The sequence below is a fragment of the Tachypleus tridentatus genome, chromosome 11 (assembly GCF_004210375.1).
Source record: "Tachypleus tridentatus isolate NWPU-2018 chromosome 11, ASM421037v1, whole genome shotgun sequence".
Classification (NCBI taxonomy): Eukaryota; Metazoa; Arthropoda; class Merostomata; order Xiphosura; family Limulidae; genus Tachypleus; species Tachypleus tridentatus.
The window spans coordinates 100,244,339-100,821,054 of record NC_134835.1 but is presented as its reverse complement, the minus strand read 5'-3'; the positions used below and the strand labels follow the sequence as shown (position 1 = coordinate 100,821,054).

At 34.2% G+C, this 576,716-nt stretch overlaps 2 protein-coding genes and 1 long non-coding RNA gene across 13 annotated transcripts; 1 reads left to right on the top strand and 2 right to left on the bottom strand.

Moving 5' to 3' along the window:
- The first annotated feature begins 134,941 nt into the window (after positions 1–134,941).
- Positions 134,942–322,440, top strand: LOC143232891 (plexin-B-like). 11 transcript variants are annotated; one of them, XM_076468912.1, is made up of 38 exons: positions 134,942–135,272; positions 174,056–174,129; positions 232,711–232,767; positions 235,725–235,831; positions 278,175–279,524; positions 283,670–283,846; positions 289,050–289,178; positions 290,791–290,891; positions 292,310–292,451; positions 292,801–292,960; positions 293,780–293,876; positions 295,146–295,257; positions 295,918–296,046; positions 296,443–296,535; positions 297,071–297,155; positions 297,800–297,975; positions 302,844–302,989; positions 303,915–304,014; positions 304,233–304,369; positions 304,831–305,007; positions 305,340–305,436; positions 306,258–306,539; positions 307,346–307,516; positions 307,895–308,138; positions 308,491–308,630; positions 309,688–309,821; positions 310,613–310,672; positions 311,762–311,836; positions 312,051–312,117; positions 312,447–312,593; positions 313,512–313,665; positions 314,044–314,205; positions 314,864–315,042; positions 316,036–316,196; positions 317,931–318,078; positions 319,373–319,513; positions 320,582–320,656; positions 321,036–322,440. In XM_076468912.1, the coding sequence occupies exons 5-38, from the start codon at positions 278,238–278,240 to the stop codon at positions 321,141–321,143; spliced, it is 5,793 nt and encodes a 1,930-aa protein (XP_076325027.1). In that variant the 5' UTR covers positions 134,942–135,272; positions 174,056–174,129; positions 232,711–232,767; positions 235,725–235,831; positions 278,175–278,237; the 3' UTR covers positions 321,144–322,440. The 11 variants fall into 11 exon arrangements, with proteins under 11 accessions (XP_076325027.1, XP_076325030.1, XP_076325025.1 ...); XM_076468915.1 differs by lacking the exon at positions 232,711–232,767; XM_076468910.1 differs by lacking the exons at positions 232,711–232,767; positions 235,725–235,831 and adding an exon at positions 154,013–154,124.
- LOC143232893 (uncharacterized) lies at positions 234,134–245,277 on the bottom strand. The gene is made up of 3 exons (XR_013017845.1): positions 244,768–245,277; positions 242,362–242,497; positions 234,134–234,475 (listed from the first exon to the last, which is right to left on the bottom strand). It is a non-coding gene; the product is annotated as an uncharacterized LOC143232893 (long non-coding RNA).
- Positions 322,441–326,517: 4,077 nt separating the features above from the next.
- LOC143232890 (plexin-B-like) lies at positions 326,518–554,033 on the bottom strand. The gene is made up of 37 exons (XM_076468909.1): positions 553,386–554,033; positions 526,511–526,620; positions 515,098–515,162; positions 414,305–415,619; positions 411,802–411,978; positions 407,885–408,013; positions 400,886–400,986; positions 400,630–400,774; positions 399,971–400,130; positions 396,111–396,207; positions 393,453–393,561; positions 392,514–392,642; positions 386,000–386,092; positions 385,125–385,209; positions 383,640–383,812; positions 381,918–382,063; positions 377,346–377,448; positions 376,796–376,932; positions 376,110–376,286; positions 375,799–375,895; positions 372,286–372,564; positions 369,185–369,361; positions 364,977–365,220; positions 362,596–362,738; positions 361,382–361,512; positions 360,178–360,237; positions 356,558–356,632; positions 354,647–354,713; positions 352,822–352,968; positions 348,174–348,327; positions 347,071–347,235; positions 346,320–346,498; positions 345,600–345,760; positions 342,497–342,644; positions 338,479–338,619; positions 335,097–335,171; positions 326,518–334,597 (listed from the first exon to the last, which is right to left on the bottom strand). Exons 4-37 carry the CDS (start codon positions 415,568–415,570, stop codon positions 334,490–334,492), a joined length of 5,778 nt encoding a protein of 1,925 aa, XP_076325024.1. The 5' UTR covers positions 415,571–415,619; positions 515,098–515,162; positions 526,511–526,620; positions 553,386–554,033; the 3' UTR covers positions 326,518–334,489.
- Positions 554,034–576,716: the final 22,683 nt, after the last annotated feature.

The following is a 576,716-nucleotide window of genomic DNA, read 5'->3' as shown; positions in this document are numbered from 1 at the left end:
ACAAAATATAATACAGTTGAACATACCATCTCAACACCTTAGAACAAAATATAATACAGTTGAACATACTATTTCAACACCTTGGAACAAAGTGGCATGTGTACAATAGGCCATACCATCTCAACACCTTAGAACAAAATATAATACAGTTGAACATACTATTTCAACACCTTGGAACAAAGTGGCATGTGTACAATAGGCCATACCATCTCAACAGTTTGAAACAAAATATAATACAGTTGAACATACTATTTCAACACCTTGGAACAAAGTGGCATGTGTACAATAGGCCATACCATCTCAACACCTTAGAACAAAATATAATACAGTTGAACATACTAGTTCAACACCTTGGAACAAAGTGGCATGTGTACAATAGGCCATACCATCTCAACACCTTAGAACAAAATATAATACAGTTGAACATACTATTTCAACACCTTGGAACAAAGTGGCATGTGTACAATAGGCCATACCATCTCAACACCTTAGAACAAAATATAATACAGTTGAACATACTATTTCAACACCTTGGAACAAAGTGGCATGTGTACAATAGGCCATACCATCTCAACACCTTAGAACAAAATATAATACAGTTGAACATACTAGTTCAACACCTTGGAACAAAGTGGCATGTGTACGGTATACCGTATTATTTCAACAACTTGGAACAAACAGAACATAGTATTTCAATATTTGGGAGCTAAGTGGCATGTGTACACTGTGCCGTAACATCTCAACACGTGGGCACAAAGTGGAATACAGTAGACCAAAGTGTTTGAACACATGAAAATAAACAATAATATAGCTGTACATAGCAAATAACAGAAGAATATTAAAGGTTAGAAACGGGTTACAGTTTGTTTGTTTGAAAATATACAGGGGATACTTAAATACGATAACGTTTTGTCAGAAAACTGGTTCATTTTGCCTGTTTAGAATTAGGCACAAAGCTACCATTTTTTAGAGGTGTGAGTCCACAGACACATCGCTGCGCCAATGGGGGCAAAATGATCAAAATCCGTAGCACAATACCATCACAGTAACGACCCAATGGAGAGTAAAAACAACATTTACGCAGTCTTTGTGAATTTGGGCCCTAATGCTTTGATAAAGAAAACCCACAGACCAACAATATGATAATTTAGAAATATAATATACGCACAATACCAATCTATATCATGATATTAATCACAAATTTGCATAAAGGGTCATCTGTGTTGTTCTTATTACAGGGATTAAACTCTGAATTTTAGCATTAAGAACAGTTGAAACATCAGAGGGGGGTTGTTTCTGAAAGGGTAATTAGTGGATGTTACAACTCTAGAGTATGCATTAAGGTTAAAAATTGTATAAAAACCAAAACAAATATACTGAATGCTTAGTGTGCAAATGCTTTCGGGCATTTTCTGTAATTACACGACAAGTTTTGTTGTGATAGTACTTCAGTTTAAATTACTTTCTTTCTTTACTAATGGACTTCTTTTTTCTATAATAGACTGTACTCAAATTACAGCAATTTGCCATTTTTTTCCATTTCAGGTTTCAGAATAGATAGATTTCGCAATCAACTTGAGACTGTTTAGGTACAATTAGAATACAGTGTAAGAGTGTATTGCGCTATTACGTATATATAGCAGATTTAATTACCTAGAAGAAAATGTACTTAGGGCGAATTATACTTAGATGTGACAAAGCCCCTACACAATGTAATATTAATTGGTTCAAGACCAGGTTCTTTCACAAATATGTAAAGACTAATCACCCTAGTCTTTTAAAGACTGGAGAATAAAAAAATAATTTTATATTAAAAAAACTAGACAATAAACCTCAAATGAACGAAATCTATCTATTTATATAAGTGGTTTTGTTCCCTTTAACTTGTTTAACTCCACAATAATTCATGTATTTAGTTATCTAAAAATTTTAGATAAAAGAAGCAATTGCCTTATCTGCTAAACTATATTCTTCTGTTGTAAGATTAAGTTAAACTCTTGCAGTAAAGAACTAAAGCTAAGAATATATCAGTAGATAACTCTACTTAAGAAACAGGTTAGTAAGTAAAATAAACTTTTGTTATAAGAGAACTGGGCACCGTAAGTTGCTGAGATGAACGAACTCTTACAAGGCGACGTATTTAAGGCCGTTAAAAATCTAGGTGTTTTTTCAGAACACGTGATGCCAGCCTCTCGCTTATTTGAGCAGTTTCAGGTATATCTTTCATCCCCGTTTAAGGGCGATGGAACTAATTGAAACAAGATATTAGAATGAGTGTTAATAGTATAGGTTTTTTTTTTAACATAAACCAGAAGCTTTGATTCCAATCAAAGTTGTTATTTTCGACTTATAACTTGTAATGTTATTTGTTTGTTTTGATTTTGAATTTCGCGCAAAGCTACACGAGGGCTATCTACGCTAGCCATCCCTAATTTAGCAGTGTAAGACTAGAGGCAAGGTAGCTAGTCATCACTACCCGCAGCCAACTCTTGGGCTATTCTTTTAACAACGAATAGTGGGATTTATCGTCATATTATAACACCCTCACGGCTGAAAGGGCGAGCATGTTTGGTGTGACGGGAATTCGAACCTGCAACCCTCAGATTACGTGTCGAGTGCCTTAATCACCTGACCATGCCGGGCCCAACATTAATAAGGAGCTCAGCGTAATGCGAGTATACAACAGAATGATCCAGAAATTCATTATATTAATCTCTTTTACAAATTAATTTAGAGCATAACGAAGATATTGAAACAAGTGCGTGTAATGATTCAAATGACAATTATGACTTAAAACCTGTTGATACAGAAAGTGACGATGAGATATTTGAAGAGTTGTTATTAGATAATTTTTTTTATTTTAAAACGAAAGATACAGAATAGTGAAAGAGTTAGAAAGTGGTTTTCGAACTTGCTGATAACTTCGCAGGTTTTCTACACCAAATGAAGAATGTGTTGTTAAGAAAAAAACAATAAAATTATGTAAATAGAAGGAAAATATTGTACTATTTATCTAAAGTAGAAATTGAACATACTTTGTTTCTATTAATGGCTTCAAAATGGTATTTTTATCTTTTAGGTGTTTAAGTTTTTGAATTAAGCAAAAAGCTACATAAAGTGCTATTCGCGCTATGCTTACCACAGGTATTGAAACCCGATTTCTAGGGATGTAAGTCTGTATACAGGCCGTTGTACCAGTGAGAGCGTCTTTTACGTGAGTTATTTCCATATAAAAAATTAGATTTTTCTACATACATTAGTAAGTGGTTGGTTAGAAATGACATTACGCCTTATAATGCAGGAATTATCGCTTTAAAACAGCCTATTGCTCGTGAAAGGACCAGATCTTTATTATAGACTAGTTGGACTTGTAATACACTTCATTTGTATGCTGCACAGCAGCAAGTATCTGACGTATTGTTAGGTTTACATAAGTTCTCTGGAAAGGAAATTATACTTAAATCTGAGAATAACGAATAATATTTCTAATACTCTCTACTTACTGATGAAGTTGAATATTATTTGTTTGTTTCTTTGTTTATTTACAATTAAGCACAAAGCTACACAATGGACTATCTGTGCTCTGTTCATCACAGATATCGAAACTCGGATTCTAGCGTTTTAAGTCAGCAGACACCGTGGGCGGTAGGGTGTAAAATCAAAAAAATCAAATTTACAATTATTGAAGTGTGTGTACTGCAATGTGACAAAAAAGAATGTTAATAGTTTTGTGAAGTATCAGATAATTAGTAATTGTGCTTTACACAGTGTGACAGAAAGAATGTGAATGGTTGTGTGAAGTATCAGATAATTAGTAATTGTGCTTTACACAGTATGACAGAAAGAATGTGAATAGTTGTGTGAAGTATCAAATAATTAGTATTTGTGCTTTACACAGTATGACAGAAAGAATGTGAATAGTTGTGTGAAGTATCAAATAATTAGTAATTGTGCTTTACACAGTGTGACAGAAAGAATGTGAATGGTTGTGTGAAGTATCAGATAATTAGTAATTGTGCTTTACACAGTATGACAGAAAGAATGTGAATAGTTGTGTGAAGTATCAAATAATTAGTAATTGTGCTTTACACAGTGTGACAGAAAGAATGTGAATGGTTGTGTGAAGTATCAGATAATTAGTAATTGTGCTTTACACAGTGTGACAGAAAGAATGTTAATAGTTGTGTGAAGTATCAAATAATTAGTAATTGTGCTTTACACAGTATGACAGAAAGAATGTGAATAGTTGTGTGAAGTATCAAATAATTAGTAATTGTGCTTTACACAGTGTGACAGAAAGAACGTGAATGGTTGTGTGAAGTATCAGATAATTAGTAATTGTGCTTTACACAGTGTGACAGAAAGAATGTGAATGGTTGTGTGAAGTATCAGATAATTAGTAATTGTGCTTTACACAGTATGACAGAAAGAATGTGAATAGTTGTGTGAAGTATCAAATAATTAGTAATTGTGCTTTACACAGTGTGACAGAAAGAATGTGAATGGTTGTGTGAAGTATCAGATAATTAGTAATTGTGCTTTACACAGTATGACAGAAAGAATGTGAATAGTTGTGTGAAGTATCAAATAATTAGTAATTGTGCTTTACACAGTGTGACAGAAAGAATGTGAATGGTTGTGTGAAGTATCAGATAATTAGTAATTGTGCTTTACACAGTGTGACAGAAAGAATGTTAATAGTTGTGTGAAGTATCAGATAATTAGTAATTGTGCTTTACACAGTGTGACAGAAAGAATGTTAATAGTTGTGTGAAGTATCAGATAATTAGTAATTGTGCTTTACACAGTGTGACAGAAAGAATGTGAATAGTTGTGTGAAGTATCAGATAATTAGTAATTGTGCTTTACACAGTGTGACAGAAAGAATGTGAATAGTTGTGTGAAGTATCAGATAATTAGTAATTGTGCTTTACACAGTGTGACAGAAAGAATGTGAATAGTTATGTGAAGTATCAGATAATTAGTAATTGTGCTTTACACAGTGTGACAGAAAGAATGTGAATGGTTGAATTATTATTAAAAAAATACTTAGGTGAACTACCAAATAATTAGTTAGTGTGCTTAACTATAGATTATAACTCAGCACTGGATACAGAATTAAATATTTTAACTTCGGGTGACCACAGATTTTATATAATTAAAAAGTTAAACAATTAGTTAAATCTGTTTGATTTATTAGATGTTTTTCTACATCTTTATCTAAATAAGAAGAAATATATGCCGACTGGTTTAAGAGGAGTCATTATATTAAAGGCCGAATATGATAAGTTAATTCTCTTATGTTGAGAAGAAGGTTCGAACTGTCTCTGGTAGTTTCACGCTGAACAAAAATTTTGAAGTAACGATAACAGTTGGGCTTATTGAACTTTTAATCATAAATCATTCGTAAATAGCACATATGTAAATGAATTAGATCATATTGTAATAGACTTCTTCGAACATGTCCAATAAGGTAAAAAATTTAAATAATTAGATCCTGGTGGAAACTTATGATAAACGAGTGACAAAAACACATACCCACTTATTTTAAGAGAAAAATGATTCCAAAAGCCCTTGGAAATTTGAACACTTTGAAATCAAGTTCTGGTAATTATCTCTTACTAAAGTATTTGTCGATCACTGAGAAACTGGTTATAAATGTTGTGAAACAGGAAAGAAATATAAACTAGAGAAACGTAGAACTCGTACACCTCATTTTTTACAGATTAGGACAAACATCTAGTACACAAAAGCTGATTAAGACAAACATCTAGTACACAAAAGCTGATTAGGACAAACATCTAGTACACAAAAGCTGATTAAGACAAACATCTGATAAACAAAAGCTGATTAGAACAAACATTTAGTACACAAAAGCTGATTAGGACAAACATCTAGTACACAAAAGCTGATTAAGACAAACATCTAGTACACAAAAGCTGATTAGGACAAACATCTAATAAACAAAAGCTGATTAGAACAAACATTTAGTACACAAAAGCTGATTAGGACAAACATCTAGTACACAAAAGTTGATTAAGACAAACATCTAGTACACAAAAGCTGATTAGAACAGACATCTAGTACGAAAAAGCTATATTAAGAGTTTTTGAATTAATAAAAGAAATGTAGCTGAAAGTTCAAATTAGGTAAATTATATAATTATAAATTTTTCCAATAAATTATATTCAGAAGAAATGACAAATCAAACTAATGACTTTCTTTGAAGGTTTATCGGTTGTACCAAAAAGTGTGGAAGAAGTGCTCCATTAAAGCTTTCAAAAATAACTAAAAATAACTATTGTTTTTCAGTCATTAGCAAGAAACAAGTCGTATAAAACTGATGGCCTAATGGTTAAGTGGCTAGTTACATTTTGGCCTCTCATTGGTAATTCTGTACTAGACGTTTCTTGAAGATTTTCTGGAGACAAGTGGTGAATGTTGCAGAAGAATGAAGAAAGTTAATACCCAGAAAGAGAGATTTAAAAAATTGTCAGCCATATTTAATTTCTTTTCAAATTGATGTGTTTATAATAATATACATCTTAAGCGTGATATAATAAAGCTCGCAAACTGGAATAACGAATATTCAATCATTATAAGTTCGGGTCTTTTTGTTCGTTTTTTTTAATTTCGCGCAAAGCTACACGAGAGTTATTTGCGTTAGCAGTCCCTAATTTAGCAGTGTAAGACTATAGGGAGGGGACTTAGTCATCACTACTCACCGCCAACTCTTGGGCTACTCTTTTACCAATAAATAGGAGGATCGCATTATAACACCCTCATGGCTGGAAGGGCGAGCATGTTTGGTGTGACGGGGATTCGAACCTTCAACCTTCAGATAACGAGTCGAGCTCCTTAACCACTTGGCCATGCTGGCTCTCGGATATTTTAAAAGCATTCGACCTAAAAATCCACAGTTATTTAAGGAATGTATTCATAACATTTGATTTTGGCAGAAGAAATATAGAACGGTTGACGCAATGTGTAAAACACGCCATATTTTCTGTAGTTCATGGATAGATTTCAACTACAACTATTCCTTTTCAAAGTGATGAAGGAGATAAAGTTTCATTAAATATCTATTATCATTTATGATATAACAGTTTTCCTCATAATTTAAAAAAATAAATTAATTTTTGAAGATCAGTATGAAGTGTTAGTGATTATCAAAGGTTAATTTTCAATTGTTATGCTTTAATGCTTATTTACATTAAACAAGAGGCATAATTAATGTAATTGAAAATACAGTAAAGTATGTGTGTATGTTTTCTTACAGCAAAGCCACATCGAGCTATCTGCTGAGCCCACCAAGGGGAATCGATTCCCTAAGTTTAGCGTTGTAAATCCATAGACTTACCGTTGTACTAGCGGGGGGGGCAAAGTAAGGCCATGTAAATTATATTCTGGGCTTAAACTTAATAAATAAATGTCCCTTGGCTTATGGTCCAATGGTCTGGTGTTTGGAAAACACGTATGACAAATAAATCGAGCTATGCATATTCGAATCTCGGAAGAAAAATATTTAGAGTTTATTTATGAAAGTCTCTAATATGGATTTAAAAAAGTGAGATGAACCTGAAAGAGGAATGCTGTAAACTTATCACATAATTCTTTATAAGGCACAATGTGTTAATATATTAAAATTAACAATTACAAAAAACGGTGTTTTTCAGCACAATAACAAGTAATAATTTTAGCCACCCGTTGACACAGCGGTAAGTCTACGAATTTACAGCGCTAAAATCAGGGGTTTGGTTCCTCCCGGTGGATTCAGCCTATTGTGACTTTGCTATAAGAAAAAACAAACATAAAAATTATTAAATCATTTTGCTTATTGTTGTGTAAAACAAAAATAAACATTTTTTGGTAAATATTGCTCTTAAAGTTTGTTTGTTTGTTTTGGAATTTCGCACAAAGCTACTCGAAGGCTATCTGTGCTAGCCGTCCTTAATTTAGCAGTGTAAGACTAAAGGGAATGCAGCTAGTCATCACCACCCATCGCCAACTCTTGAGCTACTCTTTTACCAACGAATAGTGGGATTGACCGTCACATTATAACGCCCCCACGGCTGAAAGTGCGAGCATGTTTGGCGCGACGGGGATGCAAACCCGCGACCCTCAGATTACGAGTCGCACGCCTTAACACGCTTGGCCATGCTGGGCCTGCTCTTAAAGCTTATTATAGTTTGGAAGAGTTTCCAGATATTAATTCTTAGTCAAATCATCAGTAGTAGTATATGAAATACACTTTAGGTGTTAGAACCTTCCAATGCCTTTCACAGATAATTTCTGAAGTGTCTATACAGTTTGTTTGGAGAAACGTTATTTGGGTTAATATAAAGGCCCTATATTTTCCTTTCAAAGAAGGTGGTTCAAATCTGAATGACAAATTAACAATTTTGGGGTTCACTAACGGAACCACAAGAAAAATTAGGATGTTTTATAGCTTTTCGTTAAAAGGACGTTACGACGTCGATATAAGAAGATATACTGTAAAGAAGTCTGTTAAAACAATTGTTAAGGTACCGCTTTTCGTGAATTATTGTTAACTGGATACTACAGGAAATCGGTTTTGTTATTTTTCATGGTTCATAAATACTGTGATATGTAATGTCAGGTATTGTAAACAAGTAACGATATAAATGTGAAAATATTAGGTTATTTTTGCCGCTAGATATACAGAATGATGTGTGAGTGTGTTTGTGTTGTCTTATAGAAAACTGCAATTTATTTTCCTTACAGTGGATAAGACGAATAAACGTAACTGACAAGAAACTGTGTCTGCAGTGACTGGTAATGAATGATGCACTGAATAAGACGATTTGTTTGTTTTTCTTTGAATTTCGCACAAAGCTACTCGAGACCCTCAGATTACGAATCGCACACCTTAACACATTGGCCATGCCGGGCCATTTACCACTAGACAAAGATCAAAGGTTATATTTGAATGTATGTGGACTAAACAAAATAATAAAATAGAACTCTCAAAACTGGAACCAACAATGTCGATGTTTTGTTATATAACAAAATGTTGTGTTTGAATTTCGAACAAAGTCGTCCTTAATTTGGCATTTTAAGACTGGAGGGAAGACAGCTAGTCATCACCACTGAGCGCCTACTCTTAGGCTACTCTTTTACCCACTAATAATGAGATTAGTTGTAACATTATGATGTCCACAAGACTGAAAGGACGAACATGTTTGGTGTGGCGGGTATTCGAACCTGCGATCCTCAGATTATCAGTCAAGCGCCCTTACCACCTGGCCATGTCCGTGTTTTGAATAGTCTTTTTGTAAAGTTATATGTTGTATTTTAAATGTCATTTGTTCTTTATTGAATATCAAATGTTGTATAGTGAATGTTATATGTTGTATAGTGAATGCCATTTGTTGTTTATTGAATGTCAAATGTTGCACAGTGAATAATCCGTGATGACGAGAAAAAACCCACTTGTAGAGAAAATTATATGTCGTATATTGAATATCATTTGTTGTTTATTGAATGTTAAAAGTTCTGTAATTGAATGTAAAATGTTTTGTGAAGTTTATCTGTTGTATATTTGATGCTATATTATGTATGTTGAATGTTATATGTTGTTAAGTGAATTATTATTGATTTTGTCAAACTGTAAATATAAAGATACTTATCTATTTTGAAAATAAACGTATTGAAATGCTATCGATCATGTTAAATAATCGCTGATTTTCAAAATGTTAAAGACGTGTTCTGAGGTTGATTCTTTTTCTTACATTTAATCTCGGGAACCTCAGCAAATTACGGAACTTTAAGGACATTATTACATTAATTAGAATTAGTTACCCACTTAGATTAAAACTAAAAATCAACACAGTAATGGGTATAGATATTTGGATATAATTTTCTAATGTCCTTAGTTTAAAAAATTAGATTACATTGTTTAATTAGTATGTTTTTAAAGCTTTTGCTGGTTGAGCACAAAAAAAAACAGTAATTAGTTTTTCCCCCATCAAGCTTTCGTATATTTGAATAAGTATGTCGTGGTAACATTTCTTTCTAAGTATAAAATTATGGTTTTTAACTGTTCAGTTACAACTTTATACCTCTTACGTATTCATCGAGAAATTGATAAATCCAATGGAACAATATTAAAATAAAAATTATACCTTATAAAACACTTGTCTCCTAGTAGTCGAGTGGAAACTTTGAGGGTTTATTAGGATTTCGATTCCCTTCGGTAGGCTCAGCAGATAGCTCGAAGTGGCTTTGCTACAAACAAACACACACACACACATACATTGCTTTATGTGCTGAACAACAAACAAACCATGAAACAGTTCTTTTTCCACTATATTAACATAAGGATATTGGTTTTATTTTTCTTCTATATTATGACTTACCTTAATACTAGTAGTTACAAAGGGCTTTTGGTATCATCTTATTTTTGTTTGTCATATAATGCTATTTAACCTTCTATTGTGCGTTGTAACAAACAGGTAAACAAATCTACTTTTGTTACGTAATACGCGTACAAATGTTTCATTTTTGGTGTCGAATACTTTTACTTCCAGGTAACAGTCTAAATAAATCATGGGATTATTTTTATTTCTTTATTGAAAAATATTACTTTTAGGTAACGTACTCTTTTATTTTTACAGAAATACGTTGTTTCGTGAAATATACACCAACTTAAATAAGAAATTTCAAATAAAAATATTTCCTTCTCTTATTTTAATCACTCGTGCAGTAGAGTCTTTACGTATTTTTTTCTATTCATATAAACAACATCATTGATAATATAATGAGAAATATTCCTAAACGAATCAAACTGGGTCGGGGCCCGGCATGACCAGGTGGTTAAGGCGCACAACTCGTAAACTGAGCATTGTGGGTTCATATCCCCGTCACACCAATCTTGCTCGCCCTTTGATTGTTACGGACAATCACATATTCGTTAAGTAAAAAAGTAGCTCAAGAGTTGGCGATGGGTGGTGATGACTAGCTGCCTTCCCTCTAGTCTTACACTACTAAATTAAGGACGGCTAGCGCAGATAACCCTCGGGTAGCTTTGCGCAAAATTCAAAAAACAAACAAACAACACTTCCTCAGAATTTTAGTCTCCTTTATCAAAAAAAAAGAAAGTATTATTTATATCACCATCTAATCCATGTTGTAATACTGAGACATTCTGATTCATCCTGTTACGTGATACATTGCATGTATTGTTTAGTAATTAAGACGAGCCTTCAAAATATTCGCATGAACTTATTGTGAATAGTCATTTTTGTTTGTTTGAGCGCAGATAGCCCTCGTATAGCTTTGCGCGAAATTCTAAAAACAAACAAAATAAAACAAACTAGGTTGAAGTAAAAGCATTTACCAAGTGGTGAAGGCGCTCGACTCGTAATCTGAGGGTCGTGGGCTCGAATCCCCGTCATACCAAACATAATAATCCATTTACACTATAATATTTTGAAACAAAAGTTGCTACGTCTTTTTACTAGATTAATATAACACAGTGGGTAAATCTACTCTAACCCTAATAACTCTAAGAGTTATTTAATTTTGAATTGAGACACTAGAGGGAGAAATCTTGCTTGATCGAATAGTGGAATTAGACCATCACCCTTGTAACACACTCAAGGGGCCCCAACTGTCGTGCCCGATTTTAGCTTTTCTCGACAACAAAACGAGAACACGAGCCCCGCAGATTCACAAGAGGCATACTATCCACTGGGCCAGGTTCTGCCCTCTGAAGAATTGGGAACATGCATCTGTTGTTTTAATTTTGAGTCGCAGGCAACACATGTTAAACAGATAAAAAATTTTGCTCTGTTCTGAAGTACATCATTGGTTTACTCAGACCAACATGGCTTGAATCCTATTTGCGAGAGTTTTTTGTTGTTGTTTCTTGTGATCAGAAAAACGTTTCTCGATGAAAGGCATTCGCAATAATGAAAACGGAAACTTATTGAATCATGAAAAGGAACACGAACAGAAAAACTCTGATATATTGACCAGATGGCTCAGATTATAACGGTCATAGCAAAATCACTTTCTTTCATTGACATGTATCAGATAAAGGATAAATGTTTGTTGAAGCCGTCTGTTTCAGAAGAGTGGCCGTCCCCCTCTTCTCTGTGTGTAATGGACATTCGCGGACACGGTAGACTAGTGAGTATCCTCCCCTCAAGACCGCCTCTCCATCTGTGGTTTGCCACAACGATATACACTTGTATATTCTCTAGCACGCCTCTTAAAATGCAGGCACACGAGGTTTTCATTAGTTGAGTGTGTCAGTAGTAACTGCTAATGGTGATACTCAACTACATTCTGTGGAGCAAAGGTTTCAACCTGCCTTAGTGAACCAAGTGGGATGATTTATATGTAATACAGCATCAATGAAATAAGAGGATATACAGTAAGAGAAAATAATTCTTACTTTCTATATAGGAAAAAAATATTTCCTACTTTCTATATAAGAGAAAATAACCTTTACTTTTCATATAAGGGAAAATAACTCCTATTTTCTATATAAGAGAAAATAATCTTTACTTTTCATATGAGAGAAAATAATTCATACTTGCTATGTAATTGAAAATAATTCCCAAGTTCGATATAAAGGAAAATAACTCCTACTTTCTGTATAAGATAAAATAACTCCTACTTTCTATATAAGAGAAAATAACCCTTACTTTTCATATAAGGGAAGATAATTCTTACTTGCTATATAAGTGAAAATAAATCCTAATTTCGATATATGGGAAAATAATTTCTACTTTTCATATAGAATCACCAGAGGCTTGGTAACGTAATATTATTTCTGATTGAAGTGAACATTGCTGGATATCTTGCATGTGATTTCTATAATTAATTCAGGCTATCATCGATAGTCCAGAAGCGTAGATCTTGCTATCCTGTATCTCGTTGTACCTTTGTCGGGTTTTCATGAAAATGTGAAGTTCCTTTAAGTTTATTAGATTTCAGCTGAAGTAGTAATAAGCTGGTTAATTACTTGTAATTTACATTTATAATACACTGTATGAGAAACGGATGTGATTCCATTACTCCTGGTTGTTGATAAAGTGACAATTCGGAAATCAAAGCTTTAAAGGTGGACATTTAGAACAAACAAATTTGCTACGCATTTAAATGTGAGAATTTATTAACCGAATGGAATGCTATGTAGATGGTATATTTTAAAATACATTTAACATTTAAGTGATTTTATAATTAATATAAATTTTTGGAAGTTTATTTTCCTGAGAAGACAATAACTCTTCAAAATGTGTGGAATAACTTTTTCTGGAATGTGAAAAGTGTCTCGATTGTAACATCAATTCATGGAAAATTAAGACAAATTAAAATGATACATGATTGTAAACATCAATTCATGGAAAATTAAGACAAATTAAAATGATACATGATTGCAAAATCAGTTCATGTGCAACGAAGACAAATTAAAATTATACATGGTTGCAAAATCAGTTCATGTGCAACGAAGACAAATTAAAATTATGCATGGTTGTAAAATCAGTTCATGGGATATTAAGACAAATTAAAGTGATACATGATTCAAAGACCAGTTTACAGGCAATGCATTTAAGATAATACAAATTACAATAAAAATAAAAACTTTGCTAATGTAAGCTGCAATTAAATTTAACTGCTTGAGACTGATAAACCTTTCAAGACATGGATTGGTAGTGAATGTCTGTCAGTTGGGGGGCACTTCATTTTAATCAGCGATTTCATGCTGCAATGATACAGTATGACCCATCTATGTTGTTTGTGTTTTGTTATTTTTATAGAACAAAGCTACACAACAGGCTATCAGTGCTCCGCCCATCACAGGTATCGAAACCCGGTTTATAGCGTTGTAATTCCGGAGACATTCCGCTGTGCTCTCTAACTTGCGGCTAAGCCACTGAAAGATGTTTGGATTTTTTATACTCAAAGCTGCACAATGATTTATAAGTGTTGTACTCACCACTGGGATTGAACCTAAACTTTAAGCCTTACAGGTTTTGAAGCTTTCAGGTGAGCCACTTGGGGAGTGGACGACCCCCATTTCAATTAATGTTATCTTTTATATTTGAAAATTTACTGAATTGTTTATGTTGCATTTTAGAATTATGAAGTAGTTGAAATGGTCTTATTGTTCACAATACCATATATTAGTAAAGTAAATAACATCATTTTATTAGTTAAATATTTCTGTTTGAGAGTCCAGACCCGCGATTTCCTCACATCATGAAAGATATTCAAAATTAATATGGTGACAGTGAGACATATTTTGAACTACTTGTGTAGTACATATTTCTTTCGTTTCTCAATTTATTACAAGGTTAAGGATCGAGATATCTACGTTTTTGATTTTATGCTCTGTGTTAAGTCTATTTGTTCAGACTTAAATAACATCTTATGCACACAGTGGTTTAAACTACTAAGTTTCAACTTCCCTTATGGCTCAGTCCTAACCCTTTCTAATTATTATGAACTGTAGAGTAAAGATAAATAAACTAGTCGTTAATACCCACCCCTAAAGCAGCTTCTCTTAGCCAAATAGAAGATTTATTGTCAATTTGATAACACACCCATTGTTGAAAGTGCAAATTATGCTTGGCATTATCACGTCTTGACCCCGAGATCATTATTCCATTGAACTAACCAGTAGCTCACATTTGGGTCACTTTGTCTTAAACTTAGCGTATAACGTCTAACCAGATCCTCCTGCTATCATCTGCCGTTTTACATCATACTTAGAGCGACATTGGCAGAAGTCGCAAAACCAGTTTGTCACATGTTGTTTCACTAAATAAATAATTATATTGTTTAATTTGAAGTGGGTTGAACATTTTAAGGCCAGTTTTATTCTAGTTTTCAATACAATTATTACAATCGCATGCATCAGTGGAAAACAAAATTCTAGAACAATTAATTACTTCACATATTATATATATATATTCATAAAGTTGTTAAACAGCATTTTCTAGGTAATTTTCATATTATTTTGTTTATATTTTTTCAAGCGTTACATATATTTTGAATATCCGTTGCGATAAATAATATGATTTTATTATTTACAAGGAATACACTAAAATTAAAAATATAATACCAATTCACAAAACTAATTGAAAAATACTCAATTACAAGCCCTCGAACTAAAGTTGACAAAAACACACACAAAAAATGTATTTAACATAGATTGTATCTATTGCAGATGGTTGAACCACAGATTAGGCCTACATCTAGCAGAAAAACGTAGGTTAGCTTTAACAGGAAGTCCCGAAACTTTAAAGATACTGGCTTTAAGTTAGTAAACTTTTAAAGTGCGTCACAGCTGTAATATGAAACTAACTTTAGTGTCCAATCATACGCATGCATAAGTTGATACTGCTTAATAAACATCTCTAATTATAGCAGTTTTTGCAAGTTTGTGTACATAGAAGTAGAACTTTACTGCTAACAAAGTACGAGTTAATTTTGCGATAAATCTAAACCAGTTTTACTAACATATAGTTGCAGACAGCTCACAAGTATTATAAACCTTAGTGAGACACGAATGTCAACTTAGATCATGCTAACTTACATATACCTATTAAGATAATGGATAAACAGAACTGACAGGAACTAGACATGAAGGCAAGAAATACACTAAGATGTATGTCACAAACACCAATAGCTAAGGCTATATCATATAATTCTATATGACACTCTAATTAATTTACTGACACGCTGTCTGTCTGTACCTTTCGAAGTATCAATCACTTTGAAATGATTTACGATACATCCGTCAAAGTCTTTCCCAGATTGGACATACCAATTTATACGTAGAAAACTTTGTAATTAATTCGCTGCCGCATGTATCGTAGAGTTTTTTTTTTTTCTGCAGTTAAACAACTATGACAAGTGACCTGATAACAAACATCAAATAAATTCGATGAGTTTTTAGTTAAAGTCAGTCCAACCCTGCGTTCAGTACAACGAAACGAGAATATTAACAGGTTAAATTATGCGTTTATGTAAGATGTCAACAAAATGATGTATTCTTTATTACAAATAAAAAACGCACACCCATTGTGAAAGGTTTAAAAAGATATTGTTTAGCATTTATATACGATAATTATTGTGTTAATACACGTTTCATATTTTTTGCATATGTAATACAATATTCTCGGAAATGTTTTACACAAAACTATCTCACTTCGCTTAATTACTCGTAGAATGGAAATATAATATTATTCTGTTCTTAATGATTTGGGGCAATAACGTATTTCAGTTTAAATAGCTCAATCACTGCGCTGTGTTTTTTATGAACGATTTCTATTTTGAGTTAAAGTTATGATACAGATAAAATTTAGGGAAACATGATAAGTTGAGGGAAGATTTTCCCTCATATAGTACATCTGTTGTCGTGGGCTTGCTAGTACAAAAATAAAACTTGGAGAAAAATGTTAAGTTGAAGGGAAAATTTTCAGTATATTTTTTAAGTACATCTGTTGTCGTAGGCTTGCTATTACACAGATAAAATTTGGGGAAAACATGATAAGTTGAAGAGAAAATTTTCATTATTATTTTCAAAGTATATCTTTTATAATGCGCTTGTTGAATCTCCCGTTTATTGAAACATAGCTCATAAGTTACTAGGAACATAAATCGATCCCTATGAACGAGTTCATGAAACAGAACTCCGAATCTCTGAAGCAAACACACTTTCATTGAAATCAGAATGTATACATTATCGCTTCTCCTATTATTGCTTATCTTTTCATATATAATTGTGGGGAGTCTTGCGTTACTGTCTTGTTCTGTTATGTTATGACTTCCTAGAAACGTGTAATTACTTTCGTTTGTTACTACGTCTGGCTAACTTATATATTCTTACTACTTTGTTTCTCCACATGTTTTTATGGCTGACTTCTGCTATTTGAATAACGTTTTGTAGCTCTGAACAGCCTCTTTAATCTCTCACATAACGATAGCAATACATAGATTAGCACGTTCGTTTGTTGCATAAATATTAAGACATTTAGAATAATTATTTTCTTTGTCGGTATCCTTTGAACGATCAGCGATAGTTTAAGCAATTACAGTCCTGAAATCTGGAATTCACTTTCGCGCGGGGGAAAAATTCATATAGCAAACCGTTTGGCTTTATGGTAAAACACTAAAAGTTTGAGAGATTTTTTTTAAATCTCCTATTCTTATATTTATTTTCTATTACATTGTTACATAACTTTATGAAATCTATATCATTACTTTAGGGCAAAGCTTTGCTTTACACCAGTGGTCTCCCATAATTCTCCACACTGGGCCACCTTAAATGATGGTCATACAGGACACAGACCGAGTCTGTATTTGTTATGGACTAAATCGTCTCTCTGATACGATTTTGCTTACTTTTGTAGGTCTAATCAGAGTGCGACCACAAATCAGACTTTGGAGGTCTGATGAAGTCCTTGGGCCACTGCTTTATGAATGTTTAAACAACACTTAGTGCACTCAAATGTTTGCACTGAAGTTAACAGTTCTCGTTTTTACATGTTATGTCTATGTATGAGTAATAGCTATTTATTTCAGTACCTTCTGTAACATATCAATATTTTTATAATTAGAAACAGATAACTTACTCACATGCTGTGGGTAAAAGGCCCTAATATGAGGACGTCGAAATGCATTCATAAAACTGGAATTCTTTGCCTAAGTCAAAACGCACGATCACCAACAATTCAATGGGAAGTCTATGAGACATTTTTGTAGGTATTTTTACTATGTTTGTTATATTTTTGACACGTCAACAGTTTAGTCTCTTTATGTTTTGTATATGATGTGGATGAGGTAAAAATCAGAGATGAATATATTATGTTTAGACAATTAAACACGTTGCAATGAAACGAAAAATTATCCACATTAGCCTATATATACACGAATGTAAGCCAATCTATTTATCTATCAAACAGCGTGTCCTTCCCTGTAAATAACCAGGTCATTCGACAAATATCGTTGTGGTAGATGGAAATTGACCATCCGTGTTCCAGCTCGGCGCCTCTTCCTAATGCAAACAACAACGAGACCATTTGTCTGAAACTCGAGTCCATTCTTTGTCCAAGTAAACACGTGGTTTGTTAGAGAATCTTATCCAATCTGCAGTTTGGATGATTTTCATTTATATATATATTCTGGATGGCATTCAGTTTCCACGAAGATTTTAGGGACATTTTCTTTATTATTAACCTTACATTTTGGAACGTTCTAGAGAGTGCAGGAAAAGAAATCTCCAGTTTGACCTGGAAAGATGACAAGTAGTCACGTCACATAAAACTCAATTAAAATACAACCAAGGATTTTAAGTTTTACTGTGGAATACACAATGAGTTAAATACTATAACTGATAATAATAGAATCCCAAGAAAGCATAGTGTGTAAAGAAAGAAAGTAAAACATTTATATAAAAGTAACAAGTTTTTTTCTTTTTCTTTAACATGCAAACCGAATGTTTAGTTCGAGAAAACTATAGTAATTAGAAAATTTAGAACTTAATGTATTTAATGATTGGTTCAAGTAACATAAGTTAATATATAACATAGACAAATGCGAAACGAGAAACTCTATTTTTTACAATAAGAAAGGTAAACGATTTTTTTTGTGTTTGAGTGCATATTAATCCTCTCCTTATAGAAGGTACTTCAAAACCTCTTTCTTATCGGAAAGTTCTCCTAATCTATTCCTTACGGAAGGTATTTCTAAGCCTCTTTCCTATCAGAAAGTTCTCCTAATCTATTCCTTATAGAAGGTACTTCTAAACCTCTTTCTTTTAGGAAAGTTCTCCTAATCCATTCCTTATAGAAGGTACTTCTAAACCTCTTTCTTATAGGAAAGTTCTTCTAATCCATTCTTTATAGAAGGTACTTTTAATCCATTCTTTATAGAAGGTACTTCTAAACCTCTTTCTTATCGGAAAGTTATCCTAATCCATTTCTTATAGAAGGTAATTCTAAGCCTTTTTCTTATCAGAAAGTTCTCCTAATCTATTCCTTACGGAAGGTATTTCTAAACCTCTTTCTTATCGGAAAGTTCTCCTAATCTATTCCTTATAGAAAGTACTTCTAAACCTCTTTCTTACTGGAAAGTTCTCCTAATTAATTTCTTATAGAAGGTATATATATGTGCATGTAGATATTATAGTTTGAAATTTATTACTGAAGGTTATTGATATACATAAACAGTTGTACTGAAATGTGCATAAGAATTTATTAATTAAGTTATACATCATATTAGAGTTAAGCCCGGCATAACAAGATAGTTAGAGCACTTGATACGTAATCTGGGGGTTATGAGTTTAAATCCTTCTTACACTACACATGCTCGATCTTTTAGCCTTGGGGGCGTTATAATGTAACGGTTAATCCCACTATACATTGGTAAACAAGTAACCCAAAACTTGGCGATGGATGGTTATGACTAGCTGCCTTCCCTATAATCTTACACTGCTAAATGAGGGACGGCTAGCGCAGAAAGTGCCCTCTTGTGGCTTTGCGCAAAATTCAAAACAAACTTATTTGAACTTTAAGGCATCATTGCAAATACCTTTACCACGGTATTATTATTATTAGAGTTATTAATATAACTTCTATTACAGATTATCAACTATGTTAGAAAGTTGTTAATAAAAGATCAGTGCTCTCCTGTTACTGTAACTATTTCTTGGGCTACTCTCTTACCAACGAATAGTGAGATCAACCATCACTTTGTAACGCCCCTACGGGGGAGATGGTTAACATGTGTAACCCTCAGATTACGAGTCGAACGCCCTAACTACCTGGCCATGTTAGACCTAGACGAGAATGACAGAGAATGTTCTTTGCGTTGTCGTATAAAAACTCGCACAAAGATGTTTCCTCTGAGTATCTACGACTGTAGTTGACAAAAAATTAACCATCTGCTCTAAAATATAAAGTTTTGAAAGAGTTTTCCAGTTTGAGAAAAAAAAGGTATGTCCACTCGCAAGTACATATACCGGTGGTAATATATCCATAAAAATGTAGTCACTCTTTCACAGTAGTAGATGCTTGATTGATGTTGTGGAGATTGCGACTTGTTTATCACCCCTTACCTTCTCTCTCTCTACATGATTAATGGCGTGTCTTACACCCTCTCTGCAAGCGTTCTTTTATTCTTTAGAAAGTCTAATATATATTAGAATTTTGTCGATTTTTAACAGAAGCAGACAAAGGCGTTATAATAAGTGATTTATCTATGTGTTCTTTCTCTCTCAATCATACTATCCGATCCTTTCTCTTTTCTGTCTATCAGCTCCCCCTCTATATGTATATTGGTAAAAGGTGTACGAAAGAGTTGATAGAAATCCTTCGAAAGCTTTGTTGAACACGTGTTATATGAATTAATGGGTGAGAAAGCGTCTAGTCAAAGACCCGTCAGTTGCGTGTATATCTACTTCACTTTACTTGATTAGAAACGTCAAGAGGCAAGGGGAAGGGAATATATGGTGGGTGGGACCGTGTACAAGAAAGAATGAATAGACAGTAAAGCATAACCAAAGAGATATATGGAAGCTTAAAATTATTTGAAAGGACGAAGTAAAGCTTTAAAACGCACGAACTTTACCACTTAGAAGCTAAGCCTAAAAGGAGTTTACAATTAAATGTTCAATCCGGTACATATTTCTTTATCAATTTACCCTTTAGTCCGAGTGACATTGCTAGTATATGAACTTAATGTTGTTGTCATATGAAAGTAAAGTTATTACTTTATATTGTACGTCTTTAGTATACGAACCTGGTGTTAATAGTACATGAAACTAACTTTATAACAAAACAAAGGGCTATCTGTGCTAGCCGTCCCTAATTTAGCAGTGCAAGACTAGAGGGAAGGCAGCTAGTCATCACCACCCACCGCCAACTCTTGGGCTACTCTTTTACCAACGAATAGTGGGATTGACCGTCACATTATAACGCTCCCACGGCTGGGAGGGCGAGCATGTTTGGCGCGACTCGGGCGCGAACCCGCGACCCTTGGATTACGAAGCGCATGCCTTAACGCGCTAGGCCATGCCAGGCCCACCACTATAAGAAAATCCTTTTTTTGCAAAATATTAACTGCGGATGTTTCTTCAACGTCGGCATTCGAGAAAGAAAGTTAATTAGTAAAAACCTAATTTTTTCTGTACTTTAAGTGCGATCCTGTGACAAACAACAACAACGAGCATTTAAAGTGAGAAAGGCTTTTGTTACATCAATACATACTCGAAATTCCGAAAAAGCATTTTAAAATTTCCCATAATACGAGAGATTCAGTTTTCTCCATGGGTTTAAGATAATAATTAGAAAAATAGACATTGGATATATTGGTAAATTTAAAGTTTTTTTAACAATAGCTTTTGAACTGAATTATTTACTCCTGACTTAGAATTATTTTTCATAGTTTCGTTTGTTTTGAACTTCGCGCTAGCCGTCCCTAATTTTGCAGTATAGCCTAGAGGGAAAGTAGCTAGTCACTACCACACACCGCCAACTCTTGGGTTACTCTTTTACCAATAAATAATGGTATTGACTGTTACATTAAAACGCCTCCACGGTTGAAAGGGCGAGCATGCTTGGTACGACAGGGAATCGAACTCACGACTCTCAGACTACGAGTCGAGTAACTTAACCACCTGGCCATTCCGGTTCGTATTTTTCGTAGAAAGACAAGTTTGTTTTTGTCTGGAATTATGCACAAAGCTACACAATGGGTTATCTAAGCTTTATCCACCACAAGTATCGTTTGTTTGTTTGTTTGTTTGTTTGTTTTGGAATTTTGCACAAAGCTACTCGAAAGGGCTATCTGTGCTAGCCGTCCAAAATTTAGCAGTGTGAGACTAGAGGAAAAGCAGCTAGTCATCACCACCCACCGCCAATTCTTGGGCTGCTCTTTTACCAACGAATAGTGGGATTGACTGTCACATTATAACGCCCCCACGGCTGAAAGGGCGAGCATGTTTACTTAAAATAGTAACTCACAGTTTCTAGCAGTGTGAGTTCGCAGACATACCACTGTGCCACTGAGGGCGTAGAAAGACAATAATAATGTTGTTGAAAATTTTGGGGAAAGCTGATTATTTAAAATGAATCAGAAATAAGGCAGGCGGGATCCCACAGATACTGACTATGTTCAAGATACACTTGGCCCAGTATAGCCAGGTGGTTAAGGCGCTCGTCTAATAATATGAGAGGCGCATGTTCGAATCCCCGTGACACCAAACCTTTTAGCCGTGAGGGCGCGATAATGGAACGGTTAATCCTACTATTCGTTGGTAAAAGAGCAGCCCAAAAGTTGGCGGTGGGTGGTGTTGATTGGCTACCTTCCTCTTGTCATACACTACTAAATTAGGGACGGCTAGCGCAGGTAGCCCTTTTCGTGAAATTTAAAATAAACATCAAGATCCACCTAGTTACTGTTTCACATCTATGAGTAGAACCACAATTTTGCAAATGATAAACAACTAAAACTAAAATTTGCCTCAAAGACATTAAAAAAAAATATTATGTACGCAGACTTAAAGGATATCCGTTATGGATAGGAACTTTTTAGTGTACTTTCTTTTGTAATCTAGAGGGCAGAAGGACCACTTTGAGAACTCTATTACTTCTCTTTCTAACAAATAGCTCAGGAACAAGCAGAGATGTCAGGCTTGTCATCGTGTCCACAATTGATGACTGTGATGTGCCAAAGAGATACTAAGCCAATGGAAGTGCCGGATGACATTTCACGTCGCTGCTTCCCTTAAATATTTCTTCAGGTCTAAGAAATGCTTGACTTTGTTTGGTGACACTTGGCTTTAGGGCGCTACACATGTATCAAAACTGTCATCACTTCGGTAGGACACTTAATCGTCGCAGATGTGTTTTTGTCATCAAGTACTTGATATTACAACATTTTACCTTCCTTATAACCAGCTGTTTGGTCAGAAATAAATACAAGATGAAAACATTAACGAAATTAGACGCATTTCGTGTTTTAAAATATTTTACACGTCCACTTAAATGGGCTTTTCCTGTTTTAAAATCTCGTACACGTCCACTTAAATGGGATATACGGTTTCTCATTTGAGGAACTTATCATCATCTAATTTCACTTATGTCAAACTTGTCTTTTTATTCTTGTGCACAAAAGTCTTATGATTTAATGCGTTACATGCGAGTTTTTGAGTACTTAGAAAGTCATTAAACATTTAACTTCCGCTGTGTGACTGGCTATAGAAGACCGGAAGTAATTGTCTGCTATGCAATTGAAAATTACACTGCACAACAAAGTTTTTGCTTCTTGAACACTGTTGGGTATTCCTTATAGATTTTTGGCTGCTGATCACGAAACTTGAATCCGAATTTGCCCATCACGTACCGTTTCATCGAAATCTTCAGTTTTATCATGTTCACCAAGATATTGCTACAAACGGAAAAACGATATCAGGGCAACTGGAATCAGTCAATGCTTGTTGACTACTGTTGGACACTGCAACGTGTTGCATCGGACATTGAATATAAACGAAAATCAGGAGCAAAACACTTTTAATTATGTTGAACATAATAGCGTATTAGAAACATAAACGCAATTAAATACGTTATTGCCGGTAAACAGTTAACTGTCTATTTCTCAGAGTTCCTACGTGATGAAGCAAAACCAAAACCATATTTGTTCATACCCACCAGATACCTGTCAAAATCAGTAAAAGCTTTTCAGGAAGCAAACCTCTTCAAAAAAATTGTTGTGCAGTGTTTATCATTGAAATTAAAACCATTGACACCGAGTATGCATGCTACCCAACTAAGTTTACAAAGCAAATACAGCTGCAGTTTAACACAGCTTTTCAAAAGAACACTAGTTACATTGAATACTTATATGAATAAATAGCCTACTTCTATTGTAAGTAAATAATTAACGGCTTTAGGTTATCTTTTTTTCCTGACAAGTAAAAATAACTTGTGTCCCAAAAGAGTGAACACTGCTTGAAAATATGTTATTTTTTAACTTTTTATACATTGTATAAACACAACCGACAAAAAAGTTTTAATGTTAGTACTAACTGTAATTTGACCAGACATAACCCAACAATTAACACCTCAAGGTTGGATCGAAACGTCCTAGGTTAGAGCCGCGAAATGTAAACGAATATGCTTTACATTTTCAGCTATAACTCTGACTAGCAAGCCTATATTTAGTTAAGAGTAGTCACATAGGTTGCGAATGCTATTGGTTGATTGTCTTACCTGTGGTAAGCAGTTAAAGGTTACCTGGGGCCTGGCATGGCCAAGCGTGTTAAGGCGTGCGACTCGTAATCTGAGGGTCGCGGGTTTGCATCCCCGTCGCGCCAAACATACTCGCCCTTTCAGCCGTGGGGGCGTTATAATGTAACGGTCAATCCCACTATTCGTTGGTAAAAGAGTAGCCCAAGATTTGGCGGTGGGTGGTGATGACTAGCTGCCTTCCCTCTGGTCTTACACTACTAAATTAGGGTCGGCTGGCACAGATAGCCCTCGAGTAGCTTTGTGCGAAATTCAAAAAACAAACAAACAAACAAAGGTTACCTGAAGCTGTGTCGTACAGACAATAATCCAATATAAATATATACCTTTAAATGTGGTTTCTTTAAATTTTCTCCTCGGGTGGTTCAGCAGAGCACAGATAACCTATTGTTTATCTTAGCGTTTAGAAACAAATAAACAAACAACACTTCTGTAAATAAAAAAAAAATTGGGTAACAAGTAGAAATAAATATAAGAACCACCTACAGAGGTTTCTGTACTCAGTATTGAAGTATGGATTCAACTGTTCATGAAGAAAAAAATTTACCCAATAGAAAGTTAGTTTCTTAATATCTTATTATCCGATATTTTATTAGTTTTTGCCTTACTTCAAGAGCTAACAACTGATGTTTTACGGCGAAACTGATTCAAAAATTAAAGATATTCATTTAAGGAAATTAATTAAATACACTACACCATTCATTAAATTAATGTGGAATTAGCCTGCCGTAAGAACTGAACTTAACCGACAGTTGTGGTCTGTCTCATATTTATGCTTTTATTAGGCTTGCAGATTAAAATATTAGTAATATCTATGAATATTATATTCGAAAATTGCTCTTTGAAAGCGCGCATACATTACATGTTTGTCATAGAAAGCCAAGTTGAGGCCGCGTGCAGCTTGGAAACAAAGACACTTTCTAATGTATCAAACTTAGATTTGTTGTTGAGATTAATTGTCTGTCCAAAAACACGAACTTTCGCTGATACGCTACAAAACCACTGTAGTAATAAATTAATTCTCCACTGACAAATGTATTCCACTGAGAATTAATAATTTATAAAAGTAATGCCAGTGTGTCTTGTACTGGAAACCATTATCAGACTTTTTACTATTCCTCGAAATACCCCAATGAATTAAGAAAACGAAAAGGCTAGAAACCTAAACATTTATATAATGTGAAGTGCGATCTTTCAAAGTTGAATATTAAGTTATACGCAGCGTTCACCACACCTTACCTCAAGCTCAGCGGAAAACAATTAAACAGTTGAGACAAGAAGTTAGACAGCGTTACGGAAACGACGACAATGATGAATCGTCGTTGTCAGGATTTAATGCTGAAGGGCAGTGGAAATAAAATTCATCTTTGGAAGTAATTAATAACGACTCAAATGAAATACTCTTAGATCCTTGTAATGAATCAAGAACTCTGTCGAATTAATTACAACTCATGACAGAAAATTCATTTGTCTTAGCATATAGACCACGTATTCTACAGTTTTCCCTTTTAACCCCCCCCCCACTCTGTCTTTAGCACATCTGTGGTTCTGATTTCTCATTCTTTCTCTCTCTCTTTTCCAGTAGGTGTATCATAACTAATTTTTTATCCGTCCTTCTATAATTTTCCTTTTTAACTTTCTAACCAAGTCTTTCTTTTCTTTTTTATACTTTTGCATTCTCGACTTTTCAAATAGTTATCGCTTTCGTTTCTATTTTTCATTTATTAAGGTAAAAGGAGCTGTTTCTTTTTGTTATTTCAATACTTTAATAGTTGTATTTCTGGTAAATATCACACTGTTTGATTTTCTTTTCGATGTTACAGTGTTTTAAGAAATTTGTCTTCTTCATTGGCTCGGAAGAATGAATCATGTAAACATGTTTTATACAGTAATTTACTGTATTAAGGACGATTTGTGAGTTTGGTTTCTTTTTCCAATCATTCTATACTAATCATACCCTATAGGTTTTGTTTTTGTCCCTACCAAATAATCGTACAACACTCTCATCTTATTCAATTTAATCGTCTCTTTGTTACAAAAGTTCTGTTACTCTGCCAGGTATGGAGCCTCCAATATCTATAGTGCTCTCTAGCAGCGCAGGTATTTTGTGATGACGGGCCACATTTACCGTGTAAACTTGTTTGATAGAGCTAACACGTTTCTCTTCGGCACATTTCCACTACATATGCAATATTCATTTGGATTCCGTAGTTTAAGTGTGGTTAGCCGAGGTACTGAGGAAGTTTAACAAATGTAAGTGATTGCGCATCAAACTTTTGGCTCAGTTTATAGGCAGCTTTGTAACATCACTTCTGATCAGCAGTTTGAGTCATCCATTTGAAAACAAGCAATAAGTAAACAAAAAATCTCTATTTATTTGTCAGTTTAAAAATAAAAGTGATTACACAGAAAAATATTTTCATTTCCTCAGTTTCTTGTTTTTGAATTTCGCGCAAAGCTACTCGAGGACTGTCTGCGCTAGCCGTCCCTATTTTAGCAGTGTAAGACTAGAGGGAAGGCAGCTAATCATCACCACCCACCGCCAACTCTTGGGCTACTCTTTTACCAACAAATTGTGGGATTGACCGTAACATTATAACGCCCCTATGGCTGAAAGGGCGAGCATGTTTGGTGCGAGTGGAATTCGAACCCGCGACCCTCAAATTAGGAGTCAAACGCCTTAACCAATCTGGCCATGCCGGCTCCTGTGTGATAACGCATCATCCGCGTGTTAACATTTTAAATAAAATTATGGTTACGTAGCATCTATGTTTGTTCACTCTTCAAAATCCTGTGGTAACATATTACCCAAGCATATTGAGAATTTTTCAAGACCTGTAGTTGCGTTGAAACAGCTTTTATTGCTGTTTGATGACACTTGATAGTGCCAAGTGTTTTATGAGGGAATTACTTTCGTTTAAAACATAATCTGGTTGCCTAAGGTTATATAGCAGTTAACTGTTTCCAACTTTCTGGAGGTTACATACTGACCATGATCGTTGACTTGTTACAACTTTCTTGACCTAACATAGTGTCATGATTACGGATACATTATTACATGATATGGTTATAAAAGGCCTAAATTAATTATGAGTTACTCTTCAATGGCACAGCTTAATATCTGTGGATTTCCAACGCTATAAACCTGGTTTCGATACCCGTGATGGACAGAGCACGGGTCGCACTTTTTGTAAGTTTGTGCTCAACTACAAAAAAACATACAATTATATAAGAGTTTAAAAGTTTCCTTCCGTTAACATTTTTGAAACTTTATGTGAGTCATGTATCCTCTTGTTCACTTGATCTGTAAAGTCTTGCCCTGATGTAATTACTCTTTGAAAGACAAAAAATTTGACTTTACTTTAAAAGACTCGTGCGTTTGCATGCTCTTTAAAGTCCCAATGTAAAAGATGTATATTTTGAGAACCTCGCGATCATTAAGTATATCTCGATTGCTATAATTAAATATCAGTATTTGGCTGTAACATCATCCTTTAGAACCACATTCATTGCGTAGGATATTTTAATGAGGTTTAACGCTAAGCCTACTTTGGCAAATTTCCTAGGTTTCTGTCACCCAGAGGAGCTTTACGTTCTCTCTATAGTATTATGACGTAAATAAACAAGATAATTCTTCTTCAAACTTGAAACCATTGTTTAAAGTCTAGTTCTATCGAGTATAAAGGCAAATGACGTGTATTTAGTGTCTTAAAGTTGCCATTCGGGATCGACTGTTTCTGAGTAAGGCACTCTGATTAGCGTGTTATTCTGTTTCTAGAAAATCAATAACCCTTAATTATTCCGTGACAGAGACTGATGTTCCTTTAATTACCACTTTTTCACCATGCTGGAAGGCGACAACATTAGTGGCAAATAGAGGGTTTCTTGGACGGTACTAAAGTCGAACTGTATTCCAGCAACCAGGCATTAATCAAATAAAAAGGATGCAGTCATTTGACTCTGTCAGATCGTATTTGTCTTCATGTAGGAGTAGGGCTTTTAGCGCCCAAACTGAATCCACATATCTAACTCTCTGTCTCGTCTTTGGAGTGGATCTAGTGGCATGATGTAAACAGGTCTGGGCTTCTATATGAAAAAGAAGAAAACACACACGCGTACGTACAACCGTCAGATGTTTGCTCAAGACATTTCAATTAATGTTAGGTCTAAATATCGACCTGTTCTAATGTTCCATCACTTTTTAGGAGAGCTCTTTCTCTTATATTTTAACCTCGTTAATCACTGACGGAAGAAAATTTTCTAGAATGATCGGATAAGATTACTGGCCTTTGTTAAGCAAACTAAAATTTTTGCTTGAGGATTGTCAATATTTCACACTTCTTTCCTGCCAACCTGGTAATGTAACCCTAAAAAAAGGGATCAGATACTCAGAATGTTTCGTTAGCTTTTCATGTGATTATCATAAAACCAGCACATCAGTGCAGACGAAACTTAATTTTCACTGTTAGGTTCTCCTGATGGATATTGATAGAACTAGTACTCGCAGTGGATTAAAATTTATATATATTTATAAATCTACCTGATAGTGTTTGCTTTGACCTGCGAAAAAAACACGTTCCTTACTTATTTCGTTTTTTAGTTTTTGTTGTTATTTGACGACAAATCTACACGCTGGGCTATCTGCGCTCTATTTGCCGCGAAGAATCAAACCCCAGATTTTAGAGTTGTGAGTCTGCAAACATATCGCTGATCTCCAGGGGACTCCTTAATTATACTTACTTCACTAATAGATTTTTAAAGTTATTTCTTGCTGTCTGATTTCTAGTAATTTTATCACGTGTTTTTTCTTGTTTTATACTAACATTTACCCATAGCCCGACATAGCCAAGCGTGTTAAGGCGTGCGACTCATAATCCGAGAGTTGCGGGTTCGCATCCCCGTCGCGCCAAACATGCTCGCCCTTTCAGCCGTGGAGGCATTGTAATGTGACGGTCAATCCCACTATTTGTTGGTAAAAGAGTAGCCCAAGAGCTAGCGGTGGATGGTGATGACTAGCTGCCTTCTCTCTAGTCTTACACTGCTAAATTAGGGACGGCTAGCGCAAATAGCCCTCGAGTAGCTTTGCGCAAAATTAAAAAACAAAACAAAAAACATTTACCCATGATCCTTCCCCTAGTAGGTCAGCAGAACGTTAACGGAATTACAATGATACAATTTGTAGTTCGATTCCTCACACTAGACATAGCGCAGATAGCCTGTTGTGCAGCTTTGTTTCAGAAAAATAACTACAACATTCCCTTACTACATTCTTGCCCCCACCCCAATGTCAGAGCAGAATGTCTGTGAACTTATTTATAATACTAGAAACCGGGTTTCGATACTCTTTGTAGACAGAACACATATAGTCCATTGCATGGCTTTGTGCTTAATTAAAACAAGAAAACAAACTAAATCCTCCCATAGCTTTACTCGGTGTTTTCCACACAAAATCTGTTTTACAATAGGTATGAAAAATTATCAGGTACCAGATAATTACAGCTAGAATAGTTTTTATAAATGAGGGGAAAAAAGAAGGTGGGAAGTAAAAATTTATTTATTCAAAATTCTAGATATCCTGATACACACTTAGCGTTCCCTCATCTGTAATTTCGACCATCACAGTCTTCCACAGCCTGTTTGAACTGATTAACGTTAGCATGAACAGAGCGCGACCAGCAGTTTAGAGTATTTGACTGTGTAGCTGATGTAGCGTGGTTCGCGTTCCGTTATCACTAAAATTAGTTCTTTAAAATCATGCACTATATTTTGGGGCGACAGTTGTGTTTTATGAGTGACGGTCAGAAGTCACTATAAAGTAACCCCAAAGTTGGCGGTGCGCGGCATTGACTAGTTGTCTTCTTTTTTAATCTATTACCTTAAAATTAGGACGGTAAGCGTAGACAGTCCTCGTTTAGCTTTGCCTGAAATTTAGCAACGAAAAACATCCTATGCATCTACATTAATTACATCATGTGAACAAATGTTTACTTTTTTCTTATTCCTGGGCAGAAAGTGTTATTTCCCAGTTGCTTATGCCTAAAGTAAATGGAAAATACCTATTTTTCTCTTCAAACATTATTTTTGTGACCTGGGAGCGTATAACGAAAACATGATGGGAGACTATATTTGGGAGTTGATACGCGAAAGTGATTTATATTACAGTCGCAAATATCAAAAAACTACTAACTTCTAAACATTTTTGTATACCTTTAGCATAAATACACGTAAATCATATGTTGTTTTATTTTGTAAATTTGCTCGTTTTTACATAGAAAATAGGTTAATTTCTAAATTTCATTATCCAGGTCACAAAAGCAAAGTTTGAAGGGAATAATGGCCATTTTCTATACTTTTACAACATAAGCAATTAGAAATAACACATACTATCCAGGAACAAAGTTTGTGTTACATAGTGTTATGAATGATTGCAATGGTCTCTACATAGTACTACCACTACTTCAATAGCTGAGGTACTTTCGTGCTAGTGTTATTTAATAAAATGGACGTTCGTGTTGTTACTTCTTTTCGGTAAGGATTACATTGTTAGTAATTGTAACTGCATGGTTAGCGTACCTCTCTACTTTAAGGTAAGTTGGATCTTAAACCATCTGTGTCAAATGAAAAGATGTTTCACTTCGATATTTTGGTTGTTGTGTTGCTCGATCAAATAAGATATTGCTTTATTCACTGTGTGAGTTATTAAATTGCCAATACTCGCAAACTGAAAGGCTATTATAAACAATCTATTGCATATGTTGCAACTGAAATAACTCATAATTTCACTCTTTTGAACTAATTTGGAACTCCTATGTTTTAAGATGTATTCAGGCCAATGTTCTAAAATGTTCTGTTTTCTGCATGCTGTCAAGGTATCCTTGTAAACTGGATGATGAAACGTTGTATACATATGTTATAATTCTTTTGTTTGGATAAAAGTTACATACGGCAATAATGTTCTCATAGAAGCTTCTACCAGTTTGTTACCATGTCTGTACCCACCCTCCGGAGCAAAACAAATTCGTCTCAACGTTCTACAGGTTGTTAATAGTTGGATTATCTTACTGGAATACGTTATTTGAAATATTTTCTGATAAAGATAACTTATGAATCATGGGATACTGCCAAAAACTGGACCTTTTCTCTGAGTAAAATATTCTTTCCTTATCTCTCACAAACTTTTAGAAAGGCTTGCCATCCATAGCAGACACTTTGATTGTAAATAATCAGAATCCAGTCAGTTGATAAAGAACGATGTTATATTGAATAAACATTATCTTTGTTTGTACACTTGTTTTTGCTCGAATTTTCATTGCTGGTAGTTTTCAGCTTTACTCTCAAATGCTAAAGTATTGTTATAAAGTTATTGTTTTTGATGAATGATTTTAGCACCAATACTCCTTTAACTGAAGTATTGTCCTACCGTTGTTGTTCTTGGTATCTAAGTAATGGCGTTCGTTACTCACTCCACTGGCTGACTACCATGTTAGAATAAATATAACTTTCAACTGGAGTGTAGCCTGTTTTTATGGGTTGTTGTTTTTTCAAATCTTGCACTTCTATCTCGTCGTTATATTATTTCAAGAATACTTCCCAAAGAAAACAGATGCCCTTATCGTATCTACCCTCAGATAATATTGTAAGTTTTAATAAGAGCACTTGTTAATCTTTTTTTCTCTAGTACTTTAGTATCTGTTTTTAGGTACAGGACCCAAAACTGTAAACATTATCCAGGCGAAGCATCATTAGTAATTTGAATAGAGAGCTAATTACCTCTCCTGACTCTGTAATCAATAGGCCTATAAATACACCAGGAGATTCTAGTTGCTTTACAACTAGCAACAGAGCACTTCTTCGCTGGCATGAGTTATTTACACAGTGCGAAACAAATTTTCTTTTCTACGGCCATGTTCTTCAGCGGGTTCCCACCTACATTTACTTTTTTTTTGTCGAAAGTATAATAATCAAGTATACATTACCTTGCATTTGTCATAATTAAGTATCACTTGTCAGCTATTAATATAACTTACCAACTGACCCAATTCATTCTATAACACCTCAACATCATCCTCAGTGTTGTTAGAAGGTTTTAGCATCATCCGCAAACTTTACTAGTTTAATAACCAGTGAGGTACTTCACTGGTCCAGCTTGACTGTGATCTATTCACAATAGTATTTTTCTTACCCTTTCACCATACAATCACCACCCATCCAATTATAACCAATTTTTACTTAACTCCTAAACTTCAAATGATGTGAATTGCTTAGTAACGTCCTAGTGAAATAAAATAAATAACAGATTAGTAAGGCAAGATTCATGTTTGTCATTTATAATGTCGTATTTCACTGAACTGTTTTGTTGTTGTTGTTGTTAGACTTTCTAGAGCTTTTACAACTATAGACGTAACACTAACTGATCTATACTTTCCAAGGCAGCTGTTATCACTTTCTTTAGAAACAGGAGTAATGTACGAATCTTTCCTGTCTTAACTACATTAATAAAACAATATGCAGCAGCCATTTTTGTGACGCTCTACACCTCTGTCGTTTCCATTACTGTGCAGGATATTACGACTATTTTACAAAAATAACTTCCGTAAGTGATGCATTGTTATATAGTTACTTTTCTTGGATGAAGTATTATTGTAACATTAGTGTTCAGGATATTATGATTGTTGTATTATTGTTTCTATAGCTAAAGTAGTATCATACCGTTTCTGTTTAGGGTTAATTACTGTTGTTTATCTAGATTCTCATGTGATACTATGGTAATGATATGACAAATCAAATATCAGCATATTGCTATTCTGTTAAGTAAATTATTGGTGAACCATTTCTCCCCTTTTTAAAGCAACTTCATAAATATTGTGGCCTTCTCTGATAAAGGGCTGTATTTATGTTTAATAATCACCGAAGTAAAGTAAAGATACATTAATATGCAGAAGTTGTTACGTTTGCCCTGATGTGCAACTTTGAAATTCCTGTTCGAATACATGTTATCCGTAGTGGTTTATGATTTAATGTCGGATGTCATATCAATATATTAAAACATGTTATCATTATTCGAGCCGGGGAGGTTTATCTTTAATTTTCTAAATAGTAACGTAACTATGGGATCAAGTAAGCAGATCTTGAAATATATGTAAATATGTAAAACGACTTCGCAATATTGAGTCTATAAATTGAGAGATATGTCAAGACAAATGGTGCAAGTCTAACCTCAACTATCATTATTATTCCGTTTATGATCCACTATATATAATTCCACCTTTTCACACTTATCTTGTGTTGGATGGAGCCGTTAGTTTTAATATCTGTCTATCTTTATACATATATGTGTGAGAATAATTCACTCTTCAGCCAGAGTCTAGTGGCACAAAAAGCCATTTGGGTGATATATCTGCCCCCAGTAAACTCGAGTGTCTGTCGGATCCACTAAAATGGAGGCATACGCGACCAGACGAAAGGCTGAATTTTTCAACGCTCCAGTTCGCATGTCACAGATAACGAGTGCCGTTCATCACGGATCTTGTTTAAATACTAGAACGCACCTTTAATCACAACAATTCTGTTGACGACCTTTCGGGGACATTACCCTAATGCGACATCAATTTCCGGTGACATTTTGAGGTAGTGTTAAAACTTCACGTTCATCTGAAACCGGGAAAATATCTTATTGGATAAAACTGTTAATCACAAGGTTTCCCTCCTACCACTTCACTTTTTGTTGTCATAACGACCTATGCTTTTTATCTACTGAATGTATAAATACAGTTACAGGGAACACCGAGCGAGAGAAGACGAAGTAATCGTAAATTAAGCTCGGTAGCAACTGACAAACTGTAAATTATGAAAGTATCCAAGTGGAGTTACACTTCAGAACAAAAATAACTCCAGGAAAGACTCCAAAATGAAGTGATAAATCTGGTATTCCATTAACATGATAATATGTTTACGGTGTTGTTCCTACTTAGCAAAACTTTGAAAGAAAAACTCTGAAGCTTAAAAGTATGAAAATTAAATACATTTGCTTTCATCAAAAATAAATTATATAAATATTTACACTTTTGCCCTGAAGGCTCCTTAGTAGTTAGTCGACAAAAACGTTTATTTACACTTTTGCCCTGAAGGCTCAGTAGTAATCAGTCGACAAAAACGCTTATTTACACTTTTGCCCTGAAGGCTCCTTAGTAGTCAGTCGACAAAAACGTTTATTTACATATTTGCTCTGAAGGCTCCTTAGTAGTTAGTCGACAAAAACTTTTATTTACACTTTGGCCCTGAAGGCTCCTTAGTAGTCAGCCGACAAAAACGTTTATTTACACTTTTGCCCTAAAGGCTCCTTAGTAATCAGTCGACAAAAACGTTTATTTACACTTTTGCCCTGAAGTCTTCTTAATAGTTAGTCGACAGAAACGTTTATTTACACTTTGGCTTTGAAGGCTTCTTAGTAGTTAGTCGACAAAAACGTTTATTTACACTTTTGCCCTGAAGGCTCAGTAGTAGTCAGCCGACAAAAACGTTTATTTACACTTTTGCCCTAAAGGCTCCTTAGTAATCAGTCGACAAAAACGGTTATTTACACTTTTGCCCTGAAGGACAAAACGTTTATTTCTTTTGCCCTGAAGGCTTCTTAGTAGTTATCCAAAAAACCTTTTTTTGGACTTTAGCCCTGAAGGCTTCTTAGTAGTTAGTCGACAAAAACGTTTATTTACACTTTTGCCCTGAAGGCTCAGTAGTAGTCAGCCGACAAAAACGTTTATTTACACTTTTGCTCTAAAGGCTCCTTAGTAATCAATCGACAAAAACGTTTATTTACACTTTTGCCCTAAAGGCTCCTTATTAATCAGTCGACAAAAACGTTTATTTACACTTTTGCCCTGAAGTCTCCTTAGTAGTTAGTTGACAAAAACGTTTATTTACATATTTGCCCTAAAGGCTCCGTAGTAGTCAGTCGACAAAAACGTTTATTTACACTTTTGCCCTGAAGGCTTCTTTGTAGTTAGTCCACAAAATCGTTTATTTTTCTAGGAATGATCTAAACCAGAAAACAAATATATTACTTCATTATAATAAAAATATTAGTATATGTTGTTTTTTTCGGCCTTCCAGTGGCTCAACGATATCTCTGAAGGCTTATAACGTTAATCATTGGGCATTGGTACCTGTCGTAGGCACAGCAAAGATAGCTCATTGTGTAGCTGTGTACTTAAAAAAATTATCTTCGATCCCTTAAATATGAACCAAAATGCTACCATAATATGTGGTAAAATTCTATGAAAGACAGGGAGATTTAAAGATAAACGTTGTGCAGTTTTGCACTAAAACAAAAAGAGATAATAACAAATAAACATAAGAATATTAGATAAAATATTTTAATTATTTCATTTTATCCTCCTAGAAGAGATTATTTGAATTAAAATATAGTTGAGGGAACTCAGGTATGACTGTTTGTTTGTAATTAAGCACAAAGCTACACAATTGGCTATCTGTGCTCTCCCCACCACGATATCAAAACGCGGTTTCTAGCGGTATGAGTCCACAGACATACTGCTGTTTCGTTTGTTTGGAATCTCGCGCAAAGCGACACGAGGGCTATCTGCGCTAGTGAGATTGACCGTAACATTATAACGCCCCCACGGCTGAGAAGGCGAGCATGTTTGGTGTGACGGGGATTCGAACCCGCAACCATCAAATTACGAGTCGAGTGCTTTAACCACCTGGAAATGCTTAGATGTGACATGTATGCAATTTTTATGTTATTGGAAACTTTGATGAGTACATCACACAAGCAAAATTATAGCAAATATATTGTAGGTTTATAAAATATCTTAAATTTACCAAATTGTAGAACAAAAATTTCATACCAAAAATGACAAACGATAAACATTAGATTGCTCAATTTTAAAACAAAAGATAAACAAATATTTTTAAAATTTGCTTATTCAACTCCTTCAGAGAAATTCGAATTTCTTACACGTGGTTTTGTGAAACAACCAATAAAATTCACAAATGCACGCGATGTTCAAACTTGAGTATGTGTAATTATTTTATCAAATATTCACTTTGAGAAGTTCAATTGCTGAAAGAAAGAAAAACTGAAAACATTAAAGTGTTTTTCTTTTCTTCTGAAATACAGAAACTTAGTAAATGTTTTACAAATTTATTATTTTAAATGAATCTAATATATTTTTATGGTCTCAGTTTATAGATTAATCTACTCTCATTTTTGGTTTGTTATTTAATTTTATCTTCATTTTCGGGGAGTTTGGTGTATGTTAATTCGATTGTTGGAGAGAGAATCTTCATTCTCTACCTTTCATTACTTTGTTTACTGTGTTTTGGTTTGGGTTTTTTTATTTATTGAATAATGAATTATAGTTGTTGATACCGCTTCTCAACACTGTTGTTGCTACATAGTGTTTAGTTGTTTTTAACTGATTAAAATGCGTATCAAATATCTTTATCGTATTCTCAATGCTTTCATTATTCTATAATGTTTGGTGTCCCCCATCAAACTTATTCAGATAAGAATCATAGTTTTCGGTCGAATTTCTCAGGTTTCCATTGTTGTTTAGTGTTTAATGTCTTTTTTTTTCTTACTTACTAATATATAATTGTTTGTTTTTGAATTTCGCGTAAAGTTAAACGAGGGCTATCTGCGCTAGCCGTCCCCAATTTTGCAGTGTAAGACTAGAGGGAAGGCAGATATTCATCACCATCCACCGCCAACTCTTGGACTACTCTTCTACCAACGAATAGTGGGATTAACCGTCATATTGTAACGCCCCCACGGCTGAAAGGGCGAGCATGTTTGGTGCAATAGGTTTTTGAACCCGTGACCCTTAGATTACGAGTCGAGTGCTTTAACCATCTGGCCGCGCTAGGCCTCCGTTGGAAGTGGTTTTGCACTAAAGAATCAAACCTCAGTTCGAATTCCCGTCGCACCAAACATGCTCGCCCTTTCAGCCGTAGGGGCGTTATAATGTGACGATTAATCCCACTATTCGTTGGTAAAAGAGCAGCCTAGGAGTTGGCGATGGGTGGTGATAACTAGCTGTCTTCCGTCTAGGTTTACACTGCTAAAATTAGGAACAGCTAGCGCAGATAGCCCTCGAGTAGCTTTGTGCGAATTTCAAACCAAACCGAGAAGAGAATTCTGGAAAAAAGGATATATAGAACATATTTTATATATTTATCAAGAAGATGGTTACTGCAAATGAACTCGTCAGAATATATTTTAAAGACTTTAAATACAAACAAACACGTGCTGTTTGTAACAAGTTTCATAGCTACAAAGTACAGTTATAAATAGAACACCCGTCACTTAGAATATGGGAGCTGGAGCTGTAAGATCTTGCTCCGTAATTTTTATTTTCTAATTTTCTTAAAGTTTAGATATCGGTCGATCGTTTGAGTGAAGAAAATTTGTTAACATTTTGCGGTAAACCATTTTTTCATACTTTTTACCATCATATCTGATATTCTTTAGTATTTCAAACTTTAACTTCTGAAGGCGCATATTGGAGAAGGGTTATGAAATGTAATGCCATTTTTGACCGACAGAGGGAAGAGCCACTACAATTACAGATAAATCTTAATCAAAATACATGCCATGTTAATAAAAACAATATATAAATTGGAAGTCGTAGTCTTTACTCTCTGAAATGATGATTTTGTTTGTTAGTGTCCCAGGTAAGCTAATTCCTCTGTGAAAACGCGGAACTCATTGCTCTGATATAGCATAAAAGTAAAATAACGAGAACCGAAGTAAAATCGCAATATCTTACCGGCAGGTGGCAGTAGTAACAAACACATGTTCGTAAATATTTCGTTCACTAACTAGCAAGCAGAAGGGATTGTTCGTCCAGAATGCTCGTATACAAGCCACAGTAACAGAAGGAACACTTGGTAATATATTTTAATAACATCATTTTAACTCTTCCAAACCTAGCTAAAACAGCTGATGTGTTTCTAATGCCTGACTTTGAGAATAAAATATACTGCCTGTTCGTATAGTATTGTATGTAAATCGCATTGCCTAATACTCTCTCCACTGGCTTGTGGCATTGACAGTGTGTAAGACTGATATTTATTTCAAGTGTCATCTTCTCACTTAAGTCCTTTATTGATGGAGGGATGTTGTATACAGTTTCTGTATTTGACATTCTCACAACGAGACTAGCACTTATCAACATTTCATGTATTTCACGCTTTCTCTGGCCCCCTATATTGTTTTACTTTGTTGCTTCCTTTTTCTTTTAAATAATTTTCGTGTTCATAACACTACTAAAAAACTCAAATATTTAATTCAAGTAGGACTTTACCATCGCATTTATATGGAATGAGAATAAATAGGAAATAACTGTTTTATGGTGTTTTTTCGTAGGGTTGCATATGAACAACGAGAATAAATAGGAAGTAACTGTTTTATTATATTGTGTTTTTACGTAGGTTGCACGTGAACAACGAGAATAAATAGGAAATAACTATTTTATTATATGATGTTTTTTGTAGGTTGCATATGAACAACGAGAATAAATAGGAAATAACTGTTTTATTATATGGTGTTTTTTTGAAGGTTGCATATGAACAATGTTTGCGTTTCAAATGCAAAGTATGCTTTCGCATATAACCAAACTATCGTGTAAATACCAACATCAACTTGTAAATTCTCTAAAATATTCTTCAGCTGAAAACAAATAAGGAAAAAATAATACACGTAAAAACGTCTAGTTTGATTTGTTAAAGTATATTTCATAGAAATGTAACCAAACACTACACGAGAAAACGTACAACACTCACCTGTAAAATATTAATATAGTTGTTTCAGTAGAATACTTCGAGTAATTAAATACGAATAGCTTGAACGTTAGCTTAAGTTTTAGTTAGAGTGTATTATACTTACATACTACGTATGTGAATGTTAAGTCATGACAATAAAATATTTATTCAGCAAAAGCACTTGATGGTTATGTTTGTGTCAGCAAAACTAATTATAAAACACATAAACTCAATTACTATGATTTAATAAATATAACTCGTACCGATAAAATTTAACAACTGTGTATGTGTAACAGTAATGCTTAATACTTGAACATTTCTTATATAAAAACACTGCATTTAGAAACGAATACTACAGGCACTTGATAAGAAAACATGTAGGTCATGTCGGTAAAACATCTGTTAAATAACACTATTCACGCTCTACGGATTTAAAAGCGTAAGCTATGTCAGCAAAGCATTGTTCACGCAAATTCTAACAAATACTTGATATGTTAGTCGAACATAAAACGTTTAAAAAATATTCGTCTGCTTTATATTTAGCGAAACACAAGTGTAAAGAGAACAGCATACGTCATAATGCGTGTATGCTCTCTGCCACTTAAACTTTCATATTTCGTTGTGTATTTGAGTGTGTAAAATTGTGAACTAAATAACAACACTGCTACTGAGGAAAAACAATGTTACTGTATACTCGAATGCATGCTTTGTGTTAATAAACTAATTCCCTAGTTGAAGCAGTGTAATAGGGACTAAAAATCAAAAGAAGAAAAAATATATTGGAAAAGGTTGATGTTAATTACTGGAAGGTCTCAACTGAAAGATATTAACAGTTGCTTTGATTTTTTCGTTGTTTAGACTGGAAAGAAAGATCCAAATATATTATGAATGGCTAAGGTAATAATTTGTTTGTTTTCAGATATTCGCACAAAGCTACTCAAAAGTTAGCTGTGCTGGCTCTCTCTAACTGTTGAACTAAATAAAGACAGCTAGTTGAACGTTCTCGCCGCCAACTCTTGTTTGGACTGCAAACGGGATATGAAAGTCACTCTTATAGCGCACCCACAGCACCAAACTATGGATTCAACTTTTGTGTGCTTGTGTGGACTTAGGAAGTGAACTATGAACTCGCACTTCTGTATTTTGCCACATTAAATACTGTGTCACGCTTAGGTCATCAATAAAAGCTCTTGATAGATTGTTTTATAAGCAAAGTTATAGTCGTTAGCAATTAGGGTCAAGTATACTGTTCTAACTCGTGATTTGTCTTTAGACAAAATAAAATTCTGATCATTAGTTTAAAACTAAAAATCTGATTTACATTATATTTTTAAACATGAATTGGTGTCTTTAAATAGATTGTTTCAAGTTAAGCAGAAATTGGTCATCTATCCTCTGCTCACCACTTCTCTCGAAGCCTCGTTTCCAGTGTCGTAAGTTCGCAGATGTACATACCACTGTTCCACTGAGGGTGTCCTCAACTGGACGTTTGTGTGATGTATGTTGTAATTACCTCAGTAATAGTTATAAAAATATGATAAAACACAAATTTTATTTGCTGTGGTGGTGGGTATGATTCTGAAGAGCAATATTATTATATTATATAGGCGTATTCCATTTAACATTAAATAGCTGCTGTTTCTCTAAGCACACAGACAGACAAACGAATGTTTTTGCACTTTCTTATATACGAATTAATTAAATTAATTGCTTTTTCCGTCTTTTCACTCCATATGTACGAACATGAGCATGAGAAGGCTTAAGTAGACGAGAATTCCTCAAACATAAAGAAAATATTTCTTTGCTCATAAACATTTGAGAAAAGTATAAGAACAACGATAACAACATATTCCTGAGAGTAGTTTTGTTTTGAATTTAGGGCGAAGCTACACGAAGGCTACCTGCCATAATTTAGCAGTGTAAAACCAGAGAAAAGGCAGCTAATCAGTACCACTCTCTACCAAATCTTGGGCTACTCTTTTTACCAACGAATAATGGGATTGATCTAGCCATTATAACGCCCCCACGGCTGAAAGAGTAAACATGTTTGGTGTGACAGGGATTTGAATTCGTGACTGTCAGGATGCGAACCTAGCGCCCTAACCATCTTGCCATACTGGACTGGGAGCTAGTTACAAAGTGAACATTAAAAGAAATCAGGAACACTGAGATTAGAATAACATACGATTATACAAAAGTGTTATCGTGCAAAACTGGGATGTTCTGATTTATATTAAGCAGATTGGACTATTCCATCACGTGGTATTTGTATGAGTTCCTTCAACTTTATCGAATTTTTTTCGGTCGCTGTCGTAATCATCAACTGAAAATATTAGTTTGTGACTTGTAATTGCATTCCTGCTCTTAAAAATTGTCTTCTTGTTTGTCATCACAAAACGTTTCTAACTGCTTGTTTACAGCATCCTGTGAAACAATGGCTGGTTGTTGTTTCATTTTGTTGTTTTCTTCTCTTTCAGGAGGTGCCTTCTTAATTATCGAACAAAGGAACAAAGATTTTAAACAGCTATTTGTGTGATAATACCAATAGATTTATTTTAGTACGACGTTTCGTCTCAGAAAACGATACATGACCATGTACAATATTCAAAGTACAAATAATGTTTGTGTGTTATAGACGAAATGTTGCGCTGAATCGAATCTTTTAATATAATTTCATACATTTCTGTTTCAGAACTTTATATAATAATGAGTTCTACTACTACGTTTGCACGTTTGTGTTTAAAACATTACTCAGAACTTTTTGTATGTGTTCACAGCAAAAGTTCAAACGTGCTAACCGCTGTATGGTATCCTGATTAAACTGTATACACGCACACGATTTTAAGGCAGCCCGTCAACTTGTAAGTTCACGCACCATCGTAAGGCAATCTGATTAGACTCTCAACACACATTCCACTGTTTTACTGTTTGTTGTCAAGCGAAAAGCTACACAATGGACGACTATCTGCGCTGTGTCAGCCGCTAGAATCAAAACCCGATTTTAAGCGTTTTAAGCTCTCAGACTAATGACTAAGCTACAGAGTGCCATACCACTTCACTCTAAAACAAATTAAATTGTGAATACGCGCACCACTGCAGAGAATCTGATTATACTGCAAATATACATTGCAGAGCAGCCTGATTAAACTATTAGCACGGATATTGTTCCTCATGAGCGTTGAAAGGAGTTTTTTATAACAATTATTAAATAGAAGTTTTCAGTAAAACGTCAAACTTTATATAAAAATAATAAATTAGCAATCTTCGTGTCCATCTGAGGTGTAGCAGAATACGATTTATTACTTCTCTTCATTTCGATATAAGCTAGTAAATTTATGTGTTTATACCTTCCAGGGTAACATGCTAAAACAAGTTATGAAGAACACTAGTAAGGCTAAATTAACCACCAACTATGAAAGAACATAAACGAGATTTAAGATATAGCAAAAACACAAACATATACACATAATTTTGGAAGCTATTATCGTGGATTAAAGTCTTATGAAACATCTAGATACCAAGGAAGACGAATAATCTTTAATAAACAAGCTAAACAAGTGTTAAAACTTGATAATGGCCCTATAAAATATTCACATAGTCCTGGATATTTATATATATATATAACTAAGTAAGAACATACACGTGAACCTTGACGTTCACACATAATTGGTCCAGCATGGGTAGGTGGTTAAAACACTCGACTCGTAATCTCAGGGTCACAGGTTTGAATCCCCGTCACACCACACATGCTCCCCCTTTCGTGTTATAATGTGCGGTCACTCCAACTGGTAAAAGGGTAGCCCAAGAATTGCCGGTGGGTGGTGATGACTATCTGCCTTTTTTCTAGTCTTACACTGCTAAATTAGGGACTGCTAGCCTAGAGAGCTCTCGTATAGCTTTGCATAAAATTCAAACTAAACCACATATAACTAAGTAAAAACATATTGTAAAACATTAACAGAAAACCACAATGTATTCATGTTCTCATTAAAGACAACGAATCACCATAGAACGTAGAGTCACGAAACAGGTTTTTTTTTTTTTTAAGTTGTTATGAATAGCGATTGAAATTCGTAGGGAGTTCACTCTATAAACTGAGTCCCTTTGTGTCTCAGTGGGAAGTCTGAGGACATATCAATTTACAAATCTAGTTGTGAATAGATAACTCATTGTGTAGCTTCGTAATTAACAGAAGAAAAACAAACTACGAATTTAAAAGTGTGTTTACGAGTATAAGCTTCCTAGTTAAAATATTCATTCAATAAATACCAATTTAATGTCAATACATTGAATATATCTTTGTCACTGAACAAAAAGAATATTTAAACACTATTGCATTTAAGAAAGTTAGGTATGTCATTCAGGCTGAGGACTTGAGTCTCCATAAAAAAATTTTGAAAACAGTCGAAAAGAATTTTTTTTCTTTGTTAGATGAAAATATTTGGTTAGGCATAACTACAAATACGAAAAATAAATAGATATTACTTTTTTTAAACTGTTAGTTAAACAAATGTGCAACGAAATTGTCCCTAATTTAGCAGTGAAAGGAAGTCAGCTTGTCATCACCGTCCACCGCCAACTCTTGAGCTACTTTTTTTACCAAAAAAAATAGTAATACTGGCTGAAAAGGAAGGCATATTTGGTTTGGTTTGTTTTCAATTTCACGTAAAGCTATACGAAGACTATCTGCACTAGCCGTCCCTAATTTAGCATTGAGAGACTATATGGTAGGCAGTTGGTCATCATCACCCTCCATCAGCACTTAGGTTACTCTTTTAACAATGAAAAGGGGGATTCAATGTCACATTATAACGTTCACATGGCTGAAATGTCAAGCATGTTCGGTGAAGGAGATTCGAACTGGTGACCCTCAGATTGCAAATCGTTCGTCTTAACCACGTGGTTTACACTTTAAATTTTACTGGTTGTTTCTAAGTTATTTTTCTAAAGCTACTCGTGAATAAAGAAGTAGCTAACTAATAGCGCCCACCGACAACTCTTGTCTTACTCATTTCTGAATGAAGAGTGGAATTTGTCATCCTTTAAACGTGAAATCCGATTACTTTTTCTTTGTTTGTTTATTACGGTAATGGAACACGGATTTTAGACCCACAGATCTATATTTTGACACGGTAATCACTAGATCACGTTTGGGTTTCGTATTTTAATATAAAAAAAACAATTCAGTGCTTTGGTTTTATGTAGATTAAAACTAAAGCTTAGTTATAAAGTAATAAATTCAATTATGTTTTAAAATAAACAAATCAAAAGAGCATATCATGTCATAAATTTATAGTTAATGAACCCTAATTTTTCACAACGTTTACGGCCGTCATCCCAAAGACACCTGAAATGTTTCGGCTATCTTAGGATATTGATGTTATTCATAAATCAAATGCAAGACTAGCATGAAATAAATTTCAAAAAAATCAGAATATTACTACTAATAAAACAATATTAATGGTGAAAGCCATTTTGATCATCACAATCAGCAACATTAATGATGTTAAATAAATCAGTTTTGTTTGGTTGTTCTAACAAATTCAAATTCTATTGGAAATAATATTAATACGACGATGTTAATTAATAGTAAAAACTGCGAAACCATGAACTTCTTAGACAGACAGAAGGCATAAAACCACTTTAAAATGATGAATAAAAATAAACAAGCTATGAGTTCTGGATGGATTATAAGAGTGACAGTCAATCCCTTAGCATAGATGGTAAATGGAAGGGAATTGGTGATGTAACAGATTTACTGTTATGAATTTATTCTAATACTACTTTTGTTTCGGTTTGGTGCATGTGGTGTATATTGTTGGATGTGTATTGGTTAATTCTCGCCTTTCTCTAAATATATAGACGATTCTAGAGAGTAAGAATCAACAATATTTGTTTTACGAAAATGCTAGCGTGTTTTCGAACATTGTTGAACATTCGAGTATCTCGCCCTAAACAATATAAACCGACGCGCCAAGAGATAGAATATATTGTTGGTCGCTACAATGAGTATACTACAAACCTCAGAAGCTATTATTGTGTAAAAACATTTATTAATCGGAAAACTACAGATATTTGACCAAGAAGGTTTATAGCTTTCGAACATCACAAACCGTTCAATCTCATTGAATTAACTTAGGACGTTAGCATTTCTATGAGGACATTAAATATGATCGTTGGTGAAAAAGCCAGCTTATCAGCAGCGTGAAGCCAGCAAAATTAACTAGCATTCCTGTGAAATGAAGTGTATATGCATATGAACATAAAAGTAATTTGCGTTTCGTGAACCTGGAATGTTGATAAAACATCTAGTTCCAGACCAGATAGAAGACTGAACATTATTTATGAGTTTGTAAACCTTTTGTATATAAATAATATTTGTAATAACCGTTGTTATAAATTGTATTGTTTATTGTTGTTTGTATATTAAAATATATTTGTGTTAAGAAAGTATGTGTGTGTGAGTTTTCTTATCGCAAAGCCATATCGGGCTATCTGCTGAGTCCACCGAACGAAATCGAACCCCTGGTGTTAAGAAAGAAAGTTGTGTGTATCAATATTGTTGGCAAATATCGTACATTTGATACATATGAAAATTCAGTTAACTTCTAAATTAAAATTAAAATTTCCCTATACTCGAAATCGTAATACTTAACGTACGTAACATAAAGATCGAAGACTCTTCTGAGATTAAATTACAATGCGCAACACTGACTAAATGACTTTATTCTAATCAATGGTTGAGAATCAAGAGACAGAAGGTAACCGTAGTAACTTTACCATCAATACAAAATACAGAGGTAATATTTTTTTTATAAGGTAATGTTTTGATTATGAATGTGGTATTGTTGCTTGATGAGTGATGCGAAGCTTTGCACCTTTTAAAAGATTTAGTGGTTTCCGTAAACTGAATAATTTAACCTGCACAGCAGACGCACAGGGCACATATAAGTAGTTACGTTTATTTGATGTAGCTGAGGTCTTTATTGTAACTTGTACTACGTGGAATAATTAAAATAATTCAATATTATTTTACACGAAAATCGTCAAAATAAAAAAGATATTCAAATTATTTCAAGTGAAACTATTTAATATAACTCAAAGTAGTGAAAACCAACTCATATTTTACAAATGAAAGTAGTGAAAACAGTTTAAACATTCAAAATAGTCCAAACTAGTTGAAATTAGTGTTAAAATCTCTTCAAAGTATTTAAAATAAGTCAGCGTTGTTTTAAAAATAGGTTAGTAATTGGAAGAGATGTTTAAGTGTTTGTAGTTGTTGTTTGAAGTGAAGCACAAACCTACACAGTGGGTTGGTCATCTGTGTTCTACTCACCATGGATATCGAAATATGATTTCTAGCGTTGTAATTCCATAGACATATCGTTGTGCCACTGAGAAGCATAAATATAACAAATATAACATTTCAAGGTTCCATAATCTCAACAAAAATTTCATATTCGAAATGACAAATCTGCACTTTTATTGTAGTGTTGTGTTATTCGTTCATGAAACGATAGTCCTCCCCTCTGTGGCTTAGCGGTAAGTCTAATAGCTTATAACGTTAACAATTAGGTTTCGATACCTGTGATTGGTAAATCACACAGTTAACTCATCGTAGCTGGCTCAACAGTGAGCCTAAGAGGTTATAATGCTAAAAAAACTGGTTTCGATATGAAAAGTTTAAATAAAACAGTGGACGATATAACCATTTTAGGTGCTTCATTAGAAATAACGTAATATTTGCAAGCCACAAAAAACAAAAAGTATATTAAAAAAGAACAGATCGTTAGTTAACACCTTTACTAATTTTGGGTTTCACACAATTTATTCAGTCACTTGATGTAATAGTAACGTTCAGTTTTCACTGAAAATTAGATTACTTTGTTGTTCGTTGTGCTTAAGTTATGAAGAACTCGGGGGAAAGTTATGCGTTTTCAAATAAAGACGTAACATGCAAACTACAATGAGTTTTCTATTTTGCTTTTTTGTAGTTCATTTTCCCAAATTAAGCTTCATTAACATTCATCTAGCTTCTTCATGATCTGCACGACACTTCCTTCAGAACATTTTGTTTTATAACTCGTATTTTAGTATTTATCATTTAATGTCAACGATGTCATCATACGAGAAGAATATCTCTTCGACATATGTAATAAACTTGAATATCGGCATTTCTCATTAGGTCCTAAAGGCTTCAGTGCTAGAGGTTTTCCAAGTGTTCAGTGCTACAAACATACTGTTTTTGATAAGTAGCTTTTTTTAGTCAAACAGTTTATTTGTTCTTAAACACAAATTTACACAATGGGCTACCTGTGATATGTCCAATGCTAGTATCGAAACCAGTTTTTTTAGCGTTATAGGCCTTCATACTTTTTGCTAAAGCACTGGAGAGCTCGTCAAACAAACGTTTGTTATTGTTACTGTTTATTTTCTTACTAAGAAATTTCTTTAATTAAAAACAATTTCGTTCACAGTACATACTTTAAAGTGCCTGGGATTTCACATTCTTTTTTTCCAAAGTTTTGGTACTTGTAACTAGGTTTAAGTGGTTTTATGAATCTTATGAAAGAAATTTTTAGGGCATGTTATTATATGGGTTGAAGAAATATATAAAGTGCTCCATAAACGTGGACCTCCGATGCTTCGACAGTTAGTTTACAAACTAACAACGCCAAAGGAGTTGGAGTTCAATTTCTCACGCTGGAAAGAGCGCAGATAGAACACTGAGAAGCTTTGCGCTAAAACAACAACAAATGTGAATGTTTATGTGCACAAGGTCGAAAACAAGATGTGAATGTGTTTGTTCTTGTAATTCTTTCGTTTTTTGAATTTCGAGGAAAGCTACTCGAGGACTATCTGTGTTGACCGTCCATAATTTATTAGTGACAAACAAGAGGGAGGGCAGCTAGTCAACGCCACCCGCCGCCAACTCTTAGGCTATTCTTTTACCAACGAATAGTTGGATTAACCGTAATATTATAACACCTCTACAGCTGAAAGAGCGAGAATTTTCAGTGATGGAGATTCGAGTCCACGACTCGCAGATTGAGAGTCGAGCGCCTTAACCACTAACCCATGTAAGGTCCAATATGAAGGTGGACCACAACGTCTTAATGTCAATCTTTGTTAAAAATAAACATTGTGTTTTGTATTTTCTCACTACTGTAGTTTAAAAAAAAATCTGTAATTCAGTCGTAAATGATGTTGTTCCCGACATTTTTATATTTCGGTCAAGCTTTTAGAGTGTCATATGTACTCTCAATATGTACACTGCTGGCCAAAATGTTAAGGCCAATGAACATAAAGAAAAAATATGCATTTTACGTTGTTAGACTCAACCACTTATTTGAGTAGAGCTTCAAAATGAAAATAAGAAAAGGTAAAATAAAAAAAAACTTTTTAGCATTTAATGGGGAAAATGTAAACACTATGGAATTACCCTAAATACTAGCTGGTCAAAAGTTTAAGATCATACCAAAAAGAAGTCCTAAACAGGGTAGGAAATGCCCAACAAGAGGTCTCAGTAATAAGTTGCACGGTTATCATTGCGACTAACTGCAAACATTCGCTTAGGCATGGTCGATATAAGCGTTTGCAGAAGGCTGGCTGGAATGTTATTCCAAGTGGTGAAGATGGCTTCACGAAGATCATGCACTGTTTGGAATTGACGTTCTTTTCTATAGACTTCTCTCGCCATCCACCCCCAAACATTTTCAATGGAGTTCAGTTCGGGCGAACACGCTGGATGGTCCAAAAGAATCACATTATTCCCCATGAAAAAGTCCTTTGTCCTGCGGGAATTGTAGATTGCAGCGTTTTTTTGCTGAAAGATCCAGTCATTTCTACACAACCGAGGGCCTTCAGTCAATAAGGATGCTCTCTTCAACATGCCAATGTAGCCAGCTGCTGTTTGACGCCCCTGTATAACCTGAAGTTCCATTATTCCATGCACGGAGAAAGCACCCCAGATCATGATAGAACCTTCTCCACTGTGTCATGTAGAAAATGTCTCCGGTGGGATATCCTTACCGTGCTAGTAACGTTGGAAGCCATCTGGACAATCTAGGTTAAATTTTTTCTCATCAGAGAACAAAACCTTCGTCCACTTTTCTACGTCCCATGTTTGGTGCTTCTCATCAAAGTTTAACCGAGCTGTTTCGAGGTGAGGAAGGAGGCGTGGCATTTGAAGACGTTTACGGTTTTTAAAGCCTTTCTTTCGTATATTGCGTCTTATTGTTCTTGAGCTGCATTCTGCGTTCTTGAGAGCGTTAATCTGGTTCGACGATCGGCTGCTGTCTTCTGCCGGACAACCCGTCGAATCCTCCTGCTCAACGCCAGCGAAATATTCTTGGGCCGACCACTTTAAATTCTCGTTCCATATCCCTCAGGGTCTTTTTTAAAAATTTGCAACAGCAGTTTTACTACACCCAATCTCACCAGCGATGGCACGTTGAGAGATACCTAGCTTTTGCAGCTCGACAATTCTGCCACGTTCAAACTCTGTCAACTTTTTAGCCTTTGCCATGTTTTTATCTAATGTAACATAAGAGATGTCAGTGAGAGATGTTGACAACGTTAATGCTTGAACACAAATGACTAAATTTCATTACGTGTTTACCGATTAACGCTTCGTTTCAGTATGGTCTTAAACTTTTGACCAGCTAGTGTTTAAGCTAATTTTATAGTGTTCACATTTTCCCTCTTAAAAGCTAAAAAGTTTTTATTCTTGTTTTCCCTTTTCTTATTTTCATCTTTCGAAGCTCTACTCAAGTAAGTGGTTGAGTCTAACAACGCAAAATGCATATTTTTTTCTTTATGTTCATTGGCCTTAAGATTTTGGCCAGCACTGTATATATATATAAATCCTTACCTTGGAGACTGCAAATTATATTAGTAGCAATACATATAAACATTAATAACAGCGTAAAACAGGAACAGCCGTTTGTACGATTTACCAAGTAATTTCCATGATGCTTCATAAGAGAGTTTATCTGACAGCAGCGACATCTCGTAACGGCGAGGCGCTGTACATTGTTTTCAACGTTTTTAACGACTGGCTCTTTTATAGTAAATAAGTCCTGATTGCAGATGAGGAGCCATTTATGCTGTAGCTCTAATTTCATAGTGAATTTACACAAATATGCACATTTTTATTTTGAAAAAAAATACTAATATATCTTTTATTTACTAACGCTAAAATATACGTTGAGAAATGAGAGGTAAAGTAAAATGTTTTTTTACTAAGTAAATGTTACAGCAAGCACTACTTCAGTTCTTAAGTGATCACTGCTCTAATAAGTAGTATGTATTAGTTGTTTGTTTTCGAATTTTGCGTAAAGCTACGCAAACTAGTCGTCCCTAATTTAGCAGTGAAAACTGCAGGGAAACCAGCTGGTCATCACAACCTACCGTCAACTCTTTGGCTACTCTTTTACCAAAGAATAGTGGGGTTAACCGTCACATTATAACGTTCCATCAGTTGAAAGGGCAAGCATGTTTGGTGGGACGGGGATTCGAACCCACAATCCACAGATTACGAGTCAAGTTCCCTAATCCCCCTGGCCATGCCGGGTCTGTATTGTACTTAAAATGTGTATAATGCTAAAACCGTTTTATTAAGCAACTTTCGTGTTTTAATAAAAAAAGTAAATAAATGTTCTAACCTTTTATTTATAATTTTCATTATTTTTAATTAAAATTTAACAAGTTGTTTAGCTTGAAATACATCCTGCATAGTTAATAGTTTTGATAATACTAAATGTTCATAATCTAAATTTTATTCAAATTCCAAAATACCCTTTTTAGGTGAGATTCATATTTTAGTTTTAATGTACGATCTTTCTAACCATTATTGAAATTTACTACGAAACGTGATTGCAGAATAATTTTAACTCCTCCCCATTCTGCATTTTTCACATTCTTTGGGCTTGGTAAAGAGCGCCGCTCGCGTAGCTGACGGCCAAACTCAAAGAACATTGTGGTTGATAAATGGATAAAATTTTGTCTCGTTTGAACAGTTACGGTTTTCTTAATGCGAGATCCCCTATTTAATTCATCCAGCCCTGGCTTTGTCATGTATATTCTAATAATGAACACAGTTATAAAAGCTTTATATATCAATATGTCATATAATGCTACAAATAGATCAAAGCAGTCATTTTCGGAACCTTTCCAAGCTTCGCAGATGTTTTACAGCGAAATCATGGAATATTGTTTAACTTATGGGTTTCAACGTAAAACGGAATGATTTATTATAGTTTGAATGTCAAGAATATCAATTTAAACATTAACCAATAAATATACCTACTCTAATCGATTCTATCCATGTATTTCTCCGACTATTATGTTCGTTTCTTATCTGAATATGAGTTGTTGTTTTTTAACACAGTTTCACACCATGCAGAGGATACTTTTTAAACACTTGCCTAGGGTTCTTGTTCTTTTTTTTAACTGTAACGTAGCTGTTAGAGGAATAAAAGACTTATTATTTGCATGTTCTAGTTTGCTTGCTATATGATATTGTTCTGCTGAGCTCAACAGATGTGCTAGTAAGAAACTGTTTGTAATTAAGTACAAAACTATACATTAAGCTATCTGTGCTCTGCTCGCCACGGGTATCGACTCCTGGTTTCTAGCGTTGTAAGTCCGTAGACATTCTGTTGTTCTGTTGAAGGGGGGTGACCAGAAATTGTAAGTAGTACATTATTCTGACATCGGACAAACAAATAAGAAACATCTGGTACAGAATTCTTTAACAAGCTACTTCACTTAATCTACAATGTTTCTAAATCAAACAAAACGAAACCTTAAAAACTTGATACACGTCATAGGGAGTCAGTGCCGGAAAAGAATTACTATATTTTAAAGAAATAATAAAGACTTGGACTTCTTTAGATATGTTGGGGTAAATCTTTTACCAGAAAAGGGAATTGTAACTCGTATGAACAGTTCGAAAAATGTTATTGACAATTTAGTTAGGAAATAACAAGGATTCAAATTACGAAAATATTGTCGCTAACGTACTCGACAAATTCAAAAAGTTGGGTTGTATTATGATCTTGAAAGTTTATCTCTTACACTCCCATATTTACTATTTCCCTGAAAATCTCAATGCTGTCAGCAAAGAAGAAAGAGAAAGGTGTCATTGTTTTTTTGTTTTTGAAATTCGCGCAAAGCTAGCTGCGCTAGTCGTCCCCCACTTAGCAGTGTAAGACTAGAGAAAGGCAACTAATCATCACCACCCACCGCCAATTCTTGGGTTACTCTTTTAGCAACAAATAGTTGGATTGCCCTCACGTTATAACGCCTCCACAGCTGACAGGGCGAGCATGGTTGGTGCGAAGAGGATTCGAACCCACGACCTTCAAATTACAAGTTGAACGCCTTAACGCGCTTGGACATGGCGGGTCACTACTGAAAGAAACCGAGAATACATTTTTGTAAGATGTCACGTCGAAATATCACTTAATCGAAAAATATATATCACAATTTGTGAGAAGAAACGTTAAATGCAAAAAAAGATAATTCAGTTTATAAGATTCTTGTAAATAGAAGATCTATTTTTTAAAACTCAGAATTAGTAAAATTCTATGAAACGTGATATAATTATATCTTTTTTACCTGGAACACAAACAAACAAAAAGTCTGAAATTCTTACTTCAGGAAAAGACATAATTAGTTGTTATAGTTAATTAGTTTAATTAAGCTTCGTTAATGCTCATTGTCAGTACATACGAAGATAATGCCTCTAGAAGCATAAAACTAAGCAGGACCTTGTTTTGTTTAGTTGTTGTTAAACATGTTCCCTGGAAACAAAAGTACACGAACTATAATAAACGTACATTTGCACGAAATGTAGCGATTAAAAGTGTTTTGATGGAAAATATGTAAGCATAAAAATGAAAAATGGGGAAAGAAGAAACGAGTAATAAGAAAAGAAAAGGCACGAGCGCCCACACAACATGCACCTGAGTGAGAGGGCGAGTTCTTACTTCTTATTATACCACCATATATCTGTTTATGTGAAATGACTTAGGTATCTCTACCAGAGGTGGCCATCTCCTGGTTACCAATGCCGAAAGAATCAATAATTTAGCTACTGTCTGTAATAACCTATAACTTGTTCTGATGCTTGACGATGTAAATCAAGCAATGTATGGTGGTAACGTCAATATACGTGGGCTTAATTCGGTCGTTAATATAGGCCAGAAGAGGGTATTAACGCAATTTATTGATAATACAACCGTGCAAAATAACTTCTCATGGTATTTGTTAGTTTGTTTAGCAAGTTTAAACATTGTAGTTATAACGATTATGTTGATAAAAATAGCATTAGTGTAAACAAGTAGAAAAAAAGAGTGAAATATGAATTCGTAATAATTCCATTTCGCAAAACTTTTATATTTCGATATTTTTAAACTGCTACCATTACGATGTTACAGATCGTTTTGGAGTTGGTAACACCACTAATACATTAAAGTTTCTCGAACTTATTAAAAGAAAACCGCATTATTCGAATGTCTTTTCTATTAATGCCAATCCCTGTCACACCAAACGTACTCGCCCTTTCAGCTGTGGAGGCGTTATAATGTGACAATCAATCCCACTATTCGTTGGTAAAAGAGTAGCTCAAACGTTGGCGGTGGGTGGTGATGACTAGCTGCTTTCCATCTAGTCTTATACTACAAAATTAGGGACGGCTAGCGCAGATGGCCCTCGTGTAGCTTTACGCGAAATTCAAAACAAACAAACCTATTAATGCCCTGCAATTTCTGACGGGATTCGTTAACAAGCTTAAAAAAGAAAATAATAACGATTAATAGTTTGTTTCTTTTTCTAATGAGCATAATAAGTCCTATAAGATGTTACTCTTGTTAATTTAAGAACTATAACATTGGAGCCTAAGGGAGCTGTTCGCATCAGAGTTACGATATAGCTTTAAAGGTATCGAGGAAAGTTAACCCTGTTTTACAATAAATAAGTAAAAATTATTATGCTAGAGCAGTGTTATGCCTTCGCAGATGTAACTCATGATGTCACAGACGATCAGGGCGAATGTTTTCAGAGAGACGTGTCTGTGTTTAGCAACCATGTACTTGGCTTACAACAATTTCGTGAATATCAAACGGTACAATGCAGTCATAAGTAAATCTATAGTTGGAGGAAACATATCGCAGCCCAAAGAATGTTATATAAATGACGAAGTAGTAAAGAAGTGGAAACTACAGGACGCGCCGATTTGAAGGACGACAATTTGTTATGCAGTGAATATCACTGACAGAAAATGGTCTGCACACCAATGTTAGATGTAAAAGCATATAAATTGCATTCTGTCATAGCACTAATGCTGCTATTAACAATTACAAAGTTCGCAATTTTGTCCTCATACACCTGGGAGTGAGTGTCTCACAGTCAACTGTGTTTAAGATAATTCTCATTTTACGGAAACAAAACTATCAGTATAAGTACACTATGGAATGAAAGGAAGACAAATTGCACAGGAGGTTGGAAATTGTTGCAACGTTGGGCCAAGGTCTGGATGTACTTGAATGATTGTGTGAAGTAACGTGTGGTTTGCTTCTGGTCACGAGATTATAAAGACCTTCCCAACATGTAAAACGAGTGTAAAGAAAAAAATCTTTCGTTATGCTAAATATGGTTACTACAAGTTTCTCTTACATTAGTAGGTTTAAACCCCACGGAGTGTAGTGGTTAAGACAAAGATAACTTTTTGTTACTATCAGTAGGGTATATCAAGGTTAATTATAATTAATTAATGTCTAATTCATTTAAACATGGTATTGGAACTGACGTCCACACACACTGGTTTAAATATGGTATTAGAACTGACGTCCACACACAAAGGTTTAAACATGGTATTGGAACTAACGTTCACATACACTGGTCTAAACATGGTATTAGAACTGACGTCCACATACACTGTTCTAAACATGGTATTGGAACTGACATCCACATAGACTGGTTTAAACATGGTATTTGAACTGACCTCCACATACACCGGAAAATGTATGGAAAGTTTACCAAAACGTGTGATCTAAGATTATCCTCACCCTTTTATTACAGAGTCTTGTTACGATGAAAATTATTGTGCCGGGTAATAGTGCACAATTGTGAAGTTTAATCTATCTGGGAAGAGTAGGTACCAAAGGTGGCACGAGACCTTGAAAACCATTCGCGTAAAAGGTGACGATTACCCTTTCCTATTTCACTGTCCAATACCAATATTCAACACAATTTAAAAACAGCAATTTTTTATGGACTTGCGAAAAACATAATTATTTCTTTCTGTAAAGCATGCATTCTGTTACGGAGTTATCAATACAAAATATCAGATTTTGCTCATTGATCAACATTCGTTTTGTTTCCTTTTCTCAACAAACGGTTTCAAATCTAATCTTGTTTTGGATTACACACAGACATATATATTTATATGAGTGAGTGAGTGTACGTGTTTATAAATGAACGAAAGAAACAAACCAACTTCTGATAAATTTTTTTAAATTTTTATTTCTGTTGTTATTAACTTACGTCAAATATTTATTAGTTTACTGTTATAATGGATTCTATGCACTTTCAATCCTAAAATCTGGAGTTCGATTCTCTATTATGGACAGAGAGCATACGGCGTATTTTGTAGCTTTGGGCTAAACCAACAAAATAAATTGAGCATTGAATGTTGTTGTTTTTCGATTATTCCATAAAAATACGAAATAAGTGCAATTCACTTGATGTTAACGAAATCGTTTTATACTTTCAACTGCAAGTTTCACAAGTTATAGATAGGTGTAACTTTCCAAATAACAAAAAAACATACAATCACTTGTTAATTGTCTCGTACTTTCAGTACCACAAAATGAAAATTTACGGTACTGACCTGGTTAATAAATTTGCCAGTTCAGTAATCAACACAATCACCGTAACAAACTCAACAGACATTCTTGTCTTGCCTTACTTGTATTTTATATCGTTTAGTTCTTTGTTAAATTTTCGAAAAAATTCTAGTCATTAATTCACGTCGTCATCACTTGGCGTCAAAACCTCGATACAGAGGGAATAGTACAAATGTCTAAATAGAAATAAAAAAAACCATAACAATAATAGCACTTTAAGAGCAATGAGCACAAGTTCTTTCTATGACTCACAAGTGTTTACTTTGATAACATTATACTCCATCTACTTATATTCCTGTATTAACCCGTTTTATTAGACAAGAAATGTGTATATATATAAAGAAAACATCATAAAATAATTTCATACAGGTTCTCGCAGAAGTTCTACGTCTTCTCTAAACACTTCAATCTCTTATCCCTGATCGTGTACTTACATAAGTAAAACGCAAGTAATTTCGACAAGATCGTGGACAGACATGCTGAGAAGGTGCTTATTCGGCTTTCGGGTTGTTTATGTTAGAATAGCATCCCTCTAGAGTTGTGGATTAATAAGCAAAATTAGCTGTATGAGTCACACTTTAGGTTGAAATATCGGATCCATTTTATTCTTTCCCCTCTTGAGGTGTGAGGCTCAAGTAGAAATTGTATTTTTGTAAAGTATGCGGTATGCTTGAAACGTTAGAGGAACATCTTCGTAATTATGATACATTTTTTTTTCTAAAACTCTGCTTTATATTCTGAGGAAATGAAAATCATTCATGAAAAATTATTTAATATAAAACTTATTTTTGTAAGAAGAGTTTGAGAAATAGCAGAGTAAGAGAGGAAAACGTTGTCTTTCTTTCTTTTCTTCTGCAAAATAATATTGGAAAAATGTTTCATCGTAGTCGTGGTTACAGCTAAGTTGTCTCGTGGTGTTTTAGTAACAATGTTTGATTTTAGTCGTGGTTACAGCTGAGTTGTCTCGTGGTGTTTTAGTAATAATGTTTGATTTTAGTCGTGGTTACAGCTGAGTTGTCTCGTGGTGTTTTAATAAAAATGTTTCACTTTAGTCCAGGTTACATTTGAGTAAAATTACACAATGTGATGTGTCCACTACGAGTATCAAAACGCGGTTTTTAGCCACACTCTTACCGTTGACCAGTGAGGAACTTTAATATTTTTTTAGTAAAAAGACGTCTCTCATACATTTAAGCTATTTCATCTGCTTTTAGTCAAAAGTATTTTATGTTCATCTACATTACAGCTAACCTATTTCATCCTGTTTCAGTAAAATTGTTTGATAAACTTGTGATATTATGACTAAGTTGTCCACTCGGTTTCAATAAAAAAAAAAAATTAGATGTTAGTGAGGGTTACATTAAAGTTCTTTGATTAATTTTTCAGTAAAAATGTTTCTCTATTTTTATATTAGTCGGTATTACAACAAAGTAATTTGGTTCATTTTTCGATTAAAATGTTCTTTGTCAGTCGGTGCTACAACAAAGTTATTTGATTCATTTTTCAGATAAAATGCTCATTGTTAGTCGGTATTACAACAAAGTTATTTGACTCATTTTTCAGTTAATATGTTTTTTCAGTCGGTATTACAACAAAGTTATTTTATTAATTTTTCAGTTAAAATGTTCATTGTTAGTCGGTATTACAACAAAGTAATTTGATTCATTTTTCTTTCAGTTAAAATGTTTTTTTCAGTCGGTATTACAACAAAGTTATTTTATTCATTTTTCAATTAAAATGTTCTTTGTTAGTCTGTGTTACAACAAAGTAATTTGGTACATTTTTCAGTAAAGATTGTTTTTTTGTTTTTTACTTTAGTCGCTATTACAACAAAGTTGTTTAATCCTGTTTGAGAAGAACAACGTTTTACACACGTTTCTCAAGGGACTTAATATGTCGTTTTATGTTGTTTTGACAGGAAATTGGGAGGAGAGTTGTGTGTTCAATTACTTTGATTCAAGATTTTCCTCATTACTTTGACATAATCAACTATATTATCATCCCATGTTATTCTTATGCACGCATTTATATAACAGCTTCACACTGTAGAATACAGTAAAACCGCAGGGTAAAAAGAACTTTATTTTTTCACTGTATACTGCCATCGGCAAAGACTGTCCTGCGACTGACCTCCTCTCCCTTCCCTTCAATTGCACGGTTGTTGTGTCCAATATGAATGGGATATATGAAACAACTATAGCAGAAGGGCGGCGAATACAATTATTCCCTGACGAAATTTTTCTTTTCTCATATTTCGACCGCGGGTATTGTGTTAAGTGTGTATGGGTGAGAGAGAATTAGCAATAACTCCCATTAGGCATGCTACAGTTTGGCTCAAACACACCTCCTACGTCATCGGTCGTGGCTCAGCAACAACAATGAAAATATAAGGCGGTGTGAAAATTGTGGGGACTTCCAGTGAAACTGGTGTCGAGAATTTAGCAATCCGACAAGATCGTTATAAAAATCCCAGTCTATAACTTTCTGTAACGTAACAATGAGATGAATAAAAATGTTCATGGCGACGTTCGTGGCCTTGTTTTCCTACTTGTTATATGGAAGGTTAAGACTACATCTAGGTATACAATGCTTATTATATAGGATAATAAAACTAATACTGGCGAATTTAACAAATTAATAAGAAAAAGAAAGAAGCTAACTTTAAAATAATCGTTTGTGATGTTTACATGTACACAGTTTTCTTTGTAGACATAAAATGATATTGAATTATTCACTTAAGTTGTTACCATACCTTCAATAACAGCATTAAGTGGGTTAATCTAAGAAATAAACAACCTTGTAGCATCTAAAGGTTGTTTGTATTCAAAGTTTTGCTCACAGTTTCTTCAGGAGTATTTACCCAAAGATAAAAAGACATTGAGAGTGCAACCCTTCAACCGGCATAGCCTGGTGATTACAATACTTATTTCCTACTCTGAAGGACGGGGGTTCAAACCCCCTCCCCCAATTATGTTCGTCATTTTAGCCGTTGGGGTGTTATAATATGACGGTCAATCCCACTCTTCAATGATAAAAAGGATTGGGTGGTGGGTGTTGATTACTATTTACCATCTCTCTAGTTTTTCACTGCTAACTTAGGGATGTCTAGCGTAGATAGCCCTTGTTTAGCTTTGTGCGAAATTCAAGACAAGCAATTAATATGTCTTATATGCACTACAAGAAATTAAATAATGAACATTTAACCATCCCCATAAATTAATTAAAATAAATGAACGTATATATATATATATATATTTTGTTTTTTTGCGAATAACAATGACCCATATTAGTTAATTATGAAAATGATAAAAATCACAAAGTTTCCATTTTCTTTAGCTAGATTACTTTGAGGTATATGTCGTACAAGTGATATCGTATATCTAAACAAAAACAAAACAGCTAAACGCAGTATAATTATATAAATTTACGCTTCTTATTTTGCTGAAAGCCAATAGATAGATCTTACGTCAACCATCTTAATATATAAGTTTAAAATGTCGGTGTTTGTCCAAGAAAATGTAATGCTAGGCTTTTCAATATACTAATCTGAAGAGAAAAAAGTATAATATATGTTTGTTGAATACTCTGGCCTGTGAAATCATAAAACTAGACTATCTTAACCATCTGAAAGTTGCAACTGACAGTATTGTTGACGTACCACGCGCTATTTTATCATCATCGTTTTAAATGTTGTCTTTGTATTCTGAAACACGCGAGGAAATGGCACTTTCACGATAAATTGTTTCCGTATATCTGGAGTTTTATCGTCTGGAACATTAACGGGCCATTTGTTTTGTAATCAGGTCTCTTACTCCAGGTCTGAATAATTGTACTCTACGTAAGGATGACCCCAGTTTGATATACATATATCATCAGGACAATGTTAGACGTTTCAAAGTTGAGAATGCTCCCGTACATGACTTGGTAAACTTTCAATTCTGGCTAATGAAGATACGAGAGATTTTAATTGAAAAATCGACAAATTATTTAACAAAAAGAAATTAAAAGATGAAATACGTTTTTACTTGTTAAATGTATTATTCTATATATAGCACTGCCGAAGCTATAGAAGTGCTTGAATATTTCACTGCATATTCTACAGGCCTCTGAACGTTTACTATATTGTTTTATTTCAAAATGCCGTTTCACAGTGGCTCAGTGGTATGTCTGCGGACTAACACTGCTAAAAGCCGAGTTTCAATACCCGTGATGGGCAGATAACACATAGCCCATTGTCAAACTTTGTATTTAATTCTAAACAAACAAACGTTTCAAAATAAATTAACACGGTTTAAAAGGAGACAAAGTAATTACGACACAATAAAAAAATGAATGAAGTTCTAAACGATAGTTATTCTAGAGTAAACCGAGAGGGGAAGTAGAACCACTTTTTATTTTAAATTCGTTATTTTGAATTTTTAATAAATGATTGGAAGTTGTTCCCCCTGGTGACTCAACAGTAAATATGAGAGCTTATAACGCCAAGGATTTGGTTTAGATATCTGTTGTAGGCACAGATCAATAGCTTATTGTACAGTTTTGCGCTTAAAATCAAACAAGTGAACTTTATGTTATAATTATCCCAACTTAGTTTATTCAGAACTCAGAAAGTACTTGTTTGTTTGTTTTTGAATTTCAAGCAAAACTACACGAGGGAAATCTGTCATAGCTGTCCCTAATTCAGCAATGTAAGATTAGAGGGAAAGCAACTAGTCATTACCACACAACTTTTGGACTACTCTTTTACCAACGAATAGTGGGATTGACCAAACCTTTATAACATCATCACGGCGGAAGGAACAAGTATGTGTGTGGTACGACGGGGATTGCTCTAACCACCCGGCCATGCAGGGCACCTCTGAAACAAAAAACCTTTTTTTGCACTTAGAACATTTCCTTCATCTAGTATTTGAAGCTAATCTAACTACAAATCTCGAAAGCAAAAGTTATTGACAATTGGAAGTAACAGGTGATTCCAGTATCATTTTTGTTTTCTTATCGTGTCAACTCTGTGTGTCGATAGAAACAAAGTTGTACGAAAAACAGTTTATCGAACAATGAATATCACGTTTTATTAAAACCTGAAGATATTTAACTCTTTACTTTTGATGTTGTAAATATGATGAATGCATGAGTAACACAATAACAGAAGTTTTGTCATGATCTTTATTTGGAAAGTTCTATCATTTATAAGAGTTCTATCTAGAGGTACACTTGTGAGCCAAAATAGAAAGACTCCCCAGTGGCTGAGAGGTAAAAACCTAATGCTTCTAACGTTAAAAATCAGGCTTAGATATCCATGGTATGTAGCTTTGTGATCAACAACAAACATGCACAAATTAGAAGAATGGAATAACACCTTGTGACTCAACCTATATATTTTACAAGGTTCTTGTGTTCCTGGACAGATTTAAAAATTCTTACGTCATATTACAAACCTCACCTTCGTGTCTATTTTATATTTTAAAAAATGACAAATTAAATAGTGCTAGTTTTATTGCTTTCATTCTACTTGTTGAGGATACAAAAGAAACAGTGAATAAAGAGCCGCCAACATAAAACTTAAATCTGCAGGTAGAGATTTGATTAACCAGAAGAGGTTTACAACTGTGGCTCACATTGTTATGTCTTTTATGAATATTTAATGACGCAGAGCTCTAAAACGTCTTATATAATAGAATCCTGTTATAGCTGTAGGTTCTTATCCTATCTCAAGTTAAATGTTATTTTAATTTATTAAAATAAATTATATCTGTTATAAATTTAGAGAAATAAACATTAAAAAATTATGAAAATATATTTCGGGTTTTATCATTTCCCGTCTTATTAAATTCGGATATCAATCAAGTTCAACAAACAGCATGAAAATAAAAATAAATTTAACCAATAAAAATATCTAACGAAACTGTACGAAAAGCATTACTGTGCAGTTTGCATAATATAACTCATGAATAGACAGAGCTATTAGTTTCTGAGTTTCTATGTGTCGTATAATACATGTGTATATATAAAGTACTGTTTTTGGAAGTGCCAACCTTGAATCTCCCTAACAGATATAAAGCAACAGTAGGAAGTGATATTACTTCACAAAACAAAACAGTAGAGACATGCTTAATAATAAAGACGGGTGAGAAACAAAACAAATGAGTTTCGTTTGCAAGGTTCAAACGTTTCGGAATATCTTACTCCCTCTTCAGAGAGATCAGAAAGTCGTGTTTTATTACTAAAAATATAATAGGATAATATAACAATGAGTTTACGTAGTTATTGAATAACGTGGTAAATATGCGTGTGGTCAGTGTAAGGTTACGTACATTGGCAAAATGAAATGTCACTTAAAAAACTGGAGTCTGTTTTTGAGTATCTAACAGAACCAACCATCCACTATTTAAAGCCAGCCATTCATTCATTCGTTCATATTCTGACACCGTAGGTCACAAAATTTCATTTAACGATTTCTCTGTCATCACCACAGGCTTTCTACACCTTGACCTCCAACATCAACACATAGCTAAAGATCACTCGACCCTTAACTATACACTGGGGTCTTTATATTTAAAATTGTTCTAAATTTTCACACTTAGCTATTGTGTAACATCAGTATAAATATATAAGAAATGTTTTATTTATACCCGTACGGCCTTCCTTAATAACTAAGTAAACTGACGATTATGTTATTATATTATAATTTTACTAATATTCATCTTTGTAACACGATTTTTATATGTTATTCAATATTAGATAAGTTATTCCGAAACGTTCGAACCTTGTAAATAAAATGTTTTATCAACTGTTTTCATCTTCGTTATTAAACTTCGGTTTACCCATCATGACTACATCATTAGTATTTTTCTTGTACAAAAAAACAGCCGAAAAGGGTTTTTGAATTTCGCGCCAAACAACACGAGGGCTATCTGCGCCAGTTGTTCCTAACTTAGTAGTTTAAGATTAGAGGGAAGGCAGCTAATCATCATCACCCACCGTCAAGTCTTGGGCTACTCTTTTACCAACGAATAGTGAGATTGACCGCCATATTATAACACCCTCACGGCTGAAAGGGCGAGCATGTTTGGTGTGATGAGCATTTGAACCCACGACCGTTAGAGTACGAATCAAGCGCCTTAATTACCTGGCCATGTTGGGCCTAAATAAAAGGGCAAAATATAAACTTGTTAGTTTATGAATTTCGCGAAAAGCCTCTCGAGAGTTACCTTCGCTAACCATCTCTTATTTATAAGTGGTAGACTAGAAAGGAGGCAGATAATCTGCATCAACCTCCACCGTCATTTGTGCTACTATTTATTAACGAAATCACTACTTACCAGTCAACATGTTCGACGATGGTACTTAGATTCATAATCCGCAGGTTGCGAACCGAGCGTCTTACCCGCCAGACTGTGCGAGGTCTGTAACACAAAAGTTTTTAGTTTAAACAATAATTACTTAGGGAAATTACACTTTCATTTTTACAAATATATATTAATGTTACAATAAAAACAGGAGCAAGCAATTCTATTTTTTTCTTCTTTAACTTATCCACCTTTTTGTACCATATTTTTACATGCGTAATCCATGTAGTCTTCATTAGCTGTCCCATACAGTTCGAATGATCAGATTACAAACGAAATTGTTACAATTAAAGCGCTTATTTGTAAAATCGTGTGTTGTACACTTTTATATTGCAGGTAATGATATTAAACATGACATTCACACATTCAGTAATGATATTAAACATGACATTCACATAGTCAGTAATGATATTAAACGTGAAATTCATACAGTCAGTAATGATATTAAACGTGACATTCACATAGTCAGTAATGATATTAAACGTGAAATTCATACAGTCAGTAATGATATTAAACGTGACATTCACATAGTCAGTAATGATATTAAACACGACATTCACACAGTCAGTAATGATATTAAACGTGACATTCACGCAGTCAGTAATGATATTAAACGTGACATTCACATAGTCAATAATGATATTAAACGTGACATTAATACAAACAGTAAGATATCTTACTAAATTAATATCATCGATACAAATCTATTACACTGGTCTTCTTACATGACTACCAGTTCTGAACTTGGTGCAGCATCGGTGGGTTGTCTGATACACTGAATTAGAACTAATATTCACAAATGTATTCTCGTATTGTGTTTCGTTTACTGAGGATCACTCTGCAATTAGAGAACGAACTTAATGTGTTATGGGGTTTTGACGTTTTAAAGTGTTTACCAAAGCATTTAATAATATTTTAATCATAAACGCATGAATTATAAAAACAATTGCATATTCCTGGTATGTTGAAACAAATTAATAAAAAATAAATACAATGGAGTAGCATTTAGAAAAGCACCAATACAAAAATAAGAGGCGTAAAGCGGCGGGATTAGAAATGAAGAAAAATACCAATCTGATGTAATAAATAGTTGAAACACGTGTCTTTTATTATCTTACACTATAAGGTTTCATGTTATCTGAGTATCGTAATGAGCGGCTCTGTCATATTCACCCTGTACTTGCGTTTTAGTTCGGGAAACAGACGCGCTCATGTTCAAGCAATGAAACTGACATAATGAAGCGTTTTAGACGTGATCGATGGGGGTTCTAGAATATGTTTCTGAATGTTTCACCTGTCCGAAGCCTTTCTGTCGTGAGCCCAGTATCCTCAAGGTCACTCTGCTATATAATTAGAGGCTGTAAAAGTTTAGACCGGTTCAGAAGTACCTAAAGATGATGTTCAGGAGCCGTCCATCTAGTGCAACATCCAACAGAATATGTGTTACACATGAAGCTAAACCTAGTAGAGCATCCAACAGAATGTGTGCTACACACAAAACTAAGCCTAGTAGAATATCCAATAGAATGTGTTGCACAAGAAATTAAATTTAGCAGAACTTCCAACAGGATGTGTATTGCTCACAAGACTAAATTTAGTACAATACCTATCGGAACGTGAGTCACAGACGAGAATAAACCTAGTACAACATCAAACAGAATGTATGTTACACACGAGACTAAACCTAGTACATCCAACAAAACGTATGTTACACACGAGACAAAATCTACTGCAACATCCAACAGAAAGTGTGTTACACACGAGACTAAATCTAGTACATCCAACAGAACGTATATTACACACGAGACTAAATCTACTGCACCATCCAACAGAAAGTGTGTTACACACGAGACTAAACCAGGTACAACGCCCAGCAGAATGTGTTGTACACGTGATTAAATCTATCCCAACATGCAACAAAATGTGTGTTCTATTCGAGATTAAACCCAGTATAACATCCAAAAGAATGTGTGTTCTATACGTGATAAACCTAGTATAACGTCCAGCAGAAGGTATCTTTATACAAAACTAAATGTAAGAAAATGTAATATCTGTTAAAGAAACAAACATTAATAACTAGTCTATGTACATGATAGTTCATAAATGAAATAATAAAAATAATGTTTATTATATGAAAATAACAACATGTACAGTTTATTTAACACGTAAAATACGTTGCACTTTTCTGTTACTTTAATATCTCCGTTTCCCATTTAAATTAATTAATTTTAGGCTTACCTAGAAAATCGGATTATTTGTATACAGTAAGTCGTTCCAGAATGGATTTAGTTTGTTTGAAGTTGAGCACAAAATTGCACAATGAGCTATCAGTATTTTGCCCACCAAGGGTATCGAAACCAAATTTCTAGCATTGTAAGTCCTCAGACATACCGCTGTACCACTGGGGCGGGGAGCTCCAGTTAGGGATATTTTGTCATTCATTTGCGGTAGTTTAATTTTTCTAACTAGATTTGTAATAAGCGAATTCCTGGTATATTTTGGTATATCTTTCCTAAAATTTTTAATCATTTTTTTCTAGTTTCATTACATGTTAAGTTTAACTTTGGCTCACCTTGCCTTTGACATATTCAGTTTGCTAACGTTTAGAGATATATTTGCTACCAGCTCTTGATTGGATATTCTTGTGTGTGTGATTTTCTCTTCACTTATTTTTTCTTTTCTTTGTAAATTGGACTTTGTTAGTTGTAATTAATTTTTAGTTTTTAATCAACAACCCAGTTAACCTTATAATCTATTCAGCTTGATTTCCATAGCAGTTGTTTAAAAATTAAACTATTGTTTTTTTTTCTGTATCTAAAATATTGATCTTTATCGTCACTATAGGTCTGTCCCTTACGTTCTTTTATCAGTTTCCAGTCATGTTTCATTTTCCTGACTCCATTGTGAGTGAGTAACGTAGTGTTTTCAGTTTCTCATACTTAACTTCATTATTCGCTAATCTGTCGAGAGCTAGGTGAAATTCCATAGAACTAGTGCTCGTGTTTCTTTTTGGAACTACATTAACTCCAGACGAGGTATTTCTTTTTTATTTATTTATTCGCTCAACATTTAGGCTTATTATATTACTTCTTTCTTCAAGTTTTGATAACAATATATTGTGAGATCTTACTTTCTCTGGAAACCTACAGTCATCTAGCATGTGATCTGCCATTATCGATTTTTCAAAAATAAAAAATAATCAGTTTTTAGCACCATCTGTAGTTTGTTTCCATGATCTAGTTGTTCAAAACTTGAAACACGTTTTATTCTTATTTCTTAAGTTACTTATCAAATTATGCGTTATTGGTTAATGCTAGTATATCTTTAGAGCCTAGTTTTTTGTGTTTTTTTCACGTCTACAACCTATTGTATAAAGTTTCATTTTTGCCCAAAAATTATTTATTAAGTTTAAATTTCAGTTCCTAGATGGTCATTATATCAGAATTTTTGTTTAGTCAAGTTAGTTTAGGCGTTCTTCTGTTAAAGTTTTAAGTTTGATATTCCCTTTGAAATGCTCTCCAGTGGCACAGCAGTATGTCTCAGGAGTTACAACGCTAGAAACCGAATTTCGAAACCCGTGGTGGGCAGAGCACAGGCAGCCCATTATGTAGCTTTGTGCTTAACTTTAAACAAATAAAACCTTTTGAACAACCAAAACATTAGTCTACACCTCATGTAAATAATTTCACTCGTGTATTTATTAACCGCTTGTGAATTTTATAAATAGTCCCTGAGCTGACGAACAGCCTTAACAATTAAAAACTGTACACAAGTTCTTCACAAGTGTTTAAAGCGTTGCCAGGCCCGAGTCTCGGTTCCTCCCCTGTGTTACATTATCTCGTTGTGAAAGTTCAGGTAATGATAGCTAATTCTCCTGTAACGCACAAGACAAAACTGACAGTTACAACCATGAAATGAAGATGGCAAACTCTTCAACTTTATAAATCTAACAGTAGAAAGAAAGGATTCATCCTCTTCATCCAATAATTCAGCGGAAAGTCTGAAGGGTTATAACCCTAAAACCGGGTTTTGATACCTATACAGATATCCCATTGTACAGATTTATGCTTAACAGCAAACAAATCTTTCATATAATAAAACGAAATGTTAAGTATAATGTATACTTAACATTATTTATATTAAATCGTTTTATAATGATATTGGCAAGTCTACATACAGCAAGTGTCTACAGTAAAGTCAGAGTGAACACTTTCTGTTTGTAGTTCAATCAAGAAAACCTGAAAAGTTACTGAACAACGGATTAACCCATAGCTGCAACGTAAGAAGATAAACATCTTGTTACGTCAAAACAGCAACACATGGTAAGTTCATACATTGAAATTTTTTTTTTTTTTTGCTGTTTCAGTGTATTGACGTTGCTACTGAATAAATGATTTTGCCCTTCTGATGATTGCGAAGCAATCATTGACCAGAACTATGTTATGAGAGCCTCGGAAAGGGTTGGGCAGTACATTTAACGCACCAATCAGCGTCTTTTAATGTAACCAAGTAAATGGGCTAGCCGCACCTGTAACATGCAATATTCAAGTTATTGAGCTGAGTACCTATCTACGTATGCAAGAATATTTAAATTATAAACTTGTATTGAAACAAATACATATAGTATATGTTTGCTGTTTAATTTACAGTCATATCTTTTTAACCCGCTGAATACATACAACTTATCAAAAATAGTGTCAAATATATGACTAACATGGAATTATCTTAAATTACAGAAACAACTCAGGTATGTAACTTTAGTTGTTTTTTTCCCACAAGAAGTGACTAAGTAAGTTGATAAAAGTGTCATTTCAGGGCGAAGCTTTATACTATAAACACTTGTATCTCGAGAAATTATCGGATGAGAAATATTTCATGTAATAGCAATGTGTATGAAAATGTAACATACAATAATGTATAATAATCGTTTTACTGGTGTGATGTTTATTACTATTAATCAGTAATGTTTTGTTTGTACTGAAAAAGGAAAGAAATTTTCTCGTAAATCAAATGGAAGAAAAATGCCTCATTTACTTACATGCAATTACAAACTATGCTCTTTGGTATTTCTAGCTTACTTGTCTGTATGCATGAAGTATGTCATGTTTGAGTAATGTTGAATTCGAGAATAAAAATAAAGTTTCTGGGTTTATTTTGCTTGACAATAAATAATATTGAGAAATCAAAAGCATTTTTATTGTGATTTTACGTCTCAGTTGGCCGTGATAGGATTATACTGAAAAATAACTTAGAAAGTACAGCTCAAATTCAGGATTTCGTTTTTGGAATGAGGACCTCGTACTGAAATGCAGAACTTCTAGCAAGATATTTAAATTTTTCCATTATTATTTAACTTCAGAATGATTAGTATTTTCTGTATCGAAGAATATTAAGCCTTGAACGTTGTCTATCAATTTTACTAATTCATCTTTGATAGATTCGCATCATTTTATCAACTAAAATGAACGTAAGTATAATGATTTTTTTACTTGTTAATTTATGGGTGACGCACAATGGAATTAATGTGACAACAGTTTAATTATTCTTATCATATACGTTAAGGAAATTGTGGTATACTTAATTAATTATTTGAAAGCTGGCTCCAAATTTTTATTTACGGCGTATTAAGTTTGTTTGAAATTCAGCACAAAGCTTTACAAAGGGCAAGCTGTACTCTGTCCACCACGGGTATTGAAACCCGGTATCTAGCGTTGTGAGTTCACAGACATACAGCTGTGCTATTGGTGGGCGGATGTATTACTAAAACTATCAGTTACTTGTTGTTTTCGTTGCTTGTTTTCTCATTGGAAGAGATCTATCATTTGCAGAAGTGGAAACCAGCCGATATTTTAGGTCGGTGATATCTGAAGGAAAATTACTAAATTTTAAAGTTTACTCTTACCTTGACAAAACCATCCATAAAGAAAAATTCTGGATTTCTGCTCACTATAAACTACCTCAAGCAATAATTTATCATCTTAAATACAGCAGTATCAGAAAGTAATATAGCTTCTATTCCAAGATATTGTAGTATTGGTAAGTAGTATAACGTATCATATAAAATATAGCAGTATTGTTAAGTGGTATAACGTATAATATAAAATATAGCAGTATTGGTAAGTGGTATACATAATAAGATATAGCAGTATTGGCAAGTGGTATACATAATAAGATATAGCAGTATTGGTAACTGATATAGCAGTTCTATTCAGTGGCATTGCTTTTCATCGAAACTACAGTAGCATCAGTAATTGGTTAAGCTTACTACATACGATATCGAACAATTAATCACGTGGGATACGTTATCAAGAAGAGCGGCAGCGGTTCCACAATGGCTTATCTGTGCTCTTCCCACCACGGGTAACGAACCTCAGCTTTAAGCGCTGGAGTTCCGCCGACACACCGCTGTTGCACCGGTAGAGGGGGGCATTCATGCTAAGTCTATGGTGAATTATTGCCAGATCTTAGGTGTTACTAAAGGTGTTCCATATACTGTAATACCAGTAATTTTATGTTTATGAACAGATACCAATATTTTTACACAACATTGATAAAAGTGGCGTTGTTTGTGTTTTAACTTACGAGAAATAAGCAACCGAATATTTTTTTAGAATTACTGTTTTCCTACTTGTAGAAGAAGCAAACTTGTAGTAAAGAAGGTGAACCGGAACGAAACGTAACTCCACCTGTAGTTATAAATTTAGAACTAGGGTTTAACAAGTATAGCACATTTATTAATTTCATATTAAGAATATTGTTTGGATAATGATAATAGTGAATTACTCCTCATAGCCACGAGGTTAAAGATTAATCACTGATAGATCCAGAGGTAAATGGAAATTCTGAAGAGAATGAATGGTTTAGTGGTTTAAGACGCTGAATCTGACATCATGGCTTCTACTGACAGATAGGATATCAATATACTTCGTAGGTATTGCTGATTTGAATTACGTTTAAACCAATAAGCAAAACAAAAGATAGTGTTATCTGATCAAAACATTTTACCTGTAAAGAAACAATCAGGCTAGGATACAAGGGTCTGTCTGCTGTATAAATATGTGATATAATAAAACGGAACCAAGGTATATAAAAGGAGCATTGTTTGTTTGTTTGTTTGTTTTGGAATTTCGCACAAAGCTACTCGAGGGCTATTTGTGCTAACCGTCCCTAATTTAGCAGTGTAAGACTATAAGGAAGGCAGCTAGTCATCACCACCCACCGCCAACTCTTGGGCTACTCTTTTAGCAACGAATAGTGGGATTGACCGTCACATTATACGCCCCCACGGCTGGGAGGGCGAGCATGTTTAGCGCGACGCGGGCTCGAACCCGCGACCCTCGGATTACGAGTCGCACGCCTTACGCGCTTGGCCATGCCAGGCCAAAAAATGAGCAAACCGTATAAGATAAAATGTAAAAATGAGTGACTTAAACAAATAAAATTTGGAAAACTTGGTCACCTTTCGATATACTTGTTGCTGTTTGTTCCAGTTGCATTAAAAATGGGGCGAAATTTCCCCAGTTTTCTACTTCTTAAAGTTACTCAAATTTATTATCGTTGAATGTTTATTCAACTTGGTCCTCATGCTGGTATCACGTCTTTAAATGTTGACCACATTGTTCTAACATGGCTCTTTAGGCACATGTAAAATGGTTTGCTCACAACCTAAGATGCAGTAATACCTATAAAAATGGTTTATATTATCACCTCAGACCAAAAATTAAAACAAAACTATGAATGTTAAGTTATTTTGTAATATATATGACAAAAATAGGTATACTGTACTTGGTAAAAATCATCTGATTGTGTTGGAAATACCAAGAAATGCTATTACCTTGTAGGGAATTATATATAGAAACATAAACAGAAATGCATGAATAATTTAGTTATTTGTTAATGGAAGAGAACAGTTGGCGTAAAACATAATTAATCAGAAAGATAATAAATGTAGATTGATAGCCGAAAAGATAGTTTAATACGTTTGCTTGTGAAAACACTAATCATAATTTAAATAAATGGTTTTGCATGCACATTAAAGAATACCAAGCCAGTTGGATAGCAGTGACGAACATTTATTGAGTCTATTACTGTTACGTTCTAATACATATTTAACTTATTATTGAAAAAATAAATATTTGCAGCTTCTCTGCAAAAAAAAAAAAAAAAAAAAATTGTTCGAACTGGACTTTTCAGGCAGAGAACTACACAATTGAAGTGATTATACATACTCACCGCTAGTATGTAACTCCGTTTTTTTAACGTTATTGTTTGTTTGTTTTTTTAAATTTCCGTAAAGCTACTCGAAGGCTATCTGCGCCCGCCGTCCCTAATTTAGCAGCGCAAGACTAGAGGGAAGGCTGTTAGTCATCACCACCAACCTCCAACTCTTGAACTATTCTTTTACCAACGAATAGTGGGATTGATCGTTACATTATAACGCCCCCACTCGGTGATGACTACCTGCCTTCCCTCTAGTCTTACACTGTTAAATTAGGGACGGCTAGCGCAGAAAACAAAGAAACCTACTGAAAATAACTAAAATATTTAAAAAGGGGAGATAAAAAGTAATATATGGTTTAAACTATCGAGATACTGTGTATCAATTATTTCATACAAACGAAATATTAAATATTTGTTACATACAGTATTATTTAGTAGATAATGGCATGTTTACGACAAAACATAAATAAACTGAACTCAGTTTCTGACACTTTTCTGAAATAACAAATACACTCATAATCATTGTGCATTAATAAGCATGATTTCCACGTACCATGTTATTAGTAAAAACATAAATAAGTCAATATTCAATCATTTTTGTTTGATTTGAATTAAGCACATAGCTATACAATAGGGTATTTGTGCTCTGCCTCCCAGGGGTATCGAAACCCGAATTCTAGTGATATAAGTCCGCAGACATACCACTGTGCCATTGGAATGTTAATTTCCAATAATCCATATAAGAGCAAGATTTTAAAATGCAATACCAAAATAGTACCAGATGTTGTGTTCCAAGTGTATATAAAATCAAAATTAAGAATAACAATTATTTGTATTTCTTACTTATTTCTGTTGTTTCCTACAGAGTGCATAATTCTTCTCGTTATTCATGACTTGCGCGGGTTTTATGGACGTTTTATTGCAACGTTAAGTGCCCCTTATGTGACGCCATTTTAGTGTCTACTAACTGACCGACAGAAACACACGTCACTATATAGTGGTTAGATTGGTTGAAGCAGACGACCCTTCCAGACGGTCTTTGTTCCCCCATTTGCGTAAATAAGAAAAATGATGTACTGGTTTATATTTTTATATTTACTGAAAATAAAATAAGTTCATAATCAGCATAGAATTTAAAGCTAAATGGTGTATATAACAGGTTGAGATATAAATGACAGAACTCGTAATTAGTTCATCAAAGAAATGTTGAGAGGTAATTTTAAAATTAGATTAAACTTTACTTCTGTATGGCCTTTAAATGGTGTTCTTTCTTTGAAAACTGTATTGGCCCAAATCCTGCAGAATAACATGGACATGCTTAATGAATTCTAATTTAACATCTCAATACATAAACCTAAATGTTACTTATTCAACGAAAAAATTGCGTGTTGTGTTTTTCGTATAGCAGAGCCACATCAGATTATCTGCTGAGTCTAGCGAGAGGAATCGAACCCCTGATTTTAGCATTCTAAATGCGTAGACTTACCGCTGCACCAGCGGGTGACTGAAAAAGTGGGTATCTCTCATATAACATAATTTCTTCAAAGTTAAGAAAAATTAATTTTAAATGCTATGCCTAAGATGATTTCAATTTTAAGAATCTTCCAGCACAACCCGTTGTTAGTCAGGTTCGGAAATATTTTTCCACAGTAAACAGGTGTTCATTTAATTTGAAGTCTTGCAAAAAAATCTTGAATTAACAATAGTTTGAACACGCTAAGATAAAATAATTTTAGGATATTTCTAGTTAATTCTAAAATCAGCGACTGAACTCTTTTAATGAATATGATATACTCTATTTTTTAAACATATTCCTTAGTAGAGGTTCGAAACTTAGTGATGAACAAATCACACAACGTTTGTTGCTGTTTTCGATGTGCTTTTAAATTGTATTATTTTTTAAGCATTAATAGGCATTGGTTAGAATGTATACTATATCTAGTTTTATTAATTTTAATTCTTATTGTTATTATGTTTTTATTGTAAAGATTATATTTCATTGTTACTTTTGCATATAGATTTAAGACTGGCTTGAAGCTCCTAAGCTGGTTGAACCTTGTGAGTTATTTTTGGATTTTTGGCCGAAAATATCGCCACTTAACTGCGATGAAATTAAACATTTCATTCTTTACAAATAAGAACTTAAGAAAAGTATATTTAATTAGCTATATCCTTTACCGGGTTGTATTTTATTTGTATATTTGATCTAATTAGATAGGTTTGTTTGATCAGAAGTTAATTTTAATATATCACAAGCAAACATGTTTAAATATAATATCAGAAACCTAGCTGTTTAATTAGCATGCAGGGAAGGCCCGGCATGGCCAGATAGGCTAAGGCGTTTGATTCGTAATCTGAGGGTCGCGGGTTCAAATCCCCGTGGCACCAAACATGCTCGCCCTTTCAGACGTGAGGCGTTATAATGTGACGATCAAACCCAAAAGATTAGTCCAAGAGTTGGCGGTGGGTGGTGGCGCTAGCTGCCTTCCCTCTAGTCTTGCACTGCAAAATTAGGGACGAATAGCGCAAATAGCCCTCGTGTAGCTTTGCAAGAAATTTAAAAACAAGCAAACAAGCATGTAGGATTACACGCATTGTTCTAAACAGGATAACAACTTGTTTATTGTTAAACTAGCTAGTTGTGCAATGATATTCCAATTTTACAGGGAAATCCTGAATGATTCCGCAATTAAAAAAACAAACAAACACCAATATATATATATTTTACGAAACTTTACTACAAGTAGATATCTTGTATAATGGATCACGCCGAAATGCTTATATTACGATCTGTCAGAAATGTGTTATTCATATGGTGAAGTGATAACGGTATCCGTTGTACCCCTATGTCGTATAATATGATGAAGTGACAACGGTATCCGTCGGCCATCAATGTCATTCATATGATAAAGTGACAACAGTATCCGTTGTACCCCTATGTCGTATAATATGATGAAGTGACAACGGTATCCGTCGGCCATCAATGTCATTCATATGATAAAGTGACAACAGTAGCTGTCGAGAGGCCTGGCATGGCCTAGCGCGTTAAGGCGTGCGCTTCGTAATCTGAAAGTAGCGGGTTCGCGCCCGAGTCGCGCCAAACATGCTCGCCCTCCCAGACGTTGGGACGTTATAATGTGACGGTCAATCCCACTTTTCGTTAGCAAAAGAGTAGCCCAAGAGTTGGAGGTGGGTGGTGATGACTAGCTGCCTTCCCTCTAGTCTTACACTGCTAAATTAGGGAGGGCTAGCACAGATAGCTCTCGAGTAGCTTTGTGCGAAATTCCAAAACAAACAAACAAAAAAGTATCCGTCGATTCTCATTCACATAACGAACTAACACACTTTTCTGGTCCTCTGAGTTTTTAATTTATTTAATGTAGCATAGAAGTCGCTAATTAACTGCGTATGAAATTACATTTTTATCTGTCATCGTATAAACATCACAATAGAATAATTGTCTAATTATAAGAGACAAGACTGAAGCTTCACTTCAAGAAATATGGAAGGAAAATTGTAATCACTATATGCTTCCTGCCTATTGATATCATCAATAATAAATAAGTAAAAAATTAGTTATTACGTAATCATTCTGTTTTTAATCCATTACATTTTGCGTGGATAAGGTAAATGTCATCATTGATATTACACTGCATTAAGTGAGAAGATAATTTTATATAATAAATTAGGAGAAACATGTCTTTTATAAGTAAGACTGTAGAATTTTACATATAAGGTATAAAATGAATGTTAATGAATTACGTTGTGTAGTGACTGAAAATTCATATAATTTTTGTAGTCTCTGTTGTTGCAGCTTTAAGGTGTTGAGACACTTACAGACGAAAGTTTGTTTGATTTTTTAATTTCGCGCAAAGCTACTCACGGGCTATCTGCGCTAACTCTCCCTAATTTAGCAGCGTAAGACTAGAGGGAAGGCAGCTAGTCATCACCACCCACCGCTAACTCTTGGGCTACTCTTTTACAAATGAATAGTGGGATTAACCGTCACATTATAACGCCCCCACGGCTGAAAGGGCGAGCATGTTTAATGCGATCGGGATTCGAACCCGCGACCCTCAGATTACAAGTCGAACGCCTTAACCCACCTGGCCATGCCGGGCCACAGACGAAAGTGACGAAACGTTTGAAATGATGTGATGTGATCAAACAGGACATGGCACGAGCTCTTACGTTTACCATCTTGTGTCTCTGAATTCGTGGTAGTTAAAAATAAATAAATGACATTTTCTTAACGAAATTAAATGCCGTGAATAAACACGGAAAAATATTGACGTTTCGCTTAAATGCAACTTGAGTATTTGTGGTTTGGAAGAGTTTTGTTTGTTTTAGATTTCGGGCAAAGCTACAAGAGAGTGACGTGCGCTAGCCCTCTCGTTATTATCACCCACTGTCAACTCCTGGGCTTTTTGTAACCAGCGAATAGTTGGATTGATCGTCACATATTAATGGTCCCACAGCTGAAAGGACTAGCATGTTCGTTGGGACGGGGATTCGAACCCCCATGTTGGGAATCTGGCTCCCTAACCACCTGGCCACTCCAGGCCTGAAGAGTGTAGAAAGGACTGTTATTAGTCGTAGTGTAAAGAAGGGTGGCAACTTCAAAAAAAATAACAACCGTCTTTGTCACGATTTGTAGTTTAAAGCAGATAGGGGTGCTGTAGTTCAACATACAGATAACTTACGTACCCATAAGTGATAAAAAACCTCACCCATTACTATCAGTAAAGCATATGAATAAACAAAAAAAAAAGAGATTGGTTTATTTATGGTGTTATGAAAATATATTCTCAACAAGAACTCGGCGTAATGTTACAAAAAATGATGATATATTCCAAGTAAAACAGCAGTAATTTGTCTTACTCTCGTACTAGACTCATCTATATACATACACAACAGTTCTGTATTCCTCCGCGTGTACGGCACACGCAGGTGCAATTCTTTTCTATTCTGCATTCTATACGTGACCCACCATTTTTTTCCTCTATATTGTACGTTCTTAGTTGGCTTGGTTATAATTATTATGAAATAATATCATTAAAGACTACGTTACCCTCCAGATTAAAAAAAAAAACAAGCAAGATAATTAGTATCTCCCCTTTCACCCTGCCCAATAACCTTAGTTCTTCGACCACCTGCTTTTCATATATTTGATATAATCAAAAAAATAAGACAAATATTATTTTGTGTGCGTGTTTCTGATACACATATATAAATATATATTATCAATTTGATAGCCTAACAAAAAAAAAATTTAGATGTGATTAGCACATGGCACTGAATTTTATATTAATGCAGATACTAATTAGTGTAAAAGCGACTTTAGTCAGTTCTCATTATTAAGAATGTTAATAATTTATAATACTACATAGAAAGTATAACACTAAAAAAATACATAAAATTAGTTTTAGAAATTCCAAATAATTAAGTTATCTTTAAGAAATGTTCACATTCTTAAACTAAGCTAAAAACTATAGTTTGTTTCCTTTAGGCTTTTCACACAAAGCTAAACAAGGGCTATCTACACACGCCGTGTCTTATTTCTAACTGACAGACCAGAAAGGTAACTAACCAACAACATCAACCGATAACTTCTCTAGTCGAACACTAGAACTTGAACGTCACTCTTATTACGCACTCATAACTGAAATTGGAGGGCACAGTTTTGCGGAAGCTATGAATTCTCGATTTCATTGTCCGAGCATGTTAACCACTAAGCCATAACCAGCCCAAAACCTGTACGAGCATTTTAATAACTAGGTCATACCCAACTCCAAACACCTATAGAGTAAACAAACGAACAATAAAGGGATCACTGACAAGGATCTTAAGCAGTGTTCAGAGAAAAGACCAATGTTCATTAAATAATTGTATTAATTTATGTCACAGATAATGTTTTATGTTTCTGTTTTTTCTATCAATTACCGAACTTTAATCTACAAAATATAAATACTTTCATCTAAATTGGAAACAATAAATGCTTGTTTTATGTCATTATTTTAGCTTTTCCTCACCGTTTTTATTTCTTGGTATTACTTGAAACATTTATTTTCTTTAATTGGGAAAAGAACCCAACTGATTATAAGATTTAAATTTTCCTATAATATAGAAAAAGAAAATCACTACCACAAACGCCCCTAGTGGCACAGCTGTATGTTTACGTATTTACAATGCTAGAAATCGGGTTTCAATACCTGTGGTAAGTAGAGCACAGATAGCCCATTGTGCCTAACTACAAACTAAAGATAAAATTACGATAAACAGTCAAATTGAGTGAATATATCTTCAGTATGAAAGATTAAAGGCACTTTTAATGAATGACTTGAATACGTTAATGTTGTGGAAACATGTCCCAACCATGACACCAAGAGCGACTTATTTGGCACCAATATATTTGATTTACGGTAAATTTCCGGCCACTTCTAATTGTAGTTCTAATTGACTTTGGTGTCTCCAGTTTACTTAAACGCAGTCCTGGAGAACAGTTCCACGTGCAATGGAAATTCTGTAGAAGAACTGGATCACCCATGGCCTGCGATTGACCTAATCACTCTTTGCAGAAGCCTGTTGTAGTGGAAAATGTGATTCTGGTTCTTCAATTTCGGTCAATAGTATGAAATCATAGTCACGAGATATAGCAAAGTCAATGATGGAAGTAGTAGTTTTATGAACCGAAAGTTATACCTGTTTTATATGATTAATGGCATACATATTTATACTGATATTTCGCTCTTACCACTTGATCGTTTTATTGTACCAAACACCAGCTTGTCTACAGACGCGACAGTTAGATAGGTAGTCGTACAGCAGGTTGTTTGTTATTAAACGAAAGCTATACAATGAGCCATCTGTGCTCTGCCTACCACTGGTATAGAAACCCGAGTTTTAGCGTCGTCGTACCTACAGCTGACTCACTGGGAGCGTAGATCAGGTTGTCTTATGAATGTTTCCTGACACACTACTGATCCTTCTTCAAATTGTAAGAACTTCTTTGTTACTCGTATCAATACATCAAGTAGATATTTATACACATTAGGTTGTTTTACTAACCCGTTAAAAGTGTTACTGACACATCATCAGTTATACTGAAACATTAAGAAGCAGTCCTGACGCACCATCAGTTATATTGAAACATTATGAAGTAGTCCTGGCACACCATCAACTATACTGAACGTTATTAAATAGTCCTGACACATCAAGTAGTTGTGTTGCTAAACATGTTAGGTAAATAATATTCATTTCGAGAGAATGAGTCAACTGGGTTACTTGTTCAAGTATAAGTGATTATCCACTTGTTGAAAGAGTAAATCCATACACCTTAAAGTATTACTGGGCATTCACTAGCTGATTAGGTAAACATATTGTGGATATTGGTGAATACTTGTGTTTATTTTAGAATTGTCGTACAAAGTTTCATAAAGTCTGATTGCGTATAACAGTCCCTAACTTCGAACTTGTAGATAAGGGGGAAGAGAGCTGAGGTAGACAAAAACAACCATTACTAATTCTTTAGGTGCTATTGTCTGCTCGAATAATCGGACTTGGTCGTTGCTACCAGTATCATGCATTCGCGTCTTCAAAATGTAAATGGTGTTTTTTGTGGCAATATTATGCAAGTCATAAATCCTCAGATCCATAGCCTAAGCATGCTAACCACTAGGCCACATATACATAATCAATCATACATTGACACTTAAGAAGTTCGTGTGTAAGATGAGACCATTACGTTAGCTAGAATGATTACATATGAAGTCATCTTCAGACATTCAGTTGGTGGACATATGAATGATCAAATTAAAACGTTTTCTTACACAAGCAATTTTCGCAGGTGAATATGAATACGTTATGCGAGTAATTGCTTACATTTTTGGACATTCATCAAGTAAGACAAATGGTTAGTGGTCTTTATAGACGTAAATACAAAACTTTCTGTCTTCTTTTTTTAATACCTTTTTCGTGTTTCATGCGAAACAATAAAACAAAAAAAAAGGAGACAGAAAGTTTTGTATTTAAATTTATAAAGACTACTAACCATTTTCCTTACTTGATGTAGTGTGATTGAGGTCTTCAATCTTTGTAAAGAATGAAACAGATGCAAACAGTAGTCAGAGAGAGTGTCAGACAAGGACACTCGTTAATAAAATAAGCCACTAATTCAACTCTACCATCTGCCATTGCAGTGAAACAAGACAATTAACTACTTATCAGTGTCCTTTCGGGTGTCATAACCGATACTTATATGGTTTACCATCCGCCCGTGGTCGCAATAAGCAAGAGGTCACGCAATAGTTCAATTGCTACTGAGAGGACAAAGTCGAATTCAATTTTGCCAACAGTAGCAATCGGTGAATGTTTATTCCCATCACCTGCCCTTTGAAAGGTTTTACGGATTTTTTTCTCTGTTCCGCTGTATCTTTATCTAAATGGAAAACCAAGCACGCAATCAACCTAATTATAGGAGGTTCATTTGAACCGACTCAACGATGGCCAAGGTAAGCGGTTAATCCTTGAGGCATGTTACTAACTGTCACAGCTGTAATAGAGGAACATTTGCTATAACCTGGGGTGCGGTTGAAGATATCGCGATTCTAATGGATTCTATTGTGTTTAGCTAAGATCTAAATGAGCGTTGCTGCAACTAACGACCACAGGACTTAGCTAAACTACACCTAAGGTTTTCAAGGCAAAGTAAGTGATACAACTGTTTCACAATTCCTATTTTCTATCAAAGCCTTACTGCACATTGGTTATATAGCTAGTATAGCTGAAAGAACGAACTGAGTCTTGTTATCTCTTTATGGGAATCACTTAAAACAATACTAACCACCCAGAAACTGGAGGAATGCGTGTCAACTGCCCCGTGGCTCAGTATTAATGTTAAATTGTTTTTGGGGTTATCGTGTAGCTAATGACGCCATTTCCGGTAGTTAAAGACACGCAATCCCAATAAAAATCTATCCACTCGCACTTTTTAATAATTTCTTTCATTGCTTTAAGCAACCTATACCAATGTGTTCACAACTATTAAATTATCGTAATTGGCGTTAATAATAATAATAATGACAAAAAAACACGACCAAGAACAATTCTTTAGAATTATGAAGAAACTTACTTGTTTCTCCTGTGTGTGGCCACATGGCGCTTATCTTTTATTGCGTGGAATTATTGTTGGATGCATTACATCCAATATTTTAAACTTCATAGGTTGTTACTGCTTGCACATGCTGACAACACATCTTTAAAACCATTCAAATTACTTTAAATAAAACAAAAAACTCTGAATGTAAGGGAAGTCTTTCTTTGATAAACATAAAATCAATATTTTTATCCACGGAACAACACCTACTTTATACGGATGTTTTTTGACATCATGTGTCCTTTTCAGGTAAACGTCTGTTTTAAGCGTAAAGATAAATCGCGGTATCAAACCCGGATTTTTAGCGTTATGATACCTTAAAGTTACGTTTGAGTGACCTGCTGTTAAACTTTCACCGTTCCGTGATCGTGTTAAAGGTAAACCCATAACTCTAGTCTTTGTTTGTGTAAGGACAAAGTTATACAATGGGCTATCTGTGCTCTGCCCACCACGGGTATCGAAACCCAGTTTCGTTTCTATTGTTGGAAGTTCGCAATCATACCGCTGTACCACTGAGGGTGACTCCGGTAAATTATATATTAAAAATATATTGTCATTAATAGGAAAAAAATAAATAGTTAATATAACTATGCTGAATTACGTACTTGACGTAAATGAACAACAAAAACAATGTCTGTATTTTATTTTTTGAAAATTCTTATTTTCATTTCCCCGTGTTTTTCTTCTTTCGTTAATTTTTGACACTTTATATGCAAGAATTGCTTCTCGTTTTTGTATTCATATTTGGGTTTCGCTTTCAAGAAACGTGTGAATATAAAAATATTTTCATATTCTGATTTGACAGAACGGTCGACGAACTATACGTTTCACGCAAAATCCAACTAACCTAAGTAGTTACGTCATTGGCACGTGATTCATTTTAATATGTCTATTTGAAAAATTTGAAACATGATTTCGCACTTCAATAAATTATTTTTATATCCGAAAATAAATATTTTCTTTTCGTTTCTTATAAACGAGTGCTTGGGAAACAGTCTTCTGCGTTTTTGCCACTTTAGCTATTGTTAACACGTTAAATTTTCCAACAGTTATTTGTTAAAGAAGATTTTCGTAACTTGTCCAATAAATTGCATAATAGTTTGATGTATGCATGAAACATAAACAGTTATCATAATAAAGGCTATGTATATCAGATATATAACTACAACTTCACAGTTCTACCCAAACATGTATCTTCTAAACCGAATAAAGCATAATACGCCCAAAATTTATCACACAGTGTTAAAACTAGCTGGCAAATATACCCTAAATCCACCATAAAATGTTAAATTTTGCAGGTAAATCCACCCAAATTGTGGCATATTATGTTTAATCAAGCAGTCTGTATAACTGAAGAGCTGTGAAATTCAACGTTAGTTTTTTCGATTGAGAAAGAACAAATGTAAATTAGGGAGGCAATCTGAGTTGTTACGGTAAAACTTGAATCTATAAATCCTTTTAACTGTTCCAAAATAATATTGTTCATAATACTTTCAGCTTCTAGAGCATAAAACACATAACTCGATTTATTTATTATAATGAAGGCGTGGCATGGCCTGGTGGTTAAAGAGCGGGATTCGCAATATGAGAGTCGTGGGTTCGAATTACCGTCCTACCAAACATGCTGGCCCGATATGGCCAGGTGGTAAACGCACTTGGCTCGTAACCCGAGGGTCATGAGTTCGAATTCCTGTCGCACTAAACATTCTCACCCTTTCAGCTGTTGGAGCGTTATAATGTGACAGTAAATCCCACTATTTGGTAAAAGAGTATCCCATGAGTTGGCGATGGGTGGTGATGACTAACTGCCTACTCTCTAATCTTACACTGCTAAATTAGGGACGTCTAGCGCAGATAGCCCTCGAGTAGCTTTGCTAGAAATTCAAAACAAACCAAACCAAATATGCCTGCTCTCTCAGCCATGGTGGCGCTCGTGACAGCCAGTCTCACGATGTTTTTAGTAAAAGAGTAGCTCAAGGGTTGGCGGTGGATGGTGACGACTAGCTGCCTTCCATTTCACTGCTAAATTAGGAACGGCTAGCGCAGACAGCCATCGTGTAGCTTTGCGCGAAGCTTAAACAAACATTCATTGTGATGATCTAATGCATTCAAATTTAGATTTCCTGCTCACGTTTTTGTTTGATAGAACTACTTTAACGTCTATAACGTGGTATTATTATAAAAGAAAATCCTCGTATGAAAGAGGATTATTTCTCAAACAAAAAACATTTGTCCTACGGGAACAGCATTTTACGAGCAGCACATTGAGAATAATAATTATTTTATTACGAAAGTTTGGACACGGTACAGAGTGTATTAAAACCGTATCATATTACGTATCTAAATCACTTTTCTCTCAGACAAACATTGTTTTATTTCTTCTATTTCTCTCTTTTTCAACAATACAAAATTGGAGATTTGAATAAGATCGCATTTCAGCATGTGGGATATTCCAAGGCTTAAGGAAGAGAGTCCAGACCAGCTGGTGCTTGTGGTATGTTCAGTTAGGGAAAAAACACAACAAAAAACGTGGCTTGCTGACTGAAAATAACGGAAAAGGTATCGAAAATGTTCTGTGACAGTTTTTTTAAACACCCTGTACGATATACAAACTTTACTAAATAAAATATACGGCCCTTACTGTGCTTTTGATGAAATTAGTTTTCCTGAAGATAACTGGTTCTTTAAATATGATCATCTTAAATATGGGTTTTCTTTGTAATCACCATGTATTCAGTCATAATATTTGCACACGTTACCTTATTAGGTTAGACAGTAGAGACTATTAGTTTGAAGGGAAAAACAGCAAACATTTTCCTTTACCCATTAAATAATTAAAATTTATGATAAAATTATCTTAAAGAGTAACTAATTGCTTTGGGAACTGATTTTAATAAGTTTTATGAAACTCTTAAGTTGTACAGTCACTGTAACAGGCATTAGTTAAATGTATAATTACTTCACTAAATATCGAGTAAGATGGTAAGTAGAATGAGTGTAATTAGGTTCAGCGTTCCCCACGTCTTCACAACAATGTTGAGCTCGTATGCAATATATCATAAGAAACAACAGCCATGTTCGTTTTTTTGTTTGTGTTTTAATATCGTGCAAAACTACACGAAGGCTATCTGCATTAGTAATTTAGCAGCTAGCCATCACCAACCACCACCAACTCTGGAGCTACTCTTTTACCAACGAATGGAAAAATTAATCGTCTATTATAACGCCTCCACGGCTAAAATGGCGAGCATGTTTGCTGGGATGGAGATTCAAATCCGCAACCCTCGGATTAAGGGTTAAGCGCCTTAACCACCTGGCCATGTCGGGCTCCACAGCCATATTTCACATTATCTATTTCTTTACACTTTTCCAGAATTTACAAAAAAATCCATACAAATATATGTGTATATATAGTAATAACTGGTAGCGTAACTCATAGGTTATTCATAAAAATATCAAATAATGGTTGTCGTGCCATGTTACGCGTCTCAGAATCGTAAATTGTTACACAATTAATACATGTATGTTTCTTCGCTTTAGAAATATTTTCTTGAATATTACAAATTACAATTTTAAAAATGTTATTATTATTCCTTTAAGTGTAACCGCTCATGCACGGAAACAAGCTCCCCTGGTGAGGAATGGGTGTAACTCAGCATTTATGTTTAGAAAGCATAGCATGCTTGTGTTTGATTCAAGTATTCACAAGATTACATTTATGGCCATGGTTGTAATTATTTACACTGATATATAAAAGAAGCTTACTAGTGTAAGAACAGCTGGAGGTACTGATATAGAAAATGAGCTTACTAGTGTAAGAAAAGCTAGATATATTGAGATAGAAAGGAAGCTTACTAGTGAAAGAACAGCTAGGTATGCTGATACAGAAAAGGAACTTACTAGTGTAAGAAAAGCTAGATATATTGAGATAGAAAGGAAGCTTACTAGTGAAAGAACAGCTAGGTATGCTGATACAGAAAAGGAACTTACTAGTGTAAGAAAAGCTAGATATATTGAGATAGAAAGGAAGCTTACTAGTGAAAGAACAGCTAGGTATGCTGATACAGAAAAGGAACTTACTAGTAAAAGAACAGCTAGGTATGCTGATACAGAAAAGGAACTTACTAGTGAAAGAACAGCTAGATGTACTGATATAGAAAATGAGCTTACTAGTTGTGGGGGCGTTATAATGTGACGATGAATCCCACTGTTCGTTAGTAAAAGAGAAGCCTATGAGTTGGCTGTGGATGGTGATGACTAGCTGCCTTCACTCTAGTCTTACATTGCTAAATTAGGGACGACTAGCGCAGATAGCCCTCGTGTAGCTTTGTCCGAAATTCAAAAACAAACAAACAAACTAGTAGAAGAACAACTAGATATAGTGTTACAAAGCAGAACCACTTTAATGAAAAAAAAAAGGATTAATGGTATACTTGTAAGAGTATTAACGTTATTTTGTGTTCCACACTTACTATTATGCCGTGAATTAAGAACACTTGACCTAAACTAAATAATGTTGGTTAAAACTAATCCTGGTGTTCATAAAACAAAAGTAATAAATACAGACTATGGGTAGTCAGTGTAAAAATAGAATTAGTACCTTCGTGAAATAAGAATATTAGATAAAATCCTAATACGGGTTTGGCCAAAATGTTATTGAGTTAATTAAATTTTAAAACGTCATAGATAAAAGTACATAACTTTGTTTATCTGGGAATACGTTTCAATACCTTATTACCTAAGTTGTATCTATGAAATATGTTGTGTTAAAATCAATTGGATGCGACGATTCACAAACTTGGTCGAGTACAAAGCAACACAATGACTCATCTGTGCTCTGCTTATCACTTGTATTGAAACCCGGTTTATAGCACTGTAACTCCGCAGACATGCCACTATGCCATCGGAGGACATTTCATTATTAACAAGTCTGGTAATGGTGTAGTTGAGCATAGGGAAAAAATATTGAAGTTGAATAAAGAATAGATTTTACATTCACATACGATGCGCATATAAAGGACACGTAAAGAAAGACAACTAGATAGACAAATAGGCACGAAGAAGGGTGACGCTCTTAAAAGCGATAATTGTTGTTAAGTGTTATAGAAAAAAACATACACTAGAATATATGACGAGTTTCCGGCTAGTCTTTGATTGGTGAACTCAGAATTCAGTTTATAAAGTCATAAAGAGCATTAGTCCGCCTATTTCCATATCGTTTACTTTAAAATGGTTTGAACCAATCAGAAATCTGTAAAACAGAACAACTGCGCAATGCAATCACAGAGACAATGCACATTCTAGGAAGGTATTTTGCATATTAATAGACCTTAATTATAGATAATGTTCTACGGAGAAGAATTCTATGAGATAAGCATTGTTTCAATAACATTTTATCTGCCTTTAAAAAGTTTTAACTCTTCACGAACATACGTACCTTCTTCCTGGATATTCCTCTGATGTGAAAGTAATTGCTCTGTACTAGTATATTTCGGGTTCGAGAACATGGCCACGCCCATTACATCTGATATAAAAGCTTCAATATACATCAGGGAAATTACTGTAGACTAAGCAAACGTATGCATGCATACATATATGTATGTAAATCATTGAATTATACAATGCTACGTAATCCAAACATATTACTGTCAAGACATTCAGAGAGATGTAGTGGAATGGAGAAAGGCGGAGAAATGGCGCTCATTGCATTTCTTTCAAAAAATATATTATATATGTATGTCCTAGCCATGTAGGTGTATATCTTAGATTAATAGTTATTATCAATGTTTTCTTTGAATTTAACGAATTAGTGCTTTGCTGTATAAGCGTTGTCCAGTTCAGAGAAGCAAGGTGTCATGGTCATTATATATGTTGTGAAATTCCTCTTAAGCAAGTGACCACCACAGAAATCACGCTAATTTCACGTGTTTCCAGGTTTATTAATCTGATGTTCGGGTATTGCGGCGTGAGATGCATTTTCGCAGATTTAAGATGGTTTGTCATTTTATGAAGGTAGAGTTAAGCCTAAAAGTAATTAGTACGAGCATTCTAAACAATAAGGTAATAATGTGAATTCTAAACCTCATTCTAAACCGATAAGATAAACTTCTTCAACTCTAGTCTACTTTATCTTAAGGTTATGGTTATTGTTTGTTTGTTTGCTTGCTCTAGAACAAAGCCACAATGAACCATCTGCTGTGTCCACTGCAGAGAAGCTAACCTTGGATTTTAGCTTTGTAAGTCTGTAAACCTACCTCTGACATATGGAGAGACGCTTTGGTTATTATTATGTATATATATGAAAGTATGTCTTACAAAATATTTGTGATCAAGATATATTATCCCTGATGTCGTGATGCCAATTGTTGAACTATAAAACGTATAAATAAATCCAATAAAGAAAACGGGATTTTTTTTCTCGTTCTTTCTTTATGTATGTTATTATTTATTCAATCAGTTATATGATTTCATGTAACAAATGCAAATTAATTAGTTATTCGTATTTTTGATTATTTATTTCCAGTACTGTCACAAAACTAAACACGGGACACCTATCCTAGCCTAGTAACTAGTAAACGGTACTCACTGCAGCCTCCTGGGCTATTCTAACAGAAAGGTGGGATTTAGTCATCACCATTGTATCGCACCCACTACTACAGGATGTGATTCAAAATCCCTCAATTCCACAATGTGACAAGCTAATCACTAGGCAACATCTAGATTACCTAGAAAAGATATATATATTATAAAATTTCTTTTGTGTTTGTTTTGCTTATAGGAAAGTCACATTGGGCAATTTGCTGTATTCACCGTGGGGAAATGAGTCCCTAGTTTTAGCATTGTAAATCCTTAAACTTACCGCTGTTCCAGAGGGGTACAAAAATTTGTGTTCCAGTTCAACACAAATACAATTCTAAAGGTAAATACTCTGACTTCCTAGCTAGTGAGCTAAACCTTTAACTCAGATCACTCGTCTGGTGTATAAAAAGGCTCCGGTTAGTTACCAAGTCAAGGAGCATTAAAATGCGAGTACTACAACCAAATAATTAAACCCCAGCAAAATCTGACGTGTTCTGAACCTTGTCCGTCCGTATGTGAGTTTTTGCCAAGTAGACAAAACGTAGTAGAGAAAATAATGTTTCGTTTGTTTTGTTAAGAGAAAAGCAACATTATGGATTACTTGCGCTGCACCCATCCCAGGAATCGAAGTCCGAATTTTAGCGTTATACACTCTTGTGCAAATTAATTGAAACAAATAGTCATTTTACAATATTTACAGCATGGAAGCCGGTGCAGGCTCGCTGGACCCGCTGATTTCTTTTAATAGTCATTTTTTTCACACAGACGGTGTCATTAGTTGCGTTTTGCAGTACGGTAGATTTATTTTTGGGATATATGACGAAATTTTGAGGAATATTACGTCATTTGAAATTGCGTCAGAAGGGCAAGGAGACCAGTCAAAAAACAACTTACCAACTCAATGAAGAGAAAATGGTATCAATGGGACCTGAAATATAAGAACTGGATGCAAGAACAATGGAGGAAGGTGCTATTCAGTGACAAGACTCATTTCTTCGTACAGGGTCAAAGAAGTCTGCATGTTTGCAGATCTCCAGGTGAAAAACTTCGAGAATCTCACATCAATCAGTTCGTAAAACATCCCTTGAAGAAGATGTTTTGGGGCTTTTTCAGCTACTATGGCGTCGGAGGCTTACTTATCGTAGAAGGTATGATGCTAGGACCACAGTACATCGAAGTTTCAGAGAAAAGTGTCGTTCCAGAATTGAAAAAGAGATTTCCAGATGGATCTGGAATTTTTCAGCAAGATCTGGCTCCGTGCCACACATCGAAACTTGTGAAGAATTTTATGACTACAACGCGAATAAAGGTGCTGGACTAGCCTGGAAACTCTCCGCACTTAAATCCTATTGAAAATCTGTATGCGATTTGTAAAGAAAGACTTCGGGGAAAAGACTGTACTACGAAAGATAAGCTAATTGAGGTGTGGTACCGCGATCCAAAAATTAGTAAAGATTGCAGTCAAGTCGTGGACTCGATGCCAAAGCGGATTAATGATCTTTTGAAAAATAAAGGCCGTCATATCATGTACTAATTTGTGAGTAATTTTTGGATTCTCAGAAATAAAACGCAAAAAATTGAAAAAAAATCGTAATTTTCCGTCTTGTTTTAATTAATTTGCACAAGGGTGTAGAATCACATGGTACCAAAAATAGAACCAAGAATTAGCGTTAAATGGAATTACGAGAAACCTGAAATAAATGGAAACGTTGTTACACAGACTCTCGTGGTACCGGAAGCACACATTGCTATGTGGAGTCCAGGAGTTATAGGATGTCTTCAAGCTTACCGCTGATACAAGGAGGATGAACAAAACTATTTTATAAGTGATTGAAATAAATTTTGCGACAGCTAAGACCTGCTAAATATAAGTGTTATGATGGAGTGAAAAATGCCCCTTCCAGTGACTCAGCGGTAAGTCCGACGGTTTTTACACTAAAACGATTTTCAATATCAGAGTTGAACAGAGCACAGAAAGATCATAGTGTAGCACTGTGCTTCTAAAATAAAAAACAGCAACAAATAAATGTTAATTTTAAGCAATTTTTTTTCTGAAAGCTGCTAAGATTATAAACTTTTTTTTTTAATATTATTGGTATGAATGATATAAACTTGTTACTTGTGAAATTCGCAACTTCCAACCGTAAAGTTACATTAACGAGCCATACAAAAGTATAAATCGCACAATTTAAGTACTTTATTTTAAATAAAAAGTATTTTCAAAGCGTTAGCTATTAATTTCATTTATCCTATTATAATTTGATGTCATGAGTAGAACTCACGCTATATATCTCGTGGGTACATCATTATGTACCATTACATACAACAACTGTCAAAGTTTTAAAATTACTAAAAAAAATATCATGCCATGCGATTATCTAATAATTTCTCACCAACAACGAAAGGTTTTGACAGATTAACAGGCTTCGATATGTAAGAAAATATGCGTATGTTATTTCCAGATTTTTCTGGCAGCACATCAACATGTCTTTCTTTTTTTTCTTCTTCTTCTTCTAGAACTTCAAAATTTCGAATTCTCTGTGGTGTTGAAAACGTATCGTTGACATCAAAATAACCACCGAATTTTTGATGCAGACTCTGAACTGATGGACATTTCTCAACATCACACAAAAAATCAATCACTGGGTTTAAAGTACATCTTTCTCACCGCCAGATGTCTCTATTAGACCTGCCTTTCAATCTTCCTACTTAACAAGCAAATATAGGTGTGTGTGTTTTTTTTTGTGGGGTTGATTTTAAATATGTAGAACTATTATGATTTTCATCTAGCCGAAGCTTCGCAAGAACTTGACCTAAAGGCTATTTCACGACACTGGCACATTTAATTTTTTTCTAATTATAGACTTAATCGATCAAACCTTTTATTTTGTGAACAATTTGTGTGCTACAAAAATATTTCATTGTGCAAACTCGTTTAACATTTGAGGATCAGTGTTCCTAAATTTTTGGGTTTCTACTTAGTTGGAAAGCCCTGTTGGTACTCCATTAATTAACCCATTACCTGTCTTTTCAGCCTTAAGAACTATATAAACTATTGACAACAAAAATACAAATTTCTTTGATAATTATTCGAGAGAACACGGTTTTACTTTGTAAATATAAGGAGAGACCAAGATATGAGAAGTTTTAAAGTTCATATATTTCTTTCTTCCTTCTTGTTTTTTTCAAATCAGGCTCCGAATTTAAGAGTAAATTTACCAATAGGCATTGCATGTTATAATCGATTATCAGTAACATTACATAAGTCATTACATTTCATAAGGAACTAAGCACAAGTCACAGATCGAAATCTACCAGTCATAATAGAGACTAGTTACACTACTCCCATCTACCGGTCTCTTTGGAAAATTGCAACTGAATGTGTGTTTTCTTATAGCCACATCGGGTTATCTGCTGAGCCCACCGAGGGGAATCGAACCCCCTGAGTTTAGCGTTGTAAATCCGGAGACATACCGCTGTACTAGTGGGGAGCAATTGCAACTGATAGCAGAGTAGATGAAATTTGTATGTTGAGCAAATCATATGTAACATTGAAACTTGTTTACTACATATAATAAAAATCAGCGTTTATATTTTAACATGGTTGAATTTGTTTTTCGCCGTATATGTAAACACAAGCATTTGTGTTTGAACACAATAAGTGTTAATGTGTAAACACAGGCACTTCTGTGTTTGTACATGATAAATGTCAATATGTAAATACAAGAACTTCTGTGTTTTAACATGATAAGCGTTTATATATAAACACAAGCACTTCTATGTTTGAACACGGCAAACGTCGATATTTTAACACAAGGTAAGCAATTCTGTGTTTGAACACAATAAATGTTAATGTGTAAACACAGGCACTTCTGTGTTTGTACATGATAAATGTTAATATGTAAATACAAGAACTTCTGTGTTTTAACATGATAAGTGTTTATATATAAACACAAGCACTTCTATGTTTGAACACGGCAAACGTCGATATGTTAACACAAGGTAAGCACTTCTGTGTTTGAACACAATAAATGTTAATGTGTAAACACAAACACTTCTATCTTTAAACACAGTAAATGTCAATATCTCTAGTTTATATCTTTACTATATCTTTCAGTCCCACCTAGTAAATCTACGAATTTACAACGCTAAAATCAGGGATTCGATTCCCCTCGGTAAGCTCACGACATAGCCCGATGTGACTTTGCTATAAGAAAAACACGCACATATTATTATTTTTACAACAAACTGATTATTTGGGGGAAATGCTTCAGTTTATTAAGTTTATAAAAAGCTGTTCAGCTATTGTTTGTGATATTACTCATGTTTTTCATACGAATTTCAAAAAAATCATTGTTTCCAGTCATAGGAGTGTAGACTTAGTACAATTTATAGACTTGTTCAATAGACAAAGTTTTCTAGCTTTCATTATCACAACATTTAACCTCAATTTTCAGTTTTAGTATAACTCTTCTTTATTTATTAATTCCATGTAAACATGCCTGAAGTGGAAATTAATTAGTTTACAGTTATTATGTACTCAACTATTTTGTTCACAAAGTTAACAAGTACAGATTCAGTACTCGTGAAAACATTGATTTGGAGAAGCAAGAAGCTAAAGAAATCATATGATATATATATATATATATATATGTAAGAAGGATATTCATAAATTGAGCACTTACAGTTACGAAAGCATTGAGTGCTAAATTTTACGTGTTGTGACACATAACACTATAAAATTGATACAGAATCAATACAACCTGAGATCCAACTTTTTATCTAGGCATTTGCACTAAGCCTAATTCACGATACCTATTGTATCAACATAAAGACTAAATTTAACATCTAAAGTAGTTTTACCTTTTCAGCAAATAAAACCTCTCTGAACACAATCCACCCAGGTACAAATTGTATATTTTACTACATAGTTATCATATACATATATATATATTTTGGAGCTCATCCATCAAAAAGGTGAAGTTTGTTACCGTCAGGTTGACTACAAAATATCTAAAGACCTAAGGTTGAATAGTTCATTTAATCATAAAAATAATGAACTATAGAAAGACAGCTCCAGAAATGGTTAGTGTTAAGTTATAAAGTCTAAGATTCTATATGGATGAAGTTAATTAAATACGGGTTAACTTTTTTTATCAGTTTCACTTAAATCTTTATTGTTGTCGTCCAAAGAACCCGAATATTATTTTGATAAGTGATGAATTAAAAGTGGGTTAACAAAAATTAAAATAAAAAAATAATATAGAAAGAGTGTCGTAGAGATATAACAACAATACTTGAAGTATAGAAGAATATTTAGGGCTGATTAGCTAATAAAAACAATATTTTCAGTCTCATGCTTTGGGAAAATAATTAGTTAAGAGTAGCGGAAAAAACTAAAAGTGCCCAAATCTCTAGCTACCACGTAAGTGCTCTAACACAAAACCACGTACCATTATACTAGACCCAAGTGTCATCTATGTCGTACTGAAGAACCTTGTTGTCTAGTAACGATTTGAGTATTAGAATAGACATGCCAACAAGATAGGCCTAGGTGAAAAACCTTATTTTACTACAGTATCTAATTATCTGGTTACAACATAACTACTTAAATAAAAACTCAACTGTAAGCTGAAATCAGATTTGTGGCTTGTCATACCGACCTCGTCTGGTTACGATGTAACTGTTAAAAGAAACATGCCAGTCGGCTAGAATCGCGTTTAAAACTTGTTCAACTGTACTACTTAAACGTGACAATTAAGTTATATTGATAAATAGCTTAAGTTTCAAACTTAAGACGAGATTGTAACTATGTGAAGTATAAAACACAAGTATTCCTACTTGTTTTGTGTAAACATCTAACCAATAAATCTAACAGTATAAAATTAACCTTACACTAATGATAATAACAATCACGTAGAAGTTTCAGGTAACGCCTGCGGTTGAGACTGCACGTGGTTAGGTCATTTCTTTGGTGTTGTCCTTTTGATTCAAAGCATTCCGTAATGTGAACATTAAGCACGTTCTGGCTGAGCACCTAAACATATGTCACACTTCATTTTACAACTTTCTTCTTTGATATTTATAATCGACAACGTTTAATAACTGTGCTCAACGATACCTCTTTATAGATAGGGTTACCATGTATTCAATGATAAACGCAAATTGTTTAGGCGGTTACTGACATAAGCTTCCTTCGATTTTGGTGGCGCAATAAGAAGGGCGGCTAGCATACCTTATTTGTAATCAGCAGCAGGCATTTATTTACTGGTACATGTTTCACTAGTTGTCAGGAAGAACCGCTTACCTGTGAATGTAATAATTTTACTTCAATGGCAGAGGAAGGATAGGGGGGCCAGGTTAACAGCGCAACTATTCGCCGCCTCTTCCTTTTTTTTTCATGACGCATGGGCGTTGTGTTGAAGCTTCCACGCCGTTGTCGAACTTATCGCTTAATTGGAGTGATTAGGCTAAATCTCCTGATACTCACGACTTGGTGATTTGGTTTTATCTCCAGGAATCACCGCAATTTTAATTCCCCTCTATTAAAGCGAAGCGAAACATGGTAGACAATAAGACTTTGAGCTCCATATCTCATTCTCTACTTGTTAGGCTGACCAAAAAGTAATATATACTCAAAATATCCAAAGTTCTAAGGATAAATAGTAGTTTATTTAGTAAGAAAATAAACGAATTACCTGGGGCAATTCTAGAGAGAGTTACTCTGGTGTTATAAAGTCTAAACTTGTAAATGGATGAAGTTAAATATCATTTGTCTTACCAACTTCACTTAAATTATTCCTTTTGACACCTATAAATCATTAAAAATCATTAAATTTTTAAATGTAATTACATTTTTCCTTCATTTTCAACATTTCGGATCATATTTCAAAAACTGAATTTGAAAAGTTTAAAAATCACTTGAGAATTATATAGCAAGCTGAGTGAATTAGATGAAAACGATTTTAAATAAGCGAATCAGAAAATGACATGGTAGTCATAGCCGGTATAACGTCACGGTGGAAAGGGATGCATCAGAACTACATTTTAACATAATTTGGCATTACGTGGATAGTGTTATGCCATCGAAAATACGTCGATTTTGCGAAGGGTTATGTAACACTCTTTTTCAACGCAAAACAATAATAAATTTCCATAATAAAGGTTTGTTTGTTTTTGAATTTCGCACAAAGCTACTCGAGGGCTATCTGCGCTAGCCGTCCCTAATTTAGCAGTGTAAGACTAGAGGGAAGGCAGCTAGTTATCACCACCCACCGCCAACTCTTGGGCGACTCTTTTATCAACGAATAGTGGGATTGACCGTCACATTATAACGTCCCCATAATAAAGTATTAAAATATTAAGCAACGGTTTCCAACAGACGAAGCCCAAGCTTTAGCTTCATCTAAAATCTTATGTCTGTTTTAATGAGAAACAAGTTCCAAGAAACTGGATTCACGTTCAACTACATACCACTAAAGTTTCCTGTCGTCGACACAATGGACTTTTTTAAAATCCTAAGACCGTTAAAGGCGATCTTGGAAGATATCATCCATGTACAATGGAGTATCAGGGGGACATTTTGGACATGTGTTCTCACCATTCTCCTCAGAAGCTTCTTACAATGAAAATTGCGATGTCTGGCAATAGCACACCTGATCATAGCCATCAGACTGAACAGAATCTACTCCCAAGGAAGAAGTCGCAAAGGCAGCACGGTGTCTGGAGAATCGTTTCTATAGTATGTGTTTAACCCTTAGTCTATTGATGTGGTTGTTGGCAGGGGAATGACTTGCGCCAGTAGCTTGCGTGAAACATGAAACAACACAAACATTAAGAGACAAATATCGTTAAGGGATTTCATAACGTGTAATATATACATAACTTACACTTTATGAGGTCTAACACATCAGAACTAAAACACTTTATTATGATAAAAATAATACAATCTACTGGGTAATAGTGCACTTGGAAAACTTCATTATTAAATCATGCACATATTAAAGATCTTTAATAGATAGATGGGTAGTTATACAATCAGAAAACTATTGTTACTTTATACACAATGGAGTATCTACATTATGTCCGCTGTAAGGAATCGAACCTTGGATCTTAAATTTACACATTCGTAAATTTACTGCTAACCAACGGAAGGGAACAGAAGGCAAACTAACCATTTGTTCCATTTAGAGATAATATATTTATAGATAATACGACAGATTAACGAATATATAAGTAAATTATCTTCCATATTCAGATTTATGGGTTTGTAATGGCTCCTGTTTCTAAACCTGATAATTTAGATTTTACTTTTCTTCACCATAAAACCATAGAGTTAACTTAGAAAGGCCTGGTGTAATCACAAGCTTGATAGACAAAGTGACGAATGTCGCGTTACAAGCGTTAAGTGCAACGTTGGAAAAGTGTTCCGCATCAGTGCTAACTAGAGCAGCTCTCGCTTTCTGACACGTGAAAGACGAAAGGCTTTATTTGCATGTGAAAAGTCGTTTCTGGCGCGTGCCTGGACGCGTTCAGTAGAATCGAACGCTGGTGCGTTCACTAATGGTGAACATTTTTACAAAAATAGCAGGAAATTTGGCTGTTGAGTAATGACTAGTCAAAAAGTCGTCTTCTTTGATGAGAACCGGCTTTAAGCCAGACGAGATGACGGATGTGAGTCTCTACTATGCAAAACGCAGACTAAGTTGCACTTGACGTCATTGCACGAGAAAGTCCGCGTGGCGCGTGTCTGGTGATACCAGCTCAGTGTTGGTCTTTTGCTCGCAACATCTTTCTCAATATGATTTACTCGTGGCATCACATTTAGTATAATATAAAGGAACGGAATAGAGAAGAGTTCCCACTAAGCAACTCTAATACATCAGTCGATTCTGCTTCCTATTCTCTGTTTGTTCACACGATATTCTGTAGATTTTTATATAATATTTTAGAGAAAATTAGCTGGAGGTTTTTAAATGACAGCTTCTAAAGTTTACAAGAGTCCAGTGGCGTAGTTGTTGGGTATGCAACGCACAACAGAAGTAATAAATGTTTTAGAATTTGGTTTAAAGTTTCTAGTCTCTGTTTTCTACTACAGCGGTAAGTCTACGGATTTACAATGTTAAAATCAGAGGTTCGAGTCCCCTCGCTGGGCTCAGTAGATGCCCCGACGTAGCTTTGCTATGAGAAAACACACACACACTTTCTACTACAGAAAAAAAATAATTTAAAAACATTCTTTTAGTCAAATATGGTTATGTTAATAGTAGATTATGAAAAGCCTTCTTCAATCTGTAATTAAACAAATTGTTGATGAAAAAATTTATATAAAAGAAGAAAAGAATATATATAAGAGGAAAATAATATATACATATAAATAAAAAAGAAAAAGGCAACTCAAGACAATAAATGGGCATTGCCTTGAAAAGGGCCGGAGTACTGTGGGTTACTCTGACTCTAAAACACTACAACTACAACATAGTAGTAGCTGAAATGTAAGTTAGAGATGAAGGAAGAGGTTTTTTAACCTGACCCTCCTGGGTATATGAAATTTCCAACATTCCCAATTACGAAGCGAGGCCGAGAAGCAAATAGCGACATTAAGTATTGTCAAGTTTTACACAATCTTCTTTTCTTCGCTTTTATCAAGAACAAAGACACTTTACTTAGTTTAAAGAGTTAGAAAATTGATTATCATTCATGACTATAACTGACTCACTTTAGCGGTACGTGAATACATACAAAGACAGCATGCATGATAACATATTAGATCTCACAAAGTTCTTCAAAGTGCTTCTTTTGTATGTAAACAAACACCTTAAACTAAGAATAGTCAAAATCTTCTCTTTACAGGTAGTATTAAACAATTGAAATAGTTCTTACCTTATTGTACTGAGGGTGTTTATAACCAAGAATAGTCAATATCTCACTTTACTGGGGGTGTTTTTTAAATGTAATTATGCTCGACGTTACTTCAGTAGGAGTTGACAGTGAGCCTAGCAATTCCAGTAGAGACAGAAGAGAGTATCATTAATAGATGCGGCACTTGAAATTCTTTTAGGTAGAATTAGAGTAAATAAATGTGAGACTTTGAGCGTAGTCAATTACATTAAACGAAAGGGTTTGACCTTCTGAGTTAACAACTGTAATTAGATCTTAAATTGGGCAAGAGATGACGGAGCTATGATCTAAAACTTTGTACTCGAAAAACCAACAAACTCAGAGTTATCTATGAGCCGTTATGCCGCGACTGAAAATTCTGAATTTGAGTTCTCGCTGAAAGTCACCCCCCAGTGGCTAAGCGGTATGTCTGAGGACTTACAACGCTAAAAACCGGGTTTCGATACCCGTGGTGGGCAGAGCATAGATAGCCCATCGTGTAGCTTTGTGCTTAATTCAAAACAACAACAACACTGAAAGTCTATCACTCGTAATTGAGAAGTTAAACAAGTTTACTTTTACGCTTAACCAAAAAAATTATTTGTACACTGTAAATATTTAACGTAGTTTTATTGTATAGAAAGGAAACGGTTGGCGTGTATGTTAGCATATCATCACATTTCATATACTCTTTGCCGAGAATAAACTTAAGTAATTTGTTAACATATAAGTGCTTTAAGTAACTTTAACGTTTCAGTTTGTTTTTGTTTCATGCTACAAAGAAAGAAATATTGAGATCAGTTATATTATTTAACTTCTCCTATTTTTTAACATTCTTAAAGTAAATTTTACTTACATCAAGAACTAACGGACAGATTCAATAAGTCTGTAATACTAAATAGTAGCTTAACATATATTAAAGTGCTTCACTATTTACGTATGTTTTAGGAATAAATGTTGTTGTTTTTTTACAAGACTACAGTACTATTTAAAACCAAGATAACCTATTTTTTTTCACAAGTGCTTCATAATCATTTCATGTTTGTAAAGGAGAGCCAAAGTTCATATTTGTTAGTATGTATAAAGAAGTTTAGATTATAAAGGTAACCCTACAGGGTAGAGATAGCAATAACGTAAAACAGAAATGTGAGACATCAAAATAATGCAGGCTTAACCAACGGGTTTTACAGTGTACTCTACAAATGTACTGCATTATGCTATATGCTAGTCAACGCAAACATGTTTATAACTGATCTGATCAGTTGCTCAATGTTTACCAATAAATAACTGAGTAGTAAAGAAAACTGTCGAAAAACGGCTGTTTACTAGGGTAATAAAATTTAATGGTTCCGAGAGTATAAACACGAGATGAAACTGCTGCTTTTCGGGCCAGGATTTGTTAAGCAAAACTTATAAAAAATGTAGTATTTCTACCATAAAACCAAATTACCTCACCGTCAGAAAATATTATTTAAACTAAAGTTTAGAATTTTCTACAGTAAACAACAAATATGCAAGATATTTCGCTGGAGTTCTTGAGGCAGTTTTCGCACCATTTAACATACACTTTCATGAACATTCGTGCACCTGAAATCGTTGTCTGAACGAAAGATACCGTGTGTTTTTTGTTTTTTTTGTAATTTATTCGTGATGTGAAACATCATGACACGCTACAGTCGTTGTGCATTGGTTACCTATTTAAACGTTTGGTTTTCAAATTATAGTAGTACGTACGATAACATATCTGACTTTAACCATTAAACTGCAAAGCTACATATGAAGTTTCAAGTATTACTTATTAAGGTTTAATGATAAACTAGTAAACTACATTTGAATAAAGTATTACATCAATTTAAAGACAAATCATGAACTTTGGTTTCAGTCTATGGAGGTCGTAGGTCGTAAGAAATATTAATGTGTTAAATAGAGATACTTAACACAAGAATACAAGCGTTATTAATGATTCAAGAACAGTTGCCTTAAACATGAACATAGTTTTGTAAATAGAAAAGCTGAGTCTATCAGAAGACAAGCCGGAATCTATTAAACAAGGCTTAATTTAGTTCAAGAAATACTTGGTTCTGTTGTGTTTGTTTTCGATTAAAGTTGAAGCACTAAACAAACCTACCAGCATTTCAAAAAGCAAACTGTATCCTGCTTCTGAGTAAACTTAGGATAAGCTTACTAGCCCATAGGCGCTCAAACTATCAACACACTTCATTATAAAGAGAATTGTCTATCCCGGGTGTTCAAAGTTTAAACTAGCTTACTAAAAACACTGTCTATACTTTCGTGTTTACAAAATTTAATCAACTTACTAAAACTAAAGCTACAGTCACACTGTTTAATTACCCAAAGTTATAGTCACTTAGCTAAAACAGCTTCTTTTCAAATCTAATAAAAAAGGCACAACCACACTGCTGAACAAAAGGTTTTATTTTGCTTTTTGCACATTAGCAAACATTACGCTTAATATAGTCAGTTCAAAGTAGAGAAAAAATGTATTACAAAACTGACTTATTGGTTTTAAACAACTCAATGTTGGTTAACTTAATAAAACAACTTGTGTGATAATAGTCACATAAAGGTTAGATTGGATCACAATATACAAAACTGTTAATATCAGTATACACTAAAAATAAATTATATTTCACTATAAGATGACCCTAATTTTGCTCAAATTTTCAACTTATCTTACACCTCCAAACAATTTGTTCAAACGTGCAATGAGATTAGTTGCTGTGGAGTGCAAGTGTGACTAAACCACGTCAGCTACAATGGAGTAATTCCATAACGACGCCTGACATAAAATGTAAAACAAATTGTGACTGAAATTTCATGATAGATCCTTTGTAATAGGTGGTGCCGCATCTGAAAAATATGACTACAAGATGTTTATCCAGCGGGTTCGTTAAGTTCATTAACAGGATTGATATGTTTTCAAATAGGTGATGGTACAGTTGAAATATGAAAATAATATATATTGTAGGGGGTTGGGATTATGAAGGATACAGGCGAAAAATTTCTTTTAACAAATGCTGTTGGCCATTTCGTGGAACACATAACGGTACTTAAAAAACAAGTCATTGCACAACTTGAGCGCTTTCTACGAATTTACACTTTGCCCTACAACTATGATCGGCGATAATGTCTGTATTTTCGCTTGCATTACCCTCAATTCCCAGACAAACTTTAAGTAATTTCATTGTGTTTTGAACTACTATCTTAACTTTCACGGCAGTCAATCACACAGCTCTGGAGGTAAACCATTTTGATTCAAGTAAACTAACTGTATGAAAACCCTGTCAAAACAAAAAAACAACCTTGAAGAACATTCTTTTCCCAGACACAGCACTTGCCAGAATTTTTTCCAAGGCTGTGAGTGAAGAAGCACTTGCTCATAATCACGGAATTACTAGAGGATAAAGATTTTGCCTTGAAACTACGTAAATTAGCAGAAATCAGGCGAAAATGACAGAGTTCTCTGTAAACACTTGTCACAAACGGTATGATCCAAATTGTGGCTGACGAAAAATCGCTAATACAGACATGTGGGAATTAGATTTGAGAGCTCAAAGCCCCAATAAAAGTAGAACTTCGTAGTTGTTTGACTTTCTGGCTGTCACAACCACAGCTGGCTGATGCTTATTGCGTGTGGAAAAGTTGGCGCTTTTTTAAAGGGAATTTACGAGCACGCGGTAGTTTTGGTGCACAAGAATTAACTTTCCGTTTGACTAGCTATGTAGATAGGACGACTCGAGTCACTTCCATTAAATTCCTAACTGCACTGGACACTGAGGCTTTCCACAACATTGCTCTTGTAGCAGAAGTGTTCGTGACATAACAAACACACGCAGGGTGATTCGTAAGTCTCCAAGAAACGTCCATCTCAAACCCCTGCTGCTGTTAGAAACACTTGAACGGAAATAGCTCGAATATATTCTGAATTACTCAAGCTTACTAGTCGATGGTTTTCCACAAAGGAAAAGAAGCAGTCAAGTTCTTAGTTAGCTGTAGTTCGAGAGAGAGAGACATAAAAACTTACAACCAATGAAAGTTTGTTTTTAAACACTCGTTGTTTTGTTAAGTAACTTTCGCATTTTTCTTAAAAACTAGTCAATAAACACAAGTTTATTTACAAACATTCATTGCTGAAAATAGATTTACTTATTAAGAAAACATAATCAGTGAAGTTTGAGCTACAGAATGATATTAATACTGAGAAAACAGAGAGGTAGTATTTACCTTACGATCATAAAACAATTACTACTTCATAGTGAGACAGTGGTAAGTTTCTTAACTTACAAAACTACCATATGTGGACGCAGCATATGGTCTAAAACAAAGAAACAAGCGGATACTAAATTGTTATTTTTATTTTCCTATTTTTCCCCTTTCTCCATAAAAACAAAGAATACAAACAGCCAAATAAAGGGATGCGTTAATATAATAGTTTGGCCGTAATTTAAGATAATAGAATCTCATACGTTAATAAAACAGCACACTTCGGTCACAATGTTAAGAACAAAATAAAATAAGAAACAAAATTAGAAAAATATTCGTAATGAGTAACGCATTATGTCATAGTCGTCCTCCTCAATTCACATTACATTCTACATTTCTGTCACCCACGTGACACTGTAGAACAAAGTATCGCATTATGTCATAGTCGTCCTCCTCAATTCACATTACATTCTACATTTCTGTCGCCCACGTGACACTGCAGAACGAAGTATTGCATTATCATAGTCGTCCTCCTCAATTCACATTACATTCTACATTTCTGTCGCCCACGTGACACTGCAGAACGAAGTATCGCATTATCATAGTCGTCCTCCTCAATTCACATTACATTCTACATTTCTGTCGCCCACGTGACACTGCAGAACGAAGTATTGCATTATGTCATAGTCGTCCTCCTCAATTCACATTACATTCTACATTTCTGTAACCCACGTGACACTGTAGAACGAAGTATCTCATTTTGTCATAGTCGTCCTCTCAATTCACATTACATTCTACATTTCTGTCGCCCACGTGACACTGCAGAACGAAGTATTGCATTATCATAGTCGTCCTCCTCAATTCACATTACATTCTACATTTCTGTCACCCATGTGACACTGTAGAACGAAGTATCTCAAGTCATATCGCATTATCATAGTCGTCCATGTGACACTGTAGAACGAAGTATCGCATTATCATAGTCGTCCTCCTCATTCTCATTACATTCTACATTTCTGTCGCCCACGTGACACTGTAGAACGAAGTATCGCATTATGTCATAGTCGTCCTCCTCAATTCACATTACATTCTACATTTCTGTCGCCCACGTGACACTGTAGAACCAAGTATTGCATTATCATAGTCGTCCTCCTCAATTCACATTACATTCTACATTTCTGTCACCCATGTGACACTGTAGAACGAAGTATCGCATTATCATAGTCGTCCTCCTCAATTCACATTACATTCTACATTTCTGTCGCCCACGTGACACTGTAGAACGAAGTATCGCATTATGTCATAGTCGTCCTCCTCAATTCACATTACATTCTACATTTCTGTCGCCCACGTGACACTGTAGAACGAAGTGTCGCATTATGTCATAGTCGTCCTCCTCAATTCACATTACATTCTACATTTCTGTCACCAACGTGACACTGTAGAACGATATAGGTTAATAAATTTGTTTCCATTATATTCAGACGTGAATATAATGTTCATTTTCTTAAAAACATCATTTTTTCATATATAGTAATATATTTATGTCTGAGTTCCTTGGGGAGGGGCTGCGTCACCGCTCCTGTCGGTCGGTGCGTACGTTTACTTTCCACGTTATATGGACTGAGTCAGGCATTGATTATTTCATGGAGTTTAAAAGGGCGATGTTTCTTTCGTCCATCTCTTAACTCCAGGCAGATAGAAGATTTAACTTCAATAAAAAGTGCTTTGCTTCAGTTATCTTTAAAATCGAACCATTAAGCCATGTTGTCAGAAAAAGAGAAATTTGGACTTTTTTTTTTTATTCCAAAGTTACACAATGGGCTCTTTGCGTTTTGGCCAGTCAGAAAAGTTGAAATTTGTACATTAGCGCTGTATACTCGTAATCTTACCACGTGTGTGTCACGAGACTGTGAGGTAAGCAATGAAAAAGTTTAAATTAATAATGTTAATAAGAACTCATTAAATGACTCAAGTTCTAACTAAAGAAAATGCATATGATCTGAAAACCTATGATGAACTACATAAAGTGAAATATTTAACCGATATTATGAATACAACTTATTGTTAACTCACGTTTCCAAACTGAATGGTGTTGAACTAACGTTGTATAGAATGTTATTAACTCCAAAATATCCCATTTGTGGTAAGTTTACAAAGGACGCACTGTTTAATTAACTTTATAACAGAAAAATGTGGTACTTGCATTTTCTAGTTACATAGTATTCTGAACAGTACGTTATTTATATTACACGGTTGTATTCTTCCAGACAATATATACTGATCTTAAACAATACCTAATAATTTGGACAATATATTACTGACATTATACAATATATAGTTTTCTGAACAATGTATTATTCATATTAAACAATACCTAATCTTCTTCTTTATTGATATTATAGAATATCTAGTTTTCTGAAGGCTATATTATTGAAATTATACAACATGTAGTCGTCTGAAGGAATATCTTAATATTACTATATTAAATATGCTATTCTGGACAATGTGTTGTGGATGTTACGTATTGTACGCTACTTGAACGTTGTGTGGTTAATAATGCACATTGTTTGATACTGTAAACAGCATGCTATTGATAACACACATCGTGTACTTTGTGAATAACATACAGTTTAAATACACACTGTAAACATAGTGTTCTAAACAACACACTGCTCGTACTGCATCCTGTATAATGTTCTTAACACAATGCGTTTAATATTGCACGTTGTATACTGTTAAGAACAATGTGATATTGATATGACTTAGTGCATATTGTTTTAATAGCATTTTTGTTTGTTTTTGGATTTCGCGCAAAGATGCACGAGGTCTATCTGTGCTAGTCGTCCCTAATTTAGCAGTGTAAGACTAGAAAGAAGTCATTTCGTCATTACCACCCACCGCCGACTCTTGGGCTACTCTTTTACCATTGAATAATGGGATTGACCATCATATAATAATGTCCTCACAGCCAAAAGAGCGAGTTTTTTCAGTATGATAGGGATTCGAACCCGCAACCTTCAAATTACGTGTCGAGCGCTCCAACCATCTGGTCATGCCGGTCCATACAAATTAGTAAAAAAAAAAAACACACGAAAGAACATTGAAACGAGTTTACCAAAAAAGTCTAAATAAAACTATTATATCTGTAATATTAACGGGCATGGAACAAGTACTTTGCTTTAACTCAGATATGTATATTTGCCCTGTAAGAAGAAATCACTGCTATTTTTTTAGTGTTCTTGTCCTCCCCGTATTGACGCACATTCGTACGCCATCCCTACTCTATGTGATTGTATACATTTCACATACTTTTCTAATGGATACGTGTCGTTTTATTTTAGGCTGAAAATAAGGTTTTTAACACCTGTCACTGATACATTCGATATGTTAGCTCCAAGAGCGGATCAACCCAGAGCGTCACACGAATATCTTTTTCTTATAAACAAATCCCTACCCTTGTCGAAAGATCTTCACCCGACAGACTAAGCAAATATCTATTTCGGGATCATTTTTATATCAGTTCAATAAACAACATTTAGGTTTGACTTCAAAGTGTTAATGGAAATCTGACAACATATCTCAAATGTTATTGATTACAGTATCACTGATATCTCTACCGATTTCCTACAATATCAGTTAGTTTCAACTGCTCTTCTGAAAGAACTGGGAAATATGTTGAGTTCAACGGCCATTTGTGTCGTGCGCCAGCGCATAAATCGGATATATATATATTTATAAATTATTATTTTAGGTTTTAGATTTCAAAGCGTCCTGATTCGCTAATAGTAAGCGAGAGAATAACAAATACAATTTATGGTGTCTTGAATGGTTTGTTCGAAGTTTATGAAATCCGACTCATCCAGATTTTATAATCACGTAATTAAAACAAAAACTAAAAACACTTGCCACAAGAAATTTTCATGACAACCTAAGCGGTAAATATGGAACGCCCTCCCAGTGCCCTGGTTCCACTTCATTAGTGTAGCTAAACCACACGCGTGGTAGTCACTTTCAATTACAACTGTTGTTTCTTCATCAAATAACATTTACTCTTCAAGAAATAAATGAATACATATATATATATATATATTGAGAATTATGACTGAGACCAAATGTCAACAAAATACCGTTATTTTCCTTATGTTTTGTTAGGTTTTAATCAGTTCATGATGGCAAATGTTCATTTTTATTTTAACAAACGTATGAGAGGAACATGTAAACGTACTTTTTCTCATGGTTAATGAAATAATTTGTTTATCATTTGGAGGAATATCACATTCAGTTATTAGTTCGAAAACTGTATCTACAGTTGTTTATTAAATATTAAACCTTATCTGATCCTACCAATTTATAGATGTAAATATACTGAAACTTTTTAACGTTGAGTTTTAAAATTACATCTGCCATCGTTCCAGATCAACGCTATGTTCCACACATAAATTACAGAAAAGAGTGAACTGTATAGACGTTGAAATAATGTACTCGTTAAAACCTTTTCACCGTTTATTTATCAAGTGAAGTAGTCTGAAATAAAAAAGAAAACGAACAACTGACATTATCAAGGAAAAGGAAAAGTAGATTTTCGTCCCCAAACTGTTGCTTACTTAAAAGCAGAAGACTTTAACAGTGGTTCCAATCTCTCAAAGATTCGCTGAGCTCTTTTATATCAACTCATTTTCTAGAAGACTCCCCATTCATGCCCGTCATGAAGCTGAACATTCGGTAATGGTTATTCCAATAGTGATTGAAAAGTCACTTAAACATGGCAAATTATGATCTTACTTATTCAAATGTTATGTCACAACGTCATCTGCTTTTATAATGGATTAATCGTTTAATAGATTATTGATCATTTAGTCCGTATTAAGTCTGATTATTATTTTCGTTTGTCAAGAGGAAGAAGAAGAAAAAATATATCATGACATCAAGAACCCATCGCTCGTTAATTGTTATGGTTCTACAGACATTTAATGATTTCAAAATGTAACCACGTAACTCTTTTAATATAGCTTTACTATGGACTTTGTACGTTTTAAAAAGTCATTTCAAACTGCGTAACTTGTAATGCAGGTTTAGTATGGATTGGAGCATTTTTAGAAGTCATTTCAAACTACTTAACTAATAATGCAGATTTAATTTAGACTTGTGTATTTTAAGAAGTCATTTCAAACTGCGTAACTTGTGTATAACAAGTTTAACGAGGAATTTGAACGTTTTTAGAAGTCATTTAAGTAAACTTTTGTTCCAAACATTATCCTAATCACTCGCTTTTGTTTTTAATATCAATCGAAAAATAAAATCTGTAATTATTCTTATCCGAAATATTATCGACAGAATGAATCACAAAGAATTTTATGAATAACGTACGCAATTATTATAGCGAGACAAAACACACTTGATTAATGGACTGTAACTTAAAGACAGTGTACAGAATAGGTGAGAAATATAATTCCAGAGCTAGATTTTGACAAGGTCATGAGTGAAAAGTTACTTTAAGACCTCGGACCATTTATAATAAAAATTTCCTGACCTTTATAATGCTGGTCTTATCCTAAATCTATTGCTTGAAGACCTTGAGCTAAAGATATACATTTACGTTTATTCTCATATTCTCTATAACTGACTATTAATTCTGGAAGATGATAGTTTTACCTGCTTTTAAGTACTTCTCGATTTGTCAACGTTTGTGTACTAATTCTGACATTCTAGTAAAAACGAACGTCCGTAACAATCCACTTGATCTCCCTTTACTAGAGTTTATTCTTCAATATCACCTTTCTTTTTGAGGTATAAACTAATAAAATATGTTGGTATTGAGTGATGTCGTTCGCTTCAGCGGTTATCCGATGACGTAGTTGGAGATCCTACATTGAACAGATAAACCTGTTTTAATATTTTTGCAAATATTAAATCGTAGAGTAACTTATTTAGAGTTCATTTGTATTTTTTTATAAGTTAAAACTTATCATAAATTATGTTGTTTGTTTTCTGAACTCGTAAAACAACTACATTTTGTTATGAAGTGAAACCTTTTTGAGATCTGAACTGACATAAAACCCTGAAGTTTTAGTTCAGATTTAAGTATCGAGTTTCTCCTCTCTACCACGTGTACACTTCGCGTGTATCACTGTGGCGTGTTTATGTGTTTATGGTTGATATCACTAGTGTATTCAGATGTACCTTATATACTTGTTAATGGTTGTTATTCATGCTGAACAAAGGAATGTTTCTAGAGTTTCTAACTTTCTTGTCTTTGAAGAAGCATTAATAATGTTGTATTATGTCGAAGTAACGTGTGGCTACCGAGAAAAAGTTCCTGTTAGCTACTATTTACTATGCAATGTTTTATATCATCTTGACTCTTAAACGGCTGTATTATTAAGGAGTACCAAGTAATAAAAGCTGCTTATTAAATCAACGTTCCTCTAATATGTTTTGAAATTACATCTTATTGGTTATTTGTAACAACACACTCCATTTATCTGCTTTTCAGATTTAAAGTAACAGTTGATTTATTCACTTTAAATATACCCTAAATGTAATAAACTCATCAGACCAGAACCAAAAATTCGCTATAAAATTTTAAACTTTCATAAATGAACTATTTTAAGTTTCAACACATTAACATGAACCGAGTGGGGAAGAAATGCTCGATTACGAACAAATAAAAGGTTGAAATCTGAATAAGGCTTACAATGGATTGGTCTCGAACCAACTTGATAATAAAACAAAACTAACTCAGTTTGGCCATCAACCTGTGGTTCTATTCTTTTAGTCTGGCCATCAACCTGTGGTTATATTCTCTTAGCCTTGCCATCCAGTTGTGGTTGTAGCCTCTTAGCCTGGCTATCAAACTGTAGTTATATTTTATTAGCCTTGCCCTCAACCCGTGGTTCTATTCTCCTAGTCTAGCCATCAACCTATGCTTGTAGCCCCTTAGCCTGGTTATAAAACTATTGTTTTAGCTTTCTTAACTAGTTCAATTTACCACTGGTCCTTCAAACCAGTTTGATCTTCTCTGTGTCTAAGTTATAACACACGGATTCTTTGGTGAAAAGTTCAATTATATTTGTTTTATAGACGTGTATGTAATAACAGCTATAACTTTTAAACATGTAGAATCAAGCCTAAAATCTCTAATCTACTCTGTAGCAAGAACACAGCATATTAGCATATACTGTTGAAAACTCTTCGAATAACTGGTATAAGCCAGTACTTGATACATATATCTTGCTTGCACCAATAAACTTTCGGAGATAAAGTCTCTGGAAGAAATTTTCTTTGAGAAAAATAAAATTAGATTAGTTCGCCAACAGTCATGATTCCCCAAATGGTGCCAGAAACAGAGGGGTGAGACAAAAGACACCAAGGTAAGCTGTTTCCAGCAATTATTTATGAATCAGAATACGCTGAGTAAACGTATTTTACTAAAGTAACAAGTTGGTTCATGATTTTAAAACCCTGATAAACACGCGAGACAAATAGTTATTTACTGGCAACGATTGTTCATGGTTGACAAAACTTTACGGATATAATTCATGAAAGGAAATAACGTCAAGTTAGTGATTTTTAACACACCTTTACAATCCAATAAAAAAACTGTAATAAATTCTTCAGGAAAAACTTATCCATTTTCAACAGGATTTAAAATAGATAAACAATGTCAAACTAGCTTTTTTCAACAGTTGCTTGTAATTCGAAAAACAGTAAGGATACGGTACAAGTGAGTCAAGTAGCATCGTCAGCTATTTTAAACAAACATTTATAAGGCATAGATTTTGAAAGGCCTGTTGTGAAGCCGTACATGGGCAATCTGCGCTCTGTCAACCGAGTGGAATCGAATCCCGAACTTTAGCATTTTAAGCTGATTCGCTATGGAACAGGTTTGGAAAATTTTGTTTGTTTCTTTTGAATTTCATGCAAAGCTACACAGGGTCTATCTGCGTTAGCCGTCCCTAATTTAGCAGTACAAAGCAAGGGGAAAAGCACCTAATCATTATCACCCACCGCCAACTCTTGGATTACTCTTTTACTAACGAATAGTGTGATTGGCAATAACATAATAACGCTCCCACGCCCGAAAGGGAGAGCATGTTTGGTGTGACTCAGATTCAAACCCGCGACATTCAGATAATGAGTCTAGCGCTCTGACCACCTGGCCATGCCTGGCCATTTTAGAAGAAAGATAAGTGGTAATTAAGAAGTAAATAAATTGTTATTTGTTTGTTTTCTTAGATAATTTTTATAGTAATAAAATACAGTAACTATTAATAAGAACTATTGAATAAATTTGTTTGTTTTTGAATTTCGCACAAAGCTACTCGAGGGCTATCTGTGCTAGCCGTCCCTAATTTAGCAGTGTAAGACAAGAGGGAAGGCAGCTAGTCATCACCACCCACCGCCAACTCTTGGGCTACTCTTTTACTACCAAATAGTGGGATTGACCGTAACATTATAACGCCCCCACGGCTGAAAGGGCGAGCATGTTGACCGGGATGCGAAACCGCGACCCTCATATTACGAGGCGCACGTCTTAACACGCTTGGCCATGCCGGGCCTATACTAAATAAAAGTAAAGAAAATTATATAACAATATTTTAACCATTTAGCAATCTTTTGTGCGCTTTTAATCTATACGCCTGTTCTTATCAGCATTGATAAACCACCCATACATTTATTTACGTTATTACATTTATAAACGTGCTGTTCTGTGTAGTTTACACGTTTATTTAAATTAACAATGTCACTCATCCGATATGAAAAATAGTTCCAAGTGTCAGTTAGCAAAAGAAATTATTGTTAAGTTACGCATATCACATGCTAGTTTTACGAGCTTCATACCTAAATAAATTCTATATATAAACTATACTATTCACATATAAAGTATTTGTGATCTAAGTAGACCTATGTATTAGCAAATTGATTTTCTTAGAAAGGGGAAGTATGACGACATATCAAGATTATACGTGATTTTAAATGTGCAGTAAGAGAAGAAAATAGACCTATTAGCAAACTGTTCTTATAATGAGAGGAAGCATGACAACATCTAAGATTAGACACGATTTTCAATGTGTAAAAGAATGTGAGTAGATGGAAATTCTCAAAAATCCTTTGAAACATCTACATTTGTTTAAAAGAAGAAAATACACTAAGTCTATATGTGTGTATTATTTTGCACTTCTGGATTGCTCGTTAAATGCCGTTTAGCTATGGAGTACAATAGGAACCTGATTACCAAGGTTCTCAAATTGACAATAATGTTATTTAGGCGTGTGCAGTAAAGAGCCCTTTTCGTTTAGCTGACCTGACTTATAGGCGGTGCACTTACTTGAATACAACTTAAACGCTAAGATTTGTCTGGCCTAACCCACCGTTTAGCCAAGGATGGGGTTCTAAACAGACATTCAGTCTCAAGGCATCCTTAAGGCCTTTGGGGTTAAACTGCCGTTTGTTAGGTGGGTATTCAGGAACTTACTGCGTCACCCTAGACAACAGGAAATCCCGCCAATTCTTTGTCAGTTTACATATAGTTAACTGTTTTGAACAACCCAAGCAATTAATCTCAACTTACGTGACGATCCCCGTGTTTATCTTGCCCCTTGTCTGTGAATTTGAAGGAGTAGTTTCACCTCTAACTACCCCAAATGAAGTTTTTAAAAAAACAATTACCTATACTATCTCAATGTAAATTGCCGAATTATGAACTTATATTCAATTAATGATGTATCATTTGTTAAGCAAACAAATGTATTTTCAAACATTTTCAGGATTTATATAAAGCATACAAAGGGATCTTAGAGTTTTAAATATTAGCGTGTAACGAACCAGTATACATACAGGTAAACTCCACGTTAGGAACTTCTGCGCTTCAGATAATCATGTTAATAAGAATTACAGCTATCAGCAGAATCGCTGTGAAGTGGTGGTAACCAGGCAGATAGTCCACAGATTATATGTTTTATGCTATTGAATGGAATATTTTATTTAATGTGCAACTATTTGTTTTCGAACAGAATTTATAGAGAAGAGATTGTATCATATAAATTTTTTTTTCCCATTTTTGAGAATGTTTTACAAATTACGTAAGATAGGTTAATTGTTTGTTTGTTGAATTTCGCTCAAAGCTACTCGAGGGCTATTTGCGATAGACATCCCTAATTATAAAATGATAGACTAGAGCAAAGGCAGCCAGTCAACAGTACCCACCGCCAATCCAGAATACTCACCAAATAGGGTATTTTACCATCACTTTTATAGCACATTTACGGCCTCAAAGTGCGGAGCACATTTTAATGGCAACACAACGCAAACCATGAACCATCTAATTCACAAGCCGAGCAAAATAACTACTACCCACTTAGTTACTTTCCCCTCTCTTAGTCTGCGGACTTCTAACGCTAGAAACCAGGTTTTCAATACCCGTAGTGGGCATAACTAATAGTGTAGCACTGTGCTTAACTACTAACAAAGCAAGTTACGATAATTATATTGGCTTTTAAACATTTTTTTTTCAAAGCTACTTATTTGGTATTTAATCTATGACTTTCATTGAAGTTCGTAAAGAAGTTTTATTTACAACTAAATTATATGTGGAAGAATTTTGCGCTTATCTTATTTATTCAATCAAAATTATTTTTATAATATTATTTAAGTTTTGATTTACTGTGGTATGATTTTAATGCAGACCCAAATAAGCATTCTTGCACTGGAATAAATAAAAGCAAAAACAAACGTGATCTCGTGTTTCAACACCAGCATTGTAAATTTAAAAACAAAAAAAAAAAAAACGTGAAATGCAGTCTATCATTCGATTTGCTACCTTTCATTAAGATAGACCGGTTTCAAGAAATATCTCCTAACATCAGCGACTAAGGCAAATCAGAGAAAGTACCAAGAGTATTTATTGTAGCTGTACGCTAGGAATTATATGAAAAGTGTTTAAGCTTACTTTGCACAGTAAATCATTATCTATACAGGTATTTGAAGAGTATGTAACATTAATATTTATAGTTTATAGAATTATTCAGGCTTGGTTTGGTTTGTTTTGAATTTCGCGCAAAGCTACACGAGGACTATCTGCGCTAGCTCTCTCTGATTTAGTAGTGCAAGACTAAAGTGAGGGTAGCTAGTAATTACCACCTACCACCAACTCTTGAGCTACTCTTTTGCCAACGAATAATGGGAATAACCGTTACCTTATAACGTTCTACGGCTGAAAGAGCGACCATGTTTGGTGTGACGGGGACTCAAACCCGCGACCCTCGGGTCTCCACCAGTGTCTTAAACCAAAACTTAAAACTCCAATTTATCTCTAGTTAAGATCAGTGTTTGAAACTAAAACATGAATTGGTGTTCATTTGAGATTAGTTTTTCAAACCAAATCACGAATTTGTCTTCAGTTGAGATTAGTGTCTCAACATGAAAACCCGAATTTGTCTTTAGTTAATATTAGTGTCTCAAACAAAAACGGAAATGCTGTTCAGTTAAGATTAATGTCTCGAACCAAATCACAAATTTATTTTCAGTTGAGACATAAAGTTTTATTCTGCCAATTACAATGAATTATAAAAAGGAAACTTCAAAATTAAACAGGACATGAGTAAGTTTCAGTTCCTCACTTTTAGTCGTGTTTTATGAGTGGCACATACTTTTTAAACAACGTTTTTACTTTAGGCACATTTCATGTCCCAGTTGTGTTGTACCTTTTGAGATTGAGTTTGTTGTTGTAGGTTACCCCAGTGGCTCAGCAGTATGTCTGCGGACTCACAACACTAAAAACCGGGTTTCGATACCCGTGGTGGGCAGAGCACAGGATAGCTTTATGCTTAATTCAAAACAACAACTTTCTTGTAGAACCAGAATATAACGAAAAATATATACAATTCTCTGTTACTAGTGTATTTTGAAATTCGTGTAACCACCACTTTTATGCAGCGAAAAGTTTTAATAGTGAATATTCGATTTTAACTTATATTAAAATTATGTTAAAGATTGTGTAGTAACTCTACTTATGTATACCAGAATTTTGATTAAATTATTTGTGATTTTTATGACATTCCTAATTTTTCGTAAACTGCTCTAACATACTTGACATTAAAGGAATAAAGTATTTTTGATTGACTTTTTAATACATTTATCATTTCTTTTTTGGATAATAAATTATTTTCTTCTGTATTATTTTCAATTATAGCGTAGATTTAAAGTTATAATTTTCCATAATTACATCCTTTGTCAATTGTAAGTAGCTGTTTTTATTTTCATGGTGGTAATAACTCTTTTTTTTTTTTATCAGCTCACACTCTCAGGAATTACTAAACTAGAGACGTGAATACACTTTCACCTTAATTCATGAGGTTAATTGCAGTGCTACATTATGTAAAGACGGTTTTAATGTCATTGGATATCTTCTCCGTGGGAGTGGCGACAGTATCTCGTTAAGATGTCTACTCTTCTTTTTTATCTTTGCATCCATGGAATATTCTTCTTTGTTGCACGTACGTTGGTAGGAGTAGGACTTCTAAAAATCTGGTGGTGAACTAAAATAAAAAATAGTAGGTTTAAAATCCGACAGGAAACCCCCATGTGTAAGTATGACATATAAAGAAACATATTTCTTTTTTTTTAGAAACCGGAAATGAAAAAAACACACATGTAGTATAGAGCAAGACTAATACTTTTAGCGGACACATTGTAAACAATCAGCTACATGTGAAAAAACTGACATAGATAAGTGATCTTCCACACTCGATTATTTGGAATTTTTAAAGTATATGCAAATGTAGTGAAACCAAAAGTTTAGCCAAGCTGGGATTAAAACAGTAAATGAACGAGGCCTAGCCGATGCAACAATAATGAAATAGTAGTGGCAGCACTGATATCTAGATATCAAATGGAAAATTACTTGGGACTCATGTAAAAAAGAATTATTCGTAAATTTTATGCTAATTTTTGAGAAATCTAATTCTTGTTTTTTAAGTTCATGCTTTAGTAAACTGACAAAATAAAAATCATCGTTTTCTGTGATCTGTTATTACAGCAATCATCTTCTTCCAATAGATCTACAGTAATCTTCATAACAGTTCTGCTTGTTAGTTTGAATTTCGCGCAAACCTACTTGAGGACTATCTGCGCTAGCGGTCCCAAATTTAGCAGTGTGAGACTAGAGGGAAGGGCAGCTAGTCATCACCACTTACCGTCAACTCTTGGGCTACTCTTTTTCCAACGAATAGTTTGGTACGACTGAGATTCGAACCCCCGCCCCTTGGATTAGGAGTCGAACGCCTTAACACGCTTGACCATGCCGGACCTAAGAGTTCTGTCATGAACCTGAAAACTTAGTCTGAAATGATTGCTTTTTTTTAAGGCTTCTTACAGAAAATTCTAAATTTAAAGAAATCTCTGGTACATGGGTAAAAAAGCAATATTAAGAAAAACAGTTTAAGAGAGAGAAGAAACTGGTATAAGTAAATACATTAAAACAGTATTGACAATGAACGATTTTAAAAGATAAAGCACGAAAATAAGCATCTAATTTTACGAAACATTTTGACAAAATAAGGATAAAACATCAACTCTTGTCACCTTGATAATGTGGAGCTTCATATTAATATGAATACATAAATTAAATATCCGTACCTGAAGAAAACCAACTACCTATGCTAACAGTTCTGCAGGGGCTGAACAGATCGTGAAGTTTCTGTTTTCAAAATATTTAGACAAAAAAAGAAGCTTTTAACACTAAGTTGTTACGTAAACTAAACGTGAAACAGGCAGAATTTGCAGTATTCAGTATAATATTCTGTATAGTCATTATATTTCAAATAACGCACGAGCTTAACTTTAGAAAGCATTTAACCACCAAATTCTTGTGAGTTGTAACTTCCGTTTAAACATGTTGTTCCTTTTCCACCGAAACAAACAGGTCAAACCTACTCAATGTATCTCACTTATTCTGTAAGAATTATATATGCATTATGACCCAGCAAATAAACTTTGTGTCATCTAGTTATAAAGCTTGGATCGCTTCATAATCAAGTGAGAAGGATATAAGCAGTTAAGTTAGTAATAGTGTTTCCCCCCTTTCCTTGAGTGTTCTACACTCAAAGGAGGGATTCGTGAATAATAAGACTATGGTTTCCAAGATAGGATCGTCAGATACTTTCCAGATTGCGATGGAATACGAAATTCAAAACAAACAAAAAATATAATTGTTTTGCAGGTAATCACCGTTCGTTTGGAGGAGCCTCAAAAAGGGATATATGCATGCATTCCGCTCATTAATCAAAGACCAGAGCTCCTCAACCTGTTCTGTCTCAGCTCCTCCCGGGTCGGGATGATTACTATGCAAGGGGGTTTTCATTTCCTCGAAGAAGAAAGAAAATGATTTTCATAAGAATGAATCTAACAACATAAGCAGTCTAGTCCTCTAATTACTCGAGTTGAGTATATTTTATTGGAGTTTTTAAACCTTTAATGTCTAGGTACTTGTTGTGTTCTTAGCAGGGATAAATATGCAGCTTCCAAGTATCGTTCATTGTACAGTTCACTACGAAACTCGGTGATTTCAAGATTTCTGGGCAACAGAATATTACAAATATTGACCAATCACTTAAGTTGTAACTGCTCCATCATCTGTCACAATTCTGTGAAATTCTACCAAAGGTAGAAGAACAAAGATATTTTCATCACATTCACATCAATCTAAAGCACTATTAAGATCCTTTTAATACCATATGCTACCAAGTAAACTAATTACGTTATCTTAAGTCTACGCTTTGAATGTCGTGTAACAATGGATTAGTTTTAGAACAACAAAGTGGAAAGGAAAAAAAAACGAAAATAAACCGCAGAATAAAAACAATTTCTTTGAGCACCTATCGCATTTATACTTTTCTTAGTAATGGGATAAAAGATAAACAAACTAGCTAGCTGGCCACTTAAACACGTGATGGCCACGTTTTCTCGGCAATAAATGACTATGTGCGCTTCTCGCATCTCCATATAATTTCCTTTTGAATGCAAAAGACAGGCGTTATTTCCTTACATAGTATTACACGAACCGTAGGCTCACCACCCATCATAAAGAGATAAATTTCCTTCCTACAGTGATCCATAATATCGCATTCTAGGCTGCAGAACCGATTTTATCTGCGATCAGCTACAGAGGTGAGAAATGTAGAGATTAGTCACGAAATATCGTTTGACCGCCATAACCAACACCAGCCCCCTCTGGTGTTAGGATTGGATACGTGGATATGAGAGGAACTCATACGTTTATTAAGCAAACAAAGCGAGTGGTCTATAGCATGGTGGAAGGCGGGCCTCTTTAGTCACGTATGGAATTCATGAACCTTTTTAACACGTAGATATTTGCGTGTTTTTAGATTTCATGATTATTCACCGGTTGCCTACACTGACTACTCTTCCTTGTAGGATGGCGTGAAGAACTAAACTGTTCATCCCAGAAAAATAGGAGGGACCAAACTGAAGCTTATATAATATACAGAAAAGTATTTACTCGTATAAAATTATGTTTCTTTTTCCTTTTCGTTCCTCTTTCGGAAATGATCTTCTAATATCTTAGTTTATGTAAAAAGTTTTCTCATTGCCATACATTGCAAAGAAAATTACCAAGAATTTTTTTCTCATTTTTCGTAATGAAATTTAAAAGATACAAACATTCATACTTGCATTAGGTTCACGCAACTATTAAATATGGACTTTTTTTATGATAAGTTTTATGACCAATCGAGGGCGCTTTTAGCTGCAGTGTAATGTGTGCGTCTTGTGGGTTTTTCTCATAGCAAAGCCACATCGGGCTATCTGCTCAGCCCACCGAGGAGAATCGAACCCCTGGTTTTAGCGTTGTAAATCCTGAGACATACCGCTGTACTAGCGGGGGGCGTAAGGTGTATCAAAATAATATATATGTGTGTGTGGTAAAAAAATAAGCAGGAACTCACAATATTAACAAAGTTCTATATGCCAGAATGTTATAACACGAGTATGGGTCTAGTAAAGGTGACCTTGTCTGAATTATGCAATACCGTACATATTTGTGAACTGATAGCCTAGAAGGAAGGCAGCTAGTTAATGGCGCCTACTGGTAACTCCTAGCGCCTAGTGATAACTCCTGAGCTTTTTTTTTTTACCGTATTATGAACTGTATGTGACACTAACTCTTATAGAACACCCACAATCCCGAAGTGCGAACTACGGTATACGAACCTAGATCCTTTGGACTCACAGTTCGATCACAATGACTACTAGGCCACGCCCAGTCAGTCTTTACTGGTGTAATGCGAATATGAAATTTGCAGTGCCATAAATATTTATGATTCGAATAATAAATAATGTGAAGCTGACCCTTGCTTTAAATGCTGCCCTAATCACAGTTTTTATTCAATCTTTGTGTATAGCACTATACAGCTAGCTTACGGGAGAAGTTAAAGTACGATAACTTATCTACAATGGAAGCAATGTTGTCCTTATAACATTATAAATCGCTGACTGATTATGCTGTTAATATGTTAACAATATAATTATATATATGTACTTCTACATGTCTCGGATTAGTTTGATGATGCTTACACAGATAGCTCTCGTGTAACTTTGTATAAAATTCACAAGCAAACGAACACAACACATACACGTTTCTCTATATCAAAAGATATCTGAAAATTAAGTTATACATACGATATTGTAACTTTTATATAGGTCCCAGAAAAAATAAGTTACTACGAAAATATAATTATTGTGTAAAGTTTTTCTCATACTAAACACAATCACTGAAATTAATTTTAAAGAGTGGGTTATTTTAACCACATTATAATCTACAAACAGTAACTTTTTCTTGTTTCAGTACTTGATGAACTGTTTCTTTTTCATTTTAGTCTGAAAAGATAAAATATTATGTCTTGATCATTTGAAGCTTTTGATATCAACCGAGATTCAGCTTTTAAAATCACTGATTAACCCACAAAAATCGTGTTATAATTAGCTCAAGACACCTTAAACATTTAATTATTGGTTAACCCACAAACCTCGTGTTATAATTAGCTCAAAACACCTTAAACATTTAATTATTGGTTAACCCACAAACCTCGGGTTAAAATTAGCTCAAGACACCTTAAACATTTAATTATTGGTTAACCCACAAACCTCGGGTTATAATTAGCTCAAGACACCTTAAACATTTAATTATTGGTTAACCCACAAACCTCGGGTTATAATTAGCTCAAGACACCTTAAACATTTAATTATTGGTTAACCCACAAACCTCGGGTTATAATTAGCTCAAGTCACCTTAAACATTTATTTCTTGGCTTACTTACAAAACTCTTGTTATAACTAGATGAACACTAAGTTCTCTTTCAGTACCGGTCAATCTACAAAACTCGTGGAAGAAATGTTTCGTCAACTTACATGTTTGTTACGTTAAGATAAACCTCCAAAAGAACTAAGATTCATATGACAATGAAATGTGATATTCAGATTTACAATTAATTTTAATATTCATTTTCCTAGTCATTTTTTTCTTTCAGATTAGTATAGTATATTTTACAACTAACTTATAACATGTAAGAGACATTTCAGACTATTTTACTTCATCTAAACGCTTGTGCAACCTTTATCATCATACGTTAGTGAAATATGTCAAGGTTTTTGTCATTAAATGTACTTAATGTGTTGAGTCGTTTCCTTCTAAACAGCGTAACGGAAACTTCTGGTTCAAAAGAAAAACAACTATTGTGTGTGAACAATAATATTAAGCTTTGGTAAAAGTTAAGCCTTTTTTATAATGTTAAGAATATAAACTTGTGGAGCTGCCGTTGATGAAGTACTCGATACTGTGCATTTCATGGTTTGTTATTGTTAGTGTATAATGAACGCGTTTAATCTGACAAGGCTATCAGTCTTAATACCGAATTAGAGCAATTTGTCTAAGGTAGTTCAGACTTAAGTACTGAGGATTACAACCCTTATATAAATAACACTTTTCTTGTAATACTCCAGTGTTCTGACGGAGAAATTCCTTCTCTTTCTAATCAATGCTGTTAAAGAGCAGACATGAAACATAGAGTTGAACTCAATTTAAAATACTGAAAGAAGTAATGTAATCTAAAAATACTGTTGAAAGACACGAAAAGAATATAGCAACATCACACTAAGACATCTTTATACCTTTTAAACGTTTGATTTGGTGGGTTTGCAATAACATTCAGACAAGGTTCTTTTTCCACAGTCTTGCCTACTAAAAAGAACTTTCTTGATTGTCAAGAGTAAACTTAATCAGTAGTAAGTACAATTAAGTTTCTCAGAAAAAAATATACAGTGTCGATAAGATTAATTGTTTGTCTTCTTGTCCGTATCGCACATCAAGCTATGTGAGCTGTTACTCACTTTCAATCAAATTGGTTTTTCTTCAGTTTTGTTTTTCAATGCTTGTCTGCCACCATGAACGAAAGGCCATTGTACAGGATAGGTCTGGGCAAAATTTGATAAAAGATTTTAAGTTTTACTTAGAGAGAAATCAATTATTCCAAGATATAAATAAAATTATAATTTATCAGTAAGAAAAACTTTAAAAAACAACAACAACAGCTAACTAGCTACGTTTTAAGTTCATATATAAATGTAGTTTTCAAAATATTTGCTTGAGTTGCTGGTACAGCGAGATGAAAATGTTTCGAGCGCGTCTGTTATACTTAATAATGTAATTTATGTTTTCTTACCAACCTTCACACAATACTAATGGCACATAAACGTTTTTCATAAACAAACAACCATGGCAACCTTATCCGTTCACACACATAAATAATTAATTGTGTCCTCTAAACCCAGCAACAAAATAACGTGAAATGTGTTGTTTCTTTGAATCACGTTACATCGCAGGGCTTGTTCAACACGTGTCAAATGAGATGAGTTTTGAGATCCGCTTGGAGTTCACTGTGTCGTCAAATAACGAGCATTTTAAGTCGTCTATCTGGTAGCTTTCATAAGTTTAAGATACTAAAATTGGATGAGTTTTAAAAGTTTTCCTAAAACAAGGATTCCGAATATTTATTAAATTCTAAAAATTTTATCTTGAGAACGTTTTGAAGGCTTGTATTTCTTTCTGTAACTGGCGAAAAGCCAGTTAAATTATAACTTTCCAATTTAAATGTCGGCTTTGCCTTTTTTCTCTAATTTAGTTCGTGATCATAATGAGCTGACATTGCGCTTTTTGCATGGCAAGCTTTATAAAACGTTATATTTTCGTCTCTTCCGTTGCTCTGGTAAAGAAAAAAAGAACAGCATAGTATATGAGCTTTTAACTGAATCACAAGAATATTCATTACTTGAGAAAGTCACAGTGTGACCTACAACACTTGCACCCAAACGTAGAATAAAATATTTTTATTCTTATCTCAAGTGTTAAAGGCAGGAGGGGCAGAGGACTGGTCTGTGTATCTCAAAAATAGTAGTGTTCGTATATATTTAAAATTCATATACCACTCTGTACACAACGGAAACAGTGACTGTAGCTTAGACCGATTACATATAACATATTGAAAGAGATTTTAAAGTGATTAAAAATGTGGTGGTAGAAGATATCCTCGTTTCCCGGTTCTTGACATTAACCAGCCGCTTCTTGTATGATAAGACGATTCTGGAATATTTTATTGTGTTGAATACGTTTGAGATTGCTATCTAATTAAATTATAATTGTCTTATAAAATCCTAAACAATATATATATATAGGTGAACTAATTATATCTTCGTGATATATAGCAAGAAAAAATAGGAGCACTTATGGTCTTGTGTCACTATTTATTACGCTATCAAACTTAAGTAATAACTTTGATGGATTCATCCTTTTTTTAGGTTTAATGCAAGTCTGAGTGCCTGACCGACAAGAGAAATACGATAAGATAATCTTCAAAATTGCGCCTAATCTTCTAGTTTTAATTATTCTTAAGAGTTTTATAGCATATATTACATTTAGGTATCAATTTGTAACTCGCTGAAGGTTATGTTACTGCAGAAACTAAAAAAAAGAAGTACTACTTATCTCGAACCTTTGTAGCTATGAAAGAACTTAATTAAACACCCGTTTAACGATAATATTCAGCGACCTTGTATCCAAAACTAGTTAATTATTGAGTTCAATTTAAAATTAAATTCGGATGTTTTAACTTGATTTTAACAAGGATTTTTTAAAGCCAATGTTGGAGTTAGTAGAGAAATTTGATTCATTAAAACATACTACAAGTGTGGATCGATATACAAAAGATGTAAATTAAGATTTGAATGGCTGGAAATGTTATAACTAGAAAGTGTCGTGTGGTAGTTGTATATAACCTGATTATCATGCTTTACTTAACATACGGAGAACTGATGAACATGCATCATTCTTTGGATCGACAAATAGAGTCAGCTCATTTATTCGAAGTAAAGTATTTTAATTTGTTTTATTTTCACTGAGAAGATTTGTGGTAAATTTTTGTTCCAGAATTTTCTCGCAAATCTATACAGAGAGCAATCTCCCATAGCCACTAATAACTTTGATTTGATAAACTAGAGGAAAAGCAACCGCTCTCTACTCTTAAGTCACTCCTGCCTGATCAAAAAGTAGAATTTGATCTGCACTCTGATGGCGCAGCCATGGCCTTCAGAGTGAGGTATATGTTTCTGCAGCAACGGAGCGCGAACCATAAATCCTCGAATTTGCAGTCTGGGATCGCTAACCATATGCTGCGTCCAATCTATTCCAAATGGCCTGGCATGGCCAAGCGCGTAAGGCGTGCGACTTGTAATCCGAGGGTCGCGGGTTCGCGCCCGCGTCGCGCTAAACATGCTCGCCCTCCCAGCCCTGGGGGCGTATAAAGTGACGGTCAATCCCACTATTCGTTGGTAAAAGAGTAGCCCAAGCGTGGGGGCGTATAATGTGACGATCAATCCCACTATTCGTTTGTAAAAGAGTAGCCCAAGAGTTGGCGGTGGGTGGTGATGACTAGCTGCCTTCCCTCTAGTCTTACACCGTTAAATTAGAGACGGCTTGGTGCAGCGGGCTAACAACCTACTCACTTAAATACCTGTTGAAGAATCCGCAAGCGATTGCGGCCCTATGTTCCTTGATGGAATCTAATGGTGATAACTAACTAACTAACTAATCTATTCCAAGGTACTGCCGGGATAAGATTTAAACAATATTAATGACATATTTCAAAGCTTTTAGCCATGTTGTCATTATTTACCTGGCAGTAACGAAAAAGTCGAAAATTTTAACAATGAACTACATGACTGAAAGTCAAATAAACATCAATAGGTTACTTAGTAATAACATTATTATCCGAAATTTTCTAAGGAAGGGCGTAGTATAAACCGTATCTTACATGAATATACATATTTATTTTAACAAATTAAAATACATGTTCTCATAAAGACTGCTATTCGTTTCCAAACAACACTTTTATCAAATTTTATAATTAAATCCTAAGCAAAATCAATGTATGTTCGGCCGTACATGTGGGTTGATTTTAGAGGGTTTTGTTACGTCACTGATTTACATTGTTCGAATACTTTTGTTTCGTTCTTAAGGTAAATCACCCAGATCACCATGCTATTTTTGTTATCTTTAAACAGTAATCCATGTCATGAAAAATCTGAACGTTTATGAGAATTCATGTAACATATATAATAGGCTTAACCGTTGTTTGTTTTCTGTTTGACTTTAGGTTGAAAATGCTCACAGTAGCTATAAACTTCAATAAATTGAGCTTTCAAGGAAAATAAATGCGCGTTTTTTCGTTTAGAGCTTCAAATGGTGGTTTTTCTCTTCAACGTTTGTGGAAGTAACAATGCTCCATTCAGAGGTTGAAAACTGTCAATAACAATATCCTAGTTCTGATGTCGGTCAGTAGTAGAAAATTATTTCAGCTTCATTATCGATATTTTTAAAGAGTAACAGTAATGATATTTCAAATTTTAAAAAACAATAAAAACTAAAGATTTTTCTATTAAAAATTTTATTAATACATATTTTTTTACAACTTTATATTTAACAATGAAGGTCGAGTTTTTATCTTTATTTAAGTTGTGACAACGCTTTTTATTAAGCTATTCTACAACGAATATTATAAGCAAAGAAAATATTTCATATAAAGTCAGACGACCGGAATTTTGCTTATTTTTATAAGGGTCTTTTACCATAATTTGAGGTAAATAATTCTTTATTTAACTAGATAATAAAGTGTTTAGGTATTTATCCGCTAGATGGCCTATTATTCTAAATTTTAGGATCGTATTTTGATAACTGGATTTGATTTACGATAACCTAATTTTCTAAATCAGCAAGAAGGTTAAATAATTAGCAGCTTGCGCATACTTCATATTTAATGAAATGATAAGAGCTTGATATACCCTGGATGCAAAATATTCATTAATATCCTGAAGGCTAGGCCAGCGTACGTACGTGATTGTACTTCATAAGGAACCTAGCTGATTTCTACGATTTGTGTATTCTTAGTAAATGCAGTTTCAGAGATGTGAACCACGTGACCTCTTCATCAGCATTTCCATGAACATCCATGATTAGAAATGAAAAACGCGTGACGTCAGTTAACCAGTCGGGATCCAAACATTTCTCAGTTCTTTTTTACTGAACGCTGAGTGATATTTCCCCTTCCCTTTAATGTAGGAGGAAGGGATGTGTTTTTGTTGGTGGGACGTGCTAGTGCTAAATATATCCTTGTTAATATATTCAAAAAAGAAAGACACTCTTCATCTAATATCTAGACACTCAAAAAACAGAAATATCAAACACGGCGAGGGGAAACTGAGTTCAAAGAAACGCTCTGAAATGAAAAATTAGGCTTTATTTGTTATTTGCAAGAGCAATGTTAAATAGATTGCGGTGAGGATGGTACGTTTTCGTTAAAAGAACCTTGACGTTCAGTTGTACCCGGGATAATAACAGTTAATTTGGTCAGATACCTTTTAAAACACTCCAGATCACATCTCGTAATATTTGACCTTGATTTATTTGTCATGTTAATTAAACGTAAATGTAAATTATATACGTTTTATGGCTTCCCATAGATAAGATTAAGAAACAAAATATTGCTAATTCAGTGGATTTGAAATAACTGTATTTGTTCTTTTGGCCAATAATGAACTTTTATGCTATTATATCATAACTGTTACTGCCTAACAATAGCAAGTAATATTTGATATTTTAAACAAAGGTTTAAATAAATTTGAGAAGTGAACTTTTAGCGAGTGGAGTGAGATAGGTTTTGTAGAAATAAAACCCTTGGTTATTTGAAATTAAAATTAAATATGGACGTGATCGAAAGTTTCCGACATTGTGATTTCTTTTAGAATAAAATAACATGATACATTAACGTAAAAGCTACTTAATAACCGATTTTCCGAGCCAGCTTTGGTAGGTCTGAACGTTTGGCGGGTGGAAATGAATGGAATTCTATAGAAAGTCATTCAGTTTCACCCTTCAAAGAACATCCCTTAGATATTCATAGGTTATGGCCTGCATTAACACACTGGATACAAAGTAGCTCAGAATTTCAAAACATCATGTTTTGGGAAAGCAAAACGAACACAACAAAGTATGAAAGTAGATCGACCGGGAATATCTGGGTGTGAAAGGTAATCCCACCACCACCTTTCAAGTTCCGGTGTTAAATTCCTAAATTATTCACACCGGCAATAATAGGTAACAATTTACACCTATTACATTAAAACGTTCATAACTAAACAGTCTCAGCTTTCATAATAAGAATAGAATATTTTGCATCATGAATGTCACTGTTTTCTTGTTATACGTTTTGTAAATCATAGTAAAGTTCACAAAACGACTTAGTCTTCAGAAGGAAAATATTTTCAGTTAGTCACTCTTCAGGGTAGAGCGTTGAACAAACAACTGCATAATCAACTGAAATTATGCTAACAGTAAATAACAACATTTTTCGTGACTAATTTATATTCGAAGTGAGAAAAAAAAGCAAAAAAAAATTATTTTTATCGTTGGTCAGGCATGGCGCACGACTCAGGGGACGTTATAATGTGACAGTAATTCCCACTATTAGTTGGTAAAAGAGTTGGCGGCGGGTGGTGATGATTAGCTACCTTCCCTCTAGGCTTACACTACTAAATTAGGAACAGCTAGTGTGAATAGTTATATATGTGAAATATTCCTGGAAAAGTGTTAATAATATTTTAACAGCTCCCCGTCGCTCGAAACATGCTCGCTCTTTCAGCCGTGGGGGCGTTATAATGTGACGGTCAATCCACTGTTCGTTGGTAAAAGAGTAGCCCAAGAGTTGGCGGTGGGTGGTGATGACTAGCTGCCTTCCCTCTTGTCTTACACTGCTAAATTAGGGAGGGCTAGTACAGATAGCCCTCGTGTAGCTTTGCGCGAAATTCAAAAACAAACAAAACATACATTTTAACAGTTTTTAATGGTATGCGGTTTCAAAAACATAAAATTAAAGATATAATACTTTTGTTACTTGAGTTCGATGTTGTTGGGTTTTGTTTTTTTTTGAAAAATCTCAAAAGATTTTAAGTTTAACCAAATTGGCAGTAAAGTTACGAAGGAATACATTTTGTTTTTATGTCTTTTATGTTTTTATTACTCTTTATATATTGTTTCTACACTGAATAAAAGGGGTTTCTGTTTTCTCATCAGTTTTGAAACGAATTTAAATGACAGACCATAAACCTACACAAATGAACTAAGTGGTTTCACGGACAGCATTTATTATCAGTACGTTTCAGTGGAATGTCAGTAACACGATAGATTAAAAGTGCCTCTAATAAATGAGCCTGATTTTTAAATGGAATGTTTGCAAATGCTATAAATATTTCAGATTAATGGTAACCATCTAGAGCAATATCTAGCTTTTCAGGAAAGACAAACTGGATGATCAAGATAAAGGAAAGCAACAAATGTAAACAGATCATTAGATTTTGTTATTTGTTTGTTTTAGGGCAAACTACTCGGTAATCTAGCTCACTGCTCTGTGTCCGCTGCTGGGATCAAATCGAGAAATTTAACTTCATAAGACATCAAGCTTACATCTAAGCCTCTGGAGTGATATTTACATTTTCTGTTACCCTTGATAATCTGTCAAATGATAGCAAGTGTTTTGTTTTTTACAAAGTTTTTTTAGAAAAAAAATAATGAATTTGTTTTATTTACTAAAGTGTACACTTCATCTCTTTTGATTTTCATACACTAACGACCCACGCTAGTACAGCGGTATGTCTCCCGATTTACAACGCTAAAATCAGGGTTCGATTCCTCTCGGTGGGCTGAGCAGATAGCCCTTTGTGGCTTTGCAATACGAAGAACGCTCGTATAATAATTTTGGTAAAAATTGACAGTTATGATTCATTAAGAGATCAGCAGTTCCTTTACTGAGTATGCAATCCGTATATATATTATCTTCTACGACTCAGAAAACTTTGTCTGATAATATTGTAATTTAAATCGCACACAGTAATGCTAAACTCAACGTTTTACATCAGTTTCTAATTTCAGTTTAACCTAAAACAACTTGATCTTGTTGAAATAAATTTTCAGTTTTCTTGCAAAATAAAATTTTCTTTAAACGAACAAATGGTACTTTCCAAATTCGACAGAGTACAGGTGATGCAAAGACTAGGAAATTAGAAAAAATAAAATAGAATATTGTAATATTTGAGCGAGATCGATTTAAACATCAAAATTACATTATTGTAACTAACATTCGCAAAATGATATCCTCAGACAGTTAAAAAAAATCCTTGCAAGTAAATCACGTAAAGTGGAATCAACAATTAAAATATTGTGCAAAGAAATTACTGGCCTATTGTTGTCTATTTCTTGAACAATAAAAATAACGAAAATAAGTTCGAGTTTTTATTAGTTTTATGACCAGTCTTTACAAATTTTTTAAAGAACATTTATTGCATTTTCATATACTATTCCCTTTAACCAAGCCATAGAAGAAGGAGATGAAGCGAGATGTGTCTTAACTTTGTTGGCTGTGAATAACAGCTTTCTTTCTCAATTTGGTTACAAACCTTAAAAACTATAAATCAAAGAGGAAGACAGAGAATCACCTACATCGACTGTGATAGCGACCGATGCCCACATCCACGTGGTTCACTTCACTTTCCCTCGCGTACGTTTATGTAGCAGAGCATCGAACAAAGGCCTGTCCAATTTTTTTTATCGTTTCTATCCCTAAGGGATTCAGCCAGTGACTAAAGCGACAAGACCAACTGTAGGTTTTACTTACGGTTCACCAACGGACAGAAGAGGTATTTTGATACGCAGTTGTGTTATTTGTGATTTTTTGTGCATTGTTACAAGAAAAAAAGTGTTGTTTTTATCGATTAGACACTCAACGTTTCGGTTTACAACTTCTTCAGGAGGTTCACTAAAATAGTTTAAGTGAACCTTCTGAACGTTTTTTTGTTCGTGTTGAATTTCGCGCAAAGCTACTCGAGGACTATCTGTGCTAGCCGTCCCGAATTTAGCAGTGAAAGACTAGAGGGAAAACAGTTGGTCATTATCGCCAACTCTTGGACTACTCTTTTACCAACGAATAGTGAGATTAACTGTTTTATTATAACGACCCTACGGCTGAAAGGGCGAGCATGTTTGGTGGGAGACGGATATTCGAATCTCTTAAATGAGTTTTAAAGCAAACCTTTGAGGTACTTTTTGTTTCTTTCTGGTGGTAGTATGTCTTGTATATACCAATATGTACAAAATAAATTAAATAATTAATTTTTGTGTTATTTCGCGACAACTTATATTCCACATTGTGCTTGTGATTTAATAATCACAATAAGCCTTTAATAAGAAACACCTGAATATGAAACAGTTCTCGAAAATACTTGGTTCATCGATTAATTTCATCTTCCTTCTTTAACAAGGTAAAGATAAAAACAAATGTAAACATGGTTAAAAAGACGGATCAGTGTGAAAGTAATGTAATTTCAAAATCTGAGTGATATTGTCTGTAACGGCTGCTTTTGTGAAAGATTTCACAGGACAGAAATTCAGAATTACTAAAGCAATCATTGGTCGTTTAAAATAAATTAAAAATAATGTTTTTTATTAACTGGTGCCAACAATTGAAGCACATTTACGAAAAAAACAAGTGTAATCAAATCCTTTTAAATTTCATATTCGCTTATCTTTAATGATTTCCAAAGATACCAACTAATATTCAAATTTTTATCCATCTTTTTTTCTTCTAATCGAATGTAAGCTAATCCAATACAACATTCTTTGTTTCCCATCTGAGACAATGGTAAGTCTACCTACTTGGAACGTTAAAAAAAAACAGCCTTTGATTATCTGCATTATTTAGTAATATTTATATAAAACACCATTTTATTTTTGAAAAAAAATCTTTACTTTATCAAGCTAAACACTAAAATCTTTACCTTACCAACCTAAATATTTAGCGGTGTATTTATGTGTCATATTAGCGTGCAATGCAATTACCAACAGACTTTTTTTTTTCTAAAGTGTAAATCTATTTTAGGCCTAACCTACAATTTTTCGAAATATCCAATTGTTGCAAGACTTACATAAAGATAATTATTTTACTCTTGAGTTAACCAGGAATGATAAAACGTTGTCTTGAATTAAGTCCGCTAATGTTCGTTGTCAACAATGTCATTATGCATTTGTTTAATAAGAATTTGTATGTTCTTTTAAAAAATCGTCTATCATCTAATACGTCTTCGTGCGATACATTACCAGTGAGTGTCTTACTATTCTTTGTTATTAAAGTATCTATTTCGATAAATGTGGTATCCTTTTATTGCCTTAACCGCGACTATAATTGGTTATACTGGATAAACGGATCTTACCAGAGCAAAAGATGCTTTAGATAGCTTGAGATGTTTGCCTTGGCAAAAGTGTGTGTGCTGACTTGACATCAGTCAGGTTTTTAAAAAATCAACAACAACACGTTGCTCTTGATTCTCGTGGGACAATTTCGCTGTCTTGGATGTTTTCATTTCTTATTTTAAGGTATCATTTCTGTACTACGTCTGTTGGATCGATAGAGCTGACGAAATCTTGCCAAAGTAAAATTTGTTTGCGTTGGAAGAGTGTGGAAGAACAACGTAAAGTTACCCAGAATATCGGTACCTTCTTGGATAATTGTTCAATAACAAATAAAGTATAACGGCTTTGAAAGTGATTCAAGCCAAGCTTTTGATATCCACAAATATCACTTTACTCGGTACAGGACAACAAATAAAGTATAACGGCTTTGAAACTGATTCAAGGCAAGCTTTTGATATCCACAAATATCACTTTACTCGGTACAGGACAACAAATAAAATATAACGGCTTTGAAACTGATTCAAGCCAAGCTTTTGATATCCACAAATATCACTTTACTCGGTACAGGACAACAAATAAAGTATAACGGCTTTGAAACTGATTCAAGCCAAGCTTTTGATATCCACAAATATCACTTTACTCGGTACAGGACAACAAATAAAGTATAACGGCTTTGAAACTGATTCAAGCCAAGCTTTTGATATCCACAAATATCACTTTACTCGGTACAGGACAACAAATAAAGGATAATGGCTTTGAAACTGATTCAAGCCAAGCTTCTGATATCCACAGATATCACTTTACTCGGTACAGGACAACAAATAAAGTATAACGGCTTTGAAACTGATTCAAGCCAAGCTTTTGATGTCCACAGATATGTCTTTACTAGGTACAGGAAAAACTCTAAACTCCTATAAAACGTAGTTTAGTCGTCTTACAGACAACGTCGATAAATTAAACTTTTGTCGCTGTGTCGCCAACACAGTAAGTTCTAACTGGTAAAAGTTTACCAGTTCACAATAAAAAGTTTTAGGATTTGCTAGTTTGGTTTGGTTTGTTTTGAATCTAGATTCTAGCACAAAGCTACACAAGGGCTATCTGCACTAGCCTTTCCTAATTTAGCAGTGTAAGACTAGAAGGAAGGCAGCTAGTCATTACCACCCACCGCCAACTCGTGGGCTACTCTTTTACCAACAAATAGTGGGATTGACCATCACATTATAACGCCCCCACAGCTGAAAGGGCGAGAATGTTTGGTGTGACGGGGATTCTAACCCGCGACCCTCGGATTACGAGTCGAGTACTTTCACCACCTGGCCATGCCGGATCTAGGATTTGCTAGATGAATCGTTGTGTGGCAAAATTATCAGGAGAGACAGCTATCAGGAGGTTTTACGCCATACATAGAAATCTTATTTTTGGCTCCAAGAAGAACGACGAAAGACACGTTCAAAGAAATTGATGAAATAAAGAAAATAAAAACTGTGAAGTAAAACAAACTAAAGATTAAACTGAACATCACGGTCAAGATTACGCAGCATGAGTGAAGAGCTATTTTTAAATAACTTTATAGTTTCCTTCAATGCTAAACTGGAACTTTATACTGACAGCCAAATCTCATCTGAAAACGGTCTCACTTCTGATAACTGGCCAATAACAAGTAGGCTAACTATGTATTGGATACATTTAATATATTTTGGAGTTTATGCAGGTAGGCTCATGGAGTTAAAGGTGGGCCAGAAATGTCTGTTCAACCAATGAGATGGCAGAGGCTGTCTAGAATGGCAGTAACTATAGAGGCAACACATCTAATAACATGTTTAAACGTTAACAATATATAACATTCTAGTTCACAACGCTAAAATCAGGGTTCGATTCCCCTCGGTTTGCTCAGCGGATAGCCCTATGTGGCTTTGCTAGAAGAAAAACACACACACTAGTTCTCAAGTAAAACGTAAAATAACTTCTAAGCTTGATATTTCTACTTTAATTAATAGGAAATTATAACCCATGAAACCACAATACTAAAGTATGTTGTTTTAATACTTAAAGAGATTCACTCTGTAGAAAGACAACTAACGGTGAGACGATTTTATTATACTGGGTTGGAACCTGGATCAAGCACAAATTAAACTGTCAATTGTTTGTAAGATGAAAATAATCTGTTAGCCACATAATGTGGGTTGCCAATAATTCTCTTTTCTTCCACTTATATTGCAGAAAGTTCGAGATATAAAAAATGATATCCTGATACGTGAAAAATAGAAATTACTAAAGAACACTAGCGTCGTACGAGCAAATCACTAATTCCATTCCAAATCAACCATTTTATGAGAGAAAGAGCATTTTGACTGAATAACAGTCAAACAATTGACTCACCGAAAAGAAGCAACGATTTGTTTGTTTGTTTGTTTTTAAATTTCGCATAAAGCTACTCGAGGGCTATCCGTGCTAGCCGTCCCTAATTTAGCAGTGTAAGACTAGAGGGAAGGCAGCTAGTCATCACCACCCACCGCCAACTCTTGGGCTACTCTTTTACCAACGAATAGTGGGATTGACCGTTACATTATAACGCCCCCACGGCTGAAAGGGCGAGCATGTTTAGCGCGACGGGGATGCGAACCCGCGACCTTCAGATTACGAGTCGCACGCCTTAACACGCTTGGCCATGCCAGGCCGAGAAGCAACGAAACTCAGAACTTACTCCGATGTTCAGCTTATACTTTGAAATTACTTATTTAATTTAAAGCAATCTTAACTGAAATGGTTAAAGTGTGATCTGGACAGGATAAAGGATGACCCGGACAATAATATTACAGATCAATGTCAATTTTAAGTCTGACTTATAGGAAGGCTGATTGAGAAGTTACGCTTAATGTCAAAGAGTGTCAAATCATGCGTATCAATTAACGGAAAATTAATTTAAAGAATCTCATTTGTCGTGTGGTTCATGTTTTTAGATAAAGGGGAAGGATTACGGTTATTACTACATACTAACAAAATAAATTTTTCTACTGAAAAAAAACATGCCACTAAAATCTTTGTCTGTAAGCTTTAAATTTAGGCCTCATTAAAAAAAAAAAAACTATGTTTGGTTTTGGAGTGTTTATTATGAAAGATATAAGCATCTTAGAAAGAGTGTGGATAATCGCAATGTCTGGTTTATAAAAGCGTGAGCTAACATTGATGTATTGAAGCATCCGAACTAGTTTCACAACGTAGAATATTTAGGAGAATATTTAAAGGTTAAAACAGGTTGGCTGTATTTCTCTTTTTTTTGGTAATGCCAAAGTACCGGGTGTCCTTGACATGTAAATATCTCTCTTTTTTTTTACTTCAGTGTTTATCATTGTTTCTCTGGCTATACATTGAACAAAACGTTCTCTCAAAGAAGAATTATGGCATGATGACTACTTGTGGTTCTATAATTTATATCTTTCGGTGTTGTGTGTGTGTTTATGTAACAGTATTAATTTGTTATGCACTGAATGGCTTCTGCGCGAATAAGAAAATAGTGTATCACAATTCACAAGTGTTTAAACGTATAAACAGTTTATTGAAATGTTACATCTGGAATACAAAATGCTTATTTTCTATACAATTTCTGCCTTCAGAAAGCTGCATTACACCTTTTTTATCCTTTCTTTTGTTAGTGTGTATTTCACCTTTTTTTTCAATCTGCCTGCTGTTATTTCTTCCTCCTATACGTGTTTGTTAAGCTTTGACTCCTTTAAGCTGCCTTTGTCCGTTTTATTACGCTTTGCGAGTGGAGCAAGTTGAGAGTTAATTTCTCGCTAAACAAGCTCCGTGTATAATTACTTCTCGCCCTAATTAGCCTTCACTAGCTCGTATAAAGCTTTTGTAAAGATTGTAGACTGAAGATGAAGGTGTGTGAAAACATTGCTCTTAATAGCTTGACCTCGTTGAAGGCTACGCCTATACTTTACCAATCATTACGCTTGGTTGTAACTCGTATTTATATTCATTATTCTGCGACGTTGTTAGTATCTGATGCATAAGTGCAGGTGTTACAGATTCTTGCTTTAAGGACGTTTATTCATTGGCATAACTGGTATCTTTGTACTGGGCCGCGCTATAGTTAATATTTATTGCAAATTCGTTTTTAGAAGCGCATTGTTAAAGATATAGAAATGTCAATGCAGCTAGGTAGATAGGAATATCATAGACAAAAGGAAAATAACTCCACGCTGTCGAATTGTCTGTGACAAGTTTCAAGATCTAAATACGTTTCCTTGGTTATTAAACTTTCTAGGATTCACTAAATATTATTCTCTGTAAGCCTTTATAGGATAAGTCATTAAATTTATCTTTTATTCAATTTATGCTACGCTGTTACTAGTTGAACGTAAAATGGTGAGAACGTTATCTTCTCACTTAATTCATCACATTCATTACAAACAAAATTTTAATAATGTTTTACTGTGGAAATTATTATAAGTTCATGTCTTTCCATATGATTAATTTGTTTACAGTCATAGAAAGTGGCCTAGTTAAAAATAGACCAGTTTTCTGTGATTCATATTCAACACAACAATGACCTTGTTTTCAATGGGCCGCCCTGTATGGTTGAAAACCGGTAACTTAGGAGATAAAAGCAAATATCTCTGTACAAGTAGATTCATTTTTTGGATATTTTACATTAAATTACAAATACATTTTGCAAGTTGGTAATATACTGAATTGCAGGTTTATTTCGATATAATTTTTAGTTTCCCCACTTTATTCTATATCGTGAATCGTGCAGCGTCACAACCTGCAAGAATAATTTTTTTTTTTTTAAATTAGCCAACAAAATGACAACTCGTCTGCGAAAGTTATAAGGTTAACACAATGAAAAATGTGATTTTTGGACTAAGTGTTTATTTGGACTAAGTAACAGGATAATTAACGTTTCCGTTGCTTGATATTTACCTCAAATAAATTGAGGTATTTTTTCTTAAAGTTTCGATACCAGATCATAAAAATGTTATAATATTTTTCCATAAATATCAAATATTTTAGAAAAAGGTTTACTGACAATAAACGAATGGAAGGGTTTTAATTTGTAATAAAAATAAGATTATTTTATAGCAATATGTTTAAAAACCTTCTCACCAATCACAGAACTGGACTTTTAGGAACATCCAGCTTTGAAAGTTTGTGCGTTTTGGAATTGTCAAGTTTCAGTCATAAGTCCAGGACTCGAAATATTTTTACAGAGCTTCTTGTGTTTTGATTATTTTATGCAATGTAATGTTGAAATTACGTTTATAAAAAGAGAGGTTATGATATCCCATTTCAAATGCTAATATGTCAACAGTTTCTTCGTTGCTGTAATAAGTATTCAAATCAGTGCGCGAAAAGTAATTTAGAGATGACTCGGCAATGCCCTAGTTTTATTGAACAAAGTAAAGATAAAATAGAATTGTAAATCATTTAATTTTATAAGATATTTAAAAGCAGATATTCTTTATTTGTGTTAAGATATTGCTTTTACTGATTATATGTGTTCACTTCATAGCCGTATGCTCCAAAAGCATATGTTTGAATTCATGCCTCTAGCGGCAATAGTCTACCCAAGTGTTCAGTGTCGTCTGCTCGTGGTTCGTCTATTCTCTAAAAGTAAAATCGGTTAGGTGCGCATGCGCCAAAACGGTTCAGCTCTCATAGTCGAAACTCGTAAAGCGAACATTCGATGCGTAACAGTGGCAGAAATTGTCGTACGGTTCTTGTCGTCAAGTCACTTGGCGAAACGCAGTGACCTTTCAGCTCAGAAGATCGACTAACGCACAGTAAGATATGCCGAGTTGACTAAATCTGGTCATAACTCGCAATAAGTGTTTACTTTTAGAAAAATCAGTACAGACAGAGACTAGGCCACAAAGTTGGCTGACGATGCGACAAGGAAAAAGAAAATATTTTAGATGATTTCGTAAGCTGAACCTTGTGTAGGAGACTAATTATCATTGGAAGTCGGAACTAGACCTCGGTGTTTTAACATTTGACAGATCGTCTTCAAGATATTAGGTAAACGTTGAATGTATAATATTTTCCTTAGTTTTTCAAACGTTATAAAAGTCTATTTTTATTATACTGCTGTTTAAAGAGAAAACAAACAATGAAATTTGATATGCCAACTTCATGTTGTCACAGCTTCACTGTTGATTATTTACAATTCTCAGACATCAAAGTAATCAGTTATCAGTACTTTATAGTAGGGTAGTATCCTTGACTTATCGTTGATTGGTTTATTTCCCCATCCTTCTTCTCCATCAGCTCGTGTTGGAGCTAGGAAGACTGTTCAAATAGCATATTGTTATACTGTAAGAATTTGTAGTTTGAAGCTCTACACAGCCTTCCAAACTTTGGCTTGGGTATACGGAAAAAATAAGAAGGTTGAATTTATTATTTTGATGTCAAAAGTGTAACTAAAATCGGTAAAACATTTTTTTCAAACATTCGCGCAAATAAATATGAAAGTTATGCGTCCCTAATTTTATACCGATAGGTTAAATGGAAGGCAGCTAATCAACAGCACACTCCGCCAAGAATTGAGTTACTATATTTGAAAAGTGTTATTTAACCGTTACTCCTGTAACGCACCCATGACCCCAAACTTATGCAATATGGCGGCAGTGAGACCTATGGATTAACAAACTAGCACGTCAGCCACAAGGTCACGCTCAGCCTATATCTGTAAAGAAATGGAAGTTATAAATAGAGAAATACATGGTTGTGTGAAAGTGATTAGTTACTTTAGTTGATAAATAATAAAACTGTAATCCAGTTTGAATTACTCGTATTAAAAAGGTACATTTTGTTGTTTGTTAAGCACAAAACTACACAACGGGCTATCTCTGCTGTGGTCACCACGTGGGTATCGAAACTGGTTTCTTGCAGAATAAGTACACAGAGATCTCGATGTGCCACTAGAGGGAGAGGGGAGGGCTGTAAATGTAGAGTTATTATAGATAAGGAGAAATCAAATTTTCCTAGCAGTCATATACCAATATCTGTTATTCTGAAGTATTTTATAGACAAAAAAAAGTGTACATGCAATAGGTAAAAATTGACAGACGTTCATTTTTTGTTAAAATAAGGCAAGCAACCATGATGCTTTAGTTGTACATGCCATGTGGTTAAAGGTGAACAGCTTATGTGCTGTTATTGCGGACACTTATCTGTAGTCAGTTCTTTATGCAGTTTCATTTGTATCTTTTATAACTGGAACCACCAGGTAATTACACCAGCAAGCTTCTTAGGCTTAACCTTCATCGCAGTCTTCTGTCTCTGACCCAGAAACTGTACCAGCTATGTTCATGTCTGGTGGAGCAGAGATGAAAATGCCACTCTTGGTAAATGTTTAAGTTTCTGAATCGTTTACTTCTCAAACATTTTTCCGGTTCTCTGTTCTATCTTTCTCATTATTTATATTTTGTATTTCGTGTGTAGACGATTAATCTAATGGTATCTTTGTTTATTTAGCATATAGCACTACGGTATTTAAAGGCAATCATTTGCTACGTAACATTTCGAAGTGTTTATTTGAAGCCCATCATATACACGTGACAATAATGCTGGCCACTAAATAAGGAACCCCACAGTTTCCTTATCGTAAACTGTCAGTATTATATGGACTACTCCAGTTATATTACGATACCAGCTCTTTATCTTCATGAAACTTAAATATCCGCCAGCAGCCCAAGAATGAATGGAATGTATCCCCTTGATTATATTATCTTGAAAACGTTTTGAACTAGAAACCGAACACAGATGTTTCTGTTGGAAGACGTAATTAGAAAAATGATGGAATTAAATTGCTGGCCCGCAACACTTACATTAGTGCACAAAGAATATGTGTTATGAAGAAACAGGCGTTTATTTTTGTAGGAATATCTTTTTGGTGTTTTTGTGTTTCTTGATTGTGTGCTCTATATTTTTTGTTTTTGTTATGTATTATTTAAACGTTATTCTTAGTTAAAATGTATACTTGTGTTTTATAAACAGTCCTTGGAGCTAGCATTTAAACAACTGTTTAGTTTGGGTTATATACGATCATCAACAACTATTTAAACAAACTTTGGGGATATTTTATGACGAGAGACAAAATTTTGAAAGAGGACTATTGTATTCTGCAATCAAAGATGAACGGTTGATCAACAGGGCTATATCATTCTTTGATCAGTGACTTGTGTTTGTTCAGGGAGGCTATTTTCTACGAAGAGACAAGGATGTGGAAAATGTGGATATCATATTTTACGATAGGAGACAAATGTTTAAGGAGTGTTGCTGCTTTATACGATCAGGAGACAAACTTTTGAACAATGAGATTATGCTATTCTACGATCAGATACAAGACAAGTCTTCCAATAATCGTATTCTCAGATGGCTGGTATGAGTATTAAAACTTTGATTAAAATAAAGTACAGAATAACGTTTCGACCTTCTTAGGTCATCTTCAGGCTAATACGAATTACTTCCAATAATCAGGTTTCCTGCTTGTTCGATTGCCCTATGGGATCTGAAGTGACTGTGCCACGACAAATATATTGTTGTCTTATAATATACTTTGATTCACGTTGTTCTTCCATAATTAGTTTCTCAATTCACCGAAATACACGAGCAACAAGCACGTGCTGGAAATCACGCTAACTACATACACTAGCTTGCACTGCCTTACCAGTGCTCTCTCTGGTTGGTCTGTCCTGCTCGTATCACATCTTTACAGTCTTATTTAATTTGTACATGTATTGCCGAGGAAATATATAGTGTGTACATAATTAAGAAGGACAAATACATTTCCTGAAGTCATTGTTTACTTTCGCAACATCTTTAAACAAAGTGTCCGAATTGTTTCAAAATCCGTGAAATAGACAAATCCCTTCCCAGTTCTTGACATTTCTACGACAAAAATAGGCTAGTTGAGGAAGATATGAAATTGTATGTACATGGGTTGTTACTTTATGATATTTACAGCGCTTTAAGGCCCGGCACGGCTAGGTTAACCGATTAGGGGGCTCGACTCGTAATCTGAGGGTCGCGGGTTCGAGTCCCCGTCACACCAAACGTGCTCGCCCTTTCAGCCGTGGTAGCGTTATAAGGTGACAGCTAATCCCATTATTCGTTGGTAAAATAATAGCCCAAGAGTTAGTGGTAGGTAGTGATTATTAGCTGCCTTTACTCTAATCTTACAGTGCAAAATTAGGGAGGGCTAGTGCAGATAGCCCTCGTGTAGCTTTGCGCGGAATTAAAAAAAACAAACAGCACTTTAATGCTTTATATATATATATTACTGCTGCTGTGCACTGCACTAAAGTAGCTATTTTTCTGCAATGATACGAAATATACCTATCGTCAGTTAACTGTTATATATATCTATTAGTATTTGTGAGCCGCAAAATAATTTTGAGATCCAGTTTCTTACAAAATGAAAGTTGCGGATCAGGACCGACGCTTCTCAGCTGACAGCTGAGAGAGACTACCAACTATACACTACGTCACTTTGTTCACAGGACCGTGACACAAATACAAAGAGAATAGATGGAACTGAAGAACATGTAAGGGCACCGTTGCGCACTCACTTTATCGAGGAAAGATGAAGATAAAATGGAACAAAGAAATAATAAAACTTTGGCGAAGTAAGATCTATATACAAATGTGTGCGTGTTGTTTAAATACCGAATTCACTCTGTAAGCTTGTATCTTATCTCATCTGTACATTATAATATTGTATTTATCGAAACACGAGAATTCTATATAGTTTGTGATAGGCAATAATCAGGCGTTAAGAAACTCGAGGAAAGACGTCACAATCGAGTATAATATTATTCCAGTTACTTTTACTTTCCTTCGCCCTAATGTAAATAAAATTCTTATCGTTTTGAGAAGTTCGTCGTCAGCCTGTTTCATGTAAATGTAAACTACTCGATGTGAAATTGCAAAACCGGAATAACATTTTTTTTTATGTTAGTGAAACAGTTTTGTCTGTTTATCACTATAAGCTCAGCGAGCAGTGTGTTGATCACTATGTTTTTCGTTAAGTGCAAAAATAGGCAATAGGTTTTTTTGTGCTGTGCCCACCACGGATATCAAAACTCGGTTTTAAACTTTATAAGCCTACGGGCTTATAGCTGCGCCACTAAGAGCCTGTTTAACAATAAAACCAAAATAAAAGTATTTTTTCTATAAATTTTCGTAAAGAAACACAGTTATATACATTCCTATCGATGTTAGTGTTAAAACAAATGGAAGAGAAAAAATACTTAAAAATGTATTTCTTCAAAATGTGAAAATTTGTCAACCTAAAAGAAATGCATGGTGCATCTGTAACGGTGGGAATACGTTTCATGAAGTATTTCAAAATAGATTTCCCTATTGATACATTATGTATGATGAGTTTGTATATGTAACTGTTTCGTGCAAGTTTTTACATCTGGCAGTGTACCTATTAAGTGGGGTAGGTAACTGAAGCGTTCCATGTTGCCCACGTTCGTCTTTTTTGTAATTGCAGGCTGGGCCTAGTAGTTACGATTCACGATTCGCAATCCCAAGGCCAAGGGTTCGAATCCCCGTCGCCGAAAATGCTCGTTCTTCTAGCAATGAGAGCGTTAGAATATTACGGTCATTCTTACTGTTTTGTTGTTTGTATAAGAGTAAGCCAAGAGCTGGCGTTTGTTAGTGTTGACCAGTTGCTAAATTACGGACTGCTCGTGCAAATATTTCTCGCGTGGCTTTGCGTGAAACTCAAAAACAACCAAACATAAATACTGTTCCGTTGATTTGTCTATAACGACTTGTGTGTATCTCAAGTGAAAATGTTTTATTTTCACGCTGTTTGTTTGAACTTGTATAAAAGTCTAGCTTTTATCTACACGTTTATAGACGTTCGTGAAACTAAATATTAAGCCTATTTCTGTCTTTCTTTCTATGTCGGCGTTTGTGTATAATACCGTTACTAATGTGAAAAATAAGTTTTAGTTTCAAAATATCTAAATATTAACATAATTTATTTTGCAATGGCGCGGTCCGGTACATATTACACTGCTCGATGTTAGGTTTAAATATACACACACATATATATATATATATATATATTTAAACCGGCAGAGGTCCAAACAGACTTAGCGCTGCTTCAAGTTTACGAATAGGGCTTCTCGGGTGCGATTTCTCATATGAATATGGAAATGGAGAATAAATAGTTGTTGGTCTGACAAAGGTAAAGATAGGTGACGTGCCTTATTCAGGTAACCCAATACCTTGCTTAGCTGTACAACGAGTATAAGCTTACCCAAATGTATTATCCACTGCTCTATAATAGGGTCTTCAGGCCATAGAAATTCCCATGTGTAAGGTTTCAAATTTTATCCACGTTCAGTCTTGGAAATTCTACACAATGAAATAGTGATCTTTAGTTTGTATTACCGGAAGAGATAAGTTCTATCCCAAGCTTAAGTTATACAATTCGATACCCATTATAAGCACAAAATATTAAATATATAACAATAATAGAGTTTGACTAATAGAACATTGATTGTTAAGTAAAAATTTAGAGAGCAAATACAAGAAAAAACGATATTCGACTTCTCCTTACTGATTTAAAATTACAGTCAATAATTTCTTTGTGTTTTTTTTCTCAACTAAATTTTTGATTTAAAGACATTGTTTTGTATCTCACAAAGGATTCGGTTCATATATACATTCAGTAACCAAAGTTCTAAACTCATGTAAACTTGTTTCACTCTTTTCTGAAAGGTTCTTTACCGTAGGCGTAACAAGAAAAGGTGTACTTTGGTTCTAAACTTTGCTGTAACATTATCGCAAAAGGTGAGGGGTGGAAGGTTTGCAGATGTGCCACACCGTCGTTTGACACATGAATTATGTTTTATCTTGAAAGTACATTTTGAGTGTTGCTTAAAAGAAATATATATATATATATAATATGTGATAGGATTATAAAAACACAAATTTAGTCAGATATACCGTAGAAATGGTGAACAAAATAATAGATGTGAGAAAAATATTTGTTTTATCACAAAATATTTAAAGTATATACACAGAATGTGTTAATAGAAACATATATTAACCATGATAAGTTGTGATGTTTTCGTAAGACCGTGTGTATCAGTGTTTGAAGCACGTGAAACTCGTTGTTTTTACCGATGCTTTCATTTTACTCTTCTTTAATAAGATTATTGTATTGAAAATCGTTATTGATTTAAGCTTGTAGTATTGAATAGTACAGTTAAGAAGTAGTATTATATATATCAATTTTACTTCGAATACAGAAACTGGTTATTAAAACAAGTTCCTGGCTAGCTGTGCTGTACACCCAAGTTAAATAAAACCCTCATTTTTTCATTTGATGGTGACCGATTTTCGTAGCTTGTAGATTCCAGTATATATTGACAAGCCGTCAACATAACTTTTGCGAAAAACATCTTATCGTAAGTACGTAACAATGGCTATCCGCATTGCTGTTTTTGTTCACAGTGGTTCTTCATAAAAGTAGGTTTCACTTGTTTGACAGAAACGAAACAGATGTTGTCTGATACGAATGGATGAAGTGGGCGGAAATAAGGACTAATAAATTGATTCCATTATTTGATTTAATGGTGAGTAAAAAGTTTATTTGACTCTTATTTAAACAGATTTCATGTGCTCCCATTAAAACAATATTATCTTATCTTACTTTAAAAATCGCAAAGTAAGTTTTCGAGGGTCTGATGATGGTTGAAAGTATTTTTATGTAATATTTTACTTTGAATGAAAGTGAGTTGCTGACTAATTTTTATGCGAGCTTCAAAACGTTTACTGAATTGACTCACTTGGAATTTATCATGCATAAATATACTACTATTTCTTCTAGTACCTCTCCAGCCCAAGAACAACCTAAACAACCGCTGGTTCAAAAGATTATCGGGTACTCTGGTTGAAAAAAAACAAGAAGTAGTACATGATCTAATACAGTGAACTAATGAAGACAAAAGTTTACAAAAAAGTAGTGAAATGCATATTATTGAAAAAATAAAAAATATGGTAGACTAATGTATTGATTTTGGAAAATATTCTAACTTTCCTTGAACCTTAATTGAGGTTCAAATTAACTATAATATGTCATATTATTAAAAAAAAGGGAATATTTATTGAAGAAATATGAATAGAAGAGGTGAGGGGAACTTTTGTCTAAAAATTACCCATAACTTACTACTAAGAGAGCGCAAGCCCGGCACGACCAGGTGATTAAGGCACTCGACTTGTAACCTGAGGGTCACGGGTTCGAATCCCCGTCACACCAGACATGCTCGCCCTTTCGGCCGTGTGGGCGTTATAATGTGACGGTGAATCCCACTATTCCTTGATAAAAGAGTAGCCCAAGAGTTGGTGGTGGGTAGTGATTACTAGCTGCCTATCCTCTAGCCTTACACTTCTAAATTAGGGACGGCTAGCGCAGATAGCCCTCGTATAACTTCGCGCGAAATTAAGAAAAAGCAACAAGCAAAACAAAGAGCGTTGTGTACCAATTATGGTAGCGCAAGGAGAGACGATTAATGAGCAACAGTTGTAGACGTTACAAGCTATTCTTTGTTAACAAAACTAGCTTTATTCAAAGATCTCTGAAATACTTGTATCTGTATGATAACATTGTTTCCATTATGTGCACGTTAAAACAGAAACCCAACGAGATGAGCACTCAGCAGGGTACATACCTCCATGACGCTGGGTTTATCATATTTGACCCTCAAAAAAAAGTATGAAAACGTGTCCGTATGTCTTTCGTTTTTCAACACACACTGATTATTTTTAGACTAAACAACGATGAGTACTATTCTACATATTTCCGTCAAGTTTCATCAAAATCCATTCATTTTTGACGGAATTATAGAGGAAAATAGATAGATGTTAATAGACAGGGATGTCAGTTACCTTGCTATGACTTTGACCTTCCATAAGCTAATTAATTCCAAGTTAGATCATAGTCCATCTGTATATACCAAATTTCGTTTAACTCCATTCAGTCATTTTTGAGAAATCTTGTTGACATATGGATGAAAACATAATAACGTTTAGCACCCAATGAATCAATGACATATCCACTGTTCACGACTACGTGTGGAATTCCGCATTCAGGAAGAAGTGTCCAAAATGAAGATAGTGTTGGTCATATCCAGCGATTAGATTCATTACAAGAGTAATTCTTGCCTATGTTATTTAGCTACTGCGCTAAAGAGAATTATGGTTAAAATAAAATAAAAAAAAAGATAAAATACCCCATTTTCCATGCCTTGAAGGCTCAGTTATTTTGCAAGAATTACTTTGAAGAGTGTCAAACGAGAGAAAATTACGTAGGGTACCGAGCTTCTAATTCTATAAGATGTGATTCATGCAAAAAGAAACAACGTTCGTTTTTTGTGTTTGTTTGTTTGTTTTTTGGAATTTCGCACAGAGCTACTCGAGGGCTATCTGTGCTAGCCGTCCCTAATTTTGCAGTGTAAGACTAGAGGGAAGGCAGCTAGTCATCACCACCCACCGCCAACTCTTGGGCTACTCTTTTACCAACGAATAGTGGGATTGACCGTCACATTATACGCCCCCACGGCTGGGAGGGCGAGCATGTTTAGCGCGACGCGGGCGCGAACCCGCGACCCTCGGATTACGAGTCGCACGCCTTACACGCTTGGCCATGCCAGGCCCGTTTTTTGTGTTTCTTTTGTTTTCATTTTCGCACATCTTAAATCGAATATGGCTTTACGGTTGACCAAATGTAACAAAACAATTTAATAAGTCACTTATAAATGATCCACCCCCTATCGAGCATGTTTTCAACTTTCTCCCCAGCTCAGGTGACATGAAACGGTCATACAAAGAAAACATAGACAAGCAAATATAATCCGTTCTCCAAGCATATACTTATATAGTCTTTCTGCATACTTACACGTCACAGTTAGAAGGGACCATTTGTCTTCATGTTTCCAACATTGTTGTGCATGAATAAACAGGGTGGTAATTTTTTATATATGGTCGTTTTGTTCTAAGTTTGTCACCCTTCTTTTCTTTTATTAGTCTTTCGTATTTTAGTTTTTGTTTCTCGAACTCTTGTTCTGTTGTGCTTTTCTTTTACCCTGCATTTACTCTGCTTTCATTTGTCTTTCTAAAATCATTTTATCTTGTCTACTCTCGCTAACAGACTGTATTTTCCAGATGTTATAGGGCGGTGAAGAATACATATCTACTTATCTAATAATCTGTGAAAAAATAGAGCTAAGTACATTGCATAAAATAGCTGCCCATATTAAGAAAAAAAAACTTTAAAACACTTAATAGCCGATAAAATAAGAAGTACGATTGTTTTTTAGTAACATCAAGGCTTAAAAACTTTCTTCTATAGAGTACTTTCGATTGGTAAAAAAATGAATACAAAAATAGAGGACTTGCGCTTCGTCACGAACCTTTGATCACACAAAAATATATTGTTATAAATCAATAGAAATGGAAGTATATTCATCTTCAAATCGTGTAGCAAATCTATACCCAATAAGCAGACATGCGCATTACAAGTTTCTTTTTCCACATTAACGTTTTCAGAAAGTAATATGAAATCGTTCTTGTAAAATTATAGTGAAATATAAGATGTTAGTAGCAAGAAGTTGACGATTTAGATTATCTTAAAAAAGAGCTTCCAATCTGCTACACGTATGATGATAAAAAATCCACCATCAAAGCGCTTATACGAGCATTGTATGTAAAGTTAAGTACTGTCTCACTCACTTGTTGTTTTAAATATCTCTGGTTTTAGATGTTGAGACGCAGTTTTTCCAGTAAATAAGTGTATAATTAGCAAAAACGAAACGCCGCGACTCTCTTGTTAGATGTTTCGATAAGAAATAACTTAGCAGATGTAGTCTGACGTATAATGACATCGCATGTAACATTCACTTACTAAACGTTCACTGATTGGCATTGTATATGTATATTTATGCACATATATATATATAGAATTCTGGATATTTTGCAACCGCAAATAGGAATATCCAATTAACAACATTATCACTGAACTGTTCAAGAAATCTATAAAAATGACAGTGAATGTTTTGATACTTTTTTATTTTGTTCGTTTTTTAATTTTGCGCAAAGCAACTCGAGGACTATCTGCGCTAGTAGTCCTTAATTTAGCATTGTAAGACTAGAGGGAAGGCAGTTAGTCATCACTACCCACCACCAACTCTTGGGCAACTCTTTTACCAACGAATAGTGGGATTGACCGTCATATTATAACGCCCCCACGGCTAAAAGGAGAAGCATGTTTGGTGCGGCCGGGATTCGAACCCGCGACCCTGAGATTACGAGTCGAACGCCTTAACCCACATGGTTATGCCGGACCCTGCGCAATTTAAGACATTTATGAGAATGTGTGGTCTTAAATATCGTAGTGTTGTTTAAGCTGACAAATTACAATTAAATATTTTTATATTTAGGTTATGTTTATGTTCGTATTATTTCTTTGTATTTAAGCACAAAGCTAGAAAATGGGTTATCTGGGTTGTGCCTATCACAGGTATCGAAACCAGGATTTTAGACTTACCGTTGTGTGTGTGTGTGGAGGATATGTGTCTTTACATGGTGAAGAAATATAGCGATAGATCATGTTTGTAATTTCAATGGCTTTATGTTTTTAGAATAAATAAAATATTGGTTCCTCTATTCGAAAGTACTTCACGAGGTGTCCACTAGCACAATTACACCGCTAGAAACCGAATTTCGATACCTATGGTGGGCGAAGCACAAATAGCCTGTTGTGTAGGTTTGCGCTTAATTCCAAATAAATGAAAGAACAAACTTGAATAGTTTGTAGCTTGTATATAAAACGTTTTACGGGAGGCTTAAGTGTGATAAGTTGACTTTATTATGAACGTATAGTTTTTCATCCAATTAATACAAAATTTATAAACCTGTGATACGTAAAATCATGCTAGGAGAAACTTGTTCGTCCAATCAGTGCAAAAATCACAGATCCATGATGTGTAAAATCACTCGAAAGCAAAAATTTGATCGTCCAGCTGGTGTGAAAAGGAAATGACGAAGTTGTCTCGTTAATGTAAAAACAACAAACCATGGAAAGTGTAAAACAGTCTATGTGCAGGTTAACGATGTCACCAATTAATGGAAGATTCGCTGACCCATGACTTATGGTATAATTAATCTACGTTACAGTAGCATACCCAACAAATCAGGAAGTCCAACATTTGTAAAATAGCAGAGCTAGATAAAGTGTTCATTAAATTATTGAATTATTTCAGCTTGCCCAAAACCCAAAGAAACGTGAAACCTTATAACTGATTCAAATGATTGAAAACACCCTAGTGGTCATCCATTTAACCCGAAACTCAGTAAGCCGTAAACTATTTAAGCTAAATGAAACACTCATAGAGAAATAACATTGAAAATACAAATTTTGAGAGTTCTAAGAAATGTTTGTTTGTTGTTTTTTTTAATTTTTCGAAAAACTACAAAAGTGTACCTCTGTTAACCGTCCATAATTTTTAACCGATAGACTAGAGGGAAAATAGCTAGTCAGTACCACCCACCGCCAATTCTTGGGCTACTCTTTTAACAACAAAAACCACAATTAAAAGTAGGAGCGTGTTCGGTAAAGGGATGCAAGCCTGCGACCTATAGGTTTGGAGTATAGTACCTAGACCATCAAGTCATCTTGTGCTTGTTCTGGGAAATAAGTGACAGAAAACATCTAGTAAAGTATTTTTGAGATGAATTAGTTCTTCAGTTGAACCTAAACTCGCGACAGAACTAAGTGGTTAAAAACCTGCGACAGAACCAAGTGATTAAACCTACAACAGAATCAAGTGACTAAACGTATGACGGAACCAATTGGCTAAACCTGCGACAGGACCCAGTGGTTAAACCTACAATAGAACTAAATGGTAAAATATACGACAGAACCAAGTGATAAACCTATAACAGAACAAAATGATCAAACCTACGACAGAACCACGTAGTTAAACCTACAACAGAACTAAGTGACTTGTTCACTGACACATCTTCTGATGTTAACGTTTACAGTGTAACCATGCTTTCACATATCTGTGTTTCTGTTATCTGAAAATGATTCTGACCAATATTCTTATGCCTCGAAACAAAGTGCTGAATATTGGTATATGTGAAACCTCTTTATAAAAACAATGACTCTTTGGTTAAAAGTTGTAATTATCTCGTTTAATAATTGTTTTTAATTCAATGCCATTAAATATGTCTCAAGTGTAGGTGAATTATTCTCGTTCATTAACACAGAATTAAATTACTATGAAATAACATGTTTTTAAAAGGCTACAAAGTAATTATTTATTTCCTTAACCTGTATGTACGTGTTTCCTTATAGCAAAGCCACATCGGACTATTTACTGATTCCACCGAGAGGAATCAAACCCCTGATTTTAGCTTTGTAAATACGTGTATTTACCGCTGTATCAGCGAGGGGACTTCATTAACCTAACCCAACAGTCTTGTATTTATTATTAAACATCTGATGTGTAAACGACTTAAATGAAAATTGATAATAATTAAAGTTCACTTGCTTAATCTGATTCAAACCCTAGCGGTTGTTGTCCATGAAAACTGGTAACACATATTTAGTCTAATCCACTACTCTGTCTGCCTTATTCCAGCAGGCCTCATGAGACTAAGTACATCAGCACTGGATATGGTGAGTGTGGTACGGTTGACATATTATAACATACTTTGGGTTTACTCGTGAGCTATTAGAACCTGAATTCATAGATATGTATGTATACACACATTCTTCAGTCAAGTGTGGGCACCAAAATCTCCCTTATCAGGAATGGGAATTATTATATTTCATTATCACTGATTACAACCATACACATCAAAATAAATAAATATATTAATCATCTACTGAAATATCAGTTATGAACTAGTTTGTTCTTTGATAAGCATGCTTATTGAAATGTAGCTACTTTGCGTTAAAATTACTGCCTTCTTTAAGAGAAATTGGGCCTAGCATGGCCAGTTGGGTTAAGGCGTTCGACTCGTAATCTGAGGGTTGCGGGTTTGAGTCCCTGTCACACCGAACATGCTTCCCCTTTTAGCCGTGGGGGCGTTATAATGTGACGGTCAATCCAACTATTCGTTGGTAAAAGAGTAGCCCAAGAGTTGGCGGTGGGTGGTGAAGACTAACTGCCTTCCCTCTAGTCTTACACTGCTAAATTAGGGACGGCTAGCGCAGATAGCAACTCCTGTAGCTTTGCGCAAAATTCAGAAAACAAACAATAAGAGAAATTGATCTAATTAGCAGCTCACCTTTGGCACTCGCGCCCTTCTGAAACAACATACTGAAGAATCATCATGAGGATCTAACAACCCCACCCCATTACCCCACAGCTGAAAAAGTGCGCATGTTCGGTGGGGTGGAGTTTAGAACCCGCGACTTTCAAATTGCGAGTTAAGCGCTCTAATCACCTGGCTCTGCCGAATCTAGGAGTTTTGTATTTTAAAGTTTGTGTGTTTTGAATCATGTTATTATTAGGGTTTACATGTTTTGTAAATTAAGTGCTGCAATGAAACTGTATGCGATTATTCGATTGGTTTTCAAACTAATCTTATTAGATATGATTGAAGAGTATACTATCTGTTTATAAAAATAATCTTGTAGACAGACAAAAAAGAATCATTGATGTTATGTAAAGTATTATCTTGACACTTAGAGGCTTCGCAGCACTGTCGATCTGTGGGGCTTGCATGTAGTTCCTGTACTTGCCGTTTCGCATAACACAACCAATGCATATTCTTCTTAGTACAATACCGCCATATTTGTTTTTCCTCAGTCTTTTGAAATTCTACGCTGTCTTCTGACATATTATTCTTTCTAACGAGGCAAACACACATTTCTTTAGTAAAATATGTTGTGAATTTGTCAGGCCACACTTTGCATCATAATATAATTTCCTTCCAGTGGCTCGATCTCTGTAATAACAGCACATATAGAGAGAGCGTTGTGTTTGTTTATCCTTAATAAACATACAAACATTTTTTGCATTTTCTACGATATGAGTACGCCATGATATTCATTGTATTACGTTATTGTGTGTATACACCCTGTTGTTGTTTTTTTCTCTTTGCTATAATACTTTCAAAATATGAACCGTCTTTACCAACAGGTATTCAAATAAGATAAATAATTCCAAAAATTTAATAGGGTTCTTCTACACAAAGCAGTGTCAGCTAAAAATTCAATTTCAATACCGAGCTGGTCCAAGCCATTGGAGTTGTCTCATTTCATACAAACCATTGCTACAAAGTAACTAAACTCTAGTTTAGCCTTCCTTTATTGTTCGAACAGAACAATCAATGTGACTGCTAATACATGATTTGGTGCACGCAAATAACTTTCTCTTAAATTTTCAACAGTTGTTCACTCTTGTTACATATTATTGTCGTCTACAACAATATATTACATTGAATCCCTCCCTGGTGAATTAAACAACAACAATGTTCTGTTATTAAACGTTATTATTAAATTTGTCATTTACTGATGGATATTTAGCTAGTATCATGTGTTCACGAAAGAAAATGCAAGTAAGCTAATACTTATGGATATATAAGATACGAAATATTTCACCACACATAACCTCAACTTTTTAGAAAGTCGTATGTGATAAGTTTACCTGAGGTTTTGTAAATCGTGCAGAAAATTGTATATATACATATAAGCAGTTTTAAATGTTTTCCTAGACTAAATACTTTTAAGGAAAGAGTAGTCGCTGAGATAAATAACACAGTCTTTGGTATTACACTTCAAAAACAAATAACACAGTTCTTGTATATCACACTTTAAAAACATATAACGTATTTCTTGTATATCACATTTTAAAACTAATAACACTGTTCTTGTATATCACATTTTAAAAGCAAATAACTCATTTCTTAGATATCGCATTTTAAAGCAAATAACATGGTTCTTGGGTATCACACTTTAAAAGCAAATAACTCATTTCTTGGATATCACATTTTAAAGCAAATAACACAGTTCTTGGGTATCACACTTTAAAAGCAAATATCTTGTTTCTTGGATATCACATTTTAAATGCAAATGGCAGATTATTTGGATATCATAATAAAAAAATAATACAGATATTGGCCATCATACTTTTAAAACAAATAATACATTTCTGGGTATTAAACTTGGATATTAATCGTGGATATCCAAAACATCATTGTGTGTTGGAAGAAAACAGGGGTATTATAACTAAGTTTGCTGATTATTCGTAAGTAACTTTTGAAATATAATAAAGGATAGTTAATTGTGGCATTTGAGAAGTTATTTCGTTTATCTGTGTTTGTCATCACTTTCCTAGCAATTTTCCTGTTAGACGAACAAGGTTTCAGTTGGCAGTTGGTGTGTGTTAGACGTGACTCCCGTGTTGCAGTTGATGTGTTAGACGTGGCTCCCGTGTTGTGAATGACGACTGCTGCTTATTTTCTTTACACTTGAGTGCTTACCTAAGCAAGAGCTATCACTCAAGACTTGAATAGCTTAAAACTCAGTGTTATTCTCCATAAGTTATGGGATTCAGTTTTCTATAGCTGGTAACGGATGGCGAAGTTCAGTTCTTAACGGGAATTTTCTTCATTGAAACGCTTCTGAAGATTGGGCTCAGCAGGCCATAGCGAGAGAAACTGTGCGGGTTTATGGGATATTGTCAAAGAGCAGCGCTCAGAATGACCTTCTGCCCTAGGACAGTCAAGATACTCTGCTGCATTCAGTTAGAAACAGATGACCGACCACTCCAGCTCTATACAACCTCGCTCGTCAGGAACGCCCCCTTGTGACGAATCTTTGTGAAGGCTGCTTTGTTTGGTCACCTTAGCAAATGACACCTGGCCGACTATTTTACTACATGTTCATTGAGCGCGCGCCCAGTGTTTAGCACGATCAGACATTTGTTCCTTCTGTCCCACCGAAAATGGTATAAATGTAGCCTTCAAGCATACTGCTGCTACGAAGGTGTATAGATCAGTCACGCTGTTACACTGTCAATGAACCCTGTTGTTAAGTCCTGACTGAACAAGTCTATTGCCTGACTGACTGACTTTGACATAAAAGATGAAATAGACACTGTTAGTAGTAAAATATATACCCTGAGAAATGTGATGTGTTACTTAACCGGCAATAGCGAGAATTGGTCGACAAACACATATTAGAATAGTCTTACACTGAATAAAATCTCAAAATGGAGGGCAAAACAACAAGTTAGCAAAGGAGTAAACTAGACTTCACTTCAATATTTAGTTACCCTAATAATCATTCTATAAAAATTCGGTATCGGCTTAAATGGAAATCGTATAACATTTCGTTTCAACAAAATTTTTTCATCAGCAGGTACCATCATTCTGTTAAATTATGTACATTTATAACAATGTTGCTCATTCGAACCGTCTCTAATTTTTTATATTTTCCTCGTCGTAAAAAATAATATCAAAGTTGATAATCTTGATAAACAACAGTTAGAGTAAGAAACCAATATAACATGTATGATGTACAACATCAAACAGTAGAAAGAAATCTAGAATCACAATACAGAACACAAAACAATGCGAGGCCCGGCATGGCCAGGTGGTTGAGGCACTCGACTCCTAATCTGAGGGTCGCGGGTTAGAATCCCCGTTACACCAAACATCCTCGCCCTTTCAGTCGTAGGGGCGTTATAATGTTACGATCAGTCCCTCTATTCGTTGGTAAAAGTGTAGCCCAAGAGTTGGAGGTGGGTGGTGATGACTAGTTGCCTTCCATCTAGTCTTACACTGCTAAATTAGGGACAGCTAGCGCAGATAGCCCTCGAGCAGCTTTGCGCGAAATTCAAACCAAACCAAACCAGCAGTGCGAAATTAATTAAAGTGTGCGATGAACGACAGTAAGAATAAAAACTATAATCACAACATACGAAACAAATAGTTTGTTAAATAATTTAAAAAATATATATTCACAATGTGCGATGAATACGAACGGAAGTAAACTAATTAACACTAAAAAATATAAAACAACAAAAAGAAACAAAAATCACAGTGTTAGGTGTAAAAACCAAAACAGACAACAGTCATAGTATTTGGTGTAAAAGAACGAAAACATGAAACAATCACAATACTGGACGAGAAACAACACAAACGCAACAATTATAGTATTAAACATAAAAAACAGACGTCAATCACAGTGTTAGACGTAAAAACTAAAACAAACAACAATCACAGCATTAGACACAAAACAATAAAAATAGACAATAATCACAGTATTAGGTGTAAAAGAACAAAAACAGACAACAATCACAGCATTAGGTATAAAAGAACAAAAAAAATGAATTACAGTATTAGATGTAAAACAACAAAGCAGATATCAGTCATTGCATCAGACGTAAAACAAGAAAAACACAATAATTATTCTATTAGATGTAAAACAACAACATTACTATTTTTTGAGTAGAATATCTTAATATTTAGGGTTAATAATAAATTGTATGAATGATTCACTAGTGCCCATGCTGCTTTTGAGATTAATTTATTGTCGACCATGCTCAAACCTGTGGCTATTATTACACACTATATATTATCAGATATCACAATTTTCTTTGTAATAAACTTGTGCGAAATACGAGGAAGCAAACCTTAAACAACGCATTTTCATAAACTTTCCAGCTCTCAAACATAATTAGCCATAAGAGGACTTCGGTTTCTAATACCACATTTAGCAAATCACAAATATGGAAATCTACAAATACTGCATGGGTGAGGAGGTAGGACTGACATAATTTAATGTAATTTCCATGTCCCATCTTTCTCATTAAAAGTGTTGATGTGACAAGTAGCTTGTGAGTCTTTTTTTACTTTAAATTCTTGTTTATTGTATTGTTAAATGTACAAGCAAGATGTGTCAAACTTCATTCCAGTGGGTTTTTTGGGTTAGAAGGGTCTCTTTCATAACCACAACTTTATATTTAGTAGATTAGAACCTATTCTGGATTTGTGTATTCAGAAGCAGTTATCATCTTAAATGCAATAATGTTCGAGTTTTTCCTGTTCCGTTGTATTGAAAACATTCAACCCTACCCTTTTTAAATAGTGTGTTTTTGGGTCCACGTCATTTAACAATCTTGTATGAATATACCTGCAGTCATGAATCCAGTTGTGGGGGTGCTACACATCGAACCTTCAGTAACTTGCTGCGAGCCAAATATATAGATGCTCTGAAGAAGTCGACCAGAGCGATCACTGCTCCCGTCTATGCTAAACTACATTCTATTTACATATGAAAGTCGTTCTTAAACGGTGCAATAAATCCTTTGTGCGTTCTTTAAGTATTAGAAGTAATAGTTGCTCGCTATCGACAAAACGTCTTAATCGTTTGAGAGGAGCTCTAAATTCCATTATATATTAAGAATACATTTATGGCATACATCACAATTTCATAAGTATTAAAAATCCCATACAATAATACCACTGTATTCATAAGTTCAATTCCTCATAATTTGAAGTTGTAGAATTGTCTTTGAGTAAGTTTCCCTCATGGTTCAGCAGGCCTTATAGCGCTAAAAATTGGGTTTCGGTAGTCAAGATGGGAAGTGTACATGGAGCCAGTTATGTAGCTTTGTGCTTAAAAAAACTTTGAGTAATATAAAATTGTAAATGCACTGCAAAATTTAGAATTACACAGATTTTATCTGTTTGTTTGTTTTGTTTTATTTTTTCAGAATTTCTCACAAAGCTATACAAAGGATAACTGTACACAGCCTTTTTGGCTTAGAGTCTACAAGGAAATCCGTGCCACCGCCAAATCTAGGGCTACTCTTTACTAAATGAATAGTAAGATTTGTCTGTCATTCTTATAGCTCGCCCTTCATCCCAAAATGCAGAATGTTTTTACAGTAGAAGTACGCGAACCGTGAATCGTCAGATTCACAGTACACGGACATGTTAACCGCTAGGCCACGCTCGTCCCAGCTTAAATAACAAAGTTGATACGTAGGATTGTTTCCTATTCTGTGTGTATATGTGTAAATAAAAGACGGCATGATTTATCTGTTTTGTAAAACTGCTCTTTCCAAGCTTCAAAATAAATTTGATTGTTTGAAACTCCAGTCTTGTTATTTGTGTGTTCCTGTATAAATTTTTACGGGATCGTATTACTTTGTGAAATTTGTTTCTGTATTAAAAAAAACAAATACAAAACAACAATGAAGCACTTCTATCTCCAAACTTACCTTTATTTTTTGTTAGAAAAAAACTAAGGTCCTTGACAGGATAAAGTTGAGGTAGGTAGGACGTTCTAGCAACTATAAGCTTGAAAATATATACTTATGTTAAGGACTAATGACTCTTTGTGGTGCTTTCACAGTTATCAGTATGTAATTCTTTATTGCGCATGCACTGTATACAAACAGCACATCAGCTATTAGTACATATCTATTCATCACTGTTAGTACAGGAATTTTGCAAATAAATTTTTTGTGGAAGACTCCACACAGATAACTCGTTTTGCTTGATTGTTTGGTTTTGGAATGTTGCGCAAAGCTACAAGAGGACTATCTGCGCTGGCCTTCCCTAATTTAGCAATGTAAGACTAAAGGGAAGTCGGCTAGTCATCACCACCCACTGCCATCTCTTAGATTACTCTTTTACCAACGAATAGTAGGCTTGATCGTCACATTATAATGCCCCACGGCTAAAAGGGTGAGAACTTATTTGGTGTGACAGAGATTTGGACCCCACAACGTTCATATTACGAGTCGAGTGCTCTCTCCACCTTGGCATGCTGAACACTCGTTTGGCAACTTCGAGCTTAACAACTAACAAACATACAATGAGTGTTTTTCTCTAAATATCTTAGGTCTTAAAATTCCCATGTGGCAAACAAAGGAAGCACTCCTTTCTTTCCTATTTCTAATCTTAACAATTTCAGCACGATATTTGTACTAAATAATGTGAAAATAAAATGTGGTAATGAAGAGAGCCTCTCATTTGAATAACCACATTTTGGGGATTTCATCACACATGGCCGAGGCTCCTGTCAATATCAGTTAAGCTGCTGTGCGCAATGTTTCACAAGTTTAAATGTTTAAGTGAAACATTTCTGTATTTTTAAGAGATTGACCTCTTGTTTTATTGTCGTCATGCCTATGATGAGTAATCTTAATCAGTTTAGGAACATCGTTGCAGTATCTGCTCCATTCTCTCGTGTTTCGCAATATATCTACGCAAAATGGATAACATTATGTAACACAAATTTTGTTCCTGGATAGTATGTGTTATTTCTTAGTTGCTTATTTTGTAAAAAGTACAGAAAATGGTCATTATTCCCTTCAAACTTTGCTTTTGTGACCTGGATAATAAAATTTGGAATTTAACCTATTTTCTATGTAAAAACGGGCAAATTTGTACATTGTCGTGTACATAAGGTCTGAATAAAGCAACATATGAATCAAGATTTACATGTATTTATACTAAGTTATACAAAAATGAGCAAAATTGTTTAGAAGTGATTAGTTTTTCGAAATTTTGCGACTCTAATGTAAATTACTTTCACGTATCGGTCCCCAAATATAGTTTACCATCATGTTTTCGTTATACGCTCCTTGGTAGTGGCGTTCAAAGTCCAGTATATCTTGGTGGAAGCGCTCGCCTTGCTCCTCTGAGTATGCTCCCATGTTTTCCTTGAAGTTATCAAGATGAGTGCCAAGGATATGGATTTTCAGGGACATCCTGCAGCTCATTTTACCGTAGTTCTTCACCAGAGCCTCAACCAGTTCCACATAATTTTCGACCTTGTGATTGCCCAAGAAGTCCCGAATCACTGCGACAAAGCTGTCCCGAGCTTTTTTTCCCCCTTCCTACTGAGCTTCTTTGGGAATTCTGTGCACTCCAGGATCTTCTTTATTTGTGGTCCAATGAAGACACCAGCTTTGACCTTTGCCTCAGACAGCTTAGGGAAGAAGTCTTGAAGGTACTTGAAGGTTGCAGACTCTTTATCAAGAGCTGTGACAAATTGTTTCATAAGACCCAATTTTATGTACAATGGTGGGAACAACAACTTCTGGAGGTCCACTAGTGGCCCACACTTGACATTGTGCCTCCCACAGAGAACTCGGTTCGTTATGGCCAGTGCTTCCTGTTGTAATGCGCTGCGGTGTCCCTGCTGTCCCAAAGGAAAAGATAATAGGAAAACTTGGTAAAGCCTCCTTGGAGACCCATCAGGAATGCCACCAGTTTTAAGTCTCCGATAACCTCCCAGCCATAATCATCATACTTCAAGGCTTCTAGCAAGGTCTTGACGCTGTTGTATTTTTCTTAGAGATGCACAGAAAGATATTTAAATTTTAAAATGTCTAAAATTTGTATAGTATAAAAACTTACTATTCAAGCAAGCAAAAACTGTCCGTCTCACCTTCTAGAATTTTTTTTCAGTGCTTGCAGGTAAAATGAGGTGCCAAGAGTTTGTATTGATACTAGACTGGCATGCCAAAATATGCCTTGTAGGCTTCACACATTTTAGCAGATGCTGTCACAGAGTACTTTCTCGCTCTTGTCTTGATAAATTGGCCACATACATAGCAGAATGTGTGTGGAGAATGCTTGCAGCTTCTTGATGCCATCTCTAATAAAATTAGATAGGCCTATGTGTTCACTTAGGCAGCTAGAACTAAACTGAAGTTGTAAGTGGTAAGCCCCTGTATATATATTACTATGGAAAGTTCTAGAAAATTCTAAAAGGTTCTTGAAAACTCTCATAAGTTCTACAACATTCTAGAAAGTTCTTGAAAATTCTTGTAAGATTGAGAAGATTTTCTATCAGCTACTCAGCACTGAATCTACCTGGAATGTTCTGAAAAATGGGTAAATTTGAAATTTTCATTACCCAGTCAACAAAAGCAAATTTTGAAAAGAAAAATTAGTTTTTTTTTCAATCTACTTTAGGCATAAGCAATTGGGAAATAACTCTTTCTCGCCAGGAACAAAAAAAAATGTACAAATTTTGTTACCTAATGTAATGAAAGTCAAATGAACGTTTTATTCAAGGCTAATATTTCACAAAATTGGGATAAAAGTTTTCTCTATTAAACAAGCGATTTTTTGTTCAGTAGTATTTGTTTGTTTGTTGTTAAACACAAAGTTAGACAATGGGTTATTTGTACTGTGCCCACTACGAGTAGTTAAAGTCCGAGTTTTAGCATTATAAGCCTTTAGACACATCATTGAGCTACTGGGAGGGAGTAACTAGTAGTTACGATAATAGTTATTAATCGTTGTAAGCTATTTGATTCTGTAAGTCCTGTTCTGGAAGGAAGATCTTGGGATTGGTTAAAGATACATAAAGTAGTAAGTATGTATTATATTGTGGACAAACGGACTAACCTGTATATGTTCTGTTGGATTAGTATATCGATGTTAATGATATATAAAGTAGTGAGGATTGTGGACGGACGGACTAATGAATTTTCTTGATACAAAACCTGTATAAACTGCTTTCTTGAAGACAGAGTGGATGAAGCAGATTGGGATAACGTGTCTTCTGTGGTTATACCTCAATCTGTTAACCCATTTGTTTCCTCTCTTTCCATAACATACTGTATATTGCTTTGTATTTATTAACTCCGTATTGGCTGGAATGAGGAACTGATAAACTTCCATGACCAGTGTGTATGATATCGAAAATTTCAATACAGAGTTAAAAAAAAAATCATTAAATAAAAATGACGCTAAGTACAGTGAGAAACTATTTGACTTGCTTATAGTTTTTAGCCGTCTGTTGACATTATGTGCTATATAAGATTATCTAAGATATAAAAACAACCGTTCCTGGAGCTCGTTTCACCTATAGGAAGTTGTCGTTTAGGAGGAATGAATCTTCTGTGGAACCTTTCGTAGCTAAATGTTCTATACATCATCCATAAAAAGAGGCAAAGTTATTTCTAGCTATGTGCGGGAGCAGGTGGCACGTTTCATCCCAGAGCTTGTACTTTGATAAAAGAGGAAAGAAAGAAAAGAAATGGAAAAATAGCAGAGAGAAACACATTTAAAAATACTAACCTATATATTGTTGTACTGATATCACGGTTTAGAATATGTGTGGTCGGTGGCTTGTAAACTTTTACGACATTACGTGGTACTTTCATTTCTGTAACATTTCATACATGGCCTACGTTAGAACATTGGAACAGACACAAACCAAATGCACATCAAGTAAATCGTTTTGAAACTGAAAAAATTGTGCCTAACGTTCGGTGTCGTTCAGGAGAAACTAGGATAAAAGTATTTTGAAAATTATATTTCTTTGCTATCATTGTTTAATGTCTTGTTTAGTTCCCACCACTGTTTATACAATTTTTTTTCACCATTATTGTTTAAATTAGCTTTTATTTGATTATTACTATCATTCAAGAACATTTCTTGTTTGTTTGCTGCCATTACAACGCAGTCACGTGAGTAAAATAACAGAACAAAGGATTTTTAAATTTACGTTTTATTTTATGAAGTTAGACTCTTGGCCTATTTTAGTTTTATACTATTTTCTATAGTTATCATTGCTATTGTAGACAGCATTAAGTTTGATACTTTACTTGCCAAACTCAGAACAGTAGTAGCATATGTTAACTGTCTAACAGCTGACGCCAGCTTTTGTGCTACCTCTTTAAAAATATATCAACTTCGATTTGAAGCATTATATATAGTATGTGTTCCGGCATGGCCAAGTTGTTAGGACGCTCGACTCGTAATCTGAGGGTCGCGGGTTCAAATTCCCGTTGCACCAAACAATCTTGCCCTTTCAGCCGTGGGGGCGCTATTATGTGATGGTCAATCCCGTTATTCGTTGGTAAAAAGAGTAGCTCAAGAGTTGGCGGTGGGTGGTGATGAATAGCTGCCTTCCCTCTAGTCTTACACTGCTAAATAGGGACGGCTAGCGCAGATACCCCTCGTGTAGCTTTGTGCAAAATGCAAACCAAACCAATATAGTACGAAGTATTTTTTATTAAAATTTATTTTATCACGTTCCTACAGGTAGCGGTGGTTGAGAGGTTAAACATGACCCCAAAATTACTCATTTATTTCGCAGTTTTCAACCCCACGTTTTTAAATTTGCACAGAGGCCCACACCTATACTAAGGTCGCCCCTGTACCACTATTTTGATTATGTGGGACCGAATCTTGGGTTTTGAGTAGCAGCGTTATATTTTCTTCATACATGGTGTCATTATGCAAACAATCACTTTTAGCTGCATGTAACAGTGGATGCATCTTACTCATTCATTACAAGTGACGCCGTTGGTGGCGCTTCGCCAGACAATAGAGACAGACGGTCTCTAGTATCTAATTTCAACCCATTGGGGGCGCTGTTTATTTCCTTCTAACACTATTTAATTACATTCTAGTGGTACACGTAGTGAAAATGGTGTTTCTAGCTGCCGGCTTCTTCATTAAAAAGTCTTTGACGCTCCCTCTGGCGACAGTTGCCTTCGGACTAACATTGAAGTAGGCTAGAAAAGAAATAAAAATAATTTTCTGAGAGCTTTCTACTGCGCGTCACACTATTTATTATTATTATTTTACTGAAGCATATTGTTAGCACACATTTTAAAGTATCACCTTTCTGAGATAATGAATTCTGATAAATCTCTTCGTCACATAAAATATTCAGACCTGTACGAGAGAGAGCACATCACTGGACGTAAAATATTCACTGCTCCATACCATTTAACATAGCCCCTGGATTAAATAAAAAGCGACTTATGCTATAAAGAACCTCTAGCAGCTAGAAAATAGAGGGATATGCATGACTAGGAAATGGTACCAAGAAATACTTAATGTGCTTGTCTCTATCCTTATATACTTAATGTGCTTGTCTCTATTCTTATACTTTTAAGGTTTTTACATGAATATATTAAAGAATGTCATTAGGAACATTTTCTTTTGTGATATTTCATTTATAATTAACAGAACAAATACCGAAATTTCTAAGAGTATAAGTTATCTGTATTGTTAAACGACTTTACGTTTTATGTATGGTTAATGGCTCATTATTTATTTAAAGTTCTGGAAAATAAATACTACGTAACATCACTGACGTAAAGAATACTTAACTCAGTAAGTAATGGCCATTACGTATAAGAACATGTTTACTGTGTTGATTTAAACGGACATGATTGTACTTGTGGTTCGAGATGTATTTTTTTTAAGTTCCTTACAAACGAGAATGCTTTCCTTCATGAAAAACGTAACTGAGTAGAAAATAATTGAGTCTTAGTTCTTAGTTCGATAGAAAATGGTGCTTAATTTTTCGTTAGTGTAAAAAATTTGAAAATTTATCGTTTTTTTCGTTTCGTTTTTTTTATTTCTCGCATGAACAAGTGGTTTAGGGCGCACGATTTTCAGTCTGAGAGTTGTGTGGTTGAGTTGTCATCTCTCAAAACATTCTTGCTCTTTCAGCTGTGAAATAGGTATAATGTGATGATCAATCCCATTATTCGTTGGTGAAAACTAATCCAAGAGTTGGCGTTGGGTGGTTGATGACTAGCTGCCTTCTTCCTAATCTGTCACTGCTAAATTAGGGTCACCCAGCGCAGAGAAGTTTTGAGTAGTGGCTTTACACGAAAATTAAACCAATCGTTTGTTGACAAAATTCACGAATTTGCAGATTAGAGCTAAAGATAATATATTAAATAGTATGTTACTTAAACAATAGGCACAAATTTATCAGTAGAAGTAATTAAGCCATTTACTGATTATACTTCTATGAATGTAGGTTATCTGTAGTGGTTTGGTTTGCTTTGAATTTCGCGCAAAGGGATTGTAAAGGGTTATCTACGCTAGCCGACCCTAATTTTGCAGTGTAAGACTATAAGTCAAATGACTTAACCCACTTGGTCATATCGAGCCGTCTGTAGCGACTAGGGAAAAGACTTATATTGGTTTTGATTTGGATAAAAGATGTTCACTTTTTTTCTGAAATGATGTGTGTTCGCTATTTCTTTTATTTGTAACAGAATGGCTCCTCGCTAGTACAGCGGTATGTCTTCGGATTTACAACGCTAAAATCAGGGGTTCGATCCACCTCGGTGGGCTCAGCAAATAGCCCGATGTAGCTTTGCTATAAGAAAAACACACGAAAAAAACACGTAACAGAATGATGTTGCCCTGACGAAAAATGAAACGTTAATCGGTAATTAACTGAAGTGTTAATCACTGAAAACGAAAACACGTTTTGTTTATTACTGCTTAATATTTTTCGTGACATAAGAATAATGTTTACAAATTAAAGTTGGTGCACATGTTTCGATATATTTGAAGATGGTTTAGTCTAAGTATTTTAACGTATCATTTTATGTGCCAAGTACATTATTATATGACGCCATTTTTCATACGTTATTTACAGTGAGGTTAAACACGTAGACAGTTAAACGGTAAAAGAAAAGTGTAAAATAATTTAACAACCTCTGACACGCCTCAGAACATGTATTACAATGGATCGTTCGTATGTAAAAACGCCGTAATTTTATAACATGCGTCACTCCCCAAGTATTTACCATTTCTGTTCTATCGCACCGTATTCCACTCCTTCCATGAGAATGTGCGTTGAATTTAAGAAGTGTTGCAAGTGGCCTTAAAGTGAACTTCCGGTTGATTTGAGGATATCCTATTTCAAGTTATTAACTTTTTAAAATTTTGTCCGTTCGGGGGACTATGCTGACGTTTCGTGTTATTACTTTTATGGATTGTTTGTTTTTGAATTTTCGCAATGTCACACGAGGGTTATCTGCGCTAGCCGCCCTAATTTAGTAGTGAAAGACTAGAGGGAAGGCAATTGACCATCAATACCCACGACCAACTCTTGGGCTACTCTTTTAACAACGAATAGTGAAATTGACCGTCACATCATGACGCTCCCATGGCTGAAAAGGCGAGCATATTTGTTGTGACGGGGATACGAACCTGCGACCATTAGATTACGAGTGGAGTGTTCTAAACACCTGGCCCTGCAGGGCCGTTACTTCAATGAAAGTTATCGTATTTACATTTGTTACTGTTTCTCTATATGGTCTATTTCATCTTTTACGTTTTCATTAATATTTTTAGATAAATCGTTAAATAAACAAACTTGCCCCCGTTAGTTCAGCGGTATGTCTATGGATTTACAACGCTAAAATCAGACGTTCGATTCCCCTCGGTAGGTTCAGCAGATAGCCCGATGTAGCTTTGCTCGAAGAAAACAAACACACACACACACATACATAAACAAACTAAAATACGAGCGAAGTATTAAAATGAAATAGGCTTAATATTTGTGTTAAAAACGTTTAGGCTGTAGTGTTGTTTTTTCACATTTGACTTAATTTGTCCACTTTTAATTTCAAACAAGTATTATATTGTTTTAAAGATCTGTCTTGTGGCTTTCACGAGCGACTGTTTTCAACATTTAAACGGTAACTTTGATATTTGTTTACTGCACGTACATAAATATCGTTTTAGATAAATTTTATCTTTCTTCATTTAGCCCAGCTGGAAGGCAGTGACTTATGAAAGGCTGAAGATAAATCTGAAATTGTGTTTTTACACATATCTAATTATTAGTATTAATTGTTATGCAAGCTGAAGATATATTTGTTAATGTTAATGATAATATTAGTGTTTGTTAGAAGTGATAATTTGTTGATACGTGATTTGAAACCTAACGTTTGTTGAATGAAACGAAAATCCTGATATTTGTTGAATAGGCTGAAGATATTGATGCTTTAAGGACGAAATTGAGATATTAATATTTGTTGGATGAATTGAATAATTTTGTTTGTTAAAGAAAGGTGGCGAGATTTGTGTAATTGTTTGTAAGTACGCACAAAGCTTCGCAGTGGACTATCTGTGTTCTGCCCACCAAAGGTATCGAAAGCTGTTTTTTAGCGATGAAAGTCTGCAGACATACCGCTGTATCACTGTGGGCGAGGGGAGGAGAATAATTTGTTTAAAGTAAAAGAGTAAAATGTTCATGCTTAAAATAAGATGAAAATACGTGTATTGGTTGGGTGAAGTAAAATATTGATGTTGTAATCCACACCTGTTGAAAATGGTGAGCGGAAAGTAAAGTCTCGTGCAATCAATTGCATTCAGTTTGAAATAATATTATACGTTGTTCTAAATCAGTGGTATATTAATTAAAATTGAAATAATTATCAGTTTTATTTCATGTTTTAACGAAAGGCGTAGTAGTCAAACTGGAAGTATATATGTATATAAATTATGTTTTTCTAATTATCTAAATAACAGATAAATGAAGAATTAAAATACTGAATAACGTATTCTACATTACATTTAAGGAATGATTCTCTGTTATCTCAATATTGTGAGATTGTTCTAGTGCACAATGTTGTCAAATAATGCGACCTAGCGATAGGAAAGACAATTAATTTACTATTCTTGACAATTATATATATGCCTCCCAGTAGTACAGCCTTATTATGTCTGCGGACTTATAGCACTAGAAAACGGTTTTCGATACCCGTTGTGGACAGACCACAGATAGAATAATGTGTAGCCTTGCGTTTAAAATAAACAAAAAAACAGACATTTGTATATGTATCATGATGTTAAATTTCGGCATATCGTGCGTTTGTCAGAGAAAAGAATATTTCGTCCCTATGAATAAACTAACATCTATATATATATGCACGTGTGTGTTTGTGTATTCTTATGTGTCTGTGCTTTCTCCCCCGAGTGGCTCAGCAGCAAGTATGCAAAGTTTACGATACTAAAAATCGTGTTTGGGTAACCGTGACGGGTAGAGCACAAATTGCCTATTGTGTAGAACTCTGCTTATCAATAATTAATATATATAACTCGAACACAGTCAGAAACTGCCTAACCTTGTTTACTCGTAGTACTGATGCTCGTGAAAAGTTAAGAGTAGATTTAATACCTGCTTTAAGGGTCTGTTATTAGTAACTAGTTGTGGTGCAATATGTTAGACATAGGGTAGATTTAATACCTGCTTTGAAGGTCTGTTATTACAGTTGTTAGATGTACCAGAATAGATAAAATACCTTCTTTAAGGGTCTTTTATTAGAGTTCTGGTGTAACATGTTAGACGTATCATAGTAGATTTAATACCTGCTTTAAGGGTCTTTTATTACAGTTTTGGTGTAACATGTTAGATGTATCATAGTAGATTTAATAACTACTTTAAGGATCTGTTATTACAATTGTTAGATGTACCAGAATAGATAAAATACCTGCTTTAAGGGTCTCTTATTGCAGTTGTGGTGTCACATGTTAGACGTATCATAGTAGATTTAATAACTACTTTAAGGATCTGTTATTACAGTTATGATGTAACATGTTAAACGTATCACAGAATCCTGTTTTGGGTTCTTCCTATTCTCTCACCATGGGCACAAGACATCCTGATGACTTGATCAATGAGTCATGTTCGTAGAATGTCCGTCGAATCGTAAGAATGTTCGGAAAGAAATAGATTTATTTTATTGACCTGGATCAGCACAGATCAGCGTTCAGCACTTTAGCGTTCCGGAGGATTTTCTTCTTGAGGAATGGCTATTCAATACGTGGTATCTCAAGTGTACTGTCAGATGTGAGAGAACACGTTTTATCCAGACAGCTAAACGGACGAGATGTTATATATATATAAATACATACATACCCACTTGTTTTGTAGCACTTTTTAGATGACAACTGAATATATAATAAATCGTAATATATCAATTTAAGTTACTAGTACAACTGCTTATCACAATTGTCTTTCCAGTTTATTCTCCGTCACAAATAAATAGCTCAATAGGTTACCGCTATGTTTTTATTTCAAGTTTTTTTTTTTCATGTCTCATGATATGGAATGACTTAATTTGAATGTACAGGTGTGAAAACCAGAAAAATACATCCTTTGTTATTTTCACATTAGCTACTTGTTTTCTTCGTTAATCGAAAACTAAAAAAAACTATATATTTGTAAGCTGAGATGTGTCTTCAAGGAATGGTTTTGAAAATTGCGAAGGTATTACGTTGAAGTGAAGGTTTTTATATATATATATTACATAAATATACATATATTTATGTATGTAAACTGGACGTGCGTTTAAGGACTGGCTGGTTTTAAACGTTGTGAGAGCATTACGTTGAAGCGAAAGTCTTTGTACGTGTAAGCTCAGGCGTATATTTGAAGACTTTTTGAAAGTTGTGAAAGCATTAGTAGAAATCTTTGTGTATGTAAATTCAAATGTGTCTTTAAGGAATGCTTTTAAAATTGTGAGAGCAATACGTTGAAGTGAAGGCCTTTATATATATATTTGTATGTATGTAAGTTCAGACGTGTGTTTAAGGACTGGTTTTGAATTTTGTGAGAGCATTATGTTAAAACAAAGGCCTTTTTACACGTAAGCTCAGTTGTGTGTTTAAGGACTTTTTGAAAGTTGTGAAAGTATCAGTAAAAATATTTGTTTATGTAAACTCAAACGTGTGTTCAAGGACTGGTTTTGAAAGCTGTGAGAGCATTATGTTGAAGTAAATGTCTTTGTATAGATAAGCTTAAAGGTGTGTTCAAAGCCTGGTTTTGAAACTTGTGAAAGCATTATGTTAAAGTAAAAGTGTTTGCTGACATTCATGACACTTTTATCTGACACTTTTCTCGCTACTGTGAAAGGACGGGACATAAAAAGGGTGTAGGGTGAAGAAGAAATAACTTTTTTTTTTTTACTGTAAATCAAAGTTTTGGGTGCAGGAAGTGTGACAGAATTACGACAGCTACTTCCCGTAACTATATTCTTAAAAGAAAGGCCTTGGTCCGCGATCACAACAGAGTAACTGAAACAAACCCATTAATGCAATATATTTAGCTGCAGATGGGCCAACCAAGACAGCTATGAGTGGTATGCCAGTCTCATTAGTCAGTGCTAACCAGGGGTACCGTTGGAATTATTCCTGTGATGGGTTTCATGGTGCAGGGGAGAGATACAAAAAAGAAGCTGAACAAAAAACGAGAGCGGAGGGAATTATACATTACATTCAGAAATACTTTTCTTTTGACAAACATTTGTTGCTAATGACAAATCCTTTTCTAAAGGACTACAGCCATTAATCATTGGAGTAATAGGCTTCCAGTACTTTGATCTGTCGACCGATTAGGGAATTCTTGAAATAACTTCTTAATTTAGAAATTATTGAAATAAAATGAAAATTATATTGAACTTTGTTATTATAATTGTTATTCCACGTGTGTATTTATACATCAAATAATACTTTTAATTCTTCATATTTAAGTATTTTGATCCATCCTCCTTACCCAAAATACCAATACATGAGTTTCAAACTTTAAAGGCCAATTATCGTAGTTAAATAATCTTGCCAGTTTATATCCAAAAACTGAGAAATTTCAATCCAAACTATATTTCATTAGTTTAGATGTTTACTCTGTTAGTAAAAATGCAAATTTGAATTCCGTTTTTCTTTTCTCGTTAGTTTCCGCTGGTTAAGAAACTTGGAAACTATAAAGTAGTCTGCATCTAACTTTAAAGGAAGTATGCAGCTTCTAGACCTCTAGCGGTTCTTCATGAAACTTCAAAGGTTCTTGGATATGTTCCAGAGGGTACTAAAACTCTTGACTTTATTGATTTCCCGAATTCTGTTTGACATAGTTTTCGAGGATTTTGGGGGTACGGCTCAGATCCCTGATGGCGTACCTACAAATACAAGTTAAAGTAGTGTATTGAAAATAGTTACACTAATTTTTTTAAAAAATGGCCAGTGGGGATGAATTTCTAGCCAGAGACCATCATGTTGAATGAGGCATACGTACGCCATCTTGCTATCCTTATGAAATAAACCAACTAGGCTGGAAATAGTGTATACATTATTTTCGTAAGCTACAAATCCCTATTTTGACTCCACTAAAATTTATAAATACTGTGCACATGAAGTAAAAATAGGGATTTGTAGCTTACGAAAATGATGTAAATACTTTTTGTAGCCTAGTGTGTTTATTTTGTTTAGAAACCTTATTTGTAACCTTAAAAATATAATTTATCTATTTTTATTTGACTTGTTTCTGTACCTTTCGCTGTAATTTTTTTAAATTAACAATTTTTAATTATCTTGTTTCTGAAGTTTTCGTGTCCATTTCTAGACAATACATTTTAAGCTACATACATGTGTATGCATTCATTTGAATGTTATATGGTTTTCAACAGTTTAATAATGTATTGGCTTTTATCACCAAAATATTGTCAACTGGGTCAGGTAGTTTTATGCCTGAAATTTCGTGTAAACATGCCTTTAACAAGCGTCGAGTACAAAGGAAGCCGCTCACAATAACAATGCATTTATTATGTACTCATAGCCACGTAAATCAACTTTTTAAATAGGTCATTAATCTTAAACTATCCTATGATATACTCAATACTGCATTCATTATTATTTTCCAGCTTTTAATAAAATATTCGAAGCCTTTTTTTCTGTAGCGGCTTGTAAGACTATAGTCAATAATAATAAGGCTGGGGACGCTGTTATAAATTTGTTACTTTAATAAAACGAAGTGTTTGCGATTAGTATAAAATGGGGAATTTCCGACTAGTATAATGGTGCTTAAATGTCTTATACATTTCTGTGATGTTTGAATGGTTTTGAAGAACTTATGTTGGTAGCGAAAAAACACTTAGAAAATTTTAGAGGGTGAAAATTTCGACTTTTAATAATCAATTTTAAAATAGCCATACAACCTTCACAACAGTTTGTTTAGTAGCTGTGCATAGATTTTGGTGCAATATTCCTAGCTGATTTTACTCTAGGCTTCAGTGGTTAAATGGCTTCTAAGAGAATAATATGTAATAATATGAAGAACAAATCGATGATTTTTGTATCACATTGTAAAACCATTTATGTTTTGTTGTTATCAGTGTTTTAATAACCTTACTCATTGAGACAGAAAGACATGTGTGTTGTATCAAGAACAAATCTGTTATTTCAATTGGCCTTTGCCCATATGTATTTTATTATAATTTTTTTGAAATTCCTGAGCGATTCTTATTATGAACCACTATTGTGTTTCATGATGACAGGCTTTAGTATTTATTTTATCCATCGCATTGGAGTATTTGATTTAACAGTTTCTTAACATTTTTTGAAAAGAACATGAACAGATTGGTTGACTGAATGGAGAATCCCTGGCCCACTTATACTGGAGAAAAGGCAGTAGAAGCACGAACTGTGTAGACAGGACACATAGGAGATTATTTGCAGAGAAATAGGCTTTATGGTTCTTGAGATATATGTTCATCAGTAGCAGTCCACTATACAGTCGGTCGCAATAAAATATTAATGTTAGGCTTCTCCCATTCGTGAGAAGATGGACTGTGCTCAGGACTTCAATTTGTAGATAAATCGTAAATAATCCGTTCTGTCGGATCGTCGAATGGCTTCCTAGATAATTGATAATCACTATCTATTTATCTATCTTTGTGGATTGACGTGTATGTTAATCTTTCTTTACTGGGAGAGAGTGTGTATTGGAGAAAAATAACAAAATAAACAGTTATATTAGGATGGATTTATGTGTATATACTTATTTATATTTAGTGTGTTGTTTTTGGTGGGGGCCTAATACTCTGCATGTATGTGTGTTATTCCGTGTTTGATGTTTATAGATATATATCTTTTCAGTTTAATTTTATAATAAATTAAAGAACATCAAGGGAGAAGGTTTGGTTTGAATTTCGCGCAAGGCTACACTAGGGCTATCTGCGCCAGTCGTCCCTAATTTAGCAGTGTAAGACGAGAGGGAAAGTAGCTAGTCATTACCACCCACAGCCAATTCATAAGCTTCTCTTTTACCAACGAATTGTGGGATTGATCGTAACATTATAACGCCCCCACAGCTGAACGGGCAAGCATGTTTGGTGCGACGGAGATTCGAACCCGCGACCCTCAGATTACGAGTCGAGTGTCTTAACGACCTGGTCCTGCCGGGCCCATTCCAATACGACTGACTGGATAACGTTTTGAAATATTTCATAATCGTTTTGTTTTTTTTAATTTATGTGCTTAATTTTTGAGTTCATGTCTTTTGGGTTGTCTTAAGATAAAGACGTATTTGGTTAATTTTCTAATACTACCTTTGTTTAATTTTATATTCTATTGGTTAATGACACAGTAGCTTTGTACTCCATCCATATTCGTAGTGTTTGTCGGTAAAAATTTTTTGTGTGGCTAATTTCTAAAGACAGAGTTAAATTTTTAAATTCATTACTTATTAACATAAATATCTCCAACTCGTTACTACAGATATCTCGTCTTGTCGAGCAACGCTGCAACTAGAAAGTATTTCGTTTCAAAGCTCATGTGGAAAGAATACCTGCCAGCGTTAAGGATTCCTGTGATTTTTGAATAAGTTGTTGATAAGTTCTTTAAGGTACCAACATATTTTGCTACTTCCTTTGAGTTTTATTATCATTCAAAGAGAAAAAGCAGATTTGGTGATATGATTTGAAGGAAAACGAGTTCAAGTTGGTCCCTTGTCTTTCCTTTGTCTTTTCTGTCGTCTGTGTGTATTTTTAGAGCTCTCCTTACCACGAGCAGTTCCGAAGCTTTGAAATCTCATCCACTTATCTGAAACTTACAAAGGGTGCGTCCTTTGATGTATCTGTGCACAGTAGAAAAGAAGATGAAACCTGGTTCTCTTTACTCTTTGATTTTGTATAAAATTCGTTGTTTAACGTCGTTGTTCTAACTTCTCTCGAAGCGGAGTCATATAATGCAAATACCAATGAAATGCTAGTTTATAACAACATATTTCATAATAACTAGGGACTTACATCGACCCTGTAAGGAATAGTGACAACTTACAAGTTATAACGTTGAAAATTGAGCACAATGCCCTGAAGTTTAGTGTTAAAACTGAGCACAATGCCCCGAAGTGGAGTGTTAAAACAGAGCACAATGCCCTAAAGTGGAGTGTTGACAGTAACAAGTATTTTTTATATTATTCTTTTGATCAGTGAAATCACTACTATTGATCAGGAGATAATAGTTTGTTACAGATATATGATGATCTTTTTTAAAAAACTTAATACTTAAGTCATCTGCCAGGCTATTTTTCTTCGAAACTACATATGTTTACTTACTACGCCCGAATGTAACGAAAGAAATTGCTAGTTCTATCATATTTCTGTCATTACCGTTTCTTACGCCTTGTAAGACGCACTTTTTCTTTAAAAATACCTTGAAATATTCCCATGCATCTTCCAAGACAAAAGTGATGGGTTAAGGCAAGAGGTTAGCTTAGAGTCTACTCAAAACGGCCTCCCATACAGATCGTAACCTCATTACTTACCAATTACAAGTATTTTCAACAGCATAAAACATTCAATTTAACTAATATTGTCGATGTATTTGACTGTATTTACTCAGTAGGTTGGAGAAAGTCAAGGCTGCATCAAAGTGTTGATTGCTGAGTCAAAATATTTTTTTCTTAGAATTGTTTTTTTCCAAAATTAGGGTGCGTCTTTCACGATGTAGCGTCTAACAAGGCGTAAAATACAGTATATATATATATATATATTCATGTGTTAGAACGTGTTAAAGGATTTCTATAGGTGCTGATATAAAATTATATGTGTGATTTATTTATCTTTGTCTTCCGCACATCATGTACCAAAATGGCTCTCATTTATCGTAACGTGGTTGTGAGATAATGCAAGATTTGTTTCCACGCTATCCACTCACAGTGATCAAAACGGTCAGGTGGGACAGGTGAGCCTTCCAGATACTTCGTATTTGTCAATAGGAGTGTCTACTTTTGTTTTGTACCAGTAAACTACGGAAAATTTTAACCAAAAAATTTGAAATAGCAAATGGATATTTTACAGACTCGGCCTATTTTGTTGTTCGGTACATAATAATGGTGGGTTTATTTAGGTATTACACATACTTGTAGGGAAAAAGCCCTTTAACACATTGAATGACGTGAAGGTAAAGGCAGTGGTTGAATATATTGTGACATAGATGTTTGCTACAGTTTAAAGTTATGTAAATGAGAGTTTGAAACAAGTTTTCATTATAAGTAACTATATTCAACATAGATTGTTTTGTTGGATACTATTGTATAATTCAGCAAATAATCTCCATATTTTTCATTCTCAAAATATTTTAAGCCTAATATTTATTATTACAGTTAAAACCTGTATCTGCCAATTAATATGGCGTTCATGATACACTACAACAAAACCAAAACCAACGTTGTGGTAATTGTTCTACACATTTTATGACTGATATTTTTGATAATATTTTTCTTCTGTCAAAGGTGTGGAATTGTTTTTTTTTTTACGTGAATGTCTTTCCTTCTTGTTGACGAGGGTAGGCGAGACAAGTGATTTATGACCAGCGCGGGCTGTTTTCTGTAGCACTATTCACAGAAGAGAAGGGCATGCATACCAGGAGTGGTGACATCGTGTAGTTTAATGTTTTCAAGAGGTTAAAAAGACCGTTTCCTGCCCAAATGTGAAGAGATAAGCCAGTTTTTACACTTGCTTGTTAAAAAAAAACTAACAAAAAGAAAGCAGAATACGAACCATTCGACAACCCGATTAGCAGCTGACTTTCACTATACTGGTTCTCCTTCTATAAACGCACATATATAACCCCTCAAAAATTGCTATAACTCAGAGTAAGTATTACCAGAACACGCACCGTAGTAACATTTACTTGATTTGTGTCAATAAAAAAAATTGTCCACGTTCAACTTGTGCATTATCGCTCTCGTTGCAGTCTGTTCCAAAGTACTAAATATTGAACGTTTGGGCCTTCAGTCGAACCGAACGTGTAAACGTTTAGACTTTGTTAAATGGATTATATCGCGAAAAAGTATTTAAAATTAAATAAATATTTATTTATTTTTTATTTAGGATCAGAAAAATTGCTCCAAGCTGCAAAACAACAGAAGCTCACAAACAGAAATCCTGAAATTAGTTTGCTCTATTCAAATCACGTCATTAGAAAAGTTAAACTGTAAATTGATATTGGTTTGAAGTCAACATACTTTGGCTTAATTTGGTCAAACTAATTTTAAATCAGAGCCAACTTGTCAGACACTGTTTCAACTTTTATCAATTTCTATGGTCACTGTTATCAAAATAATTGGCTTTAAAATCAGAAAATTGTCCCAGAAACGCTATCACTTCACATGTTTAAAGTTAATGTCAAAAATTATTTATCTATTGGAAATATATGTTCTTTATTAAGACTTAAATTTTAAATGTTTTAAAATTTGTAATGAATTAAGCACAAAGCTACACAATGGGCTATCTGTGCTCTGCCCACTACGGGCATCGAAACCCGGTTTTTAGCGTGTGGGTCCGCAGACATACCACTGAGCCAGTGGGGGACATTTGTAATTTGTAAAATCCCACAAAGGAAAAAAAAAATGTTTTCTGTGTTTCGTCAACAAAGGAAAACTTTCAGTTAATAATAATAGCCTTTTTAAACCTATAATGGCACAGCGGTATGTCTGAGGACTCTCACCACTAAAAACCGGGTTTTGATACTCGTTGCGGGCAAAGCACAGGTAGCCCATTGTGTAGCTTTGTGATTAATTCAAAACAAGTAAAATTTTCTACAACCAAATTTGTGTTATAATTGTTGCCACAATCATTCTCTCATGTTGGTATAGTGCTCTGTGGCTTAGTGTTACGTCTGAGGGTTAATAACACTAAAAATCTGGTTTCGATACAAATATAACCCATCGCGTAATTATGTGCCTGTCAACAACGACAAAATCAAACTTTGTACTGCTGTACAAGTTCTTTATTTATTACGTTTCGTAGCGTACCTTCTAACCGCTGACCCAAACCTTTACTGTAACTGTTAGATATTTGTCTGTTCCAAAACATAAACAACAATGACATTAAACTTAGAAAATCATTATCATCTTGATAGGCTTACGAAACAGTAATGAATATCTTAACACCTTTGCTAGCTTCACTGTTAATTTTACTTAAACATCAATGTATATATATATAGAGAGAGAGAGAAGTGTAAGGCCCAACTTATTAGTCACCATGCTATCCTATCTTTCCTTAGAACCAATAAATGTGTGGCTAGTAACATCGTTTCAGTGTTCTCTAAAGCAACTGTTTTGTAACGAACAGCCTACAGATATGAAATCGAAAAGTCTCACACTCTCCGTTTCCCTAACACTGTCGTCGAATCTTATGACGGCGACAAAGTGGCGAGCATGCTGAACTAGCAGTAATGGATGGTAAAAGGCCGTGTGAAACGACCATATAGTCTATGGCTGAGTGACCATCCTCAAACTGAATTTCGTAGAGGAAGCATTAAAATATCTCACAGAAACAACAGAGTTCACACTATAAACGCTATAAACAGCCTAATGACAAAATTATGGGTATGTATACATACGACGTCATAATGGCAAAATTATGGAATTTGTATATATAGTACCACAATGACAAAGGCAGCTCAATTCAATCTACTCATAGAAGTAATAAATTTGTAAGCTATAAAAACTGTAAAGGAGGACAGAGAAAAACTGTTAACACCAGATGGCGAAATGAGTACTCCTAACTATTCGTGATTAAAAGAAATGCCAAAAAAAACAAATTACAGTTTAGTAATAATTAAATGCTGATGAAAAATCTAATTTTTGTAAAATGCATAATATCTTCTTGTATTATACATTAATGTACGAAGCTACTCAGCAAGGTAGTGGGGTAATATTTTTCTATTTCTTCCCACAGATCTAAGAACGATAGAAGAACACACCAGATATTCCAAGTGTTTTGGAGCTTGGGCTGTAATTGATATTTCTCAGGTAAGGATACTAATTTTTAAAGTCCAGCGGACAACTCTTTGTTTGTTTTGAATTTCGCGTAAAGCTATTCTATCTGCGCTAGCCGTCCCTAATTTAGCAGTGTAAGACTAGAGAGAAGGCAGCTAGTCATCACTACCCACCGCCAATTCTTGGGCTACTCTTTTACCAACGAATGGGGAGATTGACCGTAACATTATAACGCCCCCACGGCTGAAAGGGCTAGCATGTTTGGTGCGAGCGGGATTCGAACCCACGACCCTCGCATTACGAGTCGAACGCCTTTACCCACTTGGCCATGCCGGGCACCAGCGGACAAAGGGCTGAACCCTTAAAAATCTAAATGTACACGTGACCATTAAACGACCTTTAATGCACCACGTGGCTTTGTCGTTGATCTTTGAATAAGAACTGCAAAGTCGAACTTAAACGTAGAATGAAATAAAAACATTTCTTTGTATGACCTGAAAATAAATCAAAGCGTTTTCTAACTAGGATTTGTGTATCCATTTTATATTTTGCACTTTGTAAAACGTTTCATCCGGAACGATTAATGTTGAACACCAGTAATCAAAACTCTTAAGACTATCAGTTGACTGCACTCAATATTCGCCTAGATCAGTAGTGGCATTGACTCTACCAACATCGGAGACACTTAAATATTCATTACTATGTCTCAGATAAAAAAAGAAAAAACGTGACAATCTGACAGCTAGAGGGCGTACACGGTGGTCACCTGGGCAATGATGGATGCTTGCTATAGAACACAGTATTGTTGAATGACGTTATCTACATATTTTAAACTCAACTGATTGAAGTTGGACAGAACGTGTACCACACATTATTTCTCTGTCTTTATCTATATATATATGTGTGTGTGTGTGTGTGTGTGTGTGTGTGTGTGTGTGTGTGTGTGTGTGTGTGTGTGTGTGTGTGTGTGTGTTAAGTGTATCTTTATTTCGCCATCTTCATGTAGTATATACATGTATCCCTTTGTCTGGCAATGTAGACAGAAAATATTTATATTTTACTGTCTCAAATCAGTAAAGAGCAAACACAAGAAATATTCAATGTTACCGGCATGGGAGCAGTTTACACCAAGTAAATTGGACAAAGGTTTGCACGAAGTTGTTACTTATCTACGCTATTTTTGTATTATATAATGTATATATATATATGCTCTTTGTGGCTAAGTGGTATATCTGCGAACTTTAACGCTAAAAATCGGGTTTCGATATCCGTGGTGGGCACAGCACAGATAAACTTGTGTTTAACTAGAAACAAATATATGTGTGTATACAAACAATATTTTTAATGTTAACAGTGTACCAGATAGGAAAGGATGAATCTAGAAAGTTAATGAGAAGCATACAATAAATTATAATCTTGACACGAGACGCATGCACTGATAATGACGTGTATTTCAGAAAATCACTTCTAACGAGTCTATGTCGGAAATTATTGCTTTAGAAAACCAGAACCCGAATTAAAAATCTAATTTAGACATTGTAGTCAGCAAGTAAGAAGACAGTGTTAAATTGTTTAACAATGGATACCATTTCTTATAGCTTCTTTTAAAACAAATCTATTTTTTTTCAGCAGTTTAGTGTTATTCCTGTACGTATAAATGTATCACAATCCAATCTATTTAAAGCAGTCGATCAATCATGTGATAACTATGAAGGCATATGTCAGTATGCTAATTCCGACATCCTAAATGTAAACTTCAGAGCTCCGAGTAGTCGCTACCGAGTACATTTTGTATCATTCACGTTGATAAATATACATGGGAGTGGAAGAGTTGTGATAGCGTTAGCCACAGCGACTGTATTACAGTTTGTCGTTTTATCGATTTACACTTATTAATTTGTGAGACATGAGCTCCATAGGGCCCTTTATGTTAAAGCATATTTATATTATTTTAAATAAATTCAAAGACAATTGAGTAACTGTTAGTTTTGTCACTATCTCCAATGTTTAGTTTTAAGTTAAAAACGATGAGTTGTGCAATACTTCTTTCGGGCAACTTTCTGGTCTTGTTTTACTTCGCTGTATTTCTTTAATTCATATTAGCAGACGATAGAATCTGTTTTTTATCAGTAAGTAATGTATTCAACTGACTTTATTGGCTGTAAGAGATAAGAAAATTTGATCTAATTTATAAATAGTCTTCCTGTCATCACTATACCTTTATTCGTTTGGTTTTTGTTGCTATTGTTCACGTCCAGAGTTTACGCGAATTATCTTTCTTTTCTTTTAACATCGGTTTGGGTGGAGAAAACGTCAAATTAAGTATGTGATGATGTGACGTCGATAACGTGATTAATAACTTCGGTCTGAGATTTATTATCAATACCTGTTCTTCCATTCCGACCGCGTTCTCTTGAAACGAGAATTTCCGTGGTGCGCACGAGAGACTCGATCGTTTTAAATAATGAACCTTGTCCAGGATTTATCGTCCAGAGAAAAAGGTTGATGCACACAGTGTCTCAGTACTAACGATATTAATCTGATGCATTTCTGATTGAGAATAATCGATGAATAATCCTCAAGTTTGCTTTATTAGACATTTATGATAAACAGAAACTGTTATTTAGTGTATACAATAAAAGCAGATGAATTACATATGATGATGTTATGTTAATAAGATACATCATAAGAGTATTGGATTAGACACAGTAGTGGGGGTGGGGATAGGATAAAAACAGTAATGATAATTATCCCGTTAATAACCGTAAAGTCAAGACTATTAACTCAGTATTAAAACACGCTACTCGTCTCGACAATATAATTTGTTATAGGTTTGTTTGTTTTGTTTTGGAATTTCGCACAAAGCTACTCGAGGGCTATCTGCGCTAGCCGTCCCTAATTTTGCAGTGTAGGGCTAGAGGGAAGGCAGCTAGTCATCACCACCCACCGCCAACTCTTGGGCTTTAAGTTTCATTTTATGTTTTTCATTATTAAACATACATACGTTCGCGATATTAACATACTTCGTTAAGATAAACATGAGTTCAATATAAGTCCAGTGTTACTTATTTTGCGACTATGGCGTTTTATTTGATCTAATCAAAAACACCTTAGTTATTAAAACAAAGGTGCGCACAAAAATGGATTCAGCGTGTGACTTTCTTCACGACTAAGATGATTTTAATTAGGTATTATGACTTTTCTCAATACACACAAACAAAGCACACCAAGTAAAAAAGTGACATTCAACAGTTACCCACATTAATTTAGGATCGCAACCCTATCATTCGCAACAAGCCTTTACTTTACAAAACCAACCAGATTCTTTAAAATACATATTGACAGTTTTCCTCTTTAAAAGAGTGTTAATAGCTTCTTTTATAACAACGCCATGGAATTTAGATTAACGGTTTTTTGTCATCATCCCCATGCAATCGCTACAGCCGGATCAAGCATTATTATTTATGCTATTTGTTTAAGATAATATCACGTGACGCTAAGCGCTCTTTAATTAGAATATTTAGGATAATTTAATAAAATTTGGTGAATCTGTGATGAAAAGTTGGCAATGAATAATCAATGACAACGGTCCACCTATATGATACTTTTCCTAGAAACTGGTAATCCAATTTGCTTGGTTAAACCACTATTTATGTACCTTCACGTTTTTCACCTTATAGGTTTGCTGATCTAAGTCAGCTGTCTTTAATCCTAATAACAAAAATCTAAAAACAATCCACTTTTTACTCATACATGAGGCTGTATTTAAAATGTTAGACCGATAGTTTTCGTGACTTTGTACATAGCCGTGAGCAAACGTTTTCATCAAATTTGAATGGTTTTTGTTGAATAACATTACACATGTGGTTTATATTTACACCAAATCTGATGCCTAGTGCATTTTGAAAAGACCTATAAGTATACCAAATTTAAAAAAAAAATCCATTAAAGTTAAATATGTTTTTCTATCAAATAAAATGTCCGTACTTTTAATGAGAAGAAAAAAAGGAAGAAACTAAATAAACATTGAAGGTTTTATATCTCAGGTATTTCTTAAATGATTATCTTGAATCTTGTTATGTGAAGTAAAGTCCAGTAGAATACATAAACTGTAAATATGTAATAGTGTGGATTATCACAGACTGAGATACAGTAGGTGGAAAATGGATAAACTATTACTCCTGTTAATAACACACAATGTCCTACAAGTTGTTTTTTTGGACACAAGGTACACATTGGATTATTTTTACTTCAATCATGGTTGGAATTTATATATATTAATAATATGGGTTGGTATCACACTGTAGTTTAGAAACTGAGTGTTCTACATGCGTGTCAGACACGTGCCTTTTTGGAGGACCAGGTAGGTGAAACACTTTAACGTCCATGCTGGTCAGCGGTTTTTGTTGTTGTTGTTTTTAGGAAGATTTCTGACATTAAATCACTTTGTCGAGGTTATTCTTATCTGCACATGCGCAAACACTAAGTGTCGTTTCTTAAGAAGCTTGTTACGTGTAGCTAACTGTGTACGTTGTAAAGATTCCTGAAATAAACTATGGTTAGTTGAAGCTTTAACTAAAAAATGTGAGCAGAATCAAAATATATACTTAAAACATGTTTGTATTTAAAAACTCTTTTTCAGCTAACTGTTCTTCATTTCACGAAGGTTTTCTTAATTGTTACATAAGGTTAAGCTATTAATGTATTTTATTTATCCATCTTTATACGGGGCATGCGTTTTCGCTTGTGTGAAGTTCTATTTCATGTCTTTCTGCGTATAATGGCGATTTTGTGATGTTTATTCGTGGCTAGTTTCTATGAATAGTGCACAATACAAATGTATTTTTGTATATAAGTACGCTTATGTACACACTGCCTGGATATGCAGAGAAATATAAGCATGCGCGTGTGTTGGCATGTAACTACTAGAGCATAGGGTGTTACAAGGACTAAAGTAACCAGAATCGTGTTACTTTTCCTATTTCATTGACTTACTCTTCTGTTTCTATTATCAAAAGAATTGAATATTTCACTATAGGAGCTTTAATTAATTATGTAAAGAAATCTTGTTATTGTATCTATCGTCGGATCCTTTTGTTTCTATATTTCGTCCTTTTATAACATTCTACTTTCCTAATTCTCTCAGTGTTTCATTGTTTAAAAATATATGTACCAATTTTCGTCATGCATCCCGGGTCTATATCGGCTGTTTTACTAACTCTCTACAGGTTACATTCTCTCAACTTCGTAATGCAACCTCCGTGCGAACGCTAGGTGCTTGGTTGGAGCTTTATCCATTATCAGCTGTGCAGGTAGGCTATTATATGGTGTTTTTGAAACTCGTGACATCAATTATTAGGAGGATTGCCATTTCTCCAATGGTTTCTCCTCTTAGAACGTCTAATATCAATCTATCTGCTACAGTTTTGACTGAAGAAAGTCTTGACGGAGAGGCGAAAGAAAGAAGAAAAAGAATTACTAGTACGTGCCACAGTTGATCAGAAAAATGAGGACAGAAGTCCTTTAGTTGATTGGATTTGGAGAGGAAAAATCGGAGAATGTTTTCTTCTTTGACCGTCTCTCGAGTATAGTATAGCGTCTTTCGCATTAATTTTTTGCATCAAAGTACATACGATACTGATCAAGATCATGCAGTTGCCCAGGAAAAAATCCACGTTTTAAGCTTGGTTATTATTATTGTAGTTTGAGTTATGTTTTAGACTTTTAGGTTCCAAACATCTTTATACATGATACAGTGTAATGGTGCGTGTTTTTAAGTTTTAAACAACCTTTATACATGATACATTGTAATGGTGCATGTCTTTTTAGGTTTTAAACACCTTTGTAAATAAAACATTGTAATGGTACGCGTTTTTAGGTTTAAAACACATTTATAAATAAAACAGTGTAATGGTGTGTATATTTTAGGTTTTAAGCACCTTTATATATGACACAGTGTAATTAATGGTGCGTGTGTTTTAGGTTTTAAACACCTTTATAATTGATACAGTGTAATGGTGCATGTTATGGATAAAGTACAAGCGATAGTGCAGAGAGAGAGGAATGTTTATAAGTTGAATTTATTTTCCTGTGTTTTAAAATTACCCTTGATGGCTTGCGACGCTCTTTTAGAAATGGGGTGAAAAATAAGATTTTTATAGCAATTAAAGAGTCGTTGAGAGACCAAATAAATATAAACCTTTTCATAATAGCTCTTTTATAGGAAGTTCGTGCTCTGTACAGACGAGTAGAAGCTATTGATTTAAAGGCATTAGTTCCTATATAAATCTTACAATTGTCTGAAGGTGTGAGCAGTAGGAGGTGAATGTTGTTGTTTCTTTAATTTCGCGCAAAGCTACACGTGGGCTCTCTGCGCTAGCCGTCCCTAATTTAATGGTGTCAGACTAGAGGGAAGGCAGCTAGTCATCACCACCCACCGTAAACTCTCGGGCTAGTCTTTTACTAACGAATAGTAGGATTAACCGTCACATTATAACGCCCCCACGGTTCAAAGGGCGAGCATGTTTGAGTGCAACGGGGATTCGAACCCGAGACCCTTGGATTACGAGTCGAGGTGAGTGGTCAGACACGGTAAAGGGTATTTATAAAATAACAACATTTTCTTACTTAATGAAACCTTCCGCCTACCTTAAAAAAAAATAAAGATAATGTAAACACGTGTTGACTTCAAAATAAAAGAGGTGTGAGCAGAAACATTTATCAATTTGCAAACTGTAAGATTTGTATTTATTAGTTAAAAAAGAGGTTACAATGTGAAGAAGTGCTAACTACAAAAATACAACAATAACGTGTTAATTTTAAAAAAAGACACACACACAAACATAAAAGTATGATAAGTAGTAACAGTGAATTATATAGTTGAGTGCATGCTGCAAAAATGTAGTCAGAGAAAGTCAATTCAAAGAGAATAAGATAATAGAGAAAGCGCTTACATTGTTCATACTGTTTAATATGCTACTGAAATAAAGTTAAAATATTTGGACTTTATGAGAGTGGGCAAATCGAATTATGTAAGTATTTCTATTATAAAAAAAAATAACGTCATTTAAGAGTATATTTAAGTAAGATGACGACACTTGTGTATGGAACTTAAACACTTGGTTATTAAGTATTCGTATTCGTAGAGAAATTTAAACCTCTTGAAATAGTTCATGCATTATTAAGTTCTCATCAACTGAGTAGTGACACATACAAACAAAGAGCATCAGGAAAGATAAGAATCTTGTAATCATGATTGAATGTGAATATAGTTAGAGTAAAACTATAACCCTAAGTAGAGGATTACAAAAACTTCAAGGAATTTTCGAGTGTAGTTGATTGAACAACAACTTAATTGGCAAATAAAGGTAAGGGGACAGCTACAAACTTTACGAATGAAATTTGATAGAAAACAAAGTGCATTAAAGGTAACACATATGGCCTAGATTTCTTACTTCAATGGCACCTTTTGCTGAATAATCGAGATGCTGTATAAATTCCAACTTTTGGGCAGCTTCAACTGATTTATGGGTCACAAATTTCTAATACACGTCTGGCAATGCTCGGTGAAGTTTCAGGGTTTTATTTTGTTCATCATTGTGAATAGAAAGACACGTAGAGGCTGAATTGGTAAACAACTCACATAAGCTTACAGTTTCACCTCATAACATTTTCACTTGGTTTTGTAGTAATCTATTTTTCCTTTCTTCTTCACGCTATAATTCTTCGCCTCAAATTTGAATCCACCACCTTTCTCACTACTGGCGTGTGCTCTGCTATCAGAGATGGAGTACTAGTCATATAACATAAGGAGCATTCATAGCAACTTAAACTAATACAGTTTCACTGCGAAATACTGCAACTTTTAAATTGTCTGTTTATTTAAAAAATTATTAAAAGTGACTTATCAAAATCTGAAAACATACTAAAAACAAGTATGACACTGGATGACAGAATTCAAAATGAAGATATTAAAAAAATTTGTATAATCAACTAACAACATAATTTTAATAAATTGCAAAAATGGCAGTTCAAAAACTTATAAAAAGATAATTGCATCAAAAACTAGTCTATGGAATTTGAAAGACAATACTTAAAGTAAAAATAAATGCTAATGGATATCGTTACCTTCGTGGGGGCATTATAATGTGACGGTCAATTCCACTATTCGTTGGTAAAAGAGCAGACCAAGAGTTAGTGGTGGATGATGATAACTAGCTATTTTCCCTCTAGTCTTACACTGTTAAATTAGGGACGACTAGCGCAGATATCCCTTGTGTAGCCTTGCACGAAATAAAAAAATCCTCTGTATGTTTATCCAACCACCTTAACATTAACTACCAATAATAATTTTTTATGCATTTTTTTTCAGTTTATTTTCAAAACACGAATATTTTTATAATTGTCTATTCTGCCCCCCCCTCTATAGCAGAACGGTATGTCTGCTGATTTACAACGCTAAAAACTGTGTTTCGATACTCCTGGCAGGCACAACACAGATAGTCCGATGTGTGTAGCTTTATACTAACAAGCAAAGAAAAATAATTCTCTATTCTGAAGTTAAGCCTGAGGCTTTCGTCGTTGTCACAAGGTGATTTGCTACGCTTGATCTGTCGTTGGAACCATCTGGAAAAAGGATACTTCTTTGAGCCACATGAACTATCGTTTTGCAATAAGAAAAACAGCAATGCAGTCGAGAAGTAAGGCTTCACTAGATGTCACCCATCTCTGTGTTATAAATTCATTGTTACACGATATGTATTGTGTGACACATCTCTTTTAATTCTCTCTTTCGCCTTATAACATATAGGTAACAAGCCTACCGTTGTTACTTAACACACGTATAAAAGTTTAATATCTGTTATCGAATGCTCTTACTTCCAGGTAACAGTCAATGTAAACCACAGAGTTATATCCATTGATTCCTTTACGAATAACGTTACTTCTGGGTAACGTACCCAGTTACAGTTTACTACAACATACTTCATAAAATATTTTTGTGCAATATAAACATATTTAAGCAAGAATTTGGAAGAAATAGTTTTTTTTCATCGTATTTTCCTAATGTGTAAAACAGAGGGTTAATTCTCACTTTGTTTGATATTTTATAAATTTGGCTTAGAAGTTATGGGTTCTAAATGGTTGATAAAAAGTTAACCGATATTAGTATTTAGAAATGTTCCCATTTTATAAAAATACGGGGCAATGAGTTATTTACATATCTTTGGAGTATATATTTTTAAATATAATAGCACTGTCAATTGTTTGTTGTATGTTCATGTAACTACTTTGCTGGTGTAGATGAGTCTTCACCAAAATTGATTTAAAAGGTCATCAGGTACATGCGGGGGTAAATACACATTTTCAGTTTTCCTTTTTGCTGTTTTTATAGGAAATTTTTGCATTTTCTACCACTTCCATTGCCTCCTGCAGGTGGATTTTAACCAAATTTGTTATGGAAGCTCATTAGAGATTTGGGGGAAAATTTACTAATTTTCAGTTTTGCATTTTACGTTTCTTTACCACTACTTCGTCCATTGCTGATAGATCTTTAGCAGATTTGGTATGGAACTTTACTGGGTGAATGGAAGATACATACAAATTAAATTTTTAGTTTTGCGGTTTTTATGGGCATTATTTTACCATTACTTCGCCCCTTGTAGATGGATCTCACCAAATTTAGCTTAAAGGTTTGTTGGAACCATGCGGAGATACAGGCAAATTTGCGGTTTCATATTTTATGGTTTTGTTGTCTTTATTGGCGTTCTTTTTACAATTACATGTAAAAGTTGGTTTGTTTGATTAGAATTAAGCACAAACCTACAAGATGGGCAATTTGTTCTTTGCCCACCATGGGTATCGAAACCCGGTTTTTAGCAGTGTGAGTCCGCAGATATACCGCTGTGCTACTAGAGGGCACAAGAAAGGGAAGAAACTTTTCATATTGTAAGATAACTAAACAGGAATTTACCTCACTTCCGTCCAGAGGATGGGTAATCCAGCTATTTTCTAATTAGGTTTCATAAACTGTATGTAGAACAATAAAGACATTTTGGGAAATAGTCATACGATCATAGTGTTGCTTATATTTATTCTTACATCATAGAATTTTACGTTAAAATATTTTCTGGTTATCAAATGCACACTTTTAATTATTTATAGTCTGGACAGGAAACGTCTGGAAATCATCTGTTTAACATGAAAAGAAGAAAGTTTGTAAGTTTCTTACAGTGATTTTCTTGTGCGCACCGAATTTATTTATCTCTTTGTGGATTGTTTTGTTGATTACACGAGTTCTCACAAAAAAGCAGCCCCAAAAGTATATGACTTAAGTAGAATATTCAGGCTAAAAATATTAATATTTCTCAAATAAACTTGCAATATAATTGCTTACCGAAATAAGTAACGCACGAACTCATAGCAGAACAAAACATATTCAATATTTGAATAACACGAAGAGAACTGTTACGATGAGAAATACGATACCCATTCTTGTTATTTGAAATAAACTCTAAATTTATGGCATTTCTAACTATGAAGGATATAATATGTATTTCGTGGTACAGCCTGCAGAGCAGGTTGATATCTGGAGGTCTTGTCATTTAGCACTGATCCAATCTAATCCTTCCATTTGCCGTCGTTGGATGATTGATTGCCGAGGGTTTTTACTTCAAGAAATACAGTTATCCCTTGGCATGTGTCATGTGACTCTTAGACAGTTAGTTATTCAGCAGTGATACTCATAACGCTGACACTGAGTGAAGCTCACTCAGTCTGAAGTTGCCTTCTGCATCTATTACTTTCGAATAAAAAAAATATACATACTTATCTGTAGTTCCCGTTTTTGAGCCAAGGTACAAATATATATATGTGTGTGTGATGAAAAGTTTAAAATTCTATATATTTGAGCATTAATCAATCAAAACATTGCGTAAAGTCTCGAGACCTATGTTATGTTAATATTTCTGTTATTCTGTAGCTTGCAACGTTTCGAGTGGTTAAAGATGTTCTGTATTTTTCGGATGTAGGTGACTTGTACTGCTTTCTCGTTAACCTTACTAATTCGTTTTACAAAACGTATGCAAGAAAACTTTGAGTCGCGATGTATAGGCATCACTGACATTTATATATAAAACTTCTTTAAATATGCATATCTGTGTTTAAAAGCATAAAGATGTATTCTACAATTTATTTTAAATAACATACAAATAAATACTTGAGTGACTCATTGTTTTGATTTAAACTTTTCTGTTTCTCTTTTATATAAAAGCGCACAATGAACCTAAATCTTCCTTACAATTAGTTACCTTACCTAATAAGTTTGTTTCGTACAGTTTGCCCCCCGCTAGTACAGCGGTAAGTCCACGGATTTTCAACGTTACAATCAGGGGTTCGATTGCCCTCGGTGGGCTTAAGCAGATAGCCCGCTGTGGCTTTGCTATAAGAAAACACACACTCGTACAGGTTATGTTCAACTGTACTTACTTATATGTTTACTGTTTCTCTTAGCTTTTGAATGCTCTTTTTGTTGTCATAGCAACCGATCGAAGGTTAATAACGTAAAAAAACGAAGACATTAAGATCACTCAAAGTTTAAAAGAAACTCAAAGTAACACAGCTTTTCTATACTGTGCATGCGTTAAAATAGACTATGCATTCTTACAAACGCTTTTATTATAATACGCGCTGTAAGACCTTCGTAGTTCAAGTGGAAACGTATGCAAATCTATATTCTATTAATGTTTAGTATAAATGTTGACCTTAAAGAAACACTTGTAGGAATGAGTCTTGAGATCATCTTTCACTTTTAATGCGTATTTACCATAACTTTAACATACTCCTATGTACGACACTACGATCGCCATGGGAACCTTTTTCTCGTGATGTCTATTCGGCCACATTGTATGACTACACAAGGAATCACATAATTCTCTACTGTAGACAAATATAGCCCTTTCCGGTTACTTTTTCACTCAAATACTTCATATCCTTTACACCCACCAAACACTTGTAGAGTTTTAAATAACCTTTCTGAATGTATAATATATAAGTACTCCAATTTCTTCGTTTTAACATTGTGTTTTAATAAAACAAAATTCTTTCTTCATATAAAACGCTTTTCTATTAAAAATAACAAAAAAATAGTAAAATTTTGATGCTAAGCATTTTTTTCAATTTTCTTTGTTCAATACAAACTTATAAAATTTGATATCTTGCACTTCTGACATCACTCGAAATCTTCTAATACTTCTAATCACTCTCATTTTAGTTTCCAATTCTTATCGTGGAGTACCGTTAAGTTATCTCAGGTTTTAGTTCTTTTTGAGCAGTATCAATTAACTATTTCGGTTTTTAATTCCTGTTGAATGGTACCTTTAAGCCCTTTTGTATTTTTGTTCTTATTGAGTGGTGTCATTAAACCGTATTAGTTTTTAATTGTTATCAATGGTTCTCATTTAACCGTTTCAGTTTTAATCCTCACGAAAAATTCCCTTTTAGCCATTCTAGTTTTTATTTAATTTTTCTCAAATGGTCCCATTTAATTGAATGATCTATTTGTTGTTTTCACAAAACATGAAACCAGAGGCTCTTCGATTTGTGGCCTTTCTTATACGGTTTATTGTTATTATAAATTTCCTTCTCTCATAATATAGACATTATTTTCGTTATTTGTTCTGTACTATTGGTAAAAGTGTTGTTTTCATACACTTTAAATGATGGATCAGGTTCGGTGCACTAACACAGACCTGTTTAAAGGCATCATCATGAGAATTATTTTGTATCACCGTTGGTCGTGCCCGTGAACATCCAAAAAAATTTAAAGATTATTTTTTCAGGTTAAATTCTTAAAATACAACCTCTAGACATAAAAATGCCTTTCCACTCTCATTGTATATGTATAATATCGCGGGATTCTTTTTTATTCTGATATAAGTAATTCTTAATGTAGAAAGAGCGGAATGTGAAGGCCCATCAATGGTTGGAAGATATAGATACGTATATATATTGTAAAATTATTAATGTATATTGTGAGTAAATTATATAGCAGTCTAAGATTATTACCGTACATTGTAAGTAAATTCTAAAGCAGTCTGAGGTTATTAACGTACATTATAAGTAAATTATATAGGAATCTGTTACCAATTCAAGTGAGGAAAGTTTTATTAGTTATATAGGAATATCAGAAATAAAGCTTGCATGTGAGCTTGGGAATGTTTAATACAGGACACCACATTCTGTATCAAAAGGAAACGTTAAAGAGCCCATAGATTGCTCCAGTTATGTTGTGTATCATCACCTTGAATATTAATTTTATAAAACCATTTTGAAAAGAAAAATTACAAAAAAACCTGTTCTCAAATTATCAATGTTCTATATGCTCTCATCACGAAGGTTAATCCAATATCTTCAAGCGGTATCTATGATACACGTGCTCAGACATTATGGCATAACATGTAGTTGAAGTAATAGAGATAGGCTTAGTGAAAGCTGTAAAAAACGTACTGTCTTTGGAAATGTGATTATTTATTTCTAATATTTATTTGAACTACATTAAAGGCAAAAGTTTGTGGAGAATCAGCATTGTTTTCTCATTATTAAATGTCTCAGGAGCAGGTGATTTTTCATTTCTCAGTGATTTGGTTGTTTACAAATAATATTTGTGGAAAGAAGTAAAGTCTCAGGTATAATTAGTATGTTGTATGTTGAAAGTAAGTTTCAGAGGGACTATTTGAGAGTTACTTTGAGAAATTGGATATAGCAGCTGCTGAAAAATATGTATAAGCTAAGTTTTGAAAACCCATTTTAATCAGTTTAGGTGTAGTTAATTGTTAAACAATGAACCTAAGAGATTCATTAATATACAATACTCTTATAAGGTGGAAGTTTATATAGGAGTAATCGCTATATACTAGACTACCTGCTTAAGTCAATAGAACGAAATCCTATACAAAAGTGTATTTGTTTCTGAATAGCATGAACTAAGTATAACTTCACTTATAAGATAACATTTGTATGAATTTCTTCTTTGTAATTTCGTTATTTTCCACATCTAAATGTAAAACAAACATATAAACAATTCCATTCTTAGGCCTATTTTTACTGACTAAGGTCCTTTTATATATGTTCTAATTAAATAAACGCTAATATCCAAACAAAGTCTTGCTTTCGAAGGTGCTGTGTGTGAGTCAATTTAGATATGGTTTGTACATTTTTGACGAAGCATTCTTCGACTCAAATGCAACGAGCATTATAAATCTTTTTATATAAAGGGTAAAAAGTTATATGTAGTCTTTTGTATCTAGCTTGTTCAGGTTTGCTGAAATTCTTCTCTGACATTTGTTTTTATTTTACAAATAAAGCACGTTAAGCTTTTGGCCATTAGGCTGTATTAAGTTAAATGACCTTTGGTCAAGTGAGCTCTGAAGTTGAAAGTATATAAAGCCTTTAAACGGACGATGATTTACACAAGATGGAGGAGATAGGTTTTTGGGAAGTGATCTCCTCCGGAGTTAACTAATTTTGTTTGTTTATTTTTTAATTTCACACAAATCTACTCGAGCCGTTCCTAATTTTGAAGTGATAAATTACATGTTTTGTTTTGTATTTAAGCTCAAAGCTACACAAAGGGTTATCTGTGATCTCTCCATCACGGGTATCGAAACCCGGTTTCTAGCGTTGTAAATCCACAGACATATGGCTGTGCCTCTGGAAAGTAGACAAGAGGAAAGGCAGCTAGTCAACATTATCTATCGCTATCTCTTGGATGTTTTTACTGATGAATAATGGGACTAACTGTAACATTACAACGACCCTTACGGCTGAAGGGGCGAGCGAACATTTTCGGTGAAGGATTTCGAACCCATAACCCTCAGATAACTAGTTGAATTCTCTGGCTATCAGTTCATAGCAAGTTATTTTTCAGCAATTACTTTGAAACGGAAGTAAAAGAGAAGACGATGTTTTATTTCTTGACTTATAAAATGTGTAAATGTTAATGTTTGTATATCTTTCATGTGCTTGCTCTCTAATTCCTAAGTTAAAGAAGCCGCAATTTATACGTGGAACTCAGTAGGTAAACACAAACAAATACTTATTAAATAGTCCATAAAATAAATAAAAAAATAATAATAAAAAAGTTGAGTGGAAATCTACGTCTTTATTCACTAATGCTGTGTGAAAATTGGAAATATTATGGAAACGGTGCTCAGGAAATACGTCAAGAAGTGTTTTAAAATATATTGATATATTTCTTTGTAGCTTTACAAATTCTTTATGATCCTATTTTAGACCATCTGTTTGTCTTTCTCTGTTAATTTTATATGCATATATATATATGGAATATAATTTAAGATAAGAATTCCTCCAGTGTATACTTCTATAGGTCAGATACTGAACTAACCATATGTGTGACACGTTGACAGATTACTGCGTCCGTAGTCGTTGGCAGCGACATACACACATTGTCACACTAACCTTATTACATACACCCTATGTTTTATGGGAGTTTAATGACACAGACGTGGCCGACTCTCCTTAAGCCACAATCCTTGTTACATGGTTGTGTTTGTCATTCATCTTACAACTTTTGTGTTTTAGCTCCTTTTCTAAGGACTATCGCGCCCTCACAGACTAATGTAAATGGTAATTTATTAATACATGGGACGCTTATCATTTCATGAGCTCATAAAAGTTGTAGGCTAATCTGAAAATTATGAAACACTTAAAAAACTGAGTTAACTGAACATATTAAGCTATTAGTTTTGCATATGTATATGGAGTTTCAGTGCTTTTAAACTGTGTCGGTGAGCGTATTGAATATACGTAATGGATAATTGTTGTATGGGAATATATGGCCTTTGTTGTTATTTTGATTTTGGTTGGTTTAAATCACTTAGAAACAGTATGGGTGAGCGTACTGAATATACATAGTAGATAATTGTTGTATGGAAATTTATGGCCTTAGTTGTTATGTTGATTTCGGTTGATTTATATCACTTAGAAACTGTGTGGTTGAGCATACTAAATATATACATAGTGGATAATTGTTGTATGGGAATTTGGCATCTGTTGTTATTTTAATTTTCGTTGGTTTAAATCACTTAAAAACTGTATAGGTGAGCGTACTAAATATACATAGTGGACAATTGTTGTATGGAAATTTGTGGCCTTTGTTGTTATTTTACTTTTGTCTGGTATAAATCACTTAGAAAGTGATTTTGGTTTAAGGTCCTCGATATATATATATATATGAACGTTTATGGTGTGTTATATATACATATTCTTAATATGTTTTCATTTTTGGGTACTTAGGTAACAACTGAAACAGAAGCTATATTTCGGACTAGAAACGACATGGTGGTTAGCATGCTCATATTGTGAATTCGATTATTCACAACATCTCGTTACAACACAAACGTGTTATACAATTTGTGGACGCGAGTGCACTACAGAGATCCTGCCCGTAACATCACAAACCTTCCAGTATTTTTTTTCAAACGCCACCATATTGGACATCTACATTGAAAGTAAAAAAAAAAACCTTTTACCAAAAACGCGTATCCAAAATTACTGAATACTACTAGTATATCGTTTTCGTTATTTCTGTCCTCTTAAGGCGTTCGAATCTGAGGGTCGCGGGTTCGAATCCCCATCGCACCACACATGATCGCCCTTTCAGCCGTGGGAGCGTTATAATGTTATGGTCTATCTCACTATTCGTTGTAAAAGAGTAGCCCAAGAGTTGGCGGTGGGTGGTTATGACTAGTTAGTTGCCTTCACTCTAGTCTTACACTACTAAATTAGGGACGGCTAGCGCAGATAGCTCTCGTGTAGCTTTGCGCGAAATTCAAAAAACAAAAAAACAAACAATCTTCTGTATAAGCATCACTCAGATGATTTATATTGTTTGTCATTGGTCATCCCATATAGATTATGTAATGTTTTGATGTCTCCTCAAATGTTTATAAGAGAGTTAAATGTCACCCACTGACCAACCACTGTTTGGTTAAACAAGAGTATTCCAAGATCTGGTGTTGATCAAAGTAGAGAAACAGCCCTTTGTGTGCGTCTGTATTGTTACCAATAAAATGTAATTTTGCAGTAGTATCAATATATTGTGTTATCGCCGTGCATTAAGAAAAGTTTCGAAACGCTAATGTTGTTTTCTTTGTATGGTTGAAACTCTCGGTAACAAACGTTTGTCGGAAGTATTTTGTGTCAACTGAGTTGTACTTGCTGTAATCGGAACATCGTGGATTTTCGTTGAGTAAAGTATTTTCAGCACTGTTTTAGTGTTATTCGGTTGCTATGATTCAGCCGTTCGAATCCTTCTACAGCATTTTCAATGCCGAAAGAAAATTATTGCGCTTTGCTTACTATTATTTGTTTCGATATTATAGTCCCCCAGTGGCTCAGCGGTGTGTATGCAGACTTACAATGCTAAAAACCGAGTTTCGATACCCGTGGTTGGCAGAGCACAGATAGCCCATTGTATAGCTTTGTGCTTGATTCAAATCAAGAATATCGTTCGATATGATAATGTTAGAATACGTCGCGACATCTGTTGAATATTACTAAAAGTCAATGAATAATTATTTCAGATTTCCGCTTAAAATTAACGCAGTCGTTGCTATCTGGATCTTGACAGATATTTATAAATACTTATATTGTTATATTACCTTTCGATTAGGTGCATAAAAATAATTCCATAGAAATGTCTCTAACATTAAATTAATTATTCAACTGCAGTTGTGATTATTTATGTTGTAGTTTTACTTACTTTTAGTTTTGGACTATAATTGGTTATAATGTGATCAACTGGTCCGTAGAAGAAAAATTAGATAGAACATTTCTAAGTACAGTTGGTTCATTTTCATCAAATAATTATTGATCATCCATTGAAATCCATATTTTCACACAATAAACAATAAAACCAAAACTTTTGAATGATATTACTCCAAGAACTGTTCTGTCATATTTTAACGCACACTAATTATGTTTATATATTCTGCAGATAAAAGCAGGTATCTTTATTTAACATGAATAAAGATATGTCAGTTAATTTAATCAGATTCAAGATACTTGACCTTACGTAACCTCTTAGAGAGGTGCTTTTTTTTATTGCCAATTTCATCCGAGAATAAATTGTTGTTGTTTTTTTAGTTTATGCAAATAACTGTTACCTTACATATTTGACGGTATTTTCAACTTGAATGGCGCATTATGTAGAACATTGGTTAAAAAGCCAGAATAAACCCCACGATTCAAACATAGTCATTGCTAATTTAAAACTGCTCGCCAGATGGAGGTCAGCCAGTCAGCAGAAACTGTGACCGGTGTGGCTGTTCCTAGTCGAATAGTAAGGTTGACTGTTATGGATATAACGCTTTAAAAACCTTTCGAGCAACGAAAAAATGTTTTCTTTAAATAAAGGTATACGAAATATAAATATTATGAAACTTAAATAGTAATTTTATATTGAATATTGATTACAGGAAAATTTCTAAACAAAAGATAGATTCAATACTATAATCTATAATCTTATAAGAGAAGACGAAATTTAAAATTTGTTATTTGGTGTTGTAGAGATACAAACATTTACTGGAGTAATTAGGAATCTATTAGTTTTGTTAGATTAAACCAATATATATATAATAATAAATTATCAAATTACTGTATATGGAAAAGAAACTATACTATCTCCGGCTTATTTATCGTATACATATATTTGATACTAAACTATTGAGTACTGTGCAAAAATGTTAGGACAAAAATTAAAAATATATATATTTTAGGCTACTGCCAACTGACAATTGTGGGTAAATCACAGGAGAAACATTAAAATTTTACTAATCTTCATAGTTAGAGTGACAAAAACTCAGTGAAAGTGCCTGAGTTCAGCAAACAGGTAATATTTTGTGTGTCCCCTGCAGATAGTCTTTAAAGCATTGTTGCATATTTAAAGCATATTTAATAAAAGTTTTATTTGAGAGTTTACTTCAAATGTCTCTAATACATTCCCATAAAGTTTCTATGGAAGTAACTTTTGATGTGTCAAGTTTGTGATCCATCAAGTCTTAGATCTGCTCAATTGAGTTGAGATCGTGGCTCTGTGGAGGGCCATTGCTTCGTTTGAAAGAAGCTGCTGGATTCATCTGTATAGGTTGGATGAGTGTTTTGGGTAATTATCTTCTTGGCAGTAGAATAATTTATCAATAACAGGCAAACCACCGTGTATACCATTACGAATCAGTATCTGATGGTACTTGCGCTGATCCATTATTCCATCTGTTTTGAAAATATCTACCGTTGCCTTAACAAAAAAGCTACCTCAAACCACTGCTTCATGGTAGGTGTATGTAAATATTTTTTCCCTTTCTTCCACTGGACGCACAACCTGAACTTTGAACCAAATATTTCAAACACAGACTCGTCCATCCACAACATTTTTATTTATCAACATTATAGTTTCTGTACGTTTTAGCAAATTTCAGATTCTTGACAATATTTTGACATCAAAGTAATGGTTTTCTGACTGTTACCAAATATTCCATTCTCATTCAGTCTTCTAGATACTGCAGATCTGATCGTTCTTCTATCAATTGGTATACGGTTGTTTATCTCATGCTTGAGAATAAGTGACAGTCTTCATTTTGTCCGGAAGGCTGATAAAATGTTTAATGATACTGATGCAGTATCATTAAGTTTAGGTGTTCTGCGTCTTCTTTTCCTATTTTCAAACTTACCTGCCTCGATCTCACGATTTAAGGTGTACTTTATAGTGACTGGGGAGCATTTCAAAACTGTTGAAATTTGTCAAAGAGTCCTACTAGCATCACGTAAAACTTTTATGCGAACTCTCTGCTCTACTGAGAATTCTCTACGCTTTTCAAGCTGTGACATGACAACAAAACTTAATGTATTGTGTTAAATACTGTTTATATCATGATATATTTGTTTAGTACTATTGAAATGATTTTTTCTAGCATATACCAGTACTATGTGCTAGCTCCTAGCTAGCTTCTTTATATATAGTTAAAGCATTGTATGAGTTACCACTATAGTTATTTCAGACGCTAAATTTGATCAGTATATTCATTCAAACAGAACCCTCGTGACATGCCCTTGGCACGAGTATATGGTAATTCTAAAGAATGATAAGTGTTCTCAACCTGGCTCATTCAGTTGTCAACAGGGATCAGTGGAGTATTACCATACTGTTGAAATTTACATTCTGTAATGGCATGGAAGAATTATTAGCACCATAAAATGGAAATAATGATAAAATATTATCTTATCCTAACATTTTTGCACAGTGATGTACATATATACACACACACAAACACACCCAGAAATAGACGGAAGAAGAAAATGCGTTGGTAATGCCATTCGTTAAATAATTATAGATGGTATTAAAAAATTAAATTGCAATGAATGACAGAATTGAACAATAATGCGTAAATAAACCTAAAACTGGGAACATTCTGATTAGTGTTCACTCGTGTCTTTGTTTTATGAGTTTTAGCTATTATATTCATTAATTAATAACATTCAGAATGCTTATATAATCCGAAGCTCTTTTGTTTCGCTTTATAGGATTATTGTTGTATCTCTGATTTTTAATTTTTTTCCTGGTTTCTCTTGTATGTGTATTATTTCTTAGTAAACATCAAAACAGAAAAACATAGCAAATCACCCATTTCTTTTTAAGTACTGAGCGTGTTAGTGATATCATACATTGTGGTTCGAACCTTGGACCTTCTTTCCTCAATCCCGCAAGTAATACTAGTCCACGCCTGTTCCAGGTATTTTAATCAAAGTATATGTTTAGTTTCATTTTGATAACATGAATAATGTCATATAGACCCTAAACGTATTTTCAGAAAAGCAATCGGACAGATATTACACTTTAAAACATCTTAAAACCTGTAATTTACGTACGTGTACTAAAATTAAGATCTGTTTTGTTTATATTACAGTTAGACTAGAAAGCAACTAACACCGCTCTAGTTAATCCCAGTTCTTGGTCTGTTTCCTACACTAAACAGCTAAGCTAACCTCAAATTAACGTATCTCTCGTCTGGAAATTTCTTTCTTACACGGTTTTGGTTCAGTCTCTAAAAGTAGCTTTAGATTATATGTGTGTGTGTGTAATAGATGTCGAACGGAACTAAAAAAAACAAAAAAAACGAACAACCATCACGATTGGCTAACATCTCTATTTAAATCATAGGCTCAAAGTCAGTTTCTGATCGGAAGTGGAAAATGAGTAAACTCTCCTTGTCTCTTTCTTCTGTCAATTGTCACCCATCTTCTGCTTTGGACTATCTTTTATTGTTTCAAATTGCTAGTTTGCGTGACAGCTTGCGGTCCTCCCACTTTTCTGTTTCTTTTGGCATAGTTTTTGTAATTTTTATTCCATGCACGTGCTTAAGCCTAAAGCACCTCCGCGTCTCTCTCCACTTTATTTTTTACTTTGGCCCAGTGCCATGTACGATGTCAAATTTTAATAACATCTCTACTGCAAAATTACTGTTTCTAATCCATTTGATTTGGCATAACTCCAGTGTTATCTTTGCACTAAAAACTTCAGCTCTTAAACAATGTACTTATCACTGAAAGTTAGAAGTTACGGAGAGATCTCTCTATAAATGTAAAAATACATTTTCAGTGCTCCATGAACCTTACTTAATACAATATTTCACATTTCGGTCAAAAACTTTTCATAAAAACGTAGTCTGAGATTGTTTATAATCCAGTTAACAAAGAGTGAACAGTAGAGTTTACACTGCGCCTCGTGTAGCAAACAAAGTTACTACTTATTTGCAAAGAAAGACAATAAATACATCAGATACTGGAGTCAATTGATGGTACTCGCTAGTTGTGAGTTAACTTGAAATTTCTTTATTTTGCAGTCGTTTGGTTCTAGTTTACAAGATAGATAGATAATTCAAAAGTCTGGAAAGAAATTATGACTGACTCTTGCGAAAACTCGTCTTCATTATGAAAATAGATGGTGCATGCTCTTTCGCTCCATCAAAGACAAGTTTCCAGCCACAACGTATCTAAAGATCTTATCGGATGTTTATCGGCTGGATTTTGGGAAATACTTTTAACAGCACTTTTATTCACTTTTTAGAGTATAATAGTATATAAGTTAGCATTTATATTTTACCTAGACTTCGGGGTTCAACCTACGAATTTGCAATCATTTACCAACTATGAAGAAGACAGTTCGGTTTACCTGAATACAACAAACAAAAAATGGTAATCTAACTTCGAACCTCACCAAAGCCTGTCTGTGCATATTAAATAATTTATTAAAACTTCCAAAAAAACAACAATATTGCCTTTCTTATTTGTTTGTTGTTAAGTGCAAAACTCTACAATGGACTATTTGAGCTATTTCCACCACGGGGAATCGAACCCCATATTTTAGTGTTATAAGCCCTGAAATTTATCGACAAATCAGCGGGTGACTAATTTGCTTAGAGTTTTACTTCATTATATATTAACGATGATAAAAGTCACTAATTATTTGTTAAAAACTACCAGACATTTTAAAATTGCAGAACTTGAATATTTCTTTCCTTGTTTTTTTATTAAACTTTATCTAACGATACAATGTTTTTAAAACATATAAATGTGCCTTCTGCGGCTGCGCTAAAACTTCTCTCACTGACATATGTCGGTAATAAATTAATATTTTAAATTGTACCATTTTCTCTTGATGAACTAACTTAAACAGCAACTTCACTTATATACAGATGATTTATCTAGGAAAAAGTAACACTATGAACTATAATTGGTTTTGCAAGTTCCCAACTTATTGAGTTGCGATATTTATCCTACATCAAAAGCGTCTAAATTTTGCCCTTTTCTACTGACAATTAAGTTATAACAAAATATTTTTAGAATTATGAAAGTCATACTCACGGGGACAAATAAAATCCTAATTACTTTTTTTCTCCAATCACATTTTTGTTACTTTCATTTTTGGGCTGGACATGATCCATTGGTTAGTTTAGCTGACTATAAATCCAAGGGTTTATCGTTTTAATCTCGTTGCCGCAAAAATGTGCTCCTCTCCTTGGGGCTGTTGATTCATTGTTGTAGATTTAAATTTGGTTCTATGTGGTTGAATTCCTAAGGGTATTGAATCAAATTTCTTGAGTTTCAACAACTAACAGAAATATTGATAAATAGAAACAATTTTGACAGAAAACTTCAAGTGTGCAATCAATAGGTCTTTAAACAGCAAACCATAAAGTGAATCTAAAAATGCTTTTGTGTGTTTGAGAAAACACTTAACTTTTATCTAGTTATATAGTTATAGCATTTTACCAATAGTAAGTTAACTATGTATAGATCAGGACTAGAAAAAAGTATCTAACAAATTGATAAAATAACTTCTGCATAACAAACTGACGACAACAAATAAAAGTACGTAACGTCATAAATCAGCACATGAGAAAATTACAAACCATAATATTTACAGCTCATATACTCTCGCTATTAACTATATTTTCATCCGTAGTCTCGATAATATTTCGCAAGGTTCGGCCAGATTGGGTGTGTGTTTTCTTATATCAAAGCCACATTGGGCTATCTGTTGAGTCCACCGAAGGGAATCGAACCCCTGGTTTTAGTATTGTAAATCCGAAGACTTACCGCTGTACCAACGGAGGACTCGGCCAGGTTGGGTTTGTTTCATAATGGGCTGTCTGTTTTGTGCCCACCATGAGTATCAAAACGTTATAAGCTGTGAGACATACCGCTGAGTCGTTAGAGGGACATTGCAAGTTCGATAGTATAGAAGTTTGTCTTTTATCCGTATAATATAACTAACACTGTGACTTAATAAACATTAATAATAATATTATAATAACCACTAATATGAAATATACTACTTTTAAAAACAAATGGAGAAAGTAATTACTTGTTATACCTCAAATGTTATTTTAACCGTAAAGATTACCGACTTCAACCACTGGTAGAGTCTGTTTATTATATCGTATTGAGTAATTTTATGTTTGAGTCAAATATATCACTTATTTTATAAACAACCAACTTAAAAAAAATAGGGTGAAATTTTTATGTAATATACACTTCGGGGCCTAGTACTATCTAATTGAACTAATGATGGTATATATTTAATTGTTTTGGGGTGTAATTTATATATTATTAGGGCCACTGCATGGCCGGGTGGTTAACGCACTCGATTCGTAATCCGAAGGTCGTGGGTTTGAAATCCCCGCCACACCAAATATGCTCGCCCTTTCAGCCGTGAAGGCGTTACAATATGACTGTTAATTTTACTATTCGTTGGTAAAAGATTAGCCCAAGAGTTGGTAGTGGGTGATGATGACTAACTGCTTTCTCTCTCGTCTTACATTGCTAAATTAGGGACTCCTAGCGCAGATAGCCCTCGTGTAGTTTTGCGCGAAATTCTAAAACAAAGAAAACATGTTGAACCATCTCGAAGAGACTGGCGTGATACTGACTTAAGTCTGCAACTGATTTCTTATAGATTCCATTATATGACGAAACGTATTGAAATAACTGTCTTTATTACACCTATACTACTGATTACTTGTGAACCAAACTGCTTTATGATGTGCCATGAAGTGGCACAATAAAACCAAACTATTCGTTGTAAAAGCTGCTGATAAGTATTATAAATACCTATATAACCTATGTTGCCGTAACCTTAGCTTGATGTAATGATGAAATAACATCTGCTATGAGCCTCTATAAAATACATAAGCCAGTCATGACTTCTTTGTAGAATGTCTGTGTACATTATGAACAGTAAATATGTTGTATTAAATGCGAAGAAGGAAAGTATACACTGTTCAGATGATGACCGATCGTAAAGCTTCTACGAAATATAAATCACTCCTTATAATTCCAAGCGTTGCATTAATTAATGAGCCTTAGTTTGTGCTAGCCGTCCCTAATTTAGTAGTGTAAGACAAGAGGGAAGGCAGCTAGTCATCACCACCCACCGCCAACTCTTGGGCTACTCTTTTACCAACGAATAATGGCATTGACTGTCACATTATAACGCCCCCACGGCTGAAAAGGCGAGCATGTTTGTTGCGACGGGGGATGCGAACCCGCGACCCTCAGATTACGAGTCGAACGCCTTAACCCACCTGGCTATGCTGGCCAAAAATAAAAGAAGAGAAAACTCAATAATCAAACATTGCAACTAGTAGCTTCATTACTTAGCAGAAACATTATACACTGGAAACGTACGCCAATACACACACACTGTAATAGTTTTTAATGTACTAGATGCTCAATGTTCGTTCTTTCCATATATTCCTCGAAATTTTGATTTCGTTCATCAGAAAATATTTTTTTATTGTGATTAATGTTCAAAATTTTAGGATGTACGTGTTTCTTTGTTGTCTTTCCCCCCCCCTCTCTCCACATGTGAACTTTTACAAGAAAAATGCTGCACATTTATTTAGAAGATGTGCGAAATGCTGGATACACATTAACAAGATGTCGATTGTTTTTAAACATGTTATTCACGTTTAATAAAATTAAGTGATTTCATTTTCGTGTGCTGTGACATTTTTTTGTAAATCCAATAATTGTTGTTTCAAGTTAAATAGAATGTATTTCATTTTTTAAAACTCATAATGGCTCTTTATTATTTTTAACCGAGAGGGAAAGTATATGGTAATTTCAATATACTTATATTCAGTGTTAAACAAAAAGCCTCTCGCTAGTCCAGCGGTAAGTCTCCGGATTTACAACGCTACAATCAAGAGTTCGATTCCCCTCGGTGGGCTCAGCAGATAGCCCGATGTGGCTTTGCTATAAGAAAACAAACAGTTAAACAAAAAAGCTACGACATATTTGAAGTGTCTAGACGTGTACTAGATCGAGGGGTTGAATTACGACTGACATGTTTTATTTTAGAATAAAGAAACATACGCATAAGCTCAAAATAACATTGTTTTCAATCACTTTTTATTGCTAACGTAAGACAAACAATGTGCATCATACAGCTGTAAGTTGTAACCTCAACGTCGGTTTTATACGTTACGCCTTTTTTTTTTTTCAACAACAGATGGAAACATATGTTGCGTTGTCACTAGGCTTAACGTCACTGTCAAAACAGTTGGCTCGTGTGTTTCTTCGTCTTCTGTCACAACCATATAAGTAGCCTGCCAAGAGCGTAATAACAGCCGTTATCTTGTGAAACCGTACCTTGAGCAATTTGTAAAGCTTGCTTCTCGGTCATCATCGCTAAGCACGTGGTATGGCCGAGAATTCTCGTTTATCTCCCTGTGATTATACTTGAAATAATTTCAAAATAGTTTATTCTGTTATCCAATGAATAGCCTATCCATCATTTTGACAATACAAAAGTACCTAGATTAAAACGAATGGGTTACAATTGGACTTTGGATCAAAGATGTGTATATATTTGTTTTTGAACTCAGTAGCACTTCGTCGGGAGAGTTATATATGCGGAATTCTGAAACTTGACATTTGTTTAAGGATAAATTAAAAATTATCGTAACTTCAACACTCTCCTTCTTCGGAGGTGTTTTGGGGTTTATCTAAGAATAAAATTTTCAAGCTACAGATCGTTTTATATTCTAATAAAAAGAAACATACATTAATCGCCACAAAACTACCTCCGACAAAGAGATAGAGAAAAGAAAGACGATCTATCAAGCAGGACTAGTTGAAATTTATAATAATTGTATTGGTACAATAGAACAGTTTTAACTTTCATAAAGGATCATTGTTCTGTCATAATGTAAATAAATAAACAATTGAACAGAGTTGACTTACAGAAATTATCATTCTTCTGTAATTATATAAATGAATAAACAATAGAACAGACTTGACTTACAGAAATGATCATTTTGCTGTCATTATGTAAATAAATAAACAATAGAACAGACTTGACTTACAGAAATGATCATTTTTCTGTCATTATATAAATAAATAAACATTTGAACAGACTTGACTTACAGAAATGATCATTTTTCTGTCATTATGTAAATAAATAAACATTTGAACAGGCTTGACTTACAGAAATGATCATTTTTCTGTCATTATGTAAATAAATAAACATTTGAACAGACTTGACTTACAGAAATGATCATTTTTCTGTCATTATGTAAATAAATCAACAATAGAACAGACTTGACTTACAGAAATGATCATTTTTCTGTCATTATGTAAATAAATAAACATTTGAACAAGCTTGACTTACAGAAATGGTCATTGTTTTGTCTTAATGGAAATATGTGTACATAGAATAAACATGACTTACAGAAATTACCACAGTTGTTACACAGTAAAAATAGATTTACAATGGATAACACAAAATATGTATCTTTCGAGATAATAAATGATGACATATAGATTCTTATATGTCATTTACAAAACCTTACGTAACTATCTGTAGATAATATAGCTGAGTTGAATATCATAAATACATTATTCCAAAAGAAACCATTCTTAGTGTTTTAAAATGTAATAGGCCTAGTACTAGTGTCTCATAATAAGTATACCTGTGTTAAACATGGTTGTCTCTCTGTGTGTGGGTGATAACATTCACTGGATCGTTTACCAATTTCCGTCAAATATTAATATCCGAATTACATGTATCTAGTTACTGCTAGTCCAAGTTGCTGGTTTCCTGAAACCTTGAAGGTGTGTTGATAGGTTTCTGTTTAAAGTAAAATCACGAAGTTGCCTTTAAGCAAATGATAAAAACAATATGTTCTCAATAGTATAATGTAGCTGATTCACTCAAACTATCAACTACTCCATATGTAACTCATAAAGATGTCAAATTACTTGCCATTAGCTTACTTAAAGTGTCGTTATTTAAATTTTGTTTTTACCACCAGGGAACTGTAGCATTGAGGAATTCGATAATAAATCATATTTTCTCTATTTCTGTACTGTTGCATTTCAATGAGGCCCGGCATGGCCAAGCGTGTTAAGGCGTGCGACTCGTAATCTGAGGTCGCGGGTTCGCATCCCCGTCGCGCCAAACATGCTTGCCCTTCTCAGCCGTGGGGGCGTTATAATGTGACGGTAAATCCCACTATTCGTTGGTAAAAGAATAGCCCAAGAGTTGGCGGTGGGTGGTGATGACTAGCTGCCTTCCCTCTGGTCTTACACTGCTAAATTAGGAACGGCTAGCACAGATAGCCCTCGAGTAGCTTTGCGCGAAATTAAAAGCAAACAAGCATAATATAGGGAACGGCTTTCGTAACTGTTTATCTGTTAGTTTTCTTTTGTTTCACTGCCAGAGGAATATAGTAGCCATGGTGGTCTTTTGCCAAAGACTCAAAAATATAAAAAAATGAGATTTTCAGGAAAATAAAACTAATAATTTCTCAAAAGAGAAATTGAACACTATTTTTCCAAAAAAATATTCTATTGAGAAAACCTTTTTGGTTCTGACAGCCTTCAAAAAAACATTGCCTAAATGAAAGACTTGTTTTATATTTAACTTGCATAAAATGGGGAGCCCGGCATGGCCAGGTGGTTAGGGGCGCTTGTCTCTTAATCTGAGGGTTGGGGGTTCGAATCCCTATCACACCAAACATGCTCGCCCTTTCAGCTGTGGGTATTTTATAATGTTACAGTTAATCCCACTATTCATTGGTAAAAGAATAGACCAAGAGTTGGCGGTGGGTGATGATGACTAGCTACCTTCCCTCTAGTCTTACACTGCTAAATTAGGGACGGCTAGCGCAGATAACCATCGTGTAGCTTTGCGCGAAATTAAAAGCAAACAAACATAAAATGGGGAACGGCTTTCTTAACTGTTTATCTGTTAGTTTTCTTTTGTTTCACTGCCAGAGGAATATAGTAGCCGTGGTGGTCCATATTTTAATAAACCAAAACGAAAGTAATTTATTTACTTGCAAACAAAACAATGTATTTATGTGTTATCTTCATGTGCTGGAAATATATACGATAACACAACAAATATATATTTTTTTTAATATTAATGATATTCAACGTAAGTGTTAACATGGTAATTCAGTACAATGTGATTCTTTTAAAGTACAGTGTTTATAGTTAGATAAAACTTAATTATTAATAACACATGTGGTTAAACCACTGTAAACCATTCACTTTATATTGTACTCCGGTTGAGCAGTGTATATTCTTTATATTAAAATAACATTATAGAGCTCTGATAAGTTTAAACGAAAAGTATGTTTAAAATGTTTAAGTACCCCACTAAAACATTAATAAATGTATACACAACTGTACTACCTTGGTCTGTGTTGTTCAAAGTAATGTGAATTACCGTATTACGCTAATTTGTGTTGTTTAGAGTAATGTAGATCACTATATTACCTTGATCTGTGTTGTTTAGAGTAATGTAGATCACTGTATTACCTTGATCTGTGTTGTTTAGAGTAATGTACACCACTATATTACACAAAATAAATAACGCTTTGTGTTACTTAGAGTAATGTAGACCAGTATATTACTTTGATTTGTGTTGATTAGAGTGATGTACACCACTATATTACCTTTATATGTATTGATTAGAGTAATGTACACCACTATATTACCTTTATATGTATTGATTAGAGTAATGTACACCACTATATTACCTTTATATGTATTGATTAGAGTAATGTACACCACTATAATACCTTTATATATATTGATTAGAGTAATGTACACCACTATAATACCTTTATATATATTGATTAGAGTAATGTACACCACGATATTACCTTTATATATATTGATCAGAGTAATGTACACCACCATAATACCTTTATATATATTGATCAGAGTAATGTACACCACTATAATACCTTTATATATATTGATCAGAGTAATGTACACCACTATAATACCTTAATATATATTGATTAGAGTAATGTACACCACTATAATACCTTTATATGTATTGATTAATGTACACCACTATATTACATTGATCTGTGTTATTTAGAGTAATGTACACCACTATATTACCTTGAGCTGTGTTGATTAGAGTGATGTAAACCATTATATTACTTTGATCTGTATTATTTAGAGTGATGTACACCACTATATTACCGCGATCTGTGTTGTTTAGAGTGATGTACACCACTATATTACGTTTTTCTTGTTGTATAGAGTAATATCTCTGGTGAAGTATCATCGAACATATAATTTGTATTTTGCCTTGAATGTTTTAAAAGTACAAAAGTAACATTAATGCAATTTAGTTACTTAATCAAGTTTATTGTAGGAAATGCCAACATTATATAGAATAAAATGTTATATAAAAACGTAATGTGACCTTTTTTGATAATTAAAACAGCCAAATGTCAGCGTTTACGATTTTATATCTTTTCAAAACGAGAACAATACCGCAAGATACGTATAAAACAAGTGATGATATAACAGCAATTGATAAAATTAGTGAAAAACATGCTGATAGCGTTAGTGGTTAACTTTCGGTTGTTGTGGGTATTTCAAGTCATACCTAATGGTGATAAATATTTCTACAATTGGTATATTGGTACTGCTGAGCCTCAGAAGGGCTACTTGTTCAGGAAAATATTTCATTTCTTCAATAATAGAAGAAGATAGAATAAAAATAACTTGAAATAATTGTTATCATAGCCACTAAAGAAGCAGTGGAAATCCGTTTCCCAGCATACATACCTTTAGTCAGATTGAAATTAGTCTCAAAACAGTCAGGTCGTGTGACCTTATGTTTATTTTCAGGTTAACTCATTCTCTGTAACCTTAACTAAGCTTAAAACTGCAAGTACTGTTAAGGACGGTAATGTTATCAACGGTATGAAATGTATATATGGTACTGTACGGACAAGTAACAGACGTGTAGTAAGATTTGTTCTGATGTTTCCATTAAGAAAAATAAAAATACGATGAATTATTTACGAAATTTAATTACAGTTAGTTAACATTTTCAAAGATTTTATGGAGCAATAAGAGAAAGAGAAACCCGAACATCTTAGCGATTTCTGTTAAAGAAACCACCATTCTGTTTTTACGCTGCTTTCACACGTTCCAGAAAGCTTTTCTGTGAACCGTAAAAATAAAAATATTACGTTTTGCTAGGAAATAGTTATTTATAGACCCTATACATGGATAACGTTATTTATGAGACCGTGAAGGAGTAGACAATTTTTATGGGTGACGTATATGAATAACTGTATGATTTTATATACGGATTTTCTCTTTTCGGTTTTATCGTGGAACAAGCTCATTTTCGGGTTTTGTGCAAAGAAATGCTTTGGCGTTAGTTTTATACAAAGTTATATTTATTTATGAATTATTACATAAATATATTGTATTGTACGTATTTTATGTTGCGATAATCCTGTTTACTGTTTTGTCTGTAAGCATTTTGATGTATGTTCATAACGGGTATAAATAACTCAGTTTTGTTTTTTGTCTTTTAGAGTTCTTTGTGGTTGTGACTGTGACATCCCAGAGCGAAATTCATTAATTTTGTCACTCTTATATTAATCTTTAATAATTATGTTTACTATTAAGAGCTTTCTATATTGGCCATAATGTTAGGTGTCTAAGCATGTGTTTTTAGTAGATCTCAAAATGTCTAAATTTAAAACTAAGTGCTTGTAGCATACTAATGAGCTAAGCCTAACAGATAGAGTGAAAAGCATAAAGAAGACTTTTCGCGGAATATCTTGTTAAAAGATCACGTGTTTAAAACCAGTAACGTAATACTGCATATATCGTTTTGTATAAAACACAGTAGTTATGTGCATACGTATATAAAAAAAAATAAAAATTATTTCATATTTATTGTAACACCCAAATTCAGCTATTTGTTTGTTTTCTCATATTCATCTTTCACATCTTTTATTATTTATAAAGTATAAAAGTTTCGGTTTTGTTATATTCGATCAAGCCAGCATGGCCAGGAGGTTAAAGCACTCGAGTCGTATTCCGAGGGCCACGGGTTCGAATCCCCGTCACACCAAACATGCTCACCCTTTCAGCCGTGAGGGCATTATAATGTTACGGTCAATCCCACTATTCGTTGGTAAAAGAGTAGCCTAAGAGTTGGCGGTGGGTGGTGATGAGTAGCTCCCTTCTCTCTAGTCTTACACTGCTACATTAGGGACGACTAGAACAGATAGTCCTCGTCTTACACTGCTACATTAGGGATGAGTAGAACAGATAGCCCTCGTGTAGCTTTCCCCGAAATTCAAAACAAACCAATCAAGCTAGCAATGCATGTGATTTAGATTTAACAGATTTTCCCTTTGCCACTCTTCAATTACAACGAGTCCAGAACTGGTGTAAAACATTTTGTAGGCACATATTAGGAGATTATTCGTGCCGTTTAAATATTTTATCAATTACCCATTTACAAAAGCGTTCTGATCTAACCAGTCACCGGAGATCCTGAATATTTTTGCAGATAAGTACAGGGTGTTCGGAAAGTCACTGTTCAGTTGTTTAATCATATTTTATTCAGTCAATTTCAAGCCAGCAACTGATAGCTGTGTTTAGTAACGAAATAAGAAGGATCCAGGCTTGTATTGATGCCAACGGGGGTCACTTTCAACATTGTTTATAATTGTCATTCATATTTACCTCCTGTATTCTATATTGAAACATGTCTGTTAATAAATATATAAGTGCACAGTGACTTTCCGAACACCCTGTATATACAAGTTTTTAAGTTAACACAAAGAAAACAAATAAATAAAAGGTACCAACCAGTTTGTATCGCTTTCATCCCATTAGAAAAAAGATTATGACAAACGCCTCCTTGATAAGTTTCCGTCGTGTCTCATGGTATAAGCATATTATTTCATAAGTATTTGACCTCATTCAAAAATAGCATCCACAGAATTTAACGGAAATGTCTAACATTTCAAATATTCGTTATTTTATCTGAAGAAAACAACATTTGTTGTTGTTATTTGGTACTCAGACACCCTAACACACAAGTTCAGACACAAAATAACAAAATACTAGTTTGCCTCATGAACATGCCACTTGTTTCACAGACTACTGTACTAAAATATTCTATAGTTCATGCAGATAGTAACTGTAAACATCATGAAGATGCTACTTGTTTCACAGACTACTGTACTAAAATATTCTATAGTTCATGCAGATAGTAACTGTAAACATCATGAACATGCCACTTGTTTCACAGAATACTGTATTAAAATATTCTATAGTTTATGCAGATAGTAACTGTAAACATCATGAACATGCCACTTGTTTCACAGAATACTGTATTAACATATTCTATAGTTCATGCAGATAGTAACTGTAAACATCATGAACATGCCACTTGTTTCACAGAATACTGTATTAAAATATTCTATAGTTCATGCAGATAGTAACTGTAAACATCATGAACATGCTACTTGTTTCACAGACTACTGTACTAAAATATTTTATAGTTCATGCACACAGTAACTGTAAACTTCATAAACATGTGACTTGTTTTAGAGACTGCTGTGCTAAACATTCTGTTGTTCATGTACACAGTAACTGTAAACCTCATGAACATTTGACTTATTTACGAGATTGCTGTACAAAAATCTTTTACAGTTTAAACATGCAGTAATTATTAACCTCATGAAGATGTTCCTTGTTTTGGAAACTGTTGTACAGGGTGTTCGGAAAGTCACTGTGAACTTATATATTTATTAACAGACATGTTTCAATATAGAATACAGGAGGTAAATATGAATGACAATTATAAACAATGTTGAAAGTGACCACCGTTGGCATCAATACAGGCTTGGATCCTTCTTATTTTGTTTCTAAACACCGCTATCAGTTGCTGGCTTGAAATAGCCTGAATGAATGCTGTTATCGCTGTTTTTAAAACTGCACAGTGACTTTCCGAACACCTTGTATTAATATATTCTATGGTTTAAATTGAAGTCTTCAATCATCTCACTCACTCAAAGATACTAAGAAGAAAATTGAGTTTATTGACTTCAAAATATAAACAGAAATAAAACAACATTTTGCTTATGTTTTAAAGAAACTGCAATATAAACAACACTTTTCCTCTTTACTGTAACATATTCGTTGTTTAATGTCTGAGGGTTATTTTCAGAGTTATATAGCTTATTTTAGTTTGGAATGTATGGAAGAGTTTATTTAAAAATCTGTCTTTTGTCCATTTGTTCGACCACCACACTAACGTTAAACACATGTTGTATTTTATTATACTCCCGTTAAAAGTACACTTCTGTTGATTTTAGTATTTTATGACTTAAAGCTTACAGTTGTCAAAACATTACGTCTCGGGGATAATTATTTTTATAACCGTACTTATCGTCAATCGTAAAATCTTTTATTCGCTGGTGTCTCCTGGGCAAAAGGCAAGCGCGTCTATTCAAAAAGTAAAAGGCAGTAAGACAGTTGTGAATTACATTTTCCATATGCTGATTGCTGACAAATGTAACATGATAGAATTTTGGTATAGTCATTAGCCAGGAGTAGGTGCGTCCTGTAATACAGTTAACTGGGGAACCAACAAGCACAAATCAAAGTTGTTAGCTAGTTATTAAGTTGTTGTTTTTTTGAACTTCTACTCTGGGGTTTGTTGCATATGTGAATTTTCAGGATCTTAACAGAGAATTAACACACTGTTGCTGGATTATAGATTCATCTTGAGAATTAATATCATAATTTACTGTTTTAAGAACTTTATTATTCTGTTGTAAAAATTGTTATTGAAACTTTTCAAAATGGAAAATCCAAGCAATATTCTATCCAGTCAACCGATGGGAGATGTGATACATCTGGACTTACGTGCAATTTTTTTTTTTTTTTTAAATCTCTAGGGGCAGGAGTGTAAAATATTAATATTTGAACTAAAATGTATATCAGTGGTCTAATTGTTATTCAAGTATTGGAAACAATCTATACTTCATATTACATTTTATAGTTTATGCAATTAATTTATACGTACACATGTCTTCGTCATCATATATGGTTAAACTGTAAAAATCTGTAATAGAACTAACTTAAAGCTATACTTCGTCCTAAAATCGAGCCGATAAATGGGCTAGACTTTAATATCCAATGGAAATTACCTGCGTCGTGGTAAGTCAGACAGCTCTCATAGCCCCACATGTCATACTCAGAGATATTGGCCCCTTGCGATCATCAATCTAGGTAATATTTCCCTTTTCTGAAATAAATTTGAAGTTGTTTTCTAAAAATGAACAAATACTTTCTACCATAGAGCGCAAAAAAATACAGTGTATCATGTGATCACTCGCGGTGGTAGGTAGTAAAACTCTTCAACCGTAGAGTAATACTTTATATAAGACAGAAAACATGGCGTATAGAAACGGCCTGTTGAAATTCGTTTCCCACGAGATCATATTATGAACAACGATATTATGTAGAATAAAAACCAAAACTTTATATGACAGGAGACAAGCACCTATAAAAGCCGAGGAATTAAAATAAGAATTGAATTTTCCTTATACCATAACATCCTCTTTACAATTTATAACCAAAAAGGTGTTTTTGTTAGTTGGATAACTTCATGTAGAAAGAGTTTTGGAGAAATAGGTATATATGTATAACTTCAACTTTAGTGGAAAGTTGATATCAGGAACGGGAAAAAACTTTAAAAAATCGAAGTTTGAGAACGTAATGAGTGATGTTAAAGAAAAAAAAAAGATTGGGGTACAGAGGTCACGTGACTGGCTAGTTCATTACAGCATACATACATTTCAAAGTTAGTTGTATTAAGAACTATTGCTAATAGCTGTAATGTGTTTCCTCCTTGTTCCAGTCTTTCTCTTGTAGTATGTATATTTTAATTGTGACATGTTGTTATTTTATATCAAATTTTACCACAAAGGAATAGTTCTCACTATATTTACACACGTACACATAGTGGGAAAGTTTTCAAATGCTTTAAAATAGCCACTCTTGGCCAGGTGGTTATGGCGCTTGACCAGTATCCCGTCACACAAAAAATAAATGCTCTTTTAAGGGGCGTTATATTGTAACGGTCAATCCCGCTATTCTTTGGTAAAAGAGTAGTCCAAGAGTTGGCTGTGAGTGATGATAACTAGCTACCTTCCCTCTAGCATTACTCTGCTAAATTAAGGATGGCTGGTGCAGATAGCCCTCGTGTAGCTTTGCACGAAATTCAAAAAACAAACAAACGTAGAGGTAGTTTACAACGTATTTAAAACGTTAAGATGAAAAGGTGGAATTTGTGTCGTTGTAACATACGTTCTATAAAAAGTATGATATTATAGAAACAGAGGGGTACTGTTTAAAATATAAAGTTTGGATTTATACTTTTATATGTGTGTGTTGTTTCCTATGTATGTATGAGTGGTTGTGTTTCAGTTTTGAGAATGTAAAGTTGATATCGTAAATAGAAGTTAAAATAAAATATCGTTGGACTTATGATCGGGAAGTAGATCCAAAATGCTTATCAGGTCCCCCTGGCACAGCTGGTATTGGGGATCCGACAAAACTGGCCACAAAACGGATTAGGGGCGATTGTCATTTTTCAGCAGCGCCTGATTACCGTGACGTGGAAGATTTCGTGACTCGACAGAAATGTGACGTGAAAACTTCCCGTGGCCGTGCCTGTACTGTTGTGAGTAATATCCCACCGTTTGAAGGTGGGGTAAGAAACACACTGCTTATATATATATATTAAAAGTATTTTCTATTTTTATAGAAATTCGAAATATATTTATTCTGTTCTGTTTACGAAATTTGTTTGCAACAATGGAGCTATTACACTCGAATTTCATCACACTTTAAGATATGTCCTTACCCTCGTCAAGGTCTTAGTAAAAAACAACAACAAACAAAGCAGACTATTGACTATAATAGCTCTATGTATAAGTAGACATTCTAAATATTTTGTTTTTGTACTCACCTCCCGGGCAAACTGGTATTCTTTTTATAGTACTTATATCAATCTAATGAGTCACGGAAACTGACGTATTTCCACGCGGTGATATTATGTAACGTTAACGTATTATAATGTGACTATTTCGAATAATTTTCAATTTCATTTGAAGTATATATATATTTGTGATTGAGGTAACTGATATATATCACTACTAGAATTTGTAGCGCAGGACGTGGGTACAAATCATTAGATAACTGAAAAAGCTCACAAATAATTATACAATAGTTATTTGTCGTCGAATACAAATAATTATGATTCAAAAGGTATCCCAGCCGGCCTGATGAATACCAGTATCAGAAAGAAACGTTTAGACGGTATTGTATATGGTGCATGTACTGTGTTTCATATAATACAGTGTTTTTCTTTGATAGATTGTTTAGGCAGAGTATTCATGATGAAACTTTGTAGAATGGACGTGTCTCCACAACAGGCAGTTGCAGTCCATTCTACAAAGTTTCATCATTTTTTCTTTATTTTCACTTTTGGGTTCGTTATTATTCGTTCAACGAAGTATATTAAGATTGTGGTACAAATAAATATTGTTATTAAAACGTATGCTATTTATAATAGATGATCTACAAAGATTGTTTGTTTTTAATTTCGCGCAAAGCTACTCGAGGGCTAGCTGCGCTATTCGTCTCTAATTTAGCAGTGTAAGACTAGAGGGTAGGCAGCTAGTCATCATCACCCACTGCCAACTCTTGGGCTACTCTTTTACCAACGAATAGTGGGATTGACCGTAACGTTATAACGCCCCCACGGCTGAAAGGATGAGCATGTTTGGTATGACGGAGATTCGCGTCCGCGAGCCTCAGATTACGAGTCGAACGCTTTAACCAACCTGGCCATGCTGGGCTATCTATAAAGAAGCCATTGCCTGAGTGTTATTGTTCATTCAACAAAACTTGTTAACATAGTGTTATAAGAGCTGTTAAACGCGTTATTTGATGTACACGAATGCGCATAAAGTGTTATCCCCACAGTGCCATCACATTAAAGTTTTCTCTGCCTTAAAATATATACTTGCCATCCGTCGACCAATAATTTTACATCCATTACATTTATATTTAATTATGTAGGAATATAATTAAATTATTAGCAATGAGTTTTACATAAAAACCGTTATTTTCCTCCTTATCAAACAATATTTTAACCATTGTGTACAAAATACTGTACAAAGCTTTTTTTTGCGATACATTTTCCTAAATTTCAAAAGGGGGCGCCATATTCACTTTTGAAAATATTGTGTTGAGCGTTACTCGAAGAGCCATTTGAAATCACCACGAGAAAATATGGATGGAGACCGGTTAAAAATTTGTAGCTCGCATGTTTCTTGGAAATGCCCAGAAACCTAATGAAAAGAAGTCTAGTTACTGTAGTCTTTATTTTGTTTTTTAATATTGGTTTATTCACTTTTATGATCGTACATCCTTTCCGAGCACTATGAATGAATTGAGATTATTTGTTAATGGTGGTAGCAGATGGTGCTGCAGGGAAGAGAACAAAAAAAAGTAATAGTGTACAGAACGATTTAGAATAAGAGATTTAACCCTATTGCACTTCTGTAACAGTCGGTAAAAAAGTTTATTGTTTGGCGTTTAAGCATATACCTACATGATAGGCTATCTGTGCTCTGTGCACAGAGGGTATCAAAACCCGCTGTCTATTGTTGTAAGTCCACAGAGTTTGTTGTTTTTTTTATTTCGCACAAAGCTACTCGAGGGCTATCTGTGCTAGCCGTCCCTAATTTTGCAGTGTAAAACTAGAGGGAAGGCAGCTAGTCATCACCATCCACCGCCAACTCTTGGACTACTCTTTTACCAACGAGTAAAGTTTAGACGGTTTTAACGCCCTCACGGCTGAAAGGGCGAACATGTTTGGCGTGACGGGGATGCAAACCCGCGACTCTCAGATTACGAGTCGCACGCCTTAACAAGCTTGGCCATGCCGGGCCAAGTCCACAGAGATATCGCTGTGCCCCTGAGGGGCAGAAACAGAAGAAGAAACTTTATGATGTCAAGTTTTATTACTCAAAAAAATCTTCAAACTATTTTGAGTGAGAAATTAATTTTAGCGTAAACCAAAAAAAAAAGTATACCTTTGATGTTACATTTGGAGGGACCTTCTATGTATTTAGGAGGAAAAAGAAATACCTAAATATTATTTACACGAGATGTTATCTTATGTTAAAAGAAACAAGTAAGCTTTACATACTCACTACTTTTCGGATTGATAAATACCATTTTCCATAACTATGTTAATTATTTTGCATCTTCAAACCCCTAACGAAAGGTTTACTGTTCACCAGTCCGACAGCTTTGGAAAAATAAACTTTTCCATGTTCCGCTGTTGCTCATCGTGAAGTCTGAGAGCTAAAAATATAGTTTCGATACCCATTAAGGGCACAGGATAGGAAACTCATGTAGTTTTACGCTTAGCAACAAACTAACAAAGAAAAACTTCTTTGTTTCTGTACCTGTAGAATGGAACTTGAAAATATACTAAGACAGAGTTTATTAATGTTTGACCTATTATATTAGGCCGCCAGTCAAATATTAATAAGAAAGTATGAGAAAAGTCAGATAGGTGCCATTACCGGTTGTGTTGTTAAACTTCGGTAAAAAAAACAACAACAACAACCTAAATAAATAAATACAAACTAATGATAAACGTTTAAGAATATAATCAGTTACTTCTATAACATTTAGTGCGATGACGCATACAAATAGATGCACAGATAATTATTTTAATAAATTGGAGCGTTTTTGGTCGTTGTTATCCTGTGTTTTATTCACTACCGCGTGGTAATTTGTTGGCGCTTAGATACGTACATGTGTTTGTATATTCGAGAGATTCGTTTGTATAGATACACACACATACTGTTGTTTCTATGTGTTTATAAGCTCCATTCATCAACTGGTTCATATTTCAAGAAAACTGCTTAAGCAAAGACCAAAGTCCATTTAAAGCGAATCTTCGTTGTGTACGATTAATGACATTGTAAAGAATAATAGACAGAAATAGTATAGTAATCTATTTTTGGCTTTGGGCATGTATGTTTTACCAATGTTGTATGTATATTACCAAAGTGATGAACTAACTCTATTTTGTATGCGTTCCTATATCAGAATCTGATGTACAGAGTAATCTGTGTGTATAACGTGGCTACAGCTTTTAGGAATTTTTTTTCCCCCATTTATTGTGTACTGAGATCGAAAGTATATATATACCCGCCTGGTTATCTAGCCCGCACGCTAACGTTGACAGGTTTAGATATATCATTAAGACCATTGTAAGGCTTTTGTAATGTTAGAAGAATAAAAACAGAGATCAAATAATGCTTTGTTAGATTCCTTATCTATAACAACATAACTGTACATATCTTTATCAGACAGTGACGGATTTATATATATGTACTGGACTGCTGCTTTATACTCTTTCTATAAAAGATGTTAAATGGTTTTATTTTGAGTCAATACATGTTAAAACTGTTGATTTTCTTTGAAACAGAAGTCTTTTGTAGATGAACGATAATCAATCTTTTTATTGGTGAAGTTTTTTTTTTTATAAGCATCGTAATTTTGTAATCTGGACAGCTTATATCGAAAGTTACATATGGTCTGTTGACGTTAACTCTATCTCAAATACATAGAATATTCACTTGGAAATTATATTGGAAGTAAAGTTTCTTTAACCGCCTAAATACCTTAAATTAACATTTTTATTTCAGCCATTTGTTAGAATATTGGGAATAATTTGCCGTTTTTTTTATTGAACAAAATATGTATTGAATTATTTTAGTTCTAAAATCTTGCATGAATGTGATAAAAAATATGACATTCAGCCCCTGTTTTGCAACATAAGTGAAACTTAAGTGATATAGTAAAACAAATAATAACAAACAGCTTACAGCTCCTATCCTGGTTAACATAATAAAACAAATAACAACAAATAAGTACATACTAGAAATGGCTGATATAGGTATTAAAACTCTATTTAAAATACAAAACAAGTAGCAACATTTCGTTCTCTTCAGGTGATTATCAGATTAAAAACGAAATGATCGTTACTGATCGAATTGTGTAGAAGACAGTAAGGATAGGTGTAAGATCTTAACACATATATGATCTTGGAAAGAAACTGACTTTTATTATTTCGACCCCGAATGACCTCAGTGGGAACTCATTGTATTTTACGTCATGGGAAAAGCAACATTAAGTTCTGGGTTTCCTGTGTTGAATGTGTAGTGTCATCACTCCAGATACTTCGAAACAGCAATGACTACTGGGTTTATGGCCACGATCAAACAAAATTGTTCCCTTCCGGTTCGTAGGTAAGAAGAAGATAAATACATTCTTCTCACTCGACATATTGGGTTAGGTAATTTACTTCTACAGTCGTTTTTCTTTGTATGTTGTTTTGTTTTTTTCACTAAGGCCGCTACAAACAAATTATGGGTACTTTCGTGGACACCGCTTCATTAATGTACTTTTGTCCGTTTGATCCAGTCTTAAATCCGTGTAAGAAAGTTTAGAAGGAGATCCAAGTACAGATCTTCGGAAGGTTTCTTCTTATCCTAATATCACTGAAAAAGTGGTGTGATTTAACACGTGCACTTATTCTTCGGGAGTTACCAATCTGTAAGTAGGTAAATATTTAGTCCTTCTACATTGTTTTAGTTTAATGTTCAACATTTATACGTCGATGGAGCAAAACAAAAATCAAATTTAAGAGATGAGACTTGTTTTTATTCTATTTCGTATTAAGCCACACCTGCTGAACTTTCTAAACATTCAAATGTACCTGTGAGGCCGCGACAAATACGCTATCAAAAAGAATCATGCTTTGTAAGATATTTAAAAGTACTGGCAGTGTTTTGAGTTGTTACTTTTTTAGGTCCAATCAGAAAATAAGAATATCATCTATAATGAAAAATATCGTATTCTGTAGTAGGCCCCGGCATGGCCAGGTGGTTAAGGCACTCGACTCGTAATCTGAGAGTCGCGGGCTCGAATCTCCGTCGCGCCAAACATGCTCGCCCTCCCAGCCCTCCCAATATTCGTTGGTAAAAGAGTAGCCCAAGAGTTGGGGGTGGGTAGTAATGACTAGCTGCCTTCCCTCTAGTCTTACACTGCTAAATTAGGGATGGCTAGCGCAGATAACCCTCGAGTACCTTTGCGCAAGATTCAAACAGAAAATCAAACAAACAATCTTCAAAAAGTTAAAGCATTACTAACATAGTGTAACATGTTGCAACGTGAAATAGATTACTAAACACGTGTTAGTCAGTTTTAATAAACAAGTTGTGTATATCTTAAACTTTTTATTCTATAGAAACTTCTGTGGCTAAAACCACTGACTTTCTTTACTCAACATATATCTGTAAACATTTTAGTATAGTGAATGAAGTAATTTTCAAGTGTTTTTTTTCTTCTTTACTTAAAGTATGTGAAATATTTAGGTGCATACTTTCTCCAGTTTTTATTACCACATATCACTAAAGATTTACTTTGATGTTGGACATATTAGTGTATCACAGGTTTGTTATGTCTTGTTTTCACGTCTTATTTGAGCTCATGTCATAAATTTTGAGTTTGGCTTTGGATGTTTACTCTTCTCAGGAATTCTTACACAATGTATTTTGAGTTCTTCTGTTTACACTAATTACATTAGCTTCTTGTCAATAGGTGTCGCGAGGAACTGGCTCACAAAATTTCAATAACATTTGGCAGAACTCAAGTAGACCCTCCAGATATCGAGTTTCAGTTATAAGTAATAGGTCAAACACATCAAATTTGGTATCAGTTTTTAGTTGGTGAAGCCCTCGCCAAATGAAAATGACGTTTCATGCCGAGCATAGCAGGGGTACTTTTAGTGAGATCTCACATAGCCTTGTGGTTCGAATCCCCGTCCCACCAAACATGCTCTAACTCTCTTCCCTCTATCCTTTAACTGCTAAATTAAGAACGGCCAGCACAGATAGCCCTCGTGTAGCTTTGCGCGAAATTCAAAACAAACTTTTGATGATCGCCCATAACCAGCAGACCATCTCCCCCTTCCTTCATGACGATTGACGCACGCGCATGCCGTCACCATCATGTCAACAAAATACATAATGCGCGAAGCACAGGTATTTTCACCAGTAAGTGATAATTTTCAAAGCTCGGACATAATTGCGTCACGACTGGACCTTTTCTATTTTTATTTTTTACAAACTATAATTATTTTATTATAATAGAAGGTGTGTGTTTGTTTTCATATAGCAAAGCCACATCGGGCTATCTACTGAGACCACCGGGGGAAATCGAACCCCTCATTTTAGCGTTGTAAATCCGTAGATATACTGCTGTACTAGCTGGGGTTGAAATAATAGAATATTCGTGTATTTATTGCTTGTGAACTTAATATACTATAGTGTATAAACATCTCGTTCGTGTAAATCATTATACAAAAGCATATAAATTAAAACACGATTGTGTATATTCCATAATACATAAATATACATGTTTATGTATTCCGTACAAAAAACAAGATCTTTACCGTTAAAAACAAAAATGTTCAAAATATTGAAACATCTATAATTGAGATTCATACGAGGCATGTATTTTTTCAACAAAGAAACACTAAGCATCAAACCCCTGTTTAAATCTGAGCTCGCTAATCACTAGTCTTCACCCTACTCACTTTTTTTTTTTTACTGTACAAACTAATTTTCAGAACTTTAATTGGGCGAAAAACAACCGAGGCGTGACATCATCTGGGTAGGTTCATTTCCACTGTATTCCTGTTCTATGTTGTTTTAGAGACATATTGTGCTAAAATCCACAAGTGTGAACTTTCATTGGCTAGCATAAAATTTGGGGTGTAACCTTTTTTTTTTTTACTTTTTAAAAATATTTTTCGCCAAACACTCGACTTTACTGCAGTAAACTTATTGTTAATCAGATAATCATCCTTTATCGAGTTCGTTCAACGCTCTAGTAGATTTGGAAATTATGAGCATATTATTTCCAGTTAGTTGACTATACAGCATTTAGAATAAGCACGATGTGTAAACACGTGGGTTAAAACAGGCCTTTGGGTTAAACCCCTCCACCACCACCACCACCACCAAACGTGATGTAGTCCACCTTATTATTTAGTATCATTTATTACTAAAATTATCCTTGGATTACGTATATCGTTATATGATTGGTGTGACGTTTTACTTCTGGTTTTCAGACTAGCTACGTAATTTCACTTATGTTTAGGCTCGTTGTTTCTTTTATGTAACCAGTTCTTCTACAACTTCACAGAATTTCTCTCCAAACGCACTGACTTAATAAAGTACCAGTCTTTGTTGAAGATAGAGGTTGTGTGGATTTAATTTCAAGCGTGAGGAATATGTTATTTTTTACTCAACAGTTACCTCTAGCAGATAAACAGTTATTCAGCTATTAGAATTTGGAATATATACTTTGATGGTCGATGTGAAATGTTAGCTACTAGCATATTGAAAAACACATTGCAATTGACCCTTGCCGATCTATTTACGTCATCTGCAGGAGTAAAGAATGGTCCAGTAAATATCCGTAGAAGGTGTTATTGTTTGTTTGTTATTAAATACTGAACTACACAGTGGGCTATATGCCAATCGTGGGTATCGAAACTTGAGTTTTAGCGCCATAAGCCCAACACTGAGCCATCAGGAAGTCTCATGGAAAAATAAGTTCCTAGATACAAGAGTATTATATATATATAGCTATAGATTTACCCTAATAGCAGTTGATCAGTTCTTTTATAAAAGTTTCACAGTGTAAACATTTGTGTAATATTTTGGTGCACCGACGACGGAAACTTAGTGTTTTTTTATTTTTACTTTTTTTTATTGTTTACTCATAGCCACTGCTGCTTAAAAACGTTGAGCAATAGGATGCTTTCATGTTCAACCAATAAAGAGAGGTTTGAACGTTATGGTGGGCAGCAGAACCGGATCAACTTACAAAACCAATGCAAAAGCAGATATAAGGTCACCAACCATTTTCGCAATGTACATCGAATAAAAAGCTTGACTATCTCGATGTCACATCAGATAAGTTCCAGACATGTGTGCGTCTGTGAGCAGTTGATTCACGGGTCAACTTATCTTGGATAAACTATTCACTGGTATCATTACAACATGACGTTAAACATACACAGCGTGTTAATAGCCCGTATCCGAAAGCATTCCGTCAATTTCAAATAGATATAGAGTTAATCAAAAATAATTTTTTAATCAAAAGATCTCTACGTTCAGAGAAAAACAAACGCTGTTGGATATGTGGAAAGTGCAAAGGAATTCCACCTTTTTAACCACAAATAAACATTAATTCCACGATCCGCTATATTTACTTGCAAGTTAACAGCGTTGCAAATACCTTTGCCTCAGTCATAACGTATTCAAACTTATGAACTGCTAGTGGTCCTTTTTACCAATATAATGTAAATGTGCCATACTGTTTTACACAACTATAAGGTGTGCTGTTAATAGCAGTAAGGAGTCCTCTAAGAACATCTTAGCGACACCTATGTACAATATGTGTCGTTATTAACAGTAACGAGACCCTAAGAACATTCAGACGACACTCCATGTACAGCGTACCGTTATGAACTGTAACGAACTTCCTATGAACATTCAAACAACCCTCCTTGTACAATGTGTGCCGTTTGAAGACAATTAATAAAACTTAAGGTAGTAAAATCAAATTTGCCCACCTCCACACGTGACTTAACGATAAGCTTCAGGACTTATAACGCCAAAATTCGAGGTTTGATATTCTCGGTAGGAACATTGAGTGTAGTTTTGCTATAAAAATCGGATATATTCGAGAATGGCATTGCTTATTACGCATTAGGATTCTTACAGATCAAGTAGTTGTGGAAGACAAGTTATGTACAAAGTAAAAACTTTAAACACATACGAAATTTGCCCTAATAAAACATAACTATACGCCAACATGTATCTATGAGAAAAATACCTTTTAAATTATGTGTTTTGTACATGACAGTTTCGTGAGCTTTAAAATTCTGTTTAAGAATTTGTAATTACTGTTTTCATGTAGTATATGTGAAAACCGATATATATAAATATATAAAACCACACACACACACTGTTCCGAACAAATGCATACGTATATTACATATACGTAAAACACATCTGATAAAAATGTATATATATATATATATATATATATGTATAAGTGTGTGTACGTATTTATATATATCTTTAACTTGTTTGTTCAATTGTGGACGAACAAATCAGTCATATGCTAAAAAAATACTTTATTTTACCAAAGTCTACGAACAAATAGCTGTAGCCTACGTTTGTCACTAAGCCAAAAATTTTGATTCCAGTATCAGCCTTCTCTTCGCAAGACCTACAAAGTTAAGTGTGAAATCAGCTTCCCTCTGCAAATAAGCTATATTGCACTTACCATATTGTGCATTTTCTCTAGTTCCTCGTTTAACATAATGTGCGTATGTTGTGTAAGTTTATATCATCATTCGTAGTTTCCTAACATGCTAGAAATGATGCATAAAAAGGAAAAACTATAGGTAAAGAAGTCGCTTTGAGATATTGGCTTTTAAAAAAAACATGAAAGCGCCGACACGTGTGAAGCGTCACTTAGTCACGTGACTTCCTCCAGTCTGTCCCAGCAGACAGCTGTGGTGATATGTCATTTTGTGTTTTGTTTTTATAATCTGTTTTATAAGAGGTCTTCTAACTGATACTGTCAAGCTAAAGCAGATATGCCTTTATGAATGGCAATCACAAAGCCGCCTAACAAGGCCTATTACTTGGTATGGATTTCATCAAATAAGCCACATTTACTGCATCGAAAATTGCGAAACTTCTAAGATGAAATATTTCGTGTGTTTTTTTTTCTATTTCATTTCCATTTTTCAAACTATCTATTTAGGGTTTCAGTATTCTAGTGCTACACGTATCAGATTTGTATTAGTAATGGTGTTACATAACGTGACGTAACGAAGGCACGTGCTACCAACGTGCCAATCACGTACTAATAATGGATCCACATATTCGAGGCACAAGTGTATGAAACATCTTGGGGTTGCACACAATGACAGCCTTAGCATTATTGATTAAGAAGCGTTGCTATCTCTCTGTAATGTATTTTCTTTATCTGTCACTCAATCATTTTGCCTCTGTAAGTACACTTCTTTATTATATCATTTGTGCCTATATTTAGCTAATTATTTTCATTCGTAACTTCTACCTCTGTGTTTACTTTTACGTTCTATACCTACCATTTTATCTGTCTGTGTCTAACTGTCTGTTTTTTATTGCATTTATCTATCTATCTAGTTATCTGCTTGTCTATCTCTATCTACCGGTTGTTGTTGTTTTTTATATTTTTACACTAGTCAAACTTTTCACGAAATTCTGGTACAAGTAGCAACACTGTCACGCATAGAAAGAACTTTCTAGAAAATGATCTCAGAATTGTCCAAAATTATTGTAACACAAATCGCAACTTACTATCTTTTCTTGAAAACATGTTTAGAATATATATAGCTGCAAGGAAGGAAACTTTTCGGGTTAACTTCCGTGTGAGAGGTTTAGTGTTACTTGTTTCTCGCACATATCTCCTGCCGCTGTTACCCCAAAAGGGTTATTATTAACGTGAGTTGGGTTTTGAGGGAGAACATAATTTGCTGAATCCCATTTTCTGTAGACCGAATACTGTGTCTGATAAGCTTGACGTGAAATTAAAGTGCAAGTGTTGGCTTATTTACTCCAAGTTTTGTAATAATTTTCTTGTGGTTGATCTGGGCTGACATTATTATGAGTGTACGTGCATATATATATATATATATACAATAATTCTACATAATATATGATTTTTTATCGACACAATTTACGTATAGAATAGTTTTAATGTCAATTTACGTTTCTGTATGCAACGGTATTTTAAATCTGTTGGATAGGAATATACAAAGATTTCTCACATTTCAACACTCTTTCATTTCTCTTGTGTTTTCTTAATATTCAAACTGAAAACTAAGGTAGAAAAAGAATGGCTTTTGCAATGCATTTTGTTAACTTCGTGGTCGTGGTGTTACAGTAAATTTCGTCGTCCTCATGGTTTTACAGTAGGTTTCATTGTAATAGGTAATAGGTTTCGTAGTCCTCCTGGCTTCCCAACACATTTCTTTGCCTTCATATAGTTTTATTTGTACGTTACATAAGTAAAAGGTTGAACAACGTAAGTTGCATGATGTGTGGAGAATGGATGTAACTTATATTTAATTCAGGTGTTGGTTTATTTAATTCCCGTTAGAGGCCACTGTTTTTCGCTGTGGATCGGACTTTTGTTGCAGATGTAATTGTTTCTCCTGTTTTTAGCTTTAAAGTAAGATACTAATTCTCTACAGTATTTTTTTAATTTTGTTTCAGTGTGTCTATTCTGCATTAAAGAAGCTAATGACAAAATTCTGAACTATATAAATAATGGAATAAATTTAGGCCTATTTAATACGCACTACCATGCAGAACAGGTACTCAAATATATTCAGTTTCTGTGCACTTCCAGGGTTTCTTTGATATACTTTTGATTCAGTAATATCAGAGGTATCGTGATCACGTGAACACGTATAGAACTGACTGTAATCACCTGTGATTACACATCGTTGTCCTTTGATGTGTTATTCTTATGAGATTTTACCGCATTTGTTGCTAAGATATCACGTTCATCAAATACATGACTTTGTTTAATGTGTTATGGGAACACGCAATTTCTACAACCTCGAAATTATGTGGAAAAGTTGGAGTTTTCTTTACTTGCTGATTCTTCAATCTGTAAATTACAGTACCAACATCTTCGAAGATACGGTACAACTCCCTTACAAAATGTATAATATTACATTTTAAAGGTAAATGTTCATAGGTTGGAGTTGTTGTGTAACGATTTTATCATTATACAGTCGTGATTTAAGTATATGGTAGGACAACTTTAACCCTATGTCTTTGTGGAGTGAACCGAGGTGTGCTACACTGTTTCATTACACTTCTAATATTTTTTCGACTTTGAAAGTGTATGTCTGTTTTTGCTCATCGTTTTCATAAGATGTTTCTCATTGATTCGTAAACTAGGAAACTGCTATTTGGTGGCAAAATCTGAAATCGTGAAGTTTGAACTTTTCGTACACAAACACAGGCCAAGGTCTTTTATAAGCGGAATGAAACGTTAGTTCTAAAACTAGATGACTGTAAATGGATAGTGATATTAGTTAATAATGAATACATTATAATAAACGTAAGTTATTTAAAATTCCAAGGACTTGAGTGTAATAGTCCCCCAAAAAACATCTGTTTTTAGCGTGTGTGTGTGATATACACAATGATAACGCGTCTTAATTAGATAACTCTTCATTGTGCAGTATGTTATTAATTTCAATGTGATCTGTGAGGAGTTGTAATAGATTTTAGGTATAATTATTTTAAGCATGTTTAGATAGACAGGTAGAGACAGAAACTGAGACACATCGAAAGAAGTACACTTTCTACGTTTAACTACAGTAGCGTATGATACTACAGGGTGTTCGGAAAGTCACTGTACAGTTTTGTAATCATATGTCTATTCAGTCTATTTCAAGCCAACAACTGATAGCGGTGTTTAGAAACAAAATAAGAAGGATCCAGGCCTGTATTGATGCCAACGGGGGTCACTTTCAACATTGTTTATAATTGTCATTCATATTTACCTCCTGTATTCTATATTGAAACATGTCTGTTAATAAATATATATGTGCACAGTGACTTTCCGAACACCCTGTACAATAAATTTGAATATACAAATCAGTAAGCTACGTCACGGTAGAACGGAATGTATCAGAACTACATTTTAACATTGTTTTGTACGTAGTGTGGTGCAACCGCAAATCGAATGCCATCGAAAAAAGTACGAATAGCCCTTTACTCGTTAATACACCGAGATCATTAAGGTTAGATTGTAAATTTAGAAATTTCAAGATGTTAATGCCCTTCGTACGTAATTGGAGAACAAAGTAATGCGGATCAACTTTGGATAATATGATAATCAAGAAAAGAGACTTTTAACGAGTCATCACCCAGACGTGATTAACAAAGTACAGTGTTTTGTAACAGACAATAATCTGTAAACCCAAAGATTTGTAGCAGAAACCGTCCACTTGCTCTATGAAACAGCATGATAAAGAAAAGGAAAAGTGTCAGGAAAAGTGACACAAGTTACACGTAAACCCTGCTTTTACGATATATCCGTTCATCCGTCGCATATCTTAAGCAGCTGGAGAATTAAATGGTTATTTGCGCTACTATTCCACGTGAAGATATATCGGTAAAACAGCCTGACGCAAGCAAGCGCCTATGGATTTCTGTGCGATCAAATTGTTTAAAAAGGCGTTGAAAAGACATCGTTCTTGTATACTAAATGAATCATGGAATACAAAGGGATATCACTGATGTGATTTTGATATGCTAACCTTACAACGAAGCTTTTTTACGTTGAAAAGTACGCTACAACGCTGTTTTGAAGAACACGGTCATCAGATAAAGCGTGGCTGGACTTGTAGACATGGACTGTGACGATATAGAAGCTCTAAATTCGTTTTAACATACTCAACATCTGTATATTTAAACGAAGTGAAAGACGTCACTGAATATTCAGGTTTATTGTTTATTACAGGAATTGAATTAATCAATGTGCAAGAGTAAAATTAGAAGTTCATTACATTACATAACATTTACCTAAGATAACTGTTTGGTTTTGAATTAACTCAGACGTGATATGTGGAGTGTTAAATATAAAAAGTAAATTAGTGTGTGTATTATAAATTCTATATTTAAAGAAGTACTGTTACAATAAAAATATTGATTTTACCGCATATATTTTGCGGGCCTATGCTAGGATAATTAATTGTGACGCTGTGTTAGATGGTATTTATACACCTAAGGCATTTTTATTTATTATTGACGTGTTAAAGACTGAACATTTAAACCAAACCGAATGTAAACTCTGATACTGTTGTAAAAAATTGTAAGCCAGTCTCAGAACTACGATAACGCAGTGTTGAATCTTTAATATTATTTTTACAGTTTTACTTCGTTATAAAGTGTTTTACTGTAGAATATTTACTACTGATAATACAGTTTCTTGCATGTGTGTTTTGGCTAATTACTTAAAAGTAAGTTTATATTACTCCCTTACAAATCACAAAGTAAAAGACAAAAATACAAAAAACACTTGTCAATTGAAGACTGTAATGTTAAAAGTGATCCCTTCACCAGAATTACCTAGAAAACACCTTTTGTAGTCGAGGTACATTAATAATAATAGCTCACTCTTGTCTCTATTCTGCTAGTTTTATGAACCATATTATTTTATATTTGCGTGGCCAGCGGGGTCCCTGTATTTCTGGGACCTTAGGTGTCCCATTAGTTAATTTCGATACTGTTTGGAGTATAGATAACACATTTAACAAACAAAATAAAGAAATATCATAAATTGTTGTTATTTATTCAAACGGTTTTGTTTGTTTTTGTATGAGATAACTTTTTAAAAGTCAAACGTATTTCTGAATGTCTTTGCACAACCAGTTAAAATCGTACAAGAGTTACTAAAGGCTTCATGAAAGCTAATAAATACCCTTTCAAACCTTCCTATTATTTCTCTTTTATAACACTTCGCTATTTACGAAGGTAAGTAACACAGGCGATCTTTATATTTAGAGAATGGTTGACTTCCACGATATAACTGGCTTATTATTTTACCTCGTGTTTGTTGTGCACAACTCGTGTCCCCGAGGGTCCTCGCGCTCATTACCTTCATTTATCTCAATAATTAGTATATTGTTAATTTTTCGTTTTATTTGCTCACGTGATCAGCTTCGGTAACTTATAGTCCTCAGCTTAATTTGACGTACTAAATGACGTCACGTTATAAGAGTTCGACGAATTTTCTTTGTTAACTTGTCTTTGTAACAGTACAATTTAAAGAATTTTGATTGCATTATATCTGTACAGGAAAATCCTATTGATAGCGTGTCTAAAATATTTTCCCACTAAAAATTATGTAAAAAATCTCTTTCTGTGATACAACTTCACTATTACGCCGTGTCCGAGATTTGGTAGTTTTTGTTGCCTAAAATAACATTATTTGACGCAAGTTCGACATCCAAGCTTATTTTAAGTTTCAAAAAATGCTTAAGAATATGTTAACCGAGGCGAAAGAACAACCAACATAATAAATCATAAGAAATCATTTTTGAAGCTTGTAGAATCACAGGACAAAGAAACAACGCAGACACACCAGATCTAAAATAATTACACGAAATATACAAGCACCTTGTACACACCAACCACAGGTTTTACCAGCAAATCTTGACTCTTAGTGAACATTGGAAAAAACAAAACAATTAGAGAATATACTACATAAAAATATACCAGTTATCAAAGTAACTTCCTTGTAATAAAGTAAGTTCATATTAACATCTCTTCTGATGCTTCTGGTTATATATTCAAGAAATATGTGTAGATTAGGTTAATATCTAATTAGGAATTTTCATTTACTTTATACAAATAGTCATTCACGTGAGCTTTACTAGTTGTTGTTTTTTGTTGTGATTAAAATTCGATTAAAATCTATTTTAAGACTTTTTGGTCCATAGAGTTAGAGCAAATCCTGGCCTCACGTAGCGTTTATGAAAAATATAACTTAAATATAACTTTAATAACACAGAGAAAACAATCATAAGCCAAATAAGAAATGTTTCAAAAAGTGAATATTTGCATTTCTTAAAACATATAGGTTTTTAAAAATGTAAACATTACTATGATAATTCAACATTAAGCGTTTTATTATATTAAATTCTTTAAATAATTAATCATGTTCCTTAATTCAGTAATCAAATATTCAAGTCATTAGTTAATTAATTTTCGTGCAGAAGCTACACCAGGGGGACATGATTCCTCCCCTGTAGGTGCACCAAAACATCACAATTCGAATAAAACATCAAATAAACAATATTAGTCAAGTCTTAACTCCTTCGTTTTCTATTTGCTTGTGCACACTCGTTTCTCGTTTACAATTACTTTGTGAGCTTTACTTATCAGATTTATACAAAGCCATGGTGGACAGAGTACAGATGGCCCATTATGAAGCCATGCGCTAAAACAAACAAACAATGTATACAAAGTTTTTGCAACTGTGTCTGTACAGCAAAGGCAAACATTGGAACATATCACCATTTTAAGTCTGCTGTCACTGAATTTCTCGATGGGTCATTTCCGGACACCCCCTAGTGGACCGTTTCATTCAGGAAGCATGGACCTTTTCATTATGCAGTGTTTCTGTGTGTTTCCGTCACTATGGTTTGAACGTAGTCAGAATTATTTCACTAGAATATATTTTTTTTACTTCTTTACATTTTACCCTTGCAACTGTTATTAACACATTTTTAACAATAAGTTAACTTGCTGTTAAAGATATAATCGTATATCTTTTAGTGCGAAATAATAAAAGTGAAATAGTATTGTTTGCTTGTTTGTTTTGAATTTCGCGCTATCCGTCCCTAATTTAGCAGTGTAAGATTAGAGGGAAGGCAGCTAGTCATTACCACTCACCGCCAACTCTTGGGCTACTTTTTTACCAAAAAATAGTAGCATTGACCGTCACATTATAATGCCCCTGTCTAAAAAGACGAGCATGTTTGGTGTGACGGGGATTCGAATCCGTGACCCTCATGTTACTAGTCGAACCCCCTAACCACCTGGCCATGTGAAATAGTAAAAGTGTTTTGTTTTACTTTTTAGTTTTACCTGAAGACGATCTCTGGATAAGTCCGAAAGCTAGTAAGATGACTAACTTAAGAGCCCTGTGTAAAATTGTTTTTATTTTTTCCTGTTCCTGGGCAGGAAGTGTTATTTCCCAATTGCTTATGCCTAAAGTAAATGAAAAAGACCTATTTTTCTCTTCAAACTTTGATTTTGTGATTTGGGATCGTATAACTAAAACATGATGGGAGAATATATTTGGGGGCTGATACGTGAAAGTGATTTACATTACAGTCGCAAATCTCGAAAAACTACTCACTTCTAAATATTTCTGTATAACTCTAGTACAAATACATGTAAATCTTGATTCATATGTTGTTTTATTCAGATCTTATGTAAGTGAAAGTGTGCAAATTTGCCCGTTTTTTCATATAAAATAGGTTAATTTCTAAATTTCATTATCCAGGTCACAAAAGCAAAGTTTGAAGGCTAAAATGGCCATTTTGTGCACTTTTACAACATAAGCAATTAAGAAATAACACATACTATCCAGGAACAAAATTTGTGTTACATAGTATAATCAAACGATCAACTAACAAAATTGCTATGGTTAATCATGTTCTTGTCTCGAATCACTTTCATGTATTATACAAGTTATTTTAAACACAGTCTACTAGTTGAGTTATCAGGTACACTTTTCCTTTCCTTATGAAAATTCTTGATAAGATATTTATATGGTTCTTTAAAATACATAAGTGATCTAATAATAACCACAAAAGATGGTCTGTTCCAGGTTACCATAACTCGTTGCCAATGCTTACTTACTTGAAGTAACTTATTACACTCCCTTACAAAAATTACACATCAAAGTGCCCCCCCCCAGTGGCTCAGCGGTATGTCTGCGGACTTACAACACTAAAAACCGGGTTTCGATACCCATCGTGGGAAGAGCACAGATAGCCCATTGAGTAGGTTTGTGCTTAATTCGAAACAACAACTTATCGACGTAAATGATTGCACTCATGAAAAGGCTTACTTACTTCAAGTAAGCAATTACACTCTATAATAAAACTTACTTAACGAAGTAGGTTATTACACTCACGATTAATTTTTAGTTACTCCAAATAAGTGATTACATTCATTACCAAAATTTACCTGTTTCTAGTGGCAGTTCACGCTCACAAACTTTACCTGGTCTAAGTATGTAACTGCATTCATTAATACTTATTATATATTTCAAATATAAGATCAAATTTACTGCCAAAGAACGTTTACTTTAAATAAAATACTAGAATTATTGTCAAAAACTGTCTGCTTCAAACAAAACACTAAAATCGTCGTCAATCACTATCTGCTTCAAATAAAATATTATATTCCTCATTTAATGTTGTATGTTTCCAGTGACAGATTAGACTTATCATTACAGGTTATCAGCTTTAAATTATGGGTTAAAAATAACACCTTCCGGTCAGAGTGAGCTGTGTATCTTGGGTAAAACGCAGCATCAACTTGGTCATCATTATAACTAATTAAATACACATTTCTTACGTTTCTACTGATGAAAATTATGGTACATTATTTCATCAGTACAGTGTCGTCGCTGTTAACGACATCTTCTGGCAAAATCCCATTCCACAATTATACGCGATTGCGTATACATTGCGGTACTTGTACTATTAAATAACCTTATCATTTCAGACAAACAAAGATTTACCCATCTTGTTCATGATCCTTGGACTTTTCTATGTGTCCAGTGTTTTTTGTTTGTTTAGGATTAAGCATAAAGCTACATAATGGGCTATCTGTGGTCTGCTTATCACGGGTATAGAAATCTGGTTTTTAGCGGTGTGATTCCGCAGATTTGCCGCTGTGCCAGTGTTAGGATGGGTGACATAGAGCAATATTCAGTATTTTTCGAAAGACATACAATACAGAAAAGCAAAACTTAACCGTGTTTTCTTGAGTGTGAGCACTATCGCATCATTTACCCTAATATCCAAAGAACTTTAAGGCGCATTCTTGTATTACTGCAGTGTTATATATATATATATGTGTGCGTGCGTGCGTGTGTGTGTGTGTGTGTGTGTGTGTGTGTGTGTGTGTGTGTGTGAATTTTAGAATTTTTATGAAGGAGCAACCATGGACAATTAATGTTGCTTCTAAAGTATCCTGAAATTCTAAATAAAGTTGAGGATATTACTAAACTATAAACTTAACACATACAAAACAAATCAATATCATCCATCTAACAACTGTTTCAAAGCTTCTTTTCTGCTACCAATTTAAAAATATTTTGTATTTATAATTCTTGTTTAACGATAGAATACCTGATTCTGTGTACGTATTGTTACGCTTCCATGGTGATTGTATACCGTATTTACTGTTGATTGTAACACCACACCCTATTTCCGTCGCTCATGTTTTGAATGTAATTTACTTTGGGCATAATACTAGAAGAACTTTAGATGTGACGTAATTCTGACGTTCGCTTTACTTCTCACCAATGGCTTGGTTAAGAATGTTCATAGATTTTCTCCGTCACTTTTGATGGTAAGCACACCCTTGGTGGTTTAGTAAGAGTGACATTTTACAGCGCTAAAATTCGGCTTTTGATACTCGCACAGGGAAAAGCACAGATAGTCCACTGTGTAGTTTTGTGCTTAATAACAAACAATTGTTTGTTAGTTAGTTTTACCAAGTCTTGTTGTAGTAATGATGGCCTGGGATTCACTTTTTGTTACTTTGTGGTGATTACCTGAGTATTTGTTTATTTGGAAAACAGGCGTTATAGGTCCGTAAACTCATTCTTGTCCCATCATGGGACTAGCCTGAATAAGGGTGTTTATTGTGTGTTATTTGATCAGTTATTGTAGTAGTAGTAGTAGCAACCTCAGTAAGGTGTTTAATTCTATTATTTTGATCAGCTGTTGTGGTAACAGCCTGAGTGAGGTGTTCAATGTCTATTATTTGATCAGTTATTGTAGTAGTAGTAACCTGAGTAAGGAGTTCAATGTCTAATATTTTGATCAGCTATTGTGACAACAGCCTGAGTAAAGACGTTATATGTCTATTATTTTAATCAGCTGTTGTCGGAACAGCCTGAATAAGGGTGTTTACTGCCTATTATTTTAATCACCTACCGTAGCAACAGCCTGAGTGAAGTGTTCAGGTGATAGTGGTGATAATCTCCATATATTTTTGCAGCTTTATTCTGACCAGAACTGTCGGCTAGTCAGGGTGTTAAATATCTGTTGTTGTTTTCTGTCTGAAAGCTCGACAGTGGGTGTGAATGACATCATAAACCATGTTGTGAAGTTTAAATAACGTTACAATTAGTTTATCAAATTAGGATAACATCATAAACCATGTTTTCAAGCTAGAATAACATCATAAATTATGTTGTCAAGTTCAAATAAGATTACGATCTATTTTGTCAAGTTTAAATTAGATCACAAACCATGTTGTCATGTTGAGTACTTAGGACTCAAATTATGAAAGTTGGAAATTGAATTAGTTTTTTTATTTATTTTTATAATTAAGTCATCGAGTGAGGATAGCGTATAAATCTAACACGTATACATTCATGTATTTCACGTACTATACACGGTATTTCTTCCGGTGTTTAGGACCATAAGCAATGTTGAATAACCATATCTTTAAAATATAATAACTCGAACAGTCAGGGCCGGTGCTCTTTGATGTAACTCCGAAAAGTTCTGATGTCACAAGGATGATATAATGTGATATACGTAATAACTCATGCACACAAAAAGGCACGTGCAGTTACTTTTTTACAATGTAGTTTTGGCGGCGTCAGATTGTTCTGTAGAAGAAGCTGTCTGCTTGAATGTTTGGAACAAACAACTTTATAATTTTGTTATACGTAATGTCCACCAAACTACTAATTACGATTTCCATAACTAAGGTGAAAAGTATGAGTTATTTGTTTTCTTATGTTATTTATATATAAAATGACTCAATTAAAACAAGATATAAACTCTCCTGGCACATACGCTGCTCATTAGTGTTTCGATTCTCAGCTACACTCCAACGAAATATTTAGTTCGCAGATCAAACAATTCATCATTTTGTTCTTTCGTATTATAAAATTAAGAGATGAGCTTCGCAGATGTTAAAATAGACAGAATAATTAATTTTGACCTGAGACAACCCAGTAATGTGATGCCAATGAGATCGAGGATGTGTTGTGAGAGTTGGTTTAATGCAGCGAAAACGTTTCTTCTTCCTGTATTTAAACCAATATACTGATATCAGACACAAAAGCCAGACCCGACAGTCGCCGATCCCATTAGGTGAACCACACAGTATGTTGTTATCAAGTTTTCCGACAGTGAGGATTTGACTACTTAGATCTTGTGAGCAGGACTAAAACTGTCTCGAGTGTACGTCGGAAGGCGTTATCTGCTCTCCACGGTATAGGCTCGCCTCGGGGTTTTCTCTGCGCTAACGATTCTTGAATGCAAGAAAGTTGCCCCGCCGACCAATAGGAAAGTACAGATGGGGGCGCTTCTTAGTAGTTCGCTCTGGTATAGTACCTCAACGTTTCGGATAAACAGAAAGTAAAAGTAAGTCTTTGGTAACAGCTGGAATCGTAGTTTTCGGCCGTAATGATATTTCTTATGTTCAGTGTTCAATGTGTGATTGCTAGCTGATTATTATTTATTATTATTGTATTACATTGTATACAAGTAATTGTATCAAGAGAGTCCTTAACCTTATAAGTCTGGCGTCGTATTTACTGATGGTAATAACTGAGACAAAATTTAGTTTGTATAATACAGATAAACTTTCATTGTTTTAGCATTTGCATACCATTCTAAATGACATACTTGGCAACTATAATTCAATAATTGTATAGGTAATTCGTTGGACATTAGGAGGTAACCGAATGAACACCTACTGCGACATCAGCTATGTAAGTAGTTTATTTGTTTCACCTTTGTGTTAACGAAGTACTGTCTTCATGTGTTATTGTTAATGAATTAATGTACGAATGATCGAAACGAGTTTAGCACACTTTCGTTATTATGCTGAAGTGGTCTGAGAACAACGTTTTGCAAAATAAAGACGAAATTGCACAATCTCTTGCAATAATTTCCCATGACGTACTCCATGAGGTTACGTATAGGACGAGTTTCAAACTTAGGCAATTGTATTATATAGTCTTACCTTACAAGTTGATGTCGTTGTTTTTTAGTGCAAAGCTACACGATAGGCTATCTACACTTTGTATACCACAGGAGTTAAGCGTTTTAAGCTCGTAAGCTTACTATTGACCTATATGGAGCCCCAAACAAAAGACCTGGCTTCGAATCCCGGCTATTCTCGATACTGTAACGTTGAATTAGAGGGAACTGGCAATTATATAGTTAACAGATAATTACATAAGTGTTAGTGTAGTCTTCTAAAGATGGAAGAAGTGGTTTCGTGAGTTCAAAGCAAGTCCGAAAGGCCGCTACATAAGTGGTAATTTGAGATTTTATTTGTCAAATAGATAAAATATGTTTGTTATTACTTACAGCATCAAGAAAACATTCCCTTATTATAATGAATAGATATTGTTAAGCCTACTTGTCAGTAAGAAAAATGAGCTCCATTTATCTTAATACCAAGAAGATCGTTTAATGTATGAAATAGACGCTAGGCCCACGTGTAGTGATTACGTATTCAACTTACGTGTGTTAAAGAAACTGTAGCTATAGCAACAAGAATTTTACAGTTATTTTATGACGGTATCATTCATTGCCGAGTAAGTGATACACTTCTTAAAAACCAATGGTGTTGAAAGTCTTTCATCACAATGGCTTGTGAGTGTCAAAAGTTAAGGTTACACATATAAATACATTAAAATGTATAGTATTTGTTCTCAAATGCAAATCTACACAATGGTCTATCTGTGCTGCGCTCACAACGAATATCGAAACCCGAATTTCAGCGTTATAAGTCCTCAGACTTATCAATAAGTTGTAAATATACCTTTGTTTTACATTTTGCAAGAGTTGGAACTCCGTAAATATTCGTTTACCTTAAAGTTACCGGTTGGCAAACTAATGCAATCATAGTTATAAGAAATCATACTTTATAATGCTGCATTTATGACGCTGGTGTACAAAATTTCGTAAAAGGCGATAAGTATATTCTTTTAAACCGTAGTTGTTTTGTTTTTGATACGAGATTGAATCGAATGAAAGTAGCGGGATTTTGTGTTAAACTCTGACGTAAACGAAACGTGCATAACAGTGTATACTAAAAAAAAGCCATATGAGATTTTCTCTTCTTTATTATTTGTGAAATAGGCTGTGTATCAAATAAGGACAACATTAAGAAGCACACGTGGAGTTATATAGAAGTGACGCTTGAAAGAAAATATATCAGCGGAATTTCTAGACATATTAATATACAAAGAGATGGTCAAAAGTTTTCATTTACCACATTATAATATAGATAAAAGCTTTATAAGGAGCTGTATCGTGCGCGCGGTCACTAGGGAGACCACCCATTAAATCAGTGCAGGTTTCTTATCAAATTAAGCAGTCTTAAATCACAGCTGTCCAGGTGGCAAGCGAGTTCGAGTAATCTTTAAACTGGTGTGTTCTTGGTTGGGTGATGTAGTCTAAAACCACCTGAAAAAGTAAAGAAAAACAGTTTTTTTTTGTATTTTGTTCTTGACTTTATTTGATTATTTTTTTATATTCAGTTTTAACAAGTATTTCTATCAATTTCTTTTATTTTTTATTTCTCTCTCAATCTCATTTCGTGTAACCCGATCTAAATCACGACCAGTAAATAACGAAATAAAAGTAAAGCATATCAGAAGCAAACGGATACATACTATAACTGCCCGGCATGACCAGGTGAGTTAAGGCGTTCGACTCGTAATCCGAGGGTCGCGGGTTTGAATCCCCGTCGCACCAAACATGCTCGCCCTCCCAGCCGTGGGGGCGTTATAATGTGACGGTCAATCCCACTATTCCTTAGTAAAAGAGTAGCCCAAGAGTTGGAGGTGGGTGATGATGACTAGCTGCCTTCCCTCTAGTCTTACACTGCTATATTAGGGACGGCTAACATAATATACCATGAATCATTTATATAACTTTTTAATTCAAAATAAATTTCCCATCGTCAAAGAACTGAAAAAAAAAACATCTTGATGTTAATTTTAAGAACTTATAGAAAAATAACAATATGTACTACCATGTCAACCTTTCGAACAGCACTAAGGCACATGAGTTTAGAACATTAAAAATGTGTGCCTTAAAGTTCGGTTTGTTTATTTGTTTGTTTTGAATTTCGCGCAAACCTACTCAACCCGTCCCTAATTTAGCAATGTAAGAATAGAGGGAAGGCAGATAGTCATCACCACCCGCTGTCAACTCTTTATCTACTCTCTTACCAACGAACAGTGGGATTGACCGTGACATTATAACGCCCTTACGGCTGAAAGGACGAGCATGTTTTGTGTGACGAGGATTCGAACCCGCGACTCTCAGATTACGAGTCGAATGCCTTGACACATTTGGTCATTCCGGCGCCTTTAAAGTTTGGAAATAATAGATTATACTTGATCGAACATTTTCTTTGTATCTTATTGTTAACTATTTTAGTCTTAAATTCTGATACTGACACAAACTGAAATGTTTTATACTTAAGTTTTTCAGTAAATTTAACTTTTTTTTTCCTCACTTAGTTCAAACTTCAAAAACGTGGCTTGGTTAAAACATCTGTGCTAGAAACTGACGCATGATGAAAATGACGTAGTTTTAATCATTACAGACTCTTCTTTTTTCTGTAGCGTTTGATTGCTCAAATATTTTTTTTATTTCTCTTACATTTAAGATAAGCCTGTGAGATTTTGAATTGTGTTTTTAACAGGTGATAATATAAGTCAAGAGCTTGCTTCATCAAGACCTATTTACGGAGATTCCTTACGAGCACGAAGCGAAGCACAAGGAGAAGTGGAGTCTGGCGGTCTTTTAAAGGTAAGCCTGCTGGATGAATACGCCAGCCACTTTTCTTTCGGCAGCGCCTTCTTTCATTAAGAAAATGTACCGATACAGGATAGCAAGGGGCCCAGTTCGACAAGGCCGTTACTTGTCACTTAGTCCACGCGTTTCATTTGCACCTTTCAGCTTCTCGATGACTAAAACTTACAGACCCCAACCTGGGAAGAAACACCGTAGACGTACGAGAATCATTCCCTGTTCATGGTCGGCAACCAGGCAAATGCTTGTAAGAGATAAACAAAACCTGACGTAACGACACAGATATGACAAATTATTCGTTAAACGTTTTTCTCGTATCGTCGTTTACAGAATACTGTTTATTAATATAAATTATTTTCAAATGAGTACAATGTATTGTCTTCTAAAGGTTAAGTGGCATCTGTGGTATCATATATGTTTTTGTTAATGACTTTAGGGTAGGACTTGGTGAATATTAGACCGATACAAATAAAACTGATTTATGGAGATAATTACCCATGTTGTGTCTAGAGATTCGTAGGACAATTTTTTCCAGCTTTCTTGGTTAAATTGATTTCCCTTTGTTTTTATTTTGTTGATATAAAAATATTTTGATTACTTGTTTATTTGTTTTTGAATTTCGCATAAAGCTACACGAGAGCTATCTAGACATTAATATAGAAAGAGATGGTCAAAAGTTTTCATTTACCCCATTATAATATAGATAAAAGCTTTACAAAGAGCTGTATCGTGCGCGCGGCCACTGGGGAGACCACCCATTAAATCAGTGCAGTTTCTTATCAAATTAAGCTTGGGCTACTCTTTTACCAACAAATAATGGGATTGACCGTGACAATATAACGCCTCCACGGCTGAAAGGGCGAGCGTGTTTGGTACGACGGGGATTCGATTGATTACTTATACAGCGATGCCAACACTTTTATAATCGTATTGGTTGAAGAAACCTTTACTTGAAACCGAACTTGAATACAACGCGCAGGCCTCGAAATATGATTGCAGGAAAACTTTCCATCACACTATCTCATCGTCGTAATATTTCCATCTGCTTCCTGTCCTTCAAAGGGGCCATATTCTCAGTTCTTTGGTTGATTGAGAATAAGCAGATACGAGTGCATAAGATTAATTGCATGTTGTTGATTTTTCTCTTTATTCTACGAAACAAATACGTTGCTTACGAATAACAGTATCTCAAGATTTGTATGGTTTTATAAATAATCCGTTATTTATTTGTCACGAATGACAAACTAATAGCGAAGTATTTCGTTAGTTTTTTTTTTTTTTTTTCATTTAAGAATAATTTTCAGTTTTTCCATTTACTTTACGGATTACGCGTTAGACAAACAATGACATCCAGACTACATCGTATCGACATGACGGTGCCATGGATCACTGGTGACCTAATCAGTTTATTGGTGGTCTACTGAAAAACCAAGGCGAATAAAAATGCTTTCTGAAACAGTCAAGCTTCATAAATGTATTGTACATTTGTTAGCTGTGCATAATGTCTTTTGTGTCTGTGTACTTATGATATCAACAGCTGTTAAACACTTTCAAAGTTTACAAATGGATAACATATATCTTTCATTGTTTACAAATGGTTGACAGATATCTTTCATTGTTTACAAATGGTTAACAGATATCTTTCATTGTTTACAAATGGTTGAAAGATATCTTTCATTGTTTACAAATGGTTAACAGATATCTTTCATTGTTTACAAATGGTTGAAAGATATCTTTCATAGTTTACAAATGGTTAACAGATATTTTTCATTGGTTACAAATGGTTGAAAGATATCTTTCATAGTTTACAAATGGTTAACAGATATCTTTCATTGTTTCTATTCTAGCTTAAATCTATTTTTTTGTTTAGTATCTCATTTGTTTTCCTTAACTGATAAAACAAAACGATGAGACAATTAAATATCTTGCACTGGCAATATAATACAGTTTTATATTTGACTTTTGAAGGGGAAAAAAGCTATGGCCGCATGTCCAAACATAAATATAATTGTATGCGTTTCAATAGTATAATATATATGTTCATTTGAGCCCAGTTGTTAAAGTTTAATGTAGACTGGAGATAAGTAATCTCCACAGGCAGTGAAAGTACACTTGGAAAAGCTAAGTAACACAAAGAAATTCGCATCGTGTCTTATAGAAATTTGTTATCTCACAGTCACATCAAATACGGAGAAGTCTCTTGGTAATTTATTTAAATGAAGGTATCTTACAGTCACATCAAATACGGAGAAGTCTCTTGGCAATTTATTTAAATGAAGGATATCTTACAGTCACATCAAACACGGAGAAGTCTCTTGACAATTTATTTAAATGAAGGGTGTCTTACAGTCACATCAAATACGGAGAAGTCTCTTGGCAAGTTATTTAAATGGAGGTTATTCTACAGATACATCAGATACGGAGAAGTCTCTTGGCAATTTTTCTAAATGAAGGTTATTTTACATTCACACACGATACGGAAAAAGTCATTTGGCAATTTATTCAAAGAAAGTTAGCTTACTGTTGCGTCAGAGGTATACTCGTTGATATTATAAAAATTAGCCATTTAACTAGAGAGCTCGTTTGTAAACATAGAGACAGCTTTGTGTAGTGTAGTAAAAAGTTAATAAATGCGATGTTATACAGTGTAATAATTTCTCTAGCACTTGTTATATATTACTGACTAAAGTCTCGTATGATATATATGTACAGGTGTATGTCATTATGTTTAATCAGTAACACCGGTAACTTTTCAATCAAGTAGTTTATGTTATACATTGTACAAACTAAAATTAAATCGCTCTCGCAGAATGTAGATTAACATCTGAACATTTCGCAATAAATAACGAGTTTCCTGCTTTATTTATAAACGGTTTGTTGTGTAACAGGAAGAGTTTACGAGGTATATTTGAACGTACACGTCACGAATTTATTCATTTAGCGATAAAAAAATGTTATAAGAATATGGACAGTTAGCGTAAAACATATCTTATGAACGAAAAAGGCTAAGATTAGAAATTTTAGAATATAATGAAAAACAGGAGAGGAACTTCAGATTATCACGATCTATGTGTTAACTGATGCGGTAATTTATGGAGACTCATTTGTACTTTTAGAACACTACCTAATTCAGCGATTTTCCCCTGAAACATTGTGGTATAGAGTGAAGTAATGGTTTGCACAAACTCAGGTGTTACATAATTGCTCTCTTAGATCTTCTTTCCTTATGGCGTAGTGATATATTTATACATGCGGATTAAGGGGAACTATCTGTCATTGCTACAATATCAGTGCTGTGTATATTTGTCGGATTCGTAGTGTACATGAAATTGCTTGTATATGGATGTACATGTATTTCATCTCTCTAATTTCTGTATTGTTTTGTTTTCTATGATAAGCTGGAACTAGTTTTATGCGTAAAATGCTGTGAACTTTATAAGGTCGAATTATTACGTATTAATACGTTTGTGGATTCACTTTACTTTTAGTAGTAGATTTAGGGAAGTAGCGAATTTTATTAGATGTGTAATAGTTGGATTAATTTTTTCATTGTTAAAAGCTTAAATTCTCTTTTATGACAATAAGCTCTTAGTGTACAGGGTTAATGTTAAACGTACATGTTTATGTTTAAGGACAACCCTTCGTAACAGCCAACTTCGTAGAGTGGTAGAAATCGGTTTTAAAACAACCTTTCACATTAAATTCATTACAATGTACAGAATGCGAACCGAGTTTAAAAATAAAATTTTGTACGATTGTACAACTTTGAATAATAAGCAAACCTACTTAAATGCTATTCTTGGGAAACCTGAGATTCCTAGAGTACAGTCACTGCCTGCTTCAGAAAAAAAAATAAAAAAAAATAAGGATTTTATGAACACTAGTGTTGAGATATAGGTATGTTCTGTGTATTGTACTCCCTGCTAATAGTGTACATTATATCATGTGTTCAGAAGGAAACTCAAGGAACTATGGTTTGTACTTTATTTACTAATATACTTTGTCATGCAATTTGATAAATATAGTGTTTTGTTTTTGAATTTCGCGCAAAGCTACACGAGGGTTATCTGCGCTAGCTGTCCGTAATTTAGTAGTTAAGACTAGAGGAAAGTCATCACCACCCATCGCCAAGTCTTGGACTACTCATTTACCAACGAATAGTGGGATTGACGGTCACATTATAACGCCACACGGCTTAAAAGGCGAGCATGTTTGGTGCGACGGGGATTGGAATCCCTCAGATTACAAGTCGAGTGCCTTAACCACCTGGCCATGCCGGGCCTCTGATAAATAAATATCTGTACTATTTATTTCTTTAAACGCATGCTCAATAATCTTGAGTGTCTGTTATAAAATGATTTATTATCCAAAGAACTTTGTTTTCGGATATAACCAAGTGTCTGACAGCACTTAATCAACAGTTACACATTCTGTCAGAAGTAGGATATTTACAGATAATCAACAGTGACACATTCTGTCAAAAGTGGGATATTTATAGATAATCAACAGTTGCGCATTCTGTAAGAAGTGGGATATTTACAGATAACCAACAATTACACATTCTGTCAGAAGTGGGATATTCACAGATAAAAAAATACCCTAAGATGTCAGTTTATTATTAATATAGTATACATTCTGCCACATTCTCCAATCATTTGAGCATCAAAATGCTTAAACTAACTCTTTAAAAAGGATAATATACAGTTTTATTCAAATATACATGCTATATTCGAAAAGAAGCAAGTACACTGTTCATATATAATTACTTTAATAAAAAAAAGCGTAACAAGCGTTTGCATCTTCTTTACAGAGCTTCGTGTAAAAGTCTACATCGATTATAAATTACTGGTAACTTTAAAATGCAAGGATGCAGCCATTTATTTACTCGTGAAGCGTTTCGTGTTGAGACTAGGGAATTGTTTACCAGAACCTCACACGCAAACGTCTATCAAAATTGATCCTTATATATATATATATATATATATTTGTTTGTGTGTGTGTATATACCCCATTGTTACTGTTTGTGAGTTATGTTTGTTTATGTGTGTGTGTGTATCCCATTGTTACTATTTGTGATGTATGTTTGTTTCTGTGTCTATTGGTACAAGTGTGTGAGCTCCATACCGTTTTGTCAATGTATATACGCATGTGTGTATATATCTGTACCTAAATATTTTGTACATGTAAGGTCTCTTGAGGAGTGTGTTTCTATGGTTTATTAGACAAATCCCTCCCTCTCATGCTGTTGTGATTGGGCTCTGTTTAAACATAATGTACTTCCCAAACCAATTTCAAATTGTATATTATAAATCGTACTTGAACCCTGCATGCGCGCTCATTACAGCATAGCACGTGCTGTGGGGTGTGGTCAGCGCTGATGGCGTGACTGTTCAATGATGAGAGATTTTCCCTTCATATACGCTACTTGTTTTTTGATAATGTAATAAATTTCGAATGTGTTCTAGAATGTAGAGTAGTGCCTGTTTCTTTCCTGTCTGCTTCTCTCTCTCTCTCTCTCTTTTAACTGTCTAAAATGTCTCCTTTCTTTTGTCTGACTTCTTATTGCCAGTTTTTATAAGTCTTGTTCGTAGGTGTCATTTCCCTATTTGTTTTTCCGTCGCATTCTTTATCCACGTTCTGTTTTCTTCGTGTTTGCTCTTCAGTTCGTCTTTTAATCTTTATTTATTATTACACGGTTTGTTTGTTTTTGAATTTCGCGCAAAGCTACACGAGGGCTATTTGCGCGTAGACTAGAGGGAAGGCAGCTAATCATCACCACCCTCTGCCAACTCTTGACTACTCTTTTTTACCAAGGAATAGTGGAATTTACTGTAACATTATAACGCCCCCATGTTTGGTGTGACCGGGATTCGAATCCGTGACCCTCAGATCACGAGTCGAGTGCCTTACCACCTGTCCGTGCAGAGCCATTATTCGATGGTGGTTAGAACTAATGACTTGTATTTTTAAATGCGTTGTCTATCTATTTATATACAGTTGTAATTAAATGTCACATTATAATTAAATTAATCCTTCACAACTCAGTGGCACAGTGGTATGTCTGCGAATCTACAACGGTAGAATCCGGGTTTCGATAGCCCATCGTGTTGCTTTGTACATAAATTCAAGCAAACAATTTCACTCCCCCTTCTCACTGGCTCAGCAATGAGTATGAAGGCTCAGAGCGCTATAAACTGTGTTTCGATACCTGTAGTGGGCACAGCACAGATAGCCCATTATGTGGCTTTGTGCTTAACAACAATAAACATTCTATTACCACACTAAAACTAATCATCTAAAAATATTACTTTTTGTATTTTTGAAGAAATTTATTCTGATATGAAATAACATATTAAGTCCGCAGATAAAGAAATGAAAATTATACGAACACATAATAAAGAAAATTAAGTCTTAATTAGCATAAGTATTTGTACCATATCAATTAAACTTCGTTTTCAGAAACATCTATAGCTCCAGTCTACTTTCGCATAAAATAACATGACCATTGCTCAACCGCAATGACTTACAATATCATGCAAGCGTCGAGAAAGAGCTGTGGATATGTGTAGTTGTAGACACATCAACGTGATAGTTTCCTTCCCAGGAGACTTTTGTTTATCACCTTGGAAGACCTTGCCCGGAAGCTGTCTTCTGATTCATTTCCTGTTATGTGTAGTCTCAAAATGTTGCAATGTTAGTACCACACACACAACAATTAAAAACAAAAACAAACAAAACTTAAGTATGCAAGCTTAGCATTATCGGTTCACACCAGCCAGAAGGAATTTATCGAATAATTTTAAGCCTTATTTTAAAAAAACGACAACAATAGATTATTCTTGTTTGTTTAATAAAAATGCTTTCAGAGGTTTCAAGAAAAGTTTTTTCGTTTACACAAAATATAACCTTCATTAGTCTATTACAGTGCTTGTATTTTGTAGCTTAAAACTTGATAACGAAGATGTTTTAAAAATAAATCAAAGCAACGATTTTCCTAGAAAATGAAGTTGAACAAAACTTGTAACCTTAATAAGTTTCTTTTTCTGAATCTTCAAAAACAAAAAAGAGATGGCGCTGAGCATCGAGATTAATTAACTCGCTCTTTCTTTTTTTCCCGTCTTCATTGTATTTTATTTATATAAGAATAACAAACATTAGTCTGTTTCCAGATGAAATCTGAAGTTCTATAGATACACTCCTTATGTAAGTGACGGGGAAACAGTATATGAGGTGTGAGATCAAGAGGAGGAAAAAACAACAACAAGTCGACAATTGTACACGAGTTCACTTGTGTACAGAGACAGAGAGACTGATTGATCTGTAAATTCCTTTAGCGATTTCCTGCGAACAAGTGGCTATAGATAGTGTAACGAAAACTTAGGCCTGCGTTTGTGTTGATAATTAAGTATCACCTAAAACTTTGATGGTCGATTTGTTTATGGTTAACTAAAGAGTATTGTATTTAAATGATTTATTTGGTGGCGATAATCCAATATCTCATTATGGCGTGGTATATCAAACAGTAAGCAGTCCGTGATATAATAAAATTATGATGAGCTAGTGTTAACGTCTTTCTTGAGTTTTTTTATATCAAGTACAACAATAATTAAACTTGTATATCCCACCGTGGGAGTTAATTATCTGTAAACAAACAGAGCGAATAGGGGTGGAAGTAATTGTAACGACGAGCTCTGATTCAATGACTGTTGCTTTATTTCTTTCAAATCACCCTCACACACGTGAATTTCAACTTAAGTCTATGAATTTGAAAAGTTACCACGAAAATTTCACGACTGCTTGTTTCTTTGTTGTTTAGTGCGAAACTGCACAATGATCTATCCGTATTGTGCCCACAGCGAGGATCTAACTCCGAATTTTAGTGTTGTGAGCTCTCAAGCTTACCACTGAGCCACCGGGGGCTATTACATTATTACATGGAGGAACTTGATTGTCTGCAAATCTCTGTTCTAGTGTTACAGTATGATTAGTGTAACAATTAAATAACGGTGTAAATCCCACCCGCGTTTCTTTGTAATATTTATTTAAATTTTAGGTAGTATGTTACCCCTTGCAATATAGGAATTTTGTATTGGAGGTTGACGTACTATATCAACGCCGTAATGCATTTCAGTTATCTAATGACGTTCTATAATTTGTGTTTGTCTGTAATTAAGCATAATGCTGCACGATGGGCTATAAGTGTCGAAACCCGGTTTCTCGCGTTGCAAGTCCGCAAACATACCTCTGTTTTCTAACTGTGTGTGTGTTTTCTTATAACAAAGCCACATCGGGCTATCTGCTGAGTCCATCGACGGGAATCAAACCCCTGATTTTAATTCTATAGTTGTAGGTGAACAGTTGAGATATTCAATATCTTGTGTATTAAGGTTATTAGATGACTCAACTTTTCTTACTAGATATTCATAAGCTGGTGAAATTCTCCTTCTTGAACTCATTTAAATTTCATAAAATTTTAGTAAAAAAACTGTAAAGGGCAATAAATTCACTTCCATATCAAAACGAATATTTGTTACAGTCTAATAAAAAATGGTCATCTCAAACCTGTATAAGTTAAATCATTATTAGCTTTATTTCATTTTTGTATCAACGACTTATCATGCTATTGATCCTTTTCACTTGGATTTTAATTAATATTTGATAGATGTTTTGAATATGGGTAGGCTGTTGACATGATACTTCTGAAACAGAAAAGAAGAAAAGTATTTTATAATGGGAAACACGTGCACCCATGAAAGAAACGTTATATTTCCATCTCATTTTTGTTCTTAGTTATTTCAATATCCGTCATTCAAATACGAAATATCCGGTTTCGTTTTTTAACCTGAGAACATGTTTGCCTTAAGACTGATGACGTAGTTGGAAAAATTCTTAGCACTGGTAACTTATTTACGTAATCAGCGCATAAAACTTACCGCCTTTTACGTCATGGACTTCGTGACGTTTTAGGGGACATCAATTATTTCCAGTACGTGTAACATCTATACTCTTTGGAATGGTGTTTTCGAATCGAGTTCTCAACTAAATATTGTCGCTTTTGATTAGGTATAGTTTTAAGACGGCATATTTTAACGCACACTATACAAAGATATTGTATTAAGGCTACTAAATATATTAGAAGAAGGTGATAACAAACATTGTTTACAGCAATACAGAGATATTTAGACAAATGTATAGTTACTTTAGTCAAAAGAACAACAACTTCAAATCCTACTTGATAAGATAACGTGACAACATGACGATTGGCTTTCTCATATAATATTATATTGGATATTTGCTCAAAAGCAGAAACTTGAATCTAAGTACATAGATTTCCTTTTAGAGCATGGGAGTACCTGAAGACGTGCAAGGATTCTGGATTTCACCAAAGTTAAGTCGTACATTACTTCAACCTAAACTTAACCATTCGCTTTCTTTATGTGCTTATCCCGAAATCTCGTTATTCGAGAGCGAGGTTCATGTAACGTGGAACGAAAATATGTTTTTCTTGCTTGTGCGCAGTATCCAGCAGGATATCTGAGACCACACTGTATAGCTAAGTGATACCGTTTATACACAAGTATTAATCAAAGACTGTAGTTTCCTAGAAAGTTCGTTCCCCGGTATTTCTGTAAAACACTAAAACTAACCTGTAAGTAATTAGGGTAGTTAAACACAAAGTGAAGTTCTTATTCTAGTTTAGTGCGAAACTGCACAATGATCTATCCGTATTGTGCCCACAGCGAGGATCTAACTGCGAATTTTAGTGTTGTGAGCTCTCAAGCTTACCACTGAGTCACCGGGGGCTATTACATTATTACATGGAGGAACATGATTGTCTGCAAATCTCTGTTCTAGTGTTACAAAAGTAGTACAGTGGGATCCCTGTGAACTAGGAATGTAACACTGGTGGTTCGTGACATATTAGCAACATCAACCATATTATTGAGCAAGTTAAACATTTTAATACTCTTGTTTTTTTCAATTGCACACTCAGTTATATATGTCCTTTATTTGATTGTGTAAAAGAGAAAACGAATTTTATTATTCGTTAATAAAAACTGTTTGTTCGGTAGACGGAATATTTCAAGCATATGGGGATCTGTGGGGAAAGAATAATAATAAGAGGGGTTCTTGGTGGTGAAAGGGTTGAGAACCACCGGTACAAAGGAATAATAAGTGATACACTGGACTTTTTTTCTCCAAATATTGAAATTCTTATGACCAGTTAAAGCACACTAGGAAATTTCATTATAATAATATTTAAACCATCTCGCCACGCGGTTTCAATATATGGTAAGAGAATGCCTAGTTTAGTAATTCAAAGCAATATATATATCTGTTTGTTCGTTAAATCATCAATCAGCAGGTTATGCTATCTGATTGATGATTTAACGAACAAACAGTTTAGGAAAGAGAGGACAACCAGTTTCCTGTGTAAAGTTATTACAGAAAAAACAAACAGGTCCCCCGCTAGTAACAACGGTAAGTCTACGAATTTACAACGCTAAAATCAGGGGTTCGATTCCCCTTGGTGGACTCAGCAGATAGTCCCAGGTGGCTTTGCTATAAGAAAACACACATTAGTAATTGTTTACGTGAACAATCGTCTTCTATTTCATTAGAAGCAAGACTGTAAACATGCACGGGAGCGTAATGCGTCGTTTTAAGTAACGTATTATAGAACTATCTAAAGTTACGCTGCTAGGCCATGAACGATGTTTTGTCAACTGTGTTAACTAACAGCTATAACCTCGATTCTCAACCTTTGTGTCTTACATACGTGCGCATATCTCCGGTGTCTCCACCAGAGGGAGAGGAGGCCAAACGGGTCATGGAAGCTTTTACAGAAATTAAAATGATATACGTCCTTTTATTATTGTTCGTTCAGACCAAATAATAAACAAAGAAACTTCGTTCTTATCGTATAGAATCATTCATGCCACTCTTGTAAATGTTATTTTTCAGTCTGTCATTCACGTATGTATAGCACTTTGACTGTAACAGACACGAATATTTGATCTAAAAATTTGAAACAACATATAATTGTATCTGCTCTGTTCCGTAAAATGCACTTAAGTATAAACTTGTCATGCGTGTGATGTTTTTCACGTTTAAAAACAAAACACCGCTACTTTAGTTAATATTAACTTTGACTCCAGAACATGTTTTTGTTCTGTTACTAGTGTTATATGATTTTCCCTTGTATTATTTTTTCTTAACAAAAAGCCAAACCGTTTTGTACTATTTTGCTTAAAGGGTAAATAGAAAAACCAAAGTGCAGGAAATGCGTCTACCACCACTGACAAGACGTACTTTTATAACTGTTTTTTTCAGGAAAACTACATTATCTGGATAATCTCTCATATCTAATCCAATCTAATGACACGGCAAGTATTTAGACATATTTGGTTGAGTATTGACTGTCACGGATATTCGAGGATAAAGCTATCTTTCTTAGTTCCGCTCGCGAGGTTGATTAACGGAGAAGATAAACGCACACAAAAATAAAACTGTTAGATGTCACAGTTGCCATTATTTTAAAATGCTCCCTTGTGGTTCAAGGGCAAGTTAGAGAGCTTATTGCTCTGGAAATCGGGTTTCGATACCAGAGTACAGATAGCTCATGTAGCTTTGTACTTGACAACAAACAAACTATTATTGTGTTTACAAGATCTATTTGAAGTATACGCTTTGTTAAAGTTTTATGTAAGATTTGTGTCCATGAATTATAAAAGGTTAGAGTTATCAGAAGAATATAACATCAGAACCGTAAGTGCTTCTTTATCAGAAGAATAAAACAGGCGTGGAGTCATTAGAACCTTAAGTGCTCCTTAATACAAAAGTAGTACAGAAAATTTAGTAATGTTTTAGGCGCATCTTTAAACTTTACATTTCTCGAATACCAGCTTTCTCCTAATTTTTAAACTGTATAGGTAAGTTTGTCAATTGTAATTCTGTTTGAGTACAATGTGTGGCAGGTTACCGAGTCGGAATTTTGACGAGACACTATGACGTATTAGCTCTTTTGGTGTTTTTATGTCTCGTGGTCTTACGTTGTCTTTGACAGATTCTTTAGGCTTTGTTTTCATGACGACAGAAGGTTGATTATGGATTCCAGCAACCTTATCAGTACTGATTACCTTAGATAAGAGAGTTGGTTGTCAACGACACTTTGGGTAATTTTCGTAACCCGTCTTTACATCTCAAGATAGTCTCAGCCGAAAAATAGTACCAACAACCAACCTCTATCTTATAGATCTAAAGTGAATATAAAATGTGAATGTATCACTTGTCTTTAAGACTCCGAAGTCTTAGAATTTTAGCAAGCTGTTGCTTGGATATGGATAACTGTGTGGTGTAAGTTGTATGTTAAATCCAATAGGTAAAATATTAACATCAAAATAAGCCATAATTGTTTGTCTCTCTCCTTCAGTATGTTTGTTTGTTTTTTGAATTTCGCACAAAGCTACTCGAGGGCTATCCGTGCTAACCGTCCCTAATTTAGTAGTGTAAGACTAGAGGGAAGGCAGCTAGTCATCATCACCCACCGCCAACTCTTGGGCTACTCTTTTACCAACGAATAGTGGGATTGACCGTAACTTTATAACGCCCCCACGGCTAAAAGAGCGAGCATGTTTGGTGCGACGGGGATGCGAACCCGCGACCCTCATATTACGAGCCGCACGTCTTAACACACTTGGCCATGCTGGGCCCCTTCAATATGTTCTTGGTTATTTCTTAGTTCCACAAATTTCAGTTTTAAAGCTCGTTGCATAATATATTGTACTAAATGTGGAGTTTCCACTCCAAATTAAACAAGACGCTGAAAAGCTTGATCAAAAAGTTGTAAATAAAGGGAACGAAGGGGAAAAGGATGCTGTGGGTATAATGGAAAAACGTGAATGGAAAATTCATCAACTTCAACAGAAGATAACTAAAAATTCAGAGAATTTTTAAATATATTCAAAATATTTGTGGAAAACAAGCGAGAACATGACAAAAAGAAAGGAAGAGCATACAGTAACATAGGAAGTAACATAAAAATTTCAAATACTGAGAGCAAATTTATGTTAATACTTATTAAATAATATAAAATATTGTTGATGAAAAAGTCATATTCGTTCAAGAAAATGCGCATATCATAATAATCGAGCTCAAAACTGAAGATACCAAGAAAACCACATGAAAACCATGACAGAGATAGTGATCCAATTGCACGAACAACCAGAAAACTTGATTATAGTGGTTCAATCACATAAACAACCAGAAAAATTGATTATAGTGATCCAGTTGCATGAACAACTAAAAAGCTGGGTTACTGTCAACTGTTGTCCAAGAATTTCAGTTAATGGCTACTCCATCCACCAAATTCATATCCTTTGGAACACTATATTTTATTTACTATATATATTTTTTCCTATAAAAATTTAAGACGAAATGTAATCAACGAAATTCATCGACTTTTGCTTCAATAAAGTAATTCAAGTGTAGAAAGAAATTTTCAAGCGTGGAGAAAATCAGCCAGATATTTCAAAAGACTTAAAAACGGTAATGGTATTGCAGTACATCAGACACGACAAAGAGAGGTGAGCGAAAATTGTAATCATGGTCTTAGCGTGACCTTCATGAGTGCGAATAAAACATGACTCTAGGGTCGTAAAGAAGCTGGACTAAATGGACTAATATCAATACACTTAAACTTATTCAACAGTTAGTGTAAACATAGAAATTAATTGTTACATGTTACATGATGCTAGACATGGTGGATCTACAGTAAGTAGCGTCCTGTCAATTACCATCTTCAAGGGCTCGGCATAGCCAAGCGTGTTAAGGTGTGCGACTCGTAATCTGAGGGTCGCGGGTTCGCATCCCCGTTGCGCCAAAAATGCTCGCTTTTTCAGCCGTGGGGGCGTTATAATGTGACGGTCAATCCCACTATTCGTTGGTAAAAGAGTAGCCCAAGAGTTGGCGGTGGGTGGTGATGACTAGCTGCCTTCCCTCTAGTCTTACACTGCTAAATTAGGGACGGCTAGCACAGATAGCCCTCGAGTAGCTTTGTGCGAAATTAAAACAAAAACAAAACCATCTTCAAAATAAAATGAAAACTTGTTTTTAAAGATAAGACTGGAGAGTACGTATGATAATTATAGAAAGCAAATGAGGATCAAAAGGACACTAAAGATAAACGTCACCCCAAGTTTTCTTTGTTGAAAATGACAAATTTGGATTAATTATGGAACCGGCAGACTCACATATAGTAATGGCAAGCGAAAAGTAACTGCCACTAAAATACCAGTCTATCGTTAGTGTCTCTTGATGACATGTGCCCAGCAACGATCAGCTGTAAACTCTCTCTTTGTTAACCTGAAGATGACCTAGGAGGGTTGAAACGTTATTCTCTGCTTGTCAGTAAAAGTGTTAATAACCATACCAGATATTCTGAGATACATATTGTTAGTGTTATTACAGAGAAGACTGAAGTGTTTTGTATTTACTTTAAACGAAGCAATATAGCTTTTTTTAAATGTTCCTTCTTACTTACTCTTCGTAACTGGACAAAGTTATTTGGTGACCGTTTGACCTTCCCCGTTTCCATATGAGTCCGTGTATCCTTAATAATGTTTATATCCAGACTTTCTGGAGGTCGAATGTTTGTTAACAGTGTTCCATTCGACTATCTTTAGCTACAGGTATTGCTTCACCGCATTTTCTGCTGGCGTAAGATTATTGTCTTGCTCGAAGATGAATCTATGCCCAATAAGTTCCTGTGGGAATAGCATAATGGATAAACAATTGGTTGTATTTGTCATCAGTCACGGTCCCTTCGGTTATGTGTAGACTTCTAACACCAGAGATTGAGATATTTTGTATTGGTCCCTCAAGCAATTTTAACTCCAGATGTTATGGAGTGACCATGATGCTGTTATCCTTTCCGAAAAAATAAACACAACAAAACTCTCATTCATTTTTACTAAAGAATTTGTCTTGCGATTCATCCGTGAAAAACATCATCTGATCTCATTTTTTAAATCCTGATGCCACTTCAGCCTTGTGATTTTATTGTCTCTTTCTGAAGTGGTGATTTTGGAGCATCTCCACATCCACTGAGGCTAATTCATGCTTATGTGTTTCTTACTGTTCTAAAAGTAACATTCACATCGCTAGTTACAGCTAATCTATTGGAAATATTGTCTTGTATAACAAAAATAACATGATGCTCGGTGCTATTTAACATTACTTTTAAATAATATGAGCTTCATACTGCTTCCTTTCTCACCTTTCTTTATGTGACACATTAAGCCACAAGAAGCAGAAAACCGTCATCAGTTAATTCTTCATAATTTTTATGCTAATTTTCAGTCTTTGGAGCCATGAATACATTCACGACACTACTACTGAGAATAGTATATATATCTTTACTTTTATAGGTATTATTCTTGTCTGGCAATATGTGACTGTTTGCATTACAGCCAATCACAGCGTTAGATATTAACAAATTACTGTACTTTAATGCTGTTCTTTTTCGTATAGAAATAGAGAGGAATCCTACAGTGTTTCGTTTTTACACCTATTTTAATGGCTATTCCTGTAAGTATTTCCACTGCTGTGTATACATAAAAGATAATTTCTGAGTGAGATGATAAAAAGTTTAAAGATATAGTACTGTTAGTTATTTTTTTTATTCAGACGATTTTGTGATAAATGGCGACAAAAGCCAATTATTTTGTGTGTTTTTTGTTACATCGAGGAATAAGTAACAAGACTGATTAGAACAAAAACAAGAAAATCAACACTAAAGTAGCTAAGATGCAGACCCAGAAGTTATTGGTTAGTGATGAAGTTCAATGATCTTTATATTTACATTTAGTCCATCATTAGCTGAATTTAACGTGAAAGAGGAAGACCATCTTGACAGGCATAACATTGTCCAGTAAACAGACCAGGATATATTGGTCTCAGTGGGATTTAGTCGATTTCTCTGACAACATCCTGTCAAGAAAGTGAAATAGTACGACGAAAAGAAGAGTTTCAGTTGATGGTACCAAGATGGTTCCAATTACAAGTACCACATCACATCCATAATTTTTAACACTCAGACATGATAGTATTAAAAACAATTTTGGAGAGTGCTTGTAAAAAATATTCCTACTGGTTTGGATGTCGTTAGTATGGGACAAGTAGTGCGAAATCTGGAGTGATTTAAAAGTAAGGATCCCAGGAGGTGGACAGTGGACAATTAATTAATCACACCTATACTGCTTGAACTTCAACTCTCTTTATTGAATTTCACGCAAACCTACATGACGTCTGTCTGTGCTAGACGTCCCTAATTTTGGAAATGGTAGAATAGAAGGAAGGAGGAAACTAGTTATTACCACTCACTACCAACTCTTTTGCTAATCTATACCGACGAATAGTGGGGTTAACCTTCGGTTACGATGCTTACACGATTGAAATGCCGAACATATACGGCGTCTGGTGTTGATCAAGCAAGAACTTTGAATTAGTTTTGCCTGCCAAAGTTAACTAAAACTTAGTGAACAAGAAAACTTAAAAATAAGTTAATTCCAATCGTACATCTTTGGATGGAAAGGAAGAACAGTGCAACTGAATGGTTTAAAACGAGCTAGCAAAACTGGGTTCTAGAGCCGAGGAACGATATAGTTATAGACTTTTCCCCAAGAAACAATAGATATTTAGAATTCATCAAATAGGACGAGGAAGTGTTTTGAACAAAGGAACTCCAAATGAAGAAACGTCAGACTATGATACCCAACAAGCAGATTCTTCAAGAATTCAACCTTGGTAAAAGGAGCGAGCCAAAAGTTCTAGAAATACGAACCCTGAAGACGAAATTTTCAAATTTTACCAATCAATTTTAATCTATCATGCAACATTCTTCCGCCTTGTTGTCGTATCAATAGAAGATAATACCTTTCGCGAGCTTAGTTCTTCTATAATTTTATAACTGTAAATGTACTAATTTTTAAATTAGGTCCAGTACCTGCACAATTTTAGGGTATATTTGTTTAGTAGCAAGTTGCATAAAATCATTTGTGACAATTGTTTTCGAAAATATAATTATATTCTATGACATGGACATTTTATTTCAATATTAATTACAAGTTTGGCCAATAGGAATGACAGTGTAATCATAAAAGCAATTGGATTAAACCAATAAGTTAGTATTTTACAATATATTCTGTATAGTAATATTATACAATATATTCTGTATAGTTATGTTAGGGAAACCATAAAAAAAGAGCGCGCATTTTAAAGCAAACATATCTGTAAGTTAAACCAAAATTGTAAAATTGTATAGTTTAACTAGGTGAAATTAGTTCTTAAAATTTTTCAGTGAGGAAACTGTTTAACGAGACAGTCTTAGTTCCATTTATTTACGCATCACTTCTGATCAGGTTTCCTATTAACTGTTTAACGAGACAGTCTTAGTTCCATTTATTTAGGCATCACTTCTGATGGGGTTTGGTATTAACTATTTAACGAGATCGTGTTAGTTCCATTTATTTAGGCATCACTTCTGATCAGGTTTAATATTAACTGTTTAACGAGATAGTCTTAGTTCCGTTTATTTGCATTACATACTCCTATTAGGTTTAACATCATTCTACGATTGATGGAGTTTTGTTATTATTGCTTGTTTTAATCATTCTTAACTGTCACATTTTGTAGACATTCTATATTTATTTAAAACAAAAAACCAACGTTTTCTAAATTTATCTTTCATTATTTCAATTTTGGTGTTCCATAAATACCAATATTTCAAAGAGTTAGCTGTTGAAACAAGTTTCGGGCATTTGTTGTTTGTTTTTATAAATAAGTTTGGTATTGAATTAAAAGAGAAACTCTGTATAAATATAGTCATAGAGGAAGAAGAACGTCCACAGGAAAATCGAATGGACATTAAGTGATCACATCCAGATGGCAAAGCACACAAATTTACAGATGAGCTGGTTACACTGACAGAGACGAAGAACAGGGTGGGAATAAGCTGTCGTCTAGCTGTTAGTAACTGCTTGAGTCAGGGTTAACTCCTTCAAGTTAGACGATCACCTCATTCCTCTTACTTAGACCAGTGACTTATGCCAGTATAATATTATAAATTACGTGCCCCATGTATAACTAGATCTGTGTGTCATCGATATCAAAAGTAGGGATATTTTGGTTGATTTTGTGAGTAAAGAATCTCTGAGCTTTATACACGTGAATCTTACTGAAATACAAGGCTCAGTGAGGCGTAACCATGTTGGAACGTCATTCTATCACAGCTCAGTGGAGACATGTCTTATATTTTTGCCCCCAGTGGCAGAGCTACAAATCGGGATTCGATACTCGTGTAGCTTTTTGCTTACCTACCAATAAACAAACGAACGAACATATATTTTTATTTAAAAAACTGTAAGTAAACAACCTTAGAACGTTATAGAAATATCATAAAATTTTGGTAGGCGTCTTTTATTCAAACGACAGTATAAGAAGTTAGGTTAATAACATTATTTTATTCAGTCGACTAGTACTCGAAACTGAAAATGATTATTTTTAGCTATTACGTGAAAAGATGAGTCTTGAGAGCGAGCATTCTGATTTAAAAAAAATAGTTTAATTGTTAGAAAATATAGGCATATAATTAATTGTTTATCAAAATATTCATAACACTTACTTTGATAATATGCTTGCGTGAGTTGTGGCATGTTTAATTTAAATTCATCAGGCTAACAAATTTTGTAAGATTTAACGTAAGCAATTATGTATTCATATTTTTCCGAAGAATGGACAGAAAGTATAATTTTCATTCTTTTGCTCCGTTAACTCTTTCTCAAGCATAAATAACAACGACCACCTTTCATATCCTCTTTTAGAATTTTTATTTTGAAACAATTTTCTTTGCACTGCAGTTTTCTGGGGAGAATATATACGGAGTGGGTAAAAGTAACATATTTTGACAGTTAGGGTTAGTCGGGCCACGGATGACGTTGTTAGCACCGAGACGCTAACCAAGAACCAGCGAGTAACAACTGTTTACTCTCAACTGCACCAGTTTGGTAGAAAGACAAGACTCCAGATATCAAGTACTGAATAAATGTGTGCATAACGAGAGGTGTAGTGGAATTTTAGAACACACATAGCTGGATGTTATTGTCCTATGTAAGATATATGCTATGCGTTATGTGAAAGGTTAATTTCTGTGAAAGGATTTTGAGTGTTTGGTCTGGATGATTTGATTAAATTTAATTTTTTTTAAAAAAAGAAATAAAGAAGAATTTTGGTTGTGAAATAAATTAATGTTTAGTAAGAGCGTGCATAAAAAAGTTGGAAAAGAAATGCAGATAACTAGAGATAAAGAGTTTACGTGACCGAGAGCTTCGAATTCCAAGACCAGCAAAGAGCTATGCGAAAGCCATCAGCTTCTTGGGAAGTCCAATACAAACATGACAGACAAGCTGCCAGATACTAAACAAGTCTCTTCTTTTCGTTATTGCCTGTGGTTATCTCTTTGAGTTGGGGGTTAAGAGAGATGGATTGACTGTAAGCCAGTATGTCTGATATATTCAAGTAACATAACTGAATATTTCTGTACTCGTTTCGTGATATCTAGGATCACACATATATTAGAGATAAAACGTTAGCCTAAATGCTCCTAACGTTTGCTAGTTCAGGGTTAGCTATTATAGTTTTCATTAATCATTGCTTATCTACGTTTTAGACAAAGAAATAAATGCGAATGTTATAAAACGGTTGGAGGTATATAGAGTAAACGAAATACAGTTTGCAGATTCTTTTAATTAATTTTTCTGGGCTGGAGTGTACTACTTACACCTATTTTTAAACAAATAAAACAATGAATAAATATTTTATAAAAACAATGTAGGAAAGACAGTGTCTCGTTTTCATTGCTTGGGTTTCAAAAATTGGTGCGAGGGATTTGTTATAAGCTCTGAAAGAACATATTATCCTGTTACTGAAAGTTTAGGGGGTCTCCTGTAAAAGAAAAAGTGAAGGAAATACGTATCCCGTCTTTAGGGTAAATGTTATCTTTGCACTAAATAACGAAACTGGTTTGTAATGAGGGAAACAATTGCAGGCATTTTAACATCATTAGAAACTTCGAATGTCAATTTAACACACTTTAGCTTTCTCTGACAATAATGGGCTACATGGAAAACCTAGATGGTCTGATTATTTCACTTATATATATATATATTTAGTTATATATATATGACATATAACAGAACTTTAAACTATGTTTACTAGGTATTTTTGCTGGCAAAAACTGTTTGCTAAATATCTAAAATATATTTTTAAAAGACATGTGGCTGTCGTTTATATTCTTGTTCGATAAGCACTTATGATATTATCCTGTTGTATCCCAGCTGGCCTGATGAGCGCAATGTCTTATCGATACTGGATATAACAGTAGATACGGTGTGATCGCCATATTGAATTCTTCTTCGCTTTTACTCGTTCTTGTAATCATATGTGTTGGTTAAAAGTAGCAAGTTAGGAACTGTACAACCGAATCAAATAGTCTTAGTTTATAAAAGTAATAATTGGTTCAATTTATTTGAAGTTAAGCACAAAGCTACACAAGGGGTTGTCTGTGTTCTGCTCACCACGGATTTCGAAGCCAGGATTCCAACACTGTAAGTCAGCAGGCAACCTAAAAGTAATAAACTACAATAAATGTATTGATAAATAGTAGTCACTTACGGACGGTATATTTGAATCAAACATTTTATGTTATTAGAATTTCATTTTATGGCTGCTTTGATTTCTTCAATAATAACTCAGCGACAAAAATACAGTAAACTAAACTCAAAAGGTCTGTACACAACCTGCACAACATAAGTTTGGCTTTTTCCTAGGGAAATCGTTTTGAATTCAACGGTTAAGAAGGATTTCCATTAAAAGGAAGGCTGCCAAGGACTATATTGCTATAATATGAAAATTCTGCAATAATGACCAGCCCCTATTTTGTTTGCTATATATAGTGCACACAGTTACTACAAAATTCTGCAATAAATGACCATCCCCTATTTTGTTTACTATATATAGTGCACACAGTTACTACAAAATTCTGCAATAAATGACCAGCCCCTATTTTGTTTACTATATATAGTACACACAGTTACTACAAAATTCTGCAATAAATGACCATTCCCTATTTTGTTTACTGTAAAAAGTGCACATAGTTACTACAAAATTCTGCAATAAATGACCATCCCCTATTTTGTGTACTATACACGTTTAGAGATCCTTCTTGTGCACACAGTTACTACAAAATTCTGCAATAAATGACCAGCCCCTATTTTGTTTACTATATATAGTGCACATAGTTACTACAAAATTCTGCAATAAATGACCATCCCCTATTTTGTTTACTATATATAGTGCACACAGTTAATACAGAATTCTGCAATAAATGACCATTCCCTATTTTGTATATTACATGTAGTGTACACAGTTACTACAAAATTCTGCAAAAAATGACCATCCCCTATTTTGTGTACTATACACGTTTAGAGATCCTTCTTGTGCACACAGTTACTACAAAATTCTGCAATAAATTACCAACAACGTTTGGTTTGTTTTTTTTCTCTATGTGTTTATATATATACATACATACACTGATACTGATGTTCAGATATCGTTTTTTGTACACAGTCACAGTTAATAATAATGGGATACGTATTGTTGTGGTTGTTGTTAGTCAATCTTTAACACTCCTACGAAAAATGGGGCCCAATAGGCCCCAGAGCAACTTGAAAGGTTATAAATATTAGGCTAATAGTTTTGTATTTAAATGAAATTGCCATTTAAATCCATTAATGAATGGATTAACGAGATTCCCACTGTCCCTATCTACTATCTAGCGAAACCACAGCCAGGGGAACGAGCTTGGAGAAATCAGGACTAGAAACGTCTTTTCGTAGGAGTGTTAACACGAGTTCGCTTGCGTGTATTCTTTCTTCAATAGAAGCTACTAATAGTGTTTTCAGGACAATAACTAAGTTTCAGAATATAATTATATAAAAATCTGAGACATAACATGTTAACCACGTCTTCTGATTTGGTTATCCTTGATTATGTCTTCGGTTTCTTTTTCCAATATGCTTTAATTTCACTTGATTTGTTCACTTATTGAAGCTCGTGTTGAGTTAAAAAAATGAAATGGATATTTTTATGTTACAATGAGATATCCCTGAGTTACAATTCTCTGCGTTGAGTCTGAAGAGTAAATTGTACTCTAACGGTTATCCTCAAATGTCAAACCTGACGTAACATGAACATAGAGCAGAGTCACTCAGTGTCTTCACACTTCGAGCCAGGAGGTTGCAAATTCGTGGTTGGCTCGCTGTTGTGCCTTTGGGCAACACGTTTTACTTCATGAGCTTCAGTCTATTCAGCTGTGTGATAGGTACCAACTGGAGGCTAGGAGGAAGGGGTTGTAATTGGCGATGGACTGACATTCCATTCAGGGGGACTTATTTCACTATTCTGATTTGCTTGTCCCAGGTAAGCCGAACTCAGTACCGGATCCTATATACTATCTTGACATGGGAGGAATTTGACCTTGACCTTGAATGAACATAAAAAGGAAAAATGTTTCCGTTAAGCAAAAAGGTCATCAAGTCATCTACGTTTCAGCTACCTGTGGAAGTCGAACCCTGGATTGTAGCATAATAAGCTTCCACACTTACCGCTGAATCACCGGCACACAGGGGGCCAAAAGGCGACATGTATTTGGACTTAAGGGGTTCAAGCACTTACTGGAACCTGTTTTGGGGCGTAAAGGGGTCAAGTACTTACTGGCCTTTTCCATCGCTATTACTTATCATCGTGATAAATATCGTGATATGTTTCTTGCTTAGCATATCTCGTAAAACTAGCTTTGACTGAAATAAATCACGAGCAAACAGCCTTTATTCGGTAAAGTTAAATGTCTGGTTAGCGTATACTGAAGAAATTGACTAAGCATCTTGAAATGCTAAAAGCATATGGCTTAATTTATTACACGTATACTCTTTACCTTCTACTACACTTCTCAAATTTCAGCTTTGATTATGTGTTTTATGTTTTTCACTCGATGTAGTAACTTTCTTGTATTATGAGGTATGTTATTTGGATTTCCTACTAAAATAAATCTGACATAAAAAATGTCGTGTATGGTCTTTTTAAACAGAAAAACATAAAGTCATTTTCTGTTACTAATACCTTCATGGTGTCATGAGGATCTATGCATAAGGCAATATATTACTTTGTTGTTTAAGCGGAGAAATTTATGAGAATGGAGTTAATTAATGCAAAAGAAACCATTCTCCCAACCAACGTCCATATTCGACCATGAATCAACATATTATGTCCTCCTACGTATTATATTTCACTGTCTCAGTTCATATCGTATATAGTTAAAATTTTGTAAAACAACCAAGTGTTTGTGTCACAGTACACGTATTCTACATATTCAATATTAAACTTATCGTTTATTTTTGTTTGTTTGCTTGTTTTTGAATTTCGCACAAAGCTACTCGAGGGCTATCTGTGCTAGCCGTCCCTAATTTAGCAGTGTAAGACTAGAGGGAAGGCAGCTAGTCATCACCACCCACCGCCAACTCTTGGGCTACTCTTTTACCAACGAATAGTGGGATTGACCGTCGCATTATAACGTCCCCACGGCTGAAAGGGCGAGCATGTTTGGCGCGACTGGGATGCGAACCCGCGACCATCGGATTACGAGTCGCACGCCTTAACACGCTTGGCCATGCCGGGCCCATTTATTTTTGTAAGAATCTTGCAATTTGCACTTTAGCTCAAATGACGGAGTGCTCGGTTGGCATGATCCTTAGACTACTGCATGGGAAACTGATTTTTATTTCTAACAGAGTAGTTTGTTATGTTTTGAATTTCGCGCAAAGCTACACGAGGGCTATCTGCACTAGTGGGATTGACCGTAACATTATAACGCCCCACATCTGAAAGGGCGAGCATGTTTGGTGTGACGGGGATTCGAACCCGCGACCCTCAGGTTACGAGTCGAACGCCTTATCCCACCTGGCCATGCCGGGTTAGATGATATTGTTATAAGCTATATTTTCAAATAGTTGGTGTACCCATCCCCTGGACGAAAGTTATGTAAATTCACAATTAATGAAAGGTTATCTTAGGACATGAAAGTTGTTTCCTTCATATATTATTGTAAAAAAAAACTCAAAATAAAACATCATAAGTACTGCAAAGCACAAAATGTGGAGCCGCAAATCTGCATGTATCTCCGCACGAGCCCAACAAACATTCATGTTATATTTGGTAGAGATCTATCAACAGGAGGCGAAGTAGTAGTAAAAAACGAGAAAAAAGACCATAAACACCGCAAAACGTAAACTGAAACTTTGTATGTTTCCCCATGGACACAATAAACCTCCATGTCATGTTTGGTGAAGATTCGTCAACAAGGGACGGAGTAGAGGTAGAAAACACTCATAAAAACCGCAAAACTCAAAATACAAAACTGAAAAATTGTATGAAGCCTCGCCTGGACCCAGGAATTTCCTTATCAAGTAGTTATATGGACATATGCTATTATATTTATATAGATAAAACTATATTTTTAATGTGTGTTTTTTTTAAGCACAGAGCTACACAATGGCCTATTTGTGTTGTGTCTTCCACCGATATCAAAATCCAGTTTTTAATATTTTTAATGCTGTAATTTGTTTTTTAGCTAGAGGATGCATAACGTTAAGATCAAAGAAGTGAGTGAGAAAAGGCCTAGAATTTTCTAAAATTATGTTGCGAAAACCTAGTGACACTGCAAAACTTCTAGAAGATATAACGTCAAGATTTTTTGTATGTCCCAAGTTAGATCATATAAATACATGTGAGCAAGTCAATAAGCTCATCTTATAGATCAATTAGTGAATGTGTTTACGTAGTTGTATCCGTGCTAGAGATCATGTGTATTGATATATTTTGTACAAGTATCAGGTCATCCTTTAAGTAATGTCCAATTTTAGGTTCAGAAAAAGAGAAAGGATTTCAAACGCTTTTAATGTTATTTAATCAATAATGTATGTTCCATTATTATTAATTACTTCCTGCCAACGATTCACAAGCTTCTGAATGCCACTTCTATAAAACTCTTGGGGTTTGAAGGGAAAAAATGTAGACAAGTAGTTTTGGCATCTTCATGTGTTCCAAGCTCTTTTCCATCAAGATAGTTCTGCAAACTATGGAATAGATGATAATCAGATGGAGGAAGGTTTGGAGAATAAGGAGGATACGGAAGGTTTTCTCAGTCTCGCTCTTCAATCTTTGCAGATGTGATCCTTGCTGTGTGGGACTGTGCATTATCCTGGTGTAACACAACACCTATACGATTGATCAAAGCAAGCCTCTTTTCTTTCAGTGCAACATTCAGGTGCTCTAACTGATGACAACAGAAGTTCGATGTAATCGTTACATTGAGTGGCAGCAACTCAAAATGGATCACCTTAACAATATCCCACCAAACGCTTAACAAGACTTTACAAGAGTTTACCTGCAACGAGCCATTGTCTATGGCGCTTAACATTTGTATAAAATATCCATTTTTCAACTCCAGTTACTACTTATCCAAAAAAGGTGAGTTACATTTATGAGAGTGCATAGAAGTGCAAATGTCCACTCTTGCTCTAAGGTTAGCTTCTGTCAAATCATGGGGACCCATTTTCCAAACTGTTGAATGGGTTGAATTAAGTTTCTGTGCTATTCTTCAACTGTTACAACACAATCTTCATCAAGTGCAGCCAGCAGCAAGTCATCATTAAACTCAACCGGACGACCTGAACGTGGCGCATCACTTTAGCTCTAGTCACCTGATCTGAACTTTTGAAACCACCTTCGACATTTTCTTTCATTGAGAAACTCCGCACCATAAACGCCTTGGATGTTTCATGTAGTTTCTACTACACTATTGCCTTTTTTTAAGACATTGTGCGCCTAATCTTCTCCACAGACACATCTATCTTCATAAGGGTTTATTTGATTAATGATCTGATAAAGTGGAGTTGAGTTAGTTTCTTTTATTTGTCTGAACATTTTTATTCACATATCCTAGAACATATTTTAGTCATTAAAGCCTTCTATAAAGACAAAAATGATGATACACTTTTTGTTTTAAATTTTCGGACATTACTTATGGCATGACCTGCCAAGTTGACTTTTATGTTGTGGTGGCATTAGCATGATATTGTCTTCGACCTACATAATTACCACAGTGTTCAATCGTTGAAAAACTGTATGGAAGAAATAAACTAATCTTTTATAGTTTACGTCTGATGTTAAAACCTTCCGCCAACGGAAAGCCATGTCACAACAATACATAAAACAGATTATGGAATACAATTTATACACAATCAAAGTTATTAAAGTATTCATTTTTTCTCTTTACAGACAATATCCTTGAGAGATAAGAAAAACCTGTCTTTAATTAACCTTTCGAATAATATATCTGTTTTTGTGTGACTAGATAGAGGATGTCGTAGTTTGGCCTTCTGTGCCGTTTAGTCGCTGAGCATGCCCAAGTCTTGCTTACCCTTGTGAAATAGATTCTAAGACCGCATGCTTGTTAATCCTGAACCATGCTGGTTGAAGGTCTCTGGTGACAGGTGCGTGGTACATTTACATGGCACTCAATACATTTCTTCATTTTTTAGTCATTTTACTGCAGTAAAGTGATGACGAGGGAGTAAACCAATACTTTACGTATAATATTACCGTTGTTAAAACTTAACATATTAACTAAAAATCAGGTGTGGTCCGTTGATTTTTAAAGAAATATCCATTATGTTTCCTTTGTTACTTCATGAACTATATATACATCCGAAAAAAATTCGTCCTTGAAATCTAGTTTTAAACTAAAACCTAAAGAATATTTGACGTTTATACAGCTAAATAAAAGTGTGCATCGTATGTTAGATGTTTGTACAGTTTTTATGTTTCTATCATTAAATAGATTTTTGTTCTGGTTTTTGACAACTTAGTGGTAATTTTGTTACTCATCCGTTTCATCACGACACCAACACAAATGTATTTTGTTTGATTTTCGTTTTTATTGAAGTTTCATCTTTAAAACGAGTATTATTTTGATGTATAGAAATTTTGGGAATGTGTATACACTTTTAAGTTTGGTATAACTAACGTTAAAATATTTCCACATAACACATATGAATAATAAAGCTTAATATATCGCACGCAGACTTAAAATAAGGAAAATTCTGTAAAGTCGCTCATATAACTGAAAAATATTACTTTAGAGATATGGGATGATTTGATACAGGTTTTGGCATGGCCTGGTGGTTAGGGCACTCCACTCGCACTGTGAGGGTGACACATTCAGATCCATTTCTCGAATATTATTGCCCTTTTATTGGGAGATTATTAACGTTTCAGTCAATCCCACGTTTCATTGGTAAAGAGTGGCCTAAGAGTTGACGGTGGATTGTGTTGAATATCTGGCTTCCATTCAAAATTAGTGACGGCTAACAGAGATAGCCAGCGAGTAACTTTGCGCAAAATTAAAAACCAAAATCAAACTACGAATTAATTGTTTGGTGAGAATTCGTGTGATGAATATGGTTTTGTTTCCATTTTTCTTCCTCTAGATTAAAAAAATAAATCAATAATGACGTTGCTTTCATTTTAATTTGAATATTATTTGGTGCTGGTTGTTTGAAAATAAATGCATACGTGACTCACAGGTAAACTGTATTTATGTGTCTTTGAGTTGTTGTGAAACCTCAAAGACGTGAATACAAGATTTTACTTTAAGTATCTGTTTTCTACATCTTCACCTCCCTTTTACCCACACCCACGAAGTTCTGTTTTCTACATCTTCACCTCCCTTTTACCCACACCCACGAAGTTCTGTTTTCCACATCATCACTTCTCCTTCACCCCACCCCCCGAGGTGAGTACTTTCATGAGATTAAAGTTAAACAAGAGTTTATCAGTTAACAAGAGTTAAAAATTCTGAAGGAGGAAATAGATCATGATCTAAAGACGTGGCTAACACAGTTATACGACCATATAAAATATAGGGTCGTGACCTCTACATCCAGGGCGGGATGTATGACGCATTCGTGTTATGTTCCCCAAATGTTATTAAAAAACATGTCATTATGCTGACATCAGAAACATAGTAGGCCGGACGTGGCCAGGTGGATTAAGGCGTTCTACTCGTATTCTGAGAGTCGCGGGTTCGAATCCCGGTCTCACCAAACATACTCGCACTTTCAGCCGTGGGGGCGTGTTATGGATTTAAATCAAATTAATTTATAAACCTTCTACATAAGAGCACTTGAATTAAAAATAAATGTTCTAAGAAACCCTTTCAATGAAATGCCGTTGTATATTCATATAATCAAATATCTGTAATTTGATCGTTTTAGAAATATGCTTGTTATTATAAATTTCCAAGAAGTGTCATGATGAATATTACAATCAAATCTAAGTCGATCAAGTCGATGGACGAGTCCACAAATTAGAGTCCAACAAAAAAAAAATGTAATTACTTTTGGTAAACTTTAAAGTTCTGTGTACTGTTTATGTGTGAAAAAACTTAGGCGTAAATCTAACCAAACTTTTAAACTCCATCTATGTGAGTGGTTTTATTTAAACATAAACACATTCGTAACATGGAGAACTGTGACTGAAACAGGAATAAAAAAAACTGGAGTGACCGGGATTTGCTAAATTTTATTTTTTTTCTTTTACTGCTTTCTTTATCTTATATTATATGTAAGTTTTTACCATGATGGACGCATGAATGGGTCCTTGTTTGGCTGGAGTCGGTTCCATGTGTCATAAAAAAGTGACAATCGTGACACTTTCGAAACACACCAGCTGCAATTTTTGATTACACGAAGGAATTTCTATTTCCTATGAAGTGTAGACGACAGATTTCAGTGTACGTGTTTTAATACTTAACCACATGTAGTAGAACTTTTAGAGTAATTCGTGTTACAGGATACACTAAACTGACTTCTGTTGAGACCATGTAGTACCAATGAAAATTTTTATGTGTTACTTGCGCCTAAACTTAATCGTTTCTCTGTAACTAGCTTGGACATCAATGTATTGTAGTTAATACAGAAGTGATTTAAAATCACCAGTAGGTTCTAAAATAGTTCAGTACGAAGCAGAATGTACATTTATAAATAAGATAATTTGGAACATTTTTAGATAAACGCGACAACAGTTTTTTCTGTTCATGACATACATACGAAACCAGGGACCGTTTGGTCATTTGAAGCTATCAATGCACGCACACCCTCGTGAAAAAGTAAACATTTAAACGCATCCTTTATTTTCAATAAATAATTGATTTTTCTAAAGTGCTGGTCTCTACTACTGCCGATGGCAACTAATTCTATAAGCCTTGTAAGCAAGATAAAACTGTTCTAATTGAAATCTGCCCCGTCTTCTCATCCTATTATCTCCAGACTCTAGTACAAAGAAATCAGTACTAAGGTACAGATGTAAATGTTATGTTGTTGCAAAAGCTGGAATAGGTGGAAATAACCAAGAACTAAAACCTAATTTAATTATTTTTAATTAATTTAAATAATCTTATATCATTCAACTAATTCGGTAATATTAATGTTTAAAGTTCCCAAATAACCGTAAACCTTATGCTGAGTTTGGTTAGTGTTAATGGCGTTAGATAGGTGTATCCTATAGCACAATATTACAAACAACAACTGTAAATAACAATAGTAAAAGAAAAGTCGTGCATCCATATTCACGACACAAACATCGCATTGCCTTGTTTAACTTTATTTAGTGTCGTTCTCTTAATATTGCGCCACATCCCAGTGCTTATCATTGTAAAGCTCAGCGGAAGTATGTTTTTATTTATTTGTTCGACAACAACAACATTAAGATAAGTCTCCTAATCCAGTTTGTTCAGCATGATAAATTTAGTTTGTCAGTAATTCTTTTGTAACTAGAGGACAGCGATGAGATCTCTCTGAACAAAATTTTGACTCTGGAAAATGAGTAGCAGATGTGATATTCACGAAACAAAATAATAGTGCTACCGTAATCAGCGGCAGATGGCGTCACAGTCATAGAGGGCGTTACGGGTAAGACACTAAAATGTCAGATCAGTCATCTCTGACAAATTAGCTTGACCAGAAGAAGACAAATTACGAAGAAACACCTCCTTCTCATTAGGTGCTCAGGACTGTTTCAAGGTTTTATTGGCCACCGTAGGCCTACAGCCTACAAATATTTACTTTCTAACATTCATTTATTTCCGTATCATCAAATAAGTGTTAAGGGCATTCTAATCGATAGATGTCATTGAATACTCTTTCTTTTTTGTGACAGATGAGATGTCATTGAGCATGATTATCTTATTCTAGCTTTATTTCTTACGTCATCACTATAGTTTCGCTATTCATTCTGTATTAATTATTATTATTATAACTACGCATTCACGTTTTTCAACGTATATATATTTTTTTCTTACAGATAGTTCGATTGTGAATTTGAGCTTTAATTCGTAACCTCATACACATATCATATAGCAAGTCCATATGCCATTGTCATCCAGTGGGCCAGGTTTGTTGACTTACAACGCTAAAATTTGTGGCTTGATTCCCCATGGTGGACAAAATAGAAATAGCCTCTATGCGCTGAAATAAAATATCAATAACTGATATATAATTAATAAGCATGCGATCATAGTTTACTAAAATTGGTCATTTTGTCTTCGACGTTGAGTTTTGAAGATTTAAAAACTTGAAGATAGCCCGTGTAAAGTTTCTAAACTACTTCTATAAGTTCTGGATTTATAAACCAACATGGGTGAAACTCCCATTTTAAAGTTTTTTTTTAAATAAAACATTTTCATTGCTCATTACCACTAGTTCAGTGATATGCCATGTTTTCTAGCTTCATTTCTTTTGTATTTACACGCATACTCCGTAAGGTGTTTCTCTCATTAGTATATATACTTGTATGTTTAATTGTTGATACCTATCTATGTATATACATGAAGTTATGTTTGCTGTTTTTAGTGGCTGTGCACGTGCGCCTTCAGTTCGTTGTTGTTTGTAGAGGCTGTACACGTGCACCTTCAGTTCTGGTTGTTGTTTGTAGTAGTTGTGCGCGTACATTTAATTCCGTGTGTTGTTGATACTTTTGTACATATTCGCTATACTCACACCACTGTAGTTGTATTTGTTGTCGATTATTATGTGCGTACATCGGTTAGCCCTATTTGTGGTTAATACTTATAAACATACACCTGTAATTGTATTTGTCGTTAGAAACTGTACAAGTATTTTTTTTTAATATAATTTTAGAAATGAGTTCAAAAGCTTGCGATGTGTAAAAGTGAAACATTTAATTTATTGGTAAGTATAATTTATTGTTATGCCTTTTTTTATGTTGTTGGTCATGATTATTATTACTTATAAGTTATCGTAATAAAGATAATAAATCATAGATTATGTGAAATACAACAGAGATTATTGTTTACACCTGTGTTAAGCTATACAAAATACTAAAATCCTGAGGTGCAGAAAATATTTACATTTGATATTTATCCTTATCGGATATACTTTTGAGAAATATGGAAGATAAAATGTTGCTATTGTTATACGGAGCACTAATTCCATACACTGAGTGGCTTCTACATCAGCTCTTTGGTTGAAACTGACAACGGGCCTGGAATGGCCGGGTGGTTAGAGGGCACTTGGATCGCAATTCGAGAGTCTCAAGTCCGAATCAGGTCCCCGGATATGTTTGCCCTTTTAGCCCATGTGGATGTTACAATGCCACGTTCATTCCCAACAGTTTGTGGTGCATGGTGTTGACTTGCTACCTTCCTTCTAATCTCTCACTTCAAAATTAGGGACAGGTAGCGCAGATAATCTTCAAAAAACTTTCCACTAAGTTCACTAAACCAAATGAACCTGATACTAAAATTATATTTACGTGGAAAATAAAAAAATATTACCATTGTCTTTAAAGTTTGTTTATTAGTTTTTATATATACCATTTGAGATTTCTTTTCAGGACGATACTTCTTTAGCGCTTACTGCGTGCAATATTTTTTATTTCAAATCAGTTTTAGGTCTACAGTAGGAAACTGAAAAGGTATTTTTGTTTATTTAGAATTAAACACAAATTCACGTAATGGGCTATCTGTGTTCTGCCCATTACCTGTATCGAAACCCAGTTTTTAGCGGTGCGAGTCCGCAAATATACCACTCTGCTACTGGTAGGCGAAGAGGTGTTTAATTTCCAGCGGTCTGGATGGAATAAACTTTCTTTAACCTTATTTGGAGTTCAAGAAACATGCTTCCTAGCTCTCTCGTTTCATTGTATTAAAGGGCCCGACATGACCAGGAGGTTAAGGCACTTGACTCGTAATCTGAGAGTTGAGGGTTCGAATCACCGTCATACCAGACATGCTCGCCCTTTCAGCTGTAAGCTATAATGTGATGGTCAATCTCACTATTCGTCGGTAGAGTTGGTGGTGGGGACTAGCTGCCCTCCCTTTAATTTTACATTGCTAAATTAGGGACAGCTAGCGCAGATAGCCCTCGTGTAGCTTTGCGCGAATTCAAAACAAACCATTGTATTAAAATCCAATTTAATTTTTTATTGTTTTCAAGGAGTAGTGGATATTTAACAGTGACCACAAATCCACCTCACCTTTTCCAACATAACCACAGATTATGATTAGTTGCTGAAAATTACAAGGGAACCTGAGAGACTAATATTGTATATTTTAAAATTATAGTTAGTGGAGGTCTAGTCTTTTATACAGGATATATATGACAAATGTGTGTGTTTTCTTACAGCAAAACCCTATCGAGTTATCTGTTGAGTCCAGGGAAGGGAATCGAACTCCTGATTTTAGCGTTGTAAATCAGTAGACTTACCGCTGTACCAGCGGAGGGCAATATATATATACCCTAGTTGTTTAATTGTAATTACTTCAAATGCGTGGACAGAGACAAATGTCGTTAGGGTAAATTAGCCTAATAACACTAACTGATCACAGCCACTTCTCGCTTCTCTTTATCAAAACCATCAGACAGAGTCATTTATTTATCCCCCTTTTACAAGCTTAAGGCAGATCAGGTGTTAACACTTTGTGTTTAAATACAAAACAATTGGCCATCCATTAGCATTGTAGCAACGAGGCTAAGGATTAATAAATAGTGTAATCCTGGTATAGTTTCATTTATCGTTACTTTGCCACACAGATGCTAATGGTCGTTCGACACTTCTGCTTAGAAGACAAGATTAAGGAAATACAACAACACTTTCGGGCATTTTACATCTTTATAAATACAGACTAGTGTGTGTACATGTTCGTCCATTGTTGTGTAAAATACTTTACATACGCGTTTTGAACATTACAGTGTATGTGTATAGTTGTGTAAAATACTTTACGTACGTGTTTTGAACATTACAGTGTATGTGTATAGTTGTGTAAAATACTTTACGTACGTGTTTTGAACATTACAGTGTATGTGTATAGTTGTGTAAAATACTTTACGTACGTGTTTTGAACATTACAGTGTATGTGTATAGTTGTGTAAAATACTTTACATACGTGTTTTGAACATTACAATGTATGTGTATAGTTGTGTAAAATACTTTACGTACATGTTTTGAACATTACAGTGTATGTGTATAGTTGTATAAAATACTTTACACACGTGTTTTGAACATTACAGTGTATGTGTACAGTTGTGTAAAATACCTTACATACGTGTTTTTAACATTACAGTGTATGTGTATAGTTGTGTAAAATACTTTACGTACATGTTTTGAACACTACAGTGTATGTGTATAGTTGTGTAAAATACTTTGCATACATGTTTTGAACATTACAGTGTATGTGTATATCAGTAATGCATTCACAAAGGCCCGGCATGGCCTAGCGCGTAAGGCGTGCGACTCGTAATCCGAGGGTCGCGGGATCGCGCCCGCGTCGCGCTAAACATGCTCGCCCTCCCAGCCGTGGGGGTGTATAATGTGACGGTCAATCCCACTATTCGTTGGTAAAGAGTAACCCAAGAGTTGGCGGTGGGTGGTGATAACTAGCTGCCTTCCCTCTAGTCTTACACTGCTAAATTAGGGACGGCTAGCACAGATAGCCCTCGAGTAGCTTTGTGCGAAATTACAAAACAAACAAGCATTCACAAAATCAGTGAGAAACCTTTAGCGATCATGACTCACGATAGGAATTACGGAAGACCAGGGGTTTGAGCTTTCCTGTTTGCCAGATATGTGCTGTTCCGTATTGAAGCTAATATCGTTGAATAATCAGCTTGTAGAGAAACATAATTTTTAGGTTTATTAGTTTTTGGGTTATACGTATGGCATTGTTTTCTTATTGTTGTTGTCTTTGTTTTTCAATGTTCGTTTGTGAGACTGTAATAAATTATTGTTTTTCTTTACCTCTCGTTAGGTGTGAATGTGTTTAGTAATATTTATAATACACTACATTGTATAGCGTTATATCTGCTGTTGATTTAGCGTTCTTATAATACATTGTTCTGTATAGCGTTATATCTGCGGTTGATTTAGCGTTTTTATAATACACTACATTGTATAGCATTACATCTGCTGTTGATTTAGCGTTCTTATAATACATTGTTCTGTATAGCGTTATATCTGCAGTTGATTTAGCCTTCTTATAATACAGTGTTCTGAATGGCGTTAAGTATATACTCTAGCCTACAGAACTGTACTCGTATAATAATACTAAGGATATTGGTTTGTTTGTTTCTTTGTTTTGAATTTCGCGCATAGCTACACGAGGGTTACCTGCGCTAGCCGTTCCTAATTTTTCAGTGTAATATTACAAGGAATGTAGCTCGTCATCACCACCCTCGCCAACTCTTGGGCTACCCTTTTACCAACGAATAGTGGGTATGAGCATCACATAATAACATCCCCACGGCTGTAAAAACGAGCATATTTGGTATGGTGGGGATTTGAACCCGCGACCCTCAGATTAAGAGTCGAGTGTCTTAACCACCTTGCCAAGCTGGGCTTAAGAATATTAGAACAATATGTGCTTATTTTGTGTTTCGGATATTCGCGCAAAGCTCCACAAGAGGTCTATGTTCTCGTTATCTCAAATTTTAACCGATAGACTGGAGGTAAGCCATCCAGTTAACAGCATCAACCACAAACTTTTGGATCACTGCAATCAAATATTGAGAGTTGACTACCATTCTTATAACTCACCCATTACCACAAAGTGAGGAACGCAATTTTACGGCAGTAGTACACGAATCAAAGACCCTTGGCTTCACAGTCCGGTACTATAACCATTAGATCACGCCCAGGTCAACACCTTAACAAATGCAGTACTTTTCAAATTGTTGAGACTTCAACTGGATTAATTTATTCATCAGAAAGGATTTTCATTTGTAAGAATGTCTTTTTTTTTCTTTTTTTGCAATGCTCAATTATTAATATAGCAAATTAAAGCTTAAAACACTAGGTAAGTTTTCAAAAACTTCATTCTTTTTTAGTTTAGTTCAACAATAAACTTATATACGTAATACAAAACATTTATCTTTCATCTTCTAAAAGGACTACTTCTTGTTCCGGAAATATAAGTATTTCATTCTTGCAATATCTTTTATGTGCTGCCAATCATTTGTGTCTAATATCTCCTTTGAGCCATTCACTAACAGTAGAATGTAAAGTAACTAGATTTAATCGATCCTACTTCTCAATCCTTGAGGTTCTGAATAGGCAATTCGTGTTCGTTTTGCCAAGGTTCAAGGGGATCATTTTTCGTTTGTCTGCATACATCTGCTTTGCACATGATAGTAAAAGTTCCAAACAGCAGCTTTAAGTTCGAACTTCACAGGTCACTTCCCTTGAGGCTGGGGAAGAATCCTGTCGACCTTGGAGTTGAAAAGTGAAAGGTCACGACGATCATTTGAAGAATAGACAAGAAAGAATTTTAATACTTCACAAAGGTACTCTTAATCACAAAATACATTCGTACACACCAGAACAATTAAACAGCTAATGGCTAATTTATTTATTTTTACCACACTCCATTGTCAAAAAGGTTGGCTTACAAGGAAATAATTTCAGTACTTGCAAATGTTTGTTCTATAGGCCATATACATATATGGTTATAGCAAACTTATACGTATATATTCATATATTACTGTGGTATGGTGTCATTTAGTAGTAGGTTATTATTTATGGAGGGTTTCGTTTAAAATTAAAATATAGGCGAATGGACACATAGCTAGGTAGATAGAAAGACAGGATATATTATATACAAATTGCTGTGGTATTATTTATCACCTTACGACATTTATTTTCAGTAGCTACTCGTCTCTGTGTGTTTCGACTAAAATTAAAAACTTAAATGACAGTTATACTTATGCTATCTACGACGACGATATATAATTCTAGGAATTCAATAGGTTCTTATCTTTTTTGTGTAATGAGACAAAATTATCACATCAACCGCAGGGTTTACCACTTTCTCACAGTCATCAATCCAACCACGTACTGCAACGTTAGTTCCTTCTTCTGTTTTTATAGTCTTAAAGAAAATATCGGAGAGTCAGTAGACTGTGCTGTCACACAATACTCTTGACAGACATACAGATAAAACGGCTACCCTATTATTGTCCATTGGACACGGTTGTCAAACACTCACAACTCCCACAGCCCTGTCGCGCTAAGCCCATTTATTGATCTTTACGACCCGGAGAAATATCTCCCTAACCCCGCAAACGAATAGCAATTACCACGGGAGGAACTCCTTTACACTGACTGACACACCAGATCGGAAACTAGGCCTGAGAGAGAGATAATACGCAGCGTTGTACTCGTGTTTGTTTTATGCAGTTTTGTTTTTTGTTCACCAGCGGTCACATTTTCATAAGACTTGCAGAATTTTATAGCCTCGTGTTTTGTCGCGTACATGAAGAAATAGTAATGATATTGTAATTAATTTGTTAATAAATATACTGATGCCGACTAGATCTAAGAATCCAGGTTTTTTTTCCCACATATATTTCTATGAAAACGCTTCGCCGTGTCTATTACTTGTTAAAAGCTAATAGAGCATGCTGATATATCGATTGACAGCGTAAAGTGTTATTATTGGCCATTGCAAAAAATGAACTTTGTATTTTCAGGTTTGAAAACCTTTAATGTTAACCTAATACTATGTGGTAATGTTTCCAGAAATTCAGTGAAGTGGCTGTTGTTTTCTGGCCAATCTTACGCGTGAATGTTTTATGCAGAAAAAAACAAGCAAAAACAGTTAGTATGTGGTTTGTTTGTTAAGGTTTTTTAATGTTTATTTAAGCTGTAACTGCGAACATTTTAATCTACGTTTGTATATCTGCATTATTTTTGATGCTAGACTGTTCTAAATAAAATATCCTTTTAACAATTCTATCGATTCACATAAAAATGATTTCTTTTAAGTAAAATAGCATGAGATTTAATTTCATTTTATAAATTGACGCATATTTTATTGATAACATAGATAAACTTGACTTTTATGAGATCCACCGTAGAATAGGAGCTTTTCACGTCAGCTTGTGGCGCCTCTGGTCGGTACCATAATTTCTATTGCCCAACCACACGTATACTGTTTTCTGTATTCCGTGTACGAGCCGTCGCCGCAGGGTGCGTGCCAAAGCACGTGAGAGTTGACAAGTATCTGTACGCATTCTCAGTGATAGAGCACGCGGTTGACTTACAGAGAAGTGTAAGTACTTTCAGTCTGTATTTGGATACGTCGTCGGAGAGACGTACTCTACGATTACTAATAGACGCAACATTTTTCAGTGGTAGCCGGGTTTCAAGGTAGATTCTCGGGTGCTCGCTTTCCAACATTCCGTGGATAAATACCACTACGTTCACTGCCTGTAACATTTTAGGCCTAAACTCGTCTTGTTGTGTTGATAGTGTTTATAAATGTGAACATTATTTGAGAATTAGATCGGTTTGTAACGGAATTTCTTTACAAGGTAATTCGTTTTGGTCTTAACACTGTAAAACATGTTTTCTTTTCTTGTTATTGCTTTAATGTTTCCTGTGACTACTTTTCAATCCAGTATAATTGTACGAGAACAATTTTCGGAAGGTGATGTCATAGCAACAGATTTTAAGACACTCATACTTCCTGTATTGAATACGTCATTTCTTCAGGTTTAAGTTGGGGAAATTACATTAATTTATGTTCAACGTGACTTCTTGTCATGAAATACTCAACGGGAAAACTTACTGGCAGTATCACTTATAGAAGGTAAGTTGTGCGAAAACTAAGTTATATTCGTTCGTTTCGATTAGTGATTATAAGTATTACTTTATTGTAAATTACATATTTTACAGCATGGAAGAATATTTTAAAAACAGATACGACGTTACAATCACTGGTGCGATTATTCTCAAGTTTTAACGGTGAAGACTTACAGAACTTAGTTTTTAAAAGTTAAGTACTCGAAAACAAGTGATCGAAACGTCGTATCTATTATATAGAATCTTCTTCCTTACAATAAAATAATTAGTTATATTCCGTTTTTGTTTAATCGGTCTATCTTAGCACACCAACGTTTAAGTCGCTGACTTGTTTATATACCGTTTATTGAAGGTTTTTGTTCACGTATATCATATTGAGCAACTATAGTAAATTCGTGCCTGTCAAGTATTGGTTGAAATACTGATTTTAAATTTAAGAGACATAGGAGGTCCCTCCTGTAGACAGGGAAGGTTAGTTGGTGGAGTATTTGGTTAATTCCTTGTATGATTCGTAAAGGTTTTGTGGACCAGTGTAACTAACCAGTTCACGAACTTCCAAAGTAATTCGTGTGTTAAAAAAGAAAAATTAAAATAATGTGTTCGTTCTAGGGTTAACTTGGTGAAGCGTCTGTAAACTTACGTCTAATGCATAGTTGTATGTTATTTCTGATGAACCGAATAAAATATTAGGAATTCCTCAATGTTACGTAAATTAATCACGGATACATAGAACTTTTGCTAGACATCCGGTGGCTGGCCCAATATAAGAATGACAACAAGTTCTCAATTATGATAATTACATATGACACTTATTTATTTATTTTCTCGGTACTTGGGAAAACACAGTGTCTGTTTCACTGCCGATTTCTACCCATACAGTAAATGGCTGGTTGATATAGTATTTAAAGTTTTTTGACTGTTGGAATGTGAACGCGGTCTTATGTCTACCCTCTTTGGTTCACAGTTTATAGAGGCAATAATTCTGTCACGAGACTATTCACGTGACCTTCGTAGAACCATTAAGAGAGCGAACAGCGGACGTTTTTAATGGCTACAAGGAAGCCTTAGGTTTCTTTCTTTGCTCACGCATCTAACCGCCCGTTCTCAATGTGTCCCCTAGCTTCTCACCAGTCCCTTGTCAGCACTTCTCGTGATGAGTTTTTATTTTTTTATTTGTATAAGCAGTGCTCGGAATGGTCAGTATACTGTGCTAATGATACCTGTGTATTTTTATAAATAGTGCTAGGAAGGGTCAGTATACTGTGCTGGCGATACCTGTGTATTTTTACAAGCAGTGTTAGGAAGGGTCAGTATACTGTGCTAGTGATATCTGTGTATTTTTATAAGCAGTGCTAGGAAGGGTCAGTAAATTTGTACTTGTGATACGTGTACACTTAGGTCGTTGTCTGTGGATTTTTTTATTAGTTTATTTAGTACATAAATTCTTTTTGTGTCAAAATGACAGTTACATTACTTTTCGTAAATATCTGACCGTTCTGGAGCGTTCTCACTTATCTACTTATTAACCCATTTGTGCGTATCTCAGATAAGACACAGGAAAGTATTATACGTGGAATTGCCTGGTTAATTAGTTTATTTAAAACTAAGCGAAGATTAAGTGTTTCTTGTAATAATTTGAAAATGAGAACATTTTAATTTGTTACGTTACAAAATACTCTATATTGCCTAGATTTAAGATTTAATACGACTCTATTAGCTTCAGTGTCATCTTACAGTCTGCGTTTCTGTAAACGTCATTTTTTTACATCTTTAAATAAACACTGCTTTGTTAAAGATGTTTAAAATAGCAAACCACAGGGCATGCCACGTTTAGCTTAACATGTCATCTTGAGGATTAAGGTCTGTTATCGCCTGCCTTTACTCTGTGTTACATAAGTCGACCTGTGGGGAGTGTATTGAAGTCGTTTGAAGTCCAGAAGAAGAACATTCATTGGTTTCCGCGAACGATAAAGCAGTATACAAGTAAGTGTTTAAACTTGTACTGAAGAAAAGCCTAGTTAGCAGTAGGACATAAACACGAAACGTACAACAACAAAATGTAGAACCAGTTGAATCAGTTACGTAAAACTTATCGTTAAATTATATTAATGCGTAGTTCAAAGTAATTTTAACAATTGTTAAGTAACTGCTGTTATAGGTATTCTATGATATTGTTAAGTTGTATTAACCTGAAGATGACTTAAGAAGGTCGAAATATTGTTTTCTGCTTTATCAGTAAAAGTGTTAATACCCATATCAGTCGTTCTGAGATACACTTTATTGATTAGCAGAACGTATTGTGGCTTATTGTTGTTGTTGTTTTTAACACCAGATTAATACAATAATACGTAACACAAACATTGATTCAAAACTCAAGGAACTGAAACTAAATATGCTACTAGCTTCACTAGTTTTATTTATTCATTTTCATTTCTGTCTGGTGGTTGGGATAGTTATAACCGCGATACTGGGTGGATGAGGCCCGATAGTTAGAAAATCTAACCACGGATGCTCAGTTATAAGTCTGTAGACTTACAACGCTAAATATCGGGTTTCGATACCCGCTGTTGGCAGACAAAAATTAGCCCACTGTGAAGCTTTACGCTTAAAAACAAATAAACAAACAAATGTTATTATAATAAAAACGACATGCTTTATGTAAAACTTTATAGAATTGTTTGAATTGACGACCAACAAGAGTCGCTGTTCTTGACATATATTGTATATGGAAAAACATATAAAAGGTACATATTTTATAAGTCACCTGCTGAGATCTTTACCACAGATTTGTTGATATACGTTATTATTGGCTTCAAGTTCTCTGTCAGATTTTTTTACACTGTTCTTAAAAATTAGACAAATAATAAATATTCTAACGCAATTCTTAAATAACACTTCCTTACACTGACCATGCTTGGACATTTTGCAGAATAATTAGATGTTTGTAGTTGTTCCGTATCACGATTTTCACAAGCAGAAAGTTTTAATTTAAAAGTTAATTGAATGTCGATATGTATTAGATTTATGATATTTGCCAACAAGATAGATACACACAATTTTCTTTCTTAACACAAATATATTTTGATATACAAACAACAATGCAATGTATAATAACAGTTATCACAAATAACGATTTATATACAAAAGTTTTACAAACTTACAAACAATATTCAGTCTTCTGTCTGGTCTCGAATTGAAAATTTTATCGACGATTCACGATAATTGAATTATTTTTGAGTTGATAACGTTACAGGTCACTTACAAGGTAAGCTAGTTAACTCACTGTTCTTGGCTTGTCTAACGGCGTTTACAAGCAGAATTTTCACCGACGAATATATTTAATGTCCTCGTAGAAATACTAACGTCAGAAGTTAAACGATTTGTAATGTTTGAAATCTATAAATGCTCCTGGTCAAACATGGGTTTGACCCATGGGTCAAACAACCATGAGTTGTTTCTGGATTGATAAGCGTTTACTACAATTATGGCTTCCTAGGTTTATAATATACTAATTGTAGAAAACCAACAATATTAAACTGTCTCTTGGCGTGCCGATTTATAAACGTTTAGGGTGAGGTTCTCGAAAGTTCAGTTAGCAACAATATTCGAAGATACGCTAGTATTTTCATAAAACGTATATTATTGATTCTTACACTCGAGAATCTTCTACAACTTTAAGTAATAGGAGAGACTTTTGCAATACACATTTAACAATATAAGTTACATACATTTCTAAGTATATATTTAACCAAAATAAACATAGATGTTAAGATAAATATATAATAGTAAATCCGTTACAGTAATACAGCTATTGCTATGTCTTTTAGTAAGTGTCGTATATCTAGTAATACTAGTCATATTGCTGATGCTGCCTTTTAAGTTATATCTCTATTATTATAGAAATGTGTGTAAATGTGTAACTATGAACGTTGTTAAAATGAATCCACTAATACAGAGCTTAGTCCTTTTAGCTCGTTTCCGTTTTCATCATACTTCTTTTTGTCTTTGATAGGCTCACATCAACTGTGCAAATGTTAAGCTGAGATATTGCGAGACAGAGACTCGCTACCGGATCATGAACCGAACACCTGTGAATAGTCTGTTTCGGTACCCATTGTTACCAGCGATGACGTCGTTTTCTTGTGATGATGAGGTTGGCTCATCATCGACGGTACAAAGAAGACACAGCAGAATGAAGACAAAGAGGTGGAAGTGGGAATTGTTTCATGCTCTGGGGGTGGTGTGTGTTTTGGTCTTAAGTTCGTGGTGCACAGTGGTAGCTTCAGAACACAACAACATTTATGCGTCCTATACTACACTTAACGAAAGTGTAAACTTTACTCACATGGTGGTGGATTCTCGCTCTGGCCGAGTGTACGTGGGGGCTACAAATTGGCTGTATCAATTCAATAGCTCATTGGACATGGAAGTTGAAGTTGAAATTGGACCTGTTCAGGACAGCGTCCAGTGTTCTCCCACAGACTGTAGTAACCTGCGAAAGGTTGCTACAACTAACTTCAACAAAGTTCTAGTCGTTGACGATGAAGCTGGTATGTTACTTGTTTGTGGAAGTGTCCACCAGGGAGCGTGTCGTCGTCACAGTTTAACAAATATATCGATCTTGGAAGAACTCATTCCGGTTCCTGTAGCTGCTAATGATGAAAATTCTTCAACTTACGCCTTCATTGGTCCGGGACATTACTTCGGTCACCTTTCGCGGGTCTTATACGTTGCTACCACCAACAGCCGCTTAGGACCATACAGAGACATGGTACCAGCAGTTACTAGTCGTAGTTTGGACAACGGACCGGGTAAACTCTTCAGTATCATTGAAAAGTCTTTTTCTACCATAGCTCGTGTGGATATAAGTTCACATCTAAGAGATTACTATCTAGTTAACTACATCTACGGATTTTTTTCTGGAGATTTTGTCTACTTTTCAACGGTTCAGAGGAAATCCCACCTGAGAGCGCTGGAGGAATGGGGCTTCGTTACCAGGTTGGCTCGTGTATGTACATCCGATGCTGGTTATAATACTTATACAGAGTTAACGTTACAATGTCTCGGAGAAGATGGAGTCGACTACAATCTTCTCCAAGACGCTAGTCTTGTGGCATCAGGAGCTGACCTGGCCGAAACTCTTCAGGTTCCCACAGGCAGTGATGTTTTGATCGGTGTATTTGCCCAAAGTGCTGCCGACCACACTTCTAGACCAGCCCGAAAATCGGCTATATGTGTTTTTTCTCTAGCGGAAATAGAGCAGCGTTTTACTGAAAACATTCACATGTGCTACAACGGAAGTGTCGTCACTCGTAACATGGATTATATCGCAGGAAGTATAAAGGACTGCCCAGAACCAGGGGTAAGTAAACGTTCTTTTATACGTTATCAGTTAGTGTACATCATGTAGTAGCCTCCTATAAAGTAATTTATCACGTTAAATATTTATATAAAATCATCCCTCGCTATTATCTTAAATAGGAATATTATATATGAGCTATAGTTGTAAATAGGTACTGACCTTCCCACACCTGGTGGCACAGCGGTATGCCTGCGGACTCACACTTTTAAAACCCGGTTTTCGATGCATGTGGTAGGTAGAGCACTGGTAGTCCATTGTGCCGCTTTGTGCTTAATTCTAAACAAACAAAAAATGTGTACTGTAGGCAAATTTTCAGTTAGATTACAACTTTACATTTATGATTTTAAATAACTATGAATAATAATATTTATTACGATCACGAGAGCAGTTAATTAATGAAGATTTTCTTGGAATTTGACAAGAGAAGACATTGCTATTGTTTGGTTTTAATATTCAGTGAGTATAAGTACTAGCCAACTACAAGTGTGTACCAGGTTATAACAAATGACATATACAAAACTTTAAAGGTTAGCATGGTTTTACCGCAGTGAAAGGAACTTCTATAGTTACTGACGTACAGTGCTGAAGAAGAATGACTTTTACAAGATAGATAAACGTTTCCATACAAACTGCTGGCGATTCACGTTATTTTGTCGGGTTGAAAAATATTTCAAAGTGAAAGTTTTCTACGAAGTTATACCGGTCGTAAAGACACTTTTGTTCGCGTATTGTTTTAATATCATTTAAAATATTGTCAATATGGAGACTTAGGAAAGACATTTCGTGTTAGATCCAGATGAAGTTCTTCCAATTTTCTTTATGTATTTGACCCCACAATGACACAGCGGCATGTCTTTGGACTTAAAGTGCTAGGAACCGGTTTTTGATGCCCGTGGTTGGCAGAGTACATATAGCCCATTGTGTAGTTTTGTGCTTAATTTCAAACAAACAAACTTTATGCTTTTACGATTCTTTTCTAAGGTATTTGTGCACATATAATGTCAATTTAATAACGAAACTAAAAAATGAATCTCACAAAGTTTGATGTTAAGTATGTCAATACTAAGCAATATATGTTTGAGAATCAACCATTTCTTTTACGTCGGTCTCCTTATTCACATATGATGAAATACCTATTGTAACATTTATACTGTTAGGATATCATAATTCATTCAGGAAAAAAAAACAACTGTAAGAAATAAACTTTAGATATAAACATGACTTTAAAACTTTGTGTTACTTTAGTGAAGACCTGAATCTTGATAAATTATTTTCTCTGTGAGTTAAATCTTTAGGTTTTTTTTTTTTCCTATTTTCGTTCTGTCGCTTTCGTGAAAGCTCACTCTCTCGTGTAATCTGAAAATATAATCATTTTTATTAACAAAATTGAAAATTTCTTTAAGCTTTACGTAACACAAAAGGAATAGCGCTTGTGAATTCATTTTAGATGCAAAACAAACAATATTCTAACAATAAGATTAAAGTGAAACTTACCGTGTTTAATATAGGAACGTATATTTCTGTAAGAAGTGTATTTCAGTAAATCACCTGGTGGCAGTTTACACTGCAGTAGTCATGGTAGACGAGATTTTATTAAACAGTAATAGAAATTTATGATGGAAAAAGTGATTATAAAGTCTACAAGTATAAATTTTAAATTCAGTAAGTTATTTTCACTATATGTACATAGATGGAAACATTGTTCCTTCAAAATGATACGTGAAACCTCTCCACACGTGTTTTAATATCAAGTCGAAGCATGTGCCTTATAATAAATAGAAAATTCACTATTTTCAGTCAAAAGTTATTTAAGATGTGCCACTTTCACACAGTTAGAAAAAAATTCGCATGAGTCTTATGCGAACATGATTGTTAACTTCTATATTTTAAAAGAATATTTCCAGCTACTGATCATTAATTTGAATAAATCCCGCAAAGACTTACGAGGAAAGGAATTGGTGCGTACTCTTTTTGAAATGAATATAATTCTATTTGACTTACAGAAGCAAGTTTTTTTAACCGAAATGGACATTGATTTTTCCTGCTGCTTATAGACTGCAACTTGACAAAAGGCTTTCCTCTACAATCACGCTCATTCGGCTTAGAAATTTGTATAATCATTTATTTTCAAATTAATGTGTGTCGCTAAAGGTATTTCTTCCAGTATTTATGAATTCTTACAAAAGTGTTTTTAACATTATCACAACTCATGTGGTGCTAACAGAGAAAACCGCAAATTATTATACTTTAGCAATATAATTTTTTTTAGTTACAGGGAAGAAAATATTGAAAATTAACTTAAAAATACTTACTTTCAGAAATATAACTTGTATAGCAGGACGCTCAATCCACAGCAACAAAAGTTGCTTAAAAAGAGATCGACTTGTGACAGAACCTTCAAAACGTGTATAATTTTCTAAAATTAGAAACAGTAAACCCTGCACAAAAGAGTCTTCACTTTTATGTCTGTGATATTCCAGTGAAACACCTTTCTTTGTTACAAAACACACGTGGATTTATTATTGGAATTTTATGATTAAAGTTAACACGATAAAGTTAAAATAAGAACATCACACATTTCAACACCGACAGTCATGACGACGAGAACATGTGGTTAGTATCAGAACTCGTTACTCCTCGTCGACTATTTATGGTCTAAAACTGAGTAGTATTTATCATTAAATAGTAGTTGGCACCACTTTTGGAATTACGCTTTAAAGAAGTTAGCTCTTAATAACTGGCTGTCAGACTCAGATGACTTTTGGTTTTGGAAAAATCCTCAACTGTCAACACCCTCTATCAAAGTGTAGTTGAAATATCATTCTGTTGTGCACTTTTCTTAACCCTTAATTGGTAGGATTGAGTGGATAGGGCCACACTGACCCACGTCCATTTTTGAAGTCGATATTCCAACTTAGCTAGTGCTGGTCTGCACCTGATATTTTTTGTACTTTAGCCTCAGTCAGTTCTTGAGAGTTGGGCAGAGCCGATCTTCTGCTCTATCTCTTGTCTTTGTGATCATTTGTCATGCTGACCACTATCGATTGTTACCCCACCAGATGAGGGTTAATCATGGATTGTAATCGTTTCATTTATTACCGAAATTGTTTATATCATATTTAATACTTGAGAGTTTGTTTCAAGTATTTGGATTTAATGGGAAATGTCATTTAGGACTCTTGTTATCCTAGCCAGTGAAATGCCATTACACAAAATATTGTTCCCCCAAAGTTTATTATCTCATTAAAACTTTTTTATACGTCTAAAACCTTTACCCAAGAAATAAGTGCTACTACTAACATATGATAGATTTGTTTAAAACATGTTTCCTATGTGTTTGTGGCACAGTGTTGGTGTAAGCAAACATGGTTTACAGCACATTGCTTTCTGATATTTGGAACAGGATCTGGTGTAGGATATATTGTCTGGTTGATGTTGATAATAGCAGCACATATACAATATGATATTGTGTCAGGTTTTGGATGCATTATGTGGTTGGTTCTGTGAGTAGTTTATGTTACAATTGGGATCATATGGAAGACACGGTGTTAAGTTGATGTGTAAGCAGCATCCGGTGATTGTTTAGGTTATACATCGATGTAGGAAGGAGTTGCGAAGTGGAAGGTGTTACAGTACTCCTCTGTAACACCTTTATTAAGTGTAATCGCACCAATTGTTACCGAAAAGGACATCAGTATGGGGTCATTAATAATCAGAATATACAATATGTAACAAATTGGCAGTCATTTCCCATTAATCATGGCTGAAAAATTGTAGTATTCAATACACTTGAAAGAAATATAAAAACTTGAAATAAGTTTCATTTTCTGTCAAACTTGCAAGTAATAGCTTTGCTTCAAGAAGGTAAGGATCAATGTAATAACGCTGCCGTAAAGCCAAAAACACGAAGTGGTAACACTAAAACCCAGTGGATTTTGTTGACTTAGAAAATTGTTTATATTAAGACTCGCGTGAAGGAATTGTGCCATCGGTAGTTAGGCCTCGTAAGAGTTAAGGGCAGTATGCAAATACGTATATCACAAGTCTTGTAAGATGTTGTCAGATTAACTGTATATTTCTTTAGTTGTCGTTTACCTTGTTTGAGTATAGACAAGTTTTGTTCATGTTTGTTTATCTGTTTCTAGAAAGGGGGTAATGTGTTTAACTTTTGTAAAGAAGCCTTGAAGGTCAACGGTTCGGTCCCCATAACAGGACTTGCTGCTCTGGTCGATAACAATATAACTTACAGTGCGATAACCACAACCGTAACAGCACAGCACACTGTGGCGTTTGTGGGGACCAAAGATGGCCGCCTGAAAAAGGTAAGCACACACTGTTCCACTTGCTGTTTGTAAAGTAACAGTCTGTATTTGTAAAATTACTTTAGACTTTCCTTTGTGTCATCTGCTAATTTTTAAATATTTTAACATGTAGTCAGACTTCTCTGAAAGGAGGATCAGGTTACTAGTAAGTTATTTTATTTGTTTAACTGTGGTAGGGGAACAAAACACTTTTTTCAAGCAGTTTTATACTTACCTGTGGCGTAATGTTTTAAATAACCGTTTCCTTTTACATGTTGTTCGTATAGAGTGGTTGTAGTTTAGCTTAGAACAACGTGTCTACTACATTTGGCTACCTGTAAGCTGAAAAGGTGCTTCCTATTACGAGAAAAATTTATTTTACATATAAACCCGTTTCTTACACACATGGTTTAACACTGGTGTTAAACTTTGTTATCGTTTCTTTTTTACAAGTCTAAAAGCAATAACTATTGTATCTTTAGAGCTAAATTAGCTGTATTTAAAGTGAAAAAATTATATCTTGGCGAATCTTGTATATATATATATATAGAGAGAGAGAGAGAGAAGGAGGAACGAAAGAAAGAAAAGGAAAGAGGTTAAAAAAACTTCAGAAATATGTCGACTTGAATCATTGTTTGCTTTCACCTTTCCACCCCACTCTCTCATTGAATAGAGTGGTAGCTTATTCAATAGAAATAAGATCAACTTATGCTTACTTAGGAACGTGTATTTTCTACCTACATTAAACTTTGTTTTTGTGTTATTTACACGTAATGTAAAAACGTAATTACTCAGTTAAAGATGTAGTACGTATAAACATCAAATTGTTTAGTGTTTAGTTCGTTAACGTATCAGTAACAGCTGTATTCTAACTTTTAACTTTTCTATGCTTGAAAACAAATCTTATCTAATTTTGTTGGCAATTTAACCCAGTATCTGGCCAGTTGTCTTTGCTGCTGTTAATGTGGTACCGTATATGTTTATATGTTTGAACCGTTGCCAAGTAATTTAGCACTCGCTACACTGATGTTACACTCTTAGTGAGAATACAAGCATCACTACTATGTTGTCAAGTGTGAAGATAAAAGGCTCTGTCCGACAGATCCATAAGTGCTTAAGCGTGAAGATTTATCGTTATGACAAACACGTGCTATCAAGAAACACCTGTACTAGAAAGAAACTAAAGAGAAACAAAACATTGTGGAATCTTCAAGGATAATTCAGATCTGTGTGTCTGATATATTGTAGAAGCTGATATGAATCTTAAGACCTTGTAAAGGAGTGATAAGTACGAGGGCTAAATAGATCACACAGTAGTTAAATGTTGCAAAACCACCCAAAGAAACATACCTTTGTATAGTGTTGTCTGGTAGCTTCACCTCTTGGAAATGTTTTTTTTTATATTTCTCTTTTATTTTCCTTCAACATCTGGATTGGTATAAATGAAGCAAGATTTTTAGAAATTGATGCAACTTTTATCAGTTTATTACCCCTCGGTGGCACAGCGGTATGTATGTCTGTGGACTCGACACTAGAAACCTGGTGGATAAAGCACAGATAGCCCATTGTGCAGCTTTATGCTTAATTCCAAACAAACAAACAAACAAACAAACAATACTTGGTATTTGGAATTGGAAAGTGGAGAGTATTGTTTTACTGTCTATACATTGAGTAGAGTTAGCCGAAAAATAACGTCTTTAACCCATCAATTAATTAACCAGAAAAGGGTGATATAAGTGAAATTTTGTGGTGAGTAAGCAAAAAGTGTGATGTTAGCAAAGTAAGTAACAAGCTACTAACACAACAAACACAAAACGTGTGATGTTAACAAAGTAAGTAACAAGCTACTAACACAACAAACACAAAACGTGTGGTGTTAGCAAAGTAAGTAACAAACTACTAACACAACAAACACAAAACGTGTGATGTTAACAAAGTAAGTAACAAACTACTAACACAACAAACACAAAACGTGTGGTGTTAGCAAAGTAAGTAACAAACTACTAACACAACAAACACAAAACGTGTGATGTTAACAAAGTAAGTAACAAGCTACTAACACAACAAACACAAAACGTGTGATGTTAACAAAGTAAGTAACAAGCTACTAACACAACAAACACAAAACGTGTGATGTTAACAAAGTAAGTAACAAGCTACTAACACAACAAACACAAAACGTGTGATGTTAACAAAGTAAGTAACAAGCTACTAACACAACAAACACAAAACGTGTGGTGTTAGCAAAGTAAGTAACAAACTACTAACACAACAAACACAAAACGTGTGATGTTAACAAAGTAAGTAACAAGCTACTAACACAACAAACACAAAACGTGTGGTGTTAGCAAAGTAAGTAACAAACTACTAACACAACAAACACAAAACGTGTGGTGTTAGCAAAGTAAGTAACAAGCTACTAACACAACAAACACAAAACGTGTGATGTTAACAAAGTAAGTAACAAGCTACTAACACAACAAACACAAAACGTGTGATGTTAACAAAGTAAGTAACAAGCTACTAACACAACAAACACAAAACGTGTGATGTTAACAAAGTAAGTAATAAGCTACTAACACAACAAACACAAAACGTGTGATGTTAACAAAAACCCATTTGAAATAAATATGACCAATAAAGAATGGTGTAAAAATATTTACATGCCTGAAACGGCAAATTTCTTTAATTAAGAAGGCGTAAACATAATCACTTGAAGGAAGAATCAAAGTGCTGACAAATCGAACGGTAAAGCTTGGTATAAACAAAACCACGTGCTTGAAATCAAAACGTGTTGATAAGCCAGCAAAGAAGTGTGGTGTATGTAGAATTATCGCTTATAATAGTAAGCAGTTAAAATAAAAACCACACAAACTGTTTACATGTGCCAAAGAAGAATGTACTGACAAGTAATATAAAAACCACGCACGAAGAATTAGCCGTTATAATTAGGTCTTGAATTAAAAACCAATCCTAACATTAAATAAAAGAACCCATACATACCGCGAAGAACTGCGGTTTCGGTAAGTGGCAATCTTCATTAGCCTAGCCAATTCAATGACCCGAGAATATCACAAAGTGCGTGCGCTTTCAAGTGTATGTGTGCGCTTAATGTAGAAAATACATCAATAACATAATGTGTTCCTCATCCAGGGTTTAGGATCTACATGACATATTTGTATGTAGTGAGTGTTGTGATTGAGGAATGTGATAGAAAGACTGCTCTAAACACTCTCTATTATACTGCACGCTTGACTTGTTCGACAATTAAGATGGTTCTGGTGGTTGACCAAGAATTCCTTTTTCTCATTACTTGTTTTACCTGTGGATCGTACAAACTGTCTCCTCGTATGTTTATCCTGTTCACGGCAGAATATTGCTTACAAAGTTCCTTTTCATCAAGACATCTGTTTATCTATCTACCCAACGGAATGAATGAATTGGCCCCGTTTGTTTACATCTGGAACAGTTGAGGTTCTGTTAGCTGGTCGAAATGTTTATATTCCTAAACACCGAATCTTATCTTCTATGGTGTCAAGGGAAGCGTGAGTGATCACATTCGCACAAAATCACGAGGCTTGCACGAGATTGGAAGCAGACTTAGTTATTTTTTTCACATTAAACGTGTGCTTCACACACACACACTATAGTTAGATGAATATAATGTTAACAGTGGCTCATCTACGTCTAAATGGATGTTACTAAATCGGTTCCGAGTGTGATATGTTGATGACATCTTTATAGGTGACGTATAATTGAATGTCCCGAAATGGTTACACGTAAACCACGTTACTTACTGATAATAAACTAGTAAATCACAAGGGCTCACGTTAAGGGATACGAGATTAGGGACTATAAAAATCTCAACAGATAGATAAGAAACTGACATAGCTACCTCTATTTTGTGTCGAGCTGAGATGCAGGTATCGACGTTACAAAACACGGAATTCTCGTAAATTTGGTTTGGTACATACGAATGAAAACTGTGGCATTAAAGACTTTAACTGAACGAAGCTCACGTGATCCCCTTTGTGAATAAAAATAGTAAACATTAAAACATGAATGTATTTTGCACAACAAACTTGACATGGTTAATTATCCTGAACCTGTAACGTTTAAATTAAGTAAACTTGTATGCATAATTTTACTTTCAATTAGTAATAATATTATTTTTACTCACAAGGGGACTCATATGAGCTCATATGAACTTATTATATTACGTTTACTTAATATATACGTTACGGGTTCAGGATGATTAACTATGTCATGTTTATTGTACAAAATACATTCATGTTTTAATGGTTACTGCTGGTATTCCTTGTTTCGTATGACATCCACTTAAGAGCGACTACATCAGAATGAAAAATCCACAAGTTCGCTAACTCGGCGTAGAAACACATGTGGTAATTCAAGCAAGTGTGGCGGCTTCTTTCATGTTTCCTACATGTTTTTATTGTTGTACGTGACAAAAGCTTTCAAATAGCTCCTGTTCAACATTTCTCACAATCTTTGCACACTAGAAAATAATAAACAAGAGAGATAAGATTAACAAAAATGATCATTTTATGAGTGGCCCGGCATGGCCAGGTGGTTAAGGCGCTCGACTCGTAATCTGAGGGTCGCGAGTTTGAATCCCCGTCGCATCACACTTGCTTGCTCTTTCAGCCGCGAGGGCGTTATGTTACGGTCAGTCCCACTATTCATTGGTAAAATAGTAACCCAAGAGTTGGTAGTGGGTGGTGATGACCAGTAGCCTTCCCTCTAGTCTTACACTGCTAAATTAGGGACGGCTAGGGTTATCTGCGCTTATCTACTCAAAACTTTTTGAGTATTTTCTTTTTCAAAAGCTTGTCACATTTTTCTAGCAAAATGCTTAAGAACATTCTTATATTTATATTTTCATGTTGTTCTTGTTGTTATTGCATTTGTGACTAGAGATAATGTATGTGGATATTGGCCCTATTTTATCATGTTCATCTAAGAAAAGTATTATGAACAAATATGATTTTTTTTTTTCAAATTTAAGAATATGTAACGTGTATAACTTATTCGTAAAAGTTCCCTTATTTCTATGGTTTACGTGTATCGAAGAAATTCACCAATAGCATTACCTTCGCATTTTGTTGGGCTAAAGTTGTGTAGAGTTTCGTTTTTATTCAAATATATATTTTTTATGTACAGGTGATAAAGTGAAAATGTTACATATTGCGTGTATTTACTGTAGGTGCTTCTTAGCAGCAGAGAGATGGCAGAAGAATTTGAAGAAGTTGTTGTTGATCCTGGAAATCCAATTATTTCTGATCTACATTTGGATCCCACCAAGAGATTTGTTTATGTTCTTTCTCCATATACAGTAAGTTAAATACGAAAAGTTTCTACCAACAACAGGTAGCTTTCTGAGGCTACGTAGAGCCTTCTTTTTCATGTCTTAGAATTTTATTCTTTTTCGTCGTTTTATTTGTTTATCATACCTTTGTTAGTACGCCATTTTATTAGGGAAAAATATACTTTTTTTTAAGTACACAAAATTAACATTTAAACAGTTCCAACTCAAACTCCTACCTTTCATTGTTTTTCCAGCTTAAATACAGAACTGTCTGTGCAGCGTTCAATTATCATGTTCAGTGAAATGTTTATTGTTAGAAATCTGTAACTAAAGATCCATATATATATCTGTGTATTATTTTGTCTGTAAACATTAAATCAAACGTGTACAAATAGCTTCATTTTAGTCAATAGTTATCCTACTAATTTTAATCGTTGGTTTTGTTTTTGAATAACAAATGCATCTGCATCTGTGACGTGTTATGTTCAAGCTACATTCTGTAAGGCTCCGGCATGGCCATGTGGGTTAAGGCGTTGGACTCGAATCGGGGTTCGAATCTCCGTCGCACCAAACATTCTCGCACTTTCAGCCGTGGGGGCGTTATAATGTTACGGTCAATCCCACTATTCGTTGGTAAAAGAGTAGTCCAAGAGTTGGCGATGGGTAGTGACGACTAGCTGCCTTCCCTCTAGTCTTACACTGCTAAATTAGGGACGGCTAGCGCAGATAACCCTCGAGTAACTTTGCACGAAATTCAAAAAACAAACAAACATACATTCTGTAAACTTGAAACTTATTAAAGTAACTTGATGTTGTAAAAATGATTTATAGTAAAAAAAATGACATTGTAGTTGGCAATTCACGTTGTTTTTATTTTGTTATTTAAATGTGAATTCTGGTGTGTTGTGAAAACATTTGAATCATGTTGATAACAGTATGAAATCGTATCTATTAACGTGAAACCGTTTTATAGTGATAAAAAGTTGGTATTTTGATACAAGCATCATATTTGTATGATTTTATATAACAAAAAATGTCACTGGTTACCGTTGGGTCGTAATAATATGAGCGTCGCGGGTTCGAATCCCCCGTCACACCAAACATGTTCGCCGTTTTAGCTGTAGGGGCGTTATAATGTGACGGTCAATCCCACTATTCGTTGGTAAAAGAGCAGCCCAAGAGTTGGCAGTGGGAGGTGATTACTAGTTGCCTTCCCTCTAGTCGTACACTGCTAAATTAAAGATGGCTAGCTCAAATAGCCCTTGTGTAGCTTTGTGTGAAATTCAAACATAAACAGATTGGTTACTGTTGATAAAACTTGGTTCGTTAGTGTATAGCTATTTAATGAAGTGTTGCCCCCCCTTCCCAGTGGCACAACGGTGTGTCTACGGACTCAAACCGCTAGAAATCGGGTTTCGATACTCGTGGTGGGAAAACACAGATAGCCCATTGTAAATCTTTTCGCCCAATTCCAAACAAACAATAAAGATGTGCTAACAAAAACCTGTTGTAATTTAGGGATACAAAAATTAATGAGATGTTTTGATTTTAAAAAAATGTGGGTTACGTCACTTATTATCTAGTAATTATGTAATGAAATGTAACAATATCTTTGTATCGACAACATGTTTACCAACAGGTGAGTAAAGTGGTGATCGAAAGATGTCAACAATACAGCACGTGCGAAGGCTGTTTACAGGCCAGAAACCCATACTGTGGGTGGTGTTCCTTGGAAAGAAGGTTTGAACATTCAGATGTTTTAATAAGTGCTCTCAGTGTGTTTGTCTGTGTGTCGTAATTGAACTTGTAATAATACTGAAAAAAAATTTGTTTTACAATAAATCATATTAATCAATATAGTGAGTTTATAGTCAGAAAAACAAAATAGTTTACATATAACAAGGAAGAATTTTTTCTTTGAATTTCATAATGTAAAGATTTGTATAAATGCAAAGTTTTCTAATATAATAGACTAACATAAATATATATATATTATATCCAGTAAACTTTTAATTCGCTTGTCACAATAATTGGATAGTTTTGTTGTTAATTTTCTGTAACTCTTTGTTGTATACATTTAAGTATTAGGAATTGCTTTCATTTAATTAGTTAAGTATTTGGCTACAGATGTTGAATAAAGTCATAAGTTTTGAGACGTGTATCGTCATTGAGAATATGTTACTTTTTAACGTAAAAAATAAAAGTAATCTTGTTAAATGTCTCGTAGTGTTACATTCTCATTCAATGTAATTTTGTTATTATTGCGATGAAAAGAAGTCGATAAATTACGAGACTGCAGAATTTTGTGTTGATGAATCATAAAAGAAACGTAAAGTAATATTAAAAATAATGATCTGTACCGGATTACTGCTGCCAGAGATTCCGCAACAATGGACAGTAAACTTCGGTGATAAGAGCTTATTTATTCAATTTGCAAAGATAGGGCTCACTTTCGATTAATGTAACATACGTGGTGTTTCTGTTAGGCACACTCCTAGCGTTGATTAATTTTGATAAGGTTAAAGTGTAAGTATTAAAAACAGGAACTGACAAAAAAACACGAAAGATCAGAATGAAGTCATTATTAAGGTTTAGTGTTTAAAAGATTAAAGATAAAAGACTTGAGACTTTTAAAATGTATATGTTATACTTTTTTGCACACTTAATGGTTAGACTAATTTAAATTCTCGCTTAGTTGTTTCTGTAATAAAGAACTTTATTGAAATGGTAAAGGGATTTATTATAAATTTAATTATGGGTAACAAAGTATTCTATACGTTTTATAACGAGTGGAGAATTGCTGGCCTCTCGTGGCAGTTATTTAAACTGTCTTCACAAATATTTAAGCAATATGTGCACCATGTTCATTTTCTGCATGTCAGTCTTTTGTTTGTTTGTAAGTATATGATCTAATCAGATTTAACCTCATTGTTATAATATGTAATCATGATTTTATTTATTTAATCCGATGTAACCTCATTGTTATGATATATAATCATTATATTTTATCTAACCTGATGTAACTTTATTGTTATAATATATAATCATGCCCTTATTAATGATAATATTTGAAGAACTCGTGTTTAATTTAAAATAACCCGTTTTAAATATCATTCTAATTCAAATATATTATTTAAATGTAATTATTTGATACATAGATGCACGATGAAACTGGAGTGCCAGAATTCAACAGGAGCGCTTGGGCACAGTTCAACACGTTGGTTATCTTTAGATACCAAGAAATGTATAGACGTCCAGTCTGTTGACCCGGAAGAGATTCCTTTTGACGCCATGGTTGAGGTGAAGAAATGACAAGAGTACATTTATATGAAACAGAGCTTTAGCCTGCACTGTAAATTGAATGTGAAGTTCATCTGCTTTGATAAAAAAATACAAATGACTTTAATAAATGGAAAGGTATTTTTAACATTTAACCTTTCGCAACACTAGAGTGGAAAAATTCGTTAAAACTTTTATTTAGAAGTTTATTATTTACATTCTAAAACTTGTCCATGTAATTTTAAAACTGGAGTTTTTTTTTCTATTTGAGAAAACAAATATTCCCACCAAATCTGAGTAAACTACAACATTTATATTTTTGCTGAGTTTCACTATAATTTCTGTGCTCATTATTATTTTTCTCTTTTAGGTTAAGTTAGTGATCAATCAGCTTCCAAAACTTCCCAACGATGCTCACTATCTATGTGTATTTGGGAACAGCACACCCATCACTGCCAATAGTACCCACTCTGGACTTTCTTGTAGGACTCCTCCTTTAACAGAACGACCACCCATTTTATCAGACCATGGTAAATTAACTTCACTTGGTAGAATTAACACATATTATTAAAGTCATGGCTTTTATTATAATATTACTGTAGTTAGCCCACTGTCGATTTCAAACTACATGTGTAGAAAAATATGTTTGAAGGTGCTCATCTTTTGTACCTCTGATTCAATGCATAGTACAGTGGGCTATAGTATGGGCTTCTTTTAGAAAGGAGTTTGTTTCCATAATTTCATTCCAGTTGATGAGTTCTAGAATTGAATGATTTGCCTTCTGGACTATTTCATACACACACACACCTCTTGTTTTAAACCTGTAATGGACAAAGTAAGAGGAATGTGATAAAAATACTGCAGCCATGCACAGTTTTCATCACATTTTTTAGGCCTAACGAATTTTCTGTATTATGCTGTTACCTCATAAAAATTATGTGAGATACTTATTATGCTATTAATATATTTAAAGTTTAATATTTAATATACTTTCAAAGCTAGTTTTTTGTTATGGGAATTCTTTAAAGAATAATTATATAATATTGTAGCATACAATAAGCAAATTTCAGTAGCACAAGTTTTGAAAGTACTTAGATATAAATTTATGTCTTTCAGTTTTCTCTCAAATCTATTAGCATGCCTCTTTAAATATCTACTCAACAATCTCTATCTGTTTCAAGTTTTATGAGCTTATAAACTAATTGAAAGTTCAGAGACATAACAGATTCTTCCTTGTTCATATTTTTAGAGAACTGCACTTGTTTCTTTCAGCCAGTTATATGATTGTTGGATGAAAGTAAATTGCACACATTGTAGTAATAATTAGAGCCTATCTTCCATTTTTATAGACCATGTTACTGTGGATCTGGCAGTGCGTTCCAGTGAAACCAACACTGATTTCCTTCACAGACCATTTAAGCTCTATGACTGCAAAGCTCACAAAACGTGAGTACTAATATTATATAAAAGATAAATGTTAATTTGCTCCTGAACATATTAACAAAACTTACATATGTGAAATATTCATTTTAGTTAACTCTTTTGCTACCATAAGTACATATGTGGAACACACTAATTAACCATTGTTTCAGTCTTGAAAATTTTCATATTAACCAGATATGAGTTTGGAGTTTTGGAGCACTGTGAAGAAAGGGTATACATAGTAATACTTCTTAAATTTTACCACTTTCAGGTTTTGATAAACAATGAAATACTAAGGTATGTCTTGTTTTTTTTTCATTGTAATTGTTATTAGTTTGTCTGTACAGTCAAATAAGTTATTGATTAGTTACCAATTTTGATCTTGACTGCTAATATGCTACCATCTTCAGGAAAGTCTTGAGAAGATAGAAGGACTGTTTCTCTTGTGGTAGTGACTAGGATTTGATCCAAGGTCTTCTTGATAAAACACTGATGGTGATATCCCTATTAGGACTAAACTCAGAGTGCTTAACATAAAAGTATTCAGGTTTTTCTTACTTCTATACTAGACTCACTAAATGTGTTACTAATTAGGTGGATGATGAAGGCTTCTTTTATCTTTTATTGTTTTTCCTGTCGCTCATATTTCTTTGTTTTAGTATTGTTCAGTTTATTTCCGTAAAGTTCTTCTCTGACGTTATAGGATTTTGCAATACAGATATTTATTTTTTGTTGTATATTTAAAAATAAACTTGGCACTGGTAGAGTTGTTCATCTGTAAAAGTGGCACTGAACAAGTGAACATAATCACTAACTTATTGAAACTGGGGATGTTTCAATAGTTAGAGAGTCCATAATGCACTTAAACTTGTGGACTTATGTTTATATCTGGTCTTTTTTTTGTAATTGCAGACATTCCCTATAAGGTTGGTATTCAAAATTCATTTGGTCTCAAATTTTTAAGTGGCTATAGATGGAATAAGAATTGCATAGTTTTCTAACAAACATTTTTATTATTCTGATAAGTAAAACAACACAATTTCTGATCATTTCCAGGGTTGTGTTTTTGTTCCTAGACCATTATAAAATCTGCTTTAGTTAATCAAACAGACAATTATGAAAAAAAAAGAGTAAAATATTTTCAGGAGTTTAACAACTTTTCTTGATTTATGCACTAAATAAACTCCCAATGCATGAAATAAATTACAAAATTGGCTTTTATTTTTTAATTGGTGTGGAAGAAATGGCTTACCTGTAGTTTAATCTCACTCCACTGATTGTCTCACTTTTTAGGTGTTCAAGTTGTGTTAGCAGCTCCTGGGAATGCAACTGGTGTCTTTACCAGAACAAATGTGTCCACAAAGTTGATTCTTGTTTGGGCACCATAATAAAAGGAGAAGTTTATGTGAGTGCAGTACTTATAGAAACTAAACTACTCTTTATGCTGTTTCTCTTTTTTTGTCTGTTACAGAATAGGCTGGTGAAATTTTTTATTTGTATGACTATAACTTTGCATAATATTTAAAACATTTTACTTTAATACGTGTGTGTGTGTTTATATATATTATAGCTGACTCTGTTAAGGTGATGGTGTTAGATATTTACTAGGCCTGGCATGGTCAGATGGTTAAGGTGCTTGACTTGTAATCTGAGGCTTGCAGGTTCGAATCCCTGTTGCACCAAACATGCTCACCCTTTCAGCCATGGGAGCATTATAACATGATGGCCAATCCCACTATTTGTTGGTAAAAGAGTAATCCAAGAGCTGGCAGTGGTTGGTGATGATTAGATGCTTTCCTTCTAGTCTTACAGTGCTGAATTAGGGACAGCTAGTGCGAATAGCCCTCTTGTAGCTTCATGCAAAAATCTAAACAAACAAAGAAAATCTTTACTAGGATGGAAAACTTGTTTTTTTCAGAATGTAGATTGTTTTTGAAAACATCACCTTTATAAAACTTTTGATATTTTTTACTAACATTAAAATGTATTTAATGTTTTTTTAAATATTGTTTTATTGTGTTTTTTATCTGAATTTTATAACATAGCTTTAATTATTATGATTAAGGACCATGATCCTGAAATACTGCAAGGTCAACTACAATGTCCAAGGTTAGACTTGAAAGAGGAAATCTTGCTGCCAGATGGAGAAAATCGTAAAATTGAAATGGATATTAAAAATCTTCCTTCTTCTATGGTATGTCTTTTTGTGCCCTAAATAGATCTTTTGTTTTTGACTTGGGTAAATGTTTGGAAAAACTAATGTTTTTTTAGTAAAGAAATTTTAATGGAAGAATATGTAAACATTTTTATAAATGTTCACTAACAAAAAAGATGTTAATTACTGCTAGCTATTATATTTGAATAATGTTAACCAGTTTCTGCATGATAATACTGCATGATGCCAAATCTATCAATGCACTGCAATTTATCCATTAATAAAAATCATTTGTTTTATCTAACCATGTTTCAAGAGTTTAAATATGGTGAGTGACATACCTTTTCATATTTTTATTATTTGTTTCCCATGTCATATGAGAAAAATGTTTAACTTTTTCTAACCTGATTCATAAATCTTTCTGGTATTTTGTAGAATGACTTTCAGTGTGTCATTGAAATAGAAGAAGGAAAGAAGGTAGTAAAAGCAGAAGTAGCTGGCAGTAAGGTTATCTGTGCAGAAACATTGGTGAGTTTTCACTGGCTTCTTCCAGTATGTCTTTTTTTTTCCTTATTGTTCTGTTTGTTTGTGTCATACTACTTATCTGATTATTTTTCATCAATAAAGGTGTAATACTTATGGATAAATAAGAATATAATTTGCATATTAGCAATAAATTAATAACACATGTAAATCGGAAAACTATAAATCTTTGGTGAGTTCCTTATAGTTATGTGTAATCATTTTGTTAAATTCATGTGGAAATAGTGGACTATGAAACAGATTTAATGATTTGATGTGCTGTGAGTTTCATGGCATTAAACTAGCAGTCTTTAAAATATTAATCTGTGGTAAAATAGTGACTAAGCATTGAGTTACTGAATGGTGTACATTTGAGTTGTACTGACAAATTTTGTAACATATGTTTTGTGTGATATTTGTTTTGTTGAGGTTTTCTGCTTTTATATCACATTTCAATTTATCGGTAGAATTTTATATAAAAAAGTCTAGAATCTGTGATATTTTGTTTTGCCTTAGGTATAGTGTATTTGTTTTTTCGTAGTTTACCTACAAAGCTCAACTTGGAGAGGTGAAAGCTAACCTGGCAGTGATGTGGCATGGAACAGACTTTATAGACAAAACAACTGGTAAAGTTAAAACTCTCATATCTAGTTGAAAGAATTCTTTATGCACTTAAATTACTCATTAAGGTATTAAACTACTTTTCTTTTGTTTGTATGGAATTCAGCATAAAATACTAATGACAGAAAAAACTAGAATATTGAACAGCATTGTATGGCACTTTTACACTAAAGGAACATAAATATGTATTTATGGAAAAAATCATATAAACCTTAGTGGGTGGACCTTTGTACGATCAGCCTAACTGAGCTACTGAAAGTTGATAGAGCTCATAAGTATATTTGCAGGCTATATATTACATATATTGTGTAATCTTCTGTGAGTTGTTTAGTTTTAATAAAGTATTTTAGGGTATAAAGTAATGTCATATTTACTTAAGTTCAGAGAAACTGTGAGAAATTACATTACAGTTCACTAATAATATGAGGTATTTAGAACTTTAGTATTTAATATGAAACTTTCAAAACTTGAACTTTTTTTATAATTACCAATTGCATTGTCTTAAGTTTTAGAAAAGCATAACAATATCTTGTTTTCCTTACAAAATAACTAAGCTAAGTATGGTGATTAGAAAATTAATGATAGGTAGCACTTATATGTAAAATTAGATCACAGAAAACTAAACATTTAACACTTTTCTTTCTTTCAGTAATCATTTATAAATGCCATCTTCTTACTGACCATGGTAGTCAACCAGACTGCTCACTTTGCCTGACTCGTGATTCAAAATATCAGTGTGAATGGTGTATGGACTCGTGCAGATTCAACAAGAGTTGCCCCAGTAAACATTCAGCCAAGACCTGTCCTCCTCCACGGATTGATGTGGTAAGTATTGGGAATTACTGCAGATGTAAAAGTGTTTAAATACATTTTTAGTTCTGGCAGATAATTCAAATGATACAAATCCAATTATTATTTAGAACAACACATACATTCACAAACATTCACTTCAAAAAACGTAATAACTACATCCTGTAGAGTGTATTTATCGCATTTAGTTTTAAAAATTGTGTGAATCCAATCAAAGACATTAATATTATTCAATAATATGTGTAGTTCTCATATGACTGTATACCTTGACAAAAAAAATAATTCATTAGAAGCAATTGATCATATAAATTACTGTAAAAACAGTATAAATTCTCTTGAAATAATTGAACAAAATATTTACTACTTTAAGAACATATAGTCACTAATGGGAGTTATTGGTACCCAATGGGTACACTGTTCACTAGAAGATGGTAACTATGGACAATGCTAAAAGTATAATTTATTCAGTAGAAGGATATTAACATTTATTCTGTGAAAGAAATATAGTCCTGTCTGCTGAGAGTCATAAAATTGACACACTGCTTTAAAAAAAGTATATATTTGTTGTTTGTGTTAATTATATCCAATATTGTTAAGGAGTATAATCTCATAAGAAATAATTGTTTCATTCAATACTGTAAAAAGAATGCATATACACTTGTGAGTATAAAATGGTATTCACCAATTTTCTACATTTGTGAAATTATTGTTAACAATTAGTATAACTGCTGTAATTTGTTCTGTGAAATTTGTAGATATTACATTATAATGGTTTCAGTGACATTTTTAACTCTTATCAAATAATTCGTAGATTGTTGATCAATCACATTTTATAAGAATGACACCATGCTAAAGCAGTGGTATGTTTGCTGCTAATGCTAGCTGAGATACCACAGGTGATGTGTTTAGCATCTATACGTATGGTTCACAATGATTTCATGATTATTCAACATTATAGCTCCCCTCTAAAACTCAGTGGTAATTCTGAGAACCTAAAAGTCTTAAAAATTAGATTTGTATACTTATGGTTGGCACAGCAACTGTGTAGCTTTGAACTTAACTACAAGCAAACAAACATTGACAGTACAGTAATGTCACAAAGATATTTTTAGCTGGAGGTAACATGTTACAACATTTCAATAAATTAATATTTGTAGAGTGAGATGGTTAATGATGTAAATAATGTTTTGAAGAAGGGCATCTTCAGTGTTCTCCATGGAAGTGTAAAAACACTGAAAGCATTTCAGATAGAAACCAAACCCCAAGTTGATCAAAAATAATGTCCTCATCCTCAGAGTGAAGACTGGTTACAGAAAAGAATCCTTCAACTCATAAATCCATCATGATAAAGCCTAGTACATCTCCTGATATCATGAGAATATTAACAGAATAGGACTTAAAACTGATGAAGGTTTGCATTATTTCAAGCCATACTTCAAAATCATTAACTATTTTGATGAGTAAAGGATAGCCATAAAAAAACAGAAGATCATGTGCTCATGACATGCTCTGATGCAATGCATTTGGACTGTTTAAAGGTGGCTTTGGAGGTCAATGTCCATCTAAAATAGTGACTTTGTATAAAGTTTAATAAGATATGTGACATAAAACTGACCCTGCATTTTTTCTTACAATGAAAATGAATTTCCAGGCAGTAGTGCATAATTGTGCAAATCAAAGTGAGTGTAATCAATGATGTGAAACATAGCAGCAGAGAACTTGAAATATCATATTGATGAAATTCAATGAATCTCTAATAATTCTCTAAGTTTAGTGATCATTTTGTATAATTCTTTATTTTGGTTTTCTAAGTATTTTTAATGTGTATCACAAAACTCAGAGCTAAGGCTATGATTTTTTTTAATGGATGTAGGGAAATTTTTCTAAATGCAGTTTTGTTTATATTTAAGATGATGGTTATCCTAAGTACATTATGGTTGAAACATTATTTTTAAAAATTCACATGTTTGCACATAAGAATAAATACATTTCTTCAAAGGTGAACCAGAAAATATGAAATATTTCTGAAAATTCATAGTGTGATTCTATCATTTAAAACTTTTAACTTGTAATTATACTTGAGGTTTGTTAATGCTTTAGTTATTGTATTCTGGAGTATATTAAACAAAAGTTGTTGTAATAATTGTATTTGTTCTAGTGTGGAAAATATAGTCCAATAATGATGGCGACAGAAATACATTTTGGTTTTGTTGTATAATGAAAATTCGATCTGAAATAACTACTTATGGAGAAGGTATAAATAAATAAAGACAATAAATGTACTACAAATATCAAACAGTTGTGATATTAATGCATATTGGAGATGCAGTAGTGACTGCCTATTGTAGTTTCAAAAAGAATTATTTAAAGTTAATATATGTGTGTGTGCATATATATATATGTATCGCATAAAAGTTAACAGATTTATACCTTATAGATTGATTGAAAGTAACCTCTTACAGTGTATGATATGTAGACGGCCTAGACCATTAATATCTTTGTCGTACCTCAGCTGGTCTGAAGAGTCTATGTAACATATACATATATATATATAGCATTTTTTACGTATTAACATTCGTTTTTATCTTCACCCATAACTTCTTAGAATAAATTGCTCTTTTCGTAATGACGAGAAACCTACTTGAAGTAAAAATGTATTTCATAAGATGGCTTACAAAGGGCGAAACGTTGTTCTCTGCTTTATTACTAAAAAATGGCCAGGTGATTAAAACGATCAACTCCGAATCCGAGAGTCGCGGGTTCGAATCCCCGTCACACCAAACATGCTCGCCCTTTCAGCCGTGGGGGAGTTATAATGTGACATTGGTAAAAGAGTAGCCTAAGAGTTGGCGATGGGTGGTGATGACTAGCTGTCTTCCCTCAAGTCTTACACTACTAAATTACAGACGGCTGACGAAGATAGCCCTCGTGTAGCTTTGTGCAAAATTAAAAAAAAAACAAGTAAAAGTGTTAATACCTATACCAACTGTCCTGAGATAGAAAGTGCTCTTTTAATCGTTAATAAACTGTGGCTATGTTAGTGTATTTATTTTATGAAAAGATGTGCTATAACATACTTGCATTGCTTCAGTGTTGACTGTATAGCAAACATACACATTTTAATAAAAAATACAAACCAACACGGAAAATATGTTATATGTTATATAGGGTTTTAAGCTTTAGTTACTGAATATATGAACATTTCCTATTCCATTTTATATTACTCAAGTTAATTAAAATGCCCTTGCTCTCGATACGTCTCCTGAGGTCTATACTGTCATATCATATCCGCAAGGTTTAGGTAAAGAAGACTATATATATTTCTGCATAACCTATACTAACACTGTTTAGATGAATAAAATGAGGTAGAATTAGCATAATTATTTAGTAAGTAAAGAAGAGTAGAAAAAGAAATAAAGCAAAAAAGCTTTGAGATTTAGGTATTGTACCTTCTGGCTAATGTAGCGATTTAAAAAAGGCCTATGCATACTTCAGTCGCGTATAGCGTACCGTTTAGAGGGAAGCGACCTACTAACAGTATTTTGTAAAAACTAAAAAGTTGAAGAATACATTTTTGTTATAAAGTTTTTTTTCATTAAACTTTTTTTCTTGTGATCATTTTGTGTTTTAAGAATGTTATCGTAATTGCATCTCTGCATTCTTATCTTTATAAATTGTTCGTTCAGTGTATATTTATTAGTATCATTTGTAAACCGTCAACACTTCAATGGTACAATATTCAATACCAGGCTTATCTATATTATTACGTAGTTTAAAAATAAAATAAAAATATTCTAACGTTTTCCGAACTTTTTTTTTTTTGTTTTTTCTAGGACTAAAAACATTTTTATTCGGAAATAGTTTCTCACCATGTGTTTATCTTACTTTCTTTCCTGGTATTTATTAACATAGAAAAGTTTCTGTTACTTTGTTGTACGCCGTACATGTGAAATTATGATAGCAGCTTGATAAATTAAGTAAATTAAAATACGCATAATTCCCTCCCGTTCGGAATATTTAAATTCCCCAAAGTGGTACATTGTTCTCTCTGCTTTCCAAATTATAAAACTAGTAAATGGAGAAAGTGTCAGACTTATTAGTCACCTTTATCAGTGTTTTGCTTTATTATCGCTTTTCGAGATCTACTTTTTACTAGTGAAGGAAGAATACTTAAAGGTGTACTCGACTCTCTTAGAGCTGTAGTTTAATGTATTTTTTGTATTTGGAAAGAATTATCGTGAAAATACATGTTCACTGAGTGAGTCGCGAAATTTGCTCTGTAAATTACTGTAGTGGTCGTTGAGCACTATCGTATAAAACTTTAACATGGAGTGTATAAAATGTATGAAAATGTGAAATGTTTTAAGTGTGCTGTCTACTACTTCAATGCATCTCATTATCAAAGTTCTATATAAGTCTTGCATTAAAATAAAAAATAACATTGAGAGAAAAATATACAAATTGTATACACTGGAATAGCTGTTAAACTAGAACAACTATAGTAAAATAAATTAGAAAGTACTGTTGTTAAATTTTCGTCGATTATTTTTATGCGTTACGCCATCATGAATTAATAGAAAAATATAACATTTGTATCTCAAGACGGCTGGTATACGTTTCATAACTTTTTTTAGTGCTATCTGTTGGATTTCTTAATAATTCATCTTTCTGATTTTTATTGTTTGCCATTACTAAAGTTCATCATGTTTTGATATAAATCAATTATTTCTATATATTACCGAAGGTTGTGTTTTATTTTATTACTTAAATTATTATTTGTCCTATATTTAAATCAGAAATTCAAGAATTGAGCTTAAATACATGTGCCTTAAAATATCTTTTTTTTTTTTTAATTTTAATTGAAGACTTACTCTTCCCGACAGATACACCCAATTTCTGGTCCCGTTCAAGGAGGCACCCTAGTTACTATTAAAGGAAGCAACTTAGGAACGAAGAGAGAAGACATCCAAGATAAAATCACAATTGGTGGGGTTCCCTGCCATCTAGTAGAATATGATGTGTCTGTTAGGTAAAAATTAAAAAGATTTATTAATTAAAAATGACTTTTTATAAAAACAAAGAAAAAGCTATAAAACAAGTAATATTTTAAAACTGCTATTTCACTTTCTTTAGATGTAAGGCACCAGTTTATCTTAAAACTTTTGTAATAGAAGTTCTGCCCATCAAGCTGGAACAAAACCAACTGAATATACTTTTAGGTAAATAGCTCTTAAAGAGGACAGGGTCTTTGTTTTTAAAAAATAAAAAAACAAAAACATAACACTTGCTTAAACTGAAAATATAAATCTTTATTCTTTTGTTGTGACTAAAGCAGTGAAATCAAATTTAATTATAAGGGTAATATTTATTCTTATGTTTCAGCTATTATGAAATAGCCAAAACAAATCACGATTTTACAGACTTCTGTAGCTATCAGTAAGTTAATAGTGCTAACATCCAAGGTTTGATTCCCCAAAGTAGTGCAGATAACCCATTCTGGAGCTTTGTTTTAAAACAGCAAAACCAATTAGGCATTCAGACTTTTATGTTTGTGCTCCATTTCTATCCTTCACTGTTGTTGCATGTTACTGTGTGTTCATCAGATCAATGACGGAATGAAGGATAATTTGTAGTACCTCTAAAACAGACTACCAAAAAAAGTCTTGTGCTCTATTGGATTTAGGATAAGAAATTTGATAAATGCAGTTAGAAAAATAGAATAAAATACTAGTTTTGTATGATTGATGAGATAAAACTTTTGGGTATTTGATATTAAATTTTTGTTTGTTTGCTTGTGAAATGAATTAAATCATTGTATTTTTCACCATTTGATAAAATAAATTTTTGTTTAAAACATGTTGTATTGTAAAAAACCACCAAAAGCAAAGGTATTTTTGTAAAACTTTTATAACTAAACTTCTATACATGGGGACAAAATTGTGTTGTTTTTATAGAGTTGTTTGCCGAACTGGTGTTAGCGATCTCACGAAAGCGGAGGTTATAGTGGGTAACAAAGCTGGTGTAACAAAAGCCACTGAGAGATTCTCATACAGGGTAAGATCTGAAATAAGTCATTTTATTTCCTGGATTTAATGCATATAAGGAATATTTTCTTGTGCATCTCTTGTTCTAAAAGATTAAATCATTTACAGCAGACATTACATGTGTTTAATCTTTACCTTAAAGTATCTGATTCTTATCAGTTCTTAGGAAAGAAGTAAACATTTGACAACAGCTTTATGACAAGCTTTTTAAGGATTAATTTATTCTAGGTTGTCCATTTAACCAGTGTACATCCAAATCTGGGTCCACAGTCAGGAGGAACTCGCCTTTACCTTACTGGATCTAACCTAAACATTGGAAGTGTTATGGAAATATTTTTGGATAACATTCCTTGTGAGGTTGATAGGTAAAAATTTAATTATACAATTTTCTGTTGAGCTGTGTGATATAAACAAACAAAAACATTAATCTACTTAAATATAATGTAATTTTTAATGACTCAATACATGGTAATGTTATTAGTGATCTTACAACCATACGGAAGACAGATTTTTTTCTTTTATTGGGCTTAATTGATAAGTAAATTATAATTTTTTTTCCCCTTTTTGGTGTGTTATTATGAGACAAAAAAATTTTCAAGACAGTACCATTTATTTGTCGATGCTTGCTGTGTGGGTTATAGGACTTTTAAAGAACTGAAAACTGAAAATTTGATTTTACAGAAAAATTCATAAAACTTTATCCATAAATTTTAAAGAACCAGAAGACAAATTTTCAATTTTAAGTGAACTCCAAAATCAATATATTTCTATATTTGCAGTGCATATGGTTTAATATTAATCTACATATTTTGATATTATCATCTAGAACTCTGGCAAGCAACAGTCAGGTTAGTTGCCGCACTACCAGAGCTCCCTATCCTTGGTACAATGTGACTCAGCTGATCCTCCGTATTGATAATGCAACTCTTACTCTCTCAAACCCTTTTGTCTACACAGAAGACCCAAGTATACTTCGAATCTACCCTCTAAAGAGTTTTGTAAGGTTAGTAATGAGCTATATTGGTAAAAATACCTAACAGTAACATAAAACCAAATACCTTTTAACTCTATAATACACAACTGTAGCTACGCTTATGACAGTGGTCTGTCATATTTGTTGTATAAATTTATATTTAATTACGATATTAACTTGTTCAAATACACAACACTTATTTATAAGTGAGGATTAATTTTGTATGGAACTCCAGTATTTAAATTATTCATGAACAAATTTTCATATAGACTAGTATCTATCCATTTAGGTATGAATGGTGTGTTTGTAATTATCTTGAAAATATTGTGCATATTTAAATTTTTAACAATTTGATGTTTTAGTGGTGGAAGAAGTGTCACAGTTGATGGAACACATTTGTCTTCCATTCAGCAGCCTTGGATGGCTGTATTCAAAGATAACTTTCGCCTCAATAAAACGGTATGGAAGCTTTTGTATTTGAGCTGTAGTGACAATTTTAAACAAAAGAAAAAATTTACAGGTTAATATTAGAATATATTTGCATTTATTATTGTACAGCATTCAGCACTAAAGTGCAAAATCCATTAACAGTTGTTAAAGTATATCATTCCTGCTCTCAATTTTAAGTTTTTCTACAAAAAGAGGATCCATCTGCTTTAGTTGAAAACTTCAGTGATTTTTTTTTTCAAAACTCATTTTTTTTCAGTCGTGCATAAATGACACAGGCCTGCAAATTTAAACTTCATAAAAGTTGTTCTGGTTTTAATAACAAATTTTTCATAATTCAGCTACACAAATTTTGAAAATAACCTTTATTTTTTCTATCACATAAATATTTTTTTTACAAATTGGGAATTAAAAAATTCCTACATAGATCAAAGTTTTATTTTGTTTACCAAAATTATAATTTTGTACTATTATGTTTGGATTCTAGAATGATCGATAAGACTCTTACATTGCAATTGGTCTAGAAATATCTATAGCCAGTGGTTGTCAACATTTTAAGCATAACAATATGTAACCCACATTCAGTGAAAATGATTCACTTTTATAAAAGGTACATAAAACAATAAATCTCTACATGGTGTAGAAAATGTATATAATTTTCATATAATTTTCAGCATACAGGAATTACTGTAGAATATGTAAAAAATTTTAGGATAATCAAACCATTGTAGGTCTGTAGATATGATGTGAAATTCGGTGTATCCTGTGAGCTGTTCTGATTTACAAAAACTGATGTGCCCTTTGTTTTCTCACTTTTATTTTATATATTTTAGCTCTGTACAGTACATAGCCACAGTCAGATGGTTTGCCCTTCTCCAGCCATCACCAAAGAGATTGAAAGTTTCCTTGCTAGCCAAGGCAAAAGTGCTATAGAGCCCACTGATCAGCTGAAGTTCCGAATAGGATTTGAGATGGATGAAGTAAAGGGTGTGTTGGAGCTACAGAAAAACTTTCCCACCCTACATTCAGACATGACTTATGTCCCTGATCCTCAGTTTTCTAATTTCAAGGAGGATGGTGTTAAACAATACAAAGGGGAATCTTTAGTAATTGAGGTGAGATTAATTATGTAAAGCTATGAGACTGCATCAAATCTGCTGTTGAATAAAATATTTTGTTATTAATATTTGATGACTTTTATTTTGCCTTCAGCCATTCTTAGTAAAATTATGCAAATTTTATGATAAATGCACCATGGGAATAGCATGCATTCGTCCTTTGTTGCCTTTGCTATACAGTGTAGTATTTCAGAGGTTCATCCATGTGATGGTCTTCTTGTCCTTATAAATTGCAGGAACGTGAATTACTAAATTAGATGAAGTAACCTTCTAAAGATCACCCTTTGTGAAAAAATTAAATGATTATTTTTAACCTTATTTACTTTACACTGTGGCTTTTTGAGTTAACAAAATATTTAGCTGTTAATTGAAGCATTTAATATACAGTTATGAAAATGTTACACCAACAAAGACTTGTCAATACAATCAAATCTGAAAGAAAATTTTGCTAGTAAGGATACTAATAATAATACATTTAAGATAAGAAAACTATCTGAAGCAATATATTACTTACAAGCATTTGGAAGCAGTTTGGTATTTACATTTCTTGTTACTTCTTTGAATCTAATTACAACCATAATTATTATCTGGTTTTTGAACTCTATATGGATAAAATAAATTGTCATTGTTTTTTGTAGGAAATCGCACTGAAATTGCATATTTTAGCCAATTCTGTATTAGATATTAGTTAATTTTATTTATGGTTCATTAACCACTTTTTAGAGATTCCTTATTCTCAATATTTGATAGTTCACTGTTGCAAGCAAGAGTAATTAAAATATTGAATGTTTCTGTCAAACAAGGGCAAGGATCTCCTGTTAGCTACTACAGAATCTGAAGTTGTGGTGACAGTTGGAACTCGAACTTGTAACCTGACATCATTGACCATGACCCAGTTAGTGTGCCTACCTCCACAAGACCAACCCCCAGTTAGTGATGAGCAAAGAACTGACACTGATCTACCTCTGGTGGTGGTGAGAATTTTTTTTTTGCCATTTGTTTTAAAGGTTGGTTATATTAAACAAAGAATTAATTTTGTGTCAAGTACACACTTAATTTTTCCTGCTTTTTTATATCTTTTTTTGTGAATTAGAAATATAAGATCATATGAAGAACATTTTATAAATTACCACAGTGATTGTCTCTCAAATGATATAAAATATTTCTTTTTACAGAATTGGTTATTTAATACTTTTTATTTTAAACTTAATGTCTTAAATTAAATCTCTCAAGTTCTACAAGTAGAGATTATATAGAGAAAAAGTATAATTTCTCTTATTAAACACAAACTAGAATACGTAGATATATTTATCATATAGTATATGTGTTTATTCCTTTTTAAAATCATGTAGGTGCACATTGGGTCCAACTTACAATATAAAATTGGATACCTGCATTATGAAGTGACAAAGTTATATGAATTTCCAACAGAGGCTATATGGGGTATTACTGCAGGGGGTGGGCTGCTCATGGTTTTAAGTGTGGGGATTCTTATCATCTTACGACACAAGAGTTCTCAAGCAGAGCAGGAATACAAGCGTATCCAGTTGCAGATGGACACCTTGGAAAACAGTGTCCGATCTGAGTGTAAGCAAGGTGAGGTATTGTATATTGTGCAATGGAGATATAAAGACCTTTTAAGAATACTAGATAGTGTAAGTTACTAAACTTTATAACTTGAGTGAAAAAATAAAGATTTTACATACAGTTTAGTGCATCATATCTTCTTGAGTAGAAGAATGACAGAGAATATCATTAACCTGAGTGAAACCAAGTCTGTGAACATTATAATACATTGTTGTCTAGTTCAAGCAAATCTAATAATTCTGCTTAGTAGAAATGTAATTATATAGTAGTAGCTAAGTTCAAAATTGGAATTAGTATAGTGATAAGCAAAGCAAAAACTTGTAGTCTTCAAGATAAAACAAAAACATTATATATTTTTCAGCTTTTGCAGAACTTCAAACAGACATGACAGATATAACAAATGACCTTCAAGCCTCTGGGATCCCAACACTAGACCACAGGACATTTGTCATGAAGGTATTTTTTCCAGGTGTTTGTGACCATCCATTGCTACAGGATAAGGTATGCTTGCAGATTTTGTATGATTTTATTGAGCTTTTTGAATTTTCTTTCACTATCATCATTATTATGTCTTGTCATTTGTTTGCACACAATTTTAACAGTTTGTTTCATTAAAGTAGAAGCTTTAATCATCTTACATTTCTGTCTTATAGATTTGAGTAACTACATTTATTATAGCTAGGGTAATTAGTTATTAATGAGCCAGGAAACACACAAAGAGTCCAGAGATAACCAAGAAGCCTACCAAAAATGGCCCCAAAAGACCCAGTGGCATAAGATAGGTAGAAATGGGCATATAGAAAGTCAAGGCTGGGGCTTTTATCTCTGCTCTATCCTGGTTTTTAAAATAAGTCACTTTGGCATGGCCAGCTGGTTAGTGTGCTGAACTTGCAATCTGCAGGTCACAAGTTTGAATCCAAGTCCCATCAGATATGCTTGCTCTTTCATCCATGAGGGCATTATAATGTACAGTCAATCCAACTATTTGTCAGTAAAAGAGTGGCACAAGAGTTGGCAGTGGGTAGTGATGGCTCGTTACCTTCCCTTTAGTATTTTACTGCTTAGTAAGGGATGACTAGTGCAAATAACCCTCATGTAGCTTTGTGCAAAATTCAAAAGAAACCAAACCAAAATAGATTAGGGCAACCTTTACTGCAACTTCTAAGAGATTTCTGATTTATATATATGTTTATATAGTTGTCTTTCCTTCTTGTGTATTAGTTTGAATGTTTAAAAATTCTTTTAAGGAGAACTCTTGTAAACAAAATAATCATGTAGCTTTACATTTTTGTAATACACATGATGTATTACATGTATTCACATGATATTTACAAATAATAACAACATACATTTTTTTATAGCTACACAGCATTTGTCTAGGCTAACCATGGTACCTTTGTGTAGAGCATAGAATACGATTCCATTCTCTTACTTTCAAATAAATACTGGGAAGAGTGGGAAAAAAAATGAAAAAAGTGCATCTCAGGTTTAAGTTATATTAAATTACTTGGATGTTTGGGTGAACTTATCAACACATTTCTTTTTTGTCCATTTACAGATGATGTCCAATGGGTTCTGTAGTAATTATGATGTGGCTATGAACCATTTTCAACAACTTTTACACAACAAGACATTCCTCATCCTATTGATTACTGTTTTAGAATCACAAAAAACCTTTACAATACGAGACAGGTAGGTAGTCTGTAATTATAACTGTTATAGTGCACACAGATGGTTTATTTTAGGAAACTGTTGAGTGATAGCGTCTGTTTAGATAGCAAATAAATTTTTGAATTTTCTAGTAATCTTCAGATTATTTTTTGTTGTCTTGGTTATTTTAGCATGTATAGCATGTGATCTCATTTTCACAAATTCTGTTCTGCTGTAGTTTTTTGTAATAGCAACACTGTTACAAACACCCAGCTTTGTTAAATATTATAACTTCTTATTTAAGAGTTTTAGTTCTAAGATAATTCTGTTTTTTCCGCACTGGATGTCTGTTTGTGCATGTTCAATTAAGAAATGAAAACAATAGAAATTAAGTATGAAAAATTAAACAGCAAAAAAACAAAAAAAGATGGAAAGTTGAAAATTAGAATAAAACTGATAAATAAATATACAACCAAAGCAAAAGAAGAAACTTAATGCTATTCATTCTCTCCTTAGGTTAAACTTTATATCTTGTTAAACATTTCATGTACTGAAGTATTTATTTAGCTATCTTTTACACAATTTTAAAATAGCACTGAATTAGCGTACTTAAAGTATCTTCTGTAAATTTTAGAAATAAATCGTCCTTTCTTCATATATTGTTAGGCTAACTAACACATTTATCTTGCATAGCCTCATGTCTCAGTTTTGCGTGTATTTTGAAGTTTTGATAACTAATTATCATATTGGAGTTTATTTGTTGAGTAACTTCATGAACATACATCAGTAGTATCAAATGTCATTGTTTTAAACAAGCTTTTGCATTTTGTTAGGGTCAATGTAGCATCATTACTGATGATCATTCTAATGGAAAAGATGGATTATGCTGCTGAGTGAGTTCATGTCCCTTTTAGCATTTTGTAAAATTAATTGTAATTACAAGCTCCTTACAAGATAGGAACTGTTTGAGTAGCAGTGAGTTTTATAGTTTATCTAAATACTATTAGAATGTTAACAAAATTGAACATTTAATAATTAGGGAGTATGGTAGTTTTGTTAAGAAAATATCAGAAAATAAAGGTTATAATTACATATGCTTTTAGTGAAACAGTAAGTGTAAAGAATTCTAGAAATTAAAAAAACAACGCCAAGTGTAAGGGTGAATTTACACTGATATATCAATGTATAGTAACATTTTTTGCTACAGTTATAATTATGTGTCCCACAAGCAACTGATTGTTTGAAATAATTAGATTTACAAGTTGTCTAGTTTATTTGTTTTTCTTTCTGTAAATATGAAACCTTTAGCTTTATATAACCTCCAATGTATGGGAAACTGAACCTCAAAACTTTGAAAAGAATTAACTTAGATGTTTTTTGGAAACATAAGTGATAATTAAAAAACCCCAAAAATGATTTAATAACAGGTCGGTAATAGAATATTTCCTGTGTAGGACATGATATCGTAAAATCTGTGAAATTACGTGTAATGAAATATAAACACACGTAACCCTAATGCGAATAATAAGCCTTAATAATTTATGCATTTTATATCAGTCATGACTGATAGAAATGGAAAATAAATTTTCCTCAGTTATTTCATTGCTAATAATATTTGTATGTGACATTAAGCTAAGTTTTTATTTTATGAAGGTTATTTTTAAAAGGTTTGCAGTGATAAAAAGTTACTGAAAGTTATATATAATGTTAGTTCTTCAGGTGCAGAAGTTATACATGTAAGAAGTAAACACTGCTATGTTTTAATGAGTTTACTACACAAGTGTAGTAGACAATTGTGCATATTAGTAGATGAAATGAAAGTCATTATTTAATAAGAAAATCAGATAAAGGTGGTATGTCATCACCACACCTTTGTTATTGTTAATTTCTTTATTGGTTTAATAACTTATTAAAAGATACAATTCTCAAATAATCCTCTGTTTAAATTCATAGCTCTGATTTTAATTATTCTTTGTCTACAGTGTACTTAATACACTTCTTGGACATTTAATAGACAAGTCAGTAACTACAAAGCATCCACAGCTTATGTTGAGGAGGTAAGTTGAAATCCTTCTTTGTTGCTTTATCTCCGAACTTTGTGTTAAAGAAGAAAATATTTGAAATTACTGAGTATAAATATTTTAACTGATTTCAGAAATTTTTATGTCCCCTTTTTTTAAGGGCCATTAAAGAAATGCATTTCTTAATTTTGTAAATGATATAAAAAAAAGTAACTATTACATTACATTATTTCATCTAATTTGTTTTTAGGACAGAATCAGTTGTAGAAAAAATGCTCACTAATTGGATGGCATTAAACATGTATGATTATTTAAAGGTAAGTTTGGTTCATTTGAAAAAATATATATTGAATAGAAATTTAAAGATTTGTTACTTTTCTGTTGTAGATTTTGAGTTCAAATTAAAATATTTTATGACTTGGTAATATTTTCCTATTTAAAGTTAAATATACAAATACTTTAACCTGATTTTTGTGGATTTAAACCAAAGTACTTATTACAATAAAACAATTTTATGTAAAAGACATACAAAGGTTATTTAGAATATTATATACAAAATACCATGTTTTGAAGCTATATTTAGTAATTTACCTAAGGTAAGAGCTGACAGAAACCTGTTACATTCTTTACTTTTTTATGCTTTCAGGAAAGAGCAGGAAGAAGTCTATTTTTACTTTTCTGTGCTGTGAAACATCAGATTGAAAAAGGACCAATTGATGCAGTGACAAATGATGCCCGATATTCTTTGTCTGAGCAGAGATTGTTGAAAGATCACATTGAGTATTCTACAGTGGTAAGAAATTAAGACCTTTTCTTGTGTGTAAAATAGGTAACTTTTCATGTCCTTTTTAAAAATCTCTCACATTTCTACAGAAAAACGTAGAGATCGAAGAAAAATTACAAAAAAATTTTAAAACTATAAATAATTTTGATTTAATGAAAGTTGTACAGATTTCAATCAAGGAATCAAATAGTCAATTTAAGTTCATGGATTAGAAAAGATGATAAAATATAAAGAACTGAAATAATGTAATTCAAGTAACAAATTAAATCATGTGAACAAGTAAAAAGGAAAGAAACGTTATACTTTGTTAGACATGTATGAAGGAACAGTAACAAAAGTGTTTCAGTTTTAGAGTTGATAAGAAGTTACAAATCTTTAGTTGTTAAAATAACAACTTGCATTGTTTTATAAGTAACTATAAAGATCCTTTCAATAATTAAGGATAATTTGATTCTTGGATATTTTATAGTAGGAATCATGTTTTGGTTACTTGTTAATATATCTTTATGATCATCCAGCAAGATTTACTTATCTAAATATGTGTTTGCTAGAATGTTAGTGAAGAAAGAATAAACTAACTAATATTTCCAAGTTGAGTATGTTGTGATTTCCTGTCTGTATAATTTATTTATTTGGTCTCACAAGAAGAGAAAGTGAATCGATTTTTTACCTAAGTATTTGTGATGACAATGATTTTGTTTTACCTAATATAAAACTTCGTTGCATATCATATACTAAATTACATAGAAAATGTGCATGCAATTGGTTTTAAGTTTTCAAAATAAATATATTGTGATTATAGTTGAGGTGATTATATTCTTTTTAGTTGTATAAATAATTTATATTTATTTTGAGGTAAAATTCCTATTCTGTATTCATCACTTCAGAGATGATTGTTTATAAACTAGTTAATATTTGTTATTTCAGACAATACACCTGCTTAAAGATGATCAAGATGAAAAAATTCAGACAAAAGTGAATGATTGTGATACCATTAGTCAAGTGAAGGCCAAAATATTGGATGCTTTGTATAAGAATACACCATTCTCTTTGAGTCCTTCTGTATATGAAGTTGACTTGGGTAAAGAGTCTGAAAAGTAGTTTTTATTGCACTTTGGTGACTGATATTAAACTGCATTTTCATTCTTAATTTTTCCTGGTCTTCAAAGAGTAGAATAAATTTAAGAATTTTCCTACCATAAAACGTACTTTAGTATACTAGAATTAAGAAATGTTTCAGTTTGAGTTACTTAATATTTAAAATTATTTTCCATTTGTACATATAAACACATTTACAATTACAAAAGATAATGTTAAAGAAAATACTTCTAGATACAATGGAATGTTTTAAAAATATTTTCTCCTTTGAAACTTGAAAGAACATGTAAGTATATAGAAAGGACTAAATCAGTTGTTTGAATGAAGATAAACTTATTGGTTAGTTTTACATTTACCTTAGAGTGGAGACATGAACGTGGTGGTCACTTGACCTTAGCTGATGAAGACCTGACCACTAAAACATGTGGTGGATGGAGAAGGTTGAACACACTGAGACATTATGGAGTGAGAGAATATGCTGTAATGAGTCTAGTCACCAAACAAAACAGCTTTAGTTCCAATAGTAAGTTTGTTCTCAGATAAGCAACAGTAAAAATGAATAAATATTTGTGATTATTGTGATACTTTGTTTATAATCATCACCCATGTTTGTTAGTATATATTACAATATGTTGCTTAACTATTATATCCTCACCATAGATTTTATTCTTTTTCTAAAAATTCAATTCAAATTCTTACAATTGTTTACTTGATATGCCTCTGATGTGAAGTAAAAGTTGATATTTAACAGTTTTACAGTTGAATATAATGTTGTATAATATCTTTTTAAAAGTTATTACTCTAAATTTATCCAAAACACAATTTTAAAGCTGTGTTACAATGTTTATTGCTTTAAGCAATATTTCTGGTGATTAGTATCTGAAATTCAAGGTTATTTGTGTTTTCCAGTATTTAAAGAGGTTTGAAAATATAGTCAAGTCTTGAATAAAATGAAAATTGAGTTTTTCTAATTTTGTGTTAATTGTTAATTATCCTTAGATAAGAAAGATGCCATTAATGTTTTGCATTTTTATACTGTGGGATTGTCATTTTGATATTTATTTGTAATTTAGAAGAAAAACAGAAATATTGTATGCATGTTGATCCTTTTATCTAGCAACTGTTTAGTTTTTGATAGCAGTAGAAAAAATCCTTATGTAACAGTTTCTGCTTGCTGCTAGGCACAGGAAATGCTTCTTTGAGCTCTGTGACTCCAATAATAAACTCCACAGATGTAGAACAGGGAGTCAGGTATTGGCATCTAGTCAAACCTATAGATGATCATGTAGGTCAGCAAAAGGACCATAGCCATAAAGCCATAAGACCTGAAATTTTCCTTACAAGGTTACTGTCCACAAAGGTATTTCAGTTATTCAATATATTGTTTGATTTTTATTTTGCTTGTTTGTATTAATTATGTGTTTTTTCTCAATATTGTTATGAAACTTATCTAATACTTAACTTTTCAAAAGCAATATTTCTTCATTAAGTTTTATATGTTTCTGTTTTACTGTAGATTATAAATTAATAGGCTAGGAAAAATTATTTAGTAGGTAGATTATAATCATCAGATATTGCTGATGATGTGTAAACTGTTGTTTAATGTGTTGATATAAGGATGTAAAGTTGCATTAATCTATAAGAGAAAATGTTTCCTTAAAGTTTAATGCTATTGTTTTTAATAATATTTTTAATTTTTATTTCTTGTATAATCTTTCTTTTATTCAGAAACATCATGTATTAATATTCAGGACAAAAGTTGCATATTTAATTTTGCCCTTATTATGAAACCATCTATACATTTCTCACTCATAATATCATTTAACTTTTTGTTTTATTATGAAAAGAATGAATTTTTGAGTGCTTGAAAAATGATTATAATATCTACACAATTTGTAAACAAATTGTAGCTACAATGTGAAACGTAAAATTAACATTAAAAAACGTTGAAAGAGATGAAGGGTACAGAGATAAAAACGATTTTTATTCAGGTTGTACTAATTCTCATGCTTGCATTATGATAACGTCTATCTACAAATGCTTATTTCTTGTTTTCAAATATAGTTTTTTTATTTCAATAGAAAGACGTATATATCTTGTGCATAAAAATTCTTAACTGATATTAAATGATTTTACATTATTTGAGTGTTATTTTAAAGTAGTTAGCATGTACAAAAGGATTCTTAATTTATCACTCCTTTTAATGTATCACTTGAGGTGCTGTTTGAAATATTGTGTTACCTAACAGACCAGTTTTTGTATATTGTTCAATATTAAAAGTATTATATGGTTGAATGAAAACTATTTAATATTTCACTCTTTTTTTAATGAGTTTTTGTTTGTTTCTTTACAGGGAACTGTGCAGAAGTTTGTTGATGATTTTTTGTCAACAGTGTTAACTGTTGGCGATGATTTTCCTCCACCAGTTAAATGGCTATTTGATTTACTGGACAACATGGCAGTACAACATGGAATAACTGACCCTGATGTTGTTCATGCTTGGAAAAGTAATAGGTAATTTTTTTTTTTTTTCTGTGAAAGATGCTGCTCTTATCAAATAAGGTCTTTATCAGTTAAGATATTTTTCATTGTTGTATTGACTTCATAAAAAAAATTATACACCACTTATCCTCAATGGAGTTAATAAAATTATTGTTTCATATTTTATGTTTGTTACTAACTTTAATGCAACTGAACTTACAGAACTAGACATGAAAGTTGAATTCCAGTTAGATACCAGTAAATTATAATAGGAGTCAACATCACTAGAAAGGGTGGTTGTATTATTTTAAGTGGCATATTAAACACATAATATTAAGAAATGTAAGTTAAATGATTAAAATTACTGTGAAAGTTATTGTTTTACATTTTTGTGATATTCTTTGTGCATTTAAAAATGAACTTCACATTAAAAACTTTGACGTTATTTAACATTTGAGTGGACTCAAGCAAGTATTTATACTGGAAGTTAATATGTATTAAAACAATGTTAATTATAACACAATGTTACGTTCTTGGACAAAATAGGATGTGTTGATCAATCTTGGCTGTTCCATCCTCTAAACTAAATTAAAATAATTACAAAACAAAAAAAAATCTTAATATCAGCTCTTATTGTTCATATACTTATCAAGTTTATTTCTTAAATTCACTTAAATTTACTGCCTCTATAACATCTGAAGGGAAACCATTCCAAAGACTAATCACCCTATTAGGAAAATAAAACTCTGAACACAGAGTAACTCCTATCTTGCCAAAATTTATAACACTGTCTCCTAGTCCTACTGTTCTCGCCTTCAAATATGGAAAAAAATGATGCATCAACACTTGATTCCATGTACAATCTTAAACACCTCAATCAGATCTCCCCTAACTTTTGTTTTTTCCAAGAGAAGACAGTTTGAGAGATTTCAGCTTCTTCTTGTAGGACAATCTCTCTATCCTAGGCACCATTCTAGTAACCCTTCTCTGAATTATTTCCAACAACTCAATGTCTTTACTAAGGTAAGGAGCCCAAGACTAAACAGAATATTCCAAATGTGTCCAAACCAGTGATTTTTGTACAATGAAGTTATAACCTCTTTAAATTTGTATTCAATATTTTTGAAGATACAACTTAAAATTCTATTTGCCCTACTACTAGGAAAAGGACACCGATCAAGTAATACACCAATATCCCTTTCCTACATAACATTGTTAAGGTTATTCCCATCAAAATTATACTTATAATTCAAATCATGAAAGTTGCATTCAGTAAATGCTATAGTGGATAGAGTAAAAATTATACTTGTTATATATTGAGTGATGAAAATAACATAGTATAATAAAACAACTACACTGAAAGTTACATGTTCACAAGGGTTTAGCAGAAATAATGATTATTAGCTACAAAAAGTGTAGTCGAAAAATGATCATGAAGTGTTAACAATGGTATCGCAAAAATAATAATGTGTTAAGAGAACCATAGTAGAATAATGACCACTAAGCACTAATGGTATAGCACAAATAACAAGTATGTGTTAAAAAACAGAATCATTGATGGGGAGTTAAAGTGTTTGTAAAAGTCTAGTAAGCAAGACTTTCAAGTGTTAAATATTAAAACATTAGACTAGCTGAGTAGATATTTTGGAAAAAACATGGCATTATTTTTCAGAGTTAATGAAAATATTACATCTGCTTAGTTTTCATTTTAATTTCATATTTCAATATTACAGATGTGTTTGTATATCTGTATGTTTTCATCTACAGTCTGCCCTTGAGGTTTTGGGTGAATTTCATTAAAAACCCAGATTTTATCTTGGACATCAACAAAACTCCTCTTCTTGATTCCTGCCTCTCAGTCATTGCCCAGGCTCTCATGGATGCATGTTCTACCTATGAACATAGACTTGGAAAGGTAAACTAAAAGTTATTTGAAGTATCATAAGTAAACAGTGAAAATTATCTGATTGTAAATAATTGAGGTCTGATTAGAAGGGCAGTTAATATTTAAATCAGGGTTTGAGCAAAACTGGTCAGTACCTAAAATGAAATTTGAATGAAATTTTATACATAACTGAGGTTTGAGTAGGATGAGCTAATACCTTGTCTAAAATTTGAGCAAAATGAGTTGACATTTAAAATAAAATTTCAAGAGGAAGATATAATACCTATAATAAGGTTTAACCAGAAGGAGTTAATATTTAAACTAAGGTTTCAACAGAAAGAGTTATTATGTAAAATGAGGTTTGAACAGGAGGACTTGATACTTAAACTACGGTTTAACTAAGAAACAGTTGAGAGATAAATTGAAATTTAAGCGTGGGAGAGAACTTTATACTAAGCTACTGTGTTATGCAATTAAATCATACATAAATTATGAGATCACAGATAAATTAGGAACAAAATTTATAGTATTGATTGTACATTCATGAATTCTCTTTCCAGTATTTTTGTTATTTTTTTGAGTTTCCTTAATTTAAAATAGACCAGAAATTTAAATTATTTATTTTAATAAAAATGAGGTTCACAACTCAAGGCTCGTGCTTTTAGCCTGCATGTATAAATTATTCAAATAATTAGTTATTATTGAAAAAGTGTTACCTATGCATAAGGATACACGTTTGTCATTTTTCTTGCTCAATCATCATAAGTAATACACTTGAAGTACAGTTGAATCATTTAAACTTTGACCTCAGTTTGCTTACCATTTTAAATGTGCACAGAAACAGTTATCATCTCCTGAAAAACAATTATACTTACAGTACCCAACTATTATAGTACCAATATTTATCCTATTAACACATGTTGCTTTCTAGAATTTCATAATCATATGAAAACTTGTGTTAATCATCTGTGTTTTATAGCTACTTTTATATGGACCATATCCTTAAAAATTCTAAGATGATTCATCTTTTGCAAAAATTATTAGTTGTGTTTTTAATATTAAGATGCTCGCCATTTCAGCCATGGGGGCATTATAATGTGACAATCAATCCCACTATTTGTAGGTAAAAGAGTAGCCCAAGAGTTGGCAGTGGGTGGTGATGGCTAACTGCCTTCCTTCTAGTCTTACCCTGCTAAATTAGGGACGGCTAGTGCAGATAGCCCTTGTGTAGCTTTGCACGAAATTAAAAAAAACAAAGCAAAAACAATCCTTCAAACAAGCTTGCACTTTTTTGCATGTATCATAAAATTCTTTGTTTCCATAGGACTCACCTTCAAACAAGCTACTATTTGCCAAGGATATTCTTTCTTACAAGAAGATGGTGACAAAATTCTATGAAGAAGTAGCATTGTTACCTGCCATCACTGATCAAGAGATTAGTGCCAGTATGCAGAGACTTTCATTGGTGAGTAATTATTTAAATTACAAACAGAAATAACCATTAAAATGTTGAAATAAGAAGTCTAGAGGTTTCTCAAGATGAAAAGCAAATTTGTTAATAATTAAACTTACATTAAGAATTATTAACAAATAACACTAGTGTGTTTCAGTTGCCCTTCACATATGTGATTATATAAGGTGTGTATGTGTGTGTGTGTGTTTCAAAAGTCATTTCTGCTGTTGAGTACATCAGTCAAAACAATATTAAGAAACTTAGTGTGCATATCTCAACTTCACTCTGTGAAAAATAACATACACAGTCTTGTTATAATAACATCATGGTCATAATACATGGTATCCATGGCTATGAGTCATTTGTCCAAAATGTAGTTAAACAGGATTGAACAAATACAAAATATTTTCAGTTGGAACATTATTTAATTACAGTAAATGAGATAATGATCTATATCTCCAGATTGTGTCTTTATTAGTTCAATATTTTGCTATTAAAACTTCATCAAAGAATAATAATATCCTACAAGTTTAGTAGAATAGTGATAGCTCCTGATAAAGTTGTAATATCAAAATATTGAACTAATAAAGACACATTATTTTATTCATCTTAGTAGAAATGACTCATAAAAAAACTCCAGTTTGTAATAAATAAATTTAAAAATAATGATCTACACAGCAATTTTCATAACATTGTTTACACTACTTTTTTGAATGCAGTCATGTAAATGTATGTGTGAGAATACAAGCAAAGTATTATTTAACAGAACAACACATGGTCTTATAGTTAGTGTGCCTAGACTGTGAATCTGAGGATTCATGGTTTGCAACCATGCACTCTGCACTTTGAGGTCATTGATGCACAATAAGAGTGATGGTAAAAGCCCCCAGATGAGAGTACCTCAAAAGTTGGTGTTGGGTGCTGTTGTATTGTAACATTCTTCCCACTAGTCTAACAGTTTAAAATTAATTTAAAATTTTGGGTGGCTATGTGTACATAGTTCTCTTTTTAGCTTTGAGTGAAATTTTGAAACCCACAAATTGATATTATTATAATAATTAATGCATTTTATTTATATAGGAACATCATGGAGAATTTGACACTATGAATGCAGTAAAAGACCTGTACATCTATGTTGAAAAATACATCCAAGAGGTAATTCAAATTAACATCTATTAACTTTAAAATACTGAAAAAAAAAAAGACATCATATCAAATACCACGCAAAATGTAGATAAAACTGAAATTATCTTACTGTATTTTATCTGTTATCATTACAAAAAGTATGTAAGTATTGGATATAGTTATTTATTGTTATGTATGTCTGAATAAAAAGTATATTTTTATTTTATTTTATTATATAATTAACTATTATACTTATATTAACTATTTATTATATTTAAGTTAATAAGCTAGTGACAATATGTGAGGCATATTTTTAGAGATTGCTTAGAAATATCTTGAGAGCAACTGCATTATAAATTTTTAACATTTTCTGAAATATAATTTGAATGTATTATTTTTCTGTATTTAGATCTGTGAAGCTCTAAAGGATGATCCTATCTGTATTCAGACTCACCTAGCACAAAAACTTGAAATAGTAATTTGTGCTTTGCAAGGAGAAGAGGCTTCCCTGTGTTGAAGAAAAAGATATATAACAGTAGTTTATTAAAGGGTGCCAAAAACAATAAATCGAGCTTTAGGAGTGTTTCACAGAGATGGTTGAATCAAAACCATCGTACCAGTGGTATGGATGGCAAACTATGCAAACTACACTGAAAATAAGTGTAAAGGTTAACATGGAAGATATGATATAACATAAAAAAAAAAAATGTTACCCAATGATATACACATATTCAAACCTGCTTGTGCTTACATCTGTATAAAGAGTTGGGAGTTGAATCTTTTCAGCAACATTCCAGTAGCAGAAGGCCAAAGAATCCATTGGTATTGACTCTCCTAACTGAGATCAATACATAGATGTTTTTACCATTTTTCTTGACCTCATTAACATTAGTGTATGTATGTAAAATAACTGCCAGTGCCTGTTCAAAAACACAGGGTTTCTTAATTTAATGGAAATGGGAAGAATGTTTGTATATGTATATATATATATATATATATGTATAGATATATATTAATGTACATCAAATTTGTAGATTTGGAATAATGTAATGACAGGGGTTAAGCGAAGTCAAACCCGAAGGGATTTCCTATGCAGCATTACAGTTCAATTGGACAGAATATTTTTAGACTGGTGTTTTAGAATGTGGGAAAATGGGTATGTATGTGTTAAGAAGGTTTTTTCTTGTTTTTATAAAAGAAAGGACTTTTTCATTTTAAATGTCTTGTTCTTGTATAGATTAGGTTAATAAGATAATAATACCTGTGTAATTTAATAGAACCATACAACTAGTTTTTGCCTGTGATATGCTTTTTTGGTTTTATTTTAAAGTGTAGCTATTGTTGAAGAGAGTTGTTCTCACAAAATTATCTCATCTGTTCTTCAATTTGAGATAAATCTTTTACAAAGTAATTGAACATTGCGGTGTGTCTTTGAATATTATAAGGAAAGCATGCTTCACAAGATTTTAATTATTCAGTGATAGTTTATACACATGATTGACTGATGGTGTTTTCTATTGATCATTATGATGATAAGGAACTTTAATCAAGTTTTGCGTGTTTCTTTATTTGATATTTATTGATAGCTTCTATGTACCTGTGTGTGAACTTTTCGCTAAAATATTATGCTTACATTTGTAAAAAAATAAAAATAAAAATTGTGTTTATACGTGCACATGTACTTAACTGATATATTTGTTTCAAAAAGTAGGGTTTGTTTTCCTTTACTTCCGTACTTTGTCAGGTATTTTTCTATCAACAGGTAATTCTGTATCTATACTGACAAACAATAAAATATTGGTTAAACAATGTTACTGGAAGGATGGTATTGCCGTTTATTAATGATATTATTACAACATTTTTATTCATATACACATAAGCGGTTTTACCTATTGGACAAACTGGGCAATTGTCCAGCCCCCCTCGCACGCACGCGCGCGCGCGGAAGGACGTCTGATATTATGCCTATTAATCTACTTCTGAAATTTCTTATCATTATGGGGTCCCATTTACTGAATCCTGCCTGAGGCTCCAGAATGACTAAGACTGTCTCTATATATACATGTAATCACGTTTAAACGTTTAGAGATCTCGAATCAAAAGCAGCTAAAAACTGTATTCATTTTTCACTTTGTTCTTTGTCTTTGTTTTTTTTTACAAGTTACATGTACACATGCTCTGTACAGTAAATGATGTATGTTTCAAGTAAACAATCATTATTGTACAGTGTATTAGGTTAGTTACCTTTCTCAGATCAATGAACCTCACTTTTGCTTTTAATCCCATAATTACTGAAATTGTTGTGCCCATCACATGTATCGAAACTTTGTTATTAGCATCCAAAGTCCGTAGACGTACGACTATGCGTACGGAAATCATGGCGAAATTTCAAAACATCCGTTTAACACTTGCCATTTTTGATGGCCTAGTAGTTAGAGCACTTGACTCGCCATCTGTGGGTCGCAGATTCGATTATCATCATTAAACATGCTCGCCTTTCAGCTGTGGGAATGTTATAATGTGACGATTAGTCCCAGTATTCGTTGGCAAGGAATAGACAAGAATTGGTGACGGGTGTTGTTGATTATCCACTTATCTTCTAGTAAGTCTAGTTTATCACATAAAAATTAGGGACATGTAACTTTGGAGTAGCTTTGAGCGAAATTCAACAAACAGACAAAAACTTTCCCCTTTTTTATTTCAAATTAATTGTATAAGTTGGTACCAGTGATCAAAAATACCTCTGCACTGACTGTTCTTCAACAAGTTTTTAAGAAGCGGTCATTCGAGTATTGCAATATATTAGTTCAAAGTTGTTAAAAGTAGGGGAAGTAAATGCTGAAAACATACTCTTTCCACTGTCTTAACATTATCTGTTTATATTTTTCATTGAGCATTTCAGATTTTATGAAGCAATATTCTAATGAGTTTCGAATATACATTTTGAAAATCTGCCTCAAGGAAAAAGCCACATGACCTTGAGGGGAGAGATTATAAGTTTAGGTCTGTCAGTTCCCCCTTTATTACGTTAGTAAACGTGGGGTGATAAATGATACAAACTCAACTTATTTGGATTTCACTGGAACCTCATGTTTGCAGTAAATTGAGGATTTGTCCAACCCTGCTACGGGCGAAAAGTAAACCTGACCTTTTGAAGAGTTTAGTTCACGTTATTCAACTTAACTTTTTTTTAAAAAATTCATGTTATAGCGAATTTACTCTGTTGGACAGTCACTTATTAAATAATAGTCTTGACGGATTCGTTAACTGTCATATAATGGCAAGGGTAATTCGAGGAAGTTATAATGATTCTAATAATACAGCTGAATATGAACTTATTTTTGTGTTGTACAACGTGTTTTTTTTTAATCGCATATATAGAAATTAAGAGCTTATTTCCCACTATATTACACAACTTTTAAATCAATTTTTATTATAATTTATATGACAGAATAGATTAAAGTATGTTTGTTTGTCATTCAGCACGAAGCTACACAATAGTCTTATCTGTGCTGAGCACAGTACAAGTATAAAAACCTTATGTTTAAGAGTCATAAGCCACGGAATTAATAATGAACCACAGTGGATGATAAACTATTAATGTATTACTTACTGGCCTTGCTACAGGAACAACAGTGGGCTTGAAAACTGATCTATACAGCCAGTTCTGAAACTGCCTTCAGTATATAATTATATATATGTACGTTCTTTGTTTATTGAAAATAATTATTATTTTTCCAAGATTAACGCACAAGTTGTCTCTAGTAATTGCATTCAGTTTTGGTGTTCGAAACAAGGGTGTGCTGCAAACGAATGCCTGAAGCAGTGAGCGTTAAAAAACTACATCATAAATTCCAGAATTTTGGTGTTCAAGAAGTGAAGCCACTCGGAAAGGATACAAAGAACCTTCATTGTATCATACAGACGCATAAATGTCTAGATAAAAATAAAGGGTTAACTAAACAAATAAGTTAAATTTATTAGGCTTAACAACGAATGTTTTCACCAGAGAATCTGAAGGGGGAGGGTTAAAGAACTACAAGGTTATGGTGCTGGGATCAAATTTCAGGATATTTACATATACAAACGTTTCACAAGCTCCCCAGACTTAGCACCACAGTCTATACACGGAATTCGCTTTTATTCAAACAGTCAGTACCATATAAAATATTAGAATATCTTGAATGAGGTTTTATATAATTTATTTTATAAGTCGGAACTACTTTGAAGTGTTTAACAAATCAAACAAGAAACAGCAGCTCGATAACTATAGTACAATGTAATTCTAGTTCTCTGTTGTATTATTATATATTTATTGTTCAAAAATGAACAAAGCATTATCTAACGAGAATATAAAAATATCAGAGGTTTTCAACCAAATAAACGACTTGCAAACAGTTAAAAAATGGCAACAAAGCAAGTAGCATTAGATTTTAACAACGTGCTATGAGAATGTTCTTAACTAATAGCTCTAATCTAGCACTTCATAACTTCCATTTTCTGGTCGCCTGAATAATAATGATTGGCGTGATCAATTTTTCCAGACAAATAATATTCTTAATAAAAATGAATTATTCACATTACAATTACATTAGCAGACCTGCAAAATATTTACGGTCAAACCAGTATTTTTATTCCAACATGTCTTTAAGTACAGAACCACTAAAATAATACTAAAGTATTTTAATCTTAGAAGCCTAAACCTATTAGGGTTTCTTATCTTAAGCCTAACAGAGGCTTAACTAGGGTTTTCAGCGCCCGGGGACAAAGTCAGTTTTTGCGCCCTCTCGTGACAAAATGTAAGCCATAATTCCTAATTATGTAACATCAATTTGGCGCCCCCACCCCCGATGCTGCGCCCGAGGACAGATGTACCCCCTTGTCCTCCCTAGCTACGCCACTGAGGCCTAACATTTGTTAAGTCTATTTGATGAAGCGATAACACAAGCTAATGTATGGTTTCTGTCTTATTTTAGTTAAAGCTAAACTTTACCGCATTTAATAGTATTAACAAATAAACGTATAATTTTAATCTACAACATATCATTTAACCATTTTGAAACTGATAAGCTTTCAATACGTTGTTGTACAAACTGTTTACTAACTAAAGTACATTTACATTCACCTTTGTTTTGTTGACATACCTCTGTGCCACTGAGAGGCTTAATAGATTGATGCATTTCGTACGTGATGAAAGAAATGCATTGTGTTTAACAGAACATTTTAAGGAGTCATATTGTTTGTTTGTTTGTTTTTAATTTCGCGCAAAGCTACTCAAGGGCTATGTGTGCTAGCTGTTCCTAATTTACCAGTGTAAGACTAGAGGGAAGGGCAGCTAGTCATCACTATCCACCGCCAACTCTTGGGCTACTCTTTTACCAACGAATAATGGGATTGACCGTAAAATTATAACGCCCTCACGGCTGAAAGGGTGAACATATTTGGTGCGACAGGGATTCGAACCCGCGACCGTCAGATTATGATTCCAATGCTTTAACTACCTGGTCATCGTCAGACAGTTCCTATTGACCATACCGAGCCGTACGATATATAGTTATATACTGTGAGTGAAGTAAGCCTAAAATGTGTGGAAATATGCATATTTCAGGGTCTTTTTTAATCCAGTTACTATAAAACAAGTTACGCAATCGAACCAGCATCTCTGATAATGGGTGATAACACACACAGTGATGATCTTTATATCGAATGCTCTTCCTGGCTCGGCCTTCCTAATTTGTGTAAAACATTCCACTTGTAGCATTTTGGATTAAAAGAAAGAACGAAACCAGAAATACACTAAATTAATCAGATCAAATTTATTACAGTACATCGTACAGAGAACAAAAAGCAGACATACATATGATTTTGTTTTCAGTATTTAATTTCGTCTCCATATATTTATAAATATATATATATGTATATATAAACGAATAAAGTGTAAATCAGGATTATTTTCCTTTACATATGTAAGAGTCTAAAACCAAGCAGCAGTATGTTTACTAATCTACATTTTTAAATTACAAATTAATGTGGTGTACTAAAGAAAACATTCCCATTTTAATCCATATTATCCCTTTATATCTAAGGTAACAAAATAAAACTTTAATACAAAAATACCTCATACAACATATCATCATAAAAGGATAACGAATATTTCAGTCTGTGTTTGACGGTGAGGAAAATTTAGAATAAAACACTATTATACTAGAAATTGCAAGAATATGTAACCAGAAGAAAATTACGTAACTAGATATAAATTTCTAATATGCGAATAAGATTTTCTTTTTTTCAGAATAATATATCCAATTTTGATAATTCTTACAACTATTTTTAATTAAGCACATAATTTTAATGCAAAACTAATTTGGAAGCTTAATTCTAGGGAAAATTATTCCCCAAAATACCCTGTTTTGTATTGGAAGGATTTGATTATTTAATTTTAAAACTGTTGTATAGAGACACTGGGGGAGGTGGAATTCGTGCTGGCCTTAAAAATCACATCTGTAACTACACAAAATCATAATAAACTCGCTAATAAAAAATACTTAATATCGGTTAATACAATTCTCAGAGGAGTAATGTACTGGCATTTATAATCATACGTATATGATATCATGTAATGGTATCTTTCTAGCGAATTTTAACGATCAGAAATTGCATTTGATATGTTTACAGTTTAAAAACGCAACACATTTTGTTATTTCACTTTATGAACTTTGAAGTCAGTTTAAAGAAAAATAAAATTACTTTTATAAATAAAACATTTTTACAGAAACATTTAAAATGATGATTTACACTGAATAGTAAATGACAAAATCGTGTAAAATGCAAAATAAAAATAAGTGTAGTCACGCGAAATGGAAATGTTATAGAATCCTAGGAAATTGAATAAATAACGCAACAGCATCCTACAAAAACTCAAGTCATAATATAACATTCTCCTGAAATAATAGATTCATTTCTAGTTAACTTACTTGTTAAGTATATTTAATTACAGTAAGTAAGATTTCTTTTTAAACAGGTTGAAATGTTGGGCATTAGTATTACACCACATGATCCCTTAAACGAAGTTATTAGTGCAACTAAACGTTGATGAAGCCTTAATTAACAACAACAGTTAAGAAAACGCTCTAACTTTGAAAATGGAGAATAACTATATCGTCGTTCAATGGGTGACACATACGTTTTTTATACTAAACAACTACGTTGTTCAAGTAAAAGGCTTTCATTGATCTATAGGCTTACGTTTATAGCGAGTATTAAGTAGAGGTGGTCCGAACCTCCTATTTTTGTGAAATAAAAACATTATGCTTATATCACTATTGCTCAGCTGCTAATGGTATTTAACGTTTTCTCTATAGTTTACATTATTCTGATGGAGCGTTAGTATTTTTGAGTTTGAAATAGTTGCGAACACTCCAGATCCCCGTAGCATCGTTGTCATGCTTTCTCCACTGATTGTGTTTTGGTTTGTTTTAAATTTCACGCAAAGCTAAACGAGGGTTATCTATGCCAGTCGTCCCTAATTTTGCAGTATAAGACCAGAGGGAAAGCAGGTAGTCATCACCACCCACCGCTAACTCTTGGGCTACTCTTTTACCAACAAATAGTGGAATTGACCGTGACATAAAAACACCCCCACGGCTGAAAGGGCGAGCACGTTTGGTGTGACGAGAATTCGAACCTGCAACCCTTAGATTACAAGTCGAGTGCCTTAACCACTTGGCCATGCCACGCCGATTGTGTTTAGTACAACATGTGTTGACTTTTGATTTCGCAAATTAGAATATCTTTTCAAACATTCTGCGTACGGACTTGAGTACTTTTGTAGCAAGAAAACTGTCACATGTAGAATGCATAAGTACAGTTACGAGAACCTTCTCTTACAGTGTTAAAAAACAGTAGTTATTAAAATAACAGTAACAACAATTACATCATAAAATACTTATCTCGGTAAAGAAAAAAATTTAACCAGAGGCACATTGAACACCTTAAACTTTATCCAAAAAATCGTCTAATTATTAGTAAGTAAACTCCGAAATGGGTGAAGAGATTTACTGAAACCCATATTTATAGTTGTTTTACTATCAATTATTACTGAGACAGTAAAATCATCTATCGATTAAAGATTCTTTTTTTCTAATTTGCAAGATGAAATCCAGTACATTGTGTTTGTAAATTCAAACTGCTACTTTCGTAAACTAGCATTGATTTCTTTCACCTGTCTTTCCAATGAAGTGATACTACGAAGCTGCGTGTCAGTGTGTAGGATATTACAAGAATCGACGAACATGTTCGATTTAAGAATTATATTCTGACGACGAATGATGAAAAGCACATTGAACAACTTCGGCGACAGCTTCTGAAACATTTGTATCGTGTCCAAACTTTACCGAATAAAACTAGCTATTCTAAAAGTGCCTTTGGTGAAATTCAGTTCCTCATTTTGAAATCATTTTAACGTATAACTATTTTAAATACAATAATTTCTTTATATTCACCCTGTACGTTCTGCTATAATATCATGCCACATGTTATTATCCAAAGTTCAAGCAATTTATAAAACAGCATTGAAATAATGTATGATTGCATCACAAAAGCAATCTAGAAAACAAATTCAACGTAGTTGTATAAATGATTGCGAAACAAGAACGTTAATTTTCTGCTTTAGTTTTCTGTGGACGCTTTATAACAAAAAGTAATTTTACACAGTTTTATCTTATCATACTATGGTTGATGATTAAAACAAAAACTCATTTGCTTGTTAGTTAGTAAAACCAATTTATTGCTTTAGTTAGCATAAAACGGTTTATTTTGAGTTTAGTTATATCCTTACTACACTAGATGTCGCACCTCGGAAGAAAATATCATCTGGTTATTAGTAAGCAAAAACATTTTTTTTCAAAACCGAAAACGGGTGAAGAAATTTTCCGAGACTCATATTTATTGTTAAATGTTAATAAAAGTGTAGACAAAAATGATTGAGTGTGCGACCTAAAGGAATGAAATCAAAATTGGTGGCTAAAAGGATAGTTACAGTTAGATAGCATTGATAAGTACCTTTTCTTTCACTTTTTGATTAGATATCATGACTTTTTAACAATACAAATCAACAAGCCATAGCAAATAAGAATGAGGCATTCGATAATAACCAACAGCAGCTTAAAGATCGCAACCCTAATACTCGGAACAGACCTTTACAGAACCAACCAAATTAAAAAAATATATATATAAGGTGATAATTTTTCTCTTTAAAAGTTTTAATAACTTTCTTTATAAGTAATGCCATATAATTTAGATTAACAGTTTCTTATAATCACTCTCATGTAACTTGCACATCTGTATCAGGAATCATTATTTATGCTAATTGATTAAGCTAGTATTACATGACGCTAAATGCTTTTTAATTAGGATAATTTCATAACAGTTATTAAATCTGTGTTGAAAAGTTGGCAATGAAAACCCGTATGATTCTTTTGAAAACTTGAACTAGAAACTGCTAATCTAATTTGATTGGCCAAATCAATGTTATTAATCTCTACATTTTATGCATTATAGTTCTGCTACTCTAAATCAACTTTTTCTAATCCGATTGGCAAAAAGCTAAAAACACTTCATATTTATTTTTATATGAAGCTATATTAAAAATTTTAGACCGTTACGCAATGTGACTTTTTGTTTCAAGCACGTGCAACCATTTTCGTCACATATAAACGTTTTTTATTGAATAACTTTGCACATGTGGCTTGTGTTTATTCCAAATGAGACTTCTAATTGTGGGCTGAAAAGATCTGCGAGTGTACCCAAATTTAAAAATATCTACAGAAGTTAAATATGTTTTTCTCTCAAGTTTCTGTACTTTTGGTGCAAAGAAAAAAACAAAACAAAGAAAGAAAACCAAAATTGTAGATTTTATATTTCTTAATGGATTCCCTTGAAATTCGGTGTGTGAGATAAGAGGCCAGTAGAGCAAATCAACTGAAAATATACGATAGTTTGGATTACCACAGTCCGAAATACAAAGGGTGGGAAATCACTAATCTATCACTCCTGTTAATGGCTTTACTTCCTCACTCATGATGAATGAGGAAGTAAGACCATCTATCAATTAAAAAGATATTTTTGTTGTCTTTTTTCTGTTCTAACTGTAAGATGAAATCAAATGAAAATATTTATTTGGACTAACTTTTACCATCCTAAGGATTTACCTTAGCGCGTAAAATAATGCGGCAATTATTCAGTAAAGTACTTATAGGATTGAACTTTTTCAGTAAAGGAGTATTGTTCAGTAACATAAAAGGTCACCTAATACATAAATTAGTAGATTTCTACAGAATATTTTGGCTACCTTATGCACAGTCTGTGTGATGCATTATGAACAGATGCAGACTTAAGTATCCATAAAACATGCCACCTTCAAGACCAAAAGAAAAATGATAAACTTCGAATTCGTATGGATAATGTAGGAATATAAGGGCCCAAGGTAAGAAAAATAGTTCCTATCCTGAAGTTTAGTTTTATTCTTTTCAGTTTTAAATATTCACTTAACAATAACTTATAAGCACATGCACCACGCAAAGCACCATTAAGATCAACACTTATGAGTATTATGAACTACATTTAGGTTGTAGCAAGTAAAAATTGGTTAATTATATCAAGTAATACATAATTATATTGAATTCTTGTAAACCTTGGTGTTTGTGTATAATAATTATCTGGATACAGAAATGTCTGACAGTGTTTAAAACTGAGACAATTTATATATACTTCAGAATAAGATGTCGTGCCCATAGTAACGTAATTGCGTTGATTTTACAGCCATAAAAGTAACGTTTTCAACTCGATAAACATCTAAAAACTGTAATTAACGTTACTAGTACGATAAGATATTTGAATTGTTTTAAAGCATACAATACTTTATTTCGGATTATATTGAGATATCAAAATTCACTTTCAAGCAATTCCCCTTTCTCAACTTTGCTTTTGATGATATTTATTACATTTGATATTAAATTTGTGATCGCAAGAATATTTGGCAGTACAAATAAAATTCATCTCTCATAAAGCACTAATTTCATGTTGTTGACACTGTTAAGAAAGTTACGAAAATTAGATGCTGAAAAAGATTTCGTTTTCACATTATATACAAGTATTTATGACTGCTACTATAGCTCATTCTATTTCATTACATAAAACAGATTAAAAGATGAATTATATATCTATGTATATTTATATACCCTGTTTACTGAATTTGGCAATACTTAACCGATGCTAGAACCAGAGATAGAGCTTCAAGAAGAAAGCATTAATTCGAATGTTTAAGAACAGCAAGAAAGCTTTGAAACACACTTGGTTTCACCTGTCGCTTTGAATCTGAATTCATAATAGACAAAGGTGCTAACGAGGGAAAAATACACTGAGTTTAGTTGCACAAAAAACATGTACGTATGTGTGCATAGTTAATGACAACATATTTACATCACCAATCTTGGAATTATTAAAGTCACAATTCTGTAAACCTGACGCACAGATATAGATTGTCAAATTCACATGTCAGCCCAATGGAACCTTTTGGATGCTAGTCTACTTGAAAGAATATCTCTGAAACGAAATTAGTAGTTCTTTCTGCCGCGTCAGATTAGTTTTCTGATTAACCATCATCTATCCACCAACATTACTTTGTTCCAATTTTTATACGTATAAAATCACTGGTAAAACAGTGACCAACTGGGCGTAAAAATCCAGGCCACCTAATCCAGATTATTTTGAATAAAAACACAGTGTTTATTGATACGGTGACGAAAAATCTCTTAAATAGAACTATTACGATTTACTAGCACGTACAAGAAACGGCCATTTTAAAACGGTTTAAATTTTTTTCATTCACGTTTTAAGAGGCCTTTAAAGAAACAGTGTTGGTCGGATACAATTTTTAAACTGCTTAAGACCGCTCTTTAAAGAAATAGGCGTAATGTAAAGAGAGAGTTTACCAATGACATTAAAACACCAAATGTAGCTGGAAAAAAAAAAACTTTCACGGTAATAATAACTGAGTGCGAGAAAAATATTAACATGGGAACAATAAACGCCACAAGGTTTACTTTAAGAAGAAAGTGTTTATGTGGCATTAGTGATAACAAGAGAAAAGCGCAGCGAAAATCGAAACGAATAACTTGAACTAAAATTATAAAGCAAGTGTGTGATCTCTTAGTCACATTGGTTGCAATTATGTAGCACCAACTTTTCAGTAACACAAATGTGTCTAGATATGTTTTAGATGTGTAAGTATATTACCATCTCTATTTAGTCTCTTCGAGAACACTGACAAGTAGTGAAATACTAGAAAGTTACAGTGGAGTGACTAACAAAACCGGATTCCATGGACCATATTTACACTTTGACACTAAACACGTAAAGTCTCGGTTAAGTTGTTTAATCAAAATTTGGCTGTAAACAGTTCTATCTCTGAGATCCTCAGAAAAAGTCCAAAGATCTTCAAGACGTTCCTTCAGTGTCCTCACTACAGGCACTTGGATGACTTCAAGGCCAAACCAGTTTTCAAAAGAGACGATTACAACAAAACTCATCTATATGAGATCACAGCTAGAAAGAGATATTCGCATCATCCATTGTGACTTTGACTGTTCCATGTCCTATAAGTATAGATTTACTGTTAACATGGTTGCAAACGTGACATTTATAGGTCCAGTAAATTTAGATTTTACAATAAATATCGTACTAAACTTGAACTGTTACACTTACTGCAAATATAGGTACTATCATAAACATGACAGTAATCATGAGTTCCTTCATTTCTTCTAAATGGACATACTACTGTAACCATGATAGTAACCATGAACTGAAGATGGCACTGTTAAACATGATAGTAAACACGAGTTGTTTCATTTCTTCTAAATGGAAATGCTAAAATAAACATGCTAGTAGACATGAAATGTTCCATTTCCTGTAAATGGAGACAATACTCTTAAACAAGATAGTAAACACAAACTGTTCCATTTTCTCTCAATGAAAATACTACTGTAAACATGATAACAGACATAAAACGTTCTATTTCCTGTAAATTTGATAGTTAGTAAACATGAAGTGTTCCATATCCTATAAATGGAGATGGTACTGTCAAACAGGTTAGTGGATATAATCAGTTCCACTTTCCGTAAATGTAGGTACCACTGTAAACGTAGTTACAAATTTAAATTCTTCCGTATCCACTAAATTTAGACACTACTTAAAACACGGTGTCAAACCTGCAGGTGTATATGTTACTTTACACTTTTTACCAGAATTGTTCTAACGGTTGTAGTTGATTTGTTTTCATCCATGTAATATTGATCAATCCAGTAAATAAAGATCTAGGTTTTGACTGTTCCTTCACTTGTAAACATGGCATACAAGCATTACAGTAAATGTGATTAACAACTATCATGCTGCAACTGAACTGTTCCATCTCTTGCTGATACAGATGATAATATTAATATAATGTCCTATTTCAAACTTCCCATCTACAGCAACTGCTCCTGTAAGCATGTTTTTCATCTTTTGCAAATGTAAACGTTACTGAAAATGTAGAACAAAACTTGAAGTTTCCATCTTTCGCAAATGTGGACGTTACTGAAAATGTTGAAGAAAACTTGAAGTTTTCCATCTTCTGCAAATAAATACGCCACCAAAAACGTTAAACAAAATTTGAAGTTTTCCATCTTCTGCAAATAAAGACGCTACTATGAACATGGTGCCATATTTCAGATGTTCCATCTCCTAGGGATTGAGATGTTACTGAAAACATGGTACCATATTTGAGGTGTTTCATTTTCTGCAAATATAGACGTTACTATACATATCGAACTAGACTTGAACTGTTTCATCACCTGCAAGCATACATGCTACAGCCTCCAGTCTGTGAGCAAGGAAAATACGTTGACCATTTGAATCACATTCTAATGCTTCCAGGATCTATAGTACAAATAAAAAAAATGGAGATACATCTTAAACACTTAACAAGACTAAAATGAATAAATAAATGCCATATTATGACAATGATTATTAAAACAACTAGCACGCCAACGAAGGTCAATGGATACACACATAAATTTATTCTTCAATTAAGAATTCTGTCTAATTACATACACCAAGAAGTCAAAAACCTTTAGGAAAACTTGAAAAGAATAACATTGTTCTTATTACAGGTATTAAGTTTACGTTTTGTTGGTAGTATGCTTTAATGTATTTAATTTTCTATCGAATGTAATATTCAGTTTTTTCATATTAATATATCATACAATAAATGCCCTTCTTAATGCCCACCAAAAGTATTTCACTGGTAGCAAACTTCAACACACATTTAAATAATACAATGCATCCCCAAAAAGAAACCTGAAATTCACTGCATTAACAGAGAAAATTCTCTACTCAAGACTTGCATAGATTACAATAATACTACAGTATCACTAACCTGACCTCTATAACGATTCACATACGTATAGAGCTCCTTCAGAGCACTTGAAATGTCCACTTCTCCTTGACAAGCCTATAATAATATGGTTGAGTTGAAAACCTTTTCAATGGCTTTTTTTTTTTGCCAAAATATAAATGCAATTTTTTATCAGTAGTTTGGTTGGTTAGTTTTTGAATTTCGCGCAAAGCTACACGAGGGCTATCTGCGCTAGCCGTCCCAAATTTAGCAGTGTAAGACTAGAGGGAAGGCAGTTAGTCATCACCACCATCTGCCAACTCTTGAGCTACTCTTTTACCAATGAATAGTGGGATTGACCATCACGTTATAACGCCCCAACGGCTGAAAGGGCGGACATGTTTGGTGTGACGGGAATTCGAACCCGGGACACCCTCAGTCAAGCGCCCTAACCACTGGCCATGCCGGACCATCAATAGTTTGCAAAATCGATTTAAATAATAATAATAATAAAAATACACTACAGAAGCTTCAACCGAATTCTCTACTATTTTGTGAATGATATTAAACAAGTTAAAAGTATGTTTATTTCTAATTATCTTACTTTTGTTTCACCTCAAAGCCAGTAACTGTTGATGAGAAAACAAAAACAAAGAATTAGTGTTCACTTTGAATTCAGTTGTTCTTAATAATTTAACATTTTGAAACACACTGTGTATAATGTGAAAATACTTATATTGTTTTTATACTATTGAACAATACATAGTGTCACTTTCAAATCCGATTGAAACAACTGTGCTGCTTAATTGATTTAATAAACAATATGTGGTTGGCAATATGATACTTTTTATAAAACAAATTAAGGTTCGTTAACCATTATGTTTGATTACAGTATGTTTTGCCAGTTTAACAGAGAAAGAACAATTATCTTAGCTTATAAACTTTTCAGTATGATATACAACGTGTAATTAGTTTCAACTTTTTTCTTTCATCTAGTCATTAGAAACAGAATATTTTTAGCATAACTTTGTTATGGTTGAGGGTCGCAGGTTTGAATCCCTGTCGCACCAAACATGCTCGCCCATTCAACCGTAGTGGCGTTAGTAAATTACAGTCAATCTCACTATTCGTTTGTGAAAGAGTAGCCCAAGAGTTAGCGGTGGGTGGTGACCACTAGCTTCCGTTCCTTTAGTCTTACACTGCTAAAGTAGGTACGGCTAGCGCAGATAGCCCTTGTGTAGCTTTGCACGAAATTAAAAACAAACTATCTGGTCATTAATAGAAAATTGGTACTTTTTGAGCAGGTTTACCATAAGTACAAAATTATAGTTTTAATTGTTCAGTTATAATAGTTCACGATGGGGTTTCATGTAAAAATAGTACATTCACAGTATAACAATGAAACATAATCATTTAGTGTAGCTTACCACCACACGGACACTACAAAGTCATAAACTCTAAAACATGTTGGGTTTTTTTCTTTAAGTCTACTAGTAGAACTAACAGACATTATTACTGTGACCAACAATATGGTGCCGAAAGCAAGGCATAATGTTATGTGGAAGCACGTAAAACGAGGCAGGTGGAAACGGTGTTATATACACCCTTGTACAAATTAATTGAAACAAATGGTCATTTTACAATATTTTCAGCATGGCGGTCGGTGTAGGCTCGCTGGACCCGCTGATTTCCTTTAACAGTCATTTTTTCACACAGACGATGTCATTAGCTGTGTTTTGCAGTATGGTCGATCTATTTTTGGAATATATGACGAAATTTTGAGGAATATTATGTCATTCGAAATTGTGTTAGAAGGGCAAGGAGACTAGTCAGAAAAACAATTTCTTATCAACTCAATGAAGAAAAAACGGTATCAATGGGGTCTGAAATATAAGAACTGGATGCAAGAACAATGGAGGAAGGTGTTATTCAGCGACGAGACTCATTTCTTCGTACAGGGTCAAAGAAGTCTGCATGTTCGCAGATCTCCAGGTGAGAAACTTCGAGAATCTCACATCAATAAGTTCGTAAAACATCCCTCAAAGAAGATGTTTTCGGGTTTTTCAGCTGCTATGGCGTCGGAGGCTTAAATATCGTAGAAGGTATGATGCGAGTACCACAGTAATCGAAGTTTTGCAGAGAAGAGTCGTTCCAGAATTGAAAAAAAGATTTCCAGATGGATCTGGCATTTTTCAGCAAGATCTGGCTCCGTGCCACACATCGAAACTTGTGAAAAATTTTATGACTACAACGCGAATAAAGGTGCTGGACTGGTCTGGAAACTCTCTGGACTTAAATCCTATTGAAAATATTTGGGCGATTTGTAAAGAAAGACTTCGGGGAAAAGACTGTACTACGAAAGATAAGCTAATTGAGGTGTCTTACCGCGATCCAAAAATTAGTAAAGATTGAAGTCAACTCGTGGACTCGATGCCAAAGCAGATTAATGATCTTCTGAAAAATAAAAGCCGTCATATCATGTTTTAAATTGTGAGTAATTTTTGGATTCTCAGAAATAAAACGCAAAAAATTGAAAAAATCGTAATTTTCCGTCTTGTTTCAATTAATTTGCACAAGGGTGTAGGGTCACATGGTACCAAAAGTAGAACCAAGAATTAGCGTTAAATGGAATTACGGGAAACCTGAAGTAAATGGAAACGTTGTTACACAGACTCTCGTGGTACCAGAAGGACACATTGCTATGTGGAGTCCAGGAATGATAGGAATATAACCTAGAAAGTGTTATATTATATTAAGTAGTGCTAACAGTAACAAAGCTGTTTGCGCTGTGCTCACAGTGGACTTATTTGTAGGGAGGATAGAAGAGGACAATTTGTTTTAACTTTCGCCTGAAATACACGTTGAGCTTGCATACATTATATCAAAAATAAATTAAAAGTTATAACTTCGTACAAAATAACGTTTTCCACTTTTGAAAATATTAGAAGTAAACATTTAACTATCTGATGTACCCACTTCCCAAGTTTCGCTCTTTGACTCATCTTATGTTAAATTATATGATAACTGTGAGCCGAGCGTAATAGTGTAGTTAACATACCTGCTACTAATGAATATGCAGATAAATAGTTCACAACCTATTACCCTTCCCCTTCACATTCTCCTTTCCACCAAAATATCGCTTTGAACTTTAAGAGACTGAGTGATTTATTTATATTTGCTCAAACAAGAGTTGCCCAAGAGATGGCGCTGACTAGCCATTTTCTAGTCTAGAGGTTTGAATAAAGGACGGCTAGAGCAGATAGCCCTTGTGTGACTTTACTCAAACATCTGAAAAAAAAAAGAAACAACACAAAAAACACGAATTATTTTAACGTCATTCGTTTAGCCTCATCACTTCACAATTATGTAACAGAATATTAATTGCAACAGAAAATGAGCAAATATTAGACGAACGTTCACTAACCGTGGACAAACTTTGCAACGCAGCTTTTAGATGTGCTGCGGATACGACCGGAAGTGCTGCAACATCCTGATAAAACTTTTCTACCATCTGTTTGTAGGCTGGAATGTCCCGAGCAAACAACAGCTTACTTGAGGGGGAATCCTAAAATAAGGTTCAAGAAAAATAGAATCGCTTCAAAATTTTGGAGATATAATAATAATATTATGAACAGTAAACATGCATCACTATTGGTGAAAACAGATTTAGAAAATAACGGAATGACAGTTACTTTCAGGATTAACAAGATATTTTAAAATGACTGAAAGATAGACGTTTCAAAGAAACATAAAACTAATTAAACAGCTGTTATTATCAAAAAACATCACCGGGCCAAGGAGATTAAGCGACACCTCAAACTTTCTAACGCCGCTATAAGCAAACTAACGAGTTATTGAAATCGTTTCTGACTTGTTTGTTTTACAATTTTCACACAGTTATTATGAAAATCAAGAACAATAAAAGAGTCGATCTAATTAAATAGGGTTCCTTTACAGCAACGTTCGAAAGTTATTCACGTGAAAGAACAAGTTGACTAGGTGCTCCAGAATCAATGATAACCCTTAACAAAAATTTACATTAATTTTTCTCTAATGAAATAAATTAATTAAGATAAATATTTATGTCTCTTCAGAGAGACATACTATTTTCTGTTATTTATTCTTCCAAACAATTTGCAATGGACCACCATTCCTTCTTTTCTCGATGCAATGACTTGAAACTTGTAGGTTTATTTATACCTTAATCCAAACACCTTTTTCATTTTTATTATTTATATATTATTGAGATTTTTATGTGCTCAAAAGTCGAACAACCTGAAATATATATTTTGGGTTTTTACACTATCATATTTACAGCAATTAAGATGGAATTTGGCAAAGCTATAATATTTCATGCGCTTAACACGTTGACAAATAGATTAGACCATTTTGAGTCTTTTTTGGGGAGGTCAGAGCTAACAAAAAAGCATAATTTGGGGTTTGGTTTGTTTTGAATTTCGAGCAAACGTACACGAGGGTAGGTCCCTAATTTAGCAGTGTAAAACTAGCGAGAAGGCAGTTAGTCATCACTACCCACCGCCAAATCTTGGGCTACTCTTTTACCAACGAATAGTTGGATTGGCCAGCACATTATAACGCCCCCACGATTGAAAGGACGAGCATGTTTAGATAACTTTGGGGGTTTACAGTCAAATACTCTGTCATTATTTGATCCATTTTCATATTATTCTATAGGTTTCATACATATTAAACCAAAAATAGTGTAAATTTCCATTTTTAGTAACTATAGAAGCGTGAATATATCGCAAAAAGTAAAATTTTAGGATTTTTGATAATTACTCCACAATTTTTAGCCAACTTACATGGGATTTGGTACAAAGATACCTTTCATGCAAGTCTCGCACATAAAAAAATATGGGGTATTTCCATTTTTGGCCAATTTATAGGGGTCAAAAAGTTAAATAAACCCATTATTTTATAGATTTTGATAAATTATTTAGCTACATTTCGATTAATTTATGCTGGACTTAGTATAAAGATACTCTTTGCAAGTTCCAAACACAGATATATATACAACTTTGGATTTTTGGTTTTTGTTCAATTTTTCAGCGAGGAAAGCACAATTCATGGTTTTCATTAACTGTTCATATGTACTTTAACCAAGTTACATGGGATTTAGTAAAAATATACCTTCTTGTAGTTCTCAAGCAGTTATATGGAAACTTTTCGATTTTACTGCTGCCAGAATTTGCTCGCGAATGTTGGCCTCTTTAATTCTCTTTGTTTCTGTTTTAACGCCAAGCTGCACAATGAGAACTTTGCGCTTTGTCCTCCGAGAGAAATCCAACCGCCGAATTTTAGCGTTGTCATTTTGTAAACTTATCGCTGACCCATCGGTGGGCAATCTTACTTGGCAATCATCCTTACACATCCACTAAAAGATATTTTTAAGACGTTCCCTGCATATCCCAAAAATAACCACGTTATAAACTACTTCCTTCATTTGTTTTCGTACGTTCCATAATACACGTGTAATAATTTACACTGTATATCCAATAATAACTGATTTATTTAAAAAAAAAAAAGGTGTTGAAATCAAAGTGATTAAACGCTAGGAATTACAAAGAAAAAAGTTATGGTGCAATTGTATATAAATATAACATTTGATATAATTGAAATTGCATTTGACATGCATAAACGCAAGCACGCAATGTAACGTTTCAAAACCAGTGGTTAAATAATAGAGACTATGAAACTCGTACTAGCTATAAAAATAAATAAATACACACAAATGTTCAGTCATTGTAGTAATAATCGTGTATTAGTTAGTACAAGATCACAAATAAACTTATTAAATAACATATTAAAAATATTTCCATTTTCAAATAAGTAAGCGATACTGATCATGAAATATAATAAGAGCCACTATCATAGAAGGCCCGCAGTGGTACAACGGTATGTCTGCGGACTTAAAACTCGAGAAACAGTATTTCGATACCCGTGGTGGGTAGAGTATAAATGGATTTTCGTGTAGTTCTGTGCTTAACTATAACGAATAAAGTGTCATTAAACGAAAGCAAATTTAAAGCAATCATTTACAGTAAATATATTTAAAATGTATTAATAAATAATTCTAGGTTTTTTTGATTAAGGGCCCGGCATGGCCAGGTACGTTAAGGCGTTCTAGTCGTAAGCTGTGGGTTCGAATGCCGGTCGTATCAAACATACTCGCCCTTTCAGCCGTGGGGGCGTTATAATGTTACGGTCAATCCCACTATTCGTTGGTAAAAGAGTATCCCAAGAGTTGGCGGTTGGTGGTGATGACTAGCAGCCTTCCCTCTAGTCTTTCACTGCTTTGCGCGAAATTCAAAAAACAAATAAACGAACAAATTATATGATTAAGAGATGTATGGAGATTCATAAAAACGATAGGCTCAAACTTTATCTCCTGACGAAGTGGACTTTTATTCTTTAAAATTATAGACCTTGAGAACCGTTCATGAGAATACATTATATAGGATCAAATATTATATGAATCACAAAATTAGGAACTTGTCAACGAAGTGCTTTTGAACCCTAAGAACGGCTTGCTGATAGCCGGACTGTGGATCTGCGAATCCATCACTTGCGTCCCGTTTTCGCAAAAAAACAAAAAGTGAACAAGTAGTCCCTGGTATTCAGCGAAAAGCTTCAGCGCTTATAATGCTATTAGTCAGAGATTCATTCTTGGCACTAACATTATTTTCTGGTTGTTTGCTTGCACAAAGTTAAATAATGGGCTATCCGTGCTGTGCATACCACAGATATCGAAACCAAATTTCTAGTATTGTAAGCCATAAGATTCACCGCTGAGTCACTTGGAGTATTATTTTTTGACATTCTAAACAATTAAAATTAGCATCCAAATTAACCACCTTAGGGGGTAAGACAGGCTCCTATGGCTTTAGTGATTAAATCTGTTGAAAATGTGCATTATACACTTCTCCTCCTTCCTTATGATGGCCAGATAGTTAGGGCGTTCGACTCGCAATTTGTTAATCGTGGGTTCGAATCTTGGTTCCGTTAAATATACTTGCCCTTTCACTCGTGGTGACAACATAATGTGACAGTAAATTCTACTGTTTGTGATAAAAGAACAGCCGAAGAGTTGGTGGTGGGTGGCGATGACTAAGTTGCCTTTCCTTTAGTCTTACACTGCTAAATTCGGGACGGCTAGCATAGACAGTCCTCGTGTAGCTTTGCACAAAATTGAAAAACAAACAAACAAAATAAACAACCCCACCTCATCATCTTGTTGTTTGACGACGTTAAAGGGTACGTAATGAATATTTTTTTTTATAAAAGTTTCTTCTGACACGAACCGATATACAATAAAATATCGTCAAAGAACAAGACGAAAACGTGTGTGTGGGGGGGACTATAATAAATTATTCAGTGCTTCAGATACCCCCTATATAGAATAAGAACGTATTACTCCTGACCTTTCCTAGGCGATGTTCGGTGGTGGTGAAAGAATCCATAAAAGACTGACTGATTACAGATAGACAGGAATCAACAGTTGGCGTTTTCTGGACATCGAAAATGAAATCTGGATTTTTTAGGAGGTTGATCCAAAATCGAAGGGGAAGACTGAAACATAAAGAAAATAGTACGTTGCACATTAACAACAATTATGTATTCATGATCAGTAGTAACTGACTGGTTAATCATCTACATACCTAAGTATTATTACAGTCACTTTCGTGAGAATGGTTACAATTACTTTTGTGCTTGAGTAAGTATTTGCGAAGTTCCACAAACAACAACTTTAGCGACAATATACAGGCATCTCTATTAGCTTTGTAAATCAGTAAACCTTAAATCCTTATAAACAACGAAAGTATATTGGGTTTAAATTCCACCAGGGTGTTTAGAAAAACGTGATATCTCCACTTCCACTCGTGATATAAATAATTTAGAATGGCTAAGTGAAAAAGCAAACAACAAACAAAACGACTTAATAGTTTTGAAGAGTATAAGACTGCTGATGGATTGGTTGCAAGCAAAATAGTAGAAAATAAAATAAACAGTAAAATTTTACCAGAACAGTTTATAAATGATCTTAAGTCTCATGACCAACTTAAGTACTTTCGCCATTTGTAAAATGATGGATTCTGTATTCGCTGGAGCCATTTATTAAAACTCTCTTTCAATAACTATATAACAAGCTGGTATCAATATGTACCCACTCACCACCAGATCCACCTTTAAATTATTGGCTTTACCATCTGTGTAAGTACTACTACACTTAATTTCTTAATAATTAAGAAAACTGTATCATTTCAATGTACAAACAGCTAGTAACAGTTACTTAAGCGCTACTTGAACTACCTACAAAAGGTTTGTTTCGCTATCTAAGTAGTAATAGCGTCATCTATCGTTAGTTGGTTACACCACTTCCTTAAGCAGTACTATTGGACCATCAAACTACATTAGTCAATAATACTTAAGAAGTGTAATATTCTGGGAAATACTATACATTTATTTAATACTAGTACCATTTATAAATTATTGACCACACCATATATTTAATCACTTCCAAGATCCATTGTTGGTTATACGAAACATACAGAGAAACCACGGTGGATATCTGTGTGGTCCATAGAAACCTACAAACCAACAAGTTTGCTTACAAATGTGCTACTGGAAGCTTCCATTTAGCTGTTTGATCTCAAGATCTTTGGGCAGTACAGACACAGTTATTACTCATGACATCAGTGGTGTCAGAATGTATCGCTTATACATTTTATTTTGAATGTTCCAGTTATATTCTAACGAGCTCTTGTGTTGTGACACAACATTTCACAGTAAGTTATTAGTTAATTTGATGTTGAACTTTATGCAAAGTGTACATTAAAATCAACGAAGAAGCTGATATAACAACACAGAAAGTTTTCCTCCCTGGTCTAGTGCGGAAATACAATCGACCAGGCACTGGGACTCTAGTAGTGAAGACATATGAGAACATTATAGAGTTATATATTGTAACGAATTTACTAATATATATTTATTTTGATATCGATGTTTGTGTTAGTTAAATATATATATATATATATATTTAGAAATGCATCTAACTTACGGTGTTAAATATGTGTTGGGAAATTCCCGCCTATTATCTAAATTTCTAGAAGATTTTCAGATTCTCGAGTGTAAGAATCAGCAATATAAGTTTTGTATTGTTGCCAACTGAACTTTCGAGAATCTCGCTTAATGTTTATAAAAGGTACCACTGCAAAACATGGAGAGACAGTTTAATATTGTTGGTTTGCTACCGTTAGTATACTATAAATCTCGAAAGCTATAAAGGTTTGATTTGGTTTGAATTTCGCGTAAAGATACACGAGGGCTATCTGCGCTAGCCGTTCCTAATTTAGCAGTGCAAGACTAGAGGGATGGCAGCTAGTCATCACCACCCACCGCCAACTCTTGGGCTACTCTTTCACCAACGAATAGTGGGATTGACTGTCACATTATATATATAAAAACGGCTCGTTTGGGTTGATAATTTTTTTACGTAGAGGAGCGAACAACGTTTTGACCTTCTTCGGTCAGTTACCTCTTCCTTTCTTTGTGAACCTGACGATGACCAAAGAAGGTCGAAACGTTGTTCGCTCCTCTACGTAATATATTTTCTCAACCCAAACGAGCCGTTTTTACATATATATTTTTCTCTACAAGTGGGTTTTCTCGACATCACTGACTGTCACATTACAGCGCCCCACGGCTGAAAGAGCGAGCATGTTTTGTGTGATGGGGATTCGAATCCACAACCCTCAGATTACGAGTAGAGTGCCTTAACCACCTGGCCATGCCGGACCCGCTGATCCTGAACCGACGATAAAATATTCAGATTCAGGCCAGATACAAGACTCAATACTGTTTGTAAAAAATTTCTATATAAATCATTATTATTATTTCTTATAGCAAAGCCACATCTGGCTATCTGCTGAGCCCACATTATGAGTAATAAATATTTGTAATAACCGTTATTATAAACTGAACTGTTGTTTGTCTATTAAAATATATTTGTGTGAAAGAAAATTGCGTATATTAATCTTATGGGCAAATATCATAAATTTGATACATTGTTGTTGTTTCTAATTAAGCACAAAGCTAAACAAAGGGCTATCTGTGCTCTGCCCACCACAGGTATCGAAAACCAGTTTTTAGCGTTGTAAGTTCACAGACATACCGCTGTGCTACTGGGGGACAAATTGATACATATCAATATTCAATTAACCTTTAAATTCAACTTCAAATTACCGGCTGTTTGAAATTGCAATACATAACATAATGAATCAGAAACTTGTCCAGGATAAATTATAATATGTAACAATACATATATAAAGTTGCCTACACTAATGTGAAAGTACCTATGAAAGTATGAAAGAAAATGGTCAAAAAATACATATTTTATTAACGACGACAGTTCGTATATTTAACCTTTCTTTAATTTAAGATATTACGAGAACAAAAACACGTTTGAAACCATATAATCCGATCGCTTATCTGACTTGCAGAGCTGAGCTTTAACAAACAAATTACCTATTACTTTTCCAAGAGTGGACAACTTCAGGGTCCGATATTCCGTGTCTTGTGGCTGCTTCATCAAACAGATCAAACAACCATTTTACGGGTAATGGGAGAATTTCATTAGCTGTTAGAACCGTGGTTAGGAAGTCATATACAAATTGCTGTACTGTACCCTGTAAGATACAGAAATCAGAACGATAAGTTGGGTTTGTAAATTTTCAAAGACGAATACTTTTTTTTTATGTAAACATTCAGTGTAATACTAATAAACCAAATTTTTAAAACTCTGTTTGATACTAATCATTCAAAATTGGTAATAACCAGTATAGTGTTTATCATCCAAATAGGTAACTTCCAGTACAATACTAATCATTCAAATTGGTAATACTCAATACAATGCTTATCGTCTAAATACGTAATATTATGTATAATAGTAATCATTCAAATTGTTAACACTCAGTATGGTATTAATCGTATGTTTTACTACGTTACAGAACGTCTTAGGTAATTCTTATGGCTAAAAAAAAAAGATTTCTTTGTGGTTGAGTCACACCACTTATAAAAAAAACAAGTATGAAATGCGATTTCGGATTTGGTAATACGGGCCATTTACTAAAAAAAAATGTTGGAACTTATTTCGCCAACGAAAGTAAAAAATCAAATACATGAATGTATGCTTCGTATGGAGTTCTGATGATGAAGGTTATTGGTTTAGAGAAATGATCGACCTACCTTCGTTGACAGCAGTCTTGTCAGGAAGATCTCTGGAATTGCTTTCGGACAGAGATCTTTCTGTTGATCTGGTGGCGCTCCATCCACAGGTCTTATGAGATGCCAATAGCGCACACCTAACATTTTCTCGTTACACTGTGGGGAAGTTGGGGACAGAGAGATCATGGTGTTGCAGTCACCTGAAGATAGAAACATTCTTACAGTAATGTTTCTTTTATGGATATTGTACGCCAATTCAAACACAATAAAATAATTAATATGAAATAGTAAAATGATTGTACTACATTTTTAAGGATAAAATACTTAACGGTAGTGTTATAAACGACAATTTTTTATGGTTGTGGAACTTAATAAAAGTTTCCTACGATTCCGAATTATTATAATTTTTTATGAAATATTTTTTTACGTATGATTCTGTTTGATATATGCTAGAAACATAACTTTTAAGAATATGTTCAAATCACTACAATATAAGTCTATAGGTTTTGTTTTTTCCATAATCTTGCAGGCGTTTTTACTGGCTACTTTTTATTAGACGCTCACCTTGTCTACAATGAAGATGGAATATTGAAGAAAACGAAACAAAATGAAGAACAACTCTACAACTCTTGAATAATTAACTTCTATTTCTTTCATTATGATATCTTTAACTTTGAACTTAGGGAATTTAAAGATATAATAAGTGTCTAGAAAAGATAAAATTATTCAAAGTTATAGCTTGAAGGCTATTTTTCTTCTTGATTTGTCTTACCTGTGACTTTAGAGCCTTGTTGGGTTTTAGGCACCAAACTAACAACAGCTACTTCGCGTATACCATAGTGTTCGAGTGTATTTAATCTTCTCCAACAGTTAATTGTCTTGGACGTAGAATCGTTGTCAGTTAAAGTGGTACGCCCTCTACGACCCTGATGCCATACTGATTAACAGAAATATATATAAATTTTAATGAACTGTTTATCTAAAAAGCATGCTACAGATTACACAATCGATAGTTTTCGTAGAAACATTAAAACGAGTTCAATCATTGTAAAAGGTATGTATACTGCATTGTTACGGACGTAATCTTAAAATATACCTCATGGTTCACCAGTATCACAGTTTAGATAACACGTTTCGCTTATTCAGATGGCTGTATATCATTATATCATGTTAGTCTCCATTTTTTACCGCACGATATAAATACCATTTTAGTCTTAACCATCTTACTTGGCTCTGCGTTGTAAGTATTGATTTAATTAGCCTTACTTCTCTTACCTAGTTTTGCGTGACGTAAATAGCACTTTCGCCTTACTCGTCTTACCAAGATCTAAATCAAAGAATCACTTTGATCTTGTTCAAAGCTGAAGGGGTGAGCATATTCGGTAACGGGTTTCGATTTCACGACCTCAGCTCGCGAATTAAACGCCTTGATCACCAGACGATGCTAGGCTGAAGTGAGAGGGCAAGATCAAAGTGACTCTTTCATTTAGAGCTAGGTAAGATGAGTAAGGCTAAATCTGAACAAAACCTAACGCCAACTGTTGGGCTACGTTTTGCCAGGTGCCTTCCTCCTAGTATATCACTTCAAAATTAGGGATTGCTAAGAAGGACATACCTGAATAGCTTTGCGTAAAATTCAACAAAACAGAGAAAAACTATTACACAGCTCTATATAATTTAAATACACCCTACTGCTCTTGTGTAGATCAACATGTAAATACCAGTTTAAAATTGTCTTTCCTTAACCAGCTTTAAACGACGTTACTACGAATTTAGTCTTATTTGTCGTAACTAAATCTACAAGGTTCATAAACAGCTTCCCTAGCCTACGGTTCGTTATTACATCTAAATATAACCTTAATTTCGCTTTCTTACCTAAATCTACGCTGTATATAGAAGGTCTCAAAGAAAACGGGGTGTTTTTGTACAGTGTATCAAATATCTTGGCTTTGACCTGAGAAATTGTGTCACAACTGTTTACTCTACACTGGACTTTTTCCTCTTTTTCTCCTTGGACTAGATGGATGATCTAAGAAAGAAAATTAAGAGACACTTGTGGTCACTACTGTTTATGTCTATACTCTTGCTTAAAAATGTGTGTATTGCCAGGTACTATAGCAAGTAATATTTCCACGAAATAGCACTTCATTACCACCCATGTGAAAACTGAAGATGACAAGATGTTGAAAATTCTGGTTCGTTTATGTGATACATGTGTTGTTTGGGCAGTGAATAAACACTTAGCCACTTAAGAAGTAGTAATAGTACGAAACGTGCCCACCAGTGGCTCAGCGGTAGGTCTACGGACTTACAACGCTAGAAACCGAGTTTCGATACCAGTGGTGGACAGAGAACAGATAGCCAATTGAGTAGCTTTGTGCTTAATTCAAAACAACAACAACAAAGTACAAAACGTCTTAGTGATCAAGACATTTATCCCAAATTAGGTACCCATGGTGTGAAAGAAAGCTTATTTTGCACATGCTTTTCTTCTTCTTAGGCAATATTGTTTCTTTCGAACATGTTATATATCACATTATAAACTGTCGCTATGAGAAATGTTGACTTCCATATACAAAAGTACAGAAGTTAAATCTCTTGAAATCAGTCAGGATATTATGACGTTGGTCCAACCAATACGATTGGACAAAGAAACGCAATACGATAACAAATATCTCAGAACAGCTGGTGTTGGTATTAGCCCTCTATTGATAAGGAGAGAACAACGTTTCAACCTTCCTAGATCATCTTCAGGTTATGAAAGAGAGAGTTTCAATGTGACCATTGACGGAGACAAGTCTTAAGGACGAGAGTATAAACGGATATTAGATTGTAGGGGGCGTTGCAGGTGGATGTTAGGTTATTAATTAGTATAGGTATAAAGGTGTTTCTTTATATTGGTATAATTTTGGTTTTACTTGCTGTATAGGGCTTCTTTGATTTTGCGTTTGTTTATATTTATTTCCATATTTAATATCTGGGCGTTTTCTGTGGTTATGTTGCGTTTATTTGATTTGTAGTGTTCAAAAACGTGTGAAGGTATTTTTGTGTGTTCTTTGAATCTAGTTTCCATTTTTCTGCTTGTTTCTCCAATATAGAAGTCGTGGCAGTTGTTGCATTGTATTTTATAATTTATGTTGGTGTTGTGTTTGTCAGTGTAGTTTTTACATCGCATGGACTTTAGTTTGCACCTGGTTTATGAATAAATTTGGTGTTTATTGGAATGTTGCGTTTTGTTGTAGGTTTTCCCAAATTTTGGTTATTTTTTCATTGATGTCTGGAACATATGATATGCAGCAATGTAAGGTTTTGTGGTTTGTTGCATCTTGGGATTTATTGTTGTTTGTTTATTGTTGATCTAGGTGTGTGTGTATAATTTTTTCCACGGTTTTTTAAGTAAATCTGTTGATGTTGATGAAGTGTTGTTTTATTTTGTTGATTTCATAGTTAATTTTATCTGGTGAACATAGTTTTGTGGCTGTGTTTATTAGGTTTCTTAATACGTTGAGTTTTTGTTTTGTTTCATGTGATGAGTCCCAAGGAATGTATAATCCAGTATGGGTGATTTTTCTGTAGATTTCTGTTTTCAGTTGTGTATCTGTTATAGTGATTTTGAGGTTAAGAAATGCTATTTGGTTATTTTTTCCTGTTCACAGGTGAACTTAACGTTGGGGTGTATCGAGTTAACGTGACTGAAAAAACTAAGTGTGTGTTCTGTAGATGTGAATCCAGCAATTGTATCATCAACTGTACCAGTATAGTGATGGGTGTAAGACTGAATTGATCGCTTGTAATTCAATCTGTGTCATAAAAATGTTGGCTAGAACTGGTAACATGGGATTCCCCATACTTAGGCCATTTATTTGTAGGTAGTTTTGGTTATTAAACATAACGTTAGATTTGGTGGTAGTGGATTCTATAAGGGTCGCTAATTGGTTTCTGGGGATGTGTATCAATGGGTTCGAGTGTTGGATATAAAGTTCTAAAGCTATCTTGCAGGCTTCACTTGTTGGGACTTCTGTGAAGAGGGAGATTATATCAAATCTTGCCATTAAGGCTTTATCATTTAGTTGATTAAGAACATATTTAAAATTGAAAGAGTCTTTGAAATAGGAGCCGGTTCATATTATATATATAGAAAATGCTCACGCTATATATTTACCGAGGTTGTAGTTAAATGATTCGTAGGTCGACATTATAGGTCGTAGTGAGTGTGAGTTTTTTCTTGTAGCAAAGTCACATGGGGCTATCTGCTGAGCCCACCGAGGGGAATCAAACCCCTGATTTTAGTGTTGTAATTCCGCAGACTTACCGCTGTACTAGCGGGGCGGGTAGGTCGTAGTGAGGTTTCGGGGTGCGTATAGTTGTGGTGTGCGTGAGTCGGTCTTTCGTAGGTAAAAATAAATGTTTTCTGTGATTGTGTTGGGTTTTTCCATATGTAGTAGTATCTTGTTATTAAGAAACCAAATAAACACAGCCACAAAACTATGTTCACCAGATAAAATTAACGATGAAATCAACAAAATAAAACAACACTTCATCAATATCAACAAATTTCCTCAAAAAAAACCGTGGAAAAAATTATACGCACACACCTAGACCAACAACAAACAAACAACAATAAATCCCAAGATACAACAAACTACAAAACCTTACACTGTTGCATACCGTATGCTCCTGACATCAGCGAAAAAATAACCAAAATTTAGGAAAACCTATAACAAAACACAACATTCCAGTAAACACCAAATTTATTCATAAACCAGGTACAAAACTAAAGTCCATACTATGTAAAAACTACGCTGACAAACACAACACCAACATAATTTATAAAATACAATGCAACTACTACCACGACTTCTATATTGGAGAAACAAGCAGAAAAATGGAAACTAGATTCAAAGAAAAACAAAACAACAAAAAACTCACGTTTTTTGAACACTGAAAATCAAATAAATACAACATAACCATAGAAAACACCCAGATAATAACTAGGGAAACAAATATAAACAAACGCAAACATAAGCCCTACTTATGCAACAACTAAAATCAAAATTAAACCAATATATAGGAACACCTTTATACCTATACTAATGAATAACCTAACATTCACCTGCAACGCCACCTACGATCCCGTATCCGTTTATACTCTCGTCGCTAAGACGTGTCCATCAATGGTCACATTCGAGCTTACTCTTTGATAACCTAGGAAGGTTGAAACGTTGTTCTCTCCTTGTCAATAAAAGTGTTAATATCCATACCAGCCGTATGAGATACATTTTTATTTCAAGTGGGTTTCTTGTCATCAAGGAATACGATAACAGTTCTACCTTTAGTCTCATGAGACTATATAGTCTCATATAGTCGTGGGTTACTATAGAAGATCAAGGCTGATAGTATCTCACAGCTGTTACTGAATGTTCAGAGTAAAATCAACCCTATTACTGGCAGTGTTAGGTATAGAGCGAATATATTAGATCAATATGAGGAAGGTTTAGAGTCACATAAACAGTATATTGAAAAAATTATATCAATAAAATGTATCACATTAAGATACTTGGAGCTTAGTAACAAATTAATAGCACGTCAAACAAAGCAGATCACATCAATATACTGTAGGCTTAGAACCACATAAGCACTTTGTTAAACAAAGTATGCAACATAATATACTGGGAACTTAGCATTTACAGCTCAAATATAATATGTAATGTTAACAGTTTTTTTCAAAATGGATTCTTGAGAATTGGTTTATCTTGGATTATGGAATTTAAATAACGATGCTGTTGTTGTTTTGTCCAGGGGCTCAGCAAGTGGTCTGAAAGTATTGGTGATTTAGCTTGGCCTTCCTTAACCCTACTTTAGTGCTTTAAAAATTCTGACACCACAAATTTGACAATGGCTTCAATATTTATATATTGTAAATCATTACAATGAGTTAGTTTTATGAATTAAGTGTGCAAACCAAAGAAAGAAAGTTTTATATAGTCTGAAATCAGCCCTCATTTTTTTATTTGCTTCAAGAACTGATGAAAATCTTCTAAAATTGTTCTTACACCTGGAATAATGGTGATTCTGCACAGTTATCTTACATTACGTTTAATTCTGGATATTATTTCAACTGTGAAACTAATCGAGCTAATTGTTTAGTTTGAAGGCTTGTTTGGCTGATTTAATTAGTAAACTCGTGAACATAAGCACTGCCATTATGGTGCTGTAACTGTGCATTTCTTCCTGAAATAAAGTGAACAAAATTACATATTTATTATAATATTTCATCTTTCAGTTTCCAAGGTTCATACTTTGGTGTTATATCAGAAGTTATTCCAAATTAACAAAAAACTATGATTGTTTAAGTTTGCTATTAGAAGTATCATATTTCTTACAAGGTTCAATTTTGTCCATCTCAAACAAAGGGAACCATGGAAAACAGAATTTTAGAGTAATTTTTCAAACGTATATACTTATTCTTACGAATTAAAAAATAGTGTTATTGTATTTTTAAAACAGGCAATCATAGAATTACCACAGGGCTGTAATCAATCTGTTCTCGTAGAAGTCTTTCTTCTGACAGGCAGTAACGAGCATCAAACGTGCGAGCATCAACAGGACCTTTCTCCACCTGGTGTTTGATGGCACTAAACAGTAGGAACAATGAGCTTCCTGCATACTCCTGAAATGTTACAAAAAGAGTAAGTTACTATAGTAATACCAGAAGTTACAGAAAGTAAACTACCAATTTCATTTAAAATGTCAGCAGCTTGAAATCAGCAACTTATTATTAGAAAAACACTTAGTTGCATACATTTAAATACCTCATGAATCGTAATATGGCTAAACTACTGTTCGAAATTTAATATCAAGATGGTTTTGGCTCATTAGTGAAATGTTTTTCAAAGATGGTGATGTTTTATGAGTGCAGCTTTACAGGTGAAGTCCCTTTGTGATGGGACAAATCTCAGCCATTTGAGGGTCCTGAAAAGTCCAAAAGATAGTGAGAGGGTGTTGGATATTTGACTCAACAACAAACCGACAGTAAACCAGAGATTGAAGTTTCTGTAAAGTTTCTAATTAATTAAATTTTAACATGAATGATTAAAATAAATAAGAAACCCTTTTCCATGAATGTTGGATCATACTGACACATCAATGTAGGGTAAGTAATCATCTGTCTTGATTATTACCAGTTCAAAAACCCAGTTTAGCCAGTGGGCATCACCAAATTAGAGAAGAAAAAAAGAAACATCCATGGTAACATGAGTGAAAGTTACTTCAAATTCCCGAGTCTTGACTCAGAAATGATGTTATAAAACTATTATTTAGTAGCTGAAATAGAAAAAAAAAAAAATCTGTAGCCTGGACTTATTCTTGTAAACTAGCTGAAACCACTTGATAGACTGTTTAATGTTAACAGGTAAAAGAGTATTAAGAAAGGTATGAACTTAATGATAAAACTTCAAGATAATAATTAATTATTGAACAGTAATATTTTATTAAATATTTTGATAAACAATTCAGTAACATGGTGACCACAATTAAAAATTTAGTTTTGTTCCATGTTTGGTGTCTATTGGACTTCTTTTTGTGACCACAAGGGGCACAAATGACATTCAACTCCTCGCTACAGAGCATGAACTTGTAAGATCTCATATGTCAAACACGCTTATTCAACCACTAGTAAAGTCTCGAAAATTATATATTTACAACTAGCAAATTGGTACGAAAAATTTTAAAAAACACCATGATAAAAACCAGTGGGTTACCAGCTAAAGAAATGGAAAATAAAAAGTTGAAATCAAACGATTACCTGTCACTAAAAATACCATTTTACTAGCAATAAATAATTAAAATGAGCATGAAAAATATAAAATAGGAACAGCACTTAGCAACATTTTTTCAGAATACGAAAACTTAAAGCCAGCAAACAGAATCTATCAACATAACAAAAGTCATAAATATATTAAGTAAAACACACCAATGCAATCATGGAAAACAAAAGGTTTATACTGTTAATTATAAACACACTTTTCAAAAGTGTACAACTACAAAGAGCATAATCCTCGAATGCTACAAACTACAGAGTAATTTTTGAAAATTCGAATCATCATAAAGTTGTCGCAGTATGTGTTATGGAATATGAATATTTCCATTTCATTCGTCGTTCTAAGCTATTTCTTATCAGAATTGTTACAATTGTGATTTGGTCAAAATAAGCATTTAAGACAAATAACATTTTATTCTCATTAAAAGTCAAACACTTGAAAATTTTATGAAAAAACGGTGCAAGAAACGCTGATATATATACTGTCACGTTTTTAAATTCTAAATTTCTTGATTGTACCAAATCTCACCTTGATGTAGTTGTACATACACACAGCCATCCAGTTAGTTAGGTACTTTTCCACAACAGATTCTGTCCTGATGTAAAATGAAAAATACAGAACTTGAAATAATAGTTTCATTTTGAGTTTAATTCCGGATTAGAAGTAATATTTTATCACAAATTTCACTTTTTACAGTAAGGAGCAATATGTTTATTACATGTAAAAATGTATCGATCACTGGTGCGATCATTCTCGAGTTCCGTAAAATGATCGCACTAATTATCAAAATGTTGTACCTGTTTCTAAAATATTTTTCCTCGCTGCTTGTTTGTTTGTTTTGGAATTTCGAACAAAGCTACTTGAGGGCTATCTGTGCTAGCCGTCCCTAATGTAGCAGTGTAAGACGAGATGAAAGGCAGCTAGTCATCACCACCCACCGCCAACTCTTGGGCTACTCTTTTACCAATGAATAGTGGGATTGACCGTTACATTATATAACGCCCCCACAGCTGAAAGGGCGAGCATGTTTGGCGCGACAGGGATGCGAACACTCGACCCTCAGATTACGAGTCGCACGCCTTAACACGCTTGGCCATGCCGGGCCATTCCTCGCTGCAAAAGCTGTAACTTGTAATAACATGAAACAATTTGTTTATTTCTCTTGTGAATACATGTGATATAACACATTGTGTTCAACAACAAAATGCAAGTTTGTTGGTAATACTGGTAAGATAAATCCTGTTCCTATTTCAATTTTCAAAATGTTCAACAACCTGGCTGATATGTTCAAGCACATTTCCTATATATATTTGTCTCAACGCTGATAAACAATCCATTAATAACTTCAAAATTCAGACTCGGCCGATCCTTTACTCACACACATAATTATTACAATATGTAGTTAAATTTATATATACATAAATTTAAATAAATATTCTAATAAATTTTTTGGGCCCGGCATGGCCTAAAGTGTTAAGGCGTGCGACTCGTAATCTGAGGGTCGCGGTTTCGCATCCCCGTCGCGCCAAACATGCTCGTTCTTTCAGCCGTGGGGCATTATAATGTTACAGTCAATCCGACTATTCGTTGGTAAAAGAGTAGCCCAAGAGTTGGCGGTGGGTGGTGATGACTAGCTGCCTTCCCTCTAGTCTTACACTGCTAAATTAGGGACGGCTAGCACAGATAGCCCTCAAGTAGCTTTGTGCGAAATTCAAAAAACAAACAAACAAACATTAACTTTTTTTGTCAGAATTTGTGGTATATAATGGAGGGCTTTGGATATTTTAGTAATGAAGTTAGATTTAAAAAACAACCTTCACTTTCTAGATAACCATAAAAACTTCAATTTAGCCAAGGTTTTACCAAACACATTATAATGGTAAGTCAGAACATTGCACTTTTGTTGGAAATTTCATAAAACAAACAATACTAATTAATAACGAAATAATTACACTTCGTCCTTCTGCTAAAAGTTTATGTACCATTCATTTTGATAGTCACAGCAAATAACATTAAGTGTTTGTTTTTATATTTTGAGCAAAGGTACATCAGGGCTATCTATGCTAGCAGTCCCTAGTTTATCAGTGTAATACTAGATGAAGGTAGCTAGTCATCACACATTCACCGCTAACTTTTAGATTACTATTTTACTAATGAATAGTGGGACTGACCCATAATATTATAATAACTTAAATCTGAAAGGGTAAGCGTGTTTGCTGTAATGAGGATTCGAACCCGCAACTCTCCAATTATGATTCGAACTCTCTCACCACCTGGCCATGCCGAGCCAACATTAAGTGAATTAACAGTAACAAAACCTTACGCTGAAATAAAATCTATTTGCCTGATATGTCATCTTGTATCATCTTACTTGATTATAATAATAATAATAATATTTTACATCCATATAATCTGTAAACGTTGGTTAAAATAATTTACCTTCTAAGCATTAATTGTGGATGTTTAGTCCCAGCATATTTGTTGATTAGTCTGTACAACAGTTCCTGAAGAACCCTGTGACAAAAAATCAATATAGAAATCTTAGTTAAGTTGTTGAAATGAAAACAAAATTTTAAGTAGAAACTGTTCTTAAAATATTTGACAGAACTTGTGGTTTTTGTTCACACCAAGTGAAATCTAAACTTTAAAAAAACAAAACAAATGTGTTTATAACTGAAGGTTATAAAAGGCAAGCTAAGATTCTCACCATTTTTTAAAACTTTCAGTGCTGGCTGAAGGTTGGAACCAATTTTCAAGAAAGATGACAAAGAATTTCAGATCAATGTTTATTCATTCCACTTAATGTTTTGGCTTTCATCTTTTTCAAGTTACAAAAGTGATTTTAAAATACAGTAACATAAAATGTATAAAACTGCATCATATAATCAGAAATGTGCATGGCAAAGTGTACTAAAAGTATTGTTTATATATATATGTGATAATAGTGTTATAGGGGCTAGGCATTGTATATATTAATGGAAAGGAGTTTGGATTGAGTCAAAAAGAGATACTTTAAATATTTTACCTAGAAATTTGTCACAAATCTCTTAAAACTTTGATCCAATAAGGTGTTTTGTCAAATATGTCATGTACTGGTGTAATATTCACTGATGACTTCTTTGTTTTCAAGATTGGCAGTGGCACAAATGTGTTCTTTGAAACAATCAAGAATCAGACGACTGTGTTCACTTACATATGTGGCTGAACAATGTGTACATGTCATTTCATAGACGATGTTCCTAAGTGTGTAGGATTTCTCTAATCCATTGGTCTTAGCAAGGTACTTTTTGGATTTGCATGAATTATTGTTATTGAAGGCTTATTGAGTAAGTATATACTTCAGTTTTTTTACCTGCTTTTTGTATGGTGTGGATATTCAAACCAGATCTTCTAGTCACTTGATGCAGACAAGTATTTAAAGATTTACCAATGAAGGACATAATCCACGAGGCAGTGTTTTGATATAATGGTTTCTTTGTCGTCGCTTGTTAAAATCTTCTGTCAAAATTGTGGAATATCTCAGTAATGTAACTATTTGGATGGCAGTAACTTTTGAAGTTTCATCTTGGCTTCTTCTTACCATCTATGGTGTTGTAGGTTTTTTCAATCCTATTATGTTGAATGTTAATGGCAATCTGTCTGTTAACTTGTGGATGGTGTAGAATAATGGGTTAAACACATGATTTGGAACACACAGTAGTAATAACTGTTGTTTTCAATAGTGACCATGACACAGGAAAAGGGTATATATGGACTTTTGGTCATTATCAATATAGGTTAAGTGTAAGCTGTAATTTAGAGTGTTGGTTAATAAGAGATTCAACTAATTTCAAAAGAAAAAGGAATATAAAATCCCATATACAAAAAATTGTCATCATTATATCTGCTCCTCCTAGCTGGTTAGAGATTAGCTTCAAAACTCCACTCAGTAAGAGCTAAGAATTGCATAAAAATAGAGGCCAAGAAACAGCAATACTGTTGCCCATAGCAACTAAAGATAAAAGCCAAAACAACTAGCTGTGTTTTTGTCCATAGCAACATCTTTGATTTGTTTTTAGAGACCCAAACTGAATTTAAAATAACTGTTGTTGAGAGTAAATCTGGTAGAATTTTTGATGAGTTCAACAGAAGTATTATTGGTAGTAGAAAGATTCATAACCAAGCATATCTTTTTTTCTATGGGGATGGAAGAGCACATTAGAGATGATATCAGGAGTAAATAGGCTAATGTTCAAACTCATCTGTAAACCTTTAATCTGTATTCTGTATGAAGTCGCATATAAATTAGAGTTTATACTGAAGTCTAACAAAATTGATGGATATCACAATTTGAATTATGAGATAATTATTATGTGAATAAAGAAAGGGATTTTGGTGTTCTCGTTGTTAAGATATCCGAGCTAGTGGTAGATCAAATAGGTTTTTAGGATGTACCTACAGAAATAATGATTACAAGTCTAAAGAGGTTTTAAATTCACTGTATAGGTCATTGGTTAGATTACATTTGGAATACTGTATTCAGTCTTGGGCTCCTTACTTTAGAAAGAACTTTGAATTATTGGAAAAGATTCAGAGGAGAGTTACTAGGATGATAATTTAAATGGAGAGGCTATTTTACGGGGATAGAATGCTGAAGATGTTTTCTCTTGACAAGAAAAAAAACACTTTAGAAAGGATTGAATTGAGGTGTTTAAGATTATTAAGGGAAGTGATAGTGTTGATGCAGCAAAACACTGATAACCAGTTCTGTGGGACCTTACAAGGTGTTCAGTATTTATAACAAAAAAGGTTTTGACCCAACTTTTTTAGAAATGTTTTGATATCACGTTTACCAATTTTAATAATTTTTTTCACTTGAAAAAAAAATTACAAAATTCTTCATTATTATTTTTATTCTTCTTACCCCTAGCTTTTGTTTCTTTCAATTCCTATTTCATTATGTAAGACTGTGTTGTATTTATTTTATTTTTAACTAGTCTAACATTTAGTTAAAGCTCATGAAAATAATTAAGTGCCAAACTCCCTGTATTTGTTGTTTGTTTGTTCTTTACAAATCTACACAATAAGTTATCTGTGCTTTGCCCCTCATGGATATCAAAACCTGGTTTTTACTTTTATAAGCCTTCAGAATTACTGCTGAGCCACTAGTAATTCAATCACAGGAATTGTACAATACTTTCTTGTAGTTTATGGCTATAATATTGTAGATTGTTAACACTAGGAATGAACGTTTATCAGTTTTGTTTTGAATAAGTTTTAAAGATAAATTTCATTAGTTAGCATAGAATAAATGAACTTAAAACAACTAAGTATTTAACTGCAAAAAATGATTTGATTTCCTAATAGTCTAAATTTTTTATGAGCTGAACAAGTTAAAAAAAAGTAATTTCATAAAATTTACCACTGATAACACGTTTAAATAACACAAACAAATTTTTGCAAGTAAAGTTATATTGGTTTTGTATGAGTTTTCAAATGAAAAAAAAGCCTTCTCTGAGTTGAATAAAATATAGTGAAAACAACTGACTAACATAAATAATTCACATCACATAAACTCACAGTGGTTTCAGACATTTATGTATGAATGTAATTATATTGGTCTAGTTTAAACAAAAAATTAATATTCTAAGTGTTAAAAAGTGTTATTAAATTTCATAGAGCCAAAGCAAGCTGTAAAACACACTGTATTTAATCACATAAACAATAAAGCAAGTCAAATACTTTTTTAAACTGATATTGCTTCAGCAGACTTTTTTTTTATGCACAGAGCTGAAAAATGGGCTATCTGTGCAGTGCCTATTGCATCAATTGATCCAAGATTTTTAGCATTGTAAGCTCTCAAACTCATTGCTGAGCCATTGGAAGGGTTTCCAGAGACAACCTATTTCATAAAAAAAATGATAAATAATATGCAAAATTTAATAAAATCCATAGGGTTACATTACAATAAGGAAATGAGTACCAATGTCTACAAATTACAACACAGCACCTTTCATCATTTACAGACATACAATGTTACTGAACTACATATAGCTATGAAAACTGTGTAAATATCTTACTCTGTAGCATAGTCCATTTTTTTCAAAAGAATAATCATCATAAGAGAAGCCACGTTAACTCTGCAGAAGAAATTACAAGACATAAGATTATAAGACACCTTCAGCAAACAGTTTATGTGAATTAATATAAAAGTTTATTCATAAATAACTATTGCATCACATTAACTATAATTAAAGGTTTCACAACAAAAAACACAGAAAACTTATCAGTTTCAATTTTAGTGACAAAACATTCCTTTGGTATCATGTGTAATACATCTTCACACTTATTTTAAACAGGAAAACGTTTACAGAGAGAGAATCTGATACAAATAATGTAATTTAAACTTTCTGTCCATTGACTCTGAAAGAGAGAATTAAAAGAAATGGAAAAAAAAAGCTAAGAGAGAAAGAAAGAGAGAGGTGACAGGTAATATTTGATATACAGAAAAAAACAAAAAACAAATGAAACTGAACTAATAAAAATAATGTACACGAATATGTAGACTATATTTAAAATATATATGCTGAAACATCAATATTTGTTTTGTCAATTCAAACTATGCTTTACTATTTAATGGACTAGCTTTATGTAGGAGTGGTCATTTATTTACTTGTATCCAATAGTTTGTGGGCAGATTTAAATTGTTGACCAAAACTGAGACAAACAGAAAGTTGGTTGCTAACAGAAGTGTTCAGAAAGAAACAGATTTATTTCCTGTAGGCTAAACAAATCAGATCTCCATTAGAAAAACTCGAATGATGAAAGTGAAGCTGTGCTAGGTCAGGACCAGGAGAAATTTTCTGTATGGACGTATGGACTTATTCTACAACAAGAAATTTGATTATGGCACAATCACTCTTCATAATCTTCCATCTTGATTCTGGGACATAAGGTGCACAGAACATGAGTCAGTGTCGTACGTAGTAATAGTAGTACAAGGTATAAGCAGAGCTTACCAGCTTCTCTACATAAAGACCATAATTACTCACAGTGTCCATTTTGTGATTATACTGTAAGCATCCTATGATGAAAACATAATAAAAACAGACAGACACTGGCCAATCAACTGGTCACAATATGTTCAGCCTTAGAGAAAAAAAATTCTGTTCCTATCTGAAAATAATTGATGGTAATAGAATTTGACAGTGACTTAGCATTTACTACTCTAAGAAAGTGGGAATTGTTTGTTTATAGTATTGAATAAATTAGATCAAAATTTACTTGTCTCTTATGGAAAAGCTCCTTTGAATTTCTAGGGTGTGAATGAAGGTCAACAGGAAAGGTTTGGTATGAAGCAGTTGTTCAAAATGTGCCATGGCCAGTTCAGTAGTTGTTCCAGAACTGTTAATGTGCTGTAAAATGATGAAAAGTATGATCCATGAGTGCTACTTGACTTTATGTTCTTTGTATATAGATGGAAATAACATCAATAGTGATTTATATACAAAAAGTATGATTCATGAATGCCACTCGACTTTATGTCCTTTGTCTATAGACAGAAATAATACCAACACTGATTCATATACAAAGAGTTAGAGAAATGTTAGCTTTATGAGAGATCACAAGAATGGTTTAACAAATCATGGCCTGGTGGTTAAGGTACTGAGAGTCATGGGTTAGAATCCTTGTCACCGAACATGAATGCCCTTTCAGTTGTGTGGGGTGTTATTATGGGATGGTCAACCTCACCATTTGCTGGTAAAAGAATAGCCCAAGAGTTGATGGTGGAGGGTGTTGACTAGCTGTCTTCCCTCTAGACTAGATAACCCTCGAGTAGCTTTGCACGAAATTCCAAACAAACCACAAATATTATATTTTGTTACTTATAATGGTAAACATATTCTGAGAAGTCAATACATAAGCTATAAGAAACATAAAGAAATTGAAAATTATCAAACAATGAATTTTATACTTGATTGCCCATTAAATGAGAGACTGGTATTCCTTGACAAAAACTGCAAATGTGGAAGTAATAATGGGTGTTAAAGACCTTTAAGAAGGCTGTTATTATTATGTTGTTTTTTTATACAGTATTTACTATTTTCATGCACATAAGGGTTAAACAGGCAGTTCAGAGACGTTTGGGGTTTACATGTAGTCATTCCTAATTTTGAGCTACTGATAAGAATAAGGGAAGTCACTCAGTGATATCTGTCTCCACAATAATTTGGTTTAGCACCTATAACCAAACAATGAGATTAACTGTAACTTTTATAGCTGCATCCACAGCTGAAGGTAAAGAGCATGTTCAATAGAATTTCAGCTCAAACCTTGGATCTCTCGATATTCCAAAAGGCACGTTAACCACTAGGCAGCAAAACTTAAATAATATTTCTATTTGAAAATATTTAGGAAATGCTAACTTGTGGCTTAAATAGTCAACCTTTATAATTACATTTTTTGTACTCCTATTAGAAAAAAAAAGTATATTTTACTTTGAGTTCTCGAAATGCTGGATTTTCTCTGCTGCCAGGAAAAAACACCCTAAGCATGTAGGTTCTGCGGTCTAGTATAGGGACTCCAGTGGTTTGGATATCTTTGTTTAGATCTGTCATGTCAGTCTGAAGCTCTGCAAAAGCTGAGAAAATAAAGACGTACTGATTTGTATTCATCCTGTAATCATAATTTTAAAATTATGTCGGCATTCCTACATTTAGCGAGAGTTTTGGTTTAAATGTTATTATATTTTTCTACTCTGAACACTTTTAGGCTACATTCATATAAATTATAAACAAATTGTTAATTTATCATTTGGATGAACAATGAGAAGTGATATTTAGCATTTTCGACTTGAAAGGTACCTAATGCTCAGATAGGTTAAATGGCTGGGTATCTCTCCATTTTGATCCACAGATAAACACGCTAACGAATAAGCCGTGTCTGACCTTGAACAATAATTAAAAACAAGATTAGTTAACTCTCAAGGTTTTAGAAATATAAGCTGTCCTTTATTACGGTTTACACGATCTTGAAGGGAGCATATATTCTCTTGAGATTGTGTTAACTCTGTTAATAGTTCTAGTGTTAATAGTTAAAAGTGTTCTAAACAATACCACATTAAGAGGTGAAGTGAAAAAGAGAGTAAGCACCTTCGGCTCCACGAATCTTGTTTTGTTTTGGTAGCACCTAAAGCCTTTTCTTGTTAGCCAGCTAATTGTGAAAAGCATTTTTATAAAAATGTGCGAAACACAATGGCGCAGCCAGAAAAAACAAACAAACTCGGCTTTAACTCAATGAGAAAAGGAAAAGGTAACACTCAAGCTTGAAAGTTTTATTAAATTTTGTGCATGTTTTACCCTAGGCACCATGAAAAAATTAATCAAGTTTTGATCCTAAAGTAAAAATTTAACTAACGTTAACAATTTTGATAATGCATATATCCGGAGGGTTTGTATCTTTTCGAATACATAGAATATGATATACCGTTAATTTTCAAGCGTTAAAACACATTCTTTCTCCAGCTATCTGGATGTTTAAAGACAGAACGATCTTACATTTTTTTTATTCGTATTAAATCTTGCCAACTAAGAACATCGATTTTATATTTCTTTTATACCTCAAGCTGCAAGTTGCCCCCCCCTACCCCTTTCCTGTGGATCAACGGTAAGATTAACGACTTAAAACGCTAAAATCTTGGGTTTGATTACCCTCGATTGGGAGCGTACAGGTAGCCATTATGTAACTTTGTACTAAGAAGACAACAATAACGAACAAGCGTAAGGTGATAGGCATAAGTAGAGAGAGAATTATAAATTCATTTTGTTACATTGAGCAAAGAAAAAATTGCATACTTCCATTATTATTAAATTAGCTCTTGCTTTCAAAGTGGGCCGTTATTAACTGAAATCACAATAACTTGGTATCCGAACAGGATCACCAACATACGTTCTTGCAAGGTTAATGACACCCCAACCATTTACTGTAAATAAAATGAAAGGAGAGAAATTTTGTGAAATACGAATCCAGACTTGTTTATTTTACTTTTCTGTTTTACTGTAAGGTTCATGGACGAACAACTTTCTCATCACCAGATTTGTTTTTGTTGTTGTTGTTTTTTAAACAGAAACACATTTGGTGTGGTATAATTACTGACGCCTTGCTTACTGCTTGTTCATATCAAAATTACCTGAAATATTTAGCACGTGACTGTGGACGTATATTTTAAAAAGTAATTAATCGTGCATTTATTTATAAAGTTTGAAAATTAATACCCAGCAAGTCTGATTTATATATATTTTGTTGCATGCTTATTTCTCAGAACATTTACTTAATATAATACTTTCAAGACTAAAGGATATATTGTACGTCCCCTATATGTTCCCCATGGCAGTGAATGAGTTCAACACAAGACTGTGTGCAAGTGTATATAGGATGTACTTACTCAAGAGTTCGAACCTGGAACCTTAGCGTTATAAACCCTCAAGATAACCGCTGAACCACGGTTTCATGTAACTTTGAAAAAAAAAAAATAACAACGCGAGACTTAAAATTACCATGGGGGTGCACATCGTTTGAGTCACTCTGCATGTACAATGCAGATGTTTAATAAACACCATTTTTTATTGATTAAATGAAACGCCAGGCAATAATCTTTATCTGTAACATTAAACACAATCATATCTTCTTTACCCAGGGATCTTTCACTAAGAAGTATAATTGACTATTTTAAACCTGGGATCCCAAAATTATGAAGAATTCCTAATTTGATTCACGCTGTTGGATTGCTCATGATTTTCCCACAGTATTCGAATCGTATTCTACATTATATCCCTTGTCTTTATAAACAGTAGTCTGAACGGTGCTTAAAATTCCTTACCTTGTTTACATTCAGATCGGACACTGTTTTCTAAGGTGTCCATTTGTAGCTGGATACGCTTGTACTCACGCTCTGCTTGAGAACTTTTGTGACGTAAAATTGCTAAAATAATTAGAGTCAGTAGCATTAAGAGGGCGCCACCAGCAGCTATACCTCCAATTGCTTCCGGTGGAAATTCATATGATTTGGTGACTTCGTAACGTAGATAGCCTACTTCATATCTGAGAGTATCACCTACACGAACCTTTATTAGATTAAAAAAAAAAGTTGTTAGTTTAACATTAAATCTAACAAGACATTTATATGCCAATTTACATAACGTTAATACAGTTTGGGTTTATTTCTTTATATGAAACGCTGTTTCAGCTTAATAAGATTTTTCTGCGATTTATTAATAGGAGAAACATAAATGACTGAATGTAATTTCTTGCACAGCACTGCTCGGATTATAGTACTGTGTGTGTGTGTGATAGTACACCAATATAAGACTGATACTAATTTCAGTTGTTGTTTTTTTCTTGCTCAGCTATACCTTTCCGGTAAGAAGAGTTAAAAAAAAAAAAACATTTGAAATAAGCACTCTCGGATTATCCTGGTTTATTTTTCTGTCAACATGGGAACAAAACAACAGCAGATATTTCTATTTTGTAAATAAATTAGTATTTAGTTATGATCAAAGCACACCACCCACAAAGAACCGAGAACCAACACAGTAACGAGTATAACGATTATAATGCATTGTTTCCTCGACTGTTAACAATATTTTTGGGCTGTAAGCCCAGTAATATCTCACGAAGTTTGGTTAGTTTGGAATATTTAGGTTACTTCTAAATCTATAAACTAAATCAAAATTTCAATATAAAATTTATAATAATACAAATTAAAAATAAGACATAAATATATTAACGTGGGACAGTGTTCTTATTACAGAGACATTTGAAAATACACAAACCACATTCGCTCTAGAATACAAAATAGTAAATTGGAAATTATTTACTGATACAAAATGTAGTTCTCTCAATTCATACATCATATTCGATTAAATAATAACTTCAAGTACTTGGTTCTCTCAAGGCGTATATTATGTTAGGGTAAATAAAAGCTTCAAACATTCAGTTCTCTCAAAGTCGTGCATTATATTACTGTAAACTTGAATTTTAAGCTTTTTGCTCAAAGCCAAACCTCGTATATGAAAGTGTTAACTATAATTTAGTGAGTTTATTCAACATATTTTATGCTTACATTATAAAGAATAACTACAATTCAGGTTAGTCAATCACAACAGTTATCCCTTTTACGTAATGAAAAACACAATACACTTCTGTGTAGCTTCAACAGTTTACACAAAGTCCAGGTTCAATTTTGTACTTATACATGTTCTGGATTTAGAGGTAATTACGTATTATGTTAACGTGTTTAGTGCAAATATACGGCCTAAGCTAATATACGTATTTGATGATTATGAAATGGCTAGGTTATTAAATCCTACTTTTCCTTTAGTTTTTACTAATGAAGACTTCAGCAGTACTCCTCATCTTGAGCAACTGATGGATGAAAACAAAATTAATGAAAACAACTGCATAAATTCTGAGCTTGTTAAAATAAAATTGGGAAGTTTAAAGAATGATAAGGCTCCTGGGCTAGATAATATTTTCCCAAGGATTTTAGAGTAGGTTAAGGATTGGATATGTGAGCCACTTGCCACAATGTTTCATAAGTCCTTAAATAGTGGACAAATACCAACAGATTGAAAATTAGCTAATGTAACTCCTATCTTTGAGAGAAGTCGTAGAATTTTTCCAGTAACTGTAGGCCTATAATCTTAAATCATTTGTGCGTAAAGTTTTGGAATGTCTCATAAAAGATACTTTGCAAAACCATTTAATAAAGTTTAGAATTTTATCAGATAGTCAACATGGTTTTACAAATGGAAAATCTGTCTTACAAGTCTTTTGGTATGCTTTGAAAATGCTACTGCATATGTAGCTGAGGTTAAGGGTGAGGATTTGATGTATCTGAATTTTCAGAAAGCATCTGAGAAAGTACCACATACAAGGCTTATAAATAAATTTATCTTTGTACTTATGGGGGATAAGTTAACTAATTGGATAGAAGAGTAGCTTTATGGTAGAATGCAAAAGGGTGTTATAAATGGACTTCAATTAAACTGGATTAATGTTGCAGATGGTGTATCTCAGGGCTCAGTCTTATGACCATTGCTCTCTTTTGTTAATATTAATGACGTAGATGAAGGAATGGTCAATAAGTTAATTAAGTCTGCTGGTGATGTCAAGGTCTGGGATGTTGCTGGCTGTGAAGAGGATACTGCTAAATTACAAAAGGATTTAAATCATTTATTGAGTTGGGTAAATAAATGGTAGATGGGATTTAATTATAATAAATGGAAGATAATGCATTTGGGTTATTATAATTTGAATTATAAGTACAATTTGGATGGGAATAACCTTAATGGTGTCATGAAAAGAAAAGGAGATTGGTATAATATTGATGCACTGTTGCTAGTGATAAATAAGATTTTGGGCTGTATCTACAGATATACTGAATAAAAGTCTAGAGTGGCTATAATTTCATTGTAATGCCACTGGTTAGGCCACGTTTGGAGTATTGTGATCAATCTTGAGCTTCTTACTTCAAGAAAGACATTGAACTGTTAAAAAGGGTTCAGAGATGGGTTACTAGAATGGTACCTGAGATGGAGAAGTTGTCATTTGAGGAGAGATTAAAATACTTACAGTTGTTTTCTTTTGAAAAAAGAAGATTTAGAGGGGATCTGATTGAAGTGTTTAAGGTTATAAAAAATAGTGATATTGTCGATGTATCAACATTTATCATATTGAAGAGATGATTATAGAACTACGGGACACAGATATCGATTTGGGTAAGGTGGAAGCCGTCTTTAGCTAAAACAGTTTTATTTTTCATATTGGGTGGTTGACCTATGGAAAGGGTTACCTTTGGATGTTGTGAAGGCAGTAAATTTGAATAAGTTTTAAATAAGGCTTGATGGATATATGAATGACAGAATGATAAGGGCTGGATTTATTTAATATTTTTACTTGGGCTTACAGAATGAGATGGCCGAGATGAACCAACAGGTATCTTTTTGTCCCTACACATTATGTTATGTTAAATTTTTTGGCTAATATTATTTTTTATTATTTATAAATTTATGTATATATATATATATATATCGTATAATTACCACATAATTTTGCATTTATAGTAATTAAACTTATGATAAAGATTAATTCGTACTATTTTAACGTTCATTGTTTGTAAATTTTCTTTAATAAATATAAAATATTGGGTTGAGGAATAATTCGTGAGCGTTTTTTCAAGTTAAAAAAATATATTCATAAATGAAACGCTTTCGCAAAATATTTCATGTCATTTGGTAAATAATTTTTTGCTCTAATAGATGGTGTGTTTGATTTTCATATGTCTCAAATTTTTGCTTTCATTTTCAGCTCATTAAATGGAATGTCAAGTGGACAAAATCGAACATTTTCGACACCATCTGCTTTTCGCATTTAATTTCTTGCAATTTCGTTTAAAACAATGCATACTATATACCTAGGTATTACATGAAATAAAGTATCATAATAAATGTTTTGGGGGTAATGTGTTCATGCATTGAAGTATTGTATAGTCTTGCATGTAATGCTTGAATGAAATTATTTAAAAACGCTCACGATTTATTCCTCAACCTAATACATCAAAACTAAGCTAATTTTATTTTCTTAAAACAGTGGAACCGATCTAAATATTCAGTGTAGAATCTTTCTTTGAACATGCTTCCTTTATGAATTATGTATAATTAATAGTAATAAATCATAACAAAACAATGATTTAAGAAAATGTAGTGCAATACTAGGACATTTTAGTTATTTTAATAAAATATGATTTTGGGTTTCGTTTAGGACTTTTACAAACAAATGAGTAATGCTTTCTAATCCCAATTATTTAGTTTAAATTCAAAGTAGTGGCCAGGAAAATGTCAATCGCTTCATCTCTGCTCTTTCTATTACGATAAAAATGATAAACTGTTTACCAAAATAAAATTAGAAAGTTATTCAACAAGTGTGTGTTTTATTGACCGGTTCCCCAGTAGGTTGAAGAGACATGTCTTAAACCAATTCTAAAATCATACTTTCAAAAGAAGAACTTGATTTTTTTTTCCCGCTTACCACGACAACCGGAAGTTGGTTATTTGTCCTACGTCCTAGCTCGTCTGTGCCTGGTGGCTGAACTTCCGGTGGCATACAAACCAATTGTGTCATAGTCAAGGACGTCACGTTGCAGCGACGAGTGCCAATAGTGACATTGATCTCGTGTTCTGTACTTGCCAAGCGGAGATTTTCTCCCTGTAATAAAAATTTTATTAAATGCACTTTCAAGTTCTGAACAAAGTAGAGCATCAAACCTAATAATTAAACATATCATCTGTAATGAAACGTCCCTTATAAGATTAAGTAAAATTAAATAATCACGATTTATCCAAATATTAGGGATGGAGCAGTGAATACCATAACTGTAATCTGATTCAATGTTCTCCAACGTGACACACTTCAAGAAATCATGTAGCTACATACATTAATATAATGTGACACCCCTGAAGAAATCATACAACGCTAAAATCAGGGGTTCGATTCCCCTCGGTGGGCTGAGCAGATAGCCCTATGTGGCTTTGCTGTAAGAAAAACACACACAAACACACTGAAGAAATCAAGAGCTTAAATAGTTTATTATAACGTGACACACCTGCAGGAATCCTGTAGTAATGTACACTATAAATGTGACCACGGAATGAGTCACGCATAAAGTGTAAATTTTCGAAATGTTGTACTACCCATGAAACTACATTCTTTACTGTCTTTGGCGACGACCACAATTATGAATTATTTTCCCACTGCTGTTTTTAATGTAACATTCTGCTACAAAGGATTGTGAGGTCTATGTACACCACACATCTTGACAAACAATTTTACAAACTTTTCGCTGTGCGTGAGTAGCAACCAAGAATGCCAAACACGTAAAAGTACATAGGTTGTATAATCTAGTGATTCCACGGGTATATCAGCTTAAGAAGATAGAATAGTATACTCTGTAGCTAGTAGACACTCTGCTATAGACTTAGACGTGTGACTTGACTCTTTATCTTGATTTAGCCTTAGGTTCGTGACGTGATAGCCACACAGTGCAAGATTTAATCTTGAGTAATTGGTGTCAATATGTTCTATATAGTTCACGTTTGATTTACCACCCACTTTGTTGTTTCTGTTTCCCATGACATCAACAGTAAAACCTGACGAGAAGACGACTTTAGCTTCTCTGTAGCATGTTAGAACGTCCTTATCACCTCATGGTCGTTAGTACTTCGTCCATTTCTTGTCGCAGCTATTCAGGTTTCTCCAAGCTTCGTCCAAACTTACATTTCTCACGTCAAAGGAATTTTTCGAATAATTTTTGCAGTTTGTTGTTTTCTTACTAATGCGTCTGGAAGCAGCTTATGCGCTCGTGGTTCACGTTTCTTTACAAGGAAAAGATCTATATTGTGCTCAGTGGATTCAGATACAGAGGTTCCGGGATGACAAGTCCCTGAAGTTCGGTATTCCTGCGTGTGGATAATTGGATATTTTTGTACCCTCATACGAGCATGTTGATTAAATTTTCCATTGACATTCAATATATTACATATAATAATCATATGACATGTCCCAGGCTTTCCATCTTTCTTAGTTATTTAAATACTTTACATCGGAACGAAACAAACAACAAAAACTATTCGAAAATTTCTAGCCATAACTATACCTTTAACAAGATTGTACTGTGGAACGGTCGCGATTCGTCGTGAACCAAATACCACATATATAGGTCACAAACATATCGCCCATGGTAATAAAACTCGTATCTCCAGCATCACACCAGTGTATTAACATATTCAAATCGTTTTTGGGAAGTGGGATTAACTTTCTATAATTAAATACAATATTATGACTTAAACACTTTTATGTAATTATAATAACGTTACATACTCACAAAAACCATGTAGTAATACACAATTATAATGTTACACATCCAGAAAAGGTATGTAGTTATACACGCTATTATTATTGTTATAAAAGTTTACCCACCTAGATGAATCACACAGTTATATGCATTATTGCACAACTTCACGCATCTAAAAAGAGGTGTAACTTATTAATTTGACTTTTTGTTTTTGTTGAAAACATGGTAATAAAAAGTTCCAAATACTATGCGATGGAGGAAAAATATGTTGTTAACCTGGTTTTAGAATGAAAACTTATATTGCAGTTAAAACAACAAGACATACACATTTTCTACGTTCTGATAAAGTACCTTTGTCCGAAATGTGGCAATATATATATACATAAATTATACAATTTATAAAGCATATAAAACAGATTCTTATAACACTGGTTAAAAACTTAAGTGATGTGCATTGATCATCTATAAACTCAGAATGCTCGTTACAAAACATGGTTTCCTTAACTACAACATGTTAGAAATGACGATCATCTGAAATTATATTAATAGGAAAATTTTGGAAACTGAGAATGAATGACGTTAACGTGGTCCAAACTTGTAATCGCTAAAACACTGAAACAGGTGATCACAAACGAACTTCGAAGGAAAAGACGTTATTAAATGACATGATTATTTATCAAGTAACTAACCCTTACCTATAATGTGATTCACATTATATTAACGAACATTTAACTAACCCTTACCTATAATGTGATTCATAAAAGTAACTTGATATAGTTAACGAACATTAAATACTTCTACACAGATATTAAATGGAATAATTAGTTAATGAACATTATATACTTCTATCACCGATATTAAATGGAATAATTATTTAACGAACATTATATACTTCCACACCGATATTAAATGCAATAATTAGTTAATGAACATTATATACTTCTATCACCGATATTAAATGTAATAATTAGTTAACGAACATTATATACTTCCACGCCGATATTAAATGCAATAATTAGTTAATGAACATTATATACTTCTATCACCGATATTAAATGGAATAATTAGTTAACGAACATTATATACTTCCACACCGATATTAAATGCAATAATTAGTTAATGAACATTATATACTTCTATCACCGATATTAAATGTAATAATTAGTTAACGAACATTATATACTTCCACACCGATATTAAATGGAATAATCAGTTAATGAACATTACGTACTTCTACGCAGATATTAAATGGAATAATTAGTTAATGAACATTACGTACTTCTATTACCAAACTCTCTCCTTTATACAACTTGACTCCCTCGTTTTCAAATGATAAGAACCACGGGTCTGAAACATAGGTTAGTACTGAAGGTAAACTTGGAAAGTAACGATTCAGTTCTCTGACCGCCTGGACATCATCCATTATAAACCCTAGTCTAAAATGTGAATTTTCAAGGGCATGGCGTTGGTGACCTTTGAGGTGATTTCGACGTTGTATTTCTAGCTGAACGGCAGGAGATGGGCAGATCATCAGAGAGGAGTAGTGAACGTGGCAAAACTTAAAGAAAAATATTGAGATAAGTTAAACTAAACAATCGGTTTATTGATATCTGAAAACTGGGGGAAACTTCAAAGTGCTTTAGTAGTATTTTCACAAAATATTCGATCTGATAATAATAATGAAAGGTTTATTTTCGTTCGCATGTACACTGCTGGCCAAACTCTTAAGGCCAATGAACATAAAGAAAAAATATGCATTTTGCATTGTTAGACTCAACCACTTATTTGAGTAGAGCTTCGAAAGATGAAAATAAAAAAAGGGAAAATAAAAACAAAATCCTTTTTAGCATTTGATAGGAAAAATGTGAACACTCTGAAATTAGCCGAAACACTAGATGGTCGAAAGTTTAAGACCATACTGAAACGAATCGTTAATCGGTAAACACGTAACGAAAGTTAGTCATTCGTGTTCAAGCATTAGCGTTGTCAACATCTTCCACTGATATCTCCTGTGTTACATCTGGTAAAAGCATGGCAAAGGCTAAAAAGTTGACAGAGTTTGAACGTGACAAAATTGTCGAGCTGCAAAAGCAAGGCCTCTCTCAACGCGCCATCGCTGGTGAAATTGGGCGTAGTAAAACTGCTGTTGCAAATTCCTTAAAAGACCCTGAGGGATATGGAACGAGAATTTCAAGTGGTCGGCCCAAGAACATTTTGCCGGCGTTGAGCAGAAGAATTCGACGGGTTGTTCGGCAAGACACCAGCCAATCGTCGAACCAGATTAAGGCTCTTACGGACGCAGAATGCAGCTCAAGAACAATAAGACGGCATCTACGAAAAAATGTTTGTTTGTTTTTTAATTTCGCACAAAGCTACTCGAGGGCTATCTGTGCTAGCCGTCCCTAATATAGCAGTGTAAGACTAGAGGGAAGGCAGCTAGTCATTACCACCCACCGCCAAATCTTGGGCTACTCTTTTACTAACGAATAGTGGGATTAATCGTAACATTATCACGCCTCCACGGCTGGGAGGGCGAGCATGTTTGGCGCGAAGGGGATGCGAACCCGCGACCCTCAGATTACGAGTCGCACGCTTTAACACGCTTGGCCATGCCAGGCTCACTTCACGAAATAAAGGCTTTAAAAACCTTAAACGTCTTCAAATGCCACGCATCCTTCTACACCATGAAACAGCTCGGTTAAACTTTGCTGAGTGTGTTTTTCTTATAGCAAAGCCACATCGGGTTATCTGCTGAGCCCACCGAGGGGAATCGAACCCCTAATTTTAGCGTTGTAAATCCGAAAACATACAGCTGTACTAGCGGTGGGCACTTTGCTGAGAAGCACCAAAGATGGGACGTAGAAAAGTAGACGAAAGTTTTCTTCTCTGATGAGAAAAAATTTAACCTGGATAGTCTAGATGGCTTCCAACGTTACTGGCACGATAAGGATATCCTACCGGAGATATTTTCTTTACGACACAATGGAGGATAGTCCATCATGATGTGGGGTGTTTCTCCTTCCATGAAACAATGGAGCTTCAGGTTATACAGGGGCGTCAAACAGCAGCTGGCTACATTGGCATGTTGGAGAGAGCATCCTTATTGACTGAAGGCCCTCGGTTGTGTGGAAATAACTGAATCTTTCAGCAGGACAACGTTGCAATCCACAATGTCTGCAGGACAAAAAACCTTTTCATGGCGAATAACGTGATTCTTTTGGACCATCCAGCGTGTTCGCTTGAACTGAACCCCACAGATAATGTTTGGGGTTGGATGGCAAGAGAAGTCTATAGAAATGGACGTTGATTCCAAACAGTGCATGATCTTTGTGAAGCCATCTTCACCACTTGGAATAACATTCGAGCCAGCCTTCTGCAAACGCTTATATCGACCGTGCCAAGGCGAATGTTTGAAGTTATTCGCAATGACGGCCGTGCAACTCACTACTGAGACCTCTTCTTGGGCATTTCTTACCCTGTTTAGGACTTCTTTTTGGTAATGTCTTAAATGTTTGACCAGCTAGTATTTAGGCTAATTTCATAATGTTCACATTTTTCCTATTAAATGCTAAAAATGTTTTTTTCTCCTTTTCTTATTTTCATCTTTCGAAGCTCTACTCAAATAAGTGGTTGAGTCTAACAATGCAAAATGCATATATTTTTTTTATGTTCAGTGGCCTTAAGATTTTGGCCAGCAGTGTATTTTACCCTCAAATTGCTGGCTTATGTAAATATTATTCATTACCAGTAGAGTCTATATTTGCCTTGTCTGTAATGACAATACTAATTTTGTACGCCTCACTCTCTAAATGCGCATACGCACGCACTTTAATGGGTGTAAATAAAAGGTGGATGTAAACATACTTTAACAGACACTCATATTCGTTAATGAAGGCTTATCAAAAGTTTTAAAAAGATCTAATGTTAGGTCATAGAATAACATTTTAAGGTTATTTCTTGTGTTAAGTACGGTAAAGTTCAGTCCTAACTAACTAAACTAAAGCAAAAAACATACACTAGTTACCTTTTTATCGAATACATGACGCATATAATAAAGGCTTAACTAATGTTAGGCTTAAGACACGAGATTTAAAAAAAATACGGTGTCTGCAATTATATTTCGTTTGCATTATTCTTACACTAATTTTTAATGTGATATACATAGGAAAATACAACAATAATGAATGAGATTAATCGTAATATTCACAGTGTGTTAGTCTAAAAATAAATACAGCGATTCATAAATATTAGGTCTTGAAGTTCGCAAAAAGCTACGAAAGGGCTATCTGTGCTAACCGCCAATAATTTGCACTGACAGACTAGATGGAAAGCAGGCAGTCATCACCATTCACCACCAACTATTTGGCTATTAACGTACGAATAGTGGGATTGACCGTAAAATTATAACGCCCCTAAGCTGAATGGGCATGTTTGGTGGAACGGGATTCGAACTCATGATTGTGAGTCGAGCGCCGTAACAACCTGGCCATGCCTATGTATTACATAGGAGCCATATAACCAACAAAGTAATAGTCTCACAAGTGTGCACAAATAGTTCAGAAAAATGTGTTTAAAAATAAAATGGACTTCATGAAGATCCTAGCATTAGTCTTTGTGCTAAACATCTAAAGTTTAAACTAATTCTTGTGTTTCAAACTTCAATTACGATAAATGCAAGAAATATTATTACTCGCATATTTCCAATAAGATTTCAAGAAAACAAAAGGAGTGCGTTCAAGTGTTCTAGTCTTAACTAGCATTGTGGTAAAACAAACTTGTTCAATTCACTTACAGTTTCATTAACAACTCCGTTGTCCCCAAATACGATCATTTTTGGTTGCTGGATGGAAGTAAAATTTGAGCCGAAAACTTTAATTTCTCGTCCTCCACTTGAAAAACAAAACAATAAAAAATCAAGCTAGATTCGTTTAGTGTTCCAGGTAATTAATAAAGTATTTGACATAAAGTAGGAACTAGTGAAGTGAAGTATAGACTTTCTAATTTAATTAAATATAAACTTAATATAGTACTCTGTCATTTGCAGCTTCATGAACATTTACAAATCATACATTGTATTTTTCTTAAACTACAATTTCACAATACCTAGAAAAGCTTTTCATGGGATGTATACGAAATATGGTTGGATCCCGAGTGTACAAGAAAGGATTAAGGTATGTGATGTTAGCACCATCTATATGCAGAAAGAGTTGTTTCACTTGATAATTAGGAAACGGTGCCCGTGTGGTTCGACAACTTATCTGGCTGCTACTAGCAAGGGACCTGTGAAAATCGGAATTACTAAACGTACACAGTAGGTATTGAATTTAAAATGAAATACAGTGAATACGTTTTGACTGCGGTAAAACCAAGAACAAGTATAGAAGGAATACAATAAAAATAGTTAAAGATAATTCTACGTCTATTTTAAGCACTTCAAATACATTTAGAGAAATAAAACATGGGTTCGAACCCATGTCAGCTAACACATCAGATAATTATTGTTTATTAAGTAAAACACATTATTAAAAAAAGAAACATCATATAATGTTATGAAATAAATCTTAAAGCATTGAGAAAGCAATCATTAATCACTGTTAATTTTATTCAGAGTACTGCTTGTATAAAAACTAATTAAGTTATATTGGAAGATATATACATTTTTATTTTTAAAGGGTTATTGCCAATTTTCAAATTATTTTGGCACGTTTGAAGTCAATCTCTTACAGTTGAATACTTCAAGCAGGTTTTTCGTAAACATCCATCACGAGACAAGAGACATTTTAAAGTACCTTTCTACTCTACATGGTAAGTCATCTAGAAAGATGTTCACTCGAGATCCTACGTTAAGTTCGTTGCCACTGATGTAGAGCCTTGTACCACCTGACAAAGGTCCAAGCCTAGGTCTTACTTTCGATATTTTCACTTCCTGCACGAACAAAACATTGAAACAATAAAAATGGCACAAAAAATAAACTGTAGTACTACAGAAAATCTCATTCCACACCGGAATTTCTTGGTAAAACGAGTATTGATATAGCTTACACCAGAGGGCACTGATGTTTGATAACCTACAAGAGGTTAAGAATTACTGCTAAGGTAGCTTAATATTCACTGATTAACATTTCTTAAATGAGTGTGAAGTCTAATTAGATTAAAATATTACAAACATTTTATCTTATAATAAACAAAAACTTAATTATAGTATTGGTTTGTTTTGAATTTCGCTCAGAGCTACACGAAGGCTAACCACCTTGCTATGCTGGACCACTTATAGTAATATACAATTTCGTATGCAAATTTCATAAATTCTAAAAAGAGAGAGAAAGAGGAACACTTTACCTTGTAATGAAATTTTTCTTCTGCACGTGTAACACCAGCACTGTTACCTACAATAACCACAGCAGTCATGGGTCCCAAGCTGGAACCTGATCTACAGACGACTCTATTAAAAATAAAATAAAAAAACACTAATAAGTTTGGACTTATTACAACGTTTTCTTCAAAAATGTAAAGGTTTTGGTGGTCAATTCGAACAGAAGTTTCTGAATAATATGAGTTATTTCAATATATGAATGTCATAATTTAAACAAGTACTGTAAAACTGAATTGTTTTCAAAGTTGACAAGAAATTTTTACAGTGCAAACAACTGTAGGTAAACATTTCTATATTCCCTGTTTTCAAAATATTCAGAGCTGTGCGAAGCGCCGTCGTAAATAATATTATACATATTATTTCGGACCTAATTATTCTCGCGTATGTTGTTTAACATGTTCAGCTGATTCGATCTGCAGCTATGGCATGTCGTCGGCTATCCGTGACGTAATATTATGTAACAAAGCATTTTTTATATTTGTTTTTGATATTTTTACGATCAATATTCGCTGTTTATATATTTAGTTCAGTTTAATGTTAACTTACAAGGTTTATTAATTGCTTTGTATGTGAAAAAAAACAAAAAAACTTTTAGAAATACTGCTGAATGTCAGTTTCCGAGCTGAACATTTTTCTACCAGAATATTTTATGGATTAAGACGTTTCAACCGATAATACAAGATATTCGAAAGAACCATCTGGTTTACATTTCATGCAGGATGTTATTTTAAATTAAACACAAAGCTACACAAGGGATTATCTGTGCTCTCCCACCACGGGTATCGAAACCCGGGTTCTAGCGTTGTAAGTCCGCAAGCAGTCCGCAGGGCCACTAGGGAGCTTTATGCAGGATAATTAGTTAAGAAAATCCCAGATATATATCTATTATTATAAATCATGATTTATAATATGTATCTTGTCATATATTCATTAAAATATACAATAGTATTAAATAATTGTGTATGTTGAATACTATATTATACACATTACACTTGCACTACAATTTGCTTACGAAAAAAAATCAAAAGTGTCACATGATGCAGCTGCTGACATGAACTTGTTGCGTCTCGATTGAACTTGCTCTCTATGGCAACCTGACGTCATTCGTTATTTCAACATTTATCATTCAACCGTAAAAGTAACATTTAGGAAAAGTTCTGTCGCAACGAACCTCAGCTGATGACACAAAATGGACTCCGGTAAAACGTTTCTGTTAGAAACGCTGTTATCAGTGAGTCTAATCGCGAAAGTAGACATCCTTGGCGTTACCTAAAGGGCGATTTCGAATTTGTTGAAAATAAAAGTACAAGTAGATCCTACTTCCAAAGTGTTTTGTTGCAGCATAAATTTGTTTTTCCAACAATAATATTAACATCGCCAATAAGGAATCTCGTTTTGATTTTTAAACAAAGTATCAGTTACAAATATTCCTATAAACTGAAGTATTCTGAATCGTGCACCGAGGGATAAACAGAGGTCAAACCAATGGTCAGTTGAAGCAGCGGAAACAGAGGTCATGCTCTGTGGATGTTAGCTTCTTTTACTCTCATCATTTACAAATATAATGGACTGTTCTGAAAGTACGTATTACATTATTGTAACAACAAAGTACTAATGTTTGACAATAAGTTAGCGTTTTTCATTCTTACATTATCAACTGACAAAAGTTATCATGAAGAATGTTAGCTTTAAAAGTAGCGGTAACTGTAGTAACGTTGTAGCGGTAGCGATAGTGACGTTGTAGTTTTCTTTCTGTAGCGGTAAATATAGTAACGTTGTTCTTTTCTTTCTGTAGCGGTAGCGATAGTAATGTACTTTTCTTTCTGTAGCGGCAACTATAGTAACGTTGTTCTTTTCTTTCTGTAGCGGTCAATAATTTAATATGAATATTATGTTAAAAATTCCCCATCTTTTTTTTGGTGGGTTGTTTATACAGTCAACTCTATAATACACAGCAACAGTCAACACGTTTTGTTCATCTGGTGGTGATATGTATGGATTATGTTTAGACCAGTTGGTATATTTCACGTAAAAAAATATTGGTAACGTAAAATTCAAAAACCCATTGGCCTGAAACCGATAGGTCAGATTAACGGTAACAAAAATAGTGAAATTTTTGTTTCTTCTATCAGGTACGTAACAGATTTTGATCTAAAGTTTAATAGAGTTAGGTAATATCACTCTATAATTAGTGATTAGGTGGTTTACCTGTAAATACTAATTACCTCATTAATTACATGTTTAAGCACCCGAACCATTGTACAATCAGTCAGGTAATTAGCAAATATGCTCGTACAAAAACTATGTAATTACAAGCCACTGATCATTAATTAAGTTAAATAATAAGCCACCAAATATTCTCTTGCCCCACTTACTTAATATAATTTGATTTCGTCGAGTTATGTTGCCACTACAGACGATGAGCTTCGACTAATCACATTTCAGACTACAGTGTGGCTTATCTTTAAAACGTCTATTATGGTTTCTGAAGTACAAAAGATACGCTAATCAAATCAAAGATGGAACAGCACCTTGAAGATATGCAAGTTAATTATGTTCAAGACTTAAAAGGTGCAACAGTGTCTCTCAATGTTGCTCATTAAATATTTTGTTCATATTTGTTCAGTTCAATAACTTTCAACCGTATAGAAATTTTATAACACTGGTTTCTTTTCAGATTTTCGCGTAAAAGCTCTTCAGGGGCTATCTGCTCTAGCACTCCCTAATTTTGAGCTGATTAACTACACGCAAGGCAGCTGGTCAACACTACCCACAGGCAACTATTGGACTACTCGTTACTACAAATAGTTGGATTGACCAACACATTATAACAGTCCCACGGCTGAAAGGTCAAGCATGTTTGAGGCAGGGTTTGGATGTCACAACCCACAGATTGATGGGCTAGAGGAAATGTTAAATATAGGAGTATAACTTTAGTCTTGGTGTCTGTTTAAGGATCCCAGCATGTTATAGCTTTATTAGTATTTATTTTGTATATCACAGCTTACTATCAGTGCTATGAACCATACTAAGAAAGGCAATTTTACATCTAAACTATAGTACGTAGTAACAATACTATAAAATCAGTGGCGATGTTTGAAGAAATACTTCCCTACGGATAAATACAGTAGTAACAATACTATAAAATCAGTGGCGATGTTTGAAGGAATACTTCCCTACGGATAAATTCAGTAGTAACAATACTATAAAATCAGTGGCGATGTTTAAAGGAATACTTCCCTACGGATAAATTCAGTAGTAACAATACTATAAAATCAGTGGCGATGTTTGAAGCAATACTTCCCTACGGATAAATACAGTAGTAACAATACTATAAAATCAGTGGCGATGTTTGAAGGAATACTTCCCTACGGATAAATTCAGTAGTAACAATACTATAAAATCAGTGGTGATGTTTGAAGGAATACTTCCCTACGGATAAATTCAGTAGTAACAATACTATAAAATCAGTGGCGATGTTTGAAGGTATACAACCCTACGGATAAATTCAGTAGTAACAATACTATAAAATCAGTGGCGATGTTTGAAGGTATACAACCCTACGGATAAATTCAGTAGTAACAATACTATAAAATCAGTGGCGATGTTTGAAGGAATACTTCTCTGTTAGCAGCCTCTTTCTCATCAATGACGTGTAAAGCGGTATTCTCACTCTATGTTAAAACGGGCAAATTTGCACATTTTGATTTACATAAAGTCTGAATAAAACAACATATGAATCAAGATTTACATGTAATTTTACTAAACTTATAGAATAATGTTTAGAAATGAGTAGTTTTTCGAGGTTTGCAACTGTAATGTAAATAACTTTCACGTATCAGCCTCCCAAATATGGTGTCCCCATCATGTTTTAGTTATACGTTCCCAGGTCACAAAAGCAAAGCTTGAAGAGAAAAATAAGTCTTTTCCATTTACTTTAAGCATAAGTAATTGGGAAATAACACTTTCTGCCCAGGAACAAGAAAAAGTAAAAATTTTGTTACGTAGTGGAATACACGACAACTTCGCCAATAAAGAAGTTTAAATTAGATGAGTCCTAATGAATTATGTAGACATTAAGAACGAAACGGTGATCCTCACGAAAGATCTGACCAATGAGTGACTACTAAGAATATCTTACAAACTAAAATGTAATAACTTTAAAATGAATAAAGTTATTGTTATCATTTCAGTTTCTTTTTTCAATTTAGTGAAATTATGGTTTTTAAAATTAGCCACATTTCAAATGTAGAACATAATGAAGTAAAAGTAACCATATTTGCAGTAAAAGATATTTATTAGTAGTAGGTTTGTGCACGTTTGTATTTATTGTCGTGAAGACATTTTAAGCTAGAAATAAGCCTATATAGGCTATAGAGAAAATAGAATACAACCATAGTTACTCAAATTTCGAATATTTTAAATTTCCCCCTCCAAAAAAACAAAACAAACAACAACAAAAATATAGAGAAATGCATGATATAAGATACGAAGTAACTACAAACACGAATATTATTCTTTGCATGAAAACATCTAACCTGAGAGAAACTGTGTATTCTACAGGAACACACAAAATCCCGCCAATCGTGATCTTGTCTTCAATTTCGTCTAAACGAGTTCCGAGGTTGCTGCCCTCGATCACAACAAGAGTTCCACCTTGGATAGGTCCACTTAGAGGACGTATCTGTAAGATAATGGGTGAAATATATTACATAGTTTTATAATATAGATCGATAATCTGAGTGAGTAAATATTACTATTATAAAAAGCATTAACATTTTAATTAGGTCCATTTAAAAGATTGTGCGCGCTTGGTTTAAAGATATTTATTTACTTAATGTCTTTATTAAAGACTATATTTACAGAAACATACTTTTAATTAAAGTGAATTATAGACGTCATAATATGCACCGATTAAATAGCAAAGCTACACACATAACGATCTAAAGTATTTAAACGAGGTCAAGTAACGTGGAATGTATGTTGCAAAGGAAATTCATCCAACTGCTTGATGATGGTCACACGAGTGGTCAAAACACAGTGGGAAAAAGTAAATAAACATAACCAATTCACTCAAAAGTTGTATCTTTGGACTTTATCACCTGGTCCAATTGGAGACCACTCTTGACTTAATTAACCACGTATTTGTATGAGTCTTCATTTCTAGTATTATTCACGTGTACAATGTTAAAGCTGAATGATTTTGGATACTAGATGAGGAGATTACTGGGCATGTAAGTATTTAATATATGTCTCTCCTGATACTTGCTCATTAAAACTGAGTAGTATTGTTTTGTTTGTTTTTAATTTCGCGCAAAACTAGCCGTCTTTAATTTTGCAATGTAAGACTAGAGGAAGGCAGCTAGTCATCACCACCCACCACCAACTCTTGGGCTACTCTTTTACCAACGAATAGTGGGATTGACCGTCACATTATAACGACCCCATGGCTGAAAAAGCGAACATGTTTGGTGTGACGGGGGATTCGAATCTGCTACCCTCGGATTACGAATCGAGTGCCTTAACCACCTGGCCATGCCGGGCCTAACTGAGTAGTAATTGGCATGTAGTAATAAGACAATCTTAACGTTTATTTGCTCTAAAGAGGGACAAAGGCGGGATGACCTAGTTTAACCACTCACACTAAGATGTTGTCTGTCAGTCAGTCAGTTGACACTAAAATTTCGCCACAGAATGGACGCTTATTGTTTGAATTTGTTCTGTAATGGTTTCGGTTAGACGTGTGCATGCCATAAATCACGAGAAGAATTATTTACTCCATACGTTACAACACAGCATGACATATGAACTTCGAAAGCAAGAAATAAAAATATTTGTTACTCTTAAATTTGGTTTTATTTATTCGTGAAACAGAACACTTTCTGGGACCCTGCGGAAGTAGATCTAGTATAATAATTTGAAAGAGACTGCAGGTTATTCTTTATTTTTATGAAGTCAGTGTGCAGAAATATGAGATTCTGAGACAATCATATAACTGTAAAGCCAATTTCACAATTTAATTAGCGCTTTGTGACACGTGATTCATCCGGTAATCGACATTAGTTCACTTCGAAGTGATGAAAATTAACCCTTTCCTTTGAAAGAAAAATACATATAATATACGGTAATAAAATACACTTAGCAAGTTGACTTGAAAACATTAATATGATATACCAAATATAGTTTCTGATGTGATTAATTTAGAAGTCTACAAGATGTAATGTCATTTCACAGAAATTGAGAAAATAATGTCATTTTACCCAGTCAATACGAGGAGGTGGACAAGACGAAACGGCAGGTACTCTACAAGAATCCACATAGCCACAGACATCACCACACCATGAACATTGGTACTTTTGATGTTTGGCCACGCACAATGAACAATCTGCTCTACCTCCATGGCTGCCCAATAGGTGGCACTTATACAGGGTAACTGGTTACCAAAAATACACAAAAATTCAATACACATAAACTGACAGAAATAATAATTTTCAAAACCGATTTTACATTTAACCATGAGGTGATCCTTTTACCATAACTAAATGACACAACGGTGAAAGAAATGTTACATTTAAATAAACTTTTATTTGATTTGTTGTGAATACTAATTAGTATATGTACAATTGTATGTATATTGGATCACCTATAGTAAAAACAACAAGAAACAAACAGGAAACAAAGAAAAACGTGAGCATTCAAGGCCAGCAAATGAGTTACAGTTAACACGGGGAAGACGTCATTGTAATAAGATAATTTACACGAAAAGAGTGTGATAATCTATTTTCTATGCAACGAATAACTGCGTCAAATTTATCAGCAAACTAATTTGAAACTGATTTTAAAATATTAGCATAAATTTTCAAATTTATATACGAGATAAAACTATTGAATAACATAAGAGCGTTTGAGGAGAAAAAATGTTTTTTATATTCGTTGAATTTCGCGCAAAACTACTGGAGAATTTGCGGTCTTAATTTTGGGAGTGACAAACAAGAGGGAAGGCAACTAGTCAACATTCTTCCTTTCCAAGGTTTCCGCTACTCTTGTCAGGCCGAAAAGTGGGATTTTACCGTTTCCCTTATAACATATCCACTATCCTTATGTGCAAACCGGTAAAGGGACGCGAGCCAAGGATCCTCGGCTCCACATTTTGGCATGGTAATCACGGAGTCACGCCTAACCCTCAGCTCTCTGAAAAAAATATAGTGAATTATATATAGAAAGGTTTCAGAAGCAGAGTGTGTGTGTGAGGGAGAAATGAATAAAACTTGTTACGCAAGTGGAAATTAGGACGGTTTGAAAGCAGTCTTCTTTGGAAGTGTTTCATAGTTATATACTAAAGTAAGGCCTATTTTGTAGCAGTGATGCGAAAGAAAAAAAGCAATAGCAAAAACAGTGTTTAAATAAGCAGTTTAATTAATAATTTATATGACTTTCTATTATTTAATTAAACTCTTGCTGACTTTTTAGTACCAGCAAGTATATTCACTTTATAATCTTTAAGCGGACGAAAAACGCAGTTAGTGTGAGAAAAACATACACATGTCGAAATTCATGGAAGATGAAGAAGGTGCTAATATGTATTTGAAAAGTGGGAGGTCCTGTTTCCCCCTTCATTTACGTCAACTACTATGAACCTGTTATTTACTGAAATACGGCACATGGACTTTATCTGAATCAATATTAAATCACCCAAAGGAAACTAATTTGCACATGCTTTATATTTGAGCTGACTTTACACTTACTGTTTGTGCAATCGATGATGGTGTCTCCGTTCCATAGCACTGTTAAAGTGGAGTGCAATTCCCCAACGTCAGACTGGTAAGTGTACTGAAAATGAAAGTTGCAACAAGTCTTGTCTGTACTAGATAAATATCAGTACTATTCTAGATCAAATATACTTACAGTTAAAAACACATATTTTAATGCTTTGATTAATACATTTTATTTCTTAGCATATTCAAATCTAATTGTATATCATCGCAGAAACGACTGAAACAACGGTCAATACTGTATCACTAAACCTAATAAACATTAGTGTTTACTAACAAGTGCATTCTTCGACAGCATGACAGATAACAAGGAGTGACATAAATACTTTGACTTCTTTGTTTTGGATTTCGCGCAAAGCTACTCGAGGATAACCTGTGCTAGCCGTTCCTAATTTAGTTGTGTAGGACTAGAGGGAAGGCAGGTATTCATCACCACACACCGCCAACTCTTAGACTACTCTTTTACCAACGAGTAGTGGGATTGACCGTCACATTATAACGTCCCCACGCCTGAAAGGGCGAGCATGTTTGGTACGACGGGGATTCGAATTCGCGACCCTCGGATTATGAGTCGAGTGCCTTAATCACCTAGCCATGCCGGGCCTGATATAAATACTGAGAACAAAAGAAAATTTAGCGAAAACAGAAGTTAATGATAAATTCGCGAAATTCTTGCTAAAAACTATTTATTTGTGAATATTATTACAGGAGATTTAATGTTATGATTAGTAAAGTCCTTACCATAAAATATTTACTTCTAGTATTTACAAAATATTTAACTAATGATTAAAATAATAATTAATGAACTGTATATGAAAAACTGTTTAGGTTTGAACTTAATCACTTACAATATTTTCAGCACAAACGACAGTGTTGTCTCTCACTCTTGCAAAGACTCGTTCCTTAGCGCCCTCTATTTCAACAACACACTGAAAACCTTCCTAAAATATTAAGTACACATTTTAACACATTGAAAGCTTTCTTTAGTAAAAGCAGGCAAACTAAATTGTTCAGTAAATCAAAATATCTAGATAGTTTTGATGATCGTAAAACAACAGTTTGATTATTTTTTTTTCATGGCAACAACAAAAATATATAAAACAAATATTTATCATGAGTTTATTTGGTCGAGTAGCATCTGTCAGTACTCTAAGTAGCATCTGTCAGTACTCTAAGTATTTTTATTTCCAAAAGTTTTTTCTTATTATTTTCATTATTTTTTCCTTCACTTTATCCTTGACGTGATGATAAATATCTCCATAGCCTAGGAGGATCATTAGTTGATTGGAAATGATTTGGTTTGTTATGAATTTCGCGCAAAGCTACATGAGGGCCATCTGCGCTAACCGTTCTTAATTTAGCAGTGTAAGACTAGAGGGAAGGCAGCTAGTCATCACCACCCACCTCCAACTCTGGGGCTACTCTTTTAGGAATGAATAGTGGGATTGACCGTCTTATTATAACGCTCTCATGACTGGAAGGGTGAACATGTTTGGTAGGACAAGGATTCGATTTCTTGTTTTTACTACGGTTTGACTGAAAATGAACACTCAGAGCCAACTGTAGAGAAAACACATGAATCACAGTGCATTAATTTTTTTAACAACTACAAGTACATATTATAAGCTTAGGGAGTAGCTCCAAAAATATATGATTATGTCTGTTGTTTATCAGTAGCAAATATCAAAATAATTTAACGACACAGACAAAGTTTCGCGACACACGTGGTGTTTAATAAACGAAAAACGAAGTTATTATTGCATTTCATTACTTAATGTAACAATTTCAAATGTCACCAACACTTAACACAAACATCTAGAAACCGTTAAATGAATGAATGTCGTCGGTGTTTGGGTAATAATAGTACATACCCCTGGAGGGTCAGGTTCTCTATGACCTCTTCCTCCTCCCCGTACTTATATTCTTGGCTGATTGATATTTATGACTGTGAACTGAATATTATTTGGTCCTTTTCAGGACAATGTCCATGTATCTTGGCTCGTATACAGTTATTATTTTATACTATTAGCAGAATGTCAAGTTTGCTGGTGGCATTTTTTTTAATACATAAATAAATAAACTATATATATATTTTTTATTATTATTTAAAGTTTATATATATTTTTTTATTATTATTTAAAGTTTATATATATTTTTTTATTATTATTTAAAGTTTTTATATTTTTTTCTTTTTATTTATTTTTATATTTGAAATATAAGTTAACTGGGGAGAGATATTTAGGACTAGCTTCATCATGTATGAGTTCTAGTTCTGTCTAGTTCGCATAGTAATTCGTTTTTCATCCAATTCATATTAAAGTACATTATTGTAATATGTAGGAGTCTATCTGGTGTGGTTGGTATGTTCGAGTATTTGTGAATGAACTGAGATGATATAGTTCTTGGAACTCTGTATGCAGTTGTGAGGAGTGTGTTTTGGATTGTTTGTAGTTTAGTTTTAATTATTTTATTGCTTACAGTTATCCATGCTGGAACTGCATAGTCTATTACAGGTCTAATATATGTTTTATAGATTTGTTAGTATGTTATCTGTAGAAGCTCCACTGTATTTACCAGTTAGACTCCTAGCATAGTTAGTTCTTCGCCAGACTTTATTTTTAATTTCGTTCGCATGATTGATCCAAGTTAGTTTTGAATCATAGGTCAGACCTAAAAATTTTGCCGATGGGGCAATCTGGAGTAGAGTGCCATTCATATATAGTTCTGGCTGTTGTTTTTTGTGTTTTGTCAATTTCATAAAAACTACGAGTTGTGTTTTTGCTGTGTTTATTTTTATTCTATATTTTTGACAGAATTCGCTTATTCTATTTAGTTGCGGTTGTATGTTCGTGGCTGCTATCGTGGGTGTTGCGGCACTTTTCCAGACTGCCACATCATCTGCGAACTGTGAAGAGAATCCATGATTTGGATCCCTCAGTGGCATATTATTTACATACATGATGAAGAGTATAGGGCTAACCACCCCTCCCTGAGGGACACCAGCTAGTGGAGTAAAGTATTCAGAAAATGTTTCTTCAACATTTACTCTACATTTTCTGTTTTCCAAAAAGTTAGATAACCAGCGAATAATTCCTCGCGGTAGTTCCATTTCATTCATTCGGAACCTTAGACCATCTCCAAGAATGTGGAGGGTCTATTACTGATTATTCTTTCAAGAATTTTGCATACACAGCTGGTCAGGCTGATTGGTCGGTAGCTGTTAGGTTTATTCGCTGGCTTTCCTTCCTTATGGAACATTAATATATTTGCAAGCTTCCAAGAAACTGGGATGTATCCTGAGGATAGTGATAAATTAAAAAGTGAATTTAGGTGGTCAAACAATTTCGGAGTGCCCTTTTTTAGGAGGATAGCTTGTATTTCGTCTTCACCTGGTGCTTTGTTTTTTTGTTTTTTTATTGCTTCTAGTAATTCTTGAAGGGATATTTCATTTGTTAGTAATGTGCTTGCATAATCTGTATCGGAACTTGTATTTGTATCAGTTATGTTTACTGGAAAAATTGGTTCAAATTGATGTTTATTGTTTACTATGTGATTAGTGACTTTATTGTAGAAATATGTATTCATATCTGGATCAGTGTGAGTTTTAAATGTATTTTGGAGTTGATCTTTGAAAGCTTCTAGAAACCGTTAAAGTACGTTTATTTGTTTGTTTTTTTAATTTCGCACGTAGCTACAAGAGGGCTATCTGCGCTAGCCGTCCGTAATTTAGCAGCGAAAGACTAGAGAGAAGGCAACTAGTGATCACCACCCACAGCCAACTCTCGAGCTACTCTTTTACCAACGAATAGTGGGATTGACAGTCATATTATAATGCCCCACGGCTGAAAGGGCGAGTATGTTTGGTGTGACAGGGTTTCGAACCCGCGACCCTCATATTACGAGTCGAGTGCCTTAACCACCTGGCAGTACCGGGACTACGAAGTAAAGTAATTTGTGAAATTCTTAACGTGCGAAGTAATAAAAGAAATTAACGACGTGGCTAAAATTTGGCCAACAAAGTAATTTTTATTCTAAAGTCATTTGTTAACTCCGTCGGAAATTGAAACCACAAGAGCAGTGCTTCCATAGAAGGTACGTCAGCCTGTCTACAGAGGTAAATACGAAAATCTACTATTAAAGCCAATGACGATTAAATATGTCAGACGCCAGCTATTTGACTGTTAGACGTCATCTCGTCAGAATTTCCAGCGGCGCGTAAGATCTAACTCACAATAACTAATCTAAGCAAATTCTCCTGTTTTTATATTATTGGATATGAAAATAAAGACGTCTAACTAAAGCTATAACTGGCTTGTGCACAATAGTGCACAAAGTCACGTTTCGCTGTCATCATCTTTTAGACGTCTAGTGCTTCTAGATGATATTCCAATGTTCTAATTAAACAAACGCGTGCTTATTAGAAAGACATAATTTCTGCAGTAATTTGCATTAAAGTATTTACTCTAATATGCAAATATAACTATAGAATATTCTCTTCGTATTTGAACATGAAAATATATGTAATATTATATCACAGAAACGGGAATACTATTTATTAAGCTAACGGTACCGGATCAGTGGCAACTCCGAGATTCCAGAGAAATGTTGTTTTGGATTAAGTACAAAGCTACACAAAGGGCTATCTGTGCTCTACCCACCATGGGTATCGAAAACTGGTTTATAATAGCACAAGTTCACTAACGTTCCGCTGTGTCATGGAGGGATTCTAGAGGAAGAGGGTAAAATGGTAATAGGTTTGAGAGGTAACGTTTTATTTTGATTTTAAAATGATAAAAGAAAAAATCGTGGAAGATACATCAGGAACTTATGAAATATTATTATTTTTACTGCAGGATGATTTAAAGAATTTTTACTGTTGTTTTAGTAAGCTTAAAACTACCAGTGAGTAGCTTTCAAATGTTCTCAGTTCGCACTTTTATTGGCTAGTAAGAAGAGTAGCTAGAAATCGGATGATATTTAATTTGCTGGGGCTTTAGTCATTTGTAGTTACCTAAAGACACGGTATTATGCGAGCGTTGTTGTTTATGGTAGACATTTTTCGAAGGCGAATGGTGGCATCCACCACCCCTCGCTTCCCCGTGACATCATCACTGTTCTAGAGGATGAAACGAGTTTCTTGAAGTTTCACGTACACGTATCAGTGGTTTTAATTAAAAGTAGAAACCGTTATGTTATTTGGTTCTTGGAGTGTTATATGTAAAGACAAGTATAGTTGAGAAGGTGCAATGCTTATAATTTCTAAAACAGGGCAGTAAATAATTAGTTTCAATGTTTTGTTTTAGGCACTGAAGGACAGCTGCTCCGTGACTATGTTAGCAGTTTATTAGTTCTCTGATTAGCAGAATCTTTCTTTAAGCAACGTATTAGAGGCGCCACATTAAGCACGTCTTGGAAGTCAGTGTTGCTTACACTTATGAACTCTCTAATTTGACAAGAAATTCTTTGTACGGAATTAAATTTTATCAACAAAGTAAGGTTTTCCACGTTACAGAAGATGTGTACGCAAGATTAAAAGGCTTGCATCTGAGAACATCTTTCTTTTTTTTATATAGAAGCATTAATGAAAGATTTAAACTCATCATGGTAATATACAGCTGAATAGGATAGAACACGTTACATGCTTGCCAAGAGGTGAAATAATTGGGCGGGTTGTCGAACTAAACAATTGAAATATTGCTGTTCAAAAACATTTTCTATCATTTTCCCGGTTCATTATGACAAAACTATACATATAGGTTTCTGACTCCTACGGATATCTCCGTGTAAACTCCGTTAAGTATCGAGCTTTCATTATCGAAACTAAAACACACACACACACACATCTATCTATGTTTATACAATAATTATCTCAGTGGATAGTAAGCAATTATTAGACACTTCTTACAAGAAAAGGTTAAAATGAAAAAGATTTGTTCATGTTCTCCACATACACCCTTACAAATTATAAAGCAAACTGGAAAACACAGTGCACATTATATCTTCATTGACTGACCACTTTATTAGGACCCCGTATCGGGAGGTAACACATTTTGATGCGATAATAACCGAGGTTCCGTTCGGCATAGCCTCCAGAAATTGCTACTGTAGAAGTGTTTTATTCGATCGTAGCTTATCCGTTGAGAAGTGCAGGGCTCCAATCGGTCACAGATGTCGGCAGAGGATTACAGTAGCAAATGTGATGTTCAAGTTTATCCCAAACATGATCAATCGATCTGAAATTCGCTGATTGTGTTGACTTAAGAAAAATTGCTGTATTCACTATCTGTGCTGTTGGTGCTCATTTTCGACAATATGAGCACAATAAATTTTCAGTTAATGTCTTAGAAGATCATAAGAGTAGAAATGGTGAACGTGATGGTCAATAATATTCAGATATCGCTGTACACTCTGAATAATACAAGTGGTCTAACCAGTGCAAAATAAAAGATTCCCTCCACGTGATTTCGTAATCTCTTGCACCTTGGACTGTGTCTTGTAAATTAATCACGTTATATTTACTTTTATGCTTTTATATCATTCACCTCGGATATAATGTTTGGACAGAACAGAACAACTACGGTACTTATCAAATATGTCAACAGGTTTAGGACAGAACAGAACAACTACGGTACTTATCAAAGATGTCAACAGGTTTAGGACAGAACAGAACAACTACGGTACTTATCAAAGATGTCAACAGGTTTAGGACAGAACAGAACAACTACGGTACTTACCAAAGATGTCAACAGGTTTAGGACAGAACAGAACAACTACGGTACTTATCAAAGATGTCAACAGGTTTAGGACAGAACAGAACAACTACGGTACTTATCAAAGATGTCAACAGGTTTAGGACAGAACAGAACAACTACGGTACTTATCAAAGATGTCAACAGGTTTTGGACAGAACAGAACAACTACGGTACTTATCAAAGATGCCAATAGGTTTTGAACAGAAACGAACAACTACGGTACTTACCAAAGATGTCAACAGGTTTAGGACAGAACAGAACAACTACGGTACTTATCAAAGATGTCAACAGGTTTAGGACAGAACAGAACAACTACGGTACTTATCAAAGATGTCAACAGGTTTAGGACAGAACAGAACAACTACGGTACTTACCAAAGATGTCAACAGGTTTAGGACATAACAGAACAACTACGGTACTTACCAAAGATGTCAACAGGTTTAGGACATAACAGAACAACTACGGTACTTATCAAAGATGTCAACAGGTTTAGGACAGAACAGAACAACTACGGTACTTATCAAAGGTCTCAATAAGTTTTGAACAGAACAACTGCAGTACTTACTAAAGTAGACAGTATAATTTTGAACAGAACAACTGCAGTACTTACTAATGGGGTCAGTAGGTTTCTGACTCCTACAGATATCTCTGTGTGTACTCCGTTAGGTATCAAAATTTCGTCGTCAAGACTAAAACTTGGACAGTGTTGACGACCCCGAATCAACGAATTTTCTGGATTCTTTATTAAAAAAGAAAAGTCAAGTGTTAATAAATAAAACGTGTTTTATTTATGCCACGTGGATTGTCCTCAAATTAGCTCAACATACAATTATTTGAGGAAATGTTGAATTTTTATTTCTTTTGAAATGAATTACGAAACTGAAATAGAAACAACTTAACTACAATAATGTAAAGTATGTATGTAACCATACATAGTTCCGCATGCTTGAAATCGAGTTTTTCGTAAACTGTCAGAACAGAATATTTTAATACTATTTATGACGTTCGTGTTTCCGAGCAATTAGCTGTTTTTATTTCATTCCATTATTAAACAATCACATAATTAACAGTTAACACGTATTTTAACTTTTTCTCTTCAGGGTTTTATTTGAAATATTGTGTGTCTGTTAATTTTTACTTTGACTCATATCTAAGGCTTCCACATAAAAATATTCCATAACAGAATATTAACGAATGACTGACTGACATTAATCGCTTATAGATGTCAAGATCGTCTAATTTATAGAATGATTTTGTTATGTCAGAACGTTTGACATCGAGGGCGTAAACTGAATAAGCCAAATAGAATTACACTTGTGATGACTTAAAAACTATTTAAATTTATTGAGGTAATTACGTTAATTCTCAACTACAGTAGTTTTCTGTTTGAGGTAAATGGCATGTGTAAAAAACAACAAAAAACCGCCCAAATAAACACATTTAATGTATAATTTCCTGCTTTTTGTATTTTATTCCAAGATTGGCTATTGTCGATTCACGAGAGTGTTTGTTAACTAAAATACTTAAACACATATAATGAATAACTTACACTTTCTCCTAGAATGACCCGGCGAGAACAATGACTGGAGTTATGTGTACAGAGGTTTTCATGGACACACCAGCTGCAGGCCCACGCGCTTATCACACAGTCTTTACAGCTGTTCACACGAGAATTAAAAGAAACGTTAGCCAGTTTATATCTGAAGCTCATATCTACTTCTTTCTCAGCGCCTAAGGCATATAGCCGTTTCATTAACGTGTCATGCAAGTATTCTTTATCTATAGTTAATATTAAAGACAAGGAGCATGTTACAGCACTATAAATTTTCGTTTCTATAAACCATTATATGTATGCCCACAGCTGACATATTTGAGGTTACTCCCAGATACTAAGTGTATGGCCAGGTGGTTAAGGCATTCAACTCGTAATCCAAGGGTCGCGGGTTCGAATCCCTGTCGCACCAAACATGCTTGTCCTTTCAGCCGTGGGGCGTTATAATGCGACGGTTAATCCCACTATTCGTTGGTAAAAGTTAGCCCAACAGTTGGCGGTGTGTAATGATGACTAGCTGCCTTACCTCTAGTCTTACACTGTAAAATTAGGGACGGCAAGCGCAGATAGTCGTCGTGTAGCTTTGCGCGAAATTCAAAACAAACAAATAAATTGTTACCTAATTGTATTAGAAATATACAGAAATTACAGTTAGCACGATGTTGATTTTTTAGGAAAAATCAATCTCACTAAGTTTTCTGAAGACCAAAACTCTTTAAATTAACCTTTCTTAATATTTAACAATTAACAGTTTAATTACATTATTAGAGTGAACTGAACATATCCACATAATAATTATCTTCCAACAACTTCGGAAAGGAAGTCTAGTATTTGTTGAATAGAATAAAACGCATTAGCAACTTCAAGTTTAAAAAAGGAGCCGAGATATAAATCAGTTTACCTAACAGAATGATTGAATTTTTTTTTCGCCAGCCTTCAGGCACTACTTATATTCTACTCTATCGATGGAAGCCATTCCAACTTCTGTTTGTCTTTTCTAAATCTTATTTTATGGAATAATGGAAGTCATACCAAAGGTGCCGTACGTGAAACTTCTTCGGTGAAGTAATAACGTAAATGACCGTGAAAAAATGATATGTTTCGAGTAGAATCTCAGAGAAGGTAGAAATCTTCATTTTTTTTTTTTTTTCGAGAAAAGGCCAAAATAAAAATAAGTTACAAAATACGTGACATTACCATCGGTGCTTAAGTACAGTGGAAATGAGTATTGGTGAAAAAGGCAACTTGTGATCACATCACAAGTATAACCGAGATAGAATTCTAAAAACACGTTTTCTTAAATTTTTTTTGTGTTTTGTTTTACAAATAATATTCTCGAAAAGTCATCATCGCTTTCCCAAATTTTCATTACTACCACTTACTACATCTTTGTTAGTACTAACAGAAACAAATACAAACGGAAAGCAAGAAGTTGGAAAATAAAAGTTTCGAGCAACCAAAATTTTCACGACTATAGATGTTCTGTCTTTTATTTTGAAATTGACAGTGTATCTGTGCGAGCTGTAAATGGAAAATACAATATCATAATACAAACATAGTCTATTCTAGAGCAGTACGTTTCTATGGCATATCAGTATTTGTTGAAATAAAAAAATAACGTAACGTTAGTATCTCCGATGTGTATTGTATTGATTTAAAAAGCATACATTTTGTTTGTTTTTGCATTTCGCGCAAAGCTACGCGATGGATATATGCGCTCTGTGTTCCTTATTTGGCAGTGTAAGACTAGGGGTGAGGTACCTAATCATCACCACCAACCGCCAATCCTTGGTCTACTCTTTTACCAACGCATTGTAGGATTGATAGTCACTTTTTAACGCACCCCCCGGCTGAAAGGGCGAGTATGTTTGTTGGGACGGGGATTCGAACCCGCGACCCTCAGAGTAGGAGTCGAGTGCCTTAACCACCTGGCCATGCTGAGCCAGGTAACAATTTAACGAGAACGCCTTAAATGTCTTCGTATAGGACGTCAGAAACAAAGTTATAAAAATCTCATCTATATACTTATAAAATATTTTGGTATTCAAATAATTCTCCAGTAAAAAACGAATTGAGCAAAAGTGAAATAATTTAGCAGTACGTAAATCTTTTTACGAAGAATTTGTTTGTTCATTGATGAGCACAATAAATACAAAATGGGCTATTTACGCTCTGCCCAACCAATCATGTCGAAACAAGAATTTTAGTGTTATAATCTCTCAGTCTTACTGCTGCATTGTCGGAGAAGCTTTCTTAAAACAATTAATAGCTGGAGATGGCAGAAGTTAAGTTAAGTTAATATATATATATACACTGATAAAATGCAGGTTTTGATTAAGACTTCATACAAATATCAAAATGGTGACAAGTTAGCATTTTCCGTTAACATTTCTTTTAGTGATTAGAAATTGTGTAATAACTACTAACCGTGACTAATGTTACCAAAAGAAATACTGTGAATAGGATAACAACTGAGAATTTATACAATACAATTAATTCAAATTGAAGTTAGATTCTTGACTAGTTCTAGATATAAAAGCAAATACAATTTAAATTAAGTATTGCCTTCCCACACAAAATTAAAATTTAACAGAATATGAATGAGCATCAAACTGCGACCTCTAGCGTCACGGTACGACAACATTTGATACTTACGTTCTATGAACTCCGCAATCGAAGAAGACAAAGGGATGACTAATAAAATCCGTTTCGGTTTCGCTAGAGCGTACAGAGAGGTGGACGATCACATGATCTATAATACAGTAAAAACAAGGCATTTTTCATTCGTTTATAAGTGACGAACAGTTTAATTATTTCTATGATAATTCATTTGTCAAAAACGAAAATTAAAAGTTAAGTGTTTTGAATAATCTAAAAAAAATGTAACTTTTGACCGAATTTAATGGAAACGGAAGATCAAACTGATATATATTCTTGTCTGACTGAGAGTCATACCCTATCAATATTAAAACAGCACAAAATCACTCCCTAAGTAACAAAGTGATACTATGTATTTATAAGACAACTCCGAATGGATTTTTATATGATTGTAGCATAAATATAAGCAAACTATCCTATTCGAAACACTTTCACGAGTGAATAAATTATACGTATTTTCCAAAAAAGTAAACTTTCAATAGAATAAGTAATTAAGGGGAAGAACAGCGAACAAAACAAGCGATGAATTTACGAGCTACATCTTCACAGTGAGCAAAAGAACAAACTTTGTCACCACAGTAGACAGAATAACAATACGAGAGCGCTTAAGTTTTTTGTTTTTTTTTTACTTTATTTTCAAACAGTTACCAAAAAAATCAATCGTTTTCAGTTACTTAAACGGGCAGATTAATAGCTTATGACTTAACTATTTCTCATAGCGATCTTTAGTTACATAATACAAGAAAATTGTCACCGTACACGGGCCTGTCAAACCCACCTGTCACTGGTGTTGCCTCAAGTTAAGAATATGCCTCGTAGCGCCAGGAGTGAAACTAGCAGACCATGTTTAGATTTCTATTGAACATATTTGTGTGTTTGTTCACTTCGTGAACGGAGGAAATTAGTCGTTTTTTTTTTCTCATGTAAGAGGACCCTTAAAGAACGATCAGGTGTGACACAGACCAAGTGATTATGAAAAAAAAAAAAAGAGTTGATAAACTGAGCTTAAATTTGTATTTTTGTTTTGTTTTTTAACTTTGCACAAAGCTACTCGAAGGATATCTGCACTATTCGTCCATAATTTAGGTGATTGATTAAAGGGAAGACAGCTAGTCGATTTCACACATCGCCAACTCTTTGGCTACTCATTTACCAACAAATAGTGGGGTTGATTTTTCACAATAACGACCCCACTTCTGAAAGGGCAAGCATGTTCAGCGAGAGGATTTTAACCCGCAACCCGCATATTATGAGTCCATTGTTAATTATCAGGTTATATCAGCCTCTGATATAATACCTATAGTTTGAAACTTAACAATATTTATGTGCGTGTGTATTAAAACAGTGTAAACTTTTAACACCAAACAGATACACATATTTTACTCTCAAACTTCTAGATATCTAAAGTTGTTCTGGGTTTATAAACGTTGATATTCAGCTTTCACTGCGTCAAGCCCAGCGACATATAGAACATAAACTTCATCAATTACAGTTTAAAAAGAACGTTTGCAGTACTTTTTAATGTTTTTTTTGTGCTAAAATTCTAATCATGAGAATAAGCTTCTTAATTTTTAAAATTCCGTCCATAGTCTACTCAATCAACGACATACGATTCCAACACGGAAACTAAATCAGTGCCCTTCAGAATGCGTTGTTCTATATAATAATGTATGCTTCTCTTCTTAAGTGTGTTTCCTTATATGCTTGGGGCCCAGCATGGCCAAGCGTGCGACTCGTAATCTGAGGGTCGCTGGTTCGAATCCCGGTCGCACCAAACATGCTCGCCCTTTCAGCCATGGGGGCGTTATAATATGACGGTCAATCCCACTATTCGTTGGTAAAAGAGTAGCCCAAGAGATGACAAGCTGCCTTCCCTCTTGTCTTACATTGCTAAATTAGGGACGGCTAGCACAGATAGCCCTCGAGTAGCTTTGTGCGAAATTCAGAACAATCAAACAAAGAAACCTTATATGCTCGACGAGACATCTGGTGATACTACTTTTCTCCACACATGGAATGGGACGAAAAATTAATTTGTAAATGAGTTAAGGTACCACTCAGTAAATAGATTCACGACCAGGAGTTTAATCACAGCTTGTGGATTTACTCTTCCTACAAGATCTAAATGAAGAGTTTTAATGCCAAAGTTCACGCGATAAAGGACTGATTTTGATGCTTTTTGTTTCTTAAAGTGTTTTTTTGTTATTTCGCCCAAAGCTACTCGAGGGCTATGAGCGCTGGCCGCCCTTAATTTTGAAATCAACATCATTCACCGCCAACTCTTGGACTATTCTTTATTAACGAATAGTGGAATTAACCGTCATATAATAACGTCTCATAGTTGAAAATGCAAGCATGTTCGAGGACAGATGCGAAGCTCCGATCTTCCGGATTTGTATATTACTTGGATATGTTTCAAGTCATTTATACACGTAGTAGACGGTATGCAGACCTTGGGAACAAAAGAAACTATTTTCATTAAAAGCAACAAGAAAATTGAAAACTCGAGCCCTTTATCCCAGAAACAAACTAATGGAAAGTCTTAACGACACAGCAACGTTCGTCTTAATATACTAAATGCGTGCAATCAGACTTTGAAAAGAGATAGAAGTTTGTGGATATGATTGAACTATAATTGTGTTTATTACGTTCGCTTCCCCGTGTAGTATTAACAATACCTACACTAAAACTATCCAATGGACGACGAGAATCAATAATATTGCCCCAAACTCATATGCCACACAAAAAATTTGGCTTTATAATATAATTGTGTGTGACCCTCCGGTGTGTCACATGGTCCATAACTACAAGACGGTTGCGATCCATCAGCGGGGTACATATCAGGGAACGTGTTACACGTATTGTTTAACTTAAAGGAAGAGAAAGTATAAAATAATATTTCACCAGCGTTTTATAAATTTGTGTACATGTCGTCACATGAATGAGGAATGATGGGCATGAGCGTCCATACGAGGGTACTTTCCACGCTGGAAAGTGATAAACACTCATGATTATGTTTCGTCTTCGGAGGCATGTCCATCATCCCTTGATTTATATTTTGTTCACCCCTACACCCCCGGCGATGTCTTTGGAGACGCCCACGAGGATGGATACCTCTTTCTGCAACATGGTTTACTATTCCAACTACATGTGATATTTTTATAAAGAAGTACACGCATGTGACGTCAGAATGCTTTATTAGTGCTTCCAAACACACACAAAAATCAACAAAACATATTGAATCAAGTCAAACTGATTTTAAAAAATTACACACAAAACAAAGTAATTACAAATTACTCCGCGATGTGAACGCAGAATACGAAATTACGTAATTATTACAGAGAATCTTCTGAGTACGTAAGCTTCGAATAAATTTGGTCCACAATAACTTCATAATATTTTTATTTGGTAATATTAAGGAAATGAGAGTAAATTGTTGATTTTGAAATTCCAAAATAAGAGCGTTTAATTAAAAACAAAACAAGGCTTAAGCCTGATTGTGTGTGTGTGTTTTCATATAGTAAAGCCACATCGGGCTATCTGCTGAGTCCACCGAGGGAAATCGAACCCTTAATTTTAGCGTCGTAAATCCGTAGATTTACCGCTGTATTAGTGGGGGACAAGCCTGACTGAGTTAGAAGATAGAAACGAACTTTAATGAGCGTTTTTCTCGGTATTAAACTTTTAAAACGAAGCAGGCTTCCGAGAAATTATTTCAATATTCGAAAAATAAGTAAAACAAAATTAATAGATGCAAACCTATATTTATTTATTTTTCAAACAGTAGTTTCACTTTTATTAGTATGTGTACACAAAAACAATAACAAAAAGTAAACATAGAAGTTAAATTATCATACCTTTTCCTGTAGGTATGTTCGGTCGAGTGCTGAAAAGAGGTGTATGACACGTCAATCCAGTGTTTGTCAGGCGAGCTTGTATTGGATCGCTAGTACCAAACACACATAAATAATGAGCACCAAGAGGGAGCTGCGGAAGTTGATTTATCACGAGATTAACCTGAAAAAAACACACCAAAACCAAACGATGCAATTATGCTATGTTATATATGTAAACGCTCCCGCTAGTACAATGGTAAGTCTACGGATTTACAACGCTAAAATCATAAGTTCGATTCCTCTTGGTGGACTCAGCAGATAGCCCGACGTGGATTTGTTATAAGAAAACACACATATGTAAATTGTAATTTTATTGTTACGTTACAAATTAAAATCAAGTTTGTTTTTTTATTATCAAAGAAATAACAGATGAAGAGACAGATGAGGACTGTTAAAATAATTAAGGAATTTAATTTATTCAGGATAGAGGTAATAATAAATAATTTGATAAGACTATTTACGATTGAAGGCTGTTATATGGATAGGTATATAAGAAATTGATGAAATATGCTTTAGATTTCAAGGAAGTTAATATTAAAAAAAATAAACCTCAAAGAGGAGGAATCATACACGTGGATGATGGAACTAGATACATAAACATGAACGACAATATATCTCACCATAGACGAACTAGCATATGGGATCTGGTTAGGCTTAACTGACTGAAAATCAATACACTGGTTGGATTCCAGAGATAACCATCGGGTAGAGCTTTGGTCGGTAAAAGCCCAAGTTCCATTTTGACACGATGTTTTGACTGTACACCTATAGAAAATTTAGCCCTCATTAACACCAGTAATGTGTGTCAGCAAAGCCCCAACTAATCTAAAACACTTGCAACACAAATTAGTTAAACTGTTATCAACATAAGCTTGCCTTTTTTCCAGTGAACACCAACCACAGTAAGGATTTCTGGCACCCAAACATTCTCGACAGTTGCCATGGAGATGGCACCGTTGAATGCGAACTTTACTAATCTAGTAAAGAAACAAAAACCAAACAAACTATAGTCTTTATATAGCAAACACTCATATATAGTTGTGTAGAGTATTTGTTCATAAACTCATGTCAGAATGATCTATGTACATGCAATAAAAATAATACAGAATAAATAAACCAAAAGTAATTTAACTTGATAGACAAATTGTTTTAACAGTGTACAAACGGGTCACATATGATAGTTGGACATTCTGTATTACGCTAATGATATAGTTTTTAGACTTTTCAAAACTTAAGTTAAAGTAAATATTTATTGAAAGCTAAAAATCAGATTACATTCATCTCTTCTGAAAAAAGATATAGAGTACAACAGAATCAAAACTAATTTTCAGTGCTGTCAACATGAGTTCCTTTGAATGGTCTTTCATGTATTGCACATTCTTGATGGTATATACCACAAGGTCATGTTATTTAAAGGAGTTTATCAGGAATCTACCAATAGTTGTACATAAAAATTCAAAGTAAATTTATTGAATAAAGTTAATCCAGATTCGCCCTTTACTAATTCCGTAAGTTGACAACAATAATTAAAATACATTTCCTATCTTAGGAGCAAATTCTGAAGAAAATTTCGTGTCCAGCGTTAAACACGCTAATTAGGAATTGTGGGAGTATATTGGTATTAAAATCAGCCAACTTACAGAAGTTATCATAGAACCTCAGGCTATTTGGAAAGAGTCATTACCATGGGGAGTGGTAAAAAGAGAGGTTATTCAAAAGACAGCCAGAGAAGTTTCTCAGGAGCTAAGAACATTCCAAGATATGTTAACAAATGGAACAGAACAAACTACGTAAAACCGGTTCGACATGATACAGGCACCAGAGGGGTTTCAGATAATAGTAGTATGAGTTTCTCTTAAAGTTGGTAGTACAAGAGTTTTGATGTGGTACTGGCGGGTAGTATACCAATCCTCATTAGTGAAAGTTGGTAGTAAAAGAGTTTTGATGTGGTACTGGCGGGTAGTATACCAATCCTCATTACTGAAAGTTGGTAGTACAAGAGGTTTGATGTGGTACTGGCGGGTAGTATACCAATCCTCATTACTAAAAGTTGGTAGTACAAGAGGTTTGATGTGGTACTGGCGGGTAGTATACCAATCCTCATTACTGAAAGTTGGTAGTACAAGAGGTTTGATGTGGTACTGACGGGTAGTATACCAATTCTCATTACTGAAAGTTGGTAGTACAAGAGTTTTGATGTGGTACTGACGGGTAGTATACCAATCCTCATTACTGAAAGTTGGTAGTACAAGAGGTTTGATGTGGTACTGGCGGGTAGTATACCAATTCTCATTACTGAAAGTTGGTAGTACAAGAGTTTTGATGTGGTACTGACGGGTAGTATACCAATCCTCATTACTGAAAGTTGGTAGTACAAGAGGTTTGATGTGGTACTGGCGGGTAGTATACCAATCCTCATTACTGAAAGTTGGTAGTACCGTGTTTCTGATGTGGCAATAGTGGCTAATATAGCAAAACTCATTATTTAAAGCTGCTTAAAAGAAATGGTTGTTGAATATCCGTCGTGCAGAAAAAAGTATTATAGAGATAACAGGCGGTTTTCTACGATATAAAAAGTGTAAAAATATAGGTAGTAAACGTTGTCTTTACGATATATATAAAGGGTAAGTAACGTAGTTAGCAAGCGTTTTTTTACGATATATATAAAAGGTATGTAACATAGGTGGTAAGTGGTTTCCATCTAGCTCAAATTAATTAAAAAGTTTCTGTCTTTAAGCTTCCTACAAAACTACACTAGAGCTATCCGTCCCTAATTTAGCAGTGTAAGAGTAGAGGGAAGTTATCACCACCCATTGCCAACTCTTGGGCTACTCTTTTGCCAACAAATAGTGGGATTGACCGTCATATTATAACGCCCCAAGGCTGAAAAGACGAGGATATTTAGTATGACGGGGATTCGAACCCGTGACCATCAAAATACGAGTCGAGGGCCCCTAACCACTTAGCCCTGCCGGGTAATTAAAATAAAGTTCCAACATTTTTAACATATAATTAAAATTCAAACTTTGCGTCATATCACGTCGAAAATGTTTTGATATGCAATTAGATACATAGGATAGAAAATAAAATCGGATACGAACGTATTTGTACGAGTAACTTGGAAGGAGAGGGAATTGCTCGAGTACCATACTCTAAATAAGTTTAATAAAATAAAAGAATACACTCTAAGGCTTAAGCTCGGTGCTCTAGGCTACTTTTGCTTCATGTTAAGTTCCTCTATGTGTGAAGTGTAACCGGGCAACAACTGACATACCATTTATTGAAGCTTCTTTCAGTTTCTGTAAGCAGAAATGGAGAATGGCGAAACTCAAGACATGTAAAGAAATTTTTAGAGTAGGACTTATTTATTTTTTCAATACAAATATGATCAACATTTTATATAAAAGGAAAAGTCCGTTTTGGAACACCTTTCTCCTTTGTCGATACGTTTCGCTTTTAAATGTTGGAGACAAAACACCGACACACGATCTCTGTCCCAAGTCAAAATCTACTGACACTGACACTGCTCTTTACTTCAGAAAATGAAAAACAGCTCACACTTCAGTTCAAATGCCTTTAGAATCTAAGCAACACAGAACTCGGTCCAATAGGCAGCGTTTTTGTTCGGAAGCAGATATATTCTCAGTAACAAAAAAAAACCAAGTCTGTCGGGAAATCACAGGCAGTAATCCAGTCAAGCGTTATATATAACTTGAGACGGGAAATAACATAAAGAGATAATAATAGATTTGATTTAGTTTTTCCAACATCGGTTTCAATGAGTATCGTACTAAATGTTGTGTTGAGTTTTGAAGAATTTCCTCAACATACCAAATTTGAACTGTATTATTGAGAAACAAAATTTGGGATTACTTTATAAACAAAACAAAGTCGAATTGCATTACTGCAAATATTTAAGCATAAATATTATGAGAAAAACAAACTTTTCTTACAACTTTGAAGTGCAATGTCTTATATTTTCTGAAGGTAAAGGTTACAAAAACTATCACTATTGCTTATTTGCTATTATTTACAAAAATGTTGTGCAATTTGCACTTTATTCGATTTTAGCGTTTTAATAATAATTTTTTGCATTAATTGCATAAAAATGTAACTTGTTTTTATAAACATTGTGCATATCTTCTTATTTTTTCTTGTAAAATGTGGAAATTTTGTTGTAATATTTTGACTATTTTCTCTATTCTGTTTTAAAATACATTAGAATTATTTTCAAACAGAATAAAAAGGAACACTAGCTTACTTTTCTGAAACGTAAAAATGATGGGTGCAGTACAGATCGCCTGTTGTATAGTTTTGTGCTAAACAACCAAACAAGTCCGCATGTATGGACAAGAAAACAATGCACAGTTAATTAGATAAAATATTTATCATTCCGCTTTATGTTTATTTTGGTCTTCTTTTTTTTAACATGTACTGCACAAACTTACGAGATATCTTATATCCAGTTTCCGCACATGTATATACCAAATTACGCACATATTTCAATCATATGATTTAAAGATAAACATATCTTCATTGGGGCGGAAGGTGATGTAGGGATTAACAGGTTTAGACTTGAATGATGACTTTCTCCCGTTTCTGCAAAAAACGCTCTGCACACTTAAGGGTCGTGGGTTTGGGCTATAGGAGTAACAACGGTTCCCAAGACTAGGCGAGTGGATACCATTGACTAACTCTCTTCTCTCTAGTCTATCAGTTCAAAAGTAGGATGGTTTTCGAACGAGGCCCAAAACTCGAGCACTTTCGAATACGTTCACCATCCTTCTTCAGAGGAATAAAGTTCTGTACAAATAGTCCTTTGCGTGATTTTTCTGGAAAGTTCGGACACCATCAAACATTTTGCTTGCAAGTGGAAAATATTTAAAGAACACTTCTGGTAAGATCAGAGGTTCGTTGAATAGTTCCAAAAGGAAAGATGTAAGATATTATCCAGAGGTTTCTGACAGAATAATCCAAGAGGTTGTAACATACATCTTTCCTATTATAGTCTTTTGACGGGGTCATTGCTCATTCATTTTGTTCCACGTGAGCACAAAGAGGAGATAACTTGGGTGGACAACATCAGAATAATGCAGAGAAAAAGAAACAAATTACCACGTTGTTGGATTTACGAAATGTAGAAAGCTTGTTTCTTTTTGACATTAGAAGACATTCGCGAACACGTAGTTTGTTTTGAAGTTAAATACAAAGCTACACAATGGATTGTCTGTGCTCTGCCCACCACGGGTATCGAAACCTGGCTTCTAGCGTTTTAAGTCCGCAGGTAACGGCTGTGCCACTGGGGGAGGAAGGCATGAACATATAGACTTCTGTTCATAAACCTTGTGAATTCCTCACAAGCAGTTTGTAGATATTTGTATTATGTAATATTTATAGATACTACACGGATCTTAACCAACCGGCTTTTAAAACACATTTGCCTAAACTATTCAGATATTATAAGCGTAATACCAAAATTAAGAATACCGCCAATTTTGTAATTAACCCCATTAGTTACTATTGTGTTTCTATAAGTATTATATATAGATTTTTTTTTGTTTGCTATTAAACAAAGTTACACAACAGGTTATTTGTGCTGTGCCCACCACAAGTATCGAAACTAATGTTTTAGCAGTGTGAGCTCTCAGGCTTACTGTTGGGTCACTGGAAGGTTTACATAGAAAAAGTAGTGGTTTCTACCTATTTTTGATCACTTTCTTTACGTTGATTATTGTAATGCGCCAAAAACCACTAAGTTACTCAATATGATGCAATATGTTGAGCCTACGGGTAGTGGATGCTAAAAAAAACAACAAGCTGGTAGTTTAATGGTTAAAAAGTACGTGGTATGTGGCGTGATAATCTTTGTTTAAATTTTTATATAAAGTACTTTGGGTTGAATGTATCACTAAAATGGAAACGGAAAGTAACTAAGCACCCACTTGGAATTACGATGAATGTAAGTATACACGCCGAGGGCACTGGATCTGAAATTTATGTTTACTTAATTCTAACACCAGAAGCTTCAAACTCACGTTCGCAAAAATGGAAGTGATTATTCATGAGTGATATTAGTAACTCATGAGCTGCTGTGAGTTAGTTACTCTGAGTAACTCATGGGCTGTTGTGTGTTAGTTACTCTGAGTAACTCATGGGCTGTTGCGAGTTAGTTCTTCGAAGTGAGGCCTGGCATGGCCAAGTAGATAAAGCACTCGACTTGTAATCTGAGGGTCGCGAGTTCGAATCCTCGTCACACCAAATACGCTCACCCTTTCAACCATTGGGGCATTATAATGTGATGGTCAATCCCATTATTCGTTGGTAAAAGAATAGCCCAAGAGTTGGCGGTGAGTGGTGATGACTAGCTGCCTTCCCTCTAGTCTTACACTGTTAAATGAGGGACGGCTAGCTCAGATAGACCTCGTGTAGCTTTGCGGAAAGTTCAGAAACAATCAAACAAACAAAATGTTTGTTCCGCGTGTATCATATATAGTTCGCTTCCAAAGGCTAAAAACCGGGTTTCGATACTCGTGGCGGGAAGAACGTAAATGTATGATAACGTAAGTTCCAAACGTAAATGTATGATAACATTGGTCAAAAGTTGTTGTTTGGGAAAATTGAATAAATTTCTAATTAAAATGTTTATAACGATGTTATGCTGTTAAACAAACATTAAATCTACGATTTTACTTGATGCTAACAACTAGTTTGTTTGTTTGCTCCTTAAGAAAGGTATATTGTGCTTTTTATTTCACGTTATTTGTATTAACAGTATTGTTGAGAATGCTCAGCATATCGAAATTTATTCCATTTTTTCTTTCATTAGCATACCTTTATTACAGCAATTACTTTTGTATTGTTAGCTTAGTATACTGATTTAGGGTTAACTGAAATCTCCTAAGCTAACCGAATCTTATGATACACTACTATTGGGTTGATGGCCATAAACACTGTTAAAAGCAATTGTGCCCAACAGATTGAAACAATACATTCTATTCATATTGTCATAAGACATTAGTATTAGGCCTACTGTATTATTAAACACTACATTTTTATCTATTACCACTTAGAGTTAGACATTTTAAATAATTTGAAGAGCGGAGTGAATAATAATAACACCATCTGCAGCCATTGCCAACGACGCGTTACTTGATTACTCTTCAGGTTGCCATGAATACAACAAAGACAGTATACTGGTATATTATGACAAGTACATTAATAATCATCCTTCATCAGCTTGTAAAAGGCGTCCGCGCCATAACAATACATTCTAGGCTTTGTACGTAAATATAAGAACAGTATATCAAAATATATATACTCATTACTGATTGTTTGATCTGCTTGGAAAAATTAATGTTAATCCAAGTTCATTGTTCTGAGTAAACAATTCGTCAAACTAACCTAAGCAACTGGCTAGTTTATTTCACCGCTACTGGTCTGTAAAATGGTGATTAAACAGAATTAGTTTTATGAAGTTGTCGGATTTCTGTATTTTGAACCTTCAACGAATGTTGATACTGTTTTAGACTGAACTTCAAATAACTTTTTATTGCAGGAAATCTTTGAATAATTATAAGCCAATATTACACTAAGATTAATATTTTATCTAATGAATATTTCGATGTCTCTTGTTATATTCCCATTAACTCAATGCACAATTGAAAACTGGATTTAAAAGGCCTTGTATTCGAACGTCAGTATAAAACTTTCGAGAAGTTACACATTTCGAAAACTGAGCTTATAAGTTTTATTTTTGTTGCATAAACTTTATAGCTTAATACTAAATTCCACAGTACACTTTCACTTTTAGTGAAGTCCGTGGTGCGTTTTGCTAGCTTCGCTTAAAAATAGACTTAAAAAAAAAAAGTAGCTCACCTTATAGGGAGACGCAACATATAAGAAACGTTGTGAAGGGTCAACGTGAAGGTCAGGTACAATTGGGTTTCCCTGGTCTACAACCACACTTTCAAACTCTACAGCTTCAGTGCTGGTGTGGACTACTAACTGGTTAAAAAAAATACAAAGTTTTTGTTGATATTTCTTTATAAACAACACTATTTTAAGTTAAAATATTATGGTATTTATGACGTTTGACCTCTGAACTATTTTTACTGCAATGCCATTGGTTGATAAAAATATATTATTGGGGTATTTACTTATTTACTTCAAAGTTATTAGCGGATAAAAAATATTATTGTGGTTTTGAGAAACGAACGAGTTACATTGTGTCTTAAAGACTAAAATAATTTAACAAATATCTATATATGTAAAGAGTTAATTAAATTAAGAATAGGAAACGTATTGAGTAGTTAAAACGTCTCTGGTAAAGAAGTAAAAAGGGACACAAACAAACAATTCGCTTACATATAAAAACAGTATTAATTTATCTTATATAATAAGAATAATGTTATATATGATAAACAGAAAAATGGTAATACTGTAGTAAGAAGTAGAGATAAGTGTAACTTGACGTCTGTCTTCAGAAAGGTAGCACCTCTGGACTAGTAAGAAGTAGAGATAAGTGTAACTTGACGTCTGTCTTTAGAAAGGTAGCACTTCTGGACCAGTAAGAAGTTGAGTAAATAAAGAAACCTTTAAATGGTATTTTCATATCAAGTTCAGTTACGTTATCTAATAGGTTCTGAAACAAGTCGGCGAAACCTATCAGGATATTTACGTTTTTGGTCACTATTTTTAGACACATCTCCCCCTTCCCACAACCAAAACTTTCAAATATTTGCTTGAACGTATTGTTTTAAAAACATTATTCATATATTTGATCTCAGTAATTTCATATTTTCAGCCCATCACTGAACATTCCTTCAATTCATTTTCATTTAACTGTTTATGTAGCATGTTCTTAATCATTTCACCGATACATTTAACTGTTTATGTAGCATGTTCTTAATCATTCCACAGTTACATTTAACTGTTTATGTAGCATGCTTTGAGGTATGAAATTACTAGTATTTATTAAACAGCATCCAACGTCTAAAGAGATATTTTCAACAATTAGTTGTTTCCTGAGTTGTGTAAAGTGTTGGATACTATGAGATACGATTTATTATGTAGCTCACAGACCAACAGTTGGGCAGAACAAATAATGAAGTTTGCCAACCGTACTTACTGGGGTGGACATCTAGTACACGTCATAATGACGTATCATACAAAAAAGGTCGAGTGGATTTTTTAACTAAACTTATATGGTTATTTACCAAACATACTCATGGCTAGCAAAAAGGAAAAATCACAGGGATGTTTGTTTTTGTTTTTTGAATTTCCCGCAAAGCTCCTCGAGGGCTATCTGCGCTAGCTGTCCCTAATTTAGCAGTGTAAGACTAGAGGAAAGGTAGCTAGTCATCACCACCCACTGCCAGCTTTTGGGCTACTCTTTCACCAACGAATAGTGGAATTAATCGTTACATTATAACGCCCCCACGGCTGAAAAGGCGGCATGTTTGGTACGACGGGGATGCGAACCCGCGACCCTCAGATTACGAGTCGCACCTTAACCCACCGGACCATGCCAGGGCCCTTCCAAGGATGTAAAAGGCACCTAACTTCTAGTACAGAAGTCATTAAATTACAGATGTGTATAAATATATATATAAAGGCACCTAGTATACTAGTATGTATTGAAACACGCCAAGCTCGTAGTTTGCAATTGATAAATTATCTCAAATCTAAGTAACCGTATATGTGAATGTTTGATAGAAATGAATAAAACCCTATATCCTGAGCGTTTTCGAAAGGTCCACCTTCTTGAACCTACGTGTTTTTTTTTTAACTTCCTGAATGTGAATGCTTTATTTAAGCATCAACTTTTTAAGAACTTAATTAACTTACAACCAGTTTTTAAACTACTCTACGTAGTTTTGAATATTTTTACTTAGCGAACTTTCGTTTCCTATTTCTTCTAGTCAGAGTCTCCCCCCTCCCCAAAATAATCAGTTCTCTCCGCCCTTGTTTGATTTATTTAAGTATAGACATCCTACGATGTTCAGGACTTTATTTAAGCCTAATTATTCGACCTAGCCTAATTACGAATACCATTAATGATACTTTAATGTGAAAAAAATGAGGATGATCAGAAAATATAAATGACACAAACATAGTTATCAGTTTTATAAGAGCAGGGACCACACAACATAATCCCTAAAGGAACACTTCAACCTTGCATGGCCTACACAAATGGTGTACGCAAATAGAGACTTTCTGATGTCATTACAGTAATCAATAACACATCTATCATGATAACATGCGAAGGACAAGAAGGAAAGAGTTGTAATTAAGTTGAATTAAGTTGCATGTCTTCTAAGTTCATACATGCCTATTTACTGGTTCACATTAATCGATTGGCTTGAAAAATTTCCAATACCAGGTTGAGATTTGTAGCTAGCTATGATATAGATTAAACTCTTTAAAAATTTTCAAGATGAATTGTAGGAACTTGGTTTACTTAAACTAAAGTGTCATTTATGTGTGTTGTTCTATGGTTCGTATCGACAAACATTTTGATTAATACATGTTTAATGTTTTATCCAACAAGAAAGAGTGTTAATCATTTAATAATGGATCGTGTACAAGCATTTGAGTCAAAGGGTTTAATGGAATCAAGTTTTATTATTTTCGATTCAAAAATTTGCTTAAGTTTCATGCTTGATTTAATCGAGCCGTATGGTATGAGTTACCCCACATGAAAACGTCGTTATTAATACATAAAGATGTGCCTTTGTAATTCATACTCCACATGAAAACGTCGTTATTAATACATAAAGATGTGCCTTTGTAATTCATACTCCACATGAAAACGTCGTTATTAATACATAAAGATGTGCCTTTGTAATGATTTAATAGTTTGTTGTTGTTGTTTTGTGCAGTTCTGCGGATATAAACCTTAGATTCTTGTTAAAACGTTAGACACTTTGTTTAATCTACAGACAAGGAATTCGTTTAATCTATGTAATGCATATTGATGCATAAAAGAAATTTTAATGCTAGTAATGAACGACCTTATTGCAACATCTTTGTTATTTTTCTATTCAAATGCACGCTGCAGGATTGCACGCAAGTTATTCACATATGATTTATTTTGAAGCTTTGTACTGTCGGTTACGGTTTGTGTTTCAGTGGAACGTTCCTGAAGAAGCTGTAAAGCGAAACGTTGTGTGTCCAATTAGAGAAAAATAACACCCTTTGTGTTGTAAGATCGTTTGTAATTAGTAGTAATCTTGCGAACTAGTACAATGAATACAAAGATAAAAAGAAATATAGAGGACTAGGTTTGTAAAGTAATTTAAAATCCGGTGTGACTGACAGGTTTGTGAAACTATTATAGTGGTATACATCAAGCCAATGGTTTTAGTTTTCAATAAGACATTTTACATATAAAATATTTCAATCAGAAATCGTGTCATTGTTCTTGTAAGTATGGAAACTGAAATAAATGCTTTTTACACATGTTTAAAGTAATTTTAACTTAAGCGTTCTCATAATATTAAGTGACATCACAAACGTAATACGAATAATATGAATTGTACAATCCTTTTTCTTCTTATTATTTTTTCTATGTTAAAGGGCGAAATGTGTGAAAAAGACAAATGAAAAAAAAACACGTGGTCTAAAGACGTTGTTTTGGAAATCTTTAAAGGCAGAGGATTTTTTCAAAACTTAAGTCTCATTCTTGACGTATTCGTGTCAGGCATACGTACACTTGTAGGATACTAGCTGGCGAAACTCCCTAAAACTTGACCATAACACTACTATATACAAACACACGTCTCGTGAGCTACCTTTTTCAACGACCCGTCGTCCGTCCCTGCGAAAACCACTGTGTGCTGACTGGTGGTTGTCATAGTAACAGCTGTTAGTCTTGAATTTCTGTACGTTATGGCGGCCAGAGCCACGACAGGAACCGATCCATTCAGTTTGACAGTTTCATTGCAGAAGTTCAGTACATTACCTGCTTTCTGTTAAAAAGAAAGAAAATATGAAACCATGAACAGCAGTTATATCTCTACAACGACATGCCACTCGGTCTCAGGAAGGCTGTGACAATAGTCGTGATGGATCATCGCATTTTAACGCAATTCAAAGAACTAATGAAAGTAAAAAAAAAAAAAAGGTATAATATGTAAATCACACTATATCTGCCAAACCCAGTGCTTACGAGGCCTTTCGCACAGTCCAGGACTCATTCGGCATAAATCAATGCCAGCCTTGTAATTAGAACAAAAACAAACAAACAAACAAATAATAAAAACACAAAATACCATATATTCCCGACATCAGCAGAAAAATAACCAACATTTGTCTAAAACTAGTAACAAAATATGATATTCCAGTTAATAGTAAATCTATTCAAAAACCAAGCACAAAACTGAGGTCTATACTATGTAAAAAGTACACTGACAAACACCACACCAATATTATTTATACAATACAATATGATAACTGCCACGGCTTCTACATTGGAGAATCAAGTAGAAAAATGGAAACCAGATTCACAGAACACAAAAAGTCACCTTAACACGTTTTCGAACACTGCAAATCAAATAAACACAATATGACCATAAAAACACCCAAATACTAAATAAAGAAACAAACATAAACAAGCGCAAAATTAAAGAAGCCTTACTTATACAACAACTTAAACCCAAAATAAACCAATATAAAGTTTCAGTTTATAGAAGTAACTTTTGCACAACGGAAACATTAAGGAACTGATTCATGTTGTTCATACTGTGGACGTGAATGAAACTTATCAAAACATGTAGATTATACTTGATGCCATCAAATAAAAACACCATAGATGGAATATATGTGACGATCTAAAAGTTATTGCACTCCTGCTAGGCCTGAATTGTTGCAGTTTGTGTCTCTGGGACAACTGAAATAATAAAAATTATTTTAAGAAAAAGGAATGACCAGCAAGAGAGAATAACATACCAAAAAAACAGAATCTCATGTATCAACGTATAATGAATTTTCAGAATGTGCCCACTTCATATTAGACTGGTAATCATGAATGATTTTGTTTCGGATATCCGTCTGATAAGTTTTTAAAAATAAAAGAAGATGTCTTTGTTGGAGCTACAGATTTAGGAAGTGCTGGTGGGTGATGATTTCGAAACTGTATTCAATCAGAAAGAGCTTGTTGCTTGGAAATCATTCAAATTGGTTGTCAAACACTTATTAGAAAATCACAGATATGAAAACTGTGATGTGATACACGATGGCATCTAGGATGTTATTAAAGATGCACTTTTTACACTCCGATTTAAACTTCTTTCCAAACGATCTTGGTGCGGTGAGCATGGCGAGCGCTTCAATTAAGATATTTCTACAATGGAACAGAGATATCAAGAATGATTTAATCAGCATCAGCGAATTACCCATAAACATATTCATTTGTTTGTAGTGACAGAGAGAAAACATTTTGTTTTGTTTCCCAGTGTTTTCTATAGATATTGTCAAAGAAAAAGACATAGATTGAGATAAGCAATTGAGGATGTTGTGTGAATGAAACACAGACCTAACTACTCATTGCTTAAGAATTATACCATAGAGAAGGATACATATTTCAATAGAAACTAAGATTGATATATACAGATTAGAAAATTAAAGAAAAACTTATCACATACTGATGGCACACACGTTTTAAAGCACAGAAATGAAAGGCTATGATATATACATTTTCAATTTCAGTTAACAGGGATAAGTTATAAATACAATCATTCAAAATAAATACCAGATGAACTTCATAAAGTTGGAAAATTTGTTTTAACATACGCTACTTGAGGTTGTTATAGATGGAGACATGAAGTTAATAAACACCAACTGTATTAACTGCTATTAGAATTATAGCATAGTTTAATATGAGTTATTTAAATATCTATTTTCCAAGTATTGATTCAACAGTCACAAGGTGTAATTTCTGTTGAGGAATTCGATTCAACATAAAACAGCTATAATTACTCGTTTTCGAGATATTGATTTTATATACGCCTGTAATATTTGCACTTATTGAAGAACTTGGTTGGACTTAAACCTGCTCTAACTGCTTTATTTTCAGACATTGGTTTTGGCAAACGTAGTAATAATTGCTCTTGCTGGGGGTTCAACACTGAACAGATGTTCTTAATCCTGTTAGGGATATTGATTTGACAGTATTATAAAACATAATTTTTAAAACAGTGAAAGTTCACTAATACAGCCTTAATGTAATTTCGCTGAAGTCAAACTTCCGTACAACTGTTTCAAGGTATTAGTTTGAAATAGATAAACTAAACTCACCCCAGGCTCGGGACACTGATTGATACTTCCAGCAATGTAGTCCATATTTCTTGTAAGCACACTTCCGTTATAGCACAGGTGGATATTTTCTCTGAAGCGTCGTTCGATTTCAGATAATGAGTATACACAGATGCTACAATTCCGAGATGGTTTAGAAGTGTGATCCTGGCTTGATACAAAAACTCCAACAAATACATCTGAACCGGGTCGAATTTGGAGGGCATTGGCTAAGTCGGCTCCAACAGGACCAACAAACGCATCTTGAAGTAAATTGTAGTCTGTGCCATCTGCACCAAGACAGCGTAACGTTATTTCTGTATAGGTATTGTAACCAGCATCTGACGTACATACACGCGCCAATCTAGTGACATAACCCCATTCCTCCAGAGCTCTTAAATGTGATTTTCTTTGAACTGTTGCAAAGTAAGAAAAATCTCCAGAGAAAAACCCATAGACGTAATTAACAAGATAGTAATCTCTTAAGTGAAAGCTTATATCCACGCGAGCAATAGTTGAAAAAGACTTTTCAATTATCCCAAAGAGTTTTTCTGGTCCTTCGTCTAAGCTTCTACTAGTAATTGCTGGAACCATATCTCGATAGGGACCTGAGCGGCTGTTGGTAGTAGCTACGTAAAGAACTCGAGAAACATGGCCGAAGTATTGGGCTGGGCCAATAAAAGCATAAGTTGAAGAATTTTCGTCATTGGCAGCAACTGGGACTGATATAAACTCTTCATAATTTGCGATATCCCCCAGACGGTGACGACGACACGACCCCTGGTGGACACTTCCACAAACCAGCAGCATGTTGGCCTTGTCGTCGATGACTAGAACTTTATTGAAATTAGTTGTGGCCAATTTGGGATGGTTACTACAGTCTGTAGGAGAACATTGGACGCTGTCCTGCACAGGTCCAGTTTCAACTTCAGTTTCTATGTCTAAGGAGCTATTGAACTGATACAGCCAGTTTGAAGCACCCACGTAAACTCGATCTGATTTATAGTCCACAACCACATGAGTAAAGTTTACACTTTTGTTCCATGTTGTATAGGATACAACGATACTACTGTCGTCGTTCGCTGTCACGTGACACAAAAGAGTAATAAACGTCAGAGCAAAACTTTGGCACAAACATATCCACAGGTGGCGATTATTTCTACCCGCACTCCGTCTAATGCTGTTAATATTGTTTCTCATTCTGCAGCGATTCTCTAACGTTAACCACCTCGTGGCGAGCCAACCACCTGGTCTATCCCCAGTTGTCATGTCAACGGATCAGCCAATTCAAGGGGCAAAGAATATTTGAGGTCATGACCTGCGAACAATGATCAAAACTGTACAATAAATAAATGTTTGGCTACACTATTTGTGCTAAAGTTAATGTTTTTATCTAAAGTATAGAAATTAGAGTTTGTGAACACACGTGTTGGTTTATTGTGTTAAAAAAGTGTGGAAATAAATAAAACAATATTAAAAAAGTAACAATAATATGTTGAACAAACATTAAACAATTATTTGTCAGTCGATCATTAAAATAACTTCTTTTCTGTATTTTTAATGCAGTAAAAGAAGGATACCAAAAACTTTCTATAAATATATTGAAGTTAATAAAACAGCATGAGTTTTTATAAGGTGTTGTTTCACAATTTTTAGAGTAAACCACACACATGTACGTAAAACGTTAAGTCAAAGAAAATGATATCTTGTTTTATTTATTGTTGATATACCATTTTTAAAACATGCACACACGTGTATACAACGTGAAGTCAAAGAACATCATATCTTGTTTCACTTACTGTTGATATACCATTTTTAAAACATGCACACACGTGTATACAACGTGAAGTCAAAAAACATTATATCTTGTTTTATTTATTGTTGATATACCATTTTTAAAACATGCACACACGTGTATACAACGTGAAGTCAAAGAACATCATATCTTGTTTCACTTACTGTTGATATACCATTTTTAAAACATGCACACACGTGTATACAACGTGAAGTCAAAAAACATTATATCTTGTTTTATTTACTGTTGATACCATTTTTTAAAAACATGCACAAATGTGTATACAACGTGAAGTCAAAAAACATTATATCTTGTTTTATTTACTGTTGATACCATTTTTTAAAAACATGCACAAATGTGTATACAACGTGAAGTCAAAAAACATTATATCTTGTTTTATTTACTGTTGATACCATTTTTTAAAAACATGCACAAATGTGTATACAACGTGAAGTCAAAAAACATTATATCTTGTTTTATTTATTGTTGATATACCAGCTAAAACTCCTCCATAGTTTGTATATAATAAACCAATTCTCCACCTATTCAGTAATTAAAGGAATCTTCATACGAGACAAGCTGCAACAACGCATACATTTATCACACGTGTCTTCTCAGCCTTCGTCTACGAGTGAATACTTGCCAAGATATGTTCTTCCGCAATAATAACTTCACCAACATAAGAGAAACATCTTGCTTAACATGAACAATGATGTAAAATAATTATGCTGTAATTGCAATTCACTGTTAGGAAACAGCTATACATTACACTCGTATAATTGTTCTTGTCCAACAGAGTTAAGGTGGACAATGTTTTATTACGTTCCAGTATCTATGAGTAACTTCCCCCAAGAACGTTATTTAATCCGTAAAAGACGAAGATAAATTTATTAAAAACGAAATTGCAAAATGAATTACATATCGATGGATATTTGTTCGCTATAATGGAATCTGTGAAGTATCTCGAAAAGGATGCATAACGAAAACGGTATGTAAACATTAAGTGCCATTACATTCTATTGGTCATCATTACAGAAAGTTCCTCGCTAGTACAGCGGTAAGTCCACGCATTTACAAGACTAAAATCAGGCGCTCGAGTCCGCCCGATGCGGTTTTGCTAGAAGAAAATACACGCATACTCATGACATAGAAGAGCAATCTGACTTTGTTTTCTTTCACAGGGAAGGTGTTTAGTTGAACTAATTTCATTATTAATAATAAAAATGAGTCTTATTAAGTTTGGCACTATCAAAAAATTCGCCAAAAGTAGTAATTAAAAGGCAAAATTTCAAATTGATCTTGTAAACAATATTATGCCCAACATCGTATTTAAGTTATATTTTAGAGCAAAGCTACACAGTAAGCTGTCTGTTCACTGCAGAGGAATCGGACCCCGGAATTTTTTAAATGTAAGTCCTTAAACTTACTGCTGACAAAAAGACTTCAATTTTGTTTCATTATGATCGAAACAGTAACAAAATGACACCCTACATTTTTATAGGAACTTGTATTTGTTAAAATTCAAACAGTACAGCATAGCCAGCTGATTTAGGAACTCGATTCGTAATCTGAGGCTTACGGCTTCGAATCCCAGTCACAACAGCCGTGCCTCCCTTTCAGCCGTGGGGGCATTATTACAGGTATCTATTTCCTTCTCTTTATGTTGAGATATTTTTACTAGTCAACAGTTACAACAGATTACGAGTCGAACGCTTTAACCCACCTGGTCATGCCGAGTCATGTGAAATAGTAATTATAAGAACTAGTAGGAGCGTTAAAGATATCGACTGGATTACACGTAGTTAAAATCTTACTCCTACCAAGATTCATTCTTGAAGGTAATTGACGTAAAAAGCTTAAATTAAATTTCATTCAAAGCTGACTAAAACTATATAGCACTTTATGATTTCGACATTAATTATTTTAAAGTAGTTTTTGTAGTGTAAACTATATTTTAAAAATATCAGTCATACAATAAAATAATTACAAATTATGTTGTAAGGCATCGCTCTTATTTCTATACATTTCTAAGTGTTTATAAAATGGAATTAATTAGCTTGTGTAACAATAAGAAGGAAAAGATGGTTTCAACAAATCAGATATATTGTTTTCTTATTTTGTACTTATTTCTTCATATTTCTCTTTTCGTGTTTTATTTTCAATAGTAAAAACATCCTCAATAATACAGAGGGTTAACCGCATTTTGTAAGAACGATTTACAATGCTAATGTAGTGGTGTGTCGGTGCAGATGCGAGCAGTGGCACAACAGACGACATGTTTAGCATATATATTTGGCTCACAGCGAATTTCCAACTAGGAATAACTCAAGGCAAGAGGTGACGTCAAAACCTTTCCGAAAATGATGTTAATATAGGGAGATTGTTAAATGATATAGAACCAATGGACAGAGCATTTCCAAGAAAAATTCTTAAAATTTGACCATGGAAGAGGATAATTTGTACAAAAGAACATACAGAAGTGCAAGAGACTCCGAAATGTCATCTCGAATCAATCCGGATCAATGTCCTCATCCAGAGAAAAATTATTTGTGCGGTATGTTGAATTTCACGCAGAGCTATTCTAGGGTAAGGGCTAATTGCGATACCCCTCCCTGCATTTGAAGTGATAGACTTGAGGGAAGAGCAACTAGTCAGCACCATCTATCGCAACTCTCGGTCAACTCTTGACAGAACGAACGGTGTGGTTTGCCCGTCACTCGTGGTTCTAAAGTATTAGGGCCAAGATTTTTTATTCTGATTTTGGTAGTAACGTATTTCGAGCTTCTGAGCCTAGGATCCACAGTTCGACATGTTAAACCACTGGCCTAGTTGCGAAAGGGAAGCTTCCAACCCACAAATCTAATGCGATAAATCTGGGCATACCTTCTTATATCATAAACAAAATACTAAAAAAATATTTGAAGTTGACGGAGAGTGGTGAATCAAAAGTTCACATGTTTTCAGCTGTAGGTTGACATAAGTGGCTGTTTTTACGAGAAAGATAACCTAAAAATCTGGAATCCTACTCAAGAAGTAGCAGCAACGCGCACTTGGTCTATCTAAACGTGGATTTAGAACCCGGCGTTCACATACAGCGGAAGGCCTGTGGTCTAAAACTGATATCGCCATCCTTCGTAGAAGTTTTAAATTATGGAAAATGTGAAGAAAAACAACACTTCGTAACAGTTGCCATCATAATGAACTGACTGACGATGGCGAAAGTAGGTATAAGAACACAGCAGGACATGGGATATGTTTCTTATAAAATGCGATTAACGTTCAGTAGACAGCAGTTTCTCTATTGCCTCCTTCAGGATGTAACTTTTGCGTTGAAAATAAGAACCAAAGACGAAGAGGTAAAAACCTATACAACTACTGTGTAAGTTATATTCTTTTTTAATTTGTGTGTCGGGCCGGCATGGCCAAGTGGGTTAAGGCGTTCGACTCGTAATCTAAGGGTCGCGGATTCGAATCCCCGTCGCACCAAACATGCTCGCCCTTTCAGCCGTGGGGGCATTATAATGTGACGGTCAATCCCACTACTCGTTGGTAAAAGAGTAGCCTAAGAGTTGGCGGTGGGTGGTGATGACTAGCTGCCTTCCCTCTAGTCTTACACTGCTAAATTAGGGACGCTAGCACAGATAGCTCTCGTGTAGTTTTGCGCGAAATTCAAAACAAACAAACAAACTTGTGTGCCTGATGTAAGAAACAAGTCGTTTGTATATTATTATGACAAGTATGAAGTACACAACGAAACTTTATTGTTGATCTTCTCAGAAACTTTTTCCAATAATTTCTAAATGATAAAACGTAAGAAATGAACGTCGCAAGCCTTATTGTTTTTTATGCGTCATATTAATTTATAGACAGATTAAGTATGTTATATTAAAATGATATTCAAACCTCATCACGTCGCTACAGTCCATGTCGCAACGACCAACTACACTCTATCTGACCACTGTATACTTTTGCAATAGTGTTGGAACATAGTTTCCATAACAAAAGCTCCATTGTCAGATTAAAAGCATGCCTCTTCTCTATGCATAGTTTCCACAATCCACTAACGTTTTCCAGCACCCATTTCAACAGTTCCATCTCACATAAATCCATAGTCGACTTAAATGCTATGTCTTCAATCTCTAAGTGCTCAAGGTATGCGGTAGTTGAATAGAAATTTGCAGAAATAATGTGAATACATATGCCTTGTGTCGATTTTACAGATCAAGATCCTCCGTTATTATGTTCTTTACTGTTGCCACAGCTAAAGTATGACTAAATTCAAGTCTCTATCTTGACGGTTCTGGTTTCTTAGGTTGATCCACATCCCTTTGTTTTACAATGATACAAGTACAAGAGAAATCCCATTCTTGGTAATCTTAAATTCATGATTTGGCCGTATCTTTTTTTATCTGAATGTAAGAATATTCATCGCCAGAAAGAGTTGATACATACTCTTCCCTCCCTCCAAAAAAATGATAAATTTTCATTTGCAATGCACTATCTACGAACGCCAAGTGAAAACAAGTGTAGTTTTGATACATCCGATCTACTGTGACTTTGTATCAATTGTAGTTTTCATGTCACTTACAGATCTGTACATTAAAAACCGTTTTAACGTAATGTACTCAACTCTCTGTGTCATATACAAAAATATTACACTTATAAGATACGGTTAATGTAATTTATATGTGGTTTTAGAAGGAACTAATTGAAAAATATATTTATTGAGAGCTAATCCAGTTGATTGTCATGTTGTCACAGAGACATGAAAGGGATTATTTTGACAGTGTTTAATCCGAGGTAACCCCTTCTCCAAATTATTTCTTCGCGAATTATTAAATGGATCGGTTTCACCACAAGATGGCCAATCAGAGCTCCTTTGTTTGAAAAGTATAGTCACTAGTCCGAATGTACTTCATGCTGAGAATCAATAAAAGTATAGTAAAGTAACCTCTCCAAATTATTCATAGAAAGAAATATTTCGTTGGATTAGTTTTGTATGAATATACATGTTTACCACTATTACAGTCTTTGCTAACAGACATCTCAATGTGGATCAGTGGTAGTTTTACTGATATACAGCTCTTAAAATTATGTGGCTCGATTGTTCGCATTGGACAGCATGCAAGGTAACCAAACCATTTTGTGGTTTTGTGCTACTACTATTACTAACAATAAACAAAATCTAGCGAGACCGAAGTAAAATACTCAGCGTGATCACATGTACAATTATGTGATTCTAGATTTTGAAAATTATGTTAGGACTGTTTTTAAAATTTTAAGGAAACGTAAAAAGAGAAAAAAGTGTGTGGTGATGTTTGTACACCATCAACAACCATTTGAACGTGTGTTGATGACCACATGTATCGTAAGGAAGTAATAATAATAATCATAGAAAAGTAATAAAGCAGATTCTGTATTAACTACTGCCTTTAAAGGTTTGAAACTATGTAAGGGTAAAATAAATGCTATAAAAAGTAGTGATAGCAAAATACCCTATTTTAAGCCCAGAAGGGAATTCTCACTTGAGCGATTTTCTCAAAGATTGGACGTAAAGAGAAAAAGGAACAACACAAAAAGAAGAAAACCCATCATTTGTACAGATATACGCGCATTTATCAAAATATCATAAAATTCTGAGCCATATGTGATCATTTCCATTGTGTATGTTAGCTTATTTTTTAAGTTTGTGTGCACCCAACATGGCGTCTTGTGCTATATGAAAGTGAAAGCGTTAGCGTGTTTAAGCTCAAAACTACACAACGGGCTACGCGAGCTCTGTCTAGCTCAGGGAAACGAACCCAGGATTTTAGCGTTGGAAGTCTATAAACTTCCCGCTGACCCACCAGGGAACAAATGAAAGCCAAGGACAAACATATCCTGTAAATAACAGTATATACGGCGGAGAATAGAAAAGTGGCACGTGCCTCCTTTCCTATACTTACATAGCTGTTTGTGCTGTTTACATAATTTCAATTTAGAGAAAATCAGACCAAAACGACAGATTCATCAATCACGTTTTGAATAACACTTTTAACCATTAAACCTCATAAAGTTAAGTGTTATTATACATATTTGTCAAAAAGATAAAGACTTATTTAATATTAAAACTGTTTATTTTTGTTTGATTTAGTTGAAACTATATTTTTCTCTATCAACCATTCAATTTGCAAGGCTTACTGAAATAGCCTGGCTGCAAATATATATCAAGGTAAATCAATAGTTAAACAAAAGGATATTTTTCTGTTTGAAAACATTTCTATAAACATTATGATCTGCGATTTTGTACTGAATTTTTTTGCACAATACCACAACATAAAACACTCACTAATTCTTCTGAAATTCTTGCAACATTTAAACAATAAATGCTATATACACTGCTGGCCAAAATCTTAAGGCCAATGAACAAGAGCAAGGTCTCTCTCAACGTGCCATCGCTGGTGAGGTTGGGCGTAGTAAAACTGCTGTTGCAAATTTCTTAAAAAACCTTGAGGGATACGGAACGACAATTTGAAGTGGTCGGCCAAAGAAAATTTCGCCAGCGTTGAGCAGGAGGATTCGACGGATTGTCCGGCAAGACACCAGCCGATCGTCGAACCAGATTAAGGCCCTTACGGACGCAGAATGTAGCTCAAGAACAATAAGACGGCATCTACGAGAGAAAGGCTTTAAAAACCGTAAACGTCTTCAAAGGCCACACCTCCTTCCACACCACGAAACAGCTCGGTTAAACTTTGCTAAGAAGCACCAAACATGGGACGTAAAAAAGTGGACGAAGGTTTTGTTCTCTCATGAGAAAAAATTTAACCTGGATGGTCCAGATGGCTTCCAACGTTACTGGCACAATAAGGATATCCTACCGGAGATATTTTCTTTACGACACAGTGGAGAAGGGTCCATCATGATCTAGGGTGCTTTCTCCTTCCATGGAACAATGGAGCTTCAGGTTATACAGGGACGTCAAACATCAGCTGGCTACATTGGCTTGTTGAAGAGAGCACCCTAATTGACTGAAGGCCCTCGGTTGCGTGGAAATGACTGGATCTTTCAGCAAAAAAACGCTGCAATCTACAATTCCCGCAGGACAAAGGACTTTTTCATGGCAAATAATGTGATTCTTTTGGACCATCCAGCGTGTACGCCTGAACTGAACTCCATTGAAAATGTTTGGGGGTGGATGGCAAGAGAAATCTATAGAAAAGGACGTCGATTCCAAACAGTGCATGATCTTCGTGAAGCCATCTTCACTACTTGGAATAACATACCAGCCAGCCTTCTGGAAACGCTTATATCGACCGTGCCAAGGCGAATGTTTGAAGTTATTCGCAATGACGGCCGTGCAACTCACTACTGAGACCTCTTGTTTGGCATTTCCTAACCTGTTTAGGACTTCTTTTTGGTAATGTCTTAAACTTTTGACCAGCTGGTATTTAGGCTAATTTTAAAGTGTTCACATTTTTCCTATTAAATGCTAAAAAAGTTTTTATTTTTATTTTCTTTTTTCTTATTTTTATCTTTCAAAGCTCTACTCAAACAAGTGGTTGAGTCTAACAACGCAAAATGCACATTTGTTTTTATGTTCATTGGACTTAAGATTTTGGACAGTAGTGTATTTGTTATTTCCCTTCTAACGGAAACTTTTACATTTTATAGATAAAATGATAATGCATAAGCTATTAATGTAAGTCATATTTATTATGCTCCTTAATATTCTGCATTTCAGAAGCAGTTGTTGTTTGTTAGTTAAACACAAACATGCACATTGGGTTATCTGTGTTTTGTCGACCACGGGTATCGAAACTCCGTTTCTAGCATTTAAGAAAGGAATAAATGTTTAACCAAAGCGGGAAAGTTCGGGGGACTCAATTATTTTTTTCGAAATGAAAAAGGTCACATCTGGAACCATAAGTAAAATTTATTAAATTCTGCAGACTGTAGAAGAAATATACATAACAAAGAATAATCGTACCATCTCTATATAATTCACTGTCCTTGGTACAGAAACTTACCTTCTGGATTCAAACCATCTCTATATAATCCGTTCAAAAATGTATGAGCCAGGCGTGGCCCTATGGTTAGATGTCGGAATGTGGAGTCGATTCGATGGTTCGTGAAACCGAAAAAGAAACGCTCAACATAATCACATGTAAAATTTTGCGATTGAAAATTTCGGATGTTATGAACGTTAATGAACTTTCAATGAAAATAAAATAGATTTGTTTGTTTTGTTTTTTGAATTTCGCGCAAAGCTACACAAGGACTATCTGCACTAGCCGTCCCTAATTTAGCAGTGTAAGACTAGAAGGAAGGCAGCTAGTCATCACCACCCACCGCCAACTCTTTCACCAACGAATAGTGAGATTGACCGTCACATTATAACGCTCCCACAGCTGAAAGGGCAAGCATGTTTGTTGCAACCGGGATTCGAACCCGCGACCCTCAGTTAACGAATCGAACGCCTTATCCCACCTGGCCATGTCGGGCCAAAATAAAATAGAGAACATATTGTGCAACGTCGTTTGTACGAGACCAACAATTAATAGAACATGTATAAATGATTATCTGTGCCATAAATAAATAATAATAATAGAAATTTGGAACCCAAGGAATCCAACCAATGAGAGTGACGGTAAAATGACACTATTCGATATGAGTTGGCGGTGAGTGTTGTTGATTATTTAGCTGCCTTCACTCTTGTTTATCAGCTAAAAATTAGGGACGGCTAGCGCAGATAGCTTCTATAAAGCTTAACTCAACTCTAACAGATAGCTTCATAGGTCAAGAGGTGTTAAATGTAAAAAATAACAAAACACGAAGTTTTATGAATTCACAAACTTCACACACACACAGCAAAACCAATGACAATATTTTTCTTATTTGTTCGTTTGGATTTCGCGCAAAGCTACAGGAGGTCTATCTGCGCTACCCGTCCCTAATTTAGCAGTTTAATATTAGAGGGAAGGCAGCTAGTCATCATCACTCACCTCCAACCCTTGGGCTACTCTTTTACCAACGAATAGTGGGATTGATTGCCACATTATAACGCTCCCACGGCTGAAAGGGCAAGCATGTTTGGTGCGACGGGGATTCGGACACACGACCCTCAGATTACGATTCAACTGCCTTAACCACCTGGCCATGCCGGGCCTCGCGATTATGTCGAATGCTCTTTACAGTATATAAGAATAAAAATCGGTCCTTTTTTCGGCCGAACGCTGAACTGTATAAGCTCTTTTGTAGCGGCTGCTGTTATCTTATTTTTGGTCGATATTTCAAAATTAGGAATGGCTATATCAGATCTCTGTGAGTCTAATATGGATTTTTTGATTACTGTCTCGCAGAAGATTTCCATTTAAGTAGAAAATACCAATATATTGTTTAAAGAATTCTTACAATAGGGAAGTGTGGAGTAACATCTAAACCAACCTAAATTGTGTTAAGGTCCAGGATAAGGAAGTGTGGAGTAACATCTAAACCAACCTAAATTGTGTTAAGGTCCAGCATAGGGAAGTGTGGAGTAACATGTAAACCAACCTAAATTGTGTTAAGGTCCAGCATAGGGAAGTGTGGAGTAACATCTAAACCAACCTAAATTGTGTTAAGGTTCAGCATTGCCAAGTGGGTTAAGGCGTTAGACTCCTAATTTGAGGATCATGGGTTCGAATCCCATTCAGCCGTGACGGTCAATCCCACTATTCGTTGGAAAAAGAGTAGCCCAAGAGTTGGCGGTGGATGGTAATGACTGGTTGCCTTTCCTCTAGTCTTACACTGCAAAAATAGGGACGGCTAGCGCAGATAGCACTTGTGTAGTTTAGCGAGAAATTCAAAACATACAAACAAATTGTACTAACCACCACAGTGTAATTAATGTTTAAGTAGACAAACCACGGACACTGGGAAATATGAGGCACAAACATTAGCGCTGATAAAAAAAGTATGAGTAATATTTGTAGGCTTAAGGCCATTTATAAGTGAAGAGATACATTTCGTTCAAGTGTTCAGTGACTTCTGTAACAGCGTACAGAAACTGTCGTAGCTATGGAGAGACGGATATTATGAAGGCAAATATAAGATTTTTGTACCATTTATAACGATTATCAAATGCAAACTCATAATGATGAAACTAAACATGATTCGTAATTCCCCAGAAAGATTGCTCTTATGATGGGAAAGTTTATCGCTATTATTATATCGCAAAGCAGATCTGAAAGAAAGATTCCTAAAGACATGGTATTGCTATACGTGCATAAAATGGTTTAAACTATATAATGCGTTTTGATAAAAAGAAATCCTACGTGAAGAAGTCTAATAAATGAATCCCATGCAATTTCTTCACCAGTGAAGATACAGGCACAAAATAAAAATCGTAAAGGGAATCTGCAACTGCGAAAGTGAAAAAGACGTTTTTCCTTTAAGACAATTCACTTTATTATAAAATTACATAAATTTGCATTACTGTAAGCTAATCAATCGAACCTCGAAATATACGTAAATGTATTTTTGAAAACAAAATAAAAAATCAAAACTAGAAGTTTCAAGTAGCTTCAATTCCAACATAAATCACTTGCGATATCACAGAAGAACTTTGATGTTCTTGAAGTTATCCCCTACCCCCCGAGAAAACTAAAACCAAACACGACCTCGTTTGGTTGATAGAATTTAGATATCCCGTAGAGCAAAATGAAACCCAATTTATATTACAATCCTCAGGAAAAACAAAAAAACAGCTTCTGTGGATAGGTTCTTTGTCAAGAATCGAGACTGTCAGCTAGAGATGAAAACATTATTATTCATAACATTAGTTGATATTATTTCTGTAAAAGAGGAAAAAACAAGATCTAAGTTTAAGATCTTTATAAACTTTTCCAAATTCTATCGAAGTTTTCTATGTACATATATGATATTTACTGAATAGAATGGAAACCTGCAGTTACCATTCATCTTGTTTTCAATACCAGGAACTTCTAACGAAATATATTTGTGAAGTAAATAATAGAGCAGATAACAATATGTAAACTGTGATATTTTCTATATATACATATTTTTATTATTAATGAGACGTCACATCATTTGAAATTTATAACAATAAATTTTCGTTTCAACAACGTCATCATACTTACAAATGTTCTATTGGATACACTTTTGAGGGTTTTTTATTCGTTATGTTGTTTTATTCGCTTTACTTATGTGTGACTATACATATATATATAAACACATCATGCATACATACGTACATAATACACACATATATACACATACTTATATGCAATATAGTATTTGCACAAATCAAAATTTGCCAACTTTAGCATAGTTCTGAGACCTATTCCTTAGGGCTCAAGACTGAGTTATGTACGCTAATTCAGTACCCCTCTCTTACCGAAATTTGCCAGCAGTGCAAACTAACGCTAATGAAATCTTTATCGATTACACGTAAGAGAAAAGACAAACGACTCTGAATCTTTACTCTTAACGGTATTGATTTGGCATGGGAAAGCAGTAATGCCTCATCGTACGATATGAACCTAACATCTACCCACAATATATTATTTGTTAAACTAAAAGTTCCAAATTAAACATTTCATGTAGTCTTCTGACACTTCTGGTATTTCTCAGTATTATGTTTTCTCTATCCAATAAATGGTTTCAAATAAGTTTGAACACTGTTTTCCAGTAATGCATTATAAAAAAAAAGTCCAGTAAGAAATTCAATATCTTAAAATATTGGAAAAAAATCTTAGAAACCAAAAGACTTAACTCCATTCGATGCAATATATCATTAACAGGATTACTTCATATTAAAATTCCATTCAATTACCAAGAAATCTAGTAAATTATTTTTAATTTAATTATTTTCCTTCTTCCAGCTTCATTCACACCTATACACACACATAGAGAAAGAAATATTAAATTAGTAAAACTCTCAATTTGTTAATATAAAACGAACGACGATAATGAATTAATAGATCAACAATTCACTCTGTAATTATACTGAAAGCGCGTTATTTGATGCATAAAAATTTATTCCAACAGCAAGTACCAAATGAAGCTTTAATTTCTTTCAACTTACTGTATTTAGTCCATATCATTTCCGAATAAGGATTAAACTGTATACAAAGAAAGGAAATATAAATCTATGGTTCTCCAAATCTCCCCTTTCAATTCCTTTTTCGCCCCAAGGCGTTAAAGTAAACGAAGCTTCGAGCAGACAGAATTACAAAAAAAACCAAAAAACAGAGCTAACGTATCAAGAGAGACGTAAATACTTTATACATCATATGCGTTTGATAGGAACAAAATCTGGCAATAACACTGCACAAGCTGTTGTTAAATCAGTTGGTTATACCGTTTATTGGAATAGAGCGAAGTATATCTATCTATCTCAGCAGGCAAATATGTTCACTTTATTATATCAAGCCAACTGTTTATCTACCTACCTGGATTCGTGGAATGTTGTAACATTATTATTACTTATGGATTATCTAACTCTTCTTGCTTATTCTAATTTCCTTACATCAGACACGGATACTTTCGAATAAAACTGTTCTTAATTTCTCTAATCAGATTTTGACAATTCACTGAGTTTTATTTCTTATCAGATGTTGAAAAATACCCAACACAGCCTGTCTTTTGTCTCCTGTTTCTCTAAATAGAAACTGAAAATAAAATAAACAACACTCGATATTTGTTTTTCTCACGCGCTAATTACAAAATGGTAATACACAGACAAGCTAAGCCTTTCCTCCCATTTCCCGAAATCAACGGCTGAAAATTCATAGTCAATCCAAGCCTTTATTACAAAATGGATGTGGGTTTCACACACCATCATTCAACATCCTTCTCTTCAATCACGAATGGGATTCATGGAGTGTAGGTACGTGTAACCGTTCCTAAATAACGGCTGATTTTAATGATTGAACTCAATGTTCTTGAAACACACACTGTCACAAACTTCATGTTCACCTCGCATGACGATCTACTCGGAATCTGCGGGGCATGAGTTTAAATACCCTCATCGAACATACTCGTTCTAGCGATCGTGAGGAGGTTATAGTGTCACATTCAATCCCACTATTCGTTGATGAAAATACTGTTTGTTTGGTTTTAGAATTTTGCTCAAAGCTACACGAGGGATATCTACAATGGCCGTCTCTGTCTTAGCAGTGTAAGACTAGAAGGAAGGCAACTAGTCATCATCACCCACCGCCGACTCTTGGGTTACACTTTTACAAACAAATAGTAAAATTTACTGTCACATTATAACGCCCCCACGGCTGAAAGGGCGAGCATGATGAAAAAAACACCTACAGAGGTGGTGGTAAGTGATATTTACTAGCTGTTTTTCTCTAGATTATCATTTCAAAATTAGGAAAGGCTAAATAACCCACTAGTAGCTTTACGCGAAATTAAAGAAATAAGCACCCGATACTTCACGTTTTAATACTTAATAAGGAACGAATTGAAAAATGCGTAAAATCTAAACTGATTTTCAGTGACCTTCGGCCAACCACTGACAGTGAGCGCTGTATTATGGCTTACAAATCTATCATTACAATAACGTTATAATTTTGTTAGTGATTTTAAAAGATACAACGAAAATTAAGTTCTTGGATTATTTTAACCGTGTGCTATGTGCAAACTGATATCTTAGAAATCGAGCCAATATTTTGCATACATACAAATTTGACCATTATCTACGAGGCTTTTCATTTTCCTACATACGCAATTCGTTCGTGTGATTTAATCACGCTCACCGAAAGAGCCTACATATACCAAGAAACACAAAGTATGCGCGGGTTCGAATCCCCTTCACACCAAACATGTTGGTCCTTTAGCCGTGAGGCGTTGTAATGTGCGGTCAATCCTACTATTCGTTGGTAAAAGAGTAGCCCAAGAGTTGGAGGTGGGTGGTGACGACTAATTTCCTTCCTTTTAGTTTTACACTGCTAAATTAGGGGCAATTAGCGCAAATAGACCTCGTTTAGCTTTGCGCAAAATGTAAAACAAACCAAACTACAAAGTATAAGAAACGGTAACCCTAGTTATGGTTTTGGATTTTTTTTATTCATTTCTTATCTGCATCAACAAATTAAAATATCAAAGCCTTTGAAATCGAGAAACCAAAGACATTTATTAGGTCTAATAAAAGTGGTATTACATACAAAACAAAACATGGTTTCCTCAAATTTTGTCTCTCGGCGGTAATTCTGCGAACTTGCAATGCTAAAACCCGAAGGCTAATTCCCCGGGGTGAACATAGCAGATAGACTAATACCACTTTGCTCTAAAAACAAACACAATCAAACATCATATTTGTTAATGAGAGGTAGTAAAGAAGCCTAAATGTATTACCAATCAAACAAGGCGTAAATAGCAAGATAAATGTCAATCTCGTCTTATTAATATTGGTTTGCTAATTACTACCAGTAAAGACAACCTTGAATTATACTGTAAAACTGAAATTTATAATAAAATGTCTTTCTATTTACTCTGTTTCTTATAATTTATTGGCTGGATTTAAACATGAATCACTTCAGACATGCTAGTATCAAATTCAAGAGAATAAAAAACCCACAGGTAACCTAAATTTATATTTCACTTCAAAATCTTCAACGACGTACACCTCAAAATCACAGCACGAGGCTACATCAGTTAGTTGAAACTATCCATCCCCTATTCGCCCCACCCCACCAAAGGAAAAAAGTGTAAGGGAGGAGCATGGCGGCATTCCACGTGCCCACAAGGCCCGAAAATCCAATAATACGACGAAAGGACAATCTTACACCTGTCTGATTACAGCACGCGCAGATAAATCTCGACCTCTAAATTACCCCTGTCTTCTACGGATGTTTGTTTTTATCCTCTCACGTGACCTTGCAAACCTCAAGTCCCTAATCCAGTTGACTACACAACACTGCATTATCTCGACTTAAACCTGCTGGGCCTACTTCTAAATACGTCCTTAGGAAAGTAGCCGACAGCCCGTCCTTATGAGGGCGGTCTACCAAGTTTCGTCTTAATGACATGTTCCACAACTTGTACAACATTTTTAGACCCAAGATAACCACTACCTTCGAATCAAACAAACATACACATTCGGCAGTCTGGGAAGTTACACCCTCACCTCTTCTTTACAGAGAACAAAGCACGCAGGTTACGCAGTTGCAAAAGTTTATATAAGCTGCGTACAAACAACAGAAGCGTAATATATCTTTAATATTTTTTTTTTCTGTGGCTAACCCACAATTCTTTATTTTCAAAGTCGAATCTTTTCTCCCTAGTTAGTTAATGAATCGTATGTAGAGAATAAAATGTTTTTCGCTAGAAATGTTTTTGCTGTATTCTTTAGTCATTTAATTTCCATCATGTCGTTTGGACTTTTTTTTCTGTTTTTGCGTTGTTGTAATAATCAATCAAATTTCGCGAATTTGTTTATTACATTATGCGCGTGTTTTTCTATAACTGTAACTATACTATTCTCCTTAACATTTTTCACGAAAAGTTTAGTTCCATCTTTTCGCATGTGTTGTTTTCTTTTAATAAATATTAATACAAATAAAGTACAATACTTTTCCTCTTGGTTTGACTAGGCTAAGCACTCTACAAAAAGGAACACAAAGCTTCTAAACATTTATGGCTAATTAAACTGAAATAACATGGAAACTGTTTGTATTTTGTATACGCGGTGGCTGCAAACATTTTCCGATTCACATAAATTTTAAGGTTGACAAAAAAAAGGTGCCCATAGCAGATGTTCTTAGATATTCGGGATTTCCAAAGAATTGCTCCTACTATTTAGATAGGCTCTCAAAGTTCTGGCGTTCTCAAGTCCCCCCATTATTTCTCTCCTCCTCGATTCGCAGCAAAAGATATTATGTATATCTTTCCCATTCTTAGAATTTCAGTGCGGGGATAATCCTCCGTAACCGCCCCAGTCCTGGCCGTAGACATACGCACACACCTCACAAAGCTCAAGATTCATTTTCCAATTGGGGTTTAGCTTTCTTTAGAATATAAATAGAAAGGTAGCAGAAATCATCCCTCTTTTCATACGTAGGAAAACACAGAATAAAAGCAAAGCTTGCGAAACGGACACTTAGGCTACCCAAGGGGACGGTAGTAAAAATATAAAGCCTTAAAACGAAAACTATCCCATCGTCAGTACAAGAAGGGAAGAGGGTAGAAAAGAAAACGCTTTTATTTCTTTTCATAAGAACACTGTAACTCTCTAAGTTAATCTCTTCCACTACTGAACCCTTAGAAATAGTGACAAGGACACTTCTCTGTGGCATATCTTAAGTGTTCCAGCAGCAGAAAACAATCCCAGCTGCCTGTGCTTGACATGAAATTAAAACGCACTGTGTTAGGAGCTTTGGTATAAAAACCATTTCATGTGTACGTGTTTGGAAAAATACAAGAGCTAGAAAAAATAACAATTTCACACAATTTTACGAACTTAAATATACATTATTGTTATAATGTGAGCAGTTTTAGTAATGTTACGGGATAACCAGGTTCAGTGTCGTTACGGTTTGAACATATTCGATATTGTTATGGTTTAAAATGTTCAATATTGTTATGGTTTAAACGTATTCACTGTTGTTATGGTTGAAACACATTCGCTGTTGTTATGGTTGAAACACATTCGCTGTTGTTTTGGTTTAAACATATTCACTGTCAATATGTTTTAAACACATTCGCTGTTCTTATGGTTTAAACATATTCATTATTGATATGGTTTAAATATATTAAATATTGATATGATTTAAACATATTCAATATTGTTGTGGCTTAAACATATTTATTATTAATATGATTTAAACATATTCAATATTGTTATGGCTTAAACGTATCTATTATTGGTATGATTTAAACGTATTCAGTATTGTTATGGTTTAAACATATTCATATTAATATGGTTTAAACATATTCGCTTTTAACATGATTTGAACATATTCGCTGTTCTTATGGTTTAAACATATTCACTACTGATTTGGTTTTAACGTATTCACTATTGTTACAGTTTAAAATGTTCAGTATTGTTATGGTTTAAATGTATTATCTGTTTTTTATGGTTTAAACATATTCACTATTGTTATGGTTTAAACGTATTAAATATTGATATGGTTTAAACGTATTAAATATTGATATGGTTTAAACATATTCACTGTTGTTTTGGATTAAACATATTTACAGTTAATTTGATTTTAACGTATTGAAACATACTGGTATGGTTTTAACGTATTCACTATTGTTACGGTTTAAAATGTTCACTGTTGTTATGGTTTATACATATTAAATATTGATATGGTTTAAACATATTCACTGTTGTTTTGGTTTAAGCGTATTCACTGTTAATATGATTTAAACATATTCGCTATATATTTGGTTTAAACGTATTCACTGTTAATATGATTTAAACATATTCGCTATATATTTGGTTTAAACATATTCACTGTTGATATGATTTAAACATATTCGACGTTCTCATGTTTTAAACATATTCACTATTCATATGGTTTAAACGTATTCTTTGTTGATATGATTTAAATATATTTGCTGGTCTTATGGTTTAAACATATTCATCATTGATATGATTTAAAAATATTCAATATTGTTATGGTTTAAACATATTTATTATTGATATAATTTAAACATGTTCAATATTGTTATGGTTTAAGCATATTTATTATTGATATGATTTAAACATGTTCAACATCTTTATGGTTTAAACGTATTCACTGTTGTTACGGTTTAATCATGTGCAGTATTGATATGGTTTAAACATATTCGCTATTGTTAAGGTTTGAACGATTCATTATTGATATGGATTAAACATAGTCACTATTGTTATGATTTAAACATGTTAAACATTCATATGGTTTAAATATATTCAATATTCATATGGTTTAAACATATTGTATATTATTATGGTTTAAAAATATTCTATATTGTTATGGTTTAGACATATTTATTATTGATATGAATTAAACATATTCAATACTGTTATGGTTTAAACATATTTATTATTAATACATACTACTTTTGATCATAATGGGTACACTCGGGCATATACGAACTAGAAATGTTCCTCTGACATTAACATTCCTTACTGTGTAAATTTCCGTGCTCATAAACGCATGTACCATTACCTAATTTATTTCAAAACATACATAAGTTACTCTTGGATACAATTGCAGTTATTGCAAAAAGTATGAATTTTGTAACAGAAGAAAACATCATTATTTATCAGTTATACTTACATGTACCTAAATTATTATTAAGTAATCTTTTGTTCATTACTTCAACTGTTTGAAGTAAAACACAAAGCTACACAATGTGCTATTGGGTTGTGCCCACCACGGTTATCGAAACCCGATTTCTAGTATTGTGAGTCTGCAGACACACCACTTTGTCACTAGGTGAAGTTTAATTAAAAACGTTTTGTGGGATAAGTGAAATTTTAGAGGTTCGCAAACATATTAGGAATAGTCCACATTACTTTTATTTTACTAATTTATGTCATCCTGTGAGAAAACGGGAAATCTACTGACTTAGAAAGCCATAAATCATGGTTCCATATGATTCCACTTTATTATCTCCTTGACCAGTCATATCGAACTTACCCTTCCCCAATAACTAAAGACAAGGATAACGTAAAAAAACAAATATTATGATTTTCATGCTTGTGAACGAATTATTACATGTATAATGTTTTAGGTGTATTTTATACCCTACTGTGAACCTATACTTACGTAGGATTTGAGAAAATATAGTACCTATTCTGCTAATTTATTATTCTAAATTATTCGGTATATAATGTCTATTGCAAGTTCTTTGTGAGTTTCTGAGTACAACATCAAATGGTTTCACAGGAAAAAGAAAATATGGATAAATACTGAGCATATTAAGCTATGACATTATATAATAAATATAATATTTTAAATGGATTAATTAAAGATACCTAAATTTCACCTATGGAAAGTTTCTGTTATTCACTTTGATTACTTATAAATATACTGTAACTATAACATGCACTTTTACAGACAGAGCGCGATAGGAAGTATAAACAGAGTAGACATACCACGTTTTTCTGTACACGTTAAAATTCTCAAAAGTCACATTTTACGTAATTCTAAATAGTTGAACCCACATGCCCTGTCGTAGTCTATCTGACAACCGTGCATCTTGACAATAGTCCTGCAGTATAGTTTCCACTGAAAAAATCCTCTGTCGTCAGGTTGTAATGTCAAAAGCACCCCATTACTCCTTGATCACTTTTCATAATTCATCTTGTATACGAGTACGATGGTTTCCAAATGCCATTTTCAACTGTCCAGTTGCGGAGATGTTCATAGGCGACTTGACTGATACGTCTTCGTAGGAAATGTTTCATTCTCCAGCTGTTCCATGTATGCGAAGATTGAATGGGAGATATGATTGGAAGTTTCTTAGTCAAACTATACCTTGTTGACCTTGTTTACAGACGGAAGTCCTTCTTGATTATGCTACGCACTGTTGTCTAGGCCACGTGGACTGTTTTTGCAACTGACGTTTGCCTTAGAGAGCTTATTATCTGTTACAAGTCATTGCCAGCTGCTAACAACGCTTGATGTAGAACGTGTTGCATCAAGTTGATTTATATTCCTTTGTTTTCAGATGCCATTAAGTACAAGTAACATCATTATTTTGATCTGAACATATCTTCATGACTTGATTGTATAAATAGTTTACGTTTAAAGGACTGTTACATACATTTCCCAAAAGCGATCAATTTTCGGTGACATCACACAACCGATGAAACGCCAAATAATGTCAAAATATAGTTCTCATACTCTCCATACCTCTGCAACGTTATATCAGTTGTGGTTGTCACGTGCCTTCTAATTTCTACATTCATAATGCTTTGACCCGGCAGGACCAGGTGGTTAAGGCACTCGACTCGTAATCCGAGGGTCGCGGGTGCGAATCCCCGTCGCACCAAACATACTCGCCCTTTCAGCCGTAGAGAGCGTTATGATGTGACGATCAATCCCACTATTCGTTGGAGATGGGTGGTGATGACTAGCTGCCTTCCCTCTAGTTTTACACTGCTAAATTAGGGACGGCTAGCGCAGATAGCCCTCAGTAGCTTTGCGCGAAATTAAAACAAAAACAAACAAACATAATGCCTTATGAAAACGTGTTGTGATTATTACCGCACAATTTTACATAAATTACACTCGTACGAGAATTATCACGTGTAGCACAACATAAACTAAGTTTGTAACAAATATTCTAACTGTAACATTAAATAGGTTAGAGTTGTATGATGAAAGTCACGTAAACTATGGTTATATCTCAGGTAGAATGTTCAAGTAAAATATAGCTACGTTACAGATAAGACTTAAATATTATACATACTCTAGTTTTGTTACAAATACCATCAACTGTGTGTATCCAAAGTAAGTGCTCTTTGATATTGAAATTTCACTGAAGAGAATTATAAATTATTCTAATGGTCATTTGTTTATATCACAGCTTGTTTGCCTTGCGTGAGAAAATTTCTATTGCGTAATAAACAATAGATCTAGAATAGTACTAAGTAATAAGCCACGACCTTAATTAACTGTAGATTTCGATATCAATGGATGAGAATTCCAAATTAGGTTGTTTATGATTTTTCTAAAACCTAGAAAACTGCCTTAAAAATTCGGTTTGATTTTAACAATCGAGTTAACCTTAAAACACACACACATAGAGAGATGAAACCTTCTAGTTCACGTTAAAGTGAACGTCAGTATGTGTGTGTGTGATACGTTTGGAACATCTAAAAGAATTGGCTAAAAACTGATTCAAAACTTCATCGTGGCAATTTTCTTTCCAAACCTGCGATCACATCCGTCCTCCTATACTATTAAAGATGTCACGATCGAATACCTGCTCTCGGTAAGTCTCACATGATTACTTCTATATTTGCACAACAAACAACAAAGGTTTATCACAACTGAGTTATTGTTTTGGCTGTACACTCTATGCCATAGCAGTAAAGTTATCCAGAACTTTCACCCTGAAAAAGTCAAGTATGTGGGCATATTCGAGTACGCATTTAAAGTTTTCTTATATTTGAACTATTTTGCTTCGCACAACAATAGCTTGTAGCATTGCATGATCAATATTAGTATGTATGATGCTTTTGTACGAATACTTCAATTAGTATAGTTGTGAAATAATAACACATTTTTATCCTTTCGCTTACTCACTCGACTTAACATAATGTATATGCTTATACTATTCTAGTATGAACAATTTGTTTGGGAAATATAGACGTAAATTATTCTACTCTCAAAACCATCATCCTGATGAGTTAGATGATCGTACGACTCTTGCTATCCTACTCTCAACTCTGTATTAATATATATTAGGGAATAATACAAACTTTTTTTAACCCTAGTATCATCAATACCACTCAGATGGTTTAGAGGACAGTACTGTCTCTTACAACTCTAGTATCAATTCTACCATCCTAATGGATTAGAGGACAATACAGTCTCTTACAACTGAACTATTAATACTACCATCCAGATGGATTAGAGGACAGTACACTGTCTTACAACTGCAGTATCAATACTACCATCCAGACGGATTAGAGAACAGTACAGTCTCTTACAACTCTAGTGTCAGGTATAGTGACGAAAAATATGTACACTGTTCTTTGATTGACAGTAAATAGTTAGTGACTGTAACACAATCATCCTATAGTTTTAGTGACAGTGATACAGAATTATCTCGTAATTTAAGTATAGTGATACCGAATATGTTTGTTTGCTTATTTTAATTTCGCGCAAAGCTACACGAGGGCTATCTGCGCTAGCTGTCACTAATTTAGCTGTGTAAAACTAGAGGGAAGGTAGTTAGTTATCACCACCCATCGCCAACTCTTGGGCTACTCTTTTACCAAAGAATAGTAGGACTGACCGTCATATTATAACGCCCCTACGGCTGAAAGGGGGAGCATGTTTGGCGTGACCGGATATGTACCATATAGTTTCACTGATAGTGACACAAAATTTTAACCTTATAGATTGTGCGATAGTAATACAAAATTGGCTTCAGAGATAGCGATACCGAATTTATTTATACCCTATAGTTACAGTGACAGTAATACAGAATTTGTACTATGTAGTGACAGTAATAAAACACAAAATCTGAGCCATCTAGATTTCAGCATGTGCTACTAACCACACACAAACAACAGCTATCTTTCAAATTTATTCTTGTTAGTATTATGTTTCCATTAGTTATTAAAACAGCATAATTTGTTGAATATTTGAGGTTGCCATAAATTAATATATGAGCGGACCAATTACATATTATATTAATTTTCTATATACCATAAGATAATGATTGGACAATGTAATAAAGTCATAAAAATCCTACGTAAGTATACATATACACATACAGCCCCGAATAAATAGCTATTACATAAAAGTTCGAATTCCCGTTCGACCAAACATACTTGCTTTTCAGCCATGAGGGCTTTGTACGTGACGATCAACACACTATTCGTAAGTAAAAGAGTAGTCCAAGAGTTGGCGATAGGCGATGTTGAGGAGATAGCTGTCTTCACTGATCTGTTAAAGTAGGGAGTGTTAACGCTCTCGAATAGTTTCGCTCAAGATTCAAACCAAAACTTTCTCTTTTTTTCTTTGCAGCTCAGTACGCACGAAGATTTCTGGCTCTCTAGATAACTTGGACTAAGAAATAGGAGTCTTGAATTAACCACCTACTCTTATTAATTAAGAGCTGAAAGCTGAAAGAGGTCGAATTGGTTTTAGTTCCTTCGAAGTAAACTAATTTGGTATCGGCCTTCGCTCGTGCACTAACTAGTGAAAACACAAACTATACTAGGTTTCTCTCTGCAAACTTACGTAATTGTGTGCATATACAATCATTCGCACATTAAAAATGTTAAAAGTAAAACAATAAGTAAGTAGGATAAAGGCCCTCTGTCAATTTACGAAATAAGTCATCAAATTTACACAAAGTATTCAGATGAAAATAAATAATTAAGGTCTATCTATCTGTCTATCTATTTAGTTATCTATAATTCTTACAGGGATAAAAAATTTTGAATAATTCCAGTTACACATGAAAAAAAAGCTCAGATATGGTTGGATAATCCGAGTTATAAATTTAAGGTATTTTTTCCTTTGTCATAAACATGTGTTTTTATTCAACAAACACAATACTTCAATTACTTTCAAAATTAACCTTTATTTCGAAATTTCCTGAAGAGTTGACAACGTTTAAAAAGTAAGTTTCAGATTTTTCATTTGTGTAAGTGAGACAGTAACGTAATTATTTAATAATAAAAGACAAAACGTTTCATGAAATAAAAATACAACCTAAAAACAAAACATGAAACAGTTTACCAAGTAATACTACAACTAAGCAAATATTTTAAAAAATAATTATTTTTTAGAGTGCTTGCCCGATTGTGACCTAATTATCTTTGGTGGAATTCAAATCTGAGCGTTCATGGTTTGCGTCCCCTTGTTGCAAGAAAGTACTTCACACTTTGGAGCTATAGATGCAATAATAATTATAATGGTCAAATCCTAAAAGTTGGCGGAGGCCGCTGCTAGCTAGCTACCTTTTGTCTAGAATAAGAGTTGAAAATCAGAGACGGTTATCTGAAAATAACCCCGTGTTGTTTTGCGAGACCATTCTAGAACTAACTATCCTTTGTCAATTCTTCTAGTATCTAATTCTATACTTTCAATAAGATCTGTACTATATACACTTATAAAAACTCTTATTTCGTCAATTCCTGTCTCAAAATATAAGACAAATGTTCTTAGCTATTCTATGCTTAAACTGATTAGCTTATTTTTAGGTTGCATTTTCTACAGAGTCAAATACCTTCTTTTGCAGTGTCAAATTATTTTATTTTTAGCATTTAGTAGTTGAATCTTATAAAACTATTGTTTACCCAGGGCTCGCTACTCAAATAGTTTTTGTCCATAAAAATGTTCGAATATTATATGAAAACTCGAAATAAAAAAAACAAACAGCATCAGATAAAACAGATGATATTAAAAAGAGGATTTTTGTTTAAATTCAGAGAGAATTATCAGGTCTTTTTCTTTCGTAGAAAAGTGGCATTCTATCTTTGTGTCTAATTCAGCGTCTGTTTTGTTTGTGTTAAATGTGCAACGTTTAGATGACATACGCTTTGAAAATGATTACTAGCCTAAGTTATATAAAACATGAAGTTTTCTCTTCAAAGTTAGCGATAAAACTTAAACTGCCTTCACAGTTGCCACGCCTATACTTGGCAATACAAGTTATATAAAACATGAAGTTTTCTCTTCAAAGTTGGCAATAAAACTTAAACTGCCTTCACAGTTGCCACGTCTATACTTGGCAATACAACATTACAACCAAAGTGATGACACGAGAAAGACTTAAAACGCCCAGCTTAAAATTTCTGACAAGAACTGCCCTCCATGGTTCGCGAACCAGACAAGTTGAGACATCAAAAGAAGACATGCTCACATTGTAAGTAAGAGCAATAGAAAGACAGACACGAATTATGCTGTTTAAAAACATGCAAACGGTACGTATTCTTTCCGCTTCGTGTCTGGCATGGCCAAGCGTATTAAGGCGTTCGACTCATGATCGCGGGTTCGAATCGCGGTCGCACCAAACATGCTTCTCCTTTTAGCCGTGGTGGCCGTTATAATGTGACGGTCAATCCACTGTTCGTTGGTAAAAGAGCAGCCCAAGAGTTGGCGCTGGGTGATAAAGACTAGCTGCCTTCCCTCTAGTCTTACACTGCTAAGTTAGGGACGGCTAGTGCAAATAGCCCTCGAGAAGCTTTGCGCGAAATTCAAATATACAAACTAACAAACTTTCCGCTTTATTTTATTATTGTTGTGAAGAGTTTTCGCTATTGAGACTTGCACGAACATCAAACTTATATCTAGCAAATGATTTAACATTACATTTAAACAAGATCTGTAGCTAACTTCATGATTTCCTATTTGTTTGCTGTACAAGCAAAGTAGGTTAATTTGTTCAGTAATGATCGTACTGGTAAGATGACATCGATTGTAAAGTACCTTGCTGATGAGGACAGTGACAGGTGTTGAAGGATGTATGAATGCCTATACATATTTAACATGATAGTATTGCTTATATCTTATACAGTAGATTTATGTATCATTAAAATCCACCTGGACAACATCATTTTCCATCTGTATATTTTATGACTAGATGAAATATTCGATTTTCTATTTTGTAATGCAAACACAGAAGTATATATATACATATATGTGTATATCTAAGACGCATATTTATCTGGATATTCAACAGCATATACTAATATCCTTAACGAGATTCAGTTGGTTTAAATTCAAATGCATACAGTTTAAAATGATCCACAGAAAATTGTTTTTTTTCCTCTTTTAGTTCAAGTATTGTTAGAATTCAAGAAATGGATAAAAGTCTTGATATGGTCCAAAGAGAGAAATTACTTATTTACATTTATTAATATTAACGATAAATAGTACGAGTTTTAAGTAGTCTTTTTAAGTAAATATAGAATAACTTTGTTCAGATGTTAAAATAGATACGTGGGTAGGCAGACAAAGGTATGAATAAATAAATATTGCTTCATAATAATAAATGTTAGTCTCAGCAAATAACTGAGTTGTTTTTTTCTCTGTCTTAACAATAACAGTAACTTCAACATTAAACGTCTGGTGGTTAGGGCTCTCAGTTCGCAAGATGAAGCCGGGGAAAAGGAATTATAATGTATCAGTCAATCATACTTCTCTTTCAATGGTAAATCAGTAGTCCATGAGTTGATGGTGGTAGGTATTGACTAGTTGTCTTTCTTCTACCATGGTCTGGGATGGTCATGTGGACAGATGTTGTGTTTGTTTGTTTTTTGAATTTCGCGCAAAACTACTCGATGAGTATCTGCGCTAGCCGTCCCCAATTTAGCAGTGTACGACTAGAGGGAAGGCAACTAGCCTTCATCACACACCGCCAAATCTTGGGCTACTCTATTACCAACGAATAGTGGGATTGACCGTCACATTATAACGCCCCCATGGCTGAAAAAACGAGCATGTTTGGTGCAACCGGGATTCGAACACGCGACCCTAAGACTACGAGTCCAACGCCTTAACCCACCTGGCCATGCCGGGCCGTGGAGATAGAGCGGTTAACTCGCCCTTTGCGGGGCGCGAATCCGAATTCTCGTCCCATCAAACATGATCGCCCTGTCTGACGTGAGAGCGTGATAATGGTATGGCCAATCTCCGTTATTCCTTGGTTTGTTTGTTTGTTTGTTTTGAATTTCGCACAAAGCTACTCGAGGGCTATCTGTGCTAGCCCTCCCTAATTTAGTAGTGTAAGACTAGAGGTAGGGAAGCTAGTCATCACCACCCACCGCCAACTATTGGACTGCTCTTTTACCAACGAATAGTGGGATTGACATTATAACGCCCCTACGGCTGAAAGAACGAGCATGTTTGGCGCGACGGGGATGCGAACCTGCCACCCTCAGATTACGAGTCGCACGCCTTAACACGCTTGGCCATACCGGGCCTATATTCGTTGGTAAAAAAGCAGCTCAAGAGAGGTAATGAGTAACTGTTTTCCCTGTAGTATTTCACTTCTAACTTGGGGACGGATAGAGTAAAATAGCTCCAGTGGTGCTTTGGTCGACATTCAGAAAAAAGTAACCCTCTAGTCTATCGTTTTAAATTAGGGGACGACTACTACAAATAGCCCTCAAGAAGCATTGCGAGAAATTCAACAGACAAACAGTTGAACATTTTAAAACTAGATAGACAGGTATTAACAGTTGTGACTAAGAATCAAAAGACTATAAACACACACAAGTTCTTAAAGGTAAATTATATTAAGATGAAAAGGTTAGAAATAAACACCAAATAATCTACCTTTGTACTGTGGCACGTCGCAAAGCGCTCGGCAGAGACTAGCCGTCCCTAATTTAGCAGTGTAAGACTAGAGGGAAGACAGCTAGTCATCACCACCCACCGCCAACTCTTGGGCTACAATTTTACCCACGAATAGTGGGAGTGACGGTAACATTATAACGCCTCCACGGCTGAAAGGGCGAGCACGTTTGGCGCAACGGGGATGCGAACCCACGACCCTCAGATTACGAGTCGCACGCCTTAACACGTTTGGCCATGCTGGGCTCTCAGCAAAGGATACAACGAACAGTAATTAAAAAGAATTGCGAAAGCAGTCTTTTTAAACTGTCCCATTCTGACAAGACTTTTCCCGGTTTATTTTCTAATTTGTTTATTTGTTTGAAGTTAACCACAAAGCTACAAAATGTGCAATCTATGCTTTGCCCATGAAACGTATCAAAACCCGGTTTCTAGCGCTGTAAGTTCACAGAAACACTGCTGTGCTCTGGGGGTATGCCTTTTCTAATTTTTATAGGAACAAACAAAACACGTGAAACAATCGTGTTTTAGAACAGGTTTCCTTACTTTAGTAATGTTTTCTTCCAAAACGTGTTTGTGTAATTAGTGGTTTTGAGTTTAAACTTATTTTTACTCTTTATGTGCCTTGGTTATCGGTAGTGGGATGTGCCACGAAGATACTGACCAACAATAGCAGCATATTTTAAGTTTTATCCGTTATTTCAACCAGCTAAAAAAGTAAAACACCTTTTTACTTGTATTTCTATTTATAGCAAAGGTATTGGGGCGATTAGATAGACTTTCGCTCTTACAATTAATGCATTCGCAGCTTAAAGTGCGAGGAATATGTTATCATACCACAGACTCAAGCCCAGCTCCGCCATCTACAAAATACAGAGTTGTACTACTGGGCCAAGTCGAGTTGCATAAAAACTATTCATAACTCTATCCAGAAATAGTTCCTAAAAGGTGTTCCCCTTAATCTATCAATGGTTATAAATACGTAAGCACACTTGAATTCTACGATACAGAACGAAAAGTCAGATAGAGTGATTATCCCAAAATTCCAGATTCAGAGAACGACACATATTAAGCTTTGGTTCTTCTGTATATAAATAATTTGATTTTATTGTCATATACTACAAGTTTGTTGGCTTAACCACACTATTTTTAAGAGAGTGTAACAAAGGGTTAAAAATGATGTATAAAGTTCTAAAGTAAAAATAAATGCCGAAAATTACTGCGTAATTCCTGGTATAAATATTACATCTTTGTTTACTTATTTGGAATTAAACACAAATCTACATAATGGGCTATCTGTGCTCTGCCCACCACGTGTATCAAAACTCGGATTTTATCATTATAAGTCCGCAGACATATTGTTGTGCCTCTGGGGAGATTATATTCTGTCTTATCGCGTGGCTGTATACAAGGAAAATGTATTCACACACAGCATATTATTTGATATAAATGCATTCCTTGTTAGTGAAATTGAGATTCTTAAGTCCTCGTACCAGCGATTTCATAAGTTTGTTGTTTTGTAAAAAAAAGCGTGATTATTCTATAGTAATACTAGCTGCAAGAAGCATTTTTTCATATTCTTTTTAAAAATATTAAATATAAAAAGACTCCAATTTATTCTCTTATATTTCAACTCGGTTTTCCACTCTTAGTTTTTACACTTAGTTTTTAAACTCCAATTCTTGTTTCGTTTGTTTGTTTTGAATTAAGCACAAAGCTACACAATGGGCTATCTGTGCTCTGCCCACCACGGGTATCGAAACCCGGTTTTTTAGTGTATAAGTCCGAAGACATACCACTGTACCACTGGGGGGCTCTTGTTTCGTATTTTAAAGAATAGAAGAGAAAATCCATGCAACCGTAGTTTCACAGAGTTTTAAAATATTCTAAACATTGTCTTGTGAATTAAGTTGATTGAAATATACAAAACACGTAACTATGAGCAACGGCCTGGCATGGCCTAGCGCGTAAGGCGTGTGACTTGTAATCCGAGGGTCGCGGGTTCGTGCCCGTGTCGCACCAAACATGCTCGCCCTCCCAGCTGTGGGGGCGTTATAGGTGACGGTGAATCCCACTATTCGTTGGTAAAAGAGTAGCCCAAGAGTTGGCGGTGGGTGGTGATGACTAGCTGCCTTCCCTCTAGTCTTACACTGCTAAATTAGGGACGGCTAGCACAGATAGCCCTCGAGTAGCTTTGTGCGATATTCCAAAAAACAAACAAACAAACAATTATGAGCAACTGTTATTATCCCCTTATGAATATCACTTGCTCTCTTATATCACTGGTTCCGATGCATTTTTAAAATTCCATATTTGGAAGCCAACACGTTTCTTTCTATGAGCAGCGACTATTATCTATTACAAGAATAGTTTGACACCAAAGTTTTTGAGGTAAGATCGTATAAATAAAAGATATAATATATCAAAAAGATTTTGACTACGTAAATCAGCATTCTACGCAGCAACCACAGCAAATATAATTTCACCGCGGGAAAGGTTGCATCAGAACTATATTTAATATTGTTTGGCGTTTTATAGGTAGTGTGATGCCAGTGCTAGCTGATAGATTTTATGATGAGCGTGTAACAGCTCTTTTTTTGACACAAAATATTCATTCAGGGCATAATGATGTGTTGACTCTGGGAATTTATAATTTCCAAGATGTTGGTGTTACCTTCCCTTCACTTGAAAAACAAAGGAATATATATATCATATTCAGGCACCAAGACCAATCAGAAAGAAACCTACATTCAGCTATACAACAGCCGTGATGAACAAAATACACCGTCTATGAACAGGTGAAAATTCATAAACACAGAAGTCTCTGGTAAAAGCCACCCACGTACTTAAGGGAACAGTAAGTAACATAATCAAGAATTACCTCCGCATGGAAAAGTGACATAAATCACGTGTACACAAGGTACTTTCAAGACTTATCAATTTTAACTTTTACATACCTTATGCCACTGGAGAATGAACCAAGAATCCATGTTACTCCATACGAAGACATAGGTCATACCAGTGAACGCAGTTCCTTTAGTGTTGTGATTAGATTGTTGAAACGACTGCTGAGAAACTGCAGTTTTTGTAGACTGCACGGATTTGATTTTATGAATCAGCTAAATTAATAATGTATATAACGTCTTTAGTTTGATTTCTATGTATTCCAATGTAAGCTGATAGAAAACAATTATATGACTATCCATAATATATACATATGTATAAAACAAGCGGTTAAATCAGCTTATTATACCATATTTATCTTTATTTCATGATGATAAATCACCTATATTTATCACTGGAAACACTTATTTAAAAAACATCTGACCACAGGAAAATAGTTAAATATTTAGGAAGATACACTTGTAATCATGACGACAATTTTTAAAATTAATTTCAAGTTCCATTTCATCTCCTCTATTAAACTATTTCGAACAATTACTTACACCAGGTGTATCTTGTTCGCAGATCAGCTGATGTCAGAGAGACAGTGGCATTCTGTTATCTAACTTCAACATAATAACAGCGTTCTGTGATCTAACTTCAACATAATAACGGCGTTCTGTGATCTAACTTCAACATAACAACGGCGTTCTGTGATCTAACTTCAACATAACAACGGCATCACTTGATGAAAGAAAGACACAAGCATCACAAAACGATAAATGGCACGTGCTTCCTTAACAACTTCGGATATGACAACGTTTGTAATCTCTCTTGCATTTAGTTGATTAGAGCATTGTGTGAAACGCTCAGGGGTTATATAACTTTTATTATACCTAAACCTAGATATTGGAGGACACCTCCTTCAACGTCTCATTAACGATATGATATGTTTGTCTACCATTTATTAACGAGTCAGACGTACTTTAATGAATATATGGGTTTTTACTAAACTCAAGTACTAATAAAAACGAGTTAAAAGTTATATTCAAACTTACACTGAAACACCAAAATGTTGCTTACGACAACACGAAATTTTGTATTAAATTGTTATCTGCAAGATTCCTTATCACAATTCTTCTGAAACAGCTTACTTAGGATTTTAAAACATTTTGTTCGATTTTTGTATGAACCACAATGAATTAGGTGCGTAAAGATTGGTTTGGTTTGTTTTGAATTTCGCGCAAAGCTATAGGAGGGCTATCTGCGCTAGCCGTCCCTAATTCAACAGAGAAAGACTAGAGGGAAGGTAGCTAGTCATCACCACCCACCGCTAACGTTTGGGCTACTCTTTTACCAAAGAATAGTGGGTTTGATCATCACATTATAAAGCCCTTACAGCTGAAAAGGCGAGCATGTTTGGTGTGACGGGGATACAAACCCACGATATTCGGATTACGAATCGAGTGCCTTAACCACCTGGCCAAACCGGGCCGTAGGTAAAGAATTAGCACGTTTCGGGTCTTGTAAGACATCTTTATCTAAAATCAAAATAAGCGAATCATACATATATATGTCTCTCTTGATATATATGTATACATATTCACATCTTTATTTTTGCCTAAAACATAATAAGTACATTTAACATGAGAAGAAAAACGAAAAACACTCCCACAGTGATAAGAATACTCCACTTACCAAAATATCATCTGGTATTTAAGACATAAAAATTCCCCTCAATACGTGAAAGAAAATGAAAAGAACTGTTTTTAGATAATGTAGATCTTCATACTGACATATATCTCAAGTTACAAATGTCAAGATTAGGGAGAAAGAGACAGAACAGGAGTTGTTTAGATAAATACACTTCATACGTACTACACACACACACACACCAACTCGTAAGGTAACACAAATCAATCAAGGAAACTGCTCTCAAGTAAGGCTTAAATAAAACATACAGTGTGGATTTTAATACCCACAGAATTGTTTGTTAATTGTTTCAAGTGTGTTTCATACTAAACATTGCAGTCAAATACATGTGAAGGAGAACCAGAAAGGATAGTTAACACTATCGAAAAGAACAGCAATTTCGGGAATCGTGGAGATGACGTGACGAAAGGACTCAGTGATTTGTTTGTTTTGAAGTTCGCGCAAGGCCACAGGAGGGTTAGCTGTGCTAGGCGTCCCTATTTTAGTGGTGTAAAACTAGAGGGAAAGCAGCTAGTCATCATCATCCATCGTCAACTATTGGAATACTATTTTTATCAACAAAAAGTGAGATTGATCGTGACATAATAACTCTCTCACGCTGAGAGGGCAAGCATGTAGGGTGCGACGGAGATTCGAACCTGTAACCCTCAGATTGCGAATCGAGTGCCCTAACCACCTGGTCACGCTAGGCCAAGAACTCAGTGTGTGTGCTTCTTTGACTATAAGTGTAAAATACCCAAAAATGTACGTAAAAAATTCAGAATAATGAATAACTAGTGTATTTTGATAAATTCGTGTGTGAAGCAGTATAAAAATAAATTTCAGTTTCTCATCAGAGGATAGATAAACTATACGGCCTTATAAATTGGGAAATAATCACCAAAATACGTCATGAAATATTGTATTTTGCTAAATAAATTCGAACATTATGTGTTTAAGTTTCAGTACTTCTGAAACAGAATATTTTTTGAAACATACATCAAGTTACACAATCGTGTGTTGTGCAGCCAAAGAAAGAAAGCTTGTGACGCGCTGCACACAGTGTGTTATTTACATTAACCAATGAATTATGTTTTCAACTATCTGTAACTTAATACTCACTCGGTAAAGTTTTCTGAAGTTTTCCCCTATATTGCTTCCTAGTTTACTTAGCTCACATTCTAACTTTCAAGAAAATTCGTTCAGGCAAAACTGAAATGAGCGATGTCCAAACTTAGACCTGATTTTCTTGTTTTTCTACGCACCGAATGATACGGAATATTTACAAGAAAAAAGATATTTCCGAAACCTCGTTTTTTAATAAAAGTTGGTACGCATTTAATATGCATTTCACTCTACGTCATTAGAAAATTTTGTGAAAACCAAGCACAATGTTTAATTGTTACTGAAAAAAGAACGGTGTTTTTTTTACGGTTAATTTGAACTCACACTGCAGGACAAATAGTAAATGGAATCATTACGAAATTACATACAGAAATTCCCTTGGTTTGAGGTTGTTATCTACTTTTTATTGGATCTCGATTATTGGAATCACAAGAGGAATAAAAATTAGCTCTTATTCGGTTTTTATCGAATCTCAATTTACTAGGGTGCTTAAAACTATAACAGCAAAAGATGTATATGTCTTACTCTTTAGTCTAGATCATACTGTATCTGCAGCATGATAGTTTTCACGTGTACGTAACAATATAATATTGTACTACGGCACTACGAAAGTATTCTTTATGTCTCATAGCTTCTATGTATGATAGACACTAAATTAAAATATAGGCCGAAAGCTGCTTGACGTAGTAAATCCATGTATGCAACTAACAATTAGTGATATCGAGAAAACCGACTTGTAGAGAAAAATATATATGTAAAAACGGCTCGTTTGGGTTAGGAATTTTTTTTTTTTTACGTAGAGGAGTGAACAACGTTTCGACCTTCTTCGGTCATCTTCGGTGAACCTGACGATGCCCGAAGAAGGTCGAAACGTTGTTCGTTCCTCTACGTAAAGAAAAAAATCTCAACCCAAACGAGCCGTTTTTACATATATATTTTTCTCACGTATGCAACTGTATTTACACGTATTTACAGGTCACACTTTTACGTACGTGTATTTTTTTAGGCTTTGTTGATCATAAAAAGGTGTAATAATATCCTTTATAATCACTTGTGGGTGCCACTTTTATACAGTACGGATATCTAAACCAAAAACAGCCTAGCTGTAAGAAAAGTGGGACAAATAAAAATAGATACAGCGACTAAAAGATGTGAAAATAAAATTGTCGGCCAAACCATTGCAGAAATATTGTTCGTTACAACAATAATGGCAGTTAACAAATCACTGTGTTACAGACTTCTAAGTAAACATGGAGGATAGTAATATAGTGTTTATCAAATCGTCATTATTGAAATATTCATTGTCACCAACAGCATATCTACCCCGGCTTGAACACGAATTTTAATTTCACATCTTTTAGTCACTGTCTTTTTTTTGTTCTTTGATCTTATTTTACTTACAGACGATTTGTTTTTGGGTCAGAAAAAAATAATACAACATTAAACAGTTACATATAGAATCAGTCGCTGCAATTTGTAAGTTTCGTTTCTATAGCAAAAGTCTGAGCAGAATACGAGTCTACACTAAACCTATCATGATTTGCATATTAAACATAATGAGATACTTTAACACACGAAAGACAAACCACAGATTTGTAACACGTATGGTTCAAGTAAAAACAAACAAACAAAAACTGTATATTAATGCTGATTTATTTAATATTTTTTTCTGTTTATTCAATATTTATTGGTTATCACTTTTTGTGCTACATAAACATAAAAGGGACTTTGGAGAGAAGGTAGACGACTTTTTCTTTAATACACGTTAAATACAAGAAAAAATACAACACCTGAACACGCACAGCTGTGACAGTAAAGCGTTGTGAATATACGCAATAAAAAGTTAAACATATATCGTAAGTGTAAATCATTACATATTTTACAGCGCCTTTCAACTGAAGGGTCTGTTCTCGTACTTTTAACTTTGCAATCACTTTCAATTCAGAAAATATGTAGATTTATTTTTATAACAATAATTTTTAAAAGCTTAAAAAATTACACACAGCATAGCGAGAAATTGTAATTCGCCATGAATTTAACAGTTCTGTTCTGCACAACAAACAAGATTACTTTTTAAGTAATGTTGTTATTTATCGTTAGGTTCTTTAATGGTAAGTGAAAAAAAAATGGCTACACTATTTTCCGTCATTTTAACTTAAGCCATTAACCAGACACTCAACATTCACTTGAAGTTATGATCAGACCAGTTCGTTGTTTACAGTACAATGTTTAAGGTTTGGTTATTGTTTACAGTACAGTACTTAGAATTTGATTATTTTTACAGCACAGTACTTACAGTTTGATTATTGTTTACAGTACAGTACTTAGGGTTTAGTTATTGTTTACAGTACAGTGCTTACTGTTTTATTGATGTTTACTGTACAATAATTTCTAATTTTTCGTGGATAAATTAAAACTGATACCTAGCTAACTAGGAAACACGCACGATAGTACACTATCAGATTAAAAAAACATTAGTGTCTCGATAGCTTTATTCAATCTAAAGACTTGCACAAAGCAATTCGTTCGTAACAAAGCCTTGGCATATACATAGCTCTAATTAATCTGACAATCTATGCAAAACAATCTGTAATTTGTAACAAAGCCTTAGAGTATAGGTAGATTTAATTGATCTAACAACCTATGCAATCTATTATTTGTAACAAAACCTTGCTGTATGAATATCTTTAATTAATTTAACAAGTTGTAGAAAATAAGCTGTGATTTTGTTTTCAAAACTTCAGTGTTCTTGTAGCTTTAGTAAGCCTAACAAGCTATACATAATAGTCTGTGATTTTTAATAAACGTTTGGTAGCTACATACATTTGTATATGTATCTTGTATTTATAGGGGCACTACAAAAGATATTTGCCGCAGTCTCTTATTTTGAACTACTGACCAGATGGAAAACAGCCAGTCAGCAGCACCCTCTACTCAAGTTGAGGAATTAACTGCCACTCTTATACTTTTGTAATGCACCCACAGCTTAAAGCACTCGGAATATATTAAGGCATCGCACGGATTATAGCTCATGTCGCTAGCTTCGAAATGTAGAACTCTACCGGATGGTCAACCCACGCCTAACAATGTACACAGAATAGTTTTCTTTTTTATTAAACCTTCGATGATTGTATAAGTTTATTTAATAAAGTAAATTCTGAGCACTATTCATTTATTATGTTTTTCATAGAACAAAACGTACATTACTCTTTAAACTTTATTTGTCTGTTTGTGTTCGGAAATTCTCGCAAACTGCTCAAGGGTTGTCTCAAAGGAAGACAGCTAATCAACATCACCTACCGCCACCTCTCGGGCTACTCTTATCGAATACTGAGATTTGTTCGTCATTCTTATAACAAACAGATGGACTCAAAGTTGTAATATTTCTCAGTTTATGTGATAATTCCGATACGCTGTGTAGACACAGGGTATTTCATAGGGTAAGAATATGTAAACCATATTTTAACCAAAGTTGTGTTACTAATGTGGATTCTGTACTGAACATTTTATAGAGCCTACCATTTAGAATACAGCATGAATAGGATGGAAGTTATTAAAAACACCTTTATGTTCATCCCTAAACAGAATGGTAGAAACATCAGACGTTCCTAAAAAGGAAATAGTAAGTAAAGTTACAGGTACAACAACAGCCGTAGTTTCAGCTGCACGTTGTGAGGATGAAATTTTACTCACATACATATGTGTTTAACCCGCATAGTAAAGGAGCTGCCTAGTAAAGTGAACATACATATGTGTTTAACCCGCATAGTAAAGGAGCTGCCTAGTAAAGTGAACATACATATGTGTTTAACCCGCATAGTAAAGGAGCTGCCTAGTAAAGTGAACATACATATGTGTTTAACCCGCATAGTAAAGGAGCTGCCTAGTAAAGTGAACATACATATGTGTTTAACCCGCATAGTAAAGGAGCTGCCTAGTAAAGTGAACATACATATGTGTTTAACCCGCATAGTAAAGGAGCTGCCTAGTAAAGTGAACATACATATGTGTTTAACCCGCATAGTAAAGGAGCTGCCTAGTATAGTGAACATACATATGTGTTTAACCCGCATAGTAAAGGAGCTGCCTAGTAAAGTGAACATACATATGTGTTTAACCCGCATAGTAAAGGAGCTGCCTAGTAAAGTGAACATACATATGTGTTTAACCCGCATAGTAAAGGAGCTGCCTAGTAAAGTGAACATACATATGTGTTTAACCCGCATAGTAAAGGAGCTGCCTAGTATAGTGAACATACATATGTGTTTAACCCGCATAGTAAAGGAGCTGCCTAGTAAAGTGAACATACATATGTGTTTAACCCGCATAGTAAAGGAGCTGCCTAGTAAAGTGAACATACATATGTGTTTAACCCGCATAGTAAAGGAGCTGCCTAGTATAGTGAACATACATATGTGTTTAACCCGCATAGTAAAGGAGCTGCCTAGTATAGTGAACATACATATGTGTTTAACCCGCATAGTAAAGGAGCTGCCTAGTAAAGTGAACATACATATGTGTTTAACCCGCATAGTAAAGGAGCTGCCTAGTATAATGAACATACATATGTGTTTAACCCGCATAGTAAAGGAGCTGCCTAGTAAAGTGAACATACATATGTGTTTAACCCGCATAGTAAAGGAGCTGCCTAGTAAAGTGAACATACATATGTGTTTAACCCGCATAGTAAAGGAGCTGCCTAGTAAAGTGAAATACATAACACAAAGTGATTTCCAACTTGAGCAATGAACTTTAACCCGTTATAAGCTCGGAACGAAATGTCAGTCTGTGCTTGTGAAGTGAAGTCATCCTTAAACTAAGTTTCACATTTAGCATTTTGAAACTAATTCTTGAACAAAACGTCGTACGAGTTCACTACTAATCCAAATATATCTTTGAAGAAAGATATAGTTTTAATGACAGAATGAAAATCATACGTTATACCACAAAACTGCTAACACGTCTTTCAAATTCGTTAAATTTTATCTTATAAAAATATACATCTCTCGACTTTTATCTGCACTTCTAAATACATAGCTCGTGCGTTTTACATCCAGGTAAATGTTTATTAAGTTAATGTTGAGAATATATACATATATGCGTAGCCTCAAGTTCCACTGTATTAATAAGGCATAACATATGTACGTAGAGATAATAACGTTTACATACCGTAAAGGGATGTTCATATACTGGTGAGTCCAGTCTGAAACAGAAGCCTTAAGTGAAACTAAATTTCTTGAATTCGTAGATATTTTGAAGTAAACCACATTCTGTTACGAAACTAAATGCTTTTACTTTAGTCATTATCCACACACTGACAAAGTAAATACTCCATTAACTGAAGCAGTAAGCGGATTTGTTTTTATCTTGATTGATGCTACTACAGTAAACCAACTTAAAGACTTACTTTTCACGGACTAAAATTTCTGCCTATTGACTCCACCTAGCTACTAGCCAGACTATTTCCTAACTAACCAGCCAACCAGTGTAGTGGATGGCTACACCAGGTAGAGAAACGTTGGCGAGTCCATATAACCAGCCGGGGTGGATGGTAGCTGTATGAACGACATCGGACCTACAGCCTTTCGCTAATTTTTATGGTTTCAAATATTTAAAAATAAAATCATAGTCAAGGAGAATAATTTTACTTCAGTACTTTAAGGACGGCAACCTTATTCATAGAGCTGGGGAAAGTTAACATATGATGGAAAAACAGAATATTTTGTTAGTGAAACAATGTTAAATTAGATAATTCCAATAAGAGCTCCATAGAAGTTACAGAAGTAAAAATGAAACTTAAATGATCCTGGTTCAATGAACTTGGAACAAACTATTTCAAACTACATGGATTCAGATGACTCAAACAATAGGAAATGTATATACATACCACGATGTCAACGCAGGGAGCTCAAATAATACGATCTAAAACACTCCCATGATCAGACGAAGAGAACGCAAGCAAGAAGGACTACATGACGAAGATTCATAACAGTGATATAAAACGAAAATAAAATGCACAAACGAATAAAAATGCCTTAAATGAAGCTGAATGGAAAAGGAATTAAACAATATTTACTTAAAATGTTTAAACAATGAAGGCTCAAATAACTCAAAGTAAACTTCCTTAACAGATATCCAACAAAAGAACGTAAATTATATGCAATCAAGCAACTCAAAAGAAATGGAGTGAATGGCTTCAAACATTCGAAAGAAGTAGAGTCAAACTCAACCCAAGTAAACTCAAATAGCTTAGATTATGCGAACTCACAGCATTCAAGCAATATAAACATTACATTCTTAAAGAATCCGAGCTAAGAATACACTAAACACTGAAACAAAAACCATATGTAAGATACGTTGTAAAAGCCCGAAGTGGTTCATCAGTAAATCTACAAACTAACAACGGTAAAGAACTGTGTTTCAGTACTTGTGGTGAGCATACCAAAGATAGCCCATTGTAAAGCTTTGCGCTTAACAATGAAACAATGAAGGTTATTAAAATATCATACAAGGTATAATTCAAAAATTAAAATAATAAAGACTAAGAAACAAATGATACAAACCTCCCCCAAAAATCCCCTGGTGTATTATCACAAATTACTAAGATGTATTTTGTACTTGAAGCTAAGTAATATTGAGAAAACATGTTATTATTATGTTTCATGTTTTTCGATTGTGATTATAACGTGTTTGATGTTTCTAAATGTGATTGTAACGTGTTTGATGTTTCTAATTGTGATTGTAACGTGTTTGATGTTTCTAATTGTGTTTGTTTGTTTGTTTTGGAATTTCGCACAAAGCTACTCGAGGGCTATCTGTGCTAGCCGTCCCTAATTTAGCAGTGTAAGACTAGAGGGAAGGCAGCTAGTCATCACCACCCACCGCCAACTCTTGGGCTACTCTTTTACCAACGAATAGTGGGATTGACCGTCACATTATACACCCCCACGGCTGGGAGGGCGAGCATGTTTAGCGCGACGCGGGCGCGAACCCGCGACCCTCGGATTACGAGTCGCACGCCTTACGCGCTCGGCCATGCCGGGCCATTCTAATTGTGATTATAACGTGTTTGATGTTTTTAATTGTGATTATAATGTATTTGATATTTTTACTTCAGATTATATACAATGTGTTTCAAGTTTTTAACTGTGATTTTAATGTGTTTCAAGTTTTTAACTGTGATTTTAAAGTACTTGGTATTTTTAACTGTGATTTTAATGTACTTGATATTTTTAATTGTGATTGTAACATGTTTAATGTTTATTAAATTGTGATTATATATAATCTGTTACATTTTTAATTGTGGTTATAATATGCTTGATGTTTTTTACTTCAAATTATATATAACGTGTTTCAAGTTTTCAATTATGATTATAATGTGCTTGATATTTTTAATTATGATTTTAACGTGTTTGATGTTTTTATTGAAAGACTAACCGTACTTTTATTTAAAATTAACTTAATGATTTTTATTAGAAATTATATTTTAAGCGATGGATCCAAAAAGCCTTTGTCATGTAATTTGGTGAAATAAATGATTTTTTTAGCTTCACATAATGTACCTTATCTTGTATTGGCTCAAAAACTCTTAGTGTACTCGAATAATGCATAATCCTTCTTCAGGAATTGATTTCTAAATTTGTAAAAGCGCTTATCGAGAGAAATAACTTACACACGGGGTTCCCACCACAGCGAATGGATCTACTGTTCTTCCTAAGAGTTATATTACTCGGTCATTATCTATATTCTATTGTGTGAAACGTAATAGATAACCTCCTTGAATGTTCGCGTAAGCATGTGTCAATATTATAGCTGGTCACAGCTCGTGACTAGATAACAAATTCGTGCCATGGTAACATTTCTTCTGTATTTTCCTCCGAAACGGAGAGTGGCGTTTATTGGATCAACATTTTCCAATAAAAGCGTTGTTCAATAAACATTTCAGAAGAAAAGTTACAACAGCGTATCAGTAAAAAATGTTGAAATAGACAAGGAGCCGCTGATTGACAAATGAACTTTCAAAGTTTACGCTACGAAAGACAATGTATTTAGTACATTTCACACAACTAAAAACACATAAGTAAAGCTTTGGCATTCCAGTTATTCGGTGACATGTAATTTTTCTTCTTAAATTTGTTCACATATTTCATAAAGAGTGGACATTAAGATTTTTGGTTGCGATAAGCTATTCGAATGGATATAAATCCAATGTTAATCCTATAGGTTACGTAAACAGCCCATCATGGCTAGTAAATAAAAGCGCGTGACTTGTAGTGTGAGGATCGCAGATTGGAATCTTCGTATGTACCATCAAACATGTTTACTGAGGGGGCGTTATACAGTTCGGTCAATTCCACTAATCATTGGCAAAGAAATAGCCCAAGAGTTGGTGGTGAATGGTGATGACTAGCTGCCTTCCATCTAGTCTTTCACTGCTACATTAGGAATGGTTAGAGAACATATCCCACGTGCAGCTTTGCGCAAAATTCAGATCAAACTTACATAAAGTACACGTGCTATTAACCTCTTCCCAAGCAGCACAGCGGCATGTCTACGGACCTACAAACCAGGTTTCGACACCTGTGGTGGATAGAGCACAGGCACCTCATTATGCAGTTTTGTGCTTAATTACAAACAAAGAAAGTGTTGGTACCAACTTATAAGAATAGTCTTTATCGAATATTTTAATTTTCTTCGAAAATAAATTTTATTTTGAAATAGTAAATTAACGTAAGATTATGTTTGCCAAAATTAATAGAGGACTATATCGTTATATTTTGATCAGGTTGTATAGTCTCATCAGCTTAAATTTCGAAGAATCTAAGTGAAAACTCTTCAATTCACTTCAATTAATGCTTGCAACTCGGCAATAATGTTGTTGTTTTTCTGAAGAAGTATACTAAATACTTTAATACAAAGTGTTGTATACAAGAATTAATAAAATTCAGTAAATCAGAAAATAAACTGAATAAACTATTCTAAAAAAGGATATTATCTTACTACAGAGATTCCAGAAAAAAATCAACCAAAATGCTTTTGATGTTTGTTTATTTTTTTGTTCTTTTAAATTTCGCGCAAAGCTACTCGAGGACTATCTGCGCTAGCCGTCCCTAAATTAGCAGTGTAAGAATAGAGGGAAGGCAGCTAGTCATCACCACCCACCGCCAACTCTTGGACTAATCTTTTACCAACGAATAGTGAGATTGACCGTCACAATTTAACGCTTCCACGACTGAAAAGGCGAGCATGTTTGGTGCGACGGTGATTCGAACCCGCGACCCTCCGAATACGAGTCGATCGCCTTAACCCGCCTGGCCATGCCGGGCCAGAATGCTTTTAACAGTAGAAAGATTATCTTATGAGAACTGGTTAAGATTCCGTAATTTACTTTCTCTTGAGTACAGAAGGGTGAGAGGTAAGATTTTTGAAGTCTATCAAATTATCGTAATGTTGACAAGATAAAACCAATGATTTCTTTGTGTTAAATTTTAAATGCCTACGATGAGAATACACAGGCCAAAAATATTTTAGTTTTCTGGTGAATTGCTGTCGGTTGGGAAAAAGACTCCCATTTTACAAGAGTTTAAAGGGAAAAAGACTCCCATTTTACAAGAGTTTAAAGAAGAAGTAAATGAATCCAGGAGAATCAGAGAATTTTTTTTCGTTTTCTTTTGCTTGAAGATGGATGCGTAAGGGGAAAACCTTAAAAGTCCAACTTATTCCTTCTTGTTCGTATGCTATATGTAAGGCCATATTCAGGCCTTGTTCCATCTGGAATTTAAAGGTTTTCTGAGACTGTTTTAGATGTAATTGTAATCCCATTTCATTATACTTTATAACCACTTAGCTTCAGTTTTTGGTAATTAATTTTAAACCAAATAGAGAATAAATAGTTTGAATACCCGAAAATAGCTGTATAATCACCCAGTATTCACGCATCATAGTTTGTTTGAAAAGCGGTCAAACTACTGATAATTAGTAACATAACTATCAATGAAGAACAAAGTGTAAAAAATAATAATAATCTTTAAACTTCATATTTTTAAAACATTCATTTATTCAATTTATCGTTTTGATACAGTGGTCTGAGAAATAGAAACAAACAATAAATATAACTTAATAACTAACGCCTCTAATGACAAGTAGTTGCAACAATACATTGATTACAGGGCTTGAAACAAATATCTTGATTCTATAGTAAGGCTTGTAATCTAGATTTATTTATTTATATTGGACAAAACTGCTATTAATTGATCATTGTAGTTGAGAACTGAAGTTGTGAAGTAATAAGAGCTCTGATTAACCAGTTGAAGATTTCTATACAGACGTCTTAAGGTGTGGAAGACAGCTTGGTCAATATTATATTTATACGCACAAACGTTCTAATCTTTCAAATTGAAGAAGTGTCTGAGGTTATCTATCGTTTTTATTAAAATTAGTTCTCGGGTTTGTCAGTTTGTTTTGCTATGTGAAAGAACAAAAGAAAAGGGTGGGTTAGCTCAAGCAAGGTTTCTGTGTTTGTTTTTCTATTTTGTCTTTGGTGCTACTATCGCTAATTTCTTCCCCCTTTTATTTGAAATTATCTTTGATTTTCAAGAATACGAAAACCTGTTTACTTTAGCGCAAAACTATAAAATAGATTACCTGTGCTGTACCCAACACAGAGATTTGAGTTTCGTATTTTAGCATTGTAAAGATGAGCCCTTCGGTGACGGGGATTCGAACACGTAACCCAGATAGTAAATCGAGCGCCTTAACCACCAGAACACGTCAGACGGTTCTAAAATGTGATAATTTAGAGAATGTAAATTTATGTTTAACTGTCTTCAAACTTTTGTTTTTTCTTTGAGCCGAAGAACATAATTCTCAGTTGTTTATTCTGTTTTTCGATTAAGTTTGTTTGTTTAAATTTAAAATATTTTAAACATTTTTTAGTATATTAGTTATTTTTAAATTTCTAGAAATAGTTTTCATTATTTAGTTTATAATAACCAGTTTCAGTTACTGTATATCATTTCCATTACATTCTAGTAGTAGTAAAGTGACGTCTTTAGCTAGACTGGCGACTTATGCAGATAATGGATAAACTGTTAATCCAAAAATTTCTATAATTTATGTACTTACTCTCTTGTTAAGTTTCACGCAAAGCTACTCAAGGTCTATTATCTGTGTTTTGAATACAGCTAATCAAAAATCACCCACCACCTACTCTTTGGCTACTCTTTTTCTCAACGAAAAGTAGGATTGACTGTCTTATTATAAAGTCCCCACTGTTGAAAGAGTGGAATTCGAACCCTAGGCCTAGATTCAAGTGTAATTACCCTTAACTTTAAACTATTTACTCCAAGCTGAGAAATCAGTCTATATCAACTGAGACCACAATGACTTCGTCCAGCTCTGAAGTGAATAACGGATTTTACTGTGAATTTTATAACTTGCCAACAATTAAAAGCGTGAAGTTTCTTCAGCCGTATCACGTCCCCAAACCCAGACCCTCGATTAGCAGCACTACACGTTAACCATTAAGCCACGTCAGACCACATTAAGAATTCTAAAATTTCTGTTGAGGTACTATAAACACAAGGAGCTATAAGAAAACACACACACACACCAGGAGCAAACTTATAAGGTCTAAATTGGATACTAAGTCGTCCAACATACTGCTTCTCTAACTAGATACTTTACGTACTATAGCTTTTGATTGAATCTCGTTATAAATGTATTTATGTATACGATTGATGTATATATGCCCTTATGTTGCAATAAAAAGTGCTCTTTAGGCTTTAAAGCTGGATCGTAAAAAGTATTTTACTTATTTAGTAACGATAAACAGAAAACATTTGTTGAAACTTTCTGTACACAATTTGTAGAGCCCGGCATGGCTGAGCGTGTTAAGGCGTGCGACTCGTAATCTGAGGGTCGCGGGCTCAAATCCCCGTCGCACAATTTGTATGTTTGTGTTTTGAATTTCGCGCAAAGCTGCACAAAGGCTATCTGCACTTGTCGTCCATAATTTAGCAATGTAAGACTAGAGGGGAGGCAGCTAGTCATCACCACCCACCGCCAACTCTTGGGCTACCCTTTTACCAACGAATTGTGGAATTGGCCGCGACTTATAACGCCCCCACGGCTAAAAGGGCGAACATGTTTGGTGTTACGGGGATTCTAACAAGTGACCCTCGGATTACGAGTCAAACACCTTAACCACGTGGTCATGCAGTAACACGTGGAATAAACAGTTAGATAATGAAGAAGGTCAAAAAATATAAACTCGCAATAAAACAACAAAACGTGTTTGAAAATTCAAAAATATATAAAACATTCATCAAATTACATACGTACATTTATACATGCACATATATGTGTATATATAAACATATACGTGTGTTTTGTGCAAAACGTTTTGCTGAATGCATTTTAGTTTTCATCGCACAGTCATTAATGACTCGAGTTGTAAATTCTTTACAGTAAATGCGTTAGACCGAACAGATTAAATTAATAATGAAAAAACACGAAGTTGAAATATGATTGCTGACTACTTCTGCCAATGCTTTTTTTTTTTTTCGTATACTTACTTCCGTTCACACTTATGTCTATATCGATAACAGATGCTGGTAACAGTGCCATGTGCAGCAGCTATGTATGTATAAGAACGAGATTTGACGTGTCACGTGCTTTTTCGCTTTTTTTTTTTTTTTCTCATGGACAGGAGAGTTCTTGAACTTAATTTAGTGCACAGCCCTGGTTTCTCTATCATCTATTTTTTTTTTTTTTTTGTTATTGTTACTGAATAATATATCATTAAGGGGTCAGAACTCCGAATTATATTTATACCACTAATTTGTATTGCGCAATAAATCTCTCTATCAGTACAAAGTGACTTCACGCAGGATGACTTTGTGAGTTTCCAAATGTTGTTCACAATCAAATTTTAAATCTTTTATTTAATAACCGCGAATGTTTTCCAGTATAAAACCCTTCTAACTTTCTTATTCCTTTAAGGTACTCGACTTATAATCTGAGGGTCGCGAGTTCAAATCCAAGTTGCACCCGCCCTTGTAAGACGTGGGTGCGTTATAATGTGACGGTCAATCCCACTATTCTTTGGTAAAAGAGTAGCCCAAGAGTTGGCAGTGGGTGGTGATGACTAGCTGCCTTCCCTCTAACCTCGCACAGTTAAATTAGGGACAGCTAGGACTATCTGCCCTAGCCTAAAATGGCCTCGTGTAGCTTTGCGGGAAATTTAAAACAAACTATTATTTTTTCTTTTCACACATTCTTCATTATAATCTCCACATCAGGGATGTTTTCATATGTTTTTCTCTGTAATCTCCACATCAATAAGATTTTCAGATGTTCTTCTTTGTAATTTTCACATCAATGAGTTTTTCCGATGTTTTTTTTTTAATCTCTACAATAATGAGGTTTTCAAACATTCTTCCTTGTGACTTTTACATCAATGTGATTCTCAGATATTATTATTTGTAACGTTCACATCAATAAGGTTTTCTGATGATTTTCTTTGTAATCTCCACATCAGCAAAGTTTGTAGATAGTCCTCGTTTGCATCCTTATTAAAAATAGAAATACTGCTTGGTCGTCATGGTTATCTACCGCACATCACCTCTAATAGTGCATGGTAAGACTTTTCCTCTAGAAAGGTTAATGTGATGTTTAAAATATGAATAAAAAAATGCTTAGCTCTAAAATGAAAAGTGAATGCATTCTACTACCCGTGAAAAACGTACGTGTGAATAATGTGAAATATCCCACGGATTAGGTGGTGTCCAATCTATTTCCATATGGAAGTTTCACAAGTACTTCGATGATCATCGTTATAATTGTGTTATTATCACCAAAGTCTTGGAGGATTACCCATCTCTGCCAATAAAAAGTAGGGTGGAGAGAGTAAAAATAGGGTTAACGCTACATATAGAAACAAAGAATAGAGCGATGTTGTGCCCTAACGACTTTCTTTGTGACTTGAAAATGGGTATCCCACAGTGACCAGTTTTCCTCCACTCGCAGCGTTTTAATTTTTTAGAAGGGCTTTGGTGTGCTGTCACTGAATTCCCGTGAAAATGGGTTTTCCGATAAGAGAGTTCTATAAAGTAACTTGTGAACCTGAGCCTACTTCTGTATCACTGGGTCTTTTTTTTATATGTGTTATAACAGGGTAGAGTGTGCACCAATTGCTGAAACATTTCACAAATCTAGAGTCAAATTTTATGCTCTATTTTAATGAAATAAAGGTCAAAGAAGAATGCAAACTTCTTCTAAAACTGTTCTAAAGTTTAAAACGTTTTATATTTACACGTGAAAGGCTTTAATGCTAAACGGTTATAGCTTTTTTGATCAATCTTCCAACTTTTATTCCGTTAATTTTTATTGATGGTGCTCTAAAACTTAGAGAAAGAAGTTTACTCCATCGCTTTATCACAGACGAAACCCTTTGTGATGACACAAATTTGTGCAATAAAAGTGAAATACAAATTCTATAAAGCTTCGTTTATCACTATGTGTAAACCAAACTTCTATCAGATAATATCTAAATTGTAACTTGAAGACGTTTCTTTGTTCTAAATAAACGCAGATGATACGGAAATTGAAGGATTACCCCTACCGCTTGACACTAAAAATTTCATTGGAAGAAACTTTGATTCTTATTTTGTATAAATGGGATTATTGTGTTTTCTTATAGCAAAGCCACATCGGGTTATCTGCTGAGACCACCGAGTGGAATCGAACCCCTGATTTTAGCGTTGTAAATCCATAGACTTACCGTTGTACCAGATACTGTGATCGCAAGTTTTAAAATTGAAAAAACCAAAAACATTATTACAAGAGAACTTTTTACCTTTCTTCTTGGGGAATTTCTAACGAGTTTTACACAGAAGAAACATATTTAACAATAAACTAAATTTCCATAAAGTAATGTTTCATTTTACTAAATGCATAATATCACGTAACTTATGGCACAGAAATTTTAAGGAAATTGCAGATTGGTAATACCAACATACTGAGTTAAAGATCAATATGCTATTACGCTATGCAGAGAATAAATTATCTGACGAAGAATAAATAAAAAATATGTGCATTATACATATGATAGAAAAAAGTTGTGATATCAATGTTTTAAGTTGAAGAGGGTTTATCAGGCTGTTTACAATATTACGCACTTAAGTGATAGGACTATTCTTTATTATACTGTAAAAACTATAACAATATTATGATGATATCAATGTTCTAAGTCGAAGACGGTTTCTTATCAAACTGTTTACAATATTAAACACTTAAATGATAGGACTTTTCTTTATTATACTGTAAAAAAACTATAACAATATTATAATGATATCAATGTTCTAAGTCGGAGAGGGTTTGTTATCAGGCTTTTTACAATATTACGCATTTAACTGATAGGACTATTCTTTATTATACTGTAAAAACTATAACAATATTATAATGATATAACTGTTCTAAGTCATAGAGGGTTTGCTGTCAGGCTGTTTACAATATTACGCACTTGACTGATAGGACTCTTCTTTATTATACTGTAAAAAACTATAACAATATTATGATGATATCAATGTTCTAAGTCGAAGAGGGTTTGTTATCAGACTGTTTACAATATTACGCACTTAAGTTGGACTCTTCGTTATTATATTGTAAAAAAACTGTAACAATATTATGATGATATGAATGTTCTAAGTCGAAGAACAGTTTACTATCGTATTTTTACTAAATTTCTAAATACCATTATACGCTTAAGTAGTGATCGTTACCTTTATTATGCTCTAAAAAACAAGAACACAAAGCTACACGAGGGTTATCTAAAACAGCCGTCCCTAATTTAGTAGGGAAAGACTAGAGAAAAGAAAGCTAGTCAATACCACCCACCGCCCACTCTTGGACTACTCTTTTTACCAATGAATAGTGGGATTGATCTTAACTTTATAATACCCCAACGCTTAAATGGCGAGCATGTGTGATGGAACATACAATGTTGTGATGATATAACTATTCAAAGTGGATGATCTTTTGACATTTTGTAAATAGAAAAAATAATAATGTGATGATATAATAGTAATAACTACAAGCATATGCTTATGTTGATTCGGACATTCACACCCTAACATAGAATGCCTATCGGATGTTACATTTCAAGTAAAAGAACCTTACTTAGTTATGTCATAAATAGCGAGGAATACCGAGCTGATGACATTAGGACTCAAACTGGAAATCGTCCAGTTTATTGTTTTATTTACCCGATAGTTGTTATTGATTATATGACAATACAGAGGGTCAAGTCAGTTACATTAATAAGGTTTTGAATGTGAAAATCAGCAAGTCACGTCACAACAACAGTCGATGTCAAGTTACGGTGATATGACATGTATTTGCTATATTTTGACATTGTTCGGCATTGCCTAAGTAGTGTAGTGCTAGAGCAAATTAATCGCTTTCGGGGGGAATATAAAGAAAAAACTTTTTTGTACGCAAAATATTTATTCATACACTTAGATAATAAAGATATGTTCAGATTGAAGATTTAGATTTTTCAAAGTAAAGATATTCCTTGTACTTAATCGTACCGGAAAATAAAGGAATATGGATGAACCGGAAGTACCAGGACTATTCAGAAAGAGACCTGCACAAGTCATATACACACGAAGATAAACTGAGCAAGTCAACGAATATAGTAGCTATATATTTTTGTGCGATTGGGCTGTAAACAAACAATAGGAAACCGTCATCCTCGTATTCTAGATTGACTATAAAAAGGTCAGGGTGTTAGACCTAAACCGTTTTCTTACAATTTCTAGATCTCCTGGTAGGACGTAACTACACTGTTACATGTGTTCTCTATGGCGCGTAAAAAGACATGATTGCTGTAATTAATTTCTATAACGTCCAAAGGAGAAAATTACGATGTTATATACATATATATTTTTATTCTAAAGTATTTAGTAGAGAATGATTACAACACTACAGTTTGTTTCTGTAACATCCAATAATATTCAGTAGGGTATGGTTACAGAGTTACAATGGTCGGTAAGATATGATTACTACTTTATTGTTATTTGTTTCTACAATGCTTGGTAGGACACAAATACGGTTTTATGTATTTTCTATAAGCTGTTAGTACGAGACGACCTGGTCTCGGCATGGCCAAGCGTGTTAAGGCGTGCGAGTCGTAATCTGAGGGTCGCGGGTTCGCATCCCGGTCGCACCAAACATGCTCGCCCTCCCAGCCGTGGGGGCGTTATAATGTTACGGTCAATCCCACTATTCGTTGGTAAAAGAGTAGCCCAAGAGTTGACTAGCTGCATTCCCTCTAGTCTTACACTGCTAAATTAGGGACGGCTAGCGCAGATAGCCCTCGAGTAGCTTTGTGCGAAATTCAAAAACAAACAAACAAACGAGACGACCTAAATGGTTTCTTTTTTAAACATTTAACGTTTACGATATTATAGATTATTTTACACTTTCTTTATATTGTTCAAATGACATAAGGGGCCCGGCATGGCCAAGTGTGTTAAGGCGTGCGACTCGTAATCCGAGGGTCGCGGGTTCGAATCCCGATCGCACTAAACATGCTCGCCCTGCCAGCCGTGGGGTTGTTATCATGTAACGGTCAATCCCACTATTCGTTGGTAAAAGAGTAGCCCAAGAGTTGACTAGCTGCCTTCCCTCTAGTCTTACACTGCTAAATTAGGGACGGCTAGCGCAGATAGCCCTCGAGTAGCTTTGCGCGAAATTCAAAAACAAACAAACAAAATCGAAAATATTATTCTTAAAACATTTTTAATTGAGTCTAGACATTATAAGAATCAATTTAATCTTTAAAAATTGCCAGAAGAATTGAATGATAGAGTATACCAGCCGGATAAAAATAAAACAAAGTGTTAAATCAGCCTGAGAAGCAGGTACGAGAAATAGGAGCAGTAGTTCTAGTTTAATAAAAAATGGAGAGAGATAAGTTTTTCGCATTTATTTAATAAAAAAGCATCATCAAAGACAATTTGTATTGAATCCCACAGCGAACATGTGAAATATGTAAAGCTAATTAGCGTTGCTAAACGAGACTTAGCTATTTAAAGTTAAACAAACAAACAATGAAGAAGTGACGGAGTTTATATGCTGTAATCTTGTTCTTAGATTCCAACGTATAATCCGGCTATCTCCTCTGGGATATTACCAAACATTTTTGTAAAAAGATACAAAAAAAAACAACACAAAAACTTTTAGGAAAACAAGATTTTCAGATCAACGCCCTCTATAGGATAACAATAAAAACAGTCAAACTCTTCACGAGGACAAGAGAAAGTCAGCAGAAGTCTCTTAATGCAATCAATCATACAATCCCTGGAGGGTCCAATCAGTGCAATGATTAGAGAAAAATGGGTGTGGTCTCATCAATCACTTGCTTGTCAAATTCAGACAAAGAGGGAAAGAATTAGAGTACACCTGATACTTGGACCACACACAGCAACGGTGCTCCAGGCTGGCAAACAATTTCTAACAAAATTCCTCTATCAATTTATCTTCCTTAACTCGTCTTGATATACACCAAAACTTACTTTCGAGTATCTAAAAAGCAAGTTACAAGTTAGTTCCCTTAACCCGAAGCCACCAAAAGAAGAGAAATTCCAGACGTCTTAAAGACTTTACATACGAATAACGAAAGAGTAGTTTCGTTTCAGGAGTCTTATGAATATATTTATCTCACTGTGTGCTTATGGGTAACATCGATCATATGCAATCTCTTAAGTTTTTAATTCAAATGTTCTCAAAGGTCGTTAAAGACATAACTGCGAAATTTGAATTTTACTAATGAGGTGTGTCTAAAGTTTTGGGAATTAGAAATTCGAATACTTAAATAGAAGGATACGAGACCACAGAATTAGTTGAATAAATAAAAAACATAAAAAAACATTTTCTAGTTGCCAAATACACCAACAAAACGCAGTGTCTCAAACAACAAACAACAGTATTGTATACGACAAAAGAGACAGCGTGAAAGAGGGACCACAACAACGTAATAACAATATTAAGGTAAGCAAAAATCTTATATAATATCTCTATTGTATCAGCGTACCATAATTATCAATACGCAGGCCGTACAACGCATCGTTTTATATCAACAAGCGTATTATAACACTCTGTATCAATGCATGGTCAAAATACTTTATTCAGTCATCAACGTACCATAGAAATTAACACACACAACTGTAACATGTGCAATGTACACAAAGTGATGGGCACGGGAGAAGGGAAAGGGTGGGTGATACTCAATCCTCTCACTTTCTGAGTTTATGTTTACAAAATGCATTTTTTTCCTCAATCATTAACAAAAATGGCAACAATTAATATGATATGTTTGATTTCACACCTTAAGCACAAAAGTATACGGTGGGCTATCGGTTCTCTGCCCACCATGGGTGTCAAAACCGAAATTCTTTCAATATAAGTCGGCAGACATACTGCTGTGTCACTGGGGGAGGGGAGGGAAGTAAATTATTTGGAAAAATTGGGTTTAAATTAATTCCACACAGAGACAGGGAAAAAATAATTGTAGTATGTGTTAGGTGATAATAGGTGAAAATCTAGTGTTTAGTTTTATGTTTTAAATGTGTTTACGAGACTAACTGAATAGGAATGAAATAAAATCAGTTTGCTACTTATGACTTTTTACCCTAACTATGACCCTGTATAGTCAGGTGGTTAAAGCACTCGACTCGTAATCTGAGGGTCGCGGGTTCGAATACCTGTCACACCAAACATGTTCGACATTTCAGCCGTGGGAGCGTTACAATGTGACGGTCAACCCCACTAATCGTTGGTAAAAGAGTAGCCCAAGAGTTGGCGGTGGGTGGTGATGACTAGCTGCCTTACCACTAGTCTTACACTGCAAAATTAGGGACGGCTAGCGCAGATAGACCTCGAGTAGCTTTGCGTGAACTTCAAAACCAAACCAAACAAACCTGTTGTCTCAATAATTTTACACTCACCACAAAAGCCTTGCCTTGTGATCTTTGAAAACTGTCTTTTTTTGTCAATTTGCCCCTGCCCTGTTAATGTCCTCTTTTGTTTCTACCACCCACACCATATTAAGAAATATATATACACATTGTACTTCGTAGAGGACTATTTTACTGAACAATCAACGCATATACCAGTACATAGGCTCGTCACCATGGATATTAATACAACTCACTTTTCAGTGCATCAGTAATACGCATCATTACTAACTAAACACTGTCATCGCACACTTTACCAATATATCACTGATGTGCAAATCATAACATAGAATATCACTCTACGGTCTATTCAAATGTACACTACTAATCAGTTGATACAGCTACCATCAATACTGTACATTACCATTATGTTAGCGTGACATCAAACCAAACACAGTTTAACACCTCGTATCCCTGTAATAATATTAGACTATTCACCCTATTGATAAAGATTAAATATAAGGCCCACAGTTCATATCGTTGTATTATAAACAAATATGCATAGATAATACATGTATAGTACATAATACTGTGTATATGTTATTATTAAGGTATGTACATGTATTTAGTATATTAATGTATGGTTAATGATGAGGATATAATTATTTTCTCCACAAACTACCGAAATATCTTATCGCACTTGATAATAAATTATAGATGACAATTAATTTTTATAATGATGTAAAAGAATTAAAATGTATACTAATACTTGCGTATGTACAATATAAACTTACTTTTTGTGCAGTAACACGAGTTAACAATACTTGCATCGAATATTTACAGAACTTGGTGGTTATCACGGTATTTGATTTAAAGGTTAATAAGCGAAACAGATTTAAGATCCGGCTTTTCAAGCTAATTTGAACAGAATACTATACTTGGACACGGCACTCAGTTATTTAAAGTACATGGTAAATAAACTTCACCTGAAATTATTACTTTGCTTAATCTCAGGTGACCTCCAGGATAGAACTACTAATAATAGCAGGATTGAACAGGAAAAGTTACTGAGTTGGCTGAATCTGAAAACCTGAAAGAATGTTTAAGTAGTGTGAGAAGTCAATAGCTTGAACAGTTTAAAGAGCAGTAAAAATAATTTTTATCACTATCAACACACGCTGAACATAACAACAGGTAGAAACAAACAATGGGTGTACTTGTTGATGACAAGTGGACGATCTTTTATTTTGAATAAGTGACTAGATCATGATGTTTTCGTCCTTCAAGTTGAATCTCTGCACAACCAGTCACAATGAAACTCAAGTAGGAAAGATTTGTCAGTTCCTTTGTCTCGTTGGTATCACCACGTGACCTTTCACTTTCTTTGCCTTGACATTCGCAGTATTAAACATTCTACTGCTTTTTCCTCAGGCAACTAAAGGACGTGTCTGTCTTTTCCTGAGCGCAGGAAACGAATCTGTCCCAAAAAATGGAAAGAGAGAGAGAAAGTCACGCTTGAACGAAGAAATCGTTCTGTATCAAGTGTTATTATGTCAGAACGTACTTATAAAGAAACTTCCAAAAGTTCTATGTCACTACAGATGATGGAAAAATACATGATATGTGGAATACCTCATGATGTACTCCAATTTCACATTAACATACGATGCAATTTCTAATACATAAAGTATTTGCCTTTTTTTTTTTAAACGAATTTGCGGAACATATTTGATAAAACAGAAAATACGTAGACGTTTGTTGTCATTGTTCTTATAACTTTAACTGAAGTCACAATTTTTAGCAGTTTAAAGGAAACGTCTCACAGCTTAAACTGAAACAAGTAGCGCCTGTAAAACTTCACTGTAAAACAGAGAGAGAATATCAAAAGTAGACTGATAAAAAATAGTGGATATTTATTCTAATCAACGCCAGCATTAAAAGAAGTCATGGTTTCAGTAGTTTCAAAAGCACTGTTAAATCTTCAGATAAACAGAAGTGCTTATAAATGGCCATCTGGTGTTGCTGAACAGTTTAGTAAGGTGTCATCAGTACTAAGAATGGAAAGATATATTTCAGGTACGATTCGACCACTAGACAAACCTCGCATACACAGTACTCCAAAAATATTCTACACCGCTAAATTAGTTATAACATTATACTACGATGATCATTAAGTTAAAAAGAACTATCCAGTTTTGTTTTTAAAGTTAATACTTCATTTATGTATATGCAACAGCCTTCAAAACAATTTCCACTTGTTAGTATGCGTCACTCAGATATTTGTTTCGATTTATAAAGGAATAAGCAATGTGCAGCAACTCTCAAATAACATATATATGTATGTAAACAACTGTTTGCAGTTGATTTGTTTCTATTGTTTTTCAAATTCGTGCAAAGCTACACAAAGGATATCTGCGCTAGCCGTCCCTAATTCAGCAGTGTAAGACTAGAGGGAAGGCAACTAGTCATCACCATCCACCACCAACTCTTGGGCTACTCTTTTACTAACGAATAGTTATAACACTCTTCTCCCGACTAAAGAGCGAGCATGTTTAGTAGACGGAGATTAGAACCCCCGATCTTCAGATTGCGAGTCGAGTGTCGTAACGACCTGGCCGTATATAAATATATATATATATAAACAGGGACTAACCCTAAAAAGACTCTACATCTATCAATGTTCTTACGCCATCAACATGTATGTACATATATATATCGCACAAGTGCCGCTTTAATTAAGTTATTTAACACATATCGACCTTGGTCCATAGTTTTATATTTCATTCGGTACATTGTCTCAAAAGTCAATTGTCGTTGTAACGGAAACTAATTTTGTTGCTTAAATATACGTTTTTTTACATAATGACCTTAAGTATTGATAAACATATAGAGGTGACGTGGGATGAGGGTTTTCGGTCATGTATCGGTTTTTAGGGTAGAAAGTTGAGCATATTCTGTGAAACTGTTTACAGATATTCAATTTACAGTAAATGATTTTAAGGAGAGGACGAACGCGGTCATTTGGTTTGAATACCAGACTATAGATCTCTGGTTCCGTAGCACTCATGCCATTATCGCCAAAAAAAGAAATCTGGGGCTTTGAACGCGTCATAAGTGCGTCGGTCAAATCCCACTATTCGCTCTGATAAGAGTAGCTCAATAGTTGGTAGCAGATGGATTAATTAGGTGCTTTTCTTGCAATATATGACTTCAAAATAATGGACGACTAGCGCAAGTAGCACCTGTGTAGCCTTGCGCGAAATCTAACAAACAAACAGATAAACTGACTTTTGGAAAACTGTGCGTATGCATGCTTTATTGAGCCATTAATGAATTTAAAGTAAAAAGTAATAAAAACTTGGACGCACGTATAGGGGTGTAACTCAATTACGTGTTCTAAACATTGGAAGTAATATCACAGTTTTGTGAGCCGACATAAATTTCTCGTAACCACAGTAATTCCTTTTCACATTATATTAATCAATTTTTCTCATGGACTACTTTTCGACACAAAGACTTCTCGAATAGGCCGGTGATTCCACGACATCCTGATTCGTTTACTAATGTGAACCGGCAAAAGAAAGCCGGGAGTGACACGTTGCGATCAGAATGTCATGTTTCGTGTTGACATATAATAAAAACATATGACTTGCTTTGTTGAAGATATGATATTGTAGCTGTTGCTGCTCTTTGTTGTAATACCAAACGTCACGCATTCTGTTTTATCCAAGATGTTATGAACCTGTGATTCCATTTATCTACACATTTAAAATCACAAGCATGTAGATAAATAATAGTTCGGTGCAACGGGGATGCGAACCTGTGACTCTCAGATTACGAGTCACACGCCTTAACCCACCTGGCCATGCCGGGCCAGGTGAAAAGACGAAACGCAAATAAACAACTAAAGTAAAAATTATAAGAACGAAAAGAAAGTGTAGAACTATATACACATATATATGGAAAGAGTTATAAAGACCAATGAGTCCTAGACTTTAATCGCAGTTGAGATTGAAATCATTTAACTAGTACAACATCGACTTCCTTCAAAAGAAAGTATTTTCTATGGTTGACTCAATTTTAGTTGGATTGTGATAATATGCATATATGTAAGTAACTTAGCCTACAACTCTTGGGATATTTCATGAAAAATGCCTAAATTCACTTGCATCACATACTTAACAGATCAGTATGTACCAAAATAAAGGATAAAAGCTTCGGGTATATTTGTTCATTGATTAATTTCAAATTCGTCTTTTCGTCATTCTTCGATCTCTGACGAGTGATTTTTTTTTCTTTTAGTTGCGTAAATTAAAGATCTCGTCCGATAATACAAGGGGAATAATGTTCATGTAAACTGAATAATAAAGAAATGAGAGCCGGATACAGCTCTTTGTTTCCTTTACTCACCACTAGCTGCACGTGGAACAGATGAAGGGCTAAAATGGGTGGGAGGTGGAGAGGAGTACAAGTTTAATTAATTGAATATAAACTATTATTAGCGGGAACCCAAGTCATTAAAAACAACTGATCTCTTTGTGAACAGTTTTTTTCGTGCTTGGAATAAACGATCTGATACATTCTCGTGTCCAAACTAGAAGACTTAGTTTCAGGTACGCATAACTGGCCTTCTGTAAGTCTAGGTGACTGTGCGTGTCATAAAAAGGGGATTTCTGAACATTACTATTCAACCAATAGCCCAACTTTCGTAGCGGTGTAGCTTTTTAATCAATCACTTGTCACTCGTTCAATTCCGGAATTGCACTGCTGAAAGTAGAATACACTAAACATATATATATATATCACAAGGTAAACCAGACTCATTATAATAAATTATAGAAATATGACTAAACTACTAATACATAAAGCTAAACTGGTTCACATCTCATTTCGGCCATTTTACCAATATTTTTCCTTTCCATCTATGAGCACCACAGATTGAGTAATAGATCAAGTTCTGATAACGTACTCAGATCAAACGTAATTTTGAATAAAATCAGGGACACCAAAGAAAGAAAAAATCCTTAAAATGTTAACAAACAGTTAGTTACTCATAAATATAAAGTCATTAAAATTACTTGAAACACAATAAAAGTTACTGTGTGTTTTAAGTAAAAGCCTACTGCACAAAACATATCTTTAAATGCCATTTTACTGTCACAGTGACAAAAGACACGAAATGTGTGAACTAACACACACCTCGAATTTTCTTTTATCACAGTAACAATGAAATAAACGTTTTTAATTAAAACCCACTGTGAATTTCTGATCAGGTGAAGTCTGGAGATTTAAACTGTTATATTGTGGATAGATAAATGACTTTTAGGATTACTTCTACCAGGATATGTGTTAACTACGATTTAAACTTACTTTATATGTACATCTCATAATGAAAATATTTAACATTCCTACTTGTTATTCAATTCTGTCCAACGTAAGCAATGATAAGAATGCTTGATGTTACTGATGTCTTTAGTACAAAGCTGCACAATGGATTATTTTCAAGCTGTTTACTGCTGGGAATTGAACCCAGGATGTTTACGTTTCATATTCCTAAATTCCCTACTGACTCCTCGGTGACAGTCCTGCTTGAGATAATCGTCCATGTACATCCCTAAAAAACATTATGTTTCAAACGTCTCCTGGATATTTTAAAATACTTACTTTTAAAATACTTTCTAGTTGTTGTTTTTTTCTCAGTACATTCTGCAATACACATCTATACAAATATAATAGTACTGTAACTATTCCATGTAACTATTTCGCAGGGTGTAAATGGATCTTCATCAAAATTGTCACGGAATTTTATTACGTCCACGAGAGATTGGGTACAAATTTTGAGTTTTGTATTTTGCGTTTTGTGGGTTTTATGGATGTTTTTCTCCCGTTGTTTCGTCCGCCGTAGATGAATCTTCATCAAATTTGGTATGGAGATCCAAGAAGAGACTTATGCAAATTTGTGGTTTCATATTTTGTGTTTTGTAGGTTTTTTATGAATTTTTACAATTACTTACATAAGAAGTAACTTTTTATATCCTAAAATAATTTTTCGTTAATCATGAATTTACGTAACTTCCGTCCAGGGGACGGCTACTCCGGTATGTCTGTAATATTTGCTACTACATATCAAAGAACGATAATTTATGAAAAATTTTCGATCACGTAAAAATTGAATATTTCATTGAATATAATTTTCTGCATAATAATGGAACAATAATCACATTTAACACATCTTGCGATCAGTCAGTCATCTTTCAATTATTCACCACAGTTTAAATGATAGGATTCAAAATTTATTGTAACAAAATCAACGTTTTCAATTATTTGACGTTAACAACGAATCGTTTCATATTATAAAGAGAAAGATGCATTTTTTAAAAAATTCCTTAATTTTTTATGATCCAAACAACATCAACACATTTTTTACTCCGTCAACGGAACATGTAGTTTACGTGAATCACACACACATACACACTCACTTATATGTATGGAAAAGTTATTCCCTCAGACATCTCACGCTTCGGGTATCATAGTTTCTGTGTGACTGATAATAATGGCTATCGAATAACCTACAACGTAATTATTCCTTCGAGAGACATTACAGCTAACTACTTTATTACTTGAATGTCTGTTCTTCCTGGTTAGGACTAGCGTTTCTGTTTGCTGACAAGGATATCTTCTTGAACCACTTGACTTAAGGTGTGTTTTGGCAATTACTAAACACAAGCACTTACTTTGTTGTGATTTATGGGTCACAAGACGATCATCTACAAATCTGTGCTGTTAAGATGTTCGAAAAATGAGGACAAGCCACAAATAGCTCATTCAACTACAGTTTTTCATTGAGAAATAGGATTGGTTTGTAGGGAATCTTTCGCGTTTGTGAAGGATAATTATAACGTATATAAACTGCAACGAAATTTCGAAAAATGACAAAAAGCATGTACATGATTTTGTTAATAGAGCAACGATAACTCTATCATATAAAGACTAAAAGCCGTCTCGACTCGTAATCTGAAGGTCGCGGGTTCGAATCTCCGTCACGCCAAACATGCTCGCCCTTTCAGCCGTGGGGGGGGTATTATTATGGGACGGTCAATCCCACTATTCGTTGATAAAAAAGTAGCCCAAGAGTTGGCGGCGAGTGGTGATGACTAGTTGCCTTCCTTCTTGTCTTACACTGCTAAATTAGGAACGGTGAGAACAGATAGCCCTCGTGTAGCTTTGCGCGAAATTGAAAATAAATCAACCCAAAGTAAAAGCCGTCCTCCTGTAACGCCGTTACCTCAGACATGGCGTTACCGATCGAACCGCAAATTGCAGGAAACAACGGCGCTTTCTGCCGTAACAAGCAAATTCATCTTTTCAAAATTATTCCAGTCATACATACACACACACATATATATAATGTTCGATGCACCACTTTTGGCATATAGTTAAATTTGTGGATACGTTGGTAGAGGTCAGGATGAGAAATACTATAAAATAAAACTGGGTGTACCTCACGCTTGGTATTGCCTGCGCGTAAAAATCATAACCATTGACTGAAATTTCACATTATTTTTGTTTGGTTGTCAATTGGACCTATTGAAGCAACATCTACAAATGTTGTCCAATCGGAACTCCTCAACTACAACTCTATAATAATCCATATGATTTTCTCACAGCACATTTTCATTTTGGAAAAGTCCATGATAAAGTGTGCTTCTTCAGCAAAGTCAAAACCATAAAGATAGTTCGAAAGCAGACCCCGAAATTCCTACTAAAATTCACTGCCTTTACCATCACAGATGTTGATTAAGTATTAATGTCTTTGTGAACCAGTTTTTCATACGTTTTCATCTATAAGGGTATACTAAGAAGAAATTTGAACATGACTTTAATAACATACAGGAGTCAAAATGCTAATGAAACAATACTTAAAGTTTGTTTGTTTTGAATTTCGCGAAAGCTACACGAGGGATATCTGCGCTAGCTGTCCCTAATTTAGTAGGGAAGGGAGCTAATCATCATTACCCACCGCCAACTCTTAGGCTACTCTTTTACCAACGAATAGTGGAACTGACCGTAACATTATAACGACCCTACGGGTGAAAAGGCAAGAATCTTTGGTTCGACGGGGATTCGAACCTACGACCCCTCCCTCAAATTACGAAAGGAACGCCCTAACCGCCTGGCCAAACGGTGAAAGGAGATCACCAAATACACATTAAAAATTTGTTTTCCTTAAATACTGGATATAGAATATTCATTCTCTATACATACATTAAGGCCTGGCATGGCCTAGCGCGTAAGGCGTGCGACTCATAATTCGCGGGTTCGCGTCCGCGTCGCGCCAAACATGCTCGCCCTCCCAGCTGTGGGGGCGTTATAATGTGTCGGTCAATCCCACTTTTCGTTGGTAAAAGAGTAGCCCAAGAGTTGGCGGTGGGTGATGATGACTAGCTGCCTTCCCTCTAGTCTTACACTGCTAAATTAGGGACGGCACGGTGCAGTGGGCTAACAACATACTCACTTAAATATCTGTTGAAGAATCCGCAAGCGATTGCGGCCCTATGTTCCTAGATGGAATCTAATGGTGATAACTAACTAACTATACATACATTGTTTCTAGGTAAAAATTAAATTTTTAGAAAACATGTTCAACTAAAGCATTTATTTAGATATAATTTTGAGAAGTTATATCAACCATTATTTCCCATCATATGCTAGACATTCGGCCTGTGACTTGCATGTTGACTAAACAACCCGATTTCATGCAAAACAAACTCAGTTAGTTACGAGTTAGCACGATAAAAAGAGAGATTCAATTTGTTTTAAAGCGAAATCACATAGGGCTATTTACTGTGTACTTCATGAGAATCGAATCCCAGACTATTCTCACATCAAGTGTTCTTGTATCTATACGTTTCCCACTACTCTCGAAGCAAGTGTTCTTGTAGCTATATATTTCCCACTACTCTCATATCAAGTGTTCTTGTAGCTATACATTTCCACTACTCTCATATCAAGTGTTCTTGTAGCTATACATTTCCACTACTCTCACATCCGGTGTTCCTGTAGCAATACATTTCCTACTACTCTCACATCAGGTGTTCCTGTAGCAATACAATTCCTACTACTCTCATATAGCTATACATTATATAGCTGTTTTGGAGCTATATATTTCCCACTACTCTCACATCAGGTGTTCCTGTAGCTACACATTTCCTACTACTCTCATATCAGGTATTCTTGTAGCTATACATTTCCCACTACTCTCACATCAGGTGTTCCTGTAGCTATACATTTCTTACTTTTCTCACATCAGGTGTTCCTGTAGCTACACATTTCCTACTACTCTCACATCAGGTGTTCCTGTAGCTACACATTTCCTACTACTCTCACATCAGGTGTTCCTGTATCTATACATTTTCCACTACTCTCACATCAGGTGTTCCTGTAGCTATACATTTCCTACTACTCTCACATCAGGTGTTCCTGTAACTATACATTTCGTACTTCTCTCACATCAGGTGTTCCTGTAGCTATACATTTGCTACTACTCTCACATCAGGTGTTCCTGTATCTATACATTTCCCTCTACTCTTACATCAAGTGTTCTGTAGCTATACATTTCCTAGTACTCTCACATCAGGTGTTCCTGTATCTATACATTTCCCACTACTCTCATATCAAGTATTCTTGTAGCTATATATTTCCCACTACTCTCACATCAGGTGTTTCTGTAGCTATACATTTCCTACTACTCTCACATCAGGTGTTCCTGTATCTATACATTTCTCACTACTCTCACATCAGGTGTTTCTGTATCTATACATTTCCCACTACTCTCACATCAGGTGTTTCTGTAGCTATACATTTCTTACTTCTCTCACATCAGGTGTTCCTGTAGCTACACATTTCCTACTACTCTCACATCAGGTGTTCCTGTATATATACATTTCCCTCTACTCTCACATCAAGTGTTCCTGTAAGCTACATATTTCTTACTACTCTCACATCAGGTGTCCCTGTATCTATACATTTCGTACTACTCTCATATCAAGTGTTCTTGTATCTATACATTTCCCAATACTCTCGAAGCGAGTGTTCTTGTAGCTATACATTCCCGAATTGCTGCGTACCAGCTAATTTTATAGTTTAATCACACTGAAAAATGAGATTACATTTTAAGCTGGATATAGTTGAAATGTATTATATTTTATTAGTTGAAAACTGATATAAATTTAAGAAGTTGACCCTTGTTCTTTAGATTTTATTGAAAATCTAAACTAAATACAATTTTAGATTTTTTACTAAGGAGTAATATAACAAGCATTATAAAACTACGAATGTCGCTAAAAATCTCTATTTCAAAGCGAGGTTTTTATAGCTATAGTAAATGTCATCGGTGCTTAAATACAAATGGACTGTTTAATCAAGAATCAACTTAGATTAAAAAACAAAACGGATCGGTGAGTTTGTGAACAATAAATTAGTTTCGCTTTAGAAGGTTGGGTTGTTTGTTTAGATTTAAGCACAAAGCTACACAATGGACTATGTGCTATCTTCGCACCACAGGAATCGAAACCCAGTTTTAGCGATGTGAGTTCGCAGACATTATTAGGTCACTGTGGGTTGAAGGAAGACTTTGGAACTGTTAAAGAAAGAGTACCTTATAGTATATGTTGAAATAAGTTTGTTTGTTTGTTTTTTAATTTCGCGCAAAGCTACACGAAGACTATTTGCGCTAGCCGTTCTTAATTTACCAGTGTAAAACTAGAGGGAAGACAGCTAGTCATCACCGCGCACCGCCATCGTTTGGGCTACTCTTCGACCAACGAATAATGGGAATGACCGTCACATTATAAAGTGAGCGTTGGTGTGACAAGGACTCGATCTCCCGACCCTCAGATTACGAGTCGTGCGCTTTAACCACCTGACCATGCCAAGCAGTTGAGTAAAGTCTTCTCAAAGCCAGAATTTTCAATTCTACTATTTTGTAACTAATACACAAGTACTATCAAGCTTAATGATATATATTTGCTATGTATTTTATAAACTGATAAATCGCCAAACAAACATGATTGTTAAATGGCGTACACTGTTGTTGAGGCTAACTTGTTACATCTTATACTAGAGAGGCGCCTGGTAGAACAAATACCTCCGCCAGATAGAGTTGATCTTACCTGTCTCTTAAAAAATATAAAAGCGAATCCGTATGTTCATCGTTATGAACGGACACGCATCATTTTTAGCAGAAAGGTAAGGAACAATATTCTACGTACGTCCACCAGGTTTCATCAAAAGAATCACAAATCTGAACAATGGATACATTCGTTGTAAATCTGAAACAATGCACTTGAACTGTTTCTGGTTTGTAACAACACTTGTCCTGACGTTCTGTATTCATACAAAATTAGGTTCTATGCATAAAGAGCACGAAAAAAATTAGCCATAATGAAAGTTAATTCTCTCTGTACATTTTCATCTGGTCTTGTCAAGAGACATTTCACGTTCTCCTTTTGTTATTCTTGTTGTCTTCCTGTATATTCCCCTCCTTCATTTTTAATACAAGCTTCAAAGTCGTATTTTCCAGCAGTCTCAAGGACGAAACTCAAGTGAGTCTTAAAAATACGTTAAGAGTTTTGCCACTCACGCGTATGTGGTAGAATACGTTTATTAAATCAACTCATTTCAGGTTCTTCAAGTTCACTAAGACTCAGCTTAGTGGCAGTAGCACATTATCTCCACGTGATACCTAAATTGTATATTTCTCTCCAAGAATTTATTAGAAGTAAATAGGTTTTGCTTGCTTTTATCAGCCACCAGATTGAGATTTGTTTTCTACTAAAAATACAACTGTGTAAAGTATGTTGTTGTTCATTTTATGATATATAATGTTGTAGAAAAAATTAAGGCCTGATCGTATACACTTGTATCCCACTGAGACAGCGGTAAGTCTATGGATTTACAACTCTAAAATCAGGGGTTCGATTCCCGTCAGTGGACTCCTGATGTGGCTTTGCTATAAGAAAAATACACACAAACAAGTACACCTACACAGTTGTCACTAAATGAAGCTTTAAAGCGATAATTTTTAAACATTTGAATGTAAGATTCCGACTGTTGAAAAAGGTTAACTCTTGAACGAATAAAATGAACCACACTGTATGAGATAAAAATTGTAAAATCACATATAACACCTGTAGGGGTTGTGAAAAAGAAACTGTAGGTACGCCTTTACGTCCAACATGTGCATTTATTGTTTATTACTTCAAAATTAGAGTTTGTTTATTTGTAATTATTACAAAGCTACATAATGAACTAGCTGTGCTCTACCCACCGTGGATATCGAAACCCGGTTACTACCATTGTAAGTCTGCAGACACACCGATGTGCTATGGAGGAAGGGGGGGCTTAAAATTAGAGACAGACAGAGCAAGTACTTTTGAGCAGCTTTGTGCGAAATTCAAAAATAAACAAAGGACTGGAAACTTTATGAAACAGAATATCTTCAGACGTTGAAAAAAGGCCAGGTATGTAATAACGTGTATGCAAAGACATATACGTTACTTTTGACAAAGCTAATTCTTTGACGCATAACCGTATTGTGTTAAGTTTTAAATATTTTAGTTAAGTACTTCAGTTAATATCTATGGTGTAATGACATTTACTGACTCTTTTAAACAAATGTGGTACACGGAATTTACATCTGTAATGACTATTTATACAGATGTGGTACATTTACATTTCTATTAACTCTTTAGACATATGTGGTAGATTTACATCTGTATTGACTCTTTAGACAGATGTAATACGTCTATATTTGTATTGACTCTTTAGACAGATGTGGTGCGTTTATATTTGTATTAACTCTTTAAACATATATGGTACATTTATGTTTCTTGTAAATTTTCAGACATATGTTGTACATTTACATTTCTAGTAAATCTTTAGAGGGGTATGGTTCATTTACATTTGTATTGACTCTATAGACAGATGTGGTACATCTACATCTGTATTGACTCTATAGACAGATGTGGTACATCAGATGTGGTACATCTACATTTGTATTGACTCTATAGACAGATGTGGTACATCTACATCTGTATTGACTCTATAGACAGATGTGGTACATCTACATTTGTATTGACTCTATAGACAGATGTGGTACATCTACATCTGTATTGACTCTATAGACAGATGTGGTACATCTACATTTGTATTGACTCTTTACACAGGTGTACATTTACATCTCTCTTATGGTCTCCTATAACTAACGAAAAAGGTTATATGCAACAAGTACTTGAAAGCTTGCAATGGTTTTGCTGTCTTGAAATTTTTACATGTTCTACACTAATTCTTGAACGCTGATTCTGAAGATGATATCAATTTTTGTAAACACTTTTATGAAGTTTAAATTCTCAGGCCTATGTTACAAAAAAAGAAAATATAAATCTGGTACGTTTTGTTGAAGTTTTCTCTTCTCTGCAAATGTACTTACCCAAATGAACTGTCTGAAGGATTACTTTTATAACATAATTATTTCATTGGATTCCCTGTTCGTGAAAATGAATTAGTTATTGTTACGTGCCTTGTGATACTTAGCAGTTGGTTTAACCGACTTTTATAAGAAATAGTTCAGGTTGACATAGTGACCATCAAGTCTACCAAGATTTTTATATCTCTGTGCCATCACTTCTCTTACTAATTCTTTAATTTATCTACTGGATCAAAGTCTGAGGTATAACTCTCGATTTCGGAGCTGGCAAACCGGATCGAATCCGTGCGATGCCATAACATATATTTCGCACTTTAAGCTGTGAATTCGATATAAGAGTGACAATCAATCTTTTGTCGTGAAAAGAGAGTAATAGAGTGCTACTAACTGGTTTTTTCCTTCTGGTTAGTAGTTCAAAATTTGAGACCGGCAGCAGAATGCTTTGGTAGTTTCATCATAAATACAAAATTAGAAATATAAGGTCTATTCTAAATAAATATTTTGGTACTTACCATAAGATTATGGTGATATTTGTCATCCATAATCGTCCATTACTGGATATATTTGCTAAATAGCCTGTATCCTATATTTTGGCTGCTAATTTGTTGTCGTCTTCGGGGAACTCGTGAGCAAAGTCATGTGTAGTAACAGTGGAGAACATTCCATTTCATGTTTTTAGAAATACAATTGTGGTATTCACTCGTTTGTGTTCTCATCTCATTTGAATCTGAGTGAACTAACTGTCCTGCACCCATTATGAAACTTTTCAAGTAGTTAGTTTGTCCGAATCACAATGAGGTGAGAGCCAGGACGAGTGGATAGCACGTCTGCTTTTCTAGTAACAAGAGCCAAGATCGAATCCCTGCTCCTGCCAACACATAAGTCCTTCTCAGAACGTTCCTGAAGACAGCAGCAAATTATCCTTTGAAACGTAGGAAACTGTTTATGGGCGAGATCTTTTGCTAATTAGACAAAAATATTAATGCAAAGTTTAATCCACTTACTCAGAACATGAAATGTAATCAATACGTGATACAATAATTTCACTTATTAAATTGTTCTCTCGCTCGACAAAACACGAATTACACAATTACAACACTGAACTAACTAAATCAGTAACAAATTCAGCAAGATAATAATTCGTTATATCAAATTCAATGTAACTTACAGATATGTGTGTGTTTTCTTATAGCAAAGCCACATCGGGGTATCTGCTGAGCCCACCGAGGGGAATCGAACCCCTAATTTTAGCATTGCTAATTTACAAATTAAAAAAAAATTATTAATAATATGTTAAGCCTAACAGACAGCTTATACCGCCCAAACTATTTTACAAATTTGGAGAAAACTAAAAAGAGTGTGTATGTGTGTTTTATTATACCAAAACTACATCAAGCTATCTGGTGAGTCCACCGAAGGGAATCGAACCCCTGATTTTCCCGTTGTAACTCCTGTAGACTTACCGCTCTACCAACGAGGGACAAATTAAGACGAAGCTATGTGCTTGGTATATGACGAAACAGCAATATAAACTTAAATTAATATAATAATTTTTGCAATTAGTAACAAATGTAATAATCAATATATAAAAATTAAAATAACTATATTAACAATTAAATATTAACACAAACTACAATCAAAGTTCAGAGGAAAGCTTATTTTTTAATTCATTTACTTTCTCTAAACTGTTGAGTCATCACTTATCTTTCTGGATTCTGTTTTTTTACACATTAGTGTCATTATCTTTTGATTGTGTCTTTGGTGCCGGCCCGGCATGGCCAGATGGTTAAGGCACTCGACTCGTAACCCGTAGATCACGGGTTTGAATCCCCGTCACACCAAACATGCTCGCCTTTTCAGCCGTGGGGGCGTTATAATGTGACGGTCAAGCCCACTATTCGTTAGTAAAAGAGTAGCCCAAGAATTGGCGGAGGATGGTGATGAATGTCTGCCTTCCCTCTAATCTTACACTGCAAAAATTACGGACGGCTAGCACAGATAGCCCTCGTGTAGCTTTTCGCAAAATTCCACCTCTGGTGGTTTTTGACTATGACATTGTTTGAGGTTAGTCTACCATCAGATTTTATGAAATTGATTGTGACGTTGTTTGAAGCCAACGTTCCATCAGTTTATATGTTATTGACCTAATTCATGTATTAATATCAAGTATGTAATAAGATAATTAAGCAATTCTTTCCCCATCTTCAAGAAGTTCATGTTTGTGTGTTTTTTGTATAGCAAAGCCACATCGGGTTATCTTTTGAGACCACAGAGGGAAATCGAACCCCTGATTTTAGGTTGTAAATCCGTAGACTTACCGGTGTATCAGCGGGGGACCAACAAGTTTGACTAAGGTTTCGTCTGTCCTCTTTAATCTGGTCCTAAAATTTGTTTTAGAAACTTTCTTCTGATACGACACTTTAAATCTGTTTGATAAAGTGGTTACTAATACATGGTAGTTGTTATGGTTCTCTATTGGAATGTTTCTTTCTATTGGTCATTACAAATATACGATAATAAGAATAATAGTTTCTGTTCACCACTCCATCCATTGACACTGAAAACTATTTCAGATTATGCCTTACAAGCATTTCATGGTACTCTTCCACTATATTCTGTTGGTTTCTCGATTGGGCGATACTATTGAACTGGCCTGCTAACTTCCGAAGTATTGATGTAACTGGAATGACCCAAGAAGATCTTGTACTCACAGAAGACAAACTCATAGTGGTAAGAGATGGATTCTCACATTCCGTATAGCACAGTTAATGGTATTTGAAGGTGGAAATCTTGGGTGAATTTAAAGAGGAATGTATGGCTGGTTTGATCCTTACATATGACATTAAGTTTCTGGACGTTTTATCATGGCGTTGATGTTCTATTGTATATTTCATGTGGATTCTTTGATCTTGTTACTATATCACCTTCTGTAAAATTTCGATCTTGTTTTCATTGTCAGTCTGTAATACTTCAAGTTTAATATCACAATTTTTCTGTAATTCTATTTCTATTTCATTAGTGTGTCTGTTACACTTCTTTAAGTTTTGTTTATTATAAATCTTCTGTAACTTTCTTTTGGTTTAATAAATTCTAATTTTAAATCATTTTCTCCAAGAGTTTTTCTATAAATTTCATGTTTCTCTTAAATGTTCGTCTCTTTGTCCCCTTGCAGTAGCACAGCGGCATAACTGCAGACTTACAATGCAAGGAACCGGGTTTCAATACCCGTGGTGGCCAGAGCACGAATAATTTTGTTGTATAGCTTTGTGCTAAACTACAAACAAACACTCATTCTATTTAAATTTTACTGTGAGTGTTTTCACATCTAGATGTTCTTGGTCCTATTGACAGTGTCGCAATGGTTTCCTTATTGTTGTTATTCGCTACAAAAAAATATATAGAATACAAAGTTCATTATGTTTAATGAAAACGTTTAATAAAAGATAACTAATAGTCACTGAACGGTCTAGGTTCACGGTAGACACTGATGTAATATTTCATTTATTTGTTTATTTTTCACTATACAAACAGCAAAGTGTGTCACTTATTACTTCGTTAAAGCACGACTTCAAGACTCCCTCTAGTACAGCGGTAAGTCTACGGATTTATAATGCAAAAATTAGGTTTCCGTTCCCTTCACAGAATTCAGTAGATAGCCTGATGTGATTTAGCTATAAGAACACATAAAAAATTCAAAATTACACCAGTAAACTAAACAACAAACTCAATCAAATAATAACTTATTATTTCAGCCGCAGAGCAACTTACTAAAAAGGCTAAAAATCAATAATAACCTCTTTATAGCGTTGTTCGTGTTTCAAACTGTTCCAAGCCTTTGGAGAATATTCCACATGTTAGGTCAGTCGATTTCACGTGGCATCAAACCTACTTACTACCTCTTGTCAAATAAACCTTTAAGTTCAAAAACATCTTAATTAAAATTGTTACGTATAATATTTTATGTCGGTCGAGCCTTTGATTTATTTTGTCTCGTATTACGATTTGAAGTAGACCGAAATTGAGTTGAAATTTTGTTTAATTTTAGAAGATAAATAAATGATGATATATATAACGTTTATAATATTTGCCAACAAGATTAACACACATAGTTTTCTTTCTTAATACAAATGTTAATACAATTTATAATAACGGTTATTACAAATAATGATTTATATACAAAGGTTTTACAAACTTACAAATAATGCTGAGTCTTCTGTCTGGTCTAGAACTATAAATCTATCAACGTAAATGTTTTTGGTCAATTATCTGTGGTTTCCCGATTAATAAGCATTAATACCAGTTACAGCTTCCGAGATTTATAGTATACAAACTGTAGCAAACCAACGATATAAAACTGCCTCTTGGCGCATCGGTTTATAAACGTTAAGGTGAAGTTCTCGATATTTCAGTCGGTCCAACAATACGCTAGTGCATTCGTTAAACCTATATTGTTGATTCTTACACTTGAGAATCTTCTACAACTTTAAGAAATAGGCGGCAATTTCACAATACACATTTAACAATATAAGCTACATAAACTTCTAAATACAAATTTAACTTGCACAAACATCAACATTAAAATAAATATATAATAGTAAATCCGTTTCAAAACTAATGCGTCATTACTTATTCTACATATAGGAATAAAAGCATTAATAACTAATTAGTAATTAGCCTTAGATGATCTCATAAGCCATCAATCATAAAAACAGTGAAGAACTTTTCACATACAGATAGGGACTCATGATTTCTAATTATTCAGCATTCGACCGAGTACTGAATGTTGATCTTGTAAAACGTGATAAAAACGAGATAATAAATGATAATTAGTCATTTATTTGAACACAGCTGTGACTATATACAGGAAAGTTTACAATCTCTACATAAATATAATGGTTCTGTAACTTACCTATTTCGCACAGGGTGGATGGATCTTCACCAAAACTGGCACGGAGATTCATTTGGACTATGCGGGAGTACATACAAATTTTCAGTTTTGCGGTTTCTTGTGACCCTTTTAACTACTGCGCACCCTATTAATAAATCTTTACCAAATTTGGTACGAACGTTTGCTGGATCAATACAAAGTTACGTACAAAATTGTGGTTTCAAAACTTTGCTTCGCAGTTTTTTTATACTTACATATATGGGAAGCAACTTTTCATGTCCTAGGATAACCTTTCATTAATCATGAATTTACATAATTTCCGTCCAGAGGACGGGCACTTCAGCTAGTGAAAAGTTAGTAATATACATATCCTTGTGTTAGTAATGGAAAATATAAATCTGTTTATAAGTATGCTAACATAACATTTTATGAATAATGAACATAATTATGTTACTGGGGAAATTATTAAAACCGGAAGGCTAAGTGAAATAGATTTTTCTAGCTGTTTACTGTGGAGTATGGTTAAATTCAACATACTCAGTATTGTGCATCTTTGCCGTTTCCGGCCGACCAGAACTCATGAATAACATATACTACTGTTACATGTTAAATATAACAAAAGCGGTCTTTCTGTTCGATTAAGTTCCCCATAAAGAATCCTCTTACATATGGTAAAAATTAGACATCCTCAACACCCCCACGACGAGCGATTAACAGCAGTTTCCTTGTTTCTTACAAAAGTTTCGTGTTTTCCTATCATCCTGCACGTCAGCTAATGACACCTCTTCACAGCCGTGGGTTTGATGTTAACGTCTCTCATTTTGTTCACACGTTTTTTCTTTTCTAACACCAGCAAATGACATCATATTTGGTAACCCTTAAGTGTATATATATATACAGATATTTATATATATGAGTGTGTGTGTATGTAAAATATCAAGTATTATTTAAATAAAGATAAAATACTTTTAAAACGTAAATAAGTCTGTAAAGAATGAGGAATTCCTTTCAGAAATATTTAGACAAATGTTGATATTTTCGGTTTGTTTGGTGTCAATGTTATATATTAAAGTTTACTTTTAAAACTTCAAAAGAAAAGCAAAATCTTTACAAAAAATTCTGAGTTACATCAAATAATAGATTACATTAACACATCAACTATACTATATCTGTTATGTCCAGGCCTCTTTCAGGTTGACTAGAATATGGTAGTTTGTTTGTTTGCCTTGAATTTCGTGTAAAGCTTTACGAGGGCTATCTGCGCTAGCCCTTTATAATTTAGAAGTGTAAGACTAGAAGGAAGGCAGCTAGTCATCACCCAACGCCAGCTCGTGATCTAGGTTTTTTTATCTATGTAATTACACTTCAGAATTAGGACAAAAAACGTTTGAAGATACATTATTGATTACTTTATTTTAACACCAAAGTGTTTCTTATTATTAATATATAATTTACCTTTACTCGAATTAAACTACTCGTTGTCCACAGAAAAAAAAAAAAAAGAGTATAATAGTACGTCATACACATCACGTTTGTTGTCATGTCCAATGACCAAGAGGCTTTCCGTTCAATGCTACAGTTCTTAAAGCTGACTGAAATATGTTAGTTATAGTACGTTGTTGTTTCTTTTTCATTCCAGTCCCAGAATGAAAATTGGCGAACCACCAGACGGTTGTGCTCTCTCTTCGATCAGGAGATGTATCAAAGACATAGGAAACCTTAGATGTACAGATGAATATATAAAGAATAATATTTAATTATTATAAGAGACAGGAATTTGAAGAAAAACTAAAAACTACGAAGATATAACAACAGAATCACTGGTCAAACAGAAGTCACACAGTTATGTGTGAGCAGATACAATCACTCAGATAGGAGGTGGCCCGGCATGGCCACGTGGGTTAAGGCGTTCGACTCGTAATCCGAGGGTCGCGAGTTCGAATCCCGGTTGCACCAAACATGCTCGCCTTTACAGCCATGAGAGCGTTATAATGTGACTGTTAATCCCACTATTCGTTGGTAAAAGAGTAGCCCAAGAGTTGGCGGTGAGTGGTGATGACTAGTTTCCTTCCCTCTAGCCTTACACTGCTAAATTAGGGACGGCTAGCGCAGATAACCCTCGTGTAGCTTTGCGCAAAATTAAAAAAAACAGAAAGCACACGGATATGAGGTAGCATCAAAATTTCATTGATCCATTAACATATGTCAAAGAAATACTCAGCAGGGTAAACAAAATTCCAGGGTGGATTTAAAGACTAATCCATCAAGTCCACATGGATAACATTTATTAATAAGGAAGCACTGATATGTGTACTTTTGACGAAGTTTAAGGAGTTGTGAAATGATGGAAGGAAAGGTAATAAGAGCTTGAAGGTCTTTCTTGGGAGAGGGAAGACAAATTTAGAGAGATAATCCGAGAGTATGCGTTCCAGAATCACTAGATTATCATAATATTTAGAGAAAGCTGGTTACCCATTCAGTATTACTATAGATAATATATGGACAACAAAGGATTTATAAATATAGGGTAGAAAGGAAAAATTCAGTTTTCATTAGGTGTGTGTTTTCTCATAGCAAAGACACATCAAAATATCTGCTGTGTCCACCAAGAGGAATCGAATCCCTGATTTTACCGTTGTAAATTCGTAGACTTATCGCTGCCCCAGCGGGCGACCTTCATTAGGTCCCAGGGAGGCATCGTGTGAGATTGATTATCTTGGCGACTTTAGAGCAGGTAGAGGAGATACTTATGAAATATAATGCTCAGATATTTGCAACAATCCGCGAGCTGAATGTATTAATTATTAATATTGTCGTTTAAGAATTAAGAATCACAAGAAAACCTAAATTTCGTATGCTATGGGCAAACGTGGTAGCTTTAATTGTTAGTGATAAAAATGGATGAGACGTTATTTATGTTAGCACATTACTTGAAAAGGATTGTTGTGGTGCGAACTGAATTAAGTTGGTGAAGTGCAAGTTTTCATTAATTTTTTAGTTCAAAATACAATAGAAAAATCCTAGGCTTTATTTAACACCGTGCGAAAAGAATTAATTAGAAATTAATGAGTTTGGTAAGAGAGTTATTTTCATATATTCTAACCGTACTGATTACAGAGAGCGCCCTTAAACTTGTATGATATTTTTTACTAAGTATAGCTTCATATTTCTCTTGGAAATAAGAACACAAACACAACAGTGAAATTTTTGTTGTCGTGAGGCTAGATAGTGTATATATTTGATGAACATATGGAAAAAAAATATGTATCTTATAAAGTTGGTCCGATGTTCAGATGAACAAACAAACAAAGTGAAGAGCTGTCTGGAATGGTAGCTTAGTTTGACTAGATGTGTTGCCATTCTTTGTTTATCTGATCCAGTAAACCCCAAGAGGCAAAACGTTGACATTAAGGAAGGCTGACAGTTTTTTCGGTTGATACTGACGTTTCACGAAAACGCAGGTGAAGGATGTTTGCAGAATTCTAAAAATTGAGCAAAACACAAGAAGATAAAACATTTTTCAAAACGCAGTATTAAGAGTCTGCCATCGTTTTTACAGAGGTAACCATCTGAACATTTGGTTTCCTTATATTGATATTCAAAGCTATGGACATTGTTTTTGTTTGTTTTTGAATTTCGCGCAAATCTACTCAAGAGCTATCTGCGCTAGCCGTCCCTAATTTAGCAGTGTAAGACAAGAGGGAAGGCAGCTAGTGATCAGCACCCACTGCCACCTCTTGGGCTACTCTTTTACCAACGAATAATGGGATTGACCGTAACGTTATAACGCTTCCACGGCTGAAATGGCGAGCATGTTTGTGCGAACCGGGATTCGAACCCGCGAGTCGAACGCCTTAACACATCTGGATATGCCGGACATGGTGGAAAGATTGATCTAGAGCTTGTCAGTTTGAGACGAGTGAGACTTCTTTTGATGTCAAAAGAGTAAATCTGGTAAGGATCCCACAACCATGAAAGATTGTTAAAAAACCTGAACCTGCCGTTTTATTTTTGTCTTCACTGTTTATAACACAGTCTCTTGTGGAGTTTAATATAAAATTAGGTGACGAAACTCACGCAAAAATTACTGCTAGGAGCTTTGATATTCATTTCTCACTACAATGCAATGTCAATTAGCACAGAACGCAACAATAGCAAAATACATAAGCAGAGATTGAAATTTCATTATTGCACAATCATGGCAAGCAATGAGGCAGAGTTCAAGTGAGCAGTCACTGCTACAGCTGTGACATCCAGTTCTCACTACAATTCAAGATCAGTCAGCACAGTACATCACAATGGCTATAACAAAGGTCAAGTCAGACGTTGAAAGGTCGTTACTGACGAAGTATGGCATAAACTCATTTGTGTTAAGAAGAACAAGAGACACTGGGGAGGCCCCGGCATGGCCAGGTGGCTAGGGCAATCAACTCGTAATCTGAGGATCACGGGTTGGAATCCTCGTCACACCAAACACGCTCGCTCTGTCAGCCGTGGGGGCGTTATGATGTGACTGTCAATCAAACTGTTCGTTGGTAAAAGAATAGCCCAAGAGTTGGCGATGGGTGATGATGACTAGCTACCTTCCCTTTAGCCTTACACTGCTAAATTAAGGACGGCTAGCGCAGACAACCTTCGTGTAGTTTTGCGTGAAATTAAAAAAAAAAAACACTGGGGAGTGTGGGTTAAAACGATTAATGATGGTGACGTATCGGTGTAAAAATTATTGTTTTTATACTATGTTCGACTTTTATTAAATATTACGCTAAATTTACAGTTAAAATGTTCAAAAAGCACTTCACCCTAATGATTAGTTATCAAAATGTAATTGTGGAGTCAGACAGACACATAACAATATATTCACTGATTCACAAAATTTATAAGAAAGATTGTTTATTTGCTTGTCGAATTTTGTTCAAAGCTAGTCGAGGACTGTCTACGCTAGTCGTTCTTAATTTTGAAGTGATGGACCAGAGAGAAGACAGCTAGTTAAAACTACACATAGTCACCTCCTGGGCTAATCTTTAGCAATGAATAGTGGGATTGATCATCATGTTATATATAACATCCATACGGCTAAAATGGCGAGCATATTCGGAAGTAGGATGCAAGCTTCCGAACTTTACTTTCCAAGTAGAGCTCCCTGATCACCAGGCTACGCCCTATGAATTTACTGTCTTTTAAAATAAAACTAGGACTATTAATGTTCAAAGCTCTAACTATAAATTCAATTTAGGTGACTTGTGAATGTTTACTTAATTTTATTTTCGAAAAAGATAAAACAGCAATTTAAACTGGTGGTTTATTTATGATCCACAAGTATTGCTAATGGAAGGCATGCGTTTCGTTTGATTTATTTAAATAATCGAGCGAAGCTACGAAAAGGCTATCTGCGAAAGCTATCCCCAATTTTCAGTAAATTGACTAAAAAAAAGGCAGTTAGCGAACAGTGTCCATCTCTAAGACTAATCGAATGGAAGTATTTGATGATAACTCTTACAACGCGCTCACGACCCAAAAGGACGGAGCGCAAATGTTTATTTATTTTGAGGTAACAGCACGTGAGCAACGGACCTTTTTATCAACAAATCAGAATGCTAACCGCTAAGGGAAAAACTATAGAGAGAAACTAAAAGATAAGTTATACATTTTGAAAAAAGATTGAGTATAGACGATATTTGAAAATTCTTTAATTAGAAAAGCCTGAAGAAACCAACAACTTGTTTTTAGGAACACGTAAAACAACTTGGAACAAATAAACCTAGTTTATAAAAAGACAGAGAGAGAAAAAAGTTTCAAATTATAAAATGCATTTAAAATTTAAAGCTATTACTGTGCGTGATATCATATTACCATTACTGTGCGTGATATATTTTCTATAAAAAAAACCTACAACAAATTTTAGAACCAAAACATATCAAGCCTACCATGTTATAGTTAATCACCGAGCATTTCGTACGAATAAAGACGTCGCTGATTATGTCTAGAAAAATGTTAATGACTTCATGCGTTTGAGGTTATTGTACTTAATACGCGAGTACACGGGTATAATTTTATTTGAGGTCATTTTTTTCCAAACGAAAGCATACATGCTACCAATCTTTCGAAGTTGACAAGCTTTAAAGTTTACAAGTTTTTCACGTTAGCTCGTTTTCAGAGAACAGAACTATTTCGTAAGTTCGTATATCAAGTTATACTTTTCTTTATACAATGAATGCAATTATCGTACACTAATACTTCCAATATAAGTTGTATTAATTTAAGTGTTTAAGTTTTTACTTAATGAAAATGGTTTCCTTTCAATTGCAGAGTTAATTCCTTCTTATTTCGGGCATTTAATTAGAAGTTTAATTGTACATATATCCCAGTATTCTAATGTATGTTAAAGTATGCTGAACGTATTTCTATTGTGTCTTGGCTCAGTTTTTAAACATTTTTATTTGAGCTGTAAGTGGTGTTGCTCATAAAAGGCTAACTATATTGGGTAAAACAATATTAATATTAATACTCACTATATGTGGTAACTGAAAATTTTGTATTCATTTTTCATTTTAAAGTCGTTCTAAAAATTCATATTTTAAACTGTTCCTCACAATGTTTAAATGTAACACTTGGCTTTACAATCTTAGTGATTTGAAAGGCTCGTGAGTACTAAAGCCCGACGATAAATAGTTTGGAGACGGTACACATTTCACTGAGAGATTTTTATTAAGCATAGTTAACTACAATGATACAATGATAAGATGCAGAAGATATGGGCTTAATTGCACCTCTTATGTAGTACAATAACATGTGAGAAAAAGATTAGCCCATACACACTTTCTGTTGAAGGATGTTCAGCAATATGGAGCATAGCTCTCTTAAGCCATTTTAAGTAAGATTTCATCTGTAACATTTCTTTGTTAAGTGGAAGTTGGTAAAATGATGCATCGATTAGCTTACAGAATCGAATAGAAATCTGGAGTAGAAGATTTAACAGCATTATTTGCATCTCAGAGTTATTCTGGGTTTCTCATTGTGAGTATAAACAGTGCCCATCGAAACAAAAACTGAAACGTTATCCGCAAACCTAAATGTGTCTTCCAACTAAAGAACATTATTACTTAATATAACTTGTCGTTATCCTGTTATTGTTTTGAACATTAAAATGCTTCATAATTAATTAGCAAGTTTCTAATAAGGAATTACTTTATAGTTTTATTGTTTAACGTAAACTAGCTTTTACAGTCTGCTAGCAATAAAATAGTGAAACATTCCTGAATATTGAGGCATTTTTTTGTGAGTTGGCCTATTTCTGGTTTAATTGGATACGTTCATGATTCCATGTATTATACAGAACTGTCGGCATTGTGAGCCGTTTAAAATTTCTTTTCTCACGAGGTTTCACAAAACAATCTGTCATTTTTTTCTCAAGGAAAAGGGCAATCGGTATTAACATTATTAACGTTAGTAATCATATTCCAATTGACTTGTTTGAATTTATATATTTTAAAGAAACAGTTTTTTGTTGTATACTAAATAGATAATTATGTAAAAGCAATTAACAACCTTGGTGAATAATCTCCTATTTACAGAGAACCTAATGATGTTTAACAGTTTAACTTTGTAACTAATTCTTAGTGCTATAATATCCTTATGTTTAAATACCACCAAACATGCTCGCACTTTCAGCCATAGGGGAGTTATAAAGTGATAGCTAATCTCACTATTGTTTGGTAAAAGAGTAGCCCAAGAGTTGGCGGTGGGTAGTGATGACTAGCTGCCTTCTCTCTAGTCTTACACTGCTAAATTATGGACGGCTAGTGTAGATAGCCCTCGTGAAGCTTTGCGCGAAATTCAAAACAAACAATGCTCAAACACATCTTTAAATGACTTTTGACTCAAACGAAAAAAAAATACAACGTAATTTTTTTTGTCGTTTATGGTTATAGAATTTATTTCACGGATTCAGATGGTAATTAATTTAAAACTATCGGATTCAATTGTTTCGAGTAAATGATCTATACTCTAAAATTCTTCGGTGTTTATTGCTCTCTAGTGATTCGAAACGTTTTTCAATGTATTTTCTAAAACCAATATTTTAAAAACGTTCTTTTAGTTTATATTACTTGTTTTTATCCCTTATTCTTGAAGAGAAATTGAAGAAAGGAAAACACTTGATTTGCATTACTTAGCTCTTTTGATATGCTTCACTACGGTTGCTTACCACATAAATGTTCCTGTAATTAGATGTATGCATTGAATAAATCCTCAGGGAATTGGTTTGGTTTGTTTTCAATTTCGCTCAAAGCTACACGAGGGCTTTCTGCTCTAGCCGTCAGTAATTTAGCAGCGTAAGACTAGAGGGAAGGCAGCTAGTCATCACCACCCACCGTCAGCTCTTGGACTACTCTTTTTTTTTCCAACGAATAGTGGGATTGACCGTTACGTTATAACGCCCCACCACTGAAAGGGCAAGCATGTTTGGTGCGACGGGTATTCGAACTCCCGACTCTCAGATTATGAGTCGAACGCCTTAACCCACCTGGCCATGCCAGGCCTGCTTGCAAACAAGTTTCTGATATGAGTTTTAAGAAAAGCTTTAATAATTACTTTGACGTCACTACTGTAGAAATTTAAATGGTAGACATGGAAGGATCGTGGTATTTGTGAACAACTTTCGTGGAGTTAACACACGAATCTTCAACGTATCAAGGATGTGTTAAAACTGAACGTCTACTTTTACCGTTATTGATTGAAAGAAATGGAAGCCCTTTAAAAGAAAGTGTGAGCCTTGAACGAACTGTCGTGTTCTCAGATATGGGATGAACCTGGAAAAACTGAAGTCGGGAAAAAAAAAGTAAATCATCCGCATGTACAAGTAAAACAGATGTCATATGTCAACATGATAAAAAGTTTAAAGAGAAATACCACAAACAGCAGTTAATCGGTATTATTTGTTATTAATCTTCCTTTATAAAGGGGACATGTACTAATAACATACGAATAAGATACAATGTTACTTCAAAAAACTACTAATGATGAACAAAAAAACACACATAAGCAACACCCCCCATAAAAATAAAACTCTTCAGCAGGATTAAAGTTTGTTGTTAAAAATCCTATTATCCTTGCATAGAATAACTATGAAACCGAGGCCTTATCTTGACTTGGTAAATCAACATTGTTTCGATTAATTAAATGTTTAAGTTTTTAAAGCACTAAAGGCATAATAAGTTTTAGATTCATTGCCAAATATTAGTAATTTTCTACAGTAGAATGACAAAAATGCAAGCTTTAATATTAATTGCACAATTAAAAGTTGACAACCTAAACATGAGTGCAGAAATAAGCCATCCACTCGACAGATTAAATGGTGCATGTCCACATTCGATGTAAATCTAGATTAATGGACCATAAACAACCAAACCTTGACACAGCTAGACAGGATGCTTCTTACACACAAAACTCCAACCCGTACTTTTATTGCCGTGAATGTCGTAAATGTATGGTTGCTCGCAAACCTGGCATCGTTTAACAGGGAGGAAAAGACTCGTGTAATTTCGTCTTCACTAAACAGTCTTGCTTTGTTTAGCACGCGAATTGTTATTCACACACCAATAGGCTATTTTTTAGGCACGTCGTCATTAACGGCAGAGCAACAATTAACTTATCACATAGGGGGATTTTTATGGGAAACCCGGATAAAACACAAAATGAATTGTGAAGAAATTACACAGTTTTCATTAGCATTCAATTACCGGCTAAATATCATTTGAATATTATTACTTATTTAGTAACTTGGAATATTAACAAGAATTTTTCACATTTCACTAGTGTCAGTCATAAATTACGATGCACGTGCTTTACCGCGTTTAATTTTTTGGAATGAACTAGTGTCGACTTTTCAAAACAGACTCGTGAAGTGGATAAATTACGCTACTATTGATTTTACACGTAGAGTTTGCACAGATGATAAACAGAGTTCCACAAAGCACATAAAGAACACGATGATAAGACTGAATTTACAACCAGACTTTATTGAAAGTATAGGTAGCGCTAGGGGAATATGTTATATAGCACCAAATGTCAAAAGCTTCGTTCTTCGCGATCTCTTAGCAACAGTCTCTTAGTGAATAAAGTCTGATTTTTATTACAGTAGATAACTTTTAACTCGAGGAACAGTTTTAAAGAATAATAATTTAATATGTTAAAATCGTATTTACTCGGGCGGTTCGTAATGTGGCTAATAAATACATGATCAAACAAATTAATAAGACAGAATTGTATCATGTTTGAATGGTAAAAAAAAAAAGTTTCCTTCTCTCACGAAATTATACAATGACTGAACTGTTCGAAAAATATCAAATAAGTAGGCAGTGTTTCACGATGAATCAACAATAAAAAGTATATTTGGCTTATGTAGCACTGTATTGTTTGCTTTAAAGTTAAGCACAAAAATGCACAATTGGCTATCTGTGTTTTACCAACCACAGGTATCGAAACCAGGTTTCTAGCATTGTTAGTTCGTGAACGTACCACTGTGTAACTGGGGGGGATAGTACAGTAAATTATAATATTATATTAGATTTTAGGGCATTCCCCCAGACTCCCCAGACTCGGCATGGCCAGGTGGTTAAGGCACTTGACTCGTAATCGAGGGTCACGGGTTTGAATCCCCGTCACACCAAACATGCTCGCCTTTTCAGCAGTGTGGGCGTTATAATATGACGGTCAATCCAATTATTCGTTGGTAAAAGAGTAGCCCAAGGGTTGGCGGTGGGTGGTGATGACTATCTGTCTTCCTTCTAGTCTTACACTGCAAAATTAGGGATGACTAGCGCAAATAGCCTTTGTGTAGCTTTGCGCGAAATTCAGAAACAAACAAACCAGATTCTCCGTAGACTGCACTGTCTTTCGCATCACGGGAACTGTTTTCAACAACTTTTTAAATTTTTCTTTTCTCATTGTAAAATCTGCATGTCTAGTCAAGCATTCCAATTTTGCATCTCTTTCCTACATCACTGGTACAGAGAAATAATTACATTGTAACTGAGTTGGAAAGAATGGCTTGTACAATGATGTAACGACTCTACGAATGACAAAGGAAAATGCGATTATGCTCATATAGGAAAGAAACATTCACAAACTAACCTAATGAAATTACAATGATTTTACAAGAGAAATCACACAGAGAGGAAATCACAATATAAATGAATCGTCAAACTCCGTTCGTGCAGTAACGCAATGACGTTAGAAACGAACTTTACAAAAAAAGTTCTTACAAATATTATGAATGAGTTGACAAGTTTGAAAGGTTCCCGTGGAAAAATGTAATATTAATTTCAATTGCTTAATAACAATATTCATATTAATTTTAATTCGTTAACAACAATATTAATATTAATTTTATTTGGATAATAACAATATTAGAACTTTACATACTCATATGCCACTATTCTTCATGACTCATTATGGAAAGTATTGTAGACAATCAGTTATGCGTTTTCTTAGTGTTAAATGTAAGTTTCTTTTTTCTTAAATGCAAGTGGTGAATAGCAAACGTTTTCTGTTTGTTGTCTTAGATATTTTATCTAAAATGTTCTATGTGGTTTTACTCATTTCTGAAGTGAGATTATTTCATATTTGAAACAACTAAGTTCAGAACTGAGACAAGGTTAAAATCTCTAAGCACGCAATTGGATGATTGGATAGAAATTATATTTTTTGTTCTGTTTTATTAGTAAAACATTAAGAACGAAATCAGTAGGATAAGTTTACCGTAATAAACTGGAAAGAAAACTTTTCTTATGTAAAATACATAATAACACCAATAGCAACATTCTTTTCTGGTGACGAAATTATATTGAACCTGTTTGAGCCTATGTATATATATACTTTTACGGGTGTATCTTGTACGGTTGAACGCCCTACTCTGCAAGAACACTGTACTGCTAGTTTTTCCATGCAGCTAACGTGAGTAAGTGTTGAGGGAGATTCTTTCCCGTTAGGGTTCCATTTAACGACACAGAAACTGTCAAAATGGTTCCTTCTCCTTCATCTCTCCTCTTATCTGAACCCGTCTTCTTGCGAGAATGGTCCATCTATTTGGAGACGAGGCTGTCACGCTGGCTTTCTACAACTCGGGTCAGACGAGTTTTTCTGACTTTACGATCTCTGTTTACGATCTGTCCATTGCCCGGTCCTCTTTCTACGCTGCTTCAACTAATTTTTTTTTTTTTTCTCTGTGTTGTGCGTTAAATCAGGTGTTTGCTCTGTTGTCGGTAAAATAAGTAAAATACTGGAAATACATCATACTGTCTTTGACAGAAAGACTTCTCGAAATAGTAGGGCATCAAACTGTATGTTCAAAGCTGTTTCAAAAAACATCCTTCCCTCTCCAGTGCTTCATCGGTAAGTCTTGAGATTTGGAACGATAAAACTCGAGTTTTGATACCCGTGGTAGACACAACATGCGATAGCCCATTGTGTAGCTTTGTGCTTAACATTAGACAAACCGAAAATCAAACATAAAACAAAAATAATGTTCTGTGATTTGACAGCATTACCTTTATCTTGTTTTCGATCTCATTTCATAAGCGGTGAAGAAAAAATATCAATTACCCTAGCATAGCCAGGTAGTTAGAGCACTCGAGTAATAATCTGAGGATCGCTGGTTCGAATCCTCGTAATATCAAAACAGGTTTGCCCTTTCAGTCGTGGAGGAGTTATAAAGTGACGGTCATTCCTACTATTCGTTTGTAAAAGAGTAGCTGAAGAATTGGCCGTGAGTGGCGATGACCTTCCATCTAGTCTCACACTGCTAAATTAGGAACGTTTAGCGTAGATAGCCCTCGTATAGCTTTGCCCGAAATTTACCTAGGTATAGTTATGTCAGCGTGTTTTATCGTATCCGAAATACACATTGTTTCACTAGGTTGAATAAAACGCTCTGTTATATAATAGAAATGTCCAAGTAGTAAAACATGGCATTGCTATGCTTTGAGGAAAAATGATTGGTTAATAAATTTTAAAAACAGTTAAAATATTTATCATAAGCGATTAGTATTTCATGTGTTTGTATATTGGCTAAAATGATTGGTGAAATATTACATTAAAACTACTACTTCTTCAAAACGTCATAATTTTATACTTCATGGTCGACAGCCAGTTAAGAAAGAAATATTGTCGTACGTTAAAGCTAGGCCTGGGCCTGGCATGGCCTAGCGCGTTAAAGCGTGCGCTTCGTAATCTGAGGGCCGCGAGTTCGCGCCCGAGTCGCGCTAAACATGCTCGCCCTCCCAGCTGTGGGGGCGTTATAATGTCACGGTCAATCCCACTATTCGTTGGTAAAAGAGTAGCCCAAGAGTTGGCGGTGGGTGGTGATGACTAGCTGCCTTCCCTCTAGTCTTACACTGCTAAATTAGAGACGGCTAGCACAGATAGCCCTCGAGTAGCTTTGTGCGAAATTCAAAACAAACAAACAAAAGCTAGGCCTGAACACTTTATATTTCGTTTAAAAAGTTTATTTGCTATTTTATTATAACATTCAAAGTTAGAGGTCAGAGCTCGTTTGGCCTTGTGTTTAGCGTGTAGGACTGCGAATAAAAGTGAAAAGTTCGAGGAAAGTCTTCAATGAGTACATTCCACACTTCTGGCTATGGTTAAGTTATAAAAATGGCACTCAATCCCATTATTGGTTTCGAAGATCAAACACAACTCGTGTGGCAGTGGGAAATGCTGCTTGGCTTCTCTTGTTCTTATCAAAAGCTAAAAATTGGGAGTGGCTAATGATCGAATCGTAGTAGTCTCTAACGTTTAATATACGCGCTCTTGAGGTTGTATTTGGGTTTAAAATGTTCGGTGTGGATGTGACTAGAGTTAATCGGATCTGGTTGACCAGCAAATGTTCACCTAGGCTAAATATTTAAAGACTTTCCCATAAACGTTTAATTTTACGTATGTATCGTCTGTGTAAAAACGGGCAATTTCAAGCGAAACTTATCGTTTTTAATAATATTTTCAGGAGAAAATGGTACCTACTGCAAATTATGCTACGTGATAAATTTTACGAAATTACTTTATTACAAATCATACACAGTAATGTAGTATTCTCTTTCGTCTTCTGGTGGGTCAGCGATAAATTTGCGAAGTAAAATCAGGACCTCGGGGCCCGGCATGGTCAAGCGTGTTAAGGCGTGCGACTCGTAATCTGAGGGTCGCGGGTTTGCATCCCGGTCGCGCCAAACATGCTCGCCCTCCCAGCCGTGGGGGCGTTATAATGTGACGGTCAATCCCACTATTCGTTGGTAAAAGAGTAGCCCAAGAGTTGGCGGTGGGTGGTGATGACTAGCTGTCTTCCCTCTAGTCTTACACTGCTAAATTAGGGACGGCTAGCACAGATAGCCCTCGAGTAGCTTTGTGCGAAATTCCAAACAAACAAACAAACAATCAGGACCTCGATTCACCGCAATGAACACAGCAGACAGCCCAATGAGATATTGCTCTAAAAAAAACAACAAACAACTAAGTTCTCTCGTTTTAACGGTACATCGTTTTTAATATTATATAAGACAGTTAACTTCAGTTAATTTTTTCTCGGTGTGATCCAGACCTTAAGCCATTAGCTAATAGTTTTGGTTTTGTTTTATTATGTTAGAGTAAGTGTATGAAGAATAAATTTTATTGATACAGTAAGGTTTGGTTTTAATTTCGTGCATAGTTACACTAGCCGTCCCGAATTTAGCAGCATAAGACTAGAGGAAAGGCAGCTAGTCATCACCACCCACCGCCAACTCTTGGACTACTCTTTTTACCAAAGAATAGTGGGATTGCCGTCACATTATAAAGCCCCAACGCTGAAAGAACGAGCATGTTTGGTGTGAAGGGGATTCGAACCCACAACCCTCGAATTACGAATCGAGTGCCTTAAACACCTGGCTATGCTGGGCCTAATGCAGTAAGGGCGTACCTTTGTCGGTTTTAGTGGTTTACTCTATGGGTTGTGGGTTACATTTGTTTTCTTGATCAATTATATTTCAGTCGCTTTAAAAATTACTATATATATTTTGATATATCTATATATACGTACACCATCCGTTAGTTCTGCAAATTAGAATCCACGTACCAACTTGTAACTGAATCACTTTAATATCTTTTATTTGCGCATAGCCTTCCCTAAGTTTGGTAAACAGCACCAACTGCAAACGAATAGTAGAATTTTATGCGGGTTCGAATCCTCACACCAAACATGCTCGCCCTTACAGCCGTGTGGGTGTTATAATTTGACAGCATTATAATTTAGTAGTTACACACTACTCATTGATAAAAGAGTAGCCCAAGAGTTGGCGGTAGGTGGGGATGACTAGCTGCCTTCCCTCTGGTCTTACACTGCTAAATTAGGGGTGGCTATCGTTGGTAGTCCTCATGTACCTTTGCAAGAAATTCAAAGAATAAATAAGTAGAATTTGATTGTCACTCTGATAACATAGATAGGAAACGAATGCTTGTTGTATCATTCCTTGGATTCGTTGTCTAGTACACAATAATTTAGCAACACCCAGACTTGTTCGCTGTAGAAAATTGTAATTGATATACCTATCGTTTATTGAAAGCACATATCTGTCAGATGATGTTTTTGCAAAACTGTTTATTTTTCATACGTGTTTAGATATTTATTGGTAATGTTACACTTGCGCTTATCACATATTCTGATTATAAAATTTAATGAATTCAATTTTTTACGTCCTATGTACTTATATAATTACATATTTATGCTCGAATTTGGTTCTTACCTACAGAAGCATGTTTTATCAAGTATACCTCAATTTAATCACTATTTTGATTATCAGGGAGAAATGAGGTTATTGGTGGGCATTATAATTTATGTGTGTGCGCGCGCTAATCACGCACAACAACACGAGACTTGATGGTACGTGAGCTGCATCGTAAGTATAAGCTTTCACAGCCTCGATTTCTAATTTATGAGTTCAAAAATAGCTATAATAAAAAGATTTTTACTCATTTTTTTTTTTTTCCCCTTAATAGTGTACTTAGAAAGCCTATGCAAAACGCGAGTTTCCACTTCAACTCAAACAAAATCCTTTTCACAAAGAAAGACGAAGACTTAGAACAAACACAGTGGTATTGACAATAATTATATTGTTTTAGTACAATAAAACTTAACCTGCATTTATTTTTAGTTTTCCTCGTTGGGTTCTTTAAAATTATTCTCACCTATGCTCTTGAGTTAGAAAGCCTGATAAGTTATGTATTTTTTTCCACTTTTCTTCAGATAATATTGCTTTTCCCGCCGTTACACAGACTATTTGCTTCTTTCTACCTCCATTAAAGACAAAAACTTGCAATTTTCATTTTTCCATCAGTGTTTGTTTCATCTTATCGTTTTTGAACGAGTTTGTTTGTTTTTAGATTTCGCAAAAAGCTACGCGAGGGCTATCTGCGCTAGCCGTTCCTAATTTAGCAGTGTAAGACTAGAGGGAAGGCAGCTAATCATTATCACCCACTGCCAACTCTTAGGCTACTCTTTTACCAACGAATAGTGAAATCGACCGTCACATTATAACGCCCCCACGGCTGAAATGACGAGCATGTTTGATGCGACCATCAAATTACGAGTCGAACGCCTTAACGCCATGCCGTTTGTGTTTTTTTTTTAACGAGAGTCAATTTGCCAGATATTTATTTTAACATGTTTGCGCCACGAGTATTAAACCAACAATAACATCTATTACATTCCAAGTCACAAAACTTGAAAATTCCGTTAGCTTTACAAGCTAAATGAAATTTCACAAAGTCGAGGAAATGAAAATTGGTTGTTTAATTCATTCAGTAACGTTGACAGACTTGCCAGTTGAATATATACTCTTCAAATAAAGAAACGCAAAAGGCAAAATATGAGACAAATTGTTAACAAGTTTATTCCGGGTAGTTCTGTATGACATGTGTGAAACTTTGCACATTCACTGCTTAAGATCCAAAGTCTACAAAGGCGAAGTCCACGCTCACTAGGTGAAGTTTAACGTCACTCAACGTCAATAACGAGTATTCCCCCCCGTGAGCATCAATAACTGCTTAGCATCTCCTGCCCATGAAAGCGATGAGATGACGAATCACATCCTGTGGAATGGCTGTCCACTCAGCCTGCAAAGCTGCTGCAAGCTGAGGTAGAGTCTGTGGTTGAGGTTGTCGCCGTCGGTCCAACTCGTCTCAAAGATGTTCGATGGGGTTTAAATCTGGTGATCTGGAGGGCCAGGGAAGAACGTTGATGTTGTGGTGTCTCAAGAAGACAGTGGTGAGTCGGGCTGTGTGAGGACGGGCGTTGTCATGTTGAAAAACGTCGTTGACGTTCACCATGATAGGTTGCACATGGGGCCTAAGAATATCGTCGACGTATCGTTGAGCCGTAAGATTCCCTCGAATGTGCAAAAGGTCTGTTCTGGCATTGTAGTCGATGGCAGCCCACATCATGACGCTGCCACCACCAAATCTGTCAACATCCTACACACAGTTTGCTGCAAAACGTTCACCTCGGCGACGGTAAACACGGGTCTTTCCATCCTACCTACGAAGCATAAAACGTGATTCATCGCTGAACCAAACATGCCTCCATCGTCGATGAGGCTATACCCGATGTGCCCGAGTCCACTGCAGCCGTGCTTGACGATGTTGCTGGGGGAGGATGACGCCTCTGACTGGACGTCGAGGTCGGATTCCTGCATCTCGTAGACGGTTGCGTACGGTCTGATCGGAAATCCTACGTAGCCCTGGTATGGTTGAGGCAGTAGACGTCGCAGTGGTGGTCCTATCCCGAAGGTGACGTAACCGGATGTTGCGATCTTGTGCGAGCGTGGTCACACGAGGTCTGCCAGATCGTGGACGGTCACGAGTTGATCCATGTTGTTGGTGACGATTCCATAGTCTTGTGATGGTGCTTGGGTGGACATTCACAGCTCTGGCAACATCTGATCGAGATTCGCCTGCTTACAAGCGACCAATGGCGTTGTTGCGTTGTGCTTCAGTCAGTCTTGGCGTAACTGTATTGCGTGTCGGTGGCTTAACACTGAGCTATGGAAACCGAGAACCCGTCACTTTTATAGTGATTTTGCACATGTTGCACTTGCAGAACATGCAGATCTCTCAAACAAATTTATTGAACACGTATGCCTTTTATCAAAAAATCCGATGTTTTCCTCCGTTTTCAAAGTACACAACTTTTATTGTCATTTTAGTCTGACAATCAGTGCCTTAACACGTGTAACATCACATACTCTGAGCTTGTAACGTTATTACATATATTTCTCTTTAAAATAACAAAAATATCCTTTTTGCGTTTCTTGTTTTGAAGAGTATATGTTATTATATGCATTATTTTTCATGTCAAAGAACCGAATAAAATTATTATAATAGCAAGGCACAAGAATTAGTCGGATAGTTTATTCTTTAACTTGAAGTTGACGATCTAATATATTCATCATTTTTAGGACATCCAAGTACCAACTGATTATTTTAATTAATTCGAAGGTAAAGCAATAGGATGGTTGTTTATCTTGACTTCTCTGAGTTGAGCATTCATCACATTAACCAGTTCTTAGAAGAATGATTTTTAACCAACTCATCATTTTCACTAATTCAAATCTCATACAATTGGTTGGCTGGTTCATTTATTCTGCATCTTTCAATCGACGACATGTTATATCCATCAAAACACACTGACATGGGCAAGAAGTTAACCACCTAAATGCTAACTGGCCAGCTTTGTGTTCTTTATAATTGAGAGTTGATGAGCTGGTCATGTACTCTCCTGAGCAACTGAAACTTTTATAATGAGAATGTTTAATGAAACGACAGTGAATGTTAACATTTTTGTTGAGCTTCCTTTTCAGATATAAAACGTGTTGTTGTCAATCAATTTGCTAATATAAACAGTGCTTTAAGCACTTTTGTACATGTTCTATTTCAGTTGGCTTGAAGAAAACTGCCATTGACGAAAGGCCTCGTCGGCACTAGTAATAGCAGATTTAGTTACGTATTATTTTACACTCTTCTTTATTTTCACTCGCCAGGTGTTATTAACATTTTTTTTCTAACAGAACGTTATTGTTTTGGTTTATTTCATTGTGACAGTGTTTTTTTTTAAGACTTTGTTTATAAAATAATTGCCCAAACGTTTCGTATTTATTTCTAATACTGTTCAGAAAACAACGACAATACAAACTACTATTATTATGGGTAATGTAAGAGAACACCACAAGGGTCTCTACTATACATAAGCCAGCTTTAAAAATCCCTGAAGAGATCCATTGATTTATTCTTTTGTCTAAACGTTCACCATACAAACAAATAGAACGTGGTTTTGGTTTTAAAATTCGGGATTTATATTTATATAAACATTTTCATTCTTTTACACTACGCTAAAAATAGAATAGCATTACCTAAACCACAGGAAAAGAAGTTCTATTTCCTTCCGGTTTCTAAAACATAATTGACATTATTTTAATTACATATATATATATACACACATATATTAAACGAACAGCATTGTAATTAGCAGAGTTTCGGGAGATAACACAAAAAAAAGGCAGAAGGAAGAAATAGTGTAATCCATTAAGTAAGTGTTTATAATCAAGAAAATATAACCGTTCATACAGAATACTACTTCTACAAAGTTGCATGCGTATAATATAGTTTTAAAGGATTTTAAGCTCAAAGAAGCTTCGTTATCTGCACTTAGGATATAGTATTCAGGAGAGAACTTATTTCGCTTCGTAAAACGATTTTTTTTAAACGACAGAATATATTTCATTTTCCTCAAGTCAGCAGTAGTCCACCAGTTGCTCCTAAGTTTACAAGAGCTACGCTACAAAATAGCCAGAAAATCAGTTACGAGTTGAATAACATTTAGAAAGAAAATATGAAAGTAATTCTTGGGAGGTAAACTTGTCAACCAAATTGGAAAATATGTTAAAACAGCAGAAACACATTGCGTCGTAGTGTTATGAACCTAAGAATATTATTAATATTACGGTCCTGCTTTATTAACAGTAGAGTTCATATAATTTTATGGAATATTATTTAAATACCCTTGTTTAGTTCTTTAGTTTCATTCCCTTGACGTTGCGTTCTTTAGTTTCATTCTCTTGACATTGCGCGCAATTTAAGATTTCGTTCTTCTCGTTTTGTAGAAACGCTAACTTCTTTCACGTAATACATAATACATTGTGAAGTAAAATAAATCGTAAAATTGAAGAGAATGTGTTGGTTCTGTGTAAAGACTGCTTACAACAATCTGGTTTGCACTCATAATATGAAAAAAACACAATTTTGAATTATGCTAAAATGTATGTTTACTTAACACTATGGAAACGCTGAAAGATTTTTTGTGTTTTTACGTTGCACTGTTTAATAGGTTTGATGCACTTAACTCTAATCATATGCGGGGTCTTTCACCGAGAATTATGAGAGAACTTTAAAATAAAATAAAAACTTTCACGTCCTTATGTGGTATTTTGGAATTTTCTGGTAAAAGAGAGATTTACATGTTAGGAAAAAAATACCAAGAGTGACTTGTATTGGAGTGTCTCTTGTCACTAACCTATTTCGAAGCTTGTTTGAAATGTTGTTCCTGGATACATATACGTATTGATTGCTTCACAGTATTTTACACCCTCCACATTCTATTACATCATTAGTCTTTTTTTATTTTTATTAACCAGTCATAATACCGCTTGAACTATTACGTCTGATTGTCATTACACATCTGGACAGCATGTTCCTGAGACACATCATTAAATTACTGATATATCATCTTTTGTCGAGAGTACCAGAAACGCAAGAGTAAACGCTAGATATCCTGAGAAATGTGACTTTATACCACCACAAATCGACGTTATATCAGAAACTATGGTGATATTAAATAGACTGAGGTTTACGACACTGAAATGGAAAAAAATATATAACATTTTAAAATAATTATTTTGACGTGTTATCATTAATGATCAGTTATTGTAATATAGAATTCATTTCAAATACTAACTCAAAATGATTTCTTGTGTGAACTTTCAAGCGAGATAACTAAAAGTAAAGTGTACACCTTGTAGAACTCATGTGTCTCTTCATGGTTATTCAACTTTTAAAGTCAAGCCATTAATTCTACACTCATACGTGATCTTAATCACAACAGAGATGTAGTGAAAAAGAAGGAAACACTAAAACAAAGGAAAGGATGGTATGAAAAAACAACAACACTTCAAGACAGAATTAAACCAAGTACAGAACATATTCTTCACATATTACAAGTGTTGAACATACATGCGATTTTTACCAGTAGGTGGAAACGTTCATAATTTTTAACAGTTCTTTCAGTGAAATAAAGAATGAACACGAAAAAGTAAATTTTATAAGTATATGATTCTAATATTTAAAGATATATAAAGTTACACTAGCTACACCTGTAATTTGTTGTTAACTTTTTAAACATATAGTTACACTTAGCCGCATCTATATATTATAGTTGCTTTTATGTAGTTACAACTTAAAGCAGCTATAATATAGAGATGAATCTACAACCAGTTTCATTCCTAGATTATTGTTGTTTTCAGATATATAATTAAAGCTAGCTACATTTTCAAATTATCTTCAGATAATTACAGCTAGCTGTATTTCTAAAATATTGTTATCTTCAGATAATTACAGCTAGCTGTATTTCTAGATTATTGTTATCCTCAGATAATTACAGCTAGCTGCATCTCTAAGTTATTGTTATTTTAAGATAATTTCAGATAGTTGTATCTCTATATTATTATTATTATTTTCAAATAGTTGCAGCTAGCTATATCTATAGATTATTATTTTGGTCAGGTTATTACAGCTAGATGCATTTGTAAATTATTATGTTTTTTCAAATAATTCCAACAAGCTGTATCTCTAGATTATTATCTTCAGATAATTACAGGTAGCTGCACCTCTAGATTATTGTTATTTTCAAATAGTTTCAGCTAGCTGGATGTATAGATTATTACATCTAGGTGCATTTGTAAATTATTGTGTTTTTTTTTCAGATAATTCCTACTAGCTGTATCTGTAGATCATTGTTTTTTTAGATAATTACAAATACCTGCATTTCGAAATTATTGTTGTTTTTCAAATAATTACAGCTAGCTTCATTTGTATGTTAACTGTTGTTTTAAGAAAACTGTTGTCGAAAATGTTTTTAAAACTTGTTTCATATATGTATGTTCATTTATATACTTACATTTATTACTTACCAGATGTTATGTTTATAATTGTGATCGAACTGCTTTCTGCTCAAAAGACACTTTCTATGTAAATCACTGTAGGGAATTATTTTCTTGTAGGCTTAGTAGTTGAAATCTGCATATTCATTGTCATAGCTTGAAGCTTTATTGTACGGATACTTCTGTAGGAGCAAAGCTGTATTACACGTAAGATTTAGCAAGTTTAGTTTTTAGTATCATGGTTATGTATTTCCAATATTGAATCGTATCTTTTAAAACTGATATCAATATTTTTTTATAAGAGTTCCAAACATTTTCATTCGAGAAGCGAGAGGTAATATTACTTCAACCAAGAGTTAAAAGGGAAGAAACAAATTCAGTCCAGTTAAAATTGTTAGGGTAGATGATTTTATTGAACTTAAGAAAAAGAAGAAACTTAAAAAAAAACAAATAGGGGGAGCTAGTGAGAACACAGTTTGTAAAATGAGAAAGAAGAATGGAGTTAGAAATGGTTAAGGGAAAAATTATAAAATAAAACGAGAACTGATAATATTCGTCTTATGAAGAAAAAGTCGTTTTAATACTTTAATATTCCTTGTATTCTTTCTCTTTAGTTGTATATAGTCGCTGTTTTATTTATTTTCTAAACCCTAAGATTCGTTAGCTTATTCTGTGCTTTTACAATTTTTAGCTAAAATAATGAAAGAAGGATTTACTCATCTTTTAAATCATGGATTTGTTACAAATTTAACACAAGCTTGTGGCAAAAGCATGTAACATTTCCCAGCAAAAAAATAAATAAATTCTGAAGGTCTGTAAAGAATCATTAAGTTAATGTAATGCCAAAACAAAATCCAAAATATGTTGCTCAGTTAATCCGGTGAGCGAAAATATAGAGATGTATCAAAATCCACTAGTCGAAGAAAATTTAACGCAATAAAAAAAAACGTTCCAAATTTCTGTAAACGGCAATTACGATTTTAAAACATTATTTGTGGGCCCGGCATGGCCAGGTGGGTTAAGGCGTGCGACTCGTAATCTGAGGGTAAGGGTTCGCATCCCTGTCGCACCAAACATGTACGCCTTTTCAGCCGTGATGGTCAATCCCACTATTCGTTGGTAAAAGAGTAGCCCAAAATTGGCGGTGGGTGGTGATGACTAGCTGCCTTCCCTCTAGCCTTACATTGCTAAATTACGGACGGCTAGTGCAGGTAGCCCTCGAGTAGCTTTGCGCGAAATTAAAAAAACAAACAAACAATTATTTGCGATTACAAGTTTGTATATCATTAATTCAAGATGAAGTAAATTTGTGTAATTCTATTTCTTCTTAGTTGTTTTGACACAGGAACAAAAAATCGCAAACTCCCTTTTGAGATTACTATGAGCAACAATCATGTACAAGTTTTCTTAATCATAGTTAATTACTAAATAGTGGATAACGAAAAATAATAATTTATTATATTTCTAACATTGTCTCTTGGTGTTTCGAACAAATGTAGAGCTTGTTAAGTTAGTTCTTTAGTGTCATTTGGAGGCTCGAAAAATGTTACTAGACGTAATCATGAATGTATTTTTATAATTGTTCTGTTTCTCTAAGTACAAACTTCAGTCTGAAATCAGTTGTTTTGTTGTATTATCCATTTATTGGCATGGTTCAATTAACCATTAGTTACTAACTGCTCATTGTGTCTCTTGTTGATCAGTAAAAGACAAACTTCTCTCTTGTGGACAAATGAAATGCTTACATTAGTAAAACTTAGATGTATAAAATATTGTAACTGAATAATATTGAATAAACGAAGCCTTGGCTTCAAAAGAAGGAAAAACATCCACTTTTCCTTCTGTAATTAAACTCATCTCAATTACTCTATTTAGTGAAGTATTTCACGCCTTTGTTTTTTACTTGATTCACTATTAACGTTTCACATTCTATAACCACCCAAACCCACGACCTCGCAGATCTCGGAACTCACTGTATTTTTACTCCTGTAATGTATGGTAAAGACAGGTTGAACAAGTTGGCACGTTAAATGTTTGTTTGTTTTTGAATTTCGCGCAAAACTACACGAGGGATATCTGCGCTAGCCGTCCCTAATTTAGCAGTGTAAGACTAAGGGGAAGGCAGCTAGTCATCACCACCCACTACCAACTCTTCGGCTACTCGTTTACCAATTAATAGTGGAATTGACCGTAATATTACATCGTCTCCAAGACTGAAAGAGCCAGCATGTTTGGTGTGATGGGGATTCGAACTCGCGACTCTTAGATTACGAGTCGAATGCCTTAACCACTTGGCGATGCCAGGCCTAGTTTTGAGTTAAAAAGAAGAGAACCAGTAAACAGCACCAGCTCCCAACCGTTGGGCTACGTTTGTATTGAATAGTGGAATTTACCCTCACAGGATACCAACGGCTCGAAAATACGTTAAATATCCTAGAATGAGAAGACATGCAGATAATTTACAAATGTATATTTGAAAATATCGAATTGCGTTATTTAATCTTAGAATAAATTGAAAATACGAAATTATCAATTGACATTAAAATTGACAGCTTTCAAAACACAAATTAACTAAAATCATTTTATACCACGAAAGTATTTATAAAATTATGTTTATCAATGTGTGTGTGCTTTTCACTTAATTTGTGTTTTAAAAACCTGCAAACCTCAGTCACTCGTACGTAGCCCAATCTCTTCTATAACTTTATTAAGTTTTCAACTGTTTGGTAATAAGGTAATAATAGAAAGATAGCAAAGAAGAAATGAAGAATTCTAAAGTGCATATATATTTAAAAGAAGGTAAAGAGAGAAAGGTAAGGTGTTTAAAGAGAATAATTATGTTAACCTGTTCAAAATGGATGAATATATATGTTCAGGTGATCGAAGCTACAAGGGGAAGCTGAATGCAAGTATTTTGGTTTATTTGTGTGAAACGTTTGTTTATGATACTTAATTACCCTAATAATTTGTTACAGAAACGAATATCCATTTGCTTATTAATATATATTATTTTGTACCTATTTGTCATGTATGTTAAAGTAGTCATTGTTTCCTTGTTACTAGTTGAACGTTTCTTTTATTACTTTATCGTACATACATGTTACTAGTTGAACGTTTCTTTTATTACCTTATCGTACATACATGTGACTAGTTGAACGTTTTTTTTATTACCTTATCGTACATACATGTTACTAGTTGAACGTTTTTTTTATTACCTTATCGTACATACATGTGACTAGTTGAACGTTTTTTTATTACCTTATCGTACATACATGTGACTAGTTGAACGTTTTTTTTATTACCTTATCGTACATACATGTGACTAGTTGAACGTTTCTTTTATTACCTTATCGTACATACATGTTACTAGTTGAACGTTTCTTTCATTACCTTATCGTCTCGTACATGTTTAGAGTATACTCACCACTGAACTGCATTACTTATGCAAAAACAGAATTAGAAAAAATAACGTATTATTCTGTATTAGATAAATATCTCTTAATTGTCTGTCGCTGAATTTCATAGGAACTGAATCATTTTGAAGCAAAAATATATTTATAAAACTGATTACTGGTTTTAAAGGGATAAAGGTACCGAAAATACAGGCCTATCTTAAATTCAAACAATAAAAATATGAACCTATCTGAAAGCCAAACAATAAAAATACAGACTTATCTTACAATCAAACAATACAAAAATACAGGCCTATCTTAAAGTAAAACAATAAATATAAAGACTCATCTTAAAGTCAAACAATAAAAATACAGACTTATCTTAAAGTCAAACAATATAGATTCAGTTTCTTCTGCAGCAGTTTCTGCTTCTCATTTTGAGACATAGATATAAAAAATAAAGCAAGGAACAGATTTGAGTCAATGAACTTCATAGATCCTTACTAATTCTTAACGAAGCAGCAAAATCAAAGGACGACACGTAGTACAAAACTAATTACAAGGGCAGTAATTCATAGATATTTTACTCAGACGTTTATTATTACAGCCTGTCAATCATGCACCAAATAAGACTCATTCTTTGTGTAAAAGACCAGATATGAACATTAAGATATGCTATTCCCAAGCATAGAATTATAGCAACGAAGAAAAGAAAATCCTATAGTGTACCTCGGCGGTGGGTCCTTTTGTAAGTACAGGGAAGTGCGATAGCCAATTAAAACAATGTATCATAAATTACTTGGGTTGTCTTACTAAAGTTAAACTCCATTTTTGAAATATGGTTTAATTATTCTTAAAGAGGACCATTCTAATTTTTGTTTCTTTTAAAGGACGTCGATATTACAATTGTTAAAACGGAGCTTCTACCAAGAAAGGTCTTCAACTTGTTATTAAAACCAAATATTTCATTAGCAGCGATAGATCTAAGGAATAAGTTCAAGTTTAAACAACCAAAAATCTGTTTAATATCAAGCAGAGCATAAACTATATATTAACAGACGAGGTATTAGCAGCTCTGTTAAATTTTAGGCCGTCTACTAAATTTAGATTCGCCACCGTTTCGGAAACATCTTTTGAATAAATAATTTAATATATTTAATCTTTGCTTTATAAAAACATTTAAGGGAAACGCTGAATAAATATTTGATTTAAAGTTATAATTTATTGTAGGAGAAAGTAAGTTTGTTATGCACTAACGTAAATGTAACAAACATATGAGACGTAAGCACATGTATCGTATACACAACGAATTTTGACTTTAAATCGTGAATACGTGAACTCTAAACTTTCGCAACTAAATACATAGAACCAAACTTACTTTACGTCGATTGGTGGAGCAAACCGAAACCCCATAGTTCTTGTATTTTTATCATGAAGATGAATCACAGCGAGCCCTACAAAACTGAACTACAAGCAACACAACAAACACATCTTCTTTCTTCATGAATATGTGTTTGTTGTGTTGCTTGTAGTTTAGTTTTGTGGGGTTCAGTGTGATTCATCTTCATAAAGAAACGTTTGTTGTGTTGCTTGTAGTTTAGTTTTGTGGGGTTCAGTGTGATTCATCTTCATAAAGAAACGTTTGTTGTGTTGCTTGTAGTTTAGTTTTGTGGGGTTCAGTGTGATTCATCTTCATGAAGAAAGGTTTGTTGTGTTGCTTGTAGTTTAGTTTTTCTGGGATACATCATGACTCATAATGTATTTTATTTTTCCTACTTTGTTAGGTAGAACAGACTTCATATAAATAGGAACTTCCTCCTTATTTGATTAAGACATCCACCTTGCACCTTTTTCTGGCACAAAAATTAAATTTTTATATACATTATTTTAAAATAATGATAATTATTTTATCATTAGAATGTAAATTTTAATGAATTCCACATAAGATAATTCCACAGAAGTATAAATCACACATTGTACACTATCGTACATTAATTAATGAGAAAATTTCATAACCCAGCTCTCACTTGCAGAGTCGTAATAGAAGTACGTTATTACGCAGTGTAAACTAACACTTCATAAATGGTTATTCTTATGAATAGTTAATTAAATTGTATACTGATATAACCTGTCTATATATATTTTTTATCATTTCCAGAAATAACATTTTACATAAAATGTTACAGTATATAGTTTCCATACTTAGAATCACTACTCACAACATAGATGCTGGTGTTGAGTTTACACTTAATCAAAATATGTACGTCCTAACTTTAGATTTTTTTCCATGAAATTAAGATGAATAGATTTATAACTTTAGAAATAAATACGTTAACCCTAAAATAATTCATTCATAATTATTCTTACCTTTAACATGTAAAAATATTAAGTTTGCAAGTCAGATATCTTCAGTTGTCATAGAACACGTAAAACTGCAAAACAAAGAAAAGAGAAACGAACTCTTTAAAACTAAAATTAAAACTTTTAGTAGATTCTTTTTACCTTAATCTACTGGACAATACTTAACCACATCGAAACTGCAGGTTAAAATTATCTTGTTATGTTTCCATGGATAACAACATACTGGTAAGCCCATTAACATACAAAATATATTGCAATACTTTTATATTCGGTTTTCAACTACAGTCTTTGTTAAATGAAACGCCTCAATGTTTCAAACATTTTAGCTGGGTGAAGAATACACATATATATGTGTGGATAAAAACTGCTAGTTTTCTAAGGAGCTTAGAAAAGGATATATTAAGCTTTTGCCATTTCTGCTTGGAGCGAAATAGAAAAGATAAAATCTTACGGTTGTGACACGCGGAAAACCTTCCACATAATTTCTAACATAAAATTTTGATTTCTCATGTTCTATAACTCAACTATCAAAGCTCTGTGATGAAATATTAAGGTTCGATCGGAAAACTCTTTGAAAGAAGAAGTGGTTCCCTCTAGCATGCTGACATAAACGTTAAATTCCACAAATAGCAGGGCAAGCTCTACTCTTTCTGGAGACTGAAGCTCCCGCCATTACTGAAAAGCTCTACACATCCTTCACATTTATTTCTGAAACTTCCGAATGTATTACTTCATAACTCGAGGTTAAAGAACAATAAAACTTTTCCTCCCTAGTTAGGCTGTAATTACAAGCATGACAGATATATGGTGCTGGGTTTTGATGTGGAAGCTGGACATTGCGTATTCCTCGTAGGGAAGTAAGAATCGTATTAGCTTTTCGTACAATTATCAGTAGGAAATACAATAATACGTTATGATCGATCATGAAGAACTAAAGACTATCATGCTTTAAATGTAAAATTAATCATTTTTTGAGACAACTTACAGCTGGTTAATTACCTTTACATTTTTCATAGCATATGTTTATCCAATCAATCACACAGTGGAGTGGAACGTAATGAACATTGATGCCACGATTATGTAACACAATTTCAAGTGTTACAGTTTATAGAGTAAGTCACTAAGAACTATCTCTTGCAATAATACACAGTTTTTATTTTTCTGTTCCGAACATGCGCGCGCACTTTATTATCTAAATGCACACATGTGCACACATCAGTGATGTAAACAAAATATTGATTTAAATTTCATTGATTAAACATTATTACAGGTTGTCGAAGTTTTTTAAAAAGGTCTGATATTTGTTGTTTTTTTTAAATTTCGCACAAAGCTACACGACGGCTATTTGCGCTAGCCGTCCCTAATTTAGCAGTGTAAGACAAGAGAAAAGGCAGCTAGCATCACCAACCATCCGTCAATTATTGGACTACTCTTTTACCAACAAACAGTGGGATCGACCATCACATTATTATAGCCCCGACGGCTGAAATGACGAGCATGTTTGGTGCGACGGCGATTCGAACCCACGACCTTTAGATTACGAGTCGCACGCCTTAACTACTTGACCATACCGTGCTTCTAATGTTAGCTCATGGAAAATATTTAAAGTTTATTTATTGCTTATATTAAGTACAGAAAGGTTTAGTTCTAACTAAACTAAAGCATAAAACGTACACAAGTGACGTTGTCAATTAATCTCTTAATCGAATTAATCACTACTTAATAAAGGCGTAACTAAAGTTAGGCCTAAGACAAATGGACTGATAGATTTCTGTACTTGCGATTAAAAATATTATTATTATAACGAAATTTTATATTTAAAGAAGTACTGTTGCAGTAAAGACAATGATTTAGCTGCAAATATTTTAGAGATTTTTGCCAGTATAATATTTACTTTTTAAAAAGCAGTACTATTTATATATGATAAAACGTTAAGTATTAATCCTATTTTAGTAATATACGGCCACCTATCGAGATGGAATATACTGAGACATTTCGTTGTTTTAATTATTATTAGGATTGTAATCTACGTGAGAGCTGGCTAATTCAGTGCTATTTTTTCAGTCTCAACTTGTTCTATTTTACGAATAGTGACATGAAAGTAATTAACATAATTGTTGTTCGTACCAAAACGGTGTAAGATTTTATTCCAGTGTTTAATGAGAAACTCAACGCTAATCTTTCTGTGTCGAAATAAAAATGATTAAAACAAACAGTTTCTGGTTGGAAATGATGTTTAAGGGCGCACGTACATATTTATATGAAACATGAAACATATATAAAAAAGTTCAGTATGTCAACAAATATACTTACCGTTTATCTCTAGCCTTAATACATCTGTTAAGTAAATACGTCCAGTAAGAATGCATAAAAGTCAAAACGTAGCATGAAACATTAAATATTTAAACATCCTTAAATATTGTAATTTTTTGTTCTTCTTTAAGCACAAAACTACATAAAGGGTTATCCAAGATATTTCCATCATGGGAGTCGAACCCTAAACTTTATTGTTGCAACTCCGTAAAGTTACTGCTTACCTCAATCTACCGGTCGTGGGTTCGAAGCTTGTCACCGAAAATGCTCACTTTTTCGGTCGTAGGGGGCATTATAATCTGAGTTCAGTCCCACTTTTTCGTTAGTAAAGAGTAAGTGAAGAGTTGGCGGAGGGTGGTGTTGAATAGTTGCCTTCCCTCTTGTCTATTACTTCTAAATGAGGAACGGCTGGAGATGATAATCTTGGAACAGGTTTTTGCGAAATTCAACAATGTTTTTTTCAGTTAAAATTATACTTATAATCAAGAATTTATGGTTTCAGTTAGGCCCAGCATGGCCAGGTGATTAAGGCACTCGACTCCTACTCTGAAGGTCGCGGGTTCTAATCCCCGTCGCACCAAACATGCTCGCCCTATCAGCCGTGGAGGCGTTATATTGGATGGTTAATTCCACTATTCGTTGGTAAAAGAGTAGCCTAAGAGTTGGCGGTGGGTGATGATGACTAGCTGCCTTCCATGTAGTCTTACACTGCAAAATTAGGGACGGCTAGCGCAGATACCCCTTGTGCTGCTTTGCGCGAAATTCAAAACAAACCAAGACTTAGTTAATTATATTTGTTAGATTAATTTTAGTTGTTATTACAGTTAACTACATATCTTTCAGTTATTATTGTAGTTAACTGTGCGGTGATGACCTTAATAAATAAAAACAATAGGAGGTAAGATTTTTTTGAAGTAAATAATTATTCTGTCATTTGGACTATTTCCAGAGGTGTCCGTTAAATATACTTTCCGTTCACTAGCATGATTATTCTCTGTATTTCTAACGCATGGTATTCACATACATAGGGTTTGCCGCCAGTCTTCTTGTCTCCCAATACAGGCGGATGTGTGTTATATAACAAAATAATTTTCGCTATTTCCTTTCTTTCCTATTAAGTTACCGTTTAACACGTTGTTTTTATATTTCTATTAGTAACTTATGTGGTTTATGTTCATTTAAAGGCAGTTTCGTTTCAGTAACAGTTAACTGAAAAAAAAAAAAAACCAACAATGACACCGCAAGCAATCAAATTCCACCAATAGAATAAGAAATTAAAATGGCTGTATTAGACAATTAGGGTGTTTATGTTTTTCTTATAGCAAAGCCACATTGGGCTATCTGCTGAGCCCACCGAGGGGAATCAAACTCCTGATTTTAGCGTTGTAAATCCGAAGACTTACCTCTGTACCAGCGGAGGACAGGCAAATAGGTTAAAATTGTAAATAAATTGGTTCTCTGAACATTTTATAAGGAATTATGATATAAATCGCCGTACTCGTGATTTATTTAAAAGGACTGTTGGTCGTTTTAATACAAAATTTAAAATTCTGATAAGTGGAAATATCTTATCATCGACTAAACTGAATAAAAGAAGTAAATGAATCACTTTTCCATTGTACATTTTAAAACAACTTTATTTGTGTGCTCTAAAGTGAAGATTTGATAACATCGTAAAAAGCAAGAGAGAAACATTAAATTTGCTAATGTTTTGTCATGAAAATATTTATGCTCCTTAAATATAGCCTGAAATTTTCTTCAAATCAACGATGATACAATTTTTAACAATATACTAAAACGAAACCGTATGTTTACACTCATTAGTAAGAGCAGTGGACTTACAAATTACGTACCGAAGGTTGTATTTTTTGTATCTTTCTCCCATAAGAGCATAAATTAAAAAATATCCATTATTTTTTCCACTCAAAGAAAATTTATTGGGATGAAAATAAACGTAACATCACCCCTTAAGGTCTCCACTTCTGTTTCTTGAGATTGTTATGTATTCAAAACGGTACTTTTATAGAAAATGTTCCACGAATTTCGACCATCAAAATGCCAAAGTACGTTTTTTATGCTGTTACACTTTATTTGATAATTATACAGGCAAGGATTTCGCACCACTACTATGTAACTATTAATTCCAATTACTTCTCACCAACATAAAGCATCTTTCAGTGACTGTCTGCAGCTCGAGGTGGCCTGGTAATTTTGGACAGATATCGTTAATGTCGTCATTTTAGGCTAACGACCAGTATTGTCAGCTACGAAATGTAGCCTACAATTACGGCCCAGCCCACATGTATTGTCCACAGCCATACACTTATACTTGCATCTTTCGTCACCACCGCTATGTGGTTGATGTTAAAACCTTCTTGATGAAAACCTTTTGCGTTTAAATCACTGATAGGTTAATTAGCATGAGGTATTCTTTCTACTTGAATCCATGACATTGTAAATCATCGCCTTCTGTTAGATGTCTTGTATATCAATGGAGTCATAACGGTGTCAAGTCAGTCCTTAAGGATTGCTGGCTACATTTTTATTACCACTAATTACAGATAGGTGTTTTTATTTGATGGATCGAAAGATAGCTAACTGAAACAAAAAAAAAAAAAAAACAGGTCGAAAACTCAAATGTCTAATTTAAGAAATTCTATAATATCGACATCCTGGTAAAAATGCTCGACATTAAATTTTACCTTGAATTTCTCATGAAAGTGTACAATCTTAGGTCATCCACATTTATAAGGAGAGATTCAGTAAGTATTTTGTGCAGTAAGAAATTGAACAGTTAACACTTTCGTTCATCCCTTAATTGTGAAATCAATTTTAAGAGCCTGGATGGTATTTAGCACAATATTATTGAGCATTATTTATGGTAACAAACTGAACACTTGACTCTTTCGTATTACTTTTTAATTGTGGAGTAGATTTTAACCATGATGGTGATATTTTGTAAACAACTGAAATAAGAAAATCACCACCTCGTCTCTTTTCTTAAAGACAACTGACAACCAAAACATCTCGGATTCTTAAACTAAGATTCATAATGACGTGTTCTTTCAGTCCTATAGAATGATTATGATTTGTTAAATTTTCATTTTGTGTTGACATTTGTGTAAGATGAGAGAAATAGATATTTAATTAGTTTGGTTTGTTTTAAATTTCGCATAAAGCTGCACGAGGGCTATCTGCGCTAGCCGTCCCTGATTCCGCAGTGAAAGACTAGAGGAAAGGCAGCTAGTCATCACCACCCACCGCCAACTCTTAGGCTACTCTTTAACCAACGAATAGTGGGATTGATCGTTACATTATAACACCCCACAGCTAAAATGGCGAACATGTTTGGTGTGATGGGGACTTGAACCTGCAACACTCAGATTACGAGTCGAGTGCCTTAACCACCTTGCCATGCCGGACCTGAAGATATTTGAACGTTTCCGTGAAGCTTGCAAGAAAATAGCTTCTCTTCTTTTCCTCATAATGTTTTATTTTATATTACAAAGAGATCAATATTAATAAGACTGGTTAAAGTATACATGTAAAAACGGCTGATATGGGTAGAGACAGCACTATGTAGAGGAGCGAGCCACGTTTCGACCTCCTTTGGTCATCGTCAGGCTCACAAAGAAAGAAAGAGGTAACATACCAATAGATGACCACATGTTTGAAGGCGGCTGTGTAATTGAGTGTAGGAATGTAGAGGGCGTACTTAGATGTTGGATATATTTATTAATATAGGTATACAGTTGCTGACGATGGCCAAAGAAAGTCGAAACGTTGATCGCTCCTCTACATAGTGCTTTCTCTATCCATACTAGCTGTTTTTACATATATAATTTTCTCTACAAGGGGGTTTTATCGTCATCAAGGAAGACTGGTTAAAGTGTTTCGAATCTTCATGATGACCAATGAAAGACTAAGAAAAATATTTATCTATTATATTTAAATCAATAAATATGTTTTTCATTCATAGTTTCCTTGCTTTTTTAAACCAAGTTTATTATTATATCATTGGGGAAAATATTTTTATTCTCTCTTCGTGGAAGTTCGACAGTGTCGTGCTGATGTAGTAACTTTCTCTTTCCTGCGTTACATATATACGATGAAACAAAATAATTTTGTTTTACAGACGCAATTCCATTTAGAGAAGATACTGAACAGAAGTGGGAATAAAAACATTACTCAGTTTCTGAACCTATAAACAACGTAACCGAGCACGTTATAAGCATGTTCAATCAAGCAATAAGATTTGTTTCAAAGGAATTAGGAAACTTACTTATTGATAAAATATACAAGATGCCAGTAATAGATTAAAATCACATTTATTTTGGAATAACACGAAATACCACAGAGATTATTCAGTTTGTAGTATTAGTAAACACAGTGCAGAAGTCTAACCGTATTATTCAGACCACATAGTCTGCAAAATTTAATCTTTGGAAAAAAACAACAACAAAAACTATATTCGTAGATTTAATAAACTTGCAAGTATAGTGCACAGTATTTTATTTTATAAGACGAAGAACATCACGGGCATTCTGTTTGATCATAAGGGCCGAGAGTGGCCCAATTGATAGCGTGCCCGACTATAGAACTGCTGGAATAATGTTCGCGAACTGTTACCACCAATAATAATAACAGAGCTTCAAACTATGGGATCGTGAATAAGTTGTAATGGTGACGATAAAATTAAAGATAAGAGCGTTACAAATGTTGGAGGTGAGTGATTTTAACTGAGTGACTCTTCTCAAGTGTATTGGTTCAAAATTAGGGACATCAGACGCAAATAGCTCTTATGCTGTTCTTAAGCACAAAACTTAATAATGGGCTATCTGTGCTCTGCCCATAACAGGTATCGAAACCAGGTTTCTAACGTTGTTCGTCTATAGATATACCGCTGTGCCACTAGGGGGAGTTTTTAAATATCTTTGAAAGGGGAATATATTAAAACAAACAAATAAACAAACTGTTTGATGTTTGTTGTTATTGAGAACACACTTTCTTGTTTTTATCATTATTTAATATATATGTGCCCTTTCAGCCGTGGGGGCGTTATAATGTAACGGTCATTCCCACTATTCGTTGGTAAAAGAGTAGCCCAAGAGTTGGCGGTGGGTGGTGATGACTAGCTGCCCTCCCTCTAATCTTACACTGCTAAATTAGAGACGGCTAGCACAGATAGTCCTTGTGTAGCTTTGCGCAAAATTCAAAACAAACAAACATCATAAATGTGTTCGAACAAAATGACAGTAATTACTAGTCATTACGGTTTGTAACTATTGTAATGCACACTCAAACTTAATATTAGTTTCAATAAATTACAATAATACAAAAATAATACATTTTAAAATTTTCGGTTCAAATCATATTCATTTTTAATAAAGATACATATATATACATACATACCGTCACTTAGCAGAGTGTTTTATGGACCAACAAACAGTGAAGAGAGATTAGACTATAAATTTCAAGATTCCCCACTGCGCATATTATTTGTGATTATACATTGTGAATAACTTTCTAAGAGCTGAAACGCTGTACTGTGTATTTACGAAATAGTAAACGTTTCATGTTATAATTCTAAAGTCTTCTTAAATGCTTTTACGTTTAAATTGCCTAACCTTGTGGTGTCGGAAGGTTACGTTTGCACAAATATACATATATTTATATATACACAAGCTATACCTTCCCATAAGTTTAGATTAGGTATCTTACATCATTAGATTTATTTTCCTTAGTTTTGTTTCGGAAAAAAATGTTCACTATTAACTGTTTGCAAAAACATAATCCTGCAAGTTATTTGCCTTTTCAGCCATCAAGCCATCTTAACCAACAAATTTCCCTTGCCCCAGTTTCTGATACAATAGCCATATGAGAAAACTTATGTAGCAGTAATTGGTCCAAGTATCAGGTGCTGCGCTGCTTCCTTGTCATTTGAGACTTTAAAATCTGTTGCAGTTGGACTTTAAAGCTATTAGACGGTTTGGAAAGCAACTCTCGCACACAGCTGTTCTGACGTACCGAAGATTAATTCTACTTTATTTTAGTATTTATCTTTAGTTTTCGGTTTCTAGCTGTTCTGATTTTGTTACAGTGCTCCCCTTCACGTACAACATCTTAGTTTCATTTAAACCTGTTTTGCTTTAAAATATTGTAATAAAGCATTTGTTTATTAATTTTATATCCCACTATGCATCTCTTCTATTTCACACTAGACACACAAGCAAGTTCCAGCTACCGTATCTTCTCATACCTTTCTTATTGCGTTAAAAATTTTACAAGTGCTTATCATCCCCTAGTTTTCCCCCGTGGGTCAACGGAAAGCTCACGAGCGTACAACCCCCAAATCCCTCTGGTTCGATTCCAAACGATAGACACAGTGTAGATAGCCTATTGTATTGCTTTGCACCAGGAAAATAACAACCTATAAAAGTTTTAGCTCCCTCTACCTGGTGGCTTAACGGTAAATCTGAGGACTAATAACGCTTAAGATCTGGTCTTGATACACGCTGTGAGCAGAGCACAGATAGCCCATTGTGTAACCTTGTGCCTAACAACAGAGAAAAAATTCTCTACACAGTTTCATCAAATATTCCCATATTAATTGTTTCTGACGAGTGTATAATGTCCTTTAGAAAAATTTTGAGAAGGCTATGAAACCTGAAACTCAATTATGAAGCAAACAACTAATTTCAAAGTGTTTTGTAAGGAATGTTTCTTCAATTCATTCTTTAATTTTAGTTTTATTAATAATAATAATAATACCGGTTAAAATGTTTAACCTACAAATAATAGCTCCTTCCCTCCAGTGGCTTAGTTGTGTGTCTGTGGACTTATACCACTAGAAACCAGAGTTCGATACTCTTGGTGGACAGTGCACAAATAGCCTTTTCTGTAGGTTTGTGCTTGAAAACAAACAAGAACAGTATACATAACATATTTATTATATGCTACTTTTTTCATGAAAATTAGTTTGCATTGAAAGGTAAAAAGATGGATCAGAACTGACCGTAAAATTACTAAGCTGGCAGAACCTTATCAGATACTATTGGAATTATGGCGGAAAATATCACTAGCAGCAAAGATATCCAACTGAAAAATCAACACACTTTATTCATTATAAGTAAGAACATTATATGAAATCAGCTCTACTCATTACTAATGTATGTAAGTAGCTTTCTTTGATCCAAAATTAGTAATAATAACTAAGAACAAACTTACCTTTCTTCCCAATAAGTAAGTTAGGGTTACAGAAAAGCATATAGAAGGAATACATATGTAATTCAAACTTACCAAAATAATAATAATGTGCGATGTCACGATCTATCAGGTATGTGCAAGAGATATAATTATTTACTATTGAGTAAGTTCAGCAGCATTCCCAAGAGAAAATCATAATAAAATCAAATCGAGTCTCATTCAATGTAGGAGCATCGTGACAAAAACAGGCGGGTTATCTAATAGCGAGTACAGATAATAAGATTATATTTTTATTATAGAATGCGATCATTAAACGAAAAAAAATAAAGTGAAGTGCACTTTAAAATACAAAGTTTTTTTATTAGGTGACTGACCAACTTACAATTAGGTACACCTTTATCCTTCCACAATCATCTCCGCACTCAGATTGTTACGTTTTTATTGTTTTGTTTTTTCAAGTGTAAAGATATTGGTATTGTTCACTCAAAGTCAATCTAATTATGAGCGAGTGTTCTGATAAGTAGCACGAAAAAATCCAATTACCCAACCGGCGTCTCTGCACTCGTATCTTCCTAAGATTTTCTCTTGCTGCTTAAGATGTTAGCTGTAACTAGAACTGAGAAAGGTAAATAGCTTTTTCACGTTTTCCTCAAAGCGTCTAAAAAAGGGGAATCACTTCGATTGTCGGATTTGGTCTCCTGGTTCTAGTGTTCCGCTATTAGAGAACGTGAAATCTAGCCAACAGCCTAATCAGATTTGAACGCAAGTAAGAACGATTCTAACATAGCAACCCTATCGAGTTTTTAATATCACAAATTACACACACACACTCATTCCAATTTTATACGAGCCGATCAGAAATGGAATATTTATGCAAAATGATTTGGATCTACTTCATTATTGGCAAATATTTGTTAAAATAAAGCGTAAAAAACTTTTTCTTGAAATGTACGGTTAAGGTAGTGAATTTTGCTTTAAAAGTTTGTTTAAAACATTAAATAATTCTGCTAAATGATTCTGGGCTTGTTTCGTCAAATTATCAATGATTGAAAATTTAAAAGGCAATAGAAAACTAAACGATAAATACTGTTTTTTTTTTAACATCCTTTCAGAAACATTTGAAATGTTTGTTATTCTTACTGGTATTTTACCTCTAAAAATACCAAAACGATTGAGCAGAACAGAACTAAACGATTAATATTTCGGGATGCGAATGAAGAGTTCAAGGTTTGAGTTACAGTGACGCTAAAAGCATTTCCAAAATTTAATTTTGGATGCGTTATACAATTTGGAAGAGAATAACAAAGCTGTTGGGATGGCAGATGTTGCTGGCTTGATGTCACTATATTTGGTCAGTAGCTCAGATTTTGCTTGTTTACTTTTCAATTTCGGGCAAACTACGCGAAAACTACCTGTGCTATCCATCCATAATTTAGTACTGAAAGGCTAGAGGGAAGGCATCTAGTCATCACCACCCACACCTCCTATTCTTGAGTTACTCTTTCACAATTCGAATGGTGGGATTGACCGTACATTATAATGCCTCTACGGCTGGAAGAGCTAGCATGTTTTGTGAAGGAAATTTCAAACTGTTACCCCAGATTGCTAATCAAGCGCCCAAACCACTAGGACGTGCCAGAGACCTATATCAAAATTAAGAGCGGTTATCCCTGAATGTACTTCATCTTGCCTATTTAGCCCACATGAAAATAGGATGTTATTCGGGTTGAAAAGCAATTTTGAATAGAAATGTTTAGTAACTAAAAGAAATGTAACTTGCCATGTGGCATTTATTTAAGTAAATGAAAAAAAAACAACAAAAAACAAAATTAGTCAACCATGTACAAAGCAATAAGGCATATACAAAGAGATATTCTGTAAGCACTGAAAAGTTACTCACCGTGACAACCCCCATGAAGAACTGAAGTGAGTAACGTGAGGCAACCCCTGTGAAGAACTGAAGAATTAGGATGAAGTCTCAAGCTAATCTCGGCTTTTCATTAAATGTTTCTGAAAGGAATTAAAATGTAAAATTTCATACAAGTGATCAAGTTTAAGTACTTAAAAATGAAAACTTTGTGGCAACACCAAAACCACTTGTATGATCGTTATGTGTTTTTCCACCCAGTTTTTCTTTCATTGTATTAAATTATAAGTGTATTTTCAGTTTCTAAAGTATTAACATGACATTTTTTCGCTTAGAACCAAATTAGTGAATCAACACTCCTCAATATCAATATTTAATATTCTATCTTTGAAAAAAATATCACGACTTAAACATTTGTTGCTTTCAAGACATAATGACGCCATTTTGATATTCTTATTTGCATTACTGGAGTGATTGTATCGGTTTGTTTTTGAATTTCGCACAAAGCTACTCGAGGCCTATCTGTGCTAGCCGTCCCTAATTTAGCAGTGTAAGACTAGAAGGAAGGCAGCTAGTCATCACCACCCACCGCTAACTCTTGGGCTACTCTTTAACCAACGAATAGTGGGATTGAACGTAACATTATAACGCCTCCACGGCTGAGAGGGCGAGCATGTTTGGCGCGATGCGAACCCGCGACCCTCAGACTACGAGTCGCACGCTTTAACACTCATGGCCATGCCGGGCCCGATTGTATCGGAAATAATGCTAAGTAAGGATTTAAAAAATTGTGTTATTTTTGTTATTACTGACATGCAAAAGTATTCGTTAAGCAATAACAGAAAAGTAAAAAAAAATAACAAGAATTAAAATAAAAGTGAAGTTATAATGAAAGGAAAAAGATAATATTTTTCTGCTTTCGAGTTCATGATGGGCCTAAGTATACAATACCAGTACAAGATAAGAATATATATTTTTATCTATTTTAAAAACCAACAACAATGTGGATGTTGCAGATATAGAGGAAATTCCCTGTTAGAGTATTTTTATATCGTTTTTTTGGTTCGTTTTTCTATGAGCATCACAGGCACCTTTGAAATAGTATTCATGTTCGTTGCTTTATTGGAAAAAATTCCTCTAACATCTGTTGCTTACTTTTGTTAGTTTGTCATTATCCAATTGCTTGTCGTAGTCACTTCCATCGCCATCCGTCAGTATTAATAACAGACTTTTTTTTTCTTACTCCGAGTCAAACATGAAGAATTCATAACTAGATTAACATTTGGTATAATTGAAATATTATGTTACATTACTGTAAGGAGTGAAAAAAATCACCGCGTAACATCATACATACATTGGAAATGATTATATTCGCTTCGAACTTAAAGATACCAACTATAAATAGTTTTTTCTTTCTTCTGTTGTTTGGAAGAGGAGGATATAAATGTTAAACATAAATTCAGATTAGTTTAAATTGATACTTACTAAATTCTTACTAATATATTTTCTGATACTAGTGGCATCGCTAGGTACTGGCACACGGGCATTAGAATGTGAATTTACACAGAAATTACCAACTTAAACTCACATTATAATGCTTCTCCCCCCCCCCCCCACTATGCTGAATAGGCGAGCATGTTTGGTGTGACGGAGATTTGACCTCGCAACCTTACGAATCAAGCGCCCTAACCACTTAGTCATTCCGGGGCAACTTATTGATGGAACTTTTTTCTCTTATAGAGTGCTTAATATTATAGTTGAAGATTCGTTAAGTGGGCTTCATAATGTAATATATTCGAAGTATATGTAATATATATAATATATATAAATATATACGGCTCTTTCGTTGCCCACTTTCTATTCAAAAACTTATTTTAAAAACCTGAGGATCAAAAATACATTGAAATAGAATCACTCACTGAACATCTAAACAATTCACAGCTTCTGAAAAAAATAATTTATCTCTCAAAATAAGACTTCAAATACAAATGATTGTCTGTTTTTGTTAAGTACAAACCTACAAAATGAGCTAGCTCTGTTCTGCTCAGTACGGGTATCGAAACCTGAATTTTAAATTTGTAAGCCTGGTGACTTACCCCTAAGCCACTAGGGGTAAATTCAATTAAAAACGTCCAAGAGAAGGAGTCTCGAGTTTATCATTTTCAATCTCAAATTATGTTTCTAAGTACATTATATAAGCACATTTGTGCTTCAATATATTATTGTTTTTATTTTTCTCATATTTCAAAATGTTTATTCTGTTGCAAATATGCTGAGAAGGAGAAATAGAAATAGAAAAATAGAAATAGAATAGACTTGTGTAAGCTACGAAATATCGGAATTATCGACCCACGTGGCACGAGAAACATTAGTGCATGGTTGAATGCTTGCCTGTTCTCACGTTACGCTCCATTTACAATTTGCTTGACAAGAGTCGCTAACAGAAACCAGGGATTCTCTAAGAAACGGTATTTGAACTGTACAGGGCAGATGTGATCTTATCATTTCATTAATGAAAAGAAAACTAGATCAGATACTGCAAACATCTACCCCTGTTCTTTTCTGATAAAAAGATGGTAACCGTAGCGAGTGTAATCTTATTAGTTTAAGCTAATTACACATTCTTTCTAAAGAGTATTAATGAAATGCCAAATAAGTATTAGTTCTTCGTTTTCCCAAAGATGTCAACTTTTCAACACCTCTCCTCATCGAAAGGAAGGATTGATATTACTCCTTCTAGGCAGATTAAGGAGCAACGCACTTCGAATCGGCATCTATATCAGAAAAAAATCTCTAAGTTTCGAAAACAATAATTTGCTTCAAAAACGTACTTAACTTTACAAATTCGTGAGACGTTTATTAAATTACTTAAGAGACTACTATAGGTCACTGGAGCAAATGCTTTCTAATGAATCCTAAGGAACGGTTTAAAGTTATATGTATTCATTGGACATATATTTTAGAGAGTAAACTAATTGGAATTTAAAAACTACCGAATGTATAATAGCGACTTAAAAAATTGCTACTTTCTAGTATAATCGTATTCTTATTTAGAATGCTATCGTAGACACAATACAAAAAATTCATTTGTGAAAGCCACGATCTTTTGCTCTCTTGCACTCAGATTTTAAGTCGGGCAAGTTAAAGGAACATTGGTAAATAGGCTTTACTTAGCCAGATAGCTGAGACAACGATCATGACAGAGCCTTACAACCTAGGCTTCACTTAACCAGATAGCTGAGACAACGATCATGACATAGCCTCACAACCTAGGCTTTACTTAGCCAGATAGCTGAGACAACAATCATGATAGAGCCTCACAATCTAGGCTTTACTTAGCCAGATAGCTGAGACAACAATCATGACATAGCCTCACAACCTAGGCTTTACTTAGCCAGATAGCTGAGGCAACAATCATGACAGAACCTCACAACCTGAATGGTAAATTTCTTTATTACTAAATTTAAGTGCTGCAATTAACTTAATTTTACTCGTATCTTGTAATAACTTTTACAGTTCTACATGTTAGGTAAAATGTAGTGAATTTTCACCACCAGGCTCAACAGAAAACAATTAATCCTATTCAAGCAAACAGGAATTTATTAGGTAAGAATTTTATCAAAGGTTTTATGCCGAATTTATGTAGGGTTCAAAGAGTTAAATAAACATTGAGACATGATGTATTTATTGCATATTTCGTGTACTTTAATATTTAATATTTTTCTCTCTGCAATTTGCCCTTAGTCACTTTGTTGGGGCAACATTCTGGACAACATTTGCCTGAAACAATTCAAACACAAAAAGAAATGTACAACTAACCTAAGATGAAATAGTTTCAGAATTAGCTGTTTGTTTGTTTTTCTATCTCATGATTTCTAGTTGTTTTGCTATAATATTCTCCAATGATTACACGTGTTTTTGAATTTAATGATTTGAATTAACCCAGTTTTCTGAAACATCCTTTATCGTAACTGACTGATAAAATGAATCTTTATACAAGAAACATTTCTGTGAAAATTGTGGATTCAGTATCTAACTCCACCTTATATTTTAGAATTGTTTATAATAAAAATTAATACATTACTTCAACCTTTTTTTAATGATTTTTTTTGTTTACCTCATTTCGAAAACTAATTAAATATTGAGAAGATTGGTTTGATTTGTTTCAAATTCGTGTAAAGCTACTCGCACCTGAGTAGAGGGAGATTATATCCATCCTTTCATAACAATGTATTTTATCTTTGTTTCAATAAAAAAACACTGATTTTCTTTACCTGCAATCAAAATAATTAAAATAAAGTTTCAGTGTAATACTGTCATACATGAACTCATTATATAAGACTTACACAAGGTATATACGTATATACTTATTTTGAAATGGTGATTTTTATCTCTCTAGGCTTGGCATGGCTAGGTGGTTAAGGCACTCGACTCATAATCCAAGGGTCGCAGGTTCGAATCTCTGTCATATAAAACATGCTCGCCTTTTCAGCCGTGGGAGCGTTATAACGTGATGGTAAATCACACTATTCGTTAGTAAAAGAGTTGTTCGAGAATTGATAGTGGGTGGTGATGACTAGCTGTCTTCCTTCTAGCGTTACGCTGCTACGTTAGGGACAGGTAGCGCAGATAAACCTCGAATTGCTTTGCGCGAAATCCAAAAAACAAACAAGCCTTTTATCTCGAAATTAAATATCAACTTTTTGTAACTTTTTCGTTTAAAAGAAACATCATAATTTTATGTTATTATGCTCACTAAGCCTATTTAATCAGCTGATTTACACCGTTACTATGATTGTGTTACCATATTCTGAATTCGTAAGAGGTAAAATAACGTTTATTTTATATTTCTGGATACAACATCGTTTGGTTATAGTTTTTTCTAGATAATTCTGAATCGGGAAGAATTCCACATTCAAATAAAACCTCAAATATAACATATGAAGTTGTGTATTTTTAGACGTCTCTTCTTTCTTATACTTTATTCGTGTAAGTTAGACGAATGTTAGATTTTCAATATCGTACACGAATTATCCAGTTTTTTTGTGAAACCGCACAGAACATTTCCATCTGTAACATGTACGTTACAAAGTAAATAGCTTTTAGTAGTCCATTATTCTGGCTTTAAACAATTATTACTAAAAATGAAGCATATAACAGCAGATTAAATTAGCTTTGCACGACATGAACTCATTATGAGCTGTTCTGTGATGCGAGCCGTACCTACTACCTAAAAACCAAATGAGAGAGATAGCAAAATAAATTCCTTCGTGGCACCAAACACGTATAGGGTATATCTGATGTCTTGCAGATACCCACATAACATAGGATATATCTAACGCCTTACAGATACCCACGGAACATAGGGTATATTTGATGCCTTGCAGATACCCTAAAAACAAATGTGGTATTTCCTTTAATAACAAAACATAATTACTTGCGCAAAATTTTATCAGTGTGTACATAGCAATTATTTATTTTACTTAAAGTAACACATTGTAGACGATAATCGCCAGGATATATTTATCTTTCTTAATTATAAATCACCTGGTGGCTGAAAGGTAAATATAACGTACGCCGCACTCCCTCAAAAGTGAGTTTTGCTCACTATTCTGAGTTGCCTAATCAATCGAAGTTTGCTTTCTCCACTCTTGAATATGAAAGTTTATAACTCTTAAAAACATGTTTTCGATACCTGTAATGGACACAGCACATAAGCCCATTATATAACTTTCTGCTTAAGAGCAAGTAAACAAACTCAATTGAAAACTTAAGTTGTACAAGGAACTGTATATGATATGAAAAGAGTTGTGTTTAATACTATGCAATGCACATGGGAGATTATATTGATTTAACGTTAGTACAATAATCCATGAAGTTTACCGATACAAAGAGCTCAGTTGAGTTTCTTTTCTTCCAAATATTTTATGATTTCAATGAGGACTGAGTTAACTGTAATATTACGAAATTATTTACTAGGTTAACACAAACGAATTCATAGATATAAATAGAACATATTAGGTTAAGTAGAGTTATACAATCTCATTTTACGTTTTATTTTAATGGAACATGATACGATATTACGATAAGAGTTTCAATTTGCTTGCTTCGAGGAAACGTGTTATATCTCATTTTATCAACAATATATTTATTAATCTGCAATGAAGGAAATTTTTTATCCCTAATCCATATAGTGACATGAAAATAGACTTAGTCTAATAGAAATTACAGGAAATATTTTAATTCACCCAAAACCTTCTCACGCGTATTTAGAAATTGACATGACCTGACAATCAGGTATTCGACCTGCAAACTGCGAGTTGCAAGTTCGAATCCAGTCACCGAACATGCTCGCCCTTTCAACCATGGAGACGTTATAACTTCGGTCAATTCCACTATTCGTTGGTAAAGAACATTAGCCTAAGCGTTGATGATGTGCGTCTTTTTTGTTTTGGAATTTCGCGCAAAGCTACACGAGGGCTATCTGCGCTAGCTGTCCTTAATTCAGCAGTGTAAGACTAGAGGGAAGGCAGCTAGTCATCACCACCCGCTGGCAACTCTTGGACTACTCTTTTACCAACAAATAGTTGGATTGACCGTCACATTATAACGTCCCCACGGCTAAAAGAACAAGCATGCTTGGTGTGACGGGAATTCGAACTCGCGACCCTTGGATTAGTGTCGAGTGCCTTAACAACCTGGCTGTGCTTGGCCTGATGGTGGATGGTATTTAGTGGTTTTCTTCCACCTACTCTATCACTTTTAAATTTGGGACGTTTAGCAAAGATAGACCCTCACGTAGTTTTGCGCAAAACTCAACAAACAATTTACTTGTATATAACGTGTTATTCACCTCTGAATACATGCCACATGAACACTATTTGTTAACAAAATAAGTATACTATTCCTGAACAACGCATAATATTAAAACAGGATAATACCGATACAACTGTTCCAGGAATAATGAATGATGATACGTATCCACATTATATTGCTCAAATTATCCAGACAACCGTTCAGTTTACGACATAATCCATTCGATGTTGAAACGTATGAATTCTGTTAATTTTAAAGAGAACAGATTAAAAGACTGCTCGAAATCTCGAAAATCAATATGTGATATTGATGGACGTGTGATATACTCTAAATGGCATTACTTGTATTAAGAACTTTATACAACTACACCTAAAATATTCAAGTTAGTGGATACTGTTGAAAAACTGTCTTAGTCATAGCTCTTATCACATGAACCCTCTCTGGTTTTAGGACATGAATGAACTGGAATGCTTGGCCTAGAATCTATATGTTAATTAATATCTTATGGAACATTTCTGATAACATCTGGAACATTCTGCTTGCAATCCAATGGTTTAATCTTTAAAACAATAATTAACAATGTAACGGATTTACTATTATGTATTTATTTTAACATTGATGTTTCTTTTAGTTAAATATGTATTCAGAAATGCATGTAACTTAAAGTGTTAAATATGTGTTGCGAAATACCCGCCTATCCCTTAAAGTTGTAGGAGATACTTGCGTGTAAAAATATATGTTTTACACTGTTGCCAACTGAAATTTCTGGAAACTCTCCTTAATGTTAAAAAACTGGCACGTCGAGAGACAGTTTACATGTTGTTGGTTTGCTACAGTTGGTATACTATAAACCTCGGAATCTATAACTGTAATTAACGCTTATTAATCGAGAAACAACAGATATTTAATCAGGAACATTTATAGATTTCGAGCTTTACAAAACATTAGACTACAGTGAATTTACATGGGACATCAATATTCTTACGATAACATTATATAACTTCAGTGGTGATAAGACAGTTTGTAAACGGCGTGAGACCAGAAAGAATATAAAGCAAGCTAGCTCCTTGTTAAGTGAATTGTATCCACGTTAACTCGGAATTAATTATCTAATTGTGAACTCTCGATAAAATATCAAAGAAGTTCCAGTTAGCACAGAAGACTTAATATTATTCGTAAATTTGTAAATCTTCTGTAATAACTTTTATTATATGATGTATAATTGTTTGTATTTTGAAATATAGTTGTGAAAGAAAATTGTGTCTATCGATCTTGTAGGCAAATATTATAAATTTAATACAAATCGATATTCAATTAATTTCCAAGTCAAAATTAAATTTTAACTCAGTTAAGGTTGTTTGAAATCGTAATACGTGACATAATAAATTGGAGGCTCATCTGCGATAAATCATAATACGTAATATCATAAACAGTCTCTTCGCTATTGTAACTCAGACGAGAACATACTTCGCAGATTAACAACAATTATTTATTTTAAATGTAGCCAACAGAACAATTTAAATCAATTTCGAAATTTTAAATGAAACCGAAGTTATGAATATACTATAGTATTAGGGTCTACCACCGTTTGATTTGTTTCGGAAAGCTGCACATAGGCTATCTGCGCTAGCTCTCTATGATTACCACACACTCACTCTTTCTGCTATAGAAACTCTATAAAGTGAGATCAATTCTACTGTTGGTTGACAAAGAATAACATAAGTTAACCGTCCCTAATTATGAACTTATAGACTAGACGGAAGGTAGATAGTCAAAGTACTCATAGCAAACTGTTGGACTATTCTAATCAGGTCTTATAACATACACACCCAGAGTACGCTTTTTGGAGCAAAGAGCCACGAACTAGAAACCATTGGATTCACAGTCGATAGCACAAACTGCTAGACTATGCCAGATAATTGAGCTCCTGGAACTGATACTTAAGAGCAAGAAAAAAAAAAAAAGGTAAATACATTCATACATAACTAGAGCTCATATTTACTGACTAAAGGTGAATAAACATCGAGACCATACAGTAATGTAAAATCTTAACCCATGCAACAATGTTTTAAACTACATTAAACTTACTTTAACCAGCCGTAACTTGACTTAAAGAATATCTGACTTCTTCAAATACACTAGCAGCAAATAAAAGTAGCTAATGATAAATCTGAAATATTTTTAAGAACACTTTTTCATAAGTTAGGAAGGTTAAAAAACGATAAAGAAGATGAGCAGTTCTCACAATAATCACGAAAAAAAATTGTTCTTCAAATTAAAAGATGAAAAACCGAAAAACAGAAATAGGCTGCCCTATGTGAAGTCAGCAAAGTAAGACAACAAGTGACGTTGGCAAGACTAGAGGCGCGCGATTTCTATTATTGTGGTTGTATACATGCACATCGAAAATAACGATATATTTTTTTATAAAATTACATAATATTTAATTATCCTTAAACTAAATTGTGTTTTTCTCTCTACTGTAGCCCCGGCATGGCCAGGTGTTTAAGGCACTCGACTCCACGTCACACCAAACAGGCTCGTCCTTTCAGCCGTGGAGACTGTATTATGTTTCTGTCAATCCCATTATTCGTTGGTAAAAAAGTAGCCCAAGAGTTGGCATCGGTGGAGACGACTAGCTGCCTTCCCTCTTGTCTTACACTGTTAAATTAAGGATGGCTAGCGCAGATAGCCCTCATGTAGTTTTGCGCGAAATTTAAAACAAAATAAACCAAGCTAAACTACAGTATTTCTTAGAGATAAAAGTATCCGAAACACAAACAGGAAACGTATCTTTACGGTGGTTTTCTACAGAACATAATACGAGAAACTTTTGCATATGTCTTCTTTATTCAATTACACACGTTTCAAAAACCCCTGGTACTTCTAAGTTGAAAGCGTAGTTTTAAAACAGCTACTAGTTAATAATTCTCTTTTGAACAGTAGAAGTTTATTCAATGTACTTACGACTTTAAAGTTTTTAAATGTGTTAAATATTTTTAGTGAACACGTCTTCTCCGTAAAACCTGTTTTAGTGAACACGTCTTCTCCGAATAACCTGCAAAACAATTATTCCATATATACTCTGTAATTTTCATAAACAGTTCTTCGACTTAGGTGAATAAGATGTTTTCCAACTTTAGTACATAAAACGCAAATAGAGGTTTCATTTGTTATTTTTCGTTTGAGAGGCATCGTAGTTTTGAGCTGAGAAAAAGAATCGAATTCATTAAAACTATTTTCTCTTTATCTTTAGCAACTTATTTTTAAGCACTCCGTGATTTAATATTCCTTTCCTATTTACAGACGATGCAGGTATGCAAATTGTTATTTATGGAGATTGACTGCACGCAGGTATTTCATTATACATTCTAAGAAAACGCCCGCAGTCTTCATATGTTAGAGTTTACGATACGGTTACCGAATTTATTCATTGTATCTAGGTAAGAATTTTCTTTATCTAAAGAGTTTGGTGACGTATTTCTTAGAATTTCCTGAATTATTAGAACGACCGTATTTCTGATAACCTAAGATAACGAAAACAATAAAAATGAACGACTATGCACGACTAACTGTTCACTCCATGCCTAAATACATTTATATCTAAAGTATAATTAAGATGAACGTGTTAATTACGATCAGAGAATGAATTAACTGTATCGGTTAAGTAATTTCTTTAACTTGATAGAATCCATATGTATAATAGACGAGGCAGAAAATGAAACTTTCTAGAGAAATATTTCAATTTAGCACTTTGCTTTTGGTGACTTCTACGTAACTTTCGTAAACTAATAGCGTAATTCGCATCATTGGTAAAATTATGAACATATTTGTTAATAATTTCAATTCTATATGTGCGCGTGTCATTAGACATTATTAAAATCTAGTGCCTTCAAAGTATCTTCTGCATGATTTAACCACATTCGTCACAATAACAGCCCCCCCTTATCAGTTGCACAATGTGGCGAACTCACAGTGCTTATAACTGGATTTCGAATACCTACGGTGGACAGAACACAGACAGCCCACTGTCTAACTTTGTGCTTTATTCTGAATAAACAGTAAGCAAATACTAATTTTTCATATGTTTAACCTCCAGCCTTTGAGATAAAGTTATTTATCTTGAGGTTAATTTAATAAAACAGTACGCGAGTTCTCCATCGGCATTATTTTTAGATTAATAATTACGCGAGAAACTTTTAAAAACTAATTTGAGACACATTCCAAGAATGTCCCAAGTATTGACTCAAACCAATAGCATTATTTACAGTAAATAGTTAAAGTATCTGAAAGGAAGTGTTTCGCAAACAAAACGTAGATAATTAATAAATTAGATACAGTGTTTCTCAAATAATACATTACTAAATTAGAGATTGTATTTATCAAACAATACGTAGATCATTACTAAATTAGTTTGTTTTTTCTGGAATTTCGCACAAAGCTACTCGAGGGCTATCTTTGCTAGCCGTCCCTAATTTAGCAGTGTAAGACTAGAGGGAAGGCAGCTAGTCATCACCATCAACTCTTGGGCTACTTTTTAACCAACGAATAGTGGGATTGACCGTCACATTATAACGCCCCCACGGCGGGGAGGGCGAGCATGTTTGGCGCGACTCGGGCGCGAACCCGCGACCCTCAGATTACGAAGTGCACGCCTTAACGCGCTAGGCCACGCCAGGCTAACTTAGAGATTGTACTTATCAAACACTACGTAGATCATTACTAAATTAGAGATTGTACTTGTCAAACAATACATAGATCATTACTAAATTAGAGATTGTACTTGTCAAACAATACATAGATCATTACTAAATTAGAGATTGTACTTATCAAACAATACGTAGATCATTACTAAATTAGATATTGTACTTGTCAAACAATACATAGATCATTACTAAATTAGAGATTGTACTTGTCAAACAATACATAGATCATTACTAAATTAGAGATTGTACTTATCAAACAATACGTAGATCATTACTAAATTAGATATTGTACTTATCAAACAGTACGTAGATCATTACTAAATTAGAGATTGTACTTGTTAAACAATACGTAGATCATTACTAAATTAGAGATTTTGCCCATCAAACAATACGTAGATCATTACTAAAATAAAGATTTTGCCCATCAAACAATACGTAGATCACTACTAAATTATATATTGTGTTTATCGAACAATACGTAGATCATTACTAAATTAGAGATTATATTTATCAAATAACACCCAGATCATTACTAAATTAAAAACTGTGTTTCTCAATCAATACGTAGCTCATTAATAAATTAGAGATTTCAGAAACAGTTTGTAGTATTACTTTGGGAGCTGACACGAAATACGTGTTAACATCGTATAAACAACAGCCACTAAAGGTCACAGTTATTCATGAACAACGGAATAAATGATTAATCACTTTTAACAAAGTGAGAAACCGAAGAAACCACAGACTGATCAACAAAAGAAAAGCTTTGATAAATTGATTTTATTTTGTACACCAAACCGCATGTTTTTTTTGTACAAGATGAGTAAAAATTCTTAATTTAAAAGGGTGAACAGGGATTGTCAACAAATACAGAAACAAGTTGAATCAAAATGCAAAGATTATTTTTCAAGCCTACTACTAGGGGCATTAAAAATAGACGGGAACAAACAAGACATGAAACAGTTCATATTTTGACTCCATGTCTACAGTACTTATCAATTCTGATAGAGCAACATTTGGGATGATTTTTAGCTTGAGAAAATAATAACGTATATGTTTTCAACCTTGTTTGTTTACGTTTTTTTAGAGTCCTCACCTGTAGGTTTGAAAATATAATCTTTGCCTTTTCACTCAGCTTGAACTTATTGAAAATATATAGCAATTGTACATCAAAGAATAAATACATGTACTGATTTGCAGTTGTAGCAAACGAAATGTAAAGTTGCTCTCAATGGATCATCTTGAAGACGAAGTTTGTATCATCACAGATTTAATGACACCTTTCATCAGCACCACATTGTAATGTAACAAAAGACGAGCAGCCACAAAGTAATTTCACCAAAATAAAACAATGTTTCTTTTAAGATAACAGAATACAGACTAATGTACTGTAAACAGATTCAGTAATGTACTCAACTTGTTAGATATACATGACACATACGTAAGTTCTTCGACAGCCTGTTGTGGCCTGACATGGCCAGGTGGGTTAAGGCGTTCGACTCGTAATCTGAGGGTCGCGGGCTCGAATCCCCGTCGCACCAAACATGCTCGCTTTTTCAGCCGTGGGGGCGTTATAACGTGACGGTCAATCCTAGTGTTCCTTGGTAAAAAAGTAGCCTAAGAGTTGGCGGTGAATGGTGATGACTAGCTTCCTTCCCTATAGTCTTACACTACTAAATTAGGGACAGCTAGCGCAGATAACCATAGAGTAGCTTTGCGCGAAATTCAAACCAGAACAGTCAGTTGTGCACAAATATGTGGTAGAATTAGGCGGTGCAAATAATGTATTCAAAATAGACAACAGTGATATACTAAATGTAATTCGCCAATTTTTAGAACATTCACAATCGCTACTTGAACACCAACTATTTAAAAATAGCAGTAGTTATATGAAATAGTGCTGTGCGCAGTGGTAATAAAAACTGTATACGCTACGTACGATATAAGCTAAGTATAAAAAAACAGTAAAAAATAACCACCGTTGTCTGAGTTGGAAAACATACTATGGTAATTGTCATTGATGAAACCTTACTGAAATATAGTCACAAAGATCTAGTTAAAGACAGCCAACTGTGGTAACGATGAACAATAGCGACTCGAGTAACGGAGCAAACTTGGGAAACTTTCAAGCAGCAGTTTCCAGTTATTGAGCCAGAAGATACACGATTTGTTAGTTTTTAAATAACACGTATTCTCGGAAAACATTAGATTTTTTATAGCGGAAAGAACTTAAAAATTTCGCAGTACTGCAAAACTAAAGTGATTAAACAAAGTTCAAACTGCTCTCTCAGTTTTGAAAGATCACTGTATGATCCCAAACTACCGTAGATATCAGTTGCGATAATCTTGTAGTGAAATCGTAATAGGGATTTATAGCTTTAACAGACTGTTATATTTTATATATTCTTATTTGTTGGTTTTAAGTTTTTCAATTTTTAATTGTCTTTTTCTGACGCACAGCAATATGCAAATATATGTCAAGTAAAACTCAACCTCCACTAAGCAGTATAAAACTTTACAAGTAGAATATAACTCTTTTCAGATAAAACAAATGCATCCTAAATTCAACTTTAATTAAAGCTTGGCGTCTTTTAGAGTATTTCTTTACTGAGCCAGGTGACCTTGTGACTGAGGTACTGTGCAAACACGCGTTTAACAAAAACAACCGCTCAGAACAACATCTCATGTATTATGTAGTTATAACCACGTAAACCAACTTTTACATATGTCATGCACATTAATAGCACTTCATGCAGCATAATGGTCTTTGTATTGTATGCATAATACTCAGTAGATTTTGCTATGGGTTTGTGAAAGAACAAGGAGAATAATATGAAAAAATGGGCAAATTTTGATTTTTTTCTACAATCATGAAATCACTTATTTTCCTTATTATCAATATTTGAAAATGTCTTAGCTATCGAAAAGAAAGAGTTTTGAAGGTCGTTTCCAGAATAAGTCTGCTTTTAAGGTGATTTTTTCTCGAATGCTCTGTAAGACTTTTTACAAATTTTTGCGAGGTACTTACTAGAAATTACTATTGTGGCTCATGGTTAACAAATGAGCGTCTTCTACGTATATAATATTCTTAAAGTTATATAAAAACTTTAACAAGTAGCGTAATTAGTGTATTTTTTGTGATATAATACACACACCAAAAATATAAATAGTAAAAAACGAAATAAAATGCAAGACAGATCTGTGTGGAAATGTTATGCACATTTTATATTGTGATGTACTGCATTTACATTATATATATTAAATATGTGAAGTAATGTGACTCATATGTTATTATTTAATCCTTATAACAAAAGCTTTGTCACGCAAGATGGCTCTGTTCGTTACCTGACGTAACATTAATCTGGGGTATTATAAAACCTACCGATTTTTAATAAAATTAAACAACCTTTCCAAATGAAATCACACAAGAATGTATGTTCTGTATTACAAAATGAGAAACATTTTCAAATTAATCATCTCTTATTTAAACAATCTTTTCTCTCAGGAACTGTTTATTCCAGTTTTCAATATCATGCTAATCCCTCCTATCGGAAGTTATCTATTCCCAGTTTTTGTTACACTGCAATTATTTCCTGCCAGACATTCTCTGTTCAGCACTATTCACTATCATCCTAGTTCTTCCTGTCCGAGATTCTCTGCTTCGGTATTCACTTTCATTACAGTCTTTCTTCTCCAAAACGGACGGGCATGGCCAGGTGGTTAAGACGCTTGAATCGTAATCCGAGGGTCATGGGTTCGAATACCTTAAACCAAGTCGTTGTTAAGGTATTCAGTTTATTAGATTTATTGTTTGCTAACCTGTCAGCGAAATGTCTTAAAATACCAGACAAGCTTAAGGCCAGTAAACTAATAATATGATTTGATTCTGAAATCATTTTTATAATACATAAGGTTGAGATTTTTTTTTTAATTTACCATCTACTCAAAATATAATGCGCTACACTTCTTACAACAAAAGTAACATTTGCGAATTTATTTTCTACATTTTGATTCCAAAATCTTATGGCCAAGTGTGGCTTAGCATTTCGCGTGTCTGAATGACCAGCTGAAGGTTCGTGGTTCGCTGGGTTTGGTTTGTTTTGAATTCTGCGTAAAGCTGCATGAGGGTTATCTGTACTCGCCATCCCTAATTCAACAGTGTAAGACTAGAGGGAAAGTAGCTAGTCATCACCACCCACCGCCAACTCTTGGGCTACTCTTTTATCAACGAATAGTGGGATTGACCGTAACATTATAACGCCCCCACAGCTGAAAGAGCAAGCATGTTTGGTGCGAAGGGGATGCGTTAAATAGGAAATGATAGCTTTGATCTATTTGCAACGCACCGAGAATTTAACAATAAAATCACATGGTTTGGAACTGAAAACGTTTGAAGACCACTCTTTTAGGCTTTCAGATCAAAATTAAGGAGGATTAGCTCAGATAACCGTCGTGTAGCTTGTTTTGGAATTTCGCACAAAGCTACTCGAGGGCTATCTGTGCTAGCCGTCCCTAATTTAGCAGTGTAAGTCTAGAGGGAAGGCAGCTAGTCATCACCACCCACCGCCAACTCTTGGGCTACTCTTTTACCAACGAAAAGTGGGATTGACAGTCACATTATACGCCCCCACGGCTGGGAGGGCAAGCATGTTTAGCGCGACGCGAGCACGAACCCGCGACCCTTGGATTACGAGTCGCACGCCTTACGCGCTTGGCCATGCCAGGCCCGTCGTGTAGCTTTGTGCAAAAGATATGTGTGATGAAAACGTATGGTTCTAGTTTATTGTTAAATAAGTCTTATCAGGACATGTCTCACTTTAGAAACTGAAAAGTATTCTGTAAGACACGACCATTTACGCTTTTATGCATGTATTTTTTATTTATTAGTTTTAAACTGATAGTAATAAAACATGTTCAAAATATTATAATTAATTTTGTCTCACTATTGCTACTCATTCAGTTTCGTTCAGTTCTATATTTTGATCACTTCGTATGGTTGTTACAGATGTAAGACATGACGACCGCAACAACGTTAACCATGAAAAGTAGCAAACAACGACAACACTGCGATCAAAATATGATAGCGCGTACAGACGTTTATTTTACAGATTAAACAGCAAAATATTATTTACCAGGCTTATCTTACCTTCAAATTCCTTGAATACCAGTGGAATCGGACATTTAATTTCTGACAGCATACAAATTTCTTGATAGGTAACATTATTCAACAGATGGCGTTAGGTAAGATTACTATTTTAGGTAATTTTAATTACAGAGCCATTTCTTAATCTATGACATCTTAAGGTAAAATTAAGTGAACACCCTCAAATCGCACACAGCTAGCTCGTGATTATTAACCTAGAACCCTTCCCAAGTTTCCAAGCGCTACAAGGATAGACATTCTTATTTAGTTGAAAATGCTTTTAGGGCTACAGACGGTGAAAATAACATGCGCAGCCGGTCTTAGAATCCGCCCATTAATCACGCAAGCTCTCCACACCTACTTTAAGACAATGAAGTTTCCAACAATAACAACCAAAAAAAGGAAAAGAAAAAGGCAACTAGAAATTCCTTTTAGTATGGTATTATGTTTTAGCTATTAGGGACGTTTCAAAAGAATACTGTTTCTTACAATATCTATACAAATCAGCTAAACCTCTTCAAGTTGTAATATAAGCAGATAAGTAGATATTGAAGTAATTTGCTAAAGCGCTTATAAAATAAAAAAACTTGTAAATAGAGTAGTTTAAAAGTAGCTAACTTGTTCTCTCTTATACTTTTATTCAATTTTTAAGTAGTTAATACTAAACTTTACAAGTTTTATTTAGTAAGTTATTTTTTGGCTTCTGTAATGCATATTGCCGTATAAAAGATACTTTAATGCGAGAAATAAATACTGATTTGAGACTTTCTATTGTAATGTACGGTTTGTGTTTCAGTGGAACACTTATGAAAAAGTTGTAAGGTCCGGCATGGCCGGGTGGATAAGGTACTCGAGTTGTAATCCGAGGGTCGTGGGTTCGAATCCCTATCACACCAAACATGCTCGCCCTTTCAGCCGTGGGGGCGTTATGATGTGACGGTCAATTCCACTATTTGTTGGTAAAAGAGTAGCCAAAGATTTGGCGGTGGGTAGTGATGACTATCTGCCTTCCCTCTAGTTTTACACTGAAAAATTAGGAACGGCTAGCGCATATAGTCCTCGCGTAGTTTTGCGCGATACTCAAAATAAACCAGACCAAGAAAGCTGTAAAGCGAATTGTTGAGTGTTCAGTTAAAGTAGAATAACAAATTTGGTGTTTTGAAGTGATTTATTTCTGATACTGAAACTTTCGTGTGCTGTTTTTTCAACAACTTCTACTCGACGGTTCCGCTAGAACAATGTAAATAATTTATCTTAGACTTTATCTTGCAAAGCTCCCTCAATAAAACATTTAAGAAGGTTGTTCAAAGTAATGCTTAAAACCAATAAATACTGCACGAGACAAAATAAACAAAAATAAACCAAAAAACCTTTAATACAGTCCACAAAATCACACTTTAGTGCACGTGACTTGTTATGAGATTGCTTTGGCACACCTTGTTCGTGCTAACCCTATTAAACAGCAGTATTTTTATATTATCGTCTTTAGATTAGCTTTTCCTGACACAAAATTTTTTTGCCAATGTTGAAAATTTCTTTAGTGATTTTTTCGCAAAAATCTTAGATATTTTTTCACTTAAGGAGAAAAAAAAGTGATACGACATTTGAGGTAACTGTAAATAACACAGACGTTCTGAATGAAATTAGAGAGATTGAAATACTAGGTGAGGGCTAAAACAGCGCACACCTTCACTCAAGTGACCAGACTGTATTTATATCTCTAGGAAAATGATAAATATATATATGTAATTATAGTAAAGTAAACCGACAACGAACATTTAACGTTTTTGATAAGGTTTGATTTGAATTTCGTACAGAACTACTTGAGAGCTATCTATGCTAGCCGTCCCTAATTTCGTACTATAAGACTAGAGGGAAGGCAGCTAGTCATCACCACCCACCGCCAAATCTTGGGCTACTCTTTTACCAACGAATAGTGAGACTGACCGTCACATCATAACGCCCCCCCCACGGCTGAAAGGGCGAGCATGTTTGGTGTGACGGGGATTCGAACCCGCGACCCTCGGATTACGAGTCGAGTGCCTTAACCACATGGTCATTAGAGTAAAAAAATCGAATTAGGTAATTTGCACTAACTAAACTAATTAAAATTTCATCATTAGTACACAATGACTTTCCGTGCCATAGTATTATATGATTATTGAAGGTCGTAAACGTATTTTATTATTCTTACACGTTGATGATTTCGATAAAGTGTTTGGAACCACGAGAATTTACTTTTTGAGAAAAAAATTAAGTTTGCAGCAAGTTTTATACGACTTCTTTTACCCTATAATATATTTAATAGATAAAATAGGATCGGTAAGAAATGTATTTAAAAAAATATATATATTTAAAAAATGAGATATTTTTACTCAAGAACCTTAATCCAATTGTAACTATCTTATTTCAATTGTCTTTTAGCACACGATGCGTTTTGTTTAACATCAACGCACACATATTTTGAAGATAATCGTTTTTCCATAATCACTATATATATTAACCAACGTATCACGTTAAAAGTTTGTATTTATTGTCCGTTTCACATATTTGTGTAAATCTATCGTGCACTAACTTTCTATAAAAACACAAAACATTTGCTGATTGAAATTTTAGACAATTAGACAGTATAAAGATAAAATTTTTAAGAAGCAACTACAGGATTGTTTCTTGAATGCGGTGACATTTTTGTTTTATGTACTGAGGCATTATTTACAATTTACAAGAGCCCGGCATGGTCAAGCATTTTAAGGCGTTCGACTCGTAATACGAGGGTCGCGGGTTCGAATTCCGGTCGCACCAAACATGCTCGCCTTCCCAGCCGTGGGAGCGTTATAACGTGATGGTCAATCCCACTATTCGTTGGTAAAAGAGTAGCCCAAGAGTTTGCGGTGGGTGGTGATGACTAGCTGCCTTCCCTCTAGTCTTACACTGCTAAATTAGGGACGGCGAGCGCAGATAGCCCTCGTGTAGCATTGCGCGAAATTCAAACAAACAATATAATTTACAAATATCAATCTTATAAAACTAAATTCATACGAACATTGAATAGAAATAGCTGTCATGCATGTGTTACATGAAAACGAATATTGACAGGTTGTTAGAATACTAAAATGATCAGACAAGTCAGTTTCAGATACTCCAAATCATTATTTCCAAATCTTTTTCTCCGCAGCGCCTTCTTTAGCAAACAATGACCGTTCACGCTCTCTTATAATAAATACTTGGACCATTAAGATAATTTACTAAAATGAAAAATGTCATACAATAAACAGTCAGCTCCAGTATCGCTGGAAACCAATATGTTTAAGTTCAACTTGAAGAACTGAACTGAAAATGCTTGTTAAAATCATGTGTCAAAACATCAATAATAAAGTATACTGAAGATACTAGAATCATATCCAAGGTGAGCATGAACAAGAAAAGATACATCTTAAAACCACGTGCTAGAGTCACACCTTCTGAAGCCACATCTAAAGTTAACATCGAAAATATATACGAAAGAAACAAACACCTAAATTTATACCAAATGTACAAAGATAAGTTTAAAAATACACAGTTGCTACTTTAATTGTTTAAAATATTAACACCTAAAATATACTGAAGATTCTCTAACCTATGAACCTTAAGGCATTGACTACCTTCATAGTATTGTGCATCATGTGTTATTTTTAGATAACTTAGTAACGTAAGATATAAAGAAAAAAAATAAATTTCTCGTACATTTTATCATAAATTATCTACAATATCCCATTAAACATATGCTAAGTTTTATGTAAGTTCATTAAGATACATTTATTTGAGACTACTTCACGAATTGAGTAGAACTTTCAACTATAACTGAGTTCATTTCTGCTTATTTGACGTTTAGACTTTAGGTCAAGTCAAGCTCGACCAATAACCGTTCACATTGGTGAAACATCTTTGATTCAACTGGTATAATTATTCAGGTTTCCTGATTCTCCGCCATTTTCACACATTCTATTGTTGAGGTCTTGGCCATTTCTTCATGTTCGTCACTAAGTTTATTTTCTGTCTTTTAGTACTCCCTTCTAGGGTCCCATGCCGGTTAATATTCGCAAGGGTGCATGGTTTTCTCGTCATATAGCGAAACCGCTATAGTTTCTATTAACAGTTCACAGGTGCTTTATCTTTTTGTACAGGTTCCTCTGTAATCTACTTGTTCCTTTTGTTCACGGCATGAGGAATTCACAAGTCTTCTGAATCATATCGTTCTGAAAGGCTTTTAACGTTATTTTCCAATCTTGAAGGTAGAGCTCTAGGTTTCGTAGATGGCGAGCCAGGTCCCAATCCGCTCGACACTATAGAATATTCCCGAACTTTAAGTTATGGATGCATTACAAGAATAGCAGTCAATCCCATAGCGTGGATGGTAGGTAGTAAAGTGCTGTCGACTGGCTTATTTCCATTGGATCAGCAGTTCAAAATTAAGGACAATAACTGATAGCCTTGATAAACTTGTTATACATACAAAATAAAATGAAATACAATACACAAATCTTTACCATGTTTAATAAAACAGTGAATGTTGCACAGTACCTAACAAAAGTGTTCTAAAACTGGTGTTAATGTAATCTCTCTAAACATTGGTATTAATGTATTTGTTTCGCTTGTTGTCAACTTTCATCACAGCAGGTGCTTAAGCAAAAATTACTAAGAAGCCATTTCTTAGCTTATTGACTGCTGTATTAGCATTGTTCACTCCTACTTATTGATTGCTGTATTAGCACTGTTCACTCCTACTTATTGATTGCTGTATTAGCACTGTTTACTCCTACTTATTGCTATATTAGCACTGTTTACTCCTACTTATTGACTGCTGTATTAGCACTGTTTACTCCTACTTATTGACTGCTGTATTAGCACTGTTTACTTCTACTTATTGCCATATTAGCACTGTTTACTCCTACTTATTGACTGCTGTATTAGCACTGTTTACTCCTACTTATTGCTATATTAGCACTGTTTACTCCTACTTATTGACTACTGTATTAGCACTGTTCACTCCTACTTATTGACTGCTGTATTAGCACTGTTTACTCCCACTTATTGCTATATTAGCACTGTTTACTCCTACTTATTGATTGCTGTATTAGCACTGTTTACTCTTTCTTTCGTCTTCTGTGCGCAGAAACAAAAGTTTTATCTCCTTTCAGTGAATATCAATATTCGTTTCTGCAAAAGTATATATATATATATATATTCAAGAACGACAGAAATTATACAGTCAGCGGAACTGAGTTAGTTACTTAACGAAAAAAAATCAAGAGAGAGAAACAAATAGACAACTTTTTATACTCAGTAATTTAAATTAAACGCATTGATCACATTTCCTCTGTGTATAGACGTATTTCCAAGTTTCGTGAGTAGATTATTGCAAGTAAAAAATCTTCTAGCCTAATTACCATAAGGAACGTCACAACCAAACATCTATTGATCACTGTCATGTGTTATGGAGTTAGAGACTCTTTAGAATTTGCATTTAAATAAACACTATAAAATCTATACCAACCCCCGTTTTGATCGCGCTGCAAACCTTACACTATAGATAAGGCATGAAATAAACTTATGATTAACTTATTCAACTTACCATATATTCTTTTTCGCTATAGTTTTAAAAAAGGAAAAGTTAACGAACCATGTGATTGATACAATTTTGTCATGATATCAGACACTTATAACGGATGGAAAAAACAGAACAAAAATATTGTTTGTCATCATTAGCCTGTAATAAGACTACGTGTGTGACGTGCATAAAACAAGACTTTAATGGTTGTTTCATTTTGCTACTTAACTTAATTGTCTAACACGTCACTGTTAAAGAGAATACTTAAGTAAGGGTAAAAGATATCCAGAACAGCTTCATTTCATTGATCATCAAAACCAATATGTCATCTTATGTACAATTGTGTTGTTTTATTACGATAACAGCGTTATTTCCAACACGTAGCAAAAACAATATAAAAACATTAAGTTGATATGACGATAACGCCTGCTACACTTTAGCGAGACAATAAGTTATTATAGCGATACTACCTTTGGAACTTTAGTGAAAAATTACGTTGCTATAACGACATTCGACTGCCGTATTTTGGAATGTTAGTTTATTACGATGCCGTAACCATGGTGCCTGCTGCACTTCAGGGGGATATTACGTTTCTATAATAATACCGCCAACGACATTGTTATAAAAATAGCGTCTGTTACATTTAATGGGTTATTACGCTGCAATAATGATACTGGCCTGCTACACTTCAGTGATAAATTACATGATTCTAACGATATTATTTTCGTTTGAAATTACGTTACTATAACGTTATCGCCTGTTACATTTTCTTGGAAAATTGCGTTGCTATAAAAATTTTTAAGCTTCACGTTATAGTAGAAAAAACAAACTACACTAATGGCTATCAACGAATAACTTCAATCCTATAACATCATGTTACACGTAACAATATTTAGAGCCTTTATTTTATATAAGAAAACACTAAGACAATAAAAATTTCCACTGTAACAAAAACCTGATTTAAAATTAGCAACTACTACTGATAATGTCTGATGAAAAACTCCTTCCTACATTAATTATATTTAGCGCCAAGATTATATGAATAATTTATTTCTATTAACTACTTAAACTACGCTTAGTACACGAAAATATAGTGTTTATAGGGATCTCGTAAGATATCTATGCAACTATGAATGTTAAATGTCACAACATGTCATACATATAATACCTGTACATTGTTTATTTACCATTTACCGTTCGCCAAATTCGATCACTTAGTTATGGAGCACGTCTAAACGGAACAATGCATCATAACTGTTCATTACATATTTTTTTCTGATGGATAGACATATGTGGTCATGTATGTTACTTATTTAATCTTAATAGATTATTGAATGAATCACTATAAAATAAATATGGTAAACTACATTTACTATAAATGAAATGAACACATAAGTGTCGGTGTTTCACCAGGGTAGCTTAGCATTGTCAGGATAATAGTATTGGTGTATCAAATATTATAATGTGTTTCTTAGTTCTGTGGCTTTTAAAAGTACGTGGATGAAGGAAATCGAAGGAAAATGCATCTTTTAATCAAGTTATTACTAATGGTACTTAACACTAATTATATATGCACTACCAATTAAACTTTACAAAGTAAAATTCAGTTTCTATATTCTTTCTTTTACTAATAACAAATTTAGTATGTCGAATTATTAAACAATTTTTACACCCTAGCTCAGCCTGTAAGTATAGCCTAAAATTATATATTGTACCATGTCATAAATATCTATGACTTATCTAATTATAAATCGAGATTGCCTAAACATTTTAAAAATCTGTAATATAAATCAGTCCGTTAGCTTTACTCTCATAATTTCTAACAAAAATCCTGCGTTAAACCAAACAGTATAACATACACAACAAACTTTCATGACTGCTTTGAATTTTATGTAAAAGAAATTGCACTAAATGTAGAAAATCGAACACACAGAAAACCAGAAACTGCAGTGCAACACATAATGAAAAATAATGCCTTCGTTATTTAATCAACAGAAATAAATCTTAGACTTAAAGTAACGTTTTTGATCAACCAACTCAGACTTCCTATTAATAAACATACAGATGTCACGTTACATCTCTGGATCTTCTCAAGCAGAAATATACCTATCTTCAATATTCCATCTTCGCTGCTACAACACTATTGTACCAATTAAACCAGATTAACTTTGTTGAAACATCACACATGCAGTGTCCTATTTTAAATGTGTTATTTTTTATCTATTTCTAAAACTTTTGTGATGTATCCGTAATTTTAAATATTAATGATATCTGTATGTTAAATACTTATAGTTGAGAAAAGGCTTAATAAATTTAGAAAAAAACAACAATATAGATATAATATCTGTATGATAATTACTCATTTTTGATGAATGGCTGAATACACACACCTAGGAAAACAATATAGATATAATATCTGTATGTTAATTACTTATCCTGGATGGATGGCTGAATACACCTAGGAAAAAATGTGGATGTAATATCTGTACGTTAATTACTTATCTTTGATAGATGGCTGAATACACCTAGGAAAACAACGTATATATGTATAATGTTTGTAAGTTGCTGATTTATCTTCGACAGTTTGATCAATGTAGGTCTGTAACGCACAAGTAACATCTGTAACATGCTTGAGGTCAGTGTAGGTTTGTAACGTACGTGTAACATTTGTAATATGCTTGAAGTCAATGTAGACTTGCAACGTACAAGTAACATCTGTATCATGGTTGAGGTCAGTGTAGGTTTGTAACGTACACGTAACATCTGTTACATGCTTGAGATCAATGTAGGTCTGTAGCATAAAAGTAAAACATAATGTAGCAGTTAATGTCAAGTTTATTTAATGTTTAGATTAATACATCATATCAAAACTACTATAAATCAACCTTAATAAATATTATAATCTACTATTGATATATCTGGACGAAATAACTGTAAATTTCTCTTTAAATGTAGCAGGTAGCTATTGTCCAGCATGGCAAGGTGTGTTAAGGCGTTCAACTCGTAATCTGAGGGCAGCAGATTCGAATCCCCATCGCACCAAACATGCTTGCCCTTTCAGCCGTGAGAGCGTTATAATGTTACGATCAATCCTACTATTCGTTGGTAAAAGAGTAGCCCAAGAGTTGGCGGTGGGTGGTGATGACTAGCTGCCTTCCTTCTAGTCTTACTTACACTGCTAAGTTAAAGACGGCTAGCGCATATAGCCCTCGTGTAGCTTTGCGCGAAATTAAAAACCAAAACAAACAGGTAGCAAGATAATTTAACTTGGTTTATGGACAATGTCAGAAATTATAACCCGAGGTTTCCTGAGTTACACAGAACGAATTACAACTGTGAACTGAAATTACGTCGATTTTGTAGCATAGTTTTATAACAAGGTAGTTAATGGTAAGAGTCAATTGAAGTTACTTAGTTTTTGTGATTATAACATGTAGAAGGTGAAATTGTCAACTGAAGTTACACTGATATTAGAATATATAAATGTTATATAGTTTGTGTAGCTCATTGCTTAATTTCAAACATGCCTGTGCATCAGTAGAATGTCCAATTGCTAACGCTAGCACTGAAAATACGCTAAAGTACTAATGAATGCAGTCAGAGGGCGGTGACAACAAAGACGAAACGCACAATATAAATTACCAAGAAAATGATACAGTGTTTTCTCTAATTATAATTAAATATAGTTAATAACAGTGACCTTAAAGACAAAACCCTACAAACGTGACCATATGATATTTGTACGATAATAGGTAACTGATAACAGCAAAACGTTATTTATTAGCAACATAAAACCTTCTGGTTGATCAGCCGCATAACTGAGGACTCGTGACGATAACATTTAGTGTTAGCTCCCTGCAATAAGCACAGCTTATGCAGCCTATTGTGCAGCCTTTTGTTTAACGACAAAATAACATCGTAAAATAACTTATAATAATCTTAAAATTTACAGTTTAATCCGGTTAGAAATAAATGAAAATATACAAACATAACGTTATCGAAAACTGAAGACTGAGTAAGTTTTTACGTTATTCGGAATAGCCTTAAAATGTAAATGGTAATGCGTTTACGAAATTATACCTACCATGTGAATATCAGGCAGAACTATCAAAGCACAGCGTAGCAGCTATATCACGACAACCCTAACATCACACAAGGAAAAGATGTACTCCACGAGTCCGCGCGTGATAACTCTAAACACATTTCGTTTGTTACAAAAATGTTTCTATAACAATGACGTGCAATGTTGGGGTCAAAACCCCGAAAACGTTTCAACCGATTCGTCTACTTTTCTGAAACTTATTTACCTTCTTTATTGAACCATCACGTAGACCATGGACAACATACAAACACGACAGCAATGATGGAATTATTACAACAAAAATGATGGCGAACATTATAATATTTCAGATATACAACAGGGCATTTATATACGCGAGGATAAGCATACAGAATATTAAACAACGTTAGTGGGTGCAGATAACAATGTAAGTGATACGTTTAGGACATACAGTTACTGGGTATAGATAAGAATGACAACATTTACAAAATGGAGTGACACTAACAGATGTAGAGAACATAAAATTATTTGGAGTGTAAACAAGTAGATTCATACTAGTAACTTTATTTAGACTGATTATTCGCTTTCAAGACACCTACCTTTCTTGAAGTTTGGGCTGTGGTTCTCCAGAAACATGCAAGTACTAAAATACTCTAGAATATTCATTCGTGGCTATTCAGAAGGAAGCAGCTAGAGAGCGTCAAGTCTTTTCTTTCTGTGATTCTTCAAAAGGTAAAGTCTGTAGAACATTCTTTTTGTTAAATTTTTTCTGTGACTTTTAAAAACAGATGACTGAAGACAGTTCAGGACTGTTTCTTTGAGATTGTCCAAAACATTAAAGACTTTATAAGACTCAAAAGTTTTTTTTTTTTTTTTATTCTCGTGGATTTTCCAAACAAACAAACAAGAAAGTTATGTTTCTCTGTTAGAGAGAAAATTCAGAATCGAATAGATTAAGTTTTAAATAAATACAGTAGAGTAAACTATCTCGTTGACTGTTAAAATATACACAATACTTATGAATTCTGATGCACGTGACCAGTGTTTTAGGCTTGAATGTCAGTTTCAAATTTCATTCCTTTACTTATACTCACAGTTTATGTCTTATACTCGTATATAATTAACACTTCAATATTTTTGCGAACAGCTTAACGATAGCGAATAAGAGGAAAAGTTGCTCATATATTCAGCACAACGCATCGTTCCAGACAAGTGTTAAAAGCGCAGTGATTCGCCAGAAGCTAAACCTGGCAAAGTCTCTACTGTAAGAAGTTGTTAGGTGGCAACGTAGATGAATGCCAACGCTGCACAAGTGCTGCGGAGAGTCCACGTCGCGAAAGGGAAAGAAGGAAGAAAACATTTTGTTAAAAGTTAGTAATCAATAAATAGTTTTAACTGAATATATTGCTCTCTAATCTATCTGGAATTCTTTAATGAAAACTGCCAATAAACCATTTAATTTATTATTATTCTTGTTGATCAAGCTGTTCTCCATTATTTGGTTTTTATTAGGGATTTTTCTCAGTTATTTTATTGGGAAACGTTTAAAACACCAATTTATACATTTGTTTCAGTAAGATTTTTTCATCATATTTAAGTAAACAGCATAATAGACGGTTACAAGTAAAAATGAAACGATAAATCACAGCCTGTAGCTAAGAAATAACAGGTATATTATCAAACTAAAAACTTGTAATTACTCTTGGATATGATATGAATTCTAATAAGTTTTGATGTTGTAGAACATTTTTAGAAATATAACTTCTAATGACTTTTAGGTATGATATGATTTCTACTAAGTTTTGATGTGATCGAAGATGTTAGGAGTATAACATGTAATAAGGATATTTTTTTAAAGAGTACCTGTAAATAAATATGTTGCTGCAGTAGGTTTAGGAAAATGACATTTAATTACCTTCTGTGGCTTGTCGTATTTAGGGACAGGTATTCTAATAATTTTAAGTGTGCAAGGATATATTTACGGAGAGGACTTCTAATAACATTTTGCAAGACGAGACATATTTACTGATAGAACTTCTAACAAGTATATGATATATTTTTAAACGTCTTTTGTTTTGTTTAATTAATTACTTTTATTCAGATACAGGCTGAATACAAGAGACCAAGTGATATATTTTAAGCGCCTTTTATTTTGACAGAATTTCACAAAAATATATCTGAGAAATTTCTACCAAAAAACAATAAACAAAAATAGTTATTATTAAGTTAATATTGAGTATTTTATCCAATAAAATATTATGAGTATTTTCTGGGTACTATCGAATATTTTTGGAACTATAGTTGGTGATTTGTATAATATAGTCACATTCATTAACGTATTTCTACCCTTCTATTTCATGTTGGCCCGGCATGGCCACGTGGTTAAAGCGCTCGACTCATATTGTGTGGGTCGTAGATTAGGTTCGAATCCCCGTCATATCAAACATGCTCGCCTTTTCAGCCGTGGGGGCGTTATAATGGTAAATGAGTAGATGAAGAGTTGGCGGTGGGTGGTGATGACTAGCTACCTTTCTTCTAGTTGTACACTGCGAAATTATGAACAGATAGCTCTCGTGTAGCTTTACATGAAATATAAAACAATCCAAAGCAAATCAGAAAAACAGATAATAATTTTATTGAGTGGAGTAAACCTATCTTTCTTCTAGTCGTCCCAACGACTGCATATTTACGGACTTATGAGGTTAAAACCAGTGGCTTGATTCCCGACGGTGGACACAGCAACTTTTCCGATATTTTTTTCTTTTGCCTTCCAATGGCACAGCGTTACATCAGGGGACTTACATTGCTAAAAACCTTTAATATGTAGCTTTGAGCTTAATAACAGCGAACAACATCTTCTAGTCATCCTGCTAGCCTTTCATCTTGTTGATTGTTTGTTTTTGTTGATATAAAACATGTTGATTTCCTCTTTCCTTATACATTATTGGAATTTTGACAAATTAAACTATCAGAATAAGTGGTCCATTTTTTTAAAATCTTTTTTAAAAGAATCGCATTTAGACGGATTAGGTTTGCTATAACTGTTTTCTTGTTAAGTACAGAGCTACAGAGAGGGATATCAGTGCTCCGCCCACCGTAGATTTCGAAACCAGGTTTTCAGTATCTTGAGCTCTCGGACTTGCCTCGGAGACCCGAATATAACGAGTCATATGAACAAATTATAGATTTAGATAAACTAGTAGACACTGGTGTAATATGATCTACAACTATTTGGTTGTTCTGCGTACATTGAGAATTTAGATTGCGATCAAACTATTCGTTTTTCTCCAGCTTTCAACATGAATTTAAGATTATTCAATCATATGCAATAAAAATTAAATCTCAGTACTTTGATTTTACCTTTAACCAGCATGAACCATGTTTCTTAGGCCCTCATATTTATATATGGAAAGACGTATATTATGACAAACTTTCAAATAATTTTGAATTTTATTATGAATAAATACTTATAACTGAGTAAACAATCGTATTTTTGATATTCAGACAAACGATAGGAATAAAATATTTAAAAACAAGTTAAAAACCACCTTCTCGTGTTAACAACACGCGGTGCCCGACATGGCTAAGCGGTTAGGGCAATCGACAAAAATTACACAATAATAAATATTAATAAAATACAAAAAGTCAAAATACAGTTTTCCAGTAGTTAACGGTTGGGGAGAAGAAGCCGCACTACTCTGACTGTGTACCTACAAACGTGCTACAATGAGATTCCATTGAAGAAAAGAGATAAAAAAAACCTAAGGTTTGGCAGATACTGTCAAATATAAAGTGTGAATAAAATGAACTTAGAAAGATTGCCGAAAACGATAATATTTTATTGTTATTTTTTAATGTTAGTTTACTATTTATTATTTTCATTGTAATAAAGTTCATATATAGTTATTATTCAATAGTGTTCCAACATGGCCTGGGGGTCAGTACGCTCGACTCGTAATATGAGGGTGTCGGGTTCGAATCCCCGTCACTTGCTCTTTCAGCTGAGGAGGCGTTATAGGGTTACAGTCAATTCCACTATTCGTTGTAAAAGAGTTGGTAGTGGGTAGTGAAGAATAGCTGCCTTCCCTTTAGTCTTATAGTGCTAAATTAGGTGACGGCTGGCGCAGATAGCCCTCGTGTAGCTTTACGCAAAATTCAAAACAAACAAACAAGAACACATGGATTCCAGTTAGCATCGAAATAAAGAACAAGTTTATAATTAGAACCAATAATTATTGTTTTCTTGCCTCGAAAATAGAATCATATTTTATACATGAAAGCAAGAAAAATGACAATTTTAGCAGAACTTTGCCTTTTTTATCTAAGTTAATAAATGAACTTACGTTTATACAATATTTAAAGGAAACTCTTCAGAACAAGCCTAACTCAGTAGTTCTGGAACATGAAGAAAGTTAATCCTTATACAAAAGACATTACAGATAAACCTTTTTTTTTTATTTAGAATCTACCATAATGACCTTTCCACAACTGAATATCGCTGTAACCAATATATACACTATCAAATTGTTATATTAAATGAAAGTAATTAATTGTTTTTGTTTATTATGTATTAAAGTATAAAAAATTGAAATTTAAAAACATGCTATTTATCAGATAAAAAACATGATAAATTTGAATGTAGCGTAAAATTATTCACGTAAACAGAGAAAGGGGCTTTGAAATCCATAAAAACTTTGAGATTGAAACATGAGATCTCGAATGAAAGGTACGAAAAATGGAGTAATAACATTAAGTGAATTACAAAACGTGCAGGTGCAGATACGGCTCTTATTTACAGGATGGCTTGTTTGTAACTAAGCATAAAGTTACAAGATGAGCTGGCTGTCTGAGATATGCCCACCATGAGTATCAAAACCCTGTTTCCCGCAGTGTGAGTCTACAGATATGTCCCTGTGTCACCTGGGGGCTCACAAGAAAGAACTGTCTAAGATCATATAAATTATAAATTTCCGTTTCGAATAATGTCAAAAATGGAATTGAAAATCATGGTTTGTCTATTATAAACTTATTTAGGTATCATAATATGAATTCAAATAAATACAAAAATAGATTGAAGGAGCTTATCCATAATAGTCTTATATAATTGGTTTGTTTTTCAGTTTTTCAACTCAACAATGTTTGTAATATTTTCTCTTAACTATGTAATTATCGTCAAATTTCCCACCTGGGTGATATTAATGTAAAACTATACGTATTTTCACATGAAACGATACACGTGATTAATGTTATATTACCATTAAAATGTTTTATCTTTTGGCATATCTTTTATACAATATTCAAGATACCAACAAAATTCAATTACAAGCAACACGATAAACCCAACAGTTTCAGAAGGAGTGAATGCAAGTGTCTCAGTATACAAAAAATTTATTATTAAACCACTCTCTATAACACTCAGTATCAATCAGTTTTATTGGACAAACAATAACAACAAAAAATCAATCGTGAGACTTTAGCAGTTTGTTGAACATCTCTCCGTTATGAAGAGATTACGATATTATTACCAGCTAAGTTCATGAGCCTCAACATTTTGCAAGTGACAGTTTTATCGATATTTAGTAAAACTCAAACTGGAAGAAATATTTTCCTTCCATGTTTCTCCACTGTATAATGTTGTTGAACTCGCATGACCTAAAACACGTGACAGAATGTTTCAATCAATGTGAAACCCAAGTATACACTTAGATCAATATTGCTATAGAGAGGGCGTGTACAGCTTTGCCACTGATAAACATTTTCAAACACTAGATGTCCTTATTTATATGCTCTTTTATGAGCCTGTTATTATGCTATATAACACTCACTTATCAAAAGTCAAAGATAAGAACAAAATGGGTACACGAAGAACGTGGACATACATACGGAATGACGAACAAATAATTTAAAGCTTTCAGATATTTCCAGTTTGTAGGAAAGGCTACGAGGCCTTACAACTTAGCTAATTTCACGTCCCTAAATCGTATTCGTCACGGAAGTGATATTGTTCACAGTAGTGAAGTGTTTTGCAATACATTAACTATATAAGATATTATGTAGAAGCATAATGTTTTTGTTCCTTGTTAATTTCGAGTACATTATTCACGTTAGCCATTTCTAACTTTGAAGTGATAGGCCAGAGGTACGACAACAAATCAACACAACTCACCACCAACTTTTAGGCTACTCTGAACGAAGAGTGGGATTTGATCGTCACACTTATAACGCACCCACGGCCTTACAGTACGCAAACCACTTTTTTCTTTTTTGCGGTTAGGAGATGCCAAACACGCAACTTCGGATCCATATTAGGATACGTTAATTAACTATTGAGTGGCGCTCGACAAAACAAGTAGAATAGCAATGTAAATTTAATGTATTAGTGAAACAATGTTGCATAACAAATATCAGAATAGTGGAAGTTGCAGCTTATAGACCCACTCTGATCAACAAGAAGCCCAGCTTGGGCAGTGGAAGTTGCAGCTTATAGACCCACTCTGATCAACAAGAAGCCCGGCTTGGATAGTGGAAGTTGCAGCTTATAGACCCACTCTGATCAACAAGAAGCCCAGCTTGGATAGTGGAAGTTGCAGCTTATAGACCCACTCTGATCAACAAGAAGCCAGGCTTGGCCGAGTGAGTCAAGGCGTTCGACTCGTAATCTGAGGGTCGCGGGTTCGAATCCACATCGCACCAAACATGCTCGCCCTTTCAACCGTGGGAGTATTATAATGTTACGGTCAATCCCACTATTCGTTGGTAAAAGAGTAGCCCAAGAGTTGGCGGTGAGCGATGATGACTAGCTGTCTTCCCTCTAGTCTTACGCTGCTAAAAGCGCAAATAGCCTTCGAATAGCTTTGTGCGAAATTCAAAAATTCAAAATTCATCAGCGACAAAAATGATTTAACGGAGGTTATTATAACATCCGTCAAACCTGAAATACGGTAGGAAGTATAATAATGTGAGCCAAAGAGAAGTCACTTGTCTAGCACTATAGAAAGTATAACATCTATCAGACATGTTGGTATCTGGAAAATATTGTCTCCCACACGACCCATCAGTGAGTCGTGCTCTGTTTTCTTTTTGAAGGACCACTTATTGGCTTGGACACAACGGTTACATATACAGATGAGAATGGGACATCAGGACAACATTTTTTTTTCTGGATCCTGAAAAGTATCGACAAAATAGGCTTTGTAGTTAACGTGTTAAGAATGATCATCAGTCTGAACCAAAACCACTACACCACATTCTAGTAATGTTACATTACGTGGTGAAATGCACATACATGAAAATATATTAACGCATGAGAACAATTAGGAACTACAGAATTTTTCATAAAAACTTAAAGATACATGAATACAAGAGAAATCTATTTTACTTTCCACTTTGGTTTAGAGATACATGGAAACTAGTCAAGTCAGTGTTATTTTCTGAAACTTTCGCTCAAGTCCAAAATATGGAATTCTACTCACAAATGTTTGGCTGTTGTGATTTTGCATGTATGTCATTACATGCAGAACCAATATTTATGATAGAGTCAAACAAAGCAGTGAGCAAAGTCACTTAAAACGCTGATAAGGTTATACTATTTAAAATATTTAATTAAAACCTGATAGACAAGCGTACACTGAACGGTATGAAATGCGCCATTTCTCATGTCGATTAGTTATATCTCAGAGATTATATTTCAAAATATATATATTTTTTTTTCTGGACTATAGAGGAAAATTCTGGAGACTCTGTGCTTGAGTGCCGTGATGAAAGTAATAGTATCACCTCTCCCGGTCACGAAATCAGCAACGGTTTGTTTGTTTTTTGGAATTTCGCACAAAGCTACTCGAGGGCTATCTGTGCTAGCCGTCCCTAATTTAGCAGTGTAAGACTAGAGGGAAGGCAGCTAGTCATCACCACCCACCGCCAACTCTTGGGCTACTCTATTACCAACGAATAGTGGGATTGACCGTCACATTATAACGCCCCTACGGGTGGGAGGGCGAGCATGTTTGGCGCGACGCGGATGCGAACCCGCGACCCTCAGATTACGAGTCGCACGCCTTAACGCGCTTGGCCATGACGGGCCCAAGATAGTGGGATTGAATGCAAAATTATAACGCCCCCCATGACTGAAATGTCGAGCATGTTTGGTGTGACGAAGTTTAGAACCCGCGACCCTCGGATTACGAGTCGCACGCCTTACGCGCTAGGCCATGCCAGGCCCTATCAGCAACGGACCTGAAACTATAGATATATACAATAATTACAGAACGAAAGCTGCTGGATCAGTAGCACTTAATATTAATGCAAATTATACAAAAGAGTGAATTATGTGGAAGTTATATGTAATAGATATGAGGTTAAAAACTCCTGGACTTTGTGTTCCTGTAGGCTACGAAGCTTAAGCGTATTACATTTTGTCCAACTGAAAGACACACGAAATTAATTGTGTTATAGTAAAACTATACAGAAAATGCTGTATACAAAACAGTGAAATAATGGCACGTGTGCACGTATGTGTATATTTGCCAAGCGCTTTGGTAAGTCATAGTTCGATATATTAGAAGATGTTTTTCAAATACTGACTGTTGTTGTTTACAAATGGAAACAGTCAACAACCAAAAACACACGTGATGCGTACTCTAGGGACTGAAACTAGAATTATGAGAAGTTCGCGGCGCCTCAAAACAAGCGCGTGAGAAAAGAATCTTTCTCTAAGTCTTTTACTATCAAATGTTTCTCAATTGCTTTGCAAACACGTATTCATTAGTGTGCCCGAACTGTTTACCTTAATCCTCAAGATGTGAACAGTTTAATGCATAAGTCCTTGTTCCACATGTGTTTTGGTGAATATCGTTCCAATGATTTAATTCAAGCCTACATTTAAGTCTTTTTAATACTTTTGACATTTGAAACACTACCATATGGAATTAGAACGAACTTGTTTATACTTTATTCTTTCATTTTATATACCACTAGCTATTACTGCATAGAGTATAAAAAACGTAGACTACTTCACCACTTATCTCATGAATTTTTATTAATTAACCTATATTAAAGGATGTCCATTTGTGAAGGTGGGCCTGTTTCAATTCTCAATTAAAGTTTAACGTTTCTGACTTTAGTAAGTGTTCTAATCATGTTCTGTTTGTTTGTTTGTTTTTGAACTTCACGTAAAGCTACACGAGGAATATCTGCCCTAGCCGTCCCTAATATAGTAGTGTAAGACTAGAGGAAAGGCAGTTGTTAGTCATCACCATCCACGTCCAGCTCTTGGGCTACTCTTTTACCAACGAATAGTGGGATTGACCGTAACATTACAATGCCCCCACGGCTGATAAGGGGAGCATGTGTGGTGTACGGGGATACGAACCTGTGATCCTCGGATGACGAGTCGAGCGCCTTAACCATCTGGCCATGCCGGGCCTACTCATGTTTTACTTGAGTCCTTAAGTTATAATATATTATATTAAATTACAACAATATTCAGTGATAACAATTTTATGTGCTTTGCTATTTTGCACTGTTGCAAGTAATAACAACAGTTTCCAGCTATAAACATTAACAAACCAGATGACACAACAAAGATATATCCGGTGATAAAAATGTTCATTTCCGAAAGTTTTCCTTTACTGGTTATGATATACAACGTATTCAATGACAACAATATTTCCAACTATAGCAATGTCTATTCCCTGTCAATTACCATTGTTATGTTCAATGATAACAACATCGAGTATCTTGTCCTCTTGTCCGATTTTATTCATTGATGACAATATCTATCTGTATTATATTATAATGACTTTCATTTATAACAAGTTCCCACATACCAGGTTCTTCTAGTTTTGTATTACTTGTAACTAATATTTTATTGTGTCCTTGCTAGCTTGTAATAGAGAGTGGGATATTATCTATATTATTTGATAGTAATATTTTATTGTGTCCTTGCTATCTTCTATTAGCTAGTGAAATATTATTTATATTATGTGATAGTAATATTTGATTGTTTCCTTGCTATCTTCTAATAGATAGTGAGATATTATTTATATTATTTGATAGTAATATTTTATTGTGCTCTTGCTATTTTCTATTAGCTAGTAAAATATTATTTTCGTCTTTGATTTCTTGTTGCGTTTTGTTTTTTGAAAAAGATCTCAAATACAAGAATTTGATTATTCCTGACATCTTGTAATGTCATAATCTGTGTTACAATAATATGAAAGTAGAGAACACACTTTTAATTCCTTTGATATTCACGAACAGGACAAAAACAAATCTAAATGTGTACTCTTTTTTATTCCTGAAAGTCTGATAAATATAAATAAAATCACACCATAATGAATTTTTACATATGCGCCTCCTTTATACTTCGAACACTAGGATAAGAGATGTGAAAACATAAGATATCATTTTCAAAACTTAGAAAGAGTAAGAAAGGACTTCGTTCGAAGTTATTATGGAACATTATTTTCAATAACTAACTAGTATAATGTGTTTTTGAAGCTCATGAAATATGAAGCGTTGAGAAGTTTAGTGATATATCACGTTTAATGTTTTCATAAAATATACTTTGCCAAGAAGACAAGTCGTACAGACTTAGATGTCATTTAATCCACAATCATCGATTTAGCATTAACTTAATAAAAATTAAGTTGTTATTTCAACACAAGGAAGCGTCATTATTATTTTTTTTTTTTTTACTTTCCTTTCAAAAGGCGATTAATTCTTACTTACAGTTATTATCTTGTTTCGTAATAAATATTAATAAATAATTATCATTTTGCTATATTATTGGTAGCTATGCAATATGTTTTATGTATATAATTGATATTTCGTTAAGTATACATACTATCAGTATATCTTTTAATATATATATATGCGTAGCATGAATGGCTCAATACACACTTAATAAAGACATATGTAATGTGATTTAGCATAAATTGTTGCCATAGTAACGAAGTATCGCAATAACCTTTCTAAGCCTCTTACATAATGTAATCATAAAATATCCTCATGTAAACAGCTATGAAAACTGTTTATACAAACTCCGTAACCTCGTAACCATAATGCTGTTATCTGTGTGTGTCTGTGGATGACAAAAATCATCCGTGAGTGCACATCACAAATGATAAAACAACATCCTACTCATCGATTAACTTCCTATACTTCTTTCCCTTCCCCACGTGACTGCTTTTTTTTTCCGCTCTCGATTTATTTATTTTCTAGACATTCTGTTGTTCGATGTCCTCTGTTCGAGTGTTAAATTAACGCTTCATTAACCTCAATCTGATTGCCTGTACACACACACACCCATCCGCTAACGTATGTCATTTTTGCACGTTCATATTCGAGCTGGTGAAAAAGACTATAAAAACTCATTTCAGAACCTCAGTTTCAGATTATAGAGAACAGAACCAACTAAGGATAATAAACAACAGAACTTTAGTAACAAAAACACACAAACCTATTTTTCTTCGTTAAAAAAGTAAGAGAGCACTCAATTAGATACACGTTTCCCAATATCTAGATACAGCATGTTGTCTAATAGTGTTATATAATTTGGTTAGAAGACTACACAGCATACGAGACACAACAGAGGTGTGTATGATGTACCAATACGCACAACTGTATTTTAAAAATGAAAATCTGGTAATGTATAAAAAGTGTACAATACAAGTGTGTGTTAGCTTCTCTTCGTCTTATAGTTTCAATATAAAAATTATATGTATTTTTGTAGCTGAAATAATATAAGAATATGTCTATTTGAACGTTCATCACATGAAACGTAAGGATGGTTAAGCGTACTTTATAAAGACGATTTGTATGTGCTAATTTGTTTATTTGTTTGTTTTGAATTTCGCGCAAAGCTACACAAGGGCTATCCGCGCTAGCCGTCCCTAATTTAGCAGTGTAAGACTAGAGAAAAGACAGCTAGTCATTACCACTAACTGCCAACTCTTTTACCAACGAATATTTTGATTGACCATCACATAATAACGCGCCCACTGCTGAAAGGGCGAACATGTTTGGTGTGACGGGGGTTCGAACCTGGAACCCTCAGATTAGGAGTCAAATACCCCAACCACCTGGCCAGGCTGGGTCTCACGTATTAATACTGTGAAGTATCGCCACAGATGCAAATCGTAATGCCACGGACGAAAAGATTAATGATCAGAACGTGAAATTTGGTTACTCTTCCAGTTACTCAATAGTGAGAGGTTAATGATCAGAACGTGAAATTTGGTTACTCCTCCAGTTACTCAATAGTGAGAGGTTAATGATCAGAACATGGAATTTGGTTACTCCTCCAGTTACTCAATAGTGAGGTTAATGATCAGAACGTGAAATTTGGTGAATGCTCCAGTTACTCAATAGTGAGAGGTTAATGATCAGAACATGAAATTTGGTTAATCCTCAGTTACTCAATAGTGAGAGGTTCGCATGCTGCACCACATTAACCATTTTGTACTATTTGTTCATTACGGTACTCAGTTTAAAAAAGAGACCAAAAATTGGACAAACTAACTCATTTTGTTGATACAACACATGTGAAACTCTTAAATGACTGGTGAGATTATTTCGAATGTTTTATGGATTTTTGTTGGTGAATTGTTTGTTTATGGACCACCAAAGTTGGGAATTAACAAATAAGTTGGTGTGTAAATAGTTTAGAAAAACGTACTTGAAAATCCGATGGGGGCCCATCGATAAATGTTTTATCGATGATTTCACGAAGAGTCAACAGTACAATACCGCTTAGTATGAACCTATATGTTATGACATACATACGTTCCTTTTTTCATGAACCTGTATGTTTTCTGAAGCAAAAATTTGTAAAGCGAGACTATTAAATCGTAAAAGACCTGATCACACAACACTGGAAAAATGCAAGTAATCAGTCATTTCTACAAGAGTGGAAAGGTTCCCAAAGCAAGACGTATAGGAATTGACTGATTATTTGAAGTTAAGCACAAAGCAACATAATGAAATATCTGTTCTCTGCCTACCACGGGTATCAAAACCAGTATTTTAGAGTTGTAAGTATTCAGACATTTCGTTGTCCCTCTGGAGGGAACATCTAGGACAGCAACGTGCTTGAAATCGTACACAAAGCCAAATCTGGACCAATGTCCTCATCTGCAAAATGAAAGCCATAGTTGCGAAAGAGAATTATCAGATCCCCCCCCTAAAGTCTTTGGAATGAGGATGGAGAAACTTCTTGCTAGTATCAACGGTATAATAAAGTATATTTGAAATAAACAAGGCTCACGTGTCAAAAATTCATCAGATTTCAGCCACACCTCGAAAAATGTGGAATCATCACGTGAACGTCATATCTCCTGATGGAGTTCCAATGCACTTTTAGTTTGTTTAAACATGGCTTCGGAAGCAGATGTTCACGTACAGTAGAGGGTCTATGGCAAAAAATGTTAAGACCAGTTCTAAAAGCGATCTGGCCGTTCTTTGTAGAAGCTTAATACAACAGAAACTGTGGTGTACTTCGTAATTAGGGCCACCGGACTGAACATGATTGATTACATAGGAAGTAATTTCAAGGGTGACACGTGACCTGTAATATCGCTCATATAAACGACGATTAAGTCTCGGTATTATAATCATGCTGTAATGATTATAGAATCGAACTAGGAAAACTTAAAGAAAAATTTTGACTGGATCTTCTCAAATATAATGTCAGTACTAGGACGAATCAAGAAATAATAAAAACGTATTTGTATTATTTTGGTAATTAGAGAAGAAAGTTACGTTAAAATATTTTTGATTAAAAATCACTTGCAAATAGTAGCCTTTTTACGTTCAAAATTTTCCTTCATTCAGTGAAAGAATATTCAAGTCTAATAGATTAATTTAGAAATTTCAAGAAACGAATTAATGAATTTTGCTTTTAAAATAATTAAACTCAAATAATGTTCAAACGACTTTTGAAATTCAAACAGTCGTGTTTTTTAATAGAACGCTTGTTATTAATTTTCATTTAAAGCAAAAATTAGGAAACAGCTTATGATCACAAAACGCCTTTTATATCTTCATTTTTTTTGGTTAAATTAGTAAATTTAATAGTTTCTGTTTTGCAGCGAAATTGCTTTGTTGTCACTAGTCTTTGTATTCCTTTCAATCAGTAAAAGTTCTTAATGCATATATAAGTGATCCATTTGTTAACTGAAATAATTTGTTTTTGGGGCTGCCTTTATTTTGTCTTCTTTTTGCCATCAGTATCATTGTTTGAGTAGTTATTTGTTAAATAGTCAATTAAAAAAACGTTTTTCTATTCATAATATTAAGTTTTTTTCTTAAAGCAATAAGCTTAGAAATATTATATTATAAGAATAAAAATAAATTATGAGATGTTATGTTTTATGCAAGTGATTTTGTACAACGCACTAGTTAACTAAATATGATATACCTTTTATTCTGAAATAGCAATGTGAGAGTCGTGAGTTTGAATCCCTTTCCCGAATATGTTGGCCCTTTCAACCGTCAAGGCGTTATAATGTAACGGCCAATCACACTATTTGTTTTAAAGAACAGCTAAAGAGTTGGGGGTGGGTGATGTTGAATAGTTACGTTCCTTTCATACTATCTCTTCAAAATTAGGAACGGCTAGCGCTTATAGTTCTCGAGTAACTTTGCGTAAATCTCAAAACGAGACAAAACAAAACAATTTTAAATCGCCCCCAGTGGTGTATGTCTGCGGACTCACAACGGTAAAATCCTGGTTTCGATACCCGTGGTGAACAGAGCAAAAATAGCCCGTTGTGAACCTTTGTGCTTAATTCTAACCAATCAAACAAAGAAACAATTTTAACGTATGTAACAATAAACAAGCTAGTTTGTTTTTCTCCAGCGTTTCGTTCACTCAGCTTTTTAATATTATATTATCCCTAAAGTTTTCTACAGTCATGTAAACTACCAAGATTAATGGGATGATAAAGGTGAAATTAATGTTACATTTACGTATACTTATCCTCTCTTTAAGTAGTTTTCAAACTATTTTCTTCATAAGAATCTACATTTAATGCATTACCATATTTTACATAATAGAAGAAGCTACTCGGTTCATATGATTCTAGTGTCTAAACGTACATAAATTCTAAAGATTTAATCACTAATGGAATTTTAAATTGTTTGTGAACTGAAACACTTTAATCTTTTGTTTAAAAAAAACTCAAAAGTTCTATGTAGAGTTTTTGTTTGGTTTTGATCTTCTCAAGTTTACCGAAAAATATATATCCTTATTGCCGAATATAATATTTTATTTAAGTACGTATGAAATGAAACGATAAAAGTATCAAACATAAGTCGGCACTTTGGTTGAGAGTAATAAAATAACGCATGAGATCAGGAGAGTAATATTGGGATACAAAAATATTTGATATATTTATCTATTTATTTTACCATACTGAATTGAAAACGTTGAATAGGGGATTCACAACGATACTTTTATTCACTTATTTATCATTAAAGTCAGAATTACGCAATTCGTGCTGTTTATGACGTTACTACTTAATTTTTTATACTTTCAGATCTCTATGTTTATTATTATTGAAAATGTAATAACACCAAAAGTGGCAATATTAGGCCTAGTAGTTAAGCAATAAAAGTTCACATATAGTATTTTTATTTTTTCTAAACGATAGTTATATTAATAAGTAGACATACTAGAAACCTATTAAATTTTAGCTATTTAATACATGATATAGATTTTTATTATATATTGTTTGAATATTCACTGTACAACGTATTTAACGTAAAATATATAACATTTAATGGATAACAAAGCATGAATTAGAATTGGTAGGAATTTTCATTTGGCAATTTAAATTAATATTGACTTAGATATTACTGCTAGAAACGTCTTGAAAATATTATTCAAGAAAAGAAACCTTATGAAAACACCGGTTACCAGGTTCTTCAAACGTATAATAGTAGCAGAAGTAACAATATTAAAATCATCTTATTTACATTGGTTATATGGTGCTAGAAAGTAATAATAATTTAAACAAAAATTGCACAATAGTAAATACTAATAAAGTAAACAAAAAGTAAAAGAACAATTTCTAGTAGTAAGTACTTGGGAAGGAGGAACAACGCCGCACTACTCTGACTGTGTACTTACAACGAGCTACAGTGAGATTCCATTGGAGGGAAAAGATAAAAAGAACTTGAGGGTTGGCTGATGCTGTCAGATATAAAGTGTAAATAAATTGCACTCAGAAAGAATGCCGAAAACGGAAGATTTCATTGTTGTTTTTTAATGTTAATTTACCATTTGTGATTTCCATTGTAATAAAACTCGTATAGTTATTATTCAATGGCGGCCCAGCAATGCGCTCAATTCGTATTCTGAAGGTCCCGGGTTCGAATCCCCGATACAGCCGTGAGGCCGTTATAAGGTTAGGGTCAATCCCACTATTCATTCGTAAAGGAGTAGTCCAAGAGCTGGCGGTGAGTGGTGATGACTATCTGCTTTCCTTCTGGCATTACACTGCTAAATTAGGGACGATTAGCACAGATAACCCTCCTGCAGCTTTGAACGATGTTCTAAATAAGCAAGCAAACTCTTTCTCAAAAGAATAGTTGTGTTGACCGTTACATTTTAACGCTGGAAGGCGAGCATGTTCAGATACAGAGATTCGAACCCACAACTCGCAAATTGTGAGTCAATCGTCCTAACTACCAGGAAGCTCCCCATAAGTTCCACTTCGGAAGTCAATTTACTCTTGTTACTTCTCTAAAATTGAACATTCCTGGCAGAAGTAAGATCTCAAAATGTCGAATTCATAAAGTTTTGTAGCAACTGATCACTTTGTGAAGTTTTGTGGTAACTGTTCACTTTGTGACCCCTTCAACATTTGCATTGTTTAGTTGACTTCAAATTCAATAATTACAGTTAGTAAAACACGTGTTTTAATTATTTCTTCCATCGTTCATGATCTTGGAACAGAAACTAATTCGCTAATCGGAAGAATTTATATTGACTTTTATAAGCCGTTAGATAAAAAAATTATTAGACAATGCAAATAGTTATTATCTTTAAAGCTTCATTGTGAGTTATAAACCGTAAAGCGATTTTAAATAAGTAATACCTTAATTATGGTTTTGATTTATTGGGTTTGGTTTGTTTCGAATTTCGCGCAAAGCTACACGAGGGCTATCTGCGCTAGCTGTCCCTAATTTAGCAATATAAGAATAGAGGGAAGGCAGCTACTCATCACCACCCACCGCCAACTCTTGGGCTACTGTTTTACCAACGAATTGTGGGATTGACCATAATATTATAACTCTCCCACAGCTGAAAGGGCGAGCATGTTTGGTGTGACGGGGAGTGGAACCCGCGACCCTCAGATTAGGAGTCGAGTGCTCTAACCACCTGGCCATTATAGACATATGACACCAATAATATAATAATCGATAGAAAAAATATTTTCTATATTTCTAACCTTCAAGTTGGTGTTATTAATACACAGCATTTTATAGACATATAACACTAATAATACAGTAATTGATGCAGAAATGTTTTATATATTTATAACCTTCGTGTTGGTGTTCTTGACATTAACTGTTTTCTACCCTCATAATAGTTTTATTAGCATAAAATAGTTTATAAATTTATAACCTTCATGTTGGTGTTGTTCATCACATTTATTACATATGCGCGTATTAATAAAGAATAAAACGAAAACAAAACTAAGTACGTGTAGGCAGAGTATTCATTAAACAACCTCTTTTCTAGATTCTCAGTAACTGATTTCAGCTCTTTTCACTGATAGCGGTTCTCTCTCTTAAGATTATTATGTTTTTCAGTTTTCGATAGTTTACCGTGACAATAATTATAAAATTGACATTAAAAATATCATTATATACGGATTTTCAAGTATTATGAAACGAACGATTAGCAAAACGTATGAAGGTAGAAACATGAAAAGTTTTAATAGGTTTTGTTTTACACTTGATAAATGTAGGAGGCCATAAAGTTTTTAATTAAGCTATAGTTGTAGCTCATGATCCATAGTAATGAGTATACACAGTGATCTCCTTATGATTAGTGCTTCATATTTCCCTTCCAACCATACCTGTTATTTTACGAATACGGCCTGGCATGGCCAAGCGTGTTAAGGCGTGCGACTCATAATCTGAGGGTCGCGGGTTCGCATCCCCGTCGCGCCAAACATGCTCGCCCTCCCAGCCGTGGGGGTGTTATAGTGTAACGGTCAATCCCACTATTCGGTGGTAACAGAGTAGCACAAGAGTTAGCGGTGGGTGGTGATGACTAGCTGCCTTTCCTCTAGTTTTACACTGCTAAATTAGGGACGGCTAGCACAGATAGCCCTCGAGTACCTTTGTGCGAAAATCAAAAACAAACAAACAAACAAACAAATTTTACGAATATATATATTAGGCTTATATTATTAGATATTAGAAATAATCCAGTTAGCTTAAAAATGATGTTATTCTATGGTGCTTTACGTTGCTAACTTAGCACGATTGCTTTAAACATAAATTTATTTTATTTTCATTTTAAAGCAGCACTTACAAGGGAAGCGTTGTTTCACTGTCACTTTTAAAACAACGCGTACAAGCGTAGCATCGTTTCACTGTTACTTTTAAAATAGCACCTATAAGTGTAGCGTCGTTTCATTGTTACTTTTAAAATAGCACCTATAAGTGTAGCGTCGTTTCACTGTTACTTTTAAAACAGCACATATATAAACGTAACGTCGTTTCACCGTTACTCTTAAAGCAGCACCTTCAAGTGTAGCGTCGTTTCACTGTCACTTTTAAGGTAGCACCTTCAAGTATAGCGTCGTTTCACTATCACTTTTAAGGTAGCACCTTCAAGTGTAGCGTCGTTTCACTATCACTTTTAAAGCAGCACCTCCACGCGTAGCGTCGTTTTACTGTCACTTTCATCATCACGAATCTATTATACAGTCTTTTAATCGTCATTGCACTGAAAGGATGCATATAGAAAGTAGTATTCACAGAAACTTTGATACAACGAATTCTGCAGAACTTGAGGACGTCACGTACGTAAGCTAATCTTTCTTGACTGTGGTCGAGGAAAACGTATTTCGTACAGAGAGGTTAAGTTATTGTATAAAACATTTGCTATGGGTTTACCTCCTTACCAGTTGTGAAAATGACAAGGAAATACCACCCAGATTTCCTAAAAATGTAATACTAAAAATTACAAAGATTTTTTTTACAAGATATTTGTCCCTCTTCACATAAACCCCTGTAATTCGCAACTATACATTGTTTGCCTGTCTGTTTTTGAGGGAAGCTATATTGGTCCATCAGTTGTGTCCGCCGTGGGGAATCGAGACTCAGATGCTAATATCGAAAATTCGTAAACTTACCGCTGGTTTACCGGGAGACCTATACATATAATGAATATTTTGATTCGACCTAATAAAAAAGAAAAAGGCAAAACAATTAATACGCAGTCTAAACAGGTAACCCCTCCTGGTGTCCATTGACTTCCTTTACTGGAAATTACACCAGACTTCAAATATGCAAAATTTTGTAAATGATCAGCCCTGTATATATATGTTCTTTGCTTATAAACATGAATATAAGAGAACTTAGTCAACAGAATCTCATCATGTTTTTCTCATTTGCTGAAAAATTATTCAAATAAATAAACTTGGGAGTTTAGCTGTTATATATTGACAAAATTGATAAATTACTCACAGCGTCTTTTATTTGTTGCTAATATACTGCATTATCTATCGACTCGTCAATCGATGCGAGCTTATTACGTATTCATTAGACCATTGTTACTTTAAATTTCTCTGGACTTAAACTGTACTTTCATATGATCCTACAGTAATCTATTGTCAACCTTACTAATGAAAATTTTTCTTTTTAACTTATCGATATTTGCTCTTTGTTTTTTTCCTATAAAAACAGCGTTTTGTCCAGATAAGAGAAAAAATGTGTTAGAATCGAAACTGCTCTTTCAAACTCTATTACAAGAATAGTCGCGATAGTGTGGTTAAAACTTTTAGAGCCATCCGTTTGTTACAGTTCTTACATGTTAACTTTAGAAACTTCCACTAAATTTAATCTGCTGGACGCTGCAACTGAAAAAAACGACAACAACAGAGCCTGTTGTACGTGACTACAGGTTTGAAACAGTACATAATTTCCGTTATGACGAAACGTACAAATTGAATTTTGTGTTTCTAAAGATTAAATTTTATGAGAAAGGTGTTGTTTTACGTGAAATTATTTGTTTGTTTTCTGAATTTCGTGCAAAACTACACGAGGGTTATCTGCGCTAGCTGTCCCTGATGTGTATGTAATAGACTAGAAGGAGTTCCCCTGTGAGGGAAGTAGTAGTCTTCGGATTTACAATGTTAAATTCAGGGGTTCGATTCCCCTTGATGGACACAACAGACCTGCTATAAGAAACACACAGACTAGAAACAAGGTAGCTACTCATTACCTCCCACTATTAACTTTTGAACTAATCTTTTACCAATGAATACAACGTCATCACGGATAAAAAGCGAGAATGCTTAGTGAGATGAAAATTTTATGAGAAATACCATATCTAAAAACATATTCATCAGGAATACTTGTGTGTTATAAACATGAACTGTGTTAACTTTACATAGACATAAAGAAAGACATGTTTCTTATAAATTTCTATAAGCCCCCGAAATTTCTTGATCGAACAAAAGAAGAAAACTGGATTAGGCCTGCAGTGATTTTATTGTCTTGAATTTTTTAACGTTATACGTTAATTCCTGAAAATTCTGAAAATGATATCCATATTTCTCATCACATACAGAATTTTCATAAAACACATAGGTACTTTTACTTTAGTGAATAATTTACATTGGAATTGGGTCTCATTTTATTATGCTTAAAATGTTGACAGCCTCTGACTACAGACCAATCGCGACATGAGAGTCTTATCAATCGTTTTATAATCCTAAAGAAACACACCGCTAATATATAAATGGTTAACATCCGCAAGACATGTCATTTGGGAATATAATTTTTTTTTTTTGTGCGTGCACTCTGATATTATATTTTTCTTTTAAATATTATTTATTCGGCACTATGGTAACAAGAGATTCTATAGATGATTCAAACATATTCTGTTATATATATTTGGTAAATCTGTTGTAATGAAATGAAGGCTAAACTTCACAGAATTCACAAAAGTGTGAAGAGTTGGGTTCTAATAGGAACTTGAAGGCTCACGTCTTACAGTCATTTATTGACTATTTACCTAAAACTCTTTATGGCGTCAGCGAAGAACAAGTTTTCACCATGACATCAGGGAAGTGGAGAGGAGATATCAGGGAAGGTGGAACATCAGCACGATGCTGATTACTGCTGGTCATTGAAATAAGATGTTCCAGAGGAAATACATGCAAGAAAGACAACAACAAGTAATTTTGATAATAAAACACGTAACTTCACACATAGAAGTCGGGATGATTGAGGATGCAATTTTTTTGTTTGACGTCAATGTTCTTTCCTTTTCTTTAATTTGTTTGTGTTTTTGCTAACAAACATAATAATACACAATATTGAGGTAAACGAAATAATAATTTGATCTATAAAAGAGTTTTTTTTTTCACGATTTGTAAAAAAAATCTTCAAAATCTGCAAATTTGTATTATGAAAAATTCGTTATTAACACCAAAACAACTTTTTAAATTCACAGGCTTGTAGTATTAGTATTTGATGATTACATTACCTTTCTATCTCCATTGTTTTTTCATTGTGAGACTTGTGTTTATGACAAGAGTTCTATATGAAGTTCATAAAGAACTAATTTCTTTGTTAACGAAAAAAATTTGCTTCTTTCTGCTTAAGACTTTTTCATTACAAATTTTTATCTTTTTCACAAGTACTTGTTATTTTCACCCAGTTTCTATCATAAGAAATGACAAAATACTTATAACATTTACTTTATTCTTCATGTCCATCGTAACATTTCTAAAGTAACTTTCAGAAATGTGTCTTTTCTTCTAGACACATAAAGCAATTTGCTTTTAAGAGAACTAAACATTAGAAACGCGATGAGCAAATCAGCGAATCCCCTACTTACTCTTATAGGCATACCTTCTCTTTGTTGTATGAGTTTTGTTTTGTTCTGTTTGCTCCACGTTTTTCCTGACACTAAAATGTATTGTGAGCTCCAGGAGAATTTTCTGATTGGTAACACAATCTTTTCTTTTGTCCTAACTTGTCTGAAGGGCACTTCAAAGTATTATAAGAAGGAAATGTTCGGAATGAATTCATTAAATGTAAACACATCAATATCTCATATCTTTTTGTATAAATAAAAACTGGTGAATCAAATTCCATAAAACATTTCTATGTGTGCAGATCTCAGAGAAGTTATATATCTCGTCCAAGAACACCGGTATGTGCTGCTTCTGTTTAACTAACCGTACAGCTTTAAACAGAATACTGTATGATGCCGCATGAAAAAAAAAATTTCGGTTGCGTAATGATCTAGTTGATGGCCTGAGGCTCAGAAAAAGAATTTCTTTCGTTCATCTAAAAATGGATACAGACGAACAACATACTATCAGCCATAGATAATGAAACACAGAAAACACTACAATAGCTAGACATTTGAAGACCATATGAGATCATTTGTCGTGATTTTGACTATCAACTCCAAACTGAAACGATATTTATAGATGGTGTACTTTTCCATTCAACGAAAATATACAAATTCAAGTTCATTAGTAAAGTTTCTTCTCTTATATGCTTTTTCCAAAGCCAGTACAAATTCCTTTCAGACTGCACACTTTTCACTGGTTATATAGGTATTTCTTCCACATAAAAAAAATCAGCGGTAAGTATACAGGTTTACAAAGCTAAAATCAGGGATTCGATTTGGTGGGCTCAACAGACAGCCTGATGTGGCTTTGCTATAAGAAAACCCACACACTCACCTCTCGACGTGAAAAAGATTAACCGTTTTTTTTTTCACATAACAAATATTGTGTTCCAAAACACAAACTGTTTTATCGATTAGAATCAAAAGTTTTATGAGTTACAATACATATGACGTGCAGCTTTTAATTCAAATTGATGTTTATTTAAACATGTTATGTTGTGAAGGTATATCTTTAATACAACCTGGCATAGTCTGTTGCTTAGGATCTTAGACCCACAGTTGCGACTTCAAATCGCTGGTCGCCCGCTTGTACAGCGGTAAGGCTACGAATTAAAATTGCATATTCGATTCCCCTCAATGGACTTAGCAGATAGCCCGATGTGGCTTTGTTATAAGAAAAACACACACACACACTTCAAATTCATGTCGTTAAACATGCTTGTCTTCTGAGCTGTGAAGGTGTTATAATGTGACAGTCAATCTCATTCTTCGTTAGTAACAGAGTAACCCGAATAACCCAAGACTTAATGGTTGATGTTCACTAGCTGTTACCACTCTTACTCTATCCTGGTTCAGTTTGGTTATGGACGAGTGGCTTCGCGCGAAAATCAAACAAACAATACATTTTTATTATGTGTATACAGATTCTACAACATTCAACCCGAGTTTGTGCATAAGATAATGCATTTGTGTTCTTTCTTTCGTTAGCCCTCAATGATTATGTTGTTTTTAACTTGAACTTGTATTGTTATCGTTCAGATACCAAACACGTATTCCACAGAACACTGCCCGACATAGCCAGGTGGGATCAGATGTTCGACTCATAATCTGAGAGTCGTGGGTTCGAATCCCCGTCGCATCAAACATGCTCGCCCTATCAGCCGTGGGGGCGATCTAATGTGATCAATCCCACTATTCGTTGGTAAAAGAGTGGCCCAGGAGTTGGCGGTGGGTGGTGATGACTAGTTGCCTTCCCTCTCGCCTTACACTGTTGAGTTAGGGATGGTAAAAGCAGATAGCCCTCGTGTAGCTTTGCAAG

Bases quoted from the DNA above. Each gene is read 5' to 3' on its own strand.
- LOC143232891 (XM_076468910.1), top strand. The intron at 296,536-297,070 runs GTGAGTTTTCAC...GTTTTTTCGTAG, and splicing joins TTATCTGTGCAGAAACATTG to TTTACCTACAAAGCTCAACT. The intron at 297,156-297,799 runs GTAAAGTTAAAA...TCTTTCTTTCAG, and splicing joins CTTTATAGACAAAACAACTG to TAATCATTTATAAATGCCAT.
- LOC143232890 (XM_076468909.1), bottom strand. From the start codon at position 415,570: ATGACAACTGGGGATAGACCAGGTGGTTGGCTCGCCACGAGGTGGTTA. The intron at 400,775-400,885 runs GCAAGCTTATGT...AATTTTCTATAG, and splicing joins TGGTGTTCACTGGAAAAAAG to GTGTACAGTCAAAACATCGT. The intron at 383,813-385,124 runs GTAAGTGTAAAG...TTTGGTAACCAG, and splicing joins CATCATCGATTGCACAAACA to TTACCCTGTATAAGTGCCAC.